The 503,203-nt window shown below is 53.5% G+C and overlaps 196 protein-coding genes and 4 non-coding genes across 200 annotated transcripts in view; 96 read left to right on the top strand and 104 right to left on the bottom strand.

The window, feature by feature from the left end:
- CC84DRAFT_1160693 (uncharacterized protein) overlaps window positions 1–552 on the top strand; it is a 1,000-nt gene extending 448 nt beyond the window's left edge. Inside the window, exon 1 of the mRNA XM_018177558.1 lies at window positions 1–552. This exon is cut by the window's left edge and continues 448 nt beyond it. Coding sequence (XP_018039927.1) covers window positions 1–425 — 425 coding nt within the window. The 3' untranslated portion in view covers window positions 426–552.
- A 153-nt stretch (window positions 553–705) lies between these two features.
- On the bottom strand, window positions 706–3,141 carry CC84DRAFT_1083823 (uncharacterized protein; the record flags this gene model as incomplete). Its single annotated transcript, XM_018174022.1, has 5 exons — window positions 706–1,595; window positions 1,652–1,717; window positions 1,766–2,043; window positions 2,099–2,852; window positions 2,916–3,141. 5 exons carry the CDS (start codon window positions 3,139–3,141, stop codon window positions 706–708), a joined length of 2,214 nt encoding a protein of 737 aa, XP_018039926.1.
- Window positions 3,142–4,252: 1,111 nt separating this feature from the next.
- On the bottom strand, window positions 4,253–4,862 carry CC84DRAFT_1160690 (uncharacterized protein). Its single transcript, XM_018177557.1, has one exon. It carries the CDS (start codon window positions 4,850–4,852, stop codon window positions 4,331–4,333), a length of 522 nt encoding a protein of 173 aa, XP_018039925.1. The 5' UTR covers window positions 4,853–4,862; the 3' UTR covers window positions 4,253–4,330.
- A 469-nt stretch (window positions 4,863–5,331) lies between these two features.
- CC84DRAFT_1202261 (uncharacterized protein) lies at window positions 5,332–7,769 on the bottom strand. Its single transcript, XM_018181761.1, has 5 exons — window positions 7,466–7,769; window positions 7,270–7,364; window positions 7,064–7,221; window positions 6,851–6,974; window positions 5,332–6,474 (listed from the first exon to the last, which is right to left on the bottom strand). The coding sequence occupies exons 1-5, from the start codon at window positions 7,673–7,675 to the stop codon at window positions 5,505–5,507; spliced, it is 1,557 nt and encodes a 518-aa protein (XP_018039924.1). The 5' UTR covers window positions 7,676–7,769; the 3' UTR covers window positions 5,332–5,504.
- Window positions 7,770–7,979: 210 nt separating this feature from the next.
- CC84DRAFT_1212973 (glutamate-cysteine ligase Gcs1) lies at window positions 7,980–10,261 on the bottom strand (the record flags this gene model as incomplete). Its single annotated transcript, XM_018182493.1, has 7 exons — window positions 7,980–8,954; window positions 9,005–9,587; window positions 9,640–9,765; window positions 9,814–9,962; window positions 10,013–10,078; window positions 10,129–10,201; window positions 10,251–10,261. The coding sequence occupies 7 exons, from the start codon at window positions 10,259–10,261 to the stop codon at window positions 7,980–7,982; spliced, it is 1,983 nt and encodes a 660-aa protein (XP_018039923.1).
- A 3,401-nt stretch (window positions 10,262–13,662) lies between these two features.
- CC84DRAFT_1172114 (uncharacterized protein) lies at window positions 13,663–15,408 on the bottom strand (the record flags this gene model as incomplete). The annotated part of the gene is made up of 5 exons (XM_018179956.1): window positions 13,663–13,760; window positions 13,809–13,914; window positions 13,975–14,301; window positions 14,349–15,330; window positions 15,383–15,408. 5 exons carry the CDS (start codon window positions 15,406–15,408, stop codon window positions 13,663–13,665), a joined length of 1,539 nt encoding a protein of 512 aa, XP_018039922.1.
- A 5,800-nt stretch (window positions 15,409–21,208) lies between these two features.
- Window positions 21,209–21,592, bottom strand: CC84DRAFT_441234 (uncharacterized protein). The gene has a single exon (XM_018186295.1). The coding sequence runs from the start codon at window positions 21,476–21,478 to the stop codon at window positions 21,251–21,253; it is 228 nt and encodes a 75-aa protein (XP_018039921.1). The 5' UTR covers window positions 21,479–21,592; the 3' UTR covers window positions 21,209–21,250.
- A 2,189-nt stretch (window positions 21,593–23,781) lies between these two features.
- Window positions 23,782–25,869, top strand: CC84DRAFT_1137308 (uncharacterized protein). Its single transcript, XM_018176144.1, has 2 exons — window positions 23,782–24,203; window positions 24,269–25,869. The coding sequence occupies exons 1-2, from the start codon at window positions 23,823–23,825 to the stop codon at window positions 25,673–25,675; spliced, it is 1,788 nt and encodes a 595-aa protein (XP_018039920.1). The 5' UTR covers window positions 23,782–23,822; the 3' UTR covers window positions 25,676–25,869.
- A 1,763-nt stretch (window positions 25,870–27,632) lies between these two features.
- CC84DRAFT_1202256 (uncharacterized protein) lies at window positions 27,633–28,092 on the top strand (the record flags this gene model as incomplete). Its single annotated transcript, XM_018181760.1, has 2 exons — window positions 27,633–27,974; window positions 28,022–28,092. The coding sequence occupies one exon, from the start codon at window positions 27,633–27,635 to the stop codon at window positions 27,966–27,968; it is 336 nt and encodes a 111-aa protein (XP_018039919.1). The 3' UTR covers window positions 27,969–27,974; window positions 28,022–28,092.
- Window positions 28,093–31,062: 2,970 nt separating this feature from the next.
- CC84DRAFT_t26 lies at window positions 31,063–31,168 on the top strand. Its single transcript has one exon. It is a non-coding gene; the product is annotated as a tRNA-Ala (tRNA).
- Window positions 31,169–31,542: 374 nt separating this feature from the next.
- Window positions 31,543–34,592, bottom strand: CC84DRAFT_1193327 (uncharacterized protein). The gene is made up of 4 exons (XM_018181287.1): window positions 34,189–34,592; window positions 33,007–34,138; window positions 32,397–32,957; window positions 31,543–32,333 (listed from the first exon to the last, which is right to left on the bottom strand). Exons 1-4 carry the CDS (start codon window positions 34,237–34,239, stop codon window positions 31,993–31,995), a joined length of 2,085 nt encoding a protein of 694 aa, XP_018039918.1. The 5' UTR covers window positions 34,240–34,592; the 3' UTR covers window positions 31,543–31,992.
- Window positions 34,593–35,386: 794 nt separating this feature from the next.
- CC84DRAFT_1160684 (ATP-NAD kinase) lies at window positions 35,387–38,136 on the bottom strand. Its single transcript, XM_018177556.1, has one exon. The coding sequence runs from the start codon at window positions 37,697–37,699 to the stop codon at window positions 35,753–35,755; it is 1,947 nt and encodes a 648-aa protein (XP_018039917.1). The 5' UTR covers window positions 37,700–38,136; the 3' UTR covers window positions 35,387–35,752.
- CC84DRAFT_440984 (uncharacterized protein) lies at window positions 37,842–38,503 on the top strand. Its single transcript, XM_018186293.1, has one exon. It carries the CDS (start codon window positions 37,985–37,987, stop codon window positions 38,333–38,335), a length of 351 nt encoding a protein of 116 aa, XP_018039916.1. The 5' UTR covers window positions 37,842–37,984; the 3' UTR covers window positions 38,336–38,503.
- Window positions 38,504–39,455: 952 nt separating this feature from the next.
- Window positions 39,456–41,075, bottom strand: CC84DRAFT_1160682 (spermine synthase). Its single transcript, XM_018177555.1, has 4 exons — window positions 40,811–41,075; window positions 40,549–40,729; window positions 40,114–40,499; window positions 39,456–40,018 (listed from the first exon to the last, which is right to left on the bottom strand). The coding sequence occupies exons 1-4, from the start codon at window positions 40,839–40,841 to the stop codon at window positions 39,741–39,743; spliced, it is 876 nt and encodes a 291-aa protein (XP_018039915.1). The 5' UTR covers window positions 40,842–41,075; the 3' UTR covers window positions 39,456–39,740.
- A 55-nt stretch (window positions 41,076–41,130) lies between these two features.
- Window positions 41,131–42,900, top strand: CC84DRAFT_1160681 (uncharacterized protein). The gene is made up of 5 exons (XM_018177554.1): window positions 41,131–41,579; window positions 41,631–41,745; window positions 41,796–41,816; window positions 41,873–41,975; window positions 42,031–42,900. The coding sequence occupies exons 1-5, from the start codon at window positions 41,500–41,502 to the stop codon at window positions 42,609–42,611; spliced, it is 900 nt and encodes a 299-aa protein (XP_018039914.1). The 5' UTR covers window positions 41,131–41,499; the 3' UTR covers window positions 42,612–42,900.
- Window positions 42,901–43,044: 144 nt separating this feature from the next.
- Window positions 43,045–44,388, top strand: CC84DRAFT_1160680 (uncharacterized protein). The gene is made up of 4 exons (XM_018177553.1): window positions 43,045–43,151; window positions 43,203–43,575; window positions 43,634–43,769; window positions 43,818–44,388. The coding sequence occupies exons 1-4, from the start codon at window positions 43,127–43,129 to the stop codon at window positions 44,175–44,177; spliced, it is 894 nt and encodes a 297-aa protein (XP_018039913.1). The 5' UTR covers window positions 43,045–43,126; the 3' UTR covers window positions 44,178–44,388.
- Window positions 44,389–45,712: 1,324 nt separating this feature from the next.
- Window positions 45,713–49,088, top strand: CC84DRAFT_1172104 (tubulin-domain-containing protein; the record flags this gene model as incomplete). Its single annotated transcript, XM_018179955.1, has 11 exons — window positions 45,713–45,914; window positions 45,967–46,154; window positions 46,209–46,388; window positions 46,453–46,870; window positions 47,100–47,159; window positions 47,235–47,397; window positions 47,448–47,488; window positions 47,615–47,781; window positions 47,832–48,218; window positions 48,265–48,654; window positions 48,702–49,088. The coding sequence occupies 11 exons, from the start codon at window positions 45,713–45,715 to the stop codon at window positions 49,086–49,088; spliced, it is 2,583 nt and encodes an 860-aa protein (XP_018039912.1).
- A 130-nt stretch (window positions 49,089–49,218) lies between these two features.
- CC84DRAFT_440870 (uncharacterized protein) lies at window positions 49,219–49,848 on the top strand. The gene is made up of 3 exons (XM_018186292.1): window positions 49,219–49,321; window positions 49,398–49,712; window positions 49,786–49,848. Exons 2-3 carry the CDS (start codon window positions 49,425–49,427, stop codon window positions 49,795–49,797), a joined length of 300 nt encoding a protein of 99 aa, XP_018039911.1. The 5' UTR covers window positions 49,219–49,321; window positions 49,398–49,424; the 3' UTR covers window positions 49,798–49,848.
- A 1,283-nt stretch (window positions 49,849–51,131) lies between these two features.
- CC84DRAFT_1183854 (FAD/NAD(P)-binding domain-containing protein) lies at window positions 51,132–52,934 on the top strand (the record flags this gene model as incomplete). The annotated part of the gene is made up of 4 exons (XM_018180710.1): window positions 51,132–51,275; window positions 51,330–51,367; window positions 51,438–52,146; window positions 52,194–52,934. The coding sequence occupies 4 exons, from the start codon at window positions 51,132–51,134 to the stop codon at window positions 52,932–52,934; spliced, it is 1,632 nt and encodes a 543-aa protein (XP_018039910.1).
- A 1,172-nt stretch (window positions 52,935–54,106) lies between these two features.
- On the bottom strand, window positions 54,107–55,440 carry CC84DRAFT_1183853 (uncharacterized protein; the record flags this gene model as incomplete). The annotated part of the gene is made up of 2 exons (XM_018180709.1): window positions 54,107–55,004; window positions 55,070–55,440. 2 exons carry the CDS (start codon window positions 55,438–55,440, stop codon window positions 54,107–54,109), a joined length of 1,269 nt encoding a protein of 422 aa, XP_018039909.1.
- A 763-nt stretch (window positions 55,441–56,203) lies between these two features.
- On the top strand, window positions 56,204–58,654 carry CC84DRAFT_1160676 (zf-DHHC-domain-containing protein). Its single transcript, XM_018177552.1, has 2 exons — window positions 56,204–56,740; window positions 56,876–58,654. Exons 1-2 carry the CDS (start codon window positions 56,590–56,592, stop codon window positions 58,486–58,488), a joined length of 1,764 nt encoding a protein of 587 aa, XP_018039908.1. The 5' UTR covers window positions 56,204–56,589; the 3' UTR covers window positions 58,489–58,654.
- A 772-nt stretch (window positions 58,655–59,426) lies between these two features.
- On the top strand, window positions 59,427–61,082 carry CC84DRAFT_440618 (uncharacterized protein). The gene is made up of 5 exons (XM_018186291.1): window positions 59,427–59,701; window positions 59,896–60,061; window positions 60,152–60,317; window positions 60,370–60,470; window positions 60,559–61,082. Exons 1-5 carry the CDS (start codon window positions 59,555–59,557, stop codon window positions 60,924–60,926), a joined length of 948 nt encoding a protein of 315 aa, XP_018039907.1. The 5' UTR covers window positions 59,427–59,554; the 3' UTR covers window positions 60,927–61,082.
- A 1,562-nt stretch (window positions 61,083–62,644) lies between these two features.
- On the bottom strand, window positions 62,645–63,874 carry CC84DRAFT_1212958 (uncharacterized protein; the record flags this gene model as incomplete). Its single annotated transcript, XM_018182492.1, has 4 exons — window positions 62,645–63,072; window positions 63,125–63,307; window positions 63,358–63,793; window positions 63,848–63,874. The coding sequence occupies 4 exons, from the start codon at window positions 63,872–63,874 to the stop codon at window positions 62,645–62,647; spliced, it is 1,074 nt and encodes a 357-aa protein (XP_018039906.1).
- A 687-nt stretch (window positions 63,875–64,561) lies between these two features.
- Window positions 64,562–66,610, top strand: CC84DRAFT_1111015 (alpha/beta-hydrolase). Its single transcript, XM_018175267.1, has 3 exons — window positions 64,562–64,941; window positions 64,992–65,491; window positions 65,537–66,610. The coding sequence occupies exons 1-3, from the start codon at window positions 64,742–64,744 to the stop codon at window positions 66,520–66,522; spliced, it is 1,686 nt and encodes a 561-aa protein (XP_018039905.1). The 5' UTR covers window positions 64,562–64,741; the 3' UTR covers window positions 66,523–66,610.
- Window positions 66,611–68,127: 1,517 nt separating this feature from the next.
- CC84DRAFT_440589 (uncharacterized protein) lies at window positions 68,128–69,253 on the top strand. Its single transcript, XM_018186290.1, has 2 exons — window positions 68,128–68,529; window positions 68,579–69,253. The coding sequence occupies exons 1-2, from the start codon at window positions 68,292–68,294 to the stop codon at window positions 69,157–69,159; spliced, it is 819 nt and encodes a 272-aa protein (XP_018039904.1). The 5' UTR covers window positions 68,128–68,291; the 3' UTR covers window positions 69,160–69,253.
- On the bottom strand, window positions 69,162–69,742 carry CC84DRAFT_1160669 (uncharacterized protein). Its single transcript, XM_018177551.1, has 2 exons — window positions 69,481–69,742; window positions 69,162–69,416 (listed from the first exon to the last, which is right to left on the bottom strand). Exon 1 carries the CDS (start codon window positions 69,684–69,686, stop codon window positions 69,483–69,485), a length of 204 nt encoding a protein of 67 aa, XP_018039903.1. The 5' UTR covers window positions 69,687–69,742; the 3' UTR covers window positions 69,162–69,416; window positions 69,481–69,482.
- A 2,073-nt stretch (window positions 69,743–71,815) lies between these two features.
- Window positions 71,816–73,920, top strand: CC84DRAFT_1193315 (histidine acid phosphatase-like protein; the record flags this gene model as incomplete). Its single annotated transcript, XM_018181286.1, has 3 exons — window positions 71,816–71,963; window positions 72,188–73,233; window positions 73,282–73,920. The coding sequence occupies 3 exons, from the start codon at window positions 71,816–71,818 to the stop codon at window positions 73,564–73,566; spliced, it is 1,479 nt and encodes a 492-aa protein (XP_018039902.1). The 3' UTR covers window positions 73,567–73,920.
- A 5,186-nt stretch (window positions 73,921–79,106) lies between these two features.
- On the top strand, window positions 79,107–79,498 carry CC84DRAFT_1212955 (uncharacterized protein; the record flags this gene model as incomplete). The annotated part of the gene is made up of 2 exons (XM_018182491.1): window positions 79,107–79,263; window positions 79,320–79,498. The coding sequence occupies 2 exons, from the start codon at window positions 79,107–79,109 to the stop codon at window positions 79,496–79,498; spliced, it is 336 nt and encodes a 111-aa protein (XP_018039901.1).
- An 875-nt stretch (window positions 79,499–80,373) lies between these two features.
- Window positions 80,374–81,926, bottom strand: CC84DRAFT_440316 (uracil-5-carboxylate decarboxylase). The gene is made up of 2 exons (XM_018186287.1): window positions 81,898–81,926; window positions 80,374–81,835 (listed from the first exon to the last, which is right to left on the bottom strand). Exon 2 carries the CDS (start codon window positions 81,622–81,624, stop codon window positions 80,641–80,643), a length of 984 nt encoding a protein of 327 aa, XP_018039900.1. The 5' UTR covers window positions 81,625–81,835; window positions 81,898–81,926; the 3' UTR covers window positions 80,374–80,640.
- Window positions 81,903–84,312, bottom strand: CC84DRAFT_1081819 (glycoside hydrolase; the record flags this gene model as incomplete). Its single annotated transcript, XM_018173949.1, has 2 exons — window positions 81,903–83,543; window positions 83,653–84,312. 2 exons carry the CDS (start codon window positions 84,310–84,312, stop codon window positions 81,903–81,905), a joined length of 2,301 nt encoding a protein of 766 aa, XP_018039899.1.
- Window positions 84,313–84,838: 526 nt separating this feature from the next.
- On the top strand, window positions 84,839–87,008 carry CC84DRAFT_1160664 (seven-hairpin glycosidase). The gene has a single exon (XM_018177550.1). The coding sequence runs from the start codon at window positions 85,271–85,273 to the stop codon at window positions 86,948–86,950; it is 1,680 nt and encodes a 559-aa protein (XP_018039898.1). The 5' UTR covers window positions 84,839–85,270; the 3' UTR covers window positions 86,951–87,008.
- Window positions 87,009–87,111: 103 nt separating this feature from the next.
- On the bottom strand, window positions 87,112–88,204 carry CC84DRAFT_1183844 (Clavaminate synthase-like protein; the record flags this gene model as incomplete). Its single annotated transcript, XM_018180708.1, has 2 exons — window positions 87,112–88,095; window positions 88,151–88,204. 2 exons carry the CDS (start codon window positions 88,202–88,204, stop codon window positions 87,112–87,114), a joined length of 1,038 nt encoding a protein of 345 aa, XP_018039897.1.
- A 610-nt stretch (window positions 88,205–88,814) lies between these two features.
- Window positions 88,815–91,027, bottom strand: CC84DRAFT_440465 (amidase signature enzyme). The gene is made up of 2 exons (XM_018186288.1): window positions 90,793–91,027; window positions 88,815–90,668 (listed from the first exon to the last, which is right to left on the bottom strand). Exon 2 carries the CDS (start codon window positions 90,613–90,615, stop codon window positions 88,978–88,980), a length of 1,638 nt encoding a protein of 545 aa, XP_018039896.1. The 5' UTR covers window positions 90,616–90,668; window positions 90,793–91,027; the 3' UTR covers window positions 88,815–88,977.
- A 163-nt stretch (window positions 91,028–91,190) lies between these two features.
- CC84DRAFT_1137260 (small oligopeptide transporter) lies at window positions 91,191–93,889 on the bottom strand (the record flags this gene model as incomplete). The annotated part of the gene is made up of 8 exons (XM_018176143.1): window positions 91,191–91,259; window positions 91,309–91,795; window positions 91,853–92,770; window positions 92,822–92,864; window positions 92,915–93,083; window positions 93,137–93,304; window positions 93,352–93,475; window positions 93,528–93,889. 8 exons carry the CDS (start codon window positions 93,887–93,889, stop codon window positions 91,191–91,193), a joined length of 2,340 nt encoding a protein of 779 aa, XP_018039895.1.
- A 1,787-nt stretch (window positions 93,890–95,676) lies between these two features.
- Window positions 95,677–97,251, top strand: CC84DRAFT_1235104 (uncharacterized protein). The gene is made up of 2 exons (XM_018183840.1): window positions 95,677–96,071; window positions 96,136–97,251. The coding sequence occupies exons 1-2, from the start codon at window positions 95,951–95,953 to the stop codon at window positions 96,849–96,851; spliced, it is 837 nt and encodes a 278-aa protein (XP_018039894.1). The 5' UTR covers window positions 95,677–95,950; the 3' UTR covers window positions 96,852–97,251.
- Window positions 97,252–99,588: 2,337 nt separating this feature from the next.
- CC84DRAFT_1212946 (uncharacterized protein) lies at window positions 99,589–100,656 on the bottom strand (the record flags this gene model as incomplete). The annotated part of the gene is made up of 2 exons (XM_018182490.1): window positions 99,589–100,041; window positions 100,480–100,656. 2 exons carry the CDS (start codon window positions 100,654–100,656, stop codon window positions 99,589–99,591), a joined length of 630 nt encoding a protein of 209 aa, XP_018039893.1.
- A 349-nt stretch (window positions 100,657–101,005) lies between these two features.
- On the bottom strand, window positions 101,006–101,925 carry CC84DRAFT_1160661 (putative GNAT family acetyltransferase). Its single transcript, XM_018177549.1, has one exon. It carries the CDS (start codon window positions 101,838–101,840, stop codon window positions 101,109–101,111), a length of 732 nt encoding a protein of 243 aa, XP_018039892.1. The 5' UTR covers window positions 101,841–101,925; the 3' UTR covers window positions 101,006–101,108.
- Window positions 101,926–102,403: 478 nt separating this feature from the next.
- CC84DRAFT_1255551 (uncharacterized protein) lies at window positions 102,404–106,120 on the top strand. Its single transcript, XM_018184548.1, has 4 exons — window positions 102,404–102,868; window positions 102,925–103,308; window positions 103,351–105,167; window positions 105,217–106,120. Exons 1-4 carry the CDS (start codon window positions 102,473–102,475, stop codon window positions 105,974–105,976), a joined length of 3,357 nt encoding a protein of 1,118 aa, XP_018039891.1. The 5' UTR covers window positions 102,404–102,472; the 3' UTR covers window positions 105,977–106,120.
- A 2,696-nt stretch (window positions 106,121–108,816) lies between these two features.
- On the top strand, window positions 108,817–110,323 carry CC84DRAFT_1160659 (uncharacterized protein). Its single transcript, XM_018177548.1, has 2 exons — window positions 108,817–109,157; window positions 109,517–110,323. Exons 1-2 carry the CDS (start codon window positions 109,014–109,016, stop codon window positions 110,066–110,068), a joined length of 696 nt encoding a protein of 231 aa, XP_018039890.1. The 5' UTR covers window positions 108,817–109,013; the 3' UTR covers window positions 110,069–110,323.
- A 3,113-nt stretch (window positions 110,324–113,436) lies between these two features.
- On the bottom strand, window positions 113,437–114,241 carry CC84DRAFT_440249 (uncharacterized protein). The gene has a single exon (XM_018186286.1). It carries the CDS (start codon window positions 114,085–114,087, stop codon window positions 113,551–113,553), a length of 537 nt encoding a protein of 178 aa, XP_018039889.1. The 5' UTR covers window positions 114,088–114,241; the 3' UTR covers window positions 113,437–113,550.
- A 1,478-nt stretch (window positions 114,242–115,719) lies between these two features.
- Window positions 115,720–116,658, bottom strand: CC84DRAFT_1235089 (uncharacterized protein; the record flags this gene model as incomplete). The annotated part of the gene is made up of 2 exons (XM_018183839.1): window positions 115,720–116,463; window positions 116,592–116,658. Coding segments are annotated over 2 exons (537 nt in total), but the record flags the coding sequence as incomplete, so codon positions are not given.
- A 283-nt stretch (window positions 116,659–116,941) lies between these two features.
- On the top strand, window positions 116,942–119,711 carry CC84DRAFT_1160657 (uncharacterized protein). The gene is made up of 2 exons (XM_018177547.1): window positions 116,942–117,888; window positions 117,937–119,711. Exons 1-2 carry the CDS (start codon window positions 117,418–117,420, stop codon window positions 119,341–119,343), a joined length of 1,878 nt encoding a protein of 625 aa, XP_018039887.1. The 5' UTR covers window positions 116,942–117,417; the 3' UTR covers window positions 119,344–119,711.
- On the top strand, window positions 119,532–120,368 carry CC84DRAFT_440110 (uncharacterized protein). The gene has a single exon (XM_018186285.1). It carries the CDS (start codon window positions 119,721–119,723, stop codon window positions 120,243–120,245), a length of 525 nt encoding a protein of 174 aa, XP_018039886.1. The 5' UTR covers window positions 119,532–119,720; the 3' UTR covers window positions 120,246–120,368.
- Window positions 120,369–121,862: 1,494 nt separating this feature from the next.
- Window positions 121,863–123,703, top strand: CC84DRAFT_1160656 (uncharacterized protein). The gene is made up of 3 exons (XM_018177546.1): window positions 121,863–122,096; window positions 122,275–123,005; window positions 123,057–123,703. Exons 1-3 carry the CDS (start codon window positions 122,004–122,006, stop codon window positions 123,460–123,462), a joined length of 1,230 nt encoding a protein of 409 aa, XP_018039885.1. The 5' UTR covers window positions 121,863–122,003; the 3' UTR covers window positions 123,463–123,703.
- Window positions 123,704–124,228: 525 nt separating this feature from the next.
- CC84DRAFT_1172083 (uncharacterized protein) lies at window positions 124,229–124,993 on the bottom strand (the record flags this gene model as incomplete). The annotated part of the gene is made up of 1 exon (XM_018179954.1): window positions 124,229–124,993. The coding sequence occupies one exon, from the start codon at window positions 124,991–124,993 to the stop codon at window positions 124,229–124,231; it is 765 nt and encodes a 254-aa protein (XP_018039884.1).
- A 1,872-nt stretch (window positions 124,994–126,865) lies between these two features.
- CC84DRAFT_1212939 (uncharacterized protein) lies at window positions 126,866–127,369 on the bottom strand (the record flags this gene model as incomplete). Its single annotated transcript, XM_018182489.1, has 1 exon — window positions 126,866–127,369. The coding sequence occupies one exon, from the start codon at window positions 127,367–127,369 to the stop codon at window positions 126,866–126,868; it is 504 nt and encodes a 167-aa protein (XP_018039883.1).
- Window positions 127,370–128,005: 636 nt separating this feature from the next.
- On the bottom strand, window positions 128,006–129,291 carry CC84DRAFT_1235083 (kinase-like protein; the record flags this gene model as incomplete). The annotated part of the gene is made up of 2 exons (XM_018183838.1): window positions 128,371–129,291; window positions 128,006–128,268 (listed from the first exon to the last, which is right to left on the bottom strand). Exons 1-2 carry the CDS (start codon window positions 128,918–128,920, stop codon window positions 128,006–128,008), a joined length of 813 nt encoding a protein of 270 aa, XP_018039882.1. The 5' UTR covers window positions 128,921–129,291.
- On the top strand, window positions 129,138–129,838 carry CC84DRAFT_439433 (uncharacterized protein). The gene has a single exon (XM_018186284.1). The coding sequence runs from the start codon at window positions 129,296–129,298 to the stop codon at window positions 129,773–129,775; it is 480 nt and encodes a 159-aa protein (XP_018039881.1). The 5' UTR covers window positions 129,138–129,295; the 3' UTR covers window positions 129,776–129,838.
- Window positions 129,839–131,675, bottom strand: CC84DRAFT_439428 (uncharacterized protein). Its single transcript, XM_018186283.1, has one exon. It carries the CDS (start codon window positions 131,513–131,515, stop codon window positions 129,902–129,904), a length of 1,614 nt encoding a protein of 537 aa, XP_018039880.1. The 5' UTR covers window positions 131,516–131,675; the 3' UTR covers window positions 129,839–129,901.
- Window positions 131,676–135,535: 3,860 nt separating this feature from the next.
- Window positions 135,536–136,847, top strand: CC84DRAFT_1137238 (NAD(P)-binding protein; the record flags this gene model as incomplete). The annotated part of the gene is made up of 5 exons (XM_018176142.1): window positions 135,536–135,854; window positions 136,012–136,099; window positions 136,183–136,462; window positions 136,537–136,620; window positions 136,684–136,847. Exons 1-5 carry the CDS (start codon window positions 135,559–135,561, stop codon window positions 136,845–136,847), a joined length of 912 nt encoding a protein of 303 aa, XP_018039879.1. The 5' UTR covers window positions 135,536–135,558.
- Window positions 136,848–137,154: 307 nt separating this feature from the next.
- On the bottom strand, window positions 137,155–138,014 carry CC84DRAFT_1255542 (uncharacterized protein; the record flags this gene model as incomplete). The annotated part of the gene is made up of 1 exon (XM_018184547.1): window positions 137,155–138,014. The coding sequence occupies one exon, from the start codon at window positions 138,012–138,014 to the stop codon at window positions 137,295–137,297; it is 720 nt and encodes a 239-aa protein (XP_018039878.1). The 3' UTR covers window positions 137,155–137,294.
- A 1,695-nt stretch (window positions 138,015–139,709) lies between these two features.
- CC84DRAFT_1255541 (carboxyvinyl-carboxyphosphonate phosphorylmutase) lies at window positions 139,710–141,136 on the top strand. Its single transcript, XM_018184546.1, has 2 exons — window positions 139,710–140,162; window positions 140,234–141,136. The coding sequence occupies exons 1-2, from the start codon at window positions 140,010–140,012 to the stop codon at window positions 141,011–141,013; spliced, it is 933 nt and encodes a 310-aa protein (XP_018039877.1). The 5' UTR covers window positions 139,710–140,009; the 3' UTR covers window positions 141,014–141,136.
- A 435-nt stretch (window positions 141,137–141,571) lies between these two features.
- CC84DRAFT_t27 lies at window positions 141,572–141,658 on the top strand. The gene has a single exon. It is a non-coding gene; the product is annotated as a tRNA-Asp (tRNA).
- Window positions 141,659–142,248: 590 nt separating this feature from the next.
- Window positions 142,249–142,355, top strand: CC84DRAFT_t28. Its single transcript has one exon. It is a non-coding gene; the product is annotated as a tRNA-Lys (tRNA).
- Window positions 142,356–145,126: 2,771 nt separating this feature from the next.
- Window positions 145,127–146,390, bottom strand: CC84DRAFT_439298 (uncharacterized protein). The gene has a single exon (XM_018186280.1). The coding sequence runs from the start codon at window positions 146,211–146,213 to the stop codon at window positions 145,398–145,400; it is 816 nt and encodes a 271-aa protein (XP_018039876.1). The 5' UTR covers window positions 146,214–146,390; the 3' UTR covers window positions 145,127–145,397.
- CC84DRAFT_439347 (HAD-superfamily hydrolase) lies at window positions 146,308–147,973 on the bottom strand. The gene has a single exon (XM_018186281.1). It carries the CDS (start codon window positions 147,861–147,863, stop codon window positions 146,568–146,570), a length of 1,296 nt encoding a protein of 431 aa, XP_018039875.1. The 5' UTR covers window positions 147,864–147,973; the 3' UTR covers window positions 146,308–146,567.
- Window positions 147,974–150,697: 2,724 nt separating this feature from the next.
- On the top strand, window positions 150,698–152,604 carry CC84DRAFT_439352 (uncharacterized protein). Its single transcript, XM_018186282.1, has 2 exons — window positions 150,698–152,433; window positions 152,496–152,604. Exon 1 carries the CDS (start codon window positions 150,874–150,876, stop codon window positions 152,374–152,376), a length of 1,503 nt encoding a protein of 500 aa, XP_018039874.1. The 5' UTR covers window positions 150,698–150,873; the 3' UTR covers window positions 152,377–152,433; window positions 152,496–152,604.
- A 2,589-nt stretch (window positions 152,605–155,193) lies between these two features.
- CC84DRAFT_439269 (PLC-like phosphodiesterase) lies at window positions 155,194–158,878 on the top strand. The gene has a single exon (XM_018186278.1). It carries the CDS (start codon window positions 155,309–155,311, stop codon window positions 158,687–158,689), a length of 3,381 nt encoding a protein of 1,126 aa, XP_018039873.1. The 5' UTR covers window positions 155,194–155,308; the 3' UTR covers window positions 158,690–158,878.
- Window positions 158,879–159,776, top strand: CC84DRAFT_439270 (uncharacterized protein). Its single transcript, XM_018186279.1, has one exon. It carries the CDS (start codon window positions 159,068–159,070, stop codon window positions 159,584–159,586), a length of 519 nt encoding a protein of 172 aa, XP_018039872.1. The 5' UTR covers window positions 158,879–159,067; the 3' UTR covers window positions 159,587–159,776.
- Window positions 159,777–160,219: 443 nt separating this feature from the next.
- Window positions 160,220–161,606, bottom strand: CC84DRAFT_1160640 (uncharacterized protein). Its single transcript, XM_018177545.1, has one exon. It carries the CDS (start codon window positions 161,415–161,417, stop codon window positions 160,254–160,256), a length of 1,164 nt encoding a protein of 387 aa, XP_018039871.1. The 5' UTR covers window positions 161,418–161,606; the 3' UTR covers window positions 160,220–160,253.
- A 1,384-nt stretch (window positions 161,607–162,990) lies between these two features.
- On the bottom strand, window positions 162,991–163,760 carry CC84DRAFT_439258 (uncharacterized protein). The gene is made up of 2 exons (XM_018186277.1): window positions 163,217–163,760; window positions 162,991–163,147 (listed from the first exon to the last, which is right to left on the bottom strand). The coding sequence occupies exons 1-2, from the start codon at window positions 163,668–163,670 to the stop codon at window positions 163,116–163,118; spliced, it is 486 nt and encodes a 161-aa protein (XP_018039870.1). The 5' UTR covers window positions 163,671–163,760; the 3' UTR covers window positions 162,991–163,115.
- Window positions 163,761–163,944: 184 nt separating this feature from the next.
- Window positions 163,945–166,854, top strand: CC84DRAFT_439224 (uncharacterized protein). Its single transcript, XM_018186275.1, has 3 exons — window positions 163,945–164,493; window positions 164,540–165,796; window positions 166,641–166,854. The coding sequence occupies exons 1-3, from the start codon at window positions 164,219–164,221 to the stop codon at window positions 166,741–166,743; spliced, it is 1,635 nt and encodes a 544-aa protein (XP_018039869.1). The 5' UTR covers window positions 163,945–164,218; the 3' UTR covers window positions 166,744–166,854.
- Window positions 166,855–167,433: 579 nt separating this feature from the next.
- CC84DRAFT_439256 (uncharacterized protein) lies at window positions 167,434–168,375 on the top strand. Its single transcript, XM_018186276.1, has one exon. The coding sequence runs from the start codon at window positions 167,641–167,643 to the stop codon at window positions 168,094–168,096; it is 456 nt and encodes a 151-aa protein (XP_018039868.1). The 5' UTR covers window positions 167,434–167,640; the 3' UTR covers window positions 168,097–168,375.
- On the bottom strand, window positions 168,264–169,298 carry CC84DRAFT_439135 (uncharacterized protein). The gene has a single exon (XM_018186274.1). The coding sequence runs from the start codon at window positions 169,189–169,191 to the stop codon at window positions 168,484–168,486; it is 708 nt and encodes a 235-aa protein (XP_018039867.1). The 5' UTR covers window positions 169,192–169,298; the 3' UTR covers window positions 168,264–168,483.
- Window positions 169,134–171,521, bottom strand: CC84DRAFT_1160639 (6-phosphofructo-2-kinase/fructose-2,6-bisphosphatase-like protein). The gene is made up of 4 exons (XM_018177544.1): window positions 171,203–171,521; window positions 169,914–171,090; window positions 169,691–169,867; window positions 169,134–169,639 (listed from the first exon to the last, which is right to left on the bottom strand). The coding sequence occupies exons 1-4, from the start codon at window positions 171,214–171,216 to the stop codon at window positions 169,406–169,408; spliced, it is 1,602 nt and encodes a 533-aa protein (XP_018039866.1). The 5' UTR covers window positions 171,217–171,521; the 3' UTR covers window positions 169,134–169,405.
- A 264-nt stretch (window positions 171,522–171,785) lies between these two features.
- On the top strand, window positions 171,786–173,129 carry CC84DRAFT_1235030 (uncharacterized protein; the record flags this gene model as incomplete). Its single annotated transcript, XM_018183837.1, has 3 exons — window positions 171,786–172,106; window positions 172,156–172,800; window positions 172,849–173,129. The coding sequence occupies 3 exons, from the start codon at window positions 171,786–171,788 to the stop codon at window positions 172,951–172,953; spliced, it is 1,071 nt and encodes a 356-aa protein (XP_018039865.1). The 3' UTR covers window positions 172,954–173,129.
- Window positions 173,130–173,352: 223 nt separating this feature from the next.
- CC84DRAFT_1255534 (mitochondrial import translocase, subunit Tom22) lies at window positions 173,353–174,174 on the bottom strand. The gene is made up of 3 exons (XM_018184545.1): window positions 174,022–174,174; window positions 173,663–173,952; window positions 173,353–173,608 (listed from the first exon to the last, which is right to left on the bottom strand). The coding sequence occupies exons 1-3, from the start codon at window positions 174,107–174,109 to the stop codon at window positions 173,561–173,563; spliced, it is 426 nt and encodes a 141-aa protein (XP_018039864.1). The 5' UTR covers window positions 174,110–174,174; the 3' UTR covers window positions 173,353–173,560.
- A 253-nt stretch (window positions 174,175–174,427) lies between these two features.
- On the top strand, window positions 174,428–175,935 carry CC84DRAFT_1081374 (tRNA isopentenyltransferase-like protein; the record flags this gene model as incomplete). The annotated part of the gene is made up of 3 exons (XM_018173928.1): window positions 174,428–174,496; window positions 174,548–174,748; window positions 174,802–175,935. The coding sequence occupies 3 exons, from the start codon at window positions 174,428–174,430 to the stop codon at window positions 175,933–175,935; spliced, it is 1,404 nt and encodes a 467-aa protein (XP_018039863.1).
- Window positions 175,936–176,179: 244 nt separating this feature from the next.
- Window positions 176,180–177,757, top strand: CC84DRAFT_1082439 (aldehyde dehydrogenase; the record flags this gene model as incomplete). Its single annotated transcript, XM_018173984.1, has 2 exons — window positions 176,180–177,025; window positions 177,167–177,757. 2 exons carry the CDS (start codon window positions 176,180–176,182, stop codon window positions 177,755–177,757), a joined length of 1,437 nt encoding a protein of 478 aa, XP_018039862.1.
- Window positions 177,758–177,833: 76 nt separating this feature from the next.
- Window positions 177,834–179,275, bottom strand: CC84DRAFT_1137210 (P-loop containing nucleoside triphosphate hydrolase protein). The gene is made up of 2 exons (XM_018176141.1): window positions 178,869–179,275; window positions 177,834–178,803 (listed from the first exon to the last, which is right to left on the bottom strand). Exons 1-2 carry the CDS (start codon window positions 179,011–179,013, stop codon window positions 178,079–178,081), a joined length of 870 nt encoding a protein of 289 aa, XP_018039861.1. The 5' UTR covers window positions 179,014–179,275; the 3' UTR covers window positions 177,834–178,078.
- Window positions 179,276–181,704: 2,429 nt separating this feature from the next.
- On the bottom strand, window positions 181,705–183,661 carry CC84DRAFT_1137206 (uncharacterized protein; the record flags this gene model as incomplete). The annotated part of the gene is made up of 4 exons (XM_018176140.1): window positions 181,705–182,716; window positions 182,772–183,340; window positions 183,388–183,563; window positions 183,613–183,661. The coding sequence occupies 4 exons, from the start codon at window positions 183,659–183,661 to the stop codon at window positions 181,705–181,707; spliced, it is 1,806 nt and encodes a 601-aa protein (XP_018039860.1).
- Window positions 183,662–188,959: 5,298 nt separating this feature from the next.
- Window positions 188,960–192,092, bottom strand: CC84DRAFT_1202211 (uncharacterized protein). Its single transcript, XM_018181759.1, has 6 exons — window positions 191,683–192,092; window positions 190,894–191,580; window positions 190,265–190,840; window positions 189,982–190,202; window positions 189,674–189,930; window positions 188,960–189,621 (listed from the first exon to the last, which is right to left on the bottom strand). The coding sequence occupies exons 1-6, from the start codon at window positions 191,912–191,914 to the stop codon at window positions 189,054–189,056; spliced, it is 2,541 nt and encodes an 846-aa protein (XP_018039859.1). The 5' UTR covers window positions 191,915–192,092; the 3' UTR covers window positions 188,960–189,053.
- A 503-nt stretch (window positions 192,093–192,595) lies between these two features.
- On the bottom strand, window positions 192,596–193,911 carry CC84DRAFT_1235008 (uncharacterized protein; the record flags this gene model as incomplete). The annotated part of the gene is made up of 3 exons (XM_018183836.1): window positions 192,596–192,746; window positions 192,910–193,772; window positions 193,828–193,911. 3 exons carry the CDS (start codon window positions 193,909–193,911, stop codon window positions 192,596–192,598), a joined length of 1,098 nt encoding a protein of 365 aa, XP_018039858.1.
- A 1,093-nt stretch (window positions 193,912–195,004) lies between these two features.
- On the bottom strand, window positions 195,005–196,139 carry CC84DRAFT_1160634 (smr domain-containing protein). Its single transcript, XM_018177543.1, has 2 exons — window positions 195,954–196,139; window positions 195,005–195,873 (listed from the first exon to the last, which is right to left on the bottom strand). Exons 1-2 carry the CDS (start codon window positions 195,985–195,987, stop codon window positions 195,119–195,121), a joined length of 789 nt encoding a protein of 262 aa, XP_018039857.1. The 5' UTR covers window positions 195,988–196,139; the 3' UTR covers window positions 195,005–195,118.
- Window positions 195,978–197,447, bottom strand: CC84DRAFT_1160632 (synaptobrevin). The gene is made up of 3 exons (XM_018177542.1): window positions 197,107–197,447; window positions 196,240–197,061; window positions 195,978–196,142 (listed from the first exon to the last, which is right to left on the bottom strand). Exons 1-2 carry the CDS (start codon window positions 197,236–197,238, stop codon window positions 196,327–196,329), a joined length of 867 nt encoding a protein of 288 aa, XP_018039856.1. The 5' UTR covers window positions 197,239–197,447; the 3' UTR covers window positions 195,978–196,142; window positions 196,240–196,326.
- A 232-nt stretch (window positions 197,448–197,679) lies between these two features.
- CC84DRAFT_1083401 (uncharacterized protein) lies at window positions 197,680–198,158 on the bottom strand (the record flags this gene model as incomplete). Its single annotated transcript, XM_018174010.1, has 3 exons — window positions 197,680–197,761; window positions 197,819–197,946; window positions 197,994–198,158. The coding sequence occupies 3 exons, from the start codon at window positions 198,156–198,158 to the stop codon at window positions 197,680–197,682; spliced, it is 375 nt and encodes a 124-aa protein (XP_018039855.1).
- A 3,594-nt stretch (window positions 198,159–201,752) lies between these two features.
- On the top strand, window positions 201,753–203,743 carry CC84DRAFT_1172058 (uncharacterized protein; the record flags this gene model as incomplete). The annotated part of the gene is made up of 2 exons (XM_018179953.1): window positions 201,753–201,979; window positions 202,150–203,743. 2 exons carry the CDS (start codon window positions 201,753–201,755, stop codon window positions 203,741–203,743), a joined length of 1,821 nt encoding a protein of 606 aa, XP_018039854.1.
- Window positions 203,744–204,966: 1,223 nt separating this feature from the next.
- CC84DRAFT_1172057 (PTPA-domain-containing protein) lies at window positions 204,967–207,046 on the top strand (the record flags this gene model as incomplete). The annotated part of the gene is made up of 3 exons (XM_018179952.1): window positions 204,967–205,009; window positions 205,060–205,519; window positions 205,735–207,046. The coding sequence occupies 3 exons, from the start codon at window positions 204,967–204,969 to the stop codon at window positions 207,044–207,046; spliced, it is 1,815 nt and encodes a 604-aa protein (XP_018039853.1).
- Window positions 207,047–208,520: 1,474 nt separating this feature from the next.
- On the bottom strand, window positions 208,521–208,977 carry CC84DRAFT_1212914 (NADH-ubiquinone oxidoreductase B18 subunit family protein; the record flags this gene model as incomplete). Its single annotated transcript, XM_018182488.1, has 3 exons — window positions 208,521–208,625; window positions 208,735–208,859; window positions 208,920–208,977. 3 exons carry the CDS (start codon window positions 208,975–208,977, stop codon window positions 208,521–208,523), a joined length of 288 nt encoding a protein of 95 aa, XP_018039852.1.
- A 183-nt stretch (window positions 208,978–209,160) lies between these two features.
- CC84DRAFT_1110923 (apses-domain-containing protein) lies at window positions 209,161–211,503 on the top strand (the record flags this gene model as incomplete). The annotated part of the gene is made up of 3 exons (XM_018175266.2): window positions 209,161–209,270; window positions 209,417–209,792; window positions 209,861–211,503. The coding sequence occupies exons 1-3, from the start codon at window positions 209,214–209,216 to the stop codon at window positions 211,501–211,503; spliced, it is 2,076 nt and encodes a 691-aa protein (XP_018039851.1). The 5' UTR covers window positions 209,161–209,213.
- Window positions 211,504–212,357: 854 nt separating this feature from the next.
- CC84DRAFT_1183816 (uncharacterized protein) lies at window positions 212,358–213,852 on the top strand (the record flags this gene model as incomplete). Its single annotated transcript, XM_018180707.1, has 3 exons — window positions 212,358–212,647; window positions 212,717–213,489; window positions 213,593–213,852. The coding sequence occupies 3 exons, from the start codon at window positions 212,358–212,360 to the stop codon at window positions 213,850–213,852; spliced, it is 1,323 nt and encodes a 440-aa protein (XP_018039850.1).
- A 370-nt stretch (window positions 213,853–214,222) lies between these two features.
- CC84DRAFT_1202205 (4-coumarate-CoA ligase-like protein) lies at window positions 214,223–216,333 on the bottom strand (the record flags this gene model as incomplete). The annotated part of the gene is made up of 4 exons (XM_018181758.1): window positions 214,223–214,384; window positions 214,446–214,608; window positions 214,667–214,963; window positions 215,084–216,333. 4 exons carry the CDS (start codon window positions 216,331–216,333, stop codon window positions 214,310–214,312), a joined length of 1,785 nt encoding a protein of 594 aa, XP_018039849.1. The 3' UTR covers window positions 214,223–214,309.
- A 1,323-nt stretch (window positions 216,334–217,656) lies between these two features.
- Window positions 217,657–220,051, bottom strand: CC84DRAFT_1137177 (uncharacterized protein; the record flags this gene model as incomplete). Its single annotated transcript, XM_018176139.1, has 2 exons — window positions 219,004–220,051; window positions 217,657–218,016 (listed from the first exon to the last, which is right to left on the bottom strand). The coding sequence occupies exons 1-2, from the start codon at window positions 219,874–219,876 to the stop codon at window positions 217,657–217,659; spliced, it is 1,233 nt and encodes a 410-aa protein (XP_018039848.1). The 5' UTR covers window positions 219,877–220,051.
- Window positions 220,052–222,597: 2,546 nt separating this feature from the next.
- On the top strand, window positions 222,598–223,131 carry CC84DRAFT_437791 (uncharacterized protein). The gene has a single exon (XM_018186272.1). The coding sequence runs from the start codon at window positions 222,728–222,730 to the stop codon at window positions 223,088–223,090; it is 363 nt and encodes a 120-aa protein (XP_018039847.1). The 5' UTR covers window positions 222,598–222,727; the 3' UTR covers window positions 223,091–223,131.
- A 1,551-nt stretch (window positions 223,132–224,682) lies between these two features.
- Window positions 224,683–226,875, top strand: CC84DRAFT_1202203 (Cupredoxin; the record flags this gene model as incomplete). Its single annotated transcript, XM_018181757.1, has 6 exons — window positions 224,683–224,927; window positions 224,982–225,136; window positions 225,195–225,364; window positions 225,424–225,632; window positions 225,680–226,438; window positions 226,488–226,875. 6 exons carry the CDS (start codon window positions 224,683–224,685, stop codon window positions 226,873–226,875), a joined length of 1,926 nt encoding a protein of 641 aa, XP_018039846.1.
- Window positions 226,876–227,598: 723 nt separating this feature from the next.
- Window positions 227,599–228,050, top strand: CC84DRAFT_1172052 (uncharacterized protein; the record flags this gene model as incomplete). Its single annotated transcript, XM_018179951.1, has 2 exons — window positions 227,599–227,613; window positions 227,715–228,050. The coding sequence occupies 2 exons, from the start codon at window positions 227,599–227,601 to the stop codon at window positions 228,048–228,050; spliced, it is 351 nt and encodes a 116-aa protein (XP_018039845.1).
- A 2,624-nt stretch (window positions 228,051–230,674) lies between these two features.
- On the top strand, window positions 230,675–231,399 carry CC84DRAFT_1212908 (uncharacterized protein; the record flags this gene model as incomplete). Its single annotated transcript, XM_018182487.1, has 3 exons — window positions 230,675–230,853; window positions 230,892–231,165; window positions 231,190–231,399. 3 exons carry the CDS (start codon window positions 230,675–230,677, stop codon window positions 231,397–231,399), a joined length of 663 nt encoding a protein of 220 aa, XP_018039844.1.
- A 662-nt stretch (window positions 231,400–232,061) lies between these two features.
- On the top strand, window positions 232,062–233,437 carry CC84DRAFT_1172051 (uncharacterized protein; the record flags this gene model as incomplete). The annotated part of the gene is made up of 3 exons (XM_018179950.1): window positions 232,062–232,190; window positions 232,239–232,907; window positions 233,096–233,437. The coding sequence occupies 3 exons, from the start codon at window positions 232,062–232,064 to the stop codon at window positions 233,435–233,437; spliced, it is 1,140 nt and encodes a 379-aa protein (XP_018039843.1).
- Window positions 233,438–233,738: 301 nt separating this feature from the next.
- CC84DRAFT_1172050 (peptide transporter PTR2-A) lies at window positions 233,739–235,787 on the top strand (the record flags this gene model as incomplete). The annotated part of the gene is made up of 3 exons (XM_018179949.1): window positions 233,739–233,768; window positions 233,824–235,117; window positions 235,168–235,787. The coding sequence occupies 3 exons, from the start codon at window positions 233,739–233,741 to the stop codon at window positions 235,785–235,787; spliced, it is 1,944 nt and encodes a 647-aa protein (XP_018039842.1).
- Window positions 235,788–239,982: 4,195 nt separating this feature from the next.
- CC84DRAFT_1234978 (extracellular exo-polygalacturonase-like protein) lies at window positions 239,983–241,498 on the bottom strand (the record flags this gene model as incomplete). Its single annotated transcript, XM_018183835.1, has 2 exons — window positions 240,641–241,498; window positions 239,983–240,575 (listed from the first exon to the last, which is right to left on the bottom strand). The coding sequence occupies exons 1-2, from the start codon at window positions 241,374–241,376 to the stop codon at window positions 239,983–239,985; spliced, it is 1,329 nt and encodes a 442-aa protein (XP_018039841.1). The 5' UTR covers window positions 241,377–241,498.
- Window positions 241,499–241,856: 358 nt separating this feature from the next.
- Window positions 241,857–242,750, bottom strand: CC84DRAFT_1172047 (uncharacterized protein; the record flags this gene model as incomplete). The annotated part of the gene is made up of 4 exons (XM_018179948.1): window positions 241,857–241,867; window positions 241,914–242,049; window positions 242,116–242,208; window positions 242,355–242,750. 4 exons carry the CDS (start codon window positions 242,748–242,750, stop codon window positions 241,857–241,859), a joined length of 636 nt encoding a protein of 211 aa, XP_018039840.1.
- Window positions 242,751–243,527: 777 nt separating this feature from the next.
- Window positions 243,528–245,969, top strand: CC84DRAFT_1083508 (uncharacterized protein; the record flags this gene model as incomplete). Its single annotated transcript, XM_018174011.1, has 2 exons — window positions 243,528–245,589; window positions 245,626–245,969. 2 exons carry the CDS (start codon window positions 243,528–243,530, stop codon window positions 245,967–245,969), a joined length of 2,406 nt encoding a protein of 801 aa, XP_018039839.1.
- A 276-nt stretch (window positions 245,970–246,245) lies between these two features.
- Window positions 246,246–247,426, bottom strand: CC84DRAFT_1234967 (NAD(P)-binding protein; the record flags this gene model as incomplete). The annotated part of the gene is made up of 4 exons (XM_018183834.1): window positions 247,326–247,426; window positions 246,618–247,277; window positions 246,425–246,559; window positions 246,246–246,373 (listed from the first exon to the last, which is right to left on the bottom strand). The coding sequence occupies exons 1-4, from the start codon at window positions 247,414–247,416 to the stop codon at window positions 246,246–246,248; spliced, it is 1,014 nt and encodes a 337-aa protein (XP_018039838.1). The 5' UTR covers window positions 247,417–247,426.
- An 807-nt stretch (window positions 247,427–248,233) lies between these two features.
- CC84DRAFT_1234964 (FAD/NAD(P)-binding domain-containing protein) lies at window positions 248,234–249,607 on the top strand (the record flags this gene model as incomplete). The annotated part of the gene is made up of 2 exons (XM_018183833.1): window positions 248,234–248,915; window positions 248,970–249,607. The coding sequence occupies 2 exons, from the start codon at window positions 248,234–248,236 to the stop codon at window positions 249,605–249,607; spliced, it is 1,320 nt and encodes a 439-aa protein (XP_018039837.1).
- A 42-nt stretch (window positions 249,608–249,649) lies between these two features.
- On the bottom strand, window positions 249,650–250,965 carry CC84DRAFT_1110906 (uncharacterized protein). Its single transcript, XM_018175265.1, has 2 exons — window positions 250,241–250,965; window positions 249,650–250,179 (listed from the first exon to the last, which is right to left on the bottom strand). The coding sequence occupies exons 1-2, from the start codon at window positions 250,679–250,681 to the stop codon at window positions 249,760–249,762; spliced, it is 861 nt and encodes a 286-aa protein (XP_018039836.1). The 5' UTR covers window positions 250,682–250,965; the 3' UTR covers window positions 249,650–249,759.
- Window positions 250,966–251,284: 319 nt separating this feature from the next.
- On the bottom strand, window positions 251,285–253,705 carry CC84DRAFT_1137167 (cytochrome P450; the record flags this gene model as incomplete). Its single annotated transcript, XM_018176138.1, has 6 exons — window positions 253,065–253,705; window positions 252,953–253,015; window positions 252,840–252,904; window positions 252,326–252,789; window positions 251,505–252,270; window positions 251,285–251,459 (listed from the first exon to the last, which is right to left on the bottom strand). Exons 1-6 carry the CDS (start codon window positions 253,218–253,220, stop codon window positions 251,285–251,287), a joined length of 1,689 nt encoding a protein of 562 aa, XP_018039835.1. The 5' UTR covers window positions 253,221–253,705.
- A 1,480-nt stretch (window positions 253,706–255,185) lies between these two features.
- CC84DRAFT_1083799 (general substrate transporter) lies at window positions 255,186–257,116 on the top strand (the record flags this gene model as incomplete). The annotated part of the gene is made up of 6 exons (XM_018174021.1): window positions 255,186–255,329; window positions 255,380–255,670; window positions 255,723–256,173; window positions 256,249–256,469; window positions 256,529–256,742; window positions 256,842–257,116. 6 exons carry the CDS (start codon window positions 255,186–255,188, stop codon window positions 257,114–257,116), a joined length of 1,596 nt encoding a protein of 531 aa, XP_018039834.1.
- Window positions 257,117–257,284: 168 nt separating this feature from the next.
- Window positions 257,285–258,682, bottom strand: CC84DRAFT_1255511 (UBC-like protein). The gene is made up of 2 exons (XM_018184544.1): window positions 258,509–258,682; window positions 257,285–258,455 (listed from the first exon to the last, which is right to left on the bottom strand). The coding sequence occupies exons 1-2, from the start codon at window positions 258,555–258,557 to the stop codon at window positions 257,620–257,622; spliced, it is 885 nt and encodes a 294-aa protein (XP_018039833.1). The 5' UTR covers window positions 258,558–258,682; the 3' UTR covers window positions 257,285–257,619.
- Window positions 258,683–258,938: 256 nt separating this feature from the next.
- Window positions 258,939–260,732, bottom strand: CC84DRAFT_1160618 (heme oxygenase-like protein). Its single transcript, XM_018177541.1, has 2 exons — window positions 260,204–260,732; window positions 258,939–260,147 (listed from the first exon to the last, which is right to left on the bottom strand). The coding sequence occupies exons 1-2, from the start codon at window positions 260,260–260,262 to the stop codon at window positions 259,157–259,159; spliced, it is 1,050 nt and encodes a 349-aa protein (XP_018039832.1). The 5' UTR covers window positions 260,263–260,732; the 3' UTR covers window positions 258,939–259,156.
- A 349-nt stretch (window positions 260,733–261,081) lies between these two features.
- Window positions 261,082–262,641, top strand: CC84DRAFT_1160617 (uncharacterized protein). Its single transcript, XM_018177540.1, has one exon. It carries the CDS (start codon window positions 261,567–261,569, stop codon window positions 262,497–262,499), a length of 933 nt encoding a protein of 310 aa, XP_018039831.1. The 5' UTR covers window positions 261,082–261,566; the 3' UTR covers window positions 262,500–262,641.
- Window positions 262,642–264,145: 1,504 nt separating this feature from the next.
- CC84DRAFT_1255508 (uncharacterized protein) lies at window positions 264,146–265,451 on the top strand. The gene is made up of 2 exons (XM_018184543.1): window positions 264,146–264,845; window positions 264,892–265,451. The coding sequence occupies exons 1-2, from the start codon at window positions 264,436–264,438 to the stop codon at window positions 265,115–265,117; spliced, it is 636 nt and encodes a 211-aa protein (XP_018039830.1). The 5' UTR covers window positions 264,146–264,435; the 3' UTR covers window positions 265,118–265,451.
- Window positions 265,452–267,065: 1,614 nt separating this feature from the next.
- On the bottom strand, window positions 267,066–269,397 carry CC84DRAFT_1202195 (MFS general substrate transporter). The gene is made up of 9 exons (XM_018181756.1): window positions 269,003–269,397; window positions 268,720–268,950; window positions 268,655–268,670; window positions 268,358–268,604; window positions 268,177–268,302; window positions 267,989–268,132; window positions 267,771–267,940; window positions 267,695–267,720; window positions 267,066–267,644 (listed from the first exon to the last, which is right to left on the bottom strand). The coding sequence occupies exons 1-9, from the start codon at window positions 269,331–269,333 to the stop codon at window positions 267,238–267,240; spliced, it is 1,698 nt and encodes a 565-aa protein (XP_018039829.1). The 5' UTR covers window positions 269,334–269,397; the 3' UTR covers window positions 267,066–267,237.
- Window positions 269,398–271,898: 2,501 nt separating this feature from the next.
- CC84DRAFT_1081973 (cytochrome P450) lies at window positions 271,899–273,472 on the top strand (the record flags this gene model as incomplete). Its single annotated transcript, XM_018173958.1, is given in 6 exon segments — window positions 271,899–271,949; window positions 272,004–272,190; window positions 272,336–272,419; window positions 272,465–272,601; window positions 272,621–273,011; window positions 273,063–273,472. Coding segments are annotated over 6 exon segments (1,260 nt in total), but the record flags the coding sequence as incomplete, so codon positions are not given.
- Window positions 273,473–275,011: 1,539 nt separating this feature from the next.
- On the top strand, window positions 275,012–276,165 carry CC84DRAFT_1160612 (glycoside hydrolase family 75 protein). Its single transcript, XM_018177539.1, has one exon. It carries the CDS (start codon window positions 275,295–275,297, stop codon window positions 276,075–276,077), a length of 783 nt encoding a protein of 260 aa, XP_018039827.1. The 5' UTR covers window positions 275,012–275,294; the 3' UTR covers window positions 276,078–276,165.
- Window positions 276,166–278,041: 1,876 nt separating this feature from the next.
- On the bottom strand, window positions 278,042–279,502 carry CC84DRAFT_1137143 (NAD(P)-binding protein). The gene is made up of 2 exons (XM_018176137.1): window positions 279,101–279,502; window positions 278,042–278,992 (listed from the first exon to the last, which is right to left on the bottom strand). The coding sequence occupies exons 1-2, from the start codon at window positions 279,305–279,307 to the stop codon at window positions 278,162–278,164; spliced, it is 1,038 nt and encodes a 345-aa protein (XP_018039826.1). The 5' UTR covers window positions 279,308–279,502; the 3' UTR covers window positions 278,042–278,161.
- Window positions 279,503–280,349: 847 nt separating this feature from the next.
- On the top strand, window positions 280,350–282,346 carry CC84DRAFT_1137139 (uncharacterized protein). Its single transcript, XM_018176136.1, has 2 exons — window positions 280,350–281,528; window positions 281,583–282,346. The coding sequence occupies exons 1-2, from the start codon at window positions 280,494–280,496 to the stop codon at window positions 281,958–281,960; spliced, it is 1,413 nt and encodes a 470-aa protein (XP_018039825.1). The 5' UTR covers window positions 280,350–280,493; the 3' UTR covers window positions 281,961–282,346.
- A 790-nt stretch (window positions 282,347–283,136) lies between these two features.
- On the bottom strand, window positions 283,137–285,002 carry CC84DRAFT_1082351 (uncharacterized protein; the record flags this gene model as incomplete). Its single annotated transcript, XM_018173976.1, has 2 exons — window positions 283,137–283,685; window positions 283,800–285,002. The coding sequence occupies 2 exons, from the start codon at window positions 285,000–285,002 to the stop codon at window positions 283,137–283,139; spliced, it is 1,752 nt and encodes a 583-aa protein (XP_018039824.1).
- A 488-nt stretch (window positions 285,003–285,490) lies between these two features.
- On the bottom strand, window positions 285,491–285,980 carry CC84DRAFT_1160609 (uncharacterized protein). Its single transcript, XM_018177538.1, has one exon. It carries the CDS (start codon window positions 285,933–285,935, stop codon window positions 285,576–285,578), a length of 360 nt encoding a protein of 119 aa, XP_018039823.1. The 5' UTR covers window positions 285,936–285,980; the 3' UTR covers window positions 285,491–285,575.
- Window positions 285,981–286,515: 535 nt separating this feature from the next.
- On the top strand, window positions 286,516–286,800 carry CC84DRAFT_1073476 (uncharacterized protein; the record flags this gene model as incomplete). Its single annotated transcript, XM_018173687.2, has 1 exon — window positions 286,516–286,800. A coding segment is annotated over one exon (285 nt), but the record flags the coding sequence as incomplete, so codon positions are not given.
- A 999-nt stretch (window positions 286,801–287,799) lies between these two features.
- On the bottom strand, window positions 287,800–288,684 carry CC84DRAFT_1172028 (uncharacterized protein; the record flags this gene model as incomplete). Its single annotated transcript, XM_018179947.1, has 1 exon — window positions 287,800–288,684. One exon carries the CDS (start codon window positions 288,682–288,684, stop codon window positions 287,800–287,802), a length of 885 nt encoding a protein of 294 aa, XP_018039821.1.
- Window positions 288,685–288,882: 198 nt separating this feature from the next.
- On the bottom strand, window positions 288,883–289,991 carry CC84DRAFT_1255500 (P-loop containing nucleoside triphosphate hydrolase protein). Its single transcript, XM_018184542.1, has 3 exons — window positions 289,370–289,991; window positions 289,241–289,315; window positions 288,883–289,189 (listed from the first exon to the last, which is right to left on the bottom strand). Exons 1-3 carry the CDS (start codon window positions 289,844–289,846, stop codon window positions 289,028–289,030), a joined length of 714 nt encoding a protein of 237 aa, XP_018039820.1. The 5' UTR covers window positions 289,847–289,991; the 3' UTR covers window positions 288,883–289,027.
- Window positions 289,992–290,796: 805 nt separating this feature from the next.
- On the top strand, window positions 290,797–292,062 carry CC84DRAFT_1160607 (NAD(P)-binding protein). The gene is made up of 3 exons (XM_018177537.1): window positions 290,797–291,364; window positions 291,454–291,730; window positions 291,794–292,062. The coding sequence occupies exons 1-3, from the start codon at window positions 291,076–291,078 to the stop codon at window positions 291,999–292,001; spliced, it is 774 nt and encodes a 257-aa protein (XP_018039819.1). The 5' UTR covers window positions 290,797–291,075; the 3' UTR covers window positions 292,002–292,062.
- CC84DRAFT_1172026 (DUF1446-domain-containing protein) lies at window positions 292,058–294,195 on the bottom strand (the record flags this gene model as incomplete). The annotated part of the gene is made up of 6 exons (XM_018179946.1): window positions 292,058–292,226; window positions 292,278–292,690; window positions 292,748–292,893; window positions 292,936–293,245; window positions 293,291–294,078; window positions 294,135–294,195. 6 exons carry the CDS (start codon window positions 294,193–294,195, stop codon window positions 292,058–292,060), a joined length of 1,887 nt encoding a protein of 628 aa, XP_018039818.1.
- Window positions 294,196–294,575: 380 nt separating this feature from the next.
- Window positions 294,576–296,238, bottom strand: CC84DRAFT_1137130 (transcription initiation factor TFIID subunit 14). The gene is made up of 6 exons (XM_018176135.1): window positions 295,957–296,238; window positions 295,682–295,871; window positions 295,475–295,626; window positions 295,299–295,415; window positions 295,120–295,240; window positions 294,576–295,065 (listed from the first exon to the last, which is right to left on the bottom strand). The coding sequence occupies exons 1-6, from the start codon at window positions 295,963–295,965 to the stop codon at window positions 294,977–294,979; spliced, it is 678 nt and encodes a 225-aa protein (XP_018039817.1). The 5' UTR covers window positions 295,966–296,238; the 3' UTR covers window positions 294,576–294,976.
- Window positions 296,239–296,462: 224 nt separating this feature from the next.
- On the bottom strand, window positions 296,463–297,723 carry CC84DRAFT_1202185 (uncharacterized protein). Its single transcript, XM_018181755.1, has 4 exons — window positions 297,301–297,723; window positions 296,988–297,252; window positions 296,810–296,938; window positions 296,463–296,756 (listed from the first exon to the last, which is right to left on the bottom strand). Exons 1-4 carry the CDS (start codon window positions 297,598–297,600, stop codon window positions 296,683–296,685), a joined length of 768 nt encoding a protein of 255 aa, XP_018039816.1. The 5' UTR covers window positions 297,601–297,723; the 3' UTR covers window positions 296,463–296,682.
- Window positions 297,724–298,096: 373 nt separating this feature from the next.
- Window positions 298,097–299,167, bottom strand: CC84DRAFT_1061438 (uncharacterized protein; the record flags this gene model as incomplete). Its single annotated transcript, XM_018173589.1, has 3 exons — window positions 298,097–298,601; window positions 298,666–299,048; window positions 299,099–299,167. Coding segments are annotated over 3 exons (957 nt in total), but the record flags the coding sequence as incomplete, so codon positions are not given.
- Window positions 299,168–301,517: 2,350 nt separating this feature from the next.
- On the bottom strand, window positions 301,518–304,205 carry CC84DRAFT_1160603 (uncharacterized protein). The gene has a single exon (XM_018177536.1). It carries the CDS (start codon window positions 304,118–304,120, stop codon window positions 301,748–301,750), a length of 2,373 nt encoding a protein of 790 aa, XP_018039814.1. The 5' UTR covers window positions 304,121–304,205; the 3' UTR covers window positions 301,518–301,747.
- Window positions 304,206–304,791: 586 nt separating this feature from the next.
- CC84DRAFT_1137121 (glycosyl transferase) lies at window positions 304,792–306,948 on the bottom strand. Its single transcript, XM_018176134.1, has 3 exons — window positions 306,276–306,948; window positions 305,828–306,226; window positions 304,792–305,779 (listed from the first exon to the last, which is right to left on the bottom strand). Exons 1-3 carry the CDS (start codon window positions 306,560–306,562, stop codon window positions 304,906–304,908), a joined length of 1,560 nt encoding a protein of 519 aa, XP_018039813.1. The 5' UTR covers window positions 306,563–306,948; the 3' UTR covers window positions 304,792–304,905.
- A 414-nt stretch (window positions 306,949–307,362) lies between these two features.
- On the top strand, window positions 307,363–307,893 carry CC84DRAFT_1081214 (uncharacterized protein; the record flags this gene model as incomplete). The annotated part of the gene is made up of 2 exons (XM_018173921.1): window positions 307,363–307,393; window positions 307,445–307,893. 2 exons carry the CDS (start codon window positions 307,363–307,365, stop codon window positions 307,891–307,893), a joined length of 480 nt encoding a protein of 159 aa, XP_018039812.1.
- A 461-nt stretch (window positions 307,894–308,354) lies between these two features.
- CC84DRAFT_1067352 (uncharacterized protein) lies at window positions 308,355–309,059 on the top strand (the record flags this gene model as incomplete). The annotated part of the gene is made up of 1 exon (XM_018173640.1): window positions 308,355–309,059. A coding segment is annotated over one exon (705 nt), but the record flags the coding sequence as incomplete, so codon positions are not given.
- A 215-nt stretch (window positions 309,060–309,274) lies between these two features.
- On the bottom strand, window positions 309,275–310,228 carry CC84DRAFT_1160598 (uncharacterized protein). Its single transcript, XM_018177535.1, has one exon. The coding sequence runs from the start codon at window positions 310,114–310,116 to the stop codon at window positions 309,532–309,534; it is 585 nt and encodes a 194-aa protein (XP_018039810.1). The 5' UTR covers window positions 310,117–310,228; the 3' UTR covers window positions 309,275–309,531.
- Window positions 310,229–310,329: 101 nt separating this feature from the next.
- CC84DRAFT_1160597 (uncharacterized protein) lies at window positions 310,330–311,536 on the top strand. Its single transcript, XM_018177534.1, has one exon. It carries the CDS (start codon window positions 310,410–310,412, stop codon window positions 311,343–311,345), a length of 936 nt encoding a protein of 311 aa, XP_018039809.1. The 5' UTR covers window positions 310,330–310,409; the 3' UTR covers window positions 311,346–311,536.
- Window positions 311,537–313,130: 1,594 nt separating this feature from the next.
- CC84DRAFT_437258 (uncharacterized protein) lies at window positions 313,131–315,361 on the top strand. The gene is made up of 2 exons (XM_018186270.1): window positions 313,131–313,158; window positions 313,211–315,361. Exon 2 carries the CDS (start codon window positions 313,309–313,311, stop codon window positions 315,097–315,099), a length of 1,791 nt encoding a protein of 596 aa, XP_018039808.1. The 5' UTR covers window positions 313,131–313,158; window positions 313,211–313,308; the 3' UTR covers window positions 315,100–315,361.
- Window positions 315,362–315,498: 137 nt separating this feature from the next.
- Window positions 315,499–316,277, top strand: CC84DRAFT_1160595 (GAF domain nucleotide-binding protein; the record flags this gene model as incomplete). The annotated part of the gene is made up of 3 exons (XM_018177533.1): window positions 315,499–315,577; window positions 315,690–316,018; window positions 316,088–316,277. 3 exons carry the CDS (start codon window positions 315,502–315,504, stop codon window positions 316,196–316,198), a joined length of 516 nt encoding a protein of 171 aa, XP_018039807.1. The 3' UTR covers window positions 316,199–316,277.
- Window positions 316,132–316,929, bottom strand: CC84DRAFT_437298 (DUF1754-domain-containing protein). The gene has a single exon (XM_018186271.1). The coding sequence runs from the start codon at window positions 316,885–316,887 to the stop codon at window positions 316,501–316,503; it is 387 nt and encodes a 128-aa protein (XP_018039806.1). The 5' UTR covers window positions 316,888–316,929; the 3' UTR covers window positions 316,132–316,500.
- Window positions 316,930–321,625: 4,696 nt separating this feature from the next.
- CC84DRAFT_1193263 (uncharacterized protein) lies at window positions 321,626–323,699 on the top strand (the record flags this gene model as incomplete). The annotated part of the gene is made up of 3 exons (XM_018181285.1): window positions 321,626–321,795; window positions 321,853–322,112; window positions 322,165–323,699. The coding sequence occupies 3 exons, from the start codon at window positions 321,626–321,628 to the stop codon at window positions 323,433–323,435; spliced, it is 1,701 nt and encodes a 566-aa protein (XP_018039805.1). The 3' UTR covers window positions 323,436–323,699.
- Window positions 323,700–329,569: 5,870 nt separating this feature from the next.
- CC84DRAFT_437062 (guanine nucleotide binding protein, alpha subunit) lies at window positions 329,570–331,321 on the top strand. Its single transcript, XM_018186269.1, has 5 exons — window positions 329,570–329,799; window positions 329,849–330,033; window positions 330,083–330,240; window positions 330,289–330,547; window positions 330,597–331,321. Exons 1-5 carry the CDS (start codon window positions 329,670–329,672, stop codon window positions 330,942–330,944), a joined length of 1,080 nt encoding a protein of 359 aa, XP_018039804.1. The 5' UTR covers window positions 329,570–329,669; the 3' UTR covers window positions 330,945–331,321.
- A 1,406-nt stretch (window positions 331,322–332,727) lies between these two features.
- On the top strand, window positions 332,728–333,763 carry CC84DRAFT_1212870 (uncharacterized protein; the record flags this gene model as incomplete). The annotated part of the gene is made up of 2 exons (XM_018182486.1): window positions 332,728–333,103; window positions 333,156–333,763. 2 exons carry the CDS (start codon window positions 332,728–332,730, stop codon window positions 333,761–333,763), a joined length of 984 nt encoding a protein of 327 aa, XP_018039803.1.
- A 942-nt stretch (window positions 333,764–334,705) lies between these two features.
- On the top strand, window positions 334,706–336,322 carry CC84DRAFT_437048 (uncharacterized protein). The gene is made up of 2 exons (XM_018186268.1): window positions 334,706–335,035; window positions 335,086–336,322. Exons 1-2 carry the CDS (start codon window positions 334,856–334,858, stop codon window positions 336,130–336,132), a joined length of 1,227 nt encoding a protein of 408 aa, XP_018039802.1. The 5' UTR covers window positions 334,706–334,855; the 3' UTR covers window positions 336,133–336,322.
- Window positions 336,323–337,159: 837 nt separating this feature from the next.
- Window positions 337,160–339,104, top strand: CC84DRAFT_1137089 (HET-domain-containing protein; the record flags this gene model as incomplete). The annotated part of the gene is made up of 5 exons (XM_018176133.1): window positions 337,160–337,213; window positions 337,297–337,806; window positions 337,905–338,647; window positions 338,703–338,805; window positions 338,905–339,104. The coding sequence occupies exons 2-5, from the start codon at window positions 337,446–337,448 to the stop codon at window positions 339,102–339,104; spliced, it is 1,407 nt and encodes a 468-aa protein (XP_018039801.1). The 5' UTR covers window positions 337,160–337,213; window positions 337,297–337,445.
- Window positions 339,105–340,914: 1,810 nt separating this feature from the next.
- On the bottom strand, window positions 340,915–342,842 carry CC84DRAFT_1137086 (agmatinase 1). Its single transcript, XM_018176132.1, has 5 exons — window positions 342,348–342,842; window positions 341,792–342,293; window positions 341,437–341,739; window positions 341,268–341,383; window positions 340,915–341,208 (listed from the first exon to the last, which is right to left on the bottom strand). Exons 1-5 carry the CDS (start codon window positions 342,483–342,485, stop codon window positions 341,080–341,082), a joined length of 1,188 nt encoding a protein of 395 aa, XP_018039800.1. The 5' UTR covers window positions 342,486–342,842; the 3' UTR covers window positions 340,915–341,079.
- A 532-nt stretch (window positions 342,843–343,374) lies between these two features.
- On the top strand, window positions 343,375–344,862 carry CC84DRAFT_1234904 (MATE efflux family protein; the record flags this gene model as incomplete). The annotated part of the gene is made up of 2 exons (XM_018183832.1): window positions 343,375–343,912; window positions 343,967–344,862. 2 exons carry the CDS (start codon window positions 343,375–343,377, stop codon window positions 344,860–344,862), a joined length of 1,434 nt encoding a protein of 477 aa, XP_018039799.1.
- A 1,898-nt stretch (window positions 344,863–346,760) lies between these two features.
- Window positions 346,761–348,537, top strand: CC84DRAFT_1082092 (major facilitator superfamily transporter; the record flags this gene model as incomplete). The annotated part of the gene is made up of 5 exons (XM_018173964.1): window positions 346,761–346,948; window positions 346,998–347,843; window positions 347,891–348,054; window positions 348,107–348,181; window positions 348,236–348,537. The coding sequence occupies 5 exons, from the start codon at window positions 346,761–346,763 to the stop codon at window positions 348,535–348,537; spliced, it is 1,575 nt and encodes a 524-aa protein (XP_018039798.1).
- Window positions 348,538–356,769: 8,232 nt separating this feature from the next.
- CC84DRAFT_1234902 (uncharacterized protein) lies at window positions 356,770–357,814 on the top strand (the record flags this gene model as incomplete). Its single annotated transcript, XM_018183831.1, has 2 exons — window positions 356,770–356,792; window positions 356,839–357,814. The coding sequence occupies 2 exons, from the start codon at window positions 356,770–356,772 to the stop codon at window positions 357,761–357,763; spliced, it is 948 nt and encodes a 315-aa protein (XP_018039797.1). The 3' UTR covers window positions 357,764–357,814.
- CC84DRAFT_436860 (uncharacterized protein) lies at window positions 357,815–358,359 on the bottom strand. Its single transcript, XM_018186266.1, has one exon. The coding sequence runs from the start codon at window positions 358,268–358,270 to the stop codon at window positions 357,866–357,868; it is 405 nt and encodes a 134-aa protein (XP_018039796.1). The 5' UTR covers window positions 358,271–358,359; the 3' UTR covers window positions 357,815–357,865.
- Window positions 358,360–358,448: 89 nt separating this feature from the next.
- Window positions 358,449–362,048, top strand: CC84DRAFT_1212864 (DNA binding regulatory protein-like protein AmdX; the record flags this gene model as incomplete). Its single annotated transcript, XM_018182485.1, has 3 exons — window positions 358,449–358,530; window positions 358,576–361,914; window positions 361,966–362,048. 3 exons carry the CDS (start codon window positions 358,449–358,451, stop codon window positions 362,046–362,048), a joined length of 3,504 nt encoding a protein of 1,167 aa, XP_018039795.1.
- A 3,436-nt stretch (window positions 362,049–365,484) lies between these two features.
- On the bottom strand, window positions 365,485–366,141 carry CC84DRAFT_436884 (uncharacterized protein). The gene is made up of 5 exons (XM_018186267.1): window positions 366,106–366,141; window positions 365,921–366,055; window positions 365,737–365,868; window positions 365,574–365,685; window positions 365,485–365,523 (listed from the first exon to the last, which is right to left on the bottom strand). Exons 2-4 carry the CDS (start codon window positions 366,005–366,007, stop codon window positions 365,581–365,583), a joined length of 324 nt encoding a protein of 107 aa, XP_018039794.1. The 5' UTR covers window positions 366,008–366,055; window positions 366,106–366,141; the 3' UTR covers window positions 365,485–365,523; window positions 365,574–365,580.
- CC84DRAFT_436536 (uncharacterized protein) lies at window positions 366,037–367,314 on the bottom strand. Its single transcript, XM_018186263.1, has 2 exons — window positions 367,260–367,314; window positions 366,037–367,209 (listed from the first exon to the last, which is right to left on the bottom strand). The coding sequence occupies exon 2, from the start codon at window positions 367,036–367,038 to the stop codon at window positions 366,217–366,219; it is 822 nt and encodes a 273-aa protein (XP_018039793.1). The 5' UTR covers window positions 367,039–367,209; window positions 367,260–367,314; the 3' UTR covers window positions 366,037–366,216.
- Window positions 367,315–369,157: 1,843 nt separating this feature from the next.
- Window positions 369,158–369,547, bottom strand: CC84DRAFT_1212862 (uncharacterized protein; the record flags this gene model as incomplete). Its single annotated transcript, XM_018182484.1, has 2 exons — window positions 369,158–369,226; window positions 369,284–369,547. 2 exons carry the CDS (start codon window positions 369,545–369,547, stop codon window positions 369,158–369,160), a joined length of 333 nt encoding a protein of 110 aa, XP_018039792.1.
- Window positions 369,548–370,130: 583 nt separating this feature from the next.
- CC84DRAFT_436675 (uncharacterized protein) lies at window positions 370,131–370,886 on the bottom strand. The gene is made up of 2 exons (XM_018186265.1): window positions 370,482–370,886; window positions 370,131–370,428 (listed from the first exon to the last, which is right to left on the bottom strand). The coding sequence occupies exons 1-2, from the start codon at window positions 370,797–370,799 to the stop codon at window positions 370,372–370,374; spliced, it is 375 nt and encodes a 124-aa protein (XP_018039791.1). The 5' UTR covers window positions 370,800–370,886; the 3' UTR covers window positions 370,131–370,371.
- On the bottom strand, window positions 370,887–371,378 carry CC84DRAFT_436570 (uncharacterized protein). The gene is made up of 2 exons (XM_018186264.1): window positions 371,050–371,378; window positions 370,887–370,989 (listed from the first exon to the last, which is right to left on the bottom strand). Exons 1-2 carry the CDS (start codon window positions 371,290–371,292, stop codon window positions 370,975–370,977), a joined length of 258 nt encoding a protein of 85 aa, XP_018039790.1. The 5' UTR covers window positions 371,293–371,378; the 3' UTR covers window positions 370,887–370,974.
- Window positions 371,379–372,199: 821 nt separating this feature from the next.
- Window positions 372,200–375,773, bottom strand: CC84DRAFT_1137077 (uncharacterized protein; the record flags this gene model as incomplete). The annotated part of the gene is made up of 3 exons (XM_018176131.1): window positions 375,525–375,773; window positions 372,725–375,474; window positions 372,200–372,619 (listed from the first exon to the last, which is right to left on the bottom strand). Exons 1-3 carry the CDS (start codon window positions 375,688–375,690, stop codon window positions 372,200–372,202), a joined length of 3,336 nt encoding a protein of 1,111 aa, XP_018039789.1. The 5' UTR covers window positions 375,691–375,773.
- A 246-nt stretch (window positions 375,774–376,019) lies between these two features.
- Window positions 376,020–377,013, top strand: CC84DRAFT_1082022 (uncharacterized protein; the record flags this gene model as incomplete). Its single annotated transcript, XM_018173961.1, has 2 exons — window positions 376,020–376,734; window positions 376,784–377,013. 2 exons carry the CDS (start codon window positions 376,020–376,022, stop codon window positions 377,011–377,013), a joined length of 945 nt encoding a protein of 314 aa, XP_018039788.1.
- Window positions 377,014–377,726: 713 nt separating this feature from the next.
- On the top strand, window positions 377,727–378,548 carry CC84DRAFT_1137073 (uncharacterized protein; the record flags this gene model as incomplete). Its single annotated transcript, XM_018176130.1, has 3 exons — window positions 377,727–377,828; window positions 377,890–378,011; window positions 378,062–378,548. Exons 1-3 carry the CDS (start codon window positions 377,769–377,771, stop codon window positions 378,546–378,548), a joined length of 669 nt encoding a protein of 222 aa, XP_018039787.1. The 5' UTR covers window positions 377,727–377,768.
- Window positions 378,549–379,441: 893 nt separating this feature from the next.
- Window positions 379,442–380,553, top strand: CC84DRAFT_436437 (uncharacterized protein). The gene is made up of 2 exons (XM_018186262.1): window positions 379,442–379,779; window positions 379,839–380,553. Exons 1-2 carry the CDS (start codon window positions 379,585–379,587, stop codon window positions 380,319–380,321), a joined length of 678 nt encoding a protein of 225 aa, XP_018039786.1. The 5' UTR covers window positions 379,442–379,584; the 3' UTR covers window positions 380,322–380,553.
- A 418-nt stretch (window positions 380,554–380,971) lies between these two features.
- CC84DRAFT_1137070 (uncharacterized protein) lies at window positions 380,972–381,832 on the top strand (the record flags this gene model as incomplete). Its single annotated transcript, XM_018176129.1, has 1 exon — window positions 380,972–381,832. The coding sequence occupies one exon, from the start codon at window positions 380,972–380,974 to the stop codon at window positions 381,830–381,832; it is 861 nt and encodes a 286-aa protein (XP_018039785.1).
- Window positions 381,833–383,587: 1,755 nt separating this feature from the next.
- CC84DRAFT_1234890 (endo-xylanase) lies at window positions 383,588–384,950 on the top strand (the record flags this gene model as incomplete). Its single annotated transcript, XM_018183830.1, has 3 exons — window positions 383,588–383,660; window positions 383,724–383,787; window positions 383,846–384,950. 3 exons carry the CDS (start codon window positions 383,588–383,590, stop codon window positions 384,855–384,857), a joined length of 1,149 nt encoding a protein of 382 aa, XP_018039784.1. The 3' UTR covers window positions 384,858–384,950.
- Window positions 384,951–386,048: 1,098 nt separating this feature from the next.
- On the bottom strand, window positions 386,049–386,843 carry CC84DRAFT_1083219 (uncharacterized protein; the record flags this gene model as incomplete). Its single annotated transcript, XM_018174004.1, has 1 exon — window positions 386,049–386,843. One exon carries the CDS (start codon window positions 386,841–386,843, stop codon window positions 386,049–386,051), a length of 795 nt encoding a protein of 264 aa, XP_018039783.1.
- Window positions 386,844–388,401: 1,558 nt separating this feature from the next.
- On the bottom strand, window positions 388,402–389,615 carry CC84DRAFT_1160574 (MFS general substrate transporter). Its single transcript, XM_018177532.1, has 2 exons — window positions 389,144–389,615; window positions 388,402–389,090 (listed from the first exon to the last, which is right to left on the bottom strand). Exons 1-2 carry the CDS (start codon window positions 389,578–389,580, stop codon window positions 388,424–388,426), a joined length of 1,104 nt encoding a protein of 367 aa, XP_018039782.1. The 5' UTR covers window positions 389,581–389,615; the 3' UTR covers window positions 388,402–388,423.
- Window positions 389,616–390,966: 1,351 nt separating this feature from the next.
- CC84DRAFT_1082370 (S-nitrosoglutathione reductase) lies at window positions 390,967–392,632 on the bottom strand (the record flags this gene model as incomplete). The annotated part of the gene is made up of 6 exons (XM_018173977.1): window positions 390,967–391,187; window positions 391,243–391,889; window positions 391,940–392,075; window positions 392,182–392,296; window positions 392,540–392,554; window positions 392,609–392,632. The coding sequence occupies 6 exons, from the start codon at window positions 392,630–392,632 to the stop codon at window positions 390,967–390,969; spliced, it is 1,158 nt and encodes a 385-aa protein (XP_018039781.1).
- A 717-nt stretch (window positions 392,633–393,349) lies between these two features.
- Window positions 393,350–394,180, bottom strand: CC84DRAFT_1065284 (uncharacterized protein; the record flags this gene model as incomplete). Its single annotated transcript, XM_018173628.1, has 1 exon — window positions 393,350–394,180. A coding segment is annotated over one exon (831 nt), but the record flags the coding sequence as incomplete, so codon positions are not given.
- Window positions 394,181–395,188: 1,008 nt separating this feature from the next.
- On the bottom strand, window positions 395,189–396,638 carry CC84DRAFT_1137053 (SET domain-containing protein; the record flags this gene model as incomplete). Its single annotated transcript, XM_018176128.1, has 3 exons — window positions 395,189–395,480; window positions 395,530–396,065; window positions 396,228–396,638. The coding sequence occupies 3 exons, from the start codon at window positions 396,636–396,638 to the stop codon at window positions 395,300–395,302; spliced, it is 1,128 nt and encodes a 375-aa protein (XP_018039779.1). The 3' UTR covers window positions 395,189–395,299.
- A 299-nt stretch (window positions 396,639–396,937) lies between these two features.
- Window positions 396,938–398,752, bottom strand: CC84DRAFT_1085036 (alpha/beta-hydrolase; the record flags this gene model as incomplete). Its single annotated transcript, XM_018174081.1, has 3 exons — window positions 396,938–398,020; window positions 398,072–398,440; window positions 398,492–398,752. The coding sequence occupies 3 exons, from the start codon at window positions 398,750–398,752 to the stop codon at window positions 396,938–396,940; spliced, it is 1,713 nt and encodes a 570-aa protein (XP_018039778.1).
- A 2,342-nt stretch (window positions 398,753–401,094) lies between these two features.
- Window positions 401,095–401,629, top strand: CC84DRAFT_1202159 (uncharacterized protein; the record flags this gene model as incomplete). Its single annotated transcript, XM_018181754.1, has 3 exons — window positions 401,095–401,307; window positions 401,363–401,444; window positions 401,509–401,629. The coding sequence occupies exons 1-3, from the start codon at window positions 401,127–401,129 to the stop codon at window positions 401,627–401,629; spliced, it is 384 nt and encodes a 127-aa protein (XP_018039777.1). The 5' UTR covers window positions 401,095–401,126.
- Window positions 401,630–402,422: 793 nt separating this feature from the next.
- CC84DRAFT_1137049 (alpha/beta-hydrolase) lies at window positions 402,423–403,522 on the bottom strand (the record flags this gene model as incomplete). The annotated part of the gene is made up of 2 exons (XM_018176127.1): window positions 402,423–403,400; window positions 403,445–403,522. The coding sequence occupies 2 exons, from the start codon at window positions 403,520–403,522 to the stop codon at window positions 402,423–402,425; spliced, it is 1,056 nt and encodes a 351-aa protein (XP_018039776.1).
- Window positions 403,523–404,291: 769 nt separating this feature from the next.
- On the top strand, window positions 404,292–405,953 carry CC84DRAFT_1255466 (MFS general substrate transporter; the record flags this gene model as incomplete). The annotated part of the gene is made up of 3 exons (XM_018184541.1): window positions 404,292–404,342; window positions 404,392–404,530; window positions 404,581–405,953. The coding sequence occupies 3 exons, from the start codon at window positions 404,292–404,294 to the stop codon at window positions 405,840–405,842; spliced, it is 1,452 nt and encodes a 483-aa protein (XP_018039775.1). The 3' UTR covers window positions 405,843–405,953.
- CC84DRAFT_1137045 (cutinase) lies at window positions 405,639–406,763 on the bottom strand (the record flags this gene model as incomplete). The annotated part of the gene is made up of 2 exons (XM_018176126.1): window positions 405,639–406,154; window positions 406,215–406,763. 2 exons carry the CDS (start codon window positions 406,761–406,763, stop codon window positions 406,032–406,034), a joined length of 672 nt encoding a protein of 223 aa, XP_018039774.1. The 3' UTR covers window positions 405,639–406,031.
- Window positions 406,764–408,143: 1,380 nt separating this feature from the next.
- On the bottom strand, window positions 408,144–409,332 carry CC84DRAFT_1160569 (alcohol dehydrogenase). Its single transcript, XM_018177531.1, has one exon. It carries the CDS (start codon window positions 409,255–409,257, stop codon window positions 408,157–408,159), a length of 1,101 nt encoding a protein of 366 aa, XP_018039773.1. The 5' UTR covers window positions 409,258–409,332; the 3' UTR covers window positions 408,144–408,156.
- Window positions 409,333–409,959: 627 nt separating this feature from the next.
- On the bottom strand, window positions 409,960–410,257 carry CC84DRAFT_1160567 (uncharacterized protein). Its single transcript, XM_018177530.1, has one exon. The coding sequence runs from the start codon at window positions 410,236–410,238 to the stop codon at window positions 410,044–410,046; it is 195 nt and encodes a 64-aa protein (XP_018039772.1). The 5' UTR covers window positions 410,239–410,257; the 3' UTR covers window positions 409,960–410,043.
- Window positions 410,258–410,516: 259 nt separating this feature from the next.
- On the bottom strand, window positions 410,517–411,594 carry CC84DRAFT_436246 (uncharacterized protein). Its single transcript, XM_018186261.1, has 3 exons — window positions 411,344–411,594; window positions 411,272–411,292; window positions 410,517–411,163 (listed from the first exon to the last, which is right to left on the bottom strand). Exons 1-3 carry the CDS (start codon window positions 411,477–411,479, stop codon window positions 410,784–410,786), a joined length of 537 nt encoding a protein of 178 aa, XP_018039771.1. The 5' UTR covers window positions 411,480–411,594; the 3' UTR covers window positions 410,517–410,783.
- A 3,833-nt stretch (window positions 411,595–415,427) lies between these two features.
- Window positions 415,428–415,513, top strand: CC84DRAFT_t29. Its single transcript has one exon. It is a non-coding gene; the product is annotated as a tRNA-Val (tRNA).
- A 1,183-nt stretch (window positions 415,514–416,696) lies between these two features.
- CC84DRAFT_1084328 (uncharacterized protein) lies at window positions 416,697–417,039 on the bottom strand (the record flags this gene model as incomplete). The annotated part of the gene is made up of 2 exons (XM_018174049.1): window positions 416,697–416,769; window positions 416,822–417,039. 2 exons carry the CDS (start codon window positions 417,037–417,039, stop codon window positions 416,697–416,699), a joined length of 291 nt encoding a protein of 96 aa, XP_018039770.1.
- Window positions 417,040–418,088: 1,049 nt separating this feature from the next.
- Window positions 418,089–419,372, bottom strand: CC84DRAFT_1212843 (uncharacterized protein; the record flags this gene model as incomplete). The annotated part of the gene is made up of 1 exon (XM_018182483.1): window positions 418,089–419,372. The coding sequence occupies one exon, from the start codon at window positions 419,370–419,372 to the stop codon at window positions 418,089–418,091; it is 1,284 nt and encodes a 427-aa protein (XP_018039769.1).
- A 710-nt stretch (window positions 419,373–420,082) lies between these two features.
- Window positions 420,083–421,842, top strand: CC84DRAFT_1137037 (Zn-dependent exopeptidase; the record flags this gene model as incomplete). Its single annotated transcript, XM_018176125.1, has 3 exons — window positions 420,083–420,356; window positions 420,406–421,205; window positions 421,254–421,842. The coding sequence occupies exons 1-3, from the start codon at window positions 420,264–420,266 to the stop codon at window positions 421,840–421,842; spliced, it is 1,482 nt and encodes a 493-aa protein (XP_018039768.1). The 5' UTR covers window positions 420,083–420,263.
- Window positions 421,843–422,077: 235 nt separating this feature from the next.
- CC84DRAFT_1160562 (arad-like aldolase/epimerase) lies at window positions 422,078–423,611 on the top strand. The gene is made up of 4 exons (XM_018177529.1): window positions 422,078–422,495; window positions 422,615–422,774; window positions 422,832–422,998; window positions 423,052–423,611. Exons 1-4 carry the CDS (start codon window positions 422,138–422,140, stop codon window positions 423,330–423,332), a joined length of 966 nt encoding a protein of 321 aa, XP_018039767.1. The 5' UTR covers window positions 422,078–422,137; the 3' UTR covers window positions 423,333–423,611.
- Window positions 423,488–424,555, bottom strand: CC84DRAFT_1212840 (uncharacterized protein; the record flags this gene model as incomplete). The annotated part of the gene is made up of 4 exons (XM_018182482.1): window positions 423,488–423,765; window positions 423,818–423,974; window positions 424,030–424,424; window positions 424,471–424,555. 4 exons carry the CDS (start codon window positions 424,553–424,555, stop codon window positions 423,488–423,490), a joined length of 915 nt encoding a protein of 304 aa, XP_018039766.1.
- Window positions 424,556–424,774: 219 nt separating this feature from the next.
- CC84DRAFT_1083733 (MFS general substrate transporter) lies at window positions 424,775–426,347 on the bottom strand (the record flags this gene model as incomplete). The annotated part of the gene is made up of 4 exons (XM_018174018.1): window positions 424,775–424,914; window positions 424,983–425,464; window positions 425,510–426,155; window positions 426,203–426,347. 4 exons carry the CDS (start codon window positions 426,345–426,347, stop codon window positions 424,775–424,777), a joined length of 1,413 nt encoding a protein of 470 aa, XP_018039765.1.
- A 1,334-nt stretch (window positions 426,348–427,681) lies between these two features.
- On the bottom strand, window positions 427,682–427,921 carry CC84DRAFT_1083079 (uncharacterized protein; the record flags this gene model as incomplete). Its single annotated transcript, XM_018174001.1, has 1 exon — window positions 427,682–427,921. A coding segment is annotated over one exon (240 nt), but the record flags the coding sequence as incomplete, so codon positions are not given.
- A 743-nt stretch (window positions 427,922–428,664) lies between these two features.
- Window positions 428,665–430,547, top strand: CC84DRAFT_436147 (MFS general substrate transporter). Its single transcript, XM_018186260.1, has 2 exons — window positions 428,665–429,420; window positions 429,467–430,547. Exons 1-2 carry the CDS (start codon window positions 428,745–428,747, stop codon window positions 430,516–430,518), a joined length of 1,728 nt encoding a protein of 575 aa, XP_018039763.1. The 5' UTR covers window positions 428,665–428,744; the 3' UTR covers window positions 430,519–430,547.
- A 59-nt stretch (window positions 430,548–430,606) lies between these two features.
- Window positions 430,607–431,109, bottom strand: CC84DRAFT_436142 (uncharacterized protein). The gene is made up of 2 exons (XM_018186259.1): window positions 430,729–431,109; window positions 430,607–430,677 (listed from the first exon to the last, which is right to left on the bottom strand). The coding sequence occupies exon 1, from the start codon at window positions 431,067–431,069 to the stop codon at window positions 430,746–430,748; it is 324 nt and encodes a 107-aa protein (XP_018039762.1). The 5' UTR covers window positions 431,070–431,109; the 3' UTR covers window positions 430,607–430,677; window positions 430,729–430,745.
- A 1,914-nt stretch (window positions 431,110–433,023) lies between these two features.
- On the top strand, window positions 433,024–434,778 carry CC84DRAFT_436119 (uncharacterized protein). Its single transcript, XM_018186258.1, has one exon. It carries the CDS (start codon window positions 433,299–433,301, stop codon window positions 434,700–434,702), a length of 1,404 nt encoding a protein of 467 aa, XP_018039761.1. The 5' UTR covers window positions 433,024–433,298; the 3' UTR covers window positions 434,703–434,778.
- Window positions 434,779–435,460: 682 nt separating this feature from the next.
- Window positions 435,461–436,125, top strand: CC84DRAFT_1212835 (uncharacterized protein; the record flags this gene model as incomplete). The annotated part of the gene is made up of 2 exons (XM_018182481.1): window positions 435,461–435,945; window positions 436,014–436,125. The coding sequence occupies 2 exons, from the start codon at window positions 435,461–435,463 to the stop codon at window positions 436,123–436,125; spliced, it is 597 nt and encodes a 198-aa protein (XP_018039760.1).
- Window positions 436,126–437,391: 1,266 nt separating this feature from the next.
- CC84DRAFT_1234847 (uncharacterized protein) lies at window positions 437,392–438,041 on the top strand (the record flags this gene model as incomplete). Its single annotated transcript, XM_018183829.1, has 1 exon — window positions 437,392–438,041. One exon carries the CDS (start codon window positions 437,392–437,394, stop codon window positions 437,896–437,898), a length of 507 nt encoding a protein of 168 aa, XP_018039759.1. The 3' UTR covers window positions 437,899–438,041.
- A 188-nt stretch (window positions 438,042–438,229) lies between these two features.
- Window positions 438,230–438,736, bottom strand: CC84DRAFT_436098 (uncharacterized protein). The gene is made up of 3 exons (XM_018186257.1): window positions 438,589–438,736; window positions 438,347–438,538; window positions 438,230–438,294 (listed from the first exon to the last, which is right to left on the bottom strand). Exons 1-2 carry the CDS (start codon window positions 438,602–438,604, stop codon window positions 438,348–438,350), a joined length of 207 nt encoding a protein of 68 aa, XP_018039758.1. The 5' UTR covers window positions 438,605–438,736; the 3' UTR covers window positions 438,230–438,294; window position 438,347.
- Window positions 438,737–439,236: 500 nt separating this feature from the next.
- CC84DRAFT_1160558 (uncharacterized protein) lies at window positions 439,237–439,706 on the top strand. The gene has a single exon (XM_018177528.1). The coding sequence runs from the start codon at window positions 439,368–439,370 to the stop codon at window positions 439,557–439,559; it is 192 nt and encodes a 63-aa protein (XP_018039757.1). The 5' UTR covers window positions 439,237–439,367; the 3' UTR covers window positions 439,560–439,706.
- CC84DRAFT_1160557 (uncharacterized protein) lies at window positions 439,427–441,059 on the top strand. The gene is made up of 2 exons (XM_018177527.1): window positions 439,427–439,867; window positions 439,921–441,059. The coding sequence occupies exons 1-2, from the start codon at window positions 439,685–439,687 to the stop codon at window positions 440,929–440,931; spliced, it is 1,194 nt and encodes a 397-aa protein (XP_018039756.1). The 5' UTR covers window positions 439,427–439,684; the 3' UTR covers window positions 440,932–441,059.
- Window positions 441,060–441,110: 51 nt separating this feature from the next.
- Window positions 441,111–443,050, bottom strand: CC84DRAFT_1255453 (uncharacterized protein; the record flags this gene model as incomplete). The annotated part of the gene is made up of 6 exons (XM_018184540.1): window positions 441,111–441,398; window positions 441,451–441,554; window positions 441,608–441,912; window positions 441,971–442,295; window positions 442,350–442,700; window positions 442,759–443,050. 6 exons carry the CDS (start codon window positions 443,048–443,050, stop codon window positions 441,111–441,113), a joined length of 1,665 nt encoding a protein of 554 aa, XP_018039755.1.
- A 415-nt stretch (window positions 443,051–443,465) lies between these two features.
- CC84DRAFT_1137019 (Metallo-dependent phosphatase) lies at window positions 443,466–445,006 on the bottom strand. The gene is made up of 2 exons (XM_018176124.1): window positions 443,790–445,006; window positions 443,466–443,739 (listed from the first exon to the last, which is right to left on the bottom strand). The coding sequence occupies exons 1-2, from the start codon at window positions 444,997–444,999 to the stop codon at window positions 443,735–443,737; spliced, it is 1,215 nt and encodes a 404-aa protein (XP_018039754.1). The 5' UTR covers window positions 445,000–445,006; the 3' UTR covers window positions 443,466–443,734.
- A 2,607-nt stretch (window positions 445,007–447,613) lies between these two features.
- Window positions 447,614–449,329, bottom strand: CC84DRAFT_1171973 (uncharacterized protein; the record flags this gene model as incomplete). Its single annotated transcript, XM_018179945.1, has 5 exons — window positions 447,614–447,717; window positions 447,777–447,874; window positions 447,921–448,155; window positions 448,195–448,763; window positions 448,812–449,329. The coding sequence occupies 5 exons, from the start codon at window positions 449,327–449,329 to the stop codon at window positions 447,614–447,616; spliced, it is 1,524 nt and encodes a 507-aa protein (XP_018039753.1).
- Window positions 449,330–451,358: 2,029 nt separating this feature from the next.
- On the top strand, window positions 451,359–453,242 carry CC84DRAFT_436019 (uncharacterized protein). The gene has a single exon (XM_018186256.1). It carries the CDS (start codon window positions 451,805–451,807, stop codon window positions 453,227–453,229), a length of 1,425 nt encoding a protein of 474 aa, XP_018039752.1. The 5' UTR covers window positions 451,359–451,804; the 3' UTR covers window positions 453,230–453,242.
- CC84DRAFT_436018 (FAD/NAD(P)-binding domain-containing protein) lies at window positions 453,243–454,713 on the bottom strand. The gene is made up of 2 exons (XM_018186255.1): window positions 454,579–454,713; window positions 453,243–454,511 (listed from the first exon to the last, which is right to left on the bottom strand). Exons 1-2 carry the CDS (start codon window positions 454,631–454,633, stop codon window positions 453,256–453,258), a joined length of 1,311 nt encoding a protein of 436 aa, XP_018039751.1. The 5' UTR covers window positions 454,634–454,713; the 3' UTR covers window positions 453,243–453,255.
- A 291-nt stretch (window positions 454,714–455,004) lies between these two features.
- Window positions 455,005–456,840, bottom strand: CC84DRAFT_1171970 (glycolate oxidase; the record flags this gene model as incomplete). Its single annotated transcript, XM_018179944.1, has 1 exon — window positions 455,005–456,840. The coding sequence occupies one exon, from the start codon at window positions 456,838–456,840 to the stop codon at window positions 455,005–455,007; it is 1,836 nt and encodes a 611-aa protein (XP_018039750.1).
- A 1,194-nt stretch (window positions 456,841–458,034) lies between these two features.
- Window positions 458,035–458,631, top strand: CC84DRAFT_1171969 (uncharacterized protein; the record flags this gene model as incomplete). Its single annotated transcript, XM_018179943.1, has 2 exons — window positions 458,035–458,232; window positions 458,356–458,631. 2 exons carry the CDS (start codon window positions 458,035–458,037, stop codon window positions 458,629–458,631), a joined length of 474 nt encoding a protein of 157 aa, XP_018039749.1.
- A 1,124-nt stretch (window positions 458,632–459,755) lies between these two features.
- On the bottom strand, window positions 459,756–460,983 carry CC84DRAFT_1171968 (uncharacterized protein; the record flags this gene model as incomplete). The annotated part of the gene is made up of 4 exons (XM_018179942.1): window positions 459,756–459,834; window positions 459,997–460,347; window positions 460,399–460,614; window positions 460,763–460,983. 4 exons carry the CDS (start codon window positions 460,981–460,983, stop codon window positions 459,756–459,758), a joined length of 867 nt encoding a protein of 288 aa, XP_018039748.1.
- A 925-nt stretch (window positions 460,984–461,908) lies between these two features.
- On the top strand, window positions 461,909–463,446 carry CC84DRAFT_1053800 (acetyl-CoA synthetase-like protein; the record flags this gene model as incomplete). The annotated part of the gene is made up of 6 exons (XM_018173509.1): window positions 461,909–462,031; window positions 462,083–462,207; window positions 462,280–462,298; window positions 462,379–462,504; window positions 462,561–463,062; window positions 463,118–463,446. Coding segments are annotated over 6 exons (1,224 nt in total), but the record flags the coding sequence as incomplete, so codon positions are not given.
- A 428-nt stretch (window positions 463,447–463,874) lies between these two features.
- Window positions 463,875–465,332, top strand: CC84DRAFT_1255447 (uncharacterized protein). The gene has a single exon (XM_018184539.1). It carries the CDS (start codon window positions 464,285–464,287, stop codon window positions 464,834–464,836), a length of 552 nt encoding a protein of 183 aa, XP_018039746.1. The 5' UTR covers window positions 463,875–464,284; the 3' UTR covers window positions 464,837–465,332.
- Window positions 465,004–466,427, bottom strand: CC84DRAFT_1083578 (putative glycosyl hydrolase; the record flags this gene model as incomplete). The annotated part of the gene is made up of 4 exons (XM_018174013.1): window positions 465,004–465,414; window positions 465,462–466,119; window positions 466,165–466,205; window positions 466,257–466,427. 4 exons carry the CDS (start codon window positions 466,425–466,427, stop codon window positions 465,004–465,006), a joined length of 1,281 nt encoding a protein of 426 aa, XP_018039745.1.
- A 1,496-nt stretch (window positions 466,428–467,923) lies between these two features.
- CC84DRAFT_1183757 (uncharacterized protein) lies at window positions 467,924–469,617 on the bottom strand (the record flags this gene model as incomplete). The annotated part of the gene is made up of 2 exons (XM_018180706.1): window positions 467,924–468,385; window positions 468,436–469,617. 2 exons carry the CDS (start codon window positions 469,615–469,617, stop codon window positions 467,924–467,926), a joined length of 1,644 nt encoding a protein of 547 aa, XP_018039744.1.
- A 503-nt stretch (window positions 469,618–470,120) lies between these two features.
- Window positions 470,121–472,155, top strand: CC84DRAFT_1202134 (MFS general substrate transporter). Its single transcript, XM_018181753.1, has 4 exons — window positions 470,121–470,703; window positions 470,752–471,257; window positions 471,304–471,426; window positions 471,477–472,155. Exons 1-4 carry the CDS (start codon window positions 470,224–470,226, stop codon window positions 471,940–471,942), a joined length of 1,575 nt encoding a protein of 524 aa, XP_018039743.1. The 5' UTR covers window positions 470,121–470,223; the 3' UTR covers window positions 471,943–472,155.
- Window positions 472,156–475,000: 2,845 nt separating this feature from the next.
- Window positions 475,001–480,770, bottom strand: CC84DRAFT_1136998 (uncharacterized protein; the record flags this gene model as incomplete). Its single annotated transcript, XM_018176123.1, has 3 exons — window positions 480,616–480,770; window positions 479,611–480,565; window positions 475,001–479,560 (listed from the first exon to the last, which is right to left on the bottom strand). The coding sequence occupies exons 1-3, from the start codon at window positions 480,678–480,680 to the stop codon at window positions 475,001–475,003; spliced, it is 5,580 nt and encodes a 1,859-aa protein (XP_018039742.1). The 5' UTR covers window positions 480,681–480,770.
- A 264-nt stretch (window positions 480,771–481,034) lies between these two features.
- Window positions 481,035–483,394, top strand: CC84DRAFT_1183754 (uncharacterized protein; the record flags this gene model as incomplete). The annotated part of the gene is made up of 2 exons (XM_018180705.1): window positions 481,035–481,357; window positions 481,405–483,394. 2 exons carry the CDS (start codon window positions 481,035–481,037, stop codon window positions 483,392–483,394), a joined length of 2,313 nt encoding a protein of 770 aa, XP_018039741.1.
- A 775-nt stretch (window positions 483,395–484,169) lies between these two features.
- CC84DRAFT_1160546 (uncharacterized protein) lies at window positions 484,170–484,749 on the top strand (the record flags this gene model as incomplete). Its single annotated transcript, XM_018177526.1, has 1 exon — window positions 484,170–484,749. A coding segment is annotated over exon 1 (538 nt), but the record flags the coding sequence as incomplete, so codon positions are not given.
- Window positions 484,750–485,250: 501 nt separating this feature from the next.
- On the bottom strand, window positions 485,251–486,339 carry CC84DRAFT_435256 (uncharacterized protein). Its single transcript, XM_018186253.1, has 2 exons — window positions 485,970–486,339; window positions 485,251–485,885 (listed from the first exon to the last, which is right to left on the bottom strand). Exon 2 carries the CDS (start codon window positions 485,862–485,864, stop codon window positions 485,526–485,528), a length of 339 nt encoding a protein of 112 aa, XP_018039739.1. The 5' UTR covers window positions 485,865–485,885; window positions 485,970–486,339; the 3' UTR covers window positions 485,251–485,525.
- Window positions 486,340–487,190: 851 nt separating this feature from the next.
- Window positions 487,191–488,864, bottom strand: CC84DRAFT_1160543 (NAD(P)-binding protein). Its single transcript, XM_018177525.1, has 3 exons — window positions 488,313–488,864; window positions 487,659–488,250; window positions 487,191–487,518 (listed from the first exon to the last, which is right to left on the bottom strand). Exons 1-3 carry the CDS (start codon window positions 488,418–488,420, stop codon window positions 487,196–487,198), a joined length of 1,023 nt encoding a protein of 340 aa, XP_018039738.1. The 5' UTR covers window positions 488,421–488,864; the 3' UTR covers window positions 487,191–487,195.
- A 2,018-nt stretch (window positions 488,865–490,882) lies between these two features.
- On the top strand, window positions 490,883–493,397 carry CC84DRAFT_1193231 (uncharacterized protein). The gene is made up of 3 exons (XM_018181284.1): window positions 490,883–491,156; window positions 491,299–491,410; window positions 491,485–493,397. The coding sequence occupies exons 1-3, from the start codon at window positions 490,999–491,001 to the stop codon at window positions 493,036–493,038; spliced, it is 1,824 nt and encodes a 607-aa protein (XP_018039737.1). The 5' UTR covers window positions 490,883–490,998; the 3' UTR covers window positions 493,039–493,397.
- Window positions 493,398–493,538: 141 nt separating this feature from the next.
- CC84DRAFT_1255437 (uncharacterized protein) lies at window positions 493,539–495,434 on the bottom strand (the record flags this gene model as incomplete). The annotated part of the gene is made up of 3 exons (XM_018184538.1): window positions 493,539–494,893; window positions 494,950–495,114; window positions 495,245–495,434. The coding sequence occupies 3 exons, from the start codon at window positions 495,432–495,434 to the stop codon at window positions 493,572–493,574; spliced, it is 1,677 nt and encodes a 558-aa protein (XP_018039736.1). The 3' UTR covers window positions 493,539–493,571.
- A 915-nt stretch (window positions 495,435–496,349) lies between these two features.
- CC84DRAFT_1183750 (S-adenosyl-L-methionine-dependent methyltransferase) lies at window positions 496,350–497,342 on the bottom strand (the record flags this gene model as incomplete). Its single annotated transcript, XM_018180704.1, has 3 exons — window positions 496,350–496,522; window positions 496,602–496,784; window positions 496,904–497,342. The coding sequence occupies 3 exons, from the start codon at window positions 497,340–497,342 to the stop codon at window positions 496,350–496,352; spliced, it is 795 nt and encodes a 264-aa protein (XP_018039735.1).
- Window positions 497,343–497,919: 577 nt separating this feature from the next.
- On the top strand, window positions 497,920–500,174 carry CC84DRAFT_1160539 (HET-domain-containing protein). Its single transcript, XM_018177524.1, has 2 exons — window positions 497,920–498,357; window positions 498,411–500,174. The coding sequence occupies exons 1-2, from the start codon at window positions 497,937–497,939 to the stop codon at window positions 500,030–500,032; spliced, it is 2,043 nt and encodes a 680-aa protein (XP_018039734.1). The 5' UTR covers window positions 497,920–497,936; the 3' UTR covers window positions 500,033–500,174.
- Window positions 500,078–500,506, bottom strand: CC84DRAFT_435243 (uncharacterized protein). The gene has a single exon (XM_018186252.1). It carries the CDS (start codon window positions 500,382–500,384, stop codon window positions 500,124–500,126), a length of 261 nt encoding a protein of 86 aa, XP_018039733.1. The 5' UTR covers window positions 500,385–500,506; the 3' UTR covers window positions 500,078–500,123.
- Window positions 500,507–501,221: 715 nt separating this feature from the next.
- CC84DRAFT_1160538 (uncharacterized protein) overlaps window positions 501,222–503,203 on the top strand; it is a 3,432-nt gene continuing 1,450 nt past the window's right edge. The window contains exon 1 of the mRNA XM_018177523.1: window positions 501,222–503,203. This exon is cut by the window's right edge and continues 1,450 nt beyond it. Coding sequence (XP_018039732.1) covers window positions 501,536–503,203 — 1,668 coding nt within the window. The 5' untranslated portion in view covers window positions 501,222–501,535.

The raw sequence follows: 503,203 nt of genomic DNA, 5'->3' as shown, positions 1-503,203 counted from the left end.
AGGGCACGAAAACGTGCAAAGGCCCGTTTGATTACACGAAGTGGTGGCCGAAGAGCAGTCTGAAGAGGCTGGAGGCCGCGATTCAGAGGGCGCAGGAGAGAAAGAAATTACAGGTGAAGGTTGCACAGGCGGAGAGTTTGGACGTTGAAGATGAGAAGGAGGCCGATAAGACGCCTACTGCGCAGACGCCGGATGAGAAGGATGAGGTAGCCGAAGATGACGAGGAGTTTGAGAGGAGGTACCTTGAGACCGAGAAAGCGCTTCAGGAGAGGCTGGAGCAATTGAGTCTGAGGCTGAAGGTCCATGAGAAGGTACAAGGGGATGACTTACGCCCCGGCGTTGTTCAGGCTGCAAAAGAGCCGGCGAGTGAATCACCGTCAGCGGAACCGAAAGAAGTGCCTGCGGCGACGGTCTCCGAGAAATGATGTACTTTGGGTTGCTACTAGACATGATTTCGTCAAGGAGGAGTTTGGTAGCGGGTCGGTGTTGACGTGTCTAAGGTATGGGAGTTGTGATACGATACCACTGCAAATTTACAATGTCATGAACGTCTTTTTGCGTGCAGCTGAGCTATCAGATCACAACCTAGCTTGTGCAACCTCAAAGTCTTTGCGTTTCATATCTTAACATGATGAGAGTGATGAACTAAAAGTATCGTATATTTTACATGCTCCTCCTGCCATGCTCCCAGTCGCATCCCGGAGTCTAAAAGTTCATCCCATTGAACGGTACATCGCTATACATGGTTCCGCCTTGGGGCATCCATCCCCCATAGTTATCGTTAATGTCATCCCACAAGTACAGATCACCGTTCTGGAAGGCCGCCGAGAAGTCGGTCATATCCGGACCTGTGTACATCTGATCGTTGAGCCCTGGTGTCTGGGTTCCACTCGTGGTGGGAAATCTAAATGCGGGAGGTTGCCAAGTTCCCACAGGAAGCTGCGTGCCGCCGAGAACGAAATCGAGCCCTTGGCTCCGAGGAATTTGGGGCTGTTCTGTGAGCGAGGGTGAGGTGGTTAGGGGGCTTGGTGTCGGCAGCTGTTGTGCTTGAGATGTGTATGGTGGCAAGACATCAGTAGTTACGCTAGAAGTGTTTGCGTCGATCATGGCTTGGGCTTTCTTGCTGCGTTTCAGGTGCCCGCCGTTGCGTCTCCATTCTTGATGCTCATCGTGCCATGTCTTGAGCTTCTCCTTCAAGACAAACCGCCAGTGTCCTGGGATTCTGCACTTCTGCGGCCCTTCAGCTTCTGTTGTGATCCTGATCACTGAATCAAGGTAGAAATCTATCTTGAGGCTTTTGGAGTCGATGACTTCACCCATGCCTTCCGCGTCTGTTCCAACAGCGTAATCCACCTTTAGTAGTGCAACAAGAGCGAAACAGGCGCGAACGAAGTTGATACCTGCGGCCCTTTGCAGCTTCGATATCGACATTTGGAGGAAGCAGTCAAGGATGGAATGCGCAGAACTGATGCACATAATAGTTGCATTGATCTGGAGCGAGGAGCGGGAGAGAAGGCTCTCCGGTTGAATGCATGCGTCATCGTCCAAAGCTGGAAGTGTCATGTGCCGATTTCGAAATTCTGGCGCGTCATATTCTGTCTGGAGTCAGACTTGTGCGAGCAGAAAGTCGTTGGAAGAGTGCGATACTTACTGCCTCCATCCATGGCAAACTCCCACATGGACATCATATTCTGATGAAATTCCATCGAAAGAGTCACTGAAGGGTGGTTAGATTGCTCGGTAGCGCAGGATGGCGGGTACTTACTCGTCATGACTTCGTCCGGCACAGCCTTCTTCCACTCTTGCATCCTCCGCTCGAAGATCTTTAAGATCGCTTGCAAGCGCAGTTCTGATAGGGTGAAGCTGGTAGAGGCATCGTCAAAACCAAAGGCTGTGTAGGCTTCGTCGGCAATGCGCTGTAATCTCAGCCACGCGATCAAGGTCTTGTCCTGGGTTTTCGGACTTTTGAGAAGCAGAGCTTCACATTCGCCCATCCAAGAGTTGAATAGCAGAATGTTTGGTCTTCGAAACCGCATCGAGAGACTACGTAAAGATTAGATGCTCGTAAATGAGTCTGTGCGTAGATATGACGACTAACCCGGCTATAATTGTATACAACGAGAGAATAGTTCGACAATGTTCCAGAAGCTCATCGGCAGAAGAGATACGCTGTAGTGATCTGATTGCTCGTTTCGGTAGCTGCTCGTGCGTCCTTGGTTTGGAAGCCAATCCCAGCTCCAGCGCCATACTGGCCGCTAGATTCGTGTATTGGTAGATTTGCATCTGCCCAGGGTTATTGGGGGGCGTATAGTAAGCAACTGATATGAAGAGCGCTTGGACATGTTGTAATGATTTTTCTCCATTGACGAACAGTGACCTTGCGTAGAAGTAGACCAGTTCTTCATGTAGCTTGTTAGATAAAGCAGATCCCAGACCCTGACTCGCTGCAGCCATGACTGCGTGAAAAAGGGCTGGCTTCTTGGACCTTAGCTCATTTGCTGTTACTTCTTTTGGAATTGTGATCCCCGGGTAGTCCACAAAGAGCTCTTCCCGGTAAAGTTTGAGAAGGCTCTCCGCCAATTCTATGGTAATCACACCACGGTCAATAATGTCATTGTCGGTCGTCAACAAATCGTGCCTCGTATCGTTCCTAGAAATGTTCTGTCTTGGTGGCCATGGGTCGTTAGATCTTAATGGTTCTTTGGCGATGGAACTGTCTTGACTCTGTGAATAACCTGAGGACTTTCTTTCTGGAGACTCTGTAGGCTCTAGCTCGTCATCATCCATGGACTCGTCATGGTCATCTTCTTCGATCGGTGGAATTGTTGAGTTTGGTTTCAGCAGAGCAGTGACTAATAACGAAGTCAAAGAAGTTTCCTACAATGTGAAGATGCATCGGGCGCCAAACCACTTACGATGCTTTAGTTCCTTCTCGAGCTCCGCTACGCGAACATCGGTTCTCTTCCGTTGCCTTCGTTTCGCTGGAGGCGCGAAAACACACTGACGTCCCGCTTTCGCGCATCGCTCACATTGTGATGATGATGAGTTTTGGTTGACTAAGCACCGCACCTTCGAAACTCGACAAGCTTCGCATGCTCGGTTAAGTTGTACTTCGCCGCTTTTCTTCACTCCTGCATCCATTGGTGATGGCGACATTTCTTTGATGGATACGGCACTCTCGCCGATCAAGCAGGTGCGTAGGGACGCTGACGGTAGATTACAAAGTGTGCGACCAGCTACACGCCTACATGAATGCGAACAGCTGGTCGACACTGGGAGCGATAGCGGGTCGCACTTGGCACTCTCCGGTATGGGCGCTTTACCGTGACGTATGGGCGATGATGCTTCTGGTGGCAGACGCAATCAAAACTTTTCCTGAGCGGTTGGTCGTGTGAAGCTACGAAGAGTGGGGTCTTTAGGACAATTCGGCGTCGTACGCAAGCGAGCAAGGGTTCTCCAAGTCGTAGTAGATTGATAGTAGTTGTTATTCAGGCCACGATGAGGCTATCTGGGCGCGCTGGGCTGGGTGTCCGTTAATTGTTGCTGCCTTCGAGATCAAGTGCTGACTCCACACTGATGATGTTTCCGGGGCTTACACTATACCTATAAAGCTTAGCGTTGCGTAGCGTCGCGCTGACAAAGATGAACACTGCGTACTGTGTTGTTAACGCCGGGGCCTTCAACTCCGAACTCCGGCTGTCTTTATTGTCTTCTATTACCTCCTGTAAATGTGCTCAAGTTCACGCAGCATGCACTGCGTCCTAGGAATCGCCAAAAGAAAAACCCGTCTCCTGGCTGCGGTGCCAAGCTCGCTATATAGCCAATACGCGAGTTCCTAATGGGCCGCAAAAGCGCGCACAAATCGAGGCGGTTCGATTCGGGTTTTGCGGCTTGTGGTATGAGATGCAAATTTCCGTGGGATTCGTTGAGAACTTGTTGTTTTGTCATTGAAAATGACATCATGAGTCGACGCTCTTTGAAAGGGAGCTGAAAGATTAGGTCTCGGGTCCGAAATACACATGGCTTACTTTCCAGGACGCATTCGCTATTGCAAGTACACACACAGTACGGGCAGCGCAGCTCACAATCAGCAAAAGCAAGACTCGCCCGCGACATTGCTCTAGAATGCGATGCGATGGTGCGAAGGAAACAATCGTCCGTATCGACATAGACGTCAGATGCAAGCCAGAACCTTGCCAGTATGATTCACGATTGTGTACCTTGATCGGTCACTCCTATGTATATACCCCACGGCGCCTGCCCAGGAAGAGTACCGCCACGCTTCGGCATCGCCAACGTCTAACTACATGCCCAAGCATGCGCCCACCTCTCATCGTCCCTTCCCCTTCCCAGCCTCCAGCCCAGCACACCAATAATCTGCCACACAATTCCCCCTCGCACCATCCTCCCTAATTCTGACCGCTGTCTCTCCATCCTTGAAACACACATAATCCTCATCCCCCAATTTCGCATCCCCTGCCAACGATCCCTTCGCCCCAGTCGCTGCATCCGCCGCGATTGATGCCGAAAACACCTTGTCGTTCCACACCTTGACCTTCCACCTGACGCCTTCCCACGGCTCCGGCGGCTGCGCTACGAGCGCAGCTTTGTCGGGCTTAGGAGCCTTCGTGTCGGGGTCGACATTCGTCACATTGAGCGGCTGGCGGAAGTAGGCTATGGCGGTGAAGTTTGCGGAAGGCGTGGGATTGTCGTCATCATTTCTATTTTTTGGGACGCAGGTTACGAGGTAAATGTTGTGGGCTTTTGCGGCTGCCAGGTCGGTGGTTGGAGGAAGAGCCGGGTGTGCGAGGGCAAAGTAGGGCTGTGCACCCAGGAGGAGCGCAGCCAGCATGGACTGAAGCCGCATGGTTACAGTGATGGTTTGGCTAGATGGGCTGTAATGCTCAATGGTACGTGATGGAACACGATCGACATTTTTCCTTCCATTTATACTTCGCCTAGGGCGATGGTATCAGGTACGTGGAGCTGCGACTACCGGGTCGGCATCTATTCGATTATAATTGATCATTTAGCCCAATAAGACGAGCTGACCGTTCTATAGTTTTTTTGTTGGCTCGCGTAATGTCAGATCAATCGCTTGAGAATGGGTAATCTATTCCACGTGTACTGCAGAATCAATATGGAAGTCTAGGCACGGCTTCTAATATGCGAGCACTGTCAATGGTGACGCAAAAGGCACGAGTACGAGGTCAACATCTGATATTGTATGAATGGTGCAGGGGCACGCGAAGAGGAAGGAATACTAGAAGGGGCTTTTGGTAAGACGTATCCTTTCTGCCGGATGTTCACCCAGCAGGCATGATTCGTGTGCGGATGAATATGCGCGCCGCAGCAACTTTGCCAACGAAACTACCGACCTGAAGAGCTCAGCATGCGACGACTTGAATACACAGTCCAATCACCCTTGTGTACCCCCAGGATCGCTTAATCAGCTCATGGCCCGCAAATACGCTGAGCGTTTACGCTGCTAGTGGAGAGTCAACTCAAACATCTCCCTTCGCAGCATCATTCGAGTTTTCATCCCAAACAGCAGTGTACCAGTCCATGTCTGCCTCTCCTAAATGGCCATCACCATTACCGTCAGAGCCTTCTGGATCCGCCACAGGGCTCGTCACAGACTCACCGACACCAACACTCTCCAGTCGCTCTAGACTTTGATCTTGCCCATCCATCCTCCCATACACCAACGCCTCAGGATATCTCTCCCGGATATGCTCCAAGTACCTCGCCACCTCTGGCGAAGCGCGGTAAGGTCGAGCATCTGACGTGGTATTGCGCTGCAAGTAGTCGACCATGCGCAGGGACTCCAACAAGATTCCATTGACTAAGTCAGGGTTCTGGGACATGTTCTGCGGCGGCTGAAGATACGCTGAGTTATTCTCGGATGCGATGAACGGGTCTGGCGTATCCGCGGTGCAGTTTTCTAAGTAACGTGCTGTGTGGGCGGCGTTGCGGAGGGTGTCTTGGACTACAGTCTGGTCCTCGTGCAGGCTAGAGATTACGAGACCGCTGTTGCGCCCAGCAGAAAGTGAATGACCTGCGGTCATGCGCTCCACTGGCGTACGAGCCTTGGGGGAGTAGTGGTCATTCTTTACGGTACGCTGAGTTCTAGCCGCGTCCTTCATGTGCTGGTATCGCTGTCCAATGTCCCCTCTAGTCTCTCGCTCACAATCCCTTGAGCGCACACCTCGTTGTAGGGGAGAAGCGGAGCGGGCACCGTCTTGCCTGCGGTCAGGGCCCGAAGTGCGACGAGCATTGTTGGAGCCAGAGGTAAGAGGTGGAGCGTTGCGAAGGCTGCGCTTGCGAGGAGCGCTGTTCCGGTTATCCACCATTGTTGTTGGCGGGTAATATCTGAGAGAAGATCGAGGTGAGGTGGAAGCGAGACGAAATGAGCACCAAGTGTTTGCGTGCGCGTTGTTTGGGCAGAGTGCAAACGGACGCGTAGAGCTAGCACTGGCCAACCTTCATACAGTACTAGGATAAGAAAAATTAGTACAGTATGCTACCCCAGGATAGCCAATTCGTAGACCGACTGCATCCAAAGTCTTGTCCTGGTGCTGTAGCACTTTATGGATCGTGGGCAGGCATCGGTGAGCTATGGCTTTCGTAGGGAAGCTGAACTATCAAGGTGGTTTCATTAGAAGAAAACATGGATGATATTATACATTGTAGGAAAAGAATTCGCTATGATGAGCTAGAATCAAGGGTTCGCTATGTCTCAACGCCAATGCACCGCAAAGTCCCAGCTATTCTCGTCTAGATAACCTGCTAGGCTGAAGGTTGCTCGCTGACTACGCAGGGCCGCGAGAGCAACGAGGTAGGCACCTACTTCTCCATGGCACGAATCACACGGTTCCCCACCGTCCACCCGCCTTGCAGCTCAGCACAAGCGTCCTGCTTCTCCTGCAAGCCTCTAGTACCAGCATCCTTGAGGTTCACCGTACAAACAACGCCTGCTCTCGTGTCAGCTCAAACATGCCCTCCTTGTGTCCATCCAAGCACATGCCCGCCCAATCACCTTGGAGAACACCGCACAGCTCACCCGGCGAACCCACACCTTCCAGCACACCAAGGATTCCCGCATCTACGCCCGAAAAGTCGACCGCGCACTTGTCTGTATCCAACACCTTGCCAGGGAGCAACTCGCACATCTCGGACGCGGTGTACACGGTGCGGAGGTCGGACCAGGTGTGTGCAAGCCTTTAGCTCTCGTCACTATCGTTTGCGAGCGCAGTGAGAAGTGCTTACGTGGTGGTACTTATGGGAGGGACGCCCTTGAAGAAGTCAGGGTCACCGTGGAAGGGTGACTCCGGGCACTTCTTGATGCAGATGTACAACGTCACCTACACACGCGGGTAGGAAGTCAGTGTAAGCCATAGAAGGGTGGCATTGGTCATGTGGTCGTTTCTCAGACACGGCGATGTCGAAGCGGTGCGTTACGTACCGGCATCAGGCAGCTCATAAGACAGCCCATGGTGTGCTGCTTGGTAGGGTGGGGTGTGTTGTCAGGACCTGTAAAGGGCGGAAGTGGGTGGTTGAAGGAGCTCTCGGTGACAACGATGTGTAATTTGCTTGACGTCGTTACTCGATAGAAGGTTGGGAATAGAGCATTATGTAGATGCAGGTACATCAAATGCATGTCTTGATCATGCATGCCCTGTCGAATCAACCGTGGCCGTAGTGGGAAATGACGAACGACAGTGAACTATTGGGAATCGCACCCATAAACCATTGGCCGCTGTTTGCATTCCCGACTTTATGTGAATATTTGGAGCGTTCAAGGGACCATGCAAGTCTCCCGCACCAAAGCTACAGGACATCGTCGTTGAATTATTTCGTATATTACCCTACACGGCAATACCGCCTGTATAAATCCCACCATGCAGTCCACGCGCTATGCAAAAATCCACAGCTATCCACCCAACTTTTGAACCCAGCACCTCAAGCGCGATATACCCTCAGCGCCTCTTCCCCAACATCTCCTTCCCCAGTCCATCTCTGCCCTCCTCTCTTGTAATCTGCTCCGTCGCCTTGACAAGATCATACGTAATCTCATCGCCGACCACACTATCCTTCTCGTACTTCGGATGTGTCTGCACAAAATGCCGTATCCACTTCGCTGCAGTCCAGTACGTTCCATCCGCACGCTTGCGGATCAGATCCAGATAACGTGCGAGATCGCAGCGCGTCTCGACATCGACATTCATGCTGTCGAGGTAACTTTCCACCAAAGGGATCAGTCCGGGGAAGCAGTCTTTGCCCTCGGCGGACTGCTGTCCATTGATGACCTCGTTGATGGTCATCAGTTCGTATTCGTCTTCGACGGGGCCGACGGGCGTGGGCGGCCTGCTACCTTCGGCGGGAGTGGACGTGCCGGTAGAGTGCGAGTGCGAACCGAAGGGGTTCTTGCGGAACCAGAACTTGTCTGCTGACAGTGCATCACGCTTGTGGGCGGTTTCCATGTTCTCAGAAACCCGCTGGATCGGCAGGTAGAAGTTTAGGTTGAAGCTTAGAATTGCTCGCGTGATGAGAACGATGAAGATGCTGAATGCGGCATTTTCGAAGTCGGTTATTTGGATCTCCATCGGGCGGAATTCGACGCGCCATCCCATGTCGGTGTTTGGTGGCGGAGGCTTGAACCGCATGTGCTGCCAGTTGGTGGACTGGAGGTTCTCGAAATGATCAGCCTTGGAGAGGTCCAGAGTCTCGAGATCTTCGGCGAAGACCACGATTGGATCACGGATGAACAGGTGCGCAAAGTGAGTGGCAAGAAGATCGTCCATGCCACCTTCTACTAGGCGCTGCTTGATATCTTCGTCAACTACAAGGTCAGGGTCAAGGTATTCGCGCCGTAGACGTGGGTCCTGTGATATGTATGTTGAGTTGGAGGCGTAGCGAGACTTGGGTAGACGCCATCTGTCATTCTGGAGAGGCTATCATATAGTCAGAGTGGCGCTCGATACGATGCGTTACTTGTGTTTACCTTCTCTCCAAGTTCTTCTGGGGTTCGATCATCCACTGCTCTGCTAATCTGGTTCCATCGAACATCAGTGTCAGCCAGGAACCCTTTGTAGATTGGTGTCGCCGCTGTCAACGCGAGTAAAATAGGGCCAAGAGGACTGAGCTGATCGTACATCGTACGTCCCTCCTGAATGTTTTTGGCCTGGAATGTGATTTGCAAGCAACAACTTCCCATTCCAAAAGCCATGGCATCCATATAGATGTGGTTGTCTTTGGCAGCACCGTTGCGAACATCGTCATCTTCAGGCCATCGGTGGAGATCATAATTCACAGTAGGGTCCTTGAATGGCCACTGTGTCTTTTCGTCTCTGAAGACTGGCACATTGATCTCGACTTTCCTGCCTCTTCGCCAGCGGATGTTGGCTGCCAAGGTCGGAAAGCGGATATGCGGGTTAGCGATCTCATCGGGCACATACTGAGATCGAAGCTTCGGGCCGGAAGCAGGGTATGCCGGCACGATGCAGTCAGGCGAGCCAAGCCGGGGAAAGGTGGTTAGTGTGATCGGATACTCAGTCGCTTCCATGTGGTCCTTGGCTATCATTCGTCTGCAGCGGATCAGTGCTGTTTAGAGGCACGATAAGCGGGTGAGAAAGTTACCTCCACTTCATGTTAGGCTCAACGTCTAAAAGATCTTTGAACCCGATACCCCATGGCTTTCCAGGGGTAGCTTCCAACATGAAGCGTCCAAACTCGGGATGGAAGACAGGGGCGGTCTCGCCCTCCCTTACGATGTCAATGATCTGAGTGACATTCGCGGCAGATGATTCTCACTTTGCTGAGCCTCTCTGTACTTCAGGGACGCCGCCGCCTTCTTGCAGTAGCTTTTCGTCGTTTGCTAGCGCCGCTAGAATGTCAGCCTGTCGCAGCGACAGGCGGACCTTGCGGTTCTGCTCATCGTAACACACGACGAGATATTCGATCTGGTGATTCCATCAGTCACAGCTCGTGCTACTGGACGAACAGACCGCACCTCGTCACCCCAGAGCAGTGCTGCCCTCTCTTTGCCCTTGGCGTTTCCCCAAATAGCTAGGAGTTGCTGGACACGTCAGTGTATTGCTCCACTACCGCCACTTGCAGCGGACGTACTTCGATGCCCCAGGAGCGGACTTTGCTGGCGACCTTTTTGGCCTCTGGCCATTCCAGCGGGGTTCCCAAAGCGCTTGCCTGCCGTTAGCTGGCATAATCAATACGGTGGTGCACGGTCTCACAGCAGCCCCATTCTTAAACAGCGTTTGTGAAGGCCGGGTTCTCGTCCAGTCCAGGATGGGCGTTACGAGCGCCCGCCGCCGATCTGATCTGTGAGTGGCGGGCTGTTCCCTAGGATCTGGAGGAAAACTCGGGGAGTACAGCAGAAATCTAACTTTAGCGGGGTACCTGGACGCGCGAGGCTGCAAGAGCGGAACTCCAGAAGCACCGCGGAGGAGCGATCAGATGCAGCGCCGTGGCGATCGGTGTGATGGGGAAATGCAAAAGCGCAGTTACTGTAGGAGCAGATGCCGACATAGGAATAATGATGAACAGAGGGTCTGGATTAGTAATGGATGGTGAGGATCCACCAGTTGCCGGCGGAACGACTAACCCCTCCGAGGCAGGCCGCTCCCGTTCGCGCTTTCCGCGTTCGCTGCATGTAAACGAGCGCGCCCGCGGTGTCGGAAGCCCGACCAACGTCCTCTCATCTCCTCCAGACGACGCCGGTGACAGCACCTCGGGCATCACAGCAGCAATGCATGACTGTACAGCGGACTCGCTTGAGCCTGTCCCGTGTCACGGTCGCTTCCCCACGTGCGCTCCTCTCCGACTAAAAATGTATACGAGCCTCGCTGCGAATGGCAAAAGAAGCGCCCGTCCCGCTGGCTGCTGCATGCCCGTCATTCCAGCGCTTTCTGGTTGGGCTCGCGGATGATGCCTACGTGCCGCAAGCGATGACAGCTGCAGGGCCATGGGGCCTCGAAAAAAACGACATCTCGCTGCGGGGTTGGGCATCATGTGTTGGACGCCGACGCTCACATGTTGCCTTCGAGTCGCACAGTGCACTTGTGGAGCGCCCGCGCTCGCCACGGTTAGTGCTATCGCGCGCTGGTACGCGTGGATCGCACCGCTGCCTATCTGTGATTTATCGATCTGGGGTGCTACGTTGCGCCATCATCCAAGGAGCAGTGCAACAATATTCTCTAGTATCGCAAGCATCATGTAGAGAGCGTTGACGGCATCTGACCGAAACGCATCAACACTACGGATGGGCAAGTGAGCGCTGTATCACGAAGACCCACGTGAGCATCTGGTCCCTTCCAACATGTCTCAGAAGCGTCTCAAAAGAAGGTAATCGAATGTACACCCTCAATGACCGCTACGTACTCTAGTGCTTCCTAGTACATGGAAAACTAGATCCAACTATCTGGTTCTCGGGACTGCGAAAACAACGATACCAAGTTGAGCCCAAGTGCCCTTTGATCAATTCAACAATCAACCCTCATTTGCATTCTATCACATACGAAAGGACAGTCACGCACCTGCTCTGTACCACGTCCGTGGTCTCACACCCAGCAACGACGCCCTCGGTACTCCCTGCAATCCCTAGCGTACCTATCGTATCCTGAGAAAAAAAAACCGCCCCATATAAACTTTCTTTTGCGGAGGGCACTTTCCACGTCGCCTGTGTACAAGCTGCTTTTTCCGGGCCGCTCCCGCTACAGGAGTGTGCTGAAGAAGCGAGTACGGAGTGTCGATGCAGGGCAGAGGACAAACCCTTTCTTCTCTCTGGGCAAAGAAAAAAGCCATTAGCGGACTAACTTCCGTGATAGGACCATGAGGAGTGAGACTCACGCGTGCGAGCCTCATCAGCGACGGCATCATACAACAGACTTGTAGTGCTTACGTAGATATTCTCCCCTCGAGGAGTTGTGGGGACGCGGGTGCGCTTTGTGAACGTCCACGACGTGCTTTTCGATAGATCGTCGCGCACAGAGGAGGAAGGCATCTGCCCAGGCCCGCGGTATGTCGATGGACTGTGGTGGTGCAGTGTGATCTGCACTCCTCACGAGCGATGAAAACATGTGCACCACGTGCCTCTTGCCCTACCTCCCTCCCTCCCTACCCACCGTTCTTTCATCCCAGCATATCAGCACCCTCACCTACCACAGTTTCTGTATCCCAGCCTTCCCGTTCCACAGCTTTCCTCTCACTATACACCCCTAGCTCCAAACCTCCCCACTACAGAGTGCACCGGCCATCTCTGCGCAACCCCGCCGATCTGCCTGCGCTGCCGTGCACCGCTCCACAGCACAGCACAGCGCGCCGCCGCACAACGCACACGCGGCGCTGCGCAAATGCGGAAAGCAGAAGCGAGCGCTGTGCTACGAGAAAACCCGGGGGAGTGGCCGGGTCGCCGTCTACCAGCTTGCTGTCCTCTGGTCGGGGCGGAGAGGAGTCAGTGAGGCGGAGCAGAAGTAAGAAAGGCAAGGGAGGACTCTTGTCGGCAGCTTGGGATATTTGGAGTTCCCTGCGACTAGCGGAGGGGGATGCGTGCGTGTCGCGCTATCATAACAATCTCCATCACAGGTGCTTGCTTTGGGCATCGCTATCCTGCCCGGCGCAGCCAGCCTCAGCGCCACGCGCAAGCCCGTCCTCGGATCATTGGCTCAGCGAATCAAACGGGCGCTAGGCGCGACGTCTTGCGACAACTCTCCGGCTTCTGAGGCGCGCTGGAAGCGGAAGAATCTGCGAGCTCGCTCAAGGGAAGACCGAGGGCGGAAAAGCAATGCAAGGCGGATGTCGTGGCATGGTTGTTTGTGCTGGGAGAGAACGCGCAAGGGCATGCCGTGGGAGGTGAAGGTGCTGCTGTGTAGCGTAGGATGGGGCGGGTGATGAAAGCAATTCGCACGTTGCAGATCGTGAGGATCCAGCTAGCACGTGAATTTGTTCGACGAGAGCCTGTAGAGTCAATTCGTGACATTGGTAGAAGGAAGGGACAGCAATGTAGTTCAACAGCGGTAGCTCTTTCCATTTGTCTACCTCCTCTCGCCTCACCTCGCTTCTCCCTGCTAATAATTTTCTTCCTCGTCTTCTTCTTCCTCCGCCGCTGTCCTCACATCGCTACCCTTGTCCCATATGCTTCTAACAAAGCGTGGACCGCACTCTTCGTTGCACCTACAGAGCGATGAAATATAAGCAAACGCCGTGAACCAGGGGGCTAGCCTAAGAGCCGGCCGGTATCTGAGATCCAAAATGCTGGTATAATAACACCCACAAGACAACACCAGAGAATCTCCAAATGACGATTAAATGTACAGAGCGTTCCGCGTCTCCAATAAGGCCGACGGTGCGATGATGACGCAGTAGAATGAGGTACAGTCCGTAAATGCAAGCATGCTTTGCGCGACGCCAGGGCTCCTTTCCGGTGAATAACTCAACAAGAGACGATGCGGGAGATGGAATGTGTAACGCCAGAATCCGGTGGTAGTAGTATATATAGCCTAGCCAATGCTAGGGCGACGCTGGTAAAGACGACTTTTTGCTGTGTGCTAGGCGGTGGCCGCGGCCAGGATGCCGCGTCGAGAATAGGTGGTGTGCCGAATCGGCCAGTGCGTAGGCTCGGGGACTCGTAAGTGACGCCGGTAGATTCTATCCAGTGGGCGATCCTTGGTCAAGCGATTTGGGTCGCAGGTTTGAGCTCGTCATGGCCTGCTTGCCGCCCATTTTGCGTGTCAGCTTCGCGTAGTCTGCATCGGATTAGTTTCGCAGGAACAATCTTGTCTTTGAAGACTTACGAAGACCGCATGCATTGCACAAAGTTCTGGCTCCGTCGGGTCCGCGTCGCCATTCTGGAGTCTCGGCACGGTTACAGCTATGACACCTGCCTGGAGGCGCCGCTCGCTGCGTTGGCTTGTTAGGCATGAGTCCGAGCTTACTTGTAGTAAGGGGAAGGAAACTTACCCCTCGACGTTTCTTTGGGTCTGGGCCGGCGAAACCGCCAACTCCTTTGGGGTCATCGCCATAGTTGCTCTGAGCGTCGTGCTCGTAGCCGTTCATCCGTCCGTAACGCGGATCCTGTGGCGGTTCGACAAGGCTTGCTTGGTGGTTGAACACGACTTCTCGCATCCGTTGCAGGGAAATTTGCACTCTTTCGCTGTGCTTTATCATGTCATCCACTTCATCGAGCCTCGGCATCGATTGCGGAGTCATGCCAATCCGCTGAGTCTCGTGAGCTCGTTGCCTGTAGATTTTACTAAAATCCGTGATTCGGCCCGCACCTTCGGCCATCTGAAACGAATTAGCGTAAAATCTGTAAATCAGACCGTCATACATACTTCGTTGAGAGATGCTTCAAGGTCAAAACTTTCCAAATGTCTCTTTACGGATTCTCCATATGGCGCGAGGCTGGCTGGATTGAGCTTCTTCTCCTCGAGACGACTGTCCCATTGTCCAGCGAATGGCCGCGGAGGTGCGGAATATGTTGTTGCAGACGGTGGATACGCCGCATTTGGCGCGCCTGGGGCAGGCGCAGACAAGGGGTAACTTGATGGATACTGCTGCTGGTAACCATAGTTGGGATTCATTGGTCCAGCAGAATGAGGCGCCGCGGGCTCGTACGTGGCAGATGACTGGGGCGGGTAGTTGTTATAAGAGTAGCTAGGTCGCACAGGGCCCGGAGGTGGTGACCGGTCTGTGCGGATGGGATGAAGGGCGGGAAGTTTGGAATTCTGCTGAGGAGCGGAATACGAGGGACGAGGTTCGGAGAAGGACGGGCGAGGTTCTGAAAAAGAAGGACGAGGCAGCGAATCCAAAGGTGCTGCAGGCGGTGGCGGAGGAGGACCAGTCGTTGACGACGTTCCCATAAACGGACTTCGTGTGTGGGCGAAGGGATTGGAAGGGCCCTGATTGCCGTGAATGTCGGTCGAAAAGGCTCTGGTCCTCTGGTCGGTTGGCGACGTTGTCGACGGAGGGAAGTATGACTGAGGCGCTGAAGTAGGCGCAGGCGGAGGGCCGGGGGCAGATACTGGGAAAGCGTGCGGTGGTTCGGGGCCGCCGAGGGCTTCCTGTATGGACGGCAGCGAATGTCGTGCGGGCTGCCGTTGCGCGTCGTCTTCGCCAGAGGTTCTGCGCGACTCCGGGGGGGATAGCAACCCTCCCAGCGCACCTGGCAGTGTGCTGGCGGCAGACGATTGGTGGCCGTGGTGGGCAAGCGGGTGCAACGAGCCCATGGGGGCAGCGGAAGCCGAGTGTTTTCGCTGGTAGTCCATCTCTTCCCGCTTAACTTGGTCCAGATTGCTTATTGACGGGAGACCGATGCTACAGTACAGGTTAGCGAGAGTAGCCAAAGAGCGCGAGGGCAAACACGGACCTATGCCTGGAATCGAGAGCTTCCATGGCAGGCGGCCGGGGCGAGGGTGACGAGCCGCGAGCCGCGAGCTGCTGCGCTGCTGGCAGAGCAGAGCCGCGAACGGCTGCGGGGGCGCGCTGTATGTATCCGCACAACGACGCAAGACGGCGAGCCGTGCTGCGAACTGCGGATGGCGGCCAAGGGTCCCCAGACTCAGCGCCTGGTTTTGCTGCAAGAACCCACGCGCGCAGCGGGCATCCGACCAGATGCGATGGGCAGGCGGCACAGGATGACGGCGTGTCGCTGGTCGTCGAGGGCGCACGGCGGTGCTGCAACGGGATGCGGCGGGCAGCACAATGGGCCGTGGAGGGGCTGCAACCACTTCCTCCTCTTCAGACACAGAGCGTACGGACTGGGCGCTTAAAGAGGGCGCGAGCAAGATTCGTCCGGAGGATGCTCGGATGGCAGGGTGGGCGTGGAGGTCGTGATGATAGGGTCCCGTGATGTCAGAAGTCGAGGTGAAGGGCAGGTTGGCGGCTGGGAGGGACTGGGACTACGAGCACGACTACGCTACCTGGGGCGGGATGGAGGGAGCAGTGCTAGGCGGCGCTGCAGTTCCTTCGCAACGATCGGAGATGGGCCGATGCAGCGGGCATGGATGGGTGTGACGAGCGGGCTGCACGATGGTGGAGGAGCCAGCAGTATACAGTAGTATAGGTGCCGGGGTGCTACTCAGTATTGGGATGATGGCATGCCGCGTGAACAGGCCTGTCGTCTTCTTTTGCACTCGAGCGGCTAAGCGAACGAGAAGCCGTCGGCAGGGAACGCCCGCGCAGGCCAGACAGGCAAGATCGGCAGCGAGCTGGCACCAGACTGCACCGGATGGGCGCCTTCGGATTTCGCTGCTCCCTGCCTGCCGCGCCCAAACCCATGCCGCCCATCGCATCGCATCCCATGCCTGGCCCCATGTCGCTGCTGTCGGCGTGGGCGGCGCGCCCTCGCAGCTCGAGAGCCAGCACCCCGGCGCCGTGTGCCTCTTTGGGCGGCGCGGCCAGTCGATCGATGAGAGCCCCCGGCCGTCATGCACTGCACTGCGCCCTGCAGCCCCGGCGCCGGCCCACGCCCACGCTCCCCCCCGGCCACCCCCAGCAATGCTGCCCGCCAGCGCCGTGCCATTGCGCAGGCTGTGTCGACAGTCGGCGGCCAGACGTGCTCCCTTCGCGCCCTGTGTCTGCTTGCCAACCATCCACGTCCGGTCCACGTCCCGTGCAGGCAGGCAGGCGTGCTGCGGCGTCGTGCTGCTGTCCCGGGGAATCGCGCTGTGAATCGGCGCTACCAGTCGGATCGCGGGCTAACGTCCGGCCAATCTCACCCAAAGCCCTCTCCACCACGAGCGAGCCGTTCAGAAGCCTTGCCGAATGTTCGCGCCTACGGCAGAGATCAGATCGCGAGCAGCGCCCCAGGCCCATGCATCGGCTCATCCTACCCTGCCGGGCGCCGTGGCGAATAAAAGTGGCCTGACGCGCTCGCAGCCTCTGATTCCGCCAGCACGGCGCCCATCGCCCGGCTTGCCCAAACCCCTCTATTGCATCGCCCAGCATGTGCTGCGTCTCTGGTACGCTCCCGCCACGGCCGTTGGCTCAGCTGCTCTCCACACGTGCCGGTGCAACGCCCTGGCACGGCGGCCTCGTCGCTGCAGCGCTGTGATGCGCCCGTGCTGCGCTGCCACCATGTGCGGCGCCGCTGTCAGAAGAGGCGTGAACTGCGGGCCTGTCCAGGATCAGCCCACGCCTCCACGCAGCATCGCCATCGACGCGCTTCGAATCGAGATCCAGCCCATCTGCCGCCGTCGCTTCTTGGCGCGCAGGCCCCCGTTGTTTCTCGTCGAGTGCAGACAAGACGTTGCGACGCACCCGTCACCCTGCCGTCGATCCAGCACACGAGTCCATGAGCAAGCTTCGCCTCTGACCTGCGAGGAGCCATCCACATCTGCCCAGTTGCGCGCACCCTGTGTCCCGCGACTCGTGTTGCCGGATCCGCGGAATGACGTTGGCTATCTTGGGCCTGCCATGTCGTAGCGTCATCACGAAACGGAGCAGGCATCATCCCGTGTGTCGCTGCGACCTGCGAACCAAACCTCACCACCGCTGCCGCGTGCCACAATTTGGCGACGTGCGCGAGTCCACGCAGCGCTCACCCAGATCTGTGGCTGACAACGTTGAGCGAGCGGAGATATCGCTAGCACGAGATCGAAAAGTGGGCAGCTGCAGCCGCATCAGCTGATCCAGTACCCGTTGCCTCTTGAATCCGTCAATAGTCACTGCTGCACCAGGTTGCAAGTGCGCATGGCGCCTGGGGTTAAGGAACCACTAGAACCGCATCGAACCCCGCAGCTACGGGTCCGCATGAAATTATTCTCAACGTCCGGTCACGGCCATCTTGCAAAGTGGCATTCGCTCGAACTACTGCATCTCCGGACTTTGAGCTGCCGGCACGCATGTCGGGATGCAGCCGCAACCTGTCGTCGCAAGACAAGCCAGTAATATCCCAGCCTCCCGTTCGACATCCATGACTCTTCCCAGCCGCGCTGACGAATCTTTGAAGCAACGGAGCTGGCATCCCACTCCATGCGTCAAGCTACCAAGCATCCACAGGTCGGTGCGGCGCCTGATTATCTACTGAAATCATCCAGCTATACCAATAAGATACGCGAGGCGGGGTATATTGGCCGTCTTATCACCCCGGTATCTTACGCATGCTCTGCATGTCTGAGATGCCACACGTCGAGCATCGCAGAGCTGTGGAAACCAAAACAAGATCTGACAAGGTTGCTAGGCGTCCGTCCAGGTACAACTGCGCAGCGGCTAAATGCGACTTTCCAGGACCATTGTTTGCTCACACCCGCCAACAAATTCAGATGCAAGCAACCTAGGCTGTTGGAGATAGGCGAAGAAAAAGCCCCACAGTGGTATCATCGCCCTGGATTATTGCCCTTGGCCCATGTCCACGTTTCAAGAGTCAAGACTGATCCGCCTGCGAACTCTAAATCCTGCCAGGCAAGGGTTCCTGTTTCCACACTGATTCGGCATCGCCACCAACCCTCATTTCGAAGTGGCCCATGGCGCTGCGGCTTTCGTCCTCTGTGTCCGTTCACATGTCAGGCATCGATTCCATGAGTTGTTTCGTAACTCCCTGTGCCTGCTGTTCGCCTTCAGAATTTGCAAGGCTTTGAGACTCACCGACTTTATTTGCCCTGGGTTCGATCTTACTAGCGCCATCCATATTAGAAATGCCCTGGCGAGAGCATACGCTCTTTCTTTCAGAGATGATTCAAGAACGAATTCGACCGAAACGATCAATATGTAGCTTCGCTTATGCCGACAGGCGTACCACAACCGCCTATGGTGGTACACCAGCAACAGCCGACTAGTGCAGCCGAGGGTACCTGCGCGCTGTCAAAATCTCAGATACGGGGGCTCGCGAATCTCCTCTCTCACTCACTCGCTTCGAATTCGTCTCGTGTTCCTACAGACGCGAGGGTCATCCAATTCTGCCGGCTGCTATTTCGAGACTGTCCCATCCATAACTGGCCTGGACCATGTGATACTGCAGCTCCGACTCTTAATCCCGCCATGTATTCAACACCATGCCGGAGTGATGCCCCGTGCCCCACGCCCCACACTTTCAGTGACTGGGCAGTTTTCTACATGGTCATGCCCCACAATGGCTATCATCCCCTTGGATGATACCACAGCTCGATTCATGGTTTGTGTTCATAAGGTTCATGGACTGTCTTGGGACGCTGCAGGCGAAGCTCCCGATGCCGGCTTTGCACTGGGCCGTAGCTTCGTTGTTCGCCGTTGATGCTTCGAGAAGAATCGAAATTTACTGTTTGTATGCGCCTCGTTCAACGTGCGTGGACTTTGCAGGCTTTACGAGGCTCGCAAACTCTCCAAAAACACACTTGTGTCATGGATTCCGACCAACCTAGCGCGCTATAGCTATATTACGGTGGCGCCACCGTTCACCAAGTGAGAACCTCCGCCGACGCCCGGAACCTAGAATAACTACAACGGCAGGACAGGCGAGGTGGACTTTTCGTAAACCCCAAGCCCACGTGTGGCCGCGCGGCTGGACCAGTCTGTGACAACTCACATCCTGTGTCGCTGTGCAAGCCAGCTAGACCAGTCTTGCACCATCTATCTACGGGAAAAGGCGCAGATATCTCGATCCGATCCTGGCCATGCATGCGTCTCGCCAATCATTACTCCCTCTGTCCGCTGTGTCACGCGATGATCAACACAGCACATCCACTCTGCACAGGTCGCACCGAACCCATAATCACATACTACAGCCAGACGTCTCGTCTAGGCACTGCGTCCACTACCGACCGCCGACTGTACCATTGCCGTCCCGCAGCCGTTGCGCGCACGAAAAGGAATACCAGGCGCCGCGACGCAATGTGGCGTCTGCTTCCTGTGTGTTTCACGCCTTCCCCATCCCGCACGCATCATGTTATCGAAAAGAAGACGTGCCAATGCCAAGACGGTATAACCAGTGACGATCGCCCGCGCAAATGCCACAGCTAATCTCCCATCCTGCATATCCGTCGCGGTTAGCGGTGTGGCTACCGCAGCCCAGCTTCTCAACGGCGTTCCATCCGAGAAATCGCGACGGCGCAGCTGGCAGGGGCAACGAATATTCAGAGCAGCGAGCGAATTGCACCGGATATTACGCGATGGGACTGTGCGGCGCCACACTGCGCAGCGTTGCCCCAGGCGGTGCTCCCGCATCGCATGCAGGGCAGGCATCGCTCGCTCGCTGCGGCCATGTCACGATCTACTTTGGGCCTGCTGCAGCTTCACACCATATGGAGCCAGGCGCGGATCAGGAGCACCTCGTTTTGGGTCCTGCTGATCGCGCCCGCGCCGCGAGGAAAGTGGTCTAGTCGATCCTTCCTCCTCGGAGACGTGTCAACTGCTTCGGCGACCAAGAGGCGCGCGGATCGCCCAAAGGAGCGGCGGTGCGCACTGCTGGGAACGTGATGTTGCTTTTTGCTTTCTTCTTTCGGCAATGGAGACGTGTGATTGGCTCGTCGGAGGGGCGCTCCGGCTGATCAGGGAGGAGTCTGGGGTGCGTCGTATGGGATGACTTAAGGGAAATCAGCATTGCCTGTGTGGAGTCGTCGCAATCGTGATGTATGGCTAGAATTGCCCCTGGCAGGACTAGAGCATCTTTTCCTGATGGAGTGGGGCGAGATGCGGGCGGGCCGAGGGGATTGGCATGTGGGAGGCAGCATATTTGGGGTGTAGTAGCGTTGGAAAAGGATGATTTATGGTTTAGGAGTTGTCGAAGTCAGGCAGTCGGTGGCTCGATTTAGTGCCGATTGCCACGAGGAGAGTCCGCTCAATGCGACGAGGCGCAAGAGCGCAGATCTAGGCGAACCTCGATCTATCTTCCTTGGGAAGTGTAAGAGCGTCCTCCGCCTGCTTCCGCTAGCCGAGGTCGCCTTATCAAAGGAGGTCAAAAACACATGATAAAGAATTCAGGCAAGTCACCAAGGCACACTCCCACCCTATCCGATGAGCGCCGCATGCAAAACCCTATTGTGGCTCTTCGTTCTCAGCATCTGTGTACTCTACACCAGTGGCCTCGTGCAGACCAAGAAAAGATCTCCGTCGCCTCATTCCCCGCACATGGTCGACGTCTTTTGAAAGCTTGCTATCATACTGCCGGTGTTGACGGGGCGGGTCGCGTTAGGTCTTTGCCAGACATCCTGTCTGCGGATCGACGCGCACCGCGTTGATATGTAGAGATCAACACGTAGGACGGGCAGAGTGATTGACTGGTCACTATCCCCGCGTAGCGATGGGGAATAGAAGGCACGAACTAGGTTGGATGCAGGAAGGAAAAAGGGCATGATGAAAGTGCGGATGGGATGGGCTCGAGTGGCAGCGGAGAACCGCCTGGATGATAAAGCGCGGCGTGAGTTGTGTTGGAGCTTCGGCTGGTTGTTGTATGGAAATGGGTAGGATGTGGTGGCATGGAAAGTTGTGGGATTGGTTCGTTGAGCGTTTGTATGGGATTAATGGGTAGTGGTGCGTGTGTGGAATGCATGTAAGAGTGGGCTATGGTGCATTTGGGAGTGTCGTGAGGTCAGACCGGTCTTCACGGGAGAGGGAGGAGAATAGCGGGTGGTAGGTATAATAATGACATCTAAATGCTAGGTCATGTTTATCTCAGTATGACAGTGACAGGATTTCTCTGCTCTTGATTCGTTGATGGAGATTATCCTTTGTTCAGCTATAGGAAAATTGGGGATAAGCTGGCCAAATTGCTCGGGTTGCGTGTTGTGACGAGGCTCTGGTGGTCTGTGGAAGTACGGCTGCTGCGGGATGAGGTTCTTTGTAACGGCGAGCAAAGCAGATGTGATTGCTCTCGCGAGCAGGGGAAGTAAGGTTTTAGGGTGTCCGCGTTCCGGTTCTGGGATGGCGCCAATGTTTTCGAGAGCTTGAGGTTTGAAGAGGAGAGTGCGACGCTGCATCTGGATTTCGAATGCACATTTTTGTACATTGGTGTTTCCATAGAGTTGTGGTTCCGTATCACTGTCGTAGACTGGGAAATCTTTACTATCCACAATCTTGAAATCCACGTCGTTCTCCGCAATTCTTGCTTATAGCCTCAAAAACATAAAAGTTGAGAACCTCCCCCCTTCTATTGCGGCCTGCGAACGATACATCGAACGGTCTTGAGCTTAGTAAAAGCATCGATGTCTTCCTGAAGTCCGTTCAGTAACAAGAATGCTTCAAGAGTTTCCCTGGGCAGTGCACGCAATATACAGTATTTACGCTGGTGACGATACTGAGGACTCTCAGTGACGTGGAAAGGGTTTGGCCCACACGGCGCATTGTCAAATCATACATTCCAATTTCTTCAATAGGCAGCGCCCACTTCGAGAAAAAATAGCTTGTAGAACGAGACTGCGGAAATTGGAGAAGTCATGCAGTGATCCGAACGGCATAGCTTTGCGTTCTGTAGGCCCTCGGAGATAAGTCACTATGCAAATCACCGTCAAATTCTCTAGCGTTTTTAGCTGGTTTGAAGGGCCTGGAATATAGTGGAGGGGTTGGTCATGTTAGGTTCAACCGATAACGCGGCTTGTTGTAAATCAGTGTTCTTCAGATGCGTATGAACTTAGACTGAGAAACACCACCACTGTAGAGGGGCGCCTCCCGGATCAGGGACATGAAAGTGGCTCAGCTCGAGTAATCTTCCATCGTTACGTCCGCCGTAAGTGAAAGTAGCTGGCCAAGACCAGTACACTCGAGGAGAAGTAACTCTGCAGCCGTTCGAGTTGAGATGGTCAACCAGGCTTTTCCCTAATGGCTGCTTTAGGTTCAGACTTCATGCCAAGCGCGTGAGCCAGCTGCAAATGTCCCCCCCTCTTTTGGCTGACCCCACGTAATATTGCATACTGGATGCTTTATGTTTGGTGCGGGGAACAGCAATAATGCCAGTTGGGCCAGTCCGCGCTGTTCAGCTGTATATTGATGTACGAATACCGACATTGCAGATCTGCAGAGAGGTTGTCCCGCTCCAGAGATTAGCGTTGAAAAGTTGCCTGGAGTGCAATCACCCACCATACCTCGTAGTCTGTCCGAACGGCGGCTTCCAGCACTCATGGTACCCGACCCCCAGTGGTACAGCTTATATTTTTCCTTAAAGCGAAATAAGAGTGGGCGGAATCCTAGGTAACGCACATTGTTAGCCAGCCGAGGATCATGTATGAGGGTCAATAAAGGGCGATCTGCTGATATCTCGGAGTTCGGGTCGAGATTGAGTTCCGCGTAGAAATGGTGCTCAGCGATACATTTGAGCCGTCTGGATGTCCAGCAAAGCAACGAAAATGTTGCTTTCCGGGGTTAATCCCCTGCCAGAAATGGCTCAGGTTCCTCTTGCTTGCTCAATGACGAATCGCTCGAAGACAAGTGGCGATTTCGTCCAGTACTCATCGGGCAAGTCGTAAACGTGCACCTGCTGTCGAACGATGTTTGATGTGGCTCCTTGAAATCGGGTCCGCCGACGCCTAGCTCGAGATGACATGAAGTAGTTACCAGGTAGACGTTTCATCCTTTGTGCCAGGTACTATAGGCAGCAATTCCTGTAAACGAAAAAATGATTCGATTAGCGGTTGTTACTAAGGATAAGGCGTCTATATTTGTTTAGAGCGATACAAAAGAAGCATTGTGGATGCTCCCGACTAGGTCTGAAGCTCATGAGATCGAGTTGGCAAGTAAGAGTTAGATGTAGAAAGGGAAGAATAAAAGAGAGGACGGAGGTTGAGCAGGCCGATACCCAAAGCAGTTAGAGCCATGCATCATCCCACCTTCGCCCGTCACACAGACGCGACATCTCAACCACTTACCGCCAACCGGATGTGACAGCCGCAGCTGATAGTAGCATGCGACTAATCGATGTCGACACACTCGAGATTAAGGCCTTCAGCGAGCAAGATGTCCCGGACTACGCGATCCTATCGCACACGTGGGGGGCAGATGAGGTTACGTTCCAAGAAATGTCCCTAATAACGCGTATGAACTCCGTGTCACAAGCGTTCAGCAGTCAACGCTCGGACGACTCTCGAGAAGGAAATGCGGGTAGAGTCTACGAATCTGGAGCTGTAATGGTAGCCATGGAAATGCTGGTGCATGGCGGCTGGGGTGCTGGGACGAATGTTCCAAATACGAGCGAAGAGGCATTGATGAGAAGAGAGGGCTATTGCAAGATCATTCAATCAGCTAAAGAAGCCAAGAGTCTGGGTTACCAATGGGTTTGGATAGATGTTTGTCTTCCGCTGCTCAAGAAGCAACATTTGTGCCAAAGCTAACCTTGTGTGAACGTCTACAGACATGTTGCATCGACAAAACCTCAAGTGCAGAGCTCCAGGAGTCGATCAACTCTATGTACAAGTGGTATAAAGAGTCATCGATCTGTTTGGTATATCTGAACGACGTTGCGCCTAGCATCGCAGCGACCATAGATACACAAGCCACATTCGAGGCGGCAAGCAATGCGTTCACAAACTCTCGCTGGATCAGTAGAGGCTGGACTCTCCAAGAGCTTGTCGCTCCGACAGCACTGCGGTTCTATTACCAGGATTGGACCCTCATGGGGGACAAGCGCGAATTCCTTGAAGAGCTCTCCAATGCGACCGGTATACCCATCTTCGTGCTGGACAATGGCGAGCTAAGTGAGCTTTCTATCGCTGAAAGGATGTCGTGGGCTTCTTACAGGCAGACAACACGGATCGAAGACATGGCGTACTGTCTCCTAGGCATTTTCGACATCCAGATGCCGCTTCTTTATGGAGAAGGCGAAAAGGCCTTCATCCGCCTCCAGGAGGAGATCCTCAAAACGACCGACGACTACTCGCTCTTCGCCTGGCGAGTCGTGACCTCAGATTCTGGCTCAGCTTCGAAGTCGGTTTACAGAGGTCTACTTGCACGCTCACCTCTCGAGTTCCGCCATTGTAGTTCTGTAGAACGCGAGAATACAACATGTACCTTGCCCATGAGCGCGACCGCCATAGGACTACACCTCGAACTGGAATTCCTCAACGACCCCAAAGATAGAACACGCTTCTTGGTTTTGATCCGCTGCAACAACTCCTTAAACCAGCGGCTTGCGATTTACCTCAAATGCATCGACGGCGCTCACCAGTACGCTCGCGTCGAAGCGGGCTCCCTGATACCCATCGACAACTGGCCGACAGGCCAACCCCGTTCAATATACATAAGACAGAAGCTAAATATCCCGCGCGACTTCTTCGCTATCGAGATGCGTTGCATCCGGATCCAACGCCGCTTCGAGCATCACTCCGTGTCTCCAACAGTAAAGATATCCTCTGTCTTCCCGCCCTTAGCCTGGAACCCGCGGATACACGAACTTTCAATTCCCTCGACCACCCTCGAGTTCTTCGCAGTCCTGTTCCTACGTGCACAATCGTCGCCGTATGGAGCATCTACGCACTTTCAAATCGTCGTCGGGTTCAATCGGAGGAACAAACATTACTGGTGCAAAGCCATGCAGAGGAGATGGCCAGATGTGAATGTGGATCCTTTGCGTTGGCATGCAGCGATCAGGAAGGCGTTACCAGTGGAAATCAACGATCCAATGCTGAAAAACGACGTCAGGCACGATATCTTCGTTGTGGGAGAGAGTGGGATGGGAATCAATGTTGAAGTGAGAGCGGGTTTGAGTGGGGACCATATAGGATTGCATCTTCTTGTCGACGGGTTTGTGAAGGGACCTTGAAGTGGAAGATCTAAAATACCAAGGCAACTATGTAAGTAGTGCAAGACTTCTGCTGCTTGCTTGATAGTTGCGCACTTGATAGTCCTATACAGGACTAAGTCACCCATGGCTATGCAAGCATGCGCGGAGGTTAACAAATTTGCGAAGCTCCCTTGCAGGCGTCCAGCTTCTTCTATTGCACGCGAATGTTGAATCAATACTATGCTTTGTCGCAATCACGAGATTTTTCGGCACGATACCCCCAACAAACGCATGTAGCATTTCATGGGCCTCACTATCATATTATGAATGAACCGTGACACATTTGAGAAGTAATGAAGCCATTGTTTTCCTCAATAAAGAGTTGAAGACTACAAATGCTCGAAGAGGTGGCCTGAATAAGGAGCCCTTGAAATAGCGTAACCGCGCCAGTGTCGTCCCACTTTCCTCCTACCTAGCATGGCTACTCAATTGGAACCACAGAATCCGCATCTCGTCGTGGAATTATGGGAGAATCGCACCCACCTATTTGAGGGACCTCTGGCCATGTACACCTTCACCGACAATCGGAAGACACCTGCAGTGTCCAGGCCACTCTTTGCGGTGGATTGTACAGCTATCCGAGCCAGACAGATCTTAGACGGCCTAGCGGATCAGTTCATAAACTCAACGGTAGGTCGCTGGACTTCGCAAGATGCCGCCAACAACCACCAACATACATGCATGGATATCGAGTTCCGGCAAGAGAACTCTATGTTCAAGCCAGGTCTTGTCGAAGATGCAGTGGTTTTCCGAATGCAGGGAGACAGATGTGCTAGGTTGGGACTGCTCAACATACGATGTTTCAGTCAATGATAAACAACGAATGCGGTTACACTTTGGATTATGAGTGTTTATGGAGTGTTTTGAGGATATACGGTTGCGGCGGACGTCAGTGCTTGTAATTCACAATAAATGAAGACTGAGAAAGTGAAACAAGAGACTGACCAAATGGTAATAGGGTTTTTCTTACTAAATCCTTGTCCCTGTACATACTCATGCGCAACGCTCGCGAGAATCTTAGATCATTGCAGAATATGGAAGGTAGGACGGTATATTCATACATCATCATGCATCCTTGACTAACAGCGATGCTGGACTAACCTTGAGTAGGTGATTGCTCACCGCGAGCTTGGCTTGAGAACCAAAGCGCAGTATGCGTGAACTGATTCATATTACGCGTAAACGGTGCCACTGACATTGCGATAGGTAGGCTCTACGAACGCCAAGAACATCTAAGCTCCCAAGTCTCAACGGAAAGGAATGACTTAGGCAAAAAGCTGAACGCGGGTTAAGGGTATACGAGCGCCAAGTCATACATCCTTATGGCACGTCGTCACATCTTTTTTTACGAACCAGTGAAACCAAACGTTACATGGACATAAGATTTCCACGCCGCTGATCTTCATATATTATATACAGTGGTTGGTTGAGAGGTGTCCCGTCTGCTCCAGCCCCCACGATTAGTTTTGGGGACCTTGTGTGAGCACAAGGCTGCCAAGCTGCTGACCGGTTTAGATCTGGTATTTTCAAGCAAATAAATTCCAGCAGTCACGAGCGAGGCAAATGCATCTGCCTCTTTCACGAAAGTTGATGTCTGCCAACGTGACCGCTAACAAATGCCTCATTACGTTACTGATTGGAACATGGGCTGGTGATCATTGGCGATCAACAGAAGAAAAGGCATGAAAGCGAGACTCGGCAATCCTTCAACTCTTGGAAGTCCTTCAAGGTGCAAGGTTGAGTCTTACAAGATGGCAAACGCACATCAAGTCCTGGAATAGGAAACCAAGCGAACATTTCCTGAAATTGAGCAGATGCACTTGGATATATAAACCCTCCTCCAACCACCCTACCACATTATCAATCCAACAATTATCAATTCTTTCTACCCACTTCGATAACACATTCTATCCTCCGATCCATTCATCCGTGCATTATGCGCCTCTTCCTTACCACCATCCTCTCCCTCACCGCTGCCTCCTCAGCCTTCATGTTCGACGGCTTTTCCGAGGAAAACTGCGGCGGCACGATGCAAGGCGGAATCAACGTGTATGATGGCAGCTGCGCGGAATGGATCGCGCCGCTCAAGTCGTTCCGCTTCACCGTGCATGGTGGGAACCACCAGGCCGCGTACTTCTTCCGCGACAACCACTGCGGGAATCTGAACAACGTCGCGATTAAGAACTGGGTTGATGGGGGTACCAGCTGGCAGATTGGGGCGTGCTACAATGTTGGAGGGACGGCGGATGCGGTGGCTAGTTACAATGGGTAGAGAGAGGTAAGTGCGGGTGAGGAGTTTTATGGTACTGTGCTGATGTGTGCTAGACCGAGGACGGATGTCTCCTGGCAGTTTGGTTGTCAGGGGCAAGTTCTTGAGAAGGGAGTGGAGTAGAGTGGAGGATATGAGTGGTATGGTGGACTTTGGCTGCACGTTGTTTACTCTCATTAATTGATCTACTTGCGTTACAAGGGGCGTGATAGCTTTATGCCGTGATATGACAATCAAGACGCCTTCTTAGACCAAACAACGTTATATTACGTGCTTTTACTATACTACTCAATGCCTGTGATCCGAAAATTCCACCCAAGTCTTGCCCAAGCCAGGATTAATGTGACTGGTACGGAGGTACTGATGATATCTCTTCCTACGCTCATTTGGAAACACGCCCTGCAGCTCTTCTATACGCAGTCTCTCCCTCTCATTCAATCTACAAAACATGGTAAAAGTTAAGTCTTCCCTCAGTGTTCCACCAGTCAGGATGGGATGATCCTTTCCCATACCAGCCAGAAAAGTCTTAAAAGCACAACTGAGGTATGCGCAGGGGCTCCAGTGTTGCGTGGTGCAAGTTTGGGGGTGGCCAGTGGGATGGTGTTCTGTTGTTATAGTTGTGAACCACGCCTCTGTATTCGTCCATCCTGTCGTATAAGGCTGGGGGCCAACCGGTTTTCCCCACACATTCACAGTCCAAGTCTATGGGTGCCGCTGATCCAGTAGAGATGGCGATCATCTCAATTCTGTCGCCGAATTACTCAATTCGAGTACTCGGGTGTCCATTCGCCGAAGGAAGCCTACTTTCTTACGTTCCGAGCTGTTCAGCCAGAAAACGTCACATTTATTCTTTTCCATCTTAAGTTGATCGATTATTGAAACCTTCATCCTAGGCGCACGATACTGCCGCTCCGCCAGGAAAAGACATTGTAAGCATCCGTCTAATCTCTTATAAAGAAGAAGGTAACTTCTCACCAACGTAAGGTAGTCTGAATTAGAAGAAAGTCCTGGTCGTTAAGAACTTCAAAAATCGCCTGGTAGTCTCCATTAGCCCGTCTGGCGTGCTAACTGTCCCTATAACCCTTAAAAAACACTTGTGAGCGATAACGTTACTATGAAGCTATAAGCTTTTTGTGGTCTCTATATTTAAGATGTCCTATCCTAGAGTGGAGGCTATAAGGATCAATTGCGCACTGCCAACTAAAATAAGACTAAGATAGGAGATGTTATGGAGAGCCATCGCCACCAGTTTTGCTATTCGGCGGGCGGCTAAGCTAAGCGGTCACATAGTAACGCTATATTAAGCATCATAGGAGGCAATCCTGCAATAAAGTCACGTATTAAGCCACTAGAGAGGGCTGTGATGATCCCCAAGAAGGTGGTGGGAGCGTCCTACTAGTACGTGAAATCTCTATTATTGTAAAAACAAATTAAATCGAGTCACACCAGGAAACCTGACCTAGAAACGTCCACTTCTCGCACGAGCAGACAATCAGGTGGAGCTTTGCTGTCATTCTCGTCCTCTGGTGTGGTCCTGACGTTCGGTGTGGAGGGATCTGTTCCTGGAACGTCCACCCTCTTGTAGCCTATTCTGACTGTTGGGCTCTACTATAGAAATCGGCGAGAGTCTGGATTCGCTCTCGAAAAGGTTCAGATCAGTTGGTCTGATCAGTCTTCAGCATTGCTTCCAGCAATGTTGAGGATACTGCCACTATAAGTGCAAAGTAACCACCTATATAGACTTCGTCCATTTCTTTATCCTTCTTACGTATGTCATGCCCATCTAGAAAATACATGGGCAAACAATCCACAGGTATCTCGTTTTATGCACTCACACTCACTAAACTGCGACCTTAATAATACGAGGTAGACGGGACCCTATAGATTTATAAGTTGACCCAGGGATCTAGAAGTCGCTCAAGGGTTTTATTTTTCAAAAGTATTAGATAAGATGGCCTAGGTATATCTATATAAGCATACTACGTATCTTCCATATCAATTTACCAAACATAGCTCAAAGCTACATATTAGTAGGTGGGCTTCCCACGTACGACGTAAGCATCTGTAACGTCAATGACCCAGTTGGGCAGTGAGAACCCAGAGCTATAGAGCTGGCGTTCCTTATTTTAAGAGTCGCGAGAGTTGAGCCAATGATAGATGTGTATGCAAGCGGCCTGATAGTCGTTTTTATTAGAAGTACATCCACGCCTTGTTCCATATTTCCAGAGCAAGGAGTTGTTTACATGTGCTGCTATATAAGTGTAACAAAGACAATATATAGAAAGACTACGGTGTTTGTAAGAAGGAGTACCTGGTTACTTTGTACAGGCTTCGGCTCTTATGAGCAAGTCAGGGCCCCAATTGCTAATACAAGGCAGCTGCCTGACCTTTAGAGTCCGATGCGGACCATTGCTTACTCTGCAGATCTCACACCACAAGATAGATGATCTCCAACTATCTTCGACAGCTTGCCATTCCTACTCCGATGCAGATCTACTTGCTTTCCTGCGTGGGACAATTGTGCTTGTAGATCGTTTGGGCCTACAAAAACAAAACTCGCAACCGCAGTCGTTGGCTTATCGTCTAACCAGCCCCCGAACGTATCTAGTAAGCCACACTCCAGCGAGTATACTGGTACCCAGGCTCTTCTTAGTCTGTCTTAAGTCGGTGTTTCTTTTACATCTGCATGGTAGTGGAAGGTGTGACGAACGCTGAATGCGCGCTGAATGCGCGATGATAAGCGTTCGCGTTCAGGGGGAGGAGGGAGGGTGAGGATCACAGCTGCGCGCCCTGAGCATCATTTCAGACATATACCTAGACGACTCGACGAAAGACGATGTTGCGTGGACGAGGGACGCGTAGACAGCCTATGCCTCAGATTCGTGGTCTAGCGCAGTACCAAACCACACGGTTCCGCACTTGAAAATTTGCACCGCCTAACCACAAGAGGACACCACCTCCTACGACCTTTTTGCACAATGCTCCACTGCAATCAAGACGTCCTCAATATCCTGTTCTCTATGTCTGAACACTGCAGGAGAGAAACGTATCTGGGAATATATATCTTCTTTGTTTCAAGATTATCATGTGACATTACGGGCTTGTGGTTTAGTGGTATAATTTTCCCTTAGCATTTGTATCTCGTCCCTAGACGCGTTTCGAAAGCGTGGGAAAGGTCCTGGGTTCGATTCCCAGCAAGTCCATTTCCTTTTTGCCGTTGCTTCGCAGCCCAAGAGTGTGCGAAAGGCAATTTTGGTCGGTGTAGGGAGATTACGGCACGTAGACAGCGACAGTCTTCCGCAATACGATATCATTATGATCACAGAGGTCATGATTTTTGGAAAGATAATTCTTGAGAGACAGGGTCTGAATCTTGCTGTGCGGGAAACCGATTCTGGAGACAGCCACATCTCTCTTATGGGTGCCCACGACGCGACACGATATTGCTAGCATTCCAGCAAGTAATAACTCATCCAGACAAGAAACGGTATGATGTCTTGCTCCCGCATCGCTTCCTTTCTAGGACCGACACCCTCTCCGCATTATTAATACACGACACAATTATATCAATATCAAGCATCGCTTCTGTTCGATTCATTCATTACATTTTTCTAATCCAGCAGCCATCGTGGCCGAGTCAATACACGCTCAGATAGCCTCCCTTGGTATGTTTTCGGTTTGTGGTACACCATTTCCCTTTCTATGTGAAAACGCCGTTGAACACCTGGAATGTAGGGCGACGTTCTCTTCTCCCCCTTCTGCCTTTATTTCTACACCGCGGAGCTACCTGCGGCCCAGAGGAACTATGTTCTCAGACTCTTGCGTAGCTGGCGTGGACTCCATGGACGTGTTGACGAGTCCTCCGTCGGTAGAAGATATTGCTCTTGTCCCGCGCCGTATTTGGGTAGTAAAGCTCCATGAAAAGACAGACATGATCGGGAACTCCCTCTCCCCAATGATACAACCGTCCCCATCCCCACGCCCTTAACTCTCATCTTCGCACTTCTGGAATCGGAGTTCCAGCTCTTCATCCGTACTGATACCCTGTCGGTCCCGCATTCATAGGTCCCATATCCACCGATTGCTGTAATGGCTGCGGCATCTGCGGGATGTGCTGCATCTGGCTCGGGTCCTGCGAAAAGTCAAAGCTAGCCGCCCAGTCGTAATCCGGGAACTGGTCCAGCATCGGCGGAAACATGTACGCCTCTCCATCCCATCCGCCATCGAAACTCATCGGCGCCGACTGCGTGCCCATTGACTGCGGCGGCAGGCCATGTGTATCCATTTTTATGGGTTGTGGAGGGGCTGTTACTGTGTGTGCCTGCGACATCCCTGGAGCTGTTGTCTGAGTCATTTCCCTTTCGTAGTCTTGCACGCCCGGATGCGTCAGCATAGTGTTGACTGTGGGTGGAGTGGGGGTCGATGGCTTACCAGGGGTCGTGGGCCGCGAACGGGCATTTGCAGGGAGGCCTTCCTCGCCGTTGTAGGGGTTGTACATCTGGCCAAACTCTTCCCGCCAGTACCAGAACATGTCGAATGAAACGCTCATGCTTAAGCGCGTTCGTAATCGTATGCCCAGACTTTCAATGCTTCCGTCTCTTCGCCTGAACACTCTGTTGCTTTGCCAGAGATCCTTTAGAATCTGACAGCATCGCTCGCCAAGGTCGCCGTTTTGCAGAGAAGTGGCCTTGCTGAACTGCGCGGCATTGTAGTATGCCTGCTCGCCCGCAGCAAGGTCAAAGTGTTGGTGGATATGAGAGCGGGTGAGTTTGAGGATGACGAAGCCTGCAAGTGTAACGGTTCGGTCGATGAAGGATTGTGAGATAAAAGCAAAATTTGCTTGTTGGGTCATTGCGTGCGCGGTCTGTAAGGTGGATATGCATAGAGAATAAAGGCGGCTGAGCGACTCCGCGTCCGGTCCAGGGTTGACTGGGTGTGCAAAGAAATGGAAAGCCAGCACATGAATACGCGCGCAATTCAATTGGAAGGAATCTGATCAATTAGCGAAACGTTTTGAGGCCAGAAAATGCGAATCACTTACCCAATTCGCTTGGCGATGAAGCCGCCAGGCTCAAAAGTTGCGAGTCGAATATGGTGATCAGTGACCGTAAGTTTCTAGCATCGCAGTTGACTGTTTTTATATCTGTTCTCGCCATGGCCGCCATAGCTTTGTGTAGGATGATGTGCAGTTGGTGATTGAACTGCAGATCCGGGGGCAGATAACCGAGTAGATCCTCTCGCTCCTTTTCGTCTCCGTCGTAGAACGACTCTGCTATTACAAGTGGTGGGATTCCTTCCGCACAGCTTGTTCGTATCGACACAATGACACACTGCATCCATAGCTTCGCCCTTAGGATTTTCTGTTCCTGGTCTGTTTTTAATGGCGTCCGAGCAAAATCTTGGCCCACGCCCGTCACGTGCAGGCCAATCTGCGTGGCTAGATGCACTGCGGCGCCACATAAAACATGGGTCATGTCCTTGTACATGGAGTTTGTGGGTAACCGCCACGTGCATAGGATGAGCAGGCCTTGTATGACCGAGATTGGTGCGGCGCGAAGAGCCATTGAAGAAAACGCTAGCGGCGTTATGAGCTGGCTCACTTTGTTGAGGATGCTTCGATCTTCGAGGTAATGCCGTGCTCCCGTGACAACTATACACCAAAAAAGGAGAGGAGATAGTTCGTAGTAGCCGTTTGCGCTGTTCGGGCTAAGTGATGATTCCAAAATTGGGAGGAGCGGGTGATATTGCGTGAAAAATAACGCAAAGCAGTCATCGATCTTTCGTGCATCGACCACAAAGCCGTCTAGCGATCGTGAGATCGTGGGTCCCGCTGCGATCGGTTTTGCATCTTTCGCAGCATTGGGCCCGTTTTCCAATGCTGGGCTCATACTTGCGTCGGTCCTAGGAGCACTGGGATTTGAAAAGCTTCCGTTTGCTGGATCGTGAGGGCTTCTGAACGAGCTTGCGTCGCCCAGGCTTCCCGGAGTAGATAGAGGGTCGCCGCCGCCTTGCCGCATGTTCCATCTCAGCTCTTCAAGTTCGCGGCGCATTTCTGCCTTGGTCTGCCGCAAGTTGCGAGTTGACGTAGGCAGAATGCGGCACTCCAAGTTCATCTTCTTACAGCGGCTACATGGCTCATGTGGAGTCTTGTGTTGCTCGACATCGCAGCGGATCTGGAGGGGATCAACATTACAATGCTCGCAGCACGCTTGGTGCTACTGACCTTCTGCTGGCGGCACTCCACGCAAGCCTTACGTCTCGGCTGCGTCGTCATGGTGAAGAGTGCCCAGACCTACGCGTACCAGCCCCCATGCGCGTTGCTGCCCAGACGAGGAAATACACAAGATGCGATCGCAACTCTTCGTGGCTATACGTGAGGTTATGATGCGCGGGGCAAGAAAGAAATGGCCGTAAGTGCAGTTTTCCAGTGCTTTACGCCATCATTCGGTCTTGGACCGGTGGTGCTCGGATAGCGGGGGGAGGCGCCCGAGGAAGGACCGAGGGGGTGCGGGGCGTGACGGGTTCCCACGTGGTGAAAATCCTCACGTCGTGCTGGGCCGCTGCCGTCTTTATGAGAAAATTAGAGCGGTGCGCCTGTGTCATAGGGCTGTTCGTTTTCGGATCATGGTGAGGCGTGGTGCCGCGCGAGGACAGGCGTATCCCGGAGATCTGCACCGTCATTTTGATGGGGCTAGGCTGGGCGCGGCATAGCTTGCTTTGATGTCTTCGACAACGCAGGGTTGAGCTCGGAATACCTGCTGCCAGCACTGCTGTGTAAAGCCTCGCGCCGGTAAGCTGCTCAGGCGTTCACTGTCCAAGCCCAGGCGTCGCGGCGTGGTTGGTGGCTCATCGCAGCGCACAACTTTGCACAGTGCTGTCGCTTGATGGACGACCTCCTATCTGATGTGAATCGATCTACAGCGCGTCTCTGGTCCAGGACCTAGTGATGGATAGGTAAACAAGCCTCGGCAGATGCGAAAGATGGACCGCTCGTACGAGCTTACACATCCTGTATATACCGTTGAGCGACTTTCCGTGGAACAAAGACAAAGGCTCAAAGATTTTGCAGATTCTCCGCCTTGCCGTCACCAGGACTGAGCTAGTTCCACCTGATCGTGTAGGAGGTGGCACGACCTTAATAGGCGGTGCATGCGTGCGCGAGTCCTTATTCTATTATGAAGAATGTGTCCTGTAGCTACGCGACCCACGATGGCGTCGTCGATATGCCGCGCTACTGCCAAGCATGAGCTTGAGCTTGAGGCAGGGATCGCTCCACGTACAAATAGAAGCAAAGAAAAATTCTGCCGTGTCCTCCTCTCGATGCACTCCTAGTCTATTGATCAAACTTGGCTGCTTTAAATCTTGGCATGGTAGAAAGTTAAAGGGAGATGCAACGGGCGCAAGGATGGGGCACACTAATTCGACATTGACTCGTTAGGGATCGGACCGCAGGCGGTAGCCGCTCCAGCGTCTGACCTTCCACTAATTTCTCTCATCTACCTCAGTTCTAATATGCGACGCATCTACTAGGATATCATAAGTTCAAGCGCTCGCTGAAATGTCCAATATTCACATCCAGATCTCGACCCGAGACATCCTTCCATCCGGGGCAACAACATCCACACAACACCTCTACCTTATCAAGAGGGGAGGCAAATAAATATAATGACAGACGAAGAAGGGTGCACGAAAAGAATCACCGAAACCACTGGGACCTGCCCAAGCAGCAGTAGCAAGAGGAGTCCCAGAAGCGCCAACGCCGAGAAATCCCCTTGCTAACCCCACTTCTACAAGAAAGGCAGCACCATACCCTTCCTGATTGGGCTTGCTCTGCCACCAGACTGCGACCCCTCAGCCGAGTACCCAGAGTCCTGATCGGCGTCGTCGTTGTCAAAGTCAATGTCGAAGCCATTGTCTTGCTCCTCACCGTCCTTTTCTTCCGCATCGCCGTCCCACGCCTTTTGCTGAGCGCCACGGTTGTTCCATCGCAGCGTACGTGAGATGGAATCGAACCATTCGGTGGGCTGCGACAGGACCGTGGGGAAGGGATACTGTGAGGCGGCGATGGTGACATGGTCACCCTGTCGGAGCTCCACACGACCCTTGCCGTCGAAAGCGCAGTAGGCGGTAGCGCGGGAGTTTCGGGGCACTGCAATGCGCAAAAGCATGCTGTCATTCAACAGCATAGGCCTGAAGCTCAGAGTATGCGGGCAGATAGGCGTAAGCAGTATAGCGGGTATGTCGGGGTGCACAAGCGAGCCTCCCGCGGACAATGAGTAGGCAGTGGATCCGGTAGGTGTTGAGAAAATGCAACCGTCGGCTTGCACGACAGTCAACAGGTTATTGTCCCCAAACAGTTCCAGTTGAGAGACGTAGGGCGATGGGCCACGGTCGATGACAAGCTCATTCAGCACCTCAAATTGCTCAGCTTCGATATGCTGTGGTGCATCTGGCGCAGCGTTCTTCTGGTAGCGGTAAACGGTGCAAGTGAAGCGCATGCGGAGGTTCACGCGCATTCCAGTATCACCCAGAATCTTGCCGAGAGCCTCCTTGTATTGGTCGAATTCGAAGTTGGTGAGGAATCCAAGACTCCCAAGAGAGAAGGAGAGAATCGGTGGCACGATACGCTGAAAGAGCCAGGATGTGAAAAGAACAGTGCCATCTCCGCCGAGGGTCAACACGAGGTCGAACTTCTCGGGGGATTCCCAACAAAGGTCAGGCGTCCAGAACCGGAGCATGTTCTCGAAGCGAGCGTCTTTCGCTAAAAGCGAGGGCATGTCGAAGCGCTTCGACTTGCGGAGCTTCTGGTCCACATATACATTCACTCCGACATCTGAGCCGTGGCGCGGAGTGCACAAGAGCCACTCAGCTAGCTCGCGCGTGAGGTGGACAAGTTGATTGTCGCGCGCCTTGGTGACAATCATGACATTGCGGATGGTCATCTTGATCGGGCGGCGCTGGAGCTGCTTGGAGACCTCGCGCACACTTGTCGCAGTCTGCATCAGACGAGAGTGCGAGATGCCTTCGTCGTCGGCCATCTCATCGAGCACCTTGTCGAGGTTGACTGCCTTGTCGAACTTCTTGTGGAAAAAGCACGGCGAGGCCAGAGCCGCCATCTTGCTCGAGAGTTCAGCAGAATGCAGATCGAGCTCCGAGAGGGCCTCAGCAAGGCGATGTTGGGCCATCTCGGAAGGATGCGTCTTGAGCGGCTCGATCGTCTTGCCGCTCATCATGAGCGCATCCATGGAGGCTGCGTCGGGATCCTGTGACATAGATGGGCGATGCGACTGGAGCGCCTTAAGTATGGTCTGGCGCGGGATTGAGTCGATGGAGTAGGCGTTCTTGCGGTGCTTGATTTTGCGCTGTTCGCGATGCTCCCGGAACGACTTCTTGGGAAGTGTGGTGAGATTCTCGATCGAAGATGCGGTGCTTATGGAAGCCTGCGAATCGGTCCGCGTCGGCTCGTCCGTGGTGCCAACAGGATCGCGCAATGAGGTGGGGGCAGGCGCGGTGCCGCTTGAATCCACGGGGGTTACCGAGGGTGCATTATCAGTGTTCAGTTGGTTCGCGTGGCTGACCGGAGTCGGAGAGTGTGGAGGCAGCGGAGAATGGGGGAGCGGCACGTTTAATGCTGCGTCGACGGAATTAAGGCCGGAGAAGGTAGTGCGTTGTGGGGACAGCAGCGGGTGTATCTTTGACGGAGAAAACGGCTCCCCGAGGCTTGGGTGCGGCATGATGCTGGCGGCTGGTTATTATTTCTGACTTCGCGCTAAACGCCGGGAAATCGGTCAACAAAGGCGGTAATCCCACGGGTCGAGCCGGAGATGCCGGGGGCTGGTCAGAGAGTGTGAGGTATTAGAACGGCAGATGTCGCAGGTATGGTATGTGCAATAGCCGCACCAACGTAACCAGACGTCGCGCCGAAGATATTAAATGCACCGGGCAATTGAAGTATTGAAAGTCGACTGAAAGAAAGCGTTGGCAGTGGCTACTGCATTGATGGAATGTGACGTTGTTCGATGAAAGGAGGGCGCTGCCGAGGGTGTAACAATCGCGCTGGTGGCTCTGGTAAACCGTGGGTGACAGGGCGTGTAAGTACCACAAACGAAGAGCCCGGCTCAACCTATCGCAACAACGGGAAAGAAGACAAGAACGAAGAGCAGAATGCAACGGAAATGGACACGACCGCAGGTCGCGCCAAAAAACAAGAGGCGGAGAACGTTGACAGGTGTGGCTCTCGAAGGATGGCACTAGGCACGAGGCAGCTCCCTATATTCACTTTTGACAGCTCCCGACATAAACTTCATCGGAGCCACAGAGGGTCTACGCGCCAGCCTCAAACCAGTCCACCGAAACCCCGTGGCGGCTAGCCAGCTGCGAATAGTTGATACACTTGGGGTATCACGGTCGTGGGCCTCTTCCCGATACGCCTCAACCGCCAGACCCAAGCATCGCACCCACTGACAAGCTTCTACACCGACCTCGCAGCGCACAACGCACAAGGCGAAGATGGCCTGTTTCTTGAGGCACTGATTACCACGTGCCCCAGGCTTCTCACCGCTGCTCCCCTGGAGCATCGGACTTTTGTTGTTGACCATCGCTCACATTCTCCGGAACGCCAAAAACCTCCACGCTTTTTGTCTCTAGTAGAGTAGACGCCGTCAGAACAACACCCTGACTTGCAAATGCATTCGAATTGAGCCTCAGTCACTGTAGCGCGCTTCTTCGACTTGCATGTGCGGCTCGCCGGCTGCATTTGCAGCACAAGGCGAATAGGAGGACCATCCAGACGAAACGGGCTAGGGAAGCCCTGTCTGTTTGAGGTTGTCTCGTCACCCACTCATCTGCCCCAGAGCTTCCATCACCCGCACAGCAAGCGAGCACTTGCAACAGCCGCCCTCCCTGCCGTTCTGCATTCCGCAACAAAGCCGTCAGCGGACACCATGCTACATTTGGGGGCTGCCGTTTGATCCAGATCCCACGAAAATCACACACCTCAGAAACAAGTGGCACAGAACTAGGTGCCAAAGCAAACAGGTGCGGCAATGCACGTGCAACGACTCGTATGCAGAGGAGCGTCTGCTTGCGTGGTCCCTGCCATGGAATGCTTATATGCGGGTGTCGGTGAAGATGTCGTACCATTCACACCGCTGGGATATCGCCAAGTCGGCTCGACGCCACAGTACGAACCTCAGGTTCACTCTATTAATGGCGCATCTGAGGTATATCCGATTTTCCATTCCCGGTGAATTATCGCGGTTGTCAAGATCGTGATTTGAGACAAACTGCCCCAATCATTCACCCTCCGCGGAAGCCGACGCGGGCGCTTGCGTCCGAAGATGACATTTGCCTCTGAACGCTAGTCATATCAGTGTCTCATCGTTTGCATGTGCGAGCTCCGCTAGAATCTTTGTGATGCAGCTCGCATAAACCGCGTTTGCTCAAATTCCGCTACTGTCATTGACGCGTACCCATGTGTATCGGGAAGGTCGGAAGTTCCGCCAAAGCCATCGCACTGCGATTCTGCATGGGTGAAGAGATAAGGAAAACATGTCATTCAAGGAGCTGAAAGGATCAGAGAGGTACACGTTTTTGATTCGTTGAATACATGAAGCATCGTAATAACTTCGGCCGCTACGGAGACGCGGTAATGACTGCCAGGAGCCAGCTCTCCTATAATTCGTTTACTTTTGAATCGTATGCCCGTGAAGTTCCTGGTATCTATTTTGTGAAGTTGTGAAGAGAGAATCGCGAGACAGGAAGCGCGTGGGCGTCCTACCGGAGGGCCTTGCGAGCGAAGGTGGGCAGGACGAATGCTGCCTCGTGGATCTCTTTGCTGTAGTACTTGCAGAGCTTCTCCTCCTCCTCGGTAGACCAGCTGCGGAGCGGCTTCTTGAGGTTGAGGCTGGCGTCCTTGGAGCAGACCATGAAGCCGATCTGGCCAGACGGGTAGGTGGGGATGGTGGTGTAGCCGTACTCGACGTTGGGGAAGACCTCCTTGCAGCCCTTCTTGAGGTTGACGATGAGAGGCATGTGGAGCCACTGGTTCTCGGCTGTGTGAGAGACACATGGTCAGCTAACTATCCGCATTCGAGGGGAGTGCACTGCGACGATTGTCGCCGTGCTTGGGGAGGAGGGGGCTCACAACCTTGAGTGGTGATGACACCACCTTCCCGAAGTGCGCCATTGAGCAGCTCAAAGTACGGCTTCTGGAAGAGGGCCTCGGCAGGACCTTCGGGGTCGCTGGAGTCGGTGATGATGACGTCAAACTCGCCCTTCTTGTCCTCAAGGTACTTGAAGCCATCGCCGACGATGGCCTCAACCTTGGGGTGCTCGAAACCAACAGACATGCCAGGGAGGTACTTCTTGGAAAGGCGGATGACGGCCTCGTCGATGTCGCAAAGCACAGCCTTCTCAACGCAGTCGTGCTTGACAACCTCGCGAAGGACACCGCCGTCTCCACCACCAATGACGAGAACGCGCTTGGGGTTGGGGTGCGAGTTCATGGCAAGGTGGGTGATCATTTCCTGGTACCTGTCGCAATCAGTCTCTGACCGGACTTCCCAATTGTAGACCAACGTACGAGAACTCGTCGCGCTCGGTGCACTGGATGACATTGTCAAGGACCAGGACGGTGCCGTAGTCGGTCGATTCGAAGATGAGGACATCCTGGTACTTGCTCTTCTCGTGGTGGAGCACCTCCTTGACCTTGAGGGTCATGGCCTGGCCGGGCCACATGTCGGAGATCTCACGGAACCAGCCATCTGCGCGATTGAGTCAGCATAAGATTGGCACAGTGTTAAGAGGATGCGAGTCGTCTAGAGGGGTGTGGATTTATCTCTTACCCTTGATAGTGGGGTGCACGATTTCAGACATCTTGAAGTTTGCGGAAGTGTGGAAGGCTTTGTGGTAAGGACTCAAATTAGAACGAGATTGGCGGCTGTGGATACCAGATACTAGGGCGCGTCTGGGTTTTATAGCAAACTTGGGCGCGGTGTGGACTGAGAGCTGTCGGATTGCTTGGGCTGCCATCCCAATTTTTTCTCGCGCCCGCATTACGTCTGCCCGCGCCCCGCCATTGAGCTGTGAGAACAAACACGGCTAGTCCACTTCCGGCAAAGCAACAAAAGCTGGGCACGCTCGTCCGGCCCGCACCGCAAGCTCTGCTACACTTTTGTGAACATCTTCATTGGGGGTTTCCGAAGACCAAAATGGAGAGCATGATTAGACATGTGTGCTCGGCGTCGGGGTTTTCGGTGCCTCGTGTATCTTACTTCAATACCAGTCATCAAGCGACGCTCCAATCGCAACCCGAGGATGGAAACTAGCGCGGATGCCTGGCACCTCGACCATCAACGCGGGTATCAATTCTCACTCCATTACCTGTGAGATACCGTGTGACTGGTTCTGACATACGTATATAAGAGAGAGAGATTCCCTCGAAACGCAGCATGACCCCCGAGCCTTGACTTGTGTACTCATCTGCAAACCAACAACATTCTGATACTCGGATCTACAGAACCCAACATCCACGATGTCACTGAACAAGACTCCCGATCTGTCGGTCGCTGCCAACCTTCTCAAGGGCTCACCTTGGGAGAATCTCCCGCTGGAGTATGTGACATTTATCCCCTTTGCATATAGTTGATAACAATATCCGTCCAGTAAACTGCCTTGGTACTCGCCTGAGATTGAAGAGATCACGCCTCAGGCCCAGGAGTTGTTCGAGAAGTACTCCAACGTAGAACCCGAGAAAGTGAAGGCACACATCAAGGAGCTGGTGAGACTTCAACTGGATCGACACATTGTAGTCAGGCTAATCAGTACCAGAGAGACAAAGCATACGTCGTGGTACGCAGAACAGAAGCGCTAGTAAGCTGCTTTTGCTTAGAGGCTGACACGAATAGTTTCCATATCCGTGCCTTGCGCGCTGGGCCTTTCTCGAACTCAGCGTCAGTCTGTCTCGCCAATACCCAGAGGTTCTCGAGCGTGTCAGGAATGGCGACAAATGCACGTTCATAAATCCACCTTTTACGTTTTAAAACCCTTATTGACGACAAATTAGATCTCGATCTCGGTTGCTGCGTCGGCCAGGACATCCGCAAGCTAGTCTTCGATGGAGCCCCGTCAGAAAACACATTTGGCTCGGACTTGGAGAAGAACTTCATGGACATCGGCTATGACCTATTCCTTGACAAGCAGACTTTGAAGACCACCTTCATCGCCGCAGATATCTTCGACGAGGATTCCGACATGAAGCAAATCGCCGGCGATATCGATATCATCCACGCGGCGTCCTTCCTACACCTCTTCGACGAGGAGGGTCAACATAAAGCCTGCGAGAACATTGTCAAGCTACTGAAGAGCAAGCCTGGGTCTCTTTTCATCGGGCGACAAATTGGAAATTCTGAGTCTGGAGTACATGTTGGCTTGATCGACTCGAGCAAGAAACGGTACAGGCACAACGCAGAGTCTTTCGAACAGATGTGGAAGAGTGTTGGGGAGAAGACTGGTACAAAGTGGAAGGTTGAGGCGCGCCTTGAGGACCGGGATCTTCATGCTGTAGCGGAGAAGATGGGTTTGGAGTCCGCAACCATTCCACCAGGCTCGAAATGGCTGAGCTTCGCAGTCCGCAGGGGAGAGTAGATATACTCTTCATGCGAGTATGTGGAACGGCCTGAGCGTGGAAAATTGTAGAGCCCAAGGGCTTACTCCACTATACGGCAAATTGAATGGGCGGATGTTCGTTGTACAGTTCGTAGTCTCTGTACTCTGGCGATCCAGCTCTTACAGTGTAATGTTCTCCAGGGCAGAATTGGGTGGGCTGGCCTGTAATGATACAACTGGTCAAAGTGGCGTTTAGCTACTCATAGCTAACTGGTAAATTGCATTCCAGCCACAATCAGGATTGCAATTTAGCGACAATGCATCGCTGTGTTGCTTAAGAGACGATTGGGACGATGCCGTAGCAGCTGCACGAAGCGACTGAGCGTCTTGGAACTAAAGTTCCATAGCTGTCCAATCAGATGCGATACCGGCCGATCGCACTTGCCAAGACTACTTCGTGGCTTCAACACCACAAGAGACCAATACACACCGACATCCCTCTGATTGTGACCCTTATACAGTCTTACCTCTCGCATACTTCTTAGTCGCCCACCATGGATCCATACTCGCACGAAGGAGGTAAACTGTGGCCAAGCACTGCAGAGCATGCATCCCACTAATACGCTCCAGAACTCTTGAACATCCACACAGCATTCCATGCGGGAGCCCACCAACAAGTTCTCGACTTCGACACATCGGGCTTCTCCTCGGAGAACGCTCTTCCCGTCCGTGTCCTACAGCTTCGCTCACAGATCGCGCTTGGCCAAGCCAAAGAAGTCGCTTCCTCCCTTGCGAAAGAGTCCACACCAGACCTTGTAGCTATACGGTTACTCGCTGAGTATGAGAGCGGAAAGGATATACTTGCAGAAGTCAAGGGGCTGGTCGAGAAGCAGGGGCTGGAGAATCTGACGGTGCAGTTGGTGGCAGGCATAATTCTCGAGAGGGCTGGAGAGACAGAAGAGGCGCTGAGTGTGCTGAGCAAGCACCAAGGAAGCTTGGACGCGTACGTTGAGAAGATTGCCGAAGCTTTGGACTGTAGACTGACAAATTGTGGGTTACAGCGTTGCATTGACTGTGCAGATACACCTGCAGCAGAACCGCGCCGACCTGGCCTTGAAGGAAGCACAGCGCGCCCGAAAATGGGCACAAGATAGTCTTCTAGTCAATCTTGCCGAGTCATGGGTCGGAATGCGCGAGGTACGTCTCTACTAAACACCTACCTTTCATCACTGACACTTTGTCCAGGGCGGTGAGAAGTACCAATCGGCATTCTACGTCTTCGAAGAGCTAGCACAAACATCACAATCGCAATCGCCGCACTCCCTCGTCGCACAAGCAGTCTCGGAACTACACCTCGGCCGTCTGCCGGAAGCTGAAGCTGCACTACAACAAGCAGTGCAGCTTGATGCCAACAACGCAGATACGCTCGCGAACTTAATCGTACTGAACACGCTTTTGGGCAAGAAGGATGAGGTTGTACAGCTGAAGGATCAGCTGGCGGGCGTGGACAGCGAGCACCAAGTCTTGACAGACTGGGCAGAGAAGAAGCAGGCTTTTGATCAGGCGAAGGCGAAGTATACCCCAAAGTTTGAGGTGGCAGCTTAGAGCGTGGGCGAGTGCGATATGTAAGTGCCGTTGCATGGACAATCAAGACAGCATGAGATGGTAACCGATCGGTTGATCCAGAGAGAGTAGCAATGGAACTTTCCATCTGCGTAGTGCAAGCCACGGAAACCCTTATGCACAATATTTAATCTGCCAAAGACTACGGCTTGGCGGTCTTCTCCAGATCGGAAGTAAGCACCATGATCAAGACATGCTCGTGTACGGATTTTACTCGACAATTTCTGATATTACATCCTTAGGCTGTAAATAGCCGTTCTTTTGGAAGCTCTCCTTCTATAAGTCAGGTATACCAGCAGCTTACACTGCGCGGTCATCACATTCCTCTTGGCTCTACGCTCGTGTACACATTCGGACAAAAAAGGACCCAAGTTTACACCTGCAGCTACTCGATGAGCTGACATGCATTTCATTCCTGCTTTTTCCGTTCGGCTCTTGTGCGTTCCGGCGCCAACTCACCATCTAATTTGTTCTTCGTCGATCTTGTCACGTCTCAATTCTCGCTACCAAGGACGCTAACAAGAGCCATCCTCATAACAGGCCCTTTGCGCGAGTAAGCACAGCAAGGTTGGGCCTGATTGATCTGTTCACCTCCAAAGCTCCGCCAAGCGAATGGTGGAGCAGCTAGTCGATGATCTCCCGCTGTACGCGATTTTTCGGAGTTAACCACGAGCTCTACCTGGGCGGTACACTTTTGGTTCGCCGCTGCGCGCTCTCGTAAGCATCAGCACCCGCTCACAATACTCCTTACAGCGTTCTTTTCATCGTCAGCGGCGGCCGCCCGAGACACGGCACCGCATAAAGCAGCGCTCCTTGCGACGTTTGCTGCATGGCGTCGGATATGACACGTTCCGAACGCACACCAAGCACTCTTGGAACAAGCTTAAATCCAGAAGTTGGCCAATGCGGGATCCCCCTTCGCTCGTTGCAGCACGGCATCGCCGCGCTATGCCTCTCCTGCACAGCGGCTCGATGCTTTGGGAAACAGGACCCCGCGGTGGTGGGCGCGTGGGTGCAGCCGGGCGCCCTGCACGAGACCGCCATGTGGTGTCGAACTCGGCCGGCGGCTCGCTGGCTCTGTATGACTGGCAGCGGATGGCCCGCAGTGGGATCTGACTTTGCTCAAGCGGCATGGGCAGCTTTACTACAGATAGATGGGGGTAGGTCGGGCGGACCCAGTGGCTTGGTCGCTCGCGAGCCTTCTGTCTGTGCCATCCATCTTTGCTCTGCGGATTTTTCGTGCGGCCCACTGCGGACGCCTTTTCACGCTCGTTTGGTTGCTTCCGAATCAGACGACCGGTCGGTCGGTGAGCGGCAAATCGGGCTACATATACATGCGTGCTTGCCGTCCGGTGAACCAATATCTGTATATGTGTGAATGACCTTGAGAGTTAGTCAGTCACATGGTCGGTACATGCGGTATATTGCGAGCCCACCCACCAACCGCGTCTGCAAGGTTCTCCACATTTGCACTTCCTTTTCCGAGGCAATAACTACACCGCTAGCGCGAAGGCGTCATGGCTGTCATCATGAAGGAACGCGTTCGGGCGCAGACACAGACGCTGGACCAGTGTCCTGACAGCCCCGTTGAAGAGGCTCAGACACCGCTCCTAGAAAACATGGTTATTGGTGTTCCACCGGTTTTTGAAGGCTTGACGAGGGAGCTTGGGCAGCTGGTTGAGCAGCCGCTGTTGGGTCCTAAGTCGGAGTTCCCTTCACGTAAGTTGTGTGTAGTTGCTATGGAGTATGAGAAATCTAATGATTTGAACAGCATTCTTTGCGTTTGCAAAGAAAGATGTGTCTGGAAACCGGAAACCACAGGCTATTGCCCACCGAGGGTATAAGGCCAAGTTCCCAGAGAACACAATGGGTGCATTCAGGGGAGCAGTGGAAGTCGGTGCAGAGGGGCTGGAGACGGATATACATCTGTCGAAAGATGGCGTAGTCATGTTGTCCCATGTGAGTTGAGCAGATGTACTTGGTTTACATGACCAGCATGCTGATACTAAACAGGACAAAGACCTGAAAAGATGCTTTGGGCGCGACGAGAAATTGCTTGATTGCAACTACGAGTTTCTGAGCAAACTCAAGACGCTGAAAGAGCCGCACCAGTCTATGCCGCGGCTGATAGATTTACTCGAGTATCTTGCTCAGCCCGGGCTGGAAGAGATTTGGGTGCTTCTAGACATCAAAGTACGCTTACCTTCACGTTCCCTATGTGTAGGTAGAAAACAAGGGTGTTCTAATTCTGCCACAGCTTGACAATGACCAAGAAGACGTAATGCGAGCAATCGCAGATGCTATCGGCAGCGTCAAGCCCTCTCCCACTCGCCCCTGGCAAAGCCGTATCGTTCTCGGCATTTGGGCCGCGAAGTTCCTGCCCCTCTGCTCTCGCTACCTTCCCAACTTTTCAGTTTCGCACATCGGCTTCTCCATTGCCTACGCCTCGCACTTCCTCGCCGTCCCCAACGTGTCTTTCAACATGTACCAAGCGGCACTCATGCTCCCCTGGGGCCGCGCCTTTATCCGCAAAGCGCAGCGTGACAGGCGGCCAGTATACGCATGGACGGTCAACGAGGAGCGGCGCATGCGGTGGGATATTCGGCACGGAATCGATGGGGTCATCACGGACGATCCGAAGCTGTTTCTGGAGGTGCGGCGCGGTTGGCACGAGGGTATGAAAGATAACTTCGGGCTGCTGATATGGCTGGATGTGCTCCGGGCGAATTTCTTCGTGATGATCTTTGCGGTTTTCCTCCGGATGAAGCATGGGAGTCCGAAGAAGCCGTTGGTGAGGGCAAAGGTGGAGAGCAGGGGCGGATAGGGTAACGACGCATGGCAGCTCCCTTCGCGGTTACAGTAGCATACTTTTGCAAAGAATCGATCGCTGTGATGCGAATTCAGATTGGGCGTGGCCACTGGGCGTGCGCCGGGTCATAAGATGGCGTCGTGTGAACGAAGACGGTTTGTTCGGTGAGGCGTGTTCGGACTCTCGATGGTAGAGCCCGTATTGTACTGGGCTACTACGTCCGCCTACAGTTTGGACCCGGTACGGTACCTTCGATCTTCAACTTCAGATGAGGGTCGCTCGTCGCCTGGGACAAAGTGAGAACAAGTTCGCGGGTGGCCCGAGCACATCCGCCGACGCGTTCAAGCTCCCCGCACGCGTCCCAGCCTGCGCAACTGCACTCAACATGCCGCGGTAAGACCCACGCAATCCTCATACTAGAATCATTGCTGACAGTGCGATAGCGAGATCATAACTCTTCAGGCCGGCCAGTGCGGCAATAGCGGTACGTCTAAATCCACCTGCATCTTCTCGAGCCCCGCATTCGTACCATCCGAATGGTACACATTCGGCCGTCTCAGCAGCGACAGGCCCGCATGATCCTGCAGCTTTGCTGACATGTGGCAAATAGTCGGCCAGCAGTTCTGGCAGCAGTTGTGCCAAGAACATGGCATCAACAAGGACGGCAACCTCGAAGATTTTGCGACTGAAGGCGGTGACCGCAAGGATGTCTTCTTCTACCAGTCCGACGATACGCGCTATATTCCACGAGCCATTCTGCTAGATCTAGAACCCAGAGTACGTTCGAATGCTCGTCGGCGATAAGATCTACTTGCTGACTTGCGCAGGTACTCAATTCGATCCAATCCAGCGCCTACAAGAACATCTACAACCCCGAAAACTTCTACATACACAAGGAGGGAACCGGTGCAGGAAACAATTGGGGCGCCGGTTACAGCATGGGAGAGCAGGTGCAAGAGGAGATTCTGGACATGATCGACCGCGAGGCCGACGGCTCAGATTCACTCGAAGGCTTCATGCTCTTGCACTCAATTGCAGGCGGCACAGGATCCGGCCTCGGATCATTTCTGCTCGAACGGCTGAATGACAGATTTCCGAAGAAGCTCATCCAGACATACAGTGTGTTCCCGAACACACAGGAAGGAGACGTCGTGGTGCAGCCATACAACAGCATGCTTAGCATGCGACGCCTCACGCAAAATGCTGACTCCGTGGTAAGTCTTCGTTGGGCTTGTGGTTTCATATTTGCTGACAGTCAAGGTGGTGCTCGACAACGGTGCTCTGTCTAAGATCGCGGCCGACAGGCTACACGTGCAGGCCCCGTCCTTCCAGCAAACGAACCAGCTCGTCTCTACGGTCATGTCCGCCAGTACTACGACGCTTCGGTACCCAGGTTATATGCACAATGACCTTGTCGGCATAGTAGCATCGCTCATCCCAACTCCTCGCTGTCACTTCTTGATGACTTCCTACACACCCTTCTCCGGCGAGAACGTAGAGCAAGCCAAGACTGTACGAAAGACCACCGTTTTGGACGTTATGAGGCGCCTTCTACAACCGAAGAGCAGGATGGTGTCTACAACCCCGACTAAGAAAAGCTGCTACATGTCGATTCTGAACATCATTCAGGGCGAGGCGGATCCAACAGATGTAAGCTAATTGTTCTCTTTTATCGAGTCGATTGCTAAGATACACAGGTTCACAAATCACTTCTGCGAATCCGAGAACGCCGTTTGGCTACCTTCATTCCATGGGGACCGGCATCAATCCAAGTTGCCCTGACCCGAAAGTCCCCTTACGTGCAATCATCACATCGTGTGTCAGGCCTAATGTTGGCGAACCACACCGGTATTGCGACTCTCTTCAAGCGTATGGTCATGCAATACAACACCCTCCGAAAACGCAACGCTTTCCTTGAGCCCTACAAGCGAGAAGCTCCCTTCCGGGACGGCCTAGGCGAGTTCGACGAGGCGAAAGAGGTCGTCCAGAGCCTCATCGACGAATACGAAGACGCTGAGAATCCAGACTACTTGACCAAAGAGGATCCGCCCAACGACGAGGGCGACGACAAGCGTGTTGCGTAGGACACATGTGGGGTTTTACTTGACGATTTGGAACCGCATCCGGTGCGGCCTGCGTGCTTTTTCCGATCGTGATGGCGTATGTGGCATGGAAATGGGCCGTGCTGTATGTTTTATGATACCATTTTCGAATGCGAGATTGTCTTTGCCATGCTTTCGCCCTCTGTGTCTCTCTTCATGCTGGATCGCAAACTGGGCTAGCGTCCTCGCTTAGCCCGCGTTGACCCGCTGAAAATGTGTGGCAGCAGTGCGCCCGCCCGTGATGCATGGTTTCCACGGCTTTGACAAACAAAACTCTTGACCTCTGCGCAGTTGGCCTTCTTCACTATCCCTCCCACCATGACCGAGCAACCTGAGCAAACGGGAGAAGCATCATCCTCCAGCACACCCGCCGCCCCATCACTAGCCTGTGCTCAATGCGCATCGACCCCGGACTCGTTGAAGCAGTGTCTCAAATGCCACAGCGTGCACTACTGCAATCGAGACTGCCAGAAGGCGCATTTCAAGACGCACAAGAAGGAGTGCGCGGGGCTGGCGCAGGAGTATGTGAAGACGCATGAGCCGAAGATGGCGAGTCGGGCACCGCCGAGGGAGACCGGGAAGGGGAAGGGGATTGGGAAGTGGGAGGTGAGCTACCTTTCTTGTTTTTGTTTTTGTTTGGTACGGTGAAAGAAGAGATACGCTAACCGTGTGTGTGTAGTATGATACTTGAAGTGGTGAGGTCTGATCGTTGTGGACGGGTAAGAGAGGATAAGGAGCCAGGGACCAGTGAAAGGAAGGAAGGGAGGGCCTGAAATAGGGTACGCGCGGAGATTCAAAAGGCGAATACCCTCGAATGCATTTGGCGCGGTGTGCCGCAATCAGGGAGGTGAAGAGAGGTAGCTAGGGGATTGCGAAGGTATATGCAAAAAGTAAGCTGCAAGCGGAAGAGGAGGTGATCTGGAGAGTCAAGAAAGTTCTCAGTCATTGGAATAGCTTGAGAGATCTGTATATATGGAGCAATCGATGGTTGATACCCAATCTCAAGTAAGATGAACAGAGCTACCATGGTCAGTTGAACAAGGCGAGTTCATCTGCTATGATAAGGTCTCGCTCTTGGAGCGCAGGGAAACCGTTGCTCCATTGTCGTACAGCAATACGCGTATCCACAGTACAGACAAGTCTAGTAGTTCAACATTACCTATGGGATACCAATGGTACTTGTACCACATTATGAACGGCCCCTTCACTTTTCTTCGCATGGACTCTGCCATGTGATTCTTATAGTTCCAAACCTCTGGATGCATTTCTGCATTAGTCGCTACACGGTCGTGTTGTGCCTTCTTTTGTGTGCGTGCGGTGTCCAATGAGCATCTAGATTCTGATAAGGTTAGCATATCTCCGTTGTCATGGGAAGACTCCACGCCTCACTGTTTTCTGCGCAGTACCTCCTCTCGATACCAACAAATCACTCCGTTCCATCTTTGCGTTGCGCTATAGGAAGATTCCATACTCTACCCTTCCAAGGCCACGCCGCTAGGCTGGGTCAATAACGCGCGCGTCCACACGACCACGTAGAACACGAGGTACGTTTCCACGGGTTTAAGCGTATGACCACCGACTGCCGTTCTATTGGACCGCCTCATCTTCAACATCCCTTGAATGTAAATCGTTCTACCATTTTCGGTCAATCTATGATTATCTAGCGATGTGGCTTTATCTGTCCACTCAGGCCCTTACCCTTGGCCTCGTGCCACAAAGGGCGCGGCGCACCAAAACTGTCCTGGCTTGCCTCGGGCCTGGTTATTTCATCTGCTACACAGCGCTACGCCTACAGCTTCTATCTGTTGCTACATACATTGTTCACAACGTCTCAATTACACACGCCGAGCAAGCGGTCTACCCCTCCTACACCAGCTTACACCAAGCCACCTCATCATGACTGATTTTCGGACATTTATCCCCAACAACAGACCTAACTCTGACCCAGATATTTTGACACGCATGCAAAAAGACCTTTCAAGTTCGTCGCATTCCGAGGGGTCTTTGGAATCGAACGGGCACGATATGGCGGTACGGAGAGCTGGAGGAAAGGTTCCACATGTCGGTATTGTGGGCGCTGGAGTTGCCGGACTTCGCTGCGCCGATATTTTATTGCAGCATGGCGTCAAAGTCACGATACTAGAAGGGAGAAATCGCGTTGGTGGTAGAGTAAGCACTCAACAACTACCCCGCCCAGTCAGAACACGTGACTGATGTTTCCAGCTCTGCCAAAGCGACGCTCTCGGTCACAAAGTCGATCTGTAGGTGTGCCTTGCCATTTTCGTACCAATGATGCCTGGCATGATTAATTTTCTTTTAACACGTCGCAAGTGGCCCGAACTGGATACATGGGACGGACAACAACCCTATACTAGACTTGGCGAATGAGACGAGTACACTATCAATTAACTGGGATGGACGACAATCGGTCTTCGACGAATCGGGTAGGCAGATGCCTGCAAAAGAGGCAGCCGAGATTTCAGAGCTCGTGTGGGAAGTCATCGAACAAGCTATGAAATACTCTGAAGACGATTCTTCTTCTATATCACCCAAGGAAAGCCTCTACGACTTCTTCAAGAAAAAGGTACCAGAATTGATACCTCAGGAGATGGACGGTGATGATTCGGTGGGAAAAAAAAGGCAAACCGTTCTAGACATGTCGGAGATGTGGGGAGCTTTTGTAGGCAGCCCGATCGAGAAGCAAAGTCTGAAGTTCTTTTGGCTGGAGGAATGCATCGACGGAGAGAATCTGTTTGTTGCGGAAACATACCATAAGGTCCTGGACCGCATAGCAGAACCTGCATTTAAGAGAGCGGATGTCAAATTTGGGCACAAGGTGCAGAAAATTGTGTCATCAGGAACAGAAGAAGAGCCGAGTGTTGAAGTTTTGATCGATGGGAAAGAAAGCTTAGGTTTCGATGAGGTCGTCACGACCACTCCGCTCGGATGGTTGAAGACACACGAAAGTGCTTTCGAGCCTGAGCTTCCTGATGGGCTCAAGAAAGCAATAAACTCAATTGGCTATGGACATTTGGACAAAGTATGTCACTCGAGGTTTCCCTGTAACAGCGACCTGACACTTTGTAGGTATATATCACTTTCCCGACCGCTTTCTGGAACGAATCAACATCCAATGACCTCACAACGTCCAAATCCCACGACCATTCAATACCAAATGTGACCGCTACGACAGCCCCAGTTCATCAATCCACTAATGCAAAGGATCCAACTATCAATCCAGCCCACTACCCAGGCTTCACCCACTGGACGAAACCTACCTACGCCAACCCTACAAATCCGTCCCAATGGGCCCAAGAAGCGATGAACCTCGCCGCACTACCCTCTTCCACCGCGCATCCCACTCTCCTTTTCTACACGTACGGACCCACATCTCTTCACCTCGCATCACTCCTGAAAGATCACACGCCTCCCATTGTGGATCCCGACGAGGCCACCCGGACGCTCCTTACCGAATTCTTCCATCCTTACTTCTCACGCCTACCAAACTACTCCCCGACCGACCCATCTCACCAACCGACCCGTATACTTGCTACCACCTGGGCAAATGACGAGCTCGCTGGGTATGGTAGCTACTGTAATTTCCAGGTCGGGTTGGAAGCTGGTGATCGTGATATTGAAACTATGCGGAGAGGCCTGCCTGGAAGAGGGCTCTGGTTTGCGGGTGAGCACACGGCGCCTTTCGTGGCATTGGGAACGGTGACGGGGGCATATTGGGCGGGGGAGGGGGTTGCAAGGAGGATCGTTAGGGCTTGGGGGCTGGATGGGAGGGGTGGGCTGGGGAATGGCCATGCGAACGCGACTGCCTGAAATGTGCCATGTAGATGCGAGAGTTGCGTATATTGTGCTCCACGTTATAATTCCGAAAGCAGGCTTAGGTTACGTTTGCTGTGGAGAACAAATTGCGAGGATTGTCCGCCAACATGAGACCTCACCGGCTTCTCTAGTCTTCCCCAATTATACTTCATTTCCGATGGCCTCACAATCGAGACGCTCAAAGAAACAGCAGACTTCTCGAGTATATTTGATACAGAAAGCGAACTGTTATTTCTGTAGCCGTACGATCCAATACAATTCCGTTTGTGGACTGAAGATGATAGACACCCCCTGCACACTGTCTCCAGGAACCCCAGCGATCGAATAGTCGTACTATTCGGTTGTAATCACATTCTAGTACTTAGGCCAATCGAGGCGCACTTTGCCCTTGTGGAGTCTTGGCTTGGCCATTTCTGGGATCTCCTCACTTCATGGCAACATCTACCCGACAAGGGCGACACGGTAGTTGGAGACAAGATCAAGGATTACATGAAGAATCTACCAACAGCGACGTTTGCCATTGCGTAAACGGACGTGGTGCGAAATAAAAGTCTGCGGAGTCGACGTGTGCAAGCTACGCAAGAAGAGCATTCCAATCTATCAATGTCATAAACCTGTACAGATGGTTCTTCCGCAGTGAGTGATAGTGCCTGTAGTGCCTTCTTTCAATTGATGCACCTTGATGAACCCCTAGAATCGACTGACAGCTTCACACAAAAGGTCGTGTTCGAGCTTACAGAAAGCAGATGAGCCCAGAAACTACGATGACACATTTTCAGTCGCCAAACCAGAACCTCCGCGCACCGCTCGAAGCATTTCCATAAGACCCTATCAACGTCTACGCCGACCAACACCACCGCCCGTCGTCACACCTCATCACTCAGTCCACTCTCTTGTTCAAATCGAAGTCCAAGTCGCGCATACTACCGTCGAACTCATTGCATATAACATCAATCTATTCTACATACATGAAGCCTGCGGCAGTCTTGCTGCCCAGCATAAATAAAATGTGGTATCTTGCATACGCCATTCCGCGCAATTTCCAGATGAACATACCCCATAATCAGGAGATGCCGCGAACTAGTCATATCCAAGCCTTGCACTCATAACATCATATACAGCAAACAGTATCCAAACGTTATTCAAGTAGGGCGAGCCTGCTTCACTTACACCGCATCCCTGCCCTCCTTCAAACACTTCCCTTCTCTTCCTACATGCTCGCGGAGAAATTCGAGGCGCTCTGTATCACCGTTCTTAAAGGCAAAAGCTCCACTCCAAAACCCGCAGCCGATATTTGTAGTCTCATTGCGCAATATCGTCTGCGCCTGACCCGCCCAATCAACTGGCGACAATCCTTGTCCGATATCCTCCCCATGTTCTTTCCCAATCTTCGCGATCTCGCTTTCGCCCGGGACATGGTGGAAGAGTTCGGAGTTGAGCGTCCAGCAGCGCAGACCGCGGTCGGGATGGGAAGCTGGGTTCGCCCAGCGCGTTGTGATGGAATTCGTCTCTCGCGCGCCTTTCAAGCAGGCGTGGAGGAGCGCGACGTCGAATGCGCGGGGGCCCCCTGGTTTAAGCTTCGGGGGTGCGAGGGCAGTGAGGAGGAGTTCGGCAGCGGGACGGGTGACTGCGTAGGCGAATGAGCAGAGGGGAAACTTCGAGCGGTGGAAGGTGCGGCCATGCTCGGGGATGTTTAGAATGCTGAACAGGTGCTGGGTAAGGGGGTGCAGCTCCGATCGCGGGGGCATGGTCGGGTCGTGGTACGTGAGGTGCGGCACATCGTTCAAGGTGAAGGGTTTGCTGTCGAAAACTAGGCCGTCGTATGTGACTCTGTTGAAGTAATCTCCGCAGTGACCGAGGTACAAGAGATCCCAAGCACCATGATCGCCCCAGTACTGTGTGCGGTTTTGCGGTAGTCTGGTGGGAGGCCTCAGAGATCGCTTCGGGGGCATGAGAGTACGCGCGGCATTTGCGGCAAGCGGGATCTGGATGTTACGAAGGCGTATGTCCCAGTCGAGATCGTCTTCGAGTACTAGTGCGGTCTCAAGGCCAGAATCGAGGAACCTGTTGGCAGCGTTTCATCAGCCCAAATTATCATCACAACACAGATTATATAGGACGGAGCTTACCACTGTAGGACGTTGAGGTGTCCCATCCAAGCCAGGATTGAGCCGTGCTGCACATCGTCTTCTTGGCTATTGCGAAACTTTTGCACGTCGCTCTCTGTCCACTGCGGCTGCTTTGGGATGGTAACGTCGAATTCGGTGACGTTAGCTTGTTGCACAAAGGCATGCCGTCGGTTGGAGCCTTCTTTCGATACGACGACCGCACCGCCAAAACCCAGCGTGCGGTTGGCGGGAAGCTTGGTTTGTTGTGTCTCAGTCGACGGTGTCCATTGGATGTAGATACGGTCCGTATTTCTGTACTGAAAACAAAACGACAACGTAAGTACAAGTCCGACCAGCAGAGGCAATAGCCTCTTCCTGTTGGGCGCGAGCATCGCGGCCGTACACACGGGAAACGAGTGGGATGTTTTGATTCAGTAAGGTGTTGTGGTTTGCAGGATGACGGGGGGCGGCCCTGGGTATATCTACAGAAGCTAGGAAAGCGAGAGATGCACCAAGACGTTGGCAGCTCCACGGGGAAGGAGCGTTTGTACCGCTATGGGCAGGCAGTGACGCTGATAGACCATACAAGGCCACGTAGTTATGGCCGCGTGTGACAAAAGCCTATCTATGGAAAGGATGCCACCGTGAATAGTACGCTAGTTTGCCGCCTGGAGACTCTGTTTCCTGTCATGATGAACGCCCTACTGCGACAGACTCGGGGCGATCCGTTTAGCTGCCGCAAAGCCTTGTTTCGCTCTTGGGTGATTGCGTGTCGTGCTCAATCGGAACGAAACTTGCAACATTGCGAACGTAGTACTCGATACTGGCTGCTACCGTCGATGGTAATTGAATGGGCAGAAGGGGAGCCAAGCGACACTGGTGGTACCTGTGGTAGAGTCCATGGGTACAAAAACTGCAGGTGAACATTGGATGCACTATCGGCCCAACAGCTATCGGCTTCGGCCGACCCGGGCTGCTCGCCATTGTTTCGTGAGATGACTACTGAGAGTCGCCAGCCGCGCGGAGCTGCTGTCTTGCGAATGGGTTGCTCCCACGCAAAGCGGGAGAGTCCGGGGTCACGTGCTGCTCTAGCGCCCGCGGGCGAACCCTGGTCCAGATTGCTGGGTCGCGGTGTCTGGCTGGATCCTGGAGGCAGTCAGCCCGCGCCTCAGAACGAAAACGCAACGGCGAGGACAGGGTGACCTCTCCTACTTGGCTTGCCCTCCAACCTGTCCTAGTTACACCCCAGATCGTGTCGTTGTTTGTCTTCTAAGCCCACCGCGCCGCGCCGACCCGCTAGCATAGCTTCTGCCGGCGGTGCTGCAGTTGTCCCTGAAACCTCGCCGAAACTCGTCCGCCTCGCCCTCTTCGCTGCCTCCGCGTCGAACGCGCGCATACCTTATGGATCAACGCCACCTTGCTTCGTTGCTCTAGACGACTATTCTTCGCTCCTCCAGCCTCATCGCATGCATTGAGCCGTGTGCTGCGGAAGGATGGCAACGTTGGGATCGCCTTCGCCGCCCTCATCACCATCGCGAAACATGCGCCGCCGTGCGTGGGCCAGGAAGGTGGAACGCTTTTGCTGTAGCACAATAACCTACTTTCCGCTGGTGTTTGTGTATGGTTTGACGTCATGGGCCGCCTGGGTCCAAGTGGGCATAGGCTTCAACACGTCCAAGAATCGTTGGACAGGTAGGCTACGCTCTATTTTCCGGGCATTGGCTAGATGTACAGATTGCATGGGCAGATCTCGTGGTCTCTGTACATGGTAGACCAAAGACCCGTAGAGCCTGGGAAGCAATGTCAGCCCACTAACACAACGCACAGGCAAGTCTTCGTCCGCGCTCGGCTTCTTCCTGTACATGATGCTTAACTGGAGCTACACGACCGCCGTATTCACAGACCCCGGCTCGCCGCTCAACGTCACAAACGGTTATAGTCAACTGCCCACGCAGGAAGGAGGAGGCATGCAGTATACGTCTTTCACGGTCAAGGCATCTACGGGCGACATACGATTCTGCAAAAAGTGCCAAGCACAGAAACCCGACCGCGCCCACCATTGCTCAACCTGCAAGCGATGTGTGCTCAAGATGGACCACCACTGCCCGTGGCTGGCGGCGTGCGTCGGACTTCACAACTACAAGGCCTTCCTCCTTTTCTTGATCTATTTGACATTCTTCTGTTGGGTAGCTTTTGCGACATCAGCGACTTGGGTGTGGACCGAGATTTTGAACGACGGGAACTACTCCGAGTCATTTATGCCGGTGAACTATGTCCTGCTTGCTGTTCTTTCTGGCATCATTGGAGTGGTGATAACTGGGTTCACTGCTTGGCATTGCTATCTGACGATTCGAGGGCAAACAACAATCGAGAGCTTGGAAAAGACGCGCTATCTGTCGCCACTGCGGAATAGCATGAAAGCTCAGCTCTCAGACCGCAACTACCTGGACGCCCAGGCCAACGGACGGCTAAGCATTAGCGACCAACTCCGCGAGATCCACGCAAATGCTCTACCAGGGATTACTCGACCTGAAGAAGGGGTCTCATCACCCTCTCAGCGTTGTGCTCGCTCGCCCGCCCCTACGAGCAACGGCTATTCACACCCGAACCAGCAGTCCTACGAGTACCGCGAGCGGCAACAACGCTACGAGTCCTACGAGTCCTATCTAGACGAACGGGACAACGAACAATTACCCAACGCATTCGATTTGGGGTGGAAACGGAACGTAGGACATGTATTCGGGCCTTCCGCGCTTCTGTGGTTTGTGCCCATATGCAACACAACCGGCGATGGGTGGTCATGGGAAGCAAGCCCGAAGTGGCTAGCGGCACGTGAACGCATCAAGAACGAGCGAGAGGCAGAAGAGCGAATCCAAAAGCAGCGTGAGCGCGACGCTGGCTGGGGCGTTGATTCTCCTACTGAAGCCGAGTTTAGGCGCGACACACGGGCCCCCGAACCCTGGCAGATCAACCGCTTCGCTCCACCCCAGCGAGCACCTCGAAGGCCCGAGTGGCAGGAGTCCCGTCGACGCGGACAGGACGCCCGATACTTGACCACTTCGAATGGTATAGTGTCAACACCAACCGAAGGCCGCCGCAGCCCCAGCAAAGCTGATCAAATTCTCGGAAGGGAGAACGGCATGTATGCGGATGGAGATGTCCAGCTGCAGTCCATTGACCGGCGGAAGTTCGATCGATACAATTACATATCCGACGACGACGAAGGCGACGATTACGAGATGTCAAGCGACGAAGCGAGCGCAGCACAGCGGAAAACGCCCAAGCCTGTACCGCTCCCGAAAAACACAAGGGATTGGAACGATATCCCTGACGACTTTCTGAGTGCGCCGCCCAAAGGAAGACGTAGGAGTCCCGGGACGAGTCGCGAGAGGACTCCCAACAAGGCCGGGAGGCGGGATGATTGGGGCAAGGACGATTAATGGTCATGTGCTTGGATGGCACTATGGTACGTGTGAATGTATAACATATATAGAAGAAAGGCTGCTGCGATTTGGCATGGGAAGGCGTTGTAGGCGAATGGATACATAGCTCAGCCTGGAGAACTCACGGCAAGGTGTTTGGACTAGTGCTTGTGCAAGGTAATCAAGATGATTCTTCTCAGCCCGTATCCAGAAGACATGGCGAACTTGCGATACGTATCCTGCTGAAACCTATCTGGTCACAGCAGGCCAGTGCCCGTGGGCAGCTCCAGGCGTTCTTACACGGGCACCAGGAACCCCGAGTTGATTCAACGCGGCTGTGCCTTCGGATCCTGCATCAAGCATTTGCCAAGAAAGCTTGTTTTGATTAAGCATCTGGCCGTTACGACCCACGTGTTGCGACTGGACGGCCTAGACCCCGAGCTCCTTCCCAAAAAGCTTAATCAATAATCATAAACCACGCAGCCACAGTAGTTTGGTTTCAACTCGGCTCTATTATACGCATCATCCAACCACAGGCCACTGCTCGTCTCCTTTCTCCGCAATCCACTGAGACCCTGAAGCGCGTCATGTGGCTGAGCGGCGAGGCTGATTATTGCGTAAGTTCAATTTCCTTTGTGGAAGCCGTCGCAAAGTCGAGCTTGATTGCCGGGCGTCAACCGCTGTTCGAGCGCACCTGCCCCGGCAACAGGTGCGCGACAATGTGCCTCTGGGCAACAGCCATATCAATGAACATACCAAGGGCTGCAGTTTCCGCACAGAGTATGTTTCTCCTCCCTGTAGCGCAGTGTTTGAAAACTTGAGATCCATAGCGCTTCACTCTCACATCGCGTGCCTCCGCCTCCGCGTCTGACGGGCCCAGGCTCCGACACGGCGACGCCGGTCCTCGCACCTGCCGCGATCCAAATGTGTCACCAAAAAAGGGCGTCACAATATCAGGCTGTACAATCCCGGCCGTTTGTCCCTCATTACAGCGCGCCTCTGCTCAATTTCCCGCATTGCCAGACACTCTCTGCTTCTCACATTCCTTTGACACATCGGTTTCCCTCTACTTTACGGGTGTAAAATGGAGTTTGCATTGGGACATCATGGAGACCTCGCGTCCGAGAGGGGCAACTGGACATGCGAGGCGCCGCCCGGATTGGCATTCGCGTGCTTGAGGCCAATGGCGATGTCGGAGATGTTTCCATTCTCTGTTGTTTTTGTCGCTGCTGTAAGTGATTTTTGGTTTTTCAGCCTCTCCCAAACACGCTCGCTCGGTACCAGTCAAGTGTACGACACCGTACCACGACCTGTAATTGCACAGAAACTATCTCACAGCGTGCTTCGAACAGACTCTATGGAATCGACCGCTCGCTCTTGTCCGTATTTTTCTTATGTCACACTGACATCGAGCTTCGCGCACAGGTTCTCATCGTCTTCGCGTTGCTGAAACAATTCGTGCTCGAGAACTATATGATGCACAAAGACAGCCTCCATGGGAGAGCTTATGCACGGCTAAAGCCCCGAGATCAACGAACGCTGGTGAACCACCACCTAAGCTTGGTCATGAAAGTCTGCCTCTTCATCATCGGTACAGGTCCCTGCTTTTCTTGCCTGCACCAAACCCAAGTCTTCTGCTGCTCGAGAGGAAACCAAATTAGTTCCTGACGCTGCTCATCAGGCATATACCCCTTCTGCGCCCTTGTGTCAGGCCACAACTTCAACACCCGCTTCGTCGCACGCCTCACAATCGGCGACGTGTTGTTCCTTTGTAGCCACACATACACCGCCATCTACCTGTTCGAGCTTTGCTACCGCCAGGGCATAAGCTATATAACCTGGGTGCAGTGCGTGTACTCTACCATTGTGTGAGACTACGACCGCTAACAAACCACGCAGCCACTCCTGCACGATACTAATCGCGCAGCTAGCTCTCGCCTTCACGGCCACACACAGAGCGCAGGATACCACCATCGAGATGGTACTCTGCTTGGTCTGGGGTACGGCTCCCTTACTCTATTCTGCCTTTGCTCTACAAACACACGCTAGTATCCTATCTCCACCCGCCCACGCACTAACCAACCATAGGCGTCTTCGACATCCTCTCGGAAGCCATAACCCACCTCACCATGGTTCTCTATCGCCTCTACCCCACACGTCACGCCTTCCTCTACCGTGCGCTGCGCACCGCATTCGTTGTCTCCGTCCTCAGCACCACCATCGAAACCGCCGTCGTAGGCTGGTTTTACGGCGCGCTGTTTCGTCGCTGGAGCACGCTGAACAAGGCGCTCACGCCAATGCTGTTCGTCGCGTTTGTCGCCGCGCAGATTTGGAGCGCGATCTGTCTTTGGCGGATTGGGAGTGCGAAGGGTGTCTTGATGAGGGGTGGGGGCGGAGAGCTAGAGGTTGGCAGCGGAGAGGCGGCTGGAGAGGAGGGGAAGGAGGGGTCGAAGTGAGAACGGGAATTGGACCCGGCGAATTGAGTCTGAGGGAGGTGTGCAGGATGAATACGGGATTGATAACGTCTTGACTAAGACTACGGCGGGATGGATCTGACAGGTGCTTTCTTGTGCATGTTACGGAAGGCTTGGAATATTTTGGCCAAGCAACGTGAGCAGAATGGCTTCGGTGAGGGAGCGTGAGGCCCCTCATGTACGAATCAGCCGGCGCCATTGGTTTCTGTCCAGGAGTACGGACTCTCTTGTTGCGCTTTAGCTACATCGAGTACCAACATACTCTTAGGCGCTTTTATATAGCATTGTGTATGAATGTTGATTGCGAAGAAGAAAAAAAGATACACCGTGCCTGGTAACGAGAGGTGCGAATTCATGCTGAAAGAGGCTAGAGGAGACCATTGCCTTACTTTGGCCAACGCGTCTCACATTAGGAGTAACGTGAAAGTGCATATCGTATCACTTTTTGCGAGCGGGATTCGCTAACGAATAAGTGATGGCGGTGGTGGTCGGACGAATACCTCCGACTTAGTATTGTGCGGCTATTGGATGGGCCGTCTATTCAGGCAATCCATGAACTAGTCAGCCAAGGGACTCATGAATCACTTAACGTGCATATGTGCGTATTCCATCTGACCCACTGTGCTTGTTGAGCTAGGTCTCGCGAGGTCCCCGCGCGCAGGTGCAATTCAGCGTGTCTAGCTTCTGTTCGCAGAGTACAGATCTGTACCAAGCCCAAAATGAACGTGCTGTAGTCATCAATCTTTAGCCAGCACAATTAAGCTACACAGCTGGCTAGAAAAATCTTTGGTACGGCAGAGGGTTGAAATCTGATGTGGAAAACCTCCGCAGTTGAGACACGGCGCTGTAGAACATTCTACTGTCGCCAAGGTGTCTATCCAATAGTGGCACATCAATCTTGATCCATGGCAGTTTTGTACTTAGCAGCGATCGATCCAGATATTGGCGTCGTGGACAGTCCTCGGAGTACAACGCGTCGAACAATTCTAAGCCTCGCATTGCTATTCCCGGGGGTCATCACTTCCGAAGGCTATCGTTCAGCACTTGGCGACACACCTAGTTCCTCAGTATATATTTGTGTTCTACGCTTGCGGCGCAGCGAATCGGAAGTTGCCCGCGACACGCCACAAGTGTGAGAATGTGGCTTGCCGTTGCGACGTACCGACTCATGTCGGCGACCAGCCAGATGCCGGGAGCCGAAATAAACGGGGAATTTGTGGATGACCCGATTTCAAGGTTCCGTAAGCGTTCGTTACTGGCATCTTGAACCAGAGAAGTAAATGGACATAAAGGGTATATGTGATTTGCAGCGTGTAGCTCGGTCACTTGGTGTGGGCTGACCCGCTGGGAACCATATGGGTCAGGAACCACTCAATCCGATGAACGAAAACCGCAGACAGGGTACATGGTTCTTCCTGTCGGTAGAATCGGGGACCTTGGTTTCGTTCACGCGTGGGGTCTGACCCCTGAAGTGTCAGGGCCCAGACCGAGGGACAACTGGGCGGGGCTGTGTATGAGCGCGAAAATGAACACCGATGCTTCTGATTGCTTTGGGAGCAAGAGTAAGCATCCACGGATGGTGAGGACCAAGACAGCGATGGCAGGGTTCAGGATGATGAGAACCCATCGTACACCTTGGAGGTACTTTGCGCGCCTGAATTTGTAGGCTGATATCAATTGATAGGCGGCAAATCCGAGCCTCAGAGCGCTTGTTCAATATCGCTCCTCGAACTCTCAGCCCTGCTCTTCCTGTCGTCCTCATACATCGTTTCTATCGTAGTGTCCACCCTGATTTTCTCTCTGCCATCAAGACCAACGCTCAAACCGGCCTTGACCAGGGAGTCCTCAGAACCATTTGGGTTGTGGTGTGACTTGTTTGTGCGAGAGCCCGAAGCAGCAGAGATAACTCCGCCGCTAGCTCCCAGGCGATTGGGGTCCATCGTCTTGCGGCGAGTAGAGCTGAGCTCGTAATGCTTGCCATAGCTGCTCGGACCGTTCGTGCTACCGCCGATGATCATGGTACGGAGTGCAGGCAGACAGGCGGCTATGATAGCGATGGCCGTCTCGACCATGGATACCGTACAGGTGAGCATTGTCTCATTTTTATGGGAATAGTATGCTCGAATTACTATTATGAAGTCAGTGAATGCGTGGAAATTGCATGCAGGAGATGTACGCACTGCTCGAGATGATGACGAAGAATCCAAGCGCGAAGACACCTGCTACACCGAGCTTCTGCTTCAGCTTCATCTGCAGCCTCGACACCATTGTGATCGGCAACGCAATGATAATGGCGTCCGAGAAGATGTTGAAGAAGATCGTGATCCAGTAGTTAATCTGAGCAGCTCTGGGGTCACATTGATCTGCGTGCGATGGTTAGACGGATCCTTCAAGGTATTTCTGGTAGACTTACAATTTGGGTCGCTCGACCAGCGCTTGTCATACGGATAACATTGGAACAAAATATCGAAGAAAATGACAAGGAACGTCACGGCCAGTCCACCAAGTGCGATGTTGTAGATCAAGATAAGCCTCGATCCCGGTACGGCGAGGCGTTTGTAGAAAAATAGAAGGGCGAATTTTACTGCCCAAAGCGAGGAGACGTAAAGGATGGATCCAGGTACAATCATTTGCATGATTCCCTTGAAGTTTTCAGGCGTCACGGTCGACATGTCGCCCAAGCCCAAGTTCCACATGTGCTGCTGGATGCCAAGGTCGCCGATGAGGCAGCACATAGCAAGGATGATGAGGAAGTCCTCGATAGCCAGTCTACCCATACGAGTCCATCGCGAGTACATGCGCAATGCCACAAAGGGTACGACAGCTATAGTGCAGATGTACCAGGAGACCTGTAGTTGCTGATCAGCATTGAGCAAACCTGCGGGGAACATCAAAGCACTTACTACCTGACCCAGCCCATTGTCACCCATCGTGGTTTACGGGTACTTGCGCGAGACCCTGACAAGAGGAGGTCTCTTAGAAGAAGGGATCTTCAATCGTATCGACGACGAAGTGGAGGAGCACGTCTGTGGGCCTTGTGGGATCATATGTGTGTAATGGAGCTACCAAGGGGAGACGATGGCATTCAAACACCTGTCTGGAACACTTCATGTGCAAAGCTAACCTCGTGTTCTCGCTTGCTCTATACGTGATCGACATCGAAATTTCCAGTTGGAAGTTCGGCTACTTCGCCTCATCCGGAAAAAGCCTCAATTAGATATTAAGTAATATGATGCTAGGAGCAAACGACATGCGGTTGTTCAACAGTTCCCCTGCATGCTGGCCGCATCGGCCGTAGTTTGCTGTAGTGCGCGGCGAGGAACTTTCCCAGCCAATCAACGTGAGGAGGTGCCTAAGTCTCAGGAGACATCTATGACCTCGGTATCAAGCCCAATTAGAATCATTGCAAACATGTGGAGAGTCGAAGAAGGTTTCAGCAACGGTGGCGGGCGAACTGCGGAATGGAGTCGCTTGGTCCGATGAAGACCCTTCATGCGAGTCAGAAAGGGCCGAATTGACGCGCATGGAAGCGGGCCGCCACAACCATCATCAGACTAGCATTGCTGGCCACCCATGAGTTTTCATATTTGGTGGGCTAGGCAATCAACAGCTTTGACCAGACAATAGTCCACAGCGGTCGAACATCGGCAGATCTTCTTCATTTCAGGTCAAGACTGCGATTACTTCCATGCCCCTTCCTTCCAGCGACCAGGTTCAAATACCCACTTGATGCCCGATTGACGATCTCCTCGTGTCTTCAGATTTCCTCAGTATCTCAACATCCTGAAACTTACACCATGAAGGTTTCGGGCATAGTCGCAGCCGCTTGCGCTACCGCAGCGGCGGGAAATCCGTTGCCGCGACCAAGTGAAGGTTTGCCGGACTCATCTGCGCCAGTTGTCACACTTGCACAAGGCGCTGTGAGAGGCTTTACCGATGCTGGCAACACAGTCTTTCTCGGCATCCCTTTTGCTGATACAACGGGAGGATCAAACCGGTATGGCGTAATCCTATTGGATCTCACTGGGTTAACTAACTTTACGCTAGATGGCAGCCACCGCGGGACGTGCCTAAAGCAAAGCCGGGGGCCGTCTTTAACGCGTCAAAATATGGTCCGACATGCCCCCAAGCCATATCGGGAACGTCGTACTCACAACAGGGTGAGGACTGCCTGAATCTTAACATTTGGGTACCCTCTTCAGCCTCGAGCAAGCGTCGTGCCGCTTCCCCTCCCCCTCCCCCAGCCCGGGGTAGTTGCCATGGTCCTAAGCCTCCAGCTGGTTGCGATACAACCCCTAGGAATGAGGATGGCCTGCCCGTCTTCGTCTGGATGTATGGAGGTGCCATGGTGACTGGCTCAAGCAGCAACCCTGCCTACCAGGGTGCCAACTTTGCGCGCAAAGGTGTCATCTATGTCAGCTTCAACACCCGTGAAAGCATCTGGGCGTACCCCAACTCAGCTGAGCTCGCGGGCAAGCCGGGTTCCCAGAATTTTGGTATTTTGGACGTAGATAAGGCCTTGCAATGGGTTCGTGACAACATTGCTGGTAGGTCGCCCCCTTGATTGTTGGAATAGACGTTAACCTCTTCAGCTTTCGGTGGCAACCCTGACCACATTGTCTTTGGTGGCCACTCTTCCGGCTCAGTTCAGGTTGACCACTACCTTTGGAATCACCCTGACACCTTCTTGGTCGGTGCCGTCCAGATGGCCGCCAACGCAAAGTCTGGGCCTGCCGTCGCTCCTGTCAACCAGGCACTCGACATTGTTGCTGCGGAAGTCGGCTGCGCGAGTGGGAAGGGTCAGCTCGACTGCCTTCGCAAGGTTGACGTGTATGCCTTCCAGACCGCGAACTTCAACGCAACGTACAACACTTGGTTCACTCCCGTCGTGGACGAGAAGACCCGCTACCAGGACTACGAGGCTCGTTTCAAGGCCGGCAAGTACGCCTCCCATGTGCCTTTGATCACCGGTAACTCCAACTACGAGGGCGCTCTCTTTGGCCTGGTGTATGGAGGCGAGAACACCAACTTCACCAAGTGGATTAACACCTTTGATGCCGATGTTGCTGAGATACCGAAGCAGCTGCTTTTAAACTCTTATAACCAGGCTGATTACGCTACCGTTTCTGAGATGAGCGGTGCCCAGTACGGCGATGCTCGTTTCTTCTGCCCTGTAGACTACCTGCTCGATGTGCGTAGCACTGAACAGGACACTTGGATCTACCGCTTCTTCGCAAACTACTCGCAGGGTCTCCCAGTCCAGTCGCCAACGCACGGTGCTGAGATCGCCTACTTCTTCGGTGGAAACGAGGTATTCGCTGGACAGACCGTCACAGCGGAGCAGCAGGCGTTGGCTGACTACCAGAACGACTGGTTTGTCTCGTGGATCAAGAATCCCTCTGCCGGTCCTGGATGGAACAAAGCCAGCCCCAAGGCGGGCGCTCTTGCGAAGTTGGGCGTCGACAACGCCGCGACCATTGAGCTGGCTTCCACATCTGACTACAATGCCAGGTGCCAGTCGGTCTACAACCCATACCTCCCTAAATACCCAGTCATTCAGAGCGTTTATGTTTCCTAAGCGTACATCCACGAACCTCACGAATCTATCTTAGTTGCGCAGAGCCACGATCATAGAATACTTATTAATAGACTATACTTTGAGATACATCTTGATTTGCAAACTGTATCTTCGTTGAAAAGTAGCGATAAAAGAGCAAGTGCATGTCACTCCGTGAATGCCTGGTAACTGAAAGGCATGATCGTACAGCGAGACAGTGACATGCTGAGAGTGCCTATTGAGATCCGAGTTGACGCTCTTTGTTCACCCTGTTTCAATGAATCTAATGATGCTACAATTAGATATTCTAGGTTTTGTTCATATTGAAGGTTGATGAAGTGGTTCGCCGAGGCAAGGCGAAGGATCATTACCAGCGAGCATCGCTGAGGAAACGGTATTCCTAGCTGCGAATTGGAACACGCTCTAGGCATATACAAGTCTATGTTGCGAAAGTTTCCTACTTCGTAGTATGTCATTTATCCTCCTCTCGCAGCGAAGGTAACTAGGTGGTATCAGAGGTCCGGCCGATTGCGTGAGATCTCCCCAGAGCTGATCGTACGTTGGGTGCTGGACATTATGCTCAAAGCGGAGGTATTGCCAATGTAGTGCACGCCTATGCCTTTAACATTCAACACCGAGCGAGAAATGCTCCAAGTGCCAATCTTCCGAGTATCATGTTCCAAGGAGAGAAAAAACACCGAGTCCACGGGTGATAGCGGTTCGAGACTGGTGATCTAAAGAGGGTCAAAAGAAAAGACCAAGTGATGGCCACGATATCAGAGCATTGGATGCACTTCAGATCTGCTCTGTCCGTTTGTTGAGATAGTTCTTCTGGCGAAGTAATTTGACGAGGAGGGTCATGAGTGTGCACGACCAACCATAGGGATAGCACGCGTGGGTCGAAACTCATTGCAAGCATTACCACGGGTTGGAAACCCGATTCATGCAATGCGCATCGCTTAAACCAGTACACACAAAGACGATAATCATTCGACATTGTAAATGAGAAAGGAAACAATGCTGACATTACGGTAATGCATGCGATGCCAACTAGGTCTAGTGCAAACGGCGAGTATTGACGCAGAGCACGAGGAAGGCTTAATGTAGGCATACAAAAGGCCAAGTCTTCAGAAAGAGGCGAAGCGATGCTGTGAGGGATGTGATTGGACAACGCGGCTGCCCAAGTGCGAATGTGACTGATCCTCCAATGTGCCGTGCCGGCGCCTACCGACCCGTTGGGACCAGAATCAGACTGACACAACGATTGTCCTCTAATCAATGCTCTCTGAGAGCAATACTACCAGCCACGTGTGTAAAGAGAGAAGACCTTGCTCAAACCTTGAAACCAGCTACAGAAACGACCATAAATACACGAACACAAACAAGACATCGGGCGCGTTCATTACTCCAATTGATACGATGGTTATATCGAATCCGGCAGAAAGAGGTTTCGGCGACCTAATGCGATAGCCCGTTGCCTGCACGTTGCCAGGTGCCAAACTTGCTGCGTTCCTAGTACCGGCCCCAACCAGTTGGCTATCGAGGTTGCACGGACATCACTAGCCAATCACCCTGCGCAAATCCCATTAATCCTTCTAGATATATTGCTATCGCGGGCTTTCCTTGTGGCTATGTACTCCTGTGAATGGTGGCCCCTATGCTCAAACCCCGAGAGTGCATAGGGTGGGGCCAGAAAAGAAAACAAGTACAAAGACGCAACATCCCCTTGCGTTTGACGGCGCGGCTTTTACACAGGCAACAACTCGAGGTGCACGCTCCGATTATTCAGTATGGCAACCTGCTACGGACGCGACGGCAGACCCGACCCCAAATTCCTACCCTGCAACCAAACCGCCATCCTCGAGCAGAAACACACATCTTGTTGCAAGGAAGACGAGAGATGCTTCACAAACGGGCTGTGTCGGCATAAAGCCCTGGGAACGGACACGAATTACTACTGGCTAGAGGCCTGCACAGATCCCACATTCAAAGACCCAGCGTGCCCACCATGGGATCCTTGTCGTCACGGTATGAATACCAAGTGCATCCTGATAGGGTTGTCTGACGATATAAATAGCGGACAATCTGTATTGGAAATGTCTCGACTCAAAAGCATGGTGCTGCAACAACGGAGGCCCATCTGAAGTCCAAATGAGAACTGGACACATCAACACGACATGCTGCAACATGACCGAATTCATGTTTCAAGCTGCAGATCCAGTTGTATATGCAACCGCTGTGCAGATGAGACTTCCAATAAGTACACTCCTATCGAGCTCCGAGACCGCGTTAGATCAGTCGTCGATTTCAACATCAACATCAGCCCCCGCCACGAGTGTACAGCCGACAACTTCGACACCTTCCATAACGACTCCGATAATTGATGGATCTTCTCAGCAAAATTTAACCTCGTCTTCATCAGGTTCTTCCAATAATATTAAAGTTGGTGTTGGGGTAGGCGTTGGCCTCGGAGTTTGCGTTGTCGCCTTGTCTGCGGTTCTGTTTGTTATGCTAAAGAGAAAGAGACCCCAAAGGAATGAGTTGAAAGGTCACAAAATCGCCGAGATGCACTCGCAGAGTGCAATGTATGAGCTACATGGTAACGAGGTCACCGCCGAAGTGATGTCGGAGAAGACGAGATACGAGATGAGAGCTTGAATGTGCGTACGCTGTTTGGACTTGCACTGATACCGATACATCAAATACTACCAGCATGAGAGTGAGCGTACTACCGCTGGTTCTGTGCTGCCTCAAGACCTTCCAACGGCCAAGTTTCGAACCGTGCACTCTGTACCATTTCGAAACAATGGCCGAGTTGAAGTGAATAGCTATTATGCGAGGCTCTTCAATTTTGCGTTGCAGCGCTGATGGACCATAATAGTTCTATATCTCCTCGGCCAGTCGCCGGTTGCCGGCTTTTGTAACCATCACATCTCGTCAGCGGACTGGCACGAACTCCGGGTACGCTCAGGGTCCTACTTTCAAGTGCATGCCCGATTGTTGCGGTAGCTGAGGTAGAGAGCAATAATGCAAAGCATGTGTGCAACATTCGAGAGGACGAAGAAGGCACGTCGTGTGATGGAATAGCGTGGAGAGTTGAGAAAGTCGTCAAGACTAAAAGACGCGGATACTTCGAATATTTCCGCATCCTGTTGAGGCTTTAACAGACTCTCGCGTTTGTGCATGACTTCTTCCAGGAGACTGTTTCGATTATTCTTTCGAGGTGAAATTTGAATATACAATGAAGGGGAGAGTCTGCGACATATTTGTGTCAATCTGCTGCCTAGACATTGCACACTTTTGTCCCTTTTCGTCCAAGGCTGGCTTATCGAGCATATGACTCGGGTCCCTGGTGCACATGAACAACAACTTCGTCACTGATTGTCTAAGGAGTTGCGGTCTCCAATGGGAGAATTTGAATTCCTTTACGTTTATTATACCAATGATAACCTCTAATACGCAAATATGTGGCTTTTACAGAGGTTGCTCTCGCTCTCGTCAGCCTGCCATTATCACGTGTCGCCTAGTTCTATTTGGGCCTTCACCGCACATACTGAATGAAACGAAAGGAATAAGGAAATTTAAGCAGAACTTGGAGACATAGTCACTGTATTATTTGCAGAATTTTTTGGCCTCTCGATGTCGAGGATTGGAGTAGCGCAGAAAAACAGCTTTACCCCTTCAAGACATGTCCGGTCAAGTCCCTCAAATGGTTGAGATATCTAACAGCAGAAAACCCTAACACGGGGGATCACGGCGATTCCGGCGATGCCGCAGGCGTCATGTGCGGTGTACTTTCCGGCAACTCCATATCTCCAGCAGAGTATTCCCCTATTCCATCTGCTAAATGTCGAGATTGGCTGACCTTTCTTTGCTTTTAAAAGAACGGACATACTCGCTCTGTTCATGCCTAGCTCTTTGAAGCCTGTGGCTGCACTCCTCTTGAACGCGCCGAGGCTGCCTCTCGGAGTCCTGGAGGGGATGGCTAGTTGGGACAGGTGCAGGCTCTTTCTGCTCTCCTGGACTCGCCGGGCGACAGTCTTGCATTATGGGTTCTGCTCCTGCCTGGCGGCCCGGATGAGCATTTTTTTCTGCTTTTCAAGGGCGAAGAGCTCATTCTGATAGGCTTGGATGGCGTGATTGCCCAGAGGAAGTCGCGCCTTCCCCTTCCTTTCTCCTCCAGTTTTTTCTGTCACTCGTTGCTCTTCAACATGTAGCGCCCCCAGAGCACCCTCGAGTCTCGCCGCTTCTTTCTTCTTCTCCTATGCCTGCCTATCTACTAGGGGACGCTCTCTGTTACGCTGTTCAACTAAGGACGGTTGCACCCGCCGTTTCCGTTCGTCTCCGCCTGTGTTCATCGTGTGTGACTTCTCAGGAAGAAACGCCTCCAAATAGGAATCGAATTTGGCTGCTTAATGCTTTTCCTCTTGCACGCGTCTCGCTGCCAACATGCGCTTGTTCTCGTCCTGCTTAAGACACGCAAGGTCTTCCCCAGAACGCGTCGGTTTTAAGAGACGGACCGTCGGAGTGGTTCCCAAACGGCCTATCGCACGGTACGTCGTATGATTCACCAGAGACAGTAGGGCGTCAATGTTGTGCACAAACAGTGGGTACAGATGCTTGGTCATTCTGTGCTGATTTGCAAGTTTAGGTGCACGTTCGTAGGGGATCCCGCACGTGTAAGTGCAACGAAGAACGAACCACGTCAATTGTTCGTGAATACATACCACACTCTTAGTAAATGCGTCGGTCCAGTATCCGCAATGTGTCTAGTCCTCTCCACCGCTATTATGGCATCTTCTCCCTCACGAGATCGACCCGCCACGTTCACAAACCTGGTGCCATTTATCATGTGGTTGGCTTCTCTTCTGGACAACCCACACCTTCCCAATCAACATGGAACACAAGAGTGCTCTCGTATTCCCAAAATGTGGCAGTGACAGATGCGGGTCTACTAGGAGGACAGAGCTGCCCAGTATGATCGAACGCGCGCCGAGTGGGGTTGACTCTGCCTAAGTAGTGTTTTGACGCCAGGGCAGGTGATAAAACAGACTGTTTAAGAGCTTCAGAGTCGATGACAGCTTCGTCTAAGCCACCTGCGATGTATTGGTCTTGCAGGCCGCGATTGATACAGCGTCTACACGGCTGTTGGCTCTCTGTTTCCGTCAATACGAAATCTTAAGGCCATCAAGTCGTCCGCTTACCGCAGGTCAGATGAGCTCATTCGCACGGACGACAGCCCTGACGCCTTTTAAAGGGTTCTTGGGATTCCATAGTTTCAGCTTCCAGTAGTGTCACACTGACGCAGTGTACGATGCTTCTGTCGTGGACGTTTTCGAAGAGAGGCCGCCTGCCTGTGCTAGCAACGATCGCGAAAAAACAACTACGGCCGATTTTCACATCTAGTCACTGTGGACCCAACCTGGCGGTTGCTCCGCGAGGTTGGGTTAAAATTCTAGATCGTAAGTATTAATAGGTGACACACTAAGCCGGTAGACCATGCCATTCGCCGTTAGACGCGTGCTCCTCCCAGGAACCGGGCTTTGACGTCATGAACTCTTTACCTCAAAAGAAAATCGACGCGCCTCTCAACATTGAGTTATCCATCCGATGATCGTTTCCCTTCCATTCGCATCGCTGCACGCCCTTCTGTTGGCACCCACAGTCTTGGCTGTGGCTATCCCAGCCTTCTCTGGCAGTCAACAAGCCCAGGTCCCGATCCAGCCTCAAGATCATTCCCAGGGCTATCAGTTCGACCCATTGCTGCATCTCCCTGGTATCTCGCCCTACTTTGATGCCGTAGGCTTCGGTCTCGAGCACAAGGCTCCGGATGGCTGCAATGTCACCGCTGCATCGTATCTAGTAAGGCATGGAGCAATATACGCCAATGACAAGGAGTATGAGGAATTCATCAAACCATTTCTATGGAAGCTAGAGAAACACCGCGAGGGGTGGTCCGGCCCTCTCGCGTTCATGTCGGAGTGGCAGTCGCCTGTTGAGGAAGACAAGTTGGAAGAATTGACGCCTTCGGGTGCTGTCGATGCGGCCAAGGTCGGCAAGCATCTGCTAGAACGATACGAGGATTTGGTACCTAACACAAAGCGCATCCTCGCCGACAAAAAGTCCCGGACTTACGACACTGCCAAGAACCTCATCACAGCATGGGCACACAACGACACCGTCGAGATTGTCCGCGTGACAAAGAACAAGAACGGCGCCATGGAGGAACTAATTCCGCACAAATCGTGCGATGCCTTTTCAAAAGAGCCTGGCGCAGAGGAACAAGAGACCTTTATCAACATGTACGGCGCGAGCGTTTCAACACGTCTGGCTCCGCACATGCCCTTCAAGCTGACGCCGAAGGACGTTGTCGGCCTTCAGCAACTTTGCGGCTACGAGAGCGCTATCAAAGGAAAGCGTTCCGAGATCTGCGCAGTCTTCACCGATGCCGAATGGATGGCATATGAATATGCATGGGACCTGAGGTACGCCTACATGGTCGGACCCATGAACCCTCTTTCTCCGTACCTTGGCTTCCCGTGGTTGCATGCCCAGTCCAAGATCTTCCAGTCCATCGATGAGAACGGAAAGCCCGGTGGCAGCTGGCCAGACGAGCAGAGATTCTTCCTATCCTTCACGCATCGCGAGGTTCCTCCGTTCGTCGCGACTGCGCTGGGATTGTTCAATTCATCGTCCAACTCCAGGGAGCAGTTTCCGGCTGACCACATCAACGTACGTACACGATTTTGGCATCCAACCCTCTAGCTAACAGCCATGCAGTGGACACGCGCATGGCGCATGGCCGACCTGATCCCCTTTCTCGGCCACGTAGGCATGGAAAAGATGACCTGCGAGCGTGGCGCCGTCTCTGGCGATGGACCCGGCGAGTTCATCCGCTTCATCGCGAACACTGCGCCCCGCCCTATCCCCGACTGCCAAACTGGGCCTGGCGCAAGCTGTCCGCTTGGCGACTTCGAACATCTCATCGGCAAGGGAGCGAAGAAGCACAAGGATTTTCACAAGGTGTGCGACAAGAAGGACAAGAAGAATGGAAAACATGAGTAGGAAACATGTATATGAAATTGCAAGATACCCTTAGCGTTTTGCGTATTATATTAAGACTAAGTCAAGATAGTACTGGTGATAATAAACCGCAGATATGGATCGCAGAATGGTATCTCTTTGTGGTGTTGACGCAGCAGGTCCTCGAGCTCACAGACTCGAGCGATTAACATTTTCTTCTCCAACTCCAGCGCGGCGATCCCATCTATTCCTGGATCATGAAACATAGGCGTGGGGGCAGGTTGTCGACGAAAGTCCGAGAAGGATTGAGGCAGCGAGACGATCTCGAGATTCCCGTGAGGGCCGGTACCTTCAGCTCGCAACGCGACCCTCGAACGACCTGCCCTTCCAGCGACGACCTCGATGTTTCTTAGACTATGTTCTGAGGGATGTTTACCGCTAGTTGGCCAGAGGTGGGGATTGTGGCTTTGGTCCCGGCATGGCATGGTTGCTACCAAGGCTGAGTATTGTCGGCAATCGAATCGACCACGACGGGGAGAGGAATTATTTGTAAATTTAGGGCGAGCTCTTGTGGGAGGAAAGAGGAGTAACCTTTTTAAATAGGAGATATGCTGTCAGTCGAAAAAGCCTGGGTGTTTTCTTCTTTTTTACGATACTCTGTGCAACGTGCAACGTGCAACGTGACCGGCCTGGCGCTGTCTGTCCCGGCCTTGACTTCTCAGCCGTGAGGTCGCCGTTTCAAACACAGCCCCACCTTTGAATGAATGCGTATATTCACGCAGCCAACTGATGTGCGGGACGGTCAGTACTTTCTTATTCGCTAGGTATTTGTTTGCCTGGAAAAGTCGAAGCGCTCACGCTTCTTGCAGGCTTGCATTAGCAGCATAGCGTCGGAGCGGGTTGGATCATAATCGACCGCGCAGGGGTCTAGGATTGGTGAGCGCTGCGCCAACCTTACGAAGACACTGGGCTCAGTGAGGACGGGTTCCGACTGCCACGACTGGAGCAGGGAGACACACTGGGCTCAGCGCGAAATTGCCCATCTCATCTGAGTTTACCCTTGTCGTTTTGCTGCTAGCATACAGTACATCCAGATGCCGCCGAAAGAGGTGCAAGGCCTGTTCGGTGCGAGTGCAGCGAAATCACCTCCGTTCCCATGCATACACCGCACCGCACGGCCCGTACTCACCATGTCGGCATCGTCGCGTGTGCCCATGGCATCTTGACTCCTGATCGGAGACGCGCCACGGTTGTTCCTGTCAAACGAGCAGACATAGGTGGCTGCGCCAGGGTCGGTCTCAAGTGACTCTTTTCATCACTCCTTGGCTGCATGGCGACTGCTCACCCTGCTCTGTATCACCCAGGTCTCCATCTGCGGTTATCGTCATCTTTGCTCGGTCTCAAGTGACATGGTGTGGGTGAGCCTCATCACTGCACTGCACTGCACCGCAACACACTGCAAAGCAATGACCGAGGCGTCACAGATGATGCAGTGAAAATCGACCACATGCAATAAGCAGAATATTTCCATAGGATCATGCCTGTTATGAAAAGACAGACTGCAGCGGAACTCAGTCTTGTATGGGCATTGCAGGTAAGAGCCATGTGGCACGCAGAAGACGGTGACTTGCTAACAAAAGGCGGCATGACTAGGTTTGAGAGACGAATTTTCAGTAGCGCGCCCTTCCTGATCTTGTGGATTATATGCGTAGCACAAACGGTTTTCTCCCGGCGCGCTGGCTCGGTCGATCTTCAGACAGTCATTGAATACGGAGTGGGTCTCCCCGTGCACGACCGCTGCCATGTCATATGCAAACCACTTAACATGCGCTGCAGGTTTTCGAGGGTAGTTGGTATGACTATGAGGTATCTTCGTTCAAATTTTCCTTCAGGGCCTGGGAAGATACTATTTAGTAAATATTCTATCACTATGTATGAGATTCAGTCCCAACATATAAAGATAGTTGTATATCTGTCACAATTATTCTTACCGCAGATATCCAATCAGTGGTGGTCGCAGTCGGGTAGACCACAGCTTGCGAAAACCGTCTGAGAATCGTTTCAATATTGATTTTGAACTCCTACGACCGGTCAGCCGCACAGAAGTATATATTCCCAGTCGATGTTGTTCCAAGATGTACCGCCAATTTCAAAAATTCCTGAATCATCTAGTCGGTCCCTGATGTCCCATCAAGCCACCACGCCAACTTGTTAAGTGTCTTCACGATGTCTACCACCAATGTTGTCGGCAATGACTCATCCGTAGGGGACACTTCTACCGTTATCATTGGCAGTGTCTTTGCCGTTCTGGCTCTTATTACAGGACTTCCAGGGGCTATTCTCGCCGTAAAGAAGCTCCGTGGGCGTAGCTGCATTAAACATGGGACACATATCTCTATTCTATCTGTATGCCAGAGGGCTTACGAAAGTATATACTAAAAGTTTCGCAGGTGACGCTGAGGATGGGAAGTGCAGTGGAGCGAGCACTTTCGATCAGTGAGATCGCAGAGGAAAGTTTTGGAGACCTGTGAGATCAAATTGTCGAGATGGCTTTTAGGTGGGACACGGACGAGCTGAAGGTTCTGGAGAACGCAAGGCCTGTCAGGCTGGAGACCCCGGGAACGTAAGCTTCCGCTACGCTCGTCACTACCTTTTCTCATAAACATTTCATTAGAATTATTGTTAGGTACAGAGATAAGGCTAAAGGCATGCTATAAATATCCTTTAAGACAATCCGGAATTGAAATTACTCTCTGAATGCCACCACCTGTTCTTAATCCCAAGACCATTCCATGGCAATCCTCCTCTGGCGCATCCCTGGGCATAACGAATATGGCCGCCAGTAATGAATGAGTTACCTGTAGCAGGTAGTAGATTTCAAGAGTGGGCCGAACAACGACAATGCCATCCTGAGGCAGGCATGCATGTGTGTGATGCGTGCTGCGTGTGTCATGACGGGTGGGCCATGCTTCGAATGTTCAGCTTCAGTGGCGGTTAGTACATCGAGCCTGACAAACGGCTCAGCTGACGAAGACAGATAGGGTAAGCCCAGCCTAGAAGGAGTTGGTGTGCATAGCACCTCGTGGTAAGATGATGGATCGTGGATGAGGCTTTACTGGGCGCTAAATGATGGCGAGGGCTGCGCTAGTCTGTCCTTCCATGATTGACGCTAGTGCAGCTCAGTGTTGTGTCTCGCCCAATCCGAGACCGTGCTTTCGTGTATCCCGCATTAACAAGTGAGCCTCAGGCGTCGTTGCGTTCATCTGGTTCCTAGTGTTCGCGCTTGTGGTGTTACGATCACAAAGAAACACGACAGGTTTTCAGCAGGAAATGGCACGACGGAGGATGAGGCTTACAGTAAGGAACAAAGCATCAGCATAATCAGTCGGGAAGGCTAGAGACCGACGTTACGTGACAACGTCCCACCTAAGCGAAGACTTGGCGGGACAGCCGGGTCACATGATGAAGTCCCGCATATTGAGGAAGTCCCAGGGACATTGAAGACTTGGCGGGACCTCAACGAGGAATCGGAAGACAGTGAAGGATGGGACGACTGGTATTTAGTCGAGGACATTCTCTGAACGTTTCCTATTCTTCGTAGTCAACTTTCATATCTAAATTGAAGCCACTCGTATTCACACGAACCATCAGCCTTCTCTCGATATCGTTATATCGTACTAGTACCATATTGGTTATTCACCACCACCCCTTTTTGGTACAGCCAACCCTCACGCTCGAATCACTGAATACCCTCAAGGTCCGAACCTAAGATTAGGTAAGTGGAGACCCCTTGTAACATATGGCTTTGCGAGCTCCAGCTTGTTAGAGCTCATATTGAAGCAAGGTAGCTTTATATAAAGTAAACATCTCACGTCTCACTGTCTCTGTCCGCGATATACATCATGATATTCCATTCCCAATAACTCTAGTTCACCGAAAATCACAATGTCCACCACCGGGTCCGACTCTCCTACATGGAGTCCTGCGATTATCACCAGCGCCGTCCTCGCCATCCTAGCCGTTATTCTAGGCGTTCCTGGCGCCATCGTTGCCATTATCAAACTTCAACGCCGCAGACGCGCCAAACAATGTACGTTCTGGTTTACAAGCGCGAAAATAATGGTACCATAGATATTCGTGACTAAGTCTACTGGCCAGACCATATCGAGAATGGCAATGTGCACCACGATTTCCCCTGCCACACAATTCCGTCACAAAGTCTCATACGAGCGCTGCATATGCGGGAGTGTACCGTATTGTTATGTTTGGGAATGAATGGCGACTGTCATGAGCCAAGGCGGGGTCGTTCACTCACAAAATAATAGGCAACTACATCCTGATCGTCTACAGCTTATATGAACATCACCTTTCTCGACAGCGATTCGTTGGGTTTCTCTAGCATCTTTCCGTAAAGTAATAGTATAAATAAAAGTATATCAATACTGCTGTGGCTTCAGAGTCGACTCATCATACCTAGGTACCCTGTAATATGGAACCTTTTGAAAGACAACTTGCGTTGATGGGAGCACACAGCGACCTGACACCGAAACTCGGAGAAAACGGTCGGGTCTACAGATTGAGCAGCGTCAGCCCGCCGCTCAAAATTTAACTCAGCCTGCCTCAGCTTCTCCTGAGTGTCTATAAGTACGTTAGCATAAGTGAAGTAGTGTAGACCGACGCCTGGAGCTGCCGCAACCAGCGGCGCTGCCGTATCAATTGATGAGTGACACTAACATACCCAACGCTGCAGCTGTGGTAAGCAGTCCTGTTTACGTCAATATCTGTTGCGCCTGGTCTCCGGGCAGCCCGGATGAGATCAATCGCATCACTACCCGCGGCACAACGATGGCCCACTTCAAGATAAAATCTCTACCATGTGCGCCATCTTCATGCTTTTCCTCTGATGTAAAAGATTACGTTGCTCCTGGTCCCTGGGCTGTCCGGACACCAAAGCGTCATGTTGTCCACGTGAAGAGTCCACGTGGAATACAAGTAGGTACATAAGTCGATGCGTCGCTGAATCATCATGTAATCTTAGGTGCCGACTCGTATTGGAATGCTCAAGCGCGAATTGATGTCAATGCCTGAGGCCAAACGTAGCCTTGTGTGCATCGGTAAATGCTCATCGTACCGGTGAAACAGGGGGCGGCGTGTCCGCCAACAGAATCAACCATCCCTGTTTTGACGAGGCCGGATTGTCAAGGATTCCATGCACACAGCCGCGTCAGAATGCCCAGCCCACCCAACTCTAGCCATTCATATCGCAACCCTCATAAACATAGTGTGTCTTCATTGGTAGCGCTTCAGGATCTCCATGCAGGTGCCACGCTCGTATTAATGTACCGCCGATGCCGCACGTCGCTGGAGTATCAATCCCTGTATCGATTCCGTATTAGTTCAGTACAAAACGAGAGCACCGGGCTCACTTCTCTTCCACCATACAAATAGCCAGATATTTCCTGTCAGATGGAGTCCTACATTTTAAAAGGCTACAGTCAACTCTTCACTTCGGGTGTCCCTGGATCTGGTCTACATCGTCCTTACCTCTCCCGTATAGCTGCTCTCGCCTGGCCAAAGTCAAGATGTCAACAGCTGACTCGATCTCCGCTGCCAACCCCCCCACATGGAACACCGCCATTGTCACCAGTACAGTCCTAGCCATTATAGCTCTCCTACTAGGCATCCCCGGTGCCTTACTCGCAGTCATAAAACTCCGGCGTCCCAAGCGGGCGAAACGAGGTACGCCCTGATTCCATCAAGAAATCTTGACGCCAACTGACTGACACTCTGGCCAGACCACATTGAGATTGGTAACGCGAACCACGGCTTTGCTGAAGACCAAGACGTCCAGGTACCACCTCTTCGACTCAATAGAACCCATACGAGTACTGCTTATGCAGGGCTATACTGCTTCGTAGTGTCCGGGGGAGAGTGGGTACAACTCGAATACATTGGTAAAAGGACGTCCAGTTAATTTTTTTCCGCAGGAGTAGGAGCAGAGATATCAAAAGTAGGGTCGTAACAAAGGACTTTGCTGAATTCCGCAGGAGAACACTCCGACCGTAATCTTTGTATGTGGAATGGCAATGCATCACGTGACTCTATGGGGCCTGTGCCCAGGTATACCGGAGGGGAGGCTTCGTTTCTCTTGACTCTCCGTTCGCTGGTGGACACAATAAGTCAGGGTTGGGTGTGCGGTCAGCCCTACTTCGCTCGAACATACTATCATCTACTCGAATCTCCAATACTTCCTCTTTAACTACGCTCCACTTGTAGCGGTGTCGGCCACTTACCTTTGCGACGACGACCATTTTTATGGACCACACTACCGCCAATATGACGACCACGGTATCGATCAATTACGCTGCCATCAACACAACAATGGTAAGCGGCAACTCTATCACCAACAACCGCACAGACTGGACAACTTCTGACATCACTGCAACTTTTTGCGGTATCTTACCTTTCCTGACTACGACGATTGGTGTCATCCTTGCTCAACGAGCAAATCGAGGTGTGCTTCGTTTGGCAAGTCCGTCCCAGGATCCGAGGCCGCTTCGGCTAACGCGCCTGAACAGGTGATTTGGAGGACGGCAGCGGCTCGACGATAGCTACTACACCCCTTTAGCAGCATGGAATTTTTCTTACAGCGCAACATCTTGTCTCGCACTCTGGCCTGGTGAGCTGCCATCTCTGCTGTCGGTTTCGCGCCTGCTACAGGCCCATGGCCCAATGTCAACGAGCATGGGTTCTTGTTCTTTCAATCGGTCTTGCAATTGATTCCGTTTTACATGGATGTCTTGTTGAGCTGCCAAATTGATCGCATTTGACTTTTAATTTGTGCTTAGCGTCTTCGTGACTGGACTGCTGTGGGTCTCAGACGTTCGCGGCGCGGACATCCAGCCCGATGTGTAAGGTTGTGTATTTTCTCTTTCAGTAAACGGGTATATCCTACTCGTCCAACCGTAATATCCTGATTGCGTTGTTTCCCAGAACATCCTTCGCCTTTTCATCACTGTCAAACGCCTTCGCTATCGCAGTGTAGTTTGCGTTGACGCTATGCCACTCCTCGACGTCTTCCTCTAGCGGCGGGAAGAACGGGTGATCCGTACCTGCTCACGTTAGCAAACCCTTTTTCCCAACACCATTTACCAGGAGCGATCTGAACTCACCAAAGAGCAGCCTGTCCGCCCCACTCGCCGCGACCGCCGCCCCCAGGCCAACCTCCGAGTAAATCACCGCATCGAGGTAAATATTCGTCTTCAGTATATCCCATACACTCCTCCTGTTGTCCCTCGTCCCGTTGCTCTTCAAATGCCCATCATGCAGTATGCAACTCTCAATCCTGCCCGCCAAAAATGGCAGCGTCCCCCCGCTATGTGCAAGCAGCACATTCAGCTTCTGAAACCGATCCCACACCCCGCTCAACAGCATCCTGCTCACCGCGATCGTCGTCTCGAGCGGGAAGCCCAGCGCAAGTGGCAGAACGTGTCCGTACTCGTTAGCCCGCGGACCGTAGACTTCCTTGGGGAGCCCGTAGTGCGGATGCAGAAAGATCATCTGTCCCGCCTTCTCAATAGCCGCCCACACGGGGTCGAGCCGCGGGTCGTCAAGCCCGTTGCCCAGCCCGGATGTTCCCATGATAACGCCGCGCATGTACTTCAGGGTCCCCAACCTTTCCACTTCCTTGACGATGGTCTCCGCATCCGCGCTGAGCGGCAGCGTGCCAAACGCGTATAGGCGCCCCGGATACCCCGCGCATATCTTGTCGACGTCGTCGTTGATCTTGCGCGCGGCGTCACCGGCCTCATCAGCGGGGAGAAAGTCCAGCCACGGGTTTGCAAGGGAGATTACCGACTTGTCGATCTTGTGTGTGTCCATGAAGGCGATCTTCTGCGCGATGTCGTAGTATTCGGGCCCGATGGGACGGCCGCGCGAAGTCGAGGGGGTAGAGGGGTCATCTTCGCCGGGGAGGATGATGAGGCGGCTGGAGTCTGGGGCGTCTTCAAAGTTACGGACGTAGGGGACTGTTTTGCGGGTGCGGAGGAGGTCGACGTAGGAGGGCGGGTAGATGTGCGTATGGATGTCGACGATGGGCATTTTGACGGGGCCTGTAAGGACAGAGGGGCTGGGCAGGTCGGGGAGGGAGGGGAGGGGTTTGGAGGAGAGGCGCGAGGGCAGTAGGTTGTTTGGTGGTGATGTGTGGTGCTGTGGTGCGGGGAGCTGAGCTTCTGCCCCACTATGAAAGTCCACTACTCCGCCAGGGTCCTTCTAGATTGGGGATGGCCCACTGCGGAGATGCCCGCCGTCACTAGGAGAAGATATCGTGTTAGATAAGACGACAGGCTTGTGATATGCTTCATAGATGCGTACGTAATTCACCATCCACTTCGCATCAGGACCATCCCGATCAGGACAGCCAGTCCAGCGGCTGCCGTAGAAAAGCCAACAAGACGGCCAGTTCCACTGTTCGACGGCCCACCAGGTAAGGTCCCGCTTGATCCATTTCCTCCTGAGCCTCCAATGCCCGCCGCGAGCACAACGCTCTCCAACCCGCCGCTTGCACTCTGTAGCGGAGCGACCAATGCCATTTGACTCCAGCTGAAGATTGTATTTCTCCCCCCAAAGACAAACACCTCGTAACGACCCTTGAACTCATCATCGACCCAGACTCTGCTCCCGTTGACGACGTCCGTCTCGATGCGAATGTTCGCTGGGAATGTGATGGGTACAGGGTGGTGGGTGGAGCTCGTGAGATTCCACCAGATGCGCCCTGGGTGGCCAGGATCATGGCCGTCTGATTCGGACGTGGAGCGGAGGGGGTATGGGAAACCGTCCGCGGTCGAGAAAACCAAAGTTGAGGTTCCGTTCGCGCTGATGTTAGATGGCACAGTGCCGACAGAGAGCGAAGTGTCTGGCCCAAGCAGCGTGAAAGGCCCTGAAGCTGAGATGGAAAGGGTGTATGGTGGGCCATACGAGCCCTTACCCAGTGACACGTTCGATCCACTGTAGCCGCCAGAGCTCTTCCAAGAAAAAAGGGGAGTGTCATCTTCTGCTGGTTTGTATTGAGCCGATGTTGAGAACCTTCGATCAAGATTCTGGCCCGGGGCGTTTGCTGTGAGCATCTCGAGCGACGAGTCAAAGTCACTGGTGCTGACATTGGCACCCCTTGAACCTGACCAGGCCCGCGCTGCAACTAATGGGATACCGTTTCGCATAGCATAGTACCCCTCTAGCTGCGTTGTTGCGTCTGGTCCGCTGTCGCTCCAGGCCGCAAGAATGGCACCCTTATTTCCACTTGCGCCGGGCTCAAGCTGTTCCGTGGTATTCACCGGGTTGAACAAGCTCGGATCCCATTGCCAACCCTCCACATTGGCAAAGTTCAAGGTCCGAGTGTTGTTGAAAAACTGGGGGTACGGGGCTGGGAGAATGGGCATGTGGTCATTCTTCAAGCTCATATACGCCCACCAGTCCTCCGAATTGATCAGCTGGTATCCGTCATCTTGAAGCTGCACTGGGTCGGATTGGCCATACTGCCAGTGCTGTATAATGACATCTTTTGAGATTGTGTAGTTTTCCGAGGGCTCGTTGGTGCCCCAAATGCGGACACGTTTGCCGGATGTCGAATTCACAAAGTCAGACATCTCGTTAACGAAGTTGATGTAGACGTCTGCTAGCGTAGCATCGTACTCGTCAGCGCCAATGTGCACTTCTTTAGTCTGGAACCAAGGTAGAAACTCGGACCAGATGGCCTTGACCGTGGGGATCGCCTCCGGATGCGAAAGGTTCAAGAGATCCTTCTTCGTGAGAGCAAGCTCGGGCTTCCACTTGGTGATTGAGAGACAATGACCAGGAGCTTCGATCTCGGGAATGACAGTGACGCCTCTTTGCGCGCAGTGTTTCTGAAAGTCTTCGAACTCTGCTCTTGAAAGTGTTTCGTTTGGGCGCTGGACGATTCCCTGCAACTCAGGGTTCTCTGGGTAGAGCGAGAAATGTGAGAAAACCTCGTACCATGTTTCCTATTCCATCGTTAGTCAAGATCGAACAAGCAGTCTCCACCTAGCGAGTCGGGCTGATCTGCTTCCTGGTACCGCAGTATTTTTCGTTTGAATGTACCAAGATACTTACATTGTGTCCGCGATTCAGAGGATAGTTGTCGCTAGAGTGATAGTGGAACTCTGACATCTTGAAAAAGGACGCGTACGTGCAGAGATCCTTCAAGAACTCGGCTGTATACCACTTCCGCCCAGCGTCCAGCATGTACCCTCGCGTAGCATACGCTGGGGCTTCCACGACCCGTCCCGACTCCAGAGGCGCCCCATTGGCAATCAGCAACTCTTGAAGCAGCGTGCGCGTTCCCCAGAACAAGCCCCGGGAACCGGTGCCGCCAATGAAGACACTTCCATTGCTGACTTCCAGCTCATACCCTTCTTCGGTTGCTACGCCGTTCTCATACGTCAATTGGCTTGTATCGCCCTTGAATCTGCCGAGGAAGATGCCGGATCCTGGGAAAGATTCGACTTGCTGCACGGTCCAATTGGTACCGAACAACTGGGAGAGGTCCTTGCTGAACGTCTGCGCGAACTCGTATGCCGTAGGTGGGATGAGCGTCAGGCCCTCGGTGTCAGAGACATTTGCGAACGAGCGCTGCAAGTATATCGTCTTGGGAGCATCCTGCAGCGAGAAACCTCCGCTGGTCGAGCTGTTGCTCTGCGACCATTGCACGGGAGGGAGGGGCTGCAGAGCTGCGACAGCGCCTAAGAGCGCAGGGAAGCACCGCAGACGCATCTTGGTAGGTTAGCTTGGAGGCTGCCCTGCGGTGACAGGGAGCTCGCATGTTTTGTAGTCAGGTACAGGATCAGCAATCAAGGCGACAGGGTTAGGCCCAGGTGAATTGGCTGTAGCTCTTCCCCGCATCTCACGCTTGGCTCTTACGAAGGTTACATTGTCGAAGAGGAAAGCCTGAAATGCGATGGAGGAGCGCACTTGGCTCATCGGGACGGAAGTCACGTTATCGTGCGGATGTAGCGCGCGGGTTACATCGTGCCCGTATACTTGAGGGTGGGGGCGCTGGTAGGTATGGAGCGAAGCGGCGCAAGCTGCACATTGTAGACCTGGTCGCGGCGAGGACGCAAGCTTCGGGGAGCTGAAAGCCACCTTCCTGTTAAGGCCATCCGGCTTCGGGATGTACCTTTGCGAGTCGAGCGTTGGATACGAGCGATCCTCGGATGGCGCCCCGTCGCGTGCCTTTCTGCCAGGAACCACGCTACGCTCCCGTCTCAACTAGCGCCTTCTGTCAACGTCCCCACCGAACGACGACGGCCACGATGCACACCTCTGTGAGCCATCTGTTCATCGACAGCTCATGTGTATCAACCATCGGACATCATGCATGTGCAGCTACATGTCGTATGGACTCCAACACGACTGCCCACCCGCCTATCAAAGTCTAGCGTCCTGCGATCGACAAGACAAGATGCCTGTTCCTGACGACCCAAGGTGCTGGACGTTAATTTGCAATGCCTACAACTGCACACGCGCAACCTGTGAACCCAGCACAGCATGCATGGGATCTCATATCAGAAGACGCGGGGCGATAACATGAGGGGCATAAGATGTCGTGGACGCCCTCGCACACCTCGTAGACAGGAGCGCTTTTGCCCGCTTGCAAGTGCTTAGGAATAGAGACCAGTCGTTACTTTCTGTAATCTCACAGAGTGTCAAAGACGCACCAGGGAACACTGGCATGGGGCTCCTCTCTCAAGCAGTGCTCCTCTGCACGACCCTGGCAGGACTGGCTTCTACCGCGCGCATCCCCCGCGATGGCCCTTCTTACACCAATGTGACTTACCCAGGCCAGAAAGGTGACGACTACGACTACACCGGCTTCGAGCAAAACCAGACCAAGCGCGCAGATGCCGTCATCGAGATGTTTCGCTTCGCCTGGAACGGCTACTATTCCATCGCGTTTCCCAACGACGACCTCCTCCCCGTGACCTCAAACTACAGCAACAGCCGAAACGGCTGGGGCGTCACTGCCGTCGACGGTCTCGATACCGCCATCATCATGGAGCAGACCGACATCGTAAACCAGATTCTGGACTTCATACCCACCATCGACTTCACAAAGGTGGACACAGCCACGCGCCGCGGGGCGAGCCTCAGCGTCAGTCTCTTCGAGACAAACATCCGCTATGTTGGCGGCCTGCTCGCCGCATACGACCTCCTCAAAGGTCCCTTCAGCCACCTCGACGTGGACGCAGACAAGGTCGATGCCCTCCTCTCGCAGTGCGTCACCCTCGCCGACACCCTCAAGTTCGCCTTCAACACCACCTCCGGCATCCCCGTCAACAACATCTTCATCAACAACGGCACATTCGCCCCACGCTACCGCATGGCAGACGGGACCTGGTCTGCCGGCCTCGCGGAGCTCGGCTCTCTCGTCATCGAGTGGCAGCGCCTCTCCGACCTTAGCGGCAACCCGGAGTACGGCGACCTCGCGCAGAAAGCAATGTCCTATTTCCTCAAGCCCAGCACAGAGGTCTGGCCGGGCCTCACAGGCGGCAACTTCAGCGTCGAAACAGGCGAGATCCTCGACGCGTACGGCGGCTGGACCTCGGGCAACGACTCCGCCTACGAGTACCTCATCAAGATGTACGTGTACGACCCAGACACGTACGCCCTGTACGGCGAGCGCTTCGCCGCCGCCGCAGACTCCACCATCGCGCACCTCCTCTCCTCGCCCTCGACGCGGCCCGATCTCACAATGGCGGGTTCCTTCACCGGCCGCGCAGCCCAGAACTACTCCGAGGAACTCGCGTGCTTCATCGGGGGGTCGTTCATCCTGGGCTCCACCGCCATGGACAGGCCAGACTGGCTCAAGTACGGCCTCGACTTTGCAGAGTTCTGCGCCAACGGGTACCGCTACGCGCCCGTGGGCATCGGGCCCACGCTGTACTCGTGGAACCTGACGGAGCTCGCGTACCCGCAGTTCCAGAACCAGTCTGATTTTTACCAGAAAAGCGGCTGGTTCGTCGACGACAACAACGCGCTGCTGAACGGGCAGGCGCCCGAGGCCGTCGAGAGCTGGTACTACGCGTACCAGGTCACGGGCAACCAGTACTGGCGGGACGTCGCGTGGGCGTACACGCTCGCCGAGAATAAGACGGAGCGCGTGGGCAAGGGGTTCAGCGGCGTGCTGAACATTTTCAAAGAGGACGGCGGCGGGTGGGATAATATCATGCATAGTTTTACGCTCGCGGAGGTGCTCAAGTACCAGTATCTGATCCAGGCGCCTGAGGAAAGGAAGGGGATCTGGGATGTCGAGTATGCCAAGGATGGCGTTGGCAAAGGGGGAAATGTAAACTACTTTATCTACAACACCGAGGCGCATCCGGTGAGGGTTGTGGCTAAGACGCCGATATAGACGAGGGGTGGTGAGGTGGGCTGGGACTTGTCTGGTAGCGGTAGCTATACAGTTGCATCGTACATCAAGAGTACCCAGGCCATACCCTGCGCAAACAACTCAAGTGCTGAAGAAGTGAATGACGCTGCAAATGCTCAGGGTATATCATATTCCACATGCGCTCAATAAGTAGCCGTCAGCCTCTTGACCAGATACTCTCCGCTCCGGATCCCTTCGTACTTCTTCCCGCTCTCCTCATACGTCCCCGGCAATGCCTCAATCACGCGCTCGAAGTTCGGATTGCAGAAATACGCCACCGAGTACCGTGGCGGATACGTCTCTGCATCGCTGCTGTCCGCCTTTGGCGGCGGTTCCACGACGCGATGCTTCGTGCTCTTGATGGTATCGTTTGACCACCGCGCCAGCAGATCCCCCGCGTTGATGACAATGGTGCCCGGGATGGGCGTCGCATTGACGAACGTGCCCTTCGGGCTGCGCACCTGCAGGCCGCCGCGCTCGTCCTGGAACAGCAGCGTGAGAGAGCCGTAGTCGCTGTGCTCGCCGGCGCGGACCTGCAGCTGGCCGTCGGCGCGCTGGAACACTTTCTTGGAGACGCCAGGGTAGTGCAGCAGGCGCAGGGTGTTGTCGCCGCCGTCGGTGAAGCCGTCGAACCAGCTCTCGTCGATGCCCATGCCGAGTGCGATCGCGCGCATCAGCTGCATGTGCAGGTCCTTGCATGTGTCATGGAAGCCTAGCATGACTTCTTTGAAGGTTTTGGCGTCGTCATCGCCGTCGACTGGCGGCCACATGTTCGGCATGCCTTCTTCACCTTCCCGTCCGATCTCCAGCGATTCCTTCAGGTCTGGCACGGCGCGTAGCTTCTCCACCTCGCCCTTGTCCTCGTCCGGCAGCGACACTTTCTCGCGGCCGTAGCCGCTGTATCCGCGGTTCGCCTCGGGGGAGTACCATGACAGCGCGTCCTTTTGGGCTTGGGGGCGGTCGAAGAACTTGGCCGAGTTTGCAAAGACGGAGGAGATGGTGGAGGCCGGGATCGGGTGGTTGGAGAGGTAGATGAAGCCGGCGGTCTGGAAGCCGTTGAGGATGGCCTGGGCGGTTTGGTGTTTTTGGGCGGGGGTGCCGCTGAGGAAGGCGGAGAAGTCGATCAGCTGGGGGGATCAGCATTGGTGAGTAGGATGGATGTGGATAGAGGGAAGGGCATACCGGAATGACGAGGTCGTCCTGCGCGACGGCTTGAGAGACGTGGATGTCCGCCATTGCGCGTGTGTGAGATGACTGGATCGATTTCCAGTGTGCAAGTGTCGCGGCGGACGGGTATGTGAATTAAGCGACGCAGCCGCAATGGCTGGGGTCGAGATAGGCTTGTACATTCGCATGAGGCCGCCGCCGCCGTCGGCCTTCCCCGCGGTCGTTCGATGCGTCCAAGGGTCGGGCGCTGCCATGGCGCGAAAGCAGCGGGGCCAGCCGATAAGACAAAGGTGGGGTATCCCGCCAGCCATACACCTTCGGGTGCGCTTGCCTTTTGCGTGAACATGCACAACCATCTCCTCGCCTCATCGCTTCGACTTGGTGGTTCTCCATAGCCCGACTACGCTGAGATGGACCATCTGAAGTCAGACTCAACAACGCGTCAAGTAGCAAGCTGATGTCTAAACCTCAGCTCATAGCCGCACCCCACCAAGATGCTCGCAAGCACTGAAACGAACGATCCAATGTCGCATTGTTACCAAAAGCCTACTGGCTCAAGCGCATAAAGATCAAACGCATACAGCTCAAGTGGTGACAAGCTTCGACGGTGCAAGATTCAGCTGAAGAGCCAATCAGTTCCGGCCAGCTCTAGTTTGATAGCGAGATACTTGCTCAGCTTTGGAGTAGGGTGTCTCCCTTAAATCTACAACTGAATTATGTTCTCGAATGATCTGCAGATTACCGTGATTACACACCCCTTAGGCATAACATCACCATGTACTCACGGTCGTGCTATGGCCCAGCATATGTGCTAAACCCGTAACAAAGGCGTGTGACGGCATCTACAACGTCCCCAGCGGATACGCACTCGGCACATTCCCACCGTCCGGCGTAACAACAGGCACCTCGCTATACTTCGGAACTTCAACCACCTCCCTCGCCCACGTCGGCGCCCGCCTCACCTTCCCCATCTTCTCCATCGCATACCCAATGCCCAGCAACTTCTGCTCATCGAACGGCCGGCCCAAGATCTCCATGCCGATTGGGACACCAATCGGCGCCTCAGCTGTTGCGTTGCTGAAACCAATAGGCACAGTGACAACAGGCGATCCCGTCAGCGCCGCCAAAATCCCGTTTCTACCCGACTGCGAGGGCGACCCGATCTTCACAACGAGGTTCTTCTGCTCGGGGTAGATAATCGCGTCGAGAGCGTTTGCCGCAAATGTCTTCTGCAGCGCGAGGGTGAGATTGTCGATCCCAATGCGGCGCTCCAAGTACGTCGCGTTGCTCGTCGAGGATACGAGTGCCGTATTGACATACTCATATTGCGAGGGCAACACCACGAACTCGCCTTTAGAATCCTTGGAGGCTCTGAGATCATACAGCTCGTTCAGCGTCTTCGGCTGCGACCCGCCAAGCGAAGGCCGCTGCAGATACTCGTCCATGAGCTCGCGGTATTCGAAGCGCTGGACGTCGTAGGATGTCTGGATTGCAGTGGCATTATACAGCGACTCGTTGATGGGGACGAGAGTTGCACCGGCGGCGGTCAGCCGCGCCAGCCAGGCGTCCATGGCTGCGTTCACGGGCGCGACTTCTGGGTCGGAGGCGTCGGTGCGGTTGAAGAAACCGTTGAGGACGCCGAGGCGGAGGCCGGAGAGCGAAGCGGAGGAGAGTTCGGAGGTATAGTCGATGTTACGCAGCGCCGGCGGGACGAGGGCGGTCGCATTGTCGGTGCTGTCGTAGCCTGCCTTGCACATGGCGGTTAAGGCGACGGCGGCGTCTTTGATGGTGCGTGCGATGGGGCCGATGACATCGTGAGTTGTGGAGATGGGGATGATGCCTGTCCGGGTGATCAAGCCACGGGTGGGACGCATGCTGAAGAGGGAATTTGCGGACGCTGGGCTGCGAAGCGAGTTCACGGTGTCGGTTCCGGTACCGAAGACGCAAAAGGAGGATGCTACTGCTGCGCCGGTGCCTCCAGAGCTTCCTCCCGGGGTTCGTGTCGAATCGTACGGATTGATTGTCTGGCCGCCGAGAGACGAGACCGAGATTCCTTCCAGTGCCAGCTCATGCAGATTTGCTTTTCCCAAGATGATCGCGCCTTCTCTTTTCAGAGCTGCCACGCTTGGGGCGTCTTCCGTGGGTTGAGAGTCTTTCAAGGCCAGAGCTCCGCCGGTGGTAGGCATGTCGGCCGTGTCGTAATTATCCTTCAGTAGGATAGGGACGCAGAACAAAGATCCCGTAGCATTGCCTGCGGCAAGGGATTCATCCATGGAGTCTGCAATCTCCAGGGCTTTTGGGTTGAGGGTAATGATGGCATTTGTGCGGTGGTTGTATGCCTCTATGCGCGCAAGAAAAGCTGAGACGACTTCGCGACAGGTGGAGAGACCGGAGTATATGGCATGATGAACGGCGTCGATGCTTGCTTCTCGGGCGTCGAACGGTGGATTTGGCGTTAGAGAGGAATTAGCATTATCCATCTGCGCTGTAGCACTACTGCTGAGCAGCAGCCCGGCGAGTAAAGTCAATGAAGCTGAAACCATAGCTATTAGTTTTCCGTAACCCAATGTTGAGACAAACACTAGTCCGATGAATAAGAGTTACGCGGCGTAACACCGTGTACTCGAAGAGTATCGAAGATGCAGGTACCTACGCACCACTATAGGGCAGAACAATGATTCATTATACGTCCTTGACTGTCGTCATTGTTTTCGTAGCAGTCAGAATTCGATCCTCGCCCGCAACAGTCACGGCTTGGCTGGAGTAATTTCCTGCTGTTTGCACCTTATCAGCGCTTTGTTCGCCGGTGATCGGATGACGTTGCGGACGAACCCCAAACGACCCAGTTTAACGCCCGGGCTACCAATGACAGTATAGCGGAATACTCTTTGCGGAATAGCGAGAGTGTTTAGTGCGCGAAACCCTCGGTTATCGCAGCACCGGGATTATGAGGCTACCTTGGAGCCGTGTGCACACAATCTATAACGGATACGAGCTACCTATGGACCGACCGCCACCAGTTTCCATACTTCGCCATGCTGTCTCCTCGTACGACTTACCATGTCTTAGGCCCAAATGTTTCCCCGTCGGCTACAGGCTTACGGATCGCAGTGTTGAGGTAGTCCTGGGAAATAAATCAGCGATCCACAACCATTTGTCAATCATATACTTACCGTCGTCTCGAACGGCTTTTCGTTGCCCCACCACGGAATCGAATACTCCTTGAACGTGATCGCAAAGAAAATAACGATGGTGGAGATAATGAGGCCAGCGTCAAGCCCAGCCGCCGTGATGTAGTTGTACTTGTGCCACCACCCATGGAACCTGCGCATGATCCAGTAATTGAAAATCAGGCCCCAGAGCGCCCAGGACGAGAAACTTAGTGGGGTTGCCGGCGGAAGCCAGCCCATTGCCCCTAGCATGACTGGGGCATTGAGGTAGCGGAGTGGTGACTTCGGAGCTACGCGCATGAGGAAGAAGAAGATGATGGGCAACGCGGCGCCGATGAGCCAGTAGTAGTGGATTGAAGAGTAGGTAGAGCCAGGTCCGAACATGCGATCGGGGCCGATGACTCCCCAGACAATGCTGCTGGAAAAGAAGGCACGGCCGTTGGGGCAGGTAAAATTGCTCTCTTGTAAGCGAGTGCAAATGTCCGGGATGCTATAGCAGGTACACAAAGTTAGCGGCAGCATCTCGATCAAATCGTGCGACACATACTTTCCCAATGTCCAGTTCATGACTGCGATCTGCACAAAGCTCGCCCAGATCGTTGCGACGAGCTGCGCGGTGAATGCAGTCTTTGGCGGGATCTTCATGTAGTGCGCAAGTTTCAGGTCGGCCGAGAAAAGCTGTGCCTGTCCCAAGGTTATTGTACTGTAGACCTTGAAGATCATGACGCCAATTGGTTTGCCAGGAATCATATATCCAGCAAGAAAAGGCGATATGATGTTCAGCGAAAGCATGATGTTCGTGATGCCATAGATCATGCATGTTGGTATGATGAAGATAAGAGCGACGATAAGTGAGACGAAGTATGCCCACCATGGGATTTGGGAATCGTACGCGAGGATAGTTGCGAGGCCGAAGGCAACAGATACGGCAAAGAGAATGCCGTACCACCAATCGGGGCAAGGAGCGTACTTCATCATGAGCTTCATGTGAATGTCTGGCTCTTGGTTCCGTGCGGCCTTGAATCGATACCAGATCTCTTTACGGTGGAAAACAATCGCGTGAACAATAGATGCGGTCAGTGCTGCGAAGCTCAAGCCGTAGTTCAATGCCAATGTCGGCGCCAGGAACATGGGCGAGTATTCCTTGTACTTGGCCAGATCAAACGTGAAATTTGGTCCAAGGATTTTGGTGACATTGTATGCAGCTTGTGTATTGTCGAAGGTGGTTGAGGTGTTGATGGGCAGATAGTCGCCATACCAAGAGTTGGTAAAGGATATACCGAGGGTAGTAATGATAACGAAAACGACCAATCCAATAAGAGTATTGATATGCGCATGAGCTGGCGCAAGCAGGGGATCTTGTAGGTAACTTGACACATAGGTCCAATCAAAGGTGATTGGTATGAGGGACAAGCCGGTATAACCACCGAAGAGCTGGTTTACCACTACATTGTCAGGTTTGATCCTAACGTCGTGTTAGAGCAGTAGTCGCAAGAAGCTTAGAGCAGCCCAATACCAAGTGATGAACGCGAAGACCTGTAGGCCTTGCCAAATGACTCCTATGAAGTCTTAGATTTGCTGCTCGTTTGAATTCTTCGGGAAAGCTTACCGGGGAACCAATAGTACACGAACATCCCGCCCATTACATATAGAAAGTATCGCATCCGGGAAATGCGCCATCCATTTGCATCCTCTTCAACAGCTTTGGGGGCATGGAAGGCATGAAGCAATGCAGCGTTAGAGAATTGATTTGGCCAAATGATGGCCGCAGGCCAAACCTGCGTCACAAGTGAGTTTTGGGCTGAGAAAAAAAATGATGTGTTGCGCTCACCAAGAATCGGCGAAAAAGGCCTGCGAGAGCGATTCCTATCACTTGACTGCTGAGCGTGAAAAGTAGTTGAAAGCCCCATGACATGGGAAGATTGTAGAGCGGCTTTGCTAGTAGGGCCAGGAGAGCATCCGTGGAGTATGCGTAATTGATAGAAATGCCAGCCATAATCTAGACCTTTCAGGACACTGCAGAAAATAATTGCCAATTGCACTCACTGTGATGACAGCATGCTCCTTGATATTGAAAGGGCCCGTATTCAGTGTCCACTTGATACCAAAGGTGTTAAATTGTTTCGTTGGCATCACTCTAGCCCACAGAACTCCGAAGGGATATACCACTCTGTATGTACGTAAGCACGATAGTTCCTGCACCTCATTCCTTCATCACCTACAATAACACCACAATGTTTGGAAAGTTGATGGCCGGGCTTCGCATCGACAAGAACATGTTTATGCCGGATGCAACAGTAACGAAGAGCATGCCGAGTACCCATGCTCGGACCGTGTTTGCAGGCTCTCCGCCATCTGTATTTCGCACCGCAGCTCTCACCTCCTCGTAAGGGGAATCCTCAAGGAAGTCTTTCTCTACTTTTTTAATCGCTTCAGGGTCGCCATCAACAGTCGCTGCATGTAGCTCGTCAATCTTGTTCTGTTTCAGGTTTGGGTCCCATTGATGAGTCTTCTCTGTGATGTGGGCAGGTCCAGTCTCGACGGAAGTGCTGCATGTCGCCTTCTCATTTGCAAGCTCGCTCATCTTGCAGTCCGGTCAGTCTTACTATACGAGAAATCCTGCTTGGCCTAAACCAAAGCGTCGAATGTCGAAGGCTTGAGAGTCCAAACCACCAAAGCTTGACGCGCAGCAAAGGACGGCGCGAAGCTTTTGAGCACACGAGCCAGAAGATGGTCGGCTTGGCTCGGTTGCAGGCATACACGTAGGGATGCGCAAATGCAGGTAGTCAACGTGGTATCGCGGTGAGGGGACCGCTTAACCGAAACAGGTAGGCATGGCGGTTGAATTGCAACCATGAATCCGCCAATTGACCGAGTACAGCATTGGGAATGGCGATTATCTAGCCTATCTCAAACACATTTCGTGAGCACGGAGGAAGCGGAGGCAAACATGGCCTTATCTTGAGCTGGTCTAGTGAATGTAACAGTCTCGTGCGTTAAGCCTCGAAGGGGTAGATGCAGTACGTATCACGTCCAGGGTGTCTTCGCTCAGGTAGATTCCTCGCGCAAGTATCGCATGCGCGATGATAAGCGGTACGCAACCGCGGCTCTTCAGCCGAGTATACTGTACAGTGCGGCACAGTAGCGTATCGCCGAAGACAATTGCCCAGGCGACGACACATGTCTGGTAATCCGACAGAGCGTATAGAAGCTTGACTCGATGGCTGAAGTGTGTGCTGATAAAGTTATCCTTCTCGCACGAGGGCAAAGTTGCTTTACGCCATTGTGGCAAGCGTCAAAGCGCAGTGGATATCCGCAGATAAGGATATTGTAGCAGTATAGCAACGTCAATGTTGTTATCGTGATGTTGACAGAAGGTGCAAGGAGGAGGACGATGCGCGCAGCTTCGGAAGTGGGCGCTTTGGCTATCAGCATTACATAAGCCATAGCAGCCCTGCAGTGTGCCGTTTACAACAATTTAACAACGTCCAGATTCCATCATATCAATCATTATACACCGGAGAGAGACTCTCCCGAAGGCAGAAACATTTTCGGGGTCACTTCGGCGATCGCAGTCGTGCTTGAAACGATTGGTGCGACACCATCACACCCCTGGAAGCGCTATAGCGAATTCGAAGCCAACGCCAGGCATGAAAATGTTTACCTTCTGAGCGTCTCCAAACTACCGAGGCTGCAGTGTGAATCTCGTTTCGTCTATCCGATGGATTTGAACCAATAAAAATACTCAGACAGCCTGATTTGTTCGGCCACGACGGCACGTTGAAAATCCATTTAGCAAACTCTAAATGTCTCGAAACAGATCTATTTTTGCAAATCAATGCACAACAGTTCTCTCACTCTGCTCAGATCTGCATGCCGAGAAAGACTTGCCAACAAGTATTCTTACGCAAACCTATTCTTTGCTCAGAGTGTACCTGTGGAGTCTGGAGATACCATAGCTACGAAGGCCAGTGCGACGTAAGCTGGACGTCGCAGATACTACACGTAGAGTGGAGTGATTAGACTCCTATATCGCAACTACTCAGACCCATATTCGACTTAGATGAGTCCCGCTCTTGGGTAGATCGGTGCCGCTCACTCGCCTTTCTGTCTATTCTTAGCTCGCATACCTCTTGGCTGTGGACTGATACTCCAAACAAACGTTCACCACGGTCTGATCCAAGATTTTACCTAAAATCGCACGGTCCAGTCGCACATGCATCGACCATTCTCCAACGCCAAGAGATGTCATCACGTTTTGGAAACGGTAAACACCACCGTCCGATTCCTATTCTTGCTTCAATCATGTTTCGTTCCTATGTTCATGCGACTGGAGAGCTGTTTTTTGGGTACGCCTGAGGTCAGAAGCCTCGCTGAGGCAGTCTATCACATCTTGGCCAAAACGATTCTGCTTCTCGAGGCCCGGATAGCCAGGTCCGATGCCTCAACATCAAATCGCAGGTGTTGGGCAGTGTCGAGCTTTGAGGGCTCAGTAGTGGTATAAGAAGGAGCAGCAACTCGACGGCAGAAGGACATCAGCGATCAACATCTCCATTCAGCCTCTACAGTAATCTCTTCTACACACTACTTTCTATTCGTCTCCTCTTTAATTGTCTATTCAATAAATCTACTTGACCGGTTCAAGATGTACTTCACCAAGACCTCCGTTGTCCTCTCTTTCGGCCTCATGGCCAGCCAGGTTGCTGGTCACGCTGCGGTCATCAAGGCTGTTGGTGATGCAGGTGGCCAGGGTTCCGCCATCGGTGGTAAGTTCTTCTACACAGCAATCACACAAACCTTTAGAAACATCTTACTGATCAACCACCACAGTTGACCCCAACACTCCCCGTGACGGCACTGGCCGCAACCCCTTCCAGCAAGACTCCACCCGCTTCCGAGGAAACGCCGCAGATGCCTGCGGTGAGACTCTGGGTGGAGGTGACAACAACGTCGAGACTGGTACCGCTCAGGTCATGCAGCTCAACGGCGGCACCCTTCCTCAGGTCAGCGCTGGCGGTATGGTCATGATGACCCTGCACCAAGTCAACGGTGACGGTGCGGGCCCTTACACTGCTATGATCGATGCTACCGGCACTGGTACACAGTGGACGCCAATCACAGTCGCCACCAACGTCGACGGTAACGCTCGTGGCCGCAACAACGCCAACGCTAAGACCGATCTTCCTCTCAATGTCGCCATCCCGGCCAACCAGACTTGCACGGGTACTGTCGCTGGCCAGAGCAATGTCTGCATGGTCCGCGTCCAGAACCCAGCTCGTGCTGGACCTTTCGGAGGATGTATCCCCGTTCAGATGGCTGGTGCCGCAGCTGCGGCTCCTGCTGCTGCTGCTCCTGCTGCTGCTGCTCCTGCTGCTGCTGCTCCTGCTGCTGCTGCTCCCGCGGCCGCAGCCCCCGCTGCCGCAGCCCCTGTTGCCGCTGGTACTGCCGCTGGAGCTGCCGGAGCTGTGGCTCCTGTTGCTGGCACTGCTGGAACTGCCGCTGCTGCTGCTCCTGTCGCTGGTACTGCCGGAACTGGTATGTTTTAATTAATGCTCAGAGTCGAGTATCCACTAACAAATATCAAGGCACCTCTGCCGCTGCTGGAACTGTTCCCGCTGGCCAAGCCCCAGCCGCCGGTGTCAACTCCGCTGCTGGTGCCACCACGGCCGCTGGTGTCAACACTGACGCTACCACCCTCACCAAGCGCGCCCCCAAGAAGTCCAAGGACGGAGCCCTTGTCACTGACGATGCCGAGGAGGAGGAGACCAACCCTTCCGGCCGCCGCACCACCATCGGTGTCTAAGCATCTCGCACCAGCACGGCCACTACACTGAGCTTCACGGCACAGAAACAAAAAGGGATTGGAATTGGGATTGGGATCGAGATCGAGAGTAATGATGATATACATACGGCGGGATAATGTGGTAGATACAAGTTGGATACGGGATGATATAGTGGACTGGTCTGCGACCGCGCTGGGATAGATTGTGTGGCCCTGGTTTTGGCTACTGTACTGGTGTGGATAGGGATATTGATTAATAGAGCACTGATCGCTTACACCGCCTCTTCTGGTCACTTGGTGAATTCCGCACTACCTAAAAATTGGTGCCTCATTGGCGCCTGACTTCTCAGGAAGTCGTCAAGTCAAGCTTTTGGTAGGTGGTCTGGGCTTTGCAAGGGGTGGTGTGGCTGATCGAGGCGCGTTTCACACCGGTTTCATTTGGGGCGGGGGAGAGACCCATAGAGCTGAAAGAGTTTAGGATAGTGCTGTAGGGATACCTGAATTCTGAGTCGATAGTATCCTGGAGAGGGCCTATGTGGTATACCCCCATGTGACCAGGGTAGGCATACATCGACCGGATTAGACAATGCCGATCCCCGTCCGATGCGACCTCACGATCCGGCGCGTCTCAGGTATTAGCTGTCACTCTTAATCTTTTAACCTTGAAATGCCATCCACAAGCCTTCCCTCGACACCCCGAGCGCCTCTAGCTTATCCCTAGCTTCTACTGTCTTGTCGCCGTGTTCCGCCAGCTCTTCCTTCATCCTTCATGATCATCAAATCTTGACTTAAGTCCTTAGTTCCTTGACAGAGAGCTCTCCTCAATGTTGCATGTCTTGGGGCCTGTGCTTTCTCCACGTACATTGCATTCTTCTGGCGCTCGAGTCGTTGGCCCGTAGTGATGATTTCGCGGACTAGGTTGCTATGGTGGTGGTAGGCATCGAGGGAGCGCAAGATTTGCAGGTGTAGCTCGAAATCTTGGTAGGTATCGGATCGAGGTGTGTTGGCAGTGAGAATGCGTTGAGCATCGTCGTCGATGAACTGCTGTTTTGCTGTCAATATGATCTCTGGGTATTACTGATGGTATATGTATGATAGGTGGAGTGTTTACGAACTTTGAGTCGACCTAGATAGACGGAGGACATGTTTGGATAGATCGGAGTATGCCACCGGATCATGCCTTGGTGCTGCTAAGTAGCTTGCGGCAATGACGGTGAGAGTGAGTGATAGTTCAGTACACTAGAGCATCTTATAAGGCGACTAGGTGCAAAATAATACCTAGAAGCGCCCGCAGGAAGCCCACGTGGCTACCCAAATGGGTGTGAAAGCGTGGTTGTTTGCTTTAGTGACCTTGACACCCTGGGAGGGATCGAGTCACGTGTGCACGCAACTGCCCAGGTATTCTCCAAGCACCGCTGGCTCAACCGTAAGTTTACTTCTCGAAAGCTTGCGACGTGATGGCCAGCCTCTAGAGATTCAATACGAGCTTGCAAGACGGCTCAATCAGCGGTTGGCCTCCTAATAGAAGTATTGGAAACAAATGTTCAAATGTTGCCAACATACACAGGGGGTCTCGTGTATTTGCTATGGATAGTGCATATCTACAAACATTACTGTCAGCCTATGTGTCTACTCCAAATGAATGCACTGTAGTCCAACTCATAGTTCAGCACCACAGCTAAATTTCGAACATAAGACAACAACTTACACGCACACCAGTGAGAGACCCAATCGCATCACAAGCCTCACGCACCTATCCTCTTCTACATTCCCCACAAGGCCATCCTCCACCATCTCCACCGTTCTCGCTAATTCATTGTGTTCCCTGCTAAGCTCATCACTCTGTTCCCCCGCCGCTTCGATGTCCGCCTTCGGCGTTGCAAGCCATGCACCTGAGACGCCTTGCGTGGTGACAATCTTTCCAGAGACTATGATGGTCGACCTGCGGGTCTGGGTTTCTCTGAACACTGTGACGGCGAGTTATCAATCTGTAGAGCTAGAGCTCGACTTGGATGTAGGTGCACTTTGTGAAGTAGGTAATGCGCATCGTGAGGAGGGTGAAGAGGATGGTGAGATAGGATACGGTTTCGGGGTTGTAGATGACCACGGTAAGTGTGTTTGGGCTTGTGGTGTGATTAGCATGTTGTGCGTTGTAATGTTCACTCAAAAGGAAAGGTGATAAATTGATTTTAGGCGTGAGAATAGGTAAAGAAAGTGAAATGACGAAAAGATGATCGAGTGAACAAAGGATTTTGAGGCTAAACGAAGCACTGGGGCGGGATGAGTGAAAGTGAAGATACAACGTTTTTGAATTCACTTGGCTGTGCTAGTGCGTAGCCCATATCAAACCTTGGACGGCCATACAGTAGGATAAAAAAGTATCTGTCTGAATAACTCTTGTCTCAGTAGGTTTCCAAACAAAGAGTTCATGTTCCCGTCCCGCTACTGCTGCACGCAGCCTTCATGAAGTATTTTCGACCGCAGACAGGCGATTATGTCCCTCAAACTCCATCTGTCTGAGGAGCACGAGAGACCTCCCGCCTGAAACTCTCCGGATACTTCCGCTTCTTCATGTCGACGCCCTTCTCCATGAGCCAGTCTTCCGTCGCCTTGACCTTCTGGAGGTGTCTATCTATCTCCTTCTTCTGAGCCGTCTTATGCTCGAGGATGGTTTCGAGCTCAGCCTCCAGGAACATGACAAGCATGTCGTTATCTGCAAGCTTCTGGGAATCAACTTTGTCTGTTCCTAGTAGCTCGAGTTTGCTTTCCCACGCAGTCACGACCTTCTGATGGACGGCTATATCGTGTTGATTCATGGCTTCCAGCACCCGCTGCTCTCCAAGTATGAGTCGAGGTGAGATTGGAGGCTTTGCATCTTCTTCAGTATCTCTTCGCGCAGGCTTTCGCTCATGCCCGCCATCGTGAGGTCGAATGTGATGGTGACGTGACTGCTCCTATCTGATGGTCAGTATATCCCGCAGGTCAAAAAAGCCTCAATTATGCTTACTGTGGGGAGCGTCTGAAGGTTCAGCTTTCGTGAGCCAGTGGCTGAGGTGGAGTGACTTGACTGGGCTTCGTGGTGGATTTCGTCGTGTAGGAAGGTTTATATCTCTATGTTGAAGCTCACACCGCGGCATGCGTGCAAGAGCCAAGCTGAAGGAAATGAAAGATCAAAGAGCAGTTGATCATGGAGGCGTGTGCTGCAAATATTATTTGAAGGAATTTTGGATTATACCGTGATACAGTTGCGTTGTCAACGTCCTGCTTGATGCCTCTCCGTAAGATCAGGTCCAGTAGCTGATTCTGGTCCGCAGCTGCACCTCCTCTTCTCGATAGTGACCTCAGCTAGAGTCTCACTCGGACCCAAACTCAGTCTCGAGGTCAGTTCTGACGCGGATCCTTCTCTCGAGGATCCGCTCAAAAAACCAGTCCTCAACCTCACGTATCCGCTCCTGCTCGGTTTGCCCCTGATTTCGCAGGGCTTCCAGCTGCTTTTCCAATGCTTCGATATCGCCTTCCATTGTCTGTTCCGATCCTGGGTGGTTGCGGCCACTGTGTCTCTCTGCCATTGCAAACTGCTGTTCGGTAGCTGCCTCGATCGCCTCCAAGATCGATTTGTGCTCCGCGGCTAGCGTCCGCAGGAGCTCCAGCTTGAGCTTTTTTTTCGTTGTCCCCGGGTGTATTGGATTGGTGAGCCATCTGGAATACTTTGCACGGCAGTGGTTTTTCTGTCTCGCGATCAACAGTTTGCGATGGCTCGGGGCTTTAATCGTACTCACGCGAGCAAGGGAGCTCCAAAACGAAGGGCAAGTATAGGTAGTGCTGTGATACCAGACCAAGCACCGTGGGGTTGAAGGTAGTGACCTTATAAGAATTCAAGTTAAGCAGGCGCGAGGCATCTCGAAGTGAAGAAGCATCTTCCCGCTAAAATTCTAACGTGCCAACACAGAAGGTTCCTTCCTTGAGTGGGAAAAGACACGCCTAGATTAACCGCCATGCGACTAGCTGATATGTTGCATACCTACTGCTTTATGCCTGTCCTCAAGAAAACGTTCGGCGGCTTATCCCTACTTGAGAATTCTTCATCTACCTCGTACACGATGTCCTCCGTACCTTCCGGTTGAAAACCGAGCTTTTGATACGCGCCCCTTCCCATGCTGCTTGCCTCTGTCGTACACTCCAATTCGCCTCGTCTCTTGGCCTCGTCTAAGCCCCACTGAACCAACTTCTGCGCGATGCCTCTCCTTTGGAACTCTGGGTCCACGGCACACATATCCAGAACAAAGATGGCAGGCGGATCAGCACTGGCCTTCTCCTTCGCATACGCGATCCTACGCCTCCACAACGACCTGAACATCTGAGCCGCGAACCGCGCCTCAGTCGGATCCAGCGTGTGGAGTAGTTCGCTCATGTCGTCTGTGGGAATGTCACCGTAGCCATCCACGAATGAGGCCTGCTGCCATATAGCCATTCCAGCTATACGGCGCTTACTTGCATCCGCGGGATCGGGGAGAGTGGCTTTGAGGAAGACGGTGTTGGGCTTGCCATCCTTGTTTGTCTTGACGTTTTGCCACCGCTTTACCAGGTCAGCAGCACCCTTTTTCTGGCCTTCGGGAGTGTCCCACCCTGGGCTGGTGACTATCCAGACAGTGTCCTTGGCCTGGCGGCCGAAGGCTTCGGAGACGCAGTGGAAAATCTGGGTGAAGTCGTCCGCGTTGGAGACGGACTCGACGGTAATATTTGGTTCAGCCATGGTGCTCGTTGCCTACGAGTACAAAGAAGTGCGGTATGGGATTTGCTCCGCGAAATGGTTAAGAGATGATCAACTGGGGAACGTAGACGTGGAGGCTACGACTATTGTGGGCCGTGGAGGGGCACACTCTAAATGGCGTTACATAATCCTCCGCCACAACGCACAGCAACCCCGAACACATGATGAAGATGTGAAAGTGTGTGAATCGATAGGTAAACGACTATGTCCGATCAGTCTGATCTCTCCCAAGAAATACACACGTCAATCTGGGTAGTACTGGGCAGGCCTCAAGGCTTTGCCGGGGTATTCGACCGTTGTTCTCAAGGATCGGATAGCGCTTATAAAACGCAATAGCTGTGCTGATATAACTATCTCTCGGCGATGCTCATCTACCAGAGCCAGTTGAGAATGTGTTGATAGGATGCGTGAGAACGCGGAGGGGGATGAGGGTTGGTTGGTCGAAACCCATTAACGCGTGGCCGGGATGGCACGGGCCCTGACGCGGGAGGGCGCGACTTTCGTGTCTGACATCAATCCACTTTGGCGTCCGCGCTCCTTCACAACACCACGCCGACCTTTTCCCCTCTTTCTTGTCTCCCTCTTACCGGCCGGCGAGCTCCTCTATACTCAAAATGCCGGGCGTCACGAAGAACCCAGCGAAGCGCGTCCTCGGCGATGCCTCGTCCTCCCGCCAGAACACGCAGGCGTCGCCCCGCTCGGCGAAGAAGCTTAAGCTTGACGATGGTGCTACATCGAATGGAAAAGCGCCTGTAAAGATTGCCAATGGCTCATTCAACGCGAGCCTGCAGCAAAAGAGTCGCTTTGAGGAGGAGGTTCTCGAGCAGATGTCGCAGGACATCGAGTCTCTGAAGCAGACCAACGCAGAACGAGACCAGCACTGGCAGAGGCCTCCTCTGCCCAATAACTTCAACGAAATGACGCATGGTATCATCATGCAGCAGATAGATGCCGAGGAGGGCGTGCTCAACGGCGGAAAGGGCACCATCAAGCTTTTTGGTGTCACCGAGGTAAGGAGGCTTCATGGCCCTTTCATGCCAGCAAAACTAACAATGTATGCCTTAAGGACGGACACTCGGTATTGTTCCACGTCACGAACTTCCTCCACTACTTCTATGTTGCCGCGCCGCTGAACTTCCAAAAGAACGACTGCGAAGCCTTCGGAACCTACCTAGAATCAGAATGCCAGAAAGCATACAACCAGCATTCGGCCGTGATCAACTCGGTCCAGATGACAATGAGGGAGAACATTCTGGGCTTCCAGGGCAATCAGAAAAGCCCATATCTGAAGATCACTGTGAATGACCACAAGATGATCAACCGGGTACGACAAACAGTCCAGCAAGGGAATGCAAACTGGAAAGGCCTGTGGGGTAATGTTCGGGAAAACGGCGGGTTGCTCACCTTTGATAATACCCCATATGTGCAGCGATTCATGGTTGATACAAGTGTAAGCGTATTCCGCCCCTGAAGAACGTAATTGACTCTCCAGATCGTTGGCATGTCCTGGGTCGAAGCGCCTATCGGAAAATACAAGATGATCTCGCCGCGCGACCGGCATTCGAACTGCCAGATCGAAGCCCAAATCAGTTACAAAGACCTAATTGCACACCCGGCCGAAGGCGAATACTCTAAAAGTGCACCGCTGCGCATCCTTTCTATGGATATAGAGTGCGCTGGTCGCAAGGGTATCTTTCCTAAGGCTGAGATCGACCCTGTCATCCAGATTGCAAACGTCGTGACGCGATTCGGAGAGGAAAAGCCGTTCGTTCGGAATGTGTTTTGCATGGATACCGTCAGCCCTATTGCCGCTACACAGCTTTTCACTTTCGACGACGAGAAAGAGATGTTGTTGAAATGGCGCGACTTCGTGGAGGAGGTAGATCCTGACGTGATCATTGGCTACAACACCTCGAATTTCGACTTCCCCTACCTTCTCGATCGTGCGAAGCACCTCAAAGCCACGAAATTTCCATATTGGACACGGCTGAAGACCAAGATGTCTGAGCACAGCAGTTCTCGATTCTCGAGCGCACAGTTGGGATCTCGTGACACCAAAACCACGAACACAAACGGTCGCCTCCAGCTTGACTTGCTCACGCTCATCCAGCGCGACTACCAATTGCGAAGCTATACCCTTAACGCCGTGTGTGCCCACTTTTTGAAGGAACAGAAAGAAGACGTCCATCACAGCATGATCACTGAACTTTACAACGGCGATTCGAATTCACGGCGAAGACTAGCAGTTTATTGTTTAAAAGACGCGTATCTTCCTCAGAGGCTGCTCGACAAGCTCATGTGTCTGGTCAATTACACCGAGATGGCTAGAGTCACGGGCGTGCCCTTCAACTTCCTTCTAACACGAGGTCAACAAGTCAGGTTCTTAAGTCAGCTGTTCCGAAAGGCGCTGGAACATAACCTGCTCATTCCGGATATCGCCAAAGCCGGTGGTGGTGACGATCAGTATGAAGGTGCCACTGTCATCGAGCCTAAACGTGGATACTATCAGATGCCTGTCGCCACACTTGATTTTGCTTCGCTATATCCTAGTATTATGCAAGCACACAACCTCTGTTATACAACACTGTTGAGTCAGGATAAAGTCAAGAAGCTCAACATGAAGAAGGATGAAGACTACATCCAAACACCAAACGGCGATTTGTTCTGCACAGCGAAAGTTCGCAAGGGTTTGCTTTCGCAGATTCTAGAGGAACTGCTTGGTGCACGTAAACGTGCAAAGAAGGAGCTGGCTATCGAGAAAGATCCGTTCAAGAAAGCCGTCTTGAACGGTCGTCAGCTGGCTCTGAAAGTCAGTGCCAACTCCGTCTACGGTCTCACTGGTGCAACCAACGGAAAGCTGCCCTGTCTTCCCATCGCCAGTAGTACCACCAGTTTTGGCCGTCAAATGATTGAGAAGACAAAGGCCGAGGTTGAAGCGAAGTACAACATTGCGAACGGATACAGCCACGACGCTGAAGTCATTTACGGTGATACTGATTCCGTCATGGTGAAGTTTGGCACGGCGGATCTTGCTGAAGCGATGAAATTGGGTCAAGAGGCTGCCGACTATGTTTCAGGGAAGTTCATCAAACCTATCAAGCTCGAGTTCGAAAAGGTATACTACCCTTATCTGCTCATTAACAAGAAGCGTTACGCTGGCCTTTATTGGACGAATCCGGACAAGTGGGACAAGATGGATACGAAGGGTATCGAGACTGTTCGACGTGACAATTGTCGTCTTGTTCAGACGGTTATCGAGACATCTCTACGCATGTTGCTGATTGACAAGGATCCTGAGGGTGCTCAAGCGTAAGTCCAAGCTTCATTACATTGGTGCTTTTTGCTAATGTTTCTCTAGCTTCGTGAAAGACACTATCGCCGATTTGCTGCAAAACAAAATCGATATGTCGAACCTCGTCATCACCAAAGCGCTCACCAAGGAAGAGAACAAGCAGGGAGAGGGCGGTTATCAAAACAAGCAGGCACATCACGAACTTGCCGAGCGCATGAAGAAACGTGATGCTGGTTCTGCCCCAGCGTTGGGAGATCGTGTCGCCTACGTCATGGTCAAAGGTGCTGCTGGCGCGAAGAACTACGAAAAGTCCGAGGACCCGCTTTACGTCCTGGAGAACAACCTACCCATTGACGTCAAGTACTATCTCGACAACCAACTAGCCAAACCTCTAGGTCGTATCTTCGAGCCTGTTGTCGGTGAGAAGAAGGCCAACAGCTTGCTCACCGGTGAACATACACGCTCGATCTCAGTTGCGGCGCCTACTATGGGTGGGCTCATGAAGTTCGCGAAGAAGACGCAGACGTGCATGGGTTGCAAGAAGCCGATGTCGAGTGCAGCGGAAAAAGATGGCGCTGTCTGCGAAAACTGCAGGCCCCGTCTTGGCGAATTGTACCAGAAGACGCTATCCAAAGTCAGTGAGCTTGAGGTGAGGTTCGCACGACTCTGGACACAATGTCAACGGTGCCAAGGGAGCTTGCACTGTGAAGTCATTTGCTCGAGTAGGGATTGCCCGATCTTTTACATGCGGATGAAGGCGCGGAAGGATGTGGAAGATTCTGGGAAGGAACTGACCAGATTCGATAAGGACCAGGCGCTGTGGTGAGCATGAATTGCTCTGGCGAAAGGCGTTCTATAGTGTTACTCTGCGTACGTTCTTTGGGGCATTGCATAATGGGTGTCGTTGGGCGAATGGAGGCTTCCACTGCTTTATGGATACCAGCGCTGGAGCAGTATAATATATCCTCACATTTACTTACTGTACTAGTTCATCTACAAGCGCTTGATTTGTACCATGATCAACGTCCCCCTGCGCCTTGAATCCCGCCAAATACTCGTAAAGCCCAATGTTCTCGGCTACCAACCTCTCCACCCCACCTCTCATTCCACAGCCCAAATGCCACCTCCATATCCTTCTCGTCCTCTCCCTCCGGCCCCTCAATGTCCGCGCTCGCATGAAACGTCACCATTCACGCCCGCAGAATCGTTCAGTCGCTGATCCTCCGGCGTAGCATCCCAGTTCTCAGAGAAGAGCGAGCCGTCTACACTCAATCCGCGTGCGAGACCACCCGTCACGCGCGCGGTGTGGAAGAGCAAGTCATTTGCGTCGACGACCACGGGCTTGCGGTTCTGCGAGACAAATAGGCCGAAGAGGAGGCGCTGTTAGCGCTGCGAGCAGAACATCACCAGATCCTTGTCGCCGATGCTGACGCTGACGCTTATGCCTAGTGTGCTGAGCACCGCGTAGCCCGAAGTGATGTACGTGCTGAGTATCTTATCAAGAAGACTGGGTGGAGAGTCGACCGGATTCGTCGGGGAGGTGTGGGATTTAAGCTGAGTCGGGTTATTGGGAGGGTGAGGTTGCGGCGGAGGGCGTGGAGGGTTGGCTGGCGGAGGATATTGAAGGTGTGTTCGGACGAGAGGGGGCTTTTGTTGTGAGCGTGGGCGAGGGATATTGAGTGGAGGGAGGCGCGGGAGGCGGTGTGGGTCATGTCTGGATTATCCGTCTTGCCGTCTTCGCGAATCTGCGCAGTTCGAGGAGGAATGTGGGAGTGGTGAGCCCAGTGAGTCGGGTCAGTATGGGGTGCTGCGGTGTTGTAATTCTTCGTTGTGTGGGAGATCGATGGGTGGGAGACGTGATGCGTACCATCTGTCCGGACCCAAGTAAGCGAAGCAGGAACTTTACTACTCTTTGTAGGAAGAAGCGAGCGAGTAGAAGCTGCACTGCTCACTTAGCAATGTAAGGCACTGTAAATGTTGCTCAATTAGATGTAGTCAAGAAGCTGGCGCGCGGGCGGAGCAAAGTCAATACCATTGCCTGGATAGTATGGTCGATACCATTGTCTCGAATAAGGTATCGTGGCATCATAGAATAAGACCCCTGGATCCAGCGGAATTAGACTCATATGCCGAAGTGGTACTGCTATCTCCGTGCGATGATTTCTCACCTCGCGCCGATGATTCGGCCAGCGATCATGATGGCTTCTCGCTGGATAGATTTGCTATATATTCCACAATCTCCGCAGCAGATGGATCGTCAATAGCCCGCTGTTGTGCTTCAAGGCTCTCCCAAAGTGTCCGACAGGAGATACTGTACGGCGAATTTTGCCCATGCTTGGTCATAATTCATGACTTGAGCCCAAAAGTTCCCTCCAGCCTTTGTCGTACATAGGCAATTGGACGGTTAAATAGGAGTCGAGGTTGAAAAGCTCTTTGTTCACGGCAGGGTAGAGCACAATAGCTTCCGCGAATGAAGACACGGTGTACATGGGGCTGAACGCCTTGGTTAGATGCAAAATTACGATGCTGTTGCTCACTGCTGGATTTCGAAGGAAATAGATACTACCGAAGACGGGTGCTCCGTTTGGAACAGAATCCTTTTTGGGAGAATCTAGCGGTCTTGTGCAAGTTTGTGTTTGGTTATCTCTACTGTGATCGAACTTGCTGACAAGACGTACCCGTGTAGCTTAAGTAAGCTCGAATTGCAGCTCGCAGTCAACATAAACGAGGGGATCCACAAGCTCAAGATGAGCTGCAAGCGACCTCTTGAGAAAGATCTTCGATCTATGGAAAGTAGCGAACGTCTTATACAACACCTAGTGATTTGCCTAGGCCTGATTGGGCACCTACAAGCGACATTTCCAAGGAGATAGTGAGAGGTCCTCGAATACCCCAAAGAACCAGGACCAACTAAACGTCACCGGCCATGCACTTGAGATGCTGCTTCGCGACTTCGATGCGTGGCCACATGTTGCGGAGCCGTATCCGGAAGACTCGTCGGAGGCATGCGAGGCTTAGGAAAAGAATGAATATGATCATCAGAAAAATAGGTGTGCTTTTGTTCAATACTTTACGCCCAACGTCGACAACTTTTTGCCCACAATCGGAGCCCACCCTTGCTAACCGTGACAGTGAACAGTCTTGGCTCTAACATAACATTCAAACAGCGATAAGGTATTGGTACCATTGCCAGAAACTCGACCTCGCTTAAGCCATTCTGTCACACCTATTGAAATATTGTAGTCCCCGTCTTTACGTTGATGTATGTGACGAGAAGCGACACTCGTGGTTATCACCAATGCGCTAGTTCCAATGCAGAAGGCACGCTCCACGCGCTGACTAACCACAAACTTTCCACCAGCGCAACTCCCGCGCATCACCACACCAAAGCTCCAGCCCGTCCACACAATGCCTCCCCGGCTCAAGGCTCTCCGTCTAGCCTCCGCGATCGTCCACAGACCTACAGCATGCACAATTAGCGCGCCGTTCCGCGCGTCGGCCCAGCAGCGCTCTGCCTCGATTCTCTCCTCGCTCTCCGACACTAAGGGCGCGTACAGCAAGAAGATACGTAAAGGTCGCGGTCCGTCATCGGGCAAGGGAAAGACAGCCGGAAGGGGTACGAAGGGTCAACATGCGCACGGAAAGGTGCCGGCGGGGTTCCAGGGTGGACAGACGCCGTTGAGCATCACGAAGCCGCCGAGGGGGAGGGATAAATACAATCCGTGAGTGGCCAATTCAGCTGAGATGAGATGGAAAGCATTTGGGAGACTATGATCATCTCTTTGGTGGTGTCATTAGGCTGGGACGATCAAATGTAGAGAGGCAAGCAGGGCTAACGAGGGTCCTGCAGATTCAAAGTCGAAATGTCCCCCATCAACCTGGACCGCATACAGTCATGGATCGACCAAGGCCGGATCGATACCTCGAAACCGATCACAATGAAGGAACTGAACAAGTCACGGTGTCTGCACGGTGTAAAGAGACATGGCGTAAAGCTGCTTGGCCGGGTACGTCTTCCTTCACTTCCTCTATCACTCCACCTTCCTCTTGAGCATCTATCGTACGAACGGTCAAAGTCGGGTTCGGTCAGCAGCATATATCGGGCAGTGCGCACCTGCAGCTCTTCTTGTGGCAATCGACACCTGCATACGCAAGGCCAGCCCTGCTCTCGCGCCGAATCCTTCGCAGACCCAACCCCGAGACCCTAATCCATACTTACGCCATCATCTTCCATGCTCTCGCTTGGTCCTGTCCTGCCCAAACGCCCCAACTAGCACATGCCTAACTCGGCCACACGTGCCGACCCCGTCTCACCTCATCCTCTCCTCACCACAATTATCCCCCTTACTAACGTTCCCCTCATCAGAACGCCGACCAGCTCACCTCCGCCATCCATATCGTCGTCTCGCGCGCCTCCGCCACCGCCATCGCCCGCATCGAAGCCCTCGGCGGCTCCGTCACCACGCGCTTCTACAGCCCGACGTCGCTCAAGCGCGTGCTCAAGGGCGAGTCGCACCCGATCATCTCGCTGCAGGCCGACGCGGCGCTCATCGAGCGCGGCGCCGCGTACAAAGCGCCGACGGGCCCGCCGACAGGCCTCATCCCGCCCAGCGTCATCGAGAGCCTCAAGGCCGCGCAGGCAGACCCAGACACCCCCGTTGAGGTCAGGCACGCGGCGCTACGCGCCGTCATGGCACAGGTCAGCAAGCGCTACCCGTACCGCCTGCCCGACGCGACGGCGAGGAAGGACATCGAGTACTACCGCGATCCGGCGCACCGTGGGTACCTGATGCACACGGTCAAGGACGGCGATAGCCCGAGTTTGTTCTTCAAAATGCCGGGTGAGGCGAAGGATCGCAAGGGCCAGGCGGCGAGGAGGGCGGCGGCGAAGGCGAGCGCGGAAAACAGGCTGTTCTAGATAGAGAAAGGGAGGGTGGAGGGGAGGTGTACGATATGTAGCATATCACGATGGCTTGGGCACATGTAGATATAGATGTAGGATTGGATATGTATGTCATGCCGTACTATTCAGTGTATATCAAGCTTTCGTCGTCTTCAGGACATGTGCGTGGATTGCGCAAGAGGCAAGAATGTAGTGTGTGGTGGCAGCAGGTGCAGAGTCAAGATGCGGTGGGATACAGTAATAGAGAGAGGTTCGTTCAGAGCAAAGTGCGCTGAACATTTCCAGGCATTTAGACAATGGTTTGTGTTGAGTGGCGTCGAGGCACGTGATCTGTCCCCAAAACGGCGTGAGTCAGTCTGTTGAGTTGCAACGCCTATGCACAAGGAGGCTGCATTCCATGTGCTACGGGTATCGAATTGCAATGTTTCCGACGTGGACTCTTGACGCACACTCTACCGTGGCTGAGCGACTACATCTGGCGCATGGAAGGCACATCAATCCTATAGTAGAGAATCTTTGGTGGAGAAGCAGCACACGTCGGGTCTTCTATTGACACCAGATACGAGAGGAGATCTCTCCATACTACGCTGGACTGTCACTGTATGGTGGCCTTCACTACGAATGAGGGGTTTCCGGGGGCTCTGAAGATAGCGAACGCCAGGATGACCCTTTGTGCTCTATGTAGGGACCTGGCGCAGTGTCGCTGTCGTGCATTCCTGGTGTTGCCCAGTCGACAAAACTGTGCCCAGTGTCTCAGTGAGGAGCGGAGTCGATTTGTCTGGTCGACAGTGGCATGCTGGCTGTGTCACGTGTGGAGAAACGTCACCCTGCTCTGGCGCGACCTTGGTGAGATGACTTGCGAAGCATCGCAACAGCGTTCGGACTCGAATCTAGAACTGGCTGGGCAGCGAGAGTGTTTGTGGCCGTGCGTTGTTCTCGCGAGAGACGAGGTATATTCGTATGCTGCTCGTTAGTTGTCTGTGTTGGTCCCCGATATTGATGACGCCGTGTCAATCCCAGATGGGTAAAATGTAAAGCCCAAATGGATCTGAAGGTCCGAACATACCGAGCGACATTGGACCATGCTACCGATGAGTATGGGATACGTAGCAGCGTAGAATCGTCAGCAAATAGAGGAATGGTGTTGCACAGGGCCGACGCATGGGCGGACCGTCAGATGCGACATTGAAAATATTAAGCTCCGGACGAGATCGTGCTCGCCGTTGCACATAATGCCACGAATGAATTGAATTAGCTCGATCCGCGCTGACCTACGTGCAATAATATGGGAAGATTTCATGATCGACCCAAGCAAACCGGAGCGGAAATCAATAGAAGCTGACTGCATGAGTATAGTATTGTTTGATAACGCCCTGTATGTCGGGGTGTAGCTATCTTACGGATCAATTTGGGCCGGGTTGTGGCTTCATAACGTTGGGGCTTGTCCACTACCTCGTGAAGCGGAACACGACCGGCCGTCCAGATGCATCGTATCGAGACCAATGTCAAGGAGAACACTGTGTATACCCGAGGAAGGCTTGGCGTATTCAGCGTAAAGGCTGTTATGCTTCGAGGCCTGTTCTGGTCACTACAACTCCCAATGTATGCTCATGTACAAGGCTTTAGGATCCATCTCCGAAACAGATTCAGCCGGTCGGCGGACCTCGTACTTCATTGCCACAAGACCGCTGGGTGCAGATCGCGGCAGCCTAATAATCTCTTGCGGAAGGCGTGTGGCGGGTTGTGATATGCCGCGGTGTTGCAAAGAAAGAACATGTCTGACCAGGGAAGGACGGAAGAGAACATAACATTCATGTGGTGCCGGAAGAAGCGGACTTGAAGAAAGAACGCGCTGGCAGGGGTGCATGCCACGACTGGGCGTATCACCGCTGCAAGGTTTCTCGGGCGTGTCACAGGGCGCAGTGAGTTGACCCACGAATGGTCGTGTTGATCAATAATAGTAGCGACCAAAGCCTACTGACGTTTCGCCGAGAGTTGCATGGTTGCAGCCTTCCTCGTGTACTAAGAGAGGCTTCGGAAGTTGGGTTCTGTCGGCAATTGGTTGGGCGCCACCCTATTTGTGCCCTCCAGTGAAACGACTTGTGCGTCTTTCAGTAATGTGCCAACGGCTGCATGCGGCATCTTGCCTCGAAAATATTTGCCTGCACCACAAGGTAAGGTGGATGGTGGTAGTGCAGGTCAGCCGAAAGCGAATGGCATCAGGCTAAGCACACGAAGCAGAAGCACGCGAGAGTGAGGACACAATGAAGCCAGCAAATACGCGGGAAGCGAATGGCGTGGAGGCTGCACGGTGTAAGTGGACAGGCACAAGATGATTGCGGCGAGGCGGTTCCAAGTAAGCAACAGCGGCGAGGCGTGAGCGGTGTCGGTGTCCCTGTTTCTAGACGCGGGATGGGTAACAGGAATGGATGCATCATGCCGCCCAAAGCATATTCGTGTCGTGTCGCTCGTCCAGATCATTAGCTGCATCGCAGTGGTGCCTGCTCGCTCCGCGCATACCAGTCGGTGCGGTGTGTGAAAGAGCCTTGCAGGGCAGAGCTGGAAGGTGGTGTAGAGAAGCAGGCCTTATTCAACGGGCTAGCTGCTTGTGGCGCAGAGCGTCAGGCGAGTAGGAAGGCGCGCAGTCGACGGATGACCAACCCAACTCCAGGCAGGACTCAGGAGAGTGGGATTGCCGGTTCGGGTGTCAGCGAGACATCGAGTGGGACGGCAAAGCTGTGGTGCATTTTGCGGAGGCGTCTCCTCCAGCTCGCCGGAGCTACGCTTTGGCGGTGCATGTTACGATTCAGCGTCAGGAACGCTGGAACACTCGGCACTCTATCTGCTAGTCCAATATCGCCAACATTTATTGCATTGCCCGGAGGCAGGCGCGTCTGTGGGGTGTCGGCTGGACCAAGGAAAGAACACCCTGCACCGTACCTTCCGTGCCCTGACGCTTGCTTGGTGGACGTCACACGAGACCGTCGACGCGGCGACAAGCAAACCATTCCCGCGCTTCGCAGATGAGGAAATGGGCTGGATCATATGTGCGGCGCTATGTGTGTATTCGTGCGTGAGTGGTCTCCCAACCTCTAACTAGGTCAGCACCCGGGATACAAATTACGGGCGCTTCGACCATTCCAGCAGACTCAACCAGTTGCTTGCATACAGTGCCGATGACGGCTGCACGCAAGGCCGGCCGTTGGTGTACATGCAATGTCACGGATGCAGCGCGCGAGCTGACATGTTTCGCATGTACACTGTACATGGACCTTTCGACGGCCTCAACAGGGTCGTCCGCGGCATTGGTTGTCGAGGCCAGGCACGACCGCGTCACACAGTCGGGTGCAAACGAGCTGTGCAGTTGGCTGCATCAAACTTACATGAATAAGAGAGCAATGACACAGTGCATGACCGCGGTACAGGGACCTTGTAAGTATCAAGGTACTAGGGGGCACAGTACTGCGTATTATTAGGATTATTAGAAGTGCGATCCATCAAACCGGTGATGGAGGCCTTGGGTTCGGGCTCTCTGGAATGATACTTAGCACCGTGGCGTAGCGATCTTCATTTGTCCTTGGTCCGTCTGACCTCCTTCTTACGGCGAAGCGAGGGCAGGTTCTTTTTATTATAAAGGACGGCAAAGAGACTAAACCCGGCCAAGTGAAGTTGGAGGACGCAACCAAAGACAGTCGCCACATTCGTGTCCGCTGAAGCGGGAGCAGGGGCGGACAGCCTCGACTCGTCTCAAACAACGTTCGCACCGGACAGGGGTCTGATAGTGGTGCCTGTAAGCCTTCCTTTGGCCGAAGATGGAATTCATTCGACTGTTTGCCGCAAGCGGGCTCCCCTAAGAATTGTGAGTCCGTATGTATGTCGCCAGTGTGATCATCCAGCAGCGTCATCTCCGCGGTCTCGTGGTTGCAGGCGGTAGCGATGCGTGGGGCGTCGTGCAGAAGCAAGTGGAAGCGGTAACCTCGGACATGGTGACTGAGCTGGAGAGATTTTTGCTTCATCCCCACAGTTGCTTCCATTGATCCAGCTGGGCACGATGGTGCCACTGCGGCACTGCATACTTGCGGATGTCCTCACCCCGAAGGCTTTTTGCTAGAACGGACGCACTAGCAGCGTTCGGTGGGCGCGCTCGGCGGTCACGGTTGTTGGAGATAGCGAGCCGATATCATCGATAAACCATAGTGGGATTTACGCGTGAATCCCAGGCGCAGTACGTCTCAGCGTGGCGCGACCTTGGGAGAGCTAATAATGCTGCCGTTTGGGGTCTAGCAGCGTCTTACACCACCGGTGCTTCAGCGAGTCGCTCTCGTATCCGTGAACAATCTGCGGGGCAAGGTCAGGCTGCCGAGTCTCCTCCGTATCACGCCCTGGCTCCAAGCCGCCACCTCGCCAACGCTAGCATTATCCTATCCACCATATTGGCGGTCTGACGGGATCGCTCGTCCAGCAAGACAGCCGGTGGACGGATGCACGGCTCTGGAGCCACATCGCGATTGCTGCACTCCTGCCCACAGTCGTATCACGATATCAGCTACTTTACGGCAAGCAGGCGTCTAGATGCCAGCTTGAGATCGAACATGGCAACGTGCAGGGAGGACAGACGCAGCCGCACCGACCTGGTTGTATTGTGCTGAGTCATGCGTGGCTCGCCTGCATGCGATTTGACCCAGAAGACATGGCACTTGGGCAAGTGCACCTCCTGACTTCATCAGACTATCGTAAGACTAGTCGTAATCGCGATTTGCGAATCACGGCTATTTTGGATAGATCGCTGCTGGTCTGAACGGAGGTTCGCAAGGGGTGTCCACGATCACGAGAAGCTCACCCATGTTCGTGATTACGTGTGCGTCTGGTGCCACACACCGGCTGGGCGGGTACGGAAGAGGCCTTTCTGCTGGCCATTTCACCCCACTCTCACAAAAAAAAAAATCGACTCGTCCCCGCGCCGGCGCAGAGACAGTTGACAGCCTCCGCTGCCCAGACCCCTGCACCTGCGCCTCGAGTTGCATTATGATGGACCATCACGGTTGCACGGTTAGCGGCAGCGCGAGGCGTCGACCGGCAGCATTCTCGTCGCAGGCCGCCAAGCGGAATGCCAACTCGAGAAGCAATGTCAGCTCGGCGCGGTGTTGCTGGGTGAATAGGGAGGGATTTCGCGAACCGCAGCGCAGGTGCCCGCACACAGTGGTTGCATCTTACCCCTTGGACGTGGAGCAGCGTTTGCAGCGGTGGTGACGGCCTGCATTCGCGGCCAGGGAGTGGAAACAGCCAGCCGCGAATCCTAGCTTCGCGCAGTCGATGGAGTCCAAGCACCCGCGCAGGCCGGAGGTGACGGTGTTGATGGGGGGAGCGCGGGATCAACAATACGTCGATGCGTGTTTCGCAGGGGCGCTGATGAACGACGGTGCTGCGGTGCAGACTGCGTCAACTTGGAACGGCGCAATCTGGCCTCTGTGCAAGCGTGTCCGGGCGTGCGATTCGCCGGCGTCGACACACCGAGGGATGCAGTCGGCGACAGCGGGCGTTTTGATTGGGGCGTGTGCACGACGCAGCGCAATTTGCAAAAAAGAGGATTCATCGATCAGCAGCGCTCAAACTCAGCCTGCGAAGCGTCGCGTTGGACAGGGTTCGGGGTCGGAACAAGAAGATGGTTAGGGTAAGACGATATTACCACGGCGGCTTTGCTGCTCGTATCGAATCTGATACCTTACCTACGGCTCAGACTCAGACGTGCGGTTCGCTTGAGCCATTCTGGGCCGCCTGTGAACACAGCGCAGAGGATCCACGGGCGCAACAGGGCTTCGGCAGCAAATCAAACACACGGCATGGACGGCAAGACGCACGCGAAATGCCATTCCAGACCGCCCGCTGCTGGCGCTGGACTGGACTGGACTGGACTGGACTGGACATGGCCGTCCGGGCAGCTCACCACATGCCCGCTCGGTGCTGTGTGGAGAGTGCTAGTCGCGGTTGGACACGAAGAGTGTGCTCATCATGTTGCGCGCTGCGAAGGGCTTGGCCGTGCCGCGGGCTGGAGGCAAGGAGCGCGGGCTCTGGCAGGCAGGCGTGCCGACCCACCTGCGGGCGATGCTCTACGCTACTGTGGTGATGAGCTTCTAGTAGGGCATGTGTGCGCCGTGAGCTGGCTGTGAGCAACGAGGCCGGCGACGCGCACGACAATCCGCGCAGCCCCGGCGACGGCCAATGAGGCAGGGCGGCGGCTGCTGAGGCGGAGGCTGGCGACGAGGCCGCGGCGCCCCAGCAGGCTTGACACGCTTCGGGCCAGCACCGCGCTGCGAGCCATCTAAACGACACGGGCGGGTCAGATGGCAGTCGCCGGCGTGGGCATATGATTTCGTGGGAAGCCCATGATGCGGTCGTCCTGCTGGACAGGCCTGCCGGCAAACGCAGCAGCAATCGGCGGGACGTCAAATAACATGCACCGTGGGCTTGCAACCCCAGCAGCGGCACAGAGAGACAGGCCGACGCAAGCATGACTGCACGGCGGCAGTGTCTGGCTGACCGCGGAGAGGGCGCGCCGGCGGACTGCTTGCGTTTCCACGCTTGGCCGCGCCATGGGCACTGGATCCATGATGCAGACGCCCACCACCCGTGCTGTGGCCGGGGCGGGGCTTTGTCGGTGCTGCCAAAGCAACTGCGGTGCTCTTTGGGCGAGGAATGCGTGGGCTGTTCCGGGCTGGCGCGCAGCCGCTGGCCACTCAGCAGCGCGCGCTCGCCGCAGGGCCGCCTTTCCTCATTCTCCCACTCGCGGCTGCCTGCCTGGGCCGCCCCTGCACCGCGCACGGCCGATGAAGTCAGAAGCTACGGCTACCTCAGTCCATGCCTGGAACCTTCCGAGCCTTGCCTTCACACGTCGTGAATTCTGTGCTGTTTTATCACCCCAACGGCCCCAAGCCATGCTTGTCAAGCAGCACGCCGCCCGGGGCAACATCCCAACCCCATTACGGCACAATCCAAACCACCCGCCTACGGCTAGCCCAGCCCACACCTTGTCGTCCTTTGGTGCCTCTGTGCTGCCCTTCACCACGCTTTCCTTTATTGCCCCGGCGCCTGCTTTGCCCCTTCACCGAACCTGCTCACGATCCAGCACGCCGGACAATCGCTGCCCTGCTAGTCTCATTTCAAAGCATACCGTCAACAATCATTAACACGGACGCTGCCCTTGCTTTGCGCCTCGCTTCCCTGACCACTGACCACCACAACGACTCCGAATGGGCCCTGTCGTGAAGACGCAAACACTCTTCACCGCGCCTTGAGCCAACGCTCCTCACATGCCCAACCCACCCTGAGCCAGGCCCGCCGCTCTCACCACACTCTCCGCCGTCCACATGCTCGAGCTACACCTCCCTCATCCAATGCCTCACGCCGTCCCTCGGGAGCGTCCCTTCGACTTCTACGCTCCCTCTCGCCCCCTCGCCAAGATGGATGCCACCCGCCAGATGCAGCTGCCCATGCCGCAGTTCAACGGTCACCACGGGCGTGATGCCCTGAGAACCGCTCAGCGGGCCCAGCCGCTCACGCCATCCTCAGACTTCCCTGGCTCGGCAGTGAGAGTTGTCTCTCTGCCCTCAACTGAAGGCACCGGCCAGGAGTACGGATATCAGCTGCCTGCAATCGGAAACTCTCGAACAGCAACACCACATAGTCCAGGTGCACAAAGGCACGCCCAGCAACCTACACAAAGCACAGCGCCCCAGCCGCCTGCGCAAAATATGGCACAAAGGAAGATATCCGCTAACCTTAGGGTGCCGGCCACAATCAGCACTCCCCAGGAGGGCTTGCCGCAATTAGCTGCCGAGGTGAGTTCGGTGACAGCTACTGCCTTGTGCTTGGCTGACTATCTCCAGGTGACGTGCCTTTTCTGGTTTGAAAGCTCGACAGTCTTGAAACAGGTTCTAGATGGCAGCTCACCGAGCATGCACATTCAGCCTCTCTCGCCAGATGCCATCCCGACGACCGGCTTCAGAAAATGGGTTACTACCATCCTCACAACCACGCAGGTCGCACAGAACGTGATTCTCTTGGCACTGCTCTTCATATATCGGTTGAAGCTCACCAACCCCACGGTTAAGGGGAAACCTGGAAGCGAATATCGCCTATTGACCGTAGCTCTAATGTTGGGCAATAAGTTTCTCGACGATAACACATACACCAACAAGACGTGGGCCGAAGTCTCGGGAATCTCTGTGCAGGAGGTGCACGTTATGGAGGTGGAATTCCTTAGCAACATGCGATACAGCTTGTTCACCTCACAAAAGAAATGGGAAGAGTGGCATACGATCGTTGGCAAGTTCGGGACCTTCTTCGATCGAGCATCCAAAGTACCGCCGACGAGCGCCATCAGCCCTGTCAACACGATGCCCCCGCAGCTCGCTCGCCCCAATTTCGTCCCTTCGCCTCCCACATCTCAACAGCCATCGCCTCCGATGCAGATGCTGTACTCTCCATCACACAGCCAGTTCTCCAACACCCCACTTTTGCAGCCGCAAGCTACGTCTACTGCCGTGTCTCCGATTGGCCCCCTACCGGAACTTGGTCCCATCCAACGCAAACGCAGCTCCGACTACAGTGTAGAGCCACCACCAAAACGACATGCTCACGGATTTGCCCCCGGTCCCTACAGCAACGCCCCTTTGATTCCCACGCTACAAGCGCCCGTCAACAGGTCTTTCGAGGCACCCCCATCACTGAACAGGCTCCCGCCACTACCCAGTCTGTCTATTCCGGCCCCACAATCCAACCCTCCTATGCAGGTCAAAAACTGGTCAGATCTCCCGCTGTCCGTACCGGCACCTCGTTCCATGGCCATGGTATATCCTCCTCCAGTGCAGTGGCAGCAGCCGGTCAGCACGCCCACTTCGACTGCCCCGCCGTCCATGTACCCCACACATACTCCCACAACTGAACGGTCACGCCAAGTTAGCCCATACCCGCCCTCCGCCGGGTCTTCTCCAACTAGCGCGACTTATCCCGTTGCGGGACAGCGGCAATTGTCTCCGTCGTACTTCCTCAACCAGAGGCAGTCGCCGTATCGCCCCGTTCGTGGTGTTCACACGCTACTTGTACCCCCGCCATCGACCTCAATGCACAATCCGGCCCGCAACATCGCGTACGAGCAAATGCAATATCAGCCGCTTGGTCGCCCTACCGCCGATCGTCGTTCTGGGCCTCTCCCCTACATGGATCACGGAGCATGGCCAGAGGTCAATCAATTCAATCAACTTCCCATTCCGCAGCAGCCCGTCTTCCGTTGAGGAGCAGGCTACTATGTACATACATGACACCTTCACCAACAATCCCAACAGCGACTTGGGTGTATCTTCGTCCTTTTGTCTTTCGGTCCTGCGTTCAAGCGTTGCATTGCATTGGGCAGTTTTATTTCCAGCACGCTGGCCGTCCAAAGCCAACTTATTTCGGCATTTTATCTAGCATCACAAGGCGTTATGTGGCCAGCATCTGTGGACTGGCAGCACTTGACACGAGTGCGAATAAGGAGATCGAGCCTCGCATATGCGACGGCTCCTTCGGGTCCTTCGGATAGCAATACTAGTAGATCAGATCATTGCGTCTCTGAACCTTCGGTGGTTTGAAGGGTCGCCACAAATCAAAATCATCATGGAGCATCATTGAAATGTCTTTGTCCTGTTGCACACGCGTGAATCAAGATCACGATGGTCGCCCGGGTTCTCACGATCCAGTAGCGTTGTTCTGTGCCATGGTTCTCGTTTGTCCGTGCAGTGGCTGGAACGGAGTGATGTTGAAAATGCGGCGTGCTGATTGGGCGGCGCGTTTGAAGAGCGGAGCTTCGCGTAAAGATGCTGATTTTGCTAACGCCGGGCTTAGGGCCTCGGCAAATGTGAAAGGTAGTGGATTGGATTGGATTGAGCTTGAAGGTCCCCGCTTAGGCAACGGGAACGGCGACACCGCGGCTGCGCGCTATGATGCTGGTACAAAGGATGGGATTCTGGTAATAGGGTTTGGGGTGGACGTTTGCAGGAGGGGGCGGGCGGTCAACAAAGCAAAGAAAGAGAAAGCTCCAGGGGCGACATGCCGATTTTCTCACGGCGATTACGAAAGTACCGTTGCGATAGGCTGGCGCGTGCGCTTTCGGGTGCACTTGAGCATTGAGGGGATGGCGCCGCGTCAGGTTCAATAGGTTGTAGTGGTGCATGGTGATGGGTTGGGATTGGGGTTAGTGGGTGGCGGCGGCGCGTGGGGTCGACGGCGTGCTGGGCTTGGTAAGTTGCGAGACATGAGGGACCAAGGAAGGATGGGCGTGGTGCGGCGCGAGTCACGGCAAGGCGAGCTGAGGCACGGAATAAAGTTGGAGGAAGACGGGACAGGATGTGTATTCAGGGGACATAAGGCTTGCGTAAGTGGGCGGGCGTAGGCATCGACCGAGATGATGTTGGGTTTGTGTTATTTCCGTGCGGGCGCTGGCTGGTCCTTTAAGACACAGACGCAGACGCAGACGCAGTGCCGAATGCGGATGCGAAGGGGGGCCGAGGTGCGTGCGTGCGCCTCCAGACTTGGACCCTCATCGGGCCTGACAGCCTGTACAGGCCGTGACGTTGCCGTGAGGCTCCCCATGTTCTGTGCATACATGCATGGGTGCTTCTATGCATGGAAGCGCACACATGCGGTTCTGCATCTGCCGCAGCCACAGTACATACTTCATTGGGGCGTTTGCAAAGGCATGAGGTCTGTGTGCTGTCCTGCGCAGGTATGTGTGGTTCTGGAGGACAAAAGATTTGCTTTTGTGGCGCGGTGTGTGTTTCGGCGGAGAATTTGGCGACAATCATCGCGTTCCATTCATTTCGACATGCCCACCTAGATTGGAGAGATTACGGGATACGTCCTTCCGTCCTTCGTCCTTTGTGCGCGAACGGCGAGGCTACCGTCTCTTGGGACTAGATACTTGTTCCTCCCGCGTTGTTGGTAATTACCGAGAATTGCTTCTTTCGGTGAGTCGTCGGTGTGCGTAGTGTCAGAACTTGGGAGATTGGTGCTCGTGTTGCATGACGGAGGACGGAGGACGAAAAGCCAGGCGAGGAGTGAGGAGGCTGTACAGGGTTTGATGCTCGTATTGGGGATATCGACTGTTTGCTTGAGTTGATGTGAGCAACATAAAGCTCCGGAGCTTTTATGCAGATGCTGCGCCCATGAGTTTAAAGCTGTGGCAGGCTTTCAGTTCGTCTCTGGAATCCTTGCGTATCCACTTTTCTTATATCTTTGCTTTAGATTCGTCATGATCATTTACATTCCTGTAACTGGCTACCTTGATGATCACCATCGCTATATCTGTTCCGCTTATACAAAAGTGTAGTATCTGCGAACGAATCGCTCGTCGAGGATATGCAGATATCACGAAAACAGGTGGGAGAAGCGGAGCTCAAACCGCCTGCCTGGTGTCACTGCTGCATCTTTCCGTCCTACATCCGGAATATTTTGTGCTGCTCCATTTACACGAACACTGGTCAAGTTAGGGGTTAAGGTGCAGTTGATGGTTCAGCTTCACGACTAGTGCGAGGCACGACAGGCCTGTGCATAAGTGAATTACCCTCCTCGAGCCAAAACGAATGAAGCTGTTGATGATTTATGTAGCTGATGAGAACTGATTTACCGAATTATAGTCCTACTAAGCACGTATCTTTGTTGTTCGATAGGAACACACATCGACCTGGTACTAGAGGCATTCGGCAACAGCTTTCTACTGTGTTGTCTGTTAATACAAAAGCGGGTTAGCGCTCACGCTTGTCAACCCCACCTGCTACTCCGCATACAGATTGCTACTCGACACAAACACTTTCCCGCCATTAGGACCAAAATTTGAGTACTGTCATTTCACGCTAGGATATCAGACGTTCCTCTTCACGTACACCTTGTTTGAATTGACGTTCTCTCAAATCGAGTCATGGGAGACGTCGTCAGCGCTTTCAAGCGTCTGTCGCGACCGCAAACTACACCAACTGGCTTGCCCAATCACTGGGTCTTTCAGTCTCGACATGTAAGTAACATATATTTCACAGCAACAACCAAATTATGTTAGGGGTGGATATGCTGCAGAACAACACAACGCTCGTTCGCAGGCTCCCACCCATCCGTGCTGCGGTTACAAATTTCCGATTACCTGGCATCAACTAGTTTACAGTTTCACAGAGAAGACTGACTTGCCTTTGGCACAGGTGCCACTCGAGCCGCCTGGCGATCTGGTTGTTGCCGTGCATCCTCAGAGCAGATACCAGCTAACAGCAGGCCCATTCCAACTCACAACGACACTGACCACCAAAGAGAGGGCTGAGAAGGTGCTTCCTCACCTGTTGCAAGTATTCATCAACGAGGTTCAGGGCCCCGACGGGAGCATCGTCGAATCGAAGGCTCCATGGAGCTGGTCCACTACCGATGAGGCATTAGCTATGGCTTTGAAGCCTCTATTCTCCCAGCATGGATTTCCAGAGGAGCTTCAGAATATCAAAGTATGCAGTGGGGACGAAAAGGTTATCGCCAACGAATGCTGGGATGAGTTGCTAGGTCGGTTGGTGGAGTCTGTGAGCGAAGACGCACGATCGACGCGCAATCAACCCGCTATTCAAGAGGCTGGTTCCGGTGTCCAGCTCGGCGACGAGACGAAGTGCCACCGTTGCCAGAAGGATCGTAACGACACGGCATCGCCCTTGATGAAATGTGCCGCCTGCAAGAAGGCTTGGTACTGCTCTCCACCTTGTCAAAAGGCTCATTGGAAGCAGCACAAAACTGCGTGCGTTGCGAACCGTCCGAGCAAGGATGCAACTGCATCATCCGTTGATGCGCACAAGTTCTACAACACCGTGGCTCACCAATCTACTGAGGCCAAAGCACTCGCTGCGACGCTTAACCTGGAACTTCCTACATCAGCTGCCGCCCTCGAAGGCACAATGTAGGTGTTCATAAACGGATTGGTAATATCCTAACTAATGCATACATCCAGGAAGCCTCTGCGACGGCTCGTCATCACAGGAAAGGACACCGCCACCAACATGCAGCTGCTCTTTGGTCCACAGTGGCGCGACAGCCTCCTGAAATCATACGACGAAGTTCGTGCCCAAGTGCTCTTGAATCCTCCTCGTGGTTCTCCCGCCTATGTCATGGCCGCGAATCTGGACAACGGTGCCCCAGCTTGGTCCCCTCGACCACCGAGCGAGTCCGAGCAGCGCAAGGTGGACGAAGTGCGAAGAATGCAGTCAGCAATTCGGGCGCGTGTGAGCGCTGGCAAGTCTCCCTCGAACGCCGATATGCAGGCCATTCTGCTGTCGTTCGGGGCCAATTGGATGGATCATCTGCCTCTCTACCAGCTTGCGGTCAACACAATGGACCAGGGTGTCCAGGTACGTTGAGCAACGTCAACAAGACCAGTCAACACATACATGTTCGAGGAGAGTTTCTTGAGTTCTCAGTCGCTCGAGGAAGAAATGTGACGCCAGGTCTGGTACGTGCTCTGCTGGCTTTCCATGATGCCCGCGAAGAGATGGTAATGGAAATTAAACGCTGCGATCATTACGGACTGAGCAGAAAAAAAAATTACTCAGAGGCAATTCTAGAATATCATAATCCCAATACACATTTTTGCTTTCTGGTTACCGAGAACGTATTTTGCGTTTCCGTGCGTCCACTGTGGCCGGGTAGGCCCATCGGGTGCGGGGCTCATACGAGTTGAGAAAAATTCAGAAAAGTCTTGTCCGTCAATCATATGCTGATATCCTGGAGGTTGCAATCGCCTTCTGCAATATCTCTCGTCGTACATCCGATGCCCGTCTTCTAAGGGTGACACCCGTTCATTCTCACTTCTAATGCACAGGCACCAGAAATCGAGCACATGGTAAGCTTAGAAGACAGCCCTGGAATTTCTTAGTCACACTTGTACTGAACGCCTGATAAATAACGACCCTCAACTACATACAATGCAAATTTTAACTTAAGGCTGGACACTTGGCCATAGCCATACAAACGAAGCCTCAACGACGCAATGTCCTTAAGATCTCGGCACTCGAGAGTCCGATCCCATTGTTTCCGTACGTCGTGACACAATCGTCTCTACGTCATTCGTGAGCAGGGCGGCTCCGACCTGTCACGTCGTGTGCGCTTGGTTCCTGTTCATTCGCTTTAACATTCTGTCGCTTCCGGTCCTTGTTTCCTCCTCGCTCCGCTCTGCTCATAGACAGGCCGTCTGTCACCAACCAGTAGCGTCCTGCTTCCAGAAAATTCTTTCTCTATATCCCTGTATGTATGGACCTGCCCACCAAGTTCTATCGTCTTCACGGTCATCCGGCCGACAACGTACTGGCTGCCAAGTATTTGGTCGGCCGCAGCCTGAGCTGCTCGAGCACTGTGAGGATTGTCTACATCGTGAGCATTGGTGGATACTATCTCTCCGCTCACACTTGAGTTGGAAGAGCGACCAACACCAAGCGGTGGGATAGCATCGAGATGTCTAAGGAGCGCTGCTCCGGTTATCTCATCTTGGTCCTGCTGGGAGTCCACGGCCAGAAGCTGTGGCGATGCAGGTCCAGGTGGCTGCGCCCCTCCGGTCTTCCGAACATGTCCCTGGGACTTCATTGTCGGAGGCTGTACAGGCGCAGGTATATTCGGAGGCGTTCCTGTCCTATCTGCCACGCATGCGTAGGAGTTGTTCCGTCTTTCCCGGTCCCGTACAGGTGCAGGCTGAATCATATGCTGCCGCTGGACTGGTGCGAACGCTCGGCCACGAGAGAGCTCAAGCATCGTGGTTTCCAGCTTGCATTCGGCCTGTTCGCCAGCTACGCACGCGGCGCAATCTGACGCCCGGGGCTGCATTGTCCGCATCGGTAGGGGTAGGGACGCTTTCGGCTCTTTTGGTAGCGGCAACGTTGAAGATGTGTTCGACTCCATCGTCGGGAGACTTTCGCAGTCAGCAGGCTGGAATGCCTTCTGTGTAGCGTGTGTGCTTACCTTTTTGTTTGAATAATAGGGCCTGTTGGCGTGGAGGGGTTGGGTATGAATTTGCAGCGCTTGTCTGCGACGTTGTCGAAATGCTCTTTCCCCGGTTGTTGTCAGTGCTTGTTTCAAAACTGTCAAGTCCACCGTTCTGGTGTCTAATTCAGCAACTTTGTACAGCTATTTATGGCTATCAACGACGGTATTCTGGCTGATTTGACGCAATCATTGTGTAGCGTCTAGTTTTGATGTCGCTGACTTCCAAAACTATGGTAAGATCCACAGCCAACCGTGGTTTCGGAGCGCTATAGTCTGTCAGGCAAGTACAAATCGTGGATCCTACCTCTAGTAAAATCTCAATATTATTTAATTCATTGACGCCGTCGTATATCCAAGAGGATCGCGGGCGTGGTGCTCATGGTATGCACGGCAAGAAGAATAGCTCCAATATATGCCAAATATCCTCCTCTTCCGGCGAGTCTACTCTGGACTACAATAAGCACACAACTAAAATCACACGTGGTGAAAATAGTAGTGCGATACTCATGCACACTTTTCTCTCTGCGCAATGGGAAATAGTGAACGTGAGTGAGGCGTTACCAGCTCCGAACACGTGGTGCAGTAAAGGACCACGATACTCTCACCGCGCACCCATGCGCGAGACTCGACCCTAAGGATATATGTACATGCTTCCTCGCATCTACCGGCCAAGCAAATTCGAAAAGCGCGTCTTGTCCCACCCAGCCAACCACTAATAGCCCACTCATCTACCAGTACGTCACTGCAGCAAACACGCCAGACAAACGCTGAAAGTGCCATATAGCTCCACATAATGTCTGTCCCTGAGGTCGAGGCTGCGTCTTCAGCACCCGCAACGGAGAATCACAGCACCGCTCGAGCTTCAGCGTCGGGCAAGGAGCGCAATGCGAAGAAGTTCCTCTCCAACGCGAAGAAATGGTTTCAGAAGAACGACAGCGAGAGCGAAGAGCTTGAACCAGGCTTCTTGGGTGATTGCTGGGCTTGTGGGGCTCGTCTTGAGGTAAGATGTCCTCGAGTGTTTGCTTTTAGGAATTGTTGTCCTTATGAATGGTGTAGTACACTGATATTGGTGTGACCGGTATCGAGTGCCTCGACTGTCGTATGCCGAATTGAGCATGTGGCTACGGAGATCTTGAAGAAGATATACCATCTCTCTCTGGACGTGTCAAAGGACAAGTGTGGGAAAAAGTTGGAGGCATGCCGACCGTGAGGACCAGAGCAGGGGTAAATGAGGCATGATGGAGGTTCCTTGGTTTATCTAGGTCATATCTACTGAACGTTTCATGGCCAGAGTGACTCCTCAACAGTACTTCGAGTGATTAAGGAGTGCGTTGCACATACAATCCATACTGTTGACTACAATGCCACAAGTCTTGTTCAGGAAGTCAATGCAGCTTTGAGCCAGATCGTGATCACTTGGTAATTCGAAGACTGTATATCCGCATAATCCTTTGCGGGGAACAGCTCGTCAAGATCTCGTAAATTGCAAGCTACTTATGCCTTCCCCATATCCACCTGATACCATCCCAGTATACTTATTTCCCCTCCGCGACATCCACCGCAATAGAATCACCGCTCGGACTGCGGATGCTGACGATAGATACAATCCACAAACTACACCATCCAACTCAGTCCCCGCCTCACGAAAAGCAAGCCCGCTCCCACCTGCAACACACGCACCAGACCCGCTGTGCTGCCAACTCACCCCGAGTGCTGTCTGCGAGCGTTTAGCTAATGCAGCACTTCAACCGCTCATACTTCGATCACATACCTCACCTGACCCAACTCTCACATAACAGCGCAGTTATACCCGCCCGTAGGCACCTGCACGATACCTGGCACACGAGCATGCACCACCCTCGCGCACGTCTTGCGGAGCAGCTTGCTTGACGCAGTCTTGCATCCATTCTCGGACTCGGTGCGCGAGATGAGGAACGTGGCTCGGACTGGGGTAGAGCTTGTAGAGTCGATGTCGGGTTGCTCGTCCCCGTCTTTAGAATTGGCCGCGAAGGTGAAAGTCGTGACAACGATGGCCGCTGTAGTCCTACCGGGTGGAATGGATGGGAGGTTGACCGACAAAGGAGCCGACGTGAGGGTAAGGAAGACCTTGGCGATCTTGCTCCCACTGGAAAGAAAGCCAACCAGCAACTCCCTCCCGCGCAACTTGATGCCAGAACCGCGCAAGACGCGGAAATTGCACATGGCGTAGACCGCAGGAGCCAGTTTTGCGAGAATGGAGAATGCGGTAGCCACCATGGCAGCGGCGAAGATGAAGAAGATTCGAGAAGACATGGTGGACTGGTTGCAGATGCAGATGCAGACGTGCGTGGTAAGTGTCGGGATCTGCGAGCAAGTGTTGCGTCCGTTCGCAGGATCGTAAGAAGAAGATGGAAGATGACGATGAAGTATGTTGCGTAGAATAGACGTCGAAGTGCAATATGTGTAGTGTAAGATCTAACAAAGTAGAAGCTGCGGAAAGGAGATAGATATACAGCCGTCTTCCAACCCGTCTAGCATTGTTCCTGTCTTCATATTGTACGACGACAGAAAAAGTGGAGGCTGTGACTGCGAGCTTGAGGTGTGGAGTATGTATCGCAAGATCGTTCGTAAGCATTGTCTACGGTCGAGGGAGAAGAGCGAGACAATACTTAGCTGGGCGCACGAGGCCGTGTAAATATTGTTCTTGAAGTGGGACCGCGAGGTGAGGTGAGAGGTGGCGTTGATACGGGAACAATACTAACGCACGAGCGAGCTGATGCTGGATGGAGCTGGGAAGCATGGAGTGAATCGTTCAGAGAACCGAAAGGTGACGTCACACTCTCTACCGCGAATGACCCGCACGATGGAGAATCGTGTCCATTGGGTGGTCGTGACTTGTAACTCAGCTGCCGAACCGCAGTGAGATGAAAAGCGAGGGCTGACGCGCACTCAACCCAACATACTCCTTTTTCTTCCCCTCAACCGCACATCCTCCAACCTCTTCAGCACCGCCCTCGCCCCCTTGAAGCTCTCCCCATACGCATTCAACACCTCCTGGAATAATGGCTCCGCCTTCGGATGCGTCGCCGCAAATGCCCTTTCAAGCACATACAAGTCCACCGCGCGATCCTCATCCTGCAGATTTTGCGTAGAATGCGAGGCCAGGCCGAAATCAATCAGCACGATGTCGCCCTCCAGCTCATTCGTCTGCTCTCGCCCCTTCGCCTCCACAGACGGAAAACTAGGCACCCCGCCATCCTCGGCCAGCATCCTCATCTCGCTCGTCGTCATGCGGCCCTTCCTCCCTTCCCCACTCACACCTTCCTCCCTCCGCTCATCCTGCCTCACCATTAGATTACTCGTCGTCAAGTCCCCATGCACAACCCCGATCCCATGCAGCCTCCCCACGGCCCTCCCCACCCTCCCCATCAACCCCAACACTCCCTCCTCCTCCTGCGCCCCCCGCTCCGCCCACCCATCCAACACCGCCCTCACCGTCCTCCCCTCAACCCACTCCAACACCAACCACCCCGCCTCCCAATCCGCGCCCAGCACCCCCGGCACATCCACCCCATCCCGCTTACACCGCACCAGCACGCGCGCCTCGGCGAGCAGCCGCGCTTTTGTGAGTCGTCGGTCGAGTACTGGGTGGCGGTAGGGTTTCGGAGGGCGGTATTTGACGACGCAGGGCGTCTGTGGCGTGAGGAAGGTAGACTTGTAGACGAGGGCTTCGGCACCTTGGGTGAGGACTTCGAGGTTGGAGGCTGTGAAGGGCGAAGGGAGCGTGTGGAGGGGGCGGTCGGTCGGTGCGGGAGAGGGCGCGCGGAGGGGCGGCGCCGTGGGCTCGATGGTCTCGGGCGCCATTCTGGCGGGCGTGGAGGTGTCGCAGGACACTGTGTCGCGGAACAGTATTTGGGTTTGTGACGGTTCGTTGAGGCAGGCGAGAAGTCGTGCGTTGTTGTGGCGAGTGAAGGGGTGGGAAATTTTGTATTTACTGAGGTCGCACCTGCCCCGCTAGAGCTCCCAGCGCGATGGGTTTATCGATAAGTTCAGCACCACGTCCGCCGATCGTCATAGACAGCCGTTGAGGACAAGCGGTGGAAGCGAACATAGGGCTGAGAACCAAGATCGAGATCGCGTCGCGGGCAGACCCATGGCGTTCCAGCGATTTGCCAGGACCACTGCGTCGGCATCAACGAGCGTGCATGACATTTGGTGAGTGATGGTCGCATTCAAAACATGCTTCACGAGGGTCACGTTTTCAAGGCAAGTTCGAATTTATGTTTGAATGAGTGTTATTGCATTCAGGTAGTCATGCTACGTGACCACTCATATCTTCGTCCTAACGAATGCCATGCCACCCCGAAAGGCCTGGCTATGGAGATATCATATTCTAACTCCCCCCTCGAGAGAAACAATGCAAGCGAATGCAAGGAGCACCAGCCACAGGCCAAGGTGCTCGTTGGGTGTAAAGCCAATCCCCGAACTGAACATGTGTATCCTTCCAATCTTGTCGCACAAACTGGATTAAAGCCATCCACATGCTCAGTAAAACAGTTCGCATGTCGTGGAAAAGAAGAAGTTCGAAGAGGAGCCTCACTAGCAATGGCATACAGGTATGCTGCACGGCTAACGAGGCGACGAATGGTAATGGTATGGAAAGCAAACGCAACACAAACAGGCAACCGATCCCACCCAAAATGCACCAACAAACAATGACGAAACAAGGAAACAAGTCGTAAGTGGCCGTAATGTGGGAGCGCCAAACCTGACGCGGTAGAAGTATGAACAAGAGAGCCCGGTGGCATCTCAGGAGAGCAGCAGGTTCTCTCAGCCCAGAAGAATCTAGAACATTGAGCTCTTGCGCTTCTCGGCGGAAGTGAGAACAAGCGTGGGCATTCGCTGCCTCTGCTCCTCCGCGCGGATCTCGACGAGACCGCCACCAACGGAAATACCCTCATCGCTGCTGATGCTGTTGGCAGTGTACGATCGGTCGACAGTGCGGTCGCGAGAACGCTCCTTGGACGCCTTCCTCTCGGAACCGATGGCACCATTGGCAGCCGCGCGCAGGCTGCCGATGCTCTGTTTGCCAGAAAGGCTGCCGCTGCCGGCACTTCGGACGCTGTCGGTGTCGTTGTCGGACAATGGAAAAGACATCTCAGTCTCGCTCACTGGGCTGGTGCTACCGGCGCTGCCAGGACGCTGGGTACGGCGTCCCACACCAGCGCGAACAAGGTTGCTTACAGCCTGTCGGCGTTGACGAGCAGCAAAGTTCTTGCTGCCCTCGTGCTTGGTGGTAGGCTTCTCCTTCAGGTCTTCGATCGAAGGTGGTCCACGGGGCTGACGAGTAGGGTGCTCTCCTGCACGTGCTTGGCCGGGACCGAAAGTGCCTGTGTTGGGAGTGGCCGGAAAGCCTACAGGGCGAGCAAAAGCAGACTTGGGACCCTCGGGAGCCTCAGTCTTCGCGTCCAGAGCAAGCGTAGAGAGAGTCTTTTTGTGGCCGCGGCGGAAAGCGTTGGCGGATGGCGGCGGAAGCGGGTCGAAGTTCTGGGGCGGCGTGTTCGACTTCTTCGGGGGAGAAGAGCTGCGTGAGGCCCAAGGGCTGGGGTTGGACTCGTTGGGAGGCGACACCTGCACGGTGGGAGTGTTGGACTTGGGGGGAGAGTGCGCGAAACCAGGAGTGGGCGGTGGTGGAGAGTGAGACAGACCGGCAGCCTGGAACTCTGCCATCTCCTGCTGCAGAGCAGGGTCCACCACGTACTGGTACTGGCCAGTCAACTGGTTGTAGGCCAGGTAGACACCGGGCTGGCCGGTCTCCTGGAGCAGAGCGTTCTGTTGGGTTTGCTGGCCGTAAGGAGTGTACGCCATGTTGGGGAACGACTGCTGGCGCATGCCGCCGCCGAGGTTCATGTTGCCAAACTGCTGAGCAGTGAGGTTGAGGAGCTGCTGCTGAAGCTGCTGCTGGCGCTGGGCCAAGTAAATCTCGGTCGCGAGAAGCTGAGCGGCAATGTTGGGGTCGATCTCACCGTCCTCAAACTGAAGCTGAGGAGGTGCAAGAACCTGGTCGTACATCATCTGCTGCTGGCCGTACTGCGGGGCGCTGGTGAAACCGGCGCCAACAGCAGTCTGCGGCATGCCCTGGTTTCCGTTGAAGCCCTGGCGAGCACCCACATTGTGCTGACGCTGGCCGTATGGGGCGGACGCAGGAGGCTGGGCAGAGGTAGGCGTCTTCGGGGCAGTACGAAGACCAGCGAGGAGGTGGGAGCGACTAGTGCGAGGAGTTGCTACCTGCTCAGAGTTCTCGGCAATGGAGGCAACCTTGGGAGGAGAGGCGACGCTCAGGCGCTTGAGCGAAGCGCCCTTACCGCGCGATCCAAAGCCACCAGTAGGCATGCCGAGACCACCGGACTGGAAGTTGTTGTAGGTCATTTGAGCAAGACCGCCAGCGTCCATGCTCATTTTGTTCTTGTCTTGGTGCGAAACGCGCGAACAAAGAGTAAGGCTGAACAAAGTGGTGCTTTGGGAGGCACCTGGAAAGATGAAGTGAAGAGGTAGCCGGACGCGAGCTCACGGGCGGCGATGGAGGGAGGGGAAGCGCGTAGAGACTGCGGACGCACTCTGTGAAGTAGATATGGTACAGGACGTTTGCGTGTGCAGACGTGGAGATTGTCGCGCGATTAGCTGATTAAGGATCGTAAAGATCGGGTAGAGTGGTGCTTTGATCGAATACCGGCCGACGGGCAATGCTGAGTTGGGCTATTAACAAACGGCGAAGCTGCGGGATGCTGTCGTGGAAGGCACGGGCGCGTCGAGATGGGCGGGCTCGGCAGTTGAGGGCTGGCGACAGAAGCAGGCGGGCGCACAAAGTATGTCGAATGGAACAAGTGGTGAAGGTGAATACAGGAAGGGGTCAAGGACAGTGGCTGTCGAGTGTCGAGTCGGCGTCGGCTTGCGTGCTCTTCTTTCACTGGCGGGTTGTTGGGAGCGGCGGTACTGGCGCGCTCGAAGGGATCGAGATTAGGAGTTGTAATGCTGGTCCAAGGGACAACTATAAGATGCAAGCAGAAGCCGCACGAGGCAGAGAAGAGAGCGAGGGCGAGGAGAGAAGGCCAGGAGGGACGAAGGAAGGAGACAGACAAGTAGTGCGGGAAGCGGGCTGGATGGCGACTGTTAAGTGGGTGGCCCATGCCGGATGGGCGACGTCCGTGCGCGCATTCAGGGGCGGGCCACTTGACGATCCAGCCCTGCCTGCGAGCTACTGCAGCGGGTGCAAATTGAAACCGCGGCCGCCATGCGCAGCGGCGCCAGGCCCGTTCTGCGCCGTCAGAAATGCGTGCCCACGGGTGCCGAGTCCTGAAGGGGCGCCGATTGCTATGCGGCCCTGGGCGTGGTGGTGTGCGCTGCTCATGCCTGCGCTGCTCGTCCACGGCAGCTGCCATGTCGCATTGCGAGGCAGGTGCCCGCCTGCGGCCAGGAAACAGCCATGGCAGGAAACACGACCGCGCCTCGCTGCCCGCCAGGCGCCCGCCTAGCACACCGCACGGCGGGCATTCCTCGCGGTGCGTGCTGTGCGGTTGCGCGGTTGACCAGTGACCGGCCGCTACGAGCAGCTACACGCAGCCAACGGCGGCTACGCGTCCGCCAGAGCACGCGTCGGGCGGGCAGCAGCCAGTCAGCGCACGCCGCCCGGCCCAAGCCACGCAGACGTCTAATAATACCACCGAGTAGTGCCTCGCCGCCAGTCCCCAGGCTCCACGGTGCTGCGTTGGTGCACACGAACGACTGGTCGTCGAAGCCAATGCCGTCAGTCGGCGCACCTCGACGCCCGACGCTGTGCAAACCGCCCCAGACCGCCGCGCAGCGAGCAGACTCGCGCCGGACAAAGCACCTCGCGCCAGCCGGCCGGCGAGTAACTGCACCGCCGTCTCCATCTGGCTTGCTTCCTAGCGGCGCAGAAACTATCGAACTGCTCCATCGAACGAAGTCCGACCACGCGCCAATTTCGCTTTGGCTTGGAGCCAGTCCCTGGCATACGGGCTGCCTGGTCCTGGCAGGGGGCTCCCCGTCTCACATTGTCTGAAACGTCTCACCAACTCACATTCTTATCTCGCCAAAGCGCACGCAGGAACACAAGCCCTTGCCAAGGCCATCCGCTCAGCGACCATCGAAACATCTGTCCTTTCCCTCGGTCGCCCTCTCCCAAGGGCGTCGGCAGCGTGTTGGTGCACGTGACCCTCCGAGACCCAGTTTGGCTGCTGACTGGCTTGCCGCCCCAGCAGCTGATGGCGGCGGCTATAGCGCCGACAACCCAACGTCTCCATCAGTTACCAACAGCTCCCGGTCAAAACTCAACACCGGCGGTGGACACATGCGTTCGTCGCGGATTGAAGATGGCTCTTTGCGCCGTTTCACGAACACGTCTGACGTTCGTGGCATGACCGTGCATCCCCGCGCGTGCACCCCGACGCCTTGGAAATCTACGGTCGCCGGGGCCCGCTGCCGATTTCAACAATTCTACATGCAACTGCCTTATTGCAGTCACACGAGGCCATCGTGCGGCTGCAACAGCGGGACTGCCGACACCGTGAACGTGCACGTGTGGAGGGACAGACACGCCTCTGCCTCAAACATGAAGTCGTCCGAGGTGCCGTCCATCTTGAATTTTGCGATGCCCGCGTACAACATCAAGCTGTGGTCAGGGCGCATCTGATCGCAGAACCGAGGTATACTCCACCGATAAGCTCCGTCCTCACAGGTGGTATCTGGGGTCGTAGTTCGCATGAATATCGCTCCGCTTGTACCTGCCAATTTTCTGACCTCTATTCGACACGACACAGGTCCAGATCGCTGCAGAAACGCCCTGGTCATGTCGTTCTGCTCGCCGAAACATCTGATCGCTTTGCCACCTGGTGCCTGTTTCAACAGTAACCAGCCCTGCAATGGATGACATCAGCCGCTTGATCCTCCCTGCTTCCATCAATATCGGCCGGCGCAGGCTCCAATAACCCCAATGTTCCGCAAGCGCTGTGGCATTACAAGCATCACCGTACAAATATCGAAACATTGCCACGAGCGACAATGAGACCAAGCGCGGAGCCTGATGCATAAGCCAAAAGCGAGAGCCATCGAGCGTAGGGGTGGCTTGACCCTTGGAGTCACAGTCTCAGGGTTCCCGCCCCCCAGAGAAGCCATGTTTCAACCCTGAGGCCACTAGGCCGTCTGCAAATGCGCCTCATCCACTTGAAACCTTCCATCAGCCCTCGAGAACGTACGCATGCGCGGGAGATCGCCCGTCGCGCTTCGTCTGTACGTGTTCGGTGATGCTGCTGCGCTGAACTTCATCAACCGGGGCACACTGTCCGACATCGTATCGAAATGCTGATCACTCCCAACCGAAAGGCTTCTGAATCCCTCCGGAGGTGACAGTATTATCCCCAGTCTTGAATACATGCTATACACCCTCTAATCTTCGTGTTCCTACGTCACTCAAACACCCACACTATACTCACCTCGCCACCTCACTCGTCACCCCAAACACTCAACATCTTGAAGCACTTCACTCTGAACCCTCCCACTCCACCCCGGTGAGAACCGACTAAAGTCCCTCATTGCCCATATAGCATACCCGTTGTACGCAGGCACTGTCAGCACGTTGCCCTCGCAGTTGAGGAGACTATCTGCGTCAGCGCGTGCCACCGGCAAGTAAAGTCAGGGAGGAGGCGACGCACTCCCACATCTTGCAGCCGAAGTCTCTGACGGCGTCGTTAATGTACCAGCATGAGTTCACGTCGATGCTGTTTGGATTGTCAGTGTTGCCGTAATACTACTAAATACGCCAGAGTGGCAGGGGAGAAAGGAGGCGTACTCGGTGGCGTAGCACCCAGCTGTGTCTTCGCTTGGATGCTCTTTTAGCTCGCGTGTGGGGAAGAGTTTCTGCAACTTCCAGCCTTCGCAATGGGTCTGCGCGAAGAGTGGGTGAAGAGGAGGACGTACATGACGACTGACCGAGGTCTGTTATTTGATTGAGAAGCTCTGGATCACGAGTAGAAGGTTTCTATGGGAATGGAAATGGGAAACAGGATCGTGGACAATACCGAGGATTTATGCTCGGGGGTTGCGAGGCGACAGTGCTAATCTGCGGCGTTGGTGGCATTTACATCACGACGAACGATGCGTTTGCTTCATTGACGACTAGGTATTGGACGCTTGATTGATTGACTGTATAGCGTTGTCGTACTCACATCTTGGTTGCGGTGTGGAGTGATATACTAGACATCACGATCGCACAGCTAGTTGGGTTCGCTGCTGCCGATTGGGACTTGTATGTGAGGAGTGTGGTGAGTGTTGATGCCATAATACGGATCAGAAAACTACTCGATTCTGGTTGGCGGTACCGGTAGAGCTATACATGTGGTGACATAAGCGTGCATGTTTACACCAACCTTCGACCTGCATTTCCCCCACCTGCACTTCACACCGCCTCATCTCCTCCCCTCTTGATAATGGCGTCCGTATCTCCACGCTTCGACCTCTCCCTCGGGCTCGAAGGCACCCACGTCCTCGTCACCGGCGGCTGCGGTCTCATCGGCTGTGTTGTGGTAGACGCTTTCCTTGCTGCGGGCGCGAATGTTAGTGTCTTGGATCTAGGTGAAGTTATCGCGAAGCGGGAGCATTATCGTGGGGAGAAAAGCATGTATGAAGGCTTGGCGACGGCGAATTTGGGATTCTACGGTGTGGACATTCGGGAGCACGAGAGTGTGGCGGGAGCTTTTGAGCGCGCAGAGGGAAGTGGGTTTGGGTAAGTCGGGCTTCACCGAATCACTTCACTTTTCACGGCGATGACATCAGGCGGCTGCTTAGGTCACGCGCACAATGAGGCAGCAGAACCGGGGGGCTGGATGTGAACAAGCCAACACCGTGGGCTGAGAAGGGTCCTGGCTGACGCGCGCGGATAGACCTGTGGAGTGTTGTGTTGCCCTTGCGAGTCTGGATTTGAGCAGTCTCCCAATGAGCGAGGGGGGAATATGCGATGCAGATCCGGAGGTGTGTCTCCCTCCCATCCACGCCATACCTAGAATCCAGTCATCATTCGAATGGTAGAAACGACTACTCATTGGCGAAACTAGGTCTGGCAATCTGTGTTCCAGACAAACATCTCAGGCACTTTTCTCACAGCGCAACGCTGGCTCCGCGGGATCCGGGAAACGCTTAAAGAACCTGGTGATGCTTCTAGGCTTAAGAATGTCGGCTTGATTATCATGGGGAGCGAGAGTGGGGCCTTTGGGGTCCCGGGCTGTCCAGCGTATGCAGCGGGGAAGGCGGCGGTGCAGGTTGGACTGCTGAAGAGTCTAGCGAGGGATGTGCCCAAGGTATATTTGAAGGGGAGGGTTAACGCTGTTGCGCCTGGTGAGTGGACGGAGTCTGACTAGGAGGAGGGGATCTGGGCTGGGCTGAGGTGAAACTTGCTAATGAGGTTGCAGGTGCTGTTGATACGGTGAGGTTCAGGGAGGAGTGTGAACGGTATCCGCAGGAGTGGGTTTATGCGGAAAGCGAGGCCACTGTTGGTGGGTACCTCTTCAATGTGTGGACTTGTGAAGAGTATTCTGCTGACGGAGAGATGTTGCTAGCACTGGCAAAGCCCGTCCCCCCGGAGGACGTGGCAAGGACGATTTTGTTTCTGGCGAGTGAGAGATGGAGCGGGAGTACGCATGGACAGTTGCTGCATGTTGACGGAGGCAAGATGGGACCCCTGGTTTGGCAGCCTGGCGAGGCGAAAAGGGCGCGCAATTGAGCATGTAAGGTTCGGTCGTTGATACGGTTACGATTCGTGTTAGAGGATTGAACAAAGCAAACAAATGCACGGCTGCTTTTACGGTGAGACAGGCCAAGATTTTGATCGATTAACATGCAGAGGAGTGTCAGCCACCCCATATGCCCACCCCCAAACCATACGAAAACGCACTCAAGTCCACTAGGCCAAAGAGTTTCAACTACTCTATACTCCAGCAGAGTCATGCGGCTGTCCCTTCGTCGACACTGCATCCTCAAGCCAGTATCAACCTTTCAATACGCACAAACAAGGAACAAGGAACTAACCAGACCCAGACCCCCACCCTACCCAGACACTTCTAGCAGCATCAGTCGGCTCGTCGACTTCGAAATGCCGCACATATCACCATCTCACCCTTCTCACATAAACCCACCCCAGCACCGCTCCTTCTACCCACCTCTGCAACGATTAAAAATCCTGCCCAATCCACCTCAAACCCTGCAACATGGCATTCCTCCTCCACTCCGTCCTAAGCCTCCTATTCGCCCTCTTCAAACCCTCTACCTCCTCCCTCAGCGCTGCATTCTCCCGCTCCAGTTGCGCAGGAGCGGCTTCCAAGCGTGTCATCTTATCAGGCGCATGCGAACCGCGTGTGTAGACGGTCTGTCGAGGTGGGGGAGGGGAAGCGACACGTGCGCGCGTTATACCAGCATGTAAGTGAGATTTGGTGGCGTCCTCAGGCACCGCGGGCCTGGTGTTGCGCGTGTTGGCGGCGTCCGTCTCGTTGTTCTGATCCTGCGGTGGTGAGGTGGTGTCGTGCAGGGCGCGCGCGATGACGGCTTCTAGGTTCGCGATGCTGGTGCGCATAGTATCCTGCACTTGCCCCATTTTCAGTAGTAAGGTGTAGATATCATCTGTCGATGGCGGCCTCGAGGATTGAGGGGCGTCGCGCGGGGTGTGGCCGGGTAGAGATTCTTTGTTCGGGATTTGTGACGGGGCGGCGTTTTCTGTTTGCTGTGCGGATGGATGTGGGCTGCTTAAGGTCGCTGCGGAGGGGCTTTGCGAGGTAGGTTTCAAGGGTATGGAGTAGAGGGTGGGGGATGTTGGATTGACTGAGTCATAGTCTGAGAGGGGCTGGGACAGGGTCTGGTGGAGTGCGATGAAGGGGTTGGTGTTTGGGTCAGACATAGTGTGCGTTGATAGCGCGAGAAGCTTGATGATATCGGAAGTGTATTGAGGATCACTATGGTGTGCTGGGCGACGCGGAGGCGGTAGTTTTGATGGTACGGTGAGTTTTAGGTTCCCAAGTAGAGCAGTTCAGGTGTGAGCGGCGGGATTTACATAGAGATGTTTGATGCTTCACCGCCCGTGGCAACATCGCACGGCTCTTGCTGTCTCTTTTCAGGCCGTTGAGGAATTTAAGAGCATAATTCTGGTTGATTCTAATATTTGCACTGGAGCGCTGCGTCTGGAGTCTAATAGAACTTTTCGAAGCTTAAACTAAAAGCGTATAGAAAATGGCCTTGCAGCTCTATTCACGGAAGTAGGAACATTTTGGAACTTGGTTGACATATCTGTGGAAGATCGGATTTCTGTTTGGTCATTGGAGTGATGTCACAACAGGATTACAGCAGGGTAAGGTAACGAGCCAACACACAATACATCTGAAGGGCTAGGTGTTAATCGTAGTGCTTGTCCCAAATCCTTGATACCTCGCGCCGAAGTAGTTATGTAAAGCTGTTTTAAGGATTAGTTTCTCTACCGAGAGCATGCTGCTTCTATTCTTAGAGAGACCACGGATGCGCATCTTTGAAATACTCCAGATGGACCAGTACACGTTCGCCGGTCTTGCATGTTTATCTTCCCGATGCTCAGAGTGTTTTCTTGGTCAGTCAATCTCGGGGCGGAGTGAATGTCTGATTCTGCTCCTAAGTAGCCAATGGATGAGTATATCTGCACAGAATCATAGTTCCAGTATGCACTAGGCGATGTTTCGGTCACACAATGCATGGATGTCTTCTTCGATTTTCAGAGTATGTTCTCGTTGATCGGTCAATCTCGGAGCGAAATGGATGCCTATTGCTGCTTTTTCTGGGGCAAAATCGGGACTCTTATCCCGGAGTACCACGTCCAATCAACAGCAGAAGTGGTTAATACTACCCAACTCCATTTCGTCGAGGTGGTTCGATGTACACGGATATATAGGGTTGCTTTTTATATAGATCCACGCTGTAGCATTCAGTCGATCTTCCGGGAACCAGAAGAGTTGTGTCTTTCACTAATAATGAGGATCTATTGCATAACATCATTCGACGGTTTTGCGTCGCCGCAGCGAAGTCATTTCCAAGAGGTGAAGTGAATACTGAGCTGTTCAAGCATCAGCTTGATCCTGGAATTATGTAATCTTCACAACGGTGAATGATCTCAAGGATAAAATCAAGGACTATCTGTCGGCGAAGCCATCTCAAGCCTCTCTCATGTCTTTGCATCTTGACGCGCCCTAGCCTTCACGCTGAACATCGGCGAGTGTTTTAGCCCGCACTCCCCACGGAACAAGATGAACTATGTGCAGCCGCTCTTTTACCACGGATGATACACTTCCGGTACCCTTTCCCACGCTTCTACTCCATCCCGCAAGCGATCATTTCCCAGGAAGGCGCGCGTGCTACCCTCGCATCCACTATCACAGCAACGCCCCTCCCCATTACACAATTTCTCAGCTCAGAACGCGATAGCATACCCATGTTGATGCTGGCACTCAAGTTGTATGTTAAGTGGAGTCTAACCACAGGTCGGCTAATAAGAGTCCACCGGGCGGCGAACTTCGGCGTTGCGCCTTTACGTCATGGGTATTGCGGGGTTCACGATGCCTGTCTGCGGCGAACGACAACCCCTCTCCGACCACGAGAAAGCTGCCCAGAAAGGCAATCGGCTCGATTGGCGTGGCGAGGCTGAGAAGAAATCGGCTGCATCCGCCGAACAGTGGATGTCTTCGTTTTGTATAAAGGGGAGGACAGGCCGAGTGCATGTTGTGGGACTATAGCATATCTGTGAGATCAAAATAGTGTCTACGAAGCTACAAGAACATTGTGAAGAATCAAAAAGTTTGAAACTTTGAAAAAGCTGGATCTTGATCGAATCGGGAAATTTGCATTCTCGAAGAAAAACTTTGAAGGACTCAAGATGGCGCAGATCAATGGAAACAAGCCACTGAGCGCAGTGCAAAAATTGAGGATTATGCTCTCTGATCCCGCCAAGTTCGTTGTATGTCCCGGCGTCTATGACGGCTACACCGCACGCATCGCATTGGCGGAAGGTGCGGAGTGCTTGTACATGGTAAGTCCTACTCGAATCACCACCACCCTCGATTCACCTAACTTGAGATCCATGAACTAACAATTCACTAGACTGGTGCAGGAACAACAATGTCACGGCTCGGAATGCCCGACATGGGCCTCGCACAGATGTCAGATATGCTCACCAACGCTTCCATGCTGGCCTCCATCTCCCCGCACACCCCGCTCATCGCAGACGCAGACACCGGGTACGGCTCCGCTCTCATGGTCTCCCGCACAGTGTCATCGTACATCCGCGCTGGAGTCGCAGGACTCCACCTCGAAGATCAGGTCGTTACCAAGCGCTGCGGACACCTCCGTGGCAAGCAGCTCGTCGACACAGAAGAGTTCGTAAGCCGGATCCGCGCAGCCGTCATGGCGCGGGAGCAGAGCGGCGGGGATATTGTAATCATTGCGCGGACGGACGCGCTGGCGGGCGAGGGCTACGCCGAAGCGCTGAAGAGGCTGCGGGTTGCCATCGCCGCGGGCGCAGAAGTCGCGTTCCTCGAGGGCGTGACTACGCGGCAGGAAGCGGAGAGTCTCACCCGTGATCTGGCGCCGACACCGTGTTTGTTCAACAATGTGCCGGGAGGCGTGTCGCCGGACTTCAGTGTCAAAGAAGCACGGGAGATTGGGTACAAGATTGCTATTTTCCCGCTACTAGCGCTGGAGGTCGTGTATCCGGCTGTGCGAAATGCATGTAGGGAACTGTTGGATGAGGGGAGTGTGAAGAGCGTAGAGAAGGATGGGAAGAGATGGGGCCCTAGGGAGCTGTTCAATGTGTGTGGGTTGGACGAGTTGATGGAGTTTGACCGGAAAGCTGGGGGAAAGGGCTATGTTGAAGATGCGTAAAAGGGAGGGGATCATTTGTATTGGACTTTCAGCGAGCATGGCTTGGAGTTCTGGGGGATGCTTTTGTTTGTTGGAGATTGAGTCGATTAAGACCATGCATGCATTTAGCATACGAGTCCTATCTGGATAATGAGAGTAGAGCCATCGAGAATGAACTCAAAGGTATCGTTTAAACGCACTTCGAATCTTATGAGACATGATCAAGCCATCGGACAGTGTAATTTGAAAGGGCATTCCCGCCTCATGACGCCGCCGAACTGCAGCAGTGTTCATAGGCCATTCCAGTTCAACCCCAACCTGGATAGTACCATTGCATTTTGAAAAAGCTAGGAACTGGAAGAAATCTGAACCGTCGAGCATGCATCACTAGCTCCGTGCACTATCTATCCGGTTCAGCCGCGGACCATCGCTTATCGCTTCCCACAGCACGCCGCACAGCACAAATCCATCACAGCAGTGACTTGGACTCCTGGTTGCCTTTCGAAAGAATCTTTTGAGTTAGATATATATGCAAACGCTGGTTGACTTCTCATCAAATTAGTAAGCAACAGCTTCCAATCTTCCTTGGTCTAGTGGTCATGATTTCCGCTTGTCATCGCAAGATTACGAGCGCGGGAGACCGGGGTTCGATTCCCCGAGGGAGAGATTCTTTTTGTGTTTGAGTATAGTTTTCCACTCCTGTATACAAGATTGGCTGCAGTGCCATGGCTGGATGAGAGCGTTCGTGTAGGCGACATCTCGGCAGCAGTGGCGTCTTTTTGCTGGCGCAGCATCACACGAACAGGTGAAATCAAAGCTAGCTGAAACGACTTTGTAAGATTGTTGAATGGAAGAGCTGTTTTATGCATAGGATTAACGGGAGCTGTCTTGGGCGGTCCTATCACACCAGAGAAAGATGCCAGCTTCACTCCTTTGTTTATTTTGCAGAGCATGGATATGACAGATCTTTGGACTTCAGTCCACTTTCCGTGCATGTATGCGATTTACCGCACTACTTTGCTGTCGCGTGCCGCGGCCTACTAGGTGCGTGCGCAAGGACCTCGCAAGAAAAAAAAATCTGTACCGAAAAAAAAAAAAAAAACACTTTCCCATGCACATGCTCGACCCACAGCAACAGCAGCAGAAGCGCTCAATAAAGAAATCACTATTTGCGCCGTTCTGCAATCCAAAATCAACATCCGAAACCTGGTATATAATGCTATCACTGGGTGAAGTGTTCATCAAATCACCGACTAGCCCGGCTAGCTCAATCGGTAGAGCGTGAGACTCTTAAGTATTCACGGTCTAATCAACTCGATTACTCGGTATCTCAAGGTTGTGGGTTCGACCCCCACGTCGGGCTTCTTTTTTTCGAATTTTGTTCGTTGGAAATACGAATGCTATAGATATGGGAAGCGCGATTATATATATGTATCTGTTGGATGGTAACGTGACTTGAGGAAACGTCATGCTACTCAAATTGAGCTGATGTGATTCCTCCGCTGTCGGCGCGAGTTGGGTTGTCTTGCAGTGCACATACATATGCGCCTTCGCCTCTTTTTGGCAGTGTCGTCCTGGCATTGTAGGTAGAGTTGTTTTGACCAGTATAACTTTCGGGGCCTGTGGTTGCATATGGATCCTATCTAGTGCGTAAGTACAGTGACAATACCTGGTAAGTCACAAGCCGGAAAAGCAATGATATCAAGACATTTGAAAATTGAGCAGGTGTGGTAGCTTAAAATGGCATTTACCTATGTTACCTAGGTACGTTCGACCTGGTTTTCACTGAGATTTGGAGCATCACAGTTGACGCCTAGCTTGCTCTTTTCAGCGATCGTTGTCCCGCAGCAGGAAAGATGAGCAGGTGCCAGCCACGGTACCATGTCTCCATTGTCGGGTCGATGATGTTCCTATCAGTCAGGCTCGTCTGCTTGCAAGGCCGCTATTCTCCCGAAATCATCGACAACCGATCGCTTGAAAACTTAGGCCACCGGCAGTACACCGTATTCTCAGGTGGGATATTCACATGTCGAGGCGATTTTACATGTGTGTTTCTAGACGTTGAGTAGTTGTTGGGCCAGGCAGTCCCGATAGGTTGGTTATGTAGTGGAGACGCGCGCAATTGAGCGTCCTCTGTTACTAAGCTGCAAGTTATGTGGTCTATACTTCTCTGGGGCTTATCTCGAACGTGAGATGTGGCACTGGTAGCGATGGGGCGCGCAGAGGCGGACAAGCTCAGACGGCGTCAAGCTTCCAAAATGTGATACACCTCATGTATATGCCGTGATCAGCAATTACGAGTGGGGAAAGTAAGGCATCCGGCCCGCTCTCCAAGAGCTATAGACAGTATATGTAAGTTGATAGCTTCAACACAGGGCAAGACACAGCTCCTCCGTAAATCCGTTTGTCAACATACTGTTGAGCGTTGTCTGCCTACAACGCTCTCCCTCGGCATCTGACATAGTTCTGATAATGGTCATTGGGATGGCGTTTTGAAACTTTTTCGTGTTTCCTGGAGGGCTACAGAGAGAACTGGATTCGGGATTTTGTGAGCGTCTGTCCGGCAACTCAGCCCTCCGCTTGTGAACGGAGTCGTCTGAATTGCTTCCATCGTAAGGTCCAAATCCACGTTACAATTACCCCTAACTTCCTCTTGGGCATACATTAACTGCATTTGTCCGAGTTCATGGAGCTACATAAAGCATGTGTGACGATACGACCGCAAGTCCCCCGGATAGCACTACTCCTCTCGAGGAGTCGAGCAGATATCTACCAAAGAGGTCTTCGATGATCTTAGAGAGGATATAAAATGAGATATATTACCACATCTCTACGCTCGTGCCAGAGTCAACACCCAGAGGAAGTCATCTGCCCCGGATATCTTAGACGTGAGGTCTAGACGCAACGCAACCGGACATGATCCTCGAGAGGGTCTGCAGATGTTGCAGCCTCCAGTCCGAAAGTCATAGATTTCAGGAACACCCTCTGCGCCACCGCAAATCAGCAGTGAAGGACGTGATTCAGCTACAACGAGCTTGTCTGAATGAAGTGGCCGTAGCGCACGTTGAGAGCGATTGAAATATGATGTCTACATAAGAAGGCTTATTACTTGGGCACACAGGCCGCAGTACACCTTTACGCTTGCAGTTTGGCCCGTAGGTTTATCAAATTCAGCAGAGATACTAAAATAATGTGCATGTTTACATCAACGAGAATGGATTCACTGGAATTTACCAAGTCTTTTTGGAATACAGAACTGTCTAGCAATACAACTAAAGGATTTTTCTTTTCTTTAGTGACCGAAGATAAGCTGCTGCTAAGCATATCAGATATCCTGCGCTCTAATCACAATTACATTGATTCATTGTCCTGGGAGCAATGCCTACTTGCGTACAAATCACAATGCTTTAAAAACAATCTCAGACTTATGAGGCTGATAATGTAGTAGGTACATACTGTTTATTAGTACCTTAATCTTCTGTTCATCTTCAGCGCATAAGATGACGTCTGGAGCCGAAAGAGAACGAGAGTATATTTCAGCCCTCTACGCCTGGAGCAGAGACCTTCAATTGACACAGACGCTGAAAGCTTCAGCTATCAAAGGGATAATCATCTCGAACGCATTGAATCACTGCGAAATTGAATGTACATTGCGTATGTTGACATCAGGAATCATCATTAAGATAGAATCGAGGACAATGACGAGCGATGGGCATGCTTTTGAACACATGAAAATAGCCTCATACGCTTGGCTTGTAGCACACGTTGAACACTCGAGTACTTTCTCGAAATCAACAATAGTCATAACCTCTTCTTACCTGCCTTATCATGTTTCAAGAGTACTACCGACTCTAAAGGTTTGAACTCTCCCACGGCCAAGCATCGCCAAACTCTTTCACCATTTTCGGTATAATTCTGCTGTAACAGTAGCATAAAGAAAATTTCGGTGAGAGTGTGTTGCAGGTGATTTGGTCCGTCGTCCGTCAAGCGTCCTAACGTTTCACACGGATATTATCACATAGGAAATTGGCACTGGCACTTTAGATACGCGGGAACACGCCCGTCTAGACCCTTCAATCGTTGCAATAGCGCCAGCAAGCGCGTTGCAGAAAGAGTGCCAACAGTGCGCAAAAGGTTCTCCTCTTTCTCCTATGTGTTCTGTGCCCAACCGCCCCGCTGCGTTGTAGCAGCCTTAGGCGTTCCCAATATCTCTGCCACACCACCAGCGGGGCGAAACGAAGCGAAGTCGCCCAGAAACTTCCATCGCCCGGGGCGCCGAGAACCCACAAGCACAGCTCGGATGTCATCGGGGGAAAGGGGATGAGGATCGCGAGACTGTCGGGGACCAGGGGCCCCCGCAACGCAAGGAAAATCCTCAACGACGTCGCACCCATCGTATCCCAGATCAGCACGCAGGGGACGCCAGCCCACCGCCAACGCGGCAGCGGGAAATGCAAACGCAAACGCGAGCACATCCCCTTTCATCTCGCACATGCTTCGAAAAACATTCCAGACCCGCCGTCACACCACCAGCGCTGCCTCGCGGTTCCCCGGCGCCCTCGCAGACATGGGTGTGCCTGCCGCACATCGTGCTTGTCGTCCTTGCCAGTGTCGTGTCGTGGAGCTGCAGCCCTACGCGCGCCCCTGATCTAGAACGACTCAAGACCCACTCCCCAACGCCCAGTTGCATGCTCCACCCCCGCTGCCCACCCAGGCGCATCCAGTCGCGATAACGACTGCTAGCCGCGCGGAAGGCCGGTGCCAGCGGGCTGGTAAGCGGCACAAAGAGTGGAACGTTTAATGAAAGGGTGGGCAGCGTGCGTGGGCGTATGCGGCTAGTGTGCGCGGGGTGTTCCTGGTGGCAACGGTGCACTGCCGCGGGCGTGGGAGTCGTGAGACTAAGAGTCGTGGTGGTCAGGATGACGATGGGAAAGGAAGGACAGGATTCGCCGCCGCGGCGCGGTTTGGGATTTATGATTTGGTCCGTGGTTGGAATCGGGCCGATGGACGGCACTGGAGAGCTGCGGAGCCTGGATAAGATAACTGGCCGAGCCGAGGTGCGTTGGGCCGTCTGAAGAACGGAATGGAGGCTACGGACGTCTGAGAAGCATTGTGAGTCAGGAGGGAAGCGGATGTGGATCAGCGTTGAGACAAAGCAGTTGCAGCCGGATGAAAACGCTGGGTGACACATTAATCGTGATTGCAAAGTGACGATATGCATACGAGACTTGAAGCAACTTGTAGATCGCTGGAGGCGAACATCGAGCAGAATGTTCACGTTCGCTGCCTTATCGTGATCAGTCTAACTTGGAGTTGGATCACGAGTGGCGATGGAACATGTTGACTTGGCAACTATGAAATTGTATTGCCATATACTCTGCCTTATAGGTCTTAATAAGCTACGCAGCTTTAAGCTGGTTGGTATCATAATATCTATCGTGCTCTTGTAGTGCAAGACGTGCGGTATAACAGGCGCATGCGCCAATAAGAAAGGTAAGAAAGGAAAAAAAAGGAAATCCAACGCCGAACGATGCTATGCCGGAATGACTAACGCTTGAGGAACGAAATTCAGATCTTATAGATCGAAGCACTCGGAGAGGACACCGGTCTGGACCATGCTGGCCCTCAGAGCCTTCTTGTACTCGCGCTCGATTCCGTGCTTGACAGCGTCCAAGACGTTTTCGACCGTCGCCTTGGGCTCGAAGCGCGGCTTGCTACCCTTCTGGTAGACCCCAGTCTCGACAAGAATCGAGTACCAACTGTTGTCGGACTGTTCGTTATACTCGTTGGTACCGCGAATATCGGACTCGGGTGTGTCACCAACGAAGTAGACAGTGTCGGGAGGAGAATCGATGCCGTGAGACTCTTTCCTCCACTGCTGGAGAAGACGAGTAGCAAACTGGAATGTACCGATCTGAGGCTTTCCGAACGCAGTGGTCTTGAGGTCCTTGCCAGTGACAGCCTTGAACATAGCCTCCAGGCTTACACGAAGAGCGCCCATGCCAATGCGAGTCAGGTCGTGACCAGCGGACCAGACGACGTCATTGTGGCTGAAGTAAACTGGCGGGCCCTCGTCGAAGGTTGCGGACCTGGAGCCGAGGTATCCTCCCTTGGACATGAGCAGGTCGAGGATAATCTGTTGGTCGGATGCCCAGTCGCGAGAATCGGCGAAGACAAAAATCGCTTCGATCTTGACCTCCGCGAAGTTCCTGGCGCGCGAGTTCTTGTATTCCTCTGGAGTGAGCTTCCTGAAGGGAGTTGTGTCTTGGTTGTCTTTAATGATATCGCCAGGGGTGACAACATCCTTGAAGCCATAGCCCTCGGCAACAATACGGCACTTCTCACCCTCGCCGCCGACGACGAGAACAGTGCCATATTTCTCAGCCATCTCCCTCATAGGGGTGTGACCGCAAATAAATTGGCCGGGCGAGATCTCCATCTCCATTTGTTTGCTGAGCTGTACGCAGCGCTCCTCCTCAGTCTTTCCCCCTCCGTTGGTAAGAAAGATGTAAGGAACCTTGACACCGTACTCGTTCTCTCCGTTGAGCATCTTCATAGCCTCAACAGCTTCCGGGATGGGTCGGCCTCCTCTGATGAGAACACCATCAATATCGAAGGCGAAAGCATACTTGTCGGTGACAGTAGTTTCCCGGGGGGTTGGGGGTGTGCCAGGAGATGCAGGGGCGTCGACGTGGTGCCTCGCCGTTTCCATAGCTGTAGCAATTTCGGAAGCATCGCTGGGTGCCATCAGGTGCTTTGGTGGTACAACAACAGTGGGTCCCATGCTAAGCGTGTCTCGAGAGGCCTCATTCGAAGAGAGGCGGCGAACACGATCATTGCCGCCGGCAGGTTGCGCGAGCTGTGACAACATGATGGGCGAGGATGTGTGAGGTACAAGTGGGAATGCGCTCGATTGATGACAAAGCTATGGATGTAGCTTTGTCGCGATACTATAGATTGGACAAGCCGTGTTTGTATATAATCTCGGTTTTGCGGAGGTGGTGCGGGGACTCCAGGTGCTCGTCAAAGAAGTGGGTGGTGTGGAGAAATGGAGGTGTGTGCTTTCACCCAAGGGCGATGGGTAGAGAGATTTATATGCAGACAGAAAATAATGGATCATTGGGCACGGTATGTGGCACCGCTATTGACATCGACACTGCCCACGGTAACACTGGGAGGTTGCCCTGTCGATTGGGTGGAGTTTCATGCGTCATAGCCGAAACATCTGTTGAGCATTTTATTGCCCCAGGCCTACCAGAGGCGACTGAAAACCGGGGCATTTTGGGGAGCAATGCTTCCTCGGCCATGTGTGGTCGCTGCGCTGCTCTGATTCGGCGTCTCTTGTAATGGTGTTGCATTAAAAACGGGTACCAGTCCGGTGTATTCACAAGCTAAGGACGCTGGTGGTCAGCCAGATTCGCATGGATTCGAAGTACGTACCAAATGCCGTACAGACAACCTTGCATCTCCATGTTGACGGCCGCGCGTGGGAGTATTATGGGTCCGCAGTGAAAAGTTTGATGCATAATGACGCCATTGGAGCGGTATTGGGCCTAGTAGGAGCGAGGATTCCTTATCGGCGCGTCTCTCTCCAAAAGAACAGCGTCAGGGACCGAAGAAGGCGTTGATCTGAAAAGCGAAACTCGATCTGCGCTCAGATCAACGCGCTCCTTTGCCTGTTCCATGACGATGCTCGAGAAAGATTCGGAACATGTGCGCCGCCAAGCCAGACCCTGAGGAGGACCTCTTCCGGCGCTACAACACGACTCGCCGGTACCAGAGGATTGAGGCTGAGAAGTGCTTGTCTGCCGTCTTGCCGCAAGAGCCGCAAAGCGTGATCCGCCACTCGTCTAAAGACGGTTTGAAGATCTGGCACTCGGAGCCGACCGCGACCTGCGCAACGTCTACACAGTACACGAGACTGTTACGACTTGTCGCTGCAATCTTACCAGCACCTGCGCGTTATCTTGGGCTCTCGACGCAGTTGCAGCAGAGGACCTGCATGCTGCAACACGCTCACTGATTGCGGGTGGGTGTCCACAGCTGACATCATTGCACATTCGGCGGTACTTCGTTCCGCAGCTCTTTTGCGGACGCTATATCGGAACCGGTATCTTCCCCAATGCAACTCCAATCAGCCAAGCAACATCTCGCTCGACTTGCGGTATATTCATGCACAAGAGGCGCGATTTTGCTGATCATGGCCACATGTGAAGGTGGGAAGAGCGGTCAGCTTGGTTTTGTATCTGCAAAATCCGTCACCATGCAAATCGACGCACCGTTAGCATATCAGACATGTTCCATACCATCTGTCCGATAGTCAAAGTTGTGGGGCAATTTGAAGGCCTGCCCTCCGTGCCTCTCGTGTCTGCGCTGTGCTTCACAGAATACCAGCCGATATAGTGGATCGATTGCAGTGGAGCAATGCGGCCAGAAGAGGCTCAGGCCCCCCTCATTTTCAGATGTTTTTACGTAGACCTCGCGGCACGCATTCAATCACCGGAAGTGACGGCGGCAGATGCGCCTGGAGTTATGTGTAATTTGACCAGCTGTCAGATTGTTGTTCTAACCTTTGGGTGCAGTTGACCTCCGCGTGGCCCATTCCTGGTCGACAGAGCCAACTAGATCCTCCATGTTTAGCAAGTTTCCCGAGCATAACGAAGGAACTCAAGTTGCGAATGCGCGTTTGTTTCGCAACCGGCGGCAGGACTTTGGGGTACCACGCGATGCCCGTCAAATCACCTCGGTATTGAAGTGCTGATGATCCGCCGGCCGAATAGTAAAGTGGAGCTACACGAAGCGTCCTCGAGACTTCACGTCGGCGGCGGGAAGGGTCATCGTACCAAATGCGGAAAGACGAGCGAGGGAGAGGGTAGCATTGAGCAGTGGGTGTTGCGTTTTGTGGGTACTTCATTTCCCCGGATTGGCATCTCCAGTTGATCAGTCGGTTGTTCGGCGCGGAGGATTGAGATTTACCCACTTTATCTCCACATCCCCGTATAGTGCGAGATGTTCAGGATCATAGAGGCAGTGCTGTGCTTTGGAACAGCCATGCCCTCGGAAACCGTGCACCAGCCTTCCTAGGCATTCCGTCTCTGGAGGAAGTGAATTGAACAACGCGATTGCAACAGCTCAGTAATCGCAGAGTTTACTGGCCACAACGTTAGCTCTACGGGCACACTTGGGGGTAGCGTATTGAGCTACGCTTTTATCGGAGAGTCACTGTGTACTAGCTGTTGGTGTGCAGTACGGTGAGCAATGCCACCAGAATTCGAAAGCAACCTGAGTGTAGCCCAGAAAGTATCACACGTAATTCAGTAGACGTTATTGAGTCAAGTGTACGTGTGTAGAGAAGGAACGGCCGATTGCAGAGACGGCAGGAGCCAGCGGCTCAATTTCACCGTAAGGCGAGGTCTTTCCACGTCCACCATTCCACCTCCACCACAAGGTCACCATCTCGCCACTCTTGAAGATGAATTGGACTGGCGGCAGACTGCAGCGATCCAAGAAAGCAAACAGCGGGATCATTCAGAAACAGAAGGCTCATTTCGCGCGAGCACGAACGCAGCTGCAGAACAACATTACGGCAAGCATGCCTGCCCCAGCCTCCGACTTCTTCAATGAAGAAGGAATAAGCCAGAAACCACAGTTTCGACTCCCTAGCGCGCGTAACGCTCGCCTTGCAGGGCATAGTAGGATGCTGCGGAGTCATGACGGGAGTATAGCAACTTCACCGGGTCGCCATGGCCGACCTGACATGCGCGATGCTGCCGAAAGGAGAACTCTGCATGGCCATAATCAAGCATCATCCGGGAACACGAGGAGTAAGTGTGTGCCGCGCTTTCTCACCGATCAGACGCACCTAGTAATACGGCCAGCTAATGTCCTTCAAAGGTAGACGCCAGCAAAGCAATAGCCTCGACGCTAATGATACTGAGGAGAATCTCCTGGATACGAAGAGAAGGAGGTTGTTGCGACAGAGCGACTGGGCGGGTCTGACGCGACCGAAGCTTCTGATGTTGAATTTCCAAGCCCAACGAGGACGGGACGAGATAGGCAAACGCAGAAAGACCAGCCACCACAACGCATTGACCATGCACGAGGACCCTTCTAGGCTCGTGCCACTACCAGAAGCTGGCACCCGCCGACAGCTCGGCGGTGGCGCCCGTCAACACCACGATATCAAAGTTCGCATTGGTAGCGATGCATTGACGAACAGGACAACTGTGCACACTTCCCCGCAAGCTCAAGCATCTGCCACATGGGACGAAGTCTCGTCTGAGGAGATGACCTCGGGCAATGCTGCTCTGCATAGAGCTGCCCCAAAGCCGGGGCAGCAGGCAGATCCAAACGCTCGTAGGTTCGTGGGGGCGCCGACGCACGCCCTTCACCCTCGAAATTCGACGTGGGGGGTAATGCCGCGGAACCAGCAGCTTCACTACGTTGGCGGTTCTGCAGGCAGTATGCGCGTTGGGCTAAATGAAGACTCCAACGCATCGCCTAATGACCAGAGCGTCGTCAGTTCGTCTGCTGAAGATCATGTCAGCGCGAACAAAAGGGGTGAAGTCTCGAACTACTGTATCACGCAGCAGGTTGAAGGCACTACCCGCTCATTGCGCCTCACTTTCGACGCGGCGACCGAGTTTTCAGCCATGGCCCCAATAGAGAACGCGTCCTCGTGCAACCTGATCGGTGAATCGAATCATAACCACTATACCGCTAATGCAGCGGTGACAGAATCCGGCCATGTCCAAATGGAAGCAGGAGCCGCCGGTAATGCTGAACCCAGGCCCCCTCATGATATCGACGAGGGTCCTTGGATGACTTTTCTCCCAGTCCAGGCGAACAGTTCCAGTCTTTCGGTCGCAGACGATCTATCTGCACTCAATCGGGCACATGATCGGCCGGCAATACACCCCCTATCTAATTCTGCGTCGTGGTCACAGCGAGCTACTCAAGGAGCTCGAGCGTTAGCTGATGCGTCCCTGTGCGTCTCTCCGTGTTTGCCTTCTATCACACAAAAATGCGAGAAGGACGAGCTACGAGAACATGTGCATGCGGGACCCGGAAGGTCGGAACGTTCAGAGAAGCATATCGACGGGAACGACGAGTTCTGGCAAAGACTCGTGTTCGGGAGTGACAAGCTCGACTCAACAGATGGAAGACCTGAGGCAACAAGCCCAGACAAGGTGATTATGGACGAAAGGAGAATTGTTCCGTTTGTGGCCGTGTCACGTAGCTCTACACCGTTCGATCCGCTCCATGGTCCTGGCTTTTGCGTAAGCGACAGTACACAAGCTGCAGCAACCCGTGCGCCACTCGTAACGTCTTCAGGGTCCATGTTGCCCATAATCACCTCATCGACAGCTCCACGGTCGCGATAGCCTAAGCAAGGAGCGTGGAGATACAGCTGGGATTGAGGACAGCCGTTTCGGATCGCAGTCAGTGACTCATACCTCGATGCGCAATAACGTGTCTAATGCCAGTGATGCCAACTCTTTAGAGTTTCGGTGACTCAGCACGAGCAATCCGCATTGGCTTGCAATGTGAGCGAGGCCGCTAGATTGACGGTGTCGGGCCTACTCGTATGAGCAAAATGGACGTGCAACGTACGTCGGATGCACTTCGGTGAATCGTGATGAAGTGAACAAACTGAATCACTCCGGCATACCAAGCCTTGTGTTCCCTATCACGAGGAAGTGTGGTGAAGTGGTGCTGGCGGGAGCTCGCCCGACAGCGGTTTAAGCGACTTGCCTACTCTATTCAGCAAATCCAGTATGCGGCGCATTGCTGCGCGCAATGCTGGAACAATAGATCTATACCAGGCAAATTCGCAAATCATTGGTTGCAGCATGCCTTGGAAGTCAACAAGCGACAAGCGATCAGCTGAACTCGTCGGCAAGCGAAACCCTTTCCGTGCGTTTGTGCTTCTCATTGGCCTGCACTTTTCGCAAACGAATATTTGTACCTCCGTAGAAATTGGAATCGTCACTAAATCTCCAGACACGATGTTACGCTCACCGCCGCAGGTTAACATAGGTGTGCTTGCACGCCCAAGACCAAGACCCTCTTCTTGTTGCCTCGGAACGACGAGCAATGCAGGTGTTTCCTTTGCTAAATTGATGCGTGTCATGCATGTCATTCGGGGTGTTCGCTTGCCGTCGGAGCAGCGTGCGATACGTGCGAGCCCTATATCGGGATGCTTCAATGCGACAGATGGATTACTGGGACGCCCGCGCGCAGCCGAGTAAGGATCAGGATGCAGCATTGCATTCCTTAGGCCACCTAGACTGTCCGCCGACGGCCATGGCGGCATTGGGCACACGGGGACGTGATGCATTCAGCTGATGCATTGACCTCAAACACGGTGCGCAAGGAATCTACCCAAGTCGGAAAACGGCATGGAGGCATAGCTGCAAGAGTGATGTACGAAGAAGCGATTGGAGACGAAGCGCGCAGAGGAAACGATATCATCACACCGCCGATGGCCATGTGACCTCGCCGGGGGATCCCAAGAGTGGCTTGGTTGTGGGGAGGCTGCATGATGATTTGTGGGTGCCAGGGTCAACTCCTGCTGAGGAGATGCCGGGCTTCCAGAAGATCCTTGGAATAAGCCGGCGTCACGCGACTGCTGTGCATGGCAGCGCAATGCGCAGACGGATAGGGAGCGGCACCGCAGCATGTCACCGTACACGCGCTCGCCGTGACGAGTGCCACCGCGGCAGGAGAAGCATGGCAGCGTGTGTCTTCGCAGACGGGCTTTTGTGAGTGACGCGGCGGGGCATTGACGCTGGGCGCGATCGGCGCCAGGGGGAACCAGTCAGTCGGCACAAGTTTGTTTCATTGCGACGGGCCCGCGCCACGTGTGTGGCAGAAACGACGAAGCCACCATGACCTCGTTGCAGCGCTGGTGACAGCCGGCGCGTTGTTTTAGGATGTCGAGGATAGTGCTCGCGCCAGCAGAGCGCTCAAATTACCGCGAGCGGTCGCAGGGACGGCATGTGTCGGTGAGCATGGCGCATGGAATGGGTAAACGGCAAGCGGCCCTGGACAGAGTGAAGCTGGCCGGGTGCTCGCTGGCAGAGGGACGCTGGCCACGCCCTGCCGAGGTGCAGTCAGCGTGGTACTCGTGTTGCGAGGCATGCATGGCAGCATGGCAGGCGCGCTCCGCACCGCTGCCGTCGTCGACGTCGAGCCGGGCGCGGTGACTGGCTATTATTAACCCTGCTGGCTGGCCAGCAGGATGCATCGACGCGCATCGGACGGGCGCTCAGCCTTGTATCGGGCGGGCAACGAGCCGTGATTCGCGTGCCTGTCGTGGGTGCCACGGTTGCCGTGGAATTGCGGCGGCGCTGCTGACGAGGGCGGCGTACAGCTGGCGGGCTCGCGTGCAAGAGACGGCAGGCAGAGTGACAGCAGCGACGCGGCGGAGATTTTCAGGCGCCCTCAACCCCAGCAGCGAGGACGTGCAGGGGAGCCGGGGCGCATCGTCATGGGCTAGCGGGCAGGCTGACTGTCGGTTTCACCAGGAAAGCGGGGCGGGAGAGTGGGAGGAGCGGCACGAGAGGCTTGGAGTGAGGGCGCGCGCGCAGCCGCAAGATCCGGTAGCCCATCAGGCCACTACTCGGCGTCGTCGCGGCCACTGGCCAGGGGAACGCGGCGCCTGTGGATTGCGTGCGGCGGCGGCGCCCTACACCGCCCGCGGTTAGGCACAGCGCTGGCCGTTGGAAAAGTCGTTGCACGTCCCAACTGCCCCCAAGTGCACCCGCGCTGCCAGAGCCTAGTGGCTCCGGCCGCTGCCACCCAAAGCTATTTCCTAGAGCAACCGGCCGCACACCTCCCCAGCTCCCCAGCCGGCTTGCAGCGCCCGTCACCACCGCCGCACATCACCACCTGCACCGCCAACCCGCCTCTGCTCCATACGGCCGCCTGCAGCTGCAGCAGCCCGATCGGTGCGCCGACAGACTCGCCCCCCACGACGCCCGCTGCGAACGCGAACGCCCCGCCCGCACCCCTGCTCCTTCGTGCTGCACTGCATGCAGCGCGCCTGCACGCAAGCCAACGCCCTCTGCAGCTGACCAGCATCGCACAGCAGCGAGCTCGCGCATCGCGCTTCAGTGCCCCGTTCCACGCAGCGCGACACGATCCCTCCCGCGCGCCATGCTGCTTTGGTAGCGACGCCTGAACCGCCCACGTCTATAATACCTGAATCCACTCCGCTGAGGGCGCGCCCCAAAGAACGCTCCTTCCCACGCCCACCAGCATGCCGACGCGCTAGCCCTCGCCTCGCTCCCTCACCCGCTCACCACTCCAAAAATGTCTCTCCTCAACGGAGACCCCAGAGCCCACCGCCCGCGCCTGCCCTCGCCGCAGCCCTCGTTTGCGCGCGCAATCACCATCCCCGCCGCCCGCGGCAGCCCCGCGAGCATATCGTCCCACTTTGGCCGCAATGGCAGTCTGTCGTCGACCCCCGAGGGCATGGTGCCGCTCACCAGCTGCTCGCTGCCCGCCGTGCCCTCGTACATGCTGCCCGAGTCCCTCATCCAGCCGCCCTTGAGCACGCCGCCTACATCCTCCCCCAGCGCCATGGCCGAGGCTCTGAGCAGGGGCCCCGGATTGATACGAAGAGTCAGTCGGGGCGCACAGGGCCTGCCCAACAGGTTCCGGCGCGGTGGCTCGGCCGCCCAACGAGAGAAGAGCTCCGGACCCGTCATCATGCGCCGGCGGAGCGACAGCAGGACCGCAGTCGAGGGCGCCATGGAGCTCTCCGACCTCGACATCAACTATCTCGACGACGAAGACGCAGAGGTGGTCGTGGACGAGGATGGCGACCCCATTGTCGATGCTCTCGGCATTGCCAACGCCCGACCTATGGTCAGCTCCATTCCCTCGACTTCTGTGTCGGCGCCGAAGCGGAACTCGCGAGTAGAGCAGGGCACCATGCTGCTCAAGGTCACCAAGAAGGCCAAGAAAAACATCGTCCTGCGCCTTGACTTGGACTCTGCAAAGGTCTCCTGGGACCCTTCCCGGCCATGGAAGTACTTCTACATCGATGATGTCAAGGACTTCCGCACTGGAGCTGACGCCAAGCACTACCGCGAAGAGCTGGGCTACGACGAGAGGTTTGAGCCGCTCTGGCTCACCATTGTATATTCGGACACAAGCCGGTCCAAGGGCAGGATAAAGACCATGCACCTCGTTGCCCCTGACCCGTTTGTCTTCAACATGTGGACCGATACTCTAAATGCTGTCTCTCGCGACCGGATCGATATGATGGCCAGCCTCATGGGATTTGCAGAGAAGAGCGCTCGACTCGTCTGGAACCGCCAGATGAAGAAGCGATTTAACGGAAAAGACCATACACAAGAGGAGGAAACCATGGATCTCCAGGGCACCATCGAGCTTTGTCGCAGTCTACACATCAACTGTTCCGAGCAGATGCTCCAGTCGTATTTTGTCGAGGCTGACCAAGATCACACCGACAGCCTCAACCAAGAAGAGTTCCTGCACTTTGTGCGACGGCTGAGGAAGAGAAAAGACCTAAAGCAGATCTACAAGCAGTTCACGCCTGCCCCCAATTCCGGAATGGACCAACACACCTTCTTCGAGTTTCTCCAACGGGAACAGGGCGTCGACGTCAACGCCAATGTTGAGCATTGGGTCTCGATTTTCGAGAAACTGGCAAGTGCTGCCAAGCCAAAATCGACACCCCCTGAAGATGGCGAGATCCCACTTCCTCCGACCATGAACTTTCCCGCCTTCCAAACCTTCCTCACCTCTGATGTGCACAACCCCATCTTCATGCCGAACAACAAGACCGCCAAGCTTGAACGTCCCCTCAACGAATACTTCATCTCGAGTTCCCACAACACCTACCTCTTGGGCCCTCAAGTGAAAGGAACGTCCAGCACCGAAGCCTACATCACTGCGCTCCAGAAAGGTTGCCGTTGTCTGGAGATCGACTGCTGGGATGGAAATGACGGCAAGCCCATTGTCACACATGGGCGAACGCTCACAAAGAGTATCACTTTCCTCGACGCCATCAGGGTGATCGAAAAGTACGCTTTCGTGGAGACGCAATATCCCCTCATTCTGTCTCTTGAGGTCCACTGCTCGCCCGATCAGCAGTCCATCATGGTCAAAACCATGATCGAGGAGTTCAGCGACAAGCTCGTTAGGCAACCGTTATCGGATAGTCACCAATTGCCATCGCCAGAGGAACTCAAGGGCAGGATCCTTATCAAGGTCAAAGGCCCTCCCGAGGAGCTTGATACGAAGGTGCTTGCCCAGGAACTGACCACTCGCAAGCGCGAGCGTAGCTTCAGTTCGCCTTGGTCACGCCCTGTGCAGCTGGACAATAGCCTTATCCCCAATTCTCCCCTCGTTTCAAGCCCCCATTCCTTGAGTCCTCCAGACCGTGCGAATGCTTTTTGGGCATCCCCTCGTACCTCGGCCACCTCGACAACATACATTGCGACGCCGTCTCTGATCAGCTCCGCCGATGACAGCGACAGCCCTCACGCTACCGCCGCTGAGGATCAAGAGAAGAGGAAGCCCAAGAAGACGAAGACGAGCAATATTACCGAGGTGTTAGGCCGCCTAGGCGTTTACACTCGGGGCATCAAGTTTACCGACTTTGATGCGGTGGAAGCCGAGACTCCCAACCACGTCATTTCCTTCAACGAACGTGTCTTCGACAAGCTCACCAAACCCGGGGCCCGCGATAAACAGCGTCTCGAGGAGCACAACATGTCGTCTCTAATGCGTGTGTACCCTAGTGGACATCGCATCATGTCGAGCAACTTTGATCCACTCCGTTTCTGGCGCCGCGGTGTTCAGATGGCCGCTACCAACTGGCAAACATATGATCTCGGACAGCAACTGAACGAGGCCATGTTTGCGGGTGGCAATGATCGGAGCGGCTACGTTTTGAAACCCGCCGAGCTCCGGTATCACGATCAGACGCCTGTGGTTGGTCCACGGCGAGCACCAAAGATGCAAGTGAAGTTCACTGTGCAGATCATTTCTGCTCAGCAACTTCCACGGCCGAAGACCGACGCTCCTATCAGCCCATTTGTTCAGTTTGAGATGTACTGTGCCGAGGATGCTGGTCCAAACGCGACCGGGATCGGTGGCCAGGACGTCTCTTCCCACAAGGACGGATACTCAGGCATCGGTCAACCGCTCAAGAAGAGGACACGCACCGTTCCAGGGAATGGGTACAACCCAGAATTCAAAGACGAGATTGAGATGACGGTAACCACCCGCTATCCGGACCTGGTTTTTGTCCGCTGGACGGTCTGGAATACCATTGAAGGAAAGCCGGAGAGTGCTCCGTTGGCGCAGTTCACGGCTAAATTGAATGCCGTTCAACAGGGCTACCGTCACATCCCCCTGTTCGATAGCAACGGAGAGCAGTACCTATTCTCTCGACTGTTCTGCAAGATCAAGAAGCAGGACGTCGTTCCAGCATCGACTCTGTCTGCCATGGCTGGGCACAACTCGCGTCGGGCATCTGTAGAGCCCATGAACCCGCCGTTGGAGCAGCCCAATACCAGATCCAACAGCAGCAACATTTTCAAACGCTTGATCCGAGCTCCCAGCGAGCGCAAGAAGCGCAAAGAAGAGCAATTCAATCGCGACTGGAAAGAACAGGACTGGGATGCTATCAGTCGCAGTAGCACTCTCGAGCGATAACCAAAACCTGTGGATGTTACTATACCATCCGAGCCTCTGACGCCCAAATTACACCCTCATTACCGTGGTCACGTCTCAGATGCAAGGATTCCCCTTCTTGTGTACTATATTATACCTACGATCTATCCGCCACCTTCCCAGGAGAGTTGGTACTGTACGATTTCAGGATCAGTCGGTTGGGCTGCATTGTTCTTGCGGATTGGTTTCCCGTTCTTGGGGTAATCTGCGCGCAATGCGGGACGGGCGGGCGGCATCGACCCGCATACTCCTTTCGGACAACACGTGCGACAAGCCATAGAACCAACCAGAGCGACGATTTCGCATCTGCCGTACTGCCGCGTACACCACGTCACAACTGGCACCCCGGCACTGCGGCACATGGAAAACTCTGCCGGTCGTACGATCAACTCATCTCGCCTGACCCATCCTCTTCCTGAAAGCGCACAGTCCAGCGACCCTGCGGAGAACGGTGGTCGTTCTTTTAGCCGCAACCAGCATCTGGTATCTCAGCAGTATATACCCCCATGCACCACCATTTTCTTTCGCCACAGCGGCATCCTGGGATCTTTTCGGCGTAACTTATCGGGATACAAACATCACATTGGGGAATCATGCATAGACTTGGGCACATTTGCTATTCAGAGCTTCGTTGCTCGCTCGCTTGATACCAACCGCGCCGGAGCAGCATGCTGCTCTACGGACCGTTTTCTTCTGTATCTTCGGAGCAATTTTCATTTGTTGTTTATTCAGAGACATAGCGCAGCGCAAGGAACGCAAAAGTCGCTGTCACGAAGCCATGACTCGCAGGGGAGGCACGAGTCTGGAATTCGGACTCTGTTCTGCTTTGGGTGGCTATCTATTGATTTTATCTGGTCGTTTTCATTTGCTTTGATGTAGCGTGCGGGCATCCTTTGAGCGGCATTTGTCTTTTTTTTTTCTTTTTCTTTAGCCTGATTCACTTCTTCTGGACGAGGTTCCAGCGATCGACTGCCTTGACGCGGTCGGTCTTTTATACTTTGGGTTTTATGGCGGGCGAACGACATGGATATGTCGGGCCTGGGGCATGGAGAAAAGTTTTAAGAGGGAGGGAGGGAGGGTATGTGGGCAGGGATAGTGAAAGTGAATGATACCATGGCCGTGAAGGCCAATTGAGGCGTGTGAGGACGCGCTTGTGCTACATGTTCTTATCTTGTCTTGTTTGGACTGAAGCTGGGTGTGATGTGTGATGGTGTGTCGCGGATCTTCCTTTGCGGCTGAACTGCCTCGAGATGCCCTGACCCTGTGCAATGCTAGACGCACCGCTCGTTTACGCTGCAATCCGAGGGTGGAGAATCAAGGCGCAGGTTACTACTCTTCTCTATTGCACCCTGAACTACCCACACGGCTCCCATGCGCGAACGCACAGTCTAGCTCACCCTCACTACGTAGTTCCAACGTACCTCTGCTCCACTGCCCGAGTTCCCTCCGCTGCTTCTGACTGGACGAATTCTGGAGGCAGTGGAGGAACCCAGCCCCGAACTTGCGCTCCCGTCCCACACCCGGCCCCAGCACAGCGAAACCGACCTCACCAGCCACACGCGCCAATCACCAACACCGGGCCCTCCCGCGACCCGCTCGTGTCCGGACCCGCGGGAAGAGAGGAAAAAGCAAATGTGAAAGTCAAAGGTAAAGGCCGCACACGAGCGCCACGTCCCGGTGCGGACGCGGGACATGCAGGGTTTGCTTTTTCGACGCGCAGGAGGATTGCGGGGAGGGAGAGGGGACCCTTGCCTAGATTGGGGTTGAGTTTATGTGGGATTGGTATGGTTTGGGTAGAAGAGGCGATTGAGCATTGTACTGGGCGGGGCGAGGTGGCTTTCAGCTCGAGCATGAAGGAGCGCAAGGGGAGCCGACTCGGCGTGCGCGTTGGGGCCACAGTCTGGTTGGGCCTGCGATGATCGAGCGGACAGGCTTGACATCTGGGCGTAAACTCACGTTCGGGGGACAACGAGTGGGCTGGGCTGGGCTGGGCTGGGGTGGAGGAAGCAGTGGTGACATGCCCAGGCGTGAACTCACGGCCGGGGCCGCGTAGGGACGCAAGGCTGGCTGGGTTCTGGGATGCGGAAACGTGCGGAAGGAAGGGGGTGCGTGTTCTGCGTGCATTGTTTTTGGGGTGAGGGCTGGGTATGTAAAAGAGGGGAAGGACGTACTCGGAGGTACTGACGGAATTCCGTGTGGTGCGGTGCAGGGGAGGAGTTGGCGCGAAGGACTCATGCGATGGCCCTGCACTCCGCAGACCACGAACGTTACGCAGGCCCCCATCCATACCCTCATGCTCGTCTTCTTTGCCATAACGTATGCAGTAATTACCCCGCACGCAGCATATTGCGCGAGCCGCGTCCTGAGGCTGCATCTGAGTCGTTGCGGCGAGAATGGAGCTAGTACGACCGCCGCAGATGTCGCACAGCGCTGCACGCACGCACGTGAGCGACAGGCCTTGACGCGTTGTTGTCCTGCACGCGTAGAACAGTAGGCCGCCGGTGAAGAAGCTTCCACGTCGTTGCACTGCATGCCGCAGATGTTCTGGCCCAGAGGAGCGACGTGCAGTGCACGCCCTGGACAGCCACCTTGTGCCTCGTGCAGCGAGCTCAATCTGGGGTACTCCAGGTTGTACGACAGATGGATGGCAAGGGGTGGCGACTGGTCTCGGGTGTTTTACACGAGGTGGAGACGTGCTGATGTGTGTCATTAAGCCATGGTGTATGTCGCGATGCGGGGCGAAAAGGCGTTGGCGGAGGGTCGAGATCAGATCGTATCACACGGCATTGATCGGTGAGGCGCACGCACAGCGCGTGCGCGCGTTGCCCTGGAGTGAGGCGGTGAGTCTGTAGACGCGCTGCAGGGGCCGAGAGCGTGGATCAGCATAACAATAGTAGGAAAATGCCGTCTTTGTGTAGGTTGAGCGTGCATCGACAGACGTGAGGTTACAGTGTAGGGCAAAGTTCGAAGGATCTTGTTGCAACCGTGCGTCAATGTGATTAAGCAGCCTTGTCTGCAGAATTATGTGAGCAAGAATGCATTCCGCCGCTCGTCGTACTCCGAATTGCGGAGCATTATTACGGAGAAGAGCGTGGCTGATGTCTTGTCGTACAGTGTACGCTTGCACTTTATTGTTCAGGAGCCTCGTGTTCTCGTGAATGTGACAATTCAAGTATGGTCCAGGAAAAACCGCTGCGTGCTGTGAAGGCACCAGGAAGCGGACTGGCTGTGGCATTGAGTTTGCACTGAAGGACCGCTCGATCGAATGATACCATCTGGGGATCATTACTGCCTTGTTTGACTATGACGGCTGCTCTACGTGGGACGCGAACTTCCGGTGAGCGTATTTTGGCCTCCTGAACGTTAATTGCGTACATTATTATGTGGTTCGATAAGTAGCTCAAGGGGAAGCGAGCGGCCAGGGAAACAACATAGGCTCATTCGACAACTCATATCGTGTCCTGATTACGCGTGTACGCCTCAAAAGTCAAGCTGACGCTTACAGTGAGGTATGCTTTAGCTCCAGCCAGGGTTTTTTGAATTCGCAAAAAGACAGTGTCGTAGTCATTGCTTTGCAGGATGCAATGTGACAGCCTGCAGGGGCGGGATGGATTCAAGCGATCATTTTGACCACGGGGACTGTTATTTGACATTGTGGGCGTGAGGACGGACCTGGCCAGTAGCGGGATGTGGACATACAGATGACTGCAGGGGGTTGTGTTAGCATCATGCCTTACCTACGTACAGTCCGAACGTACATCGACTGGCAACGGGGCGCGCCAGCCGCTATATGATCGCGTGGAGCGTATTAGTTATGCCTCCGACTGTTGTCCCGCCCCTGGCAATCCGTCTGCAGCCTGGGACAGCCTAAGAGCTAGAGGTGCGTCTCCTTGGAGCGGGTGTTGCGGCATTCGAGAGGAGTTCGCGTGAGCATGCAAGAGTGTGGTGATCATCTACGATGATTGGCTGGCGGACAAAAGGCATCGTAGTCACTGTAGACGACGTGGCATCGCGGGAACGATTACTTCCCTGGGTCATCTTCCGACGAATACTCTGCAACGCATGCTGCAGTCTAATCTCGCTAGCAATCGGTATTGCAAGAACAAGAAAAGGAAAACTTCTAAGACAAACATAAGCGAAGTTTATAATTGCCAGTAGCGCGGCCGTCGTCTCCACAGGTTGGTTGTGACAAAACAAACAGTTGCGACAGCCATACCCATGCCTCGTAGACGCACCTCGGCTGGGTAAGGTAGATAGGTAGAACTGGTCATTGCGTCTGACCTCTTGATAGCAGAGAGCTGCACCTATAACGCGGCACTTGCAGTCAAAACCGTGGAGGAGAACGTGACCAGAGCAGAAGATAATGCAAGTTCGCAGTGTGGCTAGACTCGTCGTACACCAATCTCGCCTATAGGGTTAGAGAGTGGTTGGCCTTGCGTTCTTGAACCCCGCAATCGCTATAAGTGAAAGCCCTCGGGTGAATCTGAGCAGAAGGTGACGTTCACTTACGCTTTGGAGAGGTTGTTGGTACGTTCATCGCTCTGGAAGATGATTTGACACCAGCCAGCAGGTTCGCGGAGACGGGAGACCAACCGACGGAGGGTAACGCTTCCCTCGGGTCGCAGACGGGAGGATAGAGCCTGGACAGGGACAGCATCCCGCTCCGTAGTAATTCAGTGCCGAACCGACGGTGATCCTTTCGGCATGCATGGCCGGCCCCGGAGCGCCACGTGACTTTGTCCATGCAGGTGCCGGGGAGGATCGTGGGAGCAGCCCCCGAAAGAACCGCCGATGAAACACAGCGTCTTCTGAATCGTAGTAAGATCAACACCGTAGGTGCGAGATACACGCAATTTTGGAAGCATGGCTTGCGCAGACTGGTCCTTGCTCTTCCGTGTCCATTTTGTTGCCATCCATATTCTTTGATCAGACTAGATACGTACGTGTAAGCGATTCCAAGCATGATAACTGAAATACATGCGCTAATGACGCTGGAAGATCAATACATAAGAGTTAGTATGCGGCTCTGCCTGCAAGTGTTCCTGCAAGTGTTCCTGCAGCCGTGTGCGCAAGCCACCACCAGCTGATTAATTTCCTGCTGCTCACTTATCGTGGAGTGTGTTCTTGGTCATAGTGGAGAAGAATCATCCGAAGCAAATTTGGAGCAAAGACGAACAATTCGAGCATATGTGAAGTATACAGTACACTGCGTATTCGAGGCGCTGGACCCTTCCTTTCCGAACCAGCGCACGGGCTGCCAAGCCACAAGCTCCGACAGCCAACGAGAATGCGGTAGCGGCAGCCCACTTCGTCAACAGACAATCTTTCGCCGCCACACGTCTCCGCGCAAACCCCCCGCGCTCCCCGCCAAACAAACAGCGAGCGATGGTGTAGACGACTGGCTTATTCACTTCCGCGTACATACACCACCCGCCAAATTTGGCCAGCAACTGCCGCCCGCGCGCATACAAATTTCCCCCACAGCGACCCAGCGCAGGCGGCCCAGCAACCATGGAGGGCGCCTTCACGCACATGGGCAACCACCTGGTGTCCGACTCTGCCGCCACCATCAACGCCGGCGCCGGCGACGACGAGAGCATTCTGGACGGCGATCTTTCCCGCGGCATCACGGGGTCCCGCCGGCGACGCATGGACGATGAAGAGACGGACATGTACGACGACGACGATGACATGGAGAGCTTGGTCAGCATGCCCGTCGACGGAGCAAACGGCAAGGCAGGCGTCAAGCAGGAGGAAGAGGTGGAGCTTCCGGCACACGCGTGCGCGTAAGTAGCGAAGCCCTGTGGCCGAGCACAACTAAATCGAGGGCAGTTATTGCGGCATCCACAACGCCGGCAGCGTCGTCAAGTGCCTGGCTTGCAGCAAGTGGTTCTGCAGCGCCCGCGGCAACACGTCCTCGTCGCACATCATCAACCATCTCGTGCGCGCCCGCCACAAGGAGGTGCAGCTGCACCCGCTCTCCTCGCTCGGCGACACCATCCTCGAGTGCTACAACTGCGGCACCAAGAACGTCTTCTTGCTTGGATTTATCCCCGCCAAGTCGGACACTGTTGTCGTTCTGCTGTGCCGCCAGCCATGTGCCGCCATGCCTTCGCAGAAAGATATGAACTGGGACACTTCGCGTTGGCAGCCGCTGATCGAGGACCGCTCTTTCCTTCCCTGGCTCGTGCCTCCCCCAACCGATCAGGAGCAGCTCCGCGCCCGCCATCTTAGCCCACAGATGATCGCCAAGCTGGAGGAGCTCTGGAAGGATAACGCATCTGCCACCATTGCCGATCTCGAGAAGGGCGCCGGTCAAGAGGAGGTCATTGCCAAGGTTCTCCTCCGCTACGACGATGCCTTCCAGTACCAGAACGTTTTTGGGCCGCTTGTGAAAATCGAGGCCGACTACGACCGCAAGCTGAAGGAGTCGCAGTCACAGGATGGACTTGTTGTGCGCTGGGACATGGCCTTGAACAATAAGCACACTGCTAGCTTCGTCCTGCCCAAGCTTGAGTTGGGTGATGTTAAGCTCGCTGTAGGCGACGAGATGCGCCTGAGGTACACCGGAGAGCTCCGTCCGCACTGGGAAGGTGTCGGCTACGTGATCAAGATCCCGAATAACCAGTCGGATGAAGTCACCATCGAGCTGCGGACCAAGGGTGACCATAAATCTGTACCGACTGAGTGCACACACAACTTCAGCGCCGACTATGTCTGGAAAGCCACCTCGTTCGACCGCATGCAGCACGCTATGAAAACTTTCGCTATTGATGAGATGAGCGTGTCAGGATACATCTTCCACCGTCTTCTGGGCCACGAGGTTGCGTCTGCGCCGATGAAGATTCAGTTACCTCGCAAGTTTAGCGTTCCAGGACTTCCTGAGCTGAATGCCAGTCAGATCAACGCAGTCAAAAGCGTGCTACAGAAGCCTTTGAGCTTGATCCAAGGTCCTCCCGGTACCGGAAAGACTGTGACTTCCGCGACCATCATTTATCATTTGTGCAAGATCAATGGAGGACCGGTCTTGGTATGTGCTCCTTCCAACGTTGCCGTGGACCAGCTTTGTGAGCGCATCCACTTGACAGGGTTGAAGACGGTGCGTGTCACCGCCAAGTCAAGGGAGGACGTAGAGTCTTCTGTCAACTTCTTGTCGCTTCACGAGCAAGTTCGCATGAACGACACGAACGTGGAACTCAACAAGCTCAACCAACTCAAGAGCGATGTCGGAGAACTTTCGAGCCAAGATGAGAAGAAGTTCAAACAGCTTACTCGTGCTGCGGAGCGTGAGATTCTTAACGCAGCCGATGTTATCTGCTGCACTTGCGTTGGCGCAGGCGATCCTCGTCTCTCTAAGATGAAGTTTAGAACCGTCTTGATTGACGAATCGACACAGTCGGCAGAGCCCGAGTGCATGATTCCGCTAGTACTGGGTTGCAAGCAGGTTGTGCTGGTTGGAGATCACCAACAGCTTGGACCCGTCATCATGAACAAGAAGGCGGCCACGGCCGGTCTCAACCAGTCTTTGTTTGAGCGATTGGTCATTCTCGGCTGCTCTCCGATTCGACTGCAAGTTCAATATCGCATGCACCCTTGCCTTTCCCTGTTCCCCTCGAATATGTTTTACGAAGGTACTCTACAGAACGGCGTTACCATGCAGGATCGCATCCGCCGTGACGTCGATTTCCCTTGGCCGGTTGGTGATAACCCGATGATGTTCTGGTCTAACATTGGAGCGGAAGAAATATCAGCCTCTGGAACATCGTACCTAAACCGCACGGAAGCCCAGAATGTGGAAAAGATTGTCACTCGTTTCTTCAAAGCTGGCGTGCTCCCTGGCGATATCGGTATCATCACGCCGTACGAGGGACAGCGCAGCTACGTTGTCAGCTCCATGCAGGCCACTGGAAGCTTCAAGAAAGAGAATTATAAGGAAGTCGAGGTTGCCTCTGTGGATGCCTTCCAGGGACGTGAGAAGGACTTCATTATCCTTTCCTGCGTTCGTTCCAACGACCATCAAGGCATCGGTTTCTTGAGCGACCCTCGCCGTCTTAATGTGGCTCTAACACGAGCCAAGTACGGTTTGGTCATTCTTGGCAACCCGAAGGTGCTCTCCAAGCATCCGCTGTGGCATTATCTCCTTCTCCACTTCAAGGAGCGCAATTGTCTGGTGGAAGGCCCCTTGACAAACCTGCAGGTTTCGCTTCTCCAGTTCAGCCGTCCGAAGCAGTCTTACCGTGGCCCTCAGCGTTACCAGATGGCATACCAGCACGCCAACGCGATGACCTCTGGCCGCCAACAGGCTGGTTGGAACGGAAATAAACGCCAAGAGTACAACGACAACGGATCCATCGTGGGATACATTCCAGACGACGTCTCTTCGGTTCACTCATCAGCCCTCGGCGGTGGCGGTGTCAACGTGCCTACCAACTACCCTCCCATGTTCTCCAACTTCCAAGACAGTTGGCCTTTGCCTGGTCGCAATGGTGCGCACAAGAGCAAGAACGGTGCTCCCAGCATCGCTGGCGAATCGGTTGCTGCTAGCGAGATGACGGACACACGAAGCAGTATTGCCGATGGCCCCGGAGGTATTAGTTTGACTGGCCTGAGCTTGAACGACTACAGCAAGCCCACGTCCTTGAGCCAGTCCGATCGCCTGAATCGATTTGTCGAGTCTACACGCAGGAATGAGAACGTTCCTGGCAACTACGTCGGCAACCGCGGTCTCCGAGGGCTCGGCGCCGACGATGATGACGCTAGGAGCGTCTCCACGGCTTTCGCAAGCCAGATTGGCGGACCTGCAAATTATGACTGATTGCGCTACGATAATTTTACATCCTAGGATCGAGTCTCATGTACTAAAACAGCCTTCACTGTCGCCAACGTAAGCGCACTCGCTCTTAATCGGACCTCAGCAGATAGCCTGCGTGATCATGATACTACGAGGCACGCTGAGCGCTCCGACTTCCCGACGTGGGGAGATTGTCTCACGGTTTTGTGCTGGCACTGCAATTAGCTCAATCAGCCTCTTGTACGGCACCAAACCCGGCCCTAGATTGCCGGCGCTTTGGGTTCTGTGCGGCTTAGAAGACATTGCACAGCTTGGTGCTGTCGACGCAGGATCCCAAGCCAATTCCTGGCCACGTGGTCGTGTCTTGTCACGAGTGGACGCCCGAGCAATGGCCGTACCGGACTGCACATTGTCTGTCCCCTTCCTCCCCGGGAGCTTTTCTGCAGGCCACTGTCCGGTCGCTAGTAGCGCCAGGTCAATCGTTGGGTTAGGATATATTAGCATCGTGCCTGTGGGCCAGCAGTTAACGCGGTTCTTATCACGCATCTGTTTTACGCGAGAAAAGTTAGAAAATCATACTTGTGCTGTATTCTCTTAGATTCTTTCATCTGCATTTCGTTTTGAGTGGTTCGAATTTGGGGTGTCCTCGTGAAGCATGCTAGGATGAGTAAGCGGCGGAACTCCACTCGTACCATCAACCTCGTTGTCTTTACCATTCTTTCTACTATTCCCGGAATCACGCTATTCGTCTGCATCCTGCTAGTCCCACAGTCCTCTCGCACAATTGACACACCATTGAATCACTGTTCTATTCATCATCGACACCCAACTTCTATTCCAGCACTACCCTCGTACGGCGAGGCGACACTGGCGAACGCAGTCTACCTCCCAAGCACGACCTCACTGCACGCTTTTTGCAGGAGATCGTGACATTTGCATCCTACCACTTCCATCACCAATATCAACGCCCATCCCAGTTCGAACATCACCTCAAAATGCCCCCGCCAACACGGTCCCCCTCGTCACCCATGCGCACCCTGCTTCTCACAGAAGCCACCCTCAAACTGCTCTCCGGCACGCTTTTCCTCGTCTCCCCATCCGCCGTTCTCGCACGCCTCTCGCCGCCCCCGCATACCCGCGTGCCCACGCTGCTGATCCGCCTCCTCGGCACGCAGACCCTCGCGTTCGCGGTGCCGCTGTTCCTCGCTGCGGGTGCCGACATGAGTGGGCCGACGAGGCGGGTCGTGTATTGGGCGTGTTTGGCAAGGGAGACGTTTCTCGCGGTTGGGTTGGTGGGCATGATGGCGAGGTTGTATCTGGATGAGGGAGGGAGGGGGGAAGGTGGCTGGGAAGGGGTGGATGAGAGGAGTGTCGAAGAGGGGATGGCGGGGGAGAAGAGAGGGATGGTGGACGATGCGAGGGCTGAGGGCTGGGTGTTGTTCAAGGGGATGGGGTGGTGGGTTGGCGAGCTGGTGCCGTTTGTGGTGGGGAGGGCGTGGGTGCTTGGGTGGAGGGGGGCGTGGTTTGATTGAAGGGAGGGATTATCTGATCTGGGCTTGGTACGAAGATGATTCGGCCAAGCTGCATGTCTGCGTTGCACGTATTGTTGGAGGCCGAGGAGCGGGCGCTGGAAATGGCGTTCAAGCATGCATGCATTTTCTGGAGTCTTTATATACGTTGAGCCATACGTCATGTCATCTGCACCTCCCCGCCCTGCCCTGCCCCCACCCGCCAACTAGGAATCTTTGCAAGAAGATCAGCGCGCCCCTCGCAAGCCCATGTCAAACTCCCTCAGTCGGAATCAGAGCCGATGTTCGTTTGCTGGCTCAGCCACTCGTTATCCATCGTTGCGCAGTACCGATAGCGGTGGCGGGCCTGCATCTCAGAAAGTTAATACGCGCCAGCGCTCAATCAGAAGGGCTGATGTGCGACTTCCTCAGATTCAGGGGCTGGGGCGTATGTAGCTGGGGCGTCGCGGTGCCCGACCCGGCTTGCGGCGTGCCAATGCCGGAGAAGGGACTTACAGCACCGCTTGGGGGCACGGGGATCTTGATATCTTCGGGGCTGCCAGGGACCATGCTTTCGGGGAGGTCAGGGATCTTGATGCGCTTGGCAACGTTGTTGTAGCTGGAGGGTATGATCTGAGATCGTTAGCATGGCGAGACGTAGTGAAGGACACGCGGAGAACAAACCTCGATGATCTCATCACGCGGGAACTCGAGCTTGGGGATGTCGGCAGCGTTGCAGGCCATGAGATATCCGTATAGCACTCGCAGAACCGACTCGTGCGCGATGATGAGGAGGTCGTTTTCTTCTCGCTCAAGCTCGAGAATGATGGGCTCCATGCGCACCGCGAGGTCATGATATGACTGATCCGTCAGCAAGCTTTCGTCTACCTCGACTAGATTAACTTGCCTCTGCTCGCGGGTATCGGTGGTGGTACGGGTCTTGCTCGTGCTTAGCAACTTCGTCGGGAAACTCCTGACGGATCTTGGCTTCCGACATCTTTTCGCACACACCCGGGTTCATTTGGCTCATCTGCGATCGCTGTCTTACGCGGTAACCCTTGGAGGCGAGATACTCTGCGGTTTGCACGGTTCGGTGGCGCGTCGACGTCCATATGGTGAGCGGTTTGAGAGCGGCATCTCTCGCGCCTTGTGCGATCATGTTCTCCTTCTCTTCTTCGCGATATTTCATCAGCACATCGCTCATTTTCTTTGCATAGTCGCGGCCCTCTGGAGACAATGACGCATCGATCTTGTACGAGTCTTCATCCCGTGTAGTGCCAGCTCGAGCAAAGTACGTTTGACGCGATTTGATGTGCAGATTAAGGAGGTAGAAGACAATTCGTTGTGACAGGTATCCAAACGCGCAATTGTTCACCACCACACGCTCACCGGCGTTGATCATCTTGATCCAATGTAGCTCCGGCTCCTCCATTGTTTCGAAGTGCGGTATCCTGGAATTGATGCGAGCAAGGTAGTCTTGAACAGCATCCTCGTCGGTCCACCCTTGATAGTCAGGTGATGAGATCTTCACTCGGCGTACGTTTTCCTGGATGATGCGTTCGTCAGTGCAGTGGGATTCAATAAAGATGGTCTGGATGCCGTTCTTGGCGAATTCTTTGGCCAGTGACTTGCGGCCCATGGAGATGGCGTTGACTGCATCGTAGATGGCGACCTGGCCCTTGTCGTGCTCGAGAAAATGGTAGATGTCTTCGCGGCATTTCTTCAGGATCTTGTTCCGGAGGAGGACCGACTGTGGTGAAGCATTGAGGAAGAAGTAGTCGTCGGGGACATCTTTGCCAGGGCCAAGCGTGGCGCGACGATAGTCGCCCAAATGAAACACGTGGGTCTTGACACCCAGCCATCGTAGGTAGCGGGCAACGGCGACCGAGGTGTGCGTCTTGCCACGGGCGGGCAAGCCGACGGTGGCAATCACAATGCGTCCAGAGTGGAAGAGTCGGCCTGATTCTGTGCTGTAGAGCTGGGCCGGGGCCATTTCCTCCTTCTGGGGCAGGTCGTGGATGGCGTCAACAAAGGTGCTCGACCGCCGCCGGAAGCGGGGTGAGTTGGCATAGATCTCAGCAGTCCTGCAGCGGTGAGTCTCATTGCAACGGCGAGCTCCTCACCTTCACCGCGACACAGGGTGAAGGGCCCATGCTCGACGCGGCGGCACGTGGGGTAGGGAATCGAAAGACTTACAATAGGGTATCCATGTTGGGCTCGGGGCTCTATGGACGGGGGAAAAGATGCTACAAATTCAATCCGAGGGAATAAGAATGAGAAATGGAGGCAGGTGCGGTACAATCTAGCAACAGGCCGGAGGTTGTCTCGGGATGCGTCTGGGACGTGTCGACGGGCGCAACCAAGGTGTCGGGCCTGCCGGGTACCTTTGAGCAGGCGAGCGGACCAGTGCGCAGCGACGGCGAGGTAGAGGTCTTGCAGTGCTTCAACGCTGGAGGGCTGCGCTGGTGCTAATCGCACTGCTTCTCTCTGCGAACGACGGGGACCCGCAATCGAGCCCTACAAAAGCAACCCGGCGCCGGCGGCGTCATTTGCTGGCTCGCTGATAGCCAGGCGCGCTAAGGCGGTTACGGCACAATTCTTGGCGCGCTCTCCTTCACGGGAAAAAGTTCGAAGCAGCATCATCAGGACCGCATCTCCATCTCCCCTAGCTTCTTCCGCCCCAACCCGCGCCGTTTCCATCCCAATTGGCGCGTCGTCGTGACCCCCCCGCGCAGCTCGATACACGCCCGTTGTCCCCGCCACACCGTCTCCCAGCGCCATGGAGCTCGAGCCGAAGCAGCAGCAGGCCATTGCCGACATCATCAACCACAACGGCGCCTTTGCGCAGCTCAACAATGTGCTCGCCGCCTTCCAGAGCCGGAGAGAGGCCCTCGGGCTGTCCAACCCGGGCACCGTCGAGAACATCGCCAAGGAGGTGCAGCGCGATGTCTTCCTGAACAATCTGAGCTTCTCGGGCCTGCGCGCCGAGCTCACAAAGGCCTTCAGCGCCGCGCCCATGTTCCAGGTCTCGCACTCGCTGTCCATGGGCTCGCAGGTCCAGCCGCCATACGCATACACGGCCATCTACGGCTCGCCCAAGGTGCGTTGCGCCGCCCGCGTGCTGCCTGCCCCGTAGCTGACATGTCCAGGTCTTCCTGCAAGCCAACCTCGACAACGACCTCCAGTTCTCGGGCCGCTTCAACTGGCGATGGACGCAGGCGCTCATCTCGAAGGCGTCGGTGCAGCTCACATCCCAGGGCAACATGGTGTCGCTCGAGAACGACTACACCGGCTCCGACTTCTCGGCCTCGCTCAAGGCCATCAACCCCTCCGTCGTCGACGGCGGCATCACAGGCATGGTCATGGCCAGCTATCTGCAGTCCATCACGCCCAAGCTTGCCCTCGGCATCGACGCCTTCTGGACGCGCCCAGCCATGGCTTACCCTCCTGAGTTGAACGTCTCCTACGCCGCCCGGTACAAGGCTGCCGACTGGATGGCGTGTGGTCAGGTCATCCCAGACAGAGGTGCCATTGATGCTTCATACTGGCGCAGGCTTTCGGAGAGGGTCGAGGCAGGTATCAACTGCAACCTCTCTTTCGCCGGCATTGGCCCGGGCGGTCCCATGGGCGGCCCTTCAAAGGAAGGCGCCGTCACACTGGGTGCCAAATACGACTTCCGCTCTTCATCCTTCAGGGCGCAAATCGACAACTCGGGCAAGGTCTCGTGCTTGTTGGAGAAGATGATCGCACAGCCTATCCGTGTCACCTTCTCCGGCGAGATTGACCACAAGACGGTACGTCCCATCAGTCTATAATGACGCATCATATCCTAACTGAAGCAGAACGCCGCCAAGCTCGGCCTCGCCATCTCAATAGACGCCGCAGACGAGGCTGTCATGGAGCAGCAGGAGCGCGCCGCCTCAGACGCGGGCTCAATCCCGTTCTAAACGCCTGAGCAGCGTAGCCAAGACCCCGACTCCCTGTACCGACTATAATCACCCGCTTTCTTTTCGCTGTATTACCACTTTCTTATCCCGAGCAACGAGCGAGCATGGGGCTCGCAGTCATATCAAAAGCGCATCTTGGACGGTTGGCTAGGGGAATCTGAACTGCACGACTAGACTTTTTTCGCTTTCATCCCGCTGTCTGTCCGTCAGTCATCTTTCTGGTCGTTGGGATGGGCGTATTCGTCATTGAATCTAATGGGCTACGGTTACGGTAGACCGGACACGAGTGATTGTTGAGCGCTGGCATGTAGGCTGATGTGTGGGCTGCATTGTACATATAGTCGCATTGAGCATGACATTACTCCGCTTGTACTGTGCACTTTTAATCAGAATTGATGCAGTGAGACTAGTTACGTGCATGCATTATATCACAAAGAGGAGACCCCGTATGTGTGGTGTAGTGTACAGAAGTATCAAGACAGTACGTGCTCCGCTCGTCGCAGGTGAAGGTTCTGCGCGACACCCATCCCCGCCCCGTCTATAGTAACACAAGTGAAGAACTGCCGTCACGTTTTCGCGTGCCATCCATCGCTCAATCAAAAGGGCCTTACAACGCCGGCCTCGCCTCCTGTCCACCCGCGCTCGGCGCCATGAACTACATCACGAGTTAGCATCTCTCCTTAGGGTCCATCCACCAGTCAAAACATACCTCGTTCTGCGCCCGCTGGTTCGCCATCTCCATCTTCTCCTGCTCGACAATCATCTGCTCCTCGCTGTACGCCAGCGCCCACGGGACACCCAGCAGCAGCGCGCTCGTGCTGACAACCCACAGCGTCTTGCCGCCGAGCGCGAGCCCGCTCTTCACCCACGACGTCGCTGTGTTGTACTTTGAGGCGAGAGCCCGGCGTGTCGGCGCCGGGATGATGTCTTGCAAAGCCGCGATGCGCTCGTAGAGGGTTTCGTCCGGGGTGAGGTCTGCGATGGAGGATGTGTCTGATTCTGTACAAGGGGAGGGTTAGTCGATTGATTGGGGGAACGCGAGGGGGATGGGGATGGAAGGGTGCGTACCGGAGTCGGTGTCCCAGTCGTCTTCGTCATGGGGGCCTTCCTGCTCGCGGAGGAACTCCTCATCGACGACTTCTTCGAGTTTGACCATTGTAGCGGATGGGTGTGCGAGGGTAGGTGCGAGATGGGTGTGAGATGGTGGTGCAAACGGCGGGCGTGATGGAAGGCGTGTGGTGGAGCTCGAGGAGGTTGCGCGATGATGCTCGATGGCCGGCCGTCCAAACTTTTAGATGGCCCGAGCGTCGCGCTAGTGCAGTCCCATTCGAGTGGTTGAATTGCGTGGGAAGGCATAGGCCACGAACGCGTGTCTTGCTTCTGCTACAAGAAGAAGTTTGGGTTTACCTCTGTTCAGTCTTTCGGTGTCTGCATGATTCGCGCACTCAGACACTACTCCACTGCCAGGGTCAAAATGGCCGTGACTCCGCCATCCAAGCCCCTCGTGGCTATTGTAGGCGCGACGGGAACAGGAAAATCTGATGTAACGCACTTCTATCCACGCTGTGACATCGGTACTGATCACTGCAGGTAGCTGGCTGTCGAACTGGCAAAACGGTTTAATGGCGAGGTGATTAATGGAGATGCCATGCAGCTGTACAGGGGGCTACCTGTCATCACTAATAAGATCACGACGGAAGAGATGAGGGGTGTGCCGCATCATTTACTTGGAAAGATTGGGCTTGAGGAAGAGACGTGGACGGTGGGAAAGTTTGTCGCGAATGCTTTGGGGGTGGTGAGTCTCACTCGCTAGTCACTGTGAAAGATCCTGACCTTGACTGGTTTCAGATCGACGAAATCAGAAGCCGAGGAAAGCTGCCCATACTAGTCGGCGGGACACACTACTACACGCAATCACTGCTCTTCAAAGACGCCTTGGCCGAAGAGCCGAAGCTCAAAATTGAAGATGATCAGTCCGAAAGAGATCCAATTTTGGACAAGCCCACCGAGGTTCTACTTGACAAGCTGAGAGAGGTGGACCCTGTCATGGTGGATAGGTTCCATCCGAACGAACGCCGAAAAATTCAGCGATTGCTGGAGATCTACCTCAAGACCGGGAAGCCTGCCTCTCAAATATATGCTGAACAGCAAAGCAAGAAACAGCTTTCGAAAACCGATGCAAGCGACGCTGCAAGCCTACGATTTCCAACACTTCTGTTCTGGATGCATGCCTCCAAGGACGTCTTGACAGCCCGTCTGGACTCACGTGTAGACAAGATGATCGAAAAGGGTCTGCTCTCTGAAGTGGAGATGCTCCACAACTTCCGCACCGAGTACAAAATCCACACCGGGCAAGAGATCGACGAAACCCGTGGAATATGGGTCTCGATCGGTTGCAAGGAATTTTCGGACTACCAGTACGCTCTCTGCGACGGGTCATATTCAGATGCCGCTCTTGCAAAGCTGAAGCAAGCTGCCTACGAGAAAACGCAAGCCGCGACGAGACAGTATGCCAAGCGACAAATTCGGTGGATATCCATCAAGCTCCTCAATGCTCTTCTTGCAGCTGGCCAGGGAGGCAACACCTTTCTGATCGACTTGCCAGACGTATCGAAATGGGACGTGGCAGCAGTGCAACCGTCCTCTGATATTACCGAAAAGTTCCTCCTTGGTCAGCCTCTTCCAGACCCAGCCACGCTTTCAGAAGCTGCACGCGACATGCTGAACCCAAGACGCGACTACGACTTATCACAGCGCCCAGACCTGTGGGGCAAGCGAGAGTGTGAGGCATGCGGCAAATCCTATTTCAACAGTAACGACTGGATTCTTCACCTCAAGAGCCGGTCGCATAGACACGCTGTGAACGCCAAAAAGAAGAAGACCAACTCTCAGCCGAACAAGACTCGAGACTCAACAGTCGTACTAGAGGATATGGCTGATGTGTTTGAGAGCTCCATGGCGACCTTCCCAATTGAGTCGTGAGACGGGTAGTCTTTCTTACGTGGACAATTGGGCGCACGGCTTAGCGCTCGGCTGTGTGTGCCCCGCTTGGGTTTTGCCCCAGTGGCCCCTACCTTCAGTGTCCAGTTCTGCCCGTGAGACGGGCACCGTATATCTGTGGCACGGGCACCATACTTCTGACAAGAAGAATCCATCGTGGGGTACCTTAAAGATACAAAATTCAAGGACGCGAATAGAGCAGTCCTCCGACTCCATCACCTTCAAGATGGCAAACACCAATCCCGTCCCACTGCTCATCAACGGCCAAGACATACACCACGAGTCAACTTTCGATGTCGTTTCGCCAGGGACAGGCGAAGTCTGTTGGAAAGCCGTCTCCGCGAATGCCGACCACGCCACAAAAGCAGTGCATTCCGCCCAGGCCGCCTTTCCATCCTGGTCGCAAACAAAACCAAGCACCAGATCCGCCATCCTTCTCAAAGCAGCTGACATCCTCGAGAAAAGCATAGAAAAGTATGCAGACTGTATGATGGCCGAGATGGGTGCCGACAGAGGCGCGGCCCAGTTCTTCGTCACTCCCCTTGCGATTGCCATGTGCCGGGACATTGCCAGCCGCATCTCGAGTGTCTGCGGTAGCGTTCCTGTGGTGGCTAAGGAGGGCCAAAGCGCAATGGTTTGGAAAGAACCGTATGGAGTCGTGCTAGGCGTTGTAGCCTGGAACGCGCCATACGTCTTTGGCATCCGCGCCGCCGCAACTGCCATCGCGACCGGAAACACCACCGTCATCAAGTCGTCCGAGATCACACCGCGCTGCTACTATGAGCTGGGTAAAGCCTTTAAGGAAGCCGGGCTGCCTGATGGCGTGTTCAATGTCGTTGCATGTAAACCAGAGGACGCGCCAGTGGTAGTGAACACCATGATCGGGCACCCTGCCGTCAGAAAAGTCAACTTCACGGGCAGTGCAGCAACCGGGAGGAAGATCGCGAGGACGTGTGCAGACCATCTCAAGCCGATCCTCATGGAGCTTGGTGGGAAGAATACAGCTATCGTGCTAGAAGACGCGGATCTAGAGAAAGCGGCGGACGAGTGCTTAGCAGGTGGTTTCTTAAACGTGAGTTTTTTCAGCCCTACACTTCCTGACAGCCACCATATGCCCATGAACCACCCATCCAGAACAAGTAAGACAGCACACACCCCGTATCCTCCTGCCTGCTCTCCGCACCACGCCTACACCCTATTAACCCCAACCCAGGCCGGCCAAATCTGCATGGGCACCGACCGCATCACAGTCCACACCTCTATTGCCCCCGCCTTCACCCAAGTCCTACAGCAGCGTCTCGAAGCCCTCTCCAAATCCTCCCCTTCGCCCCCCATCGTCTCCTCCGCCGCCTCCAGAAAGCGTCTCGACAACCTCGTCGCTTCCGCGCTCTCCTCCGGCGCCCGCGTCATCGCTGGCCCACAAGCCCAATCCTCTCACCCGTCCCCTGCGACCTTCCTCCCTACCATCCTCGCCGATGTCCCACCCACCGCCTCGCTCTACCACGAAGAAGCATTCGGCCCACTCGTTACCCTGTCTAGCTTCGCTACCGACGCGGATGCTATTGCGTTTGCGAACTCTACAGAGTACGGGCTCCACGGGGCTATTTTCTCCCGGGATTTGCGGCGCGCGCTATCTATCGCGAAGAAGCTCGAGGTCGGGGCCGTGCATATCAACAGCATGACGGTGCACGACGAGCCTGCGCTGCCGATGGGGGGCGTGAAGGGGAGTGGGTGGGGGCGGTTTAATGCAGGGGAGGGGATGGAGGAGTTTTTGGTTAGGAAGGTGGTTACATGGGATGATTAGAGTATGGGTCCTGATGACGGGAACCTAACAAGGGAAGCATGCCAGCACGCATATTGGAAGTCACCATACCTTGCTAAGCAATCATGAACGCGATTTTGCAGAGGCCCATGATTGGGTTGAATACTGATGTAGTGACGCATCTACGAACCCAGCCAAAAATAGTACAATGCCGAAAATGCTACCCATGTTGAAGTCCGTGTTGAAAACCGAAATGGGGTATCATCGTTGAGTAGACGCAAAACAGAACGCCGAATTCAAATGCCGCCAGGCCGCCACATTGTTGAATGCAGGCGCTGCCCAGAAAAACACACACCTTCCTGCCTATTTCCCAGGCCTTTTCTCAAGTCCATAACCCCCCTTCCCATCCAGACTCTCATACGTCTTCCCCTCCGTCCTCATCGCATTCCGTGGGCCCCGCTCATCCAAATCCTCCTGCAGCCACGCCAGCACCAGCTCCCCCAGGGCGCTGTTCCCGCTGATGACGCGCTTGTCCTCCTCGCTCTGGACATGCATCTCCGCCATGCTGCCCCACTTCTTGACACGGCCCAGTGACATGTGCACGAGGTGCGTCGGCCACGTCGCGAGGTTGTCCAAGATATGCGTCGCGTAGACGATAGTACACGGCCTCGTGTCCGTCTCCTTCTTCAGGAAACTGAGAAAGTTGCTGCGGGACAGGAGATCCAAATCCACGGTGATCTCATCGAGCAGAAGAATCGTCCATGGGCGCAGGAGCCCCATGGCGAGCTGCACGCGGCGCCGCTCGCCATCGCTGACGGCGTGCAGACGCCAGCGGAGGTCGATGTCGAGGATGCGAACGAGCTCGTCGCGGCGCTCGGGGTAGGCGTTGCCGCCGACGGAGGCGAGCAGCGTGGGCACGTCAATGTCGGAGCGCACAATGGGGTTCAGCACCCACTCGAGACCGAGGTAGGTTACACCTTCGAGGCCAAGCTTGAAGGGGTCGACGCCCGCGATGTGGACCGTGTCGGCGGGGGCCATGCGCTTGCCCGAGAGGAGGCGCAGGAGCGTGGTTTTGCCGGCGCCGTTGGCTGGGCAATTGTTAATTCCGGTACGTTTGGAATACCCAGAGGAAGGGATGGAAGGGCGATCGTACCTCCGATCAGCAGCGTTCTGCTCCCAGGCGGCAACTCGAGGAAAACATCTTTGAGCCCGCTGCTCCCGTCTGGAAACGCATAGCTCAGGTTCCTGACGTCGATGTTCGGCGCGATGCCCTTCTCAATTCTGTTCTGCTGTGCCATTGCGAGTTCTTCGGTGTGGGAAGGAATGAAGGACTGTTAAAGCCTGATTATGAAGGGGTTGCTACATTTTATAGATGGTTCGATGTCAGTGGCACCCCGCGCAAGTGGGACGTTTTCCCTCCGAAAGTGATGATGCTATTACGGGCGCTAGGCGGTTTCCGGAAGGCGAAAATCACGCACCAGCGCGATGCCTTTGGTTCGGCAATTGAGGGTTGTTGTAGGGCGTGTTGGTCGTAAGTCAGGGTGCATATGCGAGGGGAGGTGTTAATGGGTTGGGTTTCGTTCTTCGCTTACGTTCGTACAGCGTTTTCCGCTTTGGTATTCAGCGTTTTCCGCTTTAGTACTCAACGGTCTTCGCCTCGGACATCCAGCTACAGATAACAGGAGTGAATGAGCGCTACCCGGGGACCTTCTATATCAAACAAAGCGATTGAGATTGCTGCAAGTTTGAGCAAAAGCAGAACGCTCCTAGTCCATACAAAGAAAGAATGGTATTCGATAACGAGAAGTATCTACAAATGAGCAGAACAGGAATAATCAAGCCGCTGTAACCCGCTACTGAAACAACTCTTCCAACCGCAACTGGACCATGGGCAAAACATTGCAGTCACTCTGCAATGCCCTCAAATACCGTCAACCGAACGATGATACAGGTCCCATTCAATAGCTTCGTATAGAGGAAGGCAGCCTCGGAAAGACCAATCGCAGACAACCTTCCACAACATACAATATGGGGGCTTACTAAGTGTTGTTGCGTTCCCTACGGACAACAACAACGGAGATGTACGTAAATCGAACCCGGCTTCTATGGCTGGAGATGGCCCACCTGTACGCTTCCACTAACTCATATAGCTCACTGATATTGTTGGAGTCTTTCACTGCGGTCCTCGCTTTGCGAATAACATATGAACCCACAAGGAGCATTATTTGAAAGATACACGCGACCGCGAATTGGTCTCTTTTCACTTATTTCCATTGGATGTTAGTGAAGTCAGCTTCATGAGGTCCTCAATGGACACATGGCATGTGGCACTATGACGGCTGGTTTGCATGTTGTGCTGTCTCTAGAATACATTTCTCAGCAACTGCGTTCACTTAGAATACCTAGCAGAACATTTGATGAACCGAAAAGTTCACGAGGCTAATTCTCTGCATCGCTTGATTGGTTCGCATAAGGGGGCCGCTTACCAGAGCTTTTGATTTGCAGTTGGGGCTGCAGCATAGCCGCCTGCCTGTGCGGAGCTTCAGCTGGATGCTACGAGCTCACCGGTGCAGGTTCAGCCCCCCAGCAAACGAGCTGCGAACGTACGGCTTGGGGCCCCGGGCTTTCTTCATGCGCCACTCCTGACTGAACGACCTTCCTTTCGGTTACTTCCGCTCTTCAGAGGCACAGAACACGAGCTGCTACAGGGCGAACTTTTTCATGTTGACCTTGATCAAGGTGCCACCCCATACGACGCCTTGTCCTACGTATGGGGAGTACTCGCCTGGATACAGCTTTCGATAGTCTGGGCACGAACTACGAATATTGAACAATCTGGATCGGCTCTGCGTTCTCTCAGAAAGGAATATGTCGATCGAATCTATCGGTGGATGCACTATATATCGATCAGAGTAATTTCAGCGAGAGGAACTATCAGGCATCGCTCATGTACGCTATATACAGATAATCCCAGAACGCGATTGCCTCTCTGGGACCGCCAAATCGCGAGATATAGCAGGTTTTTGAACAGATGCGGGAGTTTGAGATTGCCTGTGATGTGAGGGTCCCACAGGTTTGGCTTCAATGGATACGATGATCGAGGAAATTTGGTCGCACTTACGCCATCGCATGGATGGCTACGATGATCACAAGACGGGGTTACTTCGCTATAGCTTGGGACCATTGCTTAATCATATTTGGTTTCGAGAGATCTGGGTACTTTCGGAAATGTTTGTGGCACGTTCCGTCAATATGGTTTCAGACTCTTTGCATCAATACTGGACGGATCTATAAGACACTTTGTGAAGTCGCTGTTTCAGAGCAATCCTTGGATGTATTCTATTGTGGTGGGTTTAGTAAAATAACTGCCAAGAGAACGTTTTCTGCCCTTAGCCAGATATTGGATTTCCATGGCGAGAAAGGACGCTTCCAAGTATGCAAGTATCATTACCAGCCCGCTGAGAGATGCTGACGATGCGCAGTTCAGGATCTGGACCTTCAAAGAATCGTACATCTCAGTCCAGCAAAGACCGAAATGCATATCCCCACACGATTTAATCGAGTACCTTTTCCAGACTCAGAAGCTGGTTCCACATCTCATACCACCAGAATAGTTCACCCACTACCTCGAGCATGGTGAAGGCCATCTCAATTTGAAACACAAGTAATGGATAGATCCCTTGCCAAAACGGGTCGAGACGCATACCTCAGGTTGCTTCGGACCAAATTGGCTGGTGGTCGGAATACTAACTATGGATGTACTGCTATGCGACGTTGCGCTGACTATAGCATAGGCAGTGCAGTTTGATAGTGTCCAGGGCGGAACAGGCACTAACACCTATATCATCGCGTGTTACGCTGCGGGTTTGGGTATTTGGGTGTATTCCTTGGGTGGTAGTTAATTGGAGAATAGCTTTGCAAAACATGTTTCGCTGATGGAGCTGCCCGAGTTTGGAATAGGTAGCATAAATCTCTGTGATTACATAGCCCTAATTCTGACGCAAGTCCTTGATCGCGCCACCGACCTCCTTGTCTCCCGCTCCTAACCTGGCATTGTTCACCGACCTCTCATCCAAAAACTGTATCCTAGGTCCCTCCTTCTCTTCCTCCTCCTTCAGCGTATCCTCACTATCACCCGTCAGTCTCCAAACAGGCGTTTGGGGCATCTGTCTGCCTCTCGACACAGCCCTCGACCCAGGTCTTACATGGGCCGACACGGGCCTTGACCTAGACCATCCATCCTCCAGATCATCAAGTTCATCTCGGCTAACGACTCTCGAAAAGCGGTTATGTCTGACCACACTGTGGGTTCGCGGGTCGACATGGCTGTTTGGAGGCAACGCTTCGCTCACGCTCCTCCTACGCTCCATACTCGGCTCAAGCTCAACGATCGGCTCGACACCCTTCCATCTATATATCAACTCCAGGGCCGGGATACTCAAGCCATGTACTACAATGCTGAACAGCACGAGGAAATAAACCACCGGGCCCATTGCCCGGAGCAAGTCCTCTTCCTCGTGGGTCTCAGCGGCATCAAGCTTCGGAAACAGATGCCGCGCATGCTCGACATAGAACACAGCACCGATGCCAATAGGGCCAAAATACCCCATGAACAGCGCTTCCTGCCAGCTCCTAACCGTGTTCGGCATCGCCTTGTACATGACCATCATCGCGGGAATGCGACGCAGGAGCAAGACCAGTAGGCCTAAGGTAAGTAAGCGACCTATTGTGATGCCCGTGACCTCGGAGTTAAACTCGGACCATGGTAGGATGGCGCCGATGTACATGAAGCCGCCGAAGTTGAGGAGTACGTCGATAGAAGAGTTGACTTCATCGTGGCGAGCGAGAGTCTCGCGTAAGTATGTGCCGTTCCAGTTCATAGCTGCTCCAGCACAGAAGCATGCGAGCAGATCGTCTAGGCCGGCGAGTCCGGTGATTCCGATGGTGAACAGACCAAGGGCCGTGGGATAGAGGAGGAGTGATTCAGTATCGATCCATTTGCTATCAATGTCAGCAAGATCTTTTGTTGTATTCCTTGCCTGATAAGAGTACGAACCGCTTCAGTGTGAAGGATACAGCGAACATGCTAGCAATGCCGAGCACGGCACCGACGACCGCTCCGAGAAGGATGAAGTACAGCCATCCTTCCACGATCCAAATTTCCACTGCCTGCCCCGCGCCACCGCCAAGACGGCCAACATCTGCAGCTCTGCTTGCGATGCGAGAGACACCAGGCTTGAAAGTGACGTCCTCTTCTGGCGCATGGCGAATTAGGTATGTGGCGAGCAGCAAGAACGGGAAGCCGAAGCCATCGTTACTGCCTGCCTCAGCGGAAATGATCTCTCGCAGTGCTCGAGGAACGTATTTGTCGGCGAAAGGACCCTTCGCGATAGCTTGTGATAGCACAGGATCCGTGGATGTGACCAGCGAGGCAATAACCATAGCAGTGAGCGTGGTCAATTTCGGTATCATGAGCTTAATGCAGCCAGTCGTACAGAGCCACATGATGGTCATCACGGGGATGAGGAGAAGAGCCATATCTTTCCAGCGATGCCAGGGGTACTTGGCTGGCAATTGATAGCCCGCCATGACAAGCTGAACGCCAATAACGACGCGGGTCACACCCTGAAGTATGTCAGTGATGCTTAAGGAAGCATCTCGAAAGACCATACCAGCGTGATGTGTTCTGTTTGTTCTTGGACGGCGGAGCCCCATCGCTCCGAGTTGATGAACTTTGCGGCTATAGGTCCAAGAATGATGCCTACAAGCAACGCTGGCAGCGCTTCGCCAAGGTACCATACTTGCTTGATCTTCACTGATCCGAGACCGTATAGGATCGTGAAAGCGCCTGATGAATGTGAGCGAAGAGATCTTTGACGAGCGATAAAGGGTCGCACCAAGCACTGCTATTACGATGTTGAGCTCGCTCACATCAAGGGTCGGCATGGTGATCTCTTGGTCGAAAAGACGCTGCCTGTAGCCTTGAGTGGCGAAAGTGTTCCGTGGGGCGAGGACGTTGCAGGAATTGACGTTCCCAGACGTGCTAAATGCCAGCTAATAAAGTCTTGACAAAAAATCCAGAAGAGAAAAGAAAACACGCGATTGCGGGCCGGCCGATCAATCAAAGTGACATCTTGCAGAGATAAGAAGGAGTCGAGTGTGGTACGTAGCGTCCGTGGAGGCTGAGAATGCAAGAAGCCCGCACGTAAGGTAACCCCGAGCAGGATGCCTAGTTATGTAGATGGCTAAGAAACGGGATGAAACGAGAGGAAAGGCCTGACACAGTAGCCGTCACCCAACTACTGTGAAATACCGGAGGTGGGGGATATACCAAGTCATTCGTCGATCTTCATAGCGCTGGAATTCAAGCTGTGACAGGAGTTGGAACTTTAAGCCCCAGATTGAGCATCGGTGAGCAGATCGATATGTTAAAGCCCACGATACGGTACTTCGAAGGTGCTTAGGTAGTCGATCAATGATTTGCTTTTCATTCAGCCACATGCTTGGTGCGCGGCCACGCATGGCGGCGAGCACAGTGCTGCGGCCGCAATGTTGTCATGCAGCATAATCGACGCCGTCCACGGATCTCGGAATAGAAGTGAGTCTTGGTTTACATGGCGTAGACTTGGAATCGACTCGGCGGTGTCAGGACCTATACCATGATGGTTACACTGAACGCAATCCAGTCACATGGATCGCTGCGAGGTGGCTACCTATGATAATTGTCAAGGACCGTCTTCTCTCCATCTTCTGTCGAGTGGACTGGTGAACCCCGAAAAAAGTGGTGCTGCCTTTCAATCCACAGCTTCAACAACATCCTACTCGAAGGTATTCTACTGATCGTCGCATTCGACTGAAGAGGCACCTTGGCATGCCACCAAGCCGCTCCGCCGCTGGAATCTCCGCCGTCCAAGCCCGCTCTATTGCTCCAAGTTGCCGACATCCGGATGTCTCGCTCCCGTGCTTTCGATTCGTGAGTGTCAGTGGATGGCAGTGAATGTGGCTGGTGGGTCCGCTACGTGGCTCAGGCCGGTGTAGCCGTCTCGTCATTCTTGGTCGCTGGGCAGCGGACGGCGGAAACTTGGCGCGCGATACACCTCACACTGGAGCACCATCCAAACCGGGCATGCATCGCATCATTCCAGTCAGTCTCATAGTGCTGGTCAAACCTTATTCACCGATATCATCTTCAAAGCGTCCTGACTGAAGGAAACCCTGGAATGCATTACCTCGCAGAGCTAATTGCTTCGGCATATCCCGTGACTGCGGAAGCCTCCATGGGGGGCACGTAGTAATGTGTAGCGCCTACACTGCTTTGCTTCGAGCGACGTGACCAGGCAAACTCTGTTATCTCGCCTTTAGGGTCGAGGATCTTGACGAGTTCTTCATACCTATAGAAGGCCGCGACGTCCAGTGGTGTCCAACCGTACTCATCTTTAGGACTCCGATCCTTGGCTCGCCCCAGCGCGAGCAGCAAAGCACCCACATCGCCGGAGAAGGCAGCCGAATGGAGCGGAGACCATCCGTGAGGATCTGCTTTCCTAGCATTAGCCCCAGCATCCATCAAGAGGCGTGCTACGTCAGTGTTTCCTGCTTCAATGGCGCACTGTAGCAGACTGATCCCACGGTGCGTATAGTTCGGATCAAGCCCATTTTCAAGTACTTGTTTTACGCTGGCGTACTGGCCCTCCTGGATGGCATGCCAGACTGGATGTGGCTTGTCGCTGCTTGGGTCCACAGAATCGAACTTGGCTCCGAAGTCCTGGAGCACCTGCATCACTGATGGATCGCCCCATCGTATGGCGAGCTCAACGAGTGTCGTGCCATTGGTGTCGACAATATCGTGCGTGCAGCCGTTTTCAAGGAGGAACCGGACTGCATCAGCCTTTCCGGCCCTGGCAGCCAGCATGAGGGGAGTGTAGCCGTCGATGTTCGCAGATGTGCGGATGTCTATGTTCTCCTCCACAAGATGCTTCAAGATAGCTATGCTTCCTGATTCTGCCGCAACGTGCGCCGGTGTGTTCCCTCGTTTTCCTGAGGCTGTGATGTTGCAACCTAGGTCGTGAGCAGCTTTCCAGAGCAGCACGGCACCATCTCCTTTTCGAGCGGCTTTGTGAGCAATGCAGTCCAGGTCGTTGTCTGCTGCTTCGATGTCGGCGCCCTTCTCATGTAAATATCTGAGAACATTAAGGCCCTGGGAATCGACTATGCAGAGCAGTGGCGTCAGCCTCTCACTCGATCTAGCATTGACGTTGGCTCCTTTCTCTACGAGGAGCTTCGTGGCTTCTAGATCGCTCTCTTGCGCGGCGATGTGAAGTGCTGTAAATCCGTTCTTGTCGACTGCGTGCACATTTGCATTGTTCTCCAGAAGCCATTTCAATGTCGCATATTGCTCTCCTTTGACAGCATGGAAAATTACGGTTTGACCTTTGCCATCGCGAGCTTCCAGGCTGCTTCCTTTCCCATGAAGCTGCTTGATCATGCTGATGTCTCCCGTCCGAGCGCTGAAGTGTAAGGTCTGGATGTTTACTGTATCTTGCCGATTTATCTGCTTGCCACCTTTGAGGAGAAGATTTATCGTGTCCTCGTCGTTGCTATCGAGGGCATAGTCGAGTGCAGTGCGACCTTCTATGTCCTTGTCATTCAAACTCATGCCCTTGCTGACGAGCTTCTCCACCACTGAAGCCTGCCCATATCTCGCTGCCCAATGGAGCAGCGTCGCTTTGTCCACATCTTTATATTCCTCAAAGTGTTCAGACTCAATTAGATACTTTGCCGCATCCACATGCCCATTCTTTATTGCCATCATGATAGCTTCTCCGGAAGATAAGGATGCAGTTGTCTTCGTTTTATCGCTTTTCGAGTCCTGGAAAATTTTGTGGATAATATCTGTTCGACCAGAACTTGCAGCCCACTTCAACACGGTCGTGAATTCATCCTTCGGACCCAGCTCCTGGTTTTCAAGGTCGACAACAGGATTGTAGTTCCTTTCCCCTCGTTGGGGCCACATCTCGCGGAATTTCTCCCAGATCAGAATCAAGACGCCGAGCGGAGCCAAGACAACGATCGTGAGAAGTCTTGCAACTCGCCTTCTCGATCGCAATAGAGTGTAACCTCCCATAGCAATACACATAACTACCAATGAGGTGTAAAGGTAATACAGCCATGATGGATCGTTGCTGAAAAGGTCTACGTTCATGCCGAAAATGCCCTGACTGCTGATAAGTAACGTCCTAGGCTTTCATTGTGAGGGCAGGTTACCGCTGCAAAGATAAGAGGCAGAAATATGAACTAAACTGCCTGTTAGCTGGTATCAATGATGATACATCGTGCGTGCGTACAGTGATCCACGACAGTCTTCGAATACTGTCGTTTTGTTCGCGCGATCGATATCCCTCATCGATGCTAATCAAATTGGTAACCCGCTGGATGAGACTATCAGTTTCATTGATTAGCTCTGTGCAGATCCGATAATCAATGGCTTTGAACCGCTGCATGTATCCGCGGCATACAGCCATGATCTCCCAGTAGTCATCGCGTCCTTCGGTCCACCTCGGATCATCATGGATATTATCAAGGGCTTCCAAGCTCAAAACCTGACTTTGGAGGACTCGACGAAACTCTTCCCAGCGCTGTGCCGCACTGACAAGGTTCCTCACGATGTTGCGATCTTTTTCTAGGCGCTCTTGAAGGACTTCAAATCTCTTCGGTCAAGTTAGAGTTTACCCGTCGAAGTCTTGGATTTGCTTACAAATGAGTCGAGGAAGCGCGATGATGACACAAGAAGTGCATCCCAGTTTTCCAAGATGACTTCAAGTTGAGAGAGCAGATAGTCCAGTGGAGCGGATCGCAATTTGGTCGAATTCTCGTAGTTTTGATATATTAGGGCATCGTAGGCAAACTCAATAGTCTCAACACGCCGGGAGCGGAAGCGAAAAATCTGCAGATTCCAATCTGCCAGGAGGTACCTCTCCTCCCTACAGCTTGATCAGCGCGCCGACATTACGGTATAGTGAACACGTGACCTACTCGTATCCAGAGGATATCATGATTGCATCCGACGTGGCTTCGACTTTCGGCTGCTTAGTTGACGACGGCAAGGTATCTTGTTGAAGAAAGAATTGGAGATTGCGATGAAGTGCCCAATGACCACAATTCTCGCCCTTCGCGCATCTTTGGCACTTGCAGGAGCCCGCATCAGGCTTATTTGTCTTTGAAAAGTCATTGAAGAGACCGTACGGGAACAACGAATAGCGTGGGAAGTCGAAGTGCTCGAACAGGGTCACCAGCAAGGCAGTGGGACATTTCGGCCCATACATGAACAGCCGGCAACCTTGATCATTTTCCGCTTCGGGAAACATCTTGGTGTAGCGACCGAGCGTCTCTGCAGTGAAAAAAGACTTGGGGTCGTCGCCGTCCTGGATGGAGACTGCCGAGAGCGCATCGACCTTGGATGCATGCTGCGGTGGCCGCCTGTTCAGCGCAGTTTGTTCTGGTTTCCAAGGCGCATCTGATGCCGCTTGCATGGGGACTGTGGGGTAGTACTGTGTCGACTGCTGCGGTGTTACTTGCGGAGGTGCGCCATAAGTATAAGGTGGTCCTGACTGGTAACTTTGCGGTTGCGGTATGGACGAGTATTGCGATGCGCCATTTGGGGGACCTGCAGAAGCTGATGGGTACGAATATGCGCTCTGAGGAGGCAGAGCATAAGGTGATGGGTATGGCACACTCGCGCTCTGAGGTAGCGCAGCGGGCGCGCTGTAGTATTGAGGTGCATACTGGTTGGAATAGTTAACTGGATATGGCGCCGATGTGCTCTGGCCTGGCAAAAGCGCAAATGCATAGTTTTGATTGAAATTCGGTGGAGCTGGCGCTGACGAGTTCTGGCGTGATGGCGGGGGTGGTGGTTCTGAGCCCATAGCAAAAATATGGCGTCGCCTTGTGCGACACAGTAAAATCGAAGTCCATGGTCACGAAGTCGCTCGGAGGGCTGTTCCTTTATGTTTTTCAGACGAGTTCAGCTGGGGGCTTTAGCTGCCTTCGGTAAAGAGCCTCGTATAATACGAGGCACTTGATTCAGCCACGGTGTATCCAGAACATTTGAGGCTTGCTCCTCGCGAGGACCCAAATCTATAAATAATTGGCATTTACTACAAAAGATGTAGGACACGTAAATTGCATGAATGAATACATATGCCAACAAACTACCATTGCGATATGTTCCCATAAGTGTAGCTCACCCCGGCCCCATGAAGTAACAATTCATCTAGAAGTATAGTCTATCAATCTCCTAAACACGAAAACGGAAGCTCTTGCTTCCTGTAGTCGATCCGCAAAGCTAGCTACTCTTCCTCAAATCTTTCAAACTGTGCTCCCACGCCCCACTCAGCTTCTCATTCAGCTCGTACTTCACCGCGTCGCCCTCTCCCAGCACCGTCACCGTCTTAAGTCCCACGCCCGCATGATACCCAAATGTACCATCCATCCTCAGCGTTCCTCCATCATACATGAAATCAATTGCACTGACCGCCTCCTGCTCTAGACTGACACCATCGTCCAAGTAAAGCTTTCCCCATGCCTTATCCTCACCATTCGGTGCAATGATAAGTTCAAAGTCTTGCTTACGTAGAGCGGTAGTCGTGTTTGCGCTAGCGACACGCAAGGGGATGATGTTTCGGCACTTGATGTGCACTGGGATATCGCTAGTGCTCAGGTTGGAGTATGTGGTTTGTGTGGCGGTGGGAGTGACGCGTTTCAGCGTGTGGAAGTCCCAGAAGATGTCATTGGGGAGGTAAAAGGACACGGAGTCGGAGTCTTTGTCGGTCACAGGAGATACGAGTAGCGCGGGTCCGAAAAAGAATTGCGCGTCGATGGTCAGGGTCGCGGGGTCGTTCGAATAGTGCATCCTGGTGTACATGTCAGGGAGGCCAAGGCATGAAAGAATGCGGAGAGACTTACCAGACTGGGGCGAGCATGGGTGTACCATCCGTGCTTTGGAGGTGCATGGCGGTGTATATATAATCAAGAAGACGGTAACGCAGGTCGATGGCTTTACGGGCTGCGGCGGCCACGCTATCCCAGCGGTATGCCTCCTGCGATATCGCTCCATCTACATTGTGGTTCCGGTAGAACGGGTAGAACGCGCCGAGTGTTGTCCAGCGGGCACATAGGCTTTCTGTTGTGTCCGAAAGGAAGCCGCAAACATCTGCGCCGGCCTTGACAATCGTTAATCAATGGAAGTGCTGAGAGGACTCGCATAGACTCACCATCGGAATCTGGAAGATAGAAACGAATTGCAAAAGGTGACGGATGGAGATGATGTACTGATCCCATGCCGAGATATTGTCGCCCAGCCAGTGCCCCACGTAAGTGCCAGCACCTGGGTAGGTAGAGCGCGTGATGACCATCGGCCGGAGACCGGGACGGCGCTCAAGCATCGCTTTTTGACTTGTCTTGCTCATCATAGTGCCGTAGAGGTTGTGTGTGTCTAGTAGAAATGGCAGTGTTAACATGTTTGCCAGGCCACTTAAGGATAAAACATCCACTCACCATACTCTGCCCAACCGCCTTGGTGAACAATGTCGGTTCGAGCGGTCTTGTTGCTTAGCACGCCAAACTCGTTGTGGATTTGATACTTCGGATCTAGGAGATTCCTGTTGGGAAGACCCTTCTTCGAGCCGCTGTCCTGTCGCACCTCGACGCTTCTCTTCGCGGAGGCTCCGGGATTATCGCAGGGCCACTCGCAGAAGTTGCTCGGCTCGTTCATATCGATCCACAGTGCGTCGATGTCCACACCTCTATCAGCGTCGAAGAAAGTGGCGAATTCGTTGTTCCAATAATCTTGCGTCTTCTCATGAAACCAGTCTGGGAATGCGGTAACACCCGGCCATACGACTCCCTGGTAGATCGATCCACTGCTATTTTTCAGGAATATGTCGGCTTCTTTACCCTTGTTGAAGGCATCATAGTCTTGGTATGCTACTGCTGGATCTACCATAACAATGTAATGCTGATCGTTGGCGTGCAGATTTGAAACGAGACTACGCATCTTGTCGAGTGGGAAGCTTTCGCCCAGTGTAAATACCTTGTGGCTATCCATATAGTCGATATCGGTCCACATGGTCTCTGCGGGGTCTCAGTCAACATAATTTTGTCGTCTTAGCGTGATGCGGACGTACCAAGTGGGATATTGGCAGCACTGTAGTTCGCGATCACAGCCGCGACTTCGTCCGCGCTCTTGTACCCAAACCTACACTGGTGAAAGCCAAAGCCCCAATACGGCATCATCTGCGCTCTGCCGGTGATCTCGCTATACTCGCGAGCAACATCCATCGCTGAAGGGCCGGCGAGAAAGTACAGGTCGATGACTCCACCAACGGTGTTGTACTCGAGATACTGGTCATCATCATTATTGATCAGGATATCCATTCCATTCGAATTGAGCAAGAACACGCCGTGAGAATAGTCGTTTCGACGCTCAAAGTAGACAGGATGCTGACCATAAAGGTTGGACTTCTGAGGAACACCACCAGCATCGCGGTTCCACATCGTGCGGACGTAGTCTGATGTCGGCAGTCTCAGAGGATCGGTGTGTTCACCGAGGCCGTACAGGTAGGGATTCTCCGGGAGCGATGTACGCAGACGGATGTATTGGTCTTCAAAGACGATTTGAGATCCTTTGGTGGTGAAGATTACTTCCTTGTTGGACTTCCGCGTAACTGTGAAAGAGAACGGTGACTCTTCGATGGTGATCTCCACTTGTGATTCGTCGGATGTGACCGAGCCTGTAGGTCGTGGCAGCACGAAGTCTGGTACTTGATACACCTGCTCATCTTCGTCGTATATGATGACATGAAGGCGAGAATCTGAATCCCATCAGCGTAAGTCCAAAGCCATTGCGATCACGGTACAGTCTGTCGCATCGAAACGCGCTGACAGAAGAATGCCTGATCTCTGTACCGGTTTACCTGTCTGATAAGATGCCTCAAACTTTAGGTCGTGTAGATCTGTGCCATACACGTTACATTCAGCACCGGCAAGCGTTAAATCCGCGGTGATGCCTCGGTCCGTGTTCTGCACATTGCTCGCAGTGTAACCAGGACATTCATCCACTCTTCTTACCGGAGCCGACTGCGTCCATGGCACCAATGCAGACCCCAAAAGGAGCCATGTCCGAAGAAACGTCAATGAAGCGGGCATGACCTCGAGGTAGGCGACGGCGGAGCTGTTGCTCGAGAACCACGTCTGGCCTATATAATCGACTGAAATGCAGCATGGCTTAGCTCCTACCTACCCTTTATGGAAATGAAACATGGATCTTAGTGGATGGAGGGTGGCTGCGTTGCCATGGGGCGTATCACGGGGTTCAATGGCTGGTTTCTTACAGGTCGTTGCGAGAACGTTCATGATTCGCTAAAAATCCTCACTGGCCGAGGACTGGCAGAAAATTCCTGTATCCGGAGATTGCGCAGAAGCTCAATGAGGGACTGCAGCAGGAGGAAAAGTCGAATGCTGAGTTTCCGCCCCAATAGATGTCGATCTGCCTTGCGGAAGCGGCTAGAGAGGTTTCTCGTGCGAATCAGAGATGGCTACCACTAGGGATGCCGAACAATCTCGCGCGTGAGCCTCAAGTCGGGATTGCAGGCCTAGATATGTACTTGTTGACTGTTTGATGTCATGATAAGCTCAGGCTGTGCATGCTTAAAGTCACGATGTGTGTGGAGGAGGAAGAGTGAAGATGCGTTTCGAATTTAGTGTAGATCTTCTAGTACTCAACAGGGTTAGCGCTCAAGGGAAGATCAACCTTTCCCCGCATGCGCAAAAACACCACGATGCAACCGTGTGTGTGCACTCTCTAGCCAACCTGCCATCGCTGAACACTCATGCACACCAGTCAACGTCGCCTGAAATTACAGTTTCTTTCGAAAGTTGAACGAAATGCTCAAAGTGTATAATTAGAACCATGTTCAGAGAAGGCAAGTGAGAAGTGTTCCAGCCAGCTATCACAAGGTTCCCATCGCACATTAGCAAACTAGAAGACGTAGTTTTTAAGAAACTAGTTTCGTTCTATGGATCATATTATCATGATCTGGCCATTCGCAGCGCGCTGAGTACTCTAGAAATGCCATCGACGGCAAGCATGCAATTTAGACTCGTATACCTGAGCAGAACAAAGTAAACGACTGCTAACTTACGCGAAGTCAAGCCTGATGCTATTACTCGGGCCGTCGAACGAATCGCACTTCTTCTCTGATGGCTTGCACGGTTGTACACCGAAATGGTTAGAGAGACGCCGTCGCTTGAAGCCAGGCCCTCGGTCCATGATGGACCCACTGATCACCGGAGTGGTGGAAGAAGGTCCGGTCTCCGCTGCCTGACTGCCTGCAATACTAGAGCAAGATGAAACGCCCGCACGATTCCTGCCATCAGTGATGTTCATTGATGCAAGTCTTTGGTTTGGATCGAGTGAGACGCCCTTTTCCAGCCTTACAGCAGGCCGCATAACCTTGACGTGTCTGATAGTTGATCCCTTTCGAACGACCTTGGTTTCAACAACATCCATTACCTCCTCAACCCGGGCTATCTCTTCTTGTTTCTCCTCTTCCCGTATTCGGTTCCGCTCTTGCTCCCTCTTGAACTCCCAGAAATCCTCAAATGCATCCTTGAGCAGCCGCTTTGTATCGTCACTAATCCCAGACCTTATCATCTTTCCCAAACTCAGACCAGACGAATGCGTTCCGATACTGGGAGGAAATTCTTTTTTGCGAACCATTGCAGTCTTTCGTGGCTCCACCTTTGCGTCTTTGAGAGCGTCGGCTTGCTTCCTCCTAAAGAGGAGTCGTGCTCCATTGCGGGCATTCGCCGGTCTTCTTGAGCTTAGTTCCTTGGTAGCCACAGCCCCTGGTCGTGATGCTCCAGTGGATAAAGTCTGTTCCCGAGACTCAGAGACTGTTGTTGCATACTCTGGACCTGCGCGGAATTGTTGATGGTCTGGCGCCGACAAACTGCCCTCAGTCGTAGGCGTTTGCTTTTCTGCATCTTCCAAGACCTTTGGCGTCTAATATGGTGTTAGATACAAGGCAATCGGTGGCAAAGATCCTTCAAGTACGAACCAGTCGTTTTTGACATGAGAAGAGTTTGCGGATTGTGAAGCGGCTTGAGCGTTGTTGCGTAGCATCTGACGCTGGCGGGGCCATGTCGCAAGCGGGACTGTGTACCCGAGGATGGATCGAGCGTAATGTGATTTGAATACCAGTATACTGGGTAAAATAGCGAGTTACTGATAACAATGTGGGTTAAGGCAGTGCGTACACAAAACGCACGATGGGGTTCCAAAGGCGAAGGTGGAAGGAGCGACGCAAGTGGCAACAACCCACAGATTCCTTAAGATGGTCAACCTCGCTAGCACTAAGTAGTTTTCGACTACATAGATGAGAGTCATCAATCGCGGATGGTGCATTGGTGCTGGGGGAAGTCATCGACGAGTGTGTTCGGTCAACAGTTTCAACAATGCATTGACGTAACATTATTTGCCCAATGGAAAGCCCATTGTTTAGAAGCTAGGCATGACCTCAATCTCGGAGGCACTGTGTTCGCTTCCTGCCACGCATCACTTGATCTCGGTGAGCACCTCCCATCTATGCCTTGAACAAGTAGCCCGCAGCCAAACATAGACTTGAGAGAATAGTGAACGTATTAGTGAAACCGCCAACTCTGGCTAAGTCTCAAATCATGAGAGCGCGATTGTTCATGTAGCGAAAACCCAGCATCAATCTTTGAAGCAGTCTAGAGCAACAACTTGATAATGATGCGTTCATGAAGGATCTTGATGCGTGAAAACACTTGTGACTGGCAAGATGCGTCTAAGTTTGATTCACCTTATTTCTAACATAAGGTCTTGCATCGCCGTGAAGACGTTCCAGGCTGGTTGGGAAGCTTTTTGTTGAGACGGGTCTATGAACAATACTCAGATTATCCAGCAGTCACTACGTAGACAATATCATGAAGTACAATGTTGAACACTCCGCAATCACTGCCGACACCGAGCCCCGCTCGCTCATTGAAGACAGTTGAGGAGCTACCGCAAAACTTGATATAGAAGCCGTATGGTAGGCTCCAGCCCCACGATCCACACCCCAGGTTCATCACGACCACCCCCAACCATGAACACATTGCATAAAGCCTCCCGATCTCCGATTCGCATTCAGTGGTTGCGCAGATCGGCGTGCAAGAGGGGGCACTCAGAGCGAGCACCAACACCAGTACACCCACAGCAACGCACGCATAAACTCTCAATCCCAAGAACAACCCTTTCATTGCCACACCATATCCAAAATCCATCTACTTACAGAGGCTTGCGCCCCACCTAGGGTATCATTCCATCGCCTATGCAAATAGCCAAGCCTACATGACAACACAGCACCCCTTGAGCGCCCTGAACAGCTTCGGCAGCCCCTTCTTAACCATCTCCTCCATTTCATCGTTCTGATTATTCTGCTGCTGGTGCTGTCCACCGTGTTGTTGTTGATGCCCACCAGCATGCTGTCCCCCATGTCCGCCGTATTGCCCACCGTGCTGCTGTCCACCATGCTGCTGCCCACCATGGTCATTACTGCCAGGATACCCACCATAGCTCGGTGCCTGGGGCGGTGGCGGCATACTGCCGACAGCCCCACCCTGCAGATTCACATACATCCTACCCTCGTTCTCCTCCGTCGCATACTGCAGCCCCAGCTCCCTACACACTTGCTCGACCCTCGGCTTGATCTTCTGCACATGCCCGCGACTATGATTTCCCTTCCCTACGATAACATGCAAGTGCGTCTGGCCCTGCCTTCTCGCCTCTTTGATGCGCTCCTCTAATACGTCCTCAGCTTCCTCCACGAACAGCCCGTGTAGATCAATTGTATCGGACGCGACACGGCCCTCGGAGTTGTTGGCGCGGAAAATGAAGTCGCGCGCTTGCCGGTTGTAGGCGTCCATCTGCGCGGCATGGCGCTTGCCTTGTTCAGAGAGCTCGTGGGCGCGCGCGCCGTCGCCGGACTCGTAGGCTTGGTGCGCGCGGTCGAAGCAGGAGGAGCGCTGGGCAGCTTCTTGGCGCGCTAGGTCGCGGAGGCGGTCGTATTCCGCTTCGGTGTCCGAAGAGGAGTGGTTGAGGGCTGGGAAGGTTGTCAGTGGGGTGCTGGATAGGTACAAGGAAAGCTGGGTGTATGCAGTACGCTGTGGGATGGTTGCGTACCGCGAGAGCCCAATTGCATCATTTCCATAGCCATGTCGTGGTAGAGATATGAGGACCGAGGTGGCAGAAAAAGCTGCAAGTGAAGTTGTTGTGCTTTGGTTGCATCCAAAACAGGGACGGAAGATCGACGGTGCCAAGAGATGGGGACGCAGGATGAGGCGCGGTCCAGATCGGCGGATCGGCCTGTGTCTATGACTGTCAGTTTGCAGCCCTCGAGACAGCTCAATGCCGCTTAAAATAATTGAGCAGTGGACATTAGGATGGACGGAGAGAAGGTTCACTCAACCTGAAGCTGCGTAGATGTCGCATACGCGACTTGTGTATTGGGTATCTTGATGCAATTCACCGACAATTGCCGTTGCGACAACAGCTGCTAGAATCTGATTTTTGGCCCCACGAATACGATCAAGAAGGCAAAAACCCATAGCCCAAAGATCAGAGCGTATAGTTTCATGCGATCCCACCAGCCCTTGCCTTCGGTCATTCGTCTGAGCGTACCCATCTTTTGGCCTGCTGCCTCCATGCCCAGCGCGTTCTTGTCTAGCCCTGACAGAGCGCGATCTACGACGCTCTTGTCCCCTTCGAGTGTCTGATGGAAGTGCAGTGACTGCTGCTTCAATTGCTTCGCCATGTCGAGTAGGCTTGTCTCCAGGGTCTCCTGCTCGCTTCTGTGATCTGACAAGACGGCGTCGGTATGTGCCTCGCCCGTTGTTGTTTTAGCTTTCGAAGGGAACAGTGAGTTACCCGTGGCTAATGTATCTGCGTCTTGCGCACCAGCTCGCCGCCGCAATTCGTTTGAAAGACCTCGTGCCGCGTTTTGGAGCATTTCGTTGCCTTCCCCATCAGTTGAGTTGACCTCGAGCCCGGCGTCTGCGGCCCTATGCGGTGCATACGAAGGGAAGTTGTCCTCTTCCTCCTCTGAGTCCACCGAACCGTCCGATTCTGAGTCGTCGAGCTGGTCAAGCTCGTATAGGCGCTGATTCAGCTGTTTGATGAGGTCGCGCTTCTTCTGCAGGTTGGTCTGGAGGGCGGACTTTTTGGTTTTAGAGGGAAGGGAGGATGCGGAATGCTCGAGATTGAGGAGTAGTGTGCGCGCGTGTTCGACATTCTAGGTAGTCAGCACCTGCAATCGGATAAGACTGCAGCTTCATACCGCTCTTGTTCTTGCGCGCGTGTACGGTGACTTCCGGAGTTCAGGTGCAGGTTCGATCAGGATGTTGTGCTCTAGCCGCGATAGCATCCTGTTGAGATTTATGGGCGTTGGGTCTGGAAAGTCTGTCGCCATGTTTAGGCAGCCTCTGTTTCAGGCAGTCCTGGAGAAAACAAGGCTGTAATGTGTATATGTGGATGCAACGCGTATGCGCACGAGTCCTGTTGTGTGATGGGCTATGAAACGCGTCAAGAAGAAGTGGTATTGGGGCCTGCCTGGAGTTCGTGACAAGTGGAAAGTACGTCAGTCCCCACGCGACTGGTCCAAGCTCACCACCATGCGGGGCAACACGCAAGCGATTGCAAGTGTAGTATCGAGTAATGTGCATTCATGTCATCAGATCTCATTTTCTGTTACACAATCTCATAATATACAGGTAGCATCTCGAACTAAAGCACAGAAACAAACGGCCCTCGTTCACACCGTCAACCACTCATTCTCCCCACAAGCAGTCACTTCTCTTCAAGTCGGTTCTTTTCACGCATCAGATCACGCCCAACTCCACGTGTGAAGAGCTTACTCCGTCCGAAGTGTTGTTACGTCACGCGGCTCCTTCATTTTGGGTGGTGATTTGGGAGCGGATGGTCCGCGAGTGAAACTGGAGTGGTCTTTAGTCTGCTATCCTTCATGACCATGTTGTGTTTGTTGAGCTCACTTGTTCCACATCGTGCCAAACATGCCAACTTTGCCATATGAGTCTTGCAGACTGGATCTCCTGTTCACACTCGTCTCATCCTGGGGCCGCTTCAGTGCCTCAAGGTTTGCAAATTTGCTTGTGGATGACTTGCATTGTTAGTTGCATTGACAGCATGGAGATGTGGTTGTCTCACCCTCCTTCGCTCCGATGTTGGGGAGCCCGAAGTTGAGCTGATCGATGAATCCGACGACCTTCGGTCAGCGTCCTGCTTTGGGGCGGTGGGCATCATTGGCGTGGTGTTGTCTCCAAAAATTTTATGAGTCTGGCTGGAATACTTCTGGTGGAATGGAGAAGGCATGGCGATTTATGTATGGAGAGATTCGAGATTTGAGTTCTGATTGTAGCTGTGAATGATAGGGTAATGATCGAGAATCGAGACTCAGGTGCAGGACAGCGTAGCCTTGATAAGAGCCACTGTTCAGCTCACCCCACAATGATTCCTAGAGGAATCATATGAGCGTTACGCTGTGCAGCGCGATCGAACCAATGGGCTGACGGATTCAGCTTCCCCGCATTGTTCGCGATCTTAGCTTGGACCCTGCATTACAGTAACAATCATGACATGGAGGAAGCCAACAAAGGAGAGGATGGACCGGTAATCCAACGACGAGTAGGATCACTAGAAATCGAACTGCGTCCGCCCTAACCATACGAGCTGCGTTCTTTACAGCCCGCTCGACATCTGGCTTCTTGAACTGATAGGGAGAAGTTGACTGGCTACCTCTCTCCGACTTTGTCAGCATGCTGCATATCATGAGATCCAAAGACGCAAAGCTTGCGTATCGCGGGCTTATCAACCGGACCGAACGGTGCTATTAGAAAGCCACAATGCCCATTGCGTTATTGGGTTTGGAGGGTCATGCGCGATCCGCAGCAGAGGCTCGGGAAGTGACCCTTCCGTCTCCGTGAGATCAACAACGAGATCAACAACAGGAATATTGTACTGAGTCAGGGCGGAGTCATGGTTGCAACAGATCTGCTGCGGGTTTCTTCCGAACGACCACAGAGGGCTGATGGTGTTGCGAATGAGACGTGGTACAACCCACTGCTAGCTTAGGACCCACCAAAATCTCTCTGCTATTGATGTCATCCGAAGGAGTCCTTGTTCATGGTCAGATTGGTGTTGAGCGGGAGCCCTGACGATCGTTGAGCTCACGTGTGACGGCCAAGGTGGTGGCTGTGGAGGAGCCGTGCTATGATGATGTCATAGACACGTGCAAGGCAGCAGTCATGTGATGCCGAGGCCTCTATTATGTCAGCAGCAAGTTCGGAATAATTTGCTCCGGGCGAATTTTTTTGACTACAAGCCTTGTCCTTCCTTCGCAGCAACAACCCGTTCCACACCTCTTCTTTTCTTGTTGAACGTGGTCAAACTTTGTTGCAGTATCCGGTATGGCCTTCTACAATCTGTCAGCACACATTAGTCGGATAGGGGCGACCGCAGCATTATGAGGCTCGTCGTATGTTTGGGCAGCAATCGACTTTGGGCTTCCTGTGTCAAAGATTGACAGGGACCAACCCGTATCTGCCACACCCTTTCAAGGTCTGTTTCGGCGCCTTCCCGAACGCTCCATGATCGGCACGCGGTGCCTCGAGTCGGGCCGTCGGTCGGGATTGTTCCTGACCTGTGCCAAAGCTCATCCTCCTGTTCTCAACCTTCAGCATCGCTGATATAAGATGGCCTGGATGAAACTAATGCGATAGCTGAACTCTGTTTATGAGCTGTCATGGCAGCGCTTCCAGCGTCCCCCTGTGGCCCTACAAGAAGCCGGCCAATCCGAGCAGGTACGTAAGCTTGTCTTTTGCTCACCCACGCTTCCCTGATGAATACACAAACATAAGCATAGTTCAACCGAGACCAAAGGTCGCTGCGGATGAAACTTGATTGTCTTTCGCTCCTATCTGATTACACGCATCCATACTTTTCTCTTGCACGAACCAAAGGAGCTCACGCTGACCCTTCAAACAGGCTGCACCTTGCATCGAACATGACAGGTGCTTCTGTGGCACAAAGCCGTCGTGGCTCGCTTCAGTGGGCCGAGCCATGTTACCAGACCGCTTGTCTCGACACGCTCGATGACAGTATGTCGTACGTTGTAATATGTGTCACTCCTAGCCCGAAAAAATGATTGCTACACCTGCTCCGTGTAACTGTGATTTACACCTCCACTCGTCACTTTTCCTCTGCTCCATGCCAATATGCAGCCTTCCCGCGCCATTGACGCAACTGCCTGATTGCGTCCGCGGCCTGGAAGCAGCACTGCCAGGCCCATGGCAGGAAGACGGTTGAAGGGAGAGGTGCCCGCGTGTGACTGGCCGAGAAGCCGTCTCAATCAAATCCACACATGCTGCTAGTTCCGCAAGAGCGATGTTTAATAGTTGTCCGTGATGCGTGCTGCTTTAGAACCGTCTGGGAACCAGTTTCGGCGTCACCCTGGTGCTGGACCGAAAAAGCAGGCATGCAATATTCGCGCCATCCTGGTCGGTGCCGCAGTCCGCGACGTTGGCGGCGTTATCGAGCCGGCTTGCCTCTGCGCGCATTTCGACGAGCAGCGAGGATCCTTCCTGGGATTGGCACGGTGTAACTGAGCACGGATGTTCGCTCACTTCCAAATTGCCAATCCCGGGCTGTGCCTCTGGCGAAGCGCCTGCATATCGCCGCGCCAGCACCTGGAGCGCGCCTCTGAGCAGTGCTCACGGACGGGCCGGAGCATGCAACTTCGCACCAGTCGTGCTCGCTCGGCGCGCGAAGAATAAGAACCTGGCTGTCCCCCTCCTGGGCGTCGGCCAATCTGCCTTGGAAGACGAACGACTGCCCAGCGACATGGCCCCACCTTTGGATGCGTTGTCACCGTAGCGCTATCCCGTATTTGTGTTCTCAGACGCACGGCTGACCGGCCGCTCCTCGTGTCTTGGTTTTCTACTCCCGCCCCCCCCTCGTCGCTCCTCTGCCTCGCTCACTCCTACACGACAAACGCACGACACACTTTCTGCACGCAAAATTCACCTCTGCCACCGCGACTCAGCGAGAATACCGACAAACACAAGACTTTGTAGACACACAAGAGCCCTTGCTCAGGATGTCAATTCGGAGCCCAGACGGAAGCCCTACCAGGTACTTACTGCCCAACGGTTTATCCCTTTTGTTCTGCTTTCACACGCACGTAAAATCATGTATGAGACAGTACTGTATTTTCCTATGTTTGTTTTGTTTTTGAGCCATACAGCACCAGGCCATTGCAACCCGCTATGGAAGCCACAGGATGGACACATTCGACCCAGGACTAAACTCCCGTTCCATGGACACTCCAAGGCCGCTTGCTTTCCTGCTCTGTTTTGCCGCGGTTTCCTGTTCTTGTTCTACGCCGACTGCGCCGTCAGTCTGGAGGCTCATCCGCGTGCCCATGCAGCGGCGGTAAGTTCAACCCTATCAGGATGTAAAACTAAGCTCTAAGCGCCGACCTCGGAACTCCGATCGTCAACCGCTCAAAAGTCGGTGAGCACGAGGAGCCATCCAGGTACTGGTCACTTGGCGAGCATCGCAACTAGTGTATTTCCGACCACGCCAAGGTGGGTCTAGCAACACGGCACCTCAGCAAAGTCGTCTATTATGATTGTCGACGGAGCTTGATGGTGTGCGAACGTGCCAACATCCCGTAGGATCTAGGACTACCAACTGCCCCCGCGTTGCACATGTCGTTGATGTTCCATGAGGATACCTAAGGAGAAGTCAGGACACCAGCCCATGGATTGTACCCGGTCAGAACCACGGAGCTCACGGAAGACGCTGCAGACCAAGGCAGCTGTCGACCCTGAAGTACGTATAGAAGGCACAAATTTGCCTGTCCCATCCAACCCATTGATCTCGCACTGACATTCAGCTTTCTCACTGATGGCTACCACGGTGGAGAATGTTTCCGTGTTTGCTTGCCCTGTTCTGACCACCCGGAGTCTGAGGATATCCTGCAACCCACTGCCACGGAGTCGAACCTGCCACTGGAGTCCCCGGGCATTCCATGGAATGACCGCCAAGCCGTTACCTTGCATGCTGACAAGTCGTGATCTCTGGTTCAACCTCGCATCTGGCCGTGGTGTGTGTACACGACAGTGCTCTTCCAGGTATGTAATGATTGAAGATGATGTGAAGCGTGGATTGTGGCTGATTCATTGCATCTAGGGCGCGAGCGACTGAGGCGGCTTTACTAACATATGGCTTTTCCTATTCGTTTAGAAATCTTTTATCTCATATGTTCAGTTTTTCGTTCGCGACACTAACCAACGGTTTCTAGCGAGTCTGCATTCGACATCAGCCTGGATTTTTCTTTTTGCAATCCCAGCCCGGCCGTGAACATTGCCAAGTGGAGAGAGGACATTTCCGGACCAGCCCTTCTTGGACAGGATTTGTTCTCCATGATCGACTTCAAGGATTTTAAGGGAGTCGACGCCACCTCAGAGTACAGCATGGACAGCGCATATCAAAGCCAGTCAGGCTCCAGCCGACGAGGTGGAGCTTACCAGAGCTCTCCCATCCAGAACCCGACAAGCCACTCTTTCATGGACCAAGGCATCTCCCCATCATTGGCTTCCGACTCTTTCGTGGCCTTTCCTGAGTCTCACGACATAAACCAGGTCCACAATGCCGGAAACATGGACTTTGGGAACGGATCCCAGTGGTTTGCTAATACCTCTTCCGCGCAGGACTTCACATACTCGCCGTCGATGGCACAAGCGATGCAACCCAGTGCTTTCGCTGCTTGGGGTTCAAACGAAGCATCGAACTATGAGTATGCCTCGTACAACATGAACAATGAGAACGAGTTTTTCCGATCTCAGCCTTCGCCTCAAAGGCACCTTGCTCGACCTCGCATCGAGACTGCTGTACGACCGACCTCATACTTCGCTGCTGAGCGTACTTTCAGCCACGCGTCGGCACATTCACACTCTTCTACCGGTCGTGCTTCTGTTGCGTCTCCTGTCCAATCACTCCAGCCGCAGTCCTTTGCTGAGGCCGCCTTCGAATCTCAACAACTAGGTAGCCTAGGGTACGTTTCCACCATCGCTTTCAAAGTTCTCGTTGCTAATCGCGAGAACAGTTTTGACGCTACTCAAAGCAACTCGCCTTCGGAGGAGCTCTTGATGGAAGACAACGAGGAGCTCAAGAGCCTCGAAGAGGAACACCACAAGGTTGCAAGGAGCGACCCTCTCTACTCCAAGGAGCCTGATGCAGATGGACTCTATCATTGCCCAAGCGAGGGTGAGAGTGGCTGTAACCACAAGCCCACGACTCTCAAGTGCAACTACGACAAGTACGTTGATTCTCACTTGAAGCCATTCCGCTGCAAGGTCGCCAAGTGCGAGTCCATACCCTTTTCTTCAACTGCATGCTTGCTTCGTCACGAGAGAGAAGCACACGGCATGCACGGCCACGGCGCTCGTCCCAACCTCTGCCACTACGCTGATTGCGAGCGGTCCACGCCTGGCCAGGGCTTCCCTCGTCGCTACAACCTCTTCGACCACATGCGTCGCGTGCACGGCTGGCAGGGTGACAAGGACGTTGCTTCTGCCTTGGACGGACAGCCTGGGGCACGCAAGGTCCGCCTCCAGAAGCGCAAGGCCACTGGCACCCCGTCTGCCCTCAGGGTTGAGAAGAGGGCCAAGATCAGCAAGGCCGCCCAGCAACAACAGCTTCGTGAGCGCCAGCGTACTAAGCTAAACGTAGAGTGGGCGATGAAGAAACAGTCCATTGCCACTCTGCTTGCCGACTTGAACGACCTCGGCGACGTGAGCGAAGCACAAGATGCCCAGCTCCGACAGGAGATCAATGACTTCTTCGCCTTGCGCGAGAAGTATCACACTGCTACTAAGGAGGAGTTCGCCGAATGAACAGCCCTCTCAGATACGTGAGTCTGCTAGACCACGCTAGGTTTGTTCAATGGCTCCATGCCATGCTTCTTATCCGTTGGGACCACACTGGATGGCCGATTTTGGATCCCATTCTGGAAATTGGATCCTCTCACCTTGGACGTTCTCCACCGACCGGACCCCGGCTGGATTGATTACCCAAAGCGACAAAGCTCCGCTTGAGGAGAGGAGCGTGCTACCCGGCCCGACCTTGGGAGGCTTCAGGCCGTGGTATGCGCTTGCGTGTTATGTGGTTAGAATTGTTAGCTGTGCAGTCCTTATAGAGTGAAGAAGTAGACAAAGGGGAGAGGAGAGAGAGAGAGAGAGAGAGAGAGAGAGAGAAGTTTCACGGCCTAAGATTGTTTCCTGTCTTGTATTTGCTGCATTGTATATAGTTAAGTTAACAACGTTGTTTCTCGCGCACGTTCTCTTCGGTCTGCTGTGATTGATATGCACTGCCCTGGATAGATTCAAAAATCGCTACGAGCGCTGGAATAACAATATGCTACCAGGACGTCCATCATCAAGATGTGGAGGTTGTCTGTCAGCCAACAACCTGTGGGCAGCCTTCCTTTCTTTACTATGCAGAGCTTAATAACTATGTATTGTATCGAAATATATTTTACGAAGTTAAGCCATACGTGCGTCGTTAAGCATAGGTCGAACGGCCCTGCAGTCTATGTCTCGAGATTGTCCACCGTTGTGCGTAAACCGACACCTCGCAGCTGTGCAAGACTAACACAACCTCACCACTATTCGTATTCGCTATCATTAACCGTATATGTACTTTGGTTGGAATCGCGCTCATTTTGTCAGGCATACCTCGGCCGACTTGCGGGAGCAGCGACAAAATCGGCATACGTCACCGAGCTAGACCACACTCGCTGACAAGTCCCCATCAAATCACCAGATACACGTCGCTGAACCTCGGCGAAGGGCCTTTGATAACACACAACGTTCTGCCGTTTGTAATCCTATGTTGGCTAGAGCAGCAGTTGGTTTCGTCACCCGCTCCGCACATGCTCCGTAACAGCTGCACAGCCCCGCTTCGTGCTGCCCCTCGTTCTGTCTCGCACGCCAGACGCCTAGCGCGTGACGGTATTAAAGCCTTCACCACCACACCACTCACACCACCACGAAAGTCTAGCATTACACTTGCACGACCCGTCTACACCGCGCATCTACACACCAGGACTTTCGCAACCATGTCCTCCGCCACCACCTTCTTCGACTTTAAGCCCAAAGACAGTACGCCCAACCCCCACATCTCCCATCTTCCTTAGTTAACCTTACCTCAGAAAAGGGCAACGAGTACCCGCTCACCCCCCTCAAGGGCAAAGTCGTCCTCGTCGTCAACACAGCCTCAAAATGCGGCTTCACGCCCCAGTTTGAAGGCCTCGAGAAGCTCTACAAGGAACTTCACGCGGCGCACCCCGACTTCCAAATCCTCGGCTTCCCGTGCAACCAGTTCGGCGGGCAGGACCCGGGCTCCAACGACGAGATCCAGAACTTTTGCCAGGTCAACTACGGCGTGACGTTCCCCGTGCTCGGTAAAGTCGATGTCAACGGCGACAAGGCGGATCCCGTGTTTGAGTGGCTCAAGAGCGAGAAGCCTGGACTCATGGGGCTGAAGAGGGTGAAGTGGAACTTTGAGAAGTTTCTCATTGGCAGGGACGGAAAGGTTATTGGCAGGTGGGCGTCGACGACGAAGCCTGAGGCGCTGAAGGCAGATATTGAGAAGGCGCTTAAGGCGTCGAAGTGAGCTGGAAGGAAGGACGAGATTGCTTGAACAAACGATACCACGACTGTAGCTTGCGTAGAAAATTTGAACTAGTAATATGATAACCTGTACCGTGCATTTACTCCTTCGCAGCGCTGCCCCCTCTGCCACTCTTAGCGTTCCAAATAGTTCCAAAACTGGGGACCTACCTAAGCGCACCGTGCCCAAGCTCCAGCTCTACATGACAATGCAGCTACCCTCCGCACCACACCACACCTCTGCACACTCCCGCCATGCCCACAGCAGGCCCTCTCGCACCGCCCGCTCTCGCCGCCAAAATCCCCAAACTCACACCCCGGAAGCGCGCCTCGGACCGCGCGCCGCCCTCCACCCCTCCCCCACCAACACCCGCTCTCCCGGCGCCGCCGCCAGACCTCGCCTCCCACAGCTACACCCCACCGACACGACGCATTCTCAGCCCCGCTGACCACGCACTGTTCCTCGCCAGCCCGACATGCGACCTCGTCACAGGCTTCATCTTCGGCGTCTCAGACAGCGTGCGCGGCAGGCCGATTAGCAGCCTCAGCGCAGCCGACACGTCGCCCGTGGTCGACAGTATCGTGCACATCTTAGACTCAGCAGAGGAAATACTGGAGAAGAATCCACCCGAAGACACAGGCAGCCGCTTCGGCAATCCCGTCTTCCGCACCTTCCTCGACGGCGTCTCCGCCGCGCTGCCGTCCTGGCACGCTTCCCTCGGTCTCCACGATGAAGCGCAGGTCGCCGAAATCTCAGTCTACCTGCATAACGCCTTCGGCAACAAGCGGCGGATAGACTACGGCTCCGGCCACGAGCTTAACTTCTTCCTGTGGCTGCTGTGTCTGAACCGGCTTGCCCTGTTGCCCCGCCAGACCTTCCCCGCGCTCGCGCTCCGCATACTGCCCCGTTACCTGGACCTGATGCGGAGGATACAGGGCGCATATTACCTAGAGCCGGCGGGGAGCCACGGCGTCTGGGGCCTGGATGATTACCAGTTCCTGCCGTTCCTGTTCGGTGCTGCGCAGCTGCTGCACCACCCCTACATCACGCCCAAGGCGATTCACAATGCGCTTGTGCTGGAGGAGGAGCGCAGAGAGTGGCTGTACTTGGATCAGGTGGCGTACGTGAACAGCGTGAAGAACGTGGATGGGTTGAGGTGGCATAGTCCGATGCTGGATGACATTTCCTCGGCGCGGGACTGGGGCAAGATCGAGGGCGGGATGAGGAAGATGTTTGTCAAGGAGATTCTGAGCAAACTACCCGTCATGCAGCACTTCCTCTTCGGGTCGCTGATCCCAGCGGAAGAGGGCATGTCTCACGAGGAGGACTTTGGTCTCGCGGACGAAGAGGACGAGGACGAGGGCGGCGAACTAAGGGTGTTCAGCGACGAGGATGGGAAGAGACATGTGCATGCGAGCAAAGGCTGGGGCGACTGCTGCGGGATCCGCGTCCCCGCGGCCGTTGGCGCAGAAGGCGAAGAGCGAAAAGGCGGCGTGCAGCGCCTCCGTCGTGTGCCGTTTGACTAGGCATTCCTCCGTCCCTGCAAGCAGAGGCGGTTGGTGGACTGCACAACGACTGTATCTAGACTGCTGAGTCCTCTTATCGCAGAATAAATGAACGATTGATCATACCATCATCTACCACTACGACTTCATCCGTGTTCATCTCGGCGACGCCGACGTCACATGATGCGGCGCAATATATCGACGCTGAGATAGATGTCGTGCATACACCCCCCGACGCAAAACGTTCCGTCAGTCCGACGATCGATCGATCGTCCGCGGGGGAGAATAGAGCTGGGGTGGGATGCATAGATTGGTGAGGCATCGGACACCGGGGCAACTTACTCCGCGATGACTTTATTTTCACGCGATGCTGCGTGCGTAGATGAATGCATATCGATGCCCGGGTGAGCATCGTACACGGTACATCTGCGTCGTGTACCTGGTTAGCTTTCTGGCTCACAGGCAGGCGGGCCGCGGCGGTGGATACGGTCAGGTGTTCCATGCCCTGAGCTGCTCGTGTGTTGCGTCGGTTTTGAGTTCCAGCACGGAAGCCGGTCTTCGACCTTACGCGGACGCTGCACGGCTGGCTGGCTTCGATCAAAGGCCGTCCTGCTGACTATCATGCGTGGCATTCGAGGAAGGCGCGGGAAAGCGTGCGCTGACGAACGACAGGCTGCGAGAAGGGCGCTGGTATTTTTGTTCTGGGAAACAACGACAGCGTGACACTTATTGTGTTCGAAACATAGGAGATTCCCGGACGCTATAATTGGGTTCCTGGCAGTATCTACATTTGGCTTCTATTCTGACGTTGGTTTGAGGACGTGGATCGAACCTTTTTGAGTGTGGGAAGGAGGGCTCTATACGCTTAATAGGATAGGCTATGCTGCCGACTATAGCAGGGCTGGTGCGATGAACGTGTTGCTGAGCGGGACGAGAATGATATCAGTGTCGACGAGTCCGACGATAAGGGATTGCGGGCCGCGACGTCGGTCGTTCCTCCTACTCACGGATTCTGCAGACATTTTAGTTCGAAGCTTGCATTTGGTACCTGGCGCGACAACGAGTGACTGGATCCTGGCTGTGACAGCTCTTGAGTTTCTCGACGCCGTGAAGCAGTGAGTTACGTAAGAAAGCCTTCGTGTTGAGTTAATCAGCTTCCCTTTCATCTTGACTCCAAATAGCCCTGTGGATCCAGACTGTGCTTCAATCCCGGCTTCGTTCGTCGTCATACCCCAGTCTCCACACTGTCAGTTCGCAATGTTCTCGCCATGAGATACGAGATACCCCATACTTGGACTCTAGCGCATCACAAACTTCTCCTCGTCGTCAATAGCACACCCCCGCAGCCAAATCAGCAGTGCAGTTCAAGTGAAACGCCCGTCGCTCATTCGCTGAAGATGCTAAAAGTTGATGGATTCCGTTGCCGCGGATATATACATGCAGCGTCAAGCTGGTATCGCGTCTACTCCTCCGCTCCTATCCCTCGTGCGTGAGCTCAGTTGCTCCGCGCGCCGTTCTTGGCCGCCCGCAGCTCGTCCATCTTCTTCACGCGCAGCTTGAACTCCTCGTACTGGCACTTTTCGTACGAATGCCGCTCGTCCTAGAGGTGCGTTAGCAAGCTGTCCTCACTCTCCTTTTTCCTTGGAGGCTCGCAGGCTCGCAGGTCCGCGTGTGTGCAAGCTGGAAGGGCGGTCTGGACGCAGGCGTACCTCGCACTTCCAGGGCAGGTAGTACTCGTCGAAGCGACACCGGTTGAGCGGGATGAGCAGATGTGCGCACGAGTCTCGGTAGGCGAGGGGCAGGCGGGCGGCGCTCATCTCGTCGCGGGTGGCCTCTGTGTGCGCATCAGCAGGTGCTCTTCGCGGGTTCAATGGGGCATTGCGGGGGCGCTGACTCTGGGGCTCGCCGCCGGAAAGGCCGACGGCGTTCTTGAGGGTGTCGGTGACGGTCATGGCGGGCGGCGGGGCTCAATGGCGGGTGTGGGCGTGGGTGCGGGCGCCGCTGAGGTGAAGTGCTGCGCGGTCGTCGCGGGAGGAGCTCGGCTGGTTGGGGCTTGGCTTGGCGCGAGAGCGAACGAGCGAGGCACTTGCAGCGCGGGTGGAGCCCTCCCTGCGCGTGTGCCCACCGCGACGCGTCCCTCGTCCACGACATTGAATATCCCCGCCCGCGAGCTGCGTTGATCGGCTGAATGGTCAGGATGCCCCCCGCGCCCGATGGCAAGATCTACTCCGCCACGTATAGCAATGTAAGTCGGCGAGGGTGACGACGAAGAGCAGTGCACCGGCACCGTCGCTGTGCCGGTAGAAGGGCGCAGAGAAAGAGTCGCAGTAGATAGGCGCACGACAAAGACATGCAGTACATCAACCACGGAGCCGCGCTGATTGCGTCCAGGTGCCGGTGTACGAGCTTCAAGTGGCCGGCCATTTTGTGATGCGGCGCCGCGCCGACGACTGGATCAATGCAACGCACATCCTCAAGGTAGCCGACTACGACAAGCCCGCGCGCACCCGCATTCTCGAGCGCGAGGTGCAGAAGGGCGTCCACGAGAAGGTGCAGGGCGGCTACGGCAAGTACCAGGGCACATGGATCCCGCTGCACGACGGCCGCATGCTCGCCGAGCGCAACGGCGTCCTCGAGAAGATGCTGCCCATCTTCGACTACATCCCCGGCGACAGGAGCCCCCCGCCTGCGCCCAAGCACGCGACGGCTGCCTCGAGCCGCCCCAAGGCTGCGCGCGCGACCGCCGCCGCCCAAGCTAGAGCAAACGGTAATAATGTGTATTCACTCGAAGCTATGAACTGTAGGAGGCTGCTCTCCTCTGTGAAGCTTGCAAAGGCGAGGCTGACGAGTGCGCAGCCTTTGTGTCCAATTCTCAATCGCAGATAGGCGACGATCCCTACGAAGCGCCAGCCCAGGCACCGCAGATCTACCGCGACGAGACGCCCGACAATGTGACTGTGGTGTCGGAGAGCATGCTGGGCGACCAGGACATGCTCTCCGCGTCGCAGTATTCCGCCAGCAGCCGGAAGCGCAAGCGGGGCGTCGACCAGATGTCGGTTGAGGACACGCAGCACCAGATGTGGGCAGACGCACTGCTCGACTACTTTATGCTCCTCGACTCTGACGAGGGCTTCGTCGCGCCGCCTGAACCGCCCCCCAGCGTCAATCTCGACCGCGCCATCGACGACAAGGGGCACTCGGCGATGCACTGGGCAGCAGCCATGGGTGATCTCGAAGTAGTCAAGGAGCTCATCCGGCGCGGCGCGCGCATAGATTGCGCCTCGAACAACCTCGAGACCCCGCTGATGCGCGCTGTCATGTTCACCAACAACCACGACAAGGGCACCATGCAGAGCATGATCAAGATCTTCCAGCAGACGGTGGTCCGAACCGACTGGTTCGGCAGCACCGTGTTCCACCACATCGCAGCGACCACGAGCAGCTCAAACAAATACTCGTGCGCGCGCTACTATCTAGACTGCATCATCAACAAGCTGTCAGAAACATGGATTCCAGACGAGGTCACCCGGTTGTTGAATGCGCAGGACAAGAATGGAGACACCGCTATCATGATAGCTGCACGACATGGCGCGCGGAAGTGTGTACGAAGTCTGCTGGGGCGCAACGTCTCCGTCGACATACCGAACAAGAAGGGCGAGACAGCGGACGATCTCATCCGCGAGCTGAACCAGCGACGGCGGATGCACGGCCGGCCACGGCAAGCATCGTCATCGCCTTTTGCGCCGCCACTAGACCAGAGGATGAACGGACACGGATCCCATCTAGACGACCTGGTCCCCTCGCTGTCATTACCTTTCCCCAGCCTCTCAACCCGCGAATCGCAGCGCACCGAGTACCGCTCGCAAACAGCCTCCCATCTCATGACCAAGGTGGCGCCCACGCTGCTCGAGAAATGCGAAGAGCTCGCCGCAGCCTACGAAGCGGAACTGCAAGAAAAGGAAGCAGAGTCGCTGGACGCAGAACGCGTGGTCAAGAAGCGGCAGGCGGAGCTCGAAGCCACGCGCAAGCAGGTGTCGGAGCTCATGGGCATGCACAACGGGCTGCACATCGACCTGGGCGACGACGAGGCGGACCGGCAGCAAGAAGATGAGCTGCGGATGCTGGTCGAGGAGGCGGAGTCTCTCCTCGAAATCGAGCAGATGACGGAGCTCAAGCGCATATGCGCCGCTGCACCACAGGCGAATCCCAACTCGCCCATCGACCTCGCGGAGAAGATGCGGTTAGCACTTCTGCTGCACCGGGCGCAGCTGGAGCGGCAGGAGCTGGTGCGGGAGGTAGTAGGGAATCTGTCGGTTGCGGGCATGGGGGAGAAGCAGGGCGTGTACAAGAGCTTGATTGCGAAGGCGATTGGGGAGCGCGAGGAGGACATCGAGTCGATGCTGCCCGAGATCCTCAAGGAGCTGGAGGAGGAGGAGACGCAGGAGCGGGCGGAGGGTTTGGAGCAGAGTCCCGTGTAGGTGCGCCAGGCGGTCCGCTGGCTACGACGTCATGTTCCGCGTGCCTGTCGACTTGTACCCTTGGGCTCGTTGTACGATGTGTGTTGTGTTTTGATTCCCCCTGGCAAACGCCACATGAGTAACGAATGCAAGCGTTGCGCTGTCCAGATCAGTTCAGATCGGATCAGTTTAGTTCAGATCGGATCAGTTCAGTTCAGATCACAGCAGATCAGTTCACTCCTGAGCAGTTCAGTTCAGATGATGCTTGAGAATGACTCGTGTCTTGGACGGGGCCGCTGTCAAAGCAAGTGACTTGCAGACATCACGAGCGAACCCCCGGGTCCCACCAAGCCTAGTAAGGAGTCATGCTTGTGGACGTTGCCCAAGGCCATGGCGACGGACCCGCGTGCAGGCCGGCAAGGGCGGCAGGGCGCGCGTGCGTGGGCGCCGACCCCTGACGGGCATTGGACCCTTGGGGCGTCGCGGCGTGCTTCTGGCAGGGCTTGCGGCGCGCGGCATCCACTCGAAACCCCAGCAAAGCCACGCTCGCGATAGTGAGCTGCAGCGCTCCACCTGCCACAGCCGCGCTGCCCAGGAGGACAGACGGTGTCGCTTATATGCCTGAGAGCATCCCCCTTCGCAAGACCGCGACCCCCCGCCTCGGCGACCTTCTCTTTGACGCAGACCTCGACAGAAACGGCATCCCGACACCACAGCCCCGGTCTCGCGCCGCCACCAGAGCCAGCTCGCCCGTCGCCGACATCCCGCACCCCACGGCCAACCACAAGGGCAACAACGTGCACTTTGCCGAGCCAGACTCCCCCGACGACGACCTCGGCTTCGACGACTGGGATGAGAGCGCCCCGAGCAACGCCATGCCCTCCGACCTACGGCCCGACGTCGACCGCGAGCGGGACGGCCGTTCGCTGTCGCCGCTGCTCGGATCGCACAAGCGCGATGACGAGGGGACCGAGAGCAGCATGAGCAGGAGCACGCACACGTTCCACGAGCGGGACCCCGCGAGCCAGGCCCATCTCGAGACGCGGCGGAGATATACGTATGCCGCCATCTTTCTGGCGCTGAGCCTGGTCAGCTTCACCGTGCAGACGGAGACGGCCGTGTACATCCAGCACGAGCTGAAGTGGGAGAAGCCGTACTGCATGCTGTGAGTACGCCCTGGTCCCACGTGCCCAAGACGTGATGGGAGCTGGAGGCAGCACTGACAACATCACAGCTACATGACCCATGGCTCCTGGATCATCCTCTGGCCACTCCAACTCGCCTTCATGCGCCTACAGGACCTCTCCACCCCCTTCTCCACCTTCTGGCGCCGCCACGTCCAGCTCCTCCGCCAGACTGCCCTCATGGTCCAGCACCAGACCCTCCACCCCTCCCCGCGCCAGTCCCAGATCTCCCCCGTGCGCTACATGCTGCGCATGACCGCCTTCATCACCTGCGCCCTCACCGTCGCAGGCGGCAGCTGGTACCTCGCCGTCAACCTCACCACCGCCTCAGACCTCACCGCGATATACAACTGCAGCGCCTTCTTCGCCTACGCCTTCAGTATCCCCCTGCTAAAAGAGAAAGTCCGCACAAACAAGATCCTCGCCGTCGCAATCGCCATCCTCGGCGTATTCGTCGTCGCCTACGGCGACACAACCCCTGCAAAGCAGGGCGGCAAGTCGGGCGGCGGCGCAGGCGGCGAAAAAGCTCCGCCGACGCACGTGGCGGAGAACCGCGCGCTGGGCAACATGATCATCGGGGTGGGGTCGGTGCTGTACGGCTTCTACGAGGTGCTGTACAAGCGGCTCGCGTGTCCGCCCGAGGGGTGTGCGCCGCACCGGGGGATGGTGTTTGCCAACACGTTCGGCAGCCTGATTGGGCTGTTTACCATCTGCGTGCTGTGGGTGCCGCTGCCGGTGCTGCACTACATGGGGTGGGAGACTTTTGAGCTGCCGCACGGGGAGCAGGCGTGGATGATGGCGATTAGTGTGTTTGCGAATGCGAGTATGTCTCTCTTCACCCGCCTAGCCCCAGTCCCATCACACCCCATCATAACAACCAAACAAAAAACAAAGTTCCAAAGGCCAAAGCTAACATTGCGGAACAGCGTTTTCGGGCTCCTTTCTCATCCTCATCTCCCTCACCTCGCCCGTGCTCTCCTCCGTCGCCGCCCTCCTCACCATCTTTATCGTGGCCATCGTCGACCAGCTGCTGCCCCCACCGCTCAACAGCCCGCTTACCCCGGCCGCGCTCGTCGGCGGCCTGCTCATTATTGGCGCGTTTTTCTTGTTGTCCTGGGCGACGTACTGGGAGATGGACGAGGAGCGGCGCATGAAGTTGGAGGTTGAGAGCGATGTTGATGACTAGATATTTCTGTGTGGACTAAGAGTGGAAGAGAAGACGTCGGTGGTTACATTTTTCGCGCTGTGTCACCTTCACCGGCTCTGGGCTGGGTTTTGTGTTTGGCTTTTCGCTTTGCGGATGTATGCGCTTGTTTGCATACTAGGGCGGTGTCTGTTATATGGGACGGAACGGAGCATTTGGCATGCATATTTAGACGGCGTTGGCGGGACTTGCATCGTGTATGATGCTGCAGGCTCAAAACAGTGATCTTAAGATCACTATAGCAGAAAGAAAGAACCATTACGCACGACATCGTGCGCCACAACGACCAGTTTCGTATTCTCTTCTAGTCATGTAGTGAAGGGTTCATGTCGGAACTTATAAGTTACTCTGTAGAGGTATATGCGCAAGATCAGAATACATTGCTTTGGCTTGAAACCACCTTATCCCCAATGCAAACGCAAAGGGGAACAGTACGCATTTACAGCTTCGCCTTCGCCCCCGCCGCCTCCGCCTGGGCCTTCTCCCGCAGCTCCCTCCGCAGTATCTTGCCGGACTACGACACGTTAGCCTCTTGACTCTCGAGCCGGCTGATAAAAAGAGCCAAGAACACTTACGGGGTTCTTTGGAATCGCCTCCACGAAGACAACGCCCCCGTCCAGCCGCTTGGCGCGGGAGACGCGCTCTGCCAGCCACGCCTTGATGGTCTCGGCGACCTGGGGCGTTGCCTGGGTTGGTGTTTGTGGGACGATGTAGGCGCGGGGGAGCTCTTCTCCGGAGCTGGGAAGGATTAGTATGATGGATGAGAGATAGGGGAGGGGCAGGGGAAGGGGCGTACAGCATGACGCCGATGACGGCGACGTCCTGGACGGCGGGGTGGTCGAGGAGGAGGGCTTCAAGCTCTGCGGGGGCGACTTGGAGGCCTTTTACTTTGATGAGTTCCTGGTTCTTGTCAGCTGTTCCTCTCCCTACCGTTGTATTTGGTGGGAAAACCAATGGGGCGGCAAGACTACGCACCTTCTTCCGGTCCACGACATGGAACTCGTTCTCCTCGTCGACATACGCGATATCGCCCGTCTTCAGCCACCCATCTGCCGTGATCGTCTCCGCGGTCGCCTCCGGCTTCCGCCAGTATCTAAGGCACGGACACAAAGTCAGTGTAAGTTGAGACAGGTTTGTACATGGCTCAGGTAAGCACGCAGCCTTTCCTTATACAAGAAAGACACGTCTACTTTGTACCCGGTGGGTTACGTACCCCTTCATCACGTTCGGCGCGCGCACCCAGACCTCCCCGCGCTCTCCCTGCGGCGCCTCTACCTTGCCCTCGTCGTCCAGCACAATTTTGGCCTCGCAGTTCGGCAGCAGCTCGCCGACCGCCCCATCTCGCGAAATCTTGTTCGGATCCGACGTCGTCGCCGCGCACGTCAGCTCCGTCATGCCCCAGCCCTGCTTGACATTTACGCTGCGATCCGCCCACAGCTTCTCGAACTCTTCGGCAATCTCGCGGCCCAGGGGTGCGGCGCCGCTCCCGACTTTCTCGACGGAGGAAAGATCGAACTTCTTGACCGCGGGGTGCTTCGCCATGGCGACGATGACGGGCGGCACCAGGACGAGGTCCGTGATCCGGTACGCCTGGATGTACTGCAGCATCTCGACGAAGTCGAACTTGGGCATCACGTACACTGGGAGCCGCATCTTGGGCGCGTTGACGCAGAACACGGACTGCGACAACGCGTGGTACATGGGCAGGAAGCAAAGGTGCCGTACGCGGGCGCGGCGCTCTTCATAGTCGGCCGAGATCATCGACATCCACATTTGCTGCGCGGAATTGGAGACGTAGTTTTTGTGCGTGATCATGACGCCCTTGGCGAGTCCTGTGGTCCCGGAGCTGTAGTTCAGCGCGATGACAGTATCGAGCTCGGCGGGCGTGCGCAGGTCGGGCCACGCATAGGCGCGGCCTTCGGCTTCGGACGCGAGGAGGGTGGTCCAGTGGCGGATGGTTCCGCCCAGGGCAGGCGCGTGTTTCTCGACTGTGCGGCCCTCGAAGGTCGCGACGCCGTCGTCAAAGACGAAGACGCTGGAGGCGGGGAGGCCTGCCTCTTGCGCAGCGGCGATGCCTGTGTCGATACTGCCCTCCGCGCAGAGGAGGTACTTCGCGCCCGAATCCTTGAGCTGGTACGCCAGCTCTCGTGCGACATAAGTCGGGTTTGCACCCGTGTAGATGCCGCCGGCCATGATGATGCCGATCATCACTGTGGGGAAGAACAGCGTGTTCCCAGAGAAGAGCAGCACACGCTCGCCAGGCTTGAGTCCCGCGCGGAGCAAGCCGGCCGCGAGTCGCTGTCCATAGAGACGGTAGGTGTGGATGGAGAGGTAGTATTTCTCTGGGTCTTTTGCGGAGATGAGAGCTGGGGTCTTTGGGAGGTCTGCTGTGGGTGAATCGAAGAGGTATGTGGGCAGCGAGACTTGCGGGATGTCGAATGACCAGCGCGATTTCAGCACCATTGTGAGATTGGCCGCTGTCCGAGTCTATATTGTAGTCTCCTAAGTAGCGTAAAGTATCCACAGATCCAATTGAAGTTGTGAGTCCCGCAGTGATGGTATACCGGGCGTAAGATGTCGTGTAACCGTCGAGATGGATTTCAGTAGTGAATCTGTCCAGGCGAGCCTTTTCACCGCAGCCGTTGTGAGCAACAATGAGCCGGAGGAGCTTTGTATCTTCCTGCCTAATCCTACGGCCAAGGTCAGCAAACATTCATCATCGAGCTAATTCTCGCGCTACCGACCGTGAGATAATGCAGGGTAATTCAGCCGCTCTCACACGTTCCTGCTGACGCGAAGCAAGACGAAAGAGCAACGAAGGTGCCAGAGGGACGAACCTCGGCGACAACCGTATTGCTACTTCTCCGAGGCACAGTATCCGTACCTGGCGCAACGCCCTAAGCGACTCCATTAAGCATGCCCCAGGGACGAACCCCACAGACGCTTGTTGCGGGGCGGGGCGGGGCGAATCTGGGGTGTGGGAGCCATGAACCGAGGTACCGTTCTAACTCGGGCTAGCGATTCATTGTGGCGGGCTCTTTGCCGTGCCGATAATCAGGACCGCTTTCGAATAGCAAATTCAGTTCAATCTTCTGCAGAGGTCACTTTGAGAGCTGCTTTCCATGTCGCAGCAGCGGTCCTTTAGGGTGTGGTGAAAAGCAGCTCTCATCATGCCTTCACGCGACTTGGCGTTGGACAGTCAGTTGTTTAGCTGGCTACCCCAATGCTGTGTCACAATACACGTCGATTTAGATGCAGCAAAGCGGCGTATTTTCAACCGGTCACGATGAGTGGGTGGAGGGAAGATGCCGAGATGTTGAAGCAAGGTACGACGTGGACAGACGATGACCCGGCAATCTAGATTGTGCGACGCGCTGCTATGTTTCGCGCCGTCTTGAACTACCCGCTTTGGATCACCACATACAGGGGCTGATAAGAAAACCTGTACTTCCTATAGTAAATCTTTGTTGTTAACACTCACGTTAGATTATTAGATCATACATTTAAAGATGTATAGGAGAGTGGGTTACAGCAGGATTAGGTGCGCTCCAAATGGTCCACTTTTTGTGTTGGCACCTGGGACAAACTCCTGATGCATTTAACGTGTAAGAACACTTTTTCCGCGCTCTAAAGTATCCATGAAGTTAAAAGCAGTCAGCAACTTTCACCCAGGATCACGTGTAGAGATTACTGCCCAGGTGCTAAGCTGCTTCTTCCATCAGGATGAGACTCACGGTCCACTTATCTGTGATAGACTCAATCATTTTTCTCCCATAGTACTCGATACTACTCAAATATCTCGCCCTGCCAAGGCATCCTGACCGTCACCTTCCCACTCTCCTCCACTCTGAGCTTTTTCTGCTCCCCATACCTGTCCAACGCCCCATACTTCACACCCATCCCTCCACGCTCCACACTGATCATATCAGGCGTAGTGTTTCCATCCAAACCCTCCATGAACGGTGCTCCAAACGCCCGAGCAATCTCTAACGGATTCAAGCTGACTTTGCGGCCCATCTCCCAGAAGCCGTAGTAGAGGGGTACGACGGCCACGACGCCGATCAATGAGAAGACAACCCCTAGCGCGACGAGCAGAGAAGATATGTGGTAGATGGGAAGCGTACGGTATCCGGTTACAGGGATACTCTGCGTCCAGTTTGAGCGCAGGTTCGCTAGAGTGGCACCTGTGAGCGAGGGAGCGAACAGCGAATCTGGTGCTGTGGCCATGGCGACCGTTGTGCGGAAAGCGAGATTCTGCATTGCCTTGATCATATCTGGCATTGGATCTTTCCAAACAGTCCCGCAAAGGGGATCTTCGCCAGTGCTTGGTTCGTACTTTGCGGCGTATGCAGTACTGGGATCGTTGATAAATAGTGCTGGGTCGATTGTGGAGTTTGAGCATGTTCCTGAAGGCGCCGAAGTGTCTATGCTCCCTGCCAAATCCCTGATCTTCCCTGTTTGTGTGCATTTTGTGTAGTCGAGTCTACTGAAATCTGAAGACGCGGACACATTCGCTGATACCGGAGGAAAGAGCGCATTGAGTGCAAGCGGCAAGTATGTCCCTACGAAGGCATGGTCGTTGGATAACACCGCGTTGTGAATCTGGGACGTAGGGACGTCAAATCTTCGATCAATGGTACCATTCGTAATAACAAATGCCATGTCGCCTTTTACTGGCGTGAGAGTGCATGACTGAACTTGGATATTGCCGCTACATGATGTCATATTTTTGAAAATACTGGTCAGAATTAGGCTATCGTTGGCTGCTTCGTAGCTAGTCGAGAAAAAGGTTGAGCTCAGACTTGTTCTTCGAAGCTCGCAGTCGCTCCTACACTGCTCAGTTGTACAAGCTTTGCACTCTTGTAGAGCAGTGTTGAGATCGATGGGTCGGACTGTTGAGTGGCAAGTAGCCTTGAATGTATATCCCTGGATGACTCCGGTGCAGTAGTCCCCGCACGAAGTAGTCTGGTCATAGACGAGCGAGTTTCCAGCGCTTAAGCCTTTGATCAACTCGGGGAAGATCGGTTTAACATCGCCTTGTTGGCGAGGATCCGAATCGTTACTGGTAAAGAATTGCTCCAGTGGGTAGGGGGCGATCTTGAGGTCCATCGTGCCTTCAAAACTTTTGTGGACGTTGTCGACAATTGTCAAAGCGCGGTGGAACAAAGGTCCCCTTGAAAATGATACTGATGCCACTATGCATGCTACTGCAACAAGGTTAAAATTCAGACGTACAATTCTCTTGATAGCAGACCACAAATACATCGACTCGTAGGTGTCGTGGATAGAGTCAAGCGTGGTCCCGTGTAGTAGCTGTCGCCAGAACCGAAGCACCACACCTTCCACTAGCGCGAATAAGATTAGGAAATTCATTGCCATCTCGAATACGGAGATGTAGACATGCGGTTGGGCATTGTCGTGTCCGACCTTCCAGTCGTCCACGGTTGTACCGTGGCTTGCCAGAAGTATACCAGCGGACGCACCGGTCAACAGCACGACGAGAAAGAGAGCTCCAGCCCCCCACCAAGGAAATCGTATCCAAACACCAGCCATCCAAGGTTCGAGCATGTGGCGAGGATGGCGGAAATATCTGTGCGACTGGGGAGGCGCCTCCTCGTCGGTGGTCAGGAACGTGGTCTGCACCATCTGCGGCTTTGGCTCTGCAGGTGCCGATCTGAATTGAGTTGAATTTGCCCACGCGACCTGTTCTTGATATGGACTCTGCGACCTTGCTCTATCCCCAAAGACCGAGAACCCCATGTTTGGCGTGGGAGATGAAACCCGTTGTTGTTCATACAGGCCAAGGTCTTGCGGCTCGGGTGGCGATACAAGCCATGAGGGTGTGCGCTGGGACATACCATCCTCGGAAGAAGGCTTTCGGTGATTGATCGGGTAGGACTGTTCCGGAGTCGTTGTTTCCACTGGTGATAGCATTGACACTAGATCTTCCTCGTTTTGTCGTGATGCTCGAGAATACGGGGAGCCGTACAGAAGACCTGTTGTCATGGTCTTGGGGCGCTGTTGAGCGGTCGTAATTGCTTTCGTGTTGCTTCTCAATTCATACGTCAACGTTGCATAGGGCGACGTCCAGCCGAGCGGCGTCGGGCTTTGAGGTCAACCTATGAGTATTGGACTCTGATCAATGTACTCGGTTTTTCGCGTCTTAGTGTCGTTACTTCGTAGAATCGCGGAAAGACAAATTCAGAAACAGCGCAGCTGTCGCTGTTGCATTCTGCGTGCCGAGCAATTGGGTCTCTATAATCATTATGAAGATCCTTTGGGAGCTCGCGTTCCTCCAGGAGCGTGGACCATTTCCAGCTGTTAAGCGCTAAATCCTTTGGCCATGTTTGTTCTTTGCGACGAGGCGCCTCACGTTTAGTTCGCTGGTTCCAGTCAGAGCCTTGCCTGAAGTGGATGATCACGTTATTTGTGAAACTCAGGCTCGCTCCTGCTGATGGTGATAAGGCCGCCTCACGCCCGCGTACGTCTGTTATCTTGTGCCGTAGACAGCCAGTCTCTATGCCGTGGCCAGCGAACGGCTACAAAACACATTTCATGCGTACACTCCCTCGAAATGATCTATAATTGACTGGGAGGATCGAAGTACTTTGTCTTCTGGCGGCATGTCTCTCAACGCATAGCTGATCACAATGTCGCCGAGAATTATGTTAGCCGTTACCACTCATTCATGACTCGGTTTGTAACAGCAACGCGCTTGAAAGTGGGACCGCGACGTGTTGCTAGAATGCTTTTGACATCGGCGATCGGAGTTGTGACAGGCGGCCCTGGCGGCCTTAGGTATCCGCGCGATAGGCTGGGGCTAATCTCAGCATCACAGCACAAGCGTTGGGCATTGGGCAACCGATGTTGGTGGCGACCGCGTTTAGGGTTCTTGGGAGAAGATGGATGTCTGAATCGCGATCACGGCTAGAAGGATGGATGCGGTTACGTGAAAGTGTTGGTGCTGGACCAATTTCTGCAACAAGCACGTGGCATCGAAAGCGCTGCAGCATTCGGCAGATGGTGCGCCTAGTTCTCTTCAAAACTTGCTTGCTGTGAAATGCCATCTATAGAGATGAGGTTTTGATTGCATGCGTTGCGAAAGCAGCGAAGATAGTTTTGGTTGTGGATGGGACTCGGAAGGCGGGGAGCCGCATGGACCTTTGCTCAGGGTCCATCTTGCGCATTGACTGCGTATCGTTCCGTAGGTACGAAAGGATTCGTCCAATAGGCATTGTTGTCATGTTTCGAGACGTAAGATATCACATGTTCTTGATCAAAGCAGAATCAGTGTTGACGTAAAGCGACTTGCCATGGGCGAAAACGACAAGGTCGTGAGCGAAGCTAACTTTCAAGTGCGAGGCGGTCGATTGCCCGCGTAAAGCAGGCTTGCAACAGTGATGTTGAGAAGGATTTACCTGAGCCTTTGCCAAAGGTTTCTTCATTGATCAAGCAGAACAAGTTGAGAAGGTTTCAAAGTCCTATAACAGCGGACGGAAAAGCCCTCCTACGAGACAGAAACGCTCCTGTAGAAGGAAAGGTTGCCTAGATTCTTCTGAACTTGCTGCGCCGCTGCTTATGAGCTTTGGCACCGAACCCTCCATTCGATTCTGGCATTAACTGATCTCATTGCGAGTTCGATCGTGAATCAACACTCTTCCAGACCGTTGATGACACTGACAAGCAATAATCGCGAAATCGTGTAGCAACCAGGGCCGGCAAGCGAGAAGTGGCCCAGATTCTTGATGGCAGATTTAGCGGAGGTTCACAGAGAATGTTATACTTTGAACTCGATGCTATATGGGATGCCATATGCTGACGATCTACAGGGCAGTGAGTGGTTGATTCCAAGATATTGACCTGGCATATTTCTGTTTGAGGACCTTCGCGGTTCACGTCATCCCACAGTCTGGTAGGTATCACGGTCACGCACGTGGGACTTCGCGGCCTAGTCAACACTTGAGCACGCTGAAATCGACTTCACACGTCAAGTTAGTGCTCCACCGCATTGCGCGTGACGTATCAGACGACTTGGTCAGAGAGGACGATAGTATGGGACTGCCATAGTCGAGACCTATGACCCAGAAACGATTGCACGCGTTCCAGAGCGTTCGGAGGCAAGACCTCGTCACCATGGGAAAGGATTCTGAGTTTTGGTTCGCACGAGCAATGATACGCGTGAGGCGCTCACGTCACTGTAAGACAGCCCCATATAACTCTGCAATGAGATTTGTAGTCTGGCGAATACTTTCTACGCTATGGCAATCCTAACTGTAGGTCACTCCTGTACTCGTAGCTTCTGGTCACAACGGTTTCAAATATCTCTTCAATACATTTTGGGTAGAGTACGATCATTTCGGCGCTTCCGATGGTCACATTTTGGATATGTTCTGTGTACAAGGCAAGAACATGGGTAGCGTACTAGCCTGAGTTCCCTAAATTCTGGCTCTGGTGCCTCGGTTCATGCCATGAGAATTGAGTGAGAGCTAGGAGTTATTGCCTTGGGGCTCCATCAGTTGTTGCGGAGTGCCGCCGAAGGGTCATCTTTGTTGGTCATGTGACTACGGAAGACTCGCGCGGACCAGACCTTGGCTAGCAGGCTTGGAGACACGATGAGGATCAAGCGGAGCAATTCCGTAATGTTCCACCAAGCGAGACCATCGCTGTCTGGTTCGATCATCGTGAGGCTTGTGTGCACTCGGATATGATTTCTCCATCCAGAACTTTGACCTGATCACGGGGGAAATAGGGATGCACTGGAGCTGAAAACAAAACATCTTCGCACTTTGCAAACTGGCAGGAGGCTAGGTATGCAACTGGGGTGATTAGGTGTCTGAGCACAACTAGTATCGTGAGCATGCTAGGAACAATCTCAATATTATGTTTGAGTAGTCCTCTGTTGTCATGGACTCCACCCGACTCGAACAACCCTGGCACGAGACAGGTCTGTCAGGGTTCGTATACCCGAGTACTCCAGATCAAGCCATTGACTACCTACAAAGCTGGATGCCAAAATAGCGCCAAAACGAACCACGGAACGACAACCCAACAATCACCCAGCCAACTCCAACTTGCGCCACTAAATTATCCCTCCCAGATAACGATCATGGAATTGTACAAGTTGCAAAGCCACCGCCACGAACTGAATATAGGGGTGCAGGCTCCCGGTTTGCGATCCGTGCGCCACACGGTGTTCGCACGTCAAAGCCGTCATCGATGACGCTAACAGCTCGCTGGGCCCAACGGCTGCGCTAAGGGATGTCTTCCCAGGAAGTTTGCTGCATTCAGTTACGTTCGCGCTGTGCTTCTTCGCTTATATGTTGTTGCCCAGCAATTTCCACACGGACCTGGTACATGTCGGAAGACATGGCTCGGACTCACGCCGTTGCCACAATACTCCACAACAGCCTGTAAATATTTGGAACATGTTGTCCTGACATAATGATACCTCCTTTCGGACGTGTTGATCTCGTGCGGCTGCCTTAAGGTGAGTTCTCCGCATGGTTAAGAGTTTCTGTTGCCACAGCAAATACATAGCGCCTTTACCGGGCCCTAGATCGATTCCGAGCACCGCCTCTTGATCACCCTTCTTTAGGATGTAGGCATCGTTTCGGGTCTTAGTGCCGGCGCTCGCGCCCCCAGTTCTCAACGCACAACACCACGGAGGAGTTCAGCCATCTGCCGGATTGATTTCAGTTTTATACGGTGAACATGAAGTTTTTCTCAACGTCACAGAATCAAGGCGAAATATCATGAGTATCTGGGGTTCGTCAGTCCTTGGGCCAAGGGCCAGAATGCAGGTAGTTACTCTTCCATCGTCAAGTCTAAATGCGTAGGACGGCGACCACACCAAGGGTGCCCAAGGTTTTCAATATTGATGTATGTACCTTGCGCAAACTAGACCCCCTCGCATACCCTCAAAAGCTCGTCTACAATCTTGAACCATAAAGGCAAGGCCAATAGCCTCGCCGTACAATGCAAGTATAGCGTGCGGGGCCTGGCTGCTTTGACAGCTGGAGGATGCGGTCTAGACAATCTTGGGATTCTTTACATTCCGCTCTTTGGAATAAGCGTCTTTCAGGACAATACTCGATATGATGGTCCAAATATGGCGAGCAATCGCGCGAAATTGAAATCTGGTTGAGTTGCTATCGTGGCCGGATTTGTATTAGCCTCGGCCACTCATATGCGAACATGTCTCTACTCCAAGCCGGACAACCCCACCGTCCAGCTGGGCATCTGCTATCGCAGTCTTGTGTTGAATTCGGACTACCCGATTGATCCGTATCTTCACCTGTCTTTGCTCAGGTATCGTATGATATCGTGGCATCAGGTGTGAACTTTAAGTGTTGTCACAAAATATGGTTTTGCGTGTCCAGCATAGACCGAGCAGGGCATTGCCAGGCTCGCGATGCTAAATTCTCACGAGTCCGTCGTTGAGCCACACATCATGATGGGACGGCGTAAAACGGGAACTAAGTGCCGCCGCTACGCCTAGATGCTGATCTAGCATATCAAGCCTACTAATTCGTAGCATCATCAGCATCCTCGAGACAGGGCCCTGTCCCAATGAGAATTTCTGGACGGCATGGGTTGCCTGGCACGTCTAGGATGATCCCTACAGGTTTACTGTTCGGAACCAGCACTTGAATTCAGCCGACTGTAGAATCACACAAACTATGGGACCTTTTTGGCGCCCTGTGCTGTTTATAAATCCGCTGTCTACCTCGCCAGTTGCTCTGAGCCCTTGCACATCTCCGAAAACATCTACTTTTGTGTCGTCATAGGTCCTGCGGACCTGCATCTGCGACGATGCATTTTCTTCTTCTTTTCAAGCTGGCCTGTCTTTCATCCTTTTCTGTATCTGTATTTGCACAGAGAGGGAGAGTTGGCTCTAGTGATGGATCCAAAGCCGACCAATCGCGGGTAATAGGCTTGACGCGCCCTAGCCCTACAGATGGCCGAAACCCTCTCGAGACTCAGGGTTGGATTAGCCCTGAATACAAGTGGTTTTATGAATACCCTCTACCACTGCCTCCGACGAAGAGCAAAAAACAGTAAGTAATCCGCAGTATTGGTCTCGTTGAAAAGTCGTCGCTAACATGTCACAGGACATGGACAGGTGATGACGGCGCAGAAATCGACTACTACGAAGTTGAACTCAAGAGCTTTTCAAAACAGATCTATCCGGATCTTCCAGCGACGCCTATGGTTGGCTACGATGGGATGGCGCCAGGCCCCACGCTTGTGATGCAGCAAAATCGAGGTGAGGAGCATTCCCATTGGAGCTTGCAGGGACCGCGCTAATGTGTTCTCCCACTCAGAGGCAGTAGTGCGGTTCATTAACAACGGACCGTCAAACATGTCAGTTCACGTTCACGGCCAATACAACAGATCTCCCTTCGATGGATGGGCCAGTGATATGACATCACCTGGCCAGTACAAGGACTACTACTATCCGAATGCTCAGAACGCGAGAACGATCTGGTATCATGTAAGTCTTAGTCATAAAATCTAGCGCGTCTACGTAATGTTCGTTCTGACTCTCAATAGGATCATACCGAGTTTGCATCAGGCGAACACGCTTACCGAGGAGAAGAGGGTTACTATATTCTCACCGACCCTGAAGAGCAAGCTCTGGGACTACCATCCGGCCAATACGATGTCACACTCGCTATTGCCGCGAAGATCTACAGATCGGATGGCTCGCTGTACTACGACAGCAATCACGATGCTGGCCTTTGGGGTGACGTGATCTTAGTGTAAGCTCTCTTGCCTCTAGGCATACTCACGTTGCTAATTCTCGTAGGAACGAGCAACCATGGCCGTACTTTAATGTCGAAGCTCGACCATACCGCTTCCGCTTACTCAATGGAGCAGTCAGCCGAACATTCGATCTCACTTTCAACACAGACGATGGAGAGATGTTGCCCTTTGATGTTATTGGTTCAGACTGTGGTCTCTTCAACTCGCCGGTCAACTCCACCTTCATCGCTTTGTCTATGGGCGAGCGCTACGAGCTGGTGATCGACTTCTCCAACTACCGAAATCAGAACATCACTCTTCTAAATGGACGAGGTATTGGTGACAATGTTGACTACCCAGCCACGAACAGGATTATGCGCTTTATCGTCGGTGAAGGTTCCGGCGATAGCGGCGGCGGCGTTCCCCAGACTCTTCGTAACAACGAGCAAGTAGCTCCTGCAGCCTCTAACGCCAAGGACTTCACTTTTGGGCGTGGCCAGGGTGGTTCTTGGGAAATTAACGGCGTCGGCTTTCGAGATGTTGAAAACCGCATTTTGACTAAACCTGAGCGTGGTACTTACGAGACTTGGGAGCTCAGCAATGGCGCGGGCGGCGGCACGCATCCTGTGCACATCCATCTTGTCGATTTCAAAATCATCTCAAGGACTGGTGGCAGAAACGAAGTGGCAGACTACGAAGGCGCGGGATGGAAGGACGTCGTCTGGCTCGCTGCAGGCGAGTCCGTACAGGTCATTGCTCGTTATGCACCCTGGGACGGCATCTATATGTTCCATTGCCACAACCTTGTCCATGAGGACCATGAGTAGGTTGTCTTTCTACTGTTCTCGACGTGAATTGCTGACCCACATCAGCATGCTCGTAGCCTTCAGCGTACCCAATCTCGAGAAATGGGGTTACACAAACTCGACGCTCTTCATTGACCCCAATCAACCCGAATTTAAAGGCAAGGACTTCAACTCAGACGACTTCACGGAGGAAGCCATCAACAGCAAGATCGCATGGCTCTACAGCACCAACCCGTACAATAAAGGCAACATCGCGGGTGTCTATTCTGCGCTCGATGCATACTCGCAGGGACAGTACTGGACCCAGGCTCCAGACGGAGATCACGCACAGCCAACAGGAGGCGACCAGTCCGCAGATTCCACCCCCACCGGCTCTCCGAGTGCTTGGACGACGCTGGTCAGCAGTGCTACTCAGGTGCCTGAGAGCAGCGGGCTTTCAGGCTACGGCCTGTGAGTACGAATTGCGTCTAGCTAGGCTAGGAGATGGCTCGCACAGGCTACAATAAGGTGAAGATGGATGTATACAGGATAATGGGCAGATGATGTGACAGGGCAACACGGTCGATTTCGACGCGTATTAGCGACGCTGCTGAGCGTTATACATGCATAGGGAGGCGTTGTGGCTTTCAAACAGTAGAAACTTGATGGCTTCGCTGGCCAAATGTATATATTCATTTGTTTCTACTCGTCAACCCCATGTGGTCCCTCAGACTCTTCTCCGCCTAGAGATTACTAAAGAACGTGCACCTTGCTAACGTTGAAGCCACCGGGTACGCGAGTCTGAAAGACGCCAGTGAAATCAAAATTGATCGCCGTAGCCTTCAGCTTACGCATGTTCTCGGCACCATAGCTTCCCAGCGGGCCCTGCGACCCGCCACAGTAGTTTCGGCTGCGAAACCCCCCACATGCATAAGGAAGCGTTGTGGGGATAAAAAATATGACACTTAATGGCTTCGCAAGTCGCATGTATATATTCAATGCCCCGGAAATTCCATCACTGAGGATGTGTACCAATTGGACAATGCCGCGTTTTGCTCAATATCCATGCAGAATATCAGAGCGAGCCTTGCGCTTCGATACATTTACCCCGGAACACACAGACATGGCATCGAAGACGAAGCGCTACAAACGCGCCCACAAGAGCCACTACAAGCGCCTCAAGCAATAGGTCGCGGAGATGAAGAGTCAGTTAGTAAGTAAGCTCCGGATTACCAAGTGGCCATATTCTTTCCTGCTGAGCTGGGACATACACCATACTGTCTCGACTCACGCTGACTTGTATCCACATCTCAGGAGACCGCCAATTCCGAGCTTGCGAAGCAGATCCCTGCTCAGCCCATCGCGATTGCGGCCGCGGACCCCGTTAAAGTCGAGCAATCCCAGTCTCGCATCGTCATTTGCGTGCATGGCTCAAAACACGACCGCAAGTGCGACAGTGGCGAGCCCTGGCGAGCCTGCTCTGACCGCGTGTTGGATTCCCAACGTACGAAGTGTGTTCACTTTGAGACTGTAACCTGTGTGAGGCTTAATATGGAAGGCTGCACCAGGACGAGGTGGAGCGGATGGGATAAATGTTCGCTGTGTCGGCGAAGCGAATCCAGAAGTCTAAGAAGATGGAGCGGGACATGATCTAAGGTGGGAGCGTTTGTCTTGGTGATTGCAGTCGGAGTGTTGGAAGATAGCCATGGCGTCGAGTCTTTGAGCAATGCAATTTAGTGGATGTAATCAAGTGTTTGAAATATATACGCATGGCCTCAGATGTACCGGTCCAGTTCCAGAATTCGAATGTTGCAACGCACCCCCTGAGGCAACATACTGTATCTAGACTTAGGGCCTCTCCCTGCAACTGTGAGGGACACAAAACTCAAACAGAAGCAGTAACTCGCACGTTGTTGTAAGTAAGGAGTCCAGCAGGCTGGCAGACGGATGTTTATCACAGGTTCTGAAAAAGATTCAGTCAAAGGCGTGGTGCTTGACACGTCGATGACACCAACAGGAGACCGCAAGCCACCTCTCACAAGCAAGTGGTGTTGCGCAGTCTTCCTTAATATCTCTCTCACGAAAGCCCTAGAGATTCCATCATGCACAAAGGCAGTGCTAATGTCGACGACGATGACATGGCGGCGATGACTTGTCGAGCGCCATCCCGGGGTCGATGTCTTATTCAAGCCGCCGGGCCGCGTCTGTAAACGCAAACCTGAACAAGACCGAGGAACAGAAGAGGGAGCGGGGACAGGCGGACTTTTATGGGCAGTCGCGGGGCGGTGACCAGCGCTGCCTGGGCCGCGCTTTCTTCATCGAAGTGAAGGTGGGCTTCAACCTGTGAACGAACGACAGCGAGGCAGAATCCGTCTTGAACCTTTCAACCTGGACAATAGGAATACGCGCCGGCGAACGGGCGTGACGATTTTCTCAATATTAGGATCACAGGAACTTTGCCAATCCACTGCAAATCCGCACTCATAGCCTGACTAGCAAAGTCACGTAAGGTTGCCTAACTAGCAGTTCCACGAATCTGCGGTGCCACTGGCACGAGCTGAAGAGCACTCGAAATTTTCTTCGCGTATTGTATATCATCAGGTCCGCTGACTGGTGTTGGCTCATGCTCAACATCGGGCCCGGTGTTTCCCCCTATCCAATGTCTTGGATAATGAATTGAGAGGGTCCAAACATCGCTCAAAGCTAAAAACCGGACTGCCGGGCTATCACACTTGCTGATAATTGCTGCATATCCTCAACATGAGTATCGCTCACGATTGGCTTGCCACCGAATAACCTCACATGACAGCTTTAACGCATAGTTTCGGATCCCTGGCGTATACATCTATTCGATTTTCAGAAGGACCACAACAGGTCGCGTCCTCGGCATGGCAATTTCCTGGCCTGCACAATCTGAGACTTGACGTCCGTGTCATAGCGAGTTAGGCTTCATGTTCCAGCTGATCTACGCAACGCCATACCGCAAGCCATACCGCACAGTCCGTGGCCATCTGCGTCCTCCCTCCATACCACGAGACGCACCTATGCATCGCACCGCCACCAGACCGAGCGGACAGTATCCAGATTAGCAGGAGTACGTGAAAAGCCCACAAAGGTGTTGACTACCAAGAGACTAGGAAGATATCGAAGGCAAGAAATCTTCCTCAATCCTCACCGATCTACATCAAATTAGTAGGAGATAGGACTCAACGATCTTGCGCTCGAAAGACAAACCACCCATAACAGCTGTAAAGCACCACAACGTCCACAACACGAAGCGCGAGGTCGCACCCACCGGGCAGGTAGAGAAAACACACATCTATCACAGTAATGTTCTGGACGCCATGTCCAGCCCCGACCACGCTGAGCAGAGCCACTTATTTGGCTACACAAGCTCAGCGTCTTACTCCAGGATACTCTAAGCAATACCCAAACTTTCGACCTAACTCTGTTAGTCTCTTTCCCAGAGTACCCATCTCCATCCTGCACGCCTGCATCGCTTCGGCTGCATGCCGTTACCTAGATACTCAAAGTGCTTTGACCTGGGGGTCGTACCACCCATACTAATGTATGTGTCTACAGTGCTCAATATTGCATAAGCCAGGACTGTCACGGCTGTCCTAGTGCAGACCTCGTGTGCTATCTCAAGACGAGCAATGTTGGCTATTCATTCATGGACCTGGCGGTATGCAGTGTGGTCTCAGCCATAATTATTCGTCCTCGGCGAGTGCCCGATTTCGCCTTGGCACTCATTCTGCATGGACAAGCACTATTCCCTCCCTAACGACTAGAGCCATGCAACGGGCGCAGGCTTGTGGATAGGGTACTAAATGGTAGTCTTGTTGATGTAGAGTGGAGCGAGCCAAGACAAGGTCCGGAGCGCGACAAGCTTCCAAGCTCCTCTGGCGTCGACTGTGGGTGCTGGTTTGACTGCTCCGGATTGGAACAGGGGTTTGAAACGAAACGGTGGGGGCGAAGTAGCCGTGCATAGTGTACCGCAACGCCAACATCAGCTTCATTCTACCGACCATTGGAGCGCACCAAGTTGAGCATGTCCTGGGTGTTACTCAAACTGCCGCGCGCGAATGTCGCGCACCTCGTGCGGGTCTTGCCTGCGCGAGTAGTATCTGTTCCGACCCCCGTGTCCATGCCGCACTGCGCCTCACCTGCATATGCATACACGCCCTGCATGTTTCAAGTTGCATACAAGAAAGCCAATTCTCACCTCACTTCACTTCTCTCAAAACACCCACGACTCAAACACCCGTTCAAAAATGACGAGCAGCGGCGCGCGGGGAAACGCGCACCTCGACACCCTCCCTGCCTCGCTCCTCCTCGAAATCTTCTCCCACCGCACGCCGCGCGCGAGCATGCAGACACCCGCGACCTCTGACGGGCGCGAGAAACACAACACTTCCCATCTCGACACCTCGCTGCGGAACGTCAGAGCCGTGTGCCGGTCGCGACGCCGCTGCTCACCGCGCACTACAGTGACGGCGATTTCTTTCACGTGCGGCGGAACGCGAAGGATATGAGTAACTGGAATGTGGAGAGCATGGTTATGGATGGGTCGTTGTATGGTTGGGACTCGTACAGGCATCATGGGGAGACATTTCATGAGTATTTGAGACTTAGGGATTTGGACAGGCGGCTTGGGCTGTCTGAGGTCTGGCTTGTTGATCAGGATGAAGACGACGATGAGGAGGAGGATGCTGTCGACCCATTAGATGAAGAGGCATGGAAGCAACAGCTGCAGGACGAAGGGGTACACAGCGCAAATACAGCGTAGAGCAACTACGAGCGCGCGACCGTCTTGTGTTTGTGTCCCAACATCGAAGAGATGCTGTCTGGCTCGAATTTCAACGATAACCGGAGGGAGTACCCGGAAGACGAGGACTCAGTGGCCATCAGGCCGATTGTGAGCGCGGGCAAGGGCGAGGGGTTTGGGCGGGCGCATCGTTTCGAACACCTGCGATATCTGTCCATCGATGTTCAATAAAGCGGATTGGATATGTCGTTCCCGTCATACAGCTGTGGTCTCTTCAACACTTTGTGCTTGAATGGCGCACTGGGCGTCCGTAGGATTTCAAGGGGAAGAGGTCGCTTCGGCACTGCAGTCCTGGAGCTGCCCACCTTGCTCGTCGAATGTGCAGATATTGGAACTTTGCAACGTCGAAGCTCCTTCATCTATTGTCAGAAAGCTGGTTGGGTCGTGCAAGGAGCCGAGATCGATTTCCGTGGACTGCCAGGTGAGCAGTTCTCAGGAACAGCTTACCTGGTACATGGATCTGTTCGACGAATTGAGTGGACATGCTCGTACAGTGGAAGAGCTTGTGGTAACGTCCCTTCTTACGGGCGAGCTTGAAGGCCCTGCTGTTTGGCAGTGACCCGGTGTGCAGCAGTTCGAGAAACTCAGTCACCTCCGCATCCCGCTTCGCATCTTCACAGGCTTCGGTTCCGAACACAACGACGCTTCAGAACCCGCACTGCCCGGATTGCGTATGGTGTTCCCGCCATCATTGCGAAGCGTTGAATTCGACATCTTTGGTCCCACCCCTTACAACGAGACAAAGAGGGCTTTTCAGAGGCACACATAAAGACGCTGAGACTGCCGCGTGGCGAAGAGTTGATCAGACATGCGACGTGCGGCGAGGAGCGAAGATGGCCCGAATTGCTAGACGAGTATCAAGCATCACTTGTAGAGGGCGTGGAGCTTCGCGAGGCCGCGTGTGGCCGGCCTGCGCTGGGCGTATTCCTGGCATCTGGAGCAACACCGCTATGCAGCAAAATGTTAGTCACAGTTTCCTCTTCCAGCCGATGTCGTGCATGTTGGGGTAGCTCGGCTCCCCAGTTTCTCCAGATTGCGGGCCTGCCCTGACAGCGTCGCGTGCAGAGGGCCGTGGTACATGGTCGTCGCGTGCCGACGTGAGGGAAGCGTTGGTGAAGGCTGGCGTCTCGGTTCCCCCCTTGGACGTGTGTGTCTGCAGCGAGCAGAGGATACTGCACCCACCCCTGTCGCCAGCGAGCCGGACAAGTGGTCAGCGGCGCGTACACCATCGGCGGTGCGAGAGGCGTGATGGCCAACGTCCTGGACTACGGGGGCCGTGCTATGGCCCGCCCCATATCGCAATTGGCGCGACGTATGGCTGCTCCTGGCACCTGCCGAAAGCACGAGTATTGGTCATGCCCTTGCCGCTGATCCGCCGTGTCTATCGCGACTGTGCCGCGCTTGTCCATTCAACAGACGTCTGGATGCAGCGCCAGGGGCCGCGCTGCATCCTGCAATGCCCCGTAAATGCCGCCTTGCGCGGTCCCAGAGCTGTGGTGCCGACACTGGCCGGCAGCCGAGGGTGGGACGGTGGTGCGCGGGTGGGCGTTCCTGAGGCGGCCAGCCTAAGAGACGACAAGCGTGAGACGGAGCCAAGCATTTGCGGTAGCGGCTGGGCGTGCTTCTGGGCCGCTGGCGACCTGCTGCTCATCCTGCACTGCAACCGATATCAGCGCAGAGTAAGCGATGGATGAGGGCGGCCAGCCGCACCTGCCCGCTTCAGGCAGCCTGGCCGCGCGAGAGTGGTCGCGCAAGAGCTGCACAGAGGGACAGAATGGGACGAGCGAGACGTGCCGCGATGGCGTGCCAGAGCAGCAAAAAAAAAAAACCCCCAGTGCTAGCTCCGCGGCGTACCCCGATGTAACAGTGGATAGGCTCGAGGGCCGGCTGTCTGGAGTGCGGGAGTGCGCGCTGGAGCCTCCTCTGCCACTCGACAGGCGGGCGGAACGACCGAAAGAAAGCTCCGCCAAGCATTCGCCCAAGGCGCCGCGCGAATCGCGCTATCGCACGACTCTTCAGAGGAACCAGCCAAACCATCGCCCCTGTCCAATGGGCAATGGGGCAATCAGTGGCCACGCCCTCTCCCCGAGAGCGACGCCCGTATCAGTTGCACATCGCAGGCCTCGCGCGTGGCCAGACAAAGCCCGGGCAGGCCAATGGCGCCGCCGTGAGAGCATCCTTGGTGCTGACGCCAACAACCATCGAGTAAGGATGCGATAATGGCCAATACAACATCGTATCAACCTTCTAGGTGGCGTTTGTGCCCTTCGATGCTCCTTCCCCATCCATCCTAGTGTGCGGAGCCCATTGGATGCTGTGCTCAGGCCCTTCCTTCCCCTTCGGGCAGCCGTCGACCGGGGGTCGTGTGTCTCGCCCAGATGCTGCATATTGCTTCCCCTCAAATGCTGCCACGCGCCCACGACATCTTCCTCTCCTCGTCAACCTCACTCGCTCTGAGCGTCCCTTGCAGGTCTCCCATTCTCTACCTGCTGTGACAAGTTGCGCCCACAATGGCACCTGTCGGCGAAGACTCCGTCATCGTAAGTCTTCTCCCATCCAGCCTCCCACCAAAACACGTGCTCACGATTTCCACAGCAGGCGACGTCCCTGGATCGCTCCTTCATTGACGGCTCTGGCGACCCGGAGCGCAAGCACCCAGAGACTCATGTCACTGGGCCGCCAGCCTACCTCCTCTCCGAGGGCAAGGCCACTCTCCAGGAGAGCTATCTCGGCAGCGACCGTGATGACTTCCCCACCGAGGAGCAGATGCGCACCCTGCGCCGTGTGCCCCAGAAGATTCCCTGGAAGATCTTCACCATCGCCTTTGTAGAGCTTTGCGAGCGCATGTCCTACTATGGTACCATTGTTGTCTACTCCAACTTCATCAACAAGGGCCGCGTCGACAAGGAAGGCAATCCCACTGCCACGTCCACCGGTGCTGCCATCAACCCCAGCAGCGATGAGGCTCAGCCTGGTGCCCTTGGCTTGGGCAAGCAAATTGCCTTCTCTCTGACCACCTTCAACTCGTTCTGGGTCTACGTCGTGCCTCTCTTCGGTGCCTGGGTGGCTGACAAGTACCTTGGTCGTTACAAGACCATCTTCTACTCCGTCCTCATTGCTGAAATCGGTCACACCATCCTCGTCGTCTCTGCTGCTCCCTCGATCCTCGATAAGCCACACACTTCCCTCGGTGTCTTCATCGTCGGTCTGCTCATCACTGGTTTTGGAACGGGTACCTTCAAGCCCAACATTTCCCCGCTCATCATGGAGCAGATGCCGGATGACCCTCTCCGCGTCGAGGAGCAGAAGGGCGAGCTCGTCATCGTCGACCCTGCCGTCACTGCCACCCGCATCTACAACTGGTTCTACTGGTTCATCAACTGGGGTGCGCTCGCTGGTCAACTCGGCATGGTCTTCGCTGAACGCTACGTCGGTTTCTACTGCGCTTTCCTGATCCCCCTCATCTTCTTCCTGCTCAGTGTTCCCATCTTGCTCTTCTGCAAGAAGTGGTACAAGCTCACGCCTCCTAGCGGCAGCGTGCTTGGTCCCGCTGTTAAGCTTTTGTTCAAGGCTCTCGGACACGGTTTCTCCTTGAACCCGGCCAAGACAATCAAGAATTGGAAGTCTGGTGAGGGTTGGGATGCGCTTAAGCCCTCTGCTCTCGGTGCCAACAAGCCCAAGTGGTACAACTTTGACGACGCCTGGGTTGACGAGGTCCGCCGTGGTTGGGGTGCTTGCGGTGTCTTCATGTGGGTGCCCATCTACTGGCTCGCCTACCGCCAGATGGACAACAACTTGACCGCTATGTGCGCCACCATGGCGCTGCACGGAACGCCCAACGATCTGCTCCAAAACATGGACCCCATTACGCTCATTGTTCTCGTCCCGAGTAAGTTTCCTCGCAAGTATTGAATCGACAAGTTGCTGACTCCAACCCAGTCTTTGATCTGTTCATCTACCCCTTCCTGCGCAAGCACAAGATCAACTTCTCCCCCATCAAGAAGATCACCGCCGGTTTCATCTTCGGTGGATTTGCCATGCTGTGGGCAACCGTCCTCCAGCACTACGTGTACAAGACCTCTGGCTACTACGAGACCGGCGACCCAGACTACAAGTCTCCCATCAACGTGTGGGCCGTGACTGGTGTCTATGTCCTCGTTGCCATCTCCGAGATCTTCGCCTCCGTGACCACTCTTGAGTACGCCTACACCAAGGCCCCCAAGAACATGAAGTCCCTCGTCATGGGTGTACAGTGCTTCACCACGGCTTTCTCCGCCGCTCTTGCCCAGGCATTCACCCCGCTCACCAACGACCCTCACCTCGTCTGGAACTACGGCTCTGTCACCATCATCTCCTTCGTCGTCGGCATCCTGTTCTACATTGTCTACTACAAGACGGACCAGGCCGACCAAGAGCTCAACATGCTTCCCACCGGCCACTTCGGTAACCCCGACCAGGCTGTCGACGTCGAACGCCGCATGAGCACTGCCGCCGAGAGGCGCGCCAGCGCCGTCGACGAGAAGAAGATCTCGTCTGAGCCCGTCCCCGAGAAGATCTAGATTAGATGAGATACCCTACGATGTATGGATGATGGCATGATGTGGACGGCCGTACGCTGCTGCGCACTACGCCGTCGCGTCGCTTGGCGCTGTACAGTGTCGCGCATTGGGAAGGCGCGCACTGCATTTGCTGTATACCTTAGCTTAGCTTGATAATTAATTACCCTCACTTTTCAACTCATAGCTTCCCTCGCTCTTCAAGTTCGGGTCACCTTCCTCCTGTCTCGGCGGTTCAGAGTCTGAAGGACTCGCCCGTCGGTTCGTGAAACACACACTCGTCTTGCGTGACGCCCTTGCGTGCCCCTCGTCGCCATATTCACACTCTCGCCTCGATCCACGGACGTCGCACCGCGTCCGGAGCACGATCAGGTACGTGACGGAGGTGCGAATTGGCTTTCGCAGCCATGGCCGTGGCTGGCTTGGTCGGCGTCCTGTGCGGCCGTACTCGTACCGTACCGCAGCGCAGCACCCTGCGCTAGGCGCGCGCCCTTCCGCCATCGGCCTCAGATCTGGGCTCAACTGCCAGCCCTGCCACGCGCGCACCCGTCGCACGCACACTCCACATGTTCGCGCGCGCCGCGGTCTCGGGCTGGCTTGGGCTGGCTTGCTTTTTACCGTCCGTTCCGCTGCTTCGCGTCGTTCTGCTTCCGGATCAAACTTTGGACCCGATGGGAGCGGTGACATTGCACCTGGGACTAGCGGCGGCCTTCCACGTGACTGCGCGTGCCGCCGGTCCTCGCAGCCCGTCACGATGACATGCTGTATATCATGTTTCACGGACGTATGTGCAACGGACGACGTCCTCTCAAGCTCGGCCAAGGGCGTGGGCTGCGCGGCGCCGTGGCTGGTCTGCTTGGCTAGACAAGCAGGTCCAAGAGCACGTAAGACAGGGCGCCGAGGGGCTTGTGGTCTTGGTGCGCGAGCATGGGAAAGGCCGATGGAAGCGGCGTGGGTGGCAGTGATATGGTCCACGGCGTTGAATGAGCGGGATTTCGCAGCGGAAGAGAGGTCCTCATACGGCGGTGGAGCGGAAAGGAGTAGAATGGGGACGCCGATATCGGCGGGTTCTCGGCTGAGAGTGTGGGGGTGGAGTTGGGGGCGGCTGGTTGAGCGCGCCATCTTCAACAGCGGCTTCTCACTTTCCACCTGAAAAGGTCAAGAGACAGCTAGGTCGCCGCTGTGCGATTTCAACCCGACTCGGGCATAAGGGCGGAAATCGTGACGTTTCTGGGCAACTTGGGCGTTGTTTGTTCCCCTTCGACATGGCTCGCGAACTAACAAGATGTCGTTGGTAGGATAACACACGCCCAAGGCAGACTGACTGTAGTATTTGGTGGCTGCCATGGCCTGAACGCCATGTGGTGTCTCTTCCCGTTCAAGGAACACTCTGCGAAAGCCTGATCAGAGCCTTTTTCTCTCCCTACACCTTTTTCGCGCCACAGGTGTGTCAATATCGAGTTGTAACGTTGCCTCCGCGCTCTGGGCCGAAGAGCTTCCTACCAAGTTTGTTGTCTCAGCCCACTGTCGCTTTTCAGCGTAGGGCATAGAAGCGTTGCCGCGTTCTATGGACCTCATGAGGCCATTGATATAGCTTTTGGACCTGGTTTGTGTCGTGAGCTCCATGTTGATGGTTCTGGTAATTTGAATGTTGAAATGGCTGTATGCAGCATCGAAGTCGTGTCGGCTGTCAAAGAAAGCTTTCTAGATAACTTCCGATTTGAAGATGTTCTTGAGGATTGGCGGCTCTGAGCCTATAGATGTCGAGGAGGATCGCCCCATCAGCAGGTTGAACCTAGCTTGAGATAATGAAATTGAGCCCGAGCGGGATGTTTTCAACGTAAAGTTTCGATGGGTCAGTCGCCAAATTCACGAGAGGATCGGCGAGAGGGCCTTGGTTCTCTTGTGCAGCGATGAGTTTGAAAATGTGGGAGATAGTGGCAATGCTCTTGCGCTCTTCTTAGATTACAAGTGAATTTGCTTCCGATGAGTGTCCGGGGCAAGGCTGGAAACCTCGTAGCATTCGTATCCACGCAAGCAAGCTACGGCGCACTGTATCTATGGAGTGGACTATCTTTCAAGACGAGCACACCGATCCAGAGCTACAAGACGATGCAGTTGTCTAGCAAGCCATGGGCTCTGAAAGCCTGTTCAAAGGCGTAGGCTGTGTCGCATGGCCATCAGTCGATCTCCCCCAATCCCTGGCTTCCATTGATACTCAAAGACTGCTGATCTTTACATTTGAATTAGCAATGCATTAGACCTTGGAATTTATTAGGCGACCAAACTACATAGTGTGCGACCAGATCACGCGCGCTCCTACAGTGATGGCGACAGTCCGGACGTCACGAGTTGGCCCGTGTTTTATTAAGGCACGACATGGTGCTGAAGCATCGTTATCTGCAAACAGGATATGGGATTTACATACCCTCACGGTTATGTACTTGCAACATAGTCAAGTAAGGTCCACTCCACTCATGGACCCGATCTGGACGGGTGAAGTCCGATGCCTGCCTGTTACCATGCATGGCAAAACCCTCGCACTATTTGGAATGTGAGACATGGAAGTCTCCTCATACTTCCTGGTTGGCCTTTTTGGAGGGATTTGAGTATGCCAATATGACTGGCATGTAGCCGAGCCAATATGTGTAGCCACCTGGAGCACAGCGAATGCTTCATTGGCGTGACCATGCGTCAACAATGCCTAGTCATCGGGACCAGACGTTAGGAGCATTTGATACTGCCGTAAATCTCATTTGAATGACACCTTCGTGTCGCGATTCTGGCTTAATCCATGCCATAAAGGTCGCCTGTCCGTACGTTTAAATTCCTTATGACCGACATCCACTCATTTACATCTCCATTCGGCCTCCCACTTCTCTTTTTTCTGGAAACTATGCGTCAGCGCAGACCCAGTTCTCTCATCGATCTCTTTTGGATGCGAGCCGAACATTGTTCCCGCATCAACCGTCGTCCACTTCCCGCGACCTGCCTATCCTTACCATCGGCCTCACCCATAAGGGGTCGCATATGTGCAATCATAATTGTATAACTCCACCTCACCACATCTGTCAAAAACCGTATGCCACGCTTGATATCATCTTCAATGAGAGTCCGCCCAATTCGACCGATGCTTTCGGACGTGCCATCGTTTCGTACCTCTCTAAGAACTCTGGGACAATATTTCGTTCCAGAATCTTGGCCAATCCCCACGTACTGATCGGCTCCCCCTTTGTGAAATAGTTCTTCGTCTTCTGCTAAACATCTGCTCCTACTTGGACAAGTGATGATTTACAGGGTCGCACGAGCCCGAAATCATCATCGGTATCAGCATCTTAACCTTTTTTAGTATTTTGAGCTTCAGAGTTTATCAATCATCTGAGCTTCCATCTAAAAGTTCACCCACCAGCTATTCTCGGTGGTATGAGACTTGTGGTGAACTGTTTTCAAAACGCCATCTTGCCAAGTGAGTTACTCTGCTGAAACACCTACTTCTCCACGCACCATCTCTGTAGCAAACAGCCCAAGTGGCATAGAGAGCCATTCCCGTATATTTTGAGCTAATATTAGCAGCTTTCTAGGTCAGAAAACATCTTAGTCTCCATCAAAGAGCGAAGCATCCCGAGACTGTTCACGGCCCAAAGCCAGTCTATTGCCCAAAGCGGGATTTCCAAGGTGCCTGCTTCACGCAGCAAGGGCTTTGCCACAAGGGGCAATTCCGAAAGGTATGTGCATACCCAACATGGCGGTTGAAGTGGTGCCTCGTTCTCGTGACAGAGGATAATTCAACCATCCCATCCGAAATGGTCCTATCCAAAATTACAAAATCTATTACCCTCACGAACGTAAAATCTCACATTTCTGCTTTGCTACGTGTAATACTACGTAGAATGGATAATGGCGCATGGTCGAGTAACGGGTGAAAGAGAAGCACATCGAGAGCAGAGTAAAGAGCATAGTTGAAGGACAACGTAGTGCGTCCTGACCTGAGCCTTCAGAGCTGCGACCAAAATTGCACGAGATGGATCAGAATTCCTTTGATCTGTGTTAGCATAAACTGACTCATTGTTATGCAAAGTGGTTTCGGGGTGGCACTTCATGCCTGGTGGCAAGACCTTTCATCAAGCCCGACCGCATCTGGTTCAATAATGAATTTCCTCATTGCGAATGCTTTCTTTCCTCTTCTATCCAGAGTATATCACGCAGGATTGTACCCTTTACTCCATTCAGTGCAGTTCAAGCCACCCAGACTTTTCGTATCCAAGTTCCGGCAAGTCACCAAATTGGACCCATTGATTGTCCTAATATCCACATTCTCCGCCAGGATTCCTGAGCAGGTGTACGGGCTTGAGCACACAAGATGGCCCACGATGGGCGAGAAGACACGATTCGTGCGGCCGCGGATATTGCGGAAGGTCACATCAGTAATGTTGAGTTTGCTGGGGTGTTTGAAACACTCTTCCTCGTCGTCTTGGCCGTAACATTGTGTGATGGTGAGCCCATAATCGACATTGTTCAAACGCATCCCATCGTAAGTCACGTTTCGGACTAGTCCTCGGCCGCCACCACCGGTCAAGCTTTCGGACTTCTCGGAGTAAGAATCTGGCCAGACTTTGATACGGGCGCCTTCAGACGAGTTTTCCATAGTAATGTTGCGCACGAGGATGTTTTCTACGTAATCGACGCGCTCGGGATACTGGCCGAGACTGCCCACTGAGATACCGTGTGTGCCGTTACAGCGGAGATTTTGTACAAGGATATTGGTGCTATTAGGCTTGAAAGATACGCAATCTGTCACAACAGTCAGCATTTCTACGATAGTCTCGTCTTGGAGCAGTGCGGTTATGTATACACACCGTCGCCGTTGGTGATTGTCGAATTTTCAATGACGATGTTGTCGCTTCTGTATATGTCCCAACCGTCCGTATTCTTCTCGAAGTTGCCGTTATTGCTGGTTGAGAACAAATCCAGGCCCGAGTACGCAATGTATTTAGACTCCATGACAATGTTGTGCCAGAATGGGGCGTTTCGCAGCTTGATCTGTGACACACTTCCGCCTTCCAAACCAACAACAGCAAAGAGGACTGGGCGCTTCAGCTTCTTGTTTCCAGGATATGCATCCCACCACGCTTGTCCGTTGCCTTCAATTTCTCCTGTGCCATACACGTGAACATCTTTTCCGCCTAAGGCGAAGAAAGACGTCGCATTTTGATATTCTAGGTCGAAGGAATTTGCTTCCCAGTACGTGATGTTGTCGGTGAAGGACAGAGTTCCCTGTATGTCGAGGTCGAGTGCATTTAAGCCAGTCAGGTTGAGGGGAGAAGCGATAGTATAGGTGAGCTTCTCGGCGAAGACAACATGGCCGCCGTTATTGCAGTCTTGAATTGCTGACAAGATACCGGATGCATCGTCAAGCGAAGGATCACCGTGAGAAGGGGCAATGCAGGTTCTGTTCCGCTGTTGAGAAGCAAGAGCGTGGAATGGGCGAGGGCTGCGTAGTGTCGACAGGAAGCGCTCGTCGACGAAAGCACCTTGGACAGCTAGTGATAAGAGGAACAAAGTTGCCAAGAGCGGCTGCTTGAAAATTCCCATGGTGAGAAGGGTGCATCGACTTGAATGTGTCTGAAATTCGCAAGGCACCTTTATACTCAACCATCATTTTTCAGGTGGATACCCTGGAGCCAGGGAATCTCTATTTTTCTTCTCGTTCTCGGCGCAGCTCTATCCGCAAGCTTCGTCCCATCAGGGTTTTGCATCGGATAATGGAGGTCATCCCGGCGGAATAGGTCTTCCATCCCCGCATAGCTGCAACTTTCGGGGGAATGCACGTTGCGGGGAAGATGCTAGCGATGCGTAGTGAGCTGGGCATTTATGATGAACTTCTGGCATTGGTACATGAGGCACTTGGCGATTTGCGTTGACGTTCAAAGTTGCAGACAATTATGCTTACGCGACTCATGTAGCGTGCGCCCACGGCCAATGATGAGATCGAAGAGGAGTCCCACGCGACGAATCTTTTTCCACCAATCGAAGTTCCCTAGCTACTAACGTATACTCCCGCCGTTAAGCACTTCAATAGGCGCCTATTGATAAGTCACATCATGCGAAGCGAAGTACAATGGTACCTACGGTACGTAACCTCGACCGGAATCCTTTGACTGATCTCGGTATCTTTGCGTTTGGCCAAGCAGTACTGGGTGCGCAGTTGGCCCTCCCATCTGGTGATGAAGTCCTCGTGGCGACCCTCCGTGTCCCACTTCTCGTCCTACAATTGGCCAAGTTTTAAGATCTTCCATGAATGAATGAATGGTTCGTGCTCTTGTTTTTGTACCTGTGCGTTTAGATCCGGATGCCATGATGTTTTGGCGTTTTTCGGATCTGTTAATGCTGCTTTGATCTTGTTAAATCTGATTTGTAGGCGTATCTTGACATTTCTCATATCTATGCGCACTTTTTTATCGTTTAGATACAGGCGGACTCCTACAACGTTGCGCAGCCGAATGAGCACAGCTCCAGGGTCTTTCAGAACCTTCTCTCCCATACTATTCGCTTCGGGTTTTCTGGTTTTACCTTTTCTTTCGTTGTATAGCTGGTTCGGTCCTCGTCCTCGTCCCCAGAGTCCGCTACGGGGGCGTCAAAATACCAGTCTCCCTTCGGTGAACAGAACTGGAACAAGACTGTTAAAAGCTCTAAATTCAGCCAGAACGGTGTTACCCCGTCATCATCGGGCCAAAACAGCATCCTGTCAGCTACAGCGTGCATCTGCATCTTGCGGAGGTTATACGAAAGTATCCGTAGACTCAAGCTGAACAGATCGAAGGACGTTGAACCAGTCAGGCTGGACAAATCAACGAAATTGATGGAATCCAGTCGTATATCTCGTAGCAGAGTTGGAAGTCGAATTGCACGAGGCGCATCCGCAAATCCGAGGCGCGTCTCGCGCCGGCAGCCAATATGGTCGCGCATCATATGCTATCTTACAGGGTCCGATCCTTTAGTCCACTCATGGAATCGAAGCTTGCGGCCCAGATATTCGAGGTTCGAAAGCGTGCTGGCTAGGTTCTGGATAACGCGAAGATCGAGCTTGCGTTGCGGATTGAATGGCCATTGTGGTGTGTCCACGCCACCAATACCTTATTTGGCTGACCGAAAAAGAAAGGCTTGTAAGTCATGTGAGTGATGGGAAACAAGAAAGGAAGCAAAGCGTTGGACTTCTTTAATTGTCAATGAATGCTGTAATTCGAGCAATTGTCAAGCAAGCAACTGGGGGATAGTCTATATATCAACGAGGTTAAGGCCTTGGAATCGCAACTCGGTGAGCTGTATAGGAACCAGGTTGTCTAATATATATCTAAGCTAGGTTTACCATGAAAAGACTGAGTGTTCGATCCCCTGTGCATAAAGGTGGTGGGATGGAGGCGGACCTAAGAGTGTATCCATAGCCCTATGAATTATGCAGTCACAAGATGAACTTTGTTAGACCCAGTGTAGGATGCGTCGATTCTTTCATCCTTGGAGTACATAAATAAGTTGCGCAATTCGCCGCACGAGCAGACAGATCTGTAGCCATAGAGGGCCCCAAAACATCTGCTGATACTACCAGATCACACTCAGCAATCTCCAGACCTTTTCTTGCGCACTCGGGACTTTGACCCGACCCGGTACTCGGATCTGTTGATGCATCTATACCTAAGTGTGTCCAAGCAGCTAGCACCCACGAAACCAAGACATTCCTTATTCAGCATGTCCGATGAGGAGTACCTTTCCGACGAGGAGTGGAAGGACGATGCTCCTACTTTCCTGTCTTTGAAAGAGGCCCAACAGAAGAGTCAAGACCTCGTCAAGAGTATATTCGGACACCAAACATTCCTTCGAGGTATTTTGGAGAGACACGAAGCTGAGATCCGCAGGCTGTGGGACAAGAAACCATTCGAAAAGAAGCGAGCGATCCTACTTGGAGCGTTCAAAGATATACCGGCTATTTCTCGCCCAGACCTGGAGTTATGGCTTAAGAGGGAAGCTTGGCTTGAGAAAACCATTGATCCGAGCCAGGCGTACATGTGGCCCCAACTTAACTCGCACGACCTCGTCAAGCAAAACATGTTCCTTGTCTTCCTCAACTCACGTGGTCGACATTTTCCACATGAGTTTGTGGATGCGGATCTCGAGACCGTTCAGTTTGGCCAGCTTGCTGGGGCGATTGCTCCAGTGTCTGTTAGTGGTTACGCTATGACTCTTCACGGGGCAACAAATTCGGAAACCTATGGAAGACTGGTTCCTTGCGCTGAAAGCGAGGGGTTGAAACAAGCGATAGTGGGTCTGGCCGGAGTTGACTCTGGCTACGGTCTAAAGGTATTGGAAATTCAAGATCGTATTTTGAAATTCCTCAAAGACTGCTGCAAGATCATTCTCCAGCATGTCAAGGATCCGTTGTCTGCGGATGTTGAATCAGAACCTGTTACGCTAAAGGCTATGGCGAATGAGTACGCCTCGCTGCATTCAACAGCGAGCGAAATGCCATATTGCGTTCCGGCCCAGGTCAATTTCGATCAAGTACTGGGTTATATATGCGCCGAGAAGGATCAGAAAGAAGAGATGATCATGACTTTGCGGGAAGATCCCGAGGCCTTCGCCGACGCGTTGAAGGAAAACGGTGACCACCAGTACGAGTTTCAGGTTAACTCTTGGGGGGAACAAAAGGTTGTTCCTTTAGAGAAGAAAGGCGACCACTCCAAGTTCTGGAACAACGTAATCCTGCGAACTCTTGACGGTGCCTACTCAAAATTTGCGATGTTTAGTCAGCTACTGCAGTGGACCAAGAAGTTGAGAGACGAGGCGCAGCATCACAGTGACCTACAGTGGCCCATGGTGCCAGTAAATACCGATTTGTCGATTGCGTATCAATCGGTGCGATATATTCTCGGCAAGATCGAGTCTGGCATGGGCCCCGCACTCGCAATGTCGATTGCCGTATCGCCCACCTTGCGCGATACTATCGAAGTCACTTATGAGGAGGATCCGGAGGGTCGAAAGACTGCAAACGTGATCAAAAACAGCAGCAATCCCAAAAACCGTGCAACTCAACTGTTTGTTGAGCTTCTCCGTCTGTTGTTCGCAAAAGACGAGGTCCGCATTCGGACCTTGCACGTGATACTGAACGATCTTGTTCAACTTACAGGCAAAGACGACAATTTTAAAGAGCTTGTATCACCTCGAGTCGGGGCTGATCTATCAACTCTGTTAGTAATCGCAGAGTGCCAACGACAATTGTACCATTTTCGCCCTTGGACGTGGATGGCCGAACGGGAAGTTACAACGGACGACCATACTCGCGCAGCCTACGACGCCGCGTTTATTCACGATTGGACGATGAACGCGGAAACTTGCAACAATCTTTACGTATTGGGCACACCTACCTACAATCGTTTCAATTGTCCGCCCGACCGACGACACACAGCGTTCAACGTGGACACTTTACGTACGGCCGAACGTCAACTCGACGATTTCTGGGCATTTGTAGATCAGCATGTCTTGAAACAACAAGGCAAGACGTATCAAGATCTGATAGCTGACTATCTGAGTATCAAGCGCTCAATACGCCGTACACCAGCTTGGACTGAGCCGACAGATTCCAGCCGATCGACTGAGCTTGTACCGTACGAATACATACCGATCCTGACCACCAAGCACGAACAAGAAAACCAGATCACAGGAGCCTTCGATCGGAGCCTGGATTTCACTCCTAGGTCGAAGGAGAAGCGACGACCTACAGCTGACCGCAGAGACGAACCTGATGTTGGACTTGGTGGCCATCACGACCAAGACCCGGGTAATAACGAAGAGGAGGTTCCTGAACCCGCCAATCCGACTGAGTTCATCACAATAGATCGACGGACGCATCAAATCGTCGAATCCCTGTTCTTTTCGCCTTTGAATGAGAAACCTCCTGGGGAAGTACCGTGGAGCGAATTTTTACGTGCAATGTCCAAGATCGGATTCGCCGTGGAGAAGCTGGGCGGGTCGGCGTGGCATTTCACGCCAGATAAACATCGTACTGGCATGGACGAGCCGATCAATTTTCACGATCCGCACAAGAGTAGGCTGCCAGCTACTTGGGCAAGGAAAATCGGTCATCGCCTCACAACGAAGTATGGTTGGACCGCAGAGACTTTTGTTGTGGAATAGTGCAAATCGGAAACATTATTCTGCAGTTTGAGGGAGAGACAACGCCACGCATGGGGATGTCATGAGGCTGGCGGACCTGCGGGGAAGGATTAACATACACTTTTAGGGTGGATGGTCTGTTGTTCGCGAAGGCATATTGCCATCGTTATGTAGCTAGTAACAAATTTCATAGGCTGAGATTCTCTGAAGATAGCAATTGATTGTTTTTCAACCTCCGGCGATATGGAATCGAGTGTCGATATAGCATTGAACCTACTAAACTGACTGCACTGCTGCTTAAAGTTTGAACTCGCTTTTCACGAGCTTCTCGCTCAGTGTCCACAGCTTCTTCGCATTCTGCTCGTCTGTTGCATATGGAGCGGCATCAAATATCTGACAGTCGTGCAGAAGGATTCCTTTGGGCTCTGCGCCATGTATTAAATAAAGTAATAGTCCAAAATGACTTGATAGCTCACCTCTCAATGTAGGATCTAGAGCTGCAACCAAGGTAGTTGAGGCACCCTGGTCGTGATTCTTCCAGAAAGGGCTCGTAGCACGTATTGCAGCTTCACCATCCGCATCAAGGTCTCTGCTCAATCCTGTCCAGATAGCTGTACAGTGTCAGATCTAATAGCTCCAACCTTCCTTGAGTTGTTGATGGTATCTCACATCCGGGGTGTACAGCATAACTGACAATGCCTTTATCATTCAAGAGCTTGTTTAGCTCAATTGAGAACAGTATGTTCGCGGTCTTCGCTTGTCCATAAGAGACGTAGCCATTGTATGCACCAACTGAACCTTTGGCGAACATTGGCGATAGAGGCTGATGTTGTTCCTCCGGTGGGATGTCTTTCCCTTCAAAGTTGTAGTCATGGAAGCGAACTGGACTGAGACGATGCCCAAGGCTCGTAAGGTTGACCACCCGTGTAACGCCAGGAGCATTTGATTTTGCTGCAGTGAGCAATTGCGGCATTAACAAGTTAGTTAAGAGGAAATGGCCAATGTGATTTGCACCGAATTGCGCTTCGATTCCCTCTACGGTGAACTGAAGTTTCGGTGTCATGAATCCCGCATTGTTGATGATGATGTCGATGCGAGGTGTGAGCTGCGCGATTTCCGAAGCGGCTCTCCTGATCGAGTCTTGCGACATGAGATCCAGAGCGATAGTCTGTACGTTGATGTTGGTATAGGCATCTTTGATCGACTTTGTCACATCGTCGAGCTTAGACTGGGTCCGAGAAGCGAGAATCAGGAGAGAAGGCGATTGTGAGGCAATGCTGGCTGCTGTGGAAGAGCCAATGCTCTCAGGCGACACACCAGTTACCAGAACTGTAAATGGTCAGCATGCTCTTACGTCCTGACGTTGAACTTTTGTACCTATCTTTCCCTCAATCTGCTCTCTGAAGGCCTTTGCGACAACGAGACCTCCTGTCTCTTGATTCCACTCAGGATGCGTCAATATAGACATTGTGGCCTAGTTGCGATCCGACACTGTCCGCAACAACAGAAAGCTAAACAGGTATACATAGGGATCAGAGAAGCCCCACGAACAGGCTGGTTCTCGGGGGCCTTCTGTGCCTGTCCTTCACACATGGTCAAAGCTCCAGGATACCGGCAACCTCATGAAAGTGGGACCGAGATAATCAGTTTGGTGGTCAGGTGCATGTACAGCTCCAAGGCTGCTGTTGCGCTAAACCTATCATATTACCGAGGTCAATCGCGAAGGATGTCCGTCCGAAAGCAGGCAAGTGCAATTCATCCCACGATGCGGGGTCGTGTTGCGGGGAATGTGTATCAATGTGGGGCATCATTCCTCCAACACCAGCCTGAAGGTCACGCGTCGTGTACACCCATCCCATTTTGGACAGGGTCTCTGCACGCGCGTGCCTCTAGTTCACCATGCGCTGGATACGACGGAATCTAAGCGCTTAGCCGTATCCCAAACGCCATCCCGCACGGCACCCGCGTCGACTTGTACCGGCTCTTACAGAACTCGGAGGCATGTTACCTAGATCGATGGAATTAGAACAGACGATGTTCAAGCAGTCTTATTCGGCGATAATTGCACCTATAGGAGGACGCCGCGGGAGATAACCCGGGTCGTGGTGCCCCACTGCCCTGGGGATATTGCTTGCAGCAACGAGCATGCTTCACGCGCTGGTTCCACAACACTTCAAACACCCATCCACTCGTCCTCTTCTCATTGAATTTCCGTGTTCTTGGGATAATTAGATCAAAAGCATATGCCCCTTCGCGCGAAGATTGACAAGTCCAAACTCCTCGAGATGGCAGTCCCAGTAACCAACGGCGCAAAGCCACAGACTGGTATTAGAGTGATCATCGTCGGCGCTGGGTTCGGTGGCCTCACTGCAGCCATTGAATGCGTCCGACAAGGACACTCTCCAATCATCTACGAGTCGTTTCCTTCTCTCAAGATTCTGGGCGACATCATCTCCTTCGGACCTAACGCTGGACGTATTTTCGCGCGTTGGGAAAATGGTGATATCGCTCGTGCCATGCGCAAGATCTCCATCGACCTCCAAGCATATGGATTCAATATCCACAAATGGGACACAGGCGAGGTCGTCATCAATCAGAAGAGTCCGCCCAGAGACGAAACTGCCCCGGTTTTCAACGGACATCGAGGTGAACTGCACGAAATCGTGTTCAACTATGCGAAAAAACTGGGCGTCGAAATTGTGCTTGATTCGCGCGTGGAGAATTACTGGGAAACGGAAGACGCTGCCGGGATCATTCTTGGGGACGGCACGCGCGTGGAGGGTGACGTGGTGGTTGGCAGTGACGGCGTGAGGAGCAAAGCCAGAACTCTTGTTCTGGGTTACGAGGATAAGCCGAAGTCTTCTGGCTATGCAGTGTGGAGGTCGTGGTTCAGCAACGAGGATATGCTAGCCGATCCGGAGACGAGACAGTTTTGCGAGAATGGGGACACCTTCAATGGCTGGATAGGTACGCATCTTTGGATATCACTTCTTTCAGAATAAGGTGCTAACACTCAGCCAGGACCCGACGTTCATTTCCTTTTCAGCACGCTAAAAGGCGGTAGTGACTGCTGCTGGGTGTTGACTCACAAGGACGAGCACGATATCGACGAATCTTGGTCTTTCCCGGGCAAGCTATCTGAAGTGAAGGACGTCCTCCGTGACTGGGACCCCATGTGCACAAAGATCATCTCGAAAACGCCAGAAGAAAAGCTCGTAGACTGGAAGTTGGTTTACAGAGATCCGCTACCCACTTGGGTCTCCGGTTATGGATCAGCTCCCGGCCATGGCCGCATTTGCCTGCTCGGCGACTCTGCGCATCCGTTTCTACCTACCAGTGCACAAGGTGCGACACAGGCATTGGAAGACGGCGTCACACTTGCAGTTCTACTGCGAAAGGCTGGCAAGAGCAATATTAAGGGCGGTCTGAGGGCCTATCAGGATGTTCGATACGAGAGGGTGCGTAAAGTTCAGAAGACTGGCGAGACGACGCGCGATATGTGGCATAACACAGATTGGGAGAAGGTAAAAAAGGATCCGCAGAGCATTGCATTCCCGCGCGAGGACTGGATCTTTTCACATGACGCAGAAAAGCATGCTGAAGAGGTTGGGGATGAGATGATTGCGAAAGCGTCAACTTCAGTTGAACAGCAAGCATAATTGATGTAGATTGTCGTTAGTCGAATAGACTGGTCTAGATTTGTTGGTTAGTGTCTCGTTTCTACCTAGGAAAGTCCTAATGTTCAAGGCATATATGTACAAGTCTGGACGTTGTTCCTCGGAGACATGTTTCTGTTTTTACTAGCGCCAAACTATAGCGACACACAGTTATTGGCACTGTCCTCTAGGAAGATGCCGCCATAGATCTGTCCCTCGTTCAAGTTGCTCTCTTGGTATCCACCGTTGACCACATCCGACGTTCCAGTCGGCTTCTTGAGGATACCAATCTGGAATTGACCACCGCCCGACAACGAAGCAGAGGTAGGACCCGCGACCGACTTGAGAGCAGCATCGCCAGCAGAGTAGTAGATGGTGACCTGGTTCTTAGTGTAGTCGAGCTTGATGGCAAAGTTCTGCCATTGCGACTTGTCTGTGGCGGTAGAGTATAGCTGCTTGTTGTTCTGATCCAAAATCTGAAATTTGTTCTTATCTGCGCCGCTCTTGCCGATGAGCGTGCCGGTTTGGAATTGGATTTGGTCGGCGGAGTAGTCGGCTTTTTCGTGCCAGACGTTCTGTACTTCTATTAGCCTCATTGTCCTCGCCATAATAACGATAGAGACCGGGAGGACTCACAAGGTACTCATGTGTCAGGTTCAGCGGCCTGGAAGGGTCTTGCTTCACGCTGAAGTGTAGCGTCTTCACACCCGTCTGTCCCGGTCCATCCGCAGCATCTTTCAAGAATTGCAAACCTGCGCGCCTGAATCCCTTCTGTTGTTGGAAAATACTCTGGTCGCTGATTGTCACTTCGAGAGGAGTGTGCTCTGCAGTGTCAAAGCGCGACTTAGTGACATTGGGAAACTTAAGAATCCCGCTCCACTTAAGATCGTTGCCCTTGACGTAGTCAGGATTGAAGATGGTATTGGTCGCATACGTGTCGAACTGCGTGGGGTCCGCTGCCCAGGCGGTAGGCACACGTCCATCGAAGACGATGGGGCATTTGATGTCTGCGCGCTTTGCAGGAGCAGGAACAGCCAAGACGCTGGACGCGCCGAGAAGGGCGATGAGGGCGTACATTGTCGCGGTTGTCCAAATCTTTAGGCTTGGTTACGGACACTCCACAGGATGGCTCACGCCCATTTATATGACGACCGAGCACATCAGTACAGGTTACTATCGCAAATCGTCTTTCCTTGCCATATTGCGCATGCATCCAATCGTGTTCCTCGGAGTGTTAGCGCGCCCATTGGGAATATTCATTTCGGCCGCCCACTCGGCGGGCGGAAGAATGTTCCAAAAAGCTTCTACATTGTACGTATAACACATATACTAGGCCGATAGTAGGGCTGGTGACCTCAGTCATGCAAGCCAAGTAATATACGTCTGGCAATCTGGCTTGAGGCTCGGGTGAATTGTGGAGTGCAGCTGGGGTCGCGAGATTGGGACTCGGACCGAGGACCCGGTGTTTGAGGTTGAGACGGAACATGACAACAATGGGCAACATGGTAAGAACGAAGCGGTTGCATTTCCTACCGCTTGTAGGACCGAACATACCATTGATATTGCGGGGCAGCTATTCGACCTCACGAAATGAAATTGTGCGAGGGCCCTCGAAGAGCGACCTATGCCCAAATGGGCTCCTCTACAGAGCGCTATAAACATTATTGTATTTTCTACTGTTCATGACTCTATTGGGTTGCTATAGAATGTGCTCATCCTGTATTTGGTCTCGCCCTCGTATTGCGCAAGATTTGCAAGCGCTTCTTCGCCTTCGCGAACAATAGCCTGTCGGATCCGGTCGCTCCGCGGACTGATGTTGACCTTGAAGGGCTGGGGTCGCATGTTCAGACCGTTACTATACTAGTGAGTATCTTTACTTCATCAAGAGCGAACCACTTACGTGTAGTCAAAAATATCGACAGGGATGGGGTTTCCGGTCTTATCCAGCGCAGGCTCAATCTTAAATCCCCAGACTAGACGCGCAACCGTCAACCACGTCCCTTGTTCGGCCAATGCTTGACCCGAACACACTCTTCTTCCCCATCCAAAGGTCATGTATCCTTTATCGCCTGGGAATGGTCGATAAGCTGGGTCATCTTTCAGGTAGCGCCTCGGGTTGAAACGGTCTGGTTCCGGAAATTCCCTCTCGTTGTGATGGATTGCCCAAACGTTTCCTTGTACCCATGTCAATTTTGGAATCAAATATCCATTGTAGTAGTCATCCTTCACTGGCGCGTGAGGCTGACCGCCTATGATGGCTACAGATCGCCACCTGAAAACTTCCTTGACGAAAGCGCGCATGTACGGTAGATGGGCCTCATCGTCAAATGAGGGGCTGCGATCAGGACCAACAACTCGGTCAAGTTCTTCCCAGGCTGGAATTAGGGTCTCAGGGAATGCGCGCATGGCGAGCACAGCAGTAATGAGCGTGCTGCTGGAGGTATCTGAACCAGCGCCGAAGAGATTACCAGCTAAAGCTGAGATCTCTTGGGGCTTCAGGTTGTATTTCGGGGCTTCTTTGAATAAGAACTTAGAGTAGCATTCATCATGGCCGGGATTCTGGTTGGCTTCGTGGGCGAGAGAATAGAAGAAATCGTGTCCGCGGTGGGATTTGCCTCGTTTCCCAAGACCGTGCTTCCAAGGAGCGTTGGGTACCTTCGCAAGCACTGTTACGTCATCAGTAAAGCTGGCCATAGACCAATGATCGATGGCGGATCTTACAAGGAAAGGTTTCGAGAAGCATGGGGAAAGTCTTTCCGGGTACGTTCAAATCCGCAGCCCGGTGCATTACGGCAATTACTTCACTAATAATCGGATCGGTGTGATCAGATACACGTCTTCCGAATCCAATGATAGAAACTACACTCGTGGCGTAGCGTTCGAAATGCGCAACATATTGCTCGGGTGTTTTGAGCATGTCATAGGCGACAACCTTGCTCTCGTCGTTCTGGAAATTGCGGTAATCCCTAACTTTCTGAACCCCAACACCCTGATGCGTGACTTTTCGCTGCACTCGCCAGCGATCCCGTTGCTCAGGAGTGGTGGTGATCATGTTTACGAGGTTGTTTTGGCCGGAGCCTAGTTCCGCAAAGACTAACATCCGAGGTCGAGAGCAGTAGATGCCCGCTCTCTTGTCAAGAAGTTCGCTAGCCGTCCAGGCATCGTTAATCCAGACTGTTGGGTTACTAAGTGGTGTCAATCGTATGCCATGCATTAGCCCTATAGCATCACTGACCGTCCAATCCAATACGTGATGATAGGCGAATTGTATTTCTTGGACAGTTCTTCGAAGTATATCCACTACGCACGTTAGTGTCTACAAGTGAGAGCTGTTCCTGTTCTACTTACGGGTTTGTTATCCGGAAGTTGGAAGGTGTTGCCGATGATGGGCCATGGCAGTGGCCCAGGCGGCTTCTGGCCTTCAGTCTTGTATCTTGAGAGTTGAGTCGTGGATACTTACCATTCTCGATCTTAAGTATAGCATCCATGCATAATCCACGAATACACCAAGAGCAGCCGTTACAAGCACCGCAAATGCGATATTAGCAGCGCCGAACTTTGAGATGCCATATTGCAAATGATGCAGAGGCAGGTCGAAAAGCTGTTCGATAGCCATAGCCGACGTCTCTGGTAGGTCTCTTTTGTGGGAGTGTATGTTGCTTCAGGCCAGTGCGGAACGGCCAAGCGCGAAGACGTCTGTCACTTTAGTTCTCTGAAGAACAACAGATGCGTGGAATTCGATGACTAATTCGCCTCCAGGAGGTGCGCGCTTGTGTCGGGTCGAAGCTGGAGTGTAGCACAACCGACCCCACATTGTCGTGGTGGGGCAGGATTGGCCGGCAAATTGGGTGCATAGCATATGGGGCGAATAGGCTCTCATCTTCCGGACTACGCCCTAAGGCTCGTTAGGCACTGTGTATGGTTGTCAGATGCGGAGATCCATGCGGTGTTGGATATCGACAATGGTCGGTGTACCAGTCATGCTTCGTCCCGTGAGCACCAGCATTGCTACGCCCGTGGCCGAGAGATATCGCATCGCTCCTTAGTAATAAGGTGACCAGCATAATATCCACACTCATAATCCGATTGTGACGATTCGCCAGTGTTGGGAAAAAGTGTACGACCGAGGAGGCCGGACTGACACGTGCAGTACGCGCTAGGGTAGTCTAAGCAGGAAGCCGCTTCCAACACTCCCACCAAGCAACCTCCACACCTCACCATGCGCAACGCTATCAACGTCTCTTTTCCCACCACTTTCGACGATCTCACATATCTTAACATCGCTTGCCACTTGTAGCGGATATGCGGCCCTCACTATGGCATATAGATCTTAAGTCCTCCAGCTCAGCGACCCCAGTCCAGCTTCACGACTGAGTCGAGCTCTAGGCTGACTAGTATATCTCACATGCAGACTAGACAGCCCGTTTTAAATCATCCATCGTCACGTGGCGTCATGCGCTGTGTCTGCGGCTACATTCTTACAAGATCACGAGGATAAGATACTACAACTGCTGACCTCTCACTAAGTGACTATGCGACGCGTTGAGTACGCTCGACACCGTCATGCTAGCACGAACTCAAACTGAGGCTATCTGAAAGGCCAATTCGATCATGCTTCGAGGTCCGCCTTGTCTCTCAACTCACCTCTCGTTAGCCTGACGATTCAGCTCAACTCTGTATCAACGCCGGGCAGCCAACAACAAGCAAGTCTTGTGATAATGAACTTGAACAGAGACATCGAACATTTCTGTATCTCCTCGCATTCTTCGAGGTAGCGTCTATGTAACCTGGGTGGCCTTGAGTGCCCAGACATTACCAAAGCTTAAGTGCACACCTGTTTACCAGGGTGAGGCGTGTTCTGGACCATGTGTATTGTAAGGAACATCGATAAGAGTAGGCGAGTCGGTTTTAGTGGCTGCACTCACTGTAGTAATGTCGCTTCAAGTCACGATCTGACGCGCCTGAGTCAAGCACGTCCATCCTATCGAACGCGAGGATACTCGGCATTATCATCCCGAGGAAGTGGTAAAGCCGGCGAAGCGACCGCGCATATATGGTCTCATTCATGTGGCGCTTGCAGCTGGTTTCGACACTAGGCTCGTCCAGTGCGCTGCTTCAAGCTACAGCCCCGTCCAGAGCGACAGGTTTCTCCACGTTTGTGCCAGCCATGAAACGGTGCGGAGCCATTCTTTTGGAGAACATCACAGCGGCGATTGGTGAAGAGGGCCCCTCCCCCGCATCTTCACTCGCTAGTTTGGAGCAAAGTCCGGGGTAGGGCCCGCTATCGTGCATGGGATCGCCGGCAGATATTGGACATGACTTTGCTGCAAGACGATCTGCAGGCGTGATATGAAAGTGAATTGGCCTGCAACATGGATATCAAAGTGTGCGTGGCCTCTCTTGCCACGAGTGCGATACAAGATCACTCCTGTCAGACATCTCTTCATTTGTCTTACCTGACCGGGTCGATAGGCCATTGTCGAGTTGACCGATAACGACCACATTCATCTGCTTGAGTTCACGAGAGCCTCTTCAAGCACTACGTTGGATTCACAGTGACCTCGCTATACCCTACAACACCATGCCTGAAGCATCCACTGGCGCAGGTCTTCTGGAAAACTGGAAATGTCTCCTCGCATGCACCCTCGTCTCAATGAGTCCGTTCCAGTATGGCATTGATTTCGGTGCCATTGGCGGTCTACAAGCGATGCCAGGCTTCCTAGAGGTACGCCCACACGGCCAGTGCATCTGTGGCTCGACTAACAAGACGTTTAGGTCTTTGGACACAAGGACCCAAGTACGCCCCTTGGATACAACATCTCTCCCGGACGCCAGCAACTCATCTCTTCCCTCATGACTCTTGGCGCCTTCATCAGCTCCTCCGGCGCAGGCTTCTTCGCAACCTGGCTCGGCCGCCGGCAGTGTCTCTGGCTGGCATCTATCCTCTGCTGCGCATCAAACGTGATCATGATGGCTACCACAAACCTTTCTGGGCTGTATGCCGGGCGCTTTCTCATTGGGCTCGCGAATGGATGGTATATGACCTTTGCGCAGCTGTACATTCAGGTAAATTTTTCCCTCTCGAACCAGCAGATCCCCATATGCTAACGATAACCAGGAGAGCGCACCCGCCCGCTACCGCGGTCTCATGATCTCCGTTTTCCAATCGTGGACCTCAATCGGGACCCTCATTGGCACTGTCGTCGACAACGCAACGCACGCGCTCCCCGGAAAAACATCCTACCTGATCCCGCTCGGCATCATCTATATCGTACCGGTATTCATGTCTATCGGGTTGTTTTTCATCCCCGAGTCGCCTCGCTGGCTGGTCCTGGTAGAGCGCAACGAAGAAGCGCGCAAATCGCTGCTATGGATGCGGCCAAACCAGGGCGCCGTTGGAGAGGAGCTCGAAGAGATTCACGCTGCTATTCTCGCGGAGAAGGAAGTCGCAAGCTCGGCATCCTTCATCGACATCATCAAAAACCCTGTTGATCGCCGCAGAACACTTCTCGCAGTCGCATCGGTGTCCATCCAGGCCGCGTCTGGCGCCATGTTCATGATTGCGTATGGTATGTACCACACACCTTTATATACACCCATCCCCATGTCCCTTCCTGACCCAGACTAACACTTTGCCCTGCTAGGCACCTATTTCTTCGAGATGGCGCACGTCGGCAACGCCTTCCAGAACTCTTGCATCCTCACCGCCGTCGGCGTCCTCGTCATTATCATCAACAGCTGCGTCATCTCCAAGATCGGGCGGCGCCGCGTCTTCCTCATGATCGGCATGACCGTCTGCGGCATCTCGCAATTCATCGTGGCCGCCGTGTACCACGTCCAGCCCGGCACCGTGCGCACGGGGAAGGTATGAGTCTTAGCCCTGACCCTCCTCTCCGCTCCGAGAACAGTGACTCACGCCAGCAGGTCATCGTCGCCATGTCGGTCATCTACATCTGCGGGTACAACGGCATGGTATCGACCTACGCGTGGCTTGCGGGCGGCGAGATTCCCTCGCAGCGTCTGCGGTCGTACACGTTTGGGCTCGCCGCCGCGGTCGGGTTCGCAGGCGCGTGGCTAGCCACCTTCACCGCGCCGTACTTCATCAATCCCGATGCGCTCAACTGGGGCCCAGAATACGGTTCGTGTCTCCCACCCCCTCCAGCTTCTTCCTTTGTCCCGTTGATCTCCTCCCGATGGTTTCTTCTCAACGCGCACTTGCTGACAGTGGAACCCGCAGGCTGGATCTGGGGCCCCTCGTGCCTCATCACCGTCGTCTGGATCTACTTCTTCCTCCCGGAGATCAAGAACCGAACGCTCGAAGAGGTCGACGAGATGTTCGAGGCAAGATTGCCTGCGCGCAAGTTCAGGAAGTATGTGTGCGTCGGGCGGCATGTGAGCGACGAGAAGGTCATTAGTGAGCGGGATGGCGTGGTGGAGGAGCGGAAGAGCACCGTGGAGACGGTGTGGACGGATCGGAAGGCGGTCGCGGAGGCGACGGTGCATATTGAATAGAGGGGATAGGGGGTTGGGTGGTGAGTAGGGAGGGAGGGAGGAGGTCGAAAGGCGGTGGGATGCAACGCAACGCGATGTATGAATCATGAATGTCCACGACGTGTCTGCTTTCCTTGCTCGGTTCTAGTGTGCAATGCAATGCAATACTTGAATTTCAAAGAAAGCAAGCCCGGGACGAGGATGGTGCGGGGCGCCGCAATAACCATCTTATCCTAATCTAATCCCGTCTACCCTCCTAACATGTACAAGCCCTTAAAACAACCCAGCCAAAGCCGCACTCCGGACATAGACGTCCTGTCCTATGAATACCACAGCATGTACGATAACGCTCACATGCCTGATCCCAAACCCAGATCATTCCAAACCCAAGAAACAATAAACGCCAAAACACCACCGCTAACAAGTCACAATCACACTCACAGCATCGCAAGTTCCTACCCAACCCAAATAACCAAAACGCCCAGCAGCAAACGCAGGATAGATAGAAACGTCCGCTGCTCCACCTAGGAGGCGAATTTCTTCAGCACCATGAACAGCAGCGCGGCGACGACGCCGTAGATGGCGGTGTCGAGCCATTGGGTGGAGGCGGGGGTCTGGTGCTGGAGGAGAGGGGGGACGGCGGCGTGGCGGGCGGGGAGCGCTGGTGCAGCCGCTGGGATGGTGCGGGTAGGCTGTGGTGCCTGTGCCGGTGCTGGTGCTTGCGGCGGTCGTGAAGTCTGGCTCGAGGACGACGCCGATGGTGCCGGTGCAGCTTGCGGCATGCCATCTGTCGCCTTGTCCTGACTCGCGCCCTCCGTACTCTCCCCGCCCAGCTCCTCACGATACGCCAACCTCAACTCCTCGGGCACAGGCTCCTCGCTCCCGCCCTCTGTCTGCGCACACGCCTCCTCGTTCTCCCGCAGAATCTCCGCATTGCTCTTCGCGCACCCAGGACACCGCCAGCTCCCCGACTCGCTTGCCATGCGCTCCCTAACACCCCTATCGCACTCCAGCCCCCCAACCTGTCCTTTGGCCTCGCTGTCCATGAAACTCCGAATCGCGACCAGCGCCGTGCGGATCCCCCACGCCGGCTGCCACGTCTCCTCGTGGTGCCCGCTTATGCTCAGGCAGATCTCGCGATTAACCTCGAATCTCCCGGTGGGCGTTAAGAAGCGGAAGTTGGGCGGTTTGAGCGGGTATGTGGAGGGCAGGACGATGCGGCCGTGGTAGATGCCCGCGGCGTAGGGGGATGGCGCGGGCGGGCCGCGCAGCGTGAAGTGCCATTCGAAGAGGTTTGAGTCGATGGGTGCGGCGGCGAAGTCGGGGGAGGGGTGGGCAGAGAGTTCAGATGCTTCTTTTACTGGGGTGCGTCAGTGGGCAAGTAAGGGACGTAGGGCTGACGGAGCAGCGTACGGATGCGCTTGATCGTGGGCGTCTTTGTGTTGAAGCCGCGGGCGGACATGGTCGCCGTGGGAGCGAGAGTCGCAAGCGAGTGGAGGTCTAAGATTCCTAGTTTCAGTGTTGCGTATGGAAGAATAGAGCCGAGGGGAGCCCGGCTGAGATGTGCGGCGTTGAGGTCGACGTTGCGCGGCCCGAAGCGCTATCGATTACGTGGTGAGTACGAAGTACGGACACGTGCGAGGCCGCGCTGCCACGTGCTTTGGAATCTTCTAACGCCCAGTGTTTGCAGGGTTGAATGCAAGGAGTCTTCGCGACAGCATATCAAGCTATAGTGCGAAGGGTAGGATTGGCGAGTTTATGTATGCTCAATATCCATGTTTGCGTGCACTAGAGGCCTAACAGAGCACACGTTTGGGAATGTAGGAAACGAGATGAGATATCAGAAGATTCTTGTAGTTTGCGACGGTCTAGTAAAGACTCTACAAATGCATGTCTACGCTATCGGGGTATCGTTAAAGTGTGCATGCAGTTCATCCAAAAATACCGGCCATCCAAATAGAAACCCACCCACTCAGTATCTGCCAGAACACCAGCCAGCGCCAAACCTGGAACTATTTCAAACACCGCATGTTGCGCGCCATGCAACGAGAAGCCGAGCAATTAGTAAGACAGCCACAGCACACCCGCGCACGCCAGGCACCCGAGCGCGACAGCTGCACTCGTGACCTCAGGTCGCTGAAACCACGTGCGCAACGCCTGGTGAGACTCCTTGGACGTGACCGCCTCGCTCTTGTCAGGCTTCCCGTGCATCTGATTTCCGTGTGGCGGGGCGGCCTTCATGCGCTTCAGCTGCTCCAAGTCGGTGCCTAGCGCGCCGTCGAGCTCGTGGACGAGTCCCGCGCAGAGCTTGAAGATGGTCTTCGCCTCCTCGATGACGTCGACGCGCTCGTCGGGCGTGAACAGCGCCTCCGCACCGAGAAGCCGATCCTTGAACTCTCCCTTGATGTCTTCGCCGTCATGGATGCCGGGGAATGACCACAGGGAGAGGCCCTTCTCCGTGAGCGGGGCGTCTGCGTCTTGGGTCCCCGCGTCTGCGCCAGACGACCAGAACTCGGGCCCCGCCTTGCCGAGCTCCCCGCGAATCCAGCGACCGCCGGAGAACACGGCCATGTAGAAGCACCAGGCATACGCGATCAGGACGTGCGGCTTGGGTCCGACGCTCTTCCTGATGTGCGCGCAGAAGTCGGCAACCTTGTCGCCCGGGTACTGCGCCAGCATGACGTCGAAGTCGGTGGGGTGCAGACCGCTCAGGTACTGCAAGTCCTTCTTGATCCTGGCTGACCTAGCCAGGCCCTTGGGTCGGAGGCGCTGCAGAAATGCAACGGTCTGTGGCGAGGGCGGTGACGTGAAGAGCTCGGGCTCAGCGTATGGATTGACCAGGAGGAAGGAGAGCAACGGCGACGTTGGCGGTGATGCTGCGGCGCCTGGCGGATTTGTGGGCAGGAGATCGTTCCATAGCGACTCGAAGGTCAGGAAGATGTGCGCGAAGTGGAGGAGGCCGGTCGTGTAGAGCTTTGGGTCGCTTGCGAGGGGCGGGAGCGCAAAGGGCACGCGTGCGGTAATGAGCTTGTTGAGTTCTGTGTGCAGACTCCTGCGTCTGCCGTCAGAATATGCGATTGTGGTGGGGTGCCGCGCGGGCGGGGTTACCTGGTGGCGGTGTTGATCTCGCTCGATAGCGTTGCCTGTGGAACGCTGCCGCGCGCCATGTTCGCTGCTGTGTTTTCTGTACGAGAGTCGACGGGTATCTGATTCGAGGTGGCGTAGGAACAAAAGCGCCTCTGGACCCTGGATGTCGATATACAGAAGCGAGGCAAGCGGCGCCAGTGCTTTAAGTCGAGCAGACGGGGCGGCCTGGTCCAGGCAGCACGCTGCCCCGGGGAACACGGTCAGAGCAGGCGCCCGTGTGATGTGCCGCAGTGGTCGTGGTGGCGTGCGCGTGCGCGTGCTTGCTGTGTACCTGCTCTGTTTGAAGAGCCCGCCGTGAAGCGGACGCCATATCGGGGCTACGAGGGCCGAGTCGCAGACGGTCTAGACGTGACGAGGGCAGATGATGCCATCTCCCGAGGCTCCAGCGCTAGGTCACGGACAAGCGAGACACATCGATCGGATTCCAAGCGCATGCGGGTGCGGTGCGCGGACATGGCATGGGTTTGGATGGAGAAAAGTGCGATCATGCTGGGAGTTTGGACGGCGTAGCGAGTGAGGAACACGCTGCGATCGCCCTGCCCATTGCAGCGGCCCACAGATCGAGCCCAGCGCATGCCGATGGCGCTAAAACACTACAACAGATCGCTGCAACCGTCCTTGTCCAACACCACGAACCATGTCGTCTGTAGAACACTGCTGGATAGATAATGCTACTGCCTGCTGTATCACATAGTTTCCCAATGGGCAGCTGCAGCCCTCGTGCACCTCGAGATGTATAACGACATGGGGGACCTGGTCCATTCTGACAACCTCGAGCGTATTCCAGATACCAGAATCCCTTGAGACATTCACTATATCATCATCGAATTTACCCACCCGACGACGATCCATTATCTCGCTATCTGACCGATGTTTCCGGCTACCCAAATGGTCGTCGCGATATGTTCTGCCATGAAGATGAGCAGATGGCTTGGAGACTCGCCGGCGACGGAGCCAAAACTAGGCGTGAAGATGGCTGGAGGGCTCCGTGCGTGGAACGGCTCAAAGTATACGTAAACCGCACGCCTTCGAGATGTTTCCGGCCAAGGACGCCGAGAAGGAGAAGGCCAGAGTACAAGCTATGGAGAAGATGTACAGAGACATCACCAGATGGCTTGTCGAAGTCTTTTCCGAAGACTAATGAGCAGCCAGACCGTGATGAGCAGCCATGCTAGTCCTTCACTTCACAAGCAACGCCCCCATTCTGCCGCGTTTGCGTTGACCGGGCTACGTCAACTGAATCCGACTTCGACGCGCAAACGCTGCTCTCGCTGTCCACAACCAACAACGCCCGCGTTGTTTTCGCTGCCACTTCATCAACACCATGGCACCCAACAGCTATGGTGTTCCGAATCCGTTCCCGCTACGCGCACAAGCAGAGAGAGAGAATGCGCGCACTCGTGCTCAGTACGCTAGCGTGTCTGGTCCGCCGCTCAACCCTATGGGTGTAAGTATGCCATACGTTCCTTCGCCCAATCCCTACCCACATCCGCCCGTGGCACCCCAGCCACGGAGAGTGCACACTGGACGTCTTGCGAACCGATTCGCCGGAAGAGCCACGCACCAGGACCCCTTCACCCATCCGCCTCCTCGGAACAACCCCGGTGGATCCCCCGTGTTTCCGTTCGCACCTCCACGCCAGGCCAACCCCGATGGATCGCCCGCGTACCTGTTCTCACCTCCAGTTCAGAACATGTACCCAAGGCCTCAAGCGTATCCGTACACTCAATACCCAGGACCCCCCATGGCACCAGAGCAGAACTTCACCTACGCTCCACCAACCATGATGGGCTCTCAGCGTATGGAGAGCGGAGCTCAGGGCATCCGTGGATCTGCTCGAGCGAGCCACTTCCCCTCGATGTCCTCACTCCACGATGCCCTACCTCATCCAGCGCCGCTCCGCCAGCCCACACCCGCCCCGCCTCACGGCCCGTCGCCTCGCCCCGAGTACCTCATCGTTGGCCTCTTCGCTCTCCGTCTTACACAACACCTCATCATGCGTCTCGACCCATACGCTGGCAGCGACGCGGCTCTCCGCTGGCTCGAAGCTTTTCTCCGGTCTTACGATGCAAGCTTCGATCTGGCCAAACTGAAGGACCCACGCTCGATTGAGGACTACGTGCGTATGTACCCGGGCATTGTGCGCAGCATGATCAAGCAGCCGAAGTATCGGAGGGTGTTCATGGATATGGATCCGGATAAGAAGATCGAGGGACGGGACTTGAGCGATGGTGAGTACGCGACGCAGAAGAGGTGAGTGTTGTGGAGTGCTAATCGAGAGAAAGAGGAGCTGCGGGCGATCATCAACTTTGCGGATGCAGCGGGTGAGTGGGGCTCTGTCGTTCCGCTTCGTGGAAAATATGCGCAGCGGATGGAGGACTTGGCCAAAATGAGAAGCATGGCGGAGTGACACTCTTGGCTTTCACTGCTATGGTCCGATATTGATTGTACGCTAAACAGTCGCATATCGACATGATTACGCGTCTAGCATATCAGAGTTAGTCAGTATGCGTTTGAGCTTGATAGCTTTCTTGTCAACTGGATGGAGTAAGTTGGAGCACTCTGCCCGGATGGATTGTATATTGTAGTCGACATTGTTCTACGACCTATAGGGCAGAGCGTTAGTCTCTTGGTTTGCATACGGACCATGCAACCATCGTCGATAGACCAAAGAGACTATCGATTCTCCGAGCGGTTTCGCAATGTGCTGAACTTGGTGGTCTGACGCTGAAGCGATCACATGCCCTCGCAATCTCGCTTTCATCAGGGTACCGTTCCTGCAGATTACAAAATATGCCATGCACACTTGGGCAGTGTTGCAATATGAGAGGGCTGAATCTTCCAACACAGTAGGTGAGTCGAAGCCCACATAGGTCTCTATCCTTACATCCTACACGTTCGCGCCAGTATCGTCGACGTCCTGTCAACAGTTTCTACATGAGTAACATACGATAGTTCCGTTTAGATCAATGCGTGAAAGTACGCCTCAAGTGTTAAACAGAAGCACTGTTCGAATGACCATTGGAAATGCCGCTCTTCCCTTAAAGGGAGACCTTACACCAGCATCATTGACCACATAGAGGCGGCCCGCATTGGAGCAAGGATTGAGTTGTTTCATGTCTTTGCCAAGCTCAGTCATTACACGAGCAATAGGTCGGGTAAACGCATCAACCTGCAAGATGCCAAGGAAGACGAGCTATCAGCGGCTGTGCTGCAGAGTTGGGATTGACATGTGAGGGCCCTAATGCGCGTAGATATCAAAGAGGCTCAGGGCAACAGCATTCGGGAAAATGAGAGCAGTGGAGACGAATTGACTTCTGTAGACCAGAGGGGATATCGTCCGGTCGACCCAGGAGGCATGGTCGTTCCACGAAGGCTCGAGCCAATCCAAATCGATCATGATGTCAGATCTGGCACCGTGTGTTCCAATCCAGAAGAGGAAAGAACGAGCTGCACATGCACTCTGACCTGAACCACAGTGCTGAGCCATGTACGGCGTGGCGATAAGAGCATAGTCTTCGGATCGGGCTTTGCATTATGATAAGCCACTTTCCGCCCGCGAGGCCATGTGCGACGATTTTTATAATGTTGATAATAGTTCCCGGCTATCTAAAATATGGTCATCAGAGAATACAGCAACACGTCTTGCTGCGTCTTGTCACGAAGTGCAGAAGATAGGACATCTTGTAGCTGTTGCATCTCGACATCGCTCAACACCTACCCCGCCTCAGATACGGTAGAGTGTATATCTTGCAAGGCACTCTTACTCCTCACACTATTATTTCATCGTCCTAGGACGCGTCAGTGTTTATGGCCCCGCGTACAACCTTAATATGGCTCAGCCCCCTCCTCCGGGCCGCTAGTGCATTTTGGTTTCACAGTAACCACCACACAGCCCACTGAAGCACAACACAACAAAAGCAGACGCGACAGATGCGGGGCGACTGCGACACGTCTGCACGAATCATAGTGGTGCCAAGACGCAAGGTTGACTACACAGGTTGAATACATGCATGCGGGTGTCACCAGAACCGGAACAGTAAGGCTTGCGAACCTCGTTGCCTAAGGGACCAATGCTCCTACTTGTACATTCGACGTTTACTAGAACCGCATAGTCCCTCACACTACGACATATCTACACTTTACAAGCCCAAGACCATCACAGAGCATACCAGACTCCAATCAGTTTTACTATGGCATCAACCATCCCCAACGAGCGCAGGCTGCGCCAAATCACCGTCGCTACTCTTCTTCCTGCTTTTCCCCTGCTCATAGCGTCGGGCGCGATGGTGGGGAAAGAGAATTATAACAACTACAATTGGAACTGGAATCAGCACTTGTACCCCACTGTCATCTACTTCGGCCTGCTCCCGACCTTTCTCTCCGCGATCACTTCGGGAATTGCCCTCCAGGCCAAACACGACCCGCTGGCCAAACGTGCTCCCTGGGTCACAGGGCTGTGGGTGTTGAACGATCTTGTCTTGGCACTGGGGAACCTGGCCATCCTGATCCCGATTTGGATCAGCGAGCCGGCAGCCATGGGGGGCCATGGGGACTGGATGATGCTGGAGACATACGCGACGGTGTTCTTGATGTCAAACATGTAAGCGCCTTCCATCACCGTGCAAGCTGTAAGCTTACATCACTAGGTTCATTCACACGTATCTCGCCTTGTACCCGTTCAAGTCGCTGTTCAACTTCGAATGCCAGAAGAAGTGCCCGCACTGCCACGGAAGGCTCGGTGGTTCTCATGTGGAGACTGTTGCCACCAAGGGCGAGGGATACAGCCTTCTCCGGGCCGAGAACTACTTGGATGAGCACGAGGCGGAGGCCAGCACCGGCCCCATCAGGCTGTCCACCGACTCTGAAGCTTAGATGATATAGCAAAGTCTCACAGGTGATTGTTAAGCATGAAACAGAACCTCATGGTGAAGTCTCGTGGCTGGACCGCGAAACAGAGGGGTTACTGGGTGAGTTTGAACTGGGGCTTAGTGCCAGGTGGCTGGGCAACTCGAAGCATGAGTTATGGGTGGGGGCTCGGAAATGTGTCATGACGTACTGCGGGAATATGCGCTACTTTTGGGTGTTTGGACGACTTTCCTACTCTCTCGTTTTGAACAGGCTGTGTCGACACAGCCATATCTTGTCTGTGACCTGTCATAGCATATGAATTACAACACACTCACAGGTCACCATCAAAATGAGTTTTCAGCTATTTCCAGCAGGCATCACCGTTCGCGTTGGGCCTTCATTCAACAGTTAACGGAATAGCCTTCGACCCATTTACGAGAGCTATGATGATTTTGAGTAGGCCTTACTACATGACATGCATGCGGGATAAACAGATGGATATGAGAAGGTGGATGCGGTTCTATTGACAGATGTATAGCATGTTGAACTGGGCATAAGAATCTAAACTTTCGACTGTCGATACGTTCTGATGATCGTGTCAAATTACAGTTCTAAAACAATTAGCCCTTAGACTGTTCGGCTTACAAGCACGGATCTCGGGAACTGAATGATCCAGCCCTGCCGCCATCAGTGTAGTCGAGCACGCGGTGATACTCAACGACATGAGCTTCAGTGAGGTTGCTGCTGTCCAGCTGCTGCTGCGCGTCAAGCATCAGACGCTCACCGTGCGCAAGAAGCTGTGCGAATGCCACGGTGTCTTTCCAGACCCTAGAAGCAAGACGGGCACAAATGACGAGACGATGGAGAGCCGGCACCGTGATGTACTTGCAGCGCGGGTAGCGGCTCGCCTGCCAGCGCTCGTAGATTCGATCAATACCTGGGGCCATTCGAAAGCCTGATGATAGAGCAATGCTGAGTCGGCAATCTCCTGCGCTACGGTGAGCCTAAGTGATGTAATGTCTCCGCGAATAGCATGGTGCGCGCAAGCATAGTCTGCGTGGCCACATTGACCTGGTACGGATGCACAGCGATGGGGACCGCGAGACTCGTGTCGGCCTTGTACAGCACACCAAGGCTCATAGCAATTTTTTTTGTAGTCTCGGTGCTGATCAATTATGACGTGGACGATGTCGTCGACTAGAGCCGATGTTAATGTCTCGTTACCTTCAGCTGCAATACGACGAAGAGCTGCCCGGCCGGCATCTTAGGACATGGTGCCTTCCAGACTGTAAATAGTTTGGGCCCATGTACGAGCAAGGATATAAGGTGCGTCGATGCCGGTGGCATTGATCAGCGCTTTACTACAACATAGACAACTGCCATTGACTTGCTCGCCGTCATCGTGTGCGCTGATCTGGTCAATCAGCTGGTGCTTGAACCATGTGACAATGCATTGTCGATGGAATGTGTGCTTGCAGGGAACAGACAGGGCATCCTCGTCATCATCGTAGTCACCAAGACAAATCGAACAAAAAACATCGTCAGGCTTCTGCGCAGAGCGAAGATCCTGTTCGGTGAAAGTTAGGAGGTCAGGGATATTGCGTTCGATGGAAGTAGGATTTGAAATTGTAGGGGCCCTCCTTTTATAGTTGTCGTGTTAGGTGATAGATAGTAGAGAATCCCTTCTTGTGAGTGAACATTTCCAGATTGGTGAATTGGGTTCGAGAATTGTGATTGGGGCAAAGGGGGCTATATACAGCATAGAATTAAGAAGATCATGATACTGACTACATTGTGCAACGGTATTGAATGGCTCACTATGTGATAACAACAGATCGACGCCGAGAAACAATGTCTTCGATCACTCCTTCACCAGTACAATGTGCAGCACTCAAATCTAGTGAGAGCATTGGATGAATGTCCACGGTCGTGGCCGACACAAGCTCTCAACATAACCATACCTAACGATAGCAGTATTTTCATTTTTGAATATAGCGCCTCATGTTTTAACCCCTCTATGAACAGTGTGGACGCAGCGACTTTTCGACTCGCACATGTTGTAAAGAACCAACGATAGGGGTGGTTCAAACACCACTTCCAGTAGGTGCGCCCGCCAAATGAGGTTGAACATAAGATATAGCCCCTCAAACAGAGCTCACCGGCCGCTGAAAACCTCTAAGTTTAACCTCAATGTCCGAGATGTTTCTAGCATTCATTTTTTGCACCTCAGCTCGATTCCTGCGATCTTCTGCAACCTTCTTGATGTTCAACCACTGCATCCCGGCGGCAAATGGCAGCGCAAGACACGATCCCACCAGCGCGAGCACAAAAGTACCTTTCAACGACTCGGCGTAGGCTTCGCGTAATTTCCGGAGCGCCAGAGGACTTTGTGCGATGGCCGCGATACCTCCGGCACCGGCATCGATAACATCTTGTGGGGCTACTCCGCTGATGCTTTTTGGAATGTTGACACGGAGGTTGTTGAGAAGAAGGGTTTGACCGACGGAAACTGCGACTGCGCCTCCTAGTTGCCAGAAGAAAATCGCAATTGCTGCATGCCATTAGCACGGCAATATGGTGCCAGAATGCTGTAATACGGACCATTACCCGTCAAGGTATCGGCAGTTCTGCAAGATCTTTAGTAAGTCTTTCGCAATACGGAAAGAAGATAACCTACTCTAGCACTGCCTGTAGCGCAGTGTATGGCAGCTGTTGTGCCATACCTAGGCCAATTCGATGGACAACAACTATTGCTGCCCATCTTAATGTTGGCGTGTCAGCGTCAAATCGCGTCATAAATCCAGCCGCAATGCTACCAATTGCAGCTCCTACCACCATGAAAGGAACCTGCAAATTCTCAGTCGAGAAGATCGGGCATACGATCGGCATACATACATAATGGCCGAGCTTTGACACCAATGCACCCGTGATACCTATCGAGACGATCGTAGGCGCCACGTAGGCAAGCATGTTAATCCCGCTATGAGTTGCTGAGACACCCTGGATGGCTTGAAAATAAAGTGGGAGGTAGAACGCCAGCTATCAAGGTCAGCTTTGTAACACCAGGAAAGAACCCAACCTGCCGAAATACTCGCAACACCGAGGAAGAAGAGGACCATAGCACCCATGTAGACGGAACGAATCCTAACGATGCGAAAGGGTATCGTCGCGTATTCACCCAACTTCCATTGTGCGATAATGAAGATGATCTGTTCGGTACAATCAGAGTGGTAGCTAACCCATAGTGATTCTGGAAAGACTCGCCGTCAAAGTACCGAAGCAGATAAATAGACCGATAGACTTAGCACTATTCCAGGCCATAGTCCGACCTCCCCATTGCAGAGCAAGTAGAAGCGAGACGATGGCGCCCAGGAAGATGACAGTACTGATGAGGTCAAGATGCCGCAGCTTTTCACGAAGCGGTAGCTGTAGGTTTCCTTTATTTGTATCATTGCAGAGATGGCAGCAGGAGAAAACACCAACGGCCACAGTAAGACCGATCGGTATGTTGCTGTTATACTCAGCTTTTGACAATGGCGAGATGAGAGTAGAGAAACGAACATCCAAAAACACCACCCTAACCAAGTAAGTAGATGTTTACATGTCACAACACACATATTACTTACTCCAATTGGCATGATCAGTGAGTGCACCCCCTATAACAGGGCCCGCGGTCGCACTGATTGCAGCCGCTGCGGCGATAATACCCTGATACATGGGAACCTTTTCCAACTCTACGATGAAGCTTACGATTCCTAACGCTCCCTGCAGCAGTCCGGCGGCTCCGCACCCCAGCAAAGCTCGTCCGAAGATGAGAACCGGCGATGAGCTTGCGGTTGCGCATACTAGCGACCCGACTACATATATTCAGCAATAGGTTCGAAGGTTAGACTTACATAACTAACTCACTTTCGAAAAAAATTATAGAGACGACGTATACAGACTTCGCCGGGAAGTACTTATAAATGTTTCCGAAAAATGGCTGGAATGCGGTTATCGTTAGTAGATAGACAGCCGAATACCATGCAATGTCGTCCAAAGAATGAAATTCAGATGTGATCGCGGGTACTGCAACGCCGATGATGTTCATGTCCAATCCATAGAGCACTGCACCGAGACACAGCGAGGTAATAACGACGCCTAGCCGCCATGATGTGAGATGTTCTGGATCTTGGTCATCCTTCTCCAGATCATCACTGGATAATCGGTCATGCACTTTTTCCGGAGTCCTGAGGGCCATGTCTATGCGCTTATCGAGTGCGGGTGTAGGTTTATGGGCTGGAAGCACCGGGGCAAAGTGAGTGAGTCGGGCTGAATGTCCTCGATCTAGCAGACGCAAGAGTACTTTGGACCTAGAGGCGTCTCCTATCACCTAATCTGGAATGTTCATCTAGTGTATCCAATCACTGCGCCATGAAAAAATGGACTGTCCTAGAAAAATTGATACACGGCCACGGCTACTGCCATTCAGGCCCCCCATGTCTCGCATCCGGATGCAACCGACAACACGACTGAAATGGCTACTTAGCCCCACAGAGTAGCATGGAAAATCGCTGATTATTTCCAATATTGTACAATTTATAGTCACGCAATCGAAGGCCTTGCTGGCTTGTGTTCATGCGACAGGTCAACGTATTCGGCTGGCATTGCGAGACGCGTTTCACGATCAAGGCCGTAATGCATGTTTCGCATCGAGACTACGTAACTAGTGGCTCTTACCTCGCCGCTCCAGCTGCCATGTTTCGCAGTGAATTCCAAACAAAGTACGGACGCACCAGCGCGGCGTAAGTCGTAGCTTGATACTGTCTTCCGTAACTACAGCAACTACTCCTGCTGATAGCCCAACGCCATCCATCTTCGGGGACGAGCTCAGCCATTCCCGGATGTCCTATTTGTCCAGGAGGATTGCTATAAACGCATTAAGAGAGCGACGGGCAAGGAATCGACTGGGACAAAAAGTGTGACCCGCACCCAAAGGTCGGTAAGAAGGACTATTAGACAGCTTTGAATTGATGATGAAGCAACCCAATTGCACCTGTTTAAAGTTCAAGCACTAGATTCGGTATTACAGTGCAGTTCGGGGATTAGTAGCTGATGTGGAAATAGCTGACGTGTGTACATCAGAATGCGACTCACAATCTTGTTCCTGTTGTGGAGAATCCGAGTGTTAAATCCTTTATGGTCATCAATTCGGTCTTGACCACTGTGACGTGCTCGCAGTGCTAATCGCTATATGAGCGTTCGATGTCACACCAGATAAAGATGACAATCAAATTAGGGGATCACATCACGCCTGGATGTCTACCCGCAGCCGCTTCCATGGATCAGGAGTTGTTCTACACATTGATGACCAGATCGATCACATTCGCTGTGTAAGCAAACGAAAGTGAACCCATTCTTTTCGCGATGAATCATTTCATGGAAGCATCCAGTCGCCACAATCCGTCGATTTGTTCCTGAAACAGCTAGCGCAAGACCTTTCGTGCGGGAGTGGCGATGCAGCCGCAGATGGCGCTGCCTGGGGCACTAGACTCGCTGACACTTAACGTCCCCTTCAGCTCGATTGACGCTTCATTCGGCTTCAGAAGAAGCAGTGATACCCCGGCCGGAACGATGACACGTCGGACTGTAGTCGCACACGTATGTACGGGTCTGTACCCACTATTTGCGCTCTGGACGCATCTGACAAACACAAGATAATGCAAATTCGAACCTTAAGAGCTGACGCGCAATGTATCTGTCTGAATCTTAACACCCGTGCACGAATTGACTCATGATCGGGTTCAGAGACCAATTTGCCTCTTGCTGGACAGCCTGCCAGCAATGATGCTCATATGGCTGAAGGCCCGCTGTAGGTCTAGGAGACAGTTGAAAACGCCCAGAGTGATACCTACAACCGTTCCACTGGATATTTCCACCCACGGATCCCTGCCGCGGCCTACGATGGCGCATGTGCGAGAGGGTAACGTCCCGTCCGGCAGGTAGTCCGATTTCGACTGGGGGCCTAAAAATTGCGATGGGACAAACGCTCTTCAGACGTTCCGGGTAGCTTTGTCGTCGAGAGTCCAGGAAAAATCTGAGACCCGAGTGCTTGATTGCACCATAGGGGACGTTGACCGCGGAAGCGCGTCATACTGAGCCGCTGCCATCTGATCTGACACACCCTACGAAATTTCCCTGACGTATCTCTATCTGATCATGCATCGTATACCACGATAATCCTAGAGGTGGCATCCACGAGCTCAATATTCATGGAAAATCCATGTAGAGGCGGCGTAGCGGTCAAGTCCTCACCCAGTGCCACTTCAAAACCCTCTAAGCCTATGTAAGGCACGATTCGAGTCCCATAACCGACCAGCCTTCATTTCATCACTCGTACTCGACATCGCAGCTATTCCCCGTCCTTGAAACCACACCGAGCTTCTACAAAATCTCACATTCAGTTCTAGAGATCCACGTGACGCGCAGTATGGATATCGATGTACTGACCAACTTGGTCTTCTGGATGGTCAGCATCTTATATGCTGTGAACAGCTTTGGCTTCGATCAATTTGTAGGTTTTCTGGCGTTTATGCCATTCTTTAATTGACGCTGACACCATCGCTAGCTTTTTAAAGCATCTCCCTTTACGAGTTTGGGAAAATTTCTGGCAAGCACGAAGACAATCTTTGACGACTATGTACCACACCCCACAGCTCATACCAATTTTCGAGGATAATCTAACGACCCATAGAGTTCGGGAAGATACTACAAACCATGGAGTACCAATACGCCCATCATTGTGAGAGACAAGAGGCAGATCTTGGAGCTCAGCGAATCATCAACAGTGCTTTCACAGCGAGCTGTCTACGCTGATGTTAGTCTCCATTACTTAAATCTCTTCCCCGTTGCTAACTGAGCTACCATCTAGATGTTCGGCTTCAAACACACGCTGGGTAATTTTGATCACAATGAGCTCAACTCGCAGAAGTCGCGATTCTTTAGCCGTCTCATTCATATCAAAGGATCACAGAATCTGCCACATCTTTTCCCCCACGTCGAAAAGCGCGTCATTGAAAGCCTCGATGAACTACTTGCTGGAGCCAAGCCAGCCGCTCGTACGTACGAAAGCTCCCCTGCAGTACTAGGATTAACTTCTGAGTACATTGCATTCCCACAGGGTAGACAATACACAAGCAATTTGTACTCAGACTTTTACCATTTTGCTACAAAACCTTGGGCTAACTAAATGTTATATAGGAGGCGGCGTCACACTTCCAATTGCAGAGACCGTCCGCACCATGGCGTCAAGAGCGATGTGCGTTATGTTCTTTGGTGAAACTCTCTGTAAGCATTACCTCTCCGATTAGATAGTAATACTAATATCTGTAGCGCGTGACACTGTGTTCGCTAATGCACTTTTGCGACACCCTAAAGAGATGATATCCTGCATGGCAGCGTTTCAAATTACGCCTACTTTTATGTCCCCGTATGCCCAAACATCTTCGAGAATGACCTACGCTGACTGTGTTCAGCTATGTCCATAAGTTTCTCACCAAGGGAGGCAGATCGCAAAATCTGATACTCGAAAAGCTCGCAGACATCATGGGAGCCGGACGAGATGCATGGGACGAAAAGCCGGAGATGAAGAAGTTGACGCTCGCTTGGAATATGGCCGAGCTTACAGCGGATAACAAGTACTGGCAAGGGCCGGAGCATCTTGCGCAATCGCTACTTGGTATCTGGTTCGCCGCGGCGCATCAGCCATGGATGTTTCTCGACTTCATTATACTCATCCTAGCGGTCCGCCCAGATCTGCAAGAAGCGATCCGGCAAGAGGTTCGAGACTCAGGTCCGCTTGATTACAGTGTAATCCATCGTCTGCCACTCCTTGACAGTCTCATAAAGGAGGTCGTTCGATTGCATCCTCTTGATACCAGTACGTCTCACAAACCCTATGGAATGCCTCTGAGGCGCTGATAGTACTTAGTGGCCGTCCGACGGAAGGCTATGAGAGATTTCACCTTTACCACCGGGAACCGGCAATTTTGTCCGGCGGGTTCCACGGTCTGCGTCTCTGCCTACGATCAGATGCATGACGAGAAATTCTACCCACATCCAGATGACTTCCTACCCAGTCGCTTTGTGAACACGGAAGACCCTTTGCGTGGTGCCCAGTTCGTGGAAGTGTCGGAGAAGTATCCTATCTGGGGCTACGGCTCGCTTGCATGCCCCGGGCGTGTACATGCTTCCACGGTCATCAAGATTGTTATTTTGCAGATACTACAGCGTTTCGACATTAGCCTGGAGAACGAACAAGAGAGGCGTATGTGGTCTTGGGAAACTTTTACGATGCCTTATGAATCGACCAGGTTCGTTCTCAAGGAGAAATTTTGTTGACACGCGGGTTTGAAGACGCTCGGCTGGCGTTTAGTGTGCTGAGGTTTGTCGGAATCTCGAGAAGGGGACAATTTAATGGTAATTAAAACCTGGGTTGGGGTTGATAGATCCATGCACTCCCCCACGGCTTTGGGATACAAGTTCAGATTGGACCTCCTCAATCATGTTGTAATATTTTTTGAGCGTGGACCGTCACGCAGAATTCGCGTCTCTCCGAGCTTGATTAGCTAAAGACTCGTAACTCTAGAGCGTCCATCCCAAGCCTGCTTATTCCCACTGCCGTTGGATGTCAGCAATGTCTCATACTGGCCCTGGATCCGCCTCGCGAAATCTCAACCCCACTGCAGCCAAGAGATGGTCCAAAGATACGCGATCGTTTGTATAGAGACCGTGGCTATTGGCTAGGTCGGTTACGGCGTGAGATCAAAATATATGCTGCTTCCGGTCGGGGTGCGAAAAGAGGTGGGCAGGTGGAGCGCGGCAGCTCTATGAAGGCCAGTGCTTTTCATTGAGGACCGGTTCAACGAGGGACTACATCTTCAATAGCCAGCAGGGAGAGAACGAGTACGTTGATGGCACAGGTCGGTCTCGTTTGCCAGTCGGATAATCCCAGCGATGCGCTCTGTTTCCGGTGATGGTCAGCCATTCAATCATTCAAGACTCATTGCGTGTTTAAAATTTGCTCATCTTCTATATCGAATGTTGCGCATCGTGCTGGTTTTAACTTAGGTATTGGTGCGCTTGAATGGTCTGTAGCCTTCCGCACGAGTAATCTTCAGTATCCAAAGTCCTCTGCGCTCAACCCGTTTGGTAGACTTTCAACCGTCAACTAGCTGCCTATAGTAGCAAGGTGATCCTTAATCAATGATTTGGCAGCAGTCGTCTACTTGACTTGAACAAAATTCGATCCTAAACCCAATTCGACCTGGAAATGACCGCATAGTAGCGCATTTGCACGCCAGGCTTCCTTTTTCTGGCTATTCCTCGCATGATGCTTCCTGTGGCGGCCCCTGCTCCGGACGTTAGCGGAGACACGGCAAGCTTAATAAATTCCGCTACCCTAGTCACGCCGATCATGCTACACGGACCCATGCGATATGTAAGTCCCAGAATAGTACTGAGCAAGAGGTGTGGATATGGAGAGGTTGGTTTCAATGTGGAAGTGTGTCTTGGACAAGGTTATTCAGGTTGTGGGGGCGGCATGCTACGTACCGGAATAAGTGACGACCGCGCTTGAAGATCCCGTCCCTACACTCCTATCTGCTTTAAATCGTCCTCCAACATCAACATCGCAACATCTCAACGAACTTTGTGATTTCATGCACCTATTTGTGGAACCGCAATTTCGCAATTTCTCTATAGCTCCTGGCGCTGATTATCGGCCCCTAACGTGATGATGCTTACTCCTCGAGGAAGTCCGCTCGAACGTAGCCTAACGGAGCCTCGGCGTTTCACAAGATTGCGGAGTTTCGCGTGACTAATCTTGCATTTACGATCTGTAGTCGCTCGCGATTGGTTGGTTCCCCGTTGCAATGCGAAGGAATCTCAAAAGTGCCGTTCCGCCTGGCGATCAGCTACCGTCGGTTTGATGGTACTCCAGAACCGGTCAGAAATAGTTTTGCGAGTGGGTAATACGAGGCTGAGGGTTTTCATATAAAGGCCGAGGTAGGGCTTGGGAGCTGAACATCACAGACATCCGATTCCAGAATTCGCTTCTTCAGCCTGATACCTTCGCTTTTTCGCTCTTCCGCCCATTATACCGCGTACATACATTTGCAAAGACATTCCTTCGACTACCACAATTTTCTACTCAATTATCAAAATGCGCTCCACAGCCTCCCTCGCCATCCTCCTCGCCGGTGTCGCAGCTTGCCGCGAGGTCCCTTCCAACCTCAAATCTTTCTACGAATCCCACAAAGATGTCGATTGCGCCAACCCCATTTCCATCGAATACTCCTCTGGCCAAGGCGACGCCGACACGGTCTACTGCAAGGACGATGCCTCAGGTGCCGTCTTCTTGAAGGACACCTCCAACGGCTATGCGGACGCCGACATCGACTGCGATGGCGCGGGCATGGGCACCGGCGACTGCGGTGACGACCCGTCGGGCCAATCTATGACGGCGTTCAAGGACCTCGTGCAGGAATACTCTGGCGGCGCGATTGACGACTTGAACACGCACATCCACAACTTCGTTGTTCTGGGCAACGACAACAGTGCCGACGAGGGTGATGGCGGTGCGTCTTTCGATCCGACCAACGACGCCGACATTCAGCCTCTGAGCGTCGTTGCGGTTGTTTGCGGCGAGAAGCTTGTGTACGGAGTGTGGGGTGATGTCAATGGCGGAAAGGTTACGGGCGAGACCTCGCTCAGTCTCGCGAAACAGTGTTTCCCTGACGAGGGCTTGAGCGGAAACGCTGGACATGGAGATCACGATGTGTTGTACCTGGCATTCCCGGGTGAGGAGGCTATCGCCAAGGATGTGAACTGGGGTGCAAGCTCGGCCAAGGAGTTTGAGGCTAGTTTGGCGACGATTGGAGATGCGCTCGTGAAAAAGGTCGCTGCTGGACAGGCAAAGAGCAGGGTCATGCGAGCTGTCCTGTAGACGATGCATAGTACATGACGGTTGCTTAGTTCTGCAAGGAGAAATTCTAGATTGTATTAGTAGCGCGAGGCATATAAACTATGTTGCAACTGAAAATCTCCATCCACCAAACCATCGTCATAGGCGAGTTCGAATTACTACGTGCCATTCATTCCAATCCTATCAATTGACATAACGTAGACCCAGCCGTGGCGCAAGACCACCCCGTAGCGCAACCACCCCTTCAAATATGCATTTTGATTCTACCAACGTTGTTTCCAGAAAATACAGGTCCGACGGTCCGCAACTAACCCGATCGTTACACCGCCGAACAAGAACTGGCCTCAGGCATTTGCTAGGCGCCACCCGGACCTCAAACAGAGAATGAATAGGGCGATGGACTGGAACCGCCACGACAGGTTCACTCGATTATTGACAGAACCTGGAACAGCGGGGCCACTTCCAGCGTGAGCATCTGACCACTTGATAATCAACTTATGCATTGTGCTCTCGGTCAATGTGCGTACGGTTATAATGTCCCTCTCGAAGCCATCTCATCATCTTTGAACAACCCGTCAGAAAAGCGCAGCACTCTTTGTTCTCGACCAAACGGGTGTGGCGTATTTCTTTTGCAGCGTTTCATTGGGACTTCCCGATTTGTGTCAGCAAGGGTCGCGGATCGTTCTGATTGGAGGACATCGATCGGAGGTACCAGCCGGCTCATGATCGCGCATGAATTCATCGCCGCTAGCATCGCACAACTTCCTATTACATCTAAGTGACACTGTTGGTTAGTTCAGCTGGAGTACAGACAATGCATGGGTTTCAGTAGCAATAAATCCTTGGTGGTGGCTCGCGGTGAACGAGGCATGTTTTGCCACAAAGAACGACCGTCTCTGAATCAAGTAAGAAGGCGCCTATACGAGCGTAGTTTCTCTGTATGTGCATGGAAGGGTTTTAGAAATGGTCTTTGCATGCAACCCAGGGATTATATTACAGTATTGAAGGCGTGTGCGGCTTTGCTATCGCTTCAAAGCCGAAGTACCTATGGTTTGGTGCCTTACGAGAGTTGTTCCGCGACGAGTGGATCTACGTTATCACTGCAAGCAACAGCTTGTTCCTTGAGAAACCGACTCGGCACAATAACCTTTCCGAGTCATGCATTATGTGTCTATCAGACCGCCTAAACATCCATCTCAGTGTCATCCTCGATCGTATCAGTGGCCTTTTTGTCCGTCTACTTCGTTTTGACGTCCTAAGTTATATCCTCGCTCTCACACTTCTCACCCATAAAACTTCCACTCCTCAGACCTTGACGCGCAACCGCCTCATTGCCATTCTCCTGACTTGACTTAATTCTCGTGCTTTTGGTCGTCTCCGGTGCACCCGATTTCGTGATAGCCTTGATTGGTCTTGCTTTTGTTCACAGATTTGTCTCCACCTTCATGATCATGATTTTCCTGGAAGCTTCTACCGCTTTCCTTATTTGGTGCAATTACCAAGCCCTGACTAGATGCCGACCCAATCTTGAGAAATCTGCATGACGAGACGTTCGATGTGTGCGATGGTGTGACTTTCATCGGGTGTGAGGAGACCGGGTCTACGCGCTGCCATTGCAAGTGCGGAAGTTATCAACGAGACGGAAGTGCCTTTTGGATATCGAGAGTAGTGTATTTGGCGCGTTCTATTGGAGGAGGAAGTGCTGAAGGCCAATGCGGTACCATACATAGATGGCAGGAGTTTGCTCACGATCGGCTGTCACTTGCTACCCTACATTCCGCGATCTCCGATCTGGCACGTTGTCCACACCCAACTACTGGGCAAATTGATGGCAAGTCGCGAACGAGGGGCAGATGGAGACAGGATAGAGTCGAGGGAAGCGTGATGGAGAGGACGTGGCAGGAACAAGGCTAGCTTGTACCGGAACGGACACAAGTGTCAATGGACTTGCGATGAGTCTGGGGATCACGGTATCGAGGAACAACGCAATACTTCTGGTACTGCATGACGTTGCGCTAATTGTCTGAGTCCGGTTGTTAACCCCAGATATGCAATACCTTCAGCGTATCATCCTCGACCATTGACTTGATACCATCTCATTGTGCTTAAGACGCCACAGTCCCCGCATACCGGCTCGCCTTACCCAGCCCCTCTTCCTTGAGCAGCTCAGGTAGTTCGTCCTCGACCCAACTCTCCCAGATACCTTTTTCTTTGGCTTCCCAACCCAGTTCTCTTAACCTCACCGCCCGACTCCGACTATTCAGTCCAATCACCGCCCCCGTATATTCCCCAAATAGCTCTTCCCAGTCCTCCTCGCTATATTCCTTGGGCTCGGCGTTCTCCAGGAGGCCCCTATCCTTCAGCGACTTGCCCACCTGCTCGGCAACTTCGCGCCAACTGAACTCCTTCCCGTTCTCGCAGAAGAAATAGGGGTTCTGCAATAATACCGAAGCCGGCGACTCCTCCATGTGGTGCAGCAAGACGATGTACGCCCGCGCAAGATCCAGTACATGGATCTGGCTTTCCACGCTCAGTCCCTTGCCAACATGCCCTGCGAACCCGTGCTTCAGCGCAAACCTTGCAACAGTGGGGACCTGAATAGTAAGCCTCCTGTGCTGCGGATTGAAACCGTAGATCTCGGGAGGTATCATGATGGCCAGTTTCGCTTTGTCGCCGAGCTCCTTGGAGGCGCGCACGATGGCGAGGTCGATTTGGCGGTGGGGTGCGGTGTCGGGAAGCTTGTTGATGCTCTCCGGGTCGTTGTCGTAGTATATCTTGTCGGATTTGTAGGCCCCGAAGGCGTCATCGTCGAGGACGGAGGTGCCGGAGGTGTGGATGAAGATTGTGGACTTGGAGGCGGCAGCGCGCTGTTTGATGCCGTCTAGGACGGCCTCCACAGAAGGCAGGTGGTCGGCGGTTGCGGTGTGAATGATAATCTGTAGGCGTTAGAATTGCGTTGGAGTGCGCCTTCCTCAACATGATGTGTCCACGTGACCTTCCAGGCTGTTCATTCCCTCCTTGAAAGACAATGGCAGGAAACGTACGTCGTGTTCGAGCACATGCTTGACAATCAAGCCATGGTCGTTGAGATCGCCCTTCACAGCCAGCGCACCCGACGTCCTGATCTGCTCGGCATGCTTGTCCCGTCGAACGAGGCCGGTGACTGTGTAGCCCTCTCCGACCAGGAGCTCCAGGACGTTCCAACCGATGAAGCCCGGGCCGATGATGAAGACTTTGTTGGCTGTGTTCATGGTGTGTAGGTTGCTGGAATGATTCTAGCTGTGCTCTTGAATGCTGTATAGCCGGCGAAGGGTCGATCGGGCTGTATTTGAGCATTGAGGCCATGCATGCATTTCTAAGCGGGGTGGAGAGAGGACGTGGCGTATAGTATCCCACGGCGGGGTCACTTCCGCGCCTGGGGAGAATATTGGAAATTGATGGTCAAGATATCACAGGACGAAGCAGCTTGAGGCTTGCGGTGGAGAAAGTTACAGGGGACCTGCAGCCGTTTTGGGTAAGCCTTAGATTGTTAGTGCGTGGGAGTGTAAAGGTGTTAGTAAGCAGCTTCTGGTGCGGTGCCGTCCACTTGGCTCTGCCACAGGAACGTGGCCAAGCACGTCGTCGAGCGAATTCCGCGTGTTACAGCAGCATGTTGACGCAGTGCGATGTGTAGATGGAAGCGTAGCAAACGAATTGTGAGAACAGTTTTGACAGCCCCTCAGTGTCTGATGCTTGGCAATGCCGGAGCATCAGAGTGAAGCAGCGGATCTGAGGCTGGGCAAGGTCTCGAAGAGTGTAAACGCGTAACTCGAACAGAAGGTACACTGGTGCTCAGAGAGTAGATTGTCCATGGGACATTGGATTCACTCTCTCCTTCACCGTCCTTGCTTGCTGAACAGGGCTCAGGTTCGAAGAGATTGGCCATCACCTCGGCCATCTCATCCAGCATCCACTCGCGAATCAGAGCTGCCACAGGGTCTGTAGACTGCCTCGTATAGGGATTAGAAGCCACTGTTCCGTAGTTGCACGGCGGTCGAGATGATTCGGACCCATCCCTTGCGTGCGCGGCGGCGGCACAAAGGTGTGGCAGCTCGAGCAGCGGCAGCCACGATGAGTGCAACGCGCCGCAGTGAGCTGGATAGAACGGCGTGGCAGGGCGTTGAGGGCGTGTCGGCGGGCAGAGATGCGGCCATGATTCGTCTGGTCGTTCGCGGTGGCTTGACGGGCACGGACCGCTTGTGTGGCTGTCTTCGCGCCTCGCGGAGTCTCCCTGAATCGGTTTCTTGGGATTCCATCATGGACCCCAGTTTGACAGCTTTCGGCCTGACAGCGGCGATGCGCCCTCGTTGACACCAAGCACCCCCCAATTCGCACCGCACACGCTCGCCCGCTCGCTGCGCGCCCTCCCCGGACCAGACGCAACCGCGCGTCGCCGCCATGGCCTTCATCACCGCGCTGCCCCTGCGCCTCTCGCGACGGCCAGCCAGAGTGCTGCTGGGCGGTCTCCTTTTTGTCTTCTTCATCCTCACCCTCACCCGCCGGCGGACCGCGCCCGCACCCGCGCCGCCGTCGGTGCACTACAAGGCAAACACAAAGAGCTTCTTCCCGCCGCTCAAGCACAAGGCCGGCCTCGACCCCGACTTCTGCGAAAACTTCCCCACGAAGCAGCTCGACGACATCCAGGTCGTCCTCAAGACGGGCGCCGCCGACGGGCCCAAGCTGAAGGCGCACCTGGCCACCATCACCTCGTGCATCCCGAATCTGCTCATCGTGTCCGACCACGAGCAGAAGATTGGCCAGTACAACGTAATCGACGTCCTCGCCGAGCTGCCCCTCTCGTACGCCGAAGGCAACAACGACTTCAAAACATATACAAACAACAAGAAGGCGCAGGCCGAGGGCGACACGGTCAACTATTCGCAGGCGGGATGGAGGCTCGACCGCTTCAAGTTCCTGCCCATGGTCGACAAGGCCTATGCCGTCAACCCCAAGGCCAAGTGGTACGTCTTCCTCGAGTCCGACGTCTACTTCTTCTGGGACACGCTCTTCCGCCTGCTCGACCAGTTCGACCCTACTGAGCCGCACTACCTCGGCGCTCCAAGCCCCGGTTCCGACGACCGCTGGTTTGCGTACGGCGGCGCTGGCTTCGTTACGTCGCAGGGCCTGATGAAGAAGCTCTACGTGCCAAAGACTGAGGCAGGCGCCACCGCATCACCGGAGACGAAGCTGGCCGTGAAGTACGAGAAGATGGTCAAGGAAGACTGCTGCGGAGACGCTGTGCTCGCATACGCAATCCAGAACACGACCGGCGTGAAGATGGAGTCGCTCTACCCGACGTTTGCGGGCGAGGAGCTCAAGGACGTTTCAATCGACAAGGACAGGTGGTGTGTACCGCTGCTCTCGCTCCACAGAGTCGCGCCCGAAAACATGGAGTCGCTGTGGAAGTGGGAGCGCACACGGACCTACAACCAAGTATGCTACATATCCCCCGACCCGTCCTTGGGCAGCATTGACTGACATGAGCAGAAACCATTCGTTTACTCCTCCCTCCTCGCATACACGCATTCCTTCCTCCGCGAAGGTGCCAGCAAGGACTGGTGGGACAACCTCTCCGTCGCGCCCGTCCCGAACGACCGCCCGGCCCACAAGAACCCTGGCTCGTGCGGCTCAGAGTGCGAAAAAGACCGCAACTGCCTCCAATGGTCGCATTCACAGACGGTATGCCGCTGGGCCAACTATATCAAACTCGGCAACGCCGTGGACAGCGAGAACGGCGGGCAGGGCATGATGTCCAGCGGGTGGGAGCTCAAAAAGATGGCCGAGCTAGGCTTCAAGGTCGATGAGGAGAGCGACATTAACGACACGTGCGAGGAGGCGACCTGGGTCAAGGCGACAATCCGATGAGCCCCACGCTCGCGCGGCGCGGGCGGACACGAATGATATGCAGGCGTTCGGCTCGCGGGCGGTCTGTTACAGCTGGCTTGTTTTCACGCATGGCGTTCCGGTATCATCACATCACATCGCACTACACCACAGCACCTTTGGGCATTGGCCTGGCTTCGCACTACTCGCATTCACGACGATATTGGGGGAAGAGGGCGCCATCTGCGCGGAACTGTACTGTACGGTTTGTTGGGGAGGAGAGGATGGAAGAGCATGTTCTGGTTCATAGCTAGGGATCTGCAGACGGATATTTTTTGGACATAGAGAGGGGCATACGGCCAAAGCCCCCCTCGTTTGCATGTATTCTATGGGGTGGAGGCGTTGGACCGATTACTCTAATCTATCGCATTTTGTGTTCAATTACTCCTGCAGCCTCATGAAATCAGCGCGACGCCACTTGATCTGAGCTTGTTTATTTCTAAACTAGACTCAACATCAAATCTCCCCACGCTACGATTGATATCGCCGCCTGGCACCCTGCCACATGGGGCACCCTCCTCTTAGACAATTGTGGGACGCCCAAGAACGACCGGATGTATGGTTCGCCTCGACGATGTCAGCCATGTTTCCCGTTTGCTTGTACCGGCTCTCAAGCATGTTGCCAAGGTTATTCAAATACATAGCTAGATCGTAGTGACCTTCCGCCGTTGTTTCTACTGCTTGTCGGGCAACTTGGGTTGCTTTGTTAAGGGCAGCGACGTCTCTTGTTGTTGTCTGCTTGTATTGGCGACCAAGCATAGTGCCAAGATTGTTCAAGAGTACATTCACCTGTCTGTGGGCGACCTTCGTTGAATATTCATTCGTGATTGAATGTCTCCTGCCACTCTAGTAATCGACCGCGAGCAAGCTCCGAGGTAACAAATTGTATATTAAATAATATATTCGAACTAGACGATAAATTTTACTAGCTCGGATCAGCTCACAGTACAGGTAATTACAAAGATTCTTATTAACTATCGCGGAGCAATGTAGGAGTGTTGTTGCTCTTTATCGAAGATCGCATTTCCTCCACTCACAGTATTTCATAGCTCATAATACAGATTCTCTTAGTAGCTATCTCTTGTTGTTACCTTGTACCTTAATGGGATTACGATCCTGTGGCTTCGCAATGTGTGCGCCGCACACAGTTGATCATGATCAGATCAGACAGAAGGTCTGCTCCTGCATCATTCCCGCACGCAAATCGTCGATGACTTCTCCATGCATGATATTGTCGATGTAAGCTGGGCCCATAAAGAGAAACCTATCGCCGCGTGGTCGTAGTACGTAGGGCATATTGCCTCCATACAGAATCACAACGATATCGTCCACACGCATACATTGCGGGCCGAGCCCGAGGGATCCCTCACTTGTCCAGAACATGCGACGTTGTCTGACATGTTTGTAGGCACCTAGCTCGAATGTCTTTGAATCATCATCGTGGCCAAATCTGCCCTCAGTGCCATCGCAGTCCAGTTGAGCCAATCGATGCATTACACGCTCAAATGCCGGAAGATATTTGTCACGTGTGGCCGCATCGAGGTTTTCCAGATATTCGTCGTAATAAGTACCGGCAGTCAAAGTGCGAGCGAGGAGTTCTTTACAATCTTGCGCGTAATGGCCATCGCAGATCTTATTGTACATCTCGAGGAAAGGATGGATATCCTTGGTCTGGGCTCCGGTCTCGATGTCCATAGCAGCAATTGTCTGGATACCTTCTGTGTTGCCGCCAACTGCGCACTCCGACTCTTGGCCCTTCTCGTTAGTGATGCTGTAATCCCAGTTCTTATCTTCTAAATTGAAATCCATGATTTGGCAAACCTCAAGCACTTTGTCATAGAGTACGCCCTTCAGATGGAGTGCCTCTGGTGTTGGGTCAGTTTCATCGGCAAGACTGACTAAAGCATGCCCACTGGCGCTCCACCGACTGAGTTCTTCGGGATAGCCAAATACGAATGCAGGCTCGTAATTGTCCCGCCTTGGTGCCCAAGATCTGTATCCAGCAGTGCCATCATAGCCTGGCGGGTGGGAAACGAATGCGAACGCGCTCAACTTGGAGTGCGCTTTAATATTAGCGACGACAGTGTCTGCAAACACAGCGCCAACACTCTTGTTGTAATCAATATCGATGCCTTCTACCTCCGCCCTTGGGTCCACCAGACTCAAGAGACCGTAAACTCGGTCCTTGGCGTCCGTGGACTTGAACTCACAGCAACTATGCAATATGTCCAGAAGATTATCCGCCGTGGTGTCGCACATGATACCCGCAGGTCCGAGATGAACAGACTCGAGCAGAGCATCTAATCCTTCAATGGCCACAGGTGGGAGTGTACTTTCAATCATCCATCTTACCGCCAGTCCAAAGCTCTCCCAACTGACCTCATACTCGCCGCAAAGCACTAGGGCATCGCGCGCCAAGCAAATTTCTTGAACACACCAGATGCGCGAAAACCATGGCCGCTTGAACAGTTCCTCCATACCGGCGACAATTGCGGGAGTAAATGATTTGACTATGAGATCAAATAGGCCACTGGTCTCCTCATCGCTGGACATGACGTTCCGGGCATTTTGCTGAATCATGCAAGCAGCTCCAATAATTTCGATAAATCCCAAAGCAGTCTCAGTATGTTCAGGATCTGCAGGCCCCAGCCAGACAATCACTCTTGTTGCTGACGGGTAGATACTTCTCATCAAAGATACTTGATTGTTCCGCTCCTCAACATTATTCTGATCTATGCAAATCGCATCCGCCCAAACAATACGCGCATGTTGTTGAAGACGCAATTGCGACAAGGCGTTTGCGAGCTCCGGTTGGATGGAGAAAGGTTTTCCATTGCACAGCACTTCAACTGCAGGGGTGGGATGGCCCCAGACGTACGACAACGCCTCGAAGGATGGAGCATCGTCGATTGCGAAAGGAAGGCAGGAGCACTGGAGTTGCTGTTCGTAGTGCTGGGCAGGATGTATAAACAGCAGCCGGAATGTGCGGCCGCTCAGGATTGGTTGCTCGTAAATGGAAGCCATTCGAGTTGATAGGCAAACGATGACCTGGTCGTTCAAGCCTCGATATTTGTTCGCATGTACCGCTGATACAGTTTTTTTTAAATACTTGACTACTAACCACGGCCCGCTAGGCTGCAGCGTTTCAGGCACAGTTCTGCATGGATGGCTGAGCCAAGTGGCGCAGCAGGATTGCGACAGCCCAGATCGCAAACGGAAGCTGGTCAGTAGGTTACCGTAACCAGGAAAGCGGTTTTTGTGGTGGCAGACCAAGAGAAAACTAGGCTTCCCGTCCGCTCAGCCATACATAAACAGTGTACCGGCGAATTAGTAATGTTATGGATGACCAAATGTGAATACTCGCTGTTGTAATTATGGTTTTCCCGAATCCCTTTTTTGGCGGGCGTGCGCTGAGGTGGTGGAACTAGATCGCATTAGCGGCTGCGCAAAGCGCGAATGGCGAGTTAGGCCGCCTCACCACATTGATGGTATACACACAACCCCTCTAGATATCTTCTCTTATATAATAGACGACTCTTTGTACAGACAGTAAAGCAAGCGGTGTGCGCTCTCTTCTTTTCCGGTCTCCGTCGCAGCTCACTCCCTCACCTCCTCCAGCACCGACTCTCCACTGGACTCATCCCCGCTAGTCCACTGCCACGTCTCCTTCAACCTCAATCTCCCATCTTTCAATGTCTCCGGGATAGACTGGCATCTCCCCGTCATCAGTTCGCCCTGTGTGTTGACATGGTGATACCGCATGTCCAAACTCCCATCCTCTTTGACCGTGGCAATGAGCGAGCCTTTCGCGATCGAGCCGCCAGAGTACTCCGCCCAAACGATTGATCCATCCTGGTGATAGTGGAAGCGCGTTGTGTCATCGACTTCGCCGTTGTCGGAGTTCGATGCTGGGCGGAAAGTTTTGTTGTTGTATATGTTGGGGACAGCGGTTGACATTTTGAAGGATGAGAAGGGTGGGCGCGGTCTCGTGCGAACAGGGGTCCTGAAGGCGGTGGTGAGTACCAATCGCGTTGCCATAGAGGAGACTGATGGATGTCAATGTGTGCTATGGAGTGACTCGTATCGTCGAAGAGCGGATAACGCCGGATATGGATGGCGAGGCTCAATGCACTTTAGCGTGATGGCAACAACGTGGCCACGATAGGCTCGATGATCTCCCCAACCGAGCGACGCGCCTACAAGATTAATCAGTTTACCTGGCGCAATCGAAGTACACACAGTAAAGCTGATTTACCCCACGCTGTTGAAGTTCACGAGGCGGGGCTGCTGCCGCCTTGCTGTCCAGCTTCACCGGTCGCAATATCCATGCACACCCTACGCTGCAGCATCTGACTGGCGCCCAGCTGTGCGATATTTTTCGTATTCGGCAGCAGTGCGGGTTGTTGACATTGAAGGCGCTGTTGTGCCACAATCCAGTCTTCTGAAGAGCTGAAGTCTCTCTTCGCTTTGTCAAGTTTCGATCTTCAACCGTCAAATCTTCTCGACAGTACGGCACATCATGACAGAGGAATTAAAGCACACGCCGCTTGATCAAAGCAAGCCCTCTATTCGGTTGCTGGGGGTCCATGCCGACCTCTCATTTGCAGACTCCATACAATGCCAAATCTGGCATGATGACATCGACGCGGATTATACGTGTTTATCTTATGTTTGGGGCTCCGAAGACGACCAATCTGCCATGTTCGTAAATGGTAAACCTTTTTTGTGTCGGAAGAACCTGCGGGATTTTCTCAGCGTCGCGCGAACGAGATATGCCTCCGCAACGCCTGCGTTTTGGATTGACGCCATATGCATTGACTAATCTAACATCCCTGAACGGAACCAATAAGTCTCACAGATGGGAAAGATCTACTCTCACGCAGCAGCTGTGATTGCATGGTTAGGGAACAATGAGACTTTTGAGCGTTTCTGCAGCTTTGCAACTCGCCTGGCCGCCGAGGTACCCTGCAGTACAAAGGCGGTGAAAGGGTTCTGGTGGAAGCATCGATATGAGGCCATGGAAGAAGCATGGTCCGCTTTCTGGAGCGATACATACTGGACAAGAGCCTGGATCACGCAGGAAATCTTCCTCGCACAATCGTTCAGCCTACTTGCACGCGAGACGGAACTTACAGCCGCTGAGCTCGAGTCAGTCTGAGAGCTCAGTTCTTCCTTGAACATCATGAATGTCCACAACGCACTGGGCTCCAAATCATTGGAGCGATGTCAAACGTATCTAAAGCTCATGAGTCCTATCCAGATGTCTCCTGGCGATTGGCGCAGTTTGCCAAGCAACGAAAAGGGACTCTGGGATCTTCTGCAGAGCTTCGCAGGTCGCGAGAGCTACATACCTCGGGATCGAATCGACTCGCTCCTTTCCATAGCCAAGGACGGCGGAGCCATACTGTCGACTACGGCGTTTCGGAAGATGAATTCGTTGTGAGCTTGATCAATGCTCTCCGCGATTTCACGTGTCTGTGCTTTATATCCAGGCTCGCAGATACGTTAGGCTACTGGACCTTCTGACACTGCTTCTGTTCCATCAACACTTCGTGTAGTTTTGACCGCATGGACAACGACTTGCCGAAGTGACAGCGGAAACACCACGCATTGCACACATTGTGGACTTGAGGTTGACTGCGATGACCGTTGTAAACACGTCCTCTGCCTGGGATCACTGTGCAATCACCAACTGGCTTCGCATTTTCTACATGCAAGAAATACAATGTTGTTGGAGTTGGCACATCGGTACCTTGGAATCGCCAGTGGCCCGATTGGTTTTTGCATTTGTCACCTGATCATCATCTAGACAGCAGTGGCTTTATCCCAGTAGGCCGGCCTGCTGAAACACAAGTCGGAGATTTGCCTCCTTCTTGGCGGCTGCAACCCTAATGGATTGCCCAATGAGATGCACACTCTCAGGTATCAGGCTAGCCAATGACTTTGCGAGTTGGCTTTGAATGGCACCGCACATGCCTTCGAATGATGCTTGGCTTGCAGAGCTGAATAGATAATCGTTAATTTGGTCCCAGCCCTCGATAGGCGTTCCGTAGCCGGTTCGATTCAGCATGCTCAACAGGAGGCGAGCCCACATGCAGAAGTGTTCCCATGCCTCTTCGAATCCCCCCGCGGACTTGGTCTGATCGAAATCAATCACTACGATACCTGGGAGTCCGAATTCTGTCTGGGAACCTGCGTCAATGAGCATATTACCTGGATGTAAATCCCCGTGGATCATCGGAGTCTCAAAGCCATCATACAAGACATGGCACACCCTCATCATTTCCAGTAGAGTGTGAAGGATCAGCGCTTCTGGAGTAGGATTTTGGAGTTCGTAAACACTCAAAGACGGGGTGATAGCCTTGGTTGCAACCCACTTAGTTCCGTAATCAACTAGTGATGCGAGTAGCCGATGGCTATCCTTGCCAGCACTCTCCTGAATGGTCTGCAAGGCCTCAAGCTCCGCGCAATTACTAGGCATGGTGGCGTACACCTTGACGGCGACCAGCTTGGTTCGCAACTCATCGAAAGTATTAGTCGATTTGGTCTTGCCAAGAGCATCATAATCTTGATTGCTCACTGAGAAGTAGACCATTGCCAAGGCCCCGGACCCGGCCACGGAAAGGGGATGATACTTGTCGTGTGGGTAGTTGTTCAGGATATACATCGGAGAGGCGTCTTGAGAAGCCGCTTGGTTAGTTGCCATGCCACCAATTTTATTGTTTGCGTGCGGTAGTTTGAGGACTTTGTTTTAGGGCTTAAGGGTGTCCATATATAGTTTCCACTCGAGAATGGTATTGTACTGTGTTGTTCCAACACAAAGTGATATTTGGCATCCACTTCGCACCTTTATGCAACGTGGGCGAACAATGTTTCACTGTTCCAGCTACTATCGATATGATCCACGGTGTCTTTTCTCTAGTAGCCTCCTTGATTACTCGCGAACGATATCTGCGCTAAGACGGCAATTGGTTTTCGAAGGCTCGGACGGGTGAATCTATCGATAGTACTCGAATGAATGAGCCAGCAGGCTAGGTTTGAGAGCTCAATCAGGTAATTCTCCGAGAATCTCGAAGTATTTCAGACTTCTCGGTGAGTGCAGCCTTTTCACTTTCAACAATAGATTGCGGTCCATTTAGCAACGTATTGCTTATCCAAGATAGCGCATCTAGAACACCCTTTCCCGTCGTGAGATTGACACCTGCAACCTTCTTCGTAATGGTCAGATATCCCATCCCCTCATACTGAGCAAGGAGACTTACAGTCGGTCGATCGCCGATCGACGTTATTATGTTGTCGATGAAGTAGGTTTCAATCTGATCTGGTCGTCTCGCGTTCTAGAAGCCCGGATTAGCCGTCTATCAAGTAGCTTCCAGGCAATTTCAACTAACTTCAAGCTCTGTCTTCGTCACTAGGACCAACAGAGGAACGCCCCGCCGCATCCCTCCATTGTTGGCTTGCAGCCCATGCATAATCAGCTCTTCTCTTGCTTCCATTATTCTGTCGCGATCTGCAGCATCAACCAAGTATATCACGGCGTCCGCTCGCTTGAAAAGTCCTTCCTCGAACCACCAGAAGAAGTCTGGCCGACAGCCACCGATATCGTATGCCTGGAAGGTGGTTGGTCCCGCCTGCAGCTCTTCTAAGATGATATGGCGCTCAGTAATGAGTGTATGCACGCTCTCGGGTCGTGGGGAAAGGTACTCTCGCAGCAATGTAGACTTCCCAGATTCATCAAGGCCGATGAGAAGGACCAATGTGGAAGGGGCTGCTCGAGCGAACAAACGAGAAGCAGGGGTCGAAATCCGTGTATCAAATGGGTTGATGGATGCAAAGAGATTGGTGATTGTCCCAAAGAATGAAGCCATCCTACTTATGGTATGTCGATGCACTTGTATTCGCTATTGGTTCTCCGGGTCTTCTTTATTGGTGTATCTAGATGACGCTACTAAGCAAGCATTAGCTGTGTTATCCTCTCCAACTGTTTTTATCGGATTAATCCGTGATCTATACCATGTGGATTATGTTGCTCAAATACTACTACCACGATGTATATGTATCTCGAAAATGGGTGCCTAATAGTGGGACGTCATTGGCCCGTGCAAACTCGATAAGCGAGTCCCGGTATCACTTGTCCTGTGTCATGGTAGGCGTCAAATGATTTCGAAAATGCTACTGGTATTTCAAGGATCTCTTCCTCTAATGCGTTATTCAAAAGCTAGAGCTACCCTTCGAAGCCGCTGCCAGCGGGTTATATCCCTGCAGCGCGGATGGCTACGTGCCCGGTGGGGGAAATTGAGAGGACGAGGGAGAGACTGGTGAGCCTGAGAGAGGGGATTATTGAGATTGGGGCGGAAATTCAGAAGTTGAGTGACGGGCTGGGGCAGGACGGCTGATGCGTTTGATATGATGACTGGAGTCTGGTTTTGGGACGTGTCGCCCTCCGGAGGCATTATACTGGTGGTTATTTTCCTCTTGAAGACTTTGTTGGTCATCTTTCGGGGTTGATTCGCATGCACATTTGAAATGTCTTTTGTCTCCAGTCGGCAAAGATAGAACGGCGTTTGGCGATTTTGAAGATCCGCACCTCAAGCCTGCAGATCATCTGTCTAGACTATGACGTGAGTAGTTGCGCACAGTCGTTGATCGTGGCCCTTGCTTGGTTATCTTGAAGATGCTGTATCGGATAGTGAGGTAGCTGAGGAAAAACCCCGCTAGGTCACGTATTCAACGGGTGGGAGCGATTCAAGCGACGATGATCTTTGGCTTAGGGTAGTCTACATCAGATAGACCGACCCCACACTTCTCCTACCTACCACAGGGACTAGCACCCTAACACCCACGCATACCCTGCAACGTAGCCTGCAACATCGAAACCGACCTGCACCACAGCGACTACGCCTCCTAGCTATGCGTCATTAGCGCCCGCAATACTCCCCCGCCAACCCACAGAACCACACGCCGAGTAAGCCCCGGAACAGGATATCCGCAGCGTACCTCAGCCTACACCATCGCACCCTCCCACCCGTGACTTGAAAGCGCGATCCATACACCTACCCTCGTTTTCCCTCTCCATTTTATATATTCCTCATACATAATGGCATACTTCAAAGACCGCGTAATCCTCCTCACAGGCGCTGCATCCGGCATCGGGCTTGCGACGGCCCACCTGCTCGCCTCGCGGGGCGCAAAGCTCTCCCTCGCGGACGCGAATGAAGCAGGTCTAGCTAACGCAGCGAACGAGATTAAACAGCAGTGTCCTGGCGTCGCACTGAGAACATCCGTCATCGACGTCCGGAACGAGGCGCAGATCCAGATGTGGGTGGAGGGCGCGAAGGAGGCGTGGGGGAGGGTGGATGGGGCAGCGAACGTGGCGGGTGTCATCGGTGCGTTTGTTTGGCGTTAACTTTTCAATGTTCGTCCTGGGATTTCATCTTGGGCTGGGTTGGATTGGATGGGATTGATGGTGCGGCAGGCAAATCTATCGGCGTCAACACCGTCGCCGACCAGGACGTCTCCGAGTGGGACTTCATCATGGACATCAACCTCAAGGGCGTGATGCTCTGCATGAAGCATCAGCTTCGCCACCTGTCCGACCACGGCGCCATCGTCAACGCATCCAGCATCGCGGGGCTGCAGGGCCGCCCCCGGAACGCGGCGTATGCGGCGAGCAAGCACGGGGTCATTGGGCTGACGAGGAGCGCGGCCAAGGAGTTTGGGGAGAGGGGGATTAGAGTGAATGCGGTGTGCCCGTGAGTATTGACGTTATCTGTTTGAGGTCATTGTGTGGGATTGGTGCTGATGTCTTGGGATAGCGGCATGATTGACACGCCCATGAGCCAAGCGGCGCGGATACCGGTGAAGGATACTAAAGATGAGGCGCTGAGTGAGGCGTCGCGCGTTGCGCTTGGGAGGAAGGGGAAGGCGGAAGAGGTCGCGGAGTTGATTGTGTATCTGTTGAGTGACGGGGCGAGTTTTATTACGGGGAACGCAGTGAGTGTGGATGGAGGGTGGCAGTGTTGAGACATATATATATATATGATGAAGAAGAGACAGAAAACACTTGGGTTGAAATACTACTAGATCCTCCCACGTTCCAGAAACCGGTCCGGCACCTGCACCCTCCTACACCTGATCCACTCCCCCAGATTCTTCGCCAGCGTATCAATGCCACTCCCACTGTTGTACCCGCGATCGAGATGGTTCTTGATCAGAAAATGCACAACCCTCAGGTTCTCCATTTCAAAGCTAGTCCGCATGGTCAGTATCTTGCGCTAGAATTCCCACGGGAGGACTCACCGATCAATTCTCCCGCCGCGCCAGTCCTTTCCCAGCAGTTCTCTAAACGTTTCAACGGTAAGAAATGAGCGCAGCCACTCCCACTCGTCGTCTCTTCGGACGAACAGCCCGATGTTTGCATCGCTTGCTTTGTCGCCGCTTCGGGAGAGGGTAACGTAGCCCAGCGGAGCGAGTGTGGTAGGTCCGAAACTGTCCAGTGGAGCGGGATTCTCTGAGTTGTATGAGCGCTGTGGTCCGTAATCTGCAGTATCTAACGGCAGTGCTATGGGTATCGGCATTTGTATGTCTGGCGTCGATGGTGTGAAGAGCAGGTGTACTTGATGCTTGCAGACAGATTGCGGGATGAGTGTCGGGAAATACTCCCAGTATGGCTTCGGGGCTGATTGTCGTAAGTCGTTCGGTCTGCTCACGCCCTGTTTCCATCTGTAAGATTTCTTTCACTATATAAACATCTTCATCGCTAGACTCACTGGACAGCTCTGCAGCACCGTCTCATACAGCTTCCTCGCGAACCCATCGGGATCACCCCCGTCGAACAACTCCTTCCTAGGACCCTGTGCGAAGATTCGCAAGTCGGCAGTATTCCCGTCTTGCGTTCCTACACCCACGCCCTCCCCTGTATACCCCAGCAGCTGGAACGTCAAACAAGTGAATTTACCTATGATCTCTTCACCAATCGCATGCCGTGCCTGTTCCTCCATCCACCGCACCTTCTCCTGCATGTCTAGTCCCACAAGGTAGAAATGCCACTCAGCTTGATAGCCGCCGTGCGCGGTGACGCCGACGCGAGTCGTAGCTGGAGGAGGAAGTCCCGTGATGCCCGAGACACGTACGCGGTCGGTGCCGAGCTGCGCGAGGGACACGTTTTCCAGGATGGCCACGACATCGGAGTTGAGGTACAGAGGGCCGGATATTTCGTAGACGAGTTGGGAGGTCACGGTCTCGGTGTTTACGATGCCGCCTGTGTTCTACACCCGTCAGCACCGCATCTCTCCCAGACAGGGCACACTCACAGGCTCCTTCGCTATGACGCACTGCCCTGAGGCTTCGACTTCGGCAATGGGGAACCCCAGATTCAGATGTTTCTTTGACTTCATCAAGTCCTTGAATCCGCTGTAGTACCCGCCGGTGATGAAGGCACTGCACTCAATAAGATGCCCCGCAATCAACGCACCCGCTAGCTGATTCCAGTCATCGCTCTTCCAGCTATGCCACCAAGCGCTCAAGCCGATGGTCGGCGCCGCATCGCTGACTCTCCCGCAGATGACGATATCCGCGCCCTGCTTTAACGCTTCGCTGATACCCAAACTACCCAAGTATGCCTGCGCACAGAGCGGCTCATATCCCCATTCCTTCAACGTGCGACCGTCGCACAGATTCTTGAAAACATGGCCCTGGGCAGCCAGATCCCGAAACCGATCCGTAACCTCATCCCCCTCGACCCATGCCACCCTCGCCTGCCACCCCTCCCTCTCCAAGCACAACCTCCTCACCACCTCAGCAAGCACCTCCGTGTCATTCGCCCCCGCATTGACCACCAGTTTCGCTCCATTCTTTCTCAACATCCCAATCGCAGGCTCGAAACACTGCAGAAACGTAGACGCAAAATGCGCATCCTGGCGTTTCTCGTCAAAGGTAAACGGATAACCTCGTTCTTTCTCAAGCTTGCGACGCGCCTCTTTGCCGGCGCCGTAGCCGGTCATGACGTTCTCCGAGAGCCAGTCTCCCACGATGGCGTCGATGGAGGGGTCGGAGGCCAGGCGTGATATTGCGCGCACGCGGTCGGTGAAGCCGCCAGATGCTGCGAGTCTCGCCGTTAATTACTGCTCTGTTGAGTTCGTGATTTGTGGAGCGTACCTCCACCGATGCGAATCGCGCGTTTAGCCATTTCACCTGTGGTACTGCCGTTTATCGTCATTCTGTTCGCAAAAGAGGCGAGCTTTGAGAGGCGCCATGGTGTGCGACCAGCAACATGTATACACGGGAGTTTGGTCCGTTATGCTGAGAACATTCTCCGAACATTGGTAGGTGTAAGGTTGCAGCGGGATGATGTGAGTGTGGAGAAGCGGGGTCTAATGATTCATTAGCGTGCATGTGAGGTGGATGTCTCACGAGTAACTCCGTCGTGCAACGGAAGAAGCGACTACGCGTGGAAGGCGCGTCTTTAGAGCTTGAAAGGATACCCTTGCAGCACACCGCGCCGCCAAAGATACTGATGTCGCGCCAATCGGTGTCGGATCCATGTACACGCATTCGAGGTTCCTGTAATTTTTCACTGTGCAGGATCAACATATGCTGGACGCAGGAACCAAGCTGTAGCATCTTGAAAGTGCATTCCCTATGAGCCTAACAAGTGGCCTCGAAGTGGACTCGCCCGAACTTGCCATTCACCTCCCTTGCTTTTACCGGAACTCCAAAGCTCGAGTAGCAAATGGAACGTGATATATCAAAAGCCGGTATGAAAACTCCCCTCGCAAATACGCCCTCTTTCTGACTCAATACGCGCAGAAGCGAGATGTCACGCAACGTGTACGCGACGAACACCCGCCGCTATGCCGCCCGTGATAGTGCTAGAACCACCCGCCGGAACACCGTTGGCTGTGTACTATTATGTATATTCGAACCGAGAGCCATAGTCATGATGCTCAAAGCGAACCTCGTCAAACTCGTGGAAGCCAATTCAGGTCTGCCGACTTGCACTACAGTTCGGTCTTGGAGGCGGTGAAGTCCCACAGACTCTTAACGAGTGAATCGGGGAGGGTATAGAGGTCGACGTGGAACTCGCCATCTGTCCTCCCATGTTAGCGTTACTGGCCGTCATCGTCGTGGCGAGTCCACTTACTCTCAACATCGTTCTTAGTGTATGTATCATTGGACTTGTTGTCGTGAATCATCGTGACCACATGGAGGAGGTCGTCCTCGTTGAGCTTCTGCAACCCATCCGCAAGCTTCTCCATGTCGACCTGCGGTTCCACATTAGCCTTCTGTGTCCCAGCATCCGATGGGGTTCTCGTGTCTTACCGCCTTGTCCCGCCGAACCTTCTTTTTCGATGGGTCGGTCTTGCCGCGGACACCATTTGCGTCGCCTCCAGACTGCTCGAGCAGCGCTACGAGGTCGGGTTTCGGATTCCTGAAGACCTGTACAAACTAATCAGCGCCTGGTCGATTTGAGACCTGCCAGACCAGCGCAAACATACCACCTGGTGCATCGCCTCGTACTTTTCCGACTGGAAGTTGAGGTCATGGGCCAGCGTATGGTCTCCACCCTTGTGCGCACCCGTCAGAACGATGGTCATGTCAAACTCTCCCCATCCCTTCTCTTCGATCTTGAACGGCGGCTTCTTGAACGCTGTCGCACAGTTAGCCCGATTCCTGCGCCCCTCTCCTTTGCCATGTCCACGTACTCTGCTTATTCTTCTCGAAGCTCGGGTGCAAATTGTACACAGCTTTCTCGAAGCAGGATGCCGGCACGTCGTTGCCCTTGTCGTCCACAAGGTAAATCTCGATACTCCACGATCGCATGGGGAATCCTTCCATGGGCGACGGCTCCGAGATGGGACGCTGACGCGTGACGAGCTTGACCGTCCGCTTGATCTGCGAAACGTTAGCAACTGGACTTCTTTCGTTGATGCATGCATTTTCAGCGCCACACAAAGGTCGCGCAAGCCGCAAAACCTACATCTGGCATGACGGGCGATTTCTGGAGGACGTGGAATGTGGTTGAATCGGTGCTGTCGATTGATAAGACGCGCGCGGGCGGCAGTCGCGTTCAAGTTGGTGGAGAGCGAGGTTCGTGGTTCAGCAGTGGTCGGAGCTTTTAGCGGGGACGGGCGGGCGCAACCACGGAAAGCAAGCACCTGCAGCTTGCAACTTGGCGCAGCCACGTCAAACTTATACCGGCAGGGTGCAGGTTGAGTCAAGGGATAAAGGAGAAGCGTGAGTAAGAGCATACAGTAATAAGAGGCGAGTAAAAGCACACAATAATAGACGCTAGTAAGAGCTTCAACGTGCTCGAGTATACAATATTCCAAAGGTACTAGGATTTGTCAGTGAGAGAACGTCAAGTAAGTGGATTCGTGCTGCCGTGGGATGGCGCGGATTCGAGACGCCATGTGCATACATGTTCTTCCTCCATGTGAAGCCGGCCTCTGTTAAGTTGATTTCATACGCACTGTCGACACGATTGACGAGCTGAACTCTTTATTCAATTATCGTGGGGGCGACCGCAGACCACATGGTCAGGCCGTGTAGATACTATCTATGTGCAAGGGGGATCTCAGCCGCCGGGGGGTGTATAGTACCAAGTCCAAATTTCATTCCATCACAATCATCCATCATCCATCATCCATCATCCATCGTCCGTCGTCCAAGACATGCGTGCTCTGCTCCAACAAACCACTACCTCCTACTCGGACGCCTTGAACAGCGCCTCGTTCTCCTGCTGGGCCTTGATGAAAGCCTCCTTGAAGGCGTTGGCGTCTGCGCAAGTTGTTAGCCAGGTGGAAGAGCAAGCAATATGGCGAAACACTCACTCTCGCTATTGGCGAAGCGGATAGCAAGGGTCTGAGCCTCAGGCTCGCCCTCGCTAACGTCGGCGGCGGCGTTCCACACCCAACTGCGGTCGGAACCGACGTTGGGAGAGAGCTTCATGTCAGGCACGACTACGTCTGTAAGCACACGTTCAAGGGACCTGCAACCTCATAGACATACCGTAGTGGTTGGCGCAGACCTTGAGTGTCTTGTCCCGGCGCATGACGAGACGGGTCTTGCCGTTCTCCTTGTGCTTCAGTAACCTAACGTCACCAGTGCCCCGCTCCTTCCACTCCCGCGAGTCCCTGTCGAACTTGAACAGCTTGGCGCGCATCTTAAACGTCTGCTCCTCGAGCTCCTCGTTGGTCTTGACGTCGACCTTCTCGGTGAGGTGGACTACGGGCTGGAAGTCGACATCGGGCTCCTCGTTCTCGGGGTTCTCGTCCTGCAGCGGGTCAGTCGCAGACAGTCCAACTGCACCGGATGTGCTTACCTCGCCCTTGGGCTTGGATGCGCCCGAAGGCTCGTCCGCGTCGTCGACCTCGTCCTTCTTCTCCTTCTTGGGCCCACCGCCAAACATGGAAAAAACATTGTCCTTGACGGCCGTGGAGGCGGTCGACGCAGCGTTGGCCACAGTCTCGGTGACGGTGGAGGCAGCAGCAGCAGGCTTGTCCTCGGCGGGCTTTGCGTCGGTGATGTCGGTCGTCACCTTGGCCGTCTCGTCCTTCTGGAGAGTGGCGGAGGGGCTAGCCTGCACCTGCTCGGCGGCGGGGTCAGGTTTGGCGTCGGCCATGGTTGCAGAGAAGATTGAGAGAGTGGATAGACTAGGGATGTGAGGCTGTCGGCGGGCAGCGGTTTGGTGGGTGCTGTGTGTATGGGGCGTGTTGTTGGCCGTAGACCAGAATTTAAACAGAAGTCGCGATTGAGGGGCAGCCAGGTGCGACGGACCATGCACGTGCCACATAGGGCGCCGCACAGGCACCGTGGCGCCTCAAGGGTCTCGGCCGCCTACTGCAGCCTGGGAGAACTCGCTGGGCCTCACGCATCGCGAGCACCCCGATACATTGTGTGAGTGGATGAACAGTCGTCGAACAGCTCCTGTATCGTGATGGGTATCGAATAGTATAATTTCCTCTGCTTTCCTGCCTCGTCATGACATACGCCATTTACTTGGACGACGAAACATGCGCCTGCCACAAATGATCCCCCTTGGTGCTCTTTCCCACGGCAGGTGACAACGGATCCGCATGTCTCGGCGGTGAATGCGCGTAACCTTTGCCCGCCTTCTGGCTCCCTCTATCCACACTGTACTCCGTCTGCACCATGATGGCGCTGAGCGGCAGCCCTCCCATCGCCGGCGCCGTAGCCAGCGGCAGCTGATCCTCATTCGACCCAAACGACCGTGTCACTGAGTTCTCCGATGGAGTCGACGTTGCCGCCCTGTCGTCGAGTGCGCTCTTGCCGCGTAACTCATATCCGTCCAACCGCATGAACTCTTCTTTGTCCGGCTTCCCTACGGTGCTTCGAGTAAAAGTGCTCAGCATGCCCTTGCCTGAGGGGTAGCTCTTCTTCCTGCTGTTGTTGCGCGTGCTCTCTTCGGAGAACGTCGTCGAGGTCTGCGTCCTGGGGAAGAATCGGTTGCGAAGTGAGCCTTCCAGCGAACGCATGGCGGGCATGCAGGCTACGATGACGCCAACGTGGGTTTCGACCGCGGACCAGATGCCAACGGGCAGGTAGTCCCAAGTGACATTTTCCGTGTGTGCGAACTGCACCATGTACTTCAAGCGGAGCATGCTGACAATGGTGACGCTATATGGACATCAGACGGAGGTAGATTGGTTCATGGCAGCGGACTTACAAGCCTCCAACGAGAAACATGAGCATGACTCCAAACCTGCGACGGCGGCTCATGGACAACTTCTTAATCTCTCCCATGGGCAGGATGATCACGAACAGATCGAGAACGATATTCACACCAGCCGACAACCAGGCAATGGCGTTCAAGTTGGTGCATTTTCCATGGTGCTCGCCATCCCATCTAAGCCATGCTTGTTTAACGGGAATGCATTGCAGGGCCGTCGCTGTGACAAATCCGATTATGTACAAAACACAGAGCACAATTGTGACGTAGATGGCGCGGCGAAGGCCCTTGTGGGGAAAGATGCGGAGGTAGAAGAGCAAGATCGATATCTTGGTGAGCGCGATGGCGGTCAGGTAGAGGAGCTCGGTAAAGTAGAAGATCTGGGAACTGTCAACTGCTGCTTTTTAGACTCCAGTTTGCGACAACGTACCTCCAGGATTTTCGTAATGTTGTCGAACGGCACGTACCACATGTCCTTTCCCAGTCCGAGTTCATTCACTGGCTTTGTAAGTTGGTAGTTCGGCTTATTGACGGAAACAAAACTTACGCAAGAATGCGCAAATGGTAAGCGGAACGATGAACAGCTGTACGCTGTCAGTCCTGGTACCCCAACGTACAGAATCTCGCAGTCTTACCATAGAAGCCGTCATAGCCCAGTCGTCAAGCCCCCATTGACCCCCAAGCATCGGCAGCCGCGCAACAACCCTCAGTAAATATACTAGCACAGCTATTACCCCCATGATCAAGCAAGTATGCGTCCCAACCTGTGTCTTGTCGCGGAACGGCGCTCGCAGCAGCTCTTGAAGGAATCGGTTTGCAGCTACTCCAGTCAGTGTACAACCAGGCGACGAGTGACTTGTGACAACATACTGAGCGCCTCTTTGACCATACAGCTAGCCTTAACACACGTCGTCAAATCCGCCAACAGCTTTTCGTTGCCCATGATGCAGGCGAGGTCTGTCAGCTCGCATGATGATGCGTCGATGGTGGAAATTGTGCAGTTCAACTGGCACACAATCAGCCTCTTTTCTTTTCCTATGAATTCGAATGTTCCAACATACCGCGCAGGGTGGCAAGTTCGCAATCGCGGAAGCCAGGACATCTGAGCCACTCTGACTCTGTGCGCAAGACAAACGTGCAACGACGAAAAACAGCACGGTCCAGAAGAATTTCATACTGTAGCTGTGTGTCTCTGCGCCACCCTTTGTATTTTCCCTTCCAGCGCAAGGGTCGACGCTTGCTCACTGACAGCGGCGTATTAAGTTCTCCTCCAGGAAGAATAATAACTACAATCAAGTAGGATACTGCCTTGAGGACAAGGATGAAACAAGCACTCAAACTCTCACACCGGAAAGAGCCCACGTTTTTACAAGACGACAGAGATCCGCACTAGACGCCTCCTCGCTCGGAGCGACATTAGCTTGTTACAACCATCCCGGGTCTCTATACGTTCGCCACCGGGCCAAGTCGGCAGTCGAGCAGTCTAGTAGGCACTCGTGCTGCCGACCCACTGCTTGGATGTACAAGCGCGAGGCTTATAGCTTGCATCCTCAGAGTGTCGGGAACCGAGGGCTCTAGCTGGATGCTGGTTTAGATGGGTATGCATGTTCAGCATGTCTGGATGGGTTTCACGAGGGGGCATGATGCTGGCGATAGAGCTGGCGGAGCAACCTCCGGCAACTGCGCATACCGCAAGATTTCTATCCAAGCCGGGAGATAGACTAGCAAAGGGACACCTACGATATCTTCGATATCCTAGCGATCGACGACTCGAGCCCTTAGCCTTGTGCTACAGGAGAATCCAAACGACATTGTAGTTCGCAGGCGGTCCGTTCATCGGAAGCAGAAACTCCCATCCATCAACGAGTCATTCTCCCTCCGAGTCGCGAGCGAGCGTTGTCCCCCAGGTACTTGTGTCATGTACCTGTAGTACCGAGCCCAAGGTGATAGCGTTAGGCGCGGCATCGGCAACGTTTAATGATCCCCTAGCAACAGTGCCACATGGTCGAAGGGAGGGATGTACCTTCTAGCTTCCGCCGAGACTCCACTATGAATTGAATTCAAGTGCTGCGATGCGCTGTTGACGTGCGTGGGGCCATGCGAGGCTCGGCCACGGATTACTGATGGACCGGACTGAAGGGAGCAGACTTAGTCTAAGGGGGTTCCGCGTGCGCCGTTGGTGCAAGTGCGCAGCAGAAGCCGAACCGGTCGAGAGTCTATGTGAGTACCTTCTCTGTCATGCATGCATCAGCCACCAACCCAAAACCCACATACCTGACCCTCCAGACGGAACCCTCTTCGCATCATCTCGCACCTCGCCTCTCCATGCTTCCTCCAAGCTCTCAAACGCGCAATCCCGTTTCCCTGGTCCAGCACACGCACCCTGATGTCCTCCATCTCCAACGCAGCGGCGTCCACGCTGCAAAGGCTAGCGCCAAGTTTCGGAGCTTAGGAGCAATTTAAGGTTCCCCGCTATCCCATATCGAAGCACACGATCTCACCGCGGTGGATTCTCGAAGCCATCCTAGTCTAGCGCGATACGGCTAGACTTTTCAGAACAGCACCTACAGCGCCCATCGGGAGCTTGGGAGGATTGGCGAAATGCGATCGACGGCTAGGACGGTTTCAGCCGGCCCTTCTAATCTAGGGAACCTAGATCGCAGTCCAGTCTGCATCAGTCGGCCCCTTCGTGGCAAGTTTGTTTTCTCCATGCGAATCTTTGGAATATGAACATGCATTCATGACAACATGGCAAACCAGAGCGCCCACCCGAGGAAAACAACCAGCGGCGAATTTATCTGTCCTCATTTTTCAACAATCACAAGACGAACTGCACAAAGTATAAAATTCTCTCATTGGAAAGTTAAAGTACGGGCTCTGAGCGCCGAGTCAAATCCAACCCAGATCACCAAGCGGAAACACCAATAACCATTCCTGCGCCTTCCTCGTGGTCCCGTGAACTCTGGTATATCATGCATCTGTGGTCTTACCCCCAAGGGCCTAACGCCAAACACCACCCTATGTGAAAAAGAAACCGGGAACGCCAATATATCTAGGACAAGTGCCCTCACTCCTTCCTTCACCAGTCAGCCGCCTCGCATGATCGCGTCTTCTTACCGTCTTTGTCCCGACTGGACAGGCCGACCATCCGCTCGAAGCCACATCGCCAGATATATGCATTGTTCCTCGCCCACAGAGTGCGACGAGATGTGCGAACAGGTGCTGTAGTCTGGCGGAGGCTCAGCCATACTTCATCACCAACCTCGTGCAGTCGACGGTCAACCTGCTGTGTGGCCTCTCGTACTCGTTTCACCACATCGTTTTCAGACCGTTCGACCTTCTCTTTAAACCCATGCGTCTGCTCTGCTATGCGAGCACAAGCCGCTTCAAGTTGTTCTATGACGTTAGAAGAAACACCGAGGAGAACGTCCTGAGCCTTGACGCTTTCACGCTGAAGGCTGCTCCACCACTGCTCTAAGCGGGACTTCTGGTGGCCCAACCTGATGTTGAAGGACTGTTGCATCAGCGGTTTGGAGTGAGTCGCTATGCTAACGTTAAAGGGACCGATTGGGTATTGATCCTCTAGATCCACAATGTAGACGCCGTCCATCGTGCGCTCGTAGCGGATAGGGACATTCTTTGCATCCCGCGACACCTGGATCTGCAGCTGAGGCTTCCGTGTCCGCCCGGTAAATCCTTTGGATGGACGAAGGATGAATTGTTGGTCACCACTCGTCTGGATCTCAAAGCCACCAATCTTGGCAGTCTTTGCGGCTGTCTCTCTTCGACGCAACTCATCTCTCTTCTTCTCTAGCTTCTCCCGCGCCTTTGCAGCTGCCTTCGTGTGCTCATCCTTGTCCGCCCTCTTTCGCGCATCCTGGATAGCCTTCTCCTTTTGAAGCTGAATGGTATCGCGTTGTTTAGCGAAGAAGTCGTCGACCTTGTCCTTGACTGAAAGAGCAGATATGATCGGTGTGCTTATTTGCAAGGTGGGAGTTTCTACCTCGTAGCGGGTTATCGTAGTACGGACTGAAGTGAGTGGCGGCTGCGCGACTGCGGGTGTAGTCAAACTATTCTTGAGCTGCGGGATCGACACTCCGAGATAAGCAGCTGTGATCAATCCAGTCAAGGCAAACAGAAGCAGGCCCAGCTTCAAGGGAGCATCGGCAGACATCAAAGACTTGAATCCTTGCCGGACGAAGCCCGGAATCAGGCTCGCAGGATTCCACAAACTGACCTCGCGGCGACGGGTAGTCTGTCGTGGGTCCTGTGAACCAGGACTGATAGCGGCAAGATGACGGTTGAGGTCCGAGGGCTCCAGGTGCATAAATGTGTAGACATCTACTGGGAGCCAGTCGATTTGCCTGAAGTCTGAGTCGGTCTTGCCCTCCACACACACTCGCAAGGCCACATTTTCTGTATTCCTCTTGAATCCTGGGTGCTCCTCGTTGAACCTTCGATGGTCAGTGATATCTAGAGTAGGAATGCCGCTCTCCCTGCAAGCGAGGCGAGCGTCGAGGTACTGTGCTTCGGTCAGGGGCGCGGAGCTTGTCTGAGGATAACAGAAGATGGCCAAGTCGGGCAGGGTGTCATTCTTGCGGCCGTGGCTGACTACAAGGTCCGCTCCATCACTGCTTTCAAGCTTGAAGATGGTACGCTTGGGTATGCCTGTCTTGGACTGCACTTCAACGCCTGTGCAATGAGCTGCGTGTAGAACTGGGCTGTATGGTTCCACTTGGCCGCGCACCATGATGGACTTAGAGGAACCGGGCGAGGCGAGGAGAGCATTGAGAATGCTAGTCTTGATACCTTCTTCACTCCAGGTGTCCAGTTGGCCGACGAACAAGACCCTGAAAGAACCACGTTCGGGATAGAAACGATTGGCGAGGAAGATAGCAACGGAGAGGCGAATGTCGGTGCAGCCGTACGGCTCTAGCACCTTGGAGGTACTCTGCTCCGGAGTGAACTCCTTGACGACACTGTAGCCCTCGGTCAAAGCAAGACCTTTCAGAGGCCGCTCGTCCAGGCTGAAGTGGAAGGAGCCCTCACTGTCGCCCAGACCGGGCCGCTCAGTGAGGGTGCTGTCCTCGCCGGCGGCTATGACCTCGGTGTCGAGAGGATCGGGTCCGGTAGACTCAGCGAGCTGGGAAGCCTCGCCGTTGTGGTAGTCGGCGAAGTCGTCTTCGCCCTCGCTCTCAGTCTCGGAGAGTGTCACAGATATGTCATCGGGGGAAGTCGAGGCGACCGATGCCGTATGACCATCGTCGTCGGAAAGGTAGCCTGGGCGGTCCAGCACCTCGTACGTGCTGTCCTCGAGAGAGGTCGCATCTTGGGCGGAGTGTGCGTTCGAATGCATGATCAGCGTGTTGAGGTCGAGCTGGGCTAGCGACCGGTCGACCCGAATGGGCGGATATTCGAGTTCCTGAGCAGCGTCAGGCCTGTCGGAGGTCATGTCAGCGCTGCACCATCTATGAGAGTGTGAAGAGCAGCCGGCGAAGGTGGGCGGCGGCGACAGCCGTTCAGGTGTGAAACAAACAGGGCCGGGCGTGGATGGTCAGGCCGGGCGGTGCCTAACGACCAACGCGTGGATGGGGAGAGCTAACCGCGGGGGAATGGAACGGCGGGGCACCTACGCGCGCTCGGCCACTATTGCTGCGTGGTTGAGCAGGACACGTCCATGCGAGACTGTGCTCGTGTGCTGTTTCGTTCAGTGTCAGTTGCAGTCAAAGGGCAAGCGAACGGGCGGCTAGAGACGTAATGAAGCTGTCGGGGCAGGCGGGGTGTAGGCTGCAGCGGCGCGGGGGTTTCCCTTACGAGCGGCCGCTAGGATCCACATGCCCTATCAGCAACGCGATAGTACCGTGGAAGGAAGTCACGCAGCCACCAACCAGCCCGCCTTTCATTTGGCTGGTCGCAAATGGCCGGTCTCGGAATCTGTCGAACAATGAAGCAGGCACAAACAACTTCAAGAGCAGAAAGCAGCAAACCGGTTGAAGACCATCAAGTGTACAATTACGCTATCCATGCCGATGCTGATGCTGGTGCTTCTGCCGTCATCCGTTGCGTAAACCTGTAGTACAAAGCGTTCAAACAAATATACACAAAAGCATATCCATCCTCATTCCTCATGGCTCATTTAGACATGATCTCCTCCCAAAGCAGACCTTCCGGAAACCCCGTTGCACCTCATAGCAGCAGCGCTGCATCCTCTATGGTATCATCCCTCATGAAAACGTATCAGACTGATCCGGGCGGTGTTGCCCACCCGCCAGCCACCTCGACCCACTCTGCAAGACACGAGCCTTGTTTGCCCTCTACGTCGATGATATCTGTGTCGCAGCGACACCGGCAACCGACGCCGTTCTCCCTCACCGGATCGTAGTGTGCCCAATACTCGTCTTCTTCGCGCCGAGCCTTCTCGTCCATCGTCGTTTTCTCGAGATACGGCGTTCTGGGTAGCTGCCGGGCTGGTGCGTTCGCCGGACAATGCTGGATTGTGGTGTGCCTGTAACCAAAGTCTCGGAAGTAGTGGAGGTCTTTCGGGCCAAGTAATGCTCCAGCGGCCAGCGAATGGATTGGTGCGTCTCCCCATCGCTCGTTCCAGAAGCCACCGCTGCGGTCTATCATCTCAAAGAAGTCGTTGTATTCCTTGCTGCGGAAGAAGTCCAATCGAGCAATCTCAAAGTTGCTCCAGAAGTGGCACATGTTATACGTTTCGCCTTCCATTGCTTCGGGTTCGATATCTGGGAGTGTATTGTAATCAAGCTCTGCAGCAAGGACCTCCCGTGGCAGGGGCTTTTGGTTCTTATCTTTCTTTGCATCCTCCTTCTCTTTGAGCACCCTCTCCTTTCGCTCCTCCGGCTTTTCTACAAACATTTCCCACAGGCCTCGCGATTTGAGATTGTGTTTCCTCCTGTAGGCGGAAGCGTATCGGAAAAGGTTGGGTACTGTCTCTCTCAGCTCTTTTATAGCAATGGTGAAACCGTACGTCTTGTTGTTCCGGATCATGTGCTGGAACGGGTCGTAGGTAATGTCGCAGAAGTACTTGATCTCTGGCTCCAACCGCCAGTACCATTCGTACTTTTGAAGCAGCTCGTGCTTATAGAAGAAACTGGCTTGCCATTAGCATTAGAAGCCCGCATCCGGATAGCCATCTTACCCTGAGTAGAAACGGCACATTTTGTGATAGCTCTCCTCTCCGCCATACATGACGGCAGCGTCACCTTGCTTCTGAATACCCTCCTTCGCGACCGCAGCATCGACCCAGTCTGGGAACCCCCACATCTCGGGACTGATCTTGCCCCACTCTACTTTCGCACTGGCGTGCTTCTCTACGGCCTCTCTGAATGTCTCGTTGAAGTCCCCATCGTTCAAAAAGACGTATGGATAGTGGAACCAACGATTGAAATGCCGCTCAATGGACTTGACCGATTGTATTACGCCTTCCAAGTCTTGGTTTCTCGCCAGCACAACGAATGCAGCGTTCGCGCGCGGTGCGTTAATTTGGGGTTCGAGGCAGCCTATTGCGAATGGTTTGTCGTATTTGTCGCTTATCTTCCTGGCGAAATATCAGCATAGTCGCGTTTAGATCCCGAGATGAGACGTGCCGTATTGACGGAGGCGTCCCTGCGCCAGGCATTGTGTTGACACTGTCGATATCAGGAGACTGTGCGAAGAGAAGTAGTATCAATATCACCACCAGGACTGGGAACAGCAGGACTATGCCAAGCGGCACTGAAAACGACGATCCCCCTTTGAGCTGTATGCGTCGTTGTAAGAAGCCTGTTTGGGGCGTCATCTTCTTCGGAGGGCGCAGGCGACTGTCAGATCTGTCTTGATCGCGTTTTGGTGAGGCCAGCTTCTGTGCAACATCTCGATCTCGCAGTGTGCTCATTGTGCCCCGACAAACACTCCGAAGCGCCTACAATGCCTCGCGCTGTCTCGTATCGCCCTGTAATGTTCTTGAGTCGCGGCACTCGGCGATAGTGCGATTGTTCCACGGCCCTTGGACGGTCTCGGGCTGGAAGGAGCTCCGGCTACGAGAAGCGCGTTTGTATCAGGGGCACAAGTACAGACGGGCGGTCGGGCAGGAACCGGGATAGTGGGAGCGCGCGTGGTTTTGAGTATTGAGGTGGATTCTGCACGCGACAGCGAAGACGAATTGTTCGGGGCGAGGAATTGCAGCGTCAACTTGCGCGGCGGGACTGTTTGCGTGTCAATTTCACTAGTCGGGAAAGCTTTGACAAGGGAAAGCAGGAGGAGACGGGCGGCTTCCGCGTCGAGTGAGCTACATCGCACTGCGACCACGGCCTACCCGCGCTTATGGAATTTGCGACGTATGCCAACCAGCATCGCAGCGCTGTAGGCAACATTGGAAGATCAACGCGGCAGCCACTATCACCCGAAAGGGGTAAAGAGTAAACATCGCGTCACTGACGGAGTTAACACCGCCAAGAGATCTACGCCCGCTTCCCGCACCTGCGCAAGCGCCCCACGCTGGCGGCGGCTTTTCGAACCAACCATCGCACCTTGATCGAACAGCATCAGACCTGCGCAGCCAGCACAGTGCCTGGGCCTCTAATTCCCACTTGATATCTCAGCGCTCACAATCCCGGAGCATCTCCCTTGGCTATTTTGACTGGCCAGTCTAAGCGCATCTCCTCGTCGACTACACTTTGCAGTACATTCGTTGTCATGAGTTTCAAGGCGAAGGACCTTCACTACAGTATGTGGGAACTAATCTAGAACTGATGGGCAGAGCTGATAAGAACTGCAGATGATAAGCAGCCCGCCTTTCTGCGGCGGCTGCGAGGTGAACTAGCCGGTGACGGCTCGGGGCGACATGAGCAGCCAGTTCCGAGAAACAAGCGATTGAAAAAGGACGACGATGAAGACGATGCGCCTACATATGTGCTGGAAGAAACGAATCAGTCAATGACGAAAGCCGAGTATGAGGCCATGGTAGCCGGTAAAGACGCCGAAAAGACTGAGGATGCGACCAACAGCGACAGTGAAGCTACGAAAGACCCAGCAGCAATACAGCCCAAGGACAACATAGTTGAAGTTGGTAAAGCCACAAAAAAGCGGAAGGTAGCGAAAGTTATTGCTGAGGAGAAGGACGTTGAGGCCAAGGAGCCAATTGAGGCGGAAAAGAAGGTGGTGAAGAAGGCCAAGAAGAAAGGGAAGCCTGTCAAGCTATCCTTTGGGGACGAGGAGGGCGCCTGAAGGTCCACCTGGATCGGACTTAGCAATGATGTGTGTACGCAAGGACGAAACAACTCCTACGGCCTTTGGCTCCGATGACCACCGTATCATTGCCTCCACGCTTCGGTGGCTACAGAGGTTCCAGCTGAGCTGTCCCTCGAGGCTTGATTGGCAACACACGAACTGAACGGCGACTTATCTATTGCGAGTACAAATGTGTAGGCCGCGGTACGTGTGAGTGTCGGAAGCTCGGAAGAAGTGTCGGAACGACTAGCGCCGCGCTAGCGCTGGGCAAGCTCCCGAAGTTTCGAGGCATGAAACTACAATTGCCAGGTGTTGCACTCGCTACACAATATTATATTGGCCTGCGCATTGTGTCTATTGAACGCCAGCACCATCACTCGTGATATATACTGCCTGCCTCACGCACGGCAAAGCCTCTGCGCTGCAAACCTGCTGCACACACCTCAACTCTCGAACTCATGATGGCGTTTAACCTCGACGAAATCGATCAGCACATGGCGAATCTCCGCTCTACACTGCGTCTCTTCAGCGAGGCGCTCGAACGTACCGATCATAACTCGCCCGACTGGCTTGCGACCGACCTGCTGTCTCTGCGCAATCAGACTGGCAGGTTGACAGACGGCATGCAGAAGTTCGCGGATCAGCTGCAGGCAGAGGGTCTCGCGGAGAGGAAACCACAGGCACCGGCCTCGAACAAGCGTGCACGCCTCAGCCTCGAAGGTGCAAAGCGCCCGACGCCTTCCTCCACGCCGGCGCCTTCGTCACCACAAGTTCCGAAGTCTGCGGCACCTCCGCCAACGCAACCCCAACCCCAGTTCCAGCCTACAAGTCCCCGCGAAGAGTACGAAGTCCAGCGGGTCGATGTTACAGAAGAGGTCAACCGCCGCCTGCGCGAGGCCCGGCTACGCCGGCTCGTGGACTCGCCTAGTACATCGCAGAAGCGCAAGTTCGACGCCTACGAGAGTATGGAAACCTGGGGCGAGACTGACGACAGTACGGAGCAGCAAGAAGACGATGCCATGGGACGGAGTCCGTTTAAGAGGATCCGGGCCAGTGGGACGTTCGAGCCGATTGCGAGCGTGATGAAGAGGAAAGAGGGCAGCATCGCTGTGGGTTTCACCGACATGGAGAAGGAGGAGCGGGTACATGTGAAGAGGCGCAAACGTTGAGCGCAGCAGACACTGAGTCCTGACATTCTAATTCGAGGGTTTACCAAGCTCATTTGCGCCGCCAGCAATGCAGTCACGAGACTCCTTTGTTGCTTGCAATTGTTCTGCATACGACATCGCCAATGGGGGATACGAGTGAGCGGCATGCTTCTCACACCGAAGGCATATAAGCCGATTGTAAGTTTTGTGGTGATCGGATGAAGATACCCAAGTACGTCCAAGGCATCTTTGAAGATGCTGCCAGCGTGAGGCAGGACTACACATTCAAGATCAGCATTTTGGAGTCAATTTACATATTACATTGACAGATTCTTGCCTCGACCGTGTCGCTTGACCATGTATCTGTTTGGACTACGTCAAAGACGACTCCCACCACCAACCCAATGCATCCCAAACGCCAGTAGATGCTGCATCTCTACCCTAGTCCTACACCAAAATAATCATACAGCCATCCGCAACCGCACCATCACTCTTTCTTCTCTCCCTCAGCCTTCCCATCCTCCCCCTTCTTCTTATCCCAATTCCACACCTCCCAAATCTGCTCCAAAATAAGATCCGTATAACTCTTCCCCTCCTCAAGCGCCTTTCGCTCTTCCTCCAGCCTCCTCTGTTTCCACCCCTCCTCCTCCCCGCCCATCCAAATCTTTCCCAGAAGACCCTTCTTCTCCTTCTCCCTCTCCTTGCCCAACCCCTCCAACCCCTCCCGCCTCGCGCGCTCAGCTTCTTCCCGCTCCTTCAATATCCGGCTTGTTTCGCGCGCCTTGTCAGTGGGGAGCGAGCTGACCGGGTTGCGGAAGGAGGGCGTCATGAGGGAGAGCAGGGAACGTCCTTTGTACGACTCTGCGAGGTGGTCGGCAGAGAGGTAGAAGCCGATGGCGAGGGAGAAGGTGTATAGGTCGAGTTTGCGCGGGGGCAGCAGCGCGATTGTGGGGCAGATGAGGACGCCGCCGATGGCGATGTTGCGTTTGTAGCGGTTGTAGCGTTCTTGCTGCTCGAGAGCGATGCGCTGGTCGGGCGTGAGGATGCCGGTGGGGGCGTTGGGGGTTGCCATTGTGGGTGTAAGCATGCGCGGGCGATGCGAGAGTCTTGATTGGGGAGTAAAGCGGTGTGTGGGACGTTGCGCGTGGAGGAAGTTTTTGCGGCGAGAGGTTTGGAGATGTTCATGATGCAAAAGACCATTGACGCGCTTATTTTGGCGCTCGGCTAGATGCTGGCTGGGATGCTGCCGGGGCGGCTAGCTTCATCTGCGTTCGGAGCTGTTTGGTGTGACGACACGATACTGCAACACCATTGGGACATTTGAAAATCACCATTGAATCAAGATACACCAGTTTCTCTGCTTGGATGACTACCTCCACGCCTTCAGAGCCCCAAGACTCCCCCATTCACCAATCCTCCTCCACCCAAGCCCGCCTCCACCAACAGTCCTCCATCATGCTCCGCGAGCAGCCGAAAGAAGTTGACCTCCTGATCCTCGGCGCAGGCTGGACAGCCACCTTCCTTATCCCGCTCCTCGAGACAGAAAAAATCCCCTACGCAGCCACCACAACCACTGGACGAGACAGCACCATACCTTTCAAATTCAACCCAGACTCCGGCTCCGCAGAGCCCTACAAGACGCTCCCAAAAGCCAAGACCATCCTCATCACCTTCCCGCTCACCGGGAAAGGCCCCTCGAAAGTGCTCACCGGGCTCTACCGCTCCGTCCACGGCGCAAAAAACCACTGGATCCAGCTTGGCCACACGGGGATATTCAATCAGCTGCCGGACTCGTACTCGGACGACGACTCGCCGTACGACAAGAGCAACGAGCGCGCCATCGCCGAGGACGAGCTGAGGCAGCTGGGCGGCACGGCGCTGAATCTCTCTGGCTTGTACGGCGGCTCGCGCGTCCCCCGGTCATGGCTTCCGCGGCTCGGGCAGAGCAAGGACGATGTGCGCAAGCGTGGCGCCGTGCACTTCATCCACGGCGAGGACGTCGCGAGAGCGATCGTCGCGAGCCACAGACACCCTACCCCGGGGAAGCGGTGGATCTTGGCGGACCTGAGGGTGTACGATTGGTATGATTTGATCATGAGCTTCAGTGCTATGGCGGAGGGGGAGGAAAGCGCGCAGGAAGAGGAGACGAGGCAGCAGTTTGCGAAGTGGGTGGGCGAGCTGATGCTGGAGGAGGATGTGAGGGCGCTGCCAAGGGAGATGGATAAGCTGGGGCGCAAGTTGGATTCGAGGGGGTTCTGGAAGGAGCATGGGATTTGGCCGCGGCATCAGAGGTTGGGTTAGGCGAGGCGGCTTGTTGCGAGATGAGTGCATTGGAAAAGAAAGAAAGGTAGCACACTGTTGCCGTTCTCACACAGTTCGGCGTATCGACGCTCTCTTCTACTATGGCTAATGCGTCAATGTCACGTTGCAGTACAAAACAGGATAAAACTAATGACTCGATATGCATAATCAGATAGTCTATCAAACCACGCCTTGCTCTAATTACTAACTCAACCTTTCTCTACGACCGTGAAAAACAAGGGGCGGTAGAGACCGCGAATGTACGACTCTGCGAGCCACCTCGGGATGTCTGACGAGCGAACAGACTGACATCAGATATCGCGGTGCGTTGGGGTGTAGTCTGGGTTCGTACCAGTGGAAGTTCATGTCGGACCGCTAGTACGGGTCAGGAAAAGATTTGAGCGGTTACTAGTGATGGTGGGCCAGCAGGGAAATTTTTGGGTTGACGGAATGATGTGGAACGTGAGAGTGCTGTGCGCAAGATTGAAATGGGCCATGTGCGTGCGCGTCAAAGGGAGGGCATTTGCGTCGTCGCTGGGCTGATTGTAGAAAGTTTGGACTCAGTCAATTCCCTCATCCCCTCCTGATCAACCTTCCTAATGCCCCCAACCTGCTCGTTGTACCGTACAAAATACAAAAACCTCCGCTGTTATCCGTCGCGTGCCCAATACGTTCCTGACCCGTACCGCCGGTCTACTCTTAATCCGTACCACCGGGACGAGCCTGAGGCACACCCACAACATCATTACGCGCCACGAAATTCTGAACGAGCTTTCCATATAGGAAATTCCACTGAGGGTCATCGCATCAATGTAATCTATGGTCTGTCTGTACCACTGCTTTTCTTACTGTGTTTGCAGATTATGCGAACTGGACAAGCCCCGCTCCACGAGCCTACAAGATGAACGAAATCCATGGACAGTCGCCGACCACAGCCACATTCCCATGGTTGCGTATCCTACTGCCCAAGTCTATCCAGGCTTCGGTACGTGGAGGGCTGTGCACTGATTTGTACCGTCCAGTTTCAACGATAGCCATTGAACGATGCGGTGCCTTCACTTCACCGCGAGACACCCGCCCAATGGCATCGTGCACCCCTCTCCGGGATGTGGATCCCTGGTAGCTCGAGTCTCACAAATTTGGGTGAGCAGATGGCCGTGCAATGATCCGCACCGTCCAGATCTCACGGTGACCGCGGAGCGATGCGGTACCATCGGTTCCTGATATGACCCTCTCGTCAAAGGCGCTCGTGACATCTTTTGTGTGCTGTTATGCAACTGCTTGAATTCATCGAGGCTTGGGTGAGCAGATTACTGTACACTGATCCACACCGCCCCCACCTCACGATAGCCGTTGGGAAGTGACTAGGCAGCGCCATCGGTCCCCAGTGAGATCTCCCGCCCAATAGCTCACGCGATGTCCTCTTCAGCGAGTGGATTTACGTCGCTCGATTCCACCCAAGGTCTAGTACGCAGAGGGCTGTGTACTGATCCGTACCGTCCAAACCTGACGATGGCCGTTCTAGTCACTTCCCAACTGTCCTCCCAACGGCTATCGTGATATGCCTTTCCTAGTTTCAACGGTTCCGTTGAGACTGCAGTCTGCTTCTTCGTGTATAAGAGGTCCTTCGTCGTTGCGAGTTTTCGATCTTCATCCATCGTCAGTACAGCATACTCGGATACCACTTTCAAGTACGCTTTCCAAGCTCTTCACCAACCACCAAGCTTCACCGCGACCACCACCATTTTACCAGCAAGACTATTCCGGCCACCAGCTTAGCAGCAACACACTCCCGACTTTAGACGTCGCCACTGTAAGTCCTGCTCGCATCGAAGCCAAAGTCCACTCCGGACTCACATCCTCAGCCCATCGCCTCCTCGAGCACTCTGGACACGAAGTCTAAAGCAGAACATCCTTCGAGTCATCCCAGGGCCTACCACCTACGCCTTACCTCCTCATCAAAATGGCTTACTACGTCCCTATCATCCGCACCGGCCGCATCGGCACGGTGCTTGTTAGCTTTCCCCACGGCACCGTTAGCTGCCGCATCGAGATCACCTCGTGCCATGTGGACGTCCACACTCGCACTCTAGCGGGTCAACTCACCAGCCCAAGTCCCCCGACTATCATCCAGTGCATGGATGACGGTGGCCTGGCTCCCAGCATAGGCGATTTCGACTTCGTCTCTGGCACCTACCAGGGGACGAATGGATTTACCCTGGGCATGCCGTTGTGGTACGCCCCACAGCCCGCGGCCCACCCAATGCCCATGATCAGGTATCTCCAACACGAAAATTCGGTCATTTCTGATGCTCAAACAAGGGCAGCTCACGACCCGGCTGTCCCTCATCAACAGTCGCCTACCGCGCCTTCCATTGGCACGAGCGTTAATCTGCCCATTGTCGTGGACGACAATAATGGCGCAAGCGCTCGTTTGCCCATCATCGTCGAGAGCAATGATGATGGTGCGCAGGATCACATTCCGGCATCAGAAGAAGCTACTGCGGAGCCTCTTCCGCCCTCTCACCTCCGAGAGACGCTAGTCCACTTGAAGAAATATGTCTTTGGTAAGGCTCACCAACGAGATTGGCTTGAGTCCTTCAAGACTGGTTCCTGCAGACAGCGGGAAGAGTATTGCCGTCTGTTTTGGCCGTCGATTGAGCAGGCGGAAGTGGACCTTGACTGGGTCTCAAAACACTTCGGTAATTTCACTGAGGCGTATATCGAGCGCCTGGCTGTTGAAGGCAGGAAGAGGAAGGAGGAGCTTGACTGGGAGAAAGAAGGTGAAGATATTGCGACGAGTTGGGAGCAGAGAAGAAACGAGCAGAGTGACCAGGCGAAGAGGGACAAAGAGCTTAGGGATAAGGCTACTAAAAGGCAGGTCGAACTTAAAGAGCAAAGGCGAATTCGCCTAGAGAAGAAAGAGAAGCGCGACGCTGCAAAACGCGCTGCTGATGAAGCAAAGAAGAAGAAAGCCGAGGAGGAGAAAGCTACAAAGGCGGCTGAAAGAGAAAGGCAAAGGCTCGCTGCCGCCACAGAGGAGCAGAGGGTAAGAAATGAAGAGAACGTGAGAAAAGCCGAAGAGAGGAAGGCACACCGCGCAGCCGCTCCTTCCAGGAAGAGAAAAGCAGCGACCGCGCCTGCCGAGCCTGCGAAGAAGCGCAAGACAGATGCGCTACCGCCAACGCCTCCCACCTCACAATGCGAGGAGACGCCTAGTGTTGACGAACTTAAAGCCAGTATCATGGCGGAGTTCGATACTGAGGTTGATGATGATAATGATGGCCTTTGTGCAGCTATCATGGCCGCTCATGAGAGCGAGCCACTAGCAGAATCGGAGGAATCGGATGCTGACGACGACGAGATCGCTGCTGTCTTCGCGACGCAGGCAGCAGAACCGGCTTCAGAGTCACCTGCTCGGGCTAGTTTGCCCCAGGAGCAGCACACAGCTCCTCCAACACCACCGGCTCAAACACCTGAGCCTGAAGAGGAATACGAGAGCGAGGACGGCGCTAATAGCCTCTTTGATGGAAGTGATGATGAGGCGCGTGAGGATGAGAATGAGAGTGAGGAAGAGGAGGTGGTGAAAGCGGCGCGGAAGGTCCTTTCGCCTCGTGAAATCAAGCTTACCGAGGTTGAGGCGGAGGTTGAGCATGCGAAAGAGCAGACAAAGGTTTCGCGCAATAAATTCTTCAAAAGAAGAGTACACGAGCGCATCGATAGGCTGAGGAAGGAGAGGGAGCAGTACTTGTAGTTGGGGTTTCAGTCTCGCTTCATTGCCAGTACTCTTGATAATTGCCTCACTTGATTCTGACGGGCCTTCCACTGTCTACTGTGCCAACGTAATGCTATCCGGTGCACATCGTCCCGTCGCAAGTCGCTGTAAAGGCTGTCGAGTCCTTTCTCGCTGTGCTCGCAAATTCCACGCGTAGTGTTCGCGCCGTTCCACCCTGGCCAATCAGCGCCCCCACCACCGCGATTGCGCCATTCGCTAGCCCGAAATCTTTCTGCACGATGCATTTTCTGGAACTCTGATTCAGTTCACTTTCATAGCCAACTGAGTTCAGCCATGGTACGTCATGATGGATGTGTAGCTTGAACGTGGCGTTGATGCTTGGAGCAGGTTCACGCAGACTCGTCGCATTTTGCAAGTGGCATGAGCAAGGCAGAGGTGTACGCGCAGGTGCTGGAGCAGGCCACGGCGCTGTTTGACGGGCAGAGAAACTGGGTACGTGGGACTTGGACTTTGTTCCGATGTAGGGTAGTGAAATCATACTAACTTACGTTTAGGTCTGGTATGATGATCCTTGCCCTCGCACGCCTGCTTAGCGTTATGGTAACAAGACATCACTAACCCGCTCTTCTACAGCAACTTCTCGAACGCTGCCGCGCTCCTCTGGCATGCATATCATTCTCTCCCTGCCCCATCGTCCGCAGTAAACTGGTCCGGGTTCTACTTCACAGATCCGTCGAATCCGCGCCAACTCATCCTTGGGCCCTTCCAAGGCCAAGTCGCGTGCCAGGCCATTGCTTTTGGCCGAGGCGTATGCGGAGCAGCTGCTGAGACCAAAGTCACGCAGTTAGTTGAGGATGTGGACAAGTTCCCAGGGCACATTGCGTGTGACGGAGCGAGTAAAAGCGAGGTTGTCGTGCCCATTGTCAAAGATGGAAAGGTAACGAAGGCTCCGCCAGATGCTTTTTGAAACGGGCAATTACTTGGAGCAATGCTAACGAAAGAACAGACCGTCGCCATTATCGACGTCGATTGTGCAGAGCTGAATGGTTTCAATGACGAGGATCAGGTTGCATTGGAGGAGTTGGCCCGGTTGTTGGCAGAGTCTTGTGATTTTTGATATACCCAAAGAGTAGTGCTGTCGCATGCCCGAAGACGACAGTATGAATGAATGCCGGAATGGCGTTATGCAATCATTCTTTTAAGGACGCGTGCCTCCATCCGCAATACCAAGCCGTGACCAAAGGCACCGTTGAGCCGCGCTAAGCCTAACGGCCCCATGACGCCTTGTGAAATGCATGTAGCAATGTAACGAGATTTGGGTATCGTAGGCTCCTCCATGATGGACCGGCAGACAACCTGGTAGTGCGCGCACTTGTGGCGTCGAGGCACAGGCACCCACAGGTTGCCCAGTTCTACGTCTTAGCCTGGTCCGATCTTCGGCATGTCGTGATGTTCGCTCAGTCCGCTGAGGTATTTGTTCAGCTCCTCCACCTTCTCCTTGTGCGTCTTCACGCCCTCCTTCTTCAGCCGGTCCTCCAATCGCTTTCGGCGCATCTCGTCGTGTCGCTTCTCTGCCTCAGTCTTCTTCCGGCCGCCGTCTTCTTTGATAGCCTTTTCGGCTGTGTCTGGTGATATCGAGCGACGCGGCGTATGCGAGGGTGACTTGGAGCGCGCCTTGACCCGGGTTGACGCTTCGGCGCTGGCATCGGCTGGCTTTGACTTCTTCTTTTTCTTCCTTTTATCGACGCCGCCGCCTTTGAGCTTCAAAGCGCCGCCGGCGGCTGAAGTATAGTCGGACGACGGCATGGTGCGCCGTGGGAGTGCGTTGAGATTCGGCGGTCCGAGACTGGACAACTTTGAAGCTCCGCTCGGCGCGCAAAAGCAGCCGTGTTCGGCAGACCGGGCACGTGACGCGAGGTCGGTAGCTCTTCCAGCAGCGTTTTGGCCAGCGTTCCAAGGCACCCGAGTCCTTCACAAAATACAATGAAGCCCCACATGTTTGGAGGGTTGCATGTTATTGCAACAGAGGTTCTCCAGGGACACCGACAACCAGTCGTTGCGACTTCAATCCTGATATCATGAGCCTCCTGTCACTCCCAGCGGACTGCACATATACTCCTTCCCACTTCCCCCTAATCCGCCATCTTATCCATACAATATCTATGCAGGTTTCGTATACTCGTGCAAAACAATCTGCTACGCATTGGAGCCCGAGATCCTCAAGCGCGTGAGCCCCCTCCTCCGCTTTATACAAGCCCGATGTCGCGGTGTATACGGTGACACAGACATGCAATATAACGAACCGACATGTATGAAAGCGCTTCGAAGTGTGGAGGTGAGCGGACTTGCAGCAATTCGATACAGTTCTGCTAAGTAATTCTTGTACTTCATTCGCCCCATCCAGCTGGGCCTGTTCGGTCGCGACGACCCTTTTCTGGCCATCCTCTACCTGCACTTCTCCTCGCTCACCATCACCTCTACTCCCCCGATTCGCGATAGTCAGTCGCCCAGTGGAGGTCCACATATGAAAAACACATTCCGCCTGTTTCGAGGATGAAAGACATGATCTCCGCAGAAGACAACGTGACGCACGTGAAATACACATGGATACATGATCCACAGCGGTGCAGGCGCGGCTGGGCACAAGATATGCAAGAGAAGTCGGGGACATGGAAGGTGCAGTTTACATGCGAGGATGGCCCCGAAGATAATGCAGAACTGCTCAACCAGGAGGACACGGAGCAGTTCGGGCAATGTAATCTCTATTGGTAAGATTGACCCCTCAAAATTGGAACCGTAATCGAGAAAAGTGAGAATTGAAATTGCCTGAACTCTATTAGGGACGGAAAACATCTCTTTGGTTCCAGTGGTGGATCTCGTAGAAGCGCACAGTGCGGCGTGAGAAGAGCAAGAAAGATAAGCCACAATCCCAGAGCCCCAAATATGATCACCTCTGTCTACCTGGTTGTCGTAGCACGGTAGGTTCCGTCTGCCTGCAGTTTCTGCCACCTGCTTAGTTCCTCGAAGGCGCACCATATTCGACCTCCGTTCGCGCGCGTCCCCTACTGTGTAAACATCATTCGAGGCCATCTTTGCATAAAACATCCCTTCAGTTGTACTGTCTCAGCGTCATCCAGCTCGTTGAAAACTCACGATGCCAAGTTCAGCTCCAAGTTACGTAAAGTGGAGCATCCTCAAATAAATTTCCCTCGCGCGACGGTGGAGCACTGGCTCCAGCTTCCCCAGACTTTCGGACGTGCGAGGAAACCCCAATTACGTACAAAGCTTCTTCTCACGTTTGGACGCGTACGTTTTGCGGGGTGAGCACCGTCTGTCGTGTCCATCGCATCTCTCAGCGACGCCAGAGGTGAAGATTCTTCATCGGGAAGAAATCCTGAACAGCATCACATCTTGGCAACGACCAAGCCAATTACTTTGAGATAACACTCATTGGCCAGCAAACACGCGACCCTTCTTAGGTATGTACCACTGCGTATCCCTCGCTTCCTAAACGAATCTTCCTCACCACACGCCTGGGAATCAGTCACGGCGTGCGCCTCTCGCGCGATTACCCTGCGAAGAAAGTCCTGTATTCTCATAACATGATTTCTATCATAACTTCCAAGCCCCGGGTCCGCGCTCCTACAGCAATCTGCCTATGAATAAAAGGAGCCGTCTCAACAAGGCAGTTGCTCACGAGATGAGCGCTCGAGCTGCGGCCTGCGGAGATTTCTAACGAAGCACTGACGGCGAATGGGCAATCCTCCGGGGTTCGCGACGAGGCTGCGGTGGGAACGTAGGCGAGTCGGCTATCGCGCGCGGGGGTCAGAGGCTGTGGGCATCGTGTGTGTGTCTGGTCTCGTGTGTGCTGAAATCCTAGTGTTGGGGGCGCCGTCTCGGCTGTGGGAACCGGGATTGTGCAAGTTGCACGTGTGAAAGCTGCGCACAGCGCCGGGAGCCTGGGCGGAATGCACAATGTCGAGACACGTTTGTGGCGTGAGAAGTCGCATCGGAAGAGTCTTTGTTAATGGCTCTAGGAGTTGTTTGCGGCGCTGCCCTAATGCGTGGCGGCAACAAGGAGCCGCGGAGGATCAATCTCGTGACGAGTTTTGTTCACAGGGGCCTTCCCACATAACCACGAAAGCTGCCATACTGGCGTGAAGACTTTCCACGTCAGTAATGATACAGCTAGATCACAGTTTCACAAACGCGCAGTAGAGTGGTCGAGTAAGCAGCAACGGTGTCGTTCATGATGCGTACCACTTTGCGATCGTCTGGCTGTTTGGGCCGTATGAGCTGCCACGGCAGAAGTCATGACGCCGGTGAATAATGCATCTCGATTCCCGCAATCGATCTCGAGACCTTGAAAGCATGTTCGACGATCTATATCAGCCCGTGTACACACAGAGAAGTGTCAGTATCTTGACACGTTCGCGCTGCAGGGAAAATGTGTCAATACCTCCAATAGGCAAGACATCGATTCCCACCAGTCGAGCAGGGTTATTCCCACCCAACCATCAACGGGAAGGTCGGCGATGCGCCCAGAAGGCACACGCCAATGTCACTGTCCCTATAAGAGCAAAGGTCGCATATCCCAAGCCACCAATGAATGCTTCAAAAGCCCAAGCGGCGTAGTGCCCGCCTTACATGCCGCCATGGCGAGCTTGGGGAGCGGCCGGTGGGAGGCTGCGGGATGCGAGGTAGCCTGCGAGGGCTGTCCTGGGCGACGATCTCGAGCTTCTGGAACGGGGACGCAGTAATCAACGGGCAACCACTCATAACGAGCCGCAGCGCGGAACGCTTTACATCGAGTGATGAGGCACAGGGCGGCATAAAACATACCCTCCATCAGCGCTGTGGTGTTGTGGTCGAGACCCGCTGAGAAGAGCACCTCAGAGTCCAAGACTCCGTTACGCGGCTTGGCTGGCTCCGTAGCTCTTTTGTGTATCAGTGAGCACGCCTCTCGGAAGCAGAGTTTGTGCAAGCGTCTTGGAGCGAAGCCTTCCGATTCACCATCGAAGAATGTTTCAGGCCCCATCGATTGGTCGACCGTTTGGCCAATCTTGAGACTTGTCGCGTACGTCGGGCTTCCCGTTCCTTAGGCTGCAGCCCCGGCGCCTCATGCGTCGGATGGCGCTTGCGCCAGAGAACCGTGACACGAACGCCCGGGTGCGAGGCTGTCAACTGCAGACGAAGAACCCATGCGAGCGGAGGTACAGACCCCTCGTAGAAGGTCGTCTAGCGTACCAGCTCACCCAACGCCGATTACAAGAGACCACACTATGAAAAGGCCCGAAAAGGCAACAATGGCGTAAGGTTCTAATTCGCACGTAAGATGAGCAGTATTGTCTTGGTGTTGTTCGTATGGTTTCGCGACACCCCAGATTGGCAGGTGGGTGTTCAGACACGAGAATGGCGGAGGTCAGGACATGGGTCGACCGGGGCACCCTGTCGGTCAGCGTCAAGTGATGAGCCTGTGAGCCTCGAGTAGCACACAGTGGGATCCTGAAATGGTTGTCACCTGTTCGCAGCGCCCGCTCATTCTCATCCGCGCGCAAGTTGTCGAAACATCGTGCACCCCGAAGTGGATCTCATAAATGGCGCATTCCAAAACCACGCGTCCGGTACAGACAAAGCAGGCCTGCCGATGCAATTACTGTCTGGTATTGATAGCGCTACAGACAGTTTTCTGGAAAGGTGCCTCTTTAGGGCAGCGCCCCGAGAAATCCACCAACGAAGGAGCCGCCGCGCCGCCAACTAACTTAGCCTCGTGCCCGCCCGCTCAAGAAATTGCCCAGTCGCCCGCCGTTATCTTCGTCGAGGCTTGAGCATGAAGCCAATTCGCACCGCAGACAATCATTGACAATCCCTATGACAATCCAGAAGTTATAATCAGAAGACAGAAACACGGGTCTCTGTGTTTGGAGGCAGATAGTGGCAGAAACATCGTGATCTGGATTTGAGGCAACCCAACGCGTGCGCGGCGATGCGAAAACACCCCACGAGTGCATGCTGGGTAACCGTAAGATCGCTTGCCGTCTGCCTGGGGTTTGGATGTCTGTCGTGCTCCTCCTCCTTCCGGACTGGCTCGCGTTATCAATCCCTACTATGTTGAGTTTAGGCACTCGAGAGCTGAGTGGCTAGCCTGCCCAATTCAGGGAGATTTGCCGCAGTTGCAGATACCACCATCCATCCAGACCGTACGAGATGCTCTTAGATCCCCGGCCACCAAGTCCGCGTGGCCAAGCGCCAATCCACCAAGGCGTCGCGGGGCCTGAGCTTGGGTGTCCAAGCGTTTGTCGTGCTGGGGAACGGGTGTCAGGGTCCTGTGCCAGGGTGGCACGATGTGCGTGGTGCTGTTGGGTGTTCGAGTATTAAAAGCGCTGCGCTGTGCTCCCATCCCGACCCAGAGCGTCAGAGGTATTGTCCCTCGTTAATTCATATTAGGCCTCGCGCCTATCCTCGTCGTTCGATTTATAGGGTCTGCCCTCTTTTCAGATACACATCCTCTACACTCGTCCATCTTTGACGAGCTCACACGAGAATGGCGGACATCGAAAAGCACGACTACACTGTCCAGGGGGGAGGTAGTGAAAGCGACCATGGCCATGGTGTGAAGGACATTGTTGCAACAAAGGGTGCTGCCGTCGGTGAGGCCGCCGACATCTATGGTGATCTCGCCACGGCCGAGCAGTATGGATATGTCGAGCGAGGGTAAGTCTCCAGATGTAGGGCCATTGTACTCCTGGCCATCATGCTGATTTACCGCAGTCTCAAGTCCCGGCACATCCAGTTCATCGCCCTTGGAGGTACTATTGGTACTGGTCTTTTCCTCGGTATTGGCACTGCGTTCGCAAACGCTGGCCCTGTCTCTGTCCTTCTCGGCTACACGATAACTGGTATTGCTGTCTTCGGTATGATGCAAAGTCTTGGTGAAATGTCTACCTGGCTTCCGCTGCCCGGTGCTATTCCTCAATACTGCGCTCGTTACGCTGATCCCGCTCTTGGCTTTGCTGTCGGCTGGAACAACTGTAAGTTACTTTACCATATCCATACTCATCATTGCTCATGTGTGTTTTCCAGGGTACCAGTGCGCCATCACTCTGTGTGCCGAAATCTCCGCTGCGGCCGTCGTCATTAGCTTCTGGGATACCGAAGAAAAGATCAACCAAGGCGTGTGGATTGCGATTATCATCGTCATCATCATTGGCTTGAATATTTTTGCTGTGTCAATTTACGGCGAGGCCGAGTTCTGCTTCGCATCGATAAAGATCATCACGATTATTGGTCTCCTCCTCACCGGTGTCGTCATCTGGCTTGGTGGTGCTCCCGACAAGGATCGTCGTGGATTCCGTTACTGGAAAGAAGGTGCGATGAAGGAGTACATTGGTACTGGAAGCACCGGTCGATTCTCTGGTCTCTGGTCCACACTTGTCAATGCTGCTTTCTCCTACGGTGGTGTCGAGATGGTTGCTGTTGCTGCAGGTGAAGCCGCCAATCCGCGCAAGAACATTCCCAAGGCCATCCGCCGTGTCTTCTGGCGTATCCTCGCTTTCTACGTTCTTGGATCGTTCGTCATCGGTGTTTGCATCAGCTCCAACGATGAGGCTTTGACCAGCGACAACCTCTCGGGTGCCCAGAAGTCTCCTTGGGTTATTGCCTGCAAGAACGCTGGTATCCCTGTTCTCCCGCACATTGTCAACGCCGTCATTCTCACCTCTGCCACCTCCTCCGGAAACGCGTTCTTGTACACCGGCTCTCGTTACCTCTTCGGTGTTGCTCAGAACGGCCAGGCTCCCAAGTTTCTCCTGAAATGCTCCAAGAACGGTGTGCCGTACTGGTGTGTCGGCATCACAGCTGTCTTCTCCCTGCTCACCTTCATGAGCTTGGGAACCAGTGCCAACGAAGTCTTCTTGTGGTTCCAGAACCTTGTGACCATTGCTCAGTGCTTCACATGGTGCAGCATCTGCTTGGGCTACATTGGGTTCCACAAGGCGTTGAAGGCTCAAGGCGTTGACCGCAACACCTTGGTCTTCAGGTCACCGTGGCAGCCGTACACCGCTTGGGTCAGCTTCGTTTTCTTCACCCTCGTTATCTTCTTCAACGGCTTCAAGCCCTTTACGGAGACCAAGGGAGGATGGGGCAAGTCCCAGTTGACTGACTTCTTCACCGCCTATGTCGGTGTAGCCATCTTCTTCCTGCTTTACATCTTCTGGAAGGTCTTGAAGCGCGAGCCTTTCGTCGTACCGGCGAACGCTGACATCTGGAGTGGAAAGGCTGCCCTTGATGCCGAGGTCTGGCCCGAGCAGATCCCCACGAACATCTTCCAGAAGTTCTGGTACTGGCTGTGCTAAAGACTTCTGTATTTAATGTGCATGTATCGTTTCGAGTTCTGTAAAAGAGGTGTTATTGGCGGTTGAGCTTCGATGCGGTCGCAGGCATGATACCACGAGATTCCCTGGATGTGATTAGTGTGCTATATCAATCACTGTTGCAAACTTTAATACAACACGACTTCCTGTTCCACTGTGATTGTCTGCCAATGCTTTCTTGTTGTGGACAAGCTGTGATACCGGTCGAAGAGAGCTCGGCTTGACAGAACATTGTCGGTGTGCATGATATGGTTGATGTAGACATACCTGGTGCGTTACACGGGCGTGATTGTCTTCCGACGAACACTCATCTTGCGATTCTAGCGTCGAATTTTCACGCCCTACCAAGGACAAGTGAATCGCGCTGGGGATCCGAGCGAATGACTACGGCCGAAAGTGTCAGCCAAGCTAAGGTCGCACGTGTTCTCGCGACGCGTCCGCGTTAGTGTAACCAAAAGCAGATCTTTGACAGGGCGCCGAATAATGAGTGCGAGCAGTGGGCGCATCCACAGTCAGAGATTAAACTCGAGTATAAAAGCGAGACTACGCGCTGTTTCGGCATGTTCGGCCCCGGATTGGCCGGCGGGAAACTTCGGTCGGCATCGTTTCGCAACACCTCGATGCGGTTAGCCCTAATCGAATGCTACCTAGCTTTCGCATTGTCCACGATGTTATCAACGGGGCACGTTTCACAAGAGGACAAGTCGAGTCAATACTCGGATAATTATCTTCCTATCTTCTGAAGTACTTCACAGGTCTTTGAATGGTTAATGAGCTGCAGATGATCGGAAACAGCAATTGACCCGCATGGGTGTAGCCTTGCAGGTTTGTGTCTTTTGTCTTCTTTTGGGCGGCACACTATTGAAAATGTCCTCGAATTTGGAGATCCACATGTAGTCAATTTCACAGCCATTGTGCCCTAGAGAGTCTTTACCTCACCACCTAGGCCGACATGTAGTCATCAGCGAACAGCGGCGGGACCGTTCCCCTCTCCAATTTAGTTCTCAGTCTCTCACTTTTCCATCTCCGCAAGCAGATCATTGTACTTGTTGTGCCAGTACTTTGCTTCGCCGTTGGATCCGCTGGGTATGGTGCCTTCAGCCTTGAGCTCCTGGATCTCCACCAGGACCTGCGTGAGCCGCTTCTTGGTACCCTCAAGTTGCTTATACTTAGGCACCATCTCCCGGTACTGGAGCATGGCTTTCTAGAAGTAGGTCAGTAGCATATTCGCTAGTCGATTACAGGCTCAAGAAACACTTACACGACCAAGGTCCTCCCACTCGGCTCGATTGGCCTCTGACTGGGTGAGCTTCTCGTTGAGTGTCTGAAGCTCCTTCCGAAGAGCCGCAACATCAGCTGAGTCATTGGTCGCAGTAAGCTTATTCTGCATGCTCTGTACAGTGGCGCGGAGTGTAACTATATCTTGGGCGTCCGATTAGTGCCAGATCAACCTACGTCGTCGGCTCACTTACCGATCTCTGCGTCGCCTTTCTTGAGCGCGGCGATAGTCTTATTGTGCTCTAATTGTTTCGCTCGAAGCTCGTTGTTCTCCTTCTTAACCTCATCGTTCTCACTCTCGGTCCGCTTGAGCTTGGAGGAGAGCTGCTGGGCTTCATCCTTCGCAAGACCAACCTTCTGCTTCAATTCGTCTAAATACTATCAATGGCAGGAAAATTGAAGTTGTGCAATCTGCGTGACTGACCGAGCTCAGATTTGAGCGTCCCATGCTGTGTCTGTATGGTGTCCTTGAGGAAAGTAACACGGCTGTGTTGCTTCTCAAGATCGGCCTTCTGCTGCTGCAGGGCCTGAACTTCGCCATCGAGCGCATCCACCTTCTTCGTCTTTTCTTTGAGATTCTGTGCATGTTAGCAATTGGATGAAAACCAAGCCCAGCGTATGACTTACTTCCGCCGTCTTTACGTAAACTGTACTCTGATTGTTGTACTTCTCGGACAGCAACTTCAATTCAGCCTTCATCTTATCAACCTCCCTCCTAGACCCCTCATCTGCTTGACGGAGCGTCTTCAGATAATTGTCCACAGATACCGCTTTCTGTTGCTCCTTGTGCAGCTGACCTTTCAAGTTAAGCAGCTGCTTTTGGTAGTCCTCTGCAGCTTCTCTAGCTCTGTCTTCGGCAGCTTGCAGCTCGGCCTCGAGGCCTTTGATGTTACCGCGGATGTTCTCGTTCTCGGCAGAGAGGCTCTCCTTGGAGTGGATCTATACGGTTTCGTGTCAGCAATATCCGATACAACAATACACCAGCTGCAGTGTCAACCCGACAGTCTGGGTACTTTGTTGCTCCTTCGGGGCAACACAAGTGCATCCAGATTCTTGGTGTGGTACTGTATAAACTTGCCAAGGTTGCCAGCTTCTCCTCCAGCACGCCGCGCATATTAGCAGCATCCTCCTCAGCTGCCTTAGCCTTCTTAAGCTCATCATTCCGTGTGTCCATTTCACTCCGCACTAAGCCGAGGTCCATCTGTAGGCACGATGGTGGCACCTGCTGCTCCGCGTTCTTGTTGCTCGTGTCGACCTCCACACCTTTGAGAGCCTGCTGCTGTCCATAGACAAGCTCCTGACTAAGTTTTATCTTCGTCTTCTGTTCCAGCTCCTGCCGGATATCCTGGTGAGCCTCATAAATCTCGTCACCAGTGAGGAGACCCGAGTTCTCTTTCTGCTTCTCAAGGAAGTACGGGAGTGCGCCTTGCACTTGGCAAGTGGTCCCAAGGAGCTTGTTCACTTCCTGCCGGAGGTTTTCTACGACCTTTAGAGCGGCCGTGTCAGGGTGCTCGGCGTTGATGGCGTCGCTGATCAAGTTTATGATCTGTGTACATGTTAGCCACTGCATCAGTACCAACTTTTATACCAGGTAAGTATCGGGTCGATCGTGACGTGACTCACCTGGCGAACTTTGGCAGCTACAGTAGACACAGTCTGACCCACAGCATGCATGTGCTGGGTAATCTGCTGCTCAAGCGCGCGGGTCTGCGCCTGGACAAGCTGAGCTCCAGCGCTCTGGTCTGGGACAGCATTGTTTGGCGCCTGCTCACAAAACACGAGGATGTCTTCAGCGTTCTTCTTCGCCCGGAGCTCCGGGTTTGCTGCGAGTAAAGCTTCAACTTGCTTGCGGCGCCGCGGAGAGGCGTAACGCGAATCGACCATGCCAATTGGACCGTAGTACGGTTGACCGGGCCCCATTGTGTGTCTGTCGAGCAAGTGTTCGATAGCAGGGAAAGTGACAGAGAGCAGCGACGGGACTCACGCAAGAGCAAGTACACCCTCACTCCACTCACTCGCAACGTCAACGAATAAGGCTGGAGAACGCGCGCGGGCAGATGTTCGAACTGAAGCGTGTGTGTAATTTTTCGGTGTGCGTTGGGAGCGGTGAGTTGAAGTAATGAGTTAGTCTGGTAGTGGGGAGAGGTTGGGAAAGCGCCGTACGGGTTTGAGACAGCAACAGCAAACGGACTAGGAAGGTGCACCTCACTGGCCCATAACGGCGAGCTCTTCTACATCTTTAGAGAAGCTACGAGCCCGTAACGCACAGCACGTGTTGGGAATCGGTTGATGCGCCCTATCCCTGGCTGACCTGCTCCAAAGCGTCGTCAATATTTGATTGCACTGTGTTGACGAAGAGGAGGCCATCCAGTGCTCACGTTTTCAGGCAGAGTACTGCATGGACTGGATGTCAGAGTCAACTGGGACTGCATAGTCAACGCAGCCGTTGCAGCCGTTGGTCGAATGCCCTGAGGCAGCATCGAGCGATGTTTGAGTACAATCGATTCGTCTATTTCTCTGTGTTGGACAGCGCACTGTAGACCAATCCTTCCTGTAGCGCCGCACATCCAAGTACATGATCTCCTCTCAACAAACTCAAGGTAATGGCGGGGGCGCAGGGGAATCTCACATGGTCGAATGTCGCGTCTGGCTGCGATACCAGTTGAAGTTCCATCTTCAACTCTCGAATTTGGTCCTCACCCCGGAAGCTTGGAAGAACAGAGAGCATTTTTTACTAGATCAACGAAGAACGAAGGGAAATGAGACCAAGTGAAGATCTAACGACACAACAAGGGAGAGAATTGCGACAATATTAATTTCTACTTCTCAAGGATATGAGACCTGACAAAACCCAACGACTTGGTGGACAAACAGAACATGGAAAGAGGATATTGTTCCAGGATAACCTGAAGGTGAATATTATTATTCGGTTGCAACTCACGTCGGTGTCTCTGAACAATCCATAATCAGCCACGGCCTTTCTCCGGGTTGAAGATAATGAGACGTCCATTGAGAAGAAAATGCATATGCCACTGACGAAAAAAGAAAACCCCCCCCCACATGTCTTACCATCTAGTGAGGAGAGAGACTAGGACCCTGGACAAGTATGCGTACAACAGCGAAATGAAGTGAAATGACGGCAGGGTTCGATTTGAAACATAAATGATGGACGACAGGATCGGCGCATGCAGACATCTATCCCAAACCAGGCACGCGGTGCCGAATCCAATTGGCCAGGCCGAGTAACTCGCCATCGGTCCTTGGATCAAATTCCATTCGGACAGTGCCACGGTCCGAAAAGTACACCGCAGCGTATCTGCGGGGGTTATCGACAGGTGTGCCACGATCTGCACCGCTACGGAGCTGTGCACCGGGAAGTATGGGGTCCGGGGCGAGCTGAGGGGCGTTGGAAAGGAGCCATGCTCGGGTACGAGAAGGTGACCTTTGGCACTAAGCAACGCGTATACAATCGGAAATATGCATCCTATAGGGTGACGATCAAGCAGTTCGATCCTGCTAGTCACTTGGAGGCAGGGCTGGGGTGGCGAGGATGCGGGTGGGCCAGGGCAATGAACCGGTGCTTTATCCAAGTCGCCCTGCAGCGACCTGCAGAGTCAGCCGGCTGGGCGAGACGCAGCAGCAAAGAAGCAAAGGTCGACTCGCTCAAGGTAAAATGGCAGTAGAGTTCAGCGGGCGACTGGGAGGGAAGCTAGCGACTTTGAGCAAGCCGCGGGATCCACCAGCAGGCGGGAGCGGCCGGGGTCAGTCTTACGTTGTTTAGCTCCGATGCAAATTGTCCTCGTGTTGCCGCGCTGCGAGGCCAACGGCTGCATGGACACAGCGTTGGGGGCGGGCGGTGGTGTGGGAGCTGCAGTTGACCAAATCAGCGCACACCTCAGCTCATTGACTACCTCAGAAGGTATCACGTCGAGAACGTCCGCCAGCTCGACCGGAGCACATGGCGATGAGCACACGCAGCGTGCTCGACGGATGTGCCATGAAACGCGGGCACGCGGGCTACTGTAGCTTTCCACACCCGTCCCTCTGCTTCGGGACCTGTGCAGCGCCACTGGATTCCTTTTGCGAGTCTTGCAGCATGGGCAGCCAATGCGCGGTGCAGGCGGAGAGCAGCGGTGGAGCCGGCCAGCCCAAAGCGGGAGTGCACATTGCTCTGTCTCATGGGTGCTTTGTTCTTGCGCGCGCTGCGTTTCCCGACTCCCCAAATCCCTGGCCTGGCCAGAGTTCCGCCGCGTCTTGCAGGCTTTGTTGCCGTCACGTTTCTCGCTCGCCGTGGTGTTGTCCAGGCTGCGTCTGGCGTGCGTCTGCGCCAATCCGCCGTGCAACCGCAATCCCTCAGTCTAGTCTGCCCGCCGCGCTCCGTGCTCTCCTCATAACCAACCTCACCCCTCACGGCGCTGCGTCTCTGCTGTCCTGCCGGCTTCTCGCTGCCGTCTCCCAGTCTGCCCTTGTTCGCCCCTGCCGTTGCGCTGCCGGGGTTTCAGTGCGGCTCGCCGAGTAGTTCGACCTTTGCAGGGCACCCCAACAGTCCATGCTCGGCACAGCTCCCTTTTCCTGTCGATCCATCACCCCCAGCACTATCATTCGTCCTGGTCCGCTCGCAGTCGCAGGTCGCCACGCCTCGCCTTTGACACTCGTTTGCCTGCGACCGTCCGTCTGGCTGACATTGTGCGAGTGTAAGTATAGTCCCCGCGGCGCGCTGCCCCCGCGCTTCCCTTCCCTTCCATTCCGCGCCCGCCGTTTGGTCCTGCCGCCGCGCTCCATGTCTTACGCGCATGCTGCTATATCAATGCGTGGCTGACCCGTAAATAGCTCTAATCCTGAGCGTTGCGTCGCTGCATGCCTCGAGCACCACTACAAGCCCTCCGCCGCGACCATCGACGTCCGTCGCGCCTCCAAGATTGCTCCGCGAGCCTGTGAATGGCCCCGGGTATAATGTGCTTCGGCAAGAAACCAGTCGACCCTGAGAGTCGCCGAAATGAGGAGATCGAGAAGGTCATCCGGAATGACAAGAAGAAGCAGCAGCGCGAGGTTAAGCTGCTGCTACTCGGTACGTCCTTCTGTGGCCAAGGGCGCGAACCATGCTGAACAGGTCCCAGGTGCTGGCGAGAGCGGCAAGTCCACCGTGCTGAAGCAGATGCGCATCATAAACGCCGGCGGCTTCAACAAGACCGAGCGCAAGCAATGGCGGGCCATTATCTTCAACAACCTGGTCTCCGCCTTCCAGACCATCTTTGCCGCCATGCAGGAGCAGGAGACCGACTTCGAGGACGACGACAACTTGGTGCGGACGCCGGCTCTGTGATGGCGCGAATTTATACTAACGGTAACAGCGCTACGCCGAGCTCATCACTGCCGATCCTGAGATTGGCATCGAGGACGGGATGCCGCAGGAGTGTCTCGCCGCATTCAACAGCCTGTGGGCAGACAAGGGCGTGCAGCTGGCCATTTTAAAGGGCAACCAGTACGCGCTGCATGATAACTTGAGCTAGTATGTCTTTGCGGACCCCTGAACTGAACATCCGGTAACATATCGTAGCTTCTTCGCAGATGTGGAAAGGCTCTTTGCAAGAGAATATCTGCCCACAGACCAAGACATCCTCCGCACGCGGTTACGGACAACCGGTATAACGGAAACTATATTTGAGCTAGGAAACCTCACGTACCGCATGTTCGATGTAGGTGGGCAGCGGTCCGAGCGGAAGAAGTGGATTCACGTTTTCGACAACGTGCAAGTCGTCCTTTTCCTAGTGGCAATCAGCGGTTACGACCATGTGTTGGTGGAAGACCGGAATGGCGTAAGTTGTGCTCACTGTCGGGACTGGTCCGCACTAATACTAATGGCAGAATCAAATGCACGAAGCCCTAATGCTCTTCGAGTCCATATCCAATTCGAAGTACTTTGAAAAATCAGCTCTTATTCTGTTTTTGAATAAGATTGATCTTTTCCGGGAAAAGATTGCGGGCGGCATGAGCCCGATAAACAAGGTGTTCCCGGATTACAACGGGAAGCCGACCGACATCGAGGCTGGACAAGAGTTCTTTGCCAACAAGTTCCGAAATTTGGTACGGCAACCGAAGAAGGAGGTCTACGTTCACTATACCAACGCGACCGACACCAATCTTCTGAAGATCACCATGCAGTCAGTACAGGACATGATCGTCCAGCGCAACCTCAACGCCCTCATCTTGTAAGCACCCCCTTACTACACAACTGGGGCAGTCGCCCTTCTCTTGGACGAACGCCAAGTCTTGGTCTCGCTCAATTGATTGCTTTTATTGCACGCACACTGGAACACCTAAGCCGTGGGCCGCCATGTACTGCACTCAACACTACAACTTTGCCCTCATCGGACTCCATTTGGACCGGTCTATAAGGCATCTGACGGTCATTCACTGACTGTGTTCGAGCCACGGCAATGGCCCCAAAGCCCCTGGATGATTTCTCGGTCCGCCCTTCACGCACGCGCCCTTACGTTACATACCCTCGATATCCCGTCCGTTCTTCGAAAGTTTATTCATGTTTGTGTTAGGATGAGATGATTGGACGATCTGCTCGACTTGCTTGGAGCGCTTTCACGGTACACAGATTGCCGACATTCTGTTTTGTTAATTTTTACGGGCTTGCTGTGTGGAGCAATGAGTGAATGAGGATGGAATCTGAAGAGCTAGTGAACGCGTCATTTTGTGTGTGAAATGGCTTAGCAGCGCATTCTCTCCACACTTCGGGGTCATCATTGGCATTTGGGAGGCTCCTGCCATTGCAAACCGCCAGCTTTATAATGCTTGGCAGACGGGCTCGGACGGTATACATTGCGCAAGATGTAAAAAACCACTTTCATCACAAAAACTATCTTCCGATTACACCTTTCTCAACTCTGCTGCCTTGACTGTGAATACGCACGTTTGCGACGCGGTGCAGGGTTTCCACCGCTCTTACCCTTCTCGGATGCTGCTGCAGCTCAGCCGGATCCGAAGCCTTTATGACCCCGCCATCGCGCATCGCATCCTCGCCGTTCATCAATCTACATTTCTCAACGGGAAAGTAACCGTCGGCATGTTGTGGCGTTTCGGAGACCGACGCGAGCGCCGGATAGACTACATCAGCTGCAGCTGCACGTGGGTATTGGATCGCCAACGGCCGTGCATGAAGGCAGCGAAGATCGCTGGCTATGGTAGGCGCCAATCTTCCCTCATCTGGTTGATTGCACATGGAGGCATCGAGGGTTGCACACGTCATGCCTGCCAGTCTTTTCCCGTGTATGCATCATACATCAAGAGATGCATCTGTCGGACCCGTGGGAACGGGTCTCACGGCTGTGTGCAGCGTGCATGGGGCCATGCTGCCAGATCGAGTGAGACGTTGAAGGGGCACAGCAGGATGATTTGAGGAAATTAAGGCAACGGGGCGGAGTACATACAGATAGGGTGTGAGGGTGTACGGTGTAGATATCGGAGTGATTATTATGGTTGTCTACATGTGGTGTGTGGGAGATAAAGCGTGGCAGAGTGGATGTGGAGGTCGATAAAGTTTGGTTTGCCATGGTGTGTCTTAAATGGGATACAGGGAGAGCAGTACACTGCAAGGTGAATCTTTCATGTTCGAGGAGCCTATTTGTCCGTTGTTTGACTTTGACCGACATAACGTGTCGGTGTACCACCTTCTTTGTTACTGATAAAGCTTGAAATTTTTAATCCCATTTCCAGTCCCGTCATGATCCGGACACGACCGTCCAAGCGAATTATCCCAATGTACTTTTCCACGGTACACTTGAAGTAGAAGGTCGATGTAATCCAGAGTTGATGCCTAAGGCACAAGGGACCTGGTGACTACGCCGAGGGCGGCCCGGGTTGATTCTCGTGACCAATGCGGCTCCTTCGGGAAAACATCGGGGCTGGGCACGGCAGGATCATCGCCTTGCGCCGACCTGCAGGCCGGCTTCGACACATTAACAACCACTGCATCTATCTGCTGGCCATGTTCTCTTCTGCTGCTGGGAGAGTCATCCGCTCTTCCAGCACCTTGCCGCCGCCTTCGGTGTGTGCCTTCGCCCGCCCAGCAGCTCTCGGCGCGGGCCAGAAACCCTTCTCCCGTCCCGGCCACCAGCGGCGCTTATCGTCGTCCAAGGCATCGACGCCTCCAGACAGCTCGAATGGGTCAAACTCAGCGCCTCAGGCGCCTGCAAGCGCAGAGAAAACTCCTCTGAAGGAGGCGACGAAGAATAATGAGAAGATGACGCAGAGTGGAAGCAAGCAGACAGGGCGTAGGAAGAAGCAGGCGACTAGAACCGCGGCCCCGACACCGACGCTCAACGTGCCGCATGTGCTGCCTACCAACGACGTAGAAGTGTCTGGTACGCATGGGAAACTTGTTTTGAAGGTTGCGCCAGCTAACTGTATCTGCAGAAGTAAAACTATCATCCTTCTTCTCGCTTCACCGTCCCATATCCTTGGACACCTTCATACCGCCAGTCGCCTCAAACTCCTCGTTCGAGTCCATCTTCGCGCCACGTTCTTCGTACACCAAGAAAACCACGGTGGACAACATTCAAGCCCTCACCAAAGGCATCCAGAACCTGGAGGCAGTTATGGGTGCCTATGAGAAGCAAGCGCCTGCCGAGGAAGCATCACAGGCTGAGCTGCGGCACTTGGATGGCCAGTCATACATGACTTTGGACGAGCTCACGCGCAAGCTGGTTCCGTTCAGACCGCCGCCACCTCCTATGCCTTTCCGCGATCCAGCAGACGTTTACTCGGCCAATAGCGCACCCATGTTCGATACCGAAATGCCTGGCGCCGAAAACGAGCCTGAACATTACGAGGTGCGCCAGCCGTTCTACGACCGTATGGTCCAACGGCATAACAGGAACAACCGCAGCCGGGACAATCTGCAACACCCCGATATGCTCGCCATCAGCGTCAAGAGGCAGAGGAAATTGAAGATGAAGAAGCACAAGTACAAGAAGCTCATGAAGAGGACGAGGCTGCTGCGGAGGAAGCTAGACAGGACATAATAGACTTAGTGCGGCGGATGTTGGTCCGGGCTACAACGGGCGTTCGATCGTGCCGCGCAGGTCCAGATGCATGGCGCACAGGCGGCTAGCAATACACCGAGGGACCAAGGGTCTGCTCCAACATAAGGTTATGCAAGGACCTGGTGATCTTCGCTCAGTGGACGGACGGACGCGCCAACCTGCGACGGGCGATCTTGGTCGGACGCCAACCAGGTTTCTGGAAGCATTATAGAGCACTCCTCTACTCTTTTATCAATCATCGGGCATTTTTGCCTGTCCCAGCATTTGTTTCGCTCCATAACAGCATGTTCTCGCCTTTACTTGCGCAATACCAGTCCGCATTGTTCTTGACCCTCTATTTGCCTTTCGCATGATGTTTTGATCTTCGTCGAATGGACTGGACAGTCGAAGTTTCTTGAAGTGCGCGAGATTTCTTACTGGTGCAAATTCTCTGAACGCATTAAGTTTGACAACTTCGACCAGCCGTTGTCACGACGGCATCGGACGTCTACAAGGTGTAGCGTTGTCATGTGAGACAGTACTGCGACACCCCGGGTCACGGCTGACGCTTCGCCAACCTCGGAAGCTCACAACGCACTGTTCGGTCGGAACCCCTCCAAACTCTTAACAGCGGGAGCTAAGGCTACGCGAGGTCGCAGACAGCAAATCATACGTCCCACCATACTGTATACCGCATGATTGTGTGGCAGCGTTGTTCCCTGGGGCAGTTTTTTCACTTCACAGAGTCTTGGGTGGGGGATCGCTGCCTTGTGTCGGCGCATCAGGACGCACACTTGCGACGAGTAATCTGGTCTTGTCGTCATTCAGGATGGGGTGGGCTTGGGCAATCGTGGGTGTTCGGCGGGTGTGTTCGTCGCATCTTGTATAAAGCTGGCCAGCTGCCGCACTCCCAACTCTCCACTCACCAGCCCACAGCTTCATCACTACAGTCTTTCCTTCACCCAGTCCTTCTTTCTACTATCCATTCACTTCGCCCCGGTCGGCATTTATTCACAACTTACGAGCTAGTCTCCCTTTTGATAGCCTTCACTTCTGATATCACTTCAAATTGTCTATTTTTATCATAACGAAATGGTTTCCAAGGTCATTCTCATCTCGGCCATTGTGGCCTACGTCGAGGCTCGCTTCGGCCAGGAACAGGTCCCCATCTCCGCCATCTCTGCCGTCCAGGGTGGTAGTCCTGGTGCCGCCGCCACCATTGCTGGAGGCGCCATCTCTGACCTTCTCGGTGCAGCCAACTCTTGCGCCAAGGTATGTTTCCGAAATTCTCCAATACTATCCACGTACTAACGACCCACCAGCTCGCGACTGCTGATAAGATCGTCGCTCAGCTCGGCGGTGGAGCCGATGCCATCGCCGCTGCCATCGGCATGGTCACTGCGGAGAAGAACACCAACCCCTTCGCCAACGGAAACATTCAGAACGTCTGCGGCGATGCCTCGCTCCCTGCTACTCCGGAGCTCCGCGGTATCACCCCGCTCATCGACCCGGCTGTTGACACCACTGGAGGAGTAGCCGCACTCAGTAAGAGCTCTGCCGCCTCCCCACTCAACGCCGCTGGCAAGAGTGTGTTCGACCTTCTTTCCGAGGCCGGTTTCGGAGACCTCGTCGCTTCTCAGAATGCTGCTGGAGGCGCTGCCGCTGGAGGCGCTGCCGCTGGGGGCAATGCCAACGCTGGAAACAATGCCAACGCAGGCAATGCCAATGCTGGAAACAACAACGCGAACCAGGGCGCTAACGCGGGAAACAACGCGGCGAACAATGGAACTGCAAATGCCGGTGCTGGTAACTCTGGTGCCGCTGCATGCAATGCTGCCAACAGTGGCAACGCAAACCAGAACGCCAACAACGGTAAAGCAAACCAGGGCGCCAACAACGGCAACGCGAACCAGGGCGCCAACAACGGCAACGCGAACCAGGGCGCCAACAACGGCAATGCAAACCAGGGCGCCAACAACGGTAACGCAGGAAATGCAGGTGCTGCCGCTGGAGGCTCCGTCCTCACCGGCGCCGAAGACTTCGGCACTTGTACTCCCACCATCGACTTCAAGCTCGGACGCCCTGGCCGCAAGGCCACCGAGGGCACTTTCCAGATCTCTGACCCCACCGCCGTCGGCGGCCAGCAGGACGCCCTCAACCCCAACATCATCACCAACGCGCTCTGCAACCAGCTCACCAACGTGTGCGGCGCCAATGCCGCTGCCATCACGGCATGCGATGGAGCGAAGGCGCTCGTCCAGGCTGCGGGTACGCGTGATGCCACTACTGCCGACCTGTTCAACTCGGCGCTCGGCTTTGGCGGTGCAGCTAAGTCGAAGAGGAGTATCACTCGTCGCTTCAGGGCCTAGATGATAACTTCTAGGTTTGGCTGATGAGTTGAGGGATGACTGGACTGGGAATTGAAGGATGGCAAAGGGGGGAGGAGGTTGATGACGGAAAATTATATCAGAGCCCGTGGGTTCTCCCATTTCATTTCTTGGCTTTGGTGTGTACGATTGAGGCGATATTTTTGAGATAGATACGAATATCATGATAGCGTTTTGCGCAACTCAGTTTGTCTTCGTGCTTGATGATTCATGGCTGAGCTTGGATTAGATTGTACAGATGATACGTGGAATGGGCAGTTGTGATCGATCGACATTCTGTGGGAACCTCAGTACTCATGCGGGCACTGCTGCGTCTCTTGCAGGTTAGGGAATCTCGGATATGATAATTCACTTCTCAGCCCAGTGGGGCACCTTCACGTCAACGGCTGACCCTTTGCGAATTTTCGCAAGTAATCATACATTGCAGGACGGGTAATCTATAGGACGGAACATGCAAAGGCTTCTATGAAGTTCCACCTTTCGACGAGTAGTTAACCTACAGTACTCAGTTCTTCATTATTTCCAGAAGCTATAGAGTTCGTGTGCTGCACTAACCCGTGACTTACAATAGCATGCAATGAGCCTACGTCTTTGACATTGATTTAGCTTTACTATCAAAGGTAGTGTCTCGTGGAATCTTGAGGATGGCCAGGTTGTTCACGCGAGAACGACAGTGGTATCCTGTCAAGGAGCATAAAATGATATGGACCAACGCCTAATACCACAAAAGAAGTGTTGTCAGTGAGAGGGTGACGGATTGGCGTTTGATCTTCATCATGTACGATGAAAATAAGACACCTATGGTTAGGCAGAGTGGGAAGGAGGAACGGAGCGCGTGCGAGGAAGCTGGCCCACGGGACCCGGGGGCGGAAAGATCGCCCACTCTTCCTTGGCGAACCCCACCTTGCATGCTGACATCTTCTGGAGCTCTACCTCAATTTACCTACTTCACACCACAACGACAACCCCTTGGTAGATCACAGCATCTCCAACGAAGTGCTGCTTAATCGCGTGTTCAAGGCAGCATGGGGGAGTAATCATATCTTACGCTCGCATCCGAAGGGTAGGAGAAGTTCACTCAAGCCTTTTGAGACGCATGCGTCTTAAGCAAGGATTATTTGGTCGAAAACAACTAAGCCCGGCCAGGGCAGCATCAATCTTTGCGGCACTAAGATCGCACACAGGAGAGGCTACGGGGGTCTCTGTCACAATAACAGCTACACCTCACAAATTGAACCGTCAATTCTGCAGTCAAAAATTGATCCCCTGGCACCATACTGGGTTATCGGTACACTATGGACGTCAATGCGAAGCTCTGCCAGAATTGCCAAAATCTCATTTCGACCACCACTCCGACCGAGGAGGATGAGTATCTTCCATATCAGTCAAAAGACTTACTTTTTGGATCTTCTCGGAATGGTTGCCCAATGTGCACTACAATTTGCGAATATTTCGACGACTACTTTGACATGGAGAAGCTAACAACTTGGCACTCTCAGAGACATCTTGAAGAAGCCAGGCTAATGTATAGGCTGGACCATTGGAGAAAATTGGAAGGTACCGTGTGCTGGATGTATATGTTATACTGCCCATCTGGGGGAAATGCCGATATTCATGAAGCGCACATGGGAAACCTAATTGTGATGCCGGCCAAAGGTAAGACTTCTGATCCTTCTACGCGTCTAAGTATCCCATTCGTTTTTCCGCAAGGGTCTACATGTCAGAGCTGGGTTCACACAAGCTGATTAGTCAAGATCGGACCGCGGGCGCAGCTTCAACGTATACTGGTAGCGAACAATGCTGGGCTTTGGCGTCTGCCTGGATACTAGAGTGCGTTACATCTCATTCCAAATGCAATAATACCAACGAGGAAACAAATTGGCTCCCTACTCGGGTTCTTGACGTTGGGTCTAGTAACAACCCACAACTACGTCTTCAACCTTCCACAACATTGTCACCGAGAAGATCTTACATGACTCTCAGCCATTGCTGGGGGGAACTGCAAATCAAGCAACTTCAGACACATAACATCCAGTCAATGTGCGAGCACATCGAGATCTCTGAATTGCCTAAAACCTTCCAAGAAGCGATATGCCTCACTCGACGACTTTCTGTAAGATACCTGTGGATTGACTCTTTGTGCATTATCCAGGACTCTACAGAAGATTGGGCACACGAAGCAGCATGTATGGGGGACATCTACAAAAATGCCTTGTGCAACATAGCTGCCACTGCGGCTGCTGATGGTCGCGATGGATTGTTCTTTGAAAGAAATCCAGTCCTTGTGCAGCCGTTGCGAGTCCGAATCGAATCACTCAAGCTTGAAGGGCTGAATTCTCCCTCGGACCTCTATGACATTACTCCCCAGTATTTTTGGGGGCACGATGTTGCGGATGCTCCATTGAACCGGCGAGCGTGGGTGCTGCAAGAGCAGTTCCTCTCGTGCAGAGTGATCCACTGTAGTAAAAATCAACTACTGTGGGAATGTCGTGAATTGGTAAGCCCTTTCTACTCATATCTGTGGCGTCATGTGTACGTGCTGATGGTGCCAGGCCGCTTGCGAAATGTACCCCAAGCGCATCCCGCGCGGGATCATTAATGAGTCGTCAGTGTCAGACTTCAAATGGTCCGATCTCGCCTATGGTTTGCGGGTGGGTGAGCTCAGCAGCGTCACCCAGAGCCAAATGGAGAGCTTGGGGTGGCGGACACAAGGAAATCTTTCTTCTGAATCAACTCGTTCATGCTCAACAACAGCGTCTTCAGAAAGCAGGTTCAATGCTTTGGAACTTTGGAACTCTGTGATGGAAGCTTATACTGCCCGATCAATCACCAAATTCCAAGATAAAATCGTTGCGATTTCCGCTGTGGCGAAAGAGTTTCAGCCAATGATTCGACACGAGTATTTGGCAGGCATGTGGCGCATGGCACTGGAAGCCGCTCTCTTGGTGGGTTAATCCCGCATAATCTCTCTACTTAAACTTTTGCACGGAAAAAATAATCAATGGCCTTTCCGACACTGACTGTAGTTATGGACCAGTGGAGTCTTACAGTGGATGCCTCCACATACGAATCACGACCGAACATCTACAGCGCCCCCAGTTGGTCAGTATGTATTTATCCCGTTACCACCTGTCTGCTATTACGCCACGATTGCCTAGTCCGAGTGCTTTAGGAACACAGCTGACTTGATGGAGTGGGCTTCGATCTCTGGCGGAATTCTCTTTTTCAATCTGAAGACAAATCCGCCAATACATGAGTCGTACATGATTCGGATCATCGAATGCAAAACTACTCCCATCACAAAAGATCCTACCGGGCAGCTCTGTGCCGGTCATATTATAATCCGCGGTTGGCTCAAAACATTAAAAGGTCTGAAACTCGAATCTGTAGAAGTGTCTAAGTACATTGTCCACCTAGAAAACAGAAGGTACCCAAGCCTTGCATGGATAGACCTTGACCAGGAGGAGCAATTTCCCGAGACAGATCTACATGTGCTTCCAATCTTGGAAAACCACTTTCTACCTGAGGGCATGAGTCTGGAGACCAGCATTCGGGGCCTTGTGTTAGCGGACACAGGAAAGCAAGGCCAGTATCGCAGAGTCGGTACATTCTACTCGAATGAAGAAGGAAATGCTATGTTCAGGCGGCCCCTATATCCCTTGGACGCTACTTTGGACTTGCCAATCGCCACAATTTCTCTTCACGAGACGATGACAGATGTCGTCGTACATGCCCACCCGCAACCGCAGCTACCACTCCATGGCACGCCTTACTCTGCACATGGCTCTTCGGGTGACGCATCGCCTACTTCAAGCTATCCCGACGAAGAAGAGGACTTTACCGAGCTTGACGATTGGGTCGAGAAGATCATTGAAATCATCTGAGAAAGTAGGACTGCTACAGCTGGGATTGCAGTGTATTCGGGCGTTTGAGGTTCCACGTCTCGCATCATTCATTATCGGGGCTGCATCGCGCGAGGCCGTGTTGATGGTGGGAGGTTTAGGCCCTCATACCTTGTCAGCTAGCGCAACTCCCACGAGCAAGGCTCAACATCTACGTTCCCCTAGTCGCTACCACCACCATTATAGCCTCAGTTATTTCCTGTGCATCCTATAATAAGACACAGTCGTGATATTGCTTCGCGCACATGGCGCCTACCTTGAGATCACACCCTGTACTTGAGCTTCTGATCTTGCGCTCTGCTCACGCTTTGGATAGCTGCGATGTTTCTATCTGCTGCAGTGGACGACGATGATGATAAGCCTCACTAGCGAAGCCGAAGGCTTTACCAGCTCTCATGTTTGCCAGACTGCGTAGGCATCCTACCATCATCGACAAATAGTTGGCTAGGCGACTTAGACTGGCACAAAACCTACCTGCTTTGACCTTGAGCGGCCCGCAAAGTAACATTGCTCGTCACCCACATAGCAGAGTCTCGTAATGCATATGCTGCCGCTACAACCGGAGGCCAGCGGGATTAGATAAGAGTGCCTATCCTAGAGCTGTATCGCATACATCGTCAACATTGTGGTCTGGGCAACGAGCGCTCCCGGCCACGGTTCAAGGATCCCAGACACCACAAGCTGGTCGAGCAGCCAAATTTGGGGCCTGAGAAGAGGTAACAAGTTCGAAAGAGTAGCAATTATCACAGAAGGGGGTCTTCGATGAGCACTAGTGAATTCGACAACGATGCTTCACTTGTATAAGGTTATTTGGCGCACTATCCCGCAATACATCGCGACTGCGATCCACACAACTACTAGCCTCTGATAACAGCTAGGATCCCACTGCTGTTCTTCGATCGCGTCAAATCCCTTGACTTTCCGATGCATAGGGTGTTCACCCATCGAAATGCTCCTGTGGCCCTTGTCCTTCGATCCTGTGATCGGGCATGTCTGGTACAAGGTCAGTTGGTGTTCTTCTCGAGCTTCATAGTTCCTCCTGGCTTGGTTCCACCATCTTGCTGGTAGGACCCTTCAAAATCATGAGGGACATGATCTCGTAGAGAGCATCAGCGGCAGCCATTGTGGTGAGCTCAGCGTTGGTGTCGTATGCTGGCTACACAGGCATTACCGTCAGCGAGGTGAACAAAAGACTAAAAGAGCTAGGGTACATACCGCTACCTCGACGATGTCTGCGGCGATGATGTTGAGGCCCTTGAGTCCTCGGATAATTTCACGTAGCTCGCGCGTGCTCCAGCCCCCAGTCTCGGGTGTCCCAGTTGCCGGTGCGACTGCAGCGCGTGTCAGTAGGTCTCACCCTGGTCGCGAGATGGATGCAACTCACATGCCGGGTCCAGAGTATCAATGTCCAGAGACAGATAGACGGGCTTCTCGGTACCCACGCGCTCCCTGATCTTCTTGATGATGCCAGCTGTGCCGATCTTGTCCACCTGCGACGCCTCCACGATCTCAAAACCACAGTATCCATCGTTCTCGTAGTCACTGGGTCCACTGAGCGTCGTGCGGATGCCTGCGTGGATGTTACTGTCGTTGCGCAGGAGACCTTCTTGCGCTGCGTGGTAGAAGTAAGTTCCATGGTTAATAGAGGCAATATCAGTGGGGGCTCCGCCAAAGACCTTAGGTTTCCCTGGACGGTATTAGCTCATGTCTCTGAACTCTGCATAGTCTGTGGCACTAACATGTGTCCAAATGGCTATCAAAATGGATCACGGAAACCGGTCCGTAGGCGCGGTTGATTGAACGGAGCAAGGGTAGGGTGATGGTGTGGTCGCCTCCAAGAGTTATGATGCGCGGCAGAGTCTTTCCTTGCAGAGAAGGTCCTTTCTTGTTCGCGTCTGTGGCCGGCGATCGAGTGAGGAGGTTGTAGTGACCGTGTTCGATCTGTTGAAGGGCGTACGCGTGATCGTAGGATGTGACTGGGATGTCACCGCAGTCAAGCACAGTCGCCCAAGAGTTGAAAGGGTTGGTCTTGAGGGGTACATTGTAGCCTCCGTAGAGGTTCAGGCGACGCGATCCTTGACGGATACCCGAGGGTCCGAAGCGAGCACCGGGACGATACGACGTACCGATGTCGAATGGAGCACCAATGAAGGCAAGGTCGTACTTCACGTCCCTTTGCGACAAGCATTGTACGTATGGCAGACGTCCAAAAGTTGAGATTCCGGAGAACACTGAATCAGCCTGATAACTTCAGTCAGTCAATTGACCTGTAGGAGCTAGAGTGGTTTATCCAACCTGCGTGCCGCCATCTCCCGGTAGAGTGTTGTACCACAGAGATTGGTGAGGACCCAGAATAGGCGATTGGTCGTCGTGGACACCGTGTGCTGCCACGGTAGCTACGAGAGCAGCGTAGAGAGAAGTCTTGGGAAACATGATTCAGAACTTGGGACGAAACTTGCCGTATATTTTGAGAATTGGAGCGAGGTGACCAGCTTTAAGAGGTCAATTGGCAGCTGTCAAGCTCCCTGTAGACGAGCTACCGAGGATACTGCTTAAACAGGAGCTTCGTCAACATAACTTGCAGAAGCTCGACCTGGCCATGACGACACTGATGCCCCTCTCCCTTTGAACAGCTCTTGCCGTGTCAGGATCACCCAAAATCCCCCCACCACCGGCCACTTGATAAGAAGTCAGCAGGCCATTGGCTCTATGCGCACATGCAGGAGCTGTCTTGAATCAGGGTTGTAATATCTCCTCGGGTGCATGCAGCTGGTTGCGGGGACAATTGTGTAGACGGGACAAGACATTGACGTCTGAGTAGCGCGACCACTTGAAGTGCAAGCTAGGAGCCTTGGCAGCCTATTTCGGCAAAGCGTGTACCCTAACAGGAACGCAGAACGCACTGTCTGCATCTTGCCGAGAACGTCCTCCGATACGGACCATGCTTCCTAGGGTCCAAGCCTATCATAAAGTACGATGTAGGTAGTGCTCACCGGCACGACAATCACCCAGCAGCTCGCGACGGCGACTACCTTATCGTGCATACTCCACGCCTGCGCTGATTTGCGCCGCGAATCCTCTTCAATCGCTGCCGGTATTGGTTCAAGATATGTGTACATGCATGAGGATGGCGGATGTCTGTGTAATATCTAGTATTAATCGTTTGCCCTGGTCAGCCGAAGTGGGCGATTCGACAGTCCCACTTTGCTGACCGAACAGTGAACTACTACCGGTGACAATATAGAGAACAAGTACCCAACATCTTATGAAGGAAAGAAGCAGAGTATTTTGATTGCGTTTGAAACCTTCTTACATCGCCGAAATGGACCTACCTCCGAGCGAATTCTCTTCGTTGCTCCCGAAGCTGCATCCAGACGATGTAGACGTTCCAGAATGGCGAGCATGGCTTTCCGAGTCCTGGATCCAAATCAAGGCGTCCATTCCTGTTATACTCGCCTACATGTTGCAGAACAGTCTGCAGACGATATCGGTCTTGATTGTTGGGCGGCTGTCTCCGGAAGCTCTAGCGACGGCTGCTTTCTCTTACATGTTTGCAATGGCAACCGGGTGGCTCGTCGCGCTTGGAGGTACTACAGCGCTGGATACTCTCGCCTCGAGTAGCTACACAGGCTCCAAAGACAAGCACGATCTGGGAGTGCTGCTCCAGAGAGGCTTGTTTGTCCTGTCCATATTCTACGCTATTATCGCCATAGTCTGGATAGTCTCTGAGCATCTCTTCCGAGCTCTGGGACAGGAAGAATACATTTGTATCCAAAGTGCGAAGTTCTTGCAGCTCTTGATTCCGGGAGGGCTGGGATATGTATGGTTTGAGGCAATGAAAAAGTACATGCAGGCACAAGGTGCGTAATATCTGAAATGGCTCAATATTTGCAAGCTCTAACCGAACCATGCAGAGCTTCACCGACCTGGAACCTATATCCTTTTGATAACCTCGCCGCTCAACGCGCTGCTGAACTATTTGTTCATCTATACCTTCGACTTTGGACTATATGGTGCGCCTATTGCTACCGGCATCGCTTACTGGGCCTCGTTCCTACTCCTCGTCGCATACGCCGCCTTCGTACAGGGACACGAGTGTTGGGGAGGTCTTGCGCCGCGTCGCGCACTGCAACAGCTCTGGCCGTTTACCAGGCTTGCGCTTCTCGGCTTCATACATGTCGGTACGGAATGGTGGGCATTCGAGATTGTGGCTCTGGTGGCTGGTCGTCTAGGCACGCTGTCTCTGGCAGCACAGTCAGTGATCATGACGGCCGACCAAGTCATGAATACTATTCCTTTCGGACTTGGTGTGGCTGCTAGTGGCCGAGTAGGAAATCTCTTGGGAGCACGAAAGGCTACTGGCGCACGGCGAGCATCACTATGTGCGGCAACGCTGTCTGTGCTATTTGGAACTCTTATCCTCGCGGCTCTCATGGGCACAAAGAACGTTTTCGGACGGATCTTCAATGACGACGACGATGTGGTCGCGCTTGTCAGCAAAGTCATGCCGTTTGTCGCTCTGTTTCAGATTGCCGACGGATTGAACGGTTCTTGTGGTGGGGCACTCAGAGGCATGGGAAAGCAGTGGGTTGGCGCTTTAGTCAATGTTATCGCGTACTATTGCGCTGGTCTCCCAGCGGGCATCTACCTCGCTTTCCATGGTTGGGGACTCGCCGGATTATGGATAGGGAATTGTGCTGGGCTATACATTGTCGGTACGTTAGAGCTGGTGATCATCATGTTGAGTCGATGGGACAAAGAGGTGGAGAACGCACTGGGGCGAATTCATCAGGAACCTTTGGATGACTAGGGTAAATGGAGAAGAGCACTTTCGGTACATCGCGATGGCAGCGTGCAGGAGCTATTATCTCAAAATGGTTGTAGATATTATTGTGTCTCTATCCTGATTTCTGACCGATGGGCATAATCATGAGTGGATCTGCGAATTAGAGTACTAAACTTGATGGAATGCATTGCGGTGGAGTCTTCACACCCAACCTTTGATATAGAACGCTTGGTCAAACTCTCATGAACGTCTTCCAGACGTGATCATGCATGTAACTACTTTTTTCTTAACATGTTGAATAATTTGGAACCTCGAAGAACAACCTTGATCATATCTGCACTGTGCGGTATTTCTCGCCAGGGGCGGGTTGTAGATTCTGGGTTGCGCAAATGCTGGCTGTTTTTAGCGAGGGGGTGGATAACGCTCGGGGCTCAATAGTCTCCTGTGTGGCAAAACGACTTGAAGACCGATTACCTTCTGCTATGACTCCCGTATCTAGCCCTGCATAAGTTCAGTCTTCCAAGCGGCGATTATAATTGTGGGGCCTCTTGGAGTTTCCGGAAGCTCCATAACTATGGTATGTTTATTAAGAAATATGAGATCATCGGCCAACATATGTTTGATCATCGTGCGAGAATGCTCTTGTCGGAGGTTCCCCAGGCACGGGAGGATGGAATCTGCAATCTAGGTAGTGAAAGCAGTAGAAAATCCGAAATGACGTAACCTTGGTACCATCCCCATCCCCATCGGAATTTTTATATCTCGTGAACAATGGACAAATCATTGTGTCTTATCGCGTTTTATGCGTATTGCGAGGCAATTACTGGGCTAAACACTTGCGCCTTCTCTCCGCATCGTTATCGGGCCAATCAGCAGGGCCCACGCGAGGAATCTGGGGTTGGGGGCCGTACCAACCCCAAAGGAGCCACAGAACTGCAATGGCTGCAGCTGTGGGTTCTGGTTCATTGATTCAGAATTCTGTTGTTCTCGAATTTCTAGATACGGCGTTGTGCTCAATTCGGTTTAGATGTGTCCGAAGCTCCGCAGCCTGGCGATATCGGCTGCGTCCATTGACGCTCTTATCTTCTCCCACAGTATCGTCAGAAAAGACGGCAGCAATGAGCGGGTGTATGGAATGACGTCTATATCGAAGCTAGATGCAAGGTACAAGGGTTCGATCGGCAACATGCAGGCCAAAGTGATCTGGAGTGCTGGGTTGGGTTCAACGGCCCTGGTACATAACCACGTGATCACTGATAACACACTGCGCATTCATTGGACAGAATCTGCAACCACAGCCACAAGCTTTTGGACGTTGACGCTGCAAGATTTCGCAATTTCGTTTTTTCTGGGGGGTTAACTTACGTGTTTTGCTGATTTCACAGCCTGATCAATATTCTGTATACACGGTTTCCCCTTAAGAACAGGACACACTCACAATTATTATCGATGGTTGCAATTAAATTTTGTCCAGCCCCGGATATACACAATTACGGCATGGCATCCTAGAGAAGTCCGGGAATCAAATGTAGCAATTTATACACAGAAACATACATGTAAAAATCCTTATGGTCTCCACAATATTTTTCCAGCTCTTATCATGCATAGAATTACAGAATTACTACAAGACCGACACGGGTCGGTAGAGATGTGGCGTGTGCTTGGTGCGGTTGCACTAACGTTTTACTCTTATCTTTGGTGGTGATCGAGTAGATGTCAGCTCAGTGGGGGACAACGGAACTAAGCTTTTCGCTATGTACAGTCTGGAGCAATCTGGTACTATATCTCTCGACATCACGTCGATCATGGTACCTCATCTCCCATTCCTGCCACCGGACCGGATCTGATAGCCCTCGTCCTTCCTTTGTCTTCTTCACAGCTGTGATATCGCACAACGCCAGACAACCAACGTGATGGACGAAATGGAGAAGAAGATAGATGTAGGTTTAGAGGCGCCTTCTCAAGTCCCCGCAGACTCAGCACAAGGGGAAATTATTCTCTCAGAGGGTGGCATCGTACTGCATCCGCATCCTGTACAGGATGATGCCTTGGATCCTCTGAATTGGTCAAGCTTCCAGAAGCACACTTTGCTCGCAATAGTCATGGCACTGTGAGTATCTACATCAACGCTCGTCAGCGAACAATACTAACACTTGAAGATACTTCATGTTCACATATGTCACCACCACGACGGTTCCCTCGTTTCCACAACTGCAAGAGCAATACAACCTCACAGCCGAAGAGGTTAATTGGACTGTTGCAATACCAGCTCTTGGCCTCGCTCTTGGCCCCTTATTCTGGTCCTCGTTCGCAGACATCATAGGTCGACGCATTGTCTTCATCACCGGTACCGTTGTCGCACTGGCTGCCAGCATCGGAGCTGCGATGGCCCCTACCTATGGAGGATATATGGCGGCTCGATTCTTCCAGGGATTCGGCGTCAGTCCAGCAGCAACTGTTGGCCTGGCAATTCTCAATGACGTTTTCTTCGAACATCAGCGTGGTCAAAAGATGGGGCTGTGGGTGCTTGCTATCGATCTCGGTCTACTTGTCGGTCCTTTAATCGGAGGCTTCATCGGCCTTGTAAGCCACACCTGGATCCAGTGGCTTTGTGTGATTTTATTTGGTGCAATTCTGGTCGCAGAGATTGCCTTTCTTCCGGAGACGCTCTACCCTCGCAACTTTATGCTCGCACAAGAGTACCCCGGAGCTGTTATCGAGACAAATGATGGTGAGAAGGGGGGGATTGTCGGTGACGTGGATAACATGGCAAGAAAAGATGCGGACATGAGGACAAAGAAGCTTGCCTTTCTTAATATTAAGCCTGTGCCAGCCTTGAAGCATCCTAAGCCATGGGACTCGCTCCTCAGGTTCTTGATGATGTTCAAGTTTTTGGCGGTCACTATCACGACGATGGTCTTCTGTTATGGTTGGTACTGGTTCATCCTTGCCGTCACGACCATGTTCCCGGTTGCGTACGCGCAGTACTCGCCACAGACACAAGGGTACGCTTTCTCACTCACACATCAAGTAACCAAGCTCACCAAACCAGGCTACTGTTCCTCGGTCTTATCATCGGAAGCTTAGTCTCGGAACTGTTCTTCTCTGGAGCGCTCAGCGATCGAATTGTGTTGAAGGCTGCGAAAGCCAACAATGGTATCCGGTCCGCCGAAAGTAGGCTCTGGCTGGCATATCCTGCTATTCTGCTTACAAGTGGTAAGCTCACGACAAGAACTTGTCTCCCAAACTGTACTAACATATCAAACAGTTGGTCTTATCATATGGGGTGTCAGCGTAGAGCGTAACTACCACTGGATGGTCGGTCAAGTGGGCACCGCGTTATGTAAGTATTAATGTTCCATAATTGGCAACCACACGATACTGACCAATCTCACAGTTGGCGCTGGCGTACAAATGGGGAACACCGTGACAACGTCCTACATTGTTGACTGTTACCCCTTGCAAGCAATGTCTATCGTCACGTTCTATTCTGTGCATCTCAACCTGAGTGCGTTCATAAGTCCGTTCTTCATTGTACCATGGGTAGACAAGGCTGGGTTTGCCTGGACTTTTGCCGGGCAGGGGATCATCGTGTTCTTCTTTTGTCTTCCAGCATTTGCGTTGATCCACGTCTTCGGAGCACATATTAGGAAGGGCAGCGGGTTACCAACCTGGGTGGACCCGGAGCACGATACTTGATTCTATCGATGTATACCTGCTTTCATCATACATATCTAAGAAGCCACATCGCCTCGAGTAGCTAGTAACATCATGAGAACATTCTGAATTTACTCAAGCATTTTTTCCCACATTATGGTAATCTAATGAAGACTTAGTATTGATTTCAGACGTTCTGAATACACATTAATGCTGATGCACAATGTAGTGAGTAGCTGAAAGCCTGGAAGGTGGATACGGTGCGGAGTAGCGTGCCTTCCGAATTTGTGCTCTTGCGTGTCCCGTGAGCACGCGACATTCACCGCCTAACGTGTCGAAAATACTCTTGGCGAGGCCGTGGAATTAGTTTAGTGTTCGTGTGCAATATCCAGCTGGATCTGGTCACGGAAAAGTGAACGCGTAGGCTTGAGCTTTCTTAGCGTGTCTGCCCTGGAGTTGTTGTGACCGGTATATCTGTTCCATACGAAAGTTCTACGGTCGCTCTGTTCACCCGAGATCCATGGTCTGAACTGAAGTGCAAAACACCGATTCACATTCACTTCCACTTCGCGCACTCCAAGCGAGTCGTCCCGGCGATCAAAGATTTGTCTCGCATTGTGTCCTCACTCCTCCGCTCGAGGAAGCGCCCAGCTTCCATTATTATTCCTGGGGATACAAGCGCTCTTCGAAAGCTTCCGGCCGCCATCCAGCTCGAATGGACGCCTGTTGAGATCGCAAAATTTCCTTCCCGATTGCGACAGTCAGACTTCATTGACCTTCTCCAAGGCTACAACATCTCACCCGAGTTCGACTTCCCGGTCACCCCGCGCTTCACGCGGCCCTTTCGCGCGACAATTCTGGCTGCTGGTGTCGAAGAAGCGGAGAGAATGGTGAAGGACTTGGATCGGAAATTCGTGGGCGGGCGAAAGATCACCGTGAGAATGAGGGACATGTCTGATAAGGAGCGCAAAAAAGTTTCAATTCCAAGGCATGGCGGACCAAATCAGACTGGTAGCATTAGTACGTGCTCTTCAACGCACACAGTAGCCGAGCTACCTTACTGACTTGCAAAGATACTGCACTTGTGTATCGTTTTGACCTTGCCGACGCAATCGTCGAAGTCCGCGAAATCGTTCAAGACGGAAATTGTTTCGCGTTTCTCCGGAAACGTGTCCCGTCACAGTCCACAGCACCCCAGAAGCACATGATTTGAGGAATCGAAGTTCGGCCCAATGGGAATTTGTGGCCGGCTCCGCCTGCGAACTTGACACGGAGATGGAGGATAGAACAACGGCTCCGCGGCTCGAGGCGCTTAAGGGCTTGCAAGGGATCTAAAAAACTAGGGTGTGCTGGAGCAGATCTGGTTCAAGTGGACTGGAAACCAGGTCTTGTCAGCAGCTGAAATCTAAGGACTAAAATATCATTTCGTCGGCGCAGGAACTTTCCTGGTTGGTCAGGTATGTATCAAAAATTATGAGCTGAAGGACGCTGGCAGGTGTCGTCGACTCAAAGCTTCAGAAGCGGTTGCCTGTCTTTGAACGGTCGATGCAAAATTGTCACTTATCTGATAAGGCTAGCAAAGTCTGTGTAGCTCAACACCTATACGTTAACGTATGTGCAACCGGTATTCTTGGACACGGGGTTGAGTCAGAAAAAAAAACGTCTACTGTACAGAAAGACACTGAGCACGCGGCACGAGTCTTCTGATTGTGGACTCTGCCTGATCACGAACTGGGATCCTCTAAAAGGAAGGGAAATGAAGACTGCCGTTCCATATTCTTTACAGCTACAAAAGGATCCCAAGAGTGCTTCGCAAAATGTGTATCGAAATTTTCAACGTACTTCGACAACAATACTAGAGTAGACAAGCTTAGGCATATGGAGTTAGTAAAAGTGTTCCCATTCCGCGGAAGCAGCGGAAGATAAAGCCCTTCACGATGCGATGACAATCTTCCATAAGATATGCCCTTCAAACTGACAGAGGTTTCGGTCCGTCGTAGATTGTCATCATACCATATCTTATCTCCGGTGGCCTGTGTAATGCACGAGCCTGGATCATAATATTCGATGCGTCGTTAAATGGCACGTCGATCTTCGATCCGACATCACCTTACGATGTTCCATCCATATCTCCCTACCGAAACTTCAAAATTGCTTGCGGAACTCCCTCTATGGTTGTTTCTCGAACCTGCTATTATTGTATGCCACAAACCCCACGAAGGCATCCCACTTCGAACCCTGTCCCGAGCCTGGATAATAATCCCAGCCTGTCAGATCGCCAATGAAACGGTAAAATGAGGAAAGGTCCAAGTCGATGCCGGGGAATGCCTTGTGAGATACAGCGCATGCAAAGTCAATCACCACAACAGTAGGGACTCTTTATCATCGCGGACATTAGATCAAACATAATTATGCTATGACAGAGACCCTCGTGGAATAACGACGGGCTTATGTCTCGAAGAGCCTGGAGAGCATAGCAGATTTGCGGCGCGATTGTAAGGACGAGCGGCTTGGGTTGGAGCATTGCCTCTCCACCACCGGCTTTGCGTAACTGCCAAAGCATTTAACTAACGATTGCCTGGCTTGTAAGCTATGGCTTCTCATGCAGTTGATAGCGATCCACATAATGTTGTATGTGTTTGTCGTTCGGGATAGGTATTGCGGCAATCTGTCCTGATAGGGAGTCTGTCTTCCGTGTGTGCGGAGTCTTGACAGTATATAGAGGTTTATGGCTATCTTTAGTGCTGAGAGTATTTAGTACTCGAGTACTCGACAGGTCCTCAGGGTTCCTCACGCATATTCAAACGTCACAATCCCCGCCAGTACCAGCAAGGAGTAGCGGTCGGAATACATTGTTCGATACAGTCGCAACACCATCTTTTCACGAGTGCTTTGGTTTGACTTTGCTTGCAACCGAAGCCACTGTTTTCGTGTTCCTTGCGTCTACATTGATCAAGATTGATACGAGTGTCTTTGTCGAGGTGGGCTTATACTGGTCAAAAAGGGGAGGCACAGACATACAATGAGATACGTATATTGGGTTTCATGACAGCAAGAGTGGTGCAAATACTTGCATGGCCCCATGACGGGGTTGAAAAGTTGCCATTGTTGAACGTTGTTGGCGGTAGCATAGAATCTTGAACATGACACCTCTCTGATTAGAACCATTGAGTTTCAAGACATGGGAGATATTCATTCGAGCATTCCTAATTGAATTCAAAGCCCTCTGCACAGGTAGTTTACTATTTTGAACGCCGTAATCAGTTGCTTAGTGACACGACAAGTAAATATTCAATTGTTTGCCTATATCAGATGAAACCCGATGGCGGAAATAACTAGTTCGAACTCCCCTAGTACATGAACATCGACTACGTAAGGCGTCCCTTGCTCTGTCGTTTACCAATGAGTAGCCTTCGGCTTGAGTCGCTACTCAGTAATGTTACAAGTCCAAATCAGAGCCACAAACACATAAGCAGCACATGAAAAGCATAATGTGAACACAACTATGACCTGATATAATCCGCTTGAAGTTGCCAATCTCGTAAACAGTGTTGACGGCCAATCTGATCACCCTAGATCATGCCTTTAGAAAGCTGTAAGTACACTGGCTTGGAACAGAAAGGAGCCACCGTACCCCATGCCCACTCTCCAGAATTGCACGCAATGCACTGTTACGCCCTGTTATTTACAGTTGCATAGCTTCGAGAAATGCCTTTAGCTTGCAGTTTGCATAAGCTTCGTGAGCAACAGTATTGCCCCATGCTCATGATTGTCGAGCCATTCACTGGTCTATGCGCCTCTATGTATTTACTATCAACAGTCTCTCCACCAGCACGGACACTCTTGTGTATTTTATAGTACCCGAATGTGGTGAGTAAAGCGTAGTCGAAGTAGATTTTTGTATCGTAAATCCATGTGTCGGCAGCGCAATTCTTAGCATGAAGTACTCATTACGGGAATTGGAGCTCCCCGTACGGACACCGATGTATGCACGATATACACCGGTATACCTTTCGCACTCACCCGATGGCACAAAGCCAGCCATCGGACTCTAGCACACCGATGAAGTTCATCAAATGGAAGCTAGATTAAACAATCAGCCCGACAATCAGTGTGGCCTAGACATCTCAATCTGACAAGTCCACGCCCTACCCTCCCTAACATGACATTCCTATCCTGCTCCTCACACTTACAGTACACAGTAAGTCTTCACCCACGCCTCCCCTCCTGCAGGGACCAGCAAATTCATCTAAGTACCCGAGCCGGTCCGCGACCATCCCTCACCGCGGAGTGCACAAATCCGGGGCCCCACACCCCCATTACTCAGTGTCGCACGTCGACGTCGCAGTCGCCACTCGCCCACTCCAACACAGCCCATGCTCCACAATATGTGCACCCGCAGTTGAAAAAAATCTGCAGCCAACAAGCCACGCCGCTACGTCAACGCACAGCGCGGCCCTGACCCGCACGCGAAGGTGACTCGTGAGATGGCCATGTGCACCTGAACGGTGTGCTGGCGCGCCCCGAGAAATGACTCGCGCCATGCGAGCGCGGCGTGGGCCCGACCGACGGAAAGGGGAACCAACGCGCCGATGAGGAAATTTGTTCTTTTCGGCATTCAGGGGCTGTGGAGGCTTCGGCAAGTGCACTGCTTGTGTGCGCGGCGCCGATCTCAACAGACATTACGTGCGTTGTTGAGGGCTTCGGCGCGGTGGTATCCGACTGCGAGCGAGCCGAAGATCATCGGTGCATTTGCTGCGAGGTGTGCACGAGTTGTGAATGCGGCTTGCTTACTGGCTTCTCGCTACCAAATATTAAGATCTAATTCGTTTATGAGCCTAGACGTGAGATGATCTTGGAAACGGCAGGCTGCGAGGATTCCCCAGAATTGTTGTCTTGAAGACAAACTCTCGTAATCCTTCGTGCCTGCCTATCAACGAAGAAATGTCCAGGAAAATTCCAGAAGCCAGCCAATGTCTGGCCACTGACTATACACCTAGTGCTATCATCTTCACCAATATGTACATCCATAAGACTATTGCCGCCTTTGGGGTTTCGTCTACAAGCATCCGCGTACGCGTCGAGAGTTTTTTCGCCGCGAATTTCCGAAAGGGCATCCATTAGTCAACCCTCCCTCCCGATGTACCGAAAAGAGATAATGTATCAAACGGCCAGTCAAAGGCAAAAGGTAGCAGAGCTAGTAAACTTTTTGTGTGGGGGAGGTGCGATATGGTGCATCGGAAACTAGCGCCGACCAAATGCGACCGACATAGAACCGAGCGACAGCGTCGGATCGTGGCCAGCTCCGCGCGCCTGTGTGGCCGCGGAGCAGAGTCCGCAGCGAGTTTATTACCGGAGAACAGCGTTCGTACCTCCAAGAGCTTTAACATAAAGAGGGCTTCGATGGTGCAGTGCGTTCCATCTGCCTGCGAACACGGTGGACCCGGCTTCCATGACCTAAAAGTCGAAACATATGGACTGCAAGATCATCTGACAACTTACCGTGAATCCGCGTTTCGGAGATGTTGGAGGAACAAGTAGGCGCTCGAGTGGGTTCCAGAGTGGATTGGTAGCTTGTACATGCCTGGGCAAGGTGGACAGGCATGGCTAGTCGTTGAATGTAGCTTCCGCACCTAGCTATACAAAGTCTAGCTAATATCAGAGCCTTGGCACCACTTAACCCTGGATAAGGCGGGCCATTACAACCTTTGACAGGTTGGAAGCGAATTGCAATATATAGTATTGATTCGCCTGGGAGCGGTGCCGATAAATCCCAGGCTTTTTAGTGAGGGGACAAGAGGTGCTTCACACCAGGTAGCGATCCAGGTACAACGAGGCGGCCATGCGACCAGGGAACGAGTGCAGCGTCCGGACGGCAGCGCTAGATGCAGACCCAAGAGATACGGGTGTTTTCGTAGGCTCCCTATGATTAGGAAGTGCGCTTTAACGCGGTATTGCGCGCGTTCTTCCGCAAAGACCCCATCGACGGCTGTAGAGCTTGTCAATCTCCTGTAAATCTTCCGTCGGGGGTCAACGACAATCAATGGTTCGCATTCAGCAGGCAGTGTCCGCTTGTACAGCTAGCACATGGTGGCGTGATAGGCTCGCGAGAAGCTTGCAGGCTGCAGCAATATGTTCTCACAGCTATAGATTGAACTTGGGGGGGCTGATCTCGTGTTTGGTGGGGTGAAGAAGGGCGGGATGCCTAACCTGGACAAGCGCCGCAGCTGTTCGCGAGGCGTTCGAGCCTGCGCGGGAAGCACTGCTCGTCATCGGGACTACGGCTGCGGGTTTTCAATGCCGTGTGCGTTCGTTGAGGTCAAGGCGCATAGATTTTGGGCATTGCAGTTTGCGTTGAGTTTGCAGACTCAGGGCCTGGAAATGACCCAAAGCATTCTAGCTTCACGCTGGCGGCAGGGACCCATCGGCGGCGGTAGCGGTAGGCAAGTACGAATGTAGTCGTTGCATCGCCACACCACAGCATACCCTTGCGCTCCGCGCATCAGGCTCACGCGTTCCGTGATGGAGAGGTCTTGGTAATGACGTCTTTGGTGGCGAGTTCCCAATGCCGTTGTGCGGGATTGCATAGGCAAGACGAACCAGAAGAGCAGTGATTAAAGACGCCTCCGGACGCTGTTTTGGTGAGTGGGCAAATACTATAGGAGAAAACATGAAGCGCTGGGAAGGCTAGCGCATATGGTCAACATTATACGTCTGTGGAGTGTCACCGTAGTTGAGGGCTACGAGTTGGTTTGGTTGCGCCAACAGCATCGTACAAGACTTTTCCACAGAAGCGTCGGGGAAAGAAGCTTGTGGTCGTAGTTGCCACAGGGTGGCATTTCTTTGCAGGATCGGTGCTCCCAGGGACCCACAGAGGATGATCATTAAAATGTCCGCTGACAAGCATCCACATGTCTCCTATTTTCAGAACATTTCTTAGCGATAGGCGTTGAGGAAAAGATCAACGGGATCAACAACATCAACAAACTTGTCCGGCGCCGTGTTCATAAGTCCGAGCGATGGTGACGTTGCGCGAATTTCCGCCTAACGGTATGGCGGTGCAAGGCAAGGTGTGGCAGCCACGATACCACAAGCTGCATGGCGGACCGCTTGGTGGAAGCGAGGAGAGCCTGGCTGCCGCTGGAATTCGACAGTCGTCTGGAGCGCTCGCCATACGTAATGGTGCCTTAAGATCCACGGCGTGGGTAACCAAAGCCAGCGCTGTATGGCTAGAAGCCAGTGTTGATACTTGCACGGCCTAAGGTGTCATGTCATGTGCCGCGGTAATCCACAACGACATCTGGAGCCACGGCCGCAGCACGGGTATGGACGTTCCTCGCGGGTACCAGCTGCTGGGACCTTTGAACAAGCTGGGAGGCCCTTTTTGGCGCAACACATTTGCGAGAGTCAGTTCTAGAGGTCTCGAGACTCACCAGGTCGCTCACGTAGCGTGTGTAGTGTGCTATCAAAAGGGACATGGAGACATGAAAGAGGCCAGGACCCCGAGATGATCGGCGCCTGACAGCAGGCGATCCAAGCGCTGAGCGAGTTCAAGCGAACGAATCATAATGCCAATGCACGGGCCAGCTTCCCCAGACTGCAGGCCAAAAAGGCTTAGTGCGTGCTGGTCATGCGTCCATGCGTCCACGGGTCGCCGTCGCGATGGACAGGGCACAGCACGGTTCCTTGAGCTGCAGTTCCGATCCAAGCTCCCATGAGTCTTCGTTACTTCCCCAGATTCCGAGATCCGTAGCAGCTGGAAAGGCCGTGACTGTAGATGGACTCGGCGGCGAGCCCTTAGTGCACACTTCCAACATTCCCGTGCTTCTCGCTGTCACACGTCCAGCAAGGCTACCGTGTCGTGGCTGCTTCCAATATTCGAGGCCCGACTGGTGGACAAGGAAGCTGATGCATGCAGCAGCTGGCTGGCCCTTTCACAGCATCCCCATTAATTCCGCGGCAGGGGCCAACAGGCGTGAAACCAGATCTCGGAAGGCAGAGCAGCGTTCAAACCGTGCCCATTACCCGCCCAGCCCGTTGCTGCTGGCGTCGGCGATTTGAGGGCGACAGTTGTGCTGGTGGGCCATATTAATTGCTGCTCGCCAATTGAGGCCAGGCCACTCTACTGCCAGCGCCAGATGAAGGGTTTTCCCGTACGGGGCGCACAGAGTTGGACGGCTTGATAGTAGCGCCGCGGAGGGTACGGTCGGGGTGTGTATTGAATACTGGGGCGTACCGAGTAGTCAGAATCGGTCGCATTCTGTTCGTGCTCTGATGCTGTCACTGGGCCGAGGCATGTAAGCCTGCGGCCAAGCTGCACGCAGCAGTCGTCGAGCTTTCTAGCCTGGAGCTTGCGAGGCTCCAGCCACTGCCCTGCCGGCTCCCGGGGTTCGAGCGACCGCGACGACGGGCCAGCAGTGATGGGCGCGATCAGCGAGCGCGCGCCCATCGACGGCGCGAGAGGTGGCAGCGCCCATCGCTGCCCTTCGCGGCGCGCCAGCGCGACGCTGCAGTTCGGGATCATATCGGGCGGCCTGGGCGCAGACCCTTTTGCTGCCAGGATGGGGATCCCTGCCCCGGCGCGCAGGCGGTAGACGTCGTTCGACGTAAAGTACGTGCCGCCGTCCTGAACAGAACATGGCAAGGCCCCGACCTGAACGCTGCGCCAGACGGCGTGCTGCAGGCCGAAGAGCCCGCCAGCGGCGCCGGACAGGCAGTGGAGCTGGAGCTGGAGCCCTGCCGCCCGCGCTGGCTCGCCTACGGGGGTCTCGCTGCGTCGTCTGTCATGCAACAGCGCGAAAGCGACCTGGCTCGGCGGCGGATTACGAGTACCGGCGCTGGGGAGCTGCTTACAACGGGCGAGCCAGCGCGGGCGCCTCTTACTCCAGGCGCTGCCGCGCAGAGCTCGATCGTCCCAGCTCGTGCACTGCCGTCTTTGTACCTATTCTTGCTTGCGCCCTCGTTTCCCCGTACTCCACCAAGTCAGCGTCAGCGGGGACTGGTTTGTGCGCCGTTCGCTGCCCCAGATTCTAACAGCCTCCGTGGCGGCCAATCAGCGCGCCGGCTTTCGAGAGCTTCTGCACGGCTTCATACGGGCCATAGCCAGGTGCATGCGGCCACCTGCTGCATCGCCTGTTACAAAAGCAGACACGAGCGAGGCTGGAACGCAGTAACGGTGCTGTCCAACGCTCTGTGCGCCGCCGCCAGCAATCGCCCTCTGCGGCTCCACGAGTGCTTGCACCGCATCGCACCGGAACGCTGGCCTTAGGCTCGGAACGTCCGTCCATACCTCTCCGAGCTGAGTCCTGAGCGGCCTGTTCTCGCACCAGCTCGCAGGCGTCCTACCCACCCTGCCCAGTCCGTTTCGCTGCTAGCCGCGTCGTCTTCCCAGGCTGGCGTTTCGTACCCTTCCACCTCTTCTCTTGATCAGCGCCAGCCATTCGCCACCCAACGGCTGCCAATTCCTCATTCCCTCGCATCGTGGGGCTGTCATTGTGTCGCAGCCGCTCGCGTTGGGGCCCATTGCCTGCGTCTCCCGCACTGAAGACCGTAGTTGACCCGCCGGTGCTCCGAGGCCCACTGCGTTGCATCGCCCTCCAGCACAGACGAAAATCAACCACCAGCCCGTACAGAGCACGGGACGTGTGGGAAAGGTGTGTGATATCTGAGCTCGCCGTACAAATCCGCAGAACTTGCGCTGACGTAGGTGTGCGGTGCCAGCGTCCTTGTCTCGGGCAGTCCTTTGTTTACGCAAGAGCAGCTTGTCCGCTGCCATATCGCGGCTTCCGCAGCCCACCAAGCGCCTGCTCACGTCGCACCGCAACCCCGCCCACGCAGAGCTTCTCGCGGCGTGTCTCTCAGCCAAGCTGTCGATTCATCCCTCTGGACGCTCGCGGCCGGCTGCGGCGTGTAATATCCGGGCTGAGGTGACACCAGGCCCATAATTGTTGAGCATGCCCATCGAGGCCGACATAGCCAACATGGGTCCTTCGGCTGTCTCTGGCAGTGCCTCGGGCAGTGCCAGCAGCGGCAATTGTACGCGGCTCCTGCGAATCGCGTATGCATGACTGACAAGAGCAGCTTCCGTCCAGACCGTCAAACCCGAACCCTCGCAAACCACGAACAGCGCTCCCTTCCCTCCGCCAAAGACCGACAAGCCACGGCCCCACGTATGCGGGACGTGCCAGCGCTCATTTGCCCGACTTGAACATCTGAAGCGACATGAGCGCTCGCATACCAAAGAGAAGCCGTTTGAATGTCCTCAGTGCACGCGGTGCTTTGCACGGCGCGACTTGCTCCTGCGACACCAGCAGAAGCTGCACCAGCAAGGCGCCACTTCCTCACGGCCGCGCACTGGCCGTAGGGAAAGCACGACCGGTCTGCCTCCCAACAGTGCCGGCAGGGTCCGCAAGAACTCTGTCGCAAGCAGCATCGGTGGTCCGTCCAGCATCAACCCCTCCATGAGGCCACGCGCAAACACCATCAGCCATGTTGACCCCGCGGCGCTCAACAGCCTCCTCGCATCCCACAACGCCTCGCTCGGCCGGGGCGGTCATCCTGGCCACTCACACCATGCAAGCCTATCTGGGATCGGCGGACCCAGTGCATACGACTTCCGGGGTATGTCGAGCGTTGTTGGTGGTCCCGGACAGCATCACGGGCTACCAAAGCTCGACACGCACCTCGGCTTTGGCATGGGCGGCGGTTTGCGGACCGCACCCATACCAGGATTTGCCCAGGATGAGTTTGAATTGGACAAGTTTTTCGGAACTTCTGGCTCGACAATAAACCCAAACCAATTACACTTCAGTGCGGGCATGGGCGCGCAATCCACGTTCAACACCTTCGGCAACCCATTCGCAACAACCGCCATCGACGAAGACGATTTTGCTTGGAGTGCAGGTCTGGATAGCTCAATGATGTTTCCCGGGCCCAACGACCCTGTCGGTGATGGATCATCCCCCTCGGCGATAAGTACCACCAGCCAGAGCGGCTTCAGCGAGGTCATGGTGGACGGTTCAGGACAGCCCACGACTACACCCATGTGGCACCAGCCATTGGTCACACACACCAGCGTCAACCCGGCAGGCTACGCCCTGGACGCCATGGCACCTGTGTTCCCAGAACTTATGATGGGTAACAATACTGATCTTCCGAAAGAGCTCGGAGACCAAGGTGCGCCGACTGATTTCTACATGTCAACGCCCCCGGCGTTTTCTACCATGAGCCCTACTGCAGGTATTCCGGGTATGCCGAATCAGTATTTCCAACCTCCGATCACATTCAATTCTGATTCCGGCAGCATATCATCCGCGTCAATAAATGGCAGTGCTAGGCACAGTTCTGTCACCTCTGTCTCGAGCGACACACTGACGGACGCCACAAGACAAGCTTTGGTCTTCAACCTCTCCCAGGCACTCGGATACGGCAACCCTCAGCGCAAGTTCTCTCAGCCGCAGATCAGCTCGCCGCTCTCAGCCAACCCCAATAAGGCAGCCAGCCAGGTCGCTTCACTTCCAAGCACTATGGACCTCCAGCGTTACGTTAATGCTTACATACAATACTTCCACCCTCACCTGCCATTTTTGCACATTCCGACTCTTTCATTCGACACTCCAGCATATACCCATCAGCTTCGTTCAGCTGGTAGCTACAACCACGATGGCATGGTGGGGGGCGGTGGCTGCTTGATCCTTGCCATCGCGGCAATAGGCGCTCTTTACGAGTTCGAGCACGTCGTGGCGAGAGACCTCTTTGAGTCAGCGAAGAAGATGATACTTTACTACCTGGATGAACGTCGTCGCGCTGGCCTATCCGCTGCTGTCAATGGGCCAAACTCTAACAACGATCCTGTAAATAAGCCCCCGCTATGGCTAGTACAGGCAATGGCGTTGAATCTCATCTTCGGTCACAACTGCGGCGACAAGCAAGCTGCGGATGTTGCGAGCACGCACTGCGCCGCACTCGTCAGTTTAGCTAAAGCTGCCGGTCTCGATCGACCCGCTGGCGATACATCAACGACACCGAGCCCTCCGAATGATGTTGGCAATGGAGACATCGAAATGGGTGATGGATCAATGCCCCCGGAAATGTCGCAGAAAAGTCCACCCAGTGACTCAATGGACGAGCATACGCAGTGGATACGGTGGAAGCAAGCCGAGGAACGCAAGAGAACATATTTTGCCGTTTTCTCCATGTCTAGCCTTCTCGTTTCTGCATATGCTCATGCACCGCGGATTTTAAACTCCGAGATAAGACTGGATCTGCCTTGCGAGGAAGACCTCTGGTCCGTGGACAACCCACAAGCTTGGGCTGCCATGGGTGGACCAATGATCGCGCAATCTAAGGGACTCTCGTTCAATGCGGCAATGACGTACCTGTTGGAGGCCAGCACGAGACAGCCGGGACGCGTCAATGGCGCATATCAGCAACAGTTTGGCGGTGATCTGGCGATGAGCGAGATGTCGGAAAGCGAGATACGCCCTAGCACTTTTGGGTGCTATGTGCTCATCAATGCGCTACATGTATACATCTGGGAAACTAGACAACGACACACAGGTCGCCTGTGGAAGACTCACGAGACCGAGGCCATGCATGCACAGGTGGAACCGGCTTTGAAGGCATGGCAATCAGCCTGGAGGGCCAATCCGAACCACAGTATCGAGCGACCAAGCCCATTCGGCCCGTTATCTGCTGATTGCATACCTCTACTGGATCTGGCGTATGTGAGGCTATTTGTAAACCTTGGTCGTGCGAAAGAACTGCTCTGGCAACGAGACTTCGACGGCATGTCGGCAGAACTCGCGAAAGGTGTTGACGTGGTTGCACACGCCGAGAGCACTCCCGAACGATCCGAGCCAATGGACGTGAAATATACTGATCTCAGTCAGCCCGGCGCAGGTATGTCACCTGGAAACGTCGAAGGGTTGAGCCCAGGGCAAGTAAGCAACGGTCTGCAAACAAGCCGGTCTTCGAAGCGGGAGCGACACCTTCGCAAAGCAGCCTTCTATGCTGCTGACTCGCTTTCCATGGCCGACAAACTCGGTGCGACATATGCTGAGTTCACCGCTCGAGAATTACCCAATTCGTCAGCGATGTGCACGTTCGATTGTGCACAGATCCTGGCCGAGTGGCTTGCTTCCGTCCAAGACCGTGTGGGTCGCTTTCTAGGAGTTCTCGGCAAGGATGAGGTCGATTACACGACTGTTCCTGCGATCATGTTACTAGAAGAAGAGGACGTCAAATTGATTCAGAAGATCGCGGACATTTTGCACACCGCAGATATGAAGCTCGCTTACGACATCACCTCTAATAGCATAACCATGCTCGGCGGGGTATCGAATCTTGGTCACTGTGGCTACGGTACCAAATTGCTTATGGTCACGGCATACATGCTGGAGAAAGCGGCTGTTTGGCCTGGTAAGTATCCCTGGCGTGTTGAACAGAAATGCATACTGATTCGAGGCTTAGTGACTCATGTAATGGCTCGTGCTTTGGAAGCGCATGCAAAACACCTCAACCAACGTGCCGAAGCGTCTGTGCTGGCTCAGTAAATATTCTTTCTAGCTGAACATTGTACAAAAGTTCATGGTCAGATATATCTTATCGCGACGGTTGATACCCATATAACGACCTTTCACGCTTACGATCTTCGGTCCGAGACAATGAGCTTCACGAAGCGAACGACACAATTTGAGCAATCTTTGTGAGCTTTGGATCTGAGTTGATCTTGGACGGAAGCTGCGCAGATTCGCGATATCCTTGTATTTGTACTATACCTTCAGCGTTGGGTTCCAGCAACCCAAAGTAGTTGTGTGCGCCTAGCAACCGCGGTCATCACAACTTTCATATTCTAGTGGACATTCCGCGCTCCACTTTTTTCTTTGGTGGATGGGCACTGCCTTTTTTGGGCACTCAATCTAACGATATAATTACTTTTGCTGCCATGGGCTCGGAGTTACGCCGAAGTTCTTCCAATATTCGACAGCTTGATGGAACATTGGGATCCATATCCCATACATTTTTCATGCCCTCTTCTGTCTAGGGTTGCCGGATGCACCGCTAATGGCGGACGGCAAAGAACATGCGCGGGCCTCGGCCTTGCTGTCTAAAACTATAGGAATGGTGATGTTATGAGCGCTTCATTCTTCCGTAATCGTTTCTTAGGGGATCGGGTTGGGCTTGGTCTGGGCTGGGATTGGCTAGGACGAGGTCTTGGACAGGATGGACAGACAGGTGGAGAAAAATTCTGGGCTACGTAGTGGTTCGTAAATGCACCGCTTACATGGAGCGTTCTTCACTGTCGCGGTGTTTCATGCCAAGAATGACTAACTGTGCCAACGTAGTGAAGCAGCTGCTGTAAACTTCTCTCAGCACTCACGCATGAATACAACCTGTTTTAGAAAAGCCGCACCAAACACGAAGCGACGAGCTCATGCTACTCCGTCAGCCGCGCGTAGTCTAAACCAGGTGAAAGAGACGTTATCACACTCCAATGAGAGTTCTCCGCGGGACACGCGGCTCCTGCTCCGCCAGCGTTACAGCCAACCACGCTTTAGTCTCGACATCTGACGCGGTGTTTCTTGGGTCGCACTTTCTGTGGGTGCAGGGTCTTGTCATCCCGTGCACAGCTTTGCACAGCATGTGGAGCGCTAGGCGCCGTGCGGTGCGGCAGCAGCGGGCGCATCGAGATTCCCTATGCGTGATCTTGAAACTTTGTGGGAAGAGCGCGCAAGGGATTTGGTTTTGTGTCGTGTACCTGTGTAATAATGATACCGAAGTGGGCTGAGCTATAGGAAAACGGTAGACTAGGTAGTAGGGAGGCTGGCGCAGAGTATGGCTGCGGTTCTAGGCTCCGGTGTAGGCACGACCAAAGAATCGATGTGAGGGTGTGTGAGATTGCCATGCTGTCCTCCGCCGGGGGGGTGCCGAAGAGAGAGGACAAAGCTGGCCGATTCTTCCCTCCTTCCATGCTAACACATGCTAACATGCTCTTGCCGTCCGGCCATGCTCACGACCGTCTCTTCCCGCAAAGCCACGTACCGCCGCTTTTAATCTCAAGCTGATGGTTTCGTTTCATCCCACGGCTACGGTACCCTGTGCGACCTCGTCGGAGGCTGCTCCGCGAGGTCGCGCTAGGCCGTCGTTCATCAGCAGACCCGGACCCGGAGATGTGGCGCGCGGAGCTCGGCTCCCTGGGTGCCGATGAGAGTCGAGACGAGATGCAGCGGTGGGCTGGGAATGTGGACAGCGTGCTGGGATGTGCTGGAGAATAGGAACGTGTGGTCAGGGCGGAGCTGGGCGAGACAATATGGCGATCTATATGACGGACGTCTTTATCAGCGAGGGATTTGGTGTAAAAGAGCGGTGTTCTTGGGTTGGAGCGTCAGTGGCTGGTTGTTGTCCCAGCTTCGGAGGGACGAGGCTCTCACGAATGCAGTTCACACACGTAATAGAGGGATGGGAGGTTTGGGATCGAGTGGCTGGATCTTGGTAGGTTTGCGAAGAGGATGTGAAGCGGTGGGGACTTGCTGCATCACTTGATCTGGAAAGTGAGGTGAGTGCAAGGTGAGGAACCCGCTACTGGAAACTTGGTCAGTCAAACTGAAATTCACGAAGATGCCTCGCGGATTGTCAGCGAGAAGTTGTTGCCGTATCCGTCTTTATTGGCTGCGGCGCAATGATGGTTTTTTTATTTGTCGCAACAACTACGAACCTGTGTAAGGAAATTTTGCTTGCTCATATCACACATACGTAGAACCCTCTGAGCTAAGCAACCATGATATCGAGTGTATGATGATGGGCTTCGAACTTCGGGTCAAACATGGCCGCCGTACTAGAGAGCATAAAGAGGGGACTCCCCATGGAAGACATCAACACGGAATCTCGTCGACGGAAGGTGTTCAAGAACTTCAGCTTATCTATCTAGAACTAGCTGTCATTTTTTTTAACCGTAATAATGTAGCTCACACGGTCCTTGATTACCTCGAATATTGTGTGTATGCGCACATCCAATCATACGAGAATCTGGCTGACCTTGAATAATTCTTCCTAAGAACAACAGAGAGAAATTAAAGAAGGAGGTCTTTCCGTGAACGTTGGAAAGAAGTTGAACACAAACACGGGCACAACACCACGAGCCCAGAGTGATACTGGGGCTATGTGGATCCCAGCTGAACTCTTTGAGATCCCCCCTAATCAACCGCGAGAGGTCGGTTGTGCGCAAAACCTGTCTCGGAGATGATCTCGCACACAAGTCGTAGCCCAGTCGAGAATAGACAGCTCATTGGAAACAGATGGCTTGGAACGACTGGGTAATATGGTTCCAGCCGCTCCAATAGGTCAAGTGGTGATGTAAACTTGAACCGGCTGGTTATGAACCAACACAGTGCTGATCGAGCCAGTATGATTCCGAGGCGATGATCGCGAAGGACTTCTTCGATTTCAGCGAAGATCCTAGCGACTTCTAAAGTAGCCTAGGCTTCTGGGAGAGCAGTTATTAATGGTGCTTTCTGGCAAGCAAAGGGAGCAACCTTCAGCGGGGTAGCGCGCATAATGCGTTGCATCTTTTCGTCATGGAAGGTGCCCAATTCCTAATCCGAAACGAGGAAGGACACTGGACGCCGTTCCCACTGGTGGACATTCCACACAAGGCGTACTCCACAGTAAGCCTCGAGATAACATGACCGCCTGTCTCCAGGAGCATGGAATCCAGAAGGTTCGTGCAGGAAACGTCGAGTCAGGCGGCATCATGGACCTCGAAAGGTTGCTTCGCGGCAAGCGTGACGCGATTTGGTTGCCCAATCCTACGCAAGAACCAGACAGTACCTCTTTCCTTCACCATAGGTTACTTGCCATTGCACCATTCTTTTGCTTTCAGGACTCACTCCCAACCAGTATCAGCAGCAGCGCACACACCTGCATTGGTTTCCTTTATCCAATAGTCCCCAGGGACCGTACGATCGATTATGGAGCGCAGTGCTGCAACCAGCGGGTTGGCCACTGCAGATAACATACAATCACCCTGTACTGCACGATACGATGAACGATAAGCTATCAAGATGGTGGGCACTACATACCCCTGCATCACAAACGCGCCCAGCTGTCATATCTCCATCTCTGTTTGCAGAGGGCAGATAGATCTCGGCCCACCTCGAGCTCGTGCACTGTATCATCACGATCAGGTGGAAGCTACACTGAATCAGCATCAACGTCCAGATGTTTCACTCTGATGACACTCACGCGCAGAACGACTCCCCACCCCTTTTGCTTTTGGGGTACCACGAGCGCAAATGGGAACGCCCCACTAGTCCTTTCGAGTTCCATGAACCACATGTAACTCTGGAAGAGAATCGCTGGCTCATTGGTGCAGACCTAGGCATCGAATTAGCAAGATGATTAGAATAAACGTATAGGAAGAGCATACCACAGCCACGCCGAGCAGGTAACATGTGTACAATAGAGGCTTTGCGGGTATACTTCCGCTCGACTCAGGACTCTTGTACTCTTCCATGTTCTTCTCCAACAGGTAAAACGCGCTGCAATAGTATTTTTCGAAAGCCTCGAGGTACTTGTCAGGACATTGCGACTCTTGAAGGGTCAGATCCCCACCCAACTGTCTACGTTTCTTCTCCAGCTTTAGTTATTTGATCAAAGAATCCCCGGCCATGCACGCGAACAGTGCAAGCTTGACTATGAGATAGCCCTAGATACTTGAGTCAGTCAGGCATATTTGCCGTAAGCTTGGGCGCCGACATGGCAGTCGCTTATGCAGTGGGCCAGCTGCCTTACGTCCTCTCTATACCACTCTGTTAGTGTACTACCGAAATTCTGACTGCATACTTTGCTGTACGTGCCTGGGTCTCCATAGAGGCTACCCATGCGCTGGTACAGTAGGTGTTCCATCTCATTCGTCATTACATACGGGTCTGACGGCGTCATCTTGAGAGAGACCATTGGCAAGCCGTAAACGTGACTGGGATTCGCAAAGGACTCATGCTCAATGGAGGACATGTGTTCAGTCCATTGCATCGGACCAAAACATGCGCCAGTATCCAATGGGCTCCATGCGCTGTTCTGTCCAGGTACTGTCAAATTGCTGTTTCGTCGCGAATCGACTGGAATCGACCCAAGCTGGCTCGTCATCGATGATGGAGCTCCTGCAAAAGCCACTGTGTCTTCCGAGCTCGAGCGATCGGAGCGTACATACGTCGCATCATCCCACGAACCCAACGGGAAGTACAAGTCTGTCACCTCCAAAGGATCCGCTTGTACAGCACGCATTGCCGCGTCGTATCCGCACTCACGCTTCTGAGACCAAGTGCTTGGTCCCGCCAGCTGAGCGATAGCTCCCTCTAGGCTTGAACTCTCGATGATACCATTGGTCCGTGAGTATTGAACTTGGAAACTATCGTCCATCGTCGAAGGTGCCGCGATCGGCGTTTCCTGAGTCGCGTAGGGCGTTGTCGAACCCGAAGATCCCATGGCGGCTATAGCATCGTCTGCGTAGTCGATGAGATCGCCTGCTGCAAGCGCATCTTGCATACCTGGTCTCTTCGAAGCTCCCTCTTCTTGAACAGCAATGTTTTCGCGTCTCCTCTGATATTGGCGGACCTGCTTGTCTTCAGTAGTGGTGAGTCCAATACCGCAAGGATCGCCATAATGTTCGCATCGATCGCAACGTTGTCCCGGCCATTCTCGATGCGGAGAGAAGCACTGGACGAAGGTTAGTACCTAGAAAGCTTCCGCAGATAAGCGACTCATACCTGTTCTTTGTTGTCCCTGCAAGATTTACACTTTGGTTCCTCCTTTGCGCTCAAGTTCGCATTGCAAGCGTACTTGTACTTTGTGCACCTGTCGCACTTCTGTCCTGGCCATTTCCTTTTCGCAGACGCATGCTCGCCTACGGTGACTTCGCATTCCCGGATGTCAGTTCCAGTCTGCTTACGGCGTGTATGCGAATCGGTACCTTCTGTTTGTCTCTCCGACAGAACACACACTTTCGCAAGTCTGCTCAACTCCTTTTCTTGCGATATCCTGTAGAGGCTTGTGCGACCATATGATCCATTCTTGTCGCTGAAGCTCTCGTGCTCTGCGCTTCCAGTTACGTTGTGAATGTCGTAGGCTGTTGTCGATTATCTTTTCTGTGAGTGCCAGATGAATGGTGAAAAGAAAGGCTTGGACAACCGCACATGGAAACCACGCATCCACGAAAAGGAATATGTGTGACTTTCTCCAGCGTTGCACAGGCTCCAATCGTGAAGCACGCGGCCGCAAAGCTTAGTGCTAGGTACGGCCCGCACCATTTTCGAGTGGGCCCAAGAAGTGCAAGGCTAGACTCCGTATTGATCCAGATCGGTCTCAGCCTCACGTCTGTCGCTCGCTCTCCATCAAGTGAGAGCGGTCTCGCCAGATATGCAGCTAAAGGTAGCATTAGCGAAACAGATCTTAGGGCGGCCATCGCGTTAGCCTCTCACCAAGATGCGGAGGTCCCGCGTTTCTAGATGGGATCTATGGCCCATCGAGATACAACATGGGGAGCCGAAGGGAGACGGGGATCGCGGTGGTGTTTGAGGTGATGCAAGCTTGCTCTCAGCCAGCGCCACGCGTCCACGTGTATGCTGGTGGGAAAAAGAAACCAGGGCCAACTCTCCGAGATTCGAGGACCACGTCCTGGGGACGCCGAAACTGAAGAATTCTCTAAGATCAGTACTTGCTGTTACATTCTTGCTGTCACTACACGTGGGCATGCACAGCATCGTGAGGACTGAAAGTACTGACAGGCAATTCCAAGTCGCACTTCCTGCCCGTACGCTTGGTGCTCTAGCATGCTTAGGCTTGGGTCCGCTAAGCCTAGCTTCGACCTACCCCTCTACATATCGAACTTGGGCTGAGCCGAGAGGCCCAGCCTCGTATCTCCACACCCTTCGAAGAGAGCTCAAATGTTGGCTATGCAGCGCGTCCGACTCCTCTCTTGCAACAGGTCATGGAACGGCCGGGCCACCAAGTCGATGAACAGGTGGTAGTCGCGCAGAACATCTAGAGCGGCTAGCCTTTCATAGCACGGAGAGAGCCAAACTGTCTGGCATGTTGATGGTCCTCAGTGATTGCACGCCATACAATCACGGTATCAGAACGTACTCGACTCTTGACCACGCAAGTCTTACTCTCTTGCTTAGTCCTCCCAATCACCACGTCAATGGCCCGCTGGGTGCTTTGAGACTAGGGTTTGCAGGATGGGGCTAAAGGTGGAGTTGCGCATGAAGGGGTTTCCGCATAGGAACGATCCAAATAAGTAGCGGCCCATGATTAGGAGTTTTCAAGAGTACAATTCGTTGGACCAAGGGAGGGAGGGGTGTTGAGAGGGGCGGAGGAGAAGTACCTGGGGTTGGTGCATGTGGATAGAGAAGTGGGCAGTGTTGGGGGAGCTGGTCATGCTGATATGAGGGACATTATGGGCGCTGATGGGCCACAGTTGCCAGACTAGCTTGGAGAGACGCGTGACTAGTGAAGCGGCAAGCGTCGAGCAATGTGACAGATTGTATAGATTCCTCATAGTTCATTCATTTCATAGATTTCAGAAGGAGCGTCCAAGTCGCAACAAGCATCCGCCATCGACGCAGACCCACCCATCCTCCTACATTCAGAACTACTCAGAACCCGCCTAAGTGCAGATGCCGTTGTTCGCCAGGAAGTCGTTCAGTCCAGGAATGCATGCGGCACATGGACAGATCTGTCGCGTATTTTGTCAGCGAAGTTATACCAGAGAAACTCAAGCATGCAAGCGTACGCCAGTCGAACCGCTCGCAACACATGCGAGCACCGCCTCGATCATTCCACTGGCAATTCCAGCAGCAATGCAAGCCGTGGATGCCACGACGTTGGCGCACTGGAACACATCACAGTCCGCCTGGGCTGCGAACTGGATAGCTGCAGTCATTTCGTTGACGGTGGTGGTGGCATCACGGGCCATAGCGTTGGTAGCGGGCTTGGGGGAGGGTGAGGCCAGCGCGAGGGCGGCGGTGAGGAGGGGAAGGGTGGCGGAAAAACGCATAGTGAGTGAGCTTGAGCGAAGGGCTTTTGAAGCTGCAGTGAGCGTAGTGTTTGTTGGTTTGATGGCTTCCAGAATCCGGATGCTCGAACCCTTCTTATACCTGCGGGCTCGCAGTGCGCTGGATCTATGCACAGTCTGGACACGTGCTCTGCAGAATGCCTCAGCTGGCTGTTCACCGACCTGAAGCCCCCAGTTGCGACCTGGTAGCGCATCGTGAGGACCGTAACAAGCAAGTGTTTTGACGATCTCTGGAGAAGGCGCTGGAGAGTGAGATTCTGTAGTCGCACAACAGCGTATATGTCGCATTGGTAGACAATGGCTTGTAGGCGTTGCTGCAGTCATGGCGAAGATGTATATCAATCATACATACTCACACGTAAGGGCATTCAACCATTGGCGGAAACCAGGAAGGTGCATCTCAGAACGGCAGCTGTTAATCGCCTTCTCGGATTGCGATATTACATAACACCCACATTCTGAGTCTGCCATGTTCTGCCATAGGGCAGTCCGGTGAAACAGCGACCGAATACGTTGATCAGATACGAATAGGGGTGGTGTGCTGACTTCGGGACCAGGGTTCGCAGTGAGACTTCGTATAAGATGGATTGCCTTGTCCTTGCATTGGCCAACAACGCCTGTATAAACCAACAGCGAGTGATGGTGTGAGACTCTACATACTGTCAGCTAGATTGTGTCGATTACAAGAACTTCTTGAATTCCATGCTGTGGTGGCTCGACCCCAAACAAGCTGACCTGTGCCTGCAAGTGTCTGCAGGAAAGAAACCATAGCGTAAGAAAGTGCGCCCAGCGGCAGGAGTCAGGTGTCAGCGCCCGAGCACACGAGCCCTGCATGTGTAACATCCATAGAAGTCCTGCTTAAGCTGTAATAGAGTCAGGTCTGAGGGTGTGTGTAGTGTGAGATACGTTGTATTACCTTTCGGTGTGGAGGCCTTTGGGGTTCGTTGCTTCTATAAGTCAGTAGGAATGACAAGCTGAGAGAAAGCTGTACACGCCTACGCCTAGTTCGGTAGGAGGTGGCATGGCGAGAAAATGTCTCGTTCGTGGCCTGGAAGCTCAACCTTGGTCCCGACAGCGTGTGTGGAGTAAAGAGGATGCATTCGTCTATGTTGAAGCGGCACCGCAAGGCCGTAAGGCGGCAGAAAAGCGTGTGTGTATCATGCCCAAACGCCCGGTTCCAATTCCCAATCCTAATCCATAGCCAACAGGCTTGCCATACCCCATGCCCATCCATGCCATCATTACCCTATGCGCAAACATCGAAGCCAAAAACGAAGTGAATTGTATCCGCAGACACACGCATGCAAATGCCGTCCAGTAAAGCACCAATCTATCGCAAGCCATGCAAGGCCAAATCGGCTGTCTAGAAACGACGCGCGCTGTTCCAACGCAATGCACATGGGAAACGCTTAAACGATCAAAAGCTATTGTACGTCGTTAGCACGATTCGCGAATAGTGGCGTGGAGCATAGAGCCAAACATACCTTGGCAACATTCTCGTTGCCCTCGCGCTCCTCGATCCTGTTCCAGGCAGTGTAGATGAGAGCGCCGCAGACGGCCCACATGACGGGCACGCCGGCCTCGAGGGCGCCGGGCTTCTCAGCCTGGGCGGCCATCTCGATGACGCGGGCAGCGCGGCTGGTGGTGGTGTTGGAGTTGAAGCGCGCGGGGGCGCGGAAGGTGCGGGTTATGGGGAGGCGGGCGGGGAGGACGAAGCGAGGAGCCATTGTTGTGGTTGTTTAGAACAGAGGAGGCTGTCTGCGGGTGGCGATGAGTACACGTGTACTTTTGTGTTCTTGAGGTATCCCCTTGTTCAACGTGGCAGTAGAACCGATTGCGAGAATCTCCAAGTGAATGTGTCGTCGACGAGGCAAGCAGTGAATGTGGTGTGTTGAAGGAGTCAAGGCGGGGAGCCAGTGCACTTTATGAACGAGTGGGCCGGCGGTGGGTCTGTCGCCGCAAAAAGAAAAGGAGGCGAAGCATAACGCGCGCACAATTTTCTCGCGCCCCTGTTTCGGGACTTCACCGCCTCGTCTCGGTGCAGCACGTGGTCTGTGCCGCTTGGCGAGGAATGCCCGTGGTGCCGCTGCCGGGAGATGGATCTCCCCCGGATTTTCGAACAGTGGAGAAGAGTGGAGGCGCCGGGTAGGGCGTGCGCGGTCCGACACAGCGACGACGTTGGTCCCATCTCGGGCAGCGTGCGCGAGGAACAGAATGCCCATGGCGAAGCTGTGAGTCGAGCCGCGCTGCAGCGCAGCCGGGCAGCCGGCGTGTGCGACGGCCCTGGCATGAGATCGGCAGCGGCGACAGATGAGGAGCCGCTCGAGACCCTGGAGCCTGGCTGGACCTGCCCATTCGGCACCGCAGCCTTCTCGTCCCCTCCAGCAACACTTCTAAGCGGCATCACGGCGACTCGGCCCTTTGAACCTTGCGATGATTACTATTTCTTGTACCTGTTTTAATCTGGTAACAGGTCACACCCCCCGCCCTCATGCACCCATTCCGTAGTCCGTATGCACCTTCCCAAAAGCCATCGACATATGCTACAGGCCGTTACAACACATCATACAATGCTAGTACAACAACGTAAAGAAAAGCGTAGCGCTGTTACAAAAAATTATACATGAAGCTTGCTCAATGCACTCGCGCCGGTCGCGATGCGGTGCTGCGCGGGTGGAAGTGGTGCAGTGTGCCGGGTCTTGTGGTAGAGCTCCAGTTCTTGGTAAACTTGTCGTTTTGCCAGATTTCATCCACCGGCAGGAGTTGCGCCATCTGCTCGTAGTGCAGTAGCGCCCGCTCGTTCTCCTCGTCTCCCTCATCTTTCTTCGCTCGTCGGGTTCGCGGCTTAGCAGGCGGCCTGACGGTGCGTATGATATCCCTCAACTCTTTGTCATCGTTCGTGATCTGCGCTTTTAGGTATGCAATGCTCGACACAGAGCTCGGGTCGACGTCTCCAAGAGATGCCATGACGGGAATCCGAGGCGTGTACGAGGACGCGTACTTGTCCACCGCGGGGGCATCTTTCGGCACAACCGCAGGGTCCAGGCGCGCGGCCTCGCCTTTGTCGAGGAGCGTCGTGATGTCGAGAGATTCGCCGTGAGGAATCTTTTCCTTGTGGCTGGGCGTAATGCAGTCCATGTCTACTTCCTTGCGTAGTACGTGATCGATGTCGACGGCCGAGAAGTAGGCGCATGATTGCGGGAGCTCATTGATGCCCATCTGCTGCGAGAAGATGGCACGCGTCCATACGTTGGCTACCTGCAACGCCATGGCCGCTCGGTACTTGTCCTCTTCCTTGACAAGGTAGCGAATCTCGTCGTGCACTGTGATGGCCAGGCGAGCTTCGAGGTTGTACCGCCGACTAAGGTATTCCATGCTGACAATCAGGAGATGGAGGTAGTCGACACCAGACGACTGAATGGCCCAGTTGATGCGCGACGTCATGAAGCCACCCTTGGTCAGGTAGCGACGCATCAGTGCTTCAGTGATCCCGGCTCCAAGGACAGCTGTTCTGGGCTTCTCTTGCTCGGCAAAGTCCTCGAGTTTGTTGAAGACAAAGGATTCGGTGCCGCCTCTCCAGAACGGTCGCTCGTGGAGTTGCTTCCTGGTCGTTTTCTTTCCCTTTGTATTTTCGTACAGCTCGTTGGCCGTCTTGGTCGTTTGCGAGTCGGTCAGGCCAGGGTTGAATTGTCGCAGCAGTGTTGCGGCGAACTTCAGTCCGGCACCGTAGATACGACCGTAGTTGAAAACCTTTGCGTCGTTTCTTGTAATGCCCAGAATGCTTGCGGTACGGGAATGCAGATCCGTACCGGCGGCTTTGGTACCCTCAAGCGTCATGAAACCGACAGCATTACCTCCGTGTAGCTTGAACGTAGAATCGCCAATCAGACTCGCTATCCACAGCTCTTGCGAGTCCACGTCGGCTCCTACAAAGCAATAACCCTGCGGGGCGCGAACCATTGACTTCAACTCGGATCCAACCCGATTCTTCTTGGCGTTGCTGGCGGTGAGCCAGGTATTCTCCACAGCTCGGCGTGTGATAGTGCCCATTGGGATGACCTGTGGTAATATGAAACCAACTTTCTTGCCTGTGCCAGCTTGTGATGCAGACGCTAGCTTTGGCGCATTGGGCACCTCATTGTTGTACACCACCATCTGCGACATGATCCTGTCTCTTGCGCTCATCCAGTACGAACAAGATGCGTTCATCTCGAGCGCCTCCTTGGCGTACTCGTACTCAGAGGAAAGAGTTCCTTTCTCCATGTAGGCAAGATATCCCTTTGCCAAAGGATTTGCGCACCTTGCCAGAGGGCCGTCCTTGTGTGGTACTTTGTAGTATCGATGTTTCGTATCGTCGCGCAACTTTAGATTCCCTTCTTCTGACATGTCCAACTCTTTCATGCCCTTTTCGTTGTAAGCAAAAACTTCTTCCATGGGCACCTGCCACGTCCAGCCATGCTCGTCTGACCAGACGAGCGGGTTCCCATCCCAACTGAGCTTCAGCAGAATTGGTGCTACTCTTGTGCGGACTGTGAGATTGATTGGTGCGTCGGTCTTGGCAAACAAGTCTTTATACCACTTGGGCATGCCTGGCATCTTCTGCCGGGCTGCCGGTCGCGATGGCTCGCCTTTCTTCTTCCCCTTGACCATGCGAATCTCCTGGCCAGACCAGTCCAGCTGACTTAACCAAGGATCCTTCTCGTAAATTTCGGGTTTGTCTTTGACTTCGAGTGCCTGTTCTGCGAGCTTGACGAGTCGCTGTTGGACAGCTTCGCTCAGCTGGCGGTACGTGGCCTCGGCATTGTGGATATATGCGTCCCACGTCTCGTTTACAGGGAGAATCTCGGCGGCCAAAAACCGCAGGGCCGCAAAGCTCACAGGATGCGGGCACGTCTCGAGGAATAGAGGGAAGACTTTCTGGTATACACGATGGGTGATCTCAACATCGGCCGCACAGTAGTCAAGCAGCTCATCCAGCTTCTCACAGATGCCTGCCCGGTCCAGCTCGCCAAAGTACTCTCGGCGAGCCTTGTCGATTGTGATGTTGCAGTGGAATTTGGCCACTTCACGTAATGAGTTGACTGCACTCCGGCCGATCCACAACTCCTCCTCTTCGTGTGGTATCGCGTCCGAAGTTAGCAGATGTGAGATATCTGTATATTCCTCCGAGGTGGCAATCTTTTCCCGCTGCTCCCGGCTCTTCTGATGCTTCATCCAGGAAGGTCTTTGCCGGGAGCACATGCCGTTGGACGCGACGTGCAAGGACATGGTATCGACGAACGCGTTCTTCGATTGGCGAATGTCGTATTCTTCAGCTATTCTTGCTCTGTCGTATCCGATGTTGTGGCCAACAATGACTCGCGCTCGTGACGGGTCGCCGAGTGGTATGAGATGACGATCCGACTCTGACTCTCCCAACAGCCAGGGCGAGATCCAGCCATACCACGCCGTCGGACTTACAGCGCATGCCATGCACGCAAATGATGTCTCCTTCCACATGACCTCGGTGTCAAAGGTCAGCATTTCCTCGTCCGGGGCTTCCACGGCTTCGCTCGTCCCGTCGCTGTGGTACTTGGTCCACCCACTTCTTCTCACCCACTTTCGCGGCTTCGGTGGAGGATTCGCCCATGCTAGCTTCTTTGCCATGGTCAGAAACGGTTCCGCGGCGTCCATTCCGAGCTTGTAGAAGTGTTCGTCGAGCGTGGTCCCCTGCAGCTCGGGCAGGTCGAATGCGACAGGCGGGGTGGAGTCTTGGTTCTTGCCGAGCAGGTCATGGCGGGTGAGGTGGTCCTTGGAGAGGGCGACGAGCTCTGGCGGGGCGGCAGTGCTCCTGCCGGGGAAGACTTGGTGGTGGACGTGAGTAGAGAGGTGCTGGACCCCTATCTCGCTGAAGCGGGCTTCGGACGGGACTGCAGAAGCTTAGTGCGGGTGAAATGCATGGGAGAACGCGGTCGCATACCAGCCAGGGTCTCTCTCCTCGCGGCGCTGCCTCGCCCGCCCTGCGCGGACTGCACGGTGGCGAGGCATCGTCGCGACGTGCACCCGAGAGGAGTGCTTGTAGCTGCAGGCGGGAGTCGCGGTCGCTTCACGAGATGGGCGGCAACAGTCCGGCGGGAGCAGCGCATTGTCGTGTGAATCGCTGCGGGTCACCTCATGCCGTCGTGAGGGCTGTCGGCTTGGGGGTCGTGTGGGCGGCGCTGGCTGGCGTCATGGGCACTGAAGCTAAAGTTTGGTGCATTGAGCCAAGCGTTGCAGGGCTGAAGGTTGACTGCAGCGCGGGCATCCCGCCGCGATGTGACACGGCTAACAAGCGCGCCGCGGCCTGCGGGCGCCTGACACGCTCGTTTCCAGCAGTGCCTTTGTTCTCTTTCCTCGATGCTGTTGCGCTCGCTCCTCCCTCTCCATGCGCTCCCGTCGTGCTCCGCGCTGAGTCCGACGCTCGCCCTTCGCCACCATGTCGTCGGCGTCTAGCTTCCACTTGCCCCCCCACGACGACGACGACGACGACGACGACCCAGAACAGGTCCCACCTGCGTGCCCATTCCTCCACCGCGCCAACAACATCTCCGCCGCGCACGCGCAGGGGCACCCGAGCTGGCACTTTCCTGCGGCGCATCGCTCGGACGTGGCGCCACCCTCGTTCGCCATCGGCAGTACCTACAACCCGGACCGGGACGAGAGCGCCTACTCTTTCGACAACGCCTACCACGCCGCGCCCTCACCCCCCGCCCCCAGCTTTCTCGACAACATCCTCAACCCCGTCGAGAACGCCTTTGGTCGCAGCTTCGGCGAGGGCGGCATGTCGTCATCGCGAGGGCCAGGGCGCTCCGGCCGCCTGTCCAACGGCTACGTCGACTTGACAGACTCGCCCGACGTCACCACCACGTCGCGCAAGACGAAGAGGCAAAGCCCCGCGCCCGGCCCGTCCACGAAGAGGCAGAGGCGCAACGATGGCTGCGCGCCACAGTCCTCGGGCAGTTCAGCAGAGGCAACAGTGGAGGAGATCGATTTGTCCGCCGAGAAGCATACAGTGCAGGATGTGCTCCAGAAGCAGCGCGAGGAGGCCGTCAAGGCGCAGGCACATCCCGAGGAGAAGGCCACCACTTTCAACACCTTCAACTGCGTCATCTGCATGGACACGCCTACCGACTTGACGGCGACAGCCTGCGGTACGTCACGCCCGCCAGGGAATACATTACAGTACTGATGGAAGCGTAGGCCACCTCTTCTGCCACACCTGCCTGATGGAGGCCCTCATAGCAGGCGAGAACCGCGGCAACCCAGGCGAGCAGCGCCGGTCCCAGTGTCCCGTCTGCCGCAAAAACATCAACCGAGCCAAGGGCTCAGACATCATTCCGCTGCTGCTCAAGAAGGGACTCGCTACACAGCCCAAGAAGACGAGGCCCATTGGCGCAAGCACTACCACAGCATCAAAGGTAACGTCATAGCGCATGCGTTGCTTGAGCATCGTGGCTTTGCCAATTCGGTGTACCATGTAAATTATTGAGCCTTTGCGGATCTGGCGCTTTTTACAGATTCTTCGGCATGCACTAAGTCAGATAGAAGACGCAGAAGACTGTACAGCCTCTCATCCGGAAATCGTCTTGTTCTCGACCGCGCCGAAGGCCTGCATCGTTGCGGAGGACGACCATGCGACCAGCAGCAAGGATGGCCGATGCCCGGTTGGACCACTGGTCATCTCACTTTGCATATGAAGACGAGATTTGAGCTCAGTTGGACCGGTTTCCACGGCCTGGTGCGTCGTAGGATACATTGGCACGCAAGGATGATACCACACAGCGTGGGAAGGGCGTTGCAAGGGGGCGATACGAACTCGAAGGGAACAGACATGTATGACTATGGTTTTCATGTAGACTAGACTGACACCACCAATCGGCCTCAGGTAGTACCCGACGATGAAAGCTAGATGCATAAGATCAAATACTCTGCAGACCACCTACGTGGCTTCTCTGCTACCGCTCACAGGTGATTCCGGCCCATTTCGATATCAGTCTTGAACACGGCTCGTTGCCATAGGCAGTCTAGGCGACGTAGAAGGTAGTAATCGTGAGACCCACTTGTCGGAACACGAATTCCGAAGCTCGGAACATGTCGCGCGTGCGGGGAAAGAGGTCTGCGACATTTCAATTTCAATTGTAATCGCATCTTTCTCAAGCCTACAGAATACCTCGAACAGGAAAATATGGCACCAATTCTCGTCACCGCAAGAATAGTCTGCTCGAGCAAGGAGGCGCGAGCTACCGTACGCGGCATTCCCTCGTAACCCATTCTCCCCATAGTATGTGCTGACCACGTACCGTCAGGTCCTCGACGCCTTCCACAAAATCATAGAATTCACACAGCCCCATGAGCCGGATGTTCTCCGCTATGTGGTCACACTTCCCGCCGACGACACCACAGGCACCGTACTCTACATGATCGAAGAGTAAATCACCGCGATCCACACCACCTGCTGCCTCCAACTCACACCCCCAGATACGCCTCCCAAGCCGCCAGCGACGCCCACCTCGCCACCCAACCCGTCAAAGATCTCATCACCCTCTTCACCACCACCTCAGTCCTTGCTGCACCCCCTGACGTCCACACCTCCACCGTCACATCGAGCAAGACATGTGCGCCGACCCTAAGCCCCACCAGCAAGCCTGCCATCGTCCTCGCGCACTTCGATTACAAGCCCAACACAGTCGCGCGTGCGCTGCAAGGCTGGGCTGAGGTCGTGGACTATGCGAAGGAGAAGGAGTATTGGACGAGGGGGTACACAGTTGGTGAGGAAAAGGACAAGAGTTGCGTGAGGACGGTGGAGACGTATGAGAGTTGGGAGTTCTTGGACACTGTGCATTTGAAGAGCGAGGCGGTGGGGAAGAACCGGAAACACAACGGGGCGGATAGGACGGGCCAGGGAGAGGTGAGGGTAGTCGCTGTGGATGGGTTTTTGGGAAGGGAGGGAAGAAGTAAGTTGTAGGGTAGAGGTGTTAGATTGGACAGAATGAGGGAGTGAGGTTTTGTCATGTGATTGTGCGAAGAGCGCTAAGTGTTGTGGCAGATTGTACAAGTCGAAGCCACGATTTCAAGACGAAGCCAAATAGCTACCACAACTATACATTCGGATATTGTGTATGCATGGTGCGAAATAGGTCCTCCATACTATCGACCTCCGGTGGCATATATTCTTTGACAATGCTGCGCTGTCTTTTTACGTCGCAACATCTATCACAATGGGTGGACTGTTCATCAGTATATACACACCGCAGGCTTCATATTCCCTCGGTCAACTAGAAAAGCAACTGCAAGCCTCAACCCAAAGCAACTGAGACTTTCAACTCCCTCAAGAACATCTACTTTCAGAAAAAGGAGGCCCACTTTAAAATCGAACATTATCTCAACACGAGTCAAGATGGCATATCGTTTTGGCGACTTCGTCACCGGCCCCAAGCCTGAGCCTTCGGGCAACAATAATATTACCCTCCACTTCCGCCTTCGCGACAATGCGCCCAAGCATAAAACGGGGACGGTCATGTACGAGAACCTCGATGAGGGCATTTTGACCTCGACGTCCCAGCTTCTCTGGCAGAAGCGTGGTGAGCACATTTATCTTGTCTGGAAGGAGTTCGGCATTGTAGGAACGTACATCGACTGGCTCAACGATCGCGTCCTCTATCGTCCTCCCCTCGACGGTCCGACCCGGCCATCCGACTGGACGCTGTTCAAGTACCCCAAGGGTCGAATGGACCAGTATAGCCCTCTAGTCCGCGACATTCACACGCTCCTGAACCAGTGGCTGTTGGGGTGGTACCTCCAGGACGTGACCTTCATGGACATAGTGATGTCAACGCTGCAGCGTCTTCTAGATGAGCCGCACGAGGAGGAGCATTCCGAAGGGCACGCGACGCCAGATGTTTTCTTGCGTTTCCTGAAGCCATCAGTCATCAACGCCATCTGGGCTAACACTGCGCCAGGTGCGAAGCTGCGCAACTTTATCGTGGACTACATCATCAAGTATGCGCCACATCGCCAACTGCTCTACTTCGATGGCACTCTTGGCTGGCGCCAGGACGGCAGCGGCGCGGCTGTTCCTCAGACGCCCAAGAAGGTGCCCAACGACTTCGGCAGCTTCGCCAGTCTGTCTCGCTTCTCGCCTCGTCGCGCGACATTTGCCAGCTCCTCGGAGTCGGAGGCCCGCATTGAGAACAGCGGTAAGCCAGATATCTACGTTTACCCACCGGAGTTTATGACTGAGCTTAAGAATGTGCAGTGGGGCACTCTGCTTGTAACGCAGCTGCCTGAGCATATTCGAAAACACTACCCCGGCCAGGTGCGTGTTTACCTGCCTCCTTTCCCGTACGTTCTTCCCCCGGCTCCAACTAGGCGTCGCTTCACTCATTACGGCCTCGAAGAGGAACCCGTTCTACAGTGTCCACGCCAATTTGTTTCCATAATCGAGCTGCAGGGTCCAGCACGCGAGCTATTTTTCGAAACAGTGTATGGAGAAGGTAAGGGGAAGACAATTCTTCGCTCGCCTGTTTGGGATGGCGGCCGCGATCTGGACGCTGCTAATAACACCGTTGGTGATGTCAAGATGGAGGACGCGTTCGATGCGCCTGCTACTGCTGACAAGGATGTGCCTGAGGTTAAAATGAGCTGTATGTACCACATGCACACTGAGGATCGTGCTTGTTGGCTTCTGAAGAACCCCCTCGTTAACGGAGGCGTGTGGCCAACTGAAGACGAGGAGTAGGGTTTCATATATTTCCCTGAAGTTTTCGATGCGGGAATGATCTCTCTGCCAGAGCAGCTGCTCTCACACGTCGCCAGCAGTTCATCCTGACTGTTCCTACCACGAATTTCGCTGGTAATTATCCTGCCATTGATCGAGCGGTAGACGCAAAGCATGCTGAGACGTAATGAACTAGCTTTTCACCTCTCCCTTTCCATAATTGTAGTTTGTCCCTGTTTCCCTAACTTACCCGAGTTGTAATGATTTTGTCACTTTCAATAATCTTACTTAAGTTAGATTCCACATTACAATAAAATTGTGTCGTGCATTACTACTCCTTCGATCCCAAGATGCAAGTGCTATGTGTCGCTCATTAGTATTAATCTGGTACTCAATGTGCAGGGGTCATTGATTCTTGTTCCGACTTTGTTACCCAAGGCGCAAGAAGTCATTGTTGAAGCTGCGTAGAATAGTACCCACGTGCTCGCGTGGCATCAGCGCGTCAACCATGACATCATCACTCCCACACTCCATAGTACTATCTAGCATCCCATCCGTACAATCTTCACTGATACCAATCCCTTGTCCAGCCAATGTTCTTCCCCAGAATTCTCTGTGCACACCGTGCCCGCACCCTTAAACGCGCCTTCACCTCCACCACCGCCGCAACCATGGTCCAGCACGGCATCCCCAGTCCCCCCAGCACAGACCCGGCGCTCTTCCCGCCCGTGCGAAAATGGGTTCCACAACATCAATCATGGCCATACGCACCAAAAGACTTTTTGCGCTTGGATGAGACGGACGATGGTGACTTTTACAACCAACCACGTTACGTCGCGCATATCGACGAGCAGGCTATTGAACGTCTGACAAAGTACTTCGGCACCGTACTACCCCGGAACGGCAGCGTTCTCGACTTTTGTACTTCGTGGCATTCGTGGTATCCCGACGCGTATGTCGAAGCTGTGAAGAGTAACGAGCTCGAGGTCTATGGCATCGGCATGAGCAGGCCAGAATTGGACCGGAATTCGTTATTTAAGAATCATCCTGCCCGTTCTTTCGTCGCGGATTTGAACGAAACCCCGGATGTACGAGCTCATCTATCAAAAGGAGGAGCAGAGCCCCCGCAGCTGCGCGCCGCAACTTGCACAGTGAGCATCGATTATCTCGTCAAGCCCGTTGAGGTCCTACGTAGTCTACGGGAATGCACGGTCGAAGGCGCCAAGGTCCATCTAGTCATCAGCAACCGGTGTTTTCCCACCAAGGCGGTGAGGATATGGCTGGAGTTGGATACCGAGGAACGGCTACAGCTTGTGGGAAATTACCTGCATTTTGCTGGGTGGAAGGATATTGAGATCATTGACCTGTGCGCCAGAGATGAGGAGGGAAAGAGGCTTACGGATGAGAATGGGAGGATGTTGCAGGGACAGGGGATGCTGGGGTTCCTGAGGTTGCGGCATATGGATCCGCTTTGGGTGGTGCGCGGGACGAAAGAAAGGAATGCTGAGAGCCGTTGCGATGCGGTGAATTAACGCGAGTTAGGCTTGACGCAACATAACGCTAGTGTCCGGATGCCATCCTATTGACATCACACCTCGGGCTGCATCGAACGCACTGTTCTTCAACTCTTCGTCGTTTCATCAGTGGCTATCGTTCACTTCCACACATGCGGCCCTCCTTCCGACGCTGGTTCCATCTCAGATCCTCGTGGCCTGCCTAGAAGTTCCTACTCAACAACACCTCTCGGCAACTCTCAGACCTTCCATCAAAGCACCGAAGTTCCTTAAACCCTAGTGGTCGGCGGCCATGGGGAGCCAAGACATCCATCTCTTCTGGTCTTTCCACGTATACAGCCAGCAATCTCGAAGGCGTCGAATATGAATGCCGTGAAGAAGTCCCACATCATCCATGTAGACGAATAGCCAGGTCTGGTTCCGCGAGTGGTTCGGATCGTGAACCCGGGCCTAGATCAGGTATTGCGTGCAGACTCCGTGGTAGAAGGAGGATGTGTGAGATCTCGGCAGCGATGTCGTGGGAAGCTCGAGGGAGGGCGAGGTTGGGGCCAGATGCGATGTTGCCGAGTAGCGCGGCTGGTGTTGAGGGAACCACTGGCACTTGGAGCGCGAGGATGACGAATATGGCTGCCCTTCCATATGACACTTGGTCAGCGTGGTCCAGACAAAAAAAATATCCTGACACAATTATGAAAGCAATTCTACAAGTGGTTCTCAGGGCTAGTAGTGTTGCAAGTGTAGACTGGAAAGCGAAGATCAAAGTTGGTACAGTCGCTGCGGCGCAGCTGGTGGGGGCCAACCGTGATCGCCCCCGTATCAGTCGGCAGACACATGCAGGACAACGAGGTCAGCCTCGCCACCGGCGCGCCTCTCCATCTCTTCGCGAGCCACAACGTCGAACGCGGCACCGTGTTCCATGCAACCACCTTAGCTTAACGCTACTTCAAAACCCGCGGGTGTTTAGGCTATATACATTTGCACTATTGGCGGATTAGCGCAAATCCGCTTGAAGCGAGTGGTCGATAAATGAAAACTAAATTGAATCGTCTTCGTGAATAGGCATTTTATTTTTGGAAACGGCGAAGAATGTCGAATGTTTGAGAGAAACAGCTAGGGTTGTCTTTACCTACAGTAATCAAGAAACGCGAAGTATGATGCTACAGTTGCCGTGAGTGATGAATCTCCGTCCTATGTTTCGAACAAGGAGACAAGATGGGCTCCGGGGTCGCTAGACCAGCAAACATTCCCCGTGGGGTCCCCACGAAGAAACGATAGCGTTGGATCGATCGCTTGGTGCGACGGCGGAGGCACATGAGAACCGCGTCTCCCGGCAGGACTCCCGTACACTCCGGCAGGTGACCTCTGGATATTGAGCAAGATCAGATCTAAGGCTGCGTTTTGCCGCGGCTTGCAAAGGCATGCGACGAGCTCACAGATGATAAGATCTAGGGCTACAGAGATGAAGACGTCAGACTAGAAGGCCCGGCTTGGCTTCGACTTGGCGTTGTGAAGTAAACCCCATATGTACCACCTAGGTCTTGTTACTTGTGGGATTTCGGAATCTCTTAATTTATGAAGGCAAGGTTCATACTCCACGTGTTTCCGTTTCGGGCACAATTCAGAAGGAGTTCGATCTTGACGCCTCCAACACGTATTGGCCAGTGCTCGTGTGGACAGAAATAAGAAGAAAGGGAATCCGTTGCGGAGATCCTTTCTTTTTTGCTAGACCAGCTCCCCAATTCCAAGATTCCTGTCTGCCTGGACTCTGCCATCATGCGTACCTCTGTTCTCGCGCTCGTGATCGCCCCCACTGCCGTTCTCGGCCAGTCCCAGCTTTGGGGCCAGTGTAAGTAATGTCTCGCAGTGGCTTCCAAAGTGAGATAAATTCACTAACATCATATACGAATAGGCGGTGGTATTGGATGGTCAGGGTCCACGACTTGTGTCTCAGGCTCAGTGTGCTCGAAAGTAAAGTGAGAGCTCTTCCTCGGTTTTATCTTTCCCAGGGCATATTCCCTAACGCCATTTCAGCGATTATTACTTCCAGTGTATTCCTGGATCGGGTGGCGGATCTCCCACGACTACTGCTGGAGGCAGCAATCCTGCTCCTACTCAAGGCACAGGGACCGGAGGTGGACTGAACGACAAGTTCAAGGCCAAGGGCAAGACCTACTTCGGAACAGAAATCGACAACTACCATCTGAACAACGCCCCTTTGATGGCCATCGCCAAAGATAGCTTTGGCCAGGTCACTTGCGAGAATTCCATGAAGTGGGACGCAACTGAGCCGCAACGTGGAACGTTCAACTTCGGAAACGCTGATAAGGTCGTCAGCTGGGCCACGTCGAACGGAAAGCTTATCCGTGGCCACACCCTCCTCTGGCACAGCCAGTTGCCGAGCTGGGTCAGCCAGATCAATGACCGCACAACATTGACGTCCGTCATCCAGAACCATGTGACCCAGATGGTCACGCACTACAAGGGCAAGATTCTCCAGTGGGACGTAGTCAATGAGATCTTCGCCGAAGATGGTAACCTCCGAGACAGCGTCTTCAGCCGTGTGCTCGGGGAGGACTTCGTTGGCATCGCCTTCCGTGCTGCTCGCGCCGCCGACCCCAACGCGAAGCTCTACATCAATGATTATAACCTTGACATCGCGAATTATGCCAAGGTGACCAAGGGCATGGTCGACCACGTCAACAAATGGGTGTCGCAGGGCATCCCCATCGACGGCATCGGGTCGCAGGCCCATCTTGCGGCACCTGGTGGGTGGAACCCGGCGTCCGGCGTTCCCAACGCGCTCAAGACGCTGGCCGGCGCCAATGTCAAAGAGATCGCCATCACCGAGCTCGACATCAGCGGCGCGTCGCCAAACGACTACCTAACTGTTATGAATGGCTGTCTCGCCGTATCCAAGTGCGTAGGTATTACTGTTTGGGGGGTCTCCGACAAGGACAGCTGGCGCAGCAGCGACAGTCCTCTGCTATTCGACAGCAATTACAAGGCTAAGCAGGCGTACAATACGCTTCTCAACGCGTTGTAAGGGATTTTTGGAATCAATTGGTCGTTGTGTTAGGATAGATAGATCACATTCGCCAGCGGGCAATAAAGCCGACTTCATGCGACATACAGAAGCGATTATCCTTTTGTAGTGGCTCTGCGATGGGCGAGCTCAGAGCTGATATACTCAGTACGCGAGAAGATCGGCGGGAATAACGCTGCAAAAGCTCTAAGCTCTACCCTGGCTTGGTTCCCGGAGATCAAACCATATGGAGTCTGCACCATGTCCCCAGTTATGAACGAGCCCGTGGGGGTGTTGAAACGAATAAGACTCGTGCAAGAAGAAGTTGGTCGTTTCCACGTCGGCTTGGACTAATTCGTTGAGATTCGACATGTGTGCGACCTTGGAATTGCTCCAAACATACACTAACTCCCGGATGCGTACCTGTTGTTTGGGTGACTGCGCGTAGAACTGAAAGGTATGTGAAGATCGTAGTGTGTGATAATCTGTTCCGAGGTTCGAAGCGGGGGGCACGAGCGGGCTGAGTAGATCATGTAGAAGTCTTTGCGGGATGAAGGAGGGTCTCCAATTGATGAACGTCGCAAGATCATCATGGAACGTAAATGTGAGCCTGGTCAGGTGTAGCGTATACAGAATCCCTAAACAGCTTTCCATTGCTGATGTATTGACAATTTCCGGTTTGGAGAGCAAGTCGCTTTTGGATGTGGCAAAATATAAAGACAGAGGTAGCTGGACGGTGACTTTGTCGATATCGTTGAAGGATGCAAGTTTCGAAAATCGTAGTCTCTGGGAGTGCGGCCACTGGTGTTCGATTGAAGCCAAGGACTGGCGCATGACACTTAGGGCTTCGCTCTCGTACTCAATTCGGAGTTGTCGCGAAGTCAACAACAAGCCTCTGAATTCCTCAGCGTAGGCGTCTATAGGTGTGCAGAATCCATAGATCCGATTCCTGATCTCTGCAGGTAATGAAAGGAGCGGAGATGCCGACATTTTGGACGTCTCTTTGGGTTGTTGACGGCATGGCCAGCATTTTAGAACGGAGAATCGGAGAGTACCGTACCGTGTCTGTGCGCGTGCCGAGCCACTTCGCGTGACGAGCCACCAAACACCATATCAGCTCATGTAAAAATGAGGCTATAGAGCCACCCACAATTGATGTTATCTAGAGAATTTCTACCTGGGTACTAAATCGAACACTGCAATTGATTTGCGCTACTGATATCTATCTGGAAGCTTAACGTTGCGACCGTGGCGTGTTGTTTTGGTCTGAGCAGCAGATGCGCCTTCTGAGGCCTCCCTGATAGCTAGAGCATCGCCTGCACACTTATGACGCTTTCTAGTCTGTAGAGATAGCTGAGAGATCTTCCTCTTACCCTTTTGGGATGATTGTAGAGCTTTTTCAGCATTACGCGTAGATTGCTGGGCAGCGCGCTGAGCTGCCTTTTCAGCTCTCTCCTTCTCCTTTGCCTCTCTAGCTGCATCTCGCGCAGCACGCCTTTCCTGCCGGATTTTCTCCTTACATAGCTTAGCTGCCTTCTTCAGCTCTGCTGTCTCTGCCTTTTGAAGCTGCTCCTCATTATCCTCCTGCTCCATAATAGATAGTGCCTGCCTAAGCCCATCGATCTCGTGGTGGAGTAGCTCATTTTGAACAGATAGGTGGTGGAGCGATAGGCGAAGCTTCTGTGTATCCCTGCTACTCTGATCCTTTGCTGCAGAGCGTACAAGCCTATCTAGCTTTCTCCAGTCATGATCGTTGAGCCTTGATAAGGAGCTATCACCTGATTCTTCCTGATCCTGGGTGAATCTATCAAGGATAGGACTAGGATCAAGTGGTGATATACCTGTTGATTTGAAAGAGCTCAGGATTGTTGATTCCTTAAAGGAGGTATTCCACGCATTCCAGAATAGGGGAAAGAAATCACCTTTGGTGATAGAAGCTAGGCCCTGGCTTCTATGAAGGTATGCTGATAGTTCTTCTGAGTAGGCTGTTGATAGAGGCTTGAACATCGCCACATCGAGTGGCTGCAGCGTATGAGTTGAATGAAGAGGCAGGATAGCAAGGAGGATCCTATTCTGATCACAATAGTTGATAAAGTCCATAGTAATATGGGAACCATGGCCATCTAGGATCAGTAGGCGATGTGATCGTCGAGTCTTCTCCCTTGTGCAGCGATCAAATACCTGCTCAAGCCAGGCTAGGCCAATATCGTTGTTCGTCCAGCCTGATGGTGATGAGCTGATAAAGATATCATGTTCTCCTGCCCTGACATCATCTACCCAAGCTGATTGGATAGTGCTGTTGGCAGACTCATAGATCAGGCTTGGTGGCAGAGCTGATCCATCAGCGCAGATACATGCTAGGACTGTAATCCATGCACGATTTCCATCCTGGAGTGATGCCCTAACCTCCTTCTTCTCCCACATTCTTCTGCTGAAGATCCTTTTTGATCCGCCAATAATACCAATTAGGAAGCCTTTCTCATCCATATTGTAGGTATGACGAGGATCTATCTGATATTGATTGATCTTATCATGTAGGAGATCGAAAAAGTGGCGATATTTATCGCATGAATCAGCTTTGTGGCGATTGCTATCCATGGCAGTTATCCATGGCGAGATAAGATGGATACTGTGTCGAGTGATGAAGTGAGTAACCCAGCTCTCGCTGACTGGCTCTTTTGCTATTGTAGAGGCGAAGTTCTGTATCATCTCCCTAGTAGAGGGTAGATGTCTCTCTGTGAGTTTGGTGATATATTGTACAAGCTCCTGTTCTTGCTGCGGGTTGAGTGTCTGCTGGTTGATATTCTTGGCTTCATTTGGGGCCTGAGCGCGCTTGTGTCTTCGGGATAACGTAGTCCTATTAACACCATAGGTGGCAGCAATTTTTCTATACGAAAATGATTCTCCTGGCTTCAAAGATTGAATAGCCGTAATCGCATCCTCAATTGCCCCCATATTGGTGGAGTTATGACGCGTCGAATTCAGGGAGTTATTCAGCGTTTTGTTGTTGGCTCGTCACGCGAAGTGGCTCGGCACGGTACTCGAGTCGCTAAGATTGATGACTAATCAGTACGCGCCTCACCCTGAACACAAATTCAATCATTCCTGTGCAAGATTGAACGGAGCTCCAGGCTATTTGAACTAGTCTGATGCATGTGGAATAGGTCCCGCTTATAGCCCCATTCGAGTGCTACTACCTAGGTACGAACGTGCAATGTTATGGCAACCATTGAAGATCGCATACCGTGCCTTGGCACGTTATGCGCAACCCCGACATGATCGCTCGGCCACAAACATGAGGCTATAGAGACAGCCACAAACAATAATATCACGAGATTTTCTGACATTGAGGCCTCCTAGGCCCAAAGATAATTGCTAGCTACTCAAATTATCGATATATGCTTGGTGTTTTGATAATTCGGCCTCTACGTGACTGTGAGGCGGATGCAACAGATGAGGCCTCATCAATATCTACAGCTTCACGCTGAGCCTGTTTCTTCTTAATAGATCTGCTAGGAGAACTTGAGGCCCTTTTGTTGCCCTTTTGGGATAATTCAATACGTTTCTGGTATTGACTTTATTATCATCTAACTCTCACTAGCCTCACTTCCCTCCTTAACCTTCCTCACCCCCTCATAAAACCTCCTCTCGTCGAAAATTCTAATGTCATCTCTGAATTCGACCTCGCCCCTCTTCCTCGCCGCATTCGCCTTTCGTCTCACCCGCATGACATCGTACTCGGTATTCCTCGTCAGCCACCACGTCCACACATTGCTCACCCACCCCGCCATCATAAAACTTGCCGCAATCGCAAAGCTTGTCTTGTACCCGTTATGCGCCCACTTCGATTGGAAGAGCTGCGGGCCCACGACGCCGCCGAGCTGCGCGATGCCGGACTGCAGACCTAGCGTGAAGGCGGTGCCCGTACTTCCGGACAGCGTGGCGCTGCGCCAGGCCCAGAACGCGGGGAAGTACGACTGGTAGAAGAGAGTGCCGAGGATGCATGCGATGTAGATGCCGATGCGCGAGGACGTGATGGTGAAGAAGAGGACGAAGCAAATCACCATGCCGGACATCAAGAACATAATGTACGCAGGTCGCACGATCCAGGCTTTCCCCATGATCCAGGCGGAGACTACCAGGCCGAGGATTGCGGCTGCACAGGGAGGTAGGAGGAGTAGCTGGTTCCGGGGTAGGCCCACGAAGCCTAGGTTCGTGATGATGGTGGGCAGGTACCAGGTCAATGCATACCCGCTTTGATACATCAGCGATCGCTCGGCATAATGGACTCTAGAGGAATCACTCACCCGAGGTTCACAAGCGTTTGGCTCAGCATAAAGCTCCAGATCAGACTCTTGCTCAAGACGCTCCTGATCTCCTTGCCCGAGAAGTCCGGATCACTCGTTAATGGGGCGTTCTCGGGCAAACGCGTCTCGATGAACTCCATTTCGCGGTCGGTGAACCAGCGCTTGCTCCGTGGGCTCTTTGGGTAGTCGGGCAGGTAGTACCACACGCAGCCGGAGAACAGGACCGTGGCGATGCCTTCGAGGATGTACACCCAGCGCCAGGCGGACAGCCCAGCGACGCCATTCATGTACGAGATGCCGTAGGTCAGCAGCGCGCCGACGATGCCGGAGACGTTGCTGAAGCAGAAGAAGTACGTTACGATGCGGCCCATCTCGTCCGTGCGGTACCACGAGGAGTACTGCGCCAGGACGCCGGGGAACATGCCGGCCTCAAACATACTGGGACGCGTTAGTCGAGATGCCGTCTGAAGAGTGACGGGCTTGTGAAGAAGTGACGGACCCGAGTAGGAACCGCATAGCATAGAGATCATGGCGGTTTCTGGCTGCAGCATGGCATGCAGTGATGATACCCCACGTGCAGAATATGCGCGCCTGCCAATTATGCGGGCTCATCTTCTTGAGCAAGAGATTACTCGGCGCTTCGAACACGATGTAGGCAATCTGTGTCATCAGCACGACGTCCACATAACCGAGAACCCCCCACTCACTCCATAGATGGAAGCAACCCAGTTGTAGTCGTTAGAAGACATCTTGAGCTCCTGCAATATGTTCGATGGCTGTCCCACGTGCAGGACTTTGATGTTCGCTGCGTTATTCACATCGATCTACTCTCTATGAGTACAACAGTAATTGCAGGGATATGGTAGACGCACCTGCTTGATGAGATACATTATCCCGGTAAGAAGAATAAAGCACCTATCCACCTTGCGCATGATTTTCTTCTCCTCGGCCGCAGTAAAAGTAGACAAAAACGCCGCCTTTGCTTCGGGATCATCGCGCAGGTTATCGACGTCAGCGCGAGCGACAGTTGCACTGGCTTGCTTGCGGTGTGCGGCGGCGACATCATGGTCGATTATGGGGGCGACTTGGACAGTGACCGCCGAGGTTAGGTTGTGTGACATGGTCGCGTTCTGGTGTAGTACCCAGGAGCAGATGCGGCAGCATCTATACTTAAGTCCCAAGTACAAGGTTCTCGGATCTGTCAGGCCGGGGTCATTTCTCCTTGTATGCAGACGGGGAGTCTAGAATGCTCGTCCTCATGACGTTTCCTTAGGCTTTATGGTCCAATGCCAGGCTAAACAGATGAGCATGGTGTTGAGCGAGCATCGGACGCACTGCCTATGGAGAATAATGTGGGTTTCTGGCCCCTAAGCGCTGTGTGGAGTACATATTCGTGAGTTGGGGTGGAAGTGCGTGTCTTATCACAAATGGCGCAATTGCAAGGCACATAACGACATCACAAACCCTGACCTGTGCGCGTAACCTCACCTTGGCGCAACCAACTGTTGAGACTAAGTCGGAAGCGCGTTACCGAGTGGATGCGATGGCAAGACAGTCAAGCGATGATATCTTGCGGTTCCACGCATGGAGACATGCTAAAGCGATACCGGTATAGGAGGATTTCTCCGGCACGAGTCGCTCTAGGCGTTGCACATAAATATCTGCGTACAGTATGAGTGTTTTAGTCGCCCCCTGTGAAAATTACTTTTTTGTATTTCCATCCATGGCAGCCGTCCAATCATCAATGAGCTAACGCTCGTTGCTAAATGTACATCAATCTCCCACATCTCAGAACGCCCGAGTATCGTAATGCGACTTCGCTCTTACGCCTTCCGCATGTTAACAACACATCGAATGCAGTCGCCCGCCTTCATGTCGCTGAATGCCTGGTTGATCTTGTCCAGCGGTTGGCGGTGGGTGATGAACTCGTCGACCTTGAGGTCGCCGTTCATGTAATCGGAGACGAGGCCTGGGAGCTGGGTGCGACCCTTTACGCCGCCGAAAGCGCAGCCTTTCCAGACACGGCCGGTAACAAGCTGGAAAGCTTTAAAGGTGTTAGTGGAGGTCTTCATGTAATTTTCGGATAGGAATAGACGTACGTCGTGTAGAAATCTCCTGCCCAGCAGCCGCAACACCAATGATGATGCTCTCGCCCCAGCCCTTGTGGCACGCCTCGAGTGCTGCCCTCATGACGTTGACGTTTCCAGTGCAGTCGAATGTGTAGTCGCAGCCTCCGTCGGTCATCTCGATCAGCTTCTCTTGGATGCTCTGTCCGCTCAACTTCGTCGGGTTGACGAAATCTGTCGCACCGAACTTCTTGCTCCACTCTTCCTTGCTGTCGTTGACATCAACAACGATGATTTTGCCGGCGCCATTCTTCACGGCTCCCTGAATGACGGATAGACCGACACAGCCTGCACCGAACACAGCGATGTTGGATCCCCTCTCGACACCGCCCTTTCCAGCGGTGATGACTGCGGCGCCGTAACCGGTTGTGATACCGCAGCCGAGTAGACATGTGCGGTCCATGGGTGCCTTCTCGGTGATGGCGACAACGGAGATATCAGCAACAACGGTGTACTGCGAGAAGGTGGAGGTGCCCATGAAGTGGAGGAGATCTTTGCCCTTGCACTTGAAGCGCGAGGTGCCGTCAGGCATAACACCCTTTCCTTGCGTAGCGCGGATTTTGCCGCAGAGATTGGTCTTGCCAGACTTGCAGAACTTGCATTCCTTGCATTCTGGTGTGCTTCAAATTGTCAGGGGACATAAAGAAAATGAGGGAGCATGAAAACGCACTAGAGTGCGACAACGTGGTCGCCGGGCTTCACGTTGGTGACGCCCTCGCCGACGGATTCAACGATACCGGCGCCCTCATGACCAAGAACGATAGGGAAAGCACCCTCGGGATCCTTGCCGGACAGTGTGTATGCATCTGTCCAAGTCAGCAGCAAATTCTTGGGTAGATTTGGAATCGCATCTGGACAGCTTCCTGCTTATCCAATTCCAACAGGAAACCCAGAATCTCCAAAGCAACTGACCTGTATGGCAGACGCCGGTGTAGTAGATCTCAATGCGGACCTCGCCCGCCTTGGGCGCGGCAACCTCGATGTCCTCGATGGACAGGTCCTTGCCAGCCTCCCATGCAACAGCCGCCTATGCCAAAGTCAGCCTCAATACCACAGCAAGCTTCCAAGATCCTTGGATATCCGCCATCCTTGTTCCATCACGTCACCCGCCGCAATACGCCGCGTGTAAACCTTGAACCTTGACATTTATGTTTGCGGATCCGCACGGAGGGCCCCGCAATCGCCTCAACAGCTCTGGGCGCGCGCGCTGCCCAACGAACAGAGGATGGCAGACGAAGCTCGCAGCAGCTTCACAAAGGTATGGACGTACCTTGCACGTAATGGTCTGCTGATATTAGCATTGATCTTGTTGCACGAGAGTTCGAGCTGGCAAGCTCACCTTTCCTACAGTATCCGCGGGCATTGTAGTTGTGGGAGTCTTCGTGAATAGCGAAGGGGTATCAGAGTGTAACAAGAGGAAGCAGACGCGACGAACAGCAGGATTCGGGAGCTATATAACGGGCCAAATTGTTGCGGCGCGTCTGGTAACGCTTTTATCACTCGCCTGGTGGGGTATGACGCCGGCACTCTTGCTACCCCTCATCGCGGCAATTGGTCGGAGGACCAAGGCCGCGCCCCAGCAACTTCGCCCGATTCCAGGCCATAAGTCGCCTGGAGCTCGGGAGAGGCTCGCATTGTCGCAATATGGCAAGCCGGTGCGTGCGATTGGGCGGTATCGCGGGGCATCTTGGCCTTTTGTGGGCGACGGTATCCGCTACGGACGATGTTACCAAATCCGGAGGCAGAGTGCGGCGGAACCGCAACCGTAGCGCGTTTTGTGGTAAGAAACAGAAGACGTGGAAATGCAGCAGCAGAGAACTCGAAGTGTGAGTCAAGGGAGATGCAGGGTGGAAGACAGATTTAGATAAAGGTGTGGAATTCGTAGACTAAGAAGCAGGCTAGACGTAAGGAAGAGCACCCTGATGGTAGATAGGTATAATAGGAAAGAACGCCTAGAAATGCTCCCAGACACGCGACAGCTCATGTGCTGGATGAAGTTGTGGTATCTCATCCATTTTCCTCCAGGCGCTCCAGTCACCGGCTCATGCGATGCGCCAGGCTATGCGGCCACTGGCTTGCGCTCCTCCTCGACCGTATCAGGCGTCTTGCTCCCGTCCTTCTCGTGCGCTCCCTTGCTCTTGCTCCTCACCCTCCCCCAGCTGCTGCTCCGGTCTCTCCCCTGTTCCTTCAGCGTTTTGACGCCATGGCTCCATCTCTTCCTCAGCGGAATCTTCTCCCCCTTCAGTCCCAGCAACTCCCGCACCGCTGAGACCTCGGTGTGGTCTCTTGTGTGCTTCATGCGATGTGCCCACACGCACTTGCCGTCCTCGAATAGGAACTCGCCGCCCACTTGCTTGAAGTCTCCGCCCTTGAGCGCTTTGCTGCCCGTCTTCAGACTCTGCACGATGGACTGCACCGAGGTGAAGAGCATGTTGGATTGAATGTATTCAGGCTTCTTGCCCATATCCCACGTGCGCGTCATACTGAGCAGGTCGTACAGTTTGCGTGTCGGGTCGGCGTAGATCGGGAACGGACACTTGGTCGTTTGCGCGTACATTTCGATCAACTCGGGGCGCCCGCAGCCGACGACGGTTATGAATGTTGGTTCGGGGAGTGCGAGGAGGGATTCGGGCGTTATCGAGGCGGACAGCTCGCGCAGGTACTCCTGGCAGTTCCCGCAGAAGAAGTGCCGGATGAAGATGATGAGCTGGCGCGGTGCCACACCTTCGCCCTTGTACAGATCTCTGAACGGTCTGCTTTCGCCGCTGGAGTCGAGCACCAAGAGATCATCTACGCGACCCATGTCCTTCTCCGATGGTATATCATTGTTAACTTCGACGGTGCCTTCGAAGTCGAGCTCGGGATTCTCTAGCACTGGCGTAGTGCTTGACGGCGAAAAGGGCGGCGTCGTAGGCGCATCGGCGACTGTGGGCGAGGCAGCCTGGGTTGCGCCCAAACTCAGCGTCGCGTCGGTCGAGTTGCGCGGCCTCGCATCGTGCGTAGGCGAGAGTTGTGGGTTGAGGGAGAGGGACGTGTTGCGTTTGTGGGCTCTCGCAGTGCTGCTGGGCGCGAGTGCTGGATTGAGCGAAAGGCCTGACTGCGACGACGGCGGGGTAGGTGGCTTCCCCGAGGAAAGCGCATCTGTGGCTCGGGCATGTTCTGGATCGGTTTCCAGCGTGGCAACCTCGGCCCCTCCTGTTGCCAGGGTGGGATCGGTCAAAGTAGCCATCGAATCCATAGTTGCGTTGGTGAAAGGGTCAAAGTCAGGCTGTTCTGCTGTAGTCTGCAATGTCTTCGGCAGCTTCTCGTCCACTTATAGAAGGCGAGTGAGCAGTGGGGTGAGGCGCAGCAGCGAGGACCGTGTCTTCGCGACGCGGTGTAACGACCAGACGAGGATTCGATGGGCAAATTCGCGTATGCAGAGTGTCATGCACAAAGAGTCTGGAGGATGCGCGAAAAGATCTGGTCAAGGTCCGCGATATAACCAGAAGAAGCGCGCGCGACAAGTTTCAGGCTGTCTTGAACTCAGGGACCGGCGTCGACGTCAGCGGCTACCCGCCCTGTCGATTTCGCTTGTTCCTGGATCCTGATAACCCCCTGCGCTTGGTTGCCATCTTGCGCCTGGACCATTCTCGCGTCCTCAGCAAAGAAAGCCCGACTTGGCGTGCGTAGTGTTGCTAGGCGCTGAGCCTTTGACGTTGCTGGCCATGCTGGGCAATCGTGTCATGGACTCGTGATGGCTGCATGCTTCAGCTGTGTCTCAGCTCGGGACCCTGAGTCTCCGGGGCTGCACTTGACCAGCCTAAGCTAGCGTGAGTTTAGCTGCTCAAAGAACAACGGTCTCGTGAACGATCAATTGATAGGGATTATGGGATTACAATTGCCAACGATTAGTCTTTGACATTACGAAGTATGGTGTCCCAAGACCACATGTCCTGCTCGATGCCAACTCGACGGTGTCCGAAGCGAGACTGTCCGTTGGCGCCTCTCAAACGCAACGCCACGGTCCGTCCCGCTGAAATGTCTCCACCTACGATCCCTGGGACGTCTTGTAGCTGCGATGCAGCCGCTTCAGAGCACCTTTGTACTTCTCGAAATCCGCTGAGTCCTCGCCCTGGCAGTCGCGCTTGATGTGGAGCGCGTTAGCTGCCATGTCCTGGCCGTTCTTGAAGTCTTTGACGAATTCGCAGGCCAAAGCAAGGTCCATGTATCTGCCAGCAATCAGCTGAGAGTGAGAAGATGAGCGGGAGTCGCACTCACATATTTGCTAGCCTCATCGAGTAGTCTCCAATCTCCATGTGGAGGATCGCCAGCTCAAGCAGCTGCTTCACGAAGTCCGGCTCCTTGAGGACTCCCATCTCCAAGTTCGGTCCTCGCAAATAGCTAGTTGTCTGCTCCAGCTCCTTGATGCGATACCTCCGATCAACACCCTCCCGAGCGAACCCGTCCGCATCCTCCTCTTCGTGGACACAAGCGGGGCAATCACAGCTGAACCCGTAATGCTTCAACTCCCAAGATCGGAGCGTCTTCTCGTGAGTCATGTCGCAGTACGAAAGGGTAATTTGTTGGCCCGCCTTGATGTCGTGGATGATGTGGACCGTCTCCCGCTGGATGTTTGCGTTCCAATTGAAGCTCGCGTTCGGAGTGCAGCTGTGGTTGAAGCGGGCTGCATTGGGGAAAATGCCCGCGCCCTTGCCCATCTCCATACAGTTGTTCTGGAAGATGCTGAGAAGAGACGGCTCCTTGCCGACGCGGGCGTTGTGCTGCTCTTGAATCCGCTGCAACTCGCGACCCTTCTGCGCAACATATAGACGTTAGTGGAGTCCACTCTGAATGAACTCGTATATTTAGACATGCTGCGTATAATGTATTAGGTCGAAAGATTGAGTTATACATGGTTCTTCATAGAGCAATCCAGTGTACTCAAACTTCTGTCCAGGCACTGGCACTGTACTTACCACGCTCTCGTGTACCCTGCTCGGCCATTTCTTCGGATCCTGGCCATGGCTCGATGCCAGGCTCCAGTACAACTTCTGTTCATCCGCCGAAAGCTTCGCAAAGGCCGCCTCGATATCCGCTACGAGGTAGTCTCCGTTGGTGATAGCGAGCAGGGTGATATCGCTGAGAATGCGCGTACCACGCTTCAGGTCTTTGAGAGCGAAGCTGCCGTGACCCTTTCCGGGAACAGCCCGGATCTCGTAGAAGTCGTTAACTGATGGAGAGTAAGCAGAGTGAATGCGACCTCTGCTGCGATCCGAGGGGGGCGAAGACAAACGTACCGTGGGCCTTTGGGAGCACTTGCTGTACCGGCTGAGCTTCTGCGACGTCTTTGGACTGAGGTTCTCGGGCCGACTCGGCCTCTGACGCATCTGCCTGAGCCATTGTAATGGGGAGTGCGTTGAGCAAGCTGGTCTTCAAGTTATCAGAAGGTGCCATATTGCTGGCCGTCCTGGGCAGTCGTGCCGGCGTTCAGAGGTCCAATGGGTCGTCAGATCTCAAAGTGAAGTATTTATAGAATATTTTTAGATCAATGGGATATTTACAGGGTGAGAAAAGGAAGTGATAGCAGCAAACGGCCTTGCGTTCATTCCGCGCTAGTGGCACAAACGACGCGCCTTCCCGTTGCTGCCACCCCCCTCACCCTTAATCAGCGTTGGCTGAATACACATTACCGTCCAAACACGTCAAAGTTGTGCTCGTTGATGAGCGCCATACCCTCCTTGCGGTACGTATCAGCCTCGGCATAGCTCGTTACGTTCGCGTCGAATACGAAATCTTGCGGGTGCTTGAGGTCATATACTGGCCAATCTTTCTCTTTGCCGCTCCATGCTGCCGACTTCTTCCATGAATTCGGGTCCTGGTCGTGGAAGAAACTGATCCAGCTGCTGTCCATCAGCTTGGCAAGGTCTATGTAGTTCTGTCCCTTGCCCTGGAAAGGTGGTGTCGCAGCGGGAATGTAACCGCTGCCCACGATGTTATCGAAGACGAACGCCACTTCCTGGAAATGAGTCACACCGATCTGCGGAGGCAGACCAGCCGGAATCGCGTTGAAGCGGTAGCAGTACGCTGAAAGACCCGCTGCAGCCCAAGTTTCGCAGGTCTTCCTTCGATGAGCAATGAAGGTGTAGTCCCCGAAGTAGGAGGCAGAACGCCGGAATTGCTCTCCGAAGCGTCCTCCTGGCCGGGTATCTCCCAAGCTGGCAATGACATTGACCGATAGGTCGTCGGGGTATGCCTTAAGAATCTGGTCGGCAAGCTTTCCAGTCACTTGAGGAACAGCTGCGATGATAGCAGCACGGAATTGCTCAGTAGTGTTGATGCCTTGAGGGCTGAAAGCAGATCCCTCGTCGGAGTTGGCTCCATCAATAATGGGTACGTGGACGAATCGTCCATCTGCAAGTTGCCTGGAACCATAGTCTGCAACGAAGTCATCGTCCTTGTAAGGTCCAAACTGCGCTAACGTGTTGTTGTAGGACGTGCTTGTGGAGTTTATCGCAGAGTTGAGTTGAGCCTCCGGTATCTTGCGAAGACACTTGAGTGTGCTGGGTGCGCTGCTACAGTTGGTCCTCGAGAGGAGCTCCTGGTACAGACTGGGGTTACTCTCAACTGTGCTGTTGAGCCTCCTGTAGTAAATCGGGTTGCCAGACTCCATCACCGCACCACGGAAGAGCTTGTCGTCGCGACCCTCATAAGCAGTAAGGTGAAAACCGACGGAGGCTCCTCCAGCACTCTCTCCGAAGATAGTAACCTTCTCACAGTCACCTGTAGGAATCGTCAATTTCTGGCATTACAAGCCTTGGACTTCAGACTTACCTCCAAAGGCATCGATATTCTCCTTGACCCAGTGCAGCGCCAATCGCTGGTCTCTCAGGCCGAAGTTCGACCCACCCTCATCCACGAGCTCCTGGGTTCCACTCAAAAAACCCCACGTGGACAAGCGGTAGTTGATGCTGACACCGATGATGGGCTTCCCGATCTCGACTGAGTTCTTGACCATGTAGGATAGGTTGTATCTTTGATCAACTCCCGAGCCCTGGTAAAAACCACCTCCGTGAATCCAGAACGCGACTGGCAGTGTCTGGTTTTCGTATCCAGCCGGCCGAACCACATTAAGGTACAGACAGTCTTCACTGACTGGGTAATTCCATTGATCGGAACCATAACCATAGCACTGTGAACTTCTGTCAGTATCACATCATCCAAACCCATGTCACATACGTACCGCACTGGAGTATTGCGTCGCTGGCTTGCTGTCTGTCCAGCTCTGGTTCAAGCTGGTCGGGTTCTTGAACCTGAGGTCACCAACGGGAGCTTGTGCATATGGAATCCCAAGAAAAAAGTCCTGGTTGTACTGCGAGTCGTACGCGCCTTCATACGTGCCGTTCTTCACATGCGCTGTGGGACAGCTCTCAGATCGGGAAACAGGTGCGGCATGGATAGCGCCGACGAAGAGGCCAAAGGCTACAGCTGAGTTGCGTAGCATCTTGACAATTGAAGAATCACGAAGGTCGGAATCCTGCAGACACAATACACGGGATCGGCAGCCCTTCATATACCTACATGCGGGAACCTTGTTTCCATAGAACGGCCGAGGCAGCTCTTCAGTGCTTTGCGATATAGACCAAATTTGCCGCTCAACTAGCCATTTCCTAGCATGCGAACTTCGGCCCTGGCTGCCTTAACAGCGATGGTCCGGTACGGAAAGTAGGCCATCTGCGGGTCATCTGTTTAAGTCGCCATGGCTAGCGCATCGCTACACGGAACAGGCCGTTTACAGGCAATCCATGATGTAGTGAAGCGGCAATAACGGTCGTTTCCCAAGGCGTGTTGCCATGCATGGCCAAATGTCTATAAGATGGCCACTCGCTTCTTTTTCACACCAAGTGTAGGTTTGAGAGCCGAAGCGCGCAGGCAGAGATCCCCATTTTGTGTGCGATATTTGTTCGCAAATCGCACACGACTCAAGCAAGACGATATCTCTTCCCCACAAGCCCCCGAAGACCCACTGTTCTCGTCCGCCTTCGCAATTGCCCGATGATACTCCGGGATGCATGCATTACGTAGTGCCAGTGCGCAAGGCGGGGATCAGGTTTAATTTGCGGGGTGGGAAGGCTCTGGTCCGGCAGTTAAGCGCGGGTCAATGTTTGGCAATAACATCGCCAATATTTCCCAGAAAACCGATTGTTCCTCGATCACGTCTCCAATGGAAAGGTATTCGAAGATTGTGATGTGCCCGCAGCCAGTGGACGCCAAGTGATCGGGAATGCGATGCCAATCTGCACGTGGCGGCGAGATTCCCGGGCAGTTAGCCTGGCACAGCCTAGCAGCGGATACACAGCAGCAGCCTACCGAGGAAAACGCAGCCACTGACATGGCTCCCCCGCATTCCCAACGCACGGTGGTCTTTTGCCCAGGATTTGCTTTGCTACATGATTCGGCAACTCTACAACAGGATCTGATCCGATGATTCGGCTGTAGATATGATTCCGTACCTAACGCGCTGGAGAGTTGCGATATGCGATCAAACGTCTTGCTACGACAAGTTCCCCTGGGCAGCCTAAAAGTAATGATTCTAGTCGCTCAAGAACTTCTCTGTGGGCATTGTATGACAGAAACAAACCGTGGTTTCTACAGGAAATCAACAATAAATGTGCGCGCACTCTCTACACGCGAGATCTTATCAGTTCAGCTTTGTTTGGGAGACATACATTCATCGTTCACTGGAATATAGAAATTAGCGCGATATATCTCTATTATTGAACTGTTCCACCGACCGCCACCCAACAATAGCCTGTATCGTGCATCACCGTCTAGGAGTCTCCTCGCTTACGATGTCCAAGACATCACATGAGAATACGTCTGGAGATCAGAGGCAAATTGGAACATTTCCAGCTCCCTTCCAGCAACCACTCACAAGAAGAAATCTCAGTATTTTCATCAGTCAACAGTCCACATCGATTGTTGAACAACTGTCATGTCACCGACGCGGTCAAGAAAGCTATCGTTGTGTATAACCCATCGTCTATATCTGTGGCTCGATTAAAATTTCGAAAACAAGCCCCATGATATCATTGTCAGCGCGACTACGGCGTCAAAAAGTTCGTGCAGCACCTCTTTGTGGGTGGTACGTAAAAGCTGACTACGCCCGTCCCATTGCCTTCTTTCCAAGGCGGCGTATGACTTAAGCTGATGCGAGCAGTTCTGATGAACTTTCAGCAGCGGTAGCGGTAGCACTAGTATTGCTGTGGAACGCCAATTTGGATAAAGCGATATACACATCTTGATGATTTGGTATAACTAGAGATGAACCATTTTTCCTTGAATCTTCATATCCCCTAGAGTTACGAATGAACAACAGCATCCATAGCTGGCATCTCGGCCACCTTCATGACTAGAACGCCACTCATCTCATCCCGTACCCCGTGCCACAAGGCGACCGAACCTAAGTGCACCATGTCTCAACGTGTTAGCGGTGAGTCCTGAGCGCTTGAAGTCCTCGATGGTCATGAGCTTGAACATGGCGCAGCCCCGTCACGGAAGACGGTAATGCTCCCCTCTGTCTCCAATCAAGACTAGACGCGACATCTTAATAGAGCATATATCATCGCAAATAAGGTTTTCGAACGAGTATTGTGACTACGACCGTGGCATGCCACGTCTCACGAGGAGCTCGAGTGAATTGCATAACAGACGCCACATATGAACGACATGAAAAAAGGTATGTTCATTGGGAAGCCTAGATGAAGCAGTAAAGTATAAAGGAGAAACGAAGACCTCCATAGAGAAGCCATCAAATACAGTTTCTGCTTTTGCATCGCTACCTCCATACGCACTTGCACAAGCGCCCCACCGCAACCATGAGAACTACTCTGCTCCTTCTCTCCACACTCGTGGCCATCGGCTTCGCCACTCCGGTCCAGCAAGCCCCTCAGCCTCCCGTCTCTTGCACTGGCAACCAGAAGGAGAACATTCTCGTCTCCCACGACTACAAGTTCTCGCCTACGTCGGACACGTACGAGATCTGCAACGGTCTATGCTGTGCGTCACGCACTCTATATTCTCTGAAGACTTCACTCACATTCCTCGAATGTAGTCGATTTCCCGGCTGAGTACAACAACTCCATCTCTGCTATCGATCCGAACGACCACGCGACGCAGACGTGCACTCTATACGAGTAAGTCTAATCTAAGCATGAAGCTGTCTCGAAGATACTGACTCCCTGCGAACAGCTTGCCCAGGTGCCGTGCCGGCGGTGCCGGCGCTGTTGTCATTGGCAACAGTCGCGTCAACGATCTCCGCACGCTGGTCCCGAACCTCGACAAGCAGGCTTCCAGCATTCTGTGCTCCTGGACAGGCTAATTGAGCACCCACGTAGATGATGGGATATTAGAATGGGTGCCCTCACGGGCCAAATCTGGAAAATTCTGGAGGACATGAGATCTTGTGGACGCTCCTTTGGGCTTTCTGTGTTTCCTTGAGACACTCATTAGATTATGCTGGCCAGCAATCATAACTACAAGCGCTCACAAGTCGTCTTCGAACCTGTGCTTTTATTGCCAAGGTTCGATGCTCTTCAGATTCAGAAACTTTTAGGGACTGTTCGGGTAAAGGGTCCAGTGTCACCACCTACTCATAGTGCTTACTTGAGACTCCCCCACTTTAACGTAATGAGTCTGGCCAGAGGCGACGATGGAAACACCCTTTGTACCTGCGCTTTGGTGCTTCTGCCTTTGCACATGGGAACTAGGTACTGCCGCACAGCAAGGTAGCCCTGTATTCTCGCTAATCAATCTATTAGGAGATGCAACCACAAGCACAGCCTCAAGCAGCATGTATACGTTGCGGAAGGTGCACCAACAAGTTGCTGTAAGATGACTGTGGAGTAGACTGACTGTTTGGAAGACAGAAAGGTCACTTCTCTAAGATTCTTCGATTCATTTTGTTTTTTTAGATAGTAAAGCTCTTCACGATACATTGGGGTGTTGCATTAACGAGGCGGAATGTCACTTTCGTCTTCAGCGAGTGCATGTTTGTCAGTTGCACTCGAATGTTATCAAAGGTCATGGTGCGCATTTCTCAGCATAGATAAGTACAACACGTCCCAGTGTAACACGTCCCAGTGTTGGTAGCGGCCATGTCAGATATGACGGAGCTAATGCTTCGTGAGCCAGGTCAAAATTCTTTCCGCAATGACCATGTTGTTGAGCTCCATGAAGAACATGTGTCCATTTCCTCTGATACCTTCTGCAGGCAGATCTGCGTGCTCCACATTCACCCCAGCTTGTTCCAGATAGAGTACAGTATTGTAGTCAAATAGGGCGTGGAAACTTGCTTCTGAAGTGACGACCAGGACAGGTATACTAGATAGGTTCTTTAGTTTCTTTGGCGGGTCAGCCTGCAGTGTACATTCGTCATGATTCGCGCTTTTTGCAGGCACCTTGACAGTTTTGAGGTGCTCGCCATTCGGCCCCGCTGGCGGATCGTATTCGAGCTCTCCATCCGCGATGCCAAAGGCAATCCTTTGTCCTGGAAATGGGTAACTCGTTTCACATGGAGGTCCACGCGGTTCCAACGCCACGATACCTTTGACGAGTTGTGGTCTCGCATCGCCAATGCGCCATCCGTACGGCCCAGCCTGGCTATGCGTGATGAGGTACGCTTCGCCTATGCGGTCCAGCAACGCTGAGTATGCTTTCGCATTCTCGTTCTCCGCTGCCAACTTGTCCACTCGCATGGGAACCTGTGAAGCATAGAACGCGTCGAAAACAGGATCTCCAACCTTGCCAATTCCGGGCCACTGGGTGTGCAGCTTCGATTGCGGCCAATTGTTATGAGAGGAGATAGCTGTGAATGAGGATTCGACAACAGAGGTGCTAAGGGCGCGCATCTTTCCGATAGATGGATGCCGAGCAGATCGACCGCGAGATGGTTGATCTGTCAGGTATACAGTATAACCGTGCCCTAGAAAGAAGTGGGCCCAACCTGGTCGGCCATCCGGTGTATGTAGCCAGTTCGTCCCGGTTTGGCCTGCACCAGCGATGAACACGATGGGGCATTTTGAGGATTCAGTCGATGGTGTGAGCTTCTCCACGTATATCTGGCCGGTCATGTATTGGGCAGGTGTTCCGTCCTACGCGTATCAGTAGGAGCATTCTTCGCGGGGAAAGAGCCCACAATGTTTGTAGTATATTCGCCGCCAACGTAGAGCACTTCACGTCTAGCAGACACATCTCTGTAGCTATGGAATGCCATGTTATCGGACAAGTCCATACCGGTGACAAGCTGTTGAGGAGGCGTTCTTTGTGGAACACTCTCGGAAAGAACCCGCGAGCGCTTACTCAGCTTCTTTCTGGCTCATGCAAGTAACGTTCGTGGAATGTAGCACCGCGCGAAACCACAAAACGTTTATTTGGCATGCATGTCTTTGAGGATGGATCTTAAAAGATGATACGTTATCACTCAGGTATCGAGGTAAATTGAAAGATCCTGGGACCGAGCAACAGCCCTCATCGATGCTAATGAAGGTACGATCTGAATATTATGTGTGTGTGTTGTATTCGAAGAAGAGAATCAGCTTCATCCGACTTTATGGCGCTCGCCCAATCTACAAGATGCTTATTCAAAGGTTAGGATGGCACACAACTAGCTGGAGTCTCATTAAAGAGCAGCTCGCTGCACCTTCTAGCAGACCGGAAAGAAGTTTTCGGCCTGCCATAAAAGCCGATGCCCTAGCGATGAATCGCCACTCTCATTCGTACGGGAACAGTTGGGGTGTTTTGTAGGATGCGGGGTTCGGCATATCTCAGGTCGCGAATGTGGACCCGAGTCTTTCAAAACCAATTGGGATGCAGACCCGGACCCTACATGAGTCGTGCGCGATGCCTTGCCGCGGGAGCCCACAAGCTTTTCCTACGACGGCTAAGGCTTGCATCCGCTTCTCTTGGTCCTTTGGTCTTTTGTTCGCTCTTCTCCTTTCCATCTCAAGCTGTGCGCTTTTTCGTATTTGTGAAGTCACTGCAAGATGTCGGGTCACGAGAACGCGGCGCAAGACAAGGATTTGGAGAAGCTCAAGGTAGGATATGCATCAATAGTATAAGTCTAATTCTAACACTGAAGCACAGGGCAACGATCACGTCGATGCGCTTGAAGACTACTTCGATCCAGTTGCAACGAAGGCCCTGGTCTGGAAACAAGACCTGAGGATCGTCCCTCTGGCGGCAGCCATCTACCTTCTTTGTTACCTAGATCGTAGCAACATTGGTCGGTTACGGTCTGAATGTTTAGCGATCGATCAACTAATTGACTCCCAGGCAACGCGAAGACGCTCAATGCTAGCCAGAATGAATCTCTTCTGCAGTTGACCCATATGACCAATTATCAGTATACCATCGCACTGATGGTCTTTCTTGTTGCATATGCTGTCTTCGAGGTACCATCAAACTATTTCCTAAAGAAGTGTAAGCCGAGCCGATGGATTGCCTTTCTCATGTTCTCGTGGGGAGCATGCACTATCGGCCTCGGAGGCGCGCAAAACTATGCTACTGTTACCGCGGTGCGTTTCCTTCTCGGGATGTTCGAAGCAGGGCTGTTTCCCGGCCTCGTGTACTATCTTACGTTCTGGTATCGATCAGAGGAGCGTTCTATGCGTGTTGCAATTATTCTTGCTTCAGCGACGCTCGCAGGCGCTTTCGGTGGCGCTATTGCCTACGGTGTTGGCCACATGAGGCTGGTTTCAGGGCTAGCGTCATGGCGTTGGCTTTTCATTCTGGAAGGCATTCCGTCTTGTATTTCTTCCGTGGCAGTGTGGTTCTTCCTGCCTGATTACCCCGAAGAAGCGAAGTGGCTTACGACAGCCGAGCGCGAACTCGCAGTTGCACGCCTAGAAAAGGAAGGCTCAAAGGGCAATGCCCCATCGTTGACTTGGGAGACTGCAAAAGAGACGATACTAGAAGGCCGTCTCTGGATCCACTACATCATCTACTTCGGCATCTCCGCGCCCTTTAGTTCGCTCTCGCTCTTCACGCCAACAATCACAGCAGGTCTTGGATATGAGAATTTGCAGGCACAGCTTATGACGATTCCTCCGTACGCCGTTGCATACGTTGTGAGTATTGCTACTGCATGGTCATCAGATCACTTCAACGCCCGCGCTTTGCATTCAGCCGTGCTCTCAACCATTGGCGCGATTGGCTTCCTCGCCTCTGCTCTTCTTCCTGCAGACAGCTATCATGCCCGCTACGGCTGCCTCATCGTCGCAGCTAGCGGTGCCTTCTCTTGCATTCCCCCGTTGCTTGGTTGGTTGAGCAGTAACATGCACACGACAGCAGGAGCTGGGCTTGCGATCGCACTGAATGTATCTTGGGGTGCTCCAGGTCAGATATTAGGCGTATGGATCTACAAGGCCGACGAGAAAGAGAAGGGGTACCCGACAGGGCATTGGACGAACTTCGCTATGCTGCTCATGGTCGCCGTTGGGTGTGTTGGAATGAGGTTCTACTACCAATGGAGGAACAGAAAGATTAAGAGCTTGGGGCCTGATGCATCGGGGGTCACGCGTGAGTTCAGCTACTGAAATACGATGGACAGTGCAGGAGCACAATCGTAATCGATGTCGTGGTACACTAAGAATGCCGATGGAGCGCCTCCGTCATGTCTAGCAACGACTGAGACCGAGTCATAGCCTATCTATATGCCCTAAGTGTGTCGTCGCACAACAAGAAAAGAGAAGGTGTAATGTAATAAAATCATCCGGCTCATTCCCCTAAGCCGTCAACTGCTTCACCACGAAGTTCGTTCCCAACTCCTGAGTATTCGAATCCATCGGGTACTGCAAATGCGCTGCGTTAATACCGTATCCGTGTGTCGTATCACACACGCCGTCACCCTGGAGCGATATCAGCAAAGCGTACATTCGCAAGTAAGATACTGTAATGGCTTCACTTACATAGATACAGACGTCCATGGTCTTGCTGACCCACTCATTTGGGATAGACTTGCCGAGCATCGCACTGAGACCGTTCACGTTCTTTGTGGTGTTGCCTCCTTTGTTGTCCACATTGCAAGCCAATCCGCTTTTGTGATCAGGGTTTCCAATAAGGAAGACGCCCTTCACGGCGTCGAAGCTTGCACCGGTGAGCTGAGACATCGCGCTCACTGTGGCGGCGGCGCCCTGGCTATATCCCTCGAGGATGAAGCACTGGCTGGGGTTGCTCTGAAGTCCACTCTCCACTTGTTTGACAATGTCGGCTGTTCCTGCAGCGGAGTTCTGGTCGGCGCCGGCAGGGTACACCGTGTTGTAAGTCTTGCCGCCTTTGACCTGAGACTGGATGTTCCCGTTCATGGTGCGAAAGCCAGAGGATTCTCCTTGAATCTCACCCGTGCCACGAGTGTTGATGATGGTGTACGAGGAGCAACCTGCACGCTTGACGCGATCCTCGACAGGTGCGGCATATGCCGTGGCTGCAAGGAGGGGAAGAAGTAGTGTGAAGTGCATGTTGTCTGCTTGCGGGTTTGGTTCACAGACTTTGGAGTAGGCTACTGCGCAGATGTCTCGAGAGTTGTAATCTCTATCAGTGATGGAAAGAAGACGCTCTGCTTTATACCTTCACCGAGGCCATCCGATGGGAGAACGCAATGTCATCACACGGATGCCTCGGTGAGCAGTGACTGTTTCCATGCTCAGATTCAATACCCCTGTAGATTCAACCATTGTTTCGAATAAAAACCCAAATAGTAGTGGCGTCTTCGCCTCCTTTTGCGTTTATAGGGCTACTGACTGAACGTCATTCGGCCTGAGCGAGTCAAGCACATACTGTACCAAACTCCACGACACCTTTTCTTCGCATTTATAGCGACATTACGCCCTGGTTCGTCACAGTCCATCCTGAGTCTATTGATTTTCCAGCTGCTAAAGGAAGGCATACTATGATTCGCCTAGCAGTAGGCGACGCGGATAGAGACTGGCTGCTTATCCTTCAGCACCGTAAGCGAGAATCTCACGAATCGAAACCACGAAATGAGATCTGCACCCTCCAAACACGCCATCATGCGGAGAAAATCGATCGAGGTGAATAGCGTCAAAACGATTTCCTCACGATCTACTTTTGGTGCTACATCTAGTGGCTGCCTCGGCTTTCGAAAACGTTTGAAATATCTGATTGGTTGGTGTTGCAAAAAGCACGAGGTGGTGAAACCCAAATGTGAGGGTCTTGCCGTGAAAACCGAGGCAGGCGAAATTACGATAGGGCTGGAATATTCTTATGGTCGCACAAAGTCCATGATTTTCCTGGGTCATGAGGATTGTCGCCTTGGTGCTGGGTGCGAGCTTCACCGTTTAGTAGGCTTAGACCTTCCGGATGTTAGAGTGCATGCGGACACGCGAGCCATTCCTGCCATCAACACAACATAGCGTTACTTGCTTAGCTATACTGTGTTGTAGCCGTCGCAGTACCTTTGAGACAACTTGCATTCTCTTTTCGACAGATATGCCTCATCTACGACGAGCACCTAATGCGGTTCTGCAGGGTGCCAACGACTGTTGGAGCGAAGCTTCATCACAGAACCTTAAAACAGGTCAAGGACGACTAAAGGTCCAAAGCTGTACAGGCCTCAAGGATTTAATTTGCCAGAGGAAAACAACACCGCTATCTGTGTAGCTTTGGTAGATTTGGGCACGGTCTTCACCTGCAACAATGGTCGTATGCGTGCTTTCTCCGTATGATTTCTCAACCCATGGCACGACGGGCAGGAACAAAAATCGGAGTAACACTCTTCATACGCCTTGAAATGGAAACTATACCCGCAACGCTACGTCGCCCGCTTCGCCTGATCATGCTGATTGGTTCTGCACTGGTTATCCACAAGGTTGTATTTTGATCTGATCTTGCCTATGGAATCTCCAGTACCAACTTCCCGGAAGTCCTCTTCGACCCGAAGTGTTCCTGCGCTAGTCCGATCTCCTTCAGTGGATACACTCTGCTCACATGCGGTCGAATCTCGCCTCGTTCAATATAAGAAATTAAGTTTGGGAAGACTTCGTCTTCCTGGAAAGTACAGCCAAAGAAGCTGAGATCCTTGAGATACAGCGTTCGAACATCGAGCTCCACAAGTGGACCTGCGATGGCTCCAGCAACCGCATATTTTCCTCCCTGTCTGAGCACATCGAGCAGACTTGGAAATGAAGGACCAGCGACGAGATCCAGTACAACGTCAATAGTGTTTTTTCCAAGCTTTAAGATCAAGTCTTCATCTCTTGCAACGACTTGGTCGGCGCCCACAGCCAACATGTCCTTCGCCTTCTCTTTCCCGCCAATCGCAGTCACATATGCACCTCGCCGCTTTGCCAACTGAATAGCCGCAGCGCCGACGCCCCCGGATGCACCCGTGATCACAACATGCTCTCCCGCCTTGACATTGGCGCGATGCAGCATGTTCTCCGCCGTGGAGAAAGCGCACGGAATCGAGCCAATCTCGGAATCACTCCAGTCACACTCTACCTTGAACGTCTCAGCTGCAGGTGCTTTGGCATACTGCGCGAACCCACCATCGCACTCCGACCCGAACGTCCAGCACTCGTACGGCCGGCGACCCACGTAGTGCCGTAGCATGGTGTTGACGAGCACACGCTCGCCGATACGCTTCGGGTCGACGTTCGAGCCTACTGCGAGGATGCGGCCGCAGCAGTCGGCGCCCTGGATACGTGGGAACTGGAGAGGGACACCGGACCATGATGCATCGTCCCGCTGGCCTTCTGCTGTTCCGGTGCCGGTACCACTTTTGACGCCTTTAGAGTACCAGCCTATTCGGGTGTTGATGTCCGTGTTGTTAATGCCTGCGGCTGCGACACGGATCAGGACTTCATCGGGTTCTGGCGTGGGGACGGGTAGGTCGTCGCGGTACTCAAGTTTCTCGGGGCCGCCATGGCCGGTTAGAATGACACCTATCATTGTTCTTGGGACTCTGGGCGGCTGTTGGCTTTGTGTAGTCATCTTGGTGGCCGTTGATCTTAGGCGCGAAGCTCTGCGCCACCTAAACGGAAACCGGTAAACTGGCCAGAAGCCCTCAGAGGGACTAGATGTTCAATTGTAATGATGTGTGTCGAATTCGATCTTATGTTAATTCGGTACCGATTAATCAGCATCAGCTGTGGTGATGATGTCGTGAGAAGGCCTCACAGTGTCCTAGAAGTAGCCAATAAGCATGCTCGATTGCATTACAAATGCAGCCATCCCCCTCTTTCAATGCTCCAGGTGAACTCGTATTGCTCTCTTTTGTCATTCCAGTACAGCATCCACTGTTGCTGGACAAGCAGTGACTCGCATCATACTTATGATTCGTTCCGGTCTTCTTATTTTGGTTTGGCTCCGCTTTCCAGTTCATGAAGGATTGGCAAGCATACCTCTGGAAGTCTCTAGGATGCATCATCTGAAAGATCAAAGCAATAGAGTAGACCCTCGCGCAAATACTCGGCAACTCGCATTCACGAAGGACGCCCGAAAGTAATCGAGCTATAGTCTCGCCTGTCAATATCCCCAATGGACATCTTGACTGTCTTCGCCCAGAGACGCACCATACAAAACCATCGCATTGCAAGTCCTGAATTCCGTGCGGAAACCCTGAAAGAGAGCTCAACATCCTACAAGCCCACGAAGAACTCGGTTCATCCAACAAACTCCACTCCACGTAACACCACGTAACTGTCCCTTTCGGCACCCCTCTTAACCTCCCGAAGAATTATATCTCGTTCAACTAATCCCCACTCACGTCTTACTCCCTCACTCCTTCGCGAAGTACGCATCTCTATCCCTTCCCTTCCTACGCCAAAAGTGTTTCACCCTCCGCCCTTGGCGCGCATCCTTGTCCGCCAAGCCCCCCAAGACAACACTGCGACTCGCCGCGTCGTGCTTAGCCGAGGCTTGACTCGTGTGCCGGACTGGGGAGGGGTGGGGTTCAGGCAAGAATTCGTGCATGATACCAAGGCGGAGGGAGAGGCGGCTCTGTGTCGTGGGTTGTGGGCGGGCAGACGCGCGGGCGGGGGCAGAGTGAGGGAATTTAGAACGACGGGAGGAAAGGGTTTCGCGATTTGGAATAGGGCGGTAGCGAGGAATGCGATTCTGGGGCTTGGAAATACTGTTGCTGGGCTATGCGGAGACGTCAGATTGTGTGCCGGTCAGGGGGGAGACGCAGTCGAATTGCGCGCCAGCTGTGGAAGAGGTTCACATCTGCGAGCACGTGTCAATAGTGGGAATCGAAGTGATCACTTAGTCGTTTATTGGATTCTATCCGCTTTTCTCATCTCCGCCGGCCGCTCGAGTCTTCCTCAATAGTACCAGTATCATATACTGCCATATACGTTGCTCATAGAATTGCCCTCGTACACCGAAAAGCCCCAATCGTAGAAAGGAAATGTTTGCGCCAGACAGATACATGCCTCCCCTGTTCGAACCTCCCCACGCGTGATGCTCTTAAAGAATGGGTATCAACGCCCCGCAATCGACAGTGCCCGGGTTGGCGCTCAGACTTCGGTGATGGCAACGAGGGTCATCTTGGGCGCCTCGGCCTCGTCGACGACCTCCTCGGAGCGCTTGACTGCGCGCCCGGCGGCTTTAGGGGCGGCAGCGCCATTGGCAGCAGAGTTGGCGGGAACGTTGAGACCAGCGTTGACAGTGATACCAACACCAGAGCCCTCAGCACCGGTACCGAGCTCGATCTTGGGCTGGTTCTGCTGGGCCCTCTCGGCGTAGCCCAGAGCGGCGTTGAAGGAGTTGATGTCGCGCTTGATCCATTCGACGGCGCGGGAGACAGCATCGATGTGGGCCAGCTCGGTGGGCTCGGGGGCGGCCTCACGCTTCTTGAGGATCTCGTTGATGTCGCGGACGAGGTTGCCTCGCTTTGCTGCTTCGGCCTCAGCTGGTTGTCCTTGTTGCTCTGCCGGCTGGGCTCCGCCTTGCTGCTCTCCCTGCGGCGCGGCTTCACCCTGCTGGACTTCGGCATTTCGCTGACCTTGTTGGGCGGCGGCACCTGCTGCGCCTTGCTGAGCACCCTGGGCGAGTGTTGCCATCAATTCAGACGCACCTGCGGCCCCCGCGGCTCCCAGTGATATTTCACCATCACCGACTACCAGGGCGGGCGAATAAGCTCCCAAGTTGATGTTGAGGGGGACAGCGCCAACGGCGGCAACGAGAGCAAGGAGGACGGTGTGAGAAAGCATATTGTCGGTTTTGGTTTGGTGATGTATTATGGAGTTAGACTCGGAAGAGGGGATAGTAGAGGAATTGAAAAAACGATGGAGTGGATCTGAATAAAGTGATTGAAATGTCTAGTCGCCCGGCGACAGATGAGACTGATTAGGATAATCGGTAAGAAGTGAAGGTGAGTGGCCGGACTGGAGAGCAAAAGAGTGGGCTCATTGTGGTCTCTTATATCGGTGTGAAGGCTGGTTCAGCGATCTTCGCGTTGCCCCCGCCAAGCCAATCCCGCCGTTTGAAGTGAGCTTGAAACTTCTGTGAGGCCGAGCCAAGCATGTGAGGTTGAGCACGGCAGACGCTTCGCATGCGTGCTCGTGAAGCGTGGATAGGCCGCCAAGGCGCTCCGGCCGTTTGAAGCCAGCTCGAAACTTCTGTGATGCCGCGCCAAGATGATTAAGCCTGGCCGAAAAAGAGGACGTGCTGGACAGCCGGGACCCAAGTGGGACTGCCCCGAGGTCTGGATCATTGCGAGGCGATCTGGCTGAACCCGTACGGGCTATCACACTGGGCGGCGACGAACCCCATTACGAGATGGAGCTGGATGGTGGGCATGTTTGTTTCCAGTCGCTACGGGTCGCCGTTTTGGAAAGTCTGAGGTGGCGCATCCCGTCGTGCGAAAAGCCGTTGACGTATCGAATAGAAGGCGATTCTACTTGAACTGCTCTTTCGAGGCCGGGAAGACTGGCTCCAGCAGCCGCCTTGCATACGCGTGCGAACGTGCATGAAGCCCGAGCGCGGTTGACCGCAAGTCTTGGCTGTGTGCACGGGATACTCACTTATGGCCTCTCGCCAAGTATATCAAGCACTCAAAGAGGCTGTCGGCCGCTCTTGCGGGCGACAAGCAGCTGCCAGCGGCTGTCCTGAGGCTGGGCTCTTGGTGAACGGGTCCGATATGGCGCACTTGGCAGCGTTTCTCCACACGCGTTCGCCGAGACGGTTGGGGAAGAGTGCGGTCGCTGGGTGCTTTGAGCTTCGCAGTTCGAAGCTTCTGTCGAGACACTTGCTGTGTTGGCCAAGCGGAGCGGCGAAATGCTTCTGTGGTCTAGTGCGGCGGTCGCGCCAATTGGGCGTTGGGGCTCCCAGACGCACGGGCGGAGACGAGGCTTGGCTGTCCGCGACTCTGCGAGCGTCGCACCTCTGCGACGACATGTTTCTTGGCCCGCCCCGCAGCCAGAGGGCCTTTGCGCTCAATGGGGATGCATGGGGGCAGTCCCACCGCACCAGGGGGCTGGCGGTGGTCTGTGGAGCGATGTGCGACCAGGGGACCGCGGACGCGGACGTGACGAGCCTGCCTTAGGCTGTCTCATCGCATTGAAAACCGTCGAATTCGGCATCCTAGAGCTGGCCGACGAGAAGGCTGGGCGCGTATGCAGATACTGAGCCTCACAGATTGCAGTGCCGCGAGGGGTGAGTGAAGAAACAAGTCGTGTTGGGCTGGGAGGAGCGATCAGCATCGGCACTTTTCCATCACCCCCGCGCCCCAAAGCTGCAGGTCCGAAGTGAGATTCGATGTCTTGGCAGGATTGCAGTCTTTGGTGCTCGCACGCTGCTGGTTGTCGTGGAACGCTTCTGTTGCAGCGGACTTTCTCTCTGTCCAGGTGCGAATCGCTCGGGTCTCGTACGGAACCCTCTTTCAACGTGGGCAGCAGCATCGCAAGCAACTCATCCAGCACCAACATCACTTTGCACGATCGACCAAGCACGGTCGACATCTCTTGACTTCTTGGGCAATGCGAACTGCTGTGGAGCTGCTCCACTGCCCAGCTGTCCCCCCGCTGGATGCCCCATAGCTCTCTCCAAGACACTTAGGCGTAGTAGCACATTGCTTGAGTATACCAAGAGCGACAAGAGATATCGTCCGACAGGTACCCAGACAAGTACCCAGTTCTTGCCACGCGTCTGGTCACGGGGGGCTTGGCTTTGGTCGGCTCGTCACTTAAGCGCCCCTTTCGCCACCTTTCGTTCCTCGTGCCTCGTTGATTTCGCATTGCCCTATCCCCTTGTCGCGTCAATTGTATTTCAGCTTTTTGGCAGGCGCTGTCCGGTGCGGGATGTAACGACGCGCCGATCAAATTTCTATTCTGATGAGAAGGGACATTATGATGAGAAGGGACTTCCATGTAGGCTCCTCGAAAGCAACTCCAGTGCAAAGTACGCTATCAAAATGCTGCTGAATTCAGGACAGAGACGCATTAGATCAACGATCGCCGCCTTCGTGTTCCCAAAGTGCCTTTTCGCCCGACTATGACCTACCATCGATCATTAGCATGGAGCCTCCTCCACGTCCGATCCTCTCATAGATAACAATGAAGCTCAACGATCGCAATGCGAGAGCTTTCACTCTATCGTGCACCACGTATCACTGAAGCCTCACACCTGGCTAAGGGCCTCGAAGTGGGCCATCTACCCAGCGATTCTCGTGCATTACGCGCAGCCACGTGTGCACACTGGTAGCTCAGACCTTAAGTGTCTCTTAAACAACGTTTTCATACCTTCTGCTGCAATTTTTGACAAGCTAACGGTATGGCTACTACGCCCAAGCTATGTGTAGACTGGGTTGTTCCTCTTCATATATGTATAAACAGCGAAAGATTCGCTGTCACCGACAGCTTCTGGGACTAGGCGACATTCCTGTCCCTTTACACTATTTGGGTTCGACAGCGAACTATGTATTGTAATGATGTGGCTCAGCACAGTGTCATATTGTGTTACCTAAGAGTTGACACAAAAATCTCGCAGACATAGTTGGTAGCAATATGACGATATGCTTGTGCAATTTTACGCGTGCGGTTCGAATGTCCTTCATTTGTAACTGCATGAATGGTCGAAGTTGTTGGTTGAAGTAACGGACGATTGCGTGTCTTGCAACTCGATTCGACGCCCACTTGGCTTCTTGAAAACGTGTCCCCACTACCTTTAGTGTAGAATGCACACTTTCTAATACCTTTGTTCGAGGCCTTTGACAGTTGGTGCATCTTGCGTTGTTCAGTCTCGACCTCGGCGCCCTAGTAAGTGCGTCCCTCAACGACGCGCCAGAACGGAGTGCCAGAACGAAGCACTAAAGCAAAGGTGTGTAAACATCAATGGTTTTGCTTCTGACTACTCAATCGACTGAAGGATCAGCGTTATGCTCAGATCAGGCTTTTTTTCATCCTGCAGGTTTTCATTTTAATACATGATTGATGCTAATGCTTTTGTAGCGGGTGTACGTTGAGATGAATCAACAAGAAAAATCCCCAGCATCCAACACGTGTACATTTCTTCCTCAAACTCACGTAATCCTATTACCATCATGGTGTATATTGCCTCATATCAGCAGATTATTAGCTCCACGTGCGTGCTAGAAGTTTGCAAGGGATTTGCGATGTCATTCTCTCCCTTGGCTACAGTGCAAGTCGCTCAAACCCTGAGCAACGCCATCAAGAACCCGAGCATTCTGTGAACAATTCCTGAGATTCCCGGTCCGCTTATGTTTCTGTTCATATACGAACTATTGAGGTGTGTGCGGCCTCACCATATATGCACTGCAGTTTGCCAAGCTGCCGCGTGCTGCCTCAGGGGCGAAGATCCGTCAAGAACGCGATTACTCACTTTATTGCGCACACATCATATATGATCCTAGGTAGGGTCTAGATGATGGGGCTATAGGTAAATCGTCTGTTGGGATTCCAACGCGCTTTGATGAAAAACAATATGCATTGGTGTTCGTCAGATGTTCGCCTTCCCCACCACGCTATCCGTAGTAGCCCACCTGCTAGCTAGGGCGGGCAGGTTACCCCGCCCGCGGTCCATGCAGCATCGGAAAACTTCCTGATGCTACAATTCTGACTTGATGGTCGTAAACTCGGTTTTACGATTTTATTATTCTTTGGATATATATCCAAAATTGAAGTCGAGAAACATCAGTAACAGGCTCGGTGGTGTAGTTGGTTATCACGTCAGTCTAACACTTCGTTAGTCACACTGAAGGTCCCGAGTTCAAACCTCGGCTGAGTCACTCGTTTCAACGATTTACTCCTGTCCCTGCTTTCGATGGCAGGCCTTGTTTTTTTTTTTAATATTGGAATGTAGACAGGAGGATACTACGACTTCCACCATCAGACAAAAACGTATGTCTTTTTGCGCTTTTGCTTGCTTCCACTCGAGGCTTCCCTTTAGGAGGCCTGGGATTGGCTGCCTTTTTGCCGTTAATGCCAGCGAAGAGCACAATCTGTTGACTTGTCAGGAGCGTGTTGACTTGTCAGGAGCGACGAGATGAAGCGAATGGTTGCAATTCAGCTGCTTCGCCGCCTTGGTCTTGCAAAAAAGGTGTACAATTGTGACATCGTCAAACATTTACTTGTGCATTGGAGTAATGGTGATAATACAGTGCGGCATACAACGTCGTCAACGCTATTCCATCCTTTCAATCTCTCGCTCCTCTTCGCTCACGCCCGTTCCCCGTCTATCTGCGCCATCATTGAACAACCCCCTAAGCGACCTTGAAGCGCCGGGTAATGGTACGAGGCTCAGCAACGACCTCCTTGCTGGCCACAAACCTCGTCTTGTTGCCAACAAATCGTTTCGCAGTCTTTTCGCACGGGTTCGCAGCGCTCGCACTAGCACTCGCGCCCTTCTTGGAGCCCCCCTTGTTCTTGTTTGTCTTGTCCTTGTTCTTGTTGGACTTTTGCTGGTTCTTCGTCGCCTTTCCAGCACTCGCAGCGGCGGTGTCGCAAGGGTTCTTTGCGGCAGCCGTGCTTGACGCGGTGGCGGCGGCAGCAGCAGCAGCAGCGGTCGAGGTGGCAGTGTCGCACGGGTTCTTGGCTGCAGCCGTATCTGACGCGGCAGCAGCAGCAGCAGCAGCAACGGTCGAGGTGGCAGCCTCAGCCTGCGAAGAAGCAGTGTCACACGGATTTTTGGCTGCAGCGGTGGTCGCAGCAGCAGCAGCAGCAACAGTCGAGGTGGCAGCCTCAGCCTGCGCAGAAGCAGTGTCGCACGGGTTCTTGGCCGCAACCGTGGTGGTCGCAGCAGCAACAGCGGCAGCGGTAGCGGTAGCAGTAGCGACGGCCTGGTCACAAGGCGGTAGAGCGGCCGCACTGGCAGTGGCTTGGACCGCAGAGGCGCCAGTGTTGCCTTGACCAGCGGCATCGCACTGTGCTGTTCGACAAGTCAGCTATAGTGCTTCTTCGTTCCTCCAGAATCTACTTACTCTTCTGGTCAGAGCATGCTGACACACTCAGCGTCTTGTCACCACCGTTCGCCTTGTTCGCGCAACTAGATGACAGATTAGTACGGGTCATATGTCATAGTAATGAACTGGTCTTACGCATTGAATTGCTGGTCGCAGCTTCGCTGCAGCGCCGCCCCGATGTTGACGAAAGTGTCCCCCTTCACCTGGAACTTGCGGTCTGGGTTTCCGGAGTCGGTGACGGGCGTCGCAGAGATACCACCAAGGGCTCCGGTGAACGTCTGGAAGTTCTGGCCTTGGCGCTTGCTGTAAGGCGCCGCCGGGGCCGCGAGGGCGACAGCGAGAAGAGTACACATGATGGCGTTGGTCTTCATCTTGAAAATGTTGCTGGGTAAGTGAAAAAAATGGGTATAGCAAGCGTTCGGAATCTGGGTATCGTAAAGACTGAAATGTAAGTGGAATAACGAGTGACCAGACTCAAAGAATGTAAGTGCACAAAGGCAGTAAAGAACGGAAGACTGTTGAGATCGCAGCTGATGAGCGTGATGATGCTGTGTGCTGGCGACAGTGTACTTATACTGGCGCATATGCGCTGTCGATTCGCTAGTCCTGTCATCATCGTGAACCCCTCTTCGCAAACCGCGCATTCGAGACTATTCACGGCAGGGTCATTTTCTCGTATCGCTCCTGCGTCCCTGGAATCATTTTGTTACTATGTGCTCTAGTCTAGAACTGGTGGACCTCGCGGTGCTAAGCTTTGCGTCCGGACAAAGCTTGACTTCCAGGATCCAATAAGAGTACTGGATTGGTCTGGCTCGGGACCTAGCGGTGCTTGTTCGTGTCTGAGAGTGGGTTTTGACTTGCGCGAAGGGAGGATCTGGGGGTCGCATTGACGTTTCGGGCGCGCTGTCCGGGTTTCTGGTAAGCGGCTGAGTATCGCCTTCACAAAAGGGCTGTCGACTTTACAACACGAAGCCACCACTGAAAGAACTTCGATTCGATCGATACAAATCTGCTGTCGACCCTTAAGCTCAGTCCTTAAGGTGCGCGGCGGAGCTGACATCACCTTGCGTGGTGTGGTTCTTGGGCGGCCCGAGCTTTACCGGTTATCCCTGGCGATGATCATGCACCACTTGAGGCATCTCGCGAAAGGAAAGCCCTACCCCAACCAAGCCAACATCAACTCCGAGAATACAAATTCCACCAATCCAATACCTCGAGATACCGCTGCAGGTCATCTCTACAAGCGTTTGATAACGCTGAGATAATATAGATGCATCGAAGGATGCAGCGCAAGACCCTGTCAAGGTGCGAAATCTGTTGGCAAGAATCGCCCCAGCCACTCAATTACGGGTCACAATGACCTCCTGCGCTCTGGATGGCTCAGCTTTTGGCGAAGGAGCGACTATGAATGCCATCGCACAGGTTGGCTCGTCCCAAGGAATTCGTAACCTGATTCGTTTGCTTCTGGCAAATTCTTCCATGCCAGTTTTAGGCGCAGTTCATCCAAGTTGACTGAAGAATCCTGCTTGTGAGCGTTTTGAAGGTAAAATTTTGCACCTGTCCCATCGTCAAGCTTGATGCACGCCTTCATTGCCTTGAGGGATAGCTTAGCTTTAGCATGACCTGCCAAATTCAGATTTTCTTCTCTGATGTCCGATGGGAACATTTCGAATGTGCCTCGGTCTATCTGATGATCGCCTCTTGAAAGGTACGATATCCCTTCTTCTGCAGAACGCCGAGCCGCCAGGTAGTTGGGTATTGCCTGGTCTGGATTTCGCTTCGCTTCAATCAGGTGTGCAAGAACGAGCTGGGTGTACAGGTCTGCAACGCATTGGAATAATGTTATTTTGGCATAATATTTGTCATGCTGAAAACCTGTGTACTCGTGAAAGTCCCACACGATGTCGAGAGCTGACAAGAGATATCGCGAGTTCGCAATGTTCCATTGCATTTGCAAATCCGAGTGAACACGACCAGGATACATGTTGTCTCGTATGCAAGATCTACATTGGCCGTACGCCGCAGAAAAATCGTACCAGATGCGGTCTTGATGTTGCAGTAGCTTGGCCAAGAATTTCTGTCGATGTTCTTGGGGCAGTGGTCCTCGAATACTCAGGGCTTTGAGAGGCGGTAGACGCTGCATGGAAAGGACAGGTCCAAAAACCAACTCAGCAAAGCGAAGTTCAGAATATCGGAATATATTGTGTATCTGAAGCTGACCAACTGAAATCTGCGTCGCCCTACTGAGAGCTGCTGCGAGATCAATCATGAAGTTTGGTAATGCCTGCGCAGTGATCACGAAGTTGTTTCGTAGAGACCAAGGTACTTGTCCGGGCTTCCAGCCAATGCTCAAAAACTCCATGCTCATCGCGAAGCGGCGGTGTGGCACAATCTGGGTGTGCTTGTCGACGAATTCGAGCCCAGGAAAGTGGATACGAATTGGTGGCTTCAGTGACAAGTGGCCGAAAAGATCATTGTTAGACCTGACTATCATGAACATGTTCTTGGAATAGAGTATATCGCTACTCTCAGCGTAGACTTGACGATTGACGTAGAGAATGCTGGTAGCTACATCGCTGGGGCGAAACAGATATTCTCCGCCATGGCTTGGAGGCGGAACCAGCAGCTCGGTATAAATACGTTCGCGGATGGTTACCGGCAACACAAGGAAAGACTTCGGGCTCATTGTCGTTGACACTGTATCGTTGGTGGATGGAAACGATGGACGTAGCGAAGGGCACCGGAAGGAAGGCTCTAAATTACCGTATGTGGTCTGTGCGCTTGTCGTCCCGAATGGGTTGAGCAAGCGCGTCATCCCTCCCAAGTCTTTGTCCTTATTATATATGATCCCCTCGATTCCTTCCACATTCAAGGCCTGTGTGTACCACTAGTGGCATCTATGCAATGACCGTCGCAAGGCGCCAGTACACCCGGCCTGAACGTGCTATGGTAAAAGGAGGGTGATGTTCTGATACAAACGGTACAACGGCAATGCGCCAACGTCGCAATGAAGAACCGCGCAGCGTTCGACGTGCGCGACAATCATCCGTGCAGCTCGCCATAGAAGAAATGGCGCAGTCCCTCTGGGCGTGTCCGTGCCATCGAGGAGCAGTAACTTCCATCAATTCCGTCCGACTCTCGTCGCCGCGTTGTACGCGTGCGCCAGCTTAATTAGAATCAGGAAGGCAACCGGGGCAGACGGCCTTGGCAAAGTCCAGAGCTCGTCAAGCTTCACGTACGGCACAGTCATCCAACGCTAAGCCTTCTTATCGTGCTCTTGGCTTTGTCTTGGGAAACGAAGTTGTTTCCTGTGTACGGGGGCCTCGGAGCATCCCCACTCCCAATGGCAAATGAACACCACCGCCAAGCTTCTGACTTATTAGTCTTCGCATGTAACTCCTACCACATTGAGAAGGTCGTTATCCTTCGCGTGCTCCGTCGCAATCCAGGAACCGGGCTGAACACGAGATGCTAAGCAACTATAAAATATGGCCAAGTCCTTGCCTACATGGAAGCTCCATCTTGAGCTCTTTGATCTCCAGCTTCAGGACCAGGCCATCAGCACCAATTCAGAGCCATGAAGGTCGCAGTAGCTACTCTCGCTGCCGTTGGCGCGACCGTCGTCAATTGCGCAGCCATTGAGCCTCGCGGCAACAAGCTTGTCACCTCGGTTAGTGCTGCATCAAGTTTACTAAGCTCTCGCTGACGGTCGACCACAGGAAGGTCTGCGCAAGCTGATCAAACTCAAGGCTCTGCAGGAGAAAGCGCACCTCTTCGAGCGCTTTGCATACGACTCACCCGACAAGAACCGCGTCATCGGTAGCGAGGGACACCAAGCGACCATTGACTACATCACAAAAACCATCAAGAAGTACTCAAAGTACTACGATGTGTATCAACAGCCCATGCCGTTGTCTATTGGCCTGTCCGCAAATTTGACTGTCAATGAGAAAGAGGTTACCGTAGATGCAGTGGGACTTGCTCCTGGTGGCAGTGCGTCGGGGCCTGTCGTTGCGATTCCCAACTTGGGATGCGAGGAGGCCGATTTTCCGGCTGATCTGAGTGGCTCAATTGCACTTATTTCCCGAGGCACTTGTGTTTCTGGCGAGAAAGTTGCCTTTGCTGCGTCCAAGGGCGCCATTGGTGTTTTAATCTACAACAACGTAGATGGAAACCTTGCCGGCTATTCGCTTCAGCGTTTCCCTGAGTCAGACGGTGAATACGTACCCACTGGAGGCATCACTCAAGCCGCCGGAGAAGGCTTTGTCTCGCTGCTTGCTTCTGGTGGCAGTGTCACTGCAGAGCTCACTACGAGCTCCAAAGACGTCATTACCTACAACATCATTGCTCAGACCAAAGGTGGTGACCAGGATAACGTAATTCACGTCTCGGGCCACTCTGATTCTGTTGCTCAAGGGCCTGGCATCAACGACAACGGCTCAGGCTCCATTTCGATCCTTGAGACCGCAATCCAGCTTACCCAGTTTTCTGTCAAGAACGCTGTGCGCTTTAGCTGGTGGTAAGCTCATCGATTTATCAAGGCATGATGCAATGCTAATTGTTACAGGACTGCCGAAGAAGCGGGCCTCCTCGGTGCGGAGTTTTACGTCAAGTCTCTCAACCAGACCGAGAAGGACAAGATTCGTCTACTCCTTGACTTTGACATGATGGCCTCGCCCAATTACGCTTACCAAATCTATGATGGCGATGGTTCAGCTTTCAACCTTACTGGCCCTGCCGGCTCTGCTGAGGCTGAGGCTGAGTTCGCGTACTATTTCGATAAGATCGCTAAGGTGAATCACACCGAGATCGAGTTTGATGGACGCTCTGATTACGGCCCATTCCTTGATGCCGGTATCGCTGCTGGTGGAATCGCCTGCGGAGCCGAGGGAATCAAGACCCAGGAGGAGTTCGAAATGTTCGGCGGCGCTGCAGGCGTTCCCTACGACGTTAACTACCATGAGGACGGGGATACCTACAACAACCTGAACTTCGACGCCTTCATCGTAATGGCAAAGGCCATTGCGCACTCTACGGCAACATACGCGCGCAGCTTTGACAGCCTTCCCCCCAAGAACACCACCGCTATCAAGGCGCGGAGTGACGCCAATCAATTCAAGTACAAGAAGAGCGCGAGGTATCTTAGCATGATTTAGAAGTATTGATGAAGAAATAATGAAGAATGAGATGAAGCGTCTGTGCCATCAATTGCTTTTTGTTTATTCGCGTGTGAACTCAAACCGCGGCAAACCCGCGATGTTGTACTATGTACAATGTGCCACCCTGGAATTGCGACTGCAGACATGGTCGCACTTCAACCGTTTCGAAAAGCGCGGAAATACACCCGGGTATAAGATGCGGGGAACGCGCGCTCGCCATTGCACCCCCAACCTCAAACCTCGTCTGTGCTCCTTCCTTGACCTCGACTCCTGCGTCAATTGCTCCCTGAGAATGGCTCAAACATCGCGTCTCCTCTCCCGTTCTTTCGGCCTCGCTTCGCGTCCCATGCGACAGCCTTTCCCGACGCGTTACTCCCATCCCCGCACCCTCGCCACAGTGACCCCCACACTCCCACGCGTCGACCATGCACAGTCTAGCGACAACCAGACAGTCGCAGCCATGGGCCGGACAGCGTCTGGAAAAGACCTGCAAATTAGGAAATATCCGACGTTTGAACGCAAAGAGGACGAGAGACTGTATAGGAAGCAACATCTTGCCGCAGCGTATCGCGTGTTTGCTGAGCGGGGATTTGACGAGGGTGTTGCGGGACATATCTCTGTGAGAGACCCGGTCTGGGAGGATCACTTCTGTAGGTTATCCAGTTTTTCTATTACCAGGATTCCTGGTTGGTCATGATTGGGATGAACGGAGCACATCTGGGCAATGGGCAGCAGTGGTATTTGGGATGTCAGCTGACCAGTACAACAGGGCTGAATCCCCTCTCTACCCATTTCTCCCAAATCCGCGTCTCGGACCTTATCCTCGTCAATGAGGAAGGCACCGTCGTGCAGGGCGACCAGCCTATCAACGCAGCCGCCTTCGCTATCCACAGCGCCATCCACAGGCGAAGACCAGATGTACATGCAGCGTGCGCAACATGCCCTTCCCAGTCTCCCTCTCAAATTGACGTTTAATGGGTGCGTAGATGTCACGCTCACTCCGTCTACGGCAAAGCATGGAGTGTCTTCGGCAAAGAACTGGACATGATCACGCAGGACAGCATTCGCTTCTACAAGAGCCATGGGGTCTATAAGCAATTCGGAGGCGTAGTGCTGGCTAGTGAAGAGGGTGAGAGGATTGCGGATGCGCTCGGTAACGTTAGAGGATCCTACTGTTGGAGCCAAGTAGCTGACGACTCCGGGCAGGCAACGGCAAAGCTGCCATCCTTCAAAACCACGGCATCTTGACCGTCGGCCAGACTGTCGACGAAGCAGCCTTCTGGTTTCTCTCGCTCGACAAGACGTGCCAGACACAGCTGCTCGTTGACGCGGCCGCGGCGGGAAACGGGCTCGAGAAGAAGATTATCGCGGATAAGGAAGCGTCGGAAACGTATGGGAATGTCGGGACGCCGGAGAAGGGGTGGTTGGCGTTCCAGGGGTACTATGATGAGATCCTAGTAAAGACGGGTGGAGATTTTCTGCGGTAGTGAGGGTATGTGAGAAAGTTCTGGGGGTGATAGGATTTGAGAGAGAATGTAGAGATATTGATGATTGGGATTCCGTGGCTAAGGTTCAGCAAGGTCTCTAGTACGAGGCCTACTTACTCTGAGCTTTCCTCAATTGAATCGCTTGCTCACTCCGGCTACAGACGCGTTGGCGGGCAGTCGGTCCCCGGCATATACTCGAATGCGTCTTTTCGACACCATCCATCGCCCTGCCCAGTCGCCGTTGAATTGATGTAGCAGGACGTCTCCACGGATAGATATTCCGCACTCTTCAATTTTAGCGGTTCGTGCCACTTTTTCGCCTTCATCTCTTCCTTGATCTTCTTCTCGACCTTATCCTTCACCTCGCCAGTAGCCCAGCCCTCTTGAGCGCAGACCCGCATGTCGTGTGGATAGTTCATGTCTTTCGCGTCAGCTGTTATAGGTCAATTCTATGTAGACAGAGAGCGTGGAAACACGGCGCGCACCCTTGATAAAGACAACGAGCCAACCGATGTAGTCGATGCGCACCATGGTTATGTCTGGAGCTTTGCATAGGTCCCAATCGCTCGCGTCGCCATTGAAGCCAGGCTTCCAGCATTGATTGTCCATGATGGTGTACATGGTCCAGGCTATAGCATCGATCTATGGACCGCCAATTAGCAGATGCTTTTGTCTACGACTTGGTAATTGCACATACCAGGATCTCGCGTGCTCCAGGCAGACCAAAGTAGCTCGAGCCAACCTTGATCGTGTAGCTACCGTCGCGACTTGTATCGCCGTTCTTGTTCTTGACCACGACGTACTCCTGAGTCACAACCTTTTCGGTGTTGCACGAGCGCATGGTCTGCACCCCAGACTGGCCCGATGGGCACAGGTCACCGACGGCTCCTTTGATGATATCGTAGAGAAAGTATCTCCCTTTTGTGCCGACATTCTGCCCATTGCTGCCGATACCAAGTACCATCATACGCTGAGAATCCCAGGGCGGCGGCGCGTCATCTCGGGCCTGCATCAAGTGCTGTGAGACATTGTGGAACTGCGAGGAGCTGAGCTGGTCGTGAGCTGTGTCGTGTCCGACTGCGGCAACAGCGTCTGCGCACGTGAGCAAAACTTCAACAGGAAGGAGCAGACAACAGACCAGCGAAAGGCTCACCAGCCATCGCGGCAACGAGCGCGCCGAGGGCACAAATGGTGAAGACGAGGTAGGTGTTGACGTTGAGCATCATGATAAGGCGCTGGTCTGTAAGAGCAGGTGCGGCGGGTTAGGAAAGGAGCGCCCTCATTTTTCTACTCTCACCTGCTAGACATTGACGCAGAGTCAAAGCTAAAGCCAATTGCTGCGAGACACCGAGTATAGTGTGTCTGTGCTCACCGTGTTGCGATTCACTCTTGTTGGTGATTGCTGTAACTCAACCCTTCGGGCTTTGTGGAATTTCGGCTACCTAGTATTGATACTTGTACTCCCACTGGTCGTCCTCGCCTCCGACTTCTGCCCTTTTCCGGCCCAGCTTCTGATTATGCCACCAGAGCAACGCCACATGAACTAAGCATAATACTGCACCTGCTACGGTAATGGTGAGTCCTGTCATGATGTTAGTCTAGTCCATGATAACAAAGCAACACCGCGAGGACTGCGGAGTCCATACGTACCAGTTCGGAAGCCGGTGGGATAGTACGGCGCCTCACGCTTGATGAAAACATTGCTTGCGACAAAATTGGCGCAGTTACCCAGGCCCAAGATCATAGCCGTACCAACGGCCACACTTGCCCTACCGCGCAGGTTGTTTGTCATCCATGACACAGTCATCGCCATCTGCAGGAAAGTGCCCGCGCTCATCGCAAAGAGCGAGAAGTATCGTACACCAGGGGATAGGTCCTTGGATTCGGAATAGACAATCTGGATTATCCACCCAATTGTGGCCATCATGATGCCAAAGAGCATAAAAGGAAACCGCAGGCCTGTTCGGCTGGAGAGGAATCCCGCACCTAGTTCAAACATGAACCCAGTCGCCCAGATGGGAATAGACATGACCTGCGCACGTTCAGCTTTCCAGCCGAGTTCAGTCAGAATGGTAGGCGTGAACGAAGTAATCGAGGCAGCCGTCATGTCGCAGCAGAAGAACATCGCAGTACTAGACGCATGAGTAAAAGCCTTTGGAAGGGCGCGCACAACTTACGGTAGCCAAATCTTGTAGTCGGTAAAAATAGGAAGCCATTTTACAGATCTCATCGAGAGCTTCTGATCTCCTTTGTCGCGCCTCAATTTCTCCAGCAAGTGTGCCTTTTCAGCCCCGGAGAGAATGTCGGTCTTTTCCGGGAAGTTGGGCACGAACAGGAACACCAGGAACGAAATGGCTATTGTCCCTAGACCCTCGATGATGAATATCCAGCGCCAGCCTTCTTTTCCTTGAATCCCGTTCATGTGCCGGATGCCGTAGGCCAGCAGACCGCTCACCAACGGGCCAAGCACGCCGAAGGTAAAGAACATGGCAAACCGAATGGGTTGCTCTTTGCGTGTGTAGTACTCGCTGAGGAGAAGGGCTGCGCCTGCCGGAAGCGTGGCCTCGAGGATACCCATTAAGAAGCGACAAGCCAGTAGTCCACCGTAGCTATGAGTGAGGCCTTGACACATGGATATTATCCCGAGAATAAGCATACTGAAACCCAAGAAGAGATTGGGTTTCACACGCGGCAGGCCCATGATCATGTTGCTTGGGATCTCGACCAGCACGAACGGGATGAAGAAAATCCAGAGGCAGGTGTTGTAGCCGTTGCTGGGCATGTTGAGGCCTTTCTCCAAGCCCTCGATCCTAGCATTGGCAACTGTGCGGGTTAACGGCAGTGCTATGCGTTACCGCGGTGTCACTCACTGTTTGTACGATCCAAAAAGAGGATGGTATACGTGCAGCCCAACAAAGGTATCAAGCGCAAGTCGAGCTTCAAGACGTAGTTGGACGGCGGCGGTGCCAATTCACCTTCATCGCTGGCCGGCGTCGCCAGCGCTTCAGCGTGCATCTTTTCGTCCGCCATGGCGAGGTTGCACGACGACTCAGGCCTGATGAGGTCGCAACAACGGTACGTATCCTAGTTGGCGGGCCGTTGTTGACAGGCGCGGGAGGAGTGGGGTGGAAAGCGAAGAGACCCTCACGGAGGCGCTCCGCGGCGAATACAGATAATATAGTCTCGGCCTAGATGCCGAATGCTGCGGGCAAGGGCCAGGCCCTGCACGACTCCACAGAAGAGGTCGCCAAGGTGCGTGCGAGAAACCAATGTATGAAGCCGCAGGGGACGGTGGCGGTTGAGCTTCAAATCGGCGGTCCCTCACCATACAAATCGCGCAATACAAGCTCTCAGGCCGCTCCGCTCCCAGACATAATCGAGTGCCGCGCGAACACGCTCCGTGCCCAGGTGCGTCGCGCTCACGTGGCCGACGGTGTCGCTGCTGAAGTTGAAGGCATGTGGGCTACAGGGGCCTTCGAGCTATTCATCGCGGTTCGGTCGCTAGGTCGGAACGGGAGCAAGCGGGCACTCGGGCGAAACTTTTGCCCATGGCGTGAACGGCTGAAATGCCGCGCGGAACTTCGCAGCACGCTTCGCGGAGCGATGTTCCCCTGGCGCATCTAAACCGCCGTGCGGAATTGCCGTCCTGGCGCGTGTACCAGAGACGTCTAAAGAGACCTTGGACACGAGCCACGAGCGCGGATGGGTTCCGACGCCCAGCCACCTGGGTGCGAAGCGTTTGGCGCGGAACCAGACTCACGGTACGTGCGCCTCAATGGCCACAGGCGCATCCTTCACCACCATGTGACCATGTGGGCGTGCCCATCTCCAGACACAATGGACTCGAATTCAAACTCCCTTCGGCAGCTGTCGTGTGTTTTCTCTGCTTGGGCAATATAAACACCGGTCGCTTCAGGGCGTCTTGCCATTGCGGGTCATTCTCCAAGTCCTCTTCAGTCGCCATGTACTCCCTGAACCCACTCTAAAATTATGTCGTCATCGTGCGATAGTACTTTTTCACTTCGTCGCCCAGCCAGTTTGTCTCGCGCAAGCCCTCATAGCCGTACCTGTTCGGTGGCCACACCAGATCCATTTCATTGCGTCTGTGCAGATCCACATCACGAAGTTGTCATGGCTGGGTGTTGTGTAGATGGGTTGCTCGACGGGGAACATAAGGCGTCCACCGGGCTTGAGCGCTGAGTTGAATTGCGCAAGCAGCCGTCTGAACGCATCCGTGAAGAGGTAGTGGAACGCCAGACTCGAGTAAACCACATTGTAGGAGCACGGGCTTAAACCCAAGTCTTTGCTGCTGATGTCTTCAACCCAGAAACCGGTTAGCTTTGATGGATCTAAGGCATATCCTTCGCTTTATCGATCATTTTGTTGGAAACGTCGAGCGCATCGACATGCTGCGCGCCGTTTTCGACCGCCCAGCGTGCGAACCAGCGCAAGCCACAGCCAAGATAGACTACCCGTTCGTCCCCAACCGTACCTACCATCGCCTTCAGTGTAGGCCCTTCAGGTGCGCCATCGTGACGTTGCTGCTGGCGAGGGAGGTCGAGACAGGTCGCTAGGAATCTAGGATTGTCTTAGATCACCGTGTCTTTACTTATGTTCAATCGTTTGAAAACTACTGCGAGGTCAGTAAATGGCCACTTCGACCTCTTGGGGCATCAAAGATGCTGCCAGATAGGTGTCATGGCCGTTGGCCCCAGCAAAGGGGGCTTTGAAGGGAAGCCTGTGTCCTGTGAGCCAGGTGGCTTGTGCCCGGAAGGTGCGTACGAGCACCGTCAACGCGTTGCAAGCTTGGAGAAATGTATGAAGCCTACGATCTTTTATATCCAGCTTTTACGCATAATCTCGACTTTCAGAGCAGATTTACCCACTCCACAAATGCTGCAGCAACCGAAGATGAATAGCTGCCTAAGATCGAGTGAGGCACTACCAAAAATCTTGGCGTCATTTCACCCGAATTTCGCTTCACTGAACGCTTTCCCTGCGTCTTACTCCGCCCCTTCCCGCGCATTTCGGCCCCAGAGCCTGACAGCAGATCTGTGTTTCAACACACGCTACTGGCCGACCTTGCGAGGATGCAGCCTTATGGACGGTCGGACACGGTCAAGTTTGCGAAAACCGCCGTGTGGCGCCCAATGCGCGCCATGCAATTGGTCCCCCAGCTCGCTCGTGCGAGAGAGACTGCGCTCCTTTTTAGTAACGGCCTCGTTGCACAGGGTGCAGCGAAATATGTGTAGAGCTTCTCCAGCATATAAGAAACAAGCATCTCGTGCAATTTCTTGTCAGTAGGAAAGACTAGCCAACGCTCACTTACAGAGCCCTTTTCTAGAACAACCGAGACGGCCGAGTAATTCTACATCCCACTTGAAGTCACCTCATCCGACAGCACGCAAAACCATGACCGGAAGATTTTCCCGCCTCCCTTCCGATGATGTCGACGAAGGGAGATATTACCAGAATCGACAGTCTCTCGACCTCACCGAATCCGTCTCCTACGATGAGTTCCGGCGACAATCCGATTCAGAATCAGTCAAATCGCTCATTCAGCGCGACGATCCCGAAGTACATCTCGAGAAAGAAAGGGAGAACAACTCGGCACCTCTCCGTGAATCACTCAAACAATACTCTACGCTGGTATGGTGGTTGCTGGCCATGTCCACAGCTATCTTGTATGCTGGGTATGACAGTTCTGTGCTTGGCTCCCTCAATTCCGTGCCTGCTTTCCAACGTGATTTTGGCGAGTGGTCGCATGTTCCCAAGAAAGATAATCCCGACAATTGGGAAGACGTCATTCCTGCGTTTTGGCTATCAATCTGGAGCGGTGTAGGGCCTCTGGGTGCAATGGCCGGGTCTGCTCTTGGAGGCTGGTTCCTGGACCGATGGGGAAGACGGTTCTGCTTGATGATAGGGAGCATCATCGGTGCTGGAGCAGTGGTGATACTTATGCTCTCCAACAAACCTGAAAACAAAGACACAAAGCGTATCATGATACTTGTGGGTAAAATCATTCAAGGGGTCGGACTAGGCATCATCAAGATCGAAACTTTCACTTATCTGTCAGAAATCGTCCCTGGTAAGCATTATATCACGCCTTACAGTCCTCAACTAAGTTTTCCTAGTCAGTCTGAAAGGAGCAGTAATGTCGCTAGTGCCCATCATGACACTGCTTGGACAATTGACAGGAGCCATCATCATCTTTGCCGTCTCCACGAGCGAAAAATCGTCCGCCTACCAGATCGCTCTGGCCTCCCAATGGGCTCTCGCTCTCCCGCCGCTCATCCTCGCCATCTTTCTCCCTGAGGCTCCCGCCTTCCTTCTCAAGACGAAAAAGGATCCTCAGGGTGCCTTGAAGTCGCTCACGCGGCTTCTAGGCCCCAAGAATAATCCCAGAGCTGCGCTCGCAAAGCTGCAAGCGACGCTCGACGAAGAAAACAAGATTTCGGCCAAAACCAGCTACATCGACTGCTTCAAAGCCGCCGACCGCCGCCGCACGCTCATCGTTATATTCGCTGGTAGCATGGAGTTCTTCTTTGGTCTGGCGCTGCTGGGCGACGTCAGCTACTTCCTCCAACAGCTCGGCATGCAAGCCAGCAAGTCACTTCTCTTTCTCATCGCGGGCATCGTCATCGGGCTTATCGCGAACATGGGGTCCACCTGGACTGTCACACATTTCGGCCGCCGCAAGCTGACCATTACATCGCTGAGCATCACCGCTGGGCTCTGGGCCGTCATGGGATTTTCTGGCATCAAGCAGTACGAGTTCACAGCCTGGCTGGCAGGAGGTCTGAGCACCGCGATCATCATCGTGTGCGGTCTCGGCTGCTGGCCCGCCTCGTACGCCATCATGGGCGAGACATCGTCGCTCAGCTTGCGCTCGCGGTCCCAGGCGCTCGGAAGTCTGTCACAGAGCACGACCACCATCCTCATGAACACTGTTCTGCCGTATCTATACAACCCTGACGCGCTGCATCTCGGTGCGAAGACGGGTTTCGTGATGACAGCAACAGCCGGCGCTGGTGCAGTGCTGACATACTTCTTTGTGCCCGAGCTAAAAGGCAGGAGCGCGCTGGAGATTGATCATTTCTTTGAGAAGAAGATCAGGAGCATTGGGTCGACTAATTGGCGCGACATGCATGTGGAGGAAGTACCACTGAAGCATGCGCAAGTCTAACGACAGTACGCGCTTCTTCCTAAATTTAGATATATTTTGGCTCTCATTGCAACCCCTTTAGACTCTGTGCATATACCTATTCTTTTTCTTCCCCCACTCGGAATCATCAAGGTCGCTTAAGTGCTCATGCTTGATCTTTGCACTCGCCAGCTGGAAGGCCTGCACGTGGTTAGCTCGCACATCTGCCTCTTCGTGTCAGCTCCTACTTACCATGCCACTCCTTCGGATCAAACTGATCGGGTGAAATGTAGCAATTCACGGTCCCTGGATTCACCATCTGCACCCACGTCGTGTTTCCCTTGACCTCTGACCCCTTCTTCCAGCACCCGACATCTATATATCCATATTCCTGCGTCGGATACTCCGTCTGGCAAGTCGCATTGGTCAGGTCTGTGCAGTTGCGACAGACGAACGCCGCGTTGTAAGTTCCCGGTGCCCCAATCTGCGTACCACATTTTCAGCTCCCTTCGAAAACAAAGGGTACAAAAAGCGACAAACCTGATGATGCGGCGCCTTCCCACACCACTCCAGCGCCTCCGTAAAATCCACATCCGCCCCCTCCTTTACACTATCCTCGTGCAGCCAGCAACCCTCCCCCCTCGCCTTCCCACCCTGATCCGCATTTCCGACGCCTGGATACGATAGGAACGCCGGCGGGCCAAATGATCCATTCGTGTTCACCCAGAGATACGTAAAGGAGCCCTCGTTGTCATTCAGCCGCCCTTTGTTATCTTGCATTGTGGATGTCGTCCAGCAGGATACATTGAGTTTGTTATTGGCGCCGAAGGAGTGCACTGAATATGGCATATTGTCGGCGTGTATGCGGCATGGGGCCTGCTGTTCGGTGGTGATGGTCAGGTAGGCGGGATATTTTGGGGCGCGGTGGAAGAGCGAGAGGAGGGATATGAGGGGTGCGAGGGGAGCCATTGCGCTTGTCGTTTGATTCTATGAATATCAATTGAAACCCGTGGTTTGAGCACGACGCGATATCCATGTTCCAGGGTCACGGCGGCGATATATAGCGCCGAAGGATTCCAGGTTGGAAAGGCGATAATGTATTCCACGTGGATCTGAGGCAGGGCGATCTATATCCATATTGCAATTTGATTGTATGCACGTCGTATGCATGGAGAATTGGGAAGGTCAGCGGTCTGGCGTGCGGCTATTTGTTCTCGTGCGTAAATAGCCGGTTGTGTTGCTGTGAGAAGAGATACAACCGACGTTTGCAATAGGAGCTTGCATAGCTTATGTTCGTACGTAGGGAGACGAGAAGCAAATACTATAGAGATGCATTAGACTCGTGTAGCGGTCAGAGGTTTGTTAGTCATGCGAAAGGCGGCTATCCATTGACACGGATTAGGAAGTGTGCTATTCGGCTTCCATATTTATGAGGACTCCTCGGTGGAGGCAAGGGCTCAAGAAGTTGAGATGACTTTGAGGTCTTGTTCTAGATCATAGCAAGCTAAGAGGCGGGCGTGGCCTGAACGTCCGTGTGTCTGAGCTCAGGAGGGCCGCGAGAACAGTTCGCGACAAATTACGAGGTCGACAACTTGAATCAAAGCCGATGTAGAAATAGTTGAGCGGCTTGAAATAACTAGGTTTGCATAGAACTTCAGTCGAGCGTGGTGTCATCTGGAGAAGATCGTGTGGCGCGGAAATGGCGCGGAAATGGCGCGAATCGGTGCACGCCAAATTTAGCTTCGCACTAAACCGCGCCGCAACCCAGACGCGTCCTGATCACATTCCCTCAGTCCTCCACGAAACTTACGCCAAGCTGGTAAAAGCCCATGTTCCATTCGAAAAACAGCCCGCTTACTCTGAGCCAGGCCTCAATCAGTGCTCGGCCACTGATCAGTGTAAACACCTTTCATTGATGTGGTCGAAGCTTCAAGTGGTTCTGATGCTACTGAAAGGTGAGCTTCGAGATTCCACGGATGGCTGAAAGTAGCCGCCTGCCAAGAAGCATACGAACGCCGGACTCGCTCGACATCCAAGCTTTGTGCATGGGACGAAGCAAGCACGTACAAGCCCTCGCTGCTTGAATGAAATCAATCCTCGGGGTGAGAATCCTACTATCGGCCTTAAATGTAAAACAGACAAGGCGCATGCGCAGCCCCAGGAAATCCGTTGCACCACTGTTCATGGCACTCCCGCTGCTCTCGCCTCCTTCCTCGACCGTATGCTAATTTGTACAGCACCTCAAATTCAACTCAGATAGGTTTTCCTCCATGTGCGCAGCCGGATGAACGGGTGCTCGATTTTGGCCCCCTCATCTCAAGAGCTTGTACGATTGTTGCCCAATATGGCTGCCTGGAATTGACACCCGTTCCTGCTGACAATGACATAAGACGGTACCTTGCATGCAATCCTACTGAGTGGTTTTCCACCAACAGTACACGGGCGGTGGTACCCGAAAGTCAAGGTCATGCCCTTTGTACATTCCTTGGCTAAGATTATTTGCCCTATAGAGGCAAGCCAATACTTCAGCCCTACGTTCCTGGCCTGGTACCTTACTAGAAAGAGGCGATTGGGTCAGATTGTAAGTGGCGCATTCGTTCACCGGTATTCGTCTCCACATCCTGGTCCATTTGTGCTGCTACCATTGGCGGAACCCCAAACCGAGCAGGATGGATACGAGCCGAGGGAAATCGGCACCAGCAGTCATTCTTCGTCTTGTTGGATGCGTGTAGTCGAAGAACTACATAAGACCACTAGCTTCATGCTGGCTCTGGCAAATTGTCTGTCAATCTGTACCTACTTCTTGGCCCCCACTGTTCATCATGGCTGCGGTTATACCCACTCCGACCTTTGCGCCTACGGGAGTGTACGTACCACCTCCTTCACACTCAGTCACCCACTTCACACCTGCGCCTTCGTGCTCTCCCGAAAGACTAAGGCTTGTATCCACCCAGCTATGCGACATTGTTACAACATCACAGACTCTGTTCGGCCAGCCATTGCCGCCCTGGGCTGAATGCGCACTGACGCTGGCTGGCGACCCGCATGGAATGTTCTACCAAAACCCTGACTGCTACCCATCAAACCTTTCTGCTGATGATGGCACCCACGTTTTCATCTCTGAATGTCCAGTTGGGTACACGACGGTGTGGGAAAGTCAGGGCAGGGATTACTTGTACGACACGTCGACGATCACCCAAGGAGGCACGACCACTACCTCGGTTGAGTACAGAGATATCGTAGCACATTCTGCTGTCTGCTGTCCTGATAATGCACTCGGAGGCTTCCACTACAACTGGGATTCGGAACCCGATTACATCGATTACATCCAAACTACCGATCCAGATGGCAATCCCAAGTCGGTCAGCCTCTACGTACCGCCACGATGCGTTGCAACCTCAGTTTGCGCTGTGCCCGCCACCGTTACCATGGATGTGGTTTTCAACGACTTTGTTTCCGATAAGAAGCGCCGCAGACAAGACGTTCTACCCCGTGACATCATCCCAGTCGGCGTCGTTACGCGCCCATGGGATGTAGAAAAGAACGTCGTCTTTGCTCACTCAGTCGATTTTAGCTACACTGTCTTCCATGGGACGTACACGTGCTTCGAGAACTGCTACGACTACGCCAGCTCCTCGTACCACAACACGGATCCAAATTCGCCTCCATCGTCAGTTGGACCAGATCGCCTCCAGACTACGACCAACATCAAGCCGGAACAAACCCAATGCTCAGCTTCGCCTACTGACTCAAGCCCGTCTGAGACCAGCCCTCCCGACTCGCCGCCAGCCGGAACAGGTGGCGCGGGGTACAGCACTCCCAGCACGGGCCATGGATACAACGCTACGCATATAGGTGGTGGCTACTCTGCTGCCCCTAGCCACCCAAGTGGCGGTTATGATACCAGCCCCGGTGAAACTGAGAGTAGCTACGAGGCCGGCCCCAGTGAAACTGAAATCCCACACTACTCGCCCGAGCCCACTATTATCGAGACCGTAGTCATCACAACTCATAGCGTTGGTGGAGGCGCTGGATGGAATGCCACCGCAACGGGTCCAGGCTATACGACGCCCGAGGGAACAGGAGAGCCTACATCTAGCACACCTGAAGAGAGTGAGACCAGTGCGCCGTCGCCGTCGGCGCCGCAGTTCCCGGGTGCGGCCACCAAGGAGGGAATTTCGTCGGTGTGGGCGTCATTGCTCGTTGCGATTGCTGCGTTTATGTAGAGATATGGTATCGGACGTTCCATTAGATGCAGTAATAATGAAGAATGACAATGCTATGAAGGACGTATGTCTACCATTGCTTTACGTATCCTCTATGCCTGCCTACGTCCATCGGTACTGTGAGTTGCATCTGGCGTAGTTCGTCCTCCGCTACATGATTGTGCCACTGGCCGCTTCAAGCTTTGCTTCACGAAGACGTGATTGCCGTATGAGCTTGTCTCGTTTGTTTGACTCTCTGCCGACACGTCAATAAGCCCAGTGTGTTGTAGTACCGCTTACTGCTACGAGATTTGACATCTATTATCGACTTACTCACCATGCCTACAACAGCCCAAAGGTGTTTCTGCTATAAGATCGTAGCATCCATTTGGGAGAGGCTGCTCCGTAGTGGTTTGCTGTTCTTGTCTTGAAGAAAATAAACCATTAGCTAAGCCTAGTCCCGTAGCCTAGTCCCGTACAAGTTCGATGAAAGAGTTATTCTTCCAGGAGGTTCAACCGGCGCGTTGTTCACGGCCCAACTTCCCACATCGTGTCACCCTAACGGTGAAATAAGCTAGTGTGAACAAAGCACCAATGCTGCCACCGTGCCTATTTGTTCAAGGAATACTGCATCTTGGGAAATCCGAATCAAACCACCAAACCGTACCACGAATAGATATTTCGCCTTCCCAAGCGCTTTCTCCATCTGCTCGACCTATATCAACCAGTTCACAAGTTTGAACAAAGTCAGACACTCAGTCGCCAGGAACACGATCATGATGACTTTCACGGCCTCTCTTGACAACAACCCCCTGCGCCAGCTGACCAAGAATGGCCGTCGCGCCCTTAGACTCGGTCCTACCTTCGATGTTGTGATCGACAAGAGGATGATTGCGAAGGAGATCCCCAAGCGTGCCGCAATGGCCATTTCCAAGGTCTTCAACGAGATGCTCACAAAGCACCAGCGCTACACGACCTTCATGCTGAATGACTACGAGGTCTCGAAGGACTGGGTCTTTATCATCATCGACTTCATCATTGGCAACGTGAAGGTCAACAACACGTTCGCCCTCCGCAACAAGGAGAAGACGTTCCCTCAAGAAGTGGCTCTCTACCGCCACGCCGTCCACCAGTTCGGGATGGAGCACCACGCTGGTGCCATGCGCGCGACTCTGTTGGGGTGCCTCAACAAGGATATTCACATGCCAACGAATGCGTCTCTCGATGAGCTTGTCACCCTTCCCGACACCGACCCACTATACAAGTGCGCGAGCACATCGGCGAGATGGAATGTGATGACTATTGGGATGCTTGCATCAACGAAAATCCTAGCTTCTACCTAGCCATGAAAGATTGGAAGAAGGAGCGTGAGGCGCGTAAGGCGAACCAGCGCGAGGTCCAGCGTCAAGCCGATTTTGAGCGCAACTTCCCCACGCTGAAGTAGGCTGCTTTAAACTGACTGATTGAGAGAACACCATGGAGTGTAGAGCCTCATGATGTGGGATATTCCATCCTAACCTCCATTTTTCGCTCAGTTCACGTTCTCAAACGTTGGTCATCGTTTCGGAGTACGATATTGGAGGAGAACTATTCAAGTTTTTCAATTGTGCATGGAGAATATTTCTTGGGAAGGTTCTCTATGCGTTCGATCCTAGAGGAGTTCTAGCAACTCGACTGAAAATTGAACTTGATTGATTCGGTTGTTAAGCATAAGTCCTCGGAGCATCATCTTAATCGGACGGAAAACTCTTTATATGACCTAGCCAGAAATTATAGCGATGTTTCAACCTGTGTCATTTCTGCCTAAATAATTGATTAGACACCCAGTGTATTGCCAGTAGTAGTGAATTCATTTTAGCCATCTGCCAGTATCCTCGGCTACTCATTCTGAATACAGTACTGTATTGTTCTGGTTCACATATTCTGGGATTGATACCTCTTGGTCACGGAGGCCTTGTTGGCATGGAAGTGAGGCCTGCGGTGACTGTGCTAGGGTGCAGCAGCCAAGCCTCCAGCTGAATCGCGATGGGAGGCAGCGATATTTGAACGCCACAATCTTGCATTTACAGACAGCCAGCATCAAGCCGTCAAACGCTTTCGTATCAACCCGGTGTCGCATGAGGTTGATGTATGTTTTAGTCTCATTAGCAGCGATCTTTCCATACCTTGGTGCCACCCCTGGAGTTCGGGTATCAGCTACATATTTGATTCCAGGCTTTCGGCACAGTCCCGACAGCCATGAGCGAAATATGCATCAGTTCATCAGTGCTGACGAATGAAAGTCGATTCAAATCAGTCCGAATTACTCAAAGTCAGCTACGGACCTCTTCGAGAAGCTGTACTATGTACACGAACGCTTCTACTAAACCGATCCCCTATCGGTGAAGGAAAGAATAGATTCACTGCAAAGTGCACTACGCATTGGTAGAACATATAAACTAGTCCAAGAAACCACACGTCTTGCTGCCGCGAACAAGGAGCATCATAAGCGTGAGGATATCTCTAGCAACATGGATTGGTTGGATTGATACGAATGAGACAGAGAACACGACAAAGTATACGAACATCTACATGAGGAGAGAATTCGACGGCATACGACGAGGATTCCGTTTTTACACATGAATTGTTATGTCAAGCCACGGCCATAACAAGAATTGACCAAAATCACCTGGTGCGAAGAGAGTCCAGAATAGGTCTCCCTTAGGAAACAATGGCTGTGTTTTTACAACGCAATTTCAAGAAGGTCAACGAGGACATCGTCACCACCTTGGTCGACTTCATCGTCTTTAACTCACGTGTGCACAATGTTTTCAACTTCCGCACCCAAAAGACTTTCTCGGCTTGCATCGATCTATACCAGACCGTGCTCCTCTTCGGCATGGAGCCCTACACCAAGGGCCTTCGCAAGGCTAATCTGGACGAGAATTACAACCAGGAAATCACCCCGTACTCCGTGCTCGACAAGCTTGTACAGCTTCCAACCACTAACCCCTGCTACGTGGCTCTAGTCCACAAGTTCGAGGGCTTGATGTTCATCGGTGAGCTTGACAGTGACAAGGATTGGGCGACCTGGCTTGGAGAGCACCCTACCTTTGTTGCTTGCATGGAGTCTTGGAAGACGGAGCGTGAGGCCCAGGCTACCATCAACAGGGAGACTTGCCATGCTGCTCGTTGGGAGAAGAGCTTCCCGGTTCTGGTCCAGGGTAGTCGTGTGTAGACGGCTCAAGCTAAACCGTTCTATCGCTGCTCGCTTTATGTATCTTTGAACGGGAGTGTGAGCTGCGGATATCTGTTTGAGCATTTCCATGTTCACTACAGACTCTAGCTCGAGATGCACTTCCAATATTTAAAGCACATTGCACGATGCGCGGGCCACACTAGCCGGATACAGTTCCCGACCTGTTGGTATGATTTTCTCATTTTGATCTGCCGACAAAAACAGGCCAGGTAGTTTAGAATTCAAAATTTCCCTCACATGATCATATACTCTTAAAGTGAAACTGTAGTGAAGCATCCTTACTACTTGTGATTGGAACGTTATTGAATGACGTCGAACAATTGGAAATTACAAACGTTTTGCTGACCCTCCCGAGAAATACTATGTCGAAGAAAACTAGGGAGCATCTCAATGAGGAATTCTGGGAGAAAGTCCAGCCTGAGCGCACATTACCAAACGATATTGAAGATCATCAGAGGAAGCTGCTTAATTCTGTAGCTGGCAATTCTGGCGGTCGTGTCTGTCATCGCAATCCTAAGATGTGCCTTCAGAAAAGAAATGCTTCTAGAATGACAGCCAGTAAAGATAGCAAAGCATGTGGTAGCGCAAATCCGGGGTGGCTCCAAACAAGAGGCGCGTTCTACAAGCGGTAAGTCCGGTCAATAGTTCTTGTATGGGTTCACAACCTACGCTTTACGACTGCCATATTTGGTCCACACGTAGAATGGAGTCGATAATACACTTTCGAAGATGTTCCGCAATGATATGCTGCTGAAATACTGTTGGTGATCTATGGAATATTTCAGCAATCGCTAACCCTTGCGATTTACATTGTGGCTGAAACAGCCATCTCATTAGCTTGGGGAAAGGCCAAAAATGAGGTTAGCGATGTCAATGTCAGCTAGACTCCAGACCTCGTGTTGGGAGTGTTAAGCTTAGCGCTCGTCTGTACCCGCTGTCAAAGTTTAGCGCTCCACAAAACAGCAAGGATCATCCTGTAAGATATCCCGTGCTTTCTCCATCTTCAGAATTAACTTTCTCCACACTCGCACGATAGGTCTCTTGGCAAGTACCGAAAGTTAATTTGTGTGACCGTCAAATGATCAATATTTGTGATGTGACCCTATCCAGACCGCTTCGCTAGCCATGTTATATTCATCCCTTCAAGCTGTCGCTGCCCCATCAACCCGGCATTGCATGATGCTGCGTAAGGTTTATTCCCGGAAATCCACTGGATATCGGAATCTTTGGGTGTTCGCTTAAGAGTGTGCACAATTCCCGACCTGTGAAGCCAAGGCCCGTGCATCTCCACATTGCTGGTATCGCCTGAACAGACACGTAATCGCTGGATTTAAGGTTTCTTCCTGCTGCACGTCAACCTTGACTAGCAGATCTCCCAACCCCATATGCACACTACTCCGATAATACGCCGTCGTGGCCCAAGCAGCAATTGGTGCTGTCCATGGAATATGTCTTGCGAAAGTTCGAAACAGCAGCTAGGACAGCAGTACTTCGACACGGCGAACGATGAGGACCTATCACCACCACCGAGTGGTCTGCGATCGACCGCAGCGAAGATGATGTCCCGTGGGAACCGTGTGGACCGAGTCAGGATACTTGTCGACACAAGTGTCTTCCCGTTCCGGAGACCGGGGCGATGATGGCCTTCCTTCGGGGAATTTTCCGCATATTTCGCATGGCTCTCTTTATAGTCCCCTTACACCCGGTGGATCCGACCTTTTCACCATTCGTTCTGGGAACAGGGTCCCTTCCTGTTGGTGCCATCATGGACCTGAGCCTTATCCCATCTCCCCCAACTGAAACCGCGAAGGCGTGGGCGCGGGCTCACGCCGGCGTGACTATCACGCTAAACATAGTCGCGTTTCTGATGTTCTGTGGAAGGGTGTATACGAGGTCATATCCTGTAATGAGGCTGAACGCTGACGACTATGCCATAGCAATAGCGTGGGTAAGAGCGCTTCACAGCTTGGGTAGGGGCGATACTTACTCACCGTTTGCCAGCTCCTCATCTTGGCCGAATCGGTCTTTCTCCTCCTCACCGTCCCTTTTGTTTTTGGTAGGGATCCGTCTACGATCACACTCCAAGACCTCGAAAACGCCGTCAAGTATGCGACCATTGCGCAACCGCTATGGGCCTGGGGCATGGCCGCTATCAAGACTTCGATCGCGCTCATGTTATTGCGCTTTGAGACGAACCGCAACCTCCGTCGCTTTCTTTGGGGCAACATAGCCGTCCAAGTCGTCTTGGCGTTCTACAACATGCTGAGCCAGCTCTTGCAATGCTCTCCTCTCGACAAACTCTGGGATCTCACCGGCACAGCACCTGGTAGATGTTGGAGCGCAGAAGCAGCCAAAATCAACCTTATCTGCCAGTCAGTCATTGTCGTCGCGACGGACATCATATTAGCACTCATGCCGATCAGCTTCCTGCGAAAAGTGCAACGCCCTCTGCGAGAGCGCATTATCATAGGAAGCTTGATGGGACTTGGTATGCTCGCCAGCATAGCGTCAATTGCCAAAATAGAAGCCTCACTTCGCCTGGAGCAGGTGGGCGATGCCACCTCGGTCGGAATCCAGGTTGGCATGTGGTCTGCCGTCGAGGAGCTGATCGCGTTTATCTGCGCATGTGTGCCTTGTTTGCGTTCGCCATTCCAACGTCTCTTGAAGTACGTTGGTGTCATGTCCACCCAGAAGCCATCGACTGGGCGAGGCTACTACAACATGGGAGCCCAGGCCAGATCTACCAAAACGACGAAGGGGTCAGGATCAAGGACTCTCGCGGACAACATCAAGACGAAGCGAAGCATAGCCCGGGATACAGATAGCGATGAGATCGTCTTGTCAAAGGACAACGGCAGGAATAGGGGGATATGGCGCACCACCGAGGTTCATGTCGAAGACGAGATAGGACTACCGTTATCGATCTACAAAGGCCCTCCAGATGCTCAGGAAAGCTGTGAAGATCACAGTCCGACTTCTGGTACCCATGCGAAGGGTAACTACAGTGTTTAGAGGTAGGTATCACAGATGATGACTCTTAAAACCTACGACAACACCACGATTTGATATCTTATCACGACAGCAATCTTATTCTTTAGCGAAGATACCACTAAGCATATTATTCGTAGCGTATTCAGTCCAATTCACTCAGTAGCAATCAGGTCAAACAATCTTTATCATACAAGTCTTGTCTAACCAGCCGGATTCTGGCAAGTAAAGGGCGTGATGCCAGAAGTCTGAAACTGAACTTTCATATTGATAGCCGCTGCCCAAATGCCCAGACCTGCCGTGGCCAGAGCAGCCAATCCGAAAAGGACATCGAAGGTATTCCAGATGGGCTTCTTCATGTACCCTCGAGTCCAACGCTTCACGCCAAAGTCCGCACGCTGAAGCTCACCTGTAGCGGGGTCGAACGTCTCCTCAGGTAGCATGGCGTCTTTTTGAACGTTGTAGGCGACTTTGAGAAGCGGTGGGAATGTCTGAAATCGTCAGCGAGATTGCGTCATCGAACACTACTAAAGGAGAGCTTACGTATTGAAACTGCATGATGCATAAGGCACCGACAAGAGCGACCAGATTAGCGATCTGTGGCACTGCAGCAGCTACGACAAATGCAAGCCCCCAGTATATTGGGACTGCGAATGGTTTGTTAGCATAGACTCAACTTAGCACGAGGTTGAGAACGCACCAATAATCACCCAAAGAATCTTGCCCATCTTCTTGTCCAGCGGTGGGAAGTTTAAAATGTCTTGTAATACAGAGGCATAGATGACTTTGATTCCGATGTTCCCGTAGAGCGCCATTGCTATAAGTGCAGAGACATAAGAAACAGCGTTTCCAAATGTTTGCCAGGAGTATGCGCTAGATGGGATGCCTTGGTAAGCCAGCGGGTAGGTGAACTGCCCTTGAGCACTGTACACAACCATTCCCATGGTGATGTAGACGGCGTAGATGAATGCTTCTGCGCAGATCAAGCTCTTCCAGAAGTCCATACTGAGTAAACAAACAGTTAGTGTATTTCCGACAAACCCAATGTGAAGACTTCACTCACGGCTTTCGCATCTCCGCCATCAGCTCATTGAAGAGAACCGCACCGCCATATGCGTAGACGCAATTCATAACGCCGCCCATGTAGTCGCTAAGCCCGAGGCCTTCGGGCCAATTGGCAGAAGTCACAATGGGGCCTTCCTTGACATTATTCGCGATCTCAGCAGCCTCGTAATTAGGAGGGTATTTGTGAACCACAATCATAGTCATGATCATCACGACGACGTTGAGCCAGACAGCGACGTTGGCGAGCCAGCCTAGTCGCTGGAGTGTACGGATCTGGCCCAGAAGGAGTCCGATGATAGCAGTTATGCCCTCTGCTGCCACAACTACACTTCTGTGAGCATCTCATCAAGCTACTGAGGAGTGCTTAGAGCACTTACAGCAGAGAACTCCGGCTCCGCTTTTCCCAGCTGCCATCTGTGCCAATCCCTGCCCATTGCTCTCTGTGATCAGAGCAACCATAAGGAAGAATTGAAACATCTGTAGAATGTTGAACAGATACCGAGCCCAATTACCATAGATGCGGAACGCGAGATCACCGTAATTACGAAGCGGGTAGCGAGTCGAGTCCAGTCCAATGAACATTTGCCAGAGCTGAAGGCTCGAATACAGGGCAAGGCCGCCAAAGACGGTGTAGAGCGCGAAGCCGGGACCGTAGCCCATACGGCTGATCGCCCATGGGACATTGTAGGGACCTAAAATGTCGGTCGTGATGAGGTAGAAAATTGAGCCTTGTCCACTGTAAGCGTCTGCTTCTCGAAACACTCACTGTGGCTCAAGCGCACTCACCCCATGTCGCCGTGCGCATGGCGCCTCGAGCGTTGTTCCATTCAGCGTCGGTAATCGCGGATGCACCATCAGGAACAGCATCAGGTGGCTTTTCGGAGCTTTTCTCGTTGGCACCTTCAGACGGAACAGAACTTGGCTGTTCGTTACTCTTTTTGTCTTTTCTTTTGAGAAGACCAGATAGCCACCCTCGTTCTGTTGGCGTGCTATTCTCAAGCTCTCGGGTGCTGTTGGCCCAGTAGTGGTACTCTTCGAACGTGATGTGTGCATCGTTGTAGAAGTTTGGACGAGGCATTATGGCATGTGCAACATCTACGGAATCACGAATGATCGCCGCATCCGTCTCAGTTAGGTGGCGAGGGTCGGCCACACCACCCAAAAGCGCACCGGATGCATGACCAGTCGCCATTGAAACTCGATCAGTATGAATTTGCTGCTGAACCAGCAGTCAGACGGGAAGTTGGTGAGATGGAGAGAAAGAGATGAGGTTCTAACACGGAAATGTCAGAAACCGCCGTGTGATGTAAATGCTTGTAGCATCCTTGATCTGCGTACAGGTACCACAGCTGCCAATTGTGGTTGGATGAACATGTTGTTTGTACTACAATACATCTGCCGATGGTGGATAAATACGGTTAGACAGTACGATCCGTACCGTCGCTTGCACGCGAGACCGATTATAATGACCGGGATTTAAATAAACTGACCCTGGTCCGCATATATACAACACCAAAGAGGAAGGTCCCATGGCTAGCAAGGAGTATCGGCCGTATTCATAAAGCAAACAAGCAGGCGCTAGACAGCCTTACATACGGCTTGACGTTCAAAGCCACCTTATCTGGATCATCATAAACTAACGTTCTCGTCCTGCGATACCGGATATAAGAGTGGCGATGAATGTTATCGCGGAGATAACATTACGTCTGCTCATATATTGTTGCTAGTGACAAGATTGTCTCAATTCTGCGGGCCCACGATATCAACCTGCACAAATCTCTTAGCATCAGACCGCGGAGTGACAATGGTGTAGTTACAAGTAGGACAGCTCGTCTTGGTGTTGTTAGTTTGCGGGTACCAATCATTTCCGTACGTCGCATTTAGCGTAATAGCACCGACCACGTTGCCACTTTCCAGTCGAATCCAAGTGTCGGCTTCGAAAGCGCCGAGTTGAGACTTAGAGATAGAAATTTGTCGTGCACCGCGCTCCCAGCTACCGTAGCCGCCGTAACCCGAGTGCTGTCCGAAGCAAAGATTGACGCCATTGCCTGCGACTGTCATGTTCGGTAGCTGAGAATCCCATTTGTAGCACCAGGTGTCGCCATGGTCATGTCCTGAGAAAACCCCTATAATTCCGGGGATTGTTGAGATAGCGTGCATGAAGGGCACATCCTGGCCGCCGTATTCGCAAGATCCGTCATTAGTCTCGCTGTCAGGACACCATCCTTGTGCCTGTGGCGCCAACGGCACATCATCGTTGATGCCTGGTTCGTAGTGAGGATGCACGCCCGTTTGCTGGAAGGCGAGGGATGCGTAGGTAGGAATGTGCACAAACACAAGAGACGGGAGTGTCTTCTGATACTTGTTCACCAGCTCTGCATTGGTCTGTTGGAACCAATCCACGACTTTGGTGTCGACCCAGTTCTGGAGGCCAATCTGATTGCCATCAGCATCTCGCTCCTGAAAGCGAGCACCGCCTCGGCTGTCGAAAAACCATAGTATCATGTCTGGCGCGCAGTCTTTGACCACCGTACAATTCTCCCCATATACAGGAAGATAGTAGTTCGAAGTTCCGATGTCCAGCTCCGACCCAGCCACCATCTTCTGCGTCAGGGAATTCGGCCAGCGCTGTTCATGGGCTAGGAGCGCGTCCGAGGAAAGATTATACTGGTGGTCATGATTTCCGTAAGCGGAAGCCCAGGGCAAGTTTCTCTGTATCAGTGGGCCGACAATCTGTTCAATGTAAATTGTTGCATTCTCAAGGAACGCGTTGTCACCAGTGATAAGGTCGCCATTAAGGACCACTAAGTCGGGACCTTCTTTGTCAAGAACTTCGTTGATGACTTTGATAGTGTTAATATCTTGCTGCGGTCCCCACGAGTCCCAGGCGTTCTCTCCTGTATGCAGGTCTTCGAAGATGCTGAGCTGGAATGTACCGTCGGCGCCGAAATGAAGAGCAGTAGCGGTCGAGCTGTTGGTGGACCTCTTAGCAGCTGGCCATGCTAAGGTGGGTGAAATAATCGCCATCAATGTGCTGATAGACAAGAAGGTCGACATCGCGATAACGATATCTAGGTAAAGCGAAAAGTAACAGCTCACTTCGCGAAATCCAGTTGCTCGGGCGAGGGCGCAAGCCCAAGAAATACTTGCGACATGCCTTAGGCGTGCCGAACCACTTCCACTAAGACATAATTCAAGAGCAGCTGCCGCATATGGATAAATGGTTGGTGGTTGCAATTTCGATTCACCCCATGTTGTTAAGGTGGAAGAGATGAAAAGACGGGAGGTGAGGCGTGCCCAAACATCATGCATCTATTGGTTCGTTTAATTGAGTAGCACTGCAGGGGTGTGTCCACGCGTTCACGTGCTTCAAACACGCAATATCGCGTGGCGTTCCAACGTACAACGTCGCTTTGTTCGTAAAAGGGCTGATCTGAAGATGCTGGAGATTGAACTAGCGGGCGAAGAACTTCGCGACCTTGGAAGCCCTCCAGAGACAGGCTGCGCCCGACGGGAAGTTCACACAGCTTGAGCTAGAGCTCAATGACTCTCTGTCCGCTTCCCGTGCTGGTTCTCTGACGCCTGCGCCGGAGCATCGCAGACCCAGGTAAACCTTTGAGAGACTGAAGGGCGTCCAGGTGGATGCGAAGGCGGTTGGTACCGGACGAATCTGGAAGAGCTAGGTGTCGGCGACAGTCTTTCGGATGAATGGCGTTCGATGGCTCCCTGGTCACTTTGAGTTCGACTTCGTGAAGGATTAAATTTACCATGAGCAACAAGACGCTGATTCTAGAAACAGTATCTATTTGGCCCTAAATACGCTCTTACCAATGGTTCACTAAAAGAGTCTGTCATCGTGGAAATATTGTCGGATAAAAATGCTAGGGTCGTGACGAACGGGCTTATGGACGTCACTTCCTTCGTTCCAAACAACCGGAACTGCTCGGAGGCAAGGCGGATACCCCAGGATATCGAGATCGGTAACAACAATCTGCAATGTTACGATCCACTTGGATAGTGTGAACGGCCTTGAACTACAGATTGTTTAGCCAACTTCACTTCAGTTGTTGTTGGTTGAAGTCATGCATGTCACATCAGTTTCAATGGACACCGCACGATTGACGGTACTGCATAATCAATAAATGACTGTATGTGCACCCTCTTGTCCTGACGATTCACCACTGCAGTGTAGGCTGCATCTGTGGACCCAAGCTACTCTACAAGTGCGCCAGGATGGACCCAACAGACTTGACTGTGTACTCTGAAATATGCCTGCAAACCGACTGCAATCAAACAAGCTTTATGTGTGGCTTGAGAATGTGGAACATCCTTGCACAACCTCTATGGGTCTACCAGTTCTTTTGTGGGGGGCCGATGATGACAGGCTCTTGCTGTTCGGCGGCTAGTAGTTACGCTCGCCCAGGAAAGAAGAGGACAAAAAAGAACGTACGGGAATGAAATGTCCATTCTATCCACTACCGCATGCGCAACTGGCTTCGCTTGAGCATTGAGCGGCAACATCGTTATCATTGTTGAGGTCTTCGCGGAAACAAGCGATTGGTGCCTCTCCAGTTGTCCCACAATGACAAGCGTCGTTGCCTCCCTCACAACTGCACTGCAACTGCGCGAGTGTTACAGAGGCAAAGAAAGCCATGGAGATTACGATGAGACACATCCTTGTGGAAGTTAATGTTCGGTAGAGAGAGTGGGGAAACAAACAAATCATGCACTGCGGACTAGAGGTTTTGTACGATCGTAGTGACCTATGGCTGGGGCGATCAGAAGCCATCAAGAGGTCAATGCGTCCGACACTGGCCCAAATCTCACTCCTCAAGTGAATCAATCGGGAATTCTTACGCAACACGTTTGGAATGGAGGACGTTTATGGCTTATTCAGGTAGAATGTGAAGTCTATAAGCGCAGAATCGATAGATACTGACTGGAATCCTGGCGCTAGCATCGTGTCTGCCCCGCGGGAATGCTCGATTTGCTTAGCGGATAGGTCAGGGCGAAGGATTCTTAATGAACAATCGTTCCCCACACTGACGTATCGGCCGATGGAGAAACTCCCAATCTGAGGGGTTACAACAGCCATTGTGTGCGTGCTTCGTCAGAATCTCTTGGAAGGACGGTGAAAAAGTCTCGCCCAGCTGCCACAAAAGCTTGTTGTGATTTCAACCGTCTCAGCCCCGCTTGTCTTACTGGACCTGCAAGTCGTACGGTACGAGACATGGGTCCGCTTTCGCCCTTTCCTTTCCTTTTCGACTACAGATGACAGATTGGATCGCATCCGAGTGGTAGGGTTCCGTCAAGACGATGCTGCTGTAAGCGCACACGACAGCCACAGAGCCTTCTTCGTCTCACATGATTTTGGTCCGCTAGTTGATCCTCTACCGCGTTTTCCGATAGCCCAACTAGCCAACCTCTTGTCCGCTCCGTTTGGCGGTGCCTGTGAGAGGACCACTTTCCAAGACCATTGATTCATACGAATCTCTAAAGCTATCAAGTTACCTGTCTCTGCACCCCCCCGGAGACGTTGTTATGCTGCAACTATGTCCACTGCTATACCTAGGTATTTTCACCGCCATATGATGACGACTCTGCGCGATAGGTAGCGATTTACGAGAAGGTACAACATTTGCTATGTGGCGACCTTTGCCTTTCGCATCAAGACCGGCGTGCGGTTGTTTGGGAAGGCAAGCACTGGACCATCACTGACGGCCTCATACCACTGCAATAATGAGCCTAGTGGAGGATTACAAGTCAGCTGTAGCACTTCCATCTGATGTTCAGGTGTCACATACTGAACAAATAGGCTGCCGAGCCCCACATGCTGGATAGATCGCTTTGATACTCGCACCAAGTGTGCTTTTCTGACCCCAGGCCGAAGCATGCGCACAATCTAGGCAAAGTCATTTCATATCGTGAAAGTAGCGCGAGCAACCTACAAGAAGCCCACGGATCCAATCGCAGCCCATCCGCCAATCCACCATCTAACAGTCCATGGTAGGGGTTTATACCACACGTCTTGCGATTCGAGGGTAAACATAATCGCCGCGGTCAAGAAACACACACTCGCAACAACTTGAGGAACCCAGAAAGCGGCTATCTTCTGCCACCACGCGAGACTAGAGAGCACGCCGGGCAGCACCACAATGCCAGTGACGCCATATAGAGTTGCGCCTAGAAGCTGGATGCTACAAGCGATGTAGCCCAACTCACGAACATGATATGTACTGAGAGCATGCCATGTCGGCCACCAACGCCAGGACATGTACTCGTTGAAACTTTCTTGGTCAGCAGGTCCATGATCAACTGCTTGACGACGAGATGGTGCAGGCTGAATCGGATGGATCTGCGCTTCTGGGTCATGGCTCGTTGCTGTCTGCCACATGGCCTCTACATCCTGCTCGCCGCCAACATCTGCTCGACTCTTCTCACCAACTATGTCATTTGCATGTGCATCGTCGGTATCGTGGTGATGGTGATGTGGAATGATATGACCGAAGAATGTATGGAGTTTGGCATCGAGAAGCTTTTTCTTGTCCTCCTCGCTGCCTTCTACCCAGAAGCGCTTCATGGCCACACCAGCGAAGCAACCGTCGTTTATTGCTTCAAGATAAGCCATCACAGCACCGGTTTGGTAACATATCACAGCTCCTAGGAAGAACAATATCGGTCCGCCGTATTTGTCCTCTCCCTTGGGCCAGTGCTTGTTCGGTGAAGCAAGGGGACCGAACGCGAAGGCGCCATCAATGATGAACATTGCAGAACCAACGGCATAAGCAAAACTGGATGAATCAGCACCGACCTTGACGATCTTCGGTCGGGAGACTTACCCAGACCAAAAGGCCATGTCCCAATACGGGAATGTGGAAACCATAATCCATATATTCTGCACAACGCCGAGACATTTAGCGAGGAACGTATGCCTCCGGATTCGCTCCGAGTGCTTCTTATGAAGGTACGTTCTTTTCTTTACAAATTTATGCGCCTCTCCTTCTTCTATCGACTGCGTAGGAATCAGCCCGAGCGACGGGCTGTGCGCAAGCATGTCATTCTTGGCTTGCGAATTTGATCTCTTGTCGCCGTTGTGGGCGCCCAAGAAGTTAGTGTCCCCATCCACCCTGTTGGCTATTCTGACATTGTTCGCTGTTGATTCCGGAGGAACACCAGCACCCTCAGAAAGTGCATGCTTTGGATGAGGATGCTCTTGGTGATGCTCTCCATCGAAGTCTGGTACCTGAAAGACAATGTGATCGTGCCCTACGTCATTCGGCCCAGCATCACTCTCCATCCTAGCTCTGGATTCCTCGTCCTCGAAGTCTGGCATCCCGAACGCGTTTCCGGATGTCATGCCTATTTGTTTCTGTATGATCAGCGGAAGGAGGTGAGGCTGAGTAACCGGCTAGATTCAGTGAAAAAAGGATCCCGCCCCTTGAATCTTTGGGCCTCATAGTGCCCAAGAAAATCCTGGGTAAGCTTTAGCTCCCGCAAACAAGCTTCGGGTGAGACTTGGCAGCCGCCAGTGACCCGCTGACATCCGTCATTGGCTTGCAGTATATCGCCTTGTCCATTTGGACTAGCGCGCAAGTGCGACCCCATGTTTAGGGAAGTATGACGCATCACGTCGATTTTAGTTTCGATTTCTTGAACGATGCCGAAATGAGGGACGTGCCTGTGCGTACCCCAAGTACGGTTCCATTTGGTACAACTCCCTCACCGTCAGCGCGCACAAATTCGGCACCATAGAGGACCATGTCCCTTCAAAGAGACCAACAGTTAGCTGGTAGACTAGTCAAGCAGCACATCTGGTACGCGGCACGGTCCTGGGGCGCGCCGATGCGGGATGCTCCACCCGTACCCGATCAGAGATCGCTGCTCACTGTGCAGTTTGACTAGGTTTCCTGAGAACTTTCGCGACGCGACTCGCGATAGCAGACAAGGACAGATGCAAAATCCTTCGTGGATCCTCTGTAACTGACGAGTTACCTCCCAGCCTGAAGCCCAATGGGCGCCACCGAAGTTGGGGGACGACATGAACCACAACCTCTGTGGATTCTAGAAAAACCTGTCGTTTCTTCGGGATTAGCCCTTCTTCGTCGAGGACGGGAAGACGTGAAGCCGCTCATGAGTATGCCAAAAGGCAGCATGCACCCGGGGCAGAATGGAACACAAGCAGGAAAAATGTTCCAGGAACATCCGGAGTACAAAAGACTCCAAGATATCGACGAGGGTGGCAACCCGATTGCCGGTGGCATAGGAATCTGCGCGGGCGACTGTGCACTCGTTGGCTCTCTCTCTGTTGTATACTAAGCAGGACGATATGCAGTCATGATCGGAGTTCATGGTGTCGCCAACCTTTCACTCGGACTGTTAATGCCATTTACATTAGTATGGCTAAGGAGTCCCTTTTATCTCGTCAGCCTATGTCTGCAGTGATTTGACGAGGTCAGCACCCCTTAACCTAGGTTAAATAGGGATAAGAAAAGCTTCGTCAGTACTGATATGTAACGGCGTCTGATCCTCTACTTGCAGAAGTGCTGAACGTTGGCCCGCTGTTTCTCATCGTTATTTAGTATCTTCCCTGAGTCAAAAACAGATGGAACCAGGCCAATCGCAACTAGAGATATGTTACGCATACGAGGCGTCTCACAAGCAGCAAGTTCTGACGAATTACAGACTTGAATGCAATACTATCGCAATCCGCAAAATCCATCAGAAGGTTGGCTTATTCACTTTTAATCCAGTGTATAGCTAGAGACTACTCGGTCATACATGTGCAAACAGAACGTTACCTGTTGCATGAGGTGACTTTGTGCTGGGCTTGATAGGGCGAAGATGTTGCTTGACTGGACTCTTGGCATGCATCACACTCTTCTGCAATGTGAATGTTCTAGCACAGAGTTCGACTGGAGTCATCTGATCTATTAGTGCCACACTTTGCATGCCCTAAATTTCTCTGGAACGTGCCAGAAGCCATTGACAGTGGCTATGTGTAGGTGCTTCGAGTTTCCAGAACTTTAGCATTGCTTCGCTCATATGTACGATGTTCCTCGACTTCCTTGTGACATGGAGGATATTCCATTCGAAAATTATGGTATAATACATAATGTGCGTAGTTTTATGAGTTACATCGATTGAAACTATCATCTATCAGCTGAAGTGTCGCTGCGAGGTGTTCCTCATTGCCTCTCTATATACGCAGTCTAAATTTATCCGCCGGACAAGTTCGGAAGCCTCCCACGAACAGCTTGTACGGAATTGGCCGTATGTTTTTGTATGATCGCTGCTGCGAGGCAACGCATAATACAGGCGGGCAGCTTGATGATAGCTTCAACGGTGTCTCATCCCTTGTACACCCAGTAAGACAAACAATGTTAAACTCTTCGACGGATCAAAAAAGGGGAAGCAAGACACTGGCAGAAGTCGTAGTTCTTGTTTTGCCACTTATACTGCTGCCGCAAGCTGTGTGATCAGCAGTAAGGCGTGTTGATTGAAAACCCTCTGTGTCGGCCAAGCGACGCGGTACGCTCTAGTGCTTTATTCACCATCACCTCCCTTTGACTCCGGCCAACAACTACGTCATACATAGCACTCTTGCCATATTCGAAAAAAGTTGTCCGTGCGGAATATTTGTTCGACGATCGAACCGCCCGCAATAAAAGCCCGCCGACAGCGCTCCACATAACACAGCACCCACCCGCGACCTTGACTGCAACCGTCTACCAGACAGCCTTCCAATCGCACCAAAGAACAAATCTCTTCTGCTCAACAGCAAAAGCCATCTTCTGCTTAACAGCACGCTTGATTCTCGCGCAATTGCACACTCATGCTCTTACCTCAGTCTCGCAACTTCAACATCCGCAACCACCAAACCATAACTTCGTACATGTCACCCAAGAGGTCTGTCCGCACGAATCGCGCCCAGTCCGCTGAGCCGCGCTTCATGACGCCCACCATCGCCTCGAATGCGCGCGCCCGTCGTGCCACTTCCGCTGAGCCCACCGTTCCGACCAACCCAGCTTCAGCCCGCGCCACGCGTGCCAACTCTCCTACCAGTTCATCCAAGGCCTCTAATTACACCTCAACCTCCCCCAAGCCCATCAAGCGCACCGCCAAAGCGCCCACCAAACTCCAAGCTCTTTCGACTCGCTTGGGCCTGACCCTGAGCAAGATACCATCCTCCAGCAAGCCCGTTCCGGCAAAGCCCAGCCAAAAGGTTCTCAACGATACCACCGCCGCGCCCGCTTTCGAGGGCAACCGTAAGCTTCAGCGCACGGGCTATGGCGATGCGCGCGCCGCCCGCGAAGACCAGATAGGTGCCGCGATGGCAACCACCGCACGGGCGAAGGGTCTGATCGACGACGAGACTGCGAAGTTCTGGGGTACTCCGTGGCACCAAAAGGGACACATGGAGCTGAATTGGACCCAGAAGATCATCGACAAGCACAACGCCGAGAACGGCATTGTACCGGAAACTGTGATGAGCCTCAAGGAGGCGGAGGCCATCAAGAAGAAGAAAGATCAGGATTTGGAGGACTGGGCTAAGGCTTACATGACCGGCCAAATCGACGAGAACGGAAACCGGATCACGCCGGGCACGAAAAAGCCCGTCTTCAAGTCGCAGCTCCAGGAGCAGGACGAGCGTAGGGCAGCGCGGAAGATGGAGGCGAAGAAGGAACCGCTGAACAAGGTGCAAGAGGGTCGTATCGCGAAGAAGACTGCAACAAAGCAGACCTCCGATTTGCCCACCATCGCTGATGCTTCGTCGTACGCGGATTTTTTAGGCCAGAAGCCAGCTGCGACGCCGGCTGTGAAGAAGGCTGCAAGGAAGATCACCAGAAAGCCGGCTTCGGCCACGACCGATAACCACCCTCATGCAATGGAAACCCAATATGACGCTCCTATCAGCCCCCTGCCCGGTCGCCCTTCGTATGCCCAGTACAAATATCAAGACCTAAATGCGCTCTGTCGCGACCGCAACATCAAGTCTGGTGGTGGCGAACAGGCCTTGCGATACCGCCTGATCCGAGACGACACCTTGGTCCTAAACGGAGAATCGCATCTCCGCGACGCAAAGAACTATTCTTGTCGCAAAGAACATGATCATGTGGCTCCAGTCGTGGCAAACGCGCCTATCGCTGATCGCGCACAACATCAGCAGCAGAAGAAGAAGACCGCAAAGCGCGCCCGGGATGACAACGAAGACGACGAACGGCCCAAGCCCAAGGGCAAGAAGGTGAGGACCAGCTAAGCTCCCGCATCTCATATCTGGCATCTTCAGCACAGCGGCTTTATGCCACCGCTCGCGAACTCGTTGTCCACCGTTTGTCGTACATCGTCCCACCTCTTAATAGCGTCTTCCTCGGCATCAAAAGCATACAACCACCTGTTCCTAATTTTCACACTCTCGGGATCAATCACCTTGTCCTCTTCAACACCCTTCAACGCACTATGCCACCGATCCCTCAGATCCTCTCCATTCGTCTGACTCGCTCTCGTCCTCGGAAATCTTAGCTTCTCGTACGCTCTTGTGGCGATTTTCACTTCGTCTTTACTCCGTATTTTATTCAAGCACACCGCCAAACACCCTGCGCTCTCGACCGCCTGACTCGCCCCTTGCGCACTCGTCGGCAAATGCGCATGGCAGCTATCCCCCAGCAGCGCAATTCGATGATTCTCCGGACTCACCCAGCTCCCCAGCGGCTCTCGATAGCATATCTTCCAGTCAAGACACCGATCCGTCGCTTCCACTATCCCGCGAATCTCCGGATCAAGCGTCTGCGCTAACCTCCGCACCTCTTCCATATCACCCTCCTGGAACCAGCTCTCCGGTACGTCCCCCTCGTCTTTGTGTGTAAGAATCCAGTTGAACTCCTCGCCACCCCGCAGCGTATTCTGCACGAGGTGGAGATCGGGCCCGATCCAGAAATTCACACAATCCCCATCTTTCAAGTACTTGTTCAGCCTCTCATCCCTCCTCTGGCCCTCGCTCGGTCGGAAAAAGGCCCGAAAACACGCATACCCGGACGACACAGGCTCGTCCAGACTCCCCAGCACCAGCGGCCGCGCAAGACTCTTTATCCCGTCGGCCGCAACCACGACATCCGCCCTCATCACCTCGCCCGACTTAAGCACCACACCCGCCTGCGCCTCGCCATCCTCGAACCCAACAACCTCGCTCCCCATCCTGATGTCGATTCCCCTCTCCCTCACCCACCCGAGAAACACGTCATGGTAATCTCCGCGATGCCCAATATACCCCGCCATATCCATCAGTGGTTGTTTCGCAAGCTCCTTCCCATCGCCCCAGCGCCGGATTGTCATGTCCGGCGCCTGGTTCCCGATGCGTTTGATCTGCTCGACGTCGCAGCCCCATTTGGCGAGGAGATCGAAGGCGTTTTGGCCGAGGCCGAGCGAGTCGCCTAGCCGGGAGAAGGAGCGCACTTTATCGAGGACGCAGAGGACCGTGTGCCCGTGGTGGTGCAGGGCGAGGGCGGCGGCGCAGCCGCCGAGGCCGGCACCTATGACGATTGCTGGGGCTGTTAGCATCCATCTTATTTGCGAGGTTGAAGGCTTTGTTTTGTTCGTTTTGGTACTTACCCGTTAAAGGCGGGTTATGGGGCGTTGGAAGGCGTTGGTATGTCATTGAGCCCATCTGTTTACTTTTTAGTTCGGTTTCGTTCGGTGTTCGGTTTTGGTTGTTTTGCGACTGATGTGTTTGATACCCTTTTCCTACGGTTATTTTGGGAGTCAAGGCAGATGGGAGTCAGTACGCTATCAGGACGGAGTAGGCTAGCTGGACGAGCAGCACGGTGCCTATAAGATCAACATAGCGGAATGCTTGCCTGGCCGTGGACATCTAGATCCAGGACGTCGTGGGGCATATGGGTGTACAATGTGGGGTCGGATCGCGGGGTAAGAAGGAGCGATTCGGTAGTTTAGACCCCACGATAATTCAAGATGATAACATTATTTTCGCGAAGTGAAAGGGAAAAAGTTATGAGATTTAACCTCAGTATATGGCGACTAAAGCTTGGCCTTCGTCGCCCTAGAAGGTGCTATCGTGCCACCTCCAATGGCCTTGTGAATGCGATCATCGCCCGCAAGCAACTCCCACCCTTTCCCTCTGTACTTCTTGGGCCAAATGCCATTCCTGCCCGGAGCGAGTATGCCATTGGGGTCCAGCGCATCCTTTATGGTCTCATTGAACCGCATCAGCGCGTTGTCATTCCAGTTGTACGTCCTTGCAACCTGATCTGCATATAGCAGGTGCGTTCTGTATTCGCCATACCCCTCTCTCGCCGTCTCGGCGATTAGCTCAGTCATCAAAGCATTGACACGGCGCTTCTCTTCGTCAGATGAGCGGTCGTAGATGATGTTGGTGATATAGTGCATTTCACGACCGGCGATGCAGAGCGTGGGGAAGAGGTCGATTCCGTACTTCGCATGTAGGCGAACGTTGATGTCGTGCACAATCTGGGCGTCCCTTCCTCGAGTAGGCGTGATAGGAGAGAAGAACAGGTGCGCGCTGTTGGGTTTCCAATTCAACCACTCGAGCTCACGGAGGACAGGAACGCCAGAGCAGACAAGCGCGCGGTCATTGAGATAGTGGTCTGGTGGGACATCTAATGGCAGGAAGAACTTGAAACCGTTGATCGCAGAGAAAGCGGACTTAATCACGTCGAGCTGGGTCTTGATGGCGGTCTCGTCGCCGTACTGTGTTCCATAGAAGACCCAGGCGCAGTCTCCGCAGGGCATTTGCGAGGCGTGCTTGCGGATAACGTCACGCGGCACAGGCCCAGGCCCGGAGTACCAATGAGACTTGGGATGGCCAGTCACGTTTAGCTCTTGCACTACATGTCGGAGCTGCGGTATGTTGCCTAGAATGCCTTTCTGTGCCAGAGGCCGTATGATCTCAACAATATCCGGAAAGTCTTCATCGCGAGGAAAGGTTAGCATGTAAGACTGGTGGCCTGTCTCATGCATGAGGTGGAATCCCATTTGACACACGATCCCAAAGTTGCTCTGGGAGAAGATGCCGTCCGAGTATGGGCCATATGCAGCGGGGAAAGACTGCCACGTTGGATTGTCCGCGCCGTCTTTGCCCGGCAAGGCGCCCATGCCTGTTCGAAGTAGCTCGCCGGTCGGGAGAACAACCTCCATACCGCAATGCGCGCCGAAGTGGTCGCCCATGGGTGTGTATCCGACGCCGCGGTCGATAGCGTTACCAAGCACACTGCCACCACCGAGATCTGGACAGTCAATCCAGAATGGCAAGTTCCTCCTCTGAATCTCGTCGTAAAGCGCGAAGTAAGAAACGCCGGGTTCAACCACGCAGGATGCATTCTCAGCATCTATATTGATGATCTTGTTCATCCGCTTGCCCAAGTCCACAACGACCGATCCAGGCACCCGTGGAGCCGTTCCTCCATAACCTACATTCCTCCCCATAGATATTGGATATATCGGTATGCCATGTTCGTTCGCCCATTTCACAACAGCTTGCACATCGGCGGTCGAAGCAGGGTACGCGGTAGCGCTCGATACGAGATCTTCTTGGTCGACGAGGTGGAACGCATCGTGTGTGTTTGGATGCTCCAGATACCAGCCATCTACCAGAGGCTTGTCGTTCAAGACAACGTTGTCCTCCCCCAGGGCTTTCCGCAGCGCCTTGATGGCTTCGTCGAAGGCTTCGCCGGTTGTGTCGGGTGGCAGTCGCACGCCGTGGCGACGAGGAACGCTTTCGGGGACTGTTTTATTCGAGTACAGCTTGTCTTTCGCATTTTGCGCAATCTTTACGAGTCGTGGGGAGATACCGCTGTATCTTGCGTCTAGGCTGGGAGGTGGACTTTGGCTCTTCATCGCGACTACTTCACCGCGGCGCGTTTCTGACACAGGCACACCTCCACTGCAGGAAGATGGAGCAACGTGACCCCGTCCATGTTGGGGTTATGTATAGCTTATAGTCTCGTTGGGGTCGTTATTCCCGCGGCGCTGCAGCTTGTCGTGCTGATGCATATGTGGGGAAGATGATCTTCGAGACATGGGATGCTCAAATGTGGAGAATCCCCGCACGGCGCTATGATTGGCTGCTGAGCTACGTTCCTCCAAGCTCAACTTAACGTTACCGCAAACACATCTTCTATACGTTCATCCTCATCTGGCTCGTGATGAAGACTCGGTCTGGGCTGCTCATCTGTGCAGTCCCTTAACTCGCGCCACATCTTCGCGAGGGAAGGAATGCCTCATATCCAGAGGATGAGTACTAATACCACGGCTTCCATGATTGAGCAATGGGCCACTCGACGGAAGCACGGAGACCTGAAACTTCACTTGATTGTCTATTTGACCCCTCTGCTGCAATATCTTGGAAGAGCTGAGTTTCTGGACTTTTTTCCTGACTCTGACCCTTGACGCCTGCCAGCGCCAGCCAGTGGACTGGGATCCTCTTCTAACCTTGCAACGTCACCTGTGCTTGATCAATGCGTTCTAGTCGGTGCGGAGGCGGGAGAGCTATGTAGGAGGTTGAAGAGCTCGTCGATTCTTGCGTGGATTACTCACCTGAACCCATCGCACCTGCCTCGCCCAGAACTGCTCCAGTCAAGGTCCACAAACAATCCGCCACGCAGCCCCACTTCTGCATTAATAAACTCCCCCAAAGCTCAGCATATCGATTGGCTCGTGATCCAGCGGTCTTCGACACGCAACATGGCCCGCTTCAAGGGCCTCCCGCCCGAGCTGCACTGAAAAGTAGCGGAGCACCTTGCGGATGGTGAAATTATGTGGGCGATTTGTTATAACGATAAAGTGCGACCTTTTCTAAACGCTAGCATCCGAGTAAAGACCTCCTTAAATCTCTCGCAGTGGTGTGCCGCGAGCTGGCCCCAATCGCTCAGGATGTGCTGTTTCGCAGTTCCATTCTCAAGACTCGCCCACTGAACGCCAAAAGCTGTCGATCAGTCGGCGGTCGATCCCGGCCAGAGAGTAGATGATAAAAGCGAAGAAGTCACTAGTTCTCTCTGCGCTCCAAGAGATGCGGTCTCAATCGATAACTACATGGCCAATCCGGCGATGTCGGATCGGGGTGCTTTGAATTTTCTGAAGTACCTCGGCCAAGCGAACAAAAATGTCATACGGGACCCCGAAATATGGTGGTACGACCGTAGAAAACAACTGGAGTGGGCTCTGAAAACCGACCGGAGCTTGTGTAGAGAATACGGTCACTGGACTTGGATCTTCAAAACAATTGGGTCTGTGAGTGCCCAGCTTGCCAGGAGCTCGAAGTATTGGGAGGACGACTAGAAAAGCAGCTTTACCTATATCAACGTATGGCAGTGCTACTTACCAAACCTTCTCATTTGGAAAACTTGACGTAAGACCCCCCTCCATGAAAGCTGGTTCGGCACGTCACGGTCGGAAATGGCAAACTTCCCTCGAATAAGCTCCCTGAATACAAACTTCCTACCTCCATGGCTAATTCTGATAATGCCTACTCTCCGGAAATTCCACATCAAGACTACGTCTCTTGATCACCTCATCCAGTATGGTCTCTGTAGGGATAATGATCCTTATATCTGGACGCGCAACTGGTGGGAACCAAATCAGGAGGCCCAAGACGATGCGAAGTATCTGTTCAATATGAATATGCTATAAGAAGGTCCATGACGCACGGGTAAACTTCCACAAATCACAAGTCTTGCCGTGTACTTCGAGGCGGCTATCTTGACACAATCCTACGATCAAGTCATCAAGAACCAAATCTAGAATACGCCGGAACAGCGCTTGGTTTTTCCCAATGCACTCGAATCACTTCAGCTTCGACCTGGTTATATCGGTGAGAATAAGTCCGACGAGCTGAAGTCATTTGCAGATGAGTCCCTTGGATTGCTTTGCTACGGCGTCTTTTGTAGGTTCTTTTGTTAAACAGAACTTACGAACCGTCATCATCGACACATGCGACCTGAATTGTGCGAATTGTTCGGACCCACCATCCCATCAATACTGCACGGCTGACAGGGTGCTTCCTCTTGACTATCAAGATGAGGAAGAGGGATTCGACCAACCTTAGACCTTGGACAGACCTTCACAGTTGCGTCGTGTTGTGGTCCCGCAAGAAGCGCTCTTCTAGCACCACAAAATTTTCAAGGAGAGGCCGATTTCATCATTTCGACCAGTGCCCCTTCCTCAGACGGTTGAGAGTGTCGAGATCATCGACTCTAATCGGGCTCTCAACCATTGGGCGAAGTATGTTCTGGATCATCCAGAAGAGTACCCGAACTTGGAACAAGTTCTCCTTTGGTGCGATGCAAAAAAGATACTCTTGGTGCCCGAGGTTCGTTACGCACCGGCAGAGGATGAACTCAATTAAGAGATCCTCAAAGATGAGTCTACGAGCGGAGCCGAGATACGCGAATTCCACAACAGTTTCTGGGTGTTGCAAGACGTGCCGGATGATGTGTGGACGGAGCTTGAGAAGCCTGGTATCTCCCTGGTAAACCACACGGAGCGCAATCAAGGATGGCGTTATGTCGCTTGAGGTGCATCCGTTGTGTGTGTTTGATGCGGCAGTTGAATCATGTAGAAGCTTACGGATAAGGTGCTTTTATGGATTTGGAAGAGCATGTGGTAGCGGTAGTATGGCAGGATCGTCAAAGGTCTACAAGAGATTGGAATACTTTGCGGGCCTGCCCAAAAAGCTACTGGTGGTTCATATTCAGCGATATGGCTATTGACTGATGCGTTTTGGGTATACGAAAAAAAAAATTGAGCATGGACATCTACGGACGAAGAGAAGCTGGCGGGATGTGGACCAAGCGTGCATGTGGCATACAGTAGTTTACGACTGTTTTGCGAGTCCTTGAACAATACAATCTAGTCACAAAACAGCAAAACGCCTGCGATGATGGACACGATGTCGCTACAGCATGTATATAGCCCTGCCCAGGTTCCAAAGATAGCACATTCCACTCGCTCATCCCAGCATAACGTCTATGTACTCCGTACCGTACGCCCGCTTACCCTTTCACCGTCAGGCTTAACCAACCAGCGACATCCATCCCGTGATCCCTACTCCGTATTGGACTCCCACTTACCCCATCTACCGCCAGGCCCAACCAGCGACCCCTCCCACCCACGGCCGGTGCCGTCATCGTCATCCTCGCTCGCTCGTTCCGTCGCGACAACACGACCCAACAGCGAGGCTGAGGTGAGGCTGCCTCAGCCGCGAGGCCACGCGATCCGCACGTGGATTTCCACGGCGGCGCTGGTTTCAGGCTCCGTCCGTGCGCACTGCTGTGCTGTTGCCGTATCGGTCTACGTCGTGCGCACTGCGTGGGGCCCCTGGCGCTCTGCGATCGGATCTCGCTGGGACTGGGGCCTGCGATGAGTATTGTCACGCCTGGATTCTCCTATTTGGGGTACCAGCGACGCTCGGCGTCGGCGAAACATCGAGGCCCGGGGGTAATTGTTGGCGAGGGATTGGGGGGATTGAGGAATGTGTCGCGTTGGTGCGAGGGATTCAGGGTCGCTGTGTCCGCTTTTCGGTTGTGGACGACGGCGCGGCGGGCTTGTGGCGGTTCTGCGCATTGGGGGCCGGATCTACGGGGTATAGACAGACGGGTCTTGCGCTGGCGGCACCTAAGGCGCGTATTGCGTGTGCCGTGCATGAGCTTTGCTGTTGGGGGCCGAATCGGGGCTGGCTAGCCGCGCCGCTGGCCGTGTTGCATCTGGAGTATTGGTTCTTGAAACATGGTCTAGGTCGCTGTTTCCTGAATCGGTGACTTACCGCTGTGCGTCATGCTGGCGAGAGATGATATAGACAAAGATGATGCCAGCGGTGAAAGGGCCCAAGCGTAGGAGCACAGTAGCGTGTTTGATGCGACTTCGCGCAGCTGCTTCGTACGGACGTCGTGCTGTGGCTTGTGGGCATCGAGCTGTCCGCGAATGGCAAGTACTGAGGACGCTGGGTATAGCTGGCGTCTCGTGTGTGCTTGCTTCCTCAAGCATAGCGTACTAGAGTTCGTACGCTACGGTACGGAATCGGGCCAGGATGTGGCGATGCGGCTCAGCTGGAGCCATTTAGTGATTTATTGATCAGCCATTGCCAATATTTGCAAGCCCCAAATAAAGATGCTCGTGCAGCCATGAACAAAGGGTAGCTTTTCGCCATACCTTCTAGGGGCAGAGCAGGTCATTGCAACTGAAACGGCGCGGATCTGAGATGTCATCCTTAGGAATCGTGGTGGCCCCGCGCTAGAAACGTACGGGCGCGGTGTTGCCGGGAGGCATAGATCCAACAAGAACTTCGGCCTCCAATGATGGAGCAGCATCAGTCTAAGCGCACAAAAACCGGCTGGGCTCCGATTGAACGAGGAAGCGACTACATCCCGAGGCTGTCGAAGTGGAAGAGGACGAGTTGTCGCATGTCGTTCCTCTTCTCAGCTAGTAACGCGAATTAGGTATCATAGCGCGCTCCACGGACCATTTAGGCCTCTTCTTTCTCTCAGCGCATCCTATTCGGCCGACACAATGGACGCATTCCGTCCTGGCAGCACTTGCCAAAGCATGAGCACCATCTAGTCTCAGTACGGCGCGTTGGACTCACGATATCAAGACGAAAGCACCGACGCGGACTGAGCTATGGGCCCCAACGCTCGCACAGCCACACCGTTCCGCGCCGCTTTCGCAACCCGTAAGACATGGCTGCCACTCCTTCAGCTTTCGCATAAAGCCGCCGATACTATTGCCCTAGATTGGCGTTTGGGGTCCTAGTCTTGCATATTGTGCCAGCCGTTTCTTTCTTACCTACTACCATCGCTATAGCATATATACCGTCACTCGCTTCCTTGTTGGAAAGTCATCCATTATGGCACCTTCATCGCCGTATTGGGGCACAGTCATGGACATGGACTCGCCAACGAACGTTCGGTATGGAAACCGATTAATGCCTGTGATGGTGGATGAGGTAGCGGCGGAGACACCAGACCGTGTTTGCTTTTCGATTCCGCGTTCGACAGATCTGAAAGCTGGCTTTCATGATATCACATTTCAGACTGTAAGCTTATGGCCTCTCTGATCCAATGAGTACTGAGTCTGTCCTCGTTAGTTTGCCAATGCTATCAACAAGACTGCCAGTTTCATCGAAAGGGAGATTGGCAGAAGTTCTATGTTCGAGACTGTCATGTATATGGGCATTCAAGACGTGAGGTATTTCATTGTTTTATTCGCGTTGTGAGTGCCCCTGTGACCAACGAGTCTTTATGCTCGAGTGCTTTCGCTTCTCTTATGCTGACTTCACCGCAGAATGAAGACAGGCCACAAAGTGAGTATCGCCAGCAATACGAGGCGCATCCAGCAGCAGTCACACTTCATAGCTCGCACTAGTGTCTGACTCCTGCTTAGGTATTATTTAGCTCTCATCGCAATAGCGTAGCGGGCCACACCGACTTGGTTAAACAGACTGATTGCGGGATCATCATGTATACGAATGGCCTTTCATGTGCAGGTATTATTGAGGCGTCAAGAATGGTGAGCCACGTTGAAAATTAGCCAAAAACGGAGGAAATGCTCATCCACATCTGCAGGAGACATTGTGCATGCCAGAGCTCGACTATTTGTTCGACGACTCAGTACACACCGACCCGTATCCGTATACCAAGACCTTCGAGCAAGCGAAACATCACCCGTGCATGGTCACTCATACTACCAACTCAACAGGAATGCCGAAACCAGTGATTTGGACACACTGGTTGCTGGCAACGACAGATGCGCAACGCCTTGTTCCAGACTTCGATGGACGACCAACAGTGTGGAATAAGGTGTTTGACAGCTCTGAGAGGTGCTATTCTGGAGTACCAATATGTGACAGCGCTGGAATCGTTACGGCTCTGGTGGAAGTACTACTCAATGGCTGCACAGTGGTATTGGGGCCGCCCAACAATCCTACCGCAAACACATTCGAACAGGTCGTTACGTATGGACGCGTAGATGCTGCAAGCCTGCTACCTAGGACTCTCGAGGAAATCGCTAGCTCTCAGACTGGGTTAGCATTACTCAGTCGGTTGAAGTATGTTGCCTATGCTGCAGGTAAGTGAATAACAAACTTTCTCACTCTATTTCGTCACTGACAACACCCTCGCAGGCTCTTTATCTCCTCGTGCAGGTGAAATTTTGTCGAGGTACACTCACCTCTACTCACTCATGGTCAGCACAGAAACTGGCTCAATAATCCAACACGCAACCGATCGGGAAGACTGGCAATACATGTGCATAAACCCCAAATACAATGGCATCGAATGGCGCCCAAGAGGAAGCCTTTATGAGCTGGTCTTCAAGAAAAGCAACGATCTCGCAGACGTCCAAGGGATCTTCAAGACATCCTTGCGATCCCAAGAATGCTCGATGGGGGATCTGTACTCGAAACATCCTACGAAACCACACCACTGGAAACACGAAGGCCGCACAGATGATAGGCTGCCTGCGTGACGACGGTATCATTTTCATGCAGCTGGAGAAGCCTTTTGCCAGGGATCCGTGTAGCGGGAAGCTATCGTTGCACTCCGCTAGCGGGAGGTCGATGAGTTGTATGCGCGTGTATGAAGCGGCGGGGCGACTGTTTGATTTTATGCGACCGGACCTAACGACACGAGACATGTTTGACCTAATAGCTAATGCCACATTTGCATACCGAGGTGTTCTGGCGAACGAATAGAATAAATGCTTTGTTTTCTGGGTAGTGGCTATGTGTTACGCAGCTGCTTTTGTCGGCCGACGGATTACAAATGAAAGGTGGAGATTTCCGGTCACTTATCCGTAGGATGTTAGCGTTGGTTGGATTGGGACACCTGCGCATTGCCTCTCGAAAAGAATAATTTATACTTCATCGTATACCCCCCTACGTTCGTATTTCATGTTCCTGCCGGGGCGACACATGCTTCACGTTATGGTCAGGCGGCGTCCATAATGTTATGGTTCAACGGCGAAGGAAGCGCTTGTGATCGCTTAACTACCACCGTGGGCGTATGCACGTCATACTGCTAACCCGAAACATCACAGCTTTGTAATATACCCTCGATCTAATGGAACGATGATTGGAGATGCGAACACATGGAGGAATCTGTGGATGTTAGGCTGATAAGATGTGGGACATGAACTTGGTAGATTGTTACAGCCGTGAGCCCATGCTTGGCTCAGTTATGTATAAAAGGGCATACACCATACCCTCCTTCAACTTGACCATCCCGATCTCACACACCAATACCTCCACTACTTTCCTATCAGACGTTCCGCCTAATTCAGGCCAACGATCATGACATCTTTCCACGCCCTCGCCATTCCCCCGCTGATCCGTGGCATGCACAACATCAGCGCAATACTTAAGAGAGCCCAAGCTTCAGATCTCGACGCCGCCACCATTCTCACCTCCCGCATCCATCCCACAATGCGTCCATTCACCTTCCAGATCAAGTCACTCACCGATACCGTCGCTCGCATTCCAAACCAGATCAACCCCTCCCTGCCTCCCTCACCTCTCCCAGATCTCGAAGAGAACCCCACCTTCGACATTCTGCTCTCGCGCATCGCAGCTGCCATCTCCTACATCGAGTCTATTGCGCCGGAGGACCTGAACGGAAGGGAGGATGCGGACGTGAAACTGCGAGTCGATCGCAAGAGCTGGGCTGGGGATGTTGTGTATGTGGAGTACCAGGCCCTCGAATTCGTGCAGATACACGCGCATCCAAATTTCTGGTTCCACGTTACCACGGCGTACGATCTGTTGAGGGCTGCTGGCCTGGACATTGGGAAGCCTGACTTTTTGAACGCGGCGGGTTTGAAGACGTGGGAGTCTCGGGATGAGTGATGCGCATTATCATAATGTACCCTTCATCCACACTTGAAAGACAAGCAAAAGGAGGTATGAGGCCTGGAAATAGGAACTTGGGATATCATTACATATTATGCACCGACCCCGCCATTCTAAAAGCCTAACGTTATGTCATTAAGTCATTACTGCACCCTCCGTCTCGCCTATTTCACTGTGATGGCAGCTATGAGTGCTTCCATTGCGCTCGAGTGCGTGCTTGCATTCGCCGGATTGATGAATGGTCCCGCCCAGTCGATACTCAACATGTTTCCATCGTCTCTATTGTTCATCCAAACACTGTTCGCGTTGGTTTGGATAAACTTCACGTACGCGTCATCAGGGGCCGCCTCGTGCAGCAGTTGCAGGTTTCGAACAAAGATGCCCTTGAACTGGGAGCCGTCGGCGCCACAGTAAGGACCGCATTTATCGTGGAGAATTCCACTGCTATCGGAGAGCTCAGCAATAGCAGCTTTGGCGATCTTGGCTGCGAGAGCGAGATAAGACTTGTCCGGGGAGGCACGGTTTAGTTCGACAAGCCCGCCGAGAATGACGCCCTGGTTGTAAGACCATGTTGTCTAGACGCAATTAGTGAAAGCTTGAAGCGCTCGAGTTCAGCCCTTACCATATTGTTGTTCTTGCAATCGCTGGTCAGGCCGTCGTTTATCGTACCACGCGAGTTTATCATACCGCTGGCAGTAAACCAGTTAAGCTCTTTCTTCGCCCACGCTACGTAGCTCGCCTTATCATCTGCGCGATTCGCGAGGTGCGCAGCAGTCGACAAGAACAGTTCGTTTGGAATCGCGTTGACGTAATCCTTCTGCCAGCTCCAGTAGATGCCTCCATTCCCACAATTGGTACCCCACGTTGTTGCGACAGCTGCAAAGATGCTTTCGGCTAGTGTGAGGTATTCCTTGTCTTGTGTTACATCGTAGGCAGCGATCCAGCCCAGCGCCCACCAAAGGTCATCGTCGTAGAAACCATCGAGCCAGTCATTCACGTCCGCGGCCGATGTTTTCGCTCTTTCTCCGGTTTTGTAGATTGGCAGCTGCATTACATCGATGTAAGCACCAGTGGGTTTATTCCAGCCTTCTGGGTACACCGTGACTAGTTCGTCCTCGTTGTCCATTATCTTGTTGTATCCCGATCCCACCCCAGTAGAATTGAATATTACTAATGTTTCGTTGATATCTCCCCTCTTCTTGTTGCGGTTTCCTTCCACGCCTGGTTGTGGGTTTTGAGGTGGTGCCTGCACTAGCGTATTCGCAAATAGTCGAGATGCTCTATTTGAGTCAGCGAAGGCAGTAATATGTTTGTGACCATCGTACAAGCTCTGTAGTTGTGGGCTGTCATCGACCTTTGCAAGGTTCTGCGATGATGTTAGCGTGATGTGCAGCGCGATTAGACGGTTGGTCCTTACTGCTACAATAGTGAGAACGTTCGCAGAGTTCCACCATCCAGTTGTACTCCACAGGCCGGTGCCAGCATTATAGAAGATTTGAAGTGCAGAAAGAGCGAACTCGGCGCGTGTCGTTGGGTCGGATATGTCGCTTTCGCCGAATGCATTAGACGCGAAAGATGCGGAGAGCATGAGCGTGTGTATGAACGAGGAAGGATACATGGTGCGCGTTTAGAACGATAGCATTAAGCAATACGAAACGATAAAGGATGATATGAGCGCACCGAAACAGGCAAAAAAAAATACCAAGACGAGAATCCCGCGACCACAGGCTTCTGTAGCGTCGAAAAGGCAGCTCCGACCGTGTTTATACACGGAACACAACATTCGGCGTCCCACGCTCTTTCCTCGTCTCGACAGATACAACCTTCTTGAAGAGCTGACTCGCCCTCACCCCTCTCATTTAAAGATGCGCCAAACAAACGGGAGTCGGCAAATAACTGGGGTTGTAGACATAACACATGCAATGCTAGACAAGAGAAGCAAGAAAGGCTCACTGTTGCGCTAAATTTAGCGGAGTTTGCAGTTTCAAGCTGTGACCGCCAGGTCCCTGGCTGTCGATGTCTGAGGTTTTAAGGAGAACCTGACTAGGCGCAAAGGCCTGGACAGCGATAACTGGGAGTAGGAGCGCGCGTCTACACATGTTTCCTGTTTCGCGTGGATTGCGGCTGTAGTACCACGACGCTGAAGCAATGTCTGAGGCTGTCAAGTCCGCGTGCCGGAGCGGCAGGTTAACACCGGAAACAAAATACAAATGAAGATCTATATCGTGGAGCCACGTGAGTCGTCGGAGGCGTTTGACGTTGAGCCCTGATGCATCTGTCGGGCGTCGTTGCGTGCTGTGAGGTGCAAAGAGGCGCAGCATCTAGTTGACGCTTGCATTAGCCTCTTTGGAGCTTAGCTGCCTCACGTGCAGCCAATTCATTCTCGGCAGATTGCGATATTGATGTATCATAGGAGCGCTCCTGCTGCGTGATAGTCGAACTGCCCGAACTCGATTTTCCCAGACAGAAAGTGGATCTTACACGCGTGCCGCTGACCGCTCGTGAAACTTCTCAGCGCTGAGGCATCCTATGGACATGTTTCAGTCGTCGGGTACAAAAAACGCTTGATTGGCGATCAGTGGACCAGCATTCATCCACGTATATGATGCAATCGGGCACAACTCTTTGCTTCCTGGACGTTGAAACCATTTACGAGCCCCTCGACGCGCGACTATGTAGGTTGCGATTGTTGTTGACGAACGTGACGCACTTCCAACTCACTGCGTTGTGAATGGAGAGCATTTACCGACAACACAAACCCGATAGCCTTGTCGATAAGGCATTGCAAATCAAGGGTGAAAAGTGAAACACCGGCACTGCGCGTGGGGGCGTCACGTGATCAACATCTGCGCTGGAAGTTTGGCCCGCTAGTTGCTCGACCCCTTTCGCTGTATTTGTTGTGTACAGAAGATGGTGATACCTGTATCGCAGATTTACTGCAACATCGAAATAGGTTCATCCTCAGAAGAGCGCGCGTGCCTCGACTCCGGAGGACTGTCATCTGCAGTAGGAACTTGCCCAAATAGTGTATGTAGGCCAATGTAGGCCATTGAGGAATTGCCATTCGAAGCTGGTGAGATCTGTTCAGGCAATCAGGATCTCGTATCCTAACTCTTCGATGTCGGAGATCCAGCAGCCACTGGTGGCGCCATGTTTGTCCTTGCAACTCCAAATCACTTCCAAGGTCTTCTTTGCTGTGTGGACATAACCCCAGTAGAGCAGATTATAGAATTCATCCAGTTTGTCCATAATCCACTTGCGACGAGCGAGGCCTTCGCATTCAGCGCCAGCAAGGAACAAGGGCCAGCTGATCGATTTGTAAAGCGTATCACCAGGTTTAAAGAACGAGACGTGCTGAAGAATTTCGTCGGCTAATCCAGTGAGACTTACGAGTGCGAAGCCGCTGTCCGGATCAATAAGCGGGTTCGTGTATGGCAAAGCGCGGGCGAGGTATATGCAAACGGCAGCACGATGCGCGGCGGCTATGTGCATGCGATGATCAAGGTCTTCGAGGGGAGTCGCGGGTTCGAAACCGTATGCCCATGACTGTCCAAATCAGCATGGAACGTCCAGAATGAATGTAGAACTATACGTACTGCTGGGTCAAAGTCAAGAGCGGCTTTCAACAGATTACCTAGTTGGTCCTGGACGTGCACTGCGATTTCGTCCTCAGTGCGCTCGCGTGTGTCTTCCAACTTGAAGGATTCCACCATTATGCGCAGTAATGGACCCGGCATCGAGAGATAGTTGTTCGTCTCAGCATATTCCAGAATAGGCCCCAGATCGATGGATTCAGGGATTAACAGCCTTGCAGTAGAGAAAGTAAAGGTAGCGCCAATCACAAAGAACACAAGGAAGTCTGATAGTACAGTAAGGCGTAGCTTGCTCATGGGATTTTGCAAATATGGAGGCTTGTCAAGGCGCTCAATTATCTGTCGAGCACCCTCGACATGAACCCTCCATTTGTCTCGACCGGATTCGATTAGATCATAGTTGATGAACATGAGTATGGTAGCTAATATGACATCCGCATTAGCTGGGGTGAGCGATGCGACTGATTTTGCCATAAGCGAAAGCGCTTGCTGCTTTGCGAGCAGAGCATCCGCGTAGGACGTCTTCATTGGTCCCCCGAATCGGCTCACGGATTGGTAATATTGTACCAGACATGGTCTCTTGTCTGGCTGGTATGTTGAAGGAGTGATAGGATCCCGTGATATGTTAAAGACATGATGAGCGGAGCCCGCCAGGATGATGTGGAGCAGCGCAGGTGAGGCGATGGTTGCGGGGACGAGATCGCGAAATGGATTGTGCCCAGGTCCACCGTCGTATATGACTAAGTCCATGCATATTTGTGTGACATAATGATAGAGGTAATACCGCGAATTTGGGCTCAGATCTTGGTAAAGAGGGTCGACCAGGGCGGTGTGGACCGCTGCCTCGGGCTCTCGTCTAGGCACTTCTTCAACATCAATGTTATCCTCTGGCTGCTCCTTCGAGTCAATTGGAATCAAAGGGTTTGGATTTCCTGCCGTGATTGCATGTTTTGCGGACGCGCTTCCTTTTCTGGACCTGGGCTGCTGCTCTTCATAAGTCTTTCCCATCATCTTGCCGCGGCTGGCCACCCCTTGATTCCACACGAACAGCTTGCCGTAGCCAAGACATTCGGAATTGGAGGACAGACATTTGTGACAGACCGGTAGCGACCGATCGCATTTCCAGCGGCGCTTCCTGCAGTTGTGGCACGCTTTTGTAGGGAGTGTGATGTCGGGGCGTAGCATTAGTGAGGATCATGCGGGGTATGTCGAGGTTTCTCTCAAAGCGGTTATCCGCTAGTATCGTCTGCGGATGGCAGAGCAGAATATACCGAAAACGTGGACTCAATGACCGATACGCATAGGCATGACTAGAATATCGGAAGGGCAGACGCGAAAACTCGGCCTTGGCTGTTCGGCAGACATGCGGATCTCATGATGCGAACGCAGGCAATATTGACCAGTCATATCGCCTTAAGCTAATTACATCATCAACGCTCCTTGCCATTTTAGCGCAAGCCTTTCATCGCGCCTTTCGTGGCAGCTATGCGCTAAGCCCAAAAAGGCAGCCAAGCCTCATCGGTTGGTGTGTGGTCCACATCTAACGGATTTGTTGTGGACGTCACAAGAACACCCTATGGCTGAGAAATTCCTGAGATTTCTCAGCTATCGAGTGCTCACCGGGGTTTACGGAGCCCGAAGCTCTACATAGTACTTCGTAAGAGCAACTTTGACGCAGGCGAAGTAACAATGAAGATCAAGTTTTGCTGTTTGATTTTCGTCATAATAATTCATTGGCTCTACTTTCCAGCTTGAATCTTCAAAATCAGTCGCTCGATACTGGCCTCCAACATGGCATCTCTAGACGAGGTAGAGACAGCCCGGTCAGCACCACCCTCAAGAGGCGCATATACATCTGCGGAACTCGAAAGATTAGGACGAGAAAGACCGCCGGCATTCAAGACGATATGGGTTGAGCTGGGATTCTGCTTCTCCCTATTGGGGTCTATGTTTGTTGTCGAATACTTCGTTTCAGGATTCAACGTCCTACTCCCAGCACTTTCCGAATCCCTTCACATCCCCTCACAGGCAGAGACATGGCCAGCAAGTGTGTTTTCACTAGTCACAGGCGCTTTCCTACTTCCAGCAGGACGTCTCGCGGATATCTTCGGTGGTTACACTGTGTTCACGGTTGGCATGGCTTGGTTCGTGGTTTGGTCTTTGATTGCAGGTTTCAGCCAGAACTACATTATGCTCATCTTCTGTCGAGCACTGCAAGGATTTGGACCAGCAGCATTCATGCCTTCTGGAATAATGCTTCTTGGCAGTATAGTAAGTCTGGATCCCTTCTTTTGGTGCGCTGGTCTAAACAACCTACAGTACCGCCCTGGTCCCCGAAAGAATCTCGTTTTCAGCCTTTATGGAGCATTTGCCCCAGTCGGGTTCTTTGCGGGGATCTTCTTCGCCGGTCTTGCCGCCCAAAGCTTGTCCTGGCAATGGTACTTCTACATTGGCACTATCATGCTCGGCATTGTCGCCCTAGCCTCCGTCCTCTGCATACCGCGCCACACCATTGAAGCTCACAAAATACCTCCTAAGATGGATTGGTGGGGAACCTGCACCATTGTACCTGGCCTTGTCCTTCTCGTATACGCAATTACCGACGGATCACATGCACCAAACGGGTGGGCAACACCGTACATTCCGGTCACATTTGTGCTAGGTTGGATCTTTGTGGGGATTTTCGTGTATCTTGAGGGCTGGGTTGTTGAACAGCCTCTGTTACCAGGAGATTTGTTCCACGTCAAAGGCATGAAGGCGCTCACAGTAGCGCTCTTCCTACAATATGGTGTCTTCGGCATCTTTTTGTTTTATGCGAGCTTTTAGTAAGTCACCAACCCTTCGCCAATGCTGTTGCTAACATCCACGCAGCATTGAAGAAGTACTCCAAGCCAGTCCATTATTGACCAGTGCTTGGTTCGCCCCCATGTGTATCGGTGGTCTCATCCTTGTAACCGTCGGTGGCTTTGTCCTACACTTGCTGCCCGGCAGAATGTAAGTCATCTACATCACCACTGCAAATAGCAGTGCTAATATGTCACAAGTCTACTTCTAGTCAGTGGCTTATCCTTCGTCATCTCCGTCATGCTCTTCGCCATCCTTCCGGACAATCCAAACTACTGGCAATACATCTTCCCGGCAATGATATGCGCTACGCTTGGTATCGACATCACATACAATGTCTCAAACATCTTTATCACGACTTCTTTGCCAAAGGCTCGCCAAGGCCTCGCAGGCGCCTTCATAAATTCCATCCTCTTCGTTGGCATATCTTTCTTCTTGGGCTTTGCGGACCTGGCAGTGACGATGACCGCAGATCGGGGAAAGAAAGAGAGCTACAAAGTTGCTTTCCAAATGTCGATTGCTCTTGCAGGTGCAGGGCTCTTGATTATGTTTGTAGGAGTGAAAATTGGGAAAGCAAAGAGCGAGTTGACTGTCGATGAGAAAGAGGAGTTGGGGAGAGAGTTGACGAGGAGGAATACTGGCGATGATCCCAGCGCGGTGCCATAATTCACGAGCTTGGCTATCTGGAAGGCCTTGTGTGCTCAATCAAATTTTGATAATGATTGAATCACGATTTCACTACATCATTTCGGTTCAACAACCAGGATCGGTCTATACTCATTTTTTACAGCACTAAATTGCTGCTCATACCTATCAGGTTTCTCCATTGATATAGATAGATGAGTGCATATTACAGAATTTCTAATTGTTGGACTGCACAACGATATATAACGTCATATTTTTAGTCTTTTCGTTCACATTCAAATACTTACGACCAAGCAAGCGACTTCGCTATGTTTCGATCACGGACACTCCCTAAAACTGCGTCAAGACACAATCCTACCCAATGATTCAAAGCAACATACTAACGTATTGATCTAATTACCAGTTCCCCATTCGTGGGATTGCTTTACCACTTCCCACAGTAGTCAAGGGCCAACGAGAAAACGTCAGATAGTCTAGAGGTTTACGTGAAAACCACCACAACAGGTGGAATGATGCCCTACAATATGCGACCAAATTTATTCCAAGACTCTTTTTCTGAGACAATGACTCTAAAATAGAGTTGTTGAATTAAATTAGCAGTTTCCTGTAAGTTTGTCAGGTGTCTGGGGTGTTATATTGCGGCACGTCGTCGCACTTACATTTACTTCTCATCATCCTACACCATTAGTTGTAACTGGAAAGTGTCGCTTCTCTACTTCTGAGCTCCCTTGCCTTTATTATACTCCAAAAATCCATCTAAACCTTGTCTTTCTCAGATAATACGTACACTCAAGAGCTTGAAAAAGCGTTCAACGGGAACACTAGTCTTTGTGCACGGTGCCTGTTAGGGGATCATGGCACAGCTGATTTTACGACTGCTTTCGAGAGGTGCTGGGGGAAATAGTGTTTCCTCCGGCGCAGATAGCAAAGATTTCAAGAAGGCGGACGGTCTCACCGAGAAGGTGTAAGGCTACGCCAATGTCGAAGCTCAAACATCTAGAAATAGAGAAGCAAGATGGAAGACTGGCGAAAGCTCAAGGAGTTGCGTGATAGCGCCCTGATCCGAATCTAAAGTATAAACTCAATGAGCCGAGAGCCTCTTCAGATACTTGAAGGAAAAGGCCAGGGTTCGTCAAGCAGGCCAGCCCAGTGTAAACACCCCAGTACAATTTCGAATCTACCAATGAATCGACTACAAACGCTTCCACGAGGGTCTCGCATTAAAAACATCCAAGGGAAAGAAAGCCGCAACAGAAGGACCTACCAAGGAAAGTCTACTGCTTAGCACAATCGAGAAGAAGAACTGGGAGCAGAAGTTGCAAAACGAACGAGACGAGGGAAAGAATTATGCACAAGATAGGATCTTTAAGATAGATAATCCGATTTGTAATGCTAAATCATGCGGTCCAAGTATAGTTCTAGCCAGTTACATTCGTATCAACAACATTCCGGATGAGCTGCACATTTACTCTCCCCGATTCTGGCGTCCAAGTTCAAAGTCGAATAGTACAACATCCGAATGCAACAAAAAGAAGATCGGAGAGATAGCCAACGCTCTGCTGCACAGAAGTCAGCTAGAAACACAGTGGGATTCCGGTAGATACTGGCGCAACGTACAAATGCTGAAGTCAACATGGACCAGTTCCCTGGAGATTACGAACGCCTCCTGTGTCAACATGGGGAAGACGATAGGCCTCGATACCTCTTACGAACTGCAGATAGTGGACGACACGATCTGTATCTGTGCCGGGTTATTAACCATATGCCCTCATCAGCCCATGCCAGTCTCGCCGCCCCCCACACATACTTCAGAGATGATGAACAGTGCCTTGGGGCTTCCTGCCCACAACGCCCGCATGATTGAGGACGAGAGGCTTAATGTTCTAGATATCAAACCGCCTACTAAGACATTATCGAGGCAGGCACGTGGATTAAAGTGTTTTCTTTCCATGTTACGTTCTTAGATGTATACCCGCGTTTCGAAATGCACAATAACCTTCTCGTGATTCTTCTCGAAACTCGTAAATTTCTAGCACTTGTCTTCTCTCGTCCCGCAGAGAGTGGCGCGAAAAGCGTACCGGTCCATCTAGAGAAATCCTCACGGGAGCTCAAAGACAGACGGTTTTTGAATGCCAAGTCTATCAATGGGTTACATTCTTGGAGTCTCGGGGAGATGTTCACAGCACCTAGTCCTGCGAGGATTTAGCAGGATCTGGACTTGTGTGGAACGTTCAAAAGTCGGTTCAGAAAAGTTCTTCACGATTTGAACATTCAAACAACTTTGACAAGCGCTTCATCAAACGTTCAGCAGAAAAAGTCTTTAACATGGCCTGCCCGGTGTAGGTCTAACGACACACCGGTGCTCGTTCTAGAATCCCGAGAATACAGACCCCAAAAGAGTACGCTGAGCTCAAGCGGGAGGGTGATATCAAGCACGAAAGGCACACTTTGTGTGTTCGAAGTAGAAAATATCGCCAAATTCCAAGAGGGCTAGCAGTTGGGATAACAACTTCAAGGCCCTCGTGGGTAACCTTGCCCTGAAGATCAACGTTTCCATCTCACGTTCCGAACCTTCGCTTTACTCCTCAATCTCACACACCACAGCTGGCGTGTCCACCACCCGCATCGACTCCCCCGACATGTCAGCTAACCGATTACGCGCGCCACACGAACATCTCGCTCTGCGAACCAATTGCATGTATCTTGTCTTTCGCAACCCACAAGAAAGGCACAAGCTCTGGGTGGGAGCACAGCGTCGAGAAACCGACGTCACATTCGCCCATCCTATGTGTGGCGTTTTGGAGCCGTCTTTCAGGATCTATCGCTCGAAATTGAGACTTTACTGTTATACAAGTGTAAAACACTACGCAACCGTGCCAACGGAACAGAAACCACTTCCCACCATCGCTCTCCTCTACATCTCACAGCATACTCCCCATCCCCACTACGCACGACATCACACCAACCAACCTTCCCATCGAGAAAAAAGCAATCATACTCCAACTAAACACCAATCTATCCTACCATACACCTCCCCTCCGCCGTCCCACCACACCCCCATGAATCTGCGGCCACACTCCTACCCCCTCCCTAATCCCAAACACACCCCCGCCGCCTCGATCTCCGCAACAACTTTGTCCTCATAAGCCTGCGTCCCATCCCCGACCACGCGCTCCCTCAGCGCGCCCATCCTGCCTACCCAACCCTCAATATCTTCCTTCACACTCTCCCGATCCCACTCCAGACTCGCCACATCACCCGGCTGCACGCCCTCCCTGACCCCACTAGCCTTAACCGCGTCGATGATACTGCTTATGAGTGCGAGGCTGTGCATCTCGCTCGCGAGATTCAGCGTGATCTTGCCGACATACCGGGAGTTGAGCGCGTTGGAGCTGCGGGCCAGCTGCTCGGGGAACGCGTTGAGGAAGCTCGATATCTCGGCCGCGAGGGGTGCACCCACAGAGAGCAGGAGGTTCAGACACAGCGGGAGGATGCCCTTTGTCCAGATTGAGTGCATGCGGACGGGGTTATCAAAGGGGCCCATGCCACCGGGGCGGCGAAAGTAGTTCATGAGGTTTGCGTTGTTGAGCTGGGAGAGGATGCCTTCGACGGCCATCGACTCGGCGAGGCCGCGCACCGACGAGAGGGAGAGGATGAAGAGGAGGGAGAGCTCTCCATAGATTGGGTCCGAGGTCGTGCCTGCGCCGTTGGTGTGGGTGTCGAGGGTCAGGCGGTCGGACCAGGAGAAGAGAGAGGAGGCGTAGCGGACGGTGTTGCTGTTGGCGAAGAGGAGGGTGATTTGAGAGTGAGATGTTGCCATCTCGGGGATTGCGGTGATGCGCTGAACGAGGGCGGTGAGAAGGGCGAAGTCCGAGGGAGAGACGGAGGACGGGTCGTTGTGGAGCTGTGTTGCGAGGCTGCGGAATCCCTTGGCGACAGTGTCGGAGAGAATTTCTAGGAGCTCGAGGGAGATGTTTATGGGCGCTTCATTCTTATTCTTGGGCTGCACGATAGTACCACGGAAACTTGAGCGCAAGGTCGCTTCTTTGGGGTCGACCTTGTCGGACGGGTCGACAAGATAGAAATGCAGCGTGAGATACAGAATCCTGAGGAGCGTGCGGTAGTAGTCCACCTCCTCACTGGAGAAGACGACATCAAAATCGGCAGTAGCCGCACGAACGGCTTTCCAGACCGGTCCCAGCAGCAAGCGTGCCTCTTCAGATTTCAAGCGGTTTTCCACAAGCCTTTTGAGCAACGCGAAGGCGAGGTCAGCCCGTAGGATCATAAGCTGTCCAAATAGAGCTTCGGGGAGACTAGAGTCCGCGTTTGCCTTCATGCATTGATTCGTCACCTCGATGAGACACGTGGTGATGCGCGGGTCTTTCGTGGCAAAGTGGCCTAGCTCTAGAGCAAGCAGTCTCCAGCTGTGTAGAAGCTTGACGTGAGAGTCGACGAGGCTGAGATTTCTGTTGGCTCGCTCGACCTCTGCTTTGAATCCTTGACCGAGCCTAGGTCCTAACCACTTGCCGTCAAAATCGAGTAATGAAGAAGCGATATCGGTATCATAGAAGAAGCCAGGTCCGTAAGACGAGGGTTGCATCGTTGTGCGTTTGAAGTTGGCGAGCTTGACCCCAGGAAACTTCTCTTCGATGTTCTTCTGAAGATTGGCATGTAGGGCTACTTTATACGGGGGCAGCTTCAAAGCCTCGTTCTGGTAGTAAGCCAGCGCGCCAAATATATCCTTGACCGATGCATTGTCGCCAGACTGTCGAGCGCTATGCAGGTGCATGGCCAATATTTCGGCGGCCAGTGAAGCAAATTTATTCTCCAAAGAGCGAAGTTCGATGGCTTCTTCTGCTTTCGGTGGAGGCTGATTTGATATCCATTTAAGGAACGCGATGAGCTGCTGGATAAATTCCTTCCGTTCCCGAAGATCTCCCATCGCCCATGACCAGTGATTCTGCGCCGAGGTAATGAATTCCAGCATCGCCGTCCACAGACTCCAAGGTGGGTTTTGACGGTTTAGGTCCAGATGTGACAATGCATCAAAGGCTCGCGAAAGGAGGGACTTACTCGCGGGTGCTTGAGAATCAGTCTTCAACTTGCTCTTGACAATCTCTCGTGGCGTGCTGCCAGTGAGCAGATACAACGCGAACCATCGTTGTTTGCATGTGACTACAGCGGTGAGCAGGCTCCAAACGCTTTTCTGGATGTCGGTTATCTTCAGCGGTTCGTCTAGCTGGGATAACACAAGCATGAAGTTCTTCGCGGTCTTTGGGCCAAGGTGGCCAAGGAGCGAAGGAGGCTCACGATGCTCTTCTTTACGCGGCGTTCCCTTGATCTCTTGTGATGGGTCTTCCACAACGCGAACCGCACCACGAACTAAGATCTCGAGTAACGTGACAACTGGGGACTTCCACACCTCACTTGTAACATAAAGTCGTGCTAGGAGCGGTGTAGCTTTGAATAGTTGCTGTTCAAGATGTGTCCAAGGCCTCTCGAGCAGTATCGCGACACGTACAAGAGTCTCTGAAAACACGAGTGTTGACTGAGTTTGACGTTTGGACAAAGCTGCTCCGCTCGTCAAGGTTGTGTTTTGAAGTAAATCCGTTCCGGATAGTAAAGAGGACAGTATGGGATTTGTTGGTAGGTCGTTCCTAGATCTCGCGAGATACAACTCTGTGATATAGCTGGCAGTCGGTGCAATGATGTTGGTCAATTTCTCGCCGAGGTCGGGCACATCATCGACGCTGTAGGCCATCTTCAGGATGAATGAGAATGCTTCACATATTCCAATGTTGATATGCAATCGGTCTTCGTGAGAGTTGTACTTCCAGCCCAGTGACGTTTCGTAGATGCTCGCAAGCATTTTGCCAAAGGTGAGAAGTGTGCTGCTCATAGACTTTTCCGATGTACCGCTTTCGGGAGCGGCTGAAGCGTTGAAGCGTGTCAAAACTCTGTTCGAGCTCGAGGACTTGCGGGAGACGGAGCGGCCCACAGAATCGACAAGCAACGCTTGGAAGATCCTGATACAACCGATGAGGAACTGATAGCTACCGAGGACCATTTCGGTGCCGATCAAGATGCTGGCTAGGCTGCCGCCAGTTCCATCACTTTGTAGCAGCCGGCTCCTTGCCAGCCATGGCCAGACTCTATTGGGAGCGACTGCAATCAATGCTTGGATAAAGTGCGTGCATGCCACCAACAGTTGGAGTGAGACTTCACTGGAAGGCTCTTGGTACTGCCGAAGCAATTGCTCCTCGAATATAGTCAGCACAATGCTGACAGTATCCGGACTATGCTCTGAGCCAATGCTCAGGGCTGTCAACACGTCAACAGAACAACTGTTTCCGTCGCCTCGGGCCCTAGAAGCTTGTAGTGACGAGTGCATGATGTCGGCGAACAGTTCAATAATCTTAGCAGCCTCGGCAGTGGATGCAGTTCCTTGCGTTGCGTATACGACCTTGGTGCTTCCTACGGGGTACGTTGAGAGCAGGTGGTAGAAGTACTCCAGAGCGGAGTGAGGATAGCGCCACCGCGTAATATAGGGTTGGTCAGTGTCGTCGAGAATAACACCCGGCGTATCTGCATCGATGATCATGGACGCCTCGACTTGCGGCGCAGAGTTGGGAGCAAGTAAACGCCGTTGGGTCGAGAAGCTTGAGGTGCTGGATTTGGTAAACTGCGGGAGATCTACTGCCAGTGCGACACGATTTTCATTGGCATCCTCGTGTTCGAGGCGGTAGTCAACAAAGCCAACCGGCATTCGTTGTGTCGCTGAACCCATTTGAATCAGGTCATCGTAGGCGGACGCGTCTCCATTTTGTTTCGGGCCCTCCCCTCGGATCAACGCGCTTGAAAAGAGAAGCAAAGGTTCCACTTGGTAGGGGTAGTATATCTGAGCCGATTGAAGCAATTTCCGTCGAAGCTCAGGGTCTTCCCGAACGAATGTCACCACGGGATCATCGGTGTGACGAGGCGCATCGTACGCAGACCAGTTGTGCGCTGACCTTTCGCCTACTAGGATCAGATGAACACAATCAACAAGGCCTTCGTGGCTAAAGTCTATCGCATCGGTGTACAAAGCTGCGCGGATGACCTGCACATACAGCAACCGAAATTTGTCGCGGGAGACTCGATCGATGCCAGATCCAAGTGCAGTCATGCCAGTACCGAGGAGGCCGGCCATGATGCCGAGTACACCTTGCAAAATGCATTCTTCGGCCAGTTCGGCGAATACTGACTTCTCACTTGTATCGAATCTCTTTATGTGGAGTGCCGCTTCTTCAAGCTGGGAAGGGGCTGGGAGAGACATGCGTGAGCCTGGAGCAGCCGATTCCAATTGACGCTCCCGTTCCTCTTCGATCTGGTGGCCATGCAATGCAAGTCGCCACAGGATAGAGGACCAAGCAAACACTGCGGCAAGCACCGGGGTAGGCCCTAACAAGACTGAATACCGAAAGGTCTGTGTAAGTACCTCAAGCACACCACCGTCGAGGATATAAGAGGCTGCGCCCCACTGATCGTATCTGTCGTAGTCAAAGTCATCGAAGATTTGTTGAGGTTTCAAGATCGCGACGGATATCTTTGAAATGAGCACTTGAATCAGGGAAATCAAGGGCCCCTGGCCTTCGAGCTTCTGAAGAGAGATTAATACCAAGATTGACAGCTTCGGCATGGTGAACCTACCTCGGGAAAATCTTTGTAAAAGTCCCGGCGAGCTATCGTGATAAACCAACGCTCTACACTGGAGCCGAAGAGCACGTCTTTCGCTTTGGCGTCGGCGTGAAACAAGGTCAGGTGTAGAATGTGGGCAATTTGAGTGGTGTGGCTCAGGATCCATTGCGCAGCAACATTCTCCGCTATCGATTCCGGAACGTCCCAAGCGCAACCGTCGTCGAGTGCTTCTACCCTCTGTTCGAAAGCCGTGATGCACCGGTCCAAAGCAGGCGCGTCGGAAGCTGCATCCTCTTTTGCGTTCTGTCTGTCGGCAAGAGCTTGTCCAAGCTGCTCGAAGCGGTCATCGCATACGCGGTAATCGGAGGGATAACGGGAATTGTTGGTGCGCAAATCTCGGGCAGTTCCCCACGCCAAGAGCATCTGGCTTACCCTCAGGATTGCCGTGCAGGTGGAGAAGTAGATGCCAATGAGCCTCAGTTTGCGCTGGTCAGGCGAGTTGAACTGCGAGTTTGTCTGCTCGTCCAGGGTCGCCGGGGCCCTCAGGATGGACATGTTGGGGACAAAGGTCGAGGCGCCCAGGTTGGTCAAGCCGGCAGCCTCCTTGACGCTCAGCACCTCCTCTTCTGTCAGGCCGCTCAGCAGCTGCACGGTGGGCCTGGTCTGCCATTCCTGCACAGCGAGGCGCAGGGCGGCGTACTCTGAGATCTGCGCTTCTTTGGACAGCCACAGACTATCCTCCTTGATCTCGTCCAAGTTGTAGTGGTCACTGTGGGCCGGCGTGACGCTGATCGGGGCGGTCGCAGACTCGAACCTGGCCTTTTCCTGGGGCGAGGGCTTGGGGAACGGGGCCCATGGGCTGCTGAGGATGGCGACGTTCTCGTCGGCGGTCAGGAAGGCGCGCAGCGGCTGGCTCTTGGCGGCGGTATCGGGGTCGCAGAGGGCGCTGTAGGCGATCTCCCAGGTGCTGGGCCAGTCAGTCGTGTCTGGGGAGAGCTGTGCGGTGGGTACACATACATGAGCTGCTGCTCGCCGTGGAAGCACTTGGCGAGGTCCAGGGCGGCCTGCGGGATGGGGGCCATGGCGGCGCGGGGATGCGCGTGTCGACTCAGCGCTCAGCCGGAGTCCATCCAGGTCGCAGGTGCAGGCGTGGGCGGTGTCTGGCGTGGGCGCATCGGCGTGGGCGCCAAAGTTCGAGCAAGCTCAAGCTTTCTGAGCGCGTCGACGCACGGACCCCAACCGCAGGGCCGCGATTTTTGGGGATTGTCGGCGGGACAGGAACAAAGCCCCGGCGGTCCATTATTGCGGTACATTGAGCGCCAGCGCTGCGTGACTCACTCGGCCGCACCCAGACTGGCCTTGCTGGACCTTCGTGCTGCTCCGACTCCAGACATCCAGCCCTCCAATTCCAAGTCGCATCCGCTCGACTGCCCGCCATGCCCTCCGCGCTGCCACTCATCGACCATTCGCCCCACCATCCCGAGGCCTCGCCGCCAATTCCCACCGCAAGCAACGTCATCCTGGTCGACAACTACGACTCGTTTACTTGGAATGTCTACCAGTATCTCGTGTTCGAAGGCGCGACCGTGACGGTGCTCCGCAACGACGAAGTCACCCTCGACGAGCTCATCGCGAAGAACCCCACCCAGCTGGTCATCAGTCCCGGCCCCGGCCACCCGGAGAAGGACGCTGGTGTCAGCAATGCCGCCATCGGCCACTTTGCAGGAAAGATTCCTGTCATGGGGGTCTGCATGGGAGAGTGAGTCACGTTGTGCCCGCGCGAGCTCCCGCGACTGACGGCCCCAGGCAATGCATCATCCACAGTCTCGGCGGCAAAGTCGACGTGACCGGCGAGATCCTCCACGGCAAAACCTCTCCGCTCGTGCACGACGGAAAGGGCCTATTCGCAAACGTCTCCCAGAACATTCCCGTCACGCGATACCACTCCCTGGCAGGCACGCACCAGACTGTGCCTCAATGCCTCGAAGTCACCTCCTGGATTGAGAGCCCGGAGGGTGGCCGCGGCGTCATAATGGGCGTCCGGCACAAGGAATATGTGCTCGAGGGTGTGCAGTTCCACCCCGAGAGCATCCTCACCGAAGAGGGCCGACAAATGTTCCGAAACTTCCTGCGCATGCAAGGTGGCACCTGGGCCGAGAATGAGAAATTGACAAAGCAGGCACATGCGAAAGCAATCGGCTCTGCACCCAACGGAGCTTCAGCCAATGGGGCTCCGAAAGACAAGCAGACCTCCATCTTGGAGAAGATTTACGATCACAGACGAGCTGCCGTGGCCGAGCAAAAGAAGATCCCTTCACAACGACCGAGCGACCTACAAGCCGCGTATGATCTTAATCTAGCTCCCCCCCAGCTTAACTTCCCGGAGAGACTGCGCAAATCGCCTTACCGCCTTTCGCTCATGGCTGAGATCAAGCGCGCGTCTCCTTCCAAGGGCATAATCTCGCTATCTACATGCGCTCCTGCACAGGCCCGGACATATGCCAAAGCCGGCGCGAGCACCATTTCTGTCTTGACTGAGCCCGAGTGGTTCAAGGGCAGCATCGATGACCTCAAGGCCGTGCGCCAAAGCCTCGAAGGCATGCCCAACAGGCCAGCCGTCTTGCGGAAAGAGTTCATCTTCGACGAGTATCAGATTCTCGAAGCCCGACTTGCCGGTGCGGATACAGTTCTGCTCATTGTCAAAATGCTGGACGAAGCCCTTTTGAAACGACTCTACAACTACTCTCGCTCGCTGGGGATGGAGCCCCTGGTAGAGGTCAACAACGTCGAGGAGATGAAGATTGCAGTCAATCTCGGCTCCAAGGTCATCGGAGTGAACAACCGCAACCTCGTCAATTTCGAAGTTGACATGGACACCACCAGCCGCCTTATGAACCTGGTTCCCAAGGAAACCATTGTGTGCGCTTTGAGTGGCATTACCGGGCCCCAGGATGTCGAACCGTATGCGCAAAACGGGGTTGGCGCTGTGTTGGTCGGTGAGGCCTTGATGCGAGCGTCTGATACCGCCGAGTTCATTGCACACCTACTTGGTGGCAGCACTCCTTCAAAGTCAGCGGTAGCGTCATCACCCCTGGTCAAGATCTGCGGTACTCGGAGCGTGGAGGCAGCCAAGGCAGCCATCGAGGCCGGTGCTGACCTGATAGGGATGATCTTGGCTGAAGGAACCAAGCGAACCGTTTCAACAGAAACGGCGCTGGCAATCTCTGAGACTGTCCACCAAACCAAGAAACCACACGCTGCCAAGGCCGCCGCAACTATACCCCAATCAGCATCCGATTTCTTCGAGCACGCAACCTCAACCCACATCTCCTACCCCGGACGGGCACTGATAGTGGGTGTGTTCCGTAACCAGCCTCTAGAATACATCCTCGAGCAGCAGCAGCTGTTGAATCTGGACATAGTCCAGCTCCACGGACAGGAGCCTATTGAGTGGGCAAGGCTCATACCCGTGCCCGTCATCAAAGCCTTCGGCCCGAAGGACGTTGGCATCGGCCTAAGAGGATACCATGCGCTTCCACTCCTCGATGCGGGATCGGGAGGCTCCGGGCAACAGCTCGATCTGAGCGAGGTCAAGGAGGCTCTTTCCAAAGATGACAGCATCAAGATCATCTTCGCTGGGGGCCTCAATCCCGACAACGTGCAGAAGGCTCTCGCAGGCCTGGGAGAATACAGATCGCGAGTTCAAGCTGTCGATGTGAGTAGCGGGGTCGAAGCGGACGGTCAGCAGAGCCTGGAGCGGATACAAGCGTTTGTCAAGGCAGCGAAGAGTTCATAGGTAGACGGTGCAACGAGTACACCCAGTCCTTGCGTCGGCCAAAATGATACAATTTGCTAGCAATATGTCCAAACATTCCTGATCAGAACTGGCCATCGTCCCACCCCTGCAGCCCTGTGAGATCGAAGCTAGTGCGGTTGGGGTAACATTTGAACGCGTTCTACAAACGATGCAGGGATACACATAGGATTTGGAAAGCTATATGGAGGCCATTGAGTCTGATTACAGCCATAATTTCAGCGCAGGTCAGTCAATTTTTGTTGCTACATGGAATTGCAAGTACTGTCGTCAGAAGAGGCAAGAGCGTGCACGCCTCACCTCTATTCAACTGTCGCTCAATCACCACTAGACCCATCTTCCACGTACACCACTTGCAGCTTGATCACTCTAGAAGCCGGTTTACGCAGACATGAAGTTTCGCTACTCACTTATGCACTAACCTTTGTCCGGTCACTGAGGGTCACGCAACGAGACACCATACCGTATCCGCAGCCTCTCCGGAACGCCACCTGAGATAAAGACGCGATCGCGATCGCATGCTCCTGCCGTGATCGACAAGCCTCTTCCGCCGCATCGCGGCGTAAATGGCTGGTAGTTGGTGGAGAGTATACTTGACGTCATAGGCATGTTTGGCTCGGAGACATGATGAGCTCACCGACGTTAGGGTAGCGGCGGAGCTATAAGCGTGGGAAATCGCAGACTGGAACAGAATTCACAATTGCAAATCTACTTTCACATATACTTTTCAAGAAAGTGGGAAATTCATTTATACAACGCTTTGCACATACGAGAAGCTACAACACACATCACACCAACCATGTCGCACTCCACGGGAACCAAGGCAAGTCATACACACCTCTGCCCCCTCCTGATCACAAATCCAAAGCACAAATCCAAAGCTAACACTTCCCAGGTCACCGACCCCAACGCCACTATCAATGAATCCACAGGCCTCGTAACCTCCGACTCCCTCGCCGCCGAGTCTCTGAACTCCTCCGGCTCCTTCGCCGCCAACAACCCACACGCGGCAGCCTCAAAGCAGCCCTCTGCCTCCACCACGTCCAACACAACTGACACCTCCGGCGCCACACGCCTCCCGCCTGCCCCCGACGCCGAAGCCCGCGATGCCCAGGCCGGCTGGGCAGAGACCTCCCAGCTCAACGCAGCGCAGGGCCTCGGCGGCAAGTCGAGCCTGAGCGGCAGCGCGGAGTCGTTCAGTCCAGCTAGGGGCGGATATGCGGGTGCGGGAGACCAGGCGCGGGGCGCGGGCGAGTTTACGCCGCATGGCACCAACATCACCGAGGACCCGGGGATGACTGGGCAGACGAAGTTTGGCGCCGTGGGCACGAAGCTAGATCCCAGCCGGAGAGCGGAGCAGGAGTTTGCGAAGAGAGACGCCATGTCCGGCGCCCCCGGCGGGAGTGGGAAGGATCTGAGCAGCCAGACCGGGGAGAGCAAGTTCAGTGGGCTGGCGAGGGACGAGAGTGCGTAAGAAGAGAGACTGAGGGATGTGCGTTGTACGTAATGATCAGGGAAGCCCAGCATTTGGATCAGAAATAACGACGATAATGAACGAACCATGTTTGTCTTAAGACATGAACGCCCACGTGTTTGAGAGGGAACCAATGTTCTGCCAGCGAAGGACCACGGAATGAGTGGAATGGAGTTCTAGATCCATGGCCAGACTCACTCTGTGGTTTGCACAGATGTGCTGGGTGTGGAAGCTCATGCACTTTATTGCGCGCCGAGAGGGGCGCCCGACATGGGAAAGAAGAGGGCACTTCCTCCTACAGACGATGGGGAGACGCTGCGTCGACAGCCCGTTTCCCGCCTGCACGTCACACCCAGGGACAAGTGCTCCCCGATTTCAAGCCCTTCCGGGTCTAGAGACTTGAAATATTCAGCAAGCGCATAAGCACAGAATCAGCACATGGGAGATAGGTTGTCTGTTGGGAATCGTTCATCATTCATATCAGCGTACGTGATGTGGGAAAGCTACTCGCAATCCTCCACTTCCGTGTCGTGCCATGTCCATGTCCATGTCCGTCCAAGCCTTCAGTCCGCATACATAGTCATACAGTCAGGTAACACAAACATCGCCGCAAATCTCCTCAGCCAGTGAGGTAGATGGCTACTTGGACGCGCTGGGCGTGCCGTAGTCCTTGCCGGTGGTCTGCGCGAGCCCGGCCTTGTCCTTCGCATCGCGGGTCACGGCGTCGTTGGGGATGCCGTCGAGCCCGTCCTTCGCCTGGCGTCCGGTGCTGCCCACGGCATCCGTGGTCGCGGGGGATCGCAGCGTCTCGCCGCCGAGGCCCGAGTGCGAGAGGTCCGACGCCTGGCCGCCCGAGCCGACGTTGACGGTGCGTGCGTCGGCGGAGTTGAAGTCGGAGGCCACGGGGGGGTCCGAGGGGAGGGGGAGGTTCGCCTTGCGCTCGTCGATGAGGTCGGCCTTGGATTGGGAGGTGGACATTGTGAGAGTGGTGTGTTTGGACTGGGTTGGGTTAGTTGCTGGGTTGTTGAGGGGGGTAGAGCGTATTGCTTCGAGAGCGCAGCTCGGGCGAGGGTCAAAACTCACGTTGTGTTTATGGAAGATTTGTTGATTGTGAATTTGATGAAGGCTCGTATCGTGCAATGCTCAGAGATTGTGCTACGTGAACAAAAAAAGTCTCTGTTGCAAGATCCCCTCTCTTATATGGTAGCTCAAGAGCTCTGCGCGCATGGTGGGGCTGTGACGTCAAACTGTTCTCATGGGAATCTGCTCGACCCCCATCGAAGATTCCCCTCTTGCACGCTCCACACGGCGGCTCGTTCGCGTTTGCGTCATGTCGACCCGAAAAATTCCATGTTGAGGGTGAAAGGTGGATGTTTGGGGCGTTTTGGGAAGGTTAGCGCATGCATCTTCGGCCTTGTCGGCATGGGCTAGCCGAGCCGGGGGGCGTGCGAAGCGCACGTGCGGTGCATTCACTCTCGCTTGCGCAGGCTTATGTGATTGATATAAACGTATAATCTTACTTTGGGGGTCACTTGCCTATTGATTGCACGCGAGATCTGTGTACGAGGGAGTGTGGATCGCCGCAGGGCTGACTGCACGTCCGTCTTGGTGTCTTAGTAAACGTTCTTGGCTATCATACGATGGGGCCAAAGATTCTGGCCGTTGTTGTTGCTGTTGTTATCGACAAGCTGGGTTACCTCATGTCCGGGATGTGGAGATTGGGCGTCGTATTTGCCTGCTTGGTGCTCATGTCGACCTCGGGAGGCCGCTTAGAAGGTGACCATTTGATCCTTTCGTAGCTGCAGTCGACCATGACTCAACATAGACTGGAAGCGGACTTTGCAGATGTACGAACGGTCTTTTGGTCAATCGGTAGAGTATGAGTCGACAGGAAGTCTAGCATGTCATCTTCGGTCCGACAAACACCCTTATTGTCGAGCTGAACGGAAGATCGCAACTATAACGTGGGGGAACTCCGCCACTACTGAACGATGGAAATGTAGAAAGTGCTTCTCGAAGGGTGGAAGTGATAATTGATAGAGGTCTATGGAGGTGAAACACAAATCATCTGAGTGAAGATCTACTATCCATGCTGAGTAAATGTATCCAACAACTGATACTAAGAAAAGAATACAAGTCACCCTACGATGGGGTGCTATGCGCAACTGCGCAAGTGTAAAGACCCGTCATCAATTCTGCCTTGCCCTTACACGAGGCTTTGTGATGCTAGATCCCGCTACAGCGGACCCAAGGAGGCTTTCTCACGTCTCAGAGATCGCGACTGGCCAGGGCCGCTTTTTGGACCGGTGCTATGGATGGACTCCCCCGTCTAGCTGGTACGTGGCGCTGCTAGGGCACCGAGGCCCAGTTGTCTGGAGCATGTAAGTCCGGGTGGCTTTCAAGGATGACACAGACGACGTACTGGAGAACCAGTTGCGAAAGCTCATTGGTACAATTTCCGGAAACAGAGAATTTAGATAGGCCGGAGACGCAAATTGGTATCGGTTTTCGGAGGTCTCGATAAGCGTTGCGAGCTTCCGTTGCTTGGAGGTGTCGCCGGCTATTTGGGCCATAGTCATTTGGTATTGCAAGTTTGCAGGGTTCTGCCACTCGACGGGATAGAATTGGCGGCCTGCGGAATGTAAGCAGTTTATCGGGATTGAAAAAAGAAAATTGTAGGTTGGAGTGGACATGGCCTCGGTCTAAGTTTCCCATGCCAAGCCGATGTACAGTTCTCTTGCTTCTGGTGGCGCATGAGAAAAGTGAACTCACCTCTACATGATTGTATGGTCTCAATAAGACTCTGCACTGTCATCCTCTCTCCACACATGGTCATCTCTTGAGGCCAGGAGGTCATGTCTAGGGACCTCACAACGAAGCGCGCGACGTCATAAACAGACGTCAGGCACACCACTGACAAGTTCTGACTGGAGTCGTACACAGGTGCAACAGCTGTCATGTTCCTCGGATCGGCAACGTAGTCCCCTTCATTTCCGTACCCAGTGTTTACGCCGATGCGGAGAGATACCATTCCGTTGACGGAGAATCGTTCGTAGAAAACCCCACAGACGAACACGGTTGACTGTATGTAGCCCCGGTAGTGCTGTAATAATGCTAATGCAGCAGCTCTCCCGCGGTCAAGGAGACCATTCTGTGTCCTGACACTGGGTTGTCCCTCGAACTCTGCTGGCACGAATCGACGTACGCGACATGCCACTGCAGCTTCGATGAGACGCAATTGAGCATTGCCTGTGACGGTGGATATGATCGTGTCGACGCCCAGCAACGAATGCTGAATAGAGGACGGGTCATTGTAGTCCACGACCTGACATTGATATCCTTGAGACTGAAGACCTGGCTGTGACTTTTGGGGTTTCAGCTCAAAAATCGGAATGGCGAGTCGATGGAGATATGAATCTAACTTACACTTCTTGATAGAATGACGAGCTGGTGGCTCGTTGACTCATGGATCTGCCGAGCCAGGATCAGGGCTAATCCGCAAGTGCCGGCTACGGCTACCCGCATGATTGACATTCTTGATAAATTCAAGTAAAGGCTGGAACCTATTGAAGCTTGCGCCAGCTGGCTGGCAAGGAGAGATGGTGCTCGTAAGACGGCTCAGGAGTTGACTTAGAAGTTGATATTCACGAGATCTTTCAGATAACGTAGAGTGTCGAGCATACCAGCGTCTTATAGTCCCTGAAGATGTTACATCATGATCAGCTTCTTTCAAGATGCATATGCTTTGTGCGCACTGGCGCATTCTCGTAAGTAACGCAAGAAGGGTCGGTGTACTTGGCCCACCGTCAGACTCTCGAAATGAGAGGTAGTGGGCGTAGCATGGTCCATGTAGGCAACTTGGAATGATCTCCTAAGAGGTTGGCCGGAAGATCGAGAGATTGGACGCATTCGAGCGAAACACTCCGAAGGATGAACAAGGGCTGTTGGGCCGCCCCAATGAAGCAACTGTAACCGTTGTTGCAGGCAAGATGGAGGCCCAACCAAGGAGGAAATGGGGCGGTTTGCGCGGAAAGCAGTGGTCGCGATGCACGTAAAAGGGTGGGGGGAAGGTCTGCAAAGTTCGGTCGCTAGTATGGCTCGGCTTGCTAGGTCTTTAGAAACCCTGCAGTTGCCTACACTGACGCCTCTTCTCATGGATACTATCTCATCTCCGTCCGTAGTCGTAGTGTCGTGCACTCGCTTGTGATGCATTTGCCTCTTTCCCCCTAGCTTGCGCCTGTCACTTAGTAGCAAAAGCCCAAGACCGATCCAGTCGAGTGGGCAACAATGTTTATTATAACTAAAGTGATGCCTGGAGCTGGCTACAAATCTACTAGGTATCGTGATACCATGGTCGCACCAAGCGTATCACCTCCGGCCAGTGATGTTTTCTTGAGGGTGAATCATGCTACGGGACTTGTAGCACTGATGTCTCCGTTGTGGCCGGACAAGGGACGTACCCAATTAGAAGGCTATACACCCTAGCAGAAGATGGCCTACTCGGCCGCGTGGGAAACGGGACAGGGCCAGCATATTTAGGTTTATATTTCAGTCTTAGCATAGCAAGCATACCACATGGCTAGTGGCTCATCTCACACCGCACGTTGACTAGATGCTGGTGTTTGGAGCCTCGACATGCAGGGCCCCAGACGTTAGTGAGCAGGTCAGTGGCGAATCTCAACTGGGGGCATGGTATGTTTGGGATAGAGCACCCAGGGCTGGAACGCACCTCCGAAAATACCTCTTTTCGGTCCATTGAAAAGGAAATTGCTGGAAAGGTGGCCGAATGAGGGAATGGGGGCCAATATCCGGTGAAAGGCCCAAGGGTTCAGTGCGCGTTCTTGAGCTTCAACAAGACTCATACAACTATTGGTCGTTCGAATCGCTGAGATCGAGGAGGAAAAGGAAAATCAACCTAGGCGATGCTGGTTGGGGCACCTTACGGATCTCCCCGTATTGTGACTTTGATACTGCCGACTGGATTATAGGATCTTAGTCATACCTAGCGCCGCTTAGAGGGCCGATCATGGTTCCAGCTAGGTCACTCGAGAGGTGGCGAGGATTGTTTAGTCAAAACCAGAATATGTGAAAGCAAGTCCAGCTCTTCGCGTGTCATACTTCTGCCTTGACCTAATCACCTGGAACTGAACCGGTGACAGTGGAGCAGGTGCATGGAAGACTCATAGACTGAACCACTGTAGGTGCCTTCATATGCACATGACTAGATGACAGTGGAGAAGGGTGTTTCCAACGCTCACTTGCGAGTTCTTCTTCAATGCGCAGGAAATTCGCAGCCGCTGCTCAAGGGTTGAATGCTGTTGGCCAAGGGCGCGCACTAGTGTAGTAGCTGCCTAGGACCGGTTGCCTGCTTGCGAGGGGAGAGAAACCGAAAATGTAGAAGACGCAGATAAGATCCGATCCTCAACGGGCGAGAAGGCGCACAGGATGCGCGGAAAAGGACGGATGGGACTACCGAAGCCATGCTCTCACATCTGTGGGCGCTTTGGCCTGTACCTGCTGGTAGCAAGTTGAGACCGAGCGCGCTTGCCCTGAAAGAGCTAGTCTTTCGAGCACGTGCGCACGCGTCGCGCGCCTTCATGATGTGATGTGCTACCCGCTAGAAACTGCTTTGGCTGCAGGACATGTATGAGAGTTTTCTTGTGCTTGTGCTGGGGTAAATCACCACACCCAAGTTTATACCATATTGGCGTACGCTGAGACTTGGTGAAAACGTCAATATGAATGCCGGATCCATGATACGATGGTATGCGGAGCATGGTTTACGCGCCTGGTAGGGTACACAGTGTTGAAGGGATTCATAAATTGCACAATTCGTTCACAGTGCGCGGTAAGAGACGCTCGAATGGGGTAAGCGTACCGCTATCCCAAGGAAGGTGCGATGCAAGACATCCGAAGCTCGTGCACGCGCATGTGGAGCTCCTGCCTACGTGAACCGTGGACTGACGCGCCTGCCACACAACATTCCCTGCCACAACTCGAATTCATTTGTCGTCGTGCTCTCGTTCTTTCTCACATTGTCCTGGCTGAACTTGACATTTTCCTCGAGTTGCTCATTTCTACGCGACGGCCAACATTGGTCGAACCCAGCAAGATGAAAGGTTCATCACCGTTTCCTTCCTCGTCGCCCACCTCGAGCAGGCACGATGGAGAGATCGCTTTTCTGAACCATTCGCCCAACACCGTTGCCAATTCCTTGCCCCCAGACGTAGACAACAAGCCTCTTGCTCGTCAGAAGCGCAGAAGAACGAGGCAAGTTTTCATTCTTAGTTTCAATGTTGGCTTTCGTCTGATGCTGGACGCGCCTTCCCGACGCGGTGACGAGAGGCGCGGTGGTCCGAGCTTACTAACCCCACCCCGTCGCGTTCTCACACGTAGCTAACAACGCATACAGCAAGGAAGACGAAGAGGTGTTGAAGGCCGAATATCAGAAAAATCCTAAGCCGGACAAAGCTGCACGTATCGAGATCGTGAGCAAGGTCGCATTGGGCGAGAAAGAAGTGCAGGTTGGTGTTCCCCGTGTCACGAGTTATCCCAGGATGGATTGAGCGAATGAACTAATGCCAACACTGCCTATTAGATCTGGTTTCAGAACAAGAGGCAGAACGATCGCCGCCGTGCGCGACCCGTTGACCATCCTTCCACGCCGCCATTAATGTCTTCGTCTTCTACCATGTCAGACCCGCCCGTGCCAGAAGAAATGAATGCGCACGACGACGCGATCCCGGAGCCTGAGCACGCCCGCGATGCAACCCCGCACGACGGCGAAATTGCGGAGCCTCCCGCTGATGTCGCTGAACCCGCCCAACCCGCCGATTCCGAGGAGTCCTTCGAGGAAACGCGCCAAAATCGGAAAGTAGAGGACGCGACGGTCTTTGCAGAGCTCGTTGAGTCTAGTCATGCTGGGTCTGGACACGACCGAGCAATATCAGAAGAAGCAGTAGCAGAAAGCCCAGAGCCTGCGAAGACCGAGTCGCAGGCTACAGCGGACTCGACCGTCGTTCCTTCCACCGATCCTCACACAATCGATACCGCACCGACTGAACTCAGCAGCTCGCAGCAGAATGCATCCTCACAGGGCGGTTCCCAGTCGCGCACCAACTGGATCTCAAACCGCCGCAGCGCGTCCTTCATGCGCTCTGCTGACGACTATGCGCCGGAGACGATAACGTTCCCTCATTTCGCACCGCCTACCACTACAAACGCGCCCATGACCGCGACTACGCCCTCCACTACCACAACGCGAACGATGAAGCGCGCGCATTCTTTTGTGCGCATATCGACGAATGAAGACGGCACGGCGCGCGTCGTCACCGACCTTGACAAGACACCTTCTCCCCCGCATGCTAGGACGAGCAACGCACAGTTCGCGCGTGCAGCAGCAGGCCTCCGAAGGAGCTATAGTGCGGCAGGCTTGAACGAGCGACTGGCTGCTGTCGCCCGGGGTGAGGAGCGCAGTCCCAAAATACCACGGACATCCACAATAGGCCGCAGTCGGGACTCGCGCGCATGGGAGTTCTGGTGCGATCCGGACACGCGATACAACACTAGCCTGACAACGCGTGCGGAACAAGAAGGCAGCGGCAGCGCGGCCGATGCTATCGGGCTCCTTCGAGCAAACAGGCGGATACTACAGCAGAACCAGGCGCGCCAGAACTCACCAGTCATACCACGGCATCACTCTGTAAAGGTGTCACCCAAATACGGTGTCAAAAAGGCACGCAGCCCCATGCAGCGCGCTGCCACCATCAACGGCCGTCTCCAGTCCAAGGGCAGCAGCAGCAGCGACTCCGACGAGCTACCACAGACCGAATCCGACAAGGAGAACTGGATTCCGGACGTGCCGAAGTCGCAGCAGCGGTCACGGAAGATCCAAGAGTCTCCTGCTGTACAGCGCACGCGCCAGATCCTCGGCGAGAATAGCGAGGTCATGTCGCAGAGCAACAGCCTGGGCGCCATGCTCGACAAGTCGACGCCAAAGAAAGGCGGGCGCAAGTTCTCTGATCCCGAGCAAGACGACGAACTGAAGGCCTTCATGGGTGGCAGCACAAGTGCTAGGACCGCTGTGAGCTCCGCTGAAGAGGCGGGTTGCGTCGAAGGGCTGCTGAAGCTGAGCCAGGGACAGTGGAGATGAGAGTCGCCCACAGTATCGGAGACGGTCCGCCCTGGTACACAAGTTGTGTTACCCTAGGATTTGCTCTGGGAAGATGATTCTGACGAGCCAACGTGCATTCAGTTCTGTCTCGCTGTTATGGCACCTGCTGTTGATGGGGGCTGGCTTTCTCCCCTCCGCCTTCGATGTTTCACGACAACTATTCTTTTGTTTCTCTTCGTCTGTATGCATTTCGAGCGGGAAGGATGGGTTGGCGTTATTTTGGGGACAACATGTTGACGTTATTGCTGGAACAACATGTGGGTTTTAGACAGGTGTTTGATCTTGGGCCGGCAATAAGCGGCGGATATTATTGTAGGAAGGTCTTAACGATGGCAAGGATCTATTTCAATGAACTCAATTCTTAGATCCTCATGTACTTTCCAAAGCGGAGACCCAGTCAGACGTGCATTGCGTATCGTAATCATGGCGATACGCAATGACCGTCTCAGATGCTAAGTCACGGTCGTTCCAGGTAGCCTTCTGCCCTCTGCCCAAGCCCTACTCCTCGCCGCTCAGTAGTCAAACCGCTTGTCGAACCTCTTCTGCGGCTCATAATACTGCGGCTTGATCGCCGTCTGCGCCATGCGGCCGGCCTTCTTCGCCCTGGTCCTCTCCAGCGCCGCCCTCTTCTCTTCCATCTTCGTCGTCTCCTCTTCTCTGCGCCTCGCCTCCTCCGCCTCCCTCACAAGCGCAATCCCAATCGCGCCCCCCTCCCCAAGCGGCTCATCCAGCGCCGGCAACCCCCACGCATTCCGCGTGTACCCCTCGAGCTGCACATCCGCCTGCCCCTCCAGCGGCGCGAACGCGGGGGGCTCGAAGCCTGTGGGCAGACCCTCCGCGGGACGACGCCACACAAAGGGCTCGATGCAGAAGGCTTGTGCGCGGAGGCGCTGGAGGGAGGGGTCGGAGAGGCGCTCGAGCCAGGAGAGGAGGGTGAGGTCGCGGAAGGCGTGGCGGAGGGCGCGGAAGGCGGTGGGGAAGTCCGAGTTTGGCGGGGCGATGGCGGTGCGGTAGGGGGCGGATGGGGATGGTAGGGGCGGTGTGATGAGGGCGTGGAGGTGTGCCGCTGTGGGGTGCATGGCCTGGACTGGCTGAGTGGACGGTGGCGAGGGCGTTGCGGGTGCTTGAGCGTTGGTCTGGGGCGTGGATGCTGCTGCTGCTGGTTTGACTCCACCAGGTGGGATGTACCGAGCGACTGTGCAGTAGACGTGCGGCACGGTGTGCGACTCGTACATGCGCAGGTCGTAGCGAGCGAAGTTGTTGAGGTAGGGGTTCGAGCGCAGGAGGATGAGCTTGTATTCGAAGCCCTTCGCATCGAGGTAGATGTGGTAGAGGTCTTCGAGCTTGGGATTAGCGGTTTTGGTCTCAACAGGCTGAACAGCAGTATCAGGCGTTGTAGAAGGCCTAGGCAAGTGTGAAGCCGCAGAAGAAGAGGGAGGCGTGTATCTGAGGCCGGGCGGGAAGGGGGAGGGCTTTGGTGTGTTGTCTGTAGCAGATGCGTCCTCAACTTCCTCATTGGAGGTGACACCATCTTCAGGCTTATGTTGCTGTCTGGCTGGAGATTCTAGAGCAGCTACAGTTGATTCTGATGCCAAGCGCGCTTTGGCCGGTGGCATGTGATGCTCTGAGCCTTCCTTGGTTGCAGGTGTGAGCTCGCGGTTCGGTAGTGTATTCGCAGCCTGAGCTTTCTTCGCGTTCTCTTCGGCCTCTCTCGCCTCCCTCTTCCTTCTAAGATCGTCGAGAGCACTGGAAAAGAAGCCACTGGAACGCTTGCGAGACGTACCAGAACCAACATCCTGTTTCGCGAGCTCGCATCCTGTGTTGAACTTCATTGCTGTGCGATGTTAGTATAAGCAACGGCAGGAAAACAGATCGTCAACCGGAGCTTACAATCTGCTTGCGGACCCAGTCTCTTCAGAAGCTTCTGTTGCTTGCGCTCAGCTCGAACTTGTCCCCAGATGTACTTGCGCTCGGCGACCTTCCGGCCTTTCTGCAGGGAGTCCTCGAGCCAGTCGTAGTTGACGACGAATATCCGGAGTGCCTTCGCCTTTTGCACTGGTTCATGTTAGTTTTTACTTCGACCAGCCTTCACAGGTCACCTGAGCGGAGAGCTAGCTTCGACGCAGCAATGTTATCCATATGTGCAATCTCTAGTGGCTTTCCAGCACCGAGTAGTGTGACATACCTGCTTTGGCATCTTTCTTGTAAGCATCTTTGGAACTGATCAAGTGCGTAGTTCCTTGGACAACCTCTGGAGCCCAACGTCCTTTGTTGTTCACGACCCACTTCTTCAGCTGCTCGTTGCTTATATGCTTGCCGGAATGATCCTTGATATCGCCGACCGACGCGATGACAACGCCCTTGAGTACCGCCATTGCGAGTCGTATCGCGCTTGTATTGCTGATTGTATTCCCGTGCTGGCGATGGCAACCAATCGTTTCGTATAGTCTGGTGGTCGAATGAAGGGCGCGAACAGCTGGAAGTTTTGTGGGGCGGGGCCTCTTTGTATAGTGATAGAGCTGCTGTTATGATCCAGACGTCCCCGGCTCTTACTTTTAGAAAGGTCTTAGTGAGAGTAAAACCTGAGGTCGCCAGTAAGCTGCGCCGCAGTCAATCGGGGAAAGTAAGAGAACAAAGCCAACATGAAGTGGCACCTGTCTGTATACAACATACAAAGCGCGTTTGCCATACAAAATCTGTAAACAGATGGTTAGTGAGGATGCAACATCGAAGAGGCCCAGTGGTATGAAAGCAACCAGAGATGGTGTCCTCAAGGCACTGCTAGAAGAACGCCTGTTCGGTTTCATAATTGAATCGTTGGAAGGCCAAAGATAGAAGTGAGAGGATAACAAGCTATAATTCTGTAAACCCAGGGGAGAACCGCATCGTCCGGTATACACTCAGCCGAAGCCGTAAAAACTGCCAGAAAATTGTTTGCTTCGGGCTGATTACCCAACCGCCAGACTACCTTCTCTTGCAGTCTTGCGACACAGGTGGGGCGTAGTTCCGCAACTCTTGAAGGCTCGCTCTGTCTCGGTGTGATCGACGTAGACGTTGGCGAAACAGGAGCAGTTATATTTACGAAGTTGTTTCGAGAAGGCGCTCATGCTAGGAAGGCAATCCGGTAACACGTGATGCTTGGAGGACGGCGGTAATGGTATAGTGAATGGTCTTCTGGATATGTGTACTAATGAATTAGTTGTTCTTCACTGCTTGCCAATCAAAGCTTGGTTGAGCGAGAACTCAACCATTCCATTGTGAGAACCATTGCCGTTGGTTGCTCATGCTCGTCACTTTTCGATCAGAATCTGTCCCTGCAACATGGCCAAGCTTGAATTATCTCTCTCCGCCCACTCCTCCCACGCCTTCGCCATCTCTTCAAAGTCCTCATCTTCGCCGAGTTCAAACTTCATGGCTTTCGCTCGTAACCCACCGCCCCTAAGCTGCTCGCACAAACCCTGCGCTAAAGCATAACACACGTTAGCAGCACACTCTCTGCCGCACGAACGCAACGTTCCAATGCAAAACAACGAAAGACTTACCACAGAACCTCCTCTCATTCAAAGTACAGTACGACGACGTCCCAAAACTAACCTCCACCCTTCTCCTCTCCGCCCCTGCCTTCAGCGCCCAAGCAAGCAGCTGTCTCCCCGCCTCTGGCGTCCCCCCGCCCGCACGCATAACCCCTGTCATAAGTTCATGGAACCTTCCTAACGCAGGATCGCCTAAGGTACGGATACAAAGTTAGCGTGAGGTACGACAGCATGCTACAGGTCTCATCTAAGCGACCAGCCTTTGCTTCCACAAGGTGACCCATCCACTTTGTACGCGTTGGTTCACTCACCCGGCCACACCACCTCAGATCCATAATCGCCCTCTCTCGCCGCGACAACACCCCCCTTCTTCGCCACCCTCAGCATCTCCCTGAGCGCCTCCCACGGCTGCCCAAGATGAATCAGCACCTGGTGGCAAAACACGACATCGAAGCTCTCGTCGGCAAACGGCAGCGTGAATACACTGCCCTCCACGAAGTCAATGTTGGTTACACCGGCCGCGGCGGCGTTTTGGCGCGCACGCGGGAGGATGGCGGTGTTGAGATCGAGGCCGGTGACGTGCCCGTTGGGAAGGAGCTGCGCGAAGCTGGTAGAGATGGTGCCGGGGCCGCAGCCGGCGTCGAGGAGGTTGAGGTGGGGGTTTGATTCGGCGAGGGAGTGGAGTTTGGGAAGGAGGTGGGGGGCGCTGGTTGTGGCTGTGCGGGATTCGTGGAGGGTGGAGGGCTGCATTGCTGAAGTAGAATGAGCGAGTAAGAATTGTGGTGGACAAAACAGTGAGCGTTTCTCTTCTGGCTGGTTTTGGAATTCAGAGGGCGAGAGTGCAGAAGAAATCGATCTTGGGTCTCGTTATATTGCAGCCCATCTCGGTGTTTCGGTGTTAGCCTAGGATATGCAAGTAGGACTTGACCCGGTAGTGCCTTGAGCTGAACATTGTGGCAGAGGAGAGGAGATCGACATCGGGTTCTTTCTTTCGGGTTTGTCGTGGCTGGTGCGGATCACGATGAGAGGCTGTGGGTGACTGTGGTCCGAATACTTCGCTTCACGAGTAGACCACAGTGGCTGGCAGTGAAAACTGAACTTTGTGGCTATGAGATCTCAGGATAGACGATCAAATAGTAAATTTGCAACCGTATTGTCTGTATAGTAAGTTCCTACGGGATAAGGTGTGCTGAAGTCCGGTTTTCTATGTCAGCCACTGTGAACCACGTGCAGGAAGAAGAGACCAGCCCAATTTACTAATCCGCATATGGCTTAGAGGAGCGGGGGGATACGACTTAGCTTTCACTCTTTGAACACAAGTTGCAATGCTGAAAACTCCACACCATGTCTACAGCCACATTGTGCTTACAGTGCCGCAAGATATTCAGCGGCCCTCGAATACCCGAAACACCTGACCCTGAGGAAGAACTAGAGCGATGGACGCATCATCTAACAGGAGCAAGCATGCAGCAGGCAGCAGAAGAAGGCTGTCTGATTTGCAGGCCAGCGTGGAGCGACATGGTTGAGAAATTCGGAATAGATGATCTTCTCACCGAACCACAGAGAACTCCAGCGTTAGGGTCAGGGACAAAGGGAACCCAGGATGACTTCACACACTACACGCTTTGCAACGACTTCTCACAATACAGAAAGGGCTTCGACCAGGATCAATTGGAAGTGGGAGGCGGCGTTGAGCTTGGCATTGGTAGAACTCCCGTCGACACGTATCACGATTCGTATGTAGTCCACCTGTTCCCACTCGAAGGTCAGTACAGAAACCACATCGTTGAGAGTAGAACAAGAAGTAACCTGCAACAGATCTTCGAGTATCATCCTTGCCTCGCACTCAAGCATCGCCTGAAACTAAAGATACGATCCTCTTGATGCAAAAATGGGTCGATGAGTGTGTCGCTCTTCATCCCGAATGCCAGCAACCCTCAGTATGGAATTATCCTACACGCATTGTAGATGTCGGCACAGAGCATGATGAGACAGTCAGACTCTCCATCACAGCAAAAGAACGCCTTGAAGGCGCCTATGCAACCCTCAGTCATTGCTGGGGAGCTGCTGTACCTTTTCGACTGCTGGAGTCCAATCTAGACGAGCTCACGACGCATATTGATGTTCGCGTTCTTCCACAAACGTTTCAAGATGCTGTCTTGACAGTTCGGGCACTAGGCATACGCTACATATGGATCGACTCTTTGTGCATCATTCAGGATTCAGCCGAGGACTGGCAGGCCGAAGCGGCACAGATGGCGCAAGTCTATGGCAATGCTTTCTGCTGTCTCGCTGCAACCTGGGCGTCTGATGGCACACAAGGTCTGTATCCAGACCGCCACCCGAGACTTGATCAAGTCGTCACGTCATGGGAAGACGCACCGAACTTCACGTACATCATTCTCCCGGAGTATTTCACCGGGGATGCCATAACTCGAGCGCCTCTCAACGACCGCGCGTGGGTTTACCAAGAGCGCACTCTGTCGAAGCGAATCATACACTTTGCCGAGGAACAGGTCTTCTGGGAATGTCGGCGGTCTTTTGCGTGCGAATGTCTTCCTTCTGGGCTTCCGACAATGTATCAGAGCCTTCAGTATTGGCAGAGCCGACCGTTGACTCTACTCGATTCTAAGTCCCGGGGTCACAGCGGGGGCGACATGAGTGCGTGGCATTCCCTCATCTTCTGGGAGGCCATGATACGCGAGTACACGGGCAAGCGACTCTCACATCCCACCGATCGCTTGATTGCCATCTCTGGGATTGCAAGGCTCCTGAACGCAACATTGGACGACGCGTACGTGGCTGGCATGTGGAAATGGCACCTTGAAGAGCAGCTTATCTGGTATGCCGCGTCTCCAGAGGAAGCTCGACCTAGCAACCGGGGGCCCTCATGGTCATGGGGCTCTCTCGATGGTAAAATCATCCCGAGCAATGTACGCAACCAAGATGGGGAAGTATGCCAGGTCAAGATCATTGCCCATGTGCGCGAGATTGAAGTTGAACCCGTATCCAACGACATCTACGGTCAAATTCGGAAGGGCATGCTGATGTTGGATGGCTGTGTCTATCCGGTTCGTCCTGGAAGCCTGCGCAAGTCGCCATACCAACTCCCGGGCTTGGAATTCTCTGAATGGCACAGCGAAGACCTCGAGTTCACGACTCCCTATGGTGATGTTAGGTGGGATACGCAACAGGATAAGCGGAGCTTCGATGAAGGTCTGCCCTTGTACTGGCTCCCCGTAACGCTTTCCGAATATGGCGCCGAAAAAGGACAATTCTATTTCCTAGGGCTATTGCTCAAGCGACAGCCAGGGGCAGTGACACATGTGTACAGTCGCGTCGGCTACTTCAGTTTGACGTCGGCTGGAATGGAAGCATTGGAAACCTTTTTATCGGACAGACACAGGGCTACGTGGATGCAAAAGCTGATCATACAATGACAAGCCCCTGCACTACTGTCATCGCCCCTATAGTAATTCCATGTTATCATTCCAGATGTGACGCACGAGTGTGAAAGGCTGCAGCACCGAATCACGCAGTGCGAGATTGTCGGAATGGACACAACGAATGGAGCCAACCTACTGTCGTCACCACTTTGTGCAGTTGCCACAGCCACCACGGATGCTCTGCGTGACAAGAGTTGCAACCGCACGGAGGGCTGCGGAAACGAGGGCCAGGCGCTCTTGTCGTCGCGCAGTTTGTTCTACGGTGATGCCTGTTCGGTAGCGCGTCGGACGCCGTCTCATCTTGCTTCAGCCTGGCGTCAGGCCGCCTTCGATCGATACGCGACATCCGCCATGGCTGCAATCGATAGGCATGCGTTCTTTGTGTGGAGGTGAAGACACGGAGATGCAGCGATCGGCTGGCCACCCGCCTCGCCGAGGTGTCGAGAAAAGCAATCGCGCCCAGACCAGACACGGCGAACCGTGGTTCCTCAGCTGTCAAAGCGACCCAGGAAGAGCATGTTCGCTACGTGGAGGGCTCGCGCATGGAAACGCGGCCAATGGTGGAGGGCTGCTAGGGCCGAGTCGTTTCCATGCCATCTCCATCCGATCTCCTGGCCTGTGACGGCGAGGGCCCACGGCGGAGGGCTCGGCTGGGCTCGGTAGGGCCAAGGCTACTGGGCGTGGTGGGGGGCGCGTGCTGTGCGCCAGGACAAGGCGCCACACGCGCGGCTTTCGGTCTCGACTGTCGTAAAGTCGCACGCCGACTCCTCTGCAATATACATACAAGACGTCTGCATGCGCAACCTGCGCCGCCGAGACAGCGCGCCGTTGTATCCCTCGACACGCTCCCCCGCCCTGCCCTCGCCGTGCATATAGAAGCGGCGCCCCCCTGTCGCGCCTGCTCCATCCTGCCGGCCGCGCCCTCGACGTCGTACGATTGTGGCCTGACTGTGCAAAGAGCGACCCATCACACGCCCGGAGCCCTCGCACCCACTGCCGCGCTGCATCTGCCCGTCCTTGCTGAGCGTCGCGCTCCCCCGAGTTTCCGAGCCTCGGCCGCTGCCGTCGTGCGCGGGCGCTGCTGCTGCTGTGCGCCGCGGAGCCACCCGGGCCTCTGCTGAGCACCTCGCTGCGGCTGCATGTGGCCTGATATTCGCAGACGCCTGCGCAGTGTCTGTTGGTAAGAGCCGCTCCTCCCTCTGGTGTTCACGCGGTGCTGCTGCATTGCTGTGTCTGCCTCTGCCCTGCCCCGCCCCGCCCTCCTCCGCTGTCCGCAACCATGGCGTCGCCCTACGACGATGAAGGCTTCGACGATGGCCTGGAGCTCGAGCGGATCGCCGTATGTGCCTGCGGGAAACCGTGTTGCGCCCAGCCGAGCAGTGCTAACCGCTCCCAACCACACAGGTCGGTCCGTACTGCGTCTTCGACTCGTTCCGGCCATCCTTGAGCCCCCAGCCGAGCGGCACCTCGCCGCCGCCCACGGCAAGCAAAGAAAAGATGGAAGACCCTCTCATGGCGAGCGCGTTCCAGTTCGAGGCTGCGGGAATCCGCCCTCCATGGCTCACCACGGCTCCCGACGACTTGCCGCTTGCCGCGCCGAGCGACTCGCTCGCGGCGCCCAGCTGGAATGACTTTATGACATGGGACCCCAACCTGTCTCAGGGGCCTGACTTGAAGCTTAGCGGCCCCGCCTGCCCTCTGAAGCCTGAACTCCAACGGCCTCCACTCTTCAACCGCAGACATAATTCACAGTTGCGCGACCCCTCCCTCCAGATCCAGGGCACCAACCCGCCCTCCACCCAGGCCATGTCGGCTCCGACGCACAGCGTGCCCTTCACCTTTGGCGAAAATTCCGAACTGCCACCCGCATTCGACTTTGACACGCAGAACCTAAGTTCGCCTCCCGTTGACGGCCAGCACCATGGCACCTTCTACCCGACTCAGATGGCCTGGCCCCACCAGATGGGCGACAACACTCTCTTCTCGCCTCCCCGCTTCGAACCTACTGCTCTTCCATCAGCTTCCGTCCCGCCGCTGTCGAATCCACCAAGCCTGCAGCATAGTCACAGCCCCAGCTCCATCCACAATGCCCGGACCAGTTCTTCGTCTGGCCATTCCACACCCGAGCCCGCATCCGACAACCCCAAAAAGCGCAAGTCGTCGACTGACGACGACTCCGCACCGTCTGGCAAGAAAGAGAAGCACCAGCCACCCAAGAAGACAGCACACAACATGATCGAGAAGAGATATCGAACAAATCTCAACGACAAGATTGCAGCGCTGCGCGACAGCGTTCCCAGTCTGAGAGTCATGTCGCGCGGCGCTGGCGCAAACGAGGAGGACGATGACCCCGAGGATCTCGAAGGGCTGACGCCGGCTCACAAACTCAATAAAGCCACTGTGCTGTCCAAGGCTACCGAGTACATTCGCCATCTCGAGAAGAGGAACAAGCGTTTACAGGACGAGGTCGCGACGCTGCAGGGCCGGATAGAAAGCTACGAAAAGATGGCAATATCCGGACCCATGACACTGCACGGCCCCATGGGTACTCCCGACGGTAACAGGTATCAACACGAGGACCCCTTCACGCCCTCACATAGCATGTCCATGTCCGGTCCACCTCAAGGAATGATCCCAGTGCCGGATCACATCGCACAGATGCGCCAAGGTCTCCCACCGCAACCGCACTATGCACACGCATATCCCCCTTACGCCGGTGGGTCGCGTCAAGGCCCACCTATGGTCAACAGCCGCCGGAACAACAGCATGGTGGGCAAGCTCATGGTTGGGTCCCTTGCCGGTCTTATGATCTTGGAAGGACTTGTTGAACGGGAGCAGTCGCAAGAGGAATCAGATGGACGTGGACTGTTCGCTGTGCCTTTCAACTTCGCCGCTATCCTCGCCCCTCGCGTGTCTTTGGGCGCCACCAGTGCACAACTCCCCTTGGCAAAGCTCTTGCTCATCTTCGGTGCTATTTTCTGGATCATAGCGCCCATGTTCGACTTTAGCGCGAAATCCAAGAAGAGGACGTCGAGTGCGATACATCTTGCTCGTGCGCCTTCGCTCGCATCGCCAGTGGAGGTACGACACAGAGCATGGCTTACAGCGATACAGACTGTGTGGGTTCCGAGACACAACTTCCTCCTCGAAGTGGCGGCTTTGAGC

The sequence above is a fragment of the Paraphaeosphaeria sporulosa genome (genome assembly GCF_001642045.1).
Source record: "Paraphaeosphaeria sporulosa strain AP3s5-JAC2a unplaced genomic scaffold CC84scaffold_2, whole genome shotgun sequence".
NCBI lineage: Eukaryota > Fungi > Ascomycota > Dothideomycetes > Pleosporales > Didymosphaeriaceae > Paraphaeosphaeria > Paraphaeosphaeria sporulosa.
The sequence above is the reverse complement of the archived record's forward strand: the minus strand, read 5'-3'. Positions and strand labels throughout refer to the sequence as shown.

Bases quoted from the DNA above. Each gene is read 5' to 3' on its own strand.
- CC84DRAFT_435243 (XM_018186252.1), bottom strand. From the start codon at position 500,384: ATGTCGCGTATCGATCGAAGGCGGCCTGACGCCAGGCTGAAGCAAGAT.
- CC84DRAFT_436119 (XM_018186258.1), top strand. From the start codon at position 433,299: ATGGCTGCGGTTATACCCACTCCGACCTTTGCGCCTACGGGAGTGTAC.
- CC84DRAFT_1160684 (XM_018177556.1), bottom strand. From the start codon at position 37,699: ATGCCGCACCCAAGCCTCGGGGAGCCGTTTTCTCCGTCAAAGATACAC.
- CC84DRAFT_1160617 (XM_018177540.1), top strand. From the start codon at position 261,567: ATGGCACCCAACAGCTATGGTGTTCCGAATCCGTTCCCGCTACGCGCA.
- CC84DRAFT_1160562 (XM_018177529.1), top strand. From the start codon at position 422,138: ATGGCTCAAACATCGCGTCTCCTCTCCCGTTCTTTCGGCCTCGCTTCG. The intron at 422,775-422,831 runs GTGCGCAACATG...ATGGGTGCGTAG, and splicing joins AGACCAGATGTACATGCAGC to ATGTCACGCTCACTCCGTCT. The intron at 422,999-423,051 runs GTAACGTTAGAG...GACTCCGGGCAG, and splicing joins GAGGATTGCGGATGCGCTCG to GCAACGGCAAAGCTGCCATC.
- CC84DRAFT_1160657 (XM_018177547.1), top strand. From the start codon at position 117,418: ATGCTCGAGCTACACCTCCCTCATCCAATGCCTCACGCCGTCCCTCGG. The intron at 117,889-117,936 runs GTGAGTTCGGTG...GACTATCTCCAG, and splicing joins TGCCGCAATTAGCTGCCGAG to GTGACGTGCCTTTTCTGGTT.
- CC84DRAFT_439428 (XM_018186283.1), bottom strand. From the start codon at position 131,515: ATGAGCATGGACGCTGGCGGTCTTGCTCAAATGACCTACAACAACTTC.
- CC84DRAFT_437048 (XM_018186268.1), top strand. From the start codon at position 334,856: ATGGTTTCCAAGGTCATTCTCATCTCGGCCATTGTGGCCTACGTCGAG. The intron at 335,036-335,085 runs GTATGTTTCCGA...ACGACCCACCAG, and splicing joins CAGCCAACTCTTGCGCCAAG to CTCGCGACTGCTGATAAGAT.
- CC84DRAFT_436884 (XM_018186267.1), bottom strand. From the start codon at position 366,007: ATGGAAGAGTACAAGAGTCCTGAGTCGAGCGGAAGTATACCCGCAAAG. The intron at 365,869-365,920 runs GTATGCTCTTCC...TTCGATGCCTAG, and splicing joins ACCTGCTCGGCGTGGCTGTG to GTCTGCACCAATGAGCCAGC. The intron at 365,686-365,736 runs GTGAGTGTCATC...GATTCAGTGTAG, and splicing joins GGTGGGGAGTCGTTCTGCGC to CTTCCACCTGATCGTGATGA.
- CC84DRAFT_439135 (XM_018186274.1), bottom strand. From the start codon at position 169,191: ATGACGTATGGCTCAACGTATATAAAGACTCCAGAAAATGCATGCATG.
- CC84DRAFT_1160603 (XM_018177536.1), bottom strand. From the start codon at position 304,120: ATGACCTCCGACAGGCCTGACGCTGCTCAGGAACTCGAATATCCGCCC.
- CC84DRAFT_1160558 (XM_018177528.1), top strand. From the start codon at position 439,368: ATGTCTTGCGAAAGTTCGAAACAGCAGCTAGGACAGCAGTACTTCGAC.
- CC84DRAFT_439269 (XM_018186278.1), top strand. From the start codon at position 155,309: ATGTCTCTCCTCAACGGAGACCCCAGAGCCCACCGCCCGCGCCTGCCC.
- CC84DRAFT_439433 (XM_018186284.1), top strand. From the start codon at position 129,296: ATGCTTCACGAGGGTCACGTTTTCAAGGCAAGTTCGAATTTATGTTTG.
- CC84DRAFT_1160682 (XM_018177555.1), bottom strand. From the start codon at position 40,841: ATGTCTGAAATCGTGCACCCCACTATCAAGG. The intron at 40,730-40,810 runs GTAAGAGATAAA...TCAATCGCGCAG, and splicing joins CGTGCACCCCACTATCAAGG to ATGGCTGGTTCCGTGAGATC. The intron at 40,019-40,113 runs GTTGTGAGCCCC...TCTCTCACACAG, and splicing joins TGGTGTCATCACCACTCAAG to CCGAGAACCAGTGGCTCCAC.
- CC84DRAFT_1160557 (XM_018177527.1), top strand. From the start codon at position 439,685: ATGGACCTGAGCCTTATCCCATCTCCCCCAACTGAAACCGCGAAGGCG. The intron at 439,868-439,920 runs GTAAGAGCGCTT...ACCGTTTGCCAG, and splicing joins ATGCCATAGCAATAGCGTGG to CTCCTCATCTTGGCCGAATC.
- CC84DRAFT_436018 (XM_018186255.1), bottom strand. From the start codon at position 454,633: ATGGGCTCAATGACATACCAACGCCTTCCAACGCCCCATAACCCGCCT. The intron at 454,512-454,578 runs GTAAGTACCAAA...TAACAGCCCCAG, and splicing joins CCATAACCCGCCTTTAACGG to CAATCGTCATAGGTGCCGGC.
- CC84DRAFT_439224 (XM_018186275.1), top strand. From the start codon at position 164,219: ATGGAGGGCGCCTTCACGCACATGGGCAACCACCTGGTGTCCGACTCT. The intron at 164,494-164,539 runs GTAAGTAGCGAA...AATCGAGGGCAG, and splicing joins CTTCCGGCACACGCGTGCGC to TTATTGCGGCATCCACAACG. The intron at 165,797-166,640 runs GTTGAAGACGGT...GAGAATTATAAG, and splicing joins GAGCGCATCCACTTGACAGG to GAAGTCGAGGTTGCCTCTGT.
- CC84DRAFT_439298 (XM_018186280.1), bottom strand. From the start codon at position 146,213: ATGCATATCGTCACTTTGCAATCACGATTAATGTGTCACCCAGCGTTT.
- CC84DRAFT_436860 (XM_018186266.1), bottom strand. From the start codon at position 358,270: ATGGCAGCGGACAAGCTGCTCTTGCGTAAACAAAGGACTGCCCGAGAC.
- CC84DRAFT_1160618 (XM_018177541.1), bottom strand. From the start codon at position 260,262: ATGGCGCGCGGCAGCGTTCCACAGGCAACGCTATCGAGCGAGATCAAC. The intron at 260,148-260,203 runs GTAACCCCGCCC...CGGCAGACGCAG, and splicing joins GAGATCAACACCGCCACCAG to GAGTCTGCACACAGAACTCA.
- CC84DRAFT_437791 (XM_018186272.1), top strand. From the start codon at position 222,728: ATGCTAGGAACAATCTCAATATTATGTTTGAGTAGTCCTCTGTTGTCA.
- CC84DRAFT_1255551 (XM_018184548.1), top strand. From the start codon at position 102,473: ATGCCGGGCGTCACGAAGAACCCAGCGAAGCGCGTCCTCGGCGATGCC. The intron at 102,869-102,924 runs GTAAGGAGGCTT...GTATGCCTTAAG, and splicing joins AGCTTTTTGGTGTCACCGAG to GACGGACACTCGGTATTGTT. The intron at 103,309-103,350 runs GTAAGCGTATTC...TTGACTCTCCAG, and splicing joins GATTCATGGTTGATACAAGT to ATCGTTGGCATGTCCTGGGT.
- CC84DRAFT_1160656 (XM_018177546.1), top strand. From the start codon at position 122,004: ATGGGAGACGTCGTCAGCGCTTTCAAGCGTCTGTCGCGACCGCAAACT. The intron at 122,097-122,274 runs GTAAGTAACATA...CCTTTGGCACAG, and splicing joins GGGTCTTTCAGTCTCGACAT to GTGCCACTCGAGCCGCCTGG. The intron at 123,006-123,056 runs GTAGGTGTTCAT...GCATACATCCAG, and splicing joins GCCGCCCTCGAAGGCACAAT to GAAGCCTCTGCGACGGCTCG.
- CC84DRAFT_1160661 (XM_018177549.1), bottom strand. From the start codon at position 101,840: ATGGCTGAACCAAATATTACCGTCGAGTCCGTCTCCAACGCGGACGAC.
- CC84DRAFT_439256 (XM_018186276.1), top strand. From the start codon at position 167,641: ATGATACTACGAGGCACGCTGAGCGCTCCGACTTCCCGACGTGGGGAG.
- CC84DRAFT_1255511 (XM_018184544.1), bottom strand. From the start codon at position 258,557: ATGTCCGCCCGCGGCTTCAACACAAAGACGCCCACGATCAAGCGCATC. The intron at 258,456-258,508 runs GTACGCTGCTCC...GACGCACCCCAG, and splicing joins GCCCACGATCAAGCGCATCC to TAAAAGAAGCATCTGAACTC.
- CC84DRAFT_440618 (XM_018186291.1), top strand. From the start codon at position 59,555: ATGGAGTTTGCATTGGGACATCATGGAGACCTCGCGTCCGAGAGGGGC. The intron at 59,702-59,895 runs GTAAGTGATTTT...CTTCGCGCACAG, and splicing joins CTGTTGTTTTTGTCGCTGCT to GTTCTCATCGTCTTCGCGTT. The intron at 60,318-60,369 runs GTGCGTGTACTC...CAAACCACGCAG, and splicing joins AGCTATATAACCTGGGTGCA to CCACTCCTGCACGATACTAA.
- CC84DRAFT_1160680 (XM_018177553.1), top strand. From the start codon at position 43,127: ATGGATCCATACTCGCACGAAGGAG. The intron at 43,152-43,202 runs GTAAACTGTGGC...AATACGCTCCAG, and splicing joins TCCATACTCGCACGAAGGAG to AACTCTTGAACATCCACACA. The intron at 43,770-43,817 runs GTACGTCTCTAC...CACTTTGTCCAG, and splicing joins CATGGGTCGGAATGCGCGAG to GGCGGTGAGAAGTACCAATC.
- CC84DRAFT_436570 (XM_018186264.1), bottom strand. From the start codon at position 371,292: ATGGCTCCTCGCTTCGTCCTCCCCGCCCGCCTCCCCATAACCCGCACC.
- CC84DRAFT_1160669 (XM_018177551.1), bottom strand. From the start codon at position 69,686: ATGCACAAACGCGAGAGTCTGTTAAAGCCTCAACAGGATGCGGAAATA.
- CC84DRAFT_1137019 (XM_018176124.1), bottom strand. From the start codon at position 444,999: ATGGCGATTATTTCACCCACCTTAGCATGGCCAGCTGCTAAGAGGTCC.
- CC84DRAFT_1160634 (XM_018177543.1), bottom strand. From the start codon at position 195,987: ATGGCTATGGAAATGATGCAATTGGGCTCTCGCG. The intron at 195,874-195,953 runs GTACGCAACCAT...CAACCTTCCCAG, and splicing joins GATGCAATTGGGCTCTCGCG to CCCTCAACCACTCCTCTTCG.
- CC84DRAFT_1160567 (XM_018177530.1), bottom strand. From the start codon at position 410,238: ATGCACGAATTCTTGCCTGAACCCCACCCCTCCCCAGTCCGGCACACG.
- CC84DRAFT_1137086 (XM_018176132.1), bottom strand. From the start codon at position 342,485: ATGTTTCCCAAGACTTCTCTCTACGCTGCTCTCGTAGCTACCGTGGCA. The intron at 342,294-342,347 runs GTTGGATAAACC...TGAAGTTATCAG, and splicing joins CGGGAGATGGCGGCACGCAG to GCTGATTCAGTGTTCTCCGG. The intron at 341,384-341,436 runs GTGAGTTGCATC...CACGCGCTGCAG, and splicing joins TGATACTCTGGACCCGGCAT to TCGCACCGGCAACTGGGACA.
- CC84DRAFT_1160609 (XM_018177538.1), bottom strand. From the start codon at position 285,935: ATGTCAACCGCTGTCCCCAACATATACAACAACAAAACTTTCCGCCCA.
- CC84DRAFT_1193327 (XM_018181287.1), bottom strand. From the start codon at position 34,239: ATGACGACGCAGCCGAGACGTAAGGCTTGCGTGGAGTGCCGCCAGCAG. The intron at 34,139-34,188 runs GTCAGTAGCACC...GATCCCCTCCAG, and splicing joins TGGAGTGCCGCCAGCAGAAG to ATCCGCTGCGATGTCGAGCA. The intron at 32,334-32,396 runs GTAAGCCATCGA...CGGGCGTGCAAG, and splicing joins TTCGCGGCCCACGACCCCTG to ACTACGAAAGGGAAATGACT.
- CC84DRAFT_1160681 (XM_018177554.1), top strand. From the start codon at position 41,500: ATGTCACTGAACAAGACTCCCGATCTGTCGGTCGCTGCCAACCTTCTC. The intron at 41,746-41,795 runs GTGAGACTTCAA...AATCAGTACCAG, and splicing joins AGGCACACATCAAGGAGCTG to AGAGACAAAGCATACGTCGT. The intron at 41,817-41,872 runs GTACGCAGAACA...TGACACGAATAG, and splicing joins GAGACAAAGCATACGTCGTG to TTTCCATATCCGTGCCTTGC.
- CC84DRAFT_1160597 (XM_018177534.1), top strand. From the start codon at position 310,410: ATGACTACCTCCACGCCTTCAGAGCCCCAAGACTCCCCCATTCACCAA.
- CC84DRAFT_435256 (XM_018186253.1), bottom strand. From the start codon at position 485,864: ATGTCCACCTCCCAATCCAAGGCCGACCTCATCGACGAGCGCAAGGCG.
- CC84DRAFT_1160676 (XM_018177552.1), top strand. From the start codon at position 56,590: ATGCGCCGCCGTGCGTGGGCCAGGAAGGTGGAACGCTTTTGCTGTAGC. The intron at 56,741-56,875 runs GTAGGCTACGCT...CACAACGCACAG, and splicing joins GTCCAAGAATCGTTGGACAG to GCAAGTCTTCGTCCGCGCTC.
- CC84DRAFT_1110906 (XM_018175265.1), bottom strand. From the start codon at position 250,681: ATGTACGCCCTCATCGCCCTTCTCGGCGCGTCCAGCGTCTTGGCTGTT. The intron at 250,180-250,240 runs GTGAGTCCTCCC...ATAGAAGTACAG, and splicing joins ACCTGACACATGAGTACCTT to AACGTCTGGCACGAAAAAGC.
- CC84DRAFT_1202211 (XM_018181759.1), bottom strand. From the start codon at position 191,914: ATGCCCGCTTCATTGACGTTTCTTCGGACATGGCTCCTTTTGGGGTCT. The intron at 191,581-191,682 runs GTAAACCGGTAC...GATGGGATTCAG, and splicing joins TGAGGCATCTTATCAGACAG to ATTCTCGCCTTCATGTCATC. The intron at 189,931-189,981 runs GTGAGTCTATGC...ACGATTGTCAAG, and splicing joins CTATCTTCCAGATTCCGATG to GCCGGCGCAGATGTTTGCGG.
- CC84DRAFT_1111015 (XM_018175267.1), top strand. From the start codon at position 64,742: ATGAAGGTTTCGGGCATAGTCGCAGCCGCTTGCGCTACCGCAGCGGCG. The intron at 64,942-64,991 runs GTATGGCGTAAT...ACTTTACGCTAG, and splicing joins ACAACGGGAGGATCAAACCG to ATGGCAGCCACCGCGGGACG. The intron at 65,492-65,536 runs GTAGGTCGCCCC...TAACCTCTTCAG, and splicing joins GGTTCGTGACAACATTGCTG to CTTTCGGTGGCAACCCTGAC.
- CC84DRAFT_1193231 (XM_018181284.1), top strand. From the start codon at position 490,999: ATGAAAGGTTCATCACCGTTTCCTTCCTCGTCGCCCACCTCGAGCAGG. The intron at 491,157-491,298 runs GCAAGTTTTCAT...CAACGCATACAG, and splicing joins CAGAAGCGCAGAAGAACGAG to CAAGGAAGACGAAGAGGTGT. The intron at 491,411-491,484 runs GTTGGTGTTCCC...ACTGCCTATTAG, and splicing joins TGGGCGAGAAAGAAGTGCAG to ATCTGGTTTCAGAACAAGAG.
- CC84DRAFT_437298 (XM_018186271.1), bottom strand. From the start codon at position 316,887: ATGCCGTCGTCCGACTATACTTCAGCCGCCGGCGGCGCTTTGAAGCTC.
- CC84DRAFT_439258 (XM_018186277.1), bottom strand. From the start codon at position 163,670: ATGCTTGGAATCGCTTACACGTACGTATCTAGTCTGATCAAAGAATAT. The intron at 163,148-163,216 runs GTAAGTGAACGT...GCGGGGTTCAAG, and splicing joins ACCAACAACCTCTCCAAAGC to AACGCAAGGCCAACCACTCT.
- CC84DRAFT_1160632 (XM_018177542.1), bottom strand. From the start codon at position 197,238: ATGGCGACAGACTTTCCAGACCCAACGCCCATAAATCTCAACAGGATG. The intron at 197,062-197,106 runs GTATGAAGCTGC...CTGACTACCTAG, and splicing joins CGCGCGCAAGAACAAGAGCG to AATGTCGAACACGCGCGCAC.
- CC84DRAFT_440870 (XM_018186292.1), top strand. From the start codon at position 49,425: ATGACCGAGCAACCTGAGCAAACGGGAGAAGCATCATCCTCCAGCACA.
- CC84DRAFT_1160569 (XM_018177531.1), bottom strand. From the start codon at position 409,257: ATGACTACACAAAGCCAACAGCCGCCCAGAGTCCCAAGAACAATGATA.
- CC84DRAFT_436142 (XM_018186259.1), bottom strand. From the start codon at position 431,069: ATGTGGATTTTACGGAGGCGCTGGAGTGGTGTGGGAAGGCGCCGCATC.
- CC84DRAFT_436147 (XM_018186260.1), top strand. From the start codon at position 428,745: ATGACCGGAAGATTTTCCCGCCTCCCTTCCGATGATGTCGACGAAGGG. The intron at 429,421-429,466 runs GTAAGCATTATA...AAGTTTTCCTAG, and splicing joins TCTGTCAGAAATCGTCCCTG to TCAGTCTGAAAGGAGCAGTA.
- CC84DRAFT_1137308 (XM_018176144.1), top strand. From the start codon at position 23,823: ATGCGACTAATCGATGTCGACACACTCGAGATTAAGGCCTTCAGCGAG. The intron at 24,204-24,268 runs GTTTGTCTTCCG...GAACGTCTACAG, and splicing joins ACCAATGGGTTTGGATAGAT to ACATGTTGCATCGACAAAAC.
- CC84DRAFT_1160543 (XM_018177525.1), bottom strand. From the start codon at position 488,420: ATGTCAATCATGCGGGTAGCCGTAGCCGGCACTTGCGGATTAGCCCTG. The intron at 488,251-488,312 runs GTAAGTTAGATT...AAACCCCAAAAG, and splicing joins TCGTCATTCTATCAAGAAGT to TCACAGCCAGGTCTTCAGTC. The intron at 487,519-487,658 runs GTGAGTTCACTT...TACATTCCGCAG, and splicing joins GACCATACAATCATGTAGAG to GCCGCCAATTCTATCCCGTC.
- CC84DRAFT_436019 (XM_018186256.1), top strand. From the start codon at position 451,805: ATGCTCTTACCTCAGTCTCGCAACTTCAACATCCGCAACCACCAAACC.
- CC84DRAFT_441234 (XM_018186295.1), bottom strand. From the start codon at position 21,478: ATGCATTCCACACACGCACCACTACCCATTAATCCCATACAAACGCTC.
- CC84DRAFT_439352 (XM_018186282.1), top strand. From the start codon at position 150,874: ATGTCCTTCAAAGGTAGACGCCAGCAAAGCAATAGCCTCGACGCTAAT.
- CC84DRAFT_1255508 (XM_018184543.1), top strand. From the start codon at position 264,436: ATGGCATCAACCATCCCCAACGAGCGCAGGCTGCGCCAAATCACCGTC. The intron at 264,846-264,891 runs GTAAGCGCCTTC...TTACATCACTAG, and splicing joins GTGTTCTTGATGTCAAACAT to GTTCATTCACACGTATCTCG.
- CC84DRAFT_1202261 (XM_018181761.1), bottom strand. From the start codon at position 7,675: ATGCATGATCAAGACATGCATTTGATGTACCTGCATCTACATAATGCT. The intron at 7,365-7,465 runs GTACGTAACGCA...CCGCGTGTGTAG, and splicing joins TTATGAGCTGCCTGATGCCG to GTGACGTTGTACATCTGCAT. The intron at 6,475-6,850 runs GTAGGTGCCTAC...AAGGTTGGCCAG, and splicing joins GTGATTCGTGCCATGGAGAA to TGCTAGCTCTACGCGTCCGT.
- CC84DRAFT_440249 (XM_018186286.1), bottom strand. From the start codon at position 114,087: ATGGAAGCAACTGTGGGGATGAAGCAAAAATCTCTCCAGCTCAGTCAC.
- CC84DRAFT_1160690 (XM_018177557.1), bottom strand. From the start codon at position 4,852: ATGCTGGCTGCGCTCCTCCTGGGTGCACAGCCCTACTTTGCCCTCGCA.
- CC84DRAFT_436437 (XM_018186262.1), top strand. From the start codon at position 379,585: ATGCGCCACATCGCCAACTGCTCTACTTCGATGGCACTCTTGGCTGGC. The intron at 379,780-379,838 runs GTAAGCCAGATA...AAGAATGTGCAG, and splicing joins GGCCCGCATTGAGAACAGCG to TGGGGCACTCTGCTTGTAAC.
- CC84DRAFT_1255534 (XM_018184545.1), bottom strand. From the start codon at position 174,109: ATGGTCAAACTCGAAGAAGTCGTCGATGAGGAGTTCCTCCGCGAGCAG. The intron at 173,953-174,021 runs GTACGCACCCTT...CCCCTTGTACAG, and splicing joins CGACTGGGACACCGACTCCG to AATCAGACACATCCTCCATC. The intron at 173,609-173,662 runs GTATGTTTTGAC...CTCGTGATGTAG, and splicing joins ACCAGCGGGCGCAGAACGAG to TTCATGGCGCCGAGCGCGGG.
- CC84DRAFT_1160598 (XM_018177535.1), bottom strand. From the start codon at position 310,116: ATGGCAACCCCCAACGCCCCCACCGGCATCCTCACGCCCGACCAGCGC.
- CC84DRAFT_1235104 (XM_018183840.1), top strand. From the start codon at position 95,951: ATGTACTTCACCAAGACCTCCGTTGTCCTCTCTTTCGGCCTCATGGCC. The intron at 96,072-96,135 runs GTAAGTTCTTCT...CAACCACCACAG, and splicing joins CCAGGGTTCCGCCATCGGTG to TTGACCCCAACACTCCCCGT.
- CC84DRAFT_436675 (XM_018186265.1), bottom strand. From the start codon at position 370,799: ATGGATGGGCATGGGGTATGGCAAGCCTGTTGGCTATGGATTAGGATT. The intron at 370,429-370,481 runs GTAATACAACGT...ACTCTATTACAG, and splicing joins AAAGGCCTCCACACCGAAAG to CTTAAGCAGGACTTCTATGG.
- CC84DRAFT_1202185 (XM_018181755.1), bottom strand. From the start codon at position 297,600: ATGGCCGACGCCAAACCTGACCCCGCCGCCGAGCAGGTGCAGGCTAGC. The intron at 297,253-297,300 runs GTAAGCACATCC...GACCCGCTGCAG, and splicing joins CATCCAAGCCCAAGGGCGAG to GACGAGAACCCCGAGAACGA. The intron at 296,939-296,987 runs GTATGTCTATGA...TTACAGACGTAG, and splicing joins GGTCTGCGCCAACCACTACG to TCGTGCCTGACATGAAGCTC.
- CC84DRAFT_440110 (XM_018186285.1), top strand. From the start codon at position 119,721: ATGTCTTTGTCCTGTTGCACACGCGTGAATCAAGATCACGATGGTCGC.
- CC84DRAFT_1160659 (XM_018177548.1), top strand. From the start codon at position 109,014: ATGTCCCCCATCAACCTGGACCGCATACAGTCATGGATCGACCAAGGC. The intron at 109,158-109,516 runs GTACGTCTTCCT...TCCCCTCATCAG, and splicing joins GCGTAAAGCTGCTTGGCCGG to AACGCCGACCAGCTCACCTC.
- CC84DRAFT_1160539 (XM_018177524.1), top strand. From the start codon at position 497,937: ATGTCTACAGCCACATTGTGCTTACAGTGCCGCAAGATATTCAGCGGC. The intron at 498,358-498,410 runs GTCAGTACAGAA...AACCTGCAACAG, and splicing joins CCACCTGTTCCCACTCGAAG to ATCTTCGAGTATCATCCTTG.
- CC84DRAFT_1202134 (XM_018181753.1), top strand. From the start codon at position 470,224: ATGGCATCTCTAGACGAGGTAGAGACAGCCCGGTCAGCACCACCCTCA. The intron at 471,258-471,303 runs GTAAGTCACCAA...ACATCCACGCAG, and splicing joins TTGTTTTATGCGAGCTTTTA to CATTGAAGAAGTACTCCAAG. The intron at 471,427-471,476 runs GTAAGTCATCTA...ATATGTCACAAG, and splicing joins CACTTGCTGCCCGGCAGAAT to TCTACTTCTAGTCAGTGGCT.
- CC84DRAFT_437258 (XM_018186270.1), top strand. From the start codon at position 313,309: ATGGCTTACTACGTCCCTATCATCCGCACCGGCCGCATCGGCACGGTG.
- CC84DRAFT_1160574 (XM_018177532.1), bottom strand. From the start codon at position 389,580: ATGTTTGAGGCCGGCATGTTCCCCGGCGTCCTGGCGCAGTACTCCTCG. The intron at 389,091-389,143 runs GTGAGTGATTCC...GATGTATCAAAG, and splicing joins CAAACGCTTGTGAACCTCGG to CGGGTATGCATTGACCTGGT.
- CC84DRAFT_437062 (XM_018186269.1), top strand. From the start codon at position 329,670: ATGGCCCCGGGTATAATGTGCTTCGGCAAGAAACCAGTCGACCCTGAG. The intron at 329,800-329,848 runs GTACGTCCTTCT...AACAGGTCCCAG, and splicing joins GGTTAAGCTGCTGCTACTCG to GTGCTGGCGAGAGCGGCAAG. The intron at 330,241-330,288 runs GTATGTCTTTGC...AACATATCGTAG, and splicing joins CTGCATGATAACTTGAGCTA to CTTCTTCGCAGATGTGGAAA.
- CC84DRAFT_440465 (XM_018186288.1), bottom strand. From the start codon at position 90,615: ATGGATAATGCTAATTCCTCTCTAACGCCAAATCCACCGTTCGACGCC.
- CC84DRAFT_1160639 (XM_018177544.1), bottom strand. The intron at 169,868-169,913 runs GCAAGTTAATCT...CTGACGGATCAG, and splicing joins ACCGATACCCGCGAGCAGAG to TCATATCATGACCTCGCGGT. The intron at 169,640-169,690 runs GTTTGTTCTCCG...TAACGATCTCAG, and splicing joins CGCGTGATGAGATCATCGAG to ATCATACCCTCCAGCTACAA.
- CC84DRAFT_440984 (XM_018186293.1), top strand. From the start codon at position 37,985: ATGAAAGGAGGGCGCTGCCGAGGGTGTAACAATCGCGCTGGTGGCTCT.
- CC84DRAFT_440316 (XM_018186287.1), bottom strand. From the start codon at position 81,624: ATGCCCATCGTCGACATCCATACGCACATCTACCCGCCCTCCTACGTC.
- CC84DRAFT_440589 (XM_018186290.1), top strand. From the start codon at position 68,292: ATGGCAACCTGCTACGGACGCGACGGCAGACCCGACCCCAAATTCCTA. The intron at 68,530-68,578 runs GTATGAATACCA...CGATATAAATAG, and splicing joins ATGGGATCCTTGTCGTCACG to CGGACAATCTGTATTGGAAA.
- CC84DRAFT_1160664 (XM_018177550.1), top strand. From the start codon at position 85,271: ATGGGGCTCCTCTCTCAAGCAGTGCTCCTCTGCACGACCCTGGCAGGA.
- CC84DRAFT_1137210 (XM_018176141.1), bottom strand. From the start codon at position 179,013: ATGGCACAGCAGAACAGAATTGAGAAGGGCATCGCGCCGAACATCGAC. The intron at 178,804-178,868 runs GTACGATCGCCC...ACAATTGCCCAG, and splicing joins CAGAACGCTGCTGATCGGAG to CCAACGGCGCCGGCAAAACC.
- CC84DRAFT_1255447 (XM_018184539.1), top strand. From the start codon at position 464,285: ATGACATCTTTCCACGCCCTCGCCATTCCCCCGCTGATCCGTGGCATG.
- CC84DRAFT_1202195 (XM_018181756.1), bottom strand. From the start codon at position 269,333: ATGGCCCTCAGGACTCCGGAAAAAGTGCATGACCGATTATCCAGTGAT. The intron at 268,133-268,176 runs GCAGGTTGGGTT...TGACCTTGATAG, and splicing joins TCGGTGTTGCGAGTATTTCG to CTGGCGTTCTACCTCCCACT. The intron at 267,645-267,694 runs GTCCGTATTACA...AATGGCATGCAG, and splicing joins CGATACCTTGACGGGTAATG to CAATTGCGATTTTCTTCTGG.
- CC84DRAFT_439347 (XM_018186281.1), bottom strand. From the start codon at position 147,863: ATGTTGTCACAGCTCGCGCAACCTGCCGGCGGCAATGATCGTGTTCGC.
- CC84DRAFT_1255541 (XM_018184546.1), top strand. From the start codon at position 140,010: ATGGCGCAGATCAATGGAAACAAGCCACTGAGCGCAGTGCAAAAATTG. The intron at 140,163-140,233 runs GTAAGTCCTACT...ACAATTCACTAG, and splicing joins GTGCGGAGTGCTTGTACATG to ACTGGTGCAGGAACAACAAT.
- CC84DRAFT_1137130 (XM_018176135.1), bottom strand. The intron at 295,241-295,298 runs GTAAGACACGAG...GTGGAACCGCAG, and splicing joins AGGTTCGGCGGGACAAGGCG to GTCGACATGGAGAAGCTTGC. The intron at 295,066-295,119 runs GTAAGTGGACTC...ATGGGAGGACAG, and splicing joins CACTAAGAACGATGTTGAGA to ATGGCGAGTTCCACGTCGAC.
- CC84DRAFT_439270 (XM_018186279.1), top strand. From the start codon at position 159,068: ATGGAAAACTCTGCCGGTCGTACGATCAACTCATCTCGCCTGACCCAT.
- CC84DRAFT_1160607 (XM_018177537.1), top strand. From the start codon at position 291,076: ATGGCATACTTCAAAGACCGCGTAATCCTCCTCACAGGCGCTGCATCC. The intron at 291,365-291,453 runs GTGCGTTTGTTT...ATGGTGCGGCAG, and splicing joins GAACGTGGCGGGTGTCATCG to GCAAATCTATCGGCGTCAAC. The intron at 291,731-291,793 runs GTGAGTATTGAC...GTCTTGGGATAG, and splicing joins AGAGTGAATGCGGTGTGCCC to CGGCATGATTGACACGCCCA.
- CC84DRAFT_436536 (XM_018186263.1), bottom strand. From the start codon at position 367,038: ATGCAAGATGCGCTTGCAGCAGGCGATCTCATCGACTACGCAGACGAT.
- CC84DRAFT_1137139 (XM_018176136.1), top strand. From the start codon at position 280,494: ATGGCCTTCATCACCGCGCTGCCCCTGCGCCTCTCGCGACGGCCAGCC. The intron at 281,529-281,582 runs GTATGCTACATA...TGACATGAGCAG, and splicing joins GCACACGGACCTACAACCAA to AAACCATTCGTTTACTCCTC.
- CC84DRAFT_1137143 (XM_018176137.1), bottom strand. From the start codon at position 279,307: ATGAACACAGCCAACAAAGTCTTCATCATCGGCCCGGGCTTCATCGGT. The intron at 278,993-279,100 runs GTACGTTTCCTG...TAACGCCTACAG, and splicing joins AGCATGTGCTCGAACACGAC to ATTATCATTCACACCGCAAC.
- CC84DRAFT_1160612 (XM_018177539.1), top strand. From the start codon at position 275,295: ATGCGCTCCACAGCCTCCCTCGCCATCCTCCTCGCCGGTGTCGCAGCT.
- CC84DRAFT_1137121 (XM_018176134.1), bottom strand. From the start codon at position 306,562: ATGAGCACACTGCGAGATCGAGATGTTGCACAGAAGCTGGCCTCACCA. The intron at 306,227-306,275 runs GCACGTCTCATC...ATATTTCGCCAG, and splicing joins GGGACGCCTCCGTCAATACG to GAAGATAAGCGACAAATACG. The intron at 305,780-305,827 runs GTAAGATGGCTA...ATGGCAAGCCAG, and splicing joins ATGTGCCGTTTCTACTCAGG to TTTCTTCTATAAGCACGAGC.
- CC84DRAFT_1160640 (XM_018177545.1), bottom strand. From the start codon at position 161,417: ATGACACACATCAGCACGTCTCCACCTCGTGTAAAACACCCGAGACCA.
- CC84DRAFT_436246 (XM_018186261.1), bottom strand. From the start codon at position 411,479: ATGCTTTCTCACACCGTCCTCCTTGCTCTCGTTGCCGCCGTTGGCGCT. The intron at 411,293-411,343 runs GTGCGTCTGAAT...AGCAAGGCGCAG, and splicing joins GGGAGCCGCGGGGGCCGCAG to CAGGTGCCGCCGCCCAACAA. The intron at 411,164-411,271 runs GTCAGCGAAATG...AGGCCGAAGCAG, and splicing joins AGGTGCCGCCGCCCAACAAG to CAAAGCGAGGCAACCTCGTC.
- CC84DRAFT_1255500 (XM_018184542.1), bottom strand. From the start codon at position 289,846: ATGGCTTCATTCTTTGGGACAATCACCAATCTCTTTGCATCCATCAAC. The intron at 289,316-289,369 runs GTTAGTTGAAAT...CCGGGCTTCTAG, and splicing joins TGACGAAGACAGAGCTTGAA to AACGCGAGACGACCAGATCA. The intron at 289,190-289,240 runs GTAAGTCTCCTT...ACCATTACGAAG, and splicing joins CGATCGGCGATCGACCGACT to AAGGTTGCAGGTGTCAATCT.